Genomic DNA, 576,716 nt, shown 5'->3' with positions numbered 1-576,716 from the left:
AGAGGGTTCGCCTTTGACGGAGGCTCTTCCTGCTCCGAATCCTTGGGGCCTGCGACGTTTTCCTCCCGCGTCCTTTTCGCCGTTTTCTCTGCGTCGTTCATGGGGACGTCGACTGCCGGCTGCCCGTTGACTTCATTGGAGTTGATGCCCTCCACACCGGACGGTGTAGGCGCTTCCGTCGCCACCATACCCTGCTGCCCAGCGTGCTCCGTCTCGCCAGCACTTGGCGACGCATCACTCGTGTTCGTCTCCGCCACGTTCTCGGCCGCGGGGAGAGCGTTCGCTACAGGGCTTCTTTTGTCTGTAGAACCCGCGGCAGCCTCCTCGGCGTCGTCTTCGTCCATTAGGAGCTCGGATTTCTCCAGGCCCCCCACAGGCGCAGCAGCCGCCGCATACGTTCGGACGCAGTGAGCGCCCTCGTGGCCGAAACGACGGCAGACGTTGCATCGTGGGACGCGACACTCCTTGCGGATGTGCCCCGTCTGCTGGCACCGAAGACAAAGCGGAGCTCTTCCAGGCACGACGACGAGAGCTAGCTCTCCGCCCACCCGCAACTGGTGCGGGATGTGGTCGCAGGTAATGCCCGCCTTCAGCCGAAGTACCGCCGTGCGCGTCATGGTGCCGACGCTCTGGCAGCCGTCGACACGCCACTTTTCTCTGGCCACTTCGATGACCTTGCCGTATGGCGCCAGGGCCTCTCTCACATCACCGTCGGCGACGCTAAAGAGCAGCCAATGAAGTTTGACGCGAACGTCCTGGTGGCTGGGGTCGATAACGATGCATCGGCGACCTTTAACTGTCAGCTCCGGCGTTGCCAGCATTTTCTTTTTGCCTTCGTCGTTCTTAAACGTTACTGCCCACACGTGATTCATCTGGTAAGCCCCGAGGGCCAAGACCTCGGGAAGCAAAGCCAGACGAATCAACGCGTCGCGAAAGTCCTCGACGCGGTACGGCCGCCCCTTCACGTCCGCATGAAGAAAAACGGTGTTTAAGACCACTGACCCTGTTGGCAAAGGAGGCAAGATGACGTTGTAGTCCTGGGTGTTGTCTTCAGCCCTGTTACCGCGGCCGGCGAGGGCCGCTGAAACCGCTCCACGGGAGCTCATGATGCCACGTTCGCTCGCCTCGGCGTTCGAAAATGGAATCCACTCTACATTCCAATACACACGTCAAGTCGACACCACCAGCTTATATACTGCTGTATTTCATGTGACCGATTAGGATGGTGACCACTGTCATATTTTGCATAAATACGAAAAGACTGTGCAAGATTTAGCCGTATATATTCTTTTCCTCTACTGCCCTTAGGAAAGCGCTCGTATCTCTAATGTAGGGCCATTGCAAAAGTGAACTGCAGGTTATAAATAAATTTGGATAGTTGCTACACGTCACATTTTGAACAGTTTCGTTTTCTCGCTTGCCTACACTTCAAGTATACAGAGGCCTGTTTAATTATTTGTATTAATTATCGAAACCAACTTCTGCAATCACAACTTTATAACACACTGATGCATTTTCTTTTCTCTTTTTACATATCCAGACAGACCTTAGCGGCGGTTGGGTAAACGTTGAGTACACTGAGCCAACTGAGCACGCGCAGTTGATTTTAGCGAAGCCCGTCCGTCGGTCCTCCCCGAAGCGTTATTTCAGTTTTCTTCTTTTCGCTAAATATCCGTTCTATGCGCTCGCGCTCGCGCCAAGAGGACAGTGCAGAATTGCTGCTTTCGGGCCCGTGCCTTCACCTGCAACGAACGCGAAATACGTCTGCTAAATTATCTAAATCCTGGTTGAGACAGTAGTGTTTGACTGCGTGCGTCTGACTGCGTTGCGGCAGCAAGAAATCAGGACATCCCTGCTGCTTATATCGCGTGCCAAGATGATTCCTTGAATTGGATTCCACACTTGATACGAAGCACAGACGTGCCGGTGAGTGACTTTCGGTTCTCGACGCAACGCTGTCAAACGCTAGCGTCTGAAGCGGCCTTGTTTGAAGCATTTTTTTATCGAGTATGCTCGATGAAAAGTGCCAAATGAACCAGAGAAGGCGAATCATGTACCTCGAGACAGAGAAATAGTGAAATACACGGACATGAGCCCAGATATCTGTGTACGTTCGTCCTGTCCGGCCTCAGTCGTGGTGTTCAATGCTTCATACTTCACTGAACTTGAAAGCAAAAAAATTGGGTACGACAGGCGCGCAAGTTCGGCGGAACCGAGGAGGCCAGTTGCAACTGATCTGTACGCAGAACGGACCGATCACACCTTTATTGAGAGCACGCTCTTTACTGAACCGCACAATAAAAGACGACGAGAGTATCTCGTCCGGCGAACATTAAAGTCAACTCACGCCTGTGCGTAGCTTCCTGTGCTTTTCTAGAGATTTGGTTGGGTAAAACCCGCGACGGAACCAAAAAGGACAACCGCGATACTTTGGATACTTTTTATCTGCTTCGGGTTTTAGCAGGTGCCTACCAAGGTTGCCTGTACTTGTTTGTTTTCTGCCAGTTTAGGCGAACTGAGCCACACGCTTGTTTCGACCGGTTCAAATTTGAATAAATGATAACCAACGCACAAAGAAAACAAGTTTCAAGTACTTTTTGAGATATTTGAAGTGACTTTTACTATTGAACGACTGCATGCACTTGAATGTTCGATTCAAGAGTTTTTAAAACGTGACTACCACATGCTTGTCACCTGCCAACAGGGTGCTAACTCTCAATGGCTCGAGCCCAGTGGGTAGTTAAGTAAGCCTGTGGGGTAGTTACAGACGTCAAAACGCACGATGACGAAGGGGGGTGCTCACTTTTCCTTAGAGTGTATAGGCGAAGGTCTCGCCCAAGACGGGTTGCTAACGCTTGGAATATCAATCGAGACACTCGCGTGGGCACTGTAGTTAATCTGACCGCTTGAAAACCCTATGTCGTGACTTATGCGGAGCGCAAGTTCGACTGCATCTTTTGCAGGGGTTCTGGTGACTTCTGAACGCCGAGCTCTGATTGGTTCTGAATGAAGGATAATGGGAAGACCTCAAGGCAGCTTGCTTTGAGGTCTATCCACTATCCCTCAAGCAGAGCCAATCGGAGCTCGGCGCCTTTCTGACGTCACCGCAACTCCTGTGTAAGAAGCAGATGATTTGCTCACCGCTTTATGTTCACTTTTCTTTGCTTCGAAATTCGTTCTTTAGCGAGCTTGTCGGCTGCGGATTTAACGTCATTGGCCGCAGTCCGATAATAAGATACTTGGGGCGTACCCGATACCACTTAGAAGACAAGCCCTGAGTTACGTCCTCATTAGTGGACCCACGAAGCGTCGCCAAATTGCGTCAGCGTCGAAACCAGCATATGTTACATGGGTACGACGTGTGCGGCGCTAACACGCGGTGACGACAAGACGGACGTGCCTGCCTCTTTGCATCGCCGCTCTGCGGGATTCGGCGGGTTGGCCGCTCAGGGCGAGTCGACGATCCACAAACGACGTCATCATGCGCAGTCCTCGTGTTCTAGGTGCTATAGACAAAGCCCGCCCTGAGTTTCCCAAGCTGTGAGTGCCTGCAAAAGTGACACGTAATCGCCGAGTTCAATACTTGGGAGAAATATATCATCGATCACTTATCAGTGCTATAACTTTCATCCCAATACAATTTCGATTTCAAGTCTGCCTGCAGTCAAGACTCAAGAGCAGCGTGCATTTCAAACCAACTTTTAAAGAGCGAGTTGTCGAGGAAAACTGTCGACTTCTGAGTACTTTGTTTTAGTTTTAATTTAGCCATTTCTCCATGCCTTTCGTTTCTTTTTCTGAATTGCTCCCTCTAACCCTCTTGAAGTCGATCCGTTCTTCTTTCGGAAGGAAAGCACCGAGCCTGCTTGAAGGCGGTCGAATTAATAACGTCTTCCATAAGCGCACCTCGATTGAATTTCTCCGAATAAAGGCGTCTGCAATTTAGCAGTTCTTCAGAGAAGTATTGGGGGAGATAATGGGGACATCAAAAGGGGAAAGACGAACCTTATGACTGACAAAAGACGATGAAAAGAAGTAAGATAAAAGAAGGATCCGACATCTTCTCCCTCGTTACGTGAAAAAGGGCGCGAGAGTAGCTCCCCCGACGCGGCATCATAGTGTGGCATTCGCTAAAAACGGAGCTTGCGGTGGCGCGTTATCGGGTATTCTGTGGCGTCCTTCTATGCGTGGTCCAATGATCCCCCTTCCACTCGAGCTAACACTTCTACGACGACGCCACTCTAAGGCCTGCCGAGGGAAATTGGAAATCGATGGTTTTCATCGGTGGTCTCGTTCTGGGAGCGCCACAACATCTATTGAACCAAACCATCCGAGAGAATGAAAAAAAAAACAATTTAGAATAAACAATTTTATGGGCGTGTTGGTATACAAGGCGCATAGTTGCGGGCAGAATGTTGATGTTTTCTAGACCTCGCGTAGCCAGCTGAGACAATCGATGTGTCGCCGTTGGACTGGGGCTGTTTTATCTGAATTCATTCGTGGTGTACCCGGAAGCTGTTAAAAAGGTTGGAAGGGTAGGGAAAGACTGCAATACCATAGCCTATGTGTGCCCCCTAATGTAGGTTCGACGGAATGGAACTTGTCCACATTCTGCGACCCATCCGTCTTTAGTAGTACGCAATACAATCCTTGACGTGGCTCTGATGTAACACCTAACCCATTGATGAACTATATCTATTGGGATACTTAATACCGGATTTTTTGAACCAACATCAGGACTGTGGCTCACGGCAGAGCTTGAAAAGAGCCTTGTACCATGTCCCCTGGAATAACTTTTTCAACGTGTCTTTAAATGGTCTTTTTGATTGCACGAATGTGGCCCGTGCTTTATTTGTTTTTAGTATATCCGTGCAATGTTTCTAAGTTACTATTGTACATAATATGTTGTCGCATTTTTGTTGTAAATTGTTGGTTTGCTTCTTTTTTTTCTTCTAGAGTTGGTTTGTTATTGTGCTTTTACTTTGCCCCCCCCCCCCCCCTTTGTTGCCCTTCTGCAGCGATTGTCATCATTATTCTTTTCCAGCTCGCTGCATCTTTGCATTATTTATTTATTTAATTTATTTAACAATGTCCAATAATTGAATTAGAATAATAACCTTAAAATGCAGGCCTTTCACCCTTGTGTGCGTTAGACTGTTGGAACCTGTAAAACTTGTTTTCTCTACTGACGTCTAACTCCTGGTTAGCTCAGTTTGTGTATCGCTCCACTGGCAATGAACAGGTCCCTGGTTCGGTACCAGAACGGGGCAGATTCTTCCAGTCGCATATCAGTCACCTAGCTGTAGGTGGAGAGTTGGGTTTTTCCTTTCGTTTTACCCATTTTTTTAGGGATTATCATCCCTATTCTTGTCTAGCTCGCTGCACCTTTGCATTAATTACATTGTCATCGGCAAACTACAATTACACATGGAGTACATTGATATTTTCGTGACGTACCGCAATACCGTATCACCATATACTGTCCAGGCCTGGAAAGAGTATAAGGTCATAAGCCACTGCGCTTGCAACACTTAGACAGAAGGTCCCCGCACCCGTCATAACAGTCAGATAGATCGAGGCGTGTGATTAGGCACGAGTGCTGTGTCATTGTTCGGCTGGGGCTTGTGTCCAATCAGCGCGTCAAAGGTCGGGCTCGTGCCCAATAGCCGAGTTAGCGCGATCCAACTCTGATCACGTTTCATAGAGGGAGAAGAGGCCATGCGGAGGCCTTCTACATTGGTGGTGTTGACTGTGCCCTCCCCTTCCACAGTCAAGTAAAGGATGCCGTGAGGCGACAAAGAAAAATACTTATTTAGCCTTCTTGGCAGGACGTCCCAGAAAGATACTGCGTCCTGACTGTCGAGGAATGCATGTGCAATTGTTTCCGATTGTTTGCACAAAACGCAGTGTTCTGATAATGCTATCGGTATGCCTTTACAAAGAAGCCATGTTTAAACAAGCCGGCACCACGAGTAGGAGAAGAACGAGAGCGCAAGCAACTGAACTGAGAATGACTTGCCGCCTACACACACCTGCTGTAGCACGTGACGGGCCGCGGCGAGTGATACTTATTCCAGCATACTAAGTCAGCTGACAACCGTTGGCGGTAATTTATACTTAGTCCATCGTACCTAGTCCACAACCGATCGTCAGAGGTGAGTTACACTTACTTTAGCATACTGAGACCGCGGATGATAGTTAATGGCGGTGTACACTTACTGCAGCGTCCCTAGTCTTACGGCCGGCGGCCCGTCATATTTTAACAAAATAATGGAATTCCTTCAGCATTCCAATAAAATAAAGCAAAATGTTTAAAATTACATTTCGAAAGATTTTTTTAATAAAAATAAAGTTTGAGTAAGAAATACTTCGTTTGTAGTGGCATATGCATGGATGCCATGTAACGGCCGCATTCCTTTCATGTACATTTGCAATTGATCCACGACTAGCCGAGAAGGCTGTAAACCTTTATGCACTTTTTCAGTATACTCGGTGTTCATCTTGGATAACATTGATATGTTGATTTATTGATTGATTGATTGATTGATTGATTGATCTTAGTCAAGCTTGCTTGGTCCGCAGACGAACGGCGGCTGCGAGTCAGGCACAATTGTTTCAGCAAACTTTGGCCACAGGATATATTGTCGGGGGCAAGTCATGCTTATTCCTGCATACATAGTCCACAGGCAACCATTGGGCGCAAGTCAGACTTAGCCCATTTTATCCACAGGCGATCGTCGGCGGCGAGTCCTACTTAGTGCACGATAAGCATACTCCATTTCATTTTAAGTCAGAGAGCAGCCGAAACTACCACTTGTTTAAGTGGGCAAATCCAAAGGTGCACTGCGGCGGCGCTCGTGCTCTTTGTGCATTTGTTGGGAACGGCTAAATCGATGAAGCAAAAAAAAAAAGATCGCAAGATTACGGCGCCCTCATTATGCGTGAATAGGTTAGTCAGTGGTAGCACACGTATCGAGACAATCAACGCCGTAATGATACACTTTTGGAACTGCTTTATTGTTTCCGTCGTATCGTAGCTTTAGCCGAGGTGAAATTTAGAGTGAAACGGGTTATAGTCCGCAGCCTCAGCGGTGAGTGGTACTTAGTCCAGCATACGTAATATGCAAGCGAGCGAATCAAGAAGCCTAGCTCCCCATGTGGACTCTCGACGTCACAGTGGAAATCAAAATGCACCAAGGGGTTGCACCCCGGGTGTATGACGTCGTGCCTTAAATCAAAAGTCGATTATTAGCGTTAAGGGTGCGATAAACCTCTTCCCCTCACAAGTTCTTCAGTTACCAGGAGGGGCTCCTCGCAACCCGAGAGCACTAAGAATTCTAGGCCCTACCCGCGCTCACCAAAGAAACAGAGCCTATGAAAAGCTTTTTACGAAAACCTCCTCTTGACACACGGCATTACTGAAGACATTTGTACTTTTCTCGATCATTCTGAAGAACCCGGAGATCTTAAGAGTGTATCGGATGTGTAAAACATTGGAAACCACCTGAACGAAGCGCAGCAAATAATAACGCACGCAAAATGCACCTATGACACATTTTGTGCATCTCAGGTTTAGGAGAAGTATCAAAGCAAGGTTTATTTTGGCTAAATTTACAGCCCCTCTGTGATTTTTTCGCCCTCACCCTCCCCCACACTTCCCGAAAAAAAGAGATTTTGCCGACACACATTGGTAACGTGGGCTGGTTGGTGTAGCATTGTAAAAAGGTAGAAAACCACAGCGCATTGAACGATACGGACAGAAAAGATGTGCACACGCAGCGCTCTCTGAGTGCACAACCCTCTGTCCATGTCGTTTTTCGCGCATTTCTTCCTCCTTGTTTTACATTTTTATTTTATTTTAGTGGGTTTTTTGTTGCTGAAATGCGATATTATTTCCCATTTTATCGTGCGTAAGAGTCCTTGTATTAGACTGCCTAGAGACGGCTGCGGAAATTCCGGAAATATTGTTTCTGACGACGTTCTGTCAGAGTTCAAAGCAATTCACATAATTTTTCATCTAACCGTCTACTTCCCCCGGATGGGCCTCCGACAACTTAACAGCAACTTATGTGGTAGCATAACTTCAGTATTAATCTTGCAATCTTACTACATATATATGTAAACATAATAGAACCCTTGGTAAGAGTATTTGCGCATCGGAAGCTAAAATATCGTATCACATATTTGGGCTTATTAGCCCCTGTATGCATAATTGAAGTAGGAATACGTATAACAGAGCCGCGCCACCTGCTTTTTTTGTCAAAACCGGAACCATGAATGCAAAAGTGCGAGGGGTCCGTAAAAAATGCCATTGCATTAGAAAAAAAAAATGCACGGCAGATTTGCCAGACGTAAACGGACCCATTTATGCCTCGTGCGAGCACGTATAGACGCCCCGACGGGGGCATTAACTATATATAACCTGTGACAAACAAGAAGTGTTGCGTCCGACCTCGCGAATGAGGCAGCTGCAGAAAAGGTCGCGGTTTACGGAGCAATCAAAACAGAAGGACCAACCAGACACTCGAGCTTCCCCACTCTCGCTCCGAATCTTGTGAAAGAGACGCGAGGACTTTCGTCATTTGCTGCCCTTCAGCAGTCTTTTGAAAATATTTTTTCTGCCTTTGATTGCACTGTGGATGTCGATGTCGGGATGCTGTTGTCAATACGACGCATTCTCAAACTCTGCGTGTGATTCTGGTTTCTGCGCGTGCCCAATGGTCACACCTAGTGCGGGCAAACTCGGACGTGTCTCTAAAGAGCAAGTTGGACTATTGTGCGAAGAATTTTGGAAATCACCAATCTATCTTCCGGAAATAATGCAAATCACATTAAACGTCACCAAAAGAAAAACACAAGAAAAAAACATCGTCGCTCATTGATTTTTTTTTTTGGGGGGGGGGGGGGGGGGAGAGAGAGGGGGGGGGGGGAGGACGAAGCGGTTATTTTTGTTAGTTTCCCAATAAAGGGCGGACGTCTACACAATAATCAGTTTTACATCCCAGCGATGCGTGGAAGCGTGGTTGTTATGCATGTTTGTCGTGATCTTAAAACACAGATCTACATCGACAGGCACCCTAAAGACTCATGAAACAATATCGGGTTGGAGTATTCATGACTATACAGAGGTGTGTTGGTCCTAGTCTGGCCCAAGTATACTCGCATGGACCGCCACGTATCTAGAAGCTTCTTCATTGCGGTGAAATTGCGAGAAAAAAAGGGGACCGTTTTTTTCGATCTTCACTTCGCAAAGCTTGATGACGTAATTGTGGGATCCAAACCACCCACCTGACGATAGTTGAACATGGCGTATGGATTGGACACTTGAACTGCGTGAGCACTCGAGTTGGGCTCTAACAATGAATGACTCGACGGACACTCGGGCAGTGCCTCGTGTCCAACCACTGCGGTAATGAGAATAGCCAAACACTAACAATAGCTTGAGCTCAGCACGCGTTTTCTACTTTGCCGACCCCAGCGCCTGGTTATGATTAACGTTGGCGGCATAGGATAGGCACCGGGCCACGTGGCCTCTTGTTCTGGATCAGAGTTGAGAGGATCAACGATGCTCGTATTTTTCGAATTTATTCGCCGACTGCTACTGCATAAAAAAAGAATAAATAAATAAAACAAGGCAAGCTTTGTTTGTGATTAACTTAAGGTAGTGATTCTGACTAGCATTTAGCGAAAGTAGACGGATAATATGGTTTGTTACTCGTTACATATTCTTCTTAAAACCTGACAAACTGCACTAAAATATTGTTCGTGTTTCTATACTTTGTTTTACCCTACGTCCAGACACAGGTGACGTTACGAATTGGTGGGACCAATCAGACGTCATCGAAAGGGCACCATTAGAGTGTTCGTCATATTAAAGTACGTATAGTGTCGTTGTACGTTGGGCGAGTTGGTTCTGACTCTTTGAAAATTAACACCAGCTCGAAGATGGACAACGGGCGGGTAGATTCACACGGAGAGAGCGTTGATGTACGTGTTTTATCATTGATGAAGCAATCTTTAACAAGAAATGGCCATTGGCTCGCGCTTTTAACGCTGCTTGATTTGTCCCATGCTCGTAGTTTCGGCTGCTTCTGGAATTAAGCCGAAACGAAGTCTAGGCGCCAGGTCATTGATTATCGAACTCATTCTACATAATTTCAAAATGTTGCCCGTACTTTCCCCACGCAAGAAGTCTCACTTATAAAACCCCAACGCCCACGGTCTTTGTCCCAATGTACAAAAAAAACGCTGTCGCAAAAATAAAAAAGCGCTTTTACTGTTTATAAATAAAACGTAATAATAAAAGTAACGTGCGCTACTTTTTATCAGTACCGACAACGGTAACGCGTTGCTTTTATTTTGAGGTAGCGTAGGTCGGTAACCCGTACTTTATTTCGTAGGGAACGAGTAAAGCATTTTGTTACTTTTTTCGGTAACGCCTTCAATGGGTATCTGGGTCGCGTTTGCAATACATGTCCCGATGAGGTGACGAACGCGTAGGTCGTCTCAGAGCGTCTCAGCCTGGTTGGATCAATGAATGTTAAGGGTATGCGAATAGTGATTTTTGAAACCGAATCGAATACGAATGGAATACTTGTGGCACCGAATCGAATCTGAATAAGATTTAAATAATTTTCGAATCCTTTTCGATTTGTAAGTAGGCAGTTACTAAAGAAGAGCAAAGCCATTATAAAATTATTTTTATTGTTCCAAAATATTTTTTTTAGATTATTGCAACAACTCGACTAGACGATGATGACTAGAGTTGAACGATATATGAATACATAGAGTCAAAAGCTACTAATATACTAAAATGCGAAACATAATATCACGGTTCAAGCGGATGTTGAACATAAAATCAGAGTCCGCTTGAGCCTGGTACATCCTGAAGCAATGTACGTAGTAGGAACTCTACATTCTCTTTTCATTCCTTGTTGTAGCCGACGTCCTTGAATCGAGGATCAAGGAAGGGGGCGAGGGCGTGATGTGCCTCTGTGCTTACGTCCAGGAACTTTGTTTTCACTGATCTGAAAAGATTCTGGGAAAACGCATTGTCTTGCTCCACTTGTGCCCTCAAAAAGAAACATCTTCAGACACTGGACAAGTGAAACGACCATTGAAAGTATTGGGAAAGACTCGACACAAGCAGCTGTTCTGGCTTCTTTAATTGGTTGCATGAGAGCGGCCGAAAAACTTTCACACTCTACTGCGCTTTCTCTTCGAAGAATCTCCCGCTTCTACCACTTCTACTTCGATTATACAGAGCGGCGGTACTGTTGCAACCAGTTCTGAAACGTCTCCACGACACGCTTTCCGAAAGCGTGCACGAGCATTCTTGTGCGAAAGCGGTCCTTGAAGACTGAACCGCATGTAAGCAATTTAGCGAGGGACGAGACGAGCGACAGCGACGAGAGTCCGCAGCGAGCGACGGAGATTTCTCACTGTCGCTGGTCGCGTCGCTCGGTGTTTGGATTTCTAGAAAACGTCCTTGGTTGCTTGCTCACGCCAATTTCATGCGGCTTGCCTCATCGCGCGACTGACCGAGTGATAGCGAAGCGGGTCGACGTCACCTGTCTCGTCTCTTGCCAAATCGCTTTCATGCGGGTTAAACTCAACGAGCTAGATTATCACTTAGAACGGTAAACCGCAACTCAAGGGCTGCAGCGGAAATGGCACCCCCCCCCCCCCCTTCCTCCCTGGTGGCCGCCATCTTGCCCGTTTGCCACATTAGGGATCACGTGACGTCAAGATGGCTGCGCCCAGAAGGGGCCAGATCACATTGGCGAGATCATGGTAAGTAGAGGGGCCGTCTGGGGCTGCGTTCCAAACTTACTCGAATGGATCCAAGTTACTCCGGTGGGTCATGTCACGTGACGAGACTGATAGAGCAACTGGACGCTGGGAGGTTTTCGAACGCTAAGGCACATAACATGCACCCTAGAGTGAGATCAAGTAAATTTTGAACCGCGGCCCTGCTTACCGTAATCTGGCCAATCTGATCTGGCATACCTAAGGGCGCAGCAATCTTAAAGTCGCGTGATCATTAATGTAGCAAACGGTCAAGATGGCATCCGAGCGGGGGTGTGCCATTTTTGGCCGCTGGTTTACCGTGTTAAGTTTACTCAAGCTCGTTGGTTATATTTAACAAAGTAGCCCCTAATGGAGGCAAGGACAACGAACGTATAGAGAGAAACTGCTGCTGACGATGATGATAAACATTGTCTAGGAGAAGAGGGTACGTATTGCCATCTTACGTGCACGTATGGCAGGCGTGCCGGAGCGTTGTGGGACGCCTGTGAAGGGAATCTCGCGGCGGGAAACCATAACGATTATTCTGAAATTATTCGAAAAATATCCGAAACCTTTAAAAATTATTATTCGATTCGGTTAACGAATTAAATAGGGTAAAATTCGATTTGTTATTCGAGAATGGCGAATATTCGCACACCCCTAAATGGATGTTAATGGCTATATACCCTTTGTAACAGGCGGTAGCTTGCGCCACCTAGCCTGTCTAAAAGGACAGACATACGGTTCCTCACGCTCTTCTAAGCCAATTTGCTCCCCCTATCCATCACCAGGCAGTATGGTATATAATCAAAATGACCTCTGCGAAAACGCGGGCAAAAAAAAAAAGCAAAAACACATCACCTTTGTTTTTTGCCGCGGCGAGGAAGGACTTTCCTCTTCGCCACCTTTTTTCTAGCCACGCCAAAACGCAGCGGGTGCGTAATTACGACAAATCTGCGCCATTAAGATGCAAACGCTCCTCATGGTTTTAGATGGACATTCTCTTCAATCACGGCTCTCTAGCCAGACGCAGAGGACGGAGTTAGGGGATGATCGGAATGCGGTTGATAGCCTCGGCAAACTGGCTCCCACAACTCTGTCAACAACTTAAAGATGAACGGAGCTTTCATATTAAAAATAGCGCAAAAAAAGCTGAAAAAAAAAGACGAGGAAGCACACACGACAAGCGCAACCTACCAAGTAAATTTTATTGAATGCTTCCAACTTTGCTATCGCCGTGCACGCGCTTAGTCTCGTCTCAACGAAAACACTGCGTACCGCCAAATCAGCAGAAGCATTCCGCCCACCACCTCTTCAAAAAGCCAGCGAAACAGCTACATCACCCCACCGCACAATCCATACGAAGAAAGGAAAGAAAACGGAGCATATAGGGACCGAACGTGTCGTGAGGGCACTATAAAGCCTTTGTGTAGGACGTACTCGACTCAATTTTTAATGTGTCGTGTTCCAGCGTTCGTAAATTATCATTAGTGCGTGTCGTCACCATCCTGCGTCGTTAGAATGAGCGCCCAAGTGATTGTCTTCTAATGAGGTTTTAATTACTCACGTCAGGTGCACGTACAAAGCAAACTCCTGGAGGTTGTCGTTGTGTTTACACGCAAAATTGCCTCGAAAAAATGAGAAAAACAAATGAATGAAACAAACGACGGGCTTGCGTTTGCGATTACGCTCTTTGCGCACTAAATATTAATGTTTGTGTAATATTTAGGAAACATTTGACGACAGTGTTTCGATGGCACATATCTTTAGTCCGGTCTATGTGGCTCAAAGTTGCACGCGCCATACGTATCAAAATAAATTAAAAATATGTAACTGATTTTTCATAAAGCGAAGTACAGGGCCTTTGTTTTCTTTTTAATCATTATTTATTCACATTACGCACCACGAAGGTAAACCGTGGGTTATACAGAAGAGGCTTCTGTCCCAAGGTATTCAGTTTTAAATTCCCAGATGACAGGGGATATTTTCTTCATATGTATAAAATTTGAAAATTCTGAGTTGCGCATTCGTGCCGTCAAATATACCACAGAAAACTCACGTCCATCTCGGCAGTGCAACTTCTCATACCACTCATGCCTTCGTCGCGAGTGGCTTTTCTTCGCAAGCTCAACCCATAATCAACAATATAAACTTTCTTTGAGCAGTAATGGTTGCATGTATACTTTCCATTCCCTCCCCGAAAGAAAAAAAAAAAAACTAGCTCGGAAATTGAATGTTACTTCTTATTGTTAAAGAAGGCTCTGGCTTTAGCAACATAGACTAGCTATGGGGAAAAAAAAACATTATTTTTTGCTGAAGTAAGAGCAAGAGCATCAGGCTGGTGAGCGATCATTCCGAAAATTCCCTCGGACGAAGAAACAAAAATGGTTGGAATTATAAACTCGACACCTCCCTGTCATCTTCGCTGCCACCCCCACCCTTCTTTTTTTCGTCGTTTGACGATTTTAGGTTATGGAGAAGTTGTGTGCCTTTCTTTGGATATTTGTGTTTTGTATTATTCTAAAATATTGAAAATTGACAGCTCTTGAGAGTGGATCCGCAATAATCTAAAAGAATATTATTATTCAGATTTTCAAAATAACTTTAGACATTTGTCTGCTTTCGATTATATGTACTGTATGCGGAGGGCAAGTTCGTCTGCTTCTTGCGCAGGGGGTAGCGGTGACGTCAGAACGCCGAGCCCTGATTGGCTGATCGCGACCCCCTATCTGAGCGTCGTCTGCTCCTTTGCAACGTCGTCTGCGTCTGTCTTACCTTTTCTGAGACTTTCGGAGGGGCAGAGGCCAGATTCACGAAACGATCTTACGCCAAAAATGTACGTAGGACAAAACTTAAGAACAAATTCGTATTCACGAAACGAAATTTTCGTAAGTTTTGCGCAGGTTACGACAAAATCCTACGGCAGCTCCGAAGCTGTCTTGCGCACTTCTTACGATCAGATCAGCATGGCCGACAGCGTCGCGGTCACGACTTACGGACGTTTATTTTTCTACCTGCGCTTCTGACGCGTCCCGACTTCAAGCAACAAGAAAAAATTAAGAAGGACTTGAAACAGACCATGACGAACAAGAACGCTGGATCCACAAACACCCGGGAAAAGCTCAAACGGCCACGATTTCACCGAACGCGACCAAACGAGCTGGGCAGTTAGGCCTAGCAGGCACTCCTCGACTCGGCGACCGTCTGCCCACGACCGGCTGCCGTGCTGAATGGAATATGCCCGCGCGACCCTCGTGAACCCTTCCCGTATTATACTTTGATCGCTGACCTCAATTTTAGATTAAGAGGTCAATTTCTTCCTCTTGTTATCTCCGTGCTTCCCGAGGCAACGGTGACTCTCGCCGGTGAAAAAACGGTGAATCCGACACACGCAGGAAAGGTAAAGCAGCCATCGCTCTGACTAGCAGACGTAAAGCAGACGACGTTAACTGCACCAACCCGCCGACGCCGTTAAAGAGTGAGGGGTCTCGCCGCACACGAATGGAGGGAAAAAGTATTTGGGAGGGAACTTGCGGACACTAACACGCTCACTCTCGGTTCTTCGCAAACAAACCTCGGCGCCCCGGGACACCTCGCCAGTGAGTCCTTTGACCTCCCTGCTTGATGCGCGTCTGCTAGTTGTTAGACAAAAACAACGTACCGCTCGAGTTATTTCGTCTGCCCTCTCTTAAAGGCGAAGTCGAGTTCGCTCCGAAAGTCGCAGGAAAGATAAGACAGACGCAGACGACGTTGCAAAGGAGCAGACGACGCTCAGATAGGCGGTCGCGATCAGCCAATCAGGGCTCGGCGTTCTGACGTTACCGCTACTTCCTTTCTCATGCGCAGAAAACGAAAATGAGCCCACTTGCGAGGCGTATTACATCATAGCATATGACTCTTAAAAAAAACTGGCCGAAAGAAACCTGGGTTGCTGCATCCGGGAGCGGATTCCAAATTTTCCTTGAAACTTTCCGAAAATTACCGATAATGTTTGGTTAAGATAACACTAGGCTTTGTGTTAATGTAGTATCTGGTCTTAACGGTTGGTGCAACTAATGGTCAAGCTCTGAGTGTTTGACAATGCGCAGTTTGTTTGTGGGGCGAGAAAAACAATGTCATTATTTTTTTACCAAGCCGTTATTTCAACTTAAATTGAAAGCCTCGATTGGCAATGGTATCAGAAAGTCGCTTTTGTAAGCTATTTGTTCTCTAGGACTTTCTCAATACCCTAGTACCTAAATGAAGGGGTTTTTGTTTTTTACAAATATTTTAAGTCGCCAGCAATTCTATCGCATTTCCGATTGAGCTTCTATTGTGCATTCGTAAAAAGCGCGCTTGAAACTTAGAAAGCTCAACTGTCAAAACGTGGTGCAGAATAGATTCAAAGGAATAAAACGGAATTTTAAAAACAATTCAGATTACAGCTCCCACTTCCGATGATGCAACAAAGACAGCCGACGCCTGTTGCTTTCGGGAAGTCAGAATGTCACCAACGCGAAGATCATTCACAGCCGCGAGTTAGGGAAGATATTATTTTCTACGCGCAGAAAGGTCAGCCTTCTATTCTTAAGAAAGCTTATTCAATATGACTATCTAAAAAAAGGGCTACATTTGCGCGAATTGCTAGGGTTTGGGAAGGCTGCATTTTGTTGGTGTATTGGAAAATAAGGAAGCCCGACAGTCGAGATAACGACTCTTCTGTCATTGCACGGAAACTAAGAACTTTTCACAAAATCCTAGGGTCGGAATTCTGTAACCTCTCGCCCGGTGAATTCAGTTATCGCACTTAAAGGTGAACCAAAGTGCATCACGAGATTCTTTTTTTTATGGCGCACACTCAACCTACCCTCGCTAAGCGTCACAAAAAACCCAAAAAATAAAACCATGCGTGGACTTCTTTTCTTATTAAGAGCGCAACCGAACAATGCGACTTGCCCTTTTTCTGAGATGTCTCAGAAAAAAGACATATCGGGATTTTCGGTCATATTATTGAAAACGAAAAATGAGACGTGTGATTGCAATTTCTATTTTTCAATGATACTCGGAGCGCGTGTGCTAAGTTCCTTCAAAAGAAAAGAAAAAGGTTAGCGTAAACGTAATCTAATGACACAAATGCTTGCATCAAAAATCGCAGGGCATGCGGCGTGCCTGTCTGCCACCTGTTATTTGTCCAAAGCATCGTTGCGGTATCGTCAGCGCCCCCTGGCCAGCTTAGTAGCGAGCAAGGGTCATCTGATCCCACCGATGACGTCACTTCCTCTAGCTTTTCTCTACAACCTCGCGCCCTACCTGCACTCCGCGTGTCCCTGCGGTCGGGGCTACGTTGAAATTTTGATAGGAGGTTACGACGCTTCTACTAATGACATCGATATAAAACTGATGATACGTAATTTTTAAAGTGTCTACATTACAACTTTCAGATCTTTTTTCTTTTCTCGATTTCAAACAATTTTTGTAGCTTCCTTTTAATCACGGCGCATAAGGGAGCGTTTAATAGTTAGTTAATGGCCTATAAATTTATTTAGAAACTATTGTAAAATATAGCATAAAAAGGATCGAACACCGAAACCCAATGCGGCATTGAAAAGGTAAAATTGAGAAGTTCCGGCACTGCGTCCGTACGGCAACTTATGTCTGGAGCAAATTCACGGTGACTCTTCAGTTTTAAGTTCACATAATCTTCCTGTACAAAAACGTAGTTTAGTCAAAAAAGGTCACGCGGTCGATGGAGTGCAGTCTGAAATTGCGAGCAACGTAGGTATGTAGAAAAATTCAACTTGAGCTGAAAAAAACCCTTACTGATTAGTTTGTTAACTATACATTCTGGGTTTGTTTGGGCAGGAGATCAACAATCTGGCTTCCTCGCCAAAACAAGAACTGTTGTCGTTCCTAGACCCACCGTACTCACGGGGCGTTACCCCTTGAGACTTGCACTTGATTCCTCACCTGGTGCAATGACTTTGTGGCGATAGCCAATGAGAAAAGAAGATCGCGTGGAATAAAACAGGCATATCAGTTTGGTTACGGAATTCGCCGGACGTAGTCGCTTTTCGTGTGTCTTTCTCTAAATCGGTGACCCGAACGTCCCAGCATGGAACGTCACAACGTTCCCCGAGCTGATGCTGGGCTTCCTGCAACCTCCGCGGCGACCTTTGGCGCCAACGCCGTTCGCCTGCCTCCGTTCGGGGCACATTACCCAGAAGTCTGGTTTCTTCAAGTCGAGGGAAACTTCCGACTGGCCAACATAACATCCCAAGAGGTACGGTTCAGCAATGTCCAGGCTTCGCTGCCGTGCGAAGTGGCGCTGGACGTCTAAGACATCCTCGCACGACCGCCTGCGACGAACCCGTACAATGGTCTCAGGCAAGCCATCTTAGAACGCGCTATGCTTTTGGAACGCAAACGCCTGCAGCAATTTTTCTCATCAGAAAACTGGGCGACCGTCGCCCAGTTCTTCTGGGCGACGGTCGCAACTGCAAAATCGCAACTTCTCCGCCAGATGCAGGCGCTTCTCGGCGACCGTGCCGCGAGGTTCGACAGCCCGTTTTTGAAAGAGCTTTTCTTGCACGTCTTCCACCGTTGGTGCAAATAACCCTGGCAACTGCATCCGACTTGTCCTTGCCTGCCTTGGCTCTACACGCCGATAAGATCATGAAGGTTGCCATCCAACACGCGTCAACGTCTACCGTCTCATCAGTCCAGTGCCCCGAGTCCGCCACTCCAGCGACTCGCGCACCATTAGCGGCCGCGGTTACTCGAGATGAAATCGCAGCACCGCGAGAAGACATGCAACATTTACAGGACCTTGTATCAAGCACCTCTCGCCTTTCACGCCCTCGCAGTCCTAGGCGATCCTCACAGTCTAGAAGCTCCCGCCGTCGTTCTCCCCCGCCACAGACGAACTGCCAGCCTAAGGATAATCCACCGCCGCAAGAGCAACAGCACTGCTGCTGTCACCAGCGCTCTGGAGCTGCTGCGGAACGCTGCACCAGGCCTGGTCGGAAAACAAGACGCGGGATCGCTAGTGGCGACCAGCGCTCCCAGAAATAAACAAGGTCGTGTGTTTTACATTACGGACGCTACCGGTGGACTAAGGTTCCTGGTCGACACAGGAGCTGAAGTGAGTGTGCTACCCGCAAATTCTCTTGACTGCACACTTACTCCTATCTGCCACCTGCAAGCGGTCAACAGCTCCAACATCCCCGTCCACAGGAAGAGACTCATCCTGATCAACCTTGGCTTGCGCTGGATATTTTGTTGGATCTTTCTTGCAGCCAAGGTCAATCACGCTATTCTAGGGGTGGATTTCTTGTCCCACTTCTCTCTCCTAGTAGACATGGCCCAAAAGAAAATTCATGACTCCACCACACGCCTGTCCGTCATCGGCCAAACCTCTACACTCCATCCGTTTGCTTTCACACTTCACCAACCGATACAGTCACCTAACGGGAACATTCTGAGTGAATTCCCATCGTTAACGGTGCAGCTCCCGACTGGAACAAACCGGTCAGACATGATGTTATCCACCGCATCATCACCAGCGGTCAACCTACACACGCGAGGTCTCGTCGGCTAGCTCCTGAAAAGCTTCGCGTCACTCAGCAAGAGTTTCAACACATGTTTCAGATCGGCATTGCTTGCCCATTCTCGAGTTGTTAATCTACTGCACTCCACCTAGTCCCGAAGAAAACAGGTGACTGGCGACTCTGCGGCGACAATCACAGCTTGATCGTGGCTACAGTCCCCGACCGCCACCCTATCCCCAACATTCAGGACTTCACCACCAACCTGAACGGATATACCATATTCTCGAAACTCGACCTACAGAAAGCATACCATCAGATCCCGATCGCTCCCGAAGAAGTGAAGAAAACCGCAATCATCACACCGTTTGGACTTTTCGAGTTAACCCGGATGCCTTTCGGTTTGCGAAATGCCGCGCAAAGCTTCCAACGCTTTGCGCGGATTACCTTTCGTGTTCACAACGTCGATGACGTACTCGTCGCCAGCTCAGCGCCGAAGGAACATCTACGCCACCTGCGCCTAGTATTCGAGCGTTTCGCTGAACATGGCCTGATCGTCAACGCAGAGAAATGTGCGTTCGGCGTCCCGTCCTAGGAGTTACTGGGCCACAGGGTAGACTCCAATGGCATCCGACCTTTTCCCGACAAGGTGAAAGCGATCACCAATTTCCCACGTTCAGAATTGCTCCGCCAGCTCCGCCGTTTTCTGGGCCTGGTGAATTATTACGGGCGGTTCATTCAGGTTCCGCGGCAATCCTACTTCCCCTAGAAGCTCTCCTTCAAACTACGAAGGGTACAACAGCCACTCTTAGCTGGTCCGACGCCGCAGACAACGCTTTCACTATCATCAAGGAGCGTCTCGTTTCTGCTACCCTCTTAGTTCATCCAAAGCACGACGCCCCCACGAGCGTGATGGTTGGTGCTTCTGGATACGCAGCAGGAGGGGTGACGCAACAACGTATCAACAATGAGTGGCTCCCGCTCGGTTTCTTCTCCGAAACACTTACACCAACCGAGCAACGGTATAGTGCCTTCGGCCGTGAACTCCTTGCGGCTTACCTTACCATCAAGCACTTTACATTCTTCCTAGAAGGGCGATCGTTTGTGATCTTTACAGATCACAAGCCACTGACCATTGCCTTCAGATCATCTAAGGCCACATACTCTCCGAGAGAGACTCGACACTTGGCATTTCTAGCTGAATTTTCTACCGACATTCAGCATATCAAGGGCGTCCTCAACATCCCCGCCGACACCCTCAGTCGCGTTTCCGCAGTTTAGTACCGCGGGTGTGACCTTAGACGACTCCCTGATCCACAGGAGATTGACGAAGAGCTCCGCAACCTTCGCTCTTCCCCAACCTCCTCTCTCCACCTTGGGGACGCTTACTTCTTCGACTTGGGCACAAACATCGTTTGCGACGTCGACCCGGCGACCAGACGGGAACGGCCTTATCTGCCCTTACCACCTCGGCGTCAGATGTTTAACAACCTTCATGTTCTTTCACACCCAGGCATCCGCGCTTCTCAAAATCTAATCGCGCAACGATTTGTCTAGCCTGGCATGAACACTGACGTCCGCGCGTGGGCACGGCCATGCAGTGCTTGTCAGCAGAGTAAGGTGTCCCGGCACGCCGTCACGCCTCTGGCAAAGTTTGCACTCCCCGACACCCGCTTTGCCACCATCCACGTGGCCTCGTCGGACCCCTACCGTCCTCGCAGGGCTACCGGTACTTCCTAACCGTCATCGACAGGTTCACGCGCTGGCCGGAGGCTTGTCCCATCAAAGACATCACTGCCGAGACTGTCGCCTCTGCGCTTCTGTACACCTGGATCTCCCGCTTTGGAGTTCACATCAAAATCGTGACCGATCGCGGACGCCAATTCGAGTCGGCCCTTTTCCAAATCGTGACAATTCTTCTTGGCATCGCTTAGCTGAAGACCACAGCCTAACTACCGCAGGCAAATGGTTTGGTGGAGCGGTTCCATCGCCATCTCAAGGCGTCCTTCATGGCCTACGTCACACCAGATAAACAGACAACGTCTCTACCCATCGTCCTCCTAGGGTTGCGCAGAGCCATAAAGGAAGACCTCGGATGTGCCGCACCAGATTTAGTTTATTGAACATCGCTGGCACCTCCCAGCTGAATTGGTCAGCCCTACCATTCCCATCCATGGTGGCCTCACGATGAATGCAGCATTGCTTTACGTGGAGGACTTAGCCCGTCTGTTCGGTGACGTGCGCGTTACAGCGACGCGTACACGGCAGAGCAAGCCGCCTTTCTTCCATCACGACCTGCAAAACGGTAGCTACGTGTTTTTGCGCGTCGACAGCGTACGCCGTTCGCTCCAGCTACCTTACACTGGTCCCAACCTCATCGTGGCACGCGACGAAAAAATCATTCACGCTGCGGGTTAATGGCCGCGACAAGGTCGTGTCCGTTGATCGCCTCAAGCCGGCGTTTGTTGAGAGCGATACAATCGCTCAGCCGGCTGATCTTCCCAGCGTGCAAGCTACCTCGAGCTCCACAGTAGCACCCGCGACCCGCATCAAACCATCAAACACTCCAGGACAGTTCACTGGGACGACTCCGTCTCCAAGAGGAAAGGGGGGGGGGGGGGGGGGGGGAGAGGGGAGAGGGGAGAGGCCTTGTGGCGATAGCTACTGACAAAAGAAGAAGATGGCGTGAAATAAAAGAGCGAGTTAAGTTCGATTTTGGAATTCGTCAGACGTAGTCGCTTTTCGTCTGTCTTTCTCTACAACTTTAGGGTAGCGCGCATTTGAGCGCAAAAACGAAGAACGCAGCGCTAGTTGAACTCAGGGAGACCGCGAGGAATGGATTTCAAAAACATTCCGAGGAGTTCCACACCCGGTGGCCGAAGTTGCTCGTCGTTCGCAAGGAAGGCGTATTTTGAGCGAGAACGCGCGTCACTTTTCTCATCCTAAAGCTGCAGACAAACAGACTGACCGATTCTTCCACGGATACGCCTTTTTTAAGCACGTTTCCTACATACCTATGTTTGCTTCGAACGTGTTTGCGGACTGTTTTTTTTTATGAACAATCTGACGAGAACTCTCCCATGGAAGGAACAAACATGCCTCACACAGTCTCGACAGACTGTCTTTTGTATGTTGTATTCGCAATGGCACTGCGGATTTAGTCTTCGGAATTATAATATTACTGCCAGAATATTTGGAATCCTTCCTCGCGTATTCTATCATCTGTTTCAAGTTTTAAAGTGTTGTGATGGTGCAAGCGTACGTCTCGTATTAAAAAATCAAAAACCTTCCTCCAGAGCAAACTAACAACTGCGCGAGCATTTATTCTCTAATTTCGCTCACCTCACGACAATTATATTCAAATCAGCAGCACTCGGTACCATCATGATTTATAGCTTTAGAAAAATTGCGCGTGAGGGCCACCGTGAAACTACGGGTTCGATTCCTTAATTATGGCAATTACAGTGCCTCTGCCCGGCCCGTTATGCCATTGCCCGTTCCGGCGATCATAAATCGATACATTATGCCTGTCTGCGCGTGCTAAAAACACTAAAAAGGGATCTACAAAGGTAAATTTTTTTTTTCTCTACACGTGTTTAATTTTAGTAAAGTCTGAGAACTTGAATAGCTTTTGCAGAGGGATCGGTAATTTAGCCAAAAGTTGCGTCTTAAGAACCGGGAGTTCTCTGGGACGTAAAAGATTGCAGCACAGCCTGGTGGCGTTTGTCTAGAAAAAGGTCTGCGAACAAGATGGCTGTATCAGTGTCGCTGCTGTGCATTTCACGAGGAGGGAGCTGCAATTCTTTAACAGTGACTAATCGCCTTTTTTAATACGCGTTTCCTCTCTCACCTCATTAAATCTTCACTTGTGACACTGCTGGTTTAAACGAGCTAACATTTAATAATATCTAATGCTGTTTTTACTGCGTGGTACGCCCACACACAAATATGTAATGGTCCATTGGTTAGATATGTGGTTAGATGAGCACGTGCCTGCGCGAGAAATTGTGGACGTATGGAATTTCCAATAAACATAGCGACAGCCAGCGTCGTTCCGGTGTGCTCCTAATTTTATCCAGTAACTGAAAATTTAAGAAATGTAGGTCGTGGTTTAGTATCTACTCGATCTTGATTTTGTGATTTTTTTTTATTTGTGACTCTTTTCAGCTAATGCTGCCATTGTATTAACTACAGAGCGGAGATCACATGCTAATTAATCTCCACGTCCTTCGCCTCTAAAGAGTTCTGTGGCCATCGACACCAGAAATTACAGGAGACTATTTATTACAAGTGCTTAAAAAGCGGTTAAATATTATTGAACCGTACTTTTCTTTTCCTGGAAATCGTAAACAGCGGAAAATAGTAACACTTTAGCCTTTCTCAATAACACTTTAGAGCGGTGCATTACGACTATTCAGTTCAGGGTGTCAATAGTTGGTTAAGAGTTCAGGGGAAGCTGTTTACCACCTCTTTCCACTTTAGTAAAGCAAACGCAGGAGAGGAGGTCATATCCTCTACAGTGTTAGATCTGCTAAAGTGCGAAGAGGTGGGAGGGGCTTTCCCCCGAGTTCTTAGCCTTTCACCGACTATATATGGTAATGAGGAATGTTTACACAAAAATATGCTTTACCAGACTGATTTTCAGGACACTATCACGGGCTGCGCTATTCAAGAAAAGAATATCGCAATAAAAACATATTTAGAGTGCATGTACTTCTCTGCTACTGAAAGTATTTAAACAAAAGATTGATTTGTTAAGTTTACATATGCCTTTTTTTTATGAACTCTTACTGAGCCTCTTATTGTAGTATTTGTATTGACAAAATTATCATTACTATATCCTGCTAAAATGAATTGTTTGCTAAACTAAAAAAGTGCATAGAAATACTAGACGTTTCTTTCTTTTTGTATGGGACAGATCTCACAACCCCAATGACAAATCTGTAGAGGTCTTTAATAAACGGCTGAACATTTCATTATTTATAACAAAAAAAAGCAATTTTCTTATTAGTTTTCACGAGTGTCTTTCTAATCACTGAGAAAATTGTTCAGAACAGATAATTACAATTCAATGCATAAAGAGTGCTTTGGAAATCAAATTTTCCAAAAAGATGCAAGCAGATATTTAAGAAATATTGCAATATAACTATTTCTTCATCATATTAACATGAGCCCTTAAATATCTGTGTCATGCGTAACTATCCTGTTCAAAGGTTCACTGCTCCCGATACAAACGAACACTCAAAATGCAAATGTGCACCGACGGTGGTTTCTGGTCAATCATCGCGTTCAGATTCTGCACGTAGACGGTCCCATGAGGTTTGCAAGAATAACTTATCTCGCAGATACGAGAGCACTTCTTGCCTGCTGTCCGGGCTTACCATTAGGGCCTACTCTCGCAGAAGCAATACAAACATGCTCACTGACGCGTCAGATATTCATTGTTCGCATCCTCGTTTAAGCTTGAGTGGGGCGCTATAGTGTGCTGATTATAAAGGGAATCAAAACGAACACCCCAGAGAAAACCCTAGGCACTTTCCAGAAAGTCCGCCACTCGCTCCACTTTAGCAAAGTGGATGCTGCAGGAAAGGCCAGTAAAGTGGACGAAACTGTCAATTATGACGAACAGAAAGCACCGTGAGAGGGCTTTGTTCGGCTTTTTTTCGCTAGCTAAAAACTAAAGCATGTTTCTAAAATGCGGATAATTAATAGTGTCAGCGTATTAAAATCTACCTTCGATACTGGAACCATAATTGCTAGATCGCTTCTGCTTTGTTTCTACGGTCAATTATTTCATCAAGAGCAGATAAACAGAGATACTTAGAAAACATTTTTAAGCTCTTCTTGCGTCTGGGGTCCTTCGATTGGGTGCTAAGACACATGTGCACACCGCACAATTGATATAATACGCACACCGGACTAGATGCCTCACACTAACGATCAGTGATGGTTTCGTTATAAAATGCATAAGAAACTACTATATGTTTCTTTATGTAAGGGATAGACCTCACAACCCTGTAATGAATAATATGTTGAGGTCTTTGTTAACAAGGCGTAATATCTTAATATTTATGATTGCAGTTTTACACCTGCACACAAAATTATGTTTGACTTCCTTGCGACGTTTCTGTTATGATGACATCATTCTTAGAATTATAAATAAAATCCAAATTGCGTAGCTTGTTCCTTGCGTCGTTTCCGCTCGTTAATTGCCAGCTGCCATTTACGATAATTATTCCGTTTTCGCTACTGCCATGCCGAACGAGGCACAGAAATTTTCACGATCAAAACGCTTAACTGATTGTCATCTTGTAACTAGGGTTTCGTGTTTACGGAGTTTATTTTATTTTTTTTTGTTTTGTCAAATTCGAAGCGTGTTTAGGGAATTTACTGATTCTCGATTCTTCAGAGTTTATCGGAGTTTATTTTTGTTTTATTCTGAAATTTTTGAATATTTGCGTTTAATTTTGCAGTGTTTTCCCATCTTTAACAAGTAAAACTATAAAATATCCGGTTGTAAAAGCGCGGTAGTTTCAAAATAATGCGCTCGTATCTTTTTTTTTTTATTTCGTCGGCGGAGTTTGGCACTGGCAGACTTGTCATTTGGAATAAAAATCTGTTCCACAACAAAATTTGCAAACAATTGTTGCTTCGATAAACGTCGATTTCTTAAAATAACTAAACTCGTGAAAGGAGTCGCTGGGAAGCTCGTTTTTTGACCTATCCTCTTCAATCACCCTGTCCCGCGGCTGCGCGGGGTTGTGTATTAAATTAACATAAATTTTAAAAACCTCCCCCCTCGTTTTCCACTTCTATTCAATCTCTACAGTTTTAAGCTTTCGCCGTTAGGGCGGCAATTAGCAGTCCTGCATTAATTCGTGCTTATTATGATGCTTTGCTGCGCTGCTGAGAGGGAAAAAAAACACACACACAAAAAAAAACTAACTTGATGAAATTTAAAATAAAAAAAAGAGTATAGAAGAAAAGATCATTATCAAGTGCGTTTTTCTTGCATTTAGGCAGTGCAGCAAATCATCAAAATGTCTAACCAACAACCAAGCCCATATTGAATCATTATTAGAATTCATGATAAAGTCACAGCCAAGTCGGTGGACATCGGCATCACGTTCACGCACAGCGGGGAGCGCGAAAAAAGTGTTCAAAACAAAATAGACATTTGACCTTTTTTTTGTGTGTGTGTTCCGGTTTCTCTTTTGTTTCTTTCCTATTCAGGAGCACGCTGAAGCGCGCCTCACTTGCACGAGGTCTCGTCATTGACAGTGCTTCCCATTGCTACCACGGCAATTTGTTATTGGCCAATTTTTTTTTCCGTAGAACGCGTGGAGTGGGCATGGGGTATTACAGTTTAGACCGGCTTGTTAAAGCTCTGTCTTAGCTCAGTGGTCCGCTGGGTGCGAAGCCTCCGTTTCGCACCCAGCAGACTTCTGCCCGCGGGCGGCGCAAAACCTTTTTCGAGGATTTGGGAACATCGACAGCGGATGCCCTACATTGCCAACTACAAGATCAACAATGATAACAACTGCAACACCAACAACTGCAACATAAACAACGGGTGTCATTTAGGGTGATGGGAAGAGCCTATAATAGCTATCGCTGTATAACACAGCCCGTCCTTCCTTTAAGAAGCTCGAAGTGCATAGCCGAGGGGTCTCTTAACATTTTGGCTATGGGGCCGTATTGGAAACCTCTTGCAGTCTCGGGGGCCGGGATTGACACAATATAATCGAAGATATACCAAATAAATAAGCTTAAATAACCCTTTAGATACAAAAATTTGTGCTAGACCAAACATTAAAAACAAATGTAAGGAGGGCAAATGCATATGGTTTATTTTTAAGTGAAATATTTCACTTTTTCTGAGATTACCAACTATTGGGACCCCAAGAACTCACCAGACATGAATCAAAGCGCGTGGGAACTTTGGCATATTCACACAGTGCAAAAGACGAATACGAATTGTATAGAATCAATATGCACCTAGTACACGAGAACGCTAATGATATTCTTTTTTTTTTTTAGTTACGCGTACAGGATGCAGTGAATTACGAATTGTAATTCTGGTGATGGCAATATGCAATAATTGTTATAAGCAGAGAACCTGCGTTTTTATGGAGTTTTTCTCTGCTTCCTTTCGATATCTTCGCTTGCGCTCCTGGTGCGTGTCGCGGAGCCTTTTTTTTTTTTTTTTTACGGGCGCGTATTTTTGCGTTGGTAGCAGCGGGCCACGGGATGAACGTCACAGGAAAGGCTGCGGCCATCTGAGGCTCGCCGGAACGATTACACGGGCCGAATCAGGCCCGCGAGTCGGACTTTTGAGACCGCTGGTATAGTCTAAACTAGAAACCGAAACAGTGGTTTTTATTTTGACCAACAAGTACAATGACGTCAGGCCATTTTCGCGAAACGATCTTACACTAAAAATGTAGTACGACAAAAACCTAAGAACAAATTCGTACACACGAAAAGAAATTATCGTAAGCTTTGCGCTGGTTGCGATTAAATCCTAAAACTGCAGCAGAGGTGTATTAAGCGCTTTTTTGCTCTCCAATCAACACGGCCTATAGTGTCGCTAAGTTACTTGGTTGAGACGACCAGCGGACAATTCATTTTTCGACGCGCTCTTCGAAGGCGGTCAACTGTAAGCATCAAAAAAAAAAAAAATAAAGTAGTACTTGAAACCGACCACGACGGAGTTGAACGCTGGATCCATAGACACACAAAAAATGCTACAACACCAACGATCTTACTGCCCAAGCGGCCGCCAAGCAGCAGAATATACACCTAGCAGCACACTCCGACCTGATCCGACGCAGCGTTGCTCCGACGATTCCCGGCCAAGACCGCCTGCCCACGACGGGCTGGCTTGCTGAATGGAATATGCGCGTGCAACTTTTGTGGTCTCTTCCCGTATAAATAGTTTGATCGTTTACCTAAATTGTCGATTATGAGGTCAATCTCTTCCCCTTGTTATCCCCTTGTTTTTCGAGGCAGAACTCTCACGAATATGGGGTGTGGGGGGTACACCCCTCGTCTCATATGTAACACCCCAAAAGCAACATTTCGACGTTCAGTCCACCGACGTCAAACCGACAATACCAACTTTAATGACCGGCTAGGTAGTCGAGCGATACAACTTATTAGAATAGCTAATGTAGGCTATTCTAATTCTATTCTAAGGCTACAGTAAGACATTCAAGGTATTTTGGCCCTGCTACTAAACCTCAGGCTTTTTTTTTTATTTGTGTAGTCTTTGATGCAAATATTAGCTATTTAATACTTTATATCCAACAGCTATCAAAACCGGTCGTAAAAGTTGGTATCACCAGCTCGCCGCCAATAGACTGAACGTCGAAATATAGTTTTGGGGTGTTACATAAGGGACAAGGGGTGTACCCCCGTGCACCCCCTATTTCAGAGAGTAAGTGATGACGAACGCTCTCGCCGAAAACGGACTCTTATTGATTCTATATGCTTGTTTCTTTGTGATATAGAGCTAACAAGCGCCATATAGATTACCTTCGCAGCATATGGTATGTACACTTTGTTATTACTAGTAAGTATGTCATTTTTATTCAGACACGAAGGTCCGTCAAAAAGGTCGCGCTAGAACAGTTTGTGTGAGCTACGCGATAGCAGTCCAACTTGCCCCTGCCGTGTGCCACGTCATTATCGAGACGCAAGCGTAAAATATAGATCCCAATGAGTTTTCCAAGTCGCGGTCCAACAGCGCGAAGTTAACGCCTTGATTAAACGCACGTCCGCTCCGAGTGTGAACAGGTATTTACTTGGCTCTTGCTGACACTCTCGCAGTTCAAACGTATCTTCTTAGACATCGGCTCGCTCCTGCGTCTCTGAGGCCACGAAAAACGCCGCAGCGATTTGTTTTTATGTACGCTGCTTTGCTAACGAGTCTGGATATAAGCGCCGCAGGTCAGGGACAAAGTGAAGAACGGAACAAAACGGAGCACACTCGCAACTGAATGTTTATTAGAAAAAGACTGACTCAAATAATTCAATAAAACCCCTTGACTTCCAGCCACTCCACTCTCTCTCTAAAAATATCATTTCCGTATCTTGCAGTGCCACAGACGACTCACTGATGCATTCATCGGCGCTCCTTCTTTTGATGACACACGCTTCGTGAATTTCCCTAGTTGATTTTCCTCTGTGTCGTTCCAGGATGGTTGTGTGCGAAAATAAGGGCGTGCACGGGCATCGATCGCAATGCACGGCCAGATGCCCAGACCGCGTCTGTTTGATAGCTGCTGCGTGTTTTCTAGCACGGTCATTTACGCAGCGGCCTGTTTGCCCCACGTAGGTGCGCCCGCAGGATAGTGGAATGTCGCAAACGACAGAGGTTGTGCATTCTAAAAACTTTTTTTTTGCGTTTCTTTTTGCATTCGTCACTATATATGTCTGCCATCCTTCCTTACCTTTTTGCTATATTCCACATGTTGAAAAAAAAATTACGAGGGGTTACCAGATTTAGGTTGTTCTTTCGGCCCCGAATATGCTTTCGTCATTGTGCAGAAGAATCACAGCTCCGTACAGAGATAGTGTAGAATGCAAAAAGAAACACAAAAAAATAAGTTTTTGGATTGCGCAATTTCTGTCGTTTACGACGTTCCACTATCCTGCGGGCGCAGCAACGTGGGGCGAACAGGCTGCTGCGTAAATGACCGTGGTAGAGAACACGCAGCAGCTATCAAAGAGACGCAGTCTGGGCATCTGGCCGTGCATTGCAATCGATGTCCGTGCACCCCCTTGTTTTCAAATAGAACCATCCTGGGGCGACAGAGCGAAAAATCAACTTGGGAAATTCACTAATGTTTCTCATCAAAACAAGTTCCGCCGATAAATGCATCAGTCAGTCGTCTGTGGCAATGTTAGATAAGGAAATGTTATTTTTAGAGAGAAAGAGAGGGGTGGCAGGAAGTGACGTGGTTTTATTAAAGTATTTAAGTCAGTCTCATTTTTAAATAAACTTTCAGTTTCGAGTGCGCTTCGTGTGGTCGTTACATTCTTCAATTTGTTCCTGTCGTTCGGCGCTTCTATCCAGTCATGAAGCGACTAGCCCAACTGAACATTTTGTTGCTAGTGGGCTTCGCGGGCCGTCGCCTTTTAGCAACGATGACAGTTCTGTTTATTTAGTAGCGATCGAGTTCATAGAAGTTAAAGAAAGCGGTTATCCTGGGGGGCCTCGACATTCGGGCCTATTTAAATCGTAGTAACTTCGACATTTCACTGCACGGACACGACCCCAGACAAGCGTTGGCGAAAAGGACGCCTGCGTTTGTTATTCTACATCCACGTGCTCCGAACCGTGCCCAGCCAAGAGCTCGTTGTCGCGGGGATCGGGAGCTCGTGGGGCACCGGAAGTTCTAGTATTTTTCCTTTCAAGAACGTCGTTTTCCTCCTCTTACGAACGAGTTTATGAATACCGATTTCTCCTCTCCTTTGCTATGTTCGTAACTTAGGAACATTTTAGCTAGATTGTCGTAGCCTAAGAAGCTCTTCGTAAATCTGGCTCTGTAGTGCTAAATGAACCTTGGCGAGACAATAGGTAAGATTCATTTTGTCAATTATGTGAGATATGAAAGTATACTGAGGAGGCATCTTCTCAGGGGTATGCGGAAGTTCAGTTCGTCTGCTTCTTGAGCAGGGGTTGCTGTCTTGTCAGGACGCCGCGCTCTGACGGACTCTGATTGAAGGATAGTGGGTAGACTTCAAGGCAGCTAGCTTTGAGTTCTACCCACTATCCCTCCATCACAGCCAATCAGAGCACGCCGTTCTGACGTCACCATATCTCCTCCATAAGAAGCAGGCGAACTTGCACTCTGCATTTACCTTGTGCGCTTACTAAACTTAATTGAATACTACCACCTTTTTTTTTTTTTGCATTGTAGCATTGAAATATGCAGTTTATCGGATAAATCCGAATTTGAGGATATTTTGTTGGTCGTGTTTTCTGGAGTTTTCCGGGTTCATCCGAAAACACAGAATTCTTATGACGTGTTCCTCAAGAAAAAAAAGAGAAGACATTGTAAAGTAATGTGTCATTAAAATGGACACCTACGTTCCACCCAAATGAACGTTGATAAAAGTTCTCTGTAATAACTAGACACAATGTATGGATTTATATAGTTTGTCCTAGAAATGTTGTCTACATTAAAGGGGCATCTATATTAACTTTGTCCGCTTAATGAGACATGACTGTAGTACCCTTTGGTCACATCAAATAGCCAGATATATATTAATATAATACTTCTATGAAGCTAAGACGTACACTCAAAGTATAATACTCAAACATACATTTAACAGTTGAAGTAGGCTTTCAAGATTCTTATACTGTAATTCGTAACATCGTATTAAGGCAGTGCGATCCTCGCGTTGATCCAGTCTGCTACCCGAGGTGTTAAAACTAAACACGTTTAAAATTGTGTTGAAAAAAAAATGTCTATGCATACCATGCGAAGGGTTCCGTACAAGTCTAAAATTAGTATGCTTTTACTGTTTTACTTTTTTGTCGTAGGATAAAATGGGCTTTAGCTGACGCGTTTCCTTCGCGGTACGCTTTCCCGATTCGGTTCCGACTGAATGCTAACATAACTCCACGCTGAAACCTTCGAAAGATTGGATTCCGTGGAGCGAATATTGTCCCAAACAAGCGAAAAATTGCTCCCACTGGTGTTCGATGTGCTTGCAACTTCCGAACAGTGGCATTTACGCTCCGCTCAAGGCGAAACTTCTGCCAGGCGAAGTTGGCCGGTTATTTGCGGCACATTCTTTTTGTTGGGGTGCATCCTAAGTATTTCTCGTATCGGCCACCCTATAACAACCGCATCAACCGGGAATAAGGGCAACTCCGGACGGAGGCTGTTTTCCTCAATGAATCCTAAATGAGGATACAACGGCCGTGGCCAAATTATCGGATCGGCATTCGTGAATGCATTCCCATTCACTTATGCTGGGTTCCTAAAGAGAAAGTTCTGAATCAGCTTCTTATTACGCCTTTATGCAGTTGTCTTCGGCGAGCCAACCCCAACGACAACGAAGCTAGTTTTTTTCTTTCTTTTTTTTTTTCTTATTTCAAGGATGCGTTATCGAAGCGGCCGATCTCTGCTTCCGGCACGTTTATCATCTACCCTAGGGGTCGGCGACGTTTTCTTCTTGTTGGTAGGACTGTCGCAAAGCATAAAGGCGGCGAGACGGCGCTTGGAACGAATGCGGACATCAAACGCAAGCACTGAATTTCAGCGGAAGCTCTGGTGAATGCACCCTTTTCAAAAGTGCGCGCCATCTTGCCGCTGCTGCGCCATTTATCCAAGACTAGCATTGGTAGGCTGAGCGCTCTGAGCATGCATCGGATACGGGGGGGCTAGGTGAGCGTTTGGCGTGAACACGGCTGAGCTCGTAGCAAAAACGAGCGCGGCTTCAGCGTTATGCGAGGACTCAGATATAATAGCACGCTTTCTGCTGCCATGGATGGATGGATGTTGACGGCTACATACATTCTAGCGGGCGGTAGCTTGCACCACCTAGCCTAAGTCTAAAAACACCAACATATGATTCCTCCCGCCCTTCTGAGACCAATTTTCTCCCCCTATCTATCACCATGCAGTGTGAGATATCCCCAGGATGACATTTGGTGAATCGGCAAATGGCAACCGCCAGTGTTGCTTGGTGGGAATTTCAAGTCGGTGTGCTGTTGCTGTCTCCATGATAATAAGCGGTGCATAGTTTGTTTGTTAACGCTCGCGCGTTTCAGGCTTGGTAGGCTTTCTCTAGCGCATTCTTAGCCAAGCGCTATTTCTATAGGGCAGGAGATCGAACTATAGGGGGCGCTTGATCGAGGTTGTTGTCCCCACAGCCCGGTGTTTACTAACACAGCATAACAAAGAAATTGAGCCTCGTCATGCACGGCCTGGACACGAGCGCTTAGCTCTGACCAATGCTGGCCTTCGAATCGTCATATTCGTTATCGCTGATCAAAAACAAACAAGAAAATTTGGTTTGTTGCCCCCACAGCTGAAGCGTGCCGCTAGAGGCGTGACTGTTCGATCTCCTTTCCAATAGTGAGCAACGTAAAGGCGAGGCGTGGGGACTTGAAGCATACATTCGTATCGCTACACAGCCATTGAGACTAGAGCGTTCGCCGATAAGAATGCCCGAGAACGAATCACCGAGCAAGAAGCCTGATCATATTCAGTCAAAAACCTACATTTCTTAAGCTGTTGGATGCACGGCCGCTCTGGGATTCCTGGAGGCCATTCGCTATCAGATCTATAATGGTACTTTCGCAGCTCGTTCATTTTGATTCAAAAGGGTCTCTGCATTACAGAGTACTATCGTTACCTTCAACAAAAAGAACTGCCACGTGTTTAAGCATTCCACAGTCATTGCTTGCATGTTCACGTGGTACTTTGAATAATCCCGTCTTTTATCACGCGTCCTGCCACGGTGACAATAAATATGAGTCGGAATATTCCAGCCCAAACCTGTTCCTTCATCCAAACAAAATGTTTAGAAGAAAAAGAAAAAGAAAACGGCGCCAAATGCTACGCAACCGGCGACTGAGTCCCCGCCCCGTTTCCCTTGACACGACGACGGGGGTGTTCGATCTCCGCACCCAATTCGCGGCTTCCGCGCGTCTCAAATCGCCGCTAATGTGCCGACATTTGAGAGTGGTTCCAACTGCCCAATCGAGGGTGCCACGTGGCTGCTGGGCCGCGTTTGCAATATGAGGCACGCTCACATGCAACTCATTTGCGCAGGAGGCGTCCGCCGTTAACTCCGCGAGGGCTCTTTGTTTTGAGCCGCTCCGTCTCTTAAATATAGGCTCTTTAGTGGCAATCTCCTCGACGCGGTTGCGCGCGAGCGTGTCGCAGTTTCGCTCTCTCAGGCGCGAAAACGTCGCCGAGGTCCGCTTTCGTCTGAACCGACCGCGAGGATGCTTCAAAGACGTCGTCTTTCCGTGTGGCCGGCTGTGCTTCTGGGACGTCCTCGTTCGGGACGCCATGAGTTACGTCTCGGAATGGGACTCCATCGAGTCCAAGGCGTTCGGCGTTCGTTTCATCGAGAGAGTCCTAAAGGCGAGTTTTTCAACAACAAAAAAAAAAAAGACTCATCACGTTCGCTCAGCACTTTGTTTTGACCGTACGAAAGCAATTTCCATGTATGTTTAATGGGGCTTACAAAAGACGACACGTGCGTCTTTGCCAAGAGATGCACGCGTTGACATCTGTGCTTTTTCCACGTTCTATTTCCGTAGTTTCGCTGCACGCAACCGTATTGCCTCTTTCAAGTACACTTTTAGTTTTTTCAAACATTGTTTTGAAACGGTGCCTAAGTTGGCAATCCGTTCGCACAAACAATGCGCCAGAGAAGCTGCAGAGTAGTAACTACTCGTTCCGCGCCTGATCATTGTTCCTTTCACGAGTGTAACAAAATGCCACGATGAACTGTTTGTTGCCAAACGCAAATATGTCATTCTGACAGGCGCCTCAACTTTGCAAGCACGTGTAGCTTCGCACCAAGATTAACTTGCAGGCTCTTAGTGGTAAGTAGTACTTGTCTGTGGAAGCAGAGACATAGCGGCTTCCAGATTCCAAGTTTTTGCACATCAGCAGTTTTCTATAGGCCATGCAACAATCTCGTGCCCAGAGCAGGGACTGACGAAGCATAAGCAGGCAAGCTATCGATCGTAGGCAAAACTGAAGGCACCGACTGTACAATACGGAAGCTGTGGTGCATCATGTTGAACCATCAATCAGCGGTCATTCGTATTCTTTACGAAAGAGAAGGCTGCGGGCTCATGCATCCTGGAGTGCGCATGCACAACCCTCACTCTTTTCGAAATTCAAGAGAAGGTTTACTCCGAGTGGAGCGTTACCACTTCCAGAAAGACACGTAGAAAGAAAAGAAAAGCTTATTTAAGTAAACTGAAAAATTCCTACTACCATTGCTCTTTTCTGTTAAAGAATTCAATACAATTTTATTCCAAACTTGTCCGTTGTCCCTTGTGGACACCAACTGGGAATTGCGCGCTGCCTGTACAAGTATTGTTCATTTGTGTTCAGGATGCCAAGTATTCCGGACGATCGGCTGGTGGTTCTAGTGAGTCTCATGTGCGAAAATCCCGAATTTGTAAACGTGAGACAAAATCACGCCCTTAAGCTGCTGTCCACGGGGTTTGTTCGCCACGCGAGAAATGTTGCAGTCAAAAATTGCATTTAGAATTGCACTTGTGTACACGGGATTAGCGTGTTCGTTTTTCACTGAGTGCAGGCCACGCTGTAGGATACACCCTTTAGGTGAGGACTCGGCGGGGCTAAATGCGCGACGCGAGGAATCACATAGCGCTCGTTCGACGGGCATCCGAAAGGCTGCATCATTCCGCGGCCACCGTGAACGCGACTGATAGTGCAGCCGGCGGCCAAACGGCGAAACTGAGTGAGAGTGAAAAAAAAATTATCTCGTTGCCATGACACCCCGGCAGTGTTGCCAATTTAGCGGTTTCCCCGCCAAACTAATTGGTTTTTGGCTCTGTTGAGCGGGATCAATTATTGTTTTGCGGGCGGCGGGATTTTTAGCCTGTTTTATGTAATCTTGGCGTTTTTTCTAGAGATATAGAAGTTTTATATCGACTTACTGTCGACTATACGCCTGTCATTTCGAGAATCATCCACACTCGTCTTTGGTTACTCTCAGTAATGTTCTGGTTTATGGGAATAACGCCTGTGACGTCATCAAAATATTAAGGCGTCGAATATCGGAACATGCATGTCTTCCTGTTTTGTGCGAGCACGTTTGAACAGCATGAATGTTCCAATGTTCTTTTGACGTGTTTCTCACTGCTTCGTGAAATGGGCCCGGTGAAGTAACGCTCAAAAAGTTTAGAAAAGACTGGCTTCAAGACCCCAAAGACTGGCCATTGGAAGTTCCTGGAGATAGCAGAAAGCCAGGTGCCGCTACTCCAGAACGGAACTATCTGCGAAGCACGTGGATTTGATCCAGCACGCTGCAAAAAAGAAGCATGTTTCGGCCGCTGCACCTTTCTCCTCTGCAGGCAGACGACTCTACGCGTTGAACGGAAGTCTGACTAGTCACACACTGATGAAGCGTCCCTTGCTATGTTCGTATATGCGCTAACTCCGCAATTTCAGATTCGGATCACCTGGGTGAACTGTGGCGCGGCGCGTGACAGATTTCTAGTCAAAACAAAAGGAAAGCTTTCTTTCAGATTACATTGATATGATCTATACTGTTATTATACTTTTGGGCAAGAATTAAAGCACGAAAAATTGTTAAGATGTCATTTTTGCGCTGTGTTTTGGATTTAGCGGTTTTAGCGGTTTTTCGAGATTCCGACTGCGGCTTTTAAATTTTTGAGTTGGCAACACTGCACCCCGGTGCCGCAATTTCGCCTGCTCAGCGTCTGCTTCGTTTCGAATTGCGACGGAGACATTTGGAACTCCAGTCGCCGTACGCTACATTGAATGAAGATTGAAGAAGACGTGTGTGATGTTTGACAACGCGTCTGACGCGGCTTCAAAGTGGTGGCAATGGGTCGGAGATGCTTCGTCCAGAACTGCAACTCAGGTCACCCTAGTTGCAAGGGAAAGGTCAGACTGTTCAAGGTCCCATCCGACCCCACACGTCTGGAAGCGTGGGCTCAAGCAACTCCTCGCAAGCACCGTCCGCTTGGCCCTAAATATTTTATTTGCATCAAGCATTTCACCAACGACATGAATGTGAAAGGACGATACTTGGCTTTGCTGTAGAGATGCTGTTACCGCGATGTTTTGCCAAGAAAGTATGAATTCCAACATTAGGTGTTTATTGTCTGTTGCTCACGAGCCTGAGACCTAGAAAGGGATGGAATTCCAGGGAAGCGCTGACACATATCCGCTTAGCCCGTTTGAATACCGCGCCAAATGCCCCTGTTTTTGTGTCTTCATAAAACTGCCCTCGCTGCCGTTGAGCCGCGAAACTAAGGCAAACGTCGAATCTATGCCTAAGCAACACACATACTACAAGTGCCGGGTTATAAGGAACGCACCGCATGCACAATACGACTTTAAAAAAAAAACAAAAAAAAACGGGTTTTTTATTGAAAAGCGCAGGAGACGAGGCCCGCAGACCCACGGGTCGTCGAGTCATCTGCCGGCGCCGCTTGAAACCATAAGGAAGGAGAGAAAGAGAGAGAGTGAAAAGCGAACTTTATCGGCACGTTGCGAGGAGCGCGCGATCCTTACACCGTGGTGCAGGCTTTGAATGTCAGTAGGGACTCGAGCCAACGTTGGCTATGGCCTCCGATATTTTCGGTACACACCCTGAAGACATGTAACACATGATGTTACGCGAACGACACTCCATACCCTAACTAATTATGAGGAGTATCGCTAAAAAATATTAAATAATAAAATGAACTAATAACACACAGAACGTACACCACGTAAAATCATTCCTTTACTTAAAAAATAAAGAGTATTATAGGTAGGGAGCGATATGATATACCAATAACATTTCCAACACATTCAATAAAATGTAGTTGTGAATTTTCTTCAGGCTGTCAACTGTCCTCATGGCCTGCTTTCGTTCACGTATGCAATACTTAATTTGTAATTCATGTAGATATTTTTATCGCAGTATTTTTATGCATACAGTTGGTTGTTTCCCGGAGATGTCGACCATTATAACTAAGCTTGGAGCATTCAGTTGTCGGTATTTTACAGCCGTTAGTGTTTTTTGGTTTTAGTTGTAAGAGACAAGTTCTTTGTCGGGCGTTTTCACCTTTCGTACGGGCCCTTCTTTGGAAGCCTGCCGGCAAGAAAGATAGGAAGAAAACAGAAACAAACAAAAGTCAACGTTAGCCTAGTCCCCGTACCTGCAATCTCGGCACACACGCTGGTTCCGTCGCGCTGCGTGATAAATATGCCTCTTCTTCGTCGTATAGCACGCGGCAGTTAAAGTGCAACGTATTAACTTAAAAGTGCAAGTTTCGGTACTGTGTTTGCCTTGTGATTCCTATCGGAAATCACGTCCCGAAATCTGAGTATGTTCTATAGTTATACTATTGTCGTGCGTATGTTCAGACAACTGGAAAATAATTAGCCCCAATGGGCATCTTATGTCTCAGCTGTAGAGGAAAACAAGATATCCAGCGTATTACCACTGCTATTTTGGTTTTTTTAACGCGCTTCAAACAGTTGTTATACATAACTGCACGCCGGTACGATGCTCACACAGGTTGAAAGGGCCAGGGGTTTGGATCGAACTCAAGATACCCAGGTTCTGCCGCAGCAGCTTCCGTTCCACGCGCTCGGGGCTGTAGTGTGTTTATCCACAACTTTTTTGGATATCAATGCCTCGGCCCATGCACTAAAATTAGAATTTGAACTGAACAACAACAGCAACGGGGATGGTCCCCGGAAATAGTTTAATTGACATTAGTAAAATATCATTGCACAGTCATTAAACTTTTGGATGCGTATAGTTCTTGTTCTACGGCTCTAAAAATCGAATTGCATGAAATGCTAGAAGCCGCATTAAAAATAAAGAAATAAAAAAGAAATTCTGCTTGTTTTGACGAAGTATCGTAACCTTTCAGAGTGCTGTAATGAACCGAGTGTCATAAAACGCGAACCAATTCTAATCTTGATTTTTGTTTAAACTACATATTGCAGGGAATATCTCAGTGAGTTGGTCATGAACACACTTGGCCACCGATTCTGCCCCTACCCCTCTCGCGGGTTTTTATTAGTAGTGTGCAGATTCGCGAAAAATCCAGAAATCGCTTTATCAAAACTTTCCTGCTACCTTTTAAGGTAAATTAGAATGCACAGCGCTGGTGGAACAGTTTACACAATGAAGCGTGGAACAGTTTACACAATGAAGCATGAAACTGTTTTGATGAGGATGATTTGGAACGTGTGCAATATATATAGCATTTTAAATTTGATGGCAGATTTTACTTTGACTTGTTTGGAGATTTCGAAATTAAGCTTCAAATGCGGATAATCTAGCTGAGAGAGCATTAACTTCTTTCATTAAGAATAGCGTTTCCGTATGTAGTTGTGGTGTATGAACTTGTACCAAACGATAAAAAATTTTATTAAACACGCCAAACATTCAGTCCTTTAACAACTTCTCAGTGGCAATCGTTATAGAAGGAGTAATATGTAAGACTACGAAATATATCACTTGATCGTACTAATAAGACTAAGAAACTTAAATTCATGACAGTATGCCATTTATACGACTGCCTCTTGCGAAGTCAGGAGGTACATGTATTTATTAGTGTGCCTCAAATACGTATCACTTACAAATTTGCACTTTGAAATGTCTATGCAAGTGTTCTGTTTATAAACAATCGTTATAAAATGCTTAAGTATGTTGTTATTAAACTTTTTAAGTTAAACATTATACCCAGGACGACGTGTACTTTTGCTAGCAATAACATCAAAAAAGGAAAGGCGAAGGCTTTTTTCTAGTTGATATGGATTCAGCGGACATGATTCTCATGAAGCTTTTAAGTTTTCGACAGATTTTTGTCGAAAATGTTGTCATTTAATTTTTATGAAGCTGTTTTTCCAACTCATCTACGTTCCTTAAAAGTTGTAGATCTATAAAGCTGTTTTGCCGGCAACACTTTAATGTGTCAGCTTCTGGATGATGATAAATTTTTATGCTATTATAAATTAGAGCCATCATTTAGTTTTATGTTTCTGGAAGTAATAGATGATCTATAATTAGAGATTTGAAATTTTTATATTTTCGTTAGTTCGGATTATTTGAGCATTGCTTCAAAGCAGACAAAAATAAAGTATATCCTGGCGTCTCTTGGTGACCTCGCGATCCTGCGCAGCACAGAGTGACTAAAACCTAAATTTTCAGTTTAGTCATGAAAACCATTTTAATGGAATCGTTGTGGTGCCCGGTCCGGCTTAAGAGGAGTGTTCTCCGCCTTTTTGCATTCATATTTTATACGTTTAGGGATTCCACACTGCTAAATTACAAATAGCGCTAAGGCAAGGACAGACGAAGGAGTGGACAAGAATGGCTGTCCTGTCCACTTTTTCGTCTGTCCTTTCTCGGCGCTATTTGTCATTTAGTATGTATAAGCAACTAGATCGCCAGAATAATTTGATGATTTCACACTGATTTGGAAAGACCAAAAGGCGCGCTTTTCCGGTTCTTTCCTCGTTGTATATCAAATTAAACGGTTGACACCAGCACCATCTCCTTGTCTTGTCACTTACGCGCAATTTACTTCTGACGGACTACTTTCAGAATGCCCTGAATTCAGGCTTCCTATTTTCCTGCCTCCTTGAGTAACATAGAAGCCATTAAAGATTAAAGCCATAGCTTCAGTAAAAACACAGCCTTTGCGCCTTGAAATGTTATGGCTACGGCACGCTCAAGTGAGTCCTGTGAAGGCCGGAATTTAGGGAGAGAATATGCTGCCAACAGCCGACGAAGTTTGCCTCGCGCACTTCGTCAAATGACACTGCGTTGGTTCCTCACTGAGAGCTAACGCCGCCGGGCAAATTTCATTGCTATTTGCAGAATTTTAGCTACATTCCTTCTAAGCCGGTTCTTACTTGAATTTTAAACCCTCACTCCTTAATGGCATATGCATTCTTCAGAAAATATGTATATACAAGCTGGCGGACGTTTTATGTGACGAAACCTGCCTCCGTAAAATTCAGCCGCTCCAGCGTCATCTGCTGTTTGCACTAACAATGAGCAGACGACTCTCATCACTCATGAAAATCATCCAGCGTGAGTACATGCCCTTCCTTTTACTCAAGCCTGGAAAGACGGTAGCAGTCCAGCAAAACAGATAACCGCTACATTATTTTGACTTCGCAATCTTATTGGAAGATGCTGGAAACGTTTATTTGAGGCTATGACATTCTATTTTTTTAGGTGCGTGCAACCATACATTCAACAATAACTAATGTTGCCCTATAATCTCCCTACGCCTTTAAAAAAAATGCCTTTCGTTTGAACACTTTTGAACAAAAATGATTACATTAAAAATTAACCATTTTGTTTTTTTTATTGTTTTTTTTCCATTGGGACATCGTATACTTGGTTTATCTTGCCACCACTTGAAACCAAATTTTCCGACACGGTGTCAAAATGTCCAGAGTCAAAAGGCAGTGATTATTTTGACGACCGCCGTAAAATAAATGAAAATATTAATTTCACGTGCCTGAACGCACTTCTCTGATGTATGAAGAGAGTTTTGAAATTATTCTTACGTTTCCGTGTCAAGTTATAGTTGCCTAAATATTGTTAAGGTCCTTGCCACAGTAGGTATTAGGTTACTTTTTTATGTGTCGGCGTTCCCGACCCCGAGAGCCTTACGCATTTGTTTTCTACCTGACACTTAACCATGTGCATACTCGACGGTCTAGGAAGAGCGCTCGTACGTGAACACAATAATAAACCCTGCCAACAAGAGCAGGACCACCACATCGGCGATTGTGTATTCTTCCTTCGAATATGTGGCATATTAATGCAAAATTCAGAATTTTTCATGAAGCTAAGTTGTATTTAGCCTTCGAAAGGCAAGCGTTCCACGGCAAGCCAAGGTCGACGAAAGTTGTCGGGCTCCCGAACAACTAAGCCGCCAGCTCTGCCGGCCACACAACGCAAAAGAAACAGACTTCGCGAGCTGCGGAAGCTTCTAAACAACGACAACAACAAAAAACAAAAAATAAAGATGATAAAAACGGTACAGAACTGGGGGACGTAGGGACGCTGGACATGAAGTCGTATCCCTCTAAGCCGAAGACTGGTGTTAGAGCGACCTTCGTTCCTCGTAAAAAGCAGTTTTGCATGTGGCGGTTTGATCAGTGATTCAAAATCCACTTGCAAATATTTTCAGCAGCCACTCTCGCTTAAAGAGAGGTGATTTGACCCCACATCATGGACGAGCTGAATGTTGTTTTACCTTGCTTGCACGGTACATATGTGAACATGGGCTGTGCAGTTCTTAATTTGGAGAGTTCAGAATGCTGTTTCGACCTCCACTACCGTGCAAGCACTTTTTTTAATGATCGGCAAGTCCCTTTTTTATTGCGGCACCCGTGTATTTAGCAGTTTTGTCGTTTCGCTTGGATTTCCATTTCATTTATCGCCTTTGTGCCTGGGGAGTCAATTAAACGACCGGGATATTAAATAAAGGGTTATGTATGCAAATTTTGCCCGCTAGTGTTCCTTGATAGGTCAACGTTCGGCCTCATTACGAAGGAGTGCGAAAAGGAATAAAGCTAGTAATTTTTATAGTAATGATATAACCATTCTTAGGAGCTATTCGCCTTATTGAGACATACAAGTTTTACTGATTGTCCGACTTTTGGTGCCGGAACGCATGTGGATCTTGCTGACCGTGATACCGGGCGTAAGGCGACCATTCTTTGACCGCCAACGTCAATTAATTTCCAAGGTAAGACGAAGAAGGGATCTTCGAAATAAAAAATAGCTATTTGAACGAGACATGTGAATATCATGGACAACTATTTTGACTTTAACCGTCAAAATGGTTCAGTAGACAATGAAGTCGTTGGAAAGTCACTGCGTAAACGTGAAAGTGAGGTTTATAGATACGTTGATGGCGAACGTGGAAATAGCTGCCGAGTCAAAACACCCAAAGAGACCGAATGTCCAAGGAAGTAAGCATGTCCCCTAATATGTCTTACAAGTCATTGTGTATCCTGGGGGTGGAAGACGCAGCGTGTCATAGTGACCTTAGATGATGATCGTGGCTCTTTCTGCGACACAAAAAATCAACTTAATGATAATCATAATTTTAGTAAACTCGCTGGTAGCGGAGTGTGATGCTGGCGATAAGAAAAACAGGTGTTCTAGTCCCGTTTTATTCCACAATAGTTTGCAGTTATTTGTAAGTTTATTACCCCAAAAACTAATCAGAGTGCCTCTGGTGTTGCTTCACGAGACTGATTTAGTGACTGCCAAATTGTTATAAAATCAATACGTTACACGCCATACGGTTACTTAAGCCGTATCGCAAATAGAAACCTCAAAATAAGATATGGTACTGCCTTGTGCAGTCAGATTCGCTCGAGCGATCACATAATATGTTAAACGGGAACGCGCGTCCACAAGTTAAATATAGTCTTCTAATACTGATTTCCTGCTGTTGTAAATTAAACTTGGATTAATATGAAACAAAATTGCTACGGTGTAAAATGCCACAGCCGGTCCAACCACCCACCACGAGGTCGAAAATTCCACCGAGATGAAACTTTGATCGAGTCAAATTATCCAATCCGTTCGACGGTTGGTCTCGTTGTACATTTTAAGGTGCAATCTGTAAAATGGGAGGGGCCCCGCGAACTTCTAGCGCTTTCGAAAATTCTATTGGACTTTACAATTTGCCCTAGAGACAGGTATGGATTATGCACTATATTGTGAAAATTTATAGGCCTTTATTTCTTCTTCATACGCCAAAATATATTCAAGTAAAATTTTCGATGCACGACACAAGACGTGTCTAAACATAAAATAATAACTACTATTAATATTACAAAGGAATTTTCCGGAGCTGCTCTTTCGGAGTATTATTAATTCAAATTAATATTGAACATTATTGAACTATGGTTCTGGACATGTTTACCTAAAATACAGTCCAATACAGTGATTGTCGTTAAATATCGGCATCATCGCTAGGTACTCAGAAGGCGGTGAACTATAACTGTGGAATATGTCTATAAAAACTAAGCTGTAGAAAAATGCAAGCAAAAAGCAAAAGAAAAAAAAAAACACTTTTTTTCATCAAACTGCAGTTCACGGAAATCGTATTTCATCAAAGACTTTTGATATAGTGAAACGAGCTTTCAGTCGAAACAACTTTTACAATCCGTCAAGAATGTAGTTAACGAAAAAAAAACAAAAAAGAAAGCGTACGAAGCGAGCGCGATTCAGTGTTAGACTATGACGGATGGACACGCAAAAAGTGTAGCGAGTCATTTCTTTATTGCTGGTCTACCGGTTTATACAATGCCTGAAACCTTCAGCCTGGAGGATTTCAGACCTTGATAAATTTACTTCAAAGGCACTGCTTCTGGGAGTACTAATCTAATTTTTTGGAGTATATCTGAAAAGCTCATAGAGGTGACAATTAACTACGATCAAAGGATATTACTCAAGCAAAATTGTGAGATATTTTTTCGCAAGCATCTTTTCTGCTAATGGAAAGTCAAAACAGTATTCATGGGGAGCGCAAGTTCGTCTGCTTCTTTTGCAGGGGTTGTGGTGTCGTCAGAACGCCGAGCTAGCTCTGATTGGCTCTGGTTGAAGGATAGTGGGTGAACCTCAAGGCAGCTAGCATTGAGGTCTACCCACTATCTTTTAACCAGAGCCAATCAGAGCTCGGCGTTCTGACGTCACCACAACCCCAATAAACGAAGCAGACGAACTTGCGCTCCGCATAGTCGCCGACAGCTTGCGAAACTCCTGGCGTGGCGAGTCCTAGGAAGCTTATTATCATACCGCAGCCAATCAAGTTGCGGCATAGTCGATAAGAACGCGGAAGAACGAATCACAAGGCAAAGAAGCGCGAACTTAAAAGGCGTGCCCTACGCTCCTTAGGTTCTCCCCGGACTACGCGACATCGCCACCGTTTCACGCAGGAATGCTAACGTACGTCAGCTTTCCGGCGTGTGTCAACCTCCAGTACTATGTCAGCTTTCTAGCACGAAACGCTGAGGCAAGCATTGGAAAAGTCAAGAAGAAAAGAAATTACGCAAGTGAAGATGCAAGAGACCGTGGCGACGCGGAGTGACAACATTAGTGGAACTTGAAGGCCGCGGATGCGAAACCGGTTAAACCTGGACAAAAGGCTGGCTTACCACACCACGTTTAAACAAATCGTTTCTTGTTGCTTCTTCTTGACGGCCCAACATCCTTCATCGCCTTTTTATACTCCGTTCAGCTTTCAACTGGTGAAAGCGAGATGCTCGTTGGACCGGGCTTGTTCATTTATCTTTCGACCCCCCCCCCCCCCCCTACGTGCTCAAGCTCCCCCTATAAAAAATGATTTCTGGCTTTTTATTGAAAACGTGTTGACTTCTTGTTGACTGATTACTTTCTTTTGACTTTGAATTTCTGCTGACCATGTCGAGAGAAAGTTTCTGGACTTTGTATTGAAACATTTCTGATGATTTTCTTCAGCCTCAGTCAATAGAAGAGCTGTTAACTTTCTATTTACTTAATGCTGAGATTTTTCTGCTAACTTTCTGTTGACAGTGTCATCAGAATGACTGCAGATGTTAAGTTTACTTCGGGTTGAAAATGCTCAGTTGACTGTCTGTAACTAGTGTCAATGGAAAAGCTACAGACTTTCTGTTGACTTTTTATTGAGCATTGTACACCTCGACTCGATGTCAAAACTCGCTAAGTTTCTCAATACTCTGACAAGGTGAGAACGGAAAGCAGCTTCAGTTGTCCCACCTCCAGCGCGAGCCTACTACCCTTGACAATGCTTCGGCGTTCTCGCACCTCGAGCACGCGCGTGCAGTCAAAGCACAACGGATGGCATGGGGCGCGTTATGGAGGCCAGGCATTCGAAAGGCATGCCCTGCCGCTCTGACTTTGTAAGGGATTACAGTTACTTTAATGACCATATTGAATAGTCAACTTGTAAAGGAAAGAGAAATACCCATTCGAAAGTAGAGAAGCTGCCTTGACTCGCTTCGTCCTGAGTGGTGCTATGCAGAGAAGCGGTAATATTTCTTCTAGGAGCCGTTTTTGTGGATGTTGTTTTAGCGACTGGCGGCGAGTTATTATTTGTTGAAGCGATGGCTTTAGTAAGATATATCGTCCACATACTTCGAAACACTGTTTTCCTTTTGACAGGCTCCCGAGGAGGAGATCGAATACTTGGAATTTTAATAAGTGCTGAGGTGGTCACCGACCAAATTATTACCTTTATTATGTAGGCTCTATAAAGCTCAAGGAGCAGTCAATGGGACTGTGATTCAGGGGTTCAGTGGTTCATGGTGTTTGTGTTTGTGTTCGTTTGTAATATGTAATCGTGGGATGTATGTAGTAGTGCCTTCAAGTATCATAGGGACAGCATTTGCTAACTAAATTTAAAAAAAAAAAAGTCGTGGTGTTTTTTACGTTATTTTGCTGCAGCCAATGGGGAGGAGAGTGGAAAGCCATAGAGGCTTCCAAAGCTTTGTTGAATGAATGGCTAAGCTGCAAAGAATTTTTTTTATTTTAGTCATCTGTAGCTTTCCAGTTTAAAAGCTGTAGCATTTCAATTGAAAAGCTAGAGAGAAAGCATCTTGGAGGCGACAGAAAGTCTCTTGACTTTTTAATTACAGAGAGCGCCAATATTCAAAAGAAAGCCAACAGAAAAGCAAGAGAAAGTCAGATGAAAAGCTATTGACATATTATATTCCCTGATGACTTTTTGAACAGCCTTTGAACAGGAAAGCATCACAGTTTTTTGTAATGGTCTCCCCCATGCCAACGCGCAGAAAGAGAGGTAAGGGCACGAAAGGGATGTGTTTAGTTAGTGCAGCAAATGCGTAGCTACCACGGCACTGTCTGCTTAGGATTAAGCGGATTATATATATATATTATATATATATGTAGTAGCGTCGGCGTTTGTCGAAGTCTCCAAGGACGTAAGTGCCTCCTTGCGTAATTTGAATGAATCAGCAGGAATTAATCGTCGTGGACATGACTCGCCTCAGTTTACAGCTCGTTTACAAAAGCCACTAATGCAATACATAGCACAATTTATATTCCATCAGTTTGAACTCGGTCCCTGTTGCACAGTAAGCTTCGCACACATTATCTAATGGCAAAAAAAAGTACGGCGGACTGAGAAGACGGAGGAGCTACCAAGGCATACACTCACTTAATTTTATGGTGAGCGAGAAAAGGCGTTACTTAAAACGAAGAGCGCATATGTTCCTGCTCTTTGATCACCAACCATGCACAGGGTATAGATAAATAGTTTTTCTTTCGCGCGTAAGGTTCATCGCATTTCTTTTGCATATCAAATGTTGCTGATAACAGTCGCGTTCTTTTTGCGCTAGTCTATCCTAATAGCCGCTGGAAATACGAACCCCAGATTCGCACAGATAAAACGTGATCTTCGTGTATTAATATTTAGATGCTTCATTGCACGTTAAGTCCGCGGTTAGTCAAAAATGAGATCTAAAACGTACAGAAGGCCCCGGAAAAATAACAAACATGTATTGTGCGTTAAACCCCTTCATTGAAACGCTACCCAGTTGACGAATGGTTTCAAGTTTCGCATCCAGCTACTCAGTTCTTTCTTCATTTGTTATAGCTAACGAGGCAGGGCGGGCAGGACTTGTAAAGCAATAGGGACTAATGAATCATTTCTCCATTACAAGTCAGCAGTACTAAGAAGTTGGTAACTGTTTAGAAGGAAAGGCTTGAACAGAAACATAAAAACGCCGCTACAACAAAAGCGGTAACAATTTTCACAGCAGGCCAAAAAACGCCTGAATCATTTTTGGAGCACGCAGAAAGCTTTAGACAATAATCCGCTTGATCCTGAAAGAAAAACTAAAATATAGCGCATAGACCAGGATGTGTCATTGACGTCATGGCGCAGCGACAGCACTGTTCACGCGCGGTGTTCGCATCCATTGGGAGCAATGTCCGCTTGTTTACAAACAGTGGGATTAGTGCATATCTAAAATACACACATACAATAAGCAAATACAAAAAGGTAAAATAAATTCTCAATTTAAAAGTAAATATCTTATAAACACCGCGCTGTTTTTTTTTAATAAAATGTCAGAAAATTAAATGCACCGGAAATAAAGCAACTATAAATATTGTTTGCCATTTTGCATAAGGTATTCGCAATTTGTTTATGTCAAGTTACAGAAAAATTATTAATCTATGTTCGTATCGTTTAAGGATACTTGTTTGACACACAAATAAAACCTATTGTCAAATTCCATTGAAAAGATAAAAGAAATGTTGTGTAGCTACACCAACATTTCTTTTGTTCGATTTTAAAACCTCGTAATTGTCCTATTATATATTACCCATTTTTTTAGCTTATTGTTTGTCATATACCTCAAAGTGTTTACATGTTGCAAATATATTACGAAAATAAAGACTTATTATAAAATTTGAGAAGTCACACCTTCGTCAAGCTATGTTGTAGACGTCACAGAAACAAAGTAATAAAATACGTTACTCGTTATTGCAGTAAAAAAGAACGGGTTACAGACCTAGGTTACTTTGAAATAACAGCAACGCGTTATAATTACCGTGACCCATACACATTTACGCACGTTAAATTTGCGTGTCAGTGATTTCGGAAAAGAAACGCTTTACTATTTCGACTTTAGAGTGAATAAACAAGCGCCTAATTTCAAGAAATATTATGTGTATGGAAAACATATCGTAATTAAGTTATATTTATACGGTTCTCATTTTGAAGGCGTGTTTGATGAGTTGAAGAGTTCATATACTCTCCGGCTTGAACCTCGAAAAGCACATAAAGTGTGATTTTCCTAAGTATTGGGAAGAAGAAATAGCAAGCAACGTAGCAAAGTTACTCGTTCCTCGAAACAAGTAACCTGAGTAGGTTAACCGTTGTTGTTTTAAAAGAGAGCCGAGTACGTTACCACGTCAAAGTGACGCTTTACCGGTACTTGTAGCAAGTTACCGGCAACACTGCAGTTAAGCTATGAAACGTTCAGCGTACATGAAAAAAAACGCATGCAATAAATGGATATAGCATGAAACGATCCACAATTCACGAACTAATTTACTTATCATGATGGTGCGCTTCGCACGTTTGAATTCTCCACGACTTCACGTGCACCGTTCAAATCGAATTACGCCCACATCATAAAGAATTGCCGCTAACTCTATATGTCTTAAAATAAATATTTTTTTTTGTATAGGTTGATATTTGATTTGTTTTTTACGCTGAAACATTCCAGGAACCTGGGGAACTGCGTCTAACTTCGCCGGAAAAGTTTCGAAAGTTCTTTCTTGTATCACCACTCCCCTGGGACGGGCCGCCCCTCTGCTCTTTTTCCATGTAGAAACGAATGTTATCAGGGCCTCTGCTGCGCGTGGCATTGTGCCTGGTTGTGGCGCAATCTAATTACGAACCGTAGCCGCGGCAGAAAAAAAAAAAAGCAAAAAGACAGGCGCCTCACGATGCACGAGCGACGCAAAAGCGTACCTTTAATGTCGAAATGCAGGAAGTGACCTCGCTGGCGCTCAGGCAAAGCGTCCGCCCGACGGATCCCAAGGTGGCCAACTGGAATCCCGTCGATGGCGCCCGCAATGTGACGGACTCTTATTGGCGAAAAGGCACACTGGAAACTAGCATTCGATTTTCGTGTGAAAGGTTCACCAAGTGGTCCAAATTAATCCTCAGTCCTCCAGGCTGGGCCGTGCCAGAAGCTCTTCGTTGATTTGTCACGTAAAACCCCCCAAATTTCACTTTTCTCTGGAATGACGTCACCGTAATACAAAAGTCGTCGAACCTTTCACTCGAAATCGAAGACGCTACTCCTCAGAGGTGCTTATTAGTCTTCGAAATTATCAGCTCAGAAGTCTCCGATCGGTCGCCGACAATATTAGCAGACATGTAGGAATAAATCTTGATATAAAACTACGTATTTATCCAGTGACTATGAAGCTACTAGACAGCAGCTCGTAGGTGACAAGTCCATATTGCTAGATCTCCTACGTCGGTTAGGGGAAGCCAGCACGGGACGTAGTTTTGACGCCAGATTTACGTCAGGGTTCGGCTGAAACTCGCGCTTTTACTGATTTGAAACAATTTCCGGCCGAACACAGACGTAAGACTCGTTGTCCAGTCAGCGCCCGGCGCTGAACTCCGGTATGTGACGTTAAAAATAAAGCGCGACAGTTTTGTCATGTGAAAGGTATCAATTAGGCCAGGTTGCATCAATTAAAGCGAGGGCCGATGATCTCTGCCGCGAAGGGGTGCCTATCGAACAAGTTCAGTGTAGGCTCTTGTCGCACACTTCGACGCTGGCAGACGTCAGGTCACCCCCATTCGCGTCCAGCAGTGTCAATTGCGACGTGCTCACGAAATGCACGTGAAACGCAGTTGCTCTGCTTTTCTCAATGGAGCGTCGGACCGTAAGAGCGAAGCAGCATGCATCAAGCGGCTATGAAAGAATAAGGACTGACGGACGTTCAGAGTAACTCTTGCATCAAATCGCCAGGTGCTTTGCGATAAGTTTTGCATACTCTCCGCAATAAAGCGTAATGTAATCACGGAACTTTACTGCTGTTTTCGAGAGGGTACGTAAACTCACGCTAAACGAATTGAAAATTGAATTTATATTGTATAATATTTCACGAACAATACATCGATACGTTTAGTGTAGCTGCAGTCTGATGCATGCTAAGCTGCCGGCATAAATTAAAAAAAAAATGTTATAATAAAATTAGCCCTAGTTTTCACCTGTCAGGAACCTTTTGTTGCATAGTTGGTACTAATCGAAGAAGTTTGGAGTAAAATGTTTTACTACAATATTAAGTATTGCGTAGGTTTTAAGCACAAATGTATCTTTTCTTCACTTACTTTCCCGGACGGGTGCTAGCAAATAACTGAATTGAGATTATATAGGTGAAACTAGCATTTGTCAATTTTTCTAGACATGCACATCATACTATCTATCAATAAGACAAATAAATAACTAGTTGTAATTTTTTTGTTTTTTTAGAGAAATAGCAAGTTTTTATGGACAGGAAGAAAGCATAAAACCTGTGTAGAGTGGCTTCCTCAAAATGAATGGTTCAAGTTTACTCATATATAATATTTTACCCTACTGCATGAGCTTAATTTGGTTTAGAACAAGCTTTCTGTTGTTCGGTAATCTTGACGCAATAATCTCAATTAAATATTGCAAAAACTAAAATATTTTAAATATAGTGTATTACAATCATTTATTACTAGAGCTGCTGTTTCACCAACCGAGACGTAGCTTATAGCGTTCGTGTAGGTGTTAAATGATAAGGCAAAATACGCATTGATATAAAAATTATAATTAAAATCTTAAATAAAATTTTTGCTGAGCAATATTTTGGCTATTAGCGTTCCTATTATCTCCTCTAAATTGGCTAATGAGCACTACTTAATTAACATGTTAGACTCGGCACGCCATAATTGGCATTAAGAGGATCGTAATAAGGAGACTTCTCATGTGAATTAGCGAATTCAATTACACGTAATGTATTAAGCTGGTTGGCTTTAGCAACATGAGCTCCTGTTTATATAAACCGTAAGATGCAGAGCTAAAAGGTCTCAGCGTGTATACATCTTATTGAAGCTTAAGCCAACTTCATAGTTAGGCAAAGAGTAACATTATTTCGATTACGTTATTCGACAGGAAATCTGAAGGCGATGTGTGTATCATTAATTCTACTTCGACTCCATTGTGCACTTTTTCAACTTGGTATCTTTAATTCTGAAAGTATACTTTGTCTCATCCTGCGATGGACTAAAGGCAAAGGCCACGGGCCGCCAGTCCAATCATGCTCCACGCTATACTATGATACGCTTTACATTGATTAGGAGTGGACGAATAAGGCTCGAATCCAAAAGCGCCGCATCATTTCTATAGCTTCGGCGCTGCAAAAAGCGTATATGTCGTAGCTTTCTTTCCGATGTAAAATTGTTGAGTCACTCAGTGCTCCTCGATTCGAACCACTGTCCACCTGTCTCCTTATCAGTGATCCGAGACGCGGGCACCGATACGTGCGTCGAAGCGAAATACTGCACAATTTTTTAGGTTGCTCGTGATTGGATCTGGCGGTCCGTAGCTTTTGCCTTTAGTCCATCGTAGGGTGAGACGAAGTATAATATATAAACTGAAATAGTCAATATTTAAGCATCACGGTATCGCTTGAAATATACAATATAAAAATATCGACGATTTACATATTTTTATAAAAGCATATTATGCGAGAGGTCTCAGCAATTGCTGAAAGTGTATGAATCCGTTAATCCTGAAAGCTTATTACACCCAATGCAATAGACGCAGATGAGCTCAGTGGATCTCGTAGAAAATATTAAAAGTTATATTACCTCGAAAGCAAAATAACATATATGAGTTGCTTTTATTCTTCATACAGGTCTGCCTCTTTGGTAGAAGGGTCTGCCCGATGGCCATGTTTGTTAGTGAACAGCAGGTCGGAGGGCTCTTCGTTCTGAAATCTGGATGAGAATCGCACATGCGTGAGTTTCGCGCATTCATACTGCATAATACACGAAACATTGTACTACACTAACCAGATATATCACCCATAGAGGGAACCAGTATCGCCATAGACGGCAGATCAAGCTCATGCTTCCTAAACGTCTAATTGGATCTGCTTTTTGTGTCATTTCTAAAAACACATCCTACCAGTTATCTACCACAAGGCATAGAAACACTACGACACCTACTCCACCAGAATTTTGAAAAACTTCCTTGAAAACAGGCAGCATGTACTTCGAAAGTGTTAGCATTGCGGTGAAACAAAAGCATTCACGAATTTTATTTCCGTGTTCACTGCACATCAATGAATGGGCCACCTGACCGCTCATTCGATTTTTATAGCTACTTGGGCGAGGGCACGGTGTAAGACATGGTTAGGCCACTAAATTATTGTTGAATTTGTTTGACTATGCGAACTTGTCGACCATGAAAGATCTTCAACATAAACGTCGGGCTTTTACTCGTGTGCACTATCATAATATTCGCTTGTTTACATTGGAACTTTGCTTACAGTCTACCGCACAGCCTCTTCTAAGAAACCTTGTTACCGCTCTTCTTTCCCTTACTGGCATATTCTGTTAAAGCTCGGAGCTTGTTCAAGCAGGGACCGAACTCTCTTTCTCTCTCTCTCTCTCTCTCAGTAAACATTTTTGCCTCATCTCTTTTTCGCACACTCTCCCGTCGTGTCTTTCTACTCCATAATTAAGGGGTCGCGTATTAAACAGGGCGGCTGTATGCAGACTGCACCACACTGCACGTATTTATTCAAATATGCCCGGCTCCCTATTTGTTTTGCTCGGTGCTTTCACACCGCTTCTCGGCTCTCGTGAACTATGGCCAAGTTTTGGCCAAGTTTGGAGCGCGGCGAGATGGAGAAGGGAGGCGAGTCCCTAAAGAACTCGGCGATCCTCAACGGGGTGCGCCGCTCACCTCTCCCACCTTTTGCTCCGACAGATGCGCAGAAAATACTCACAAAAAGTGGAAAGGCGTCTTGCAGTAAACGACAAACAAATGACACCCAGGAGAGTCCATCTTTTTATCTGTCGTTGAACATGTTATAAAGTGCCACGGACTCCCGCTGCAAAGTCTGTAAGAACTTAGGCAGGTCGATAGAAGATGAGGGGGCCGTTAAAACTGAGCAACCCTTGTACTCTTGAGTTTGCTGTTTGCTTTGTTTTGAACGCAGAATTGCATACTTAATGAGGATACTCTGCTTCGGCCCTGAAAAGAAAACCGCTGCAACCCTGGCTGCCAATCACCTGCGCCGCAAGCCCCGTCGACTTCTCCGCGCCCTTCCCCCTCCCTCCTCCCCCCCCCCCCCCTGATTCCAACCGCTCTCCCCTAAAAAGACAAAAAAAAAAACGCAACAGTAAGAAAAAACAACAACAAAACAGTATAGGCAAAGGAAAGGACTTCGAGAAGCCTTGAGAACACCCTAGAAAAAGCCCGTGCGTGTACTTTCCCGCACAACACTCGGAGAGCCAATCACCGGAACTTACGAAGGCAGCTCAGCGAATGACGATGCCGATACGTGTGTTTAGAACAAAAAAAAACACAAAAAAAAACACTCTGAGTGGTGATATTACGCAATTCAAAACGTCGCACTTGCATTGCTTAATGTCACAACTCGGACTGCGTTTTTGGTCTATACATATGTTTCGCCCTTGTCATTCGCTGAACTGCCTCTGTAATTTGCGGCGAGTGGCTCTCCGAGTGTTGTGCGAAAAAGTAGACGGACGCGCTTGTTTTTTTGTTTTTTTGTTTTTAGAGTGAAGACATGGCCAGCTGAGGAAACTTCAGAAATAGCAACACGAGCAAACATTACAAAGGAAGGACATGACGACGCCAGACATGATGTGGCGTAGCGGGAAAGATGAGACTAGTTAGCATCCGCTACTTTCCTCGTGAAACAAAATTATACCCATCACGGTTTTGTCGATATATAAAAATACGATTCTTTCTTTTTTTTTTCTGTACGAGCTACCAAATGTTTCTGATAATTCTACAGTTACGTATGGTGAACTAGCGTCATATTGTTATAACGCGACGTTTTCCCTCTGATATGTCGCCGTCGTAATATAAGACAGGTGAGAACACCAAGGGTACATTTTGAGTCTCATGAAGGAACAGCTTTTCTAACATGCGATTCGGGTGACTTTTAAAGGTAATTTTCCTGGAAATAGTTTTTCGCATGTGTGCGAGCGTGTGAATGACCGGTTTGGGAAGGGGAGGGGGAGGGGGGGAGGGAGCGGCTTGGGGGGCTCACTGAAAACTTCTTATTTCTGGTGAACCGTACCCTCTAAAAAAAGGGGTATCACCGTACACCCCAATGTTCCATATAATACACCCGAAAACTTCATTTCGACGTACAGCGCTCTATTCGCGTCTCCAGCTCGACGCTCGCCCTCCCGCGGCGGAAACGGGAAGCGCTCTAGTGAGGGTCCCCCGACTCTCCTGCTCAGCAGGCATGGCGGAACTGCTCGCGATCATGGCTCGCGAAATGTCGTTTCCGAACGCAAACAACACTCTTCACTGTCCCAACGTAGTGCTGCAGCCGGTCTGGGATTATACCTTACTGGAGAGTTTTAGTATTGCGCATAGAAGCAAACGCAAGCAGCGTGCGTTTGCGTTAGAGTTGCGTGCCCCACGTTGTGCGTGCGCCTCATCGCCATGCGCCATCCAAGACCGCAATTTCGGGCTCCGCCCACGCGCAGTGTGGAACGCGCAAAGCTAAAGCAAACACACAAGGCCTGAGTTCGCTCGCATAAGCAATATTAAAACTTACTACTGTTTCACCGGCTTCCAACGCCAACGAAAGGTGCTGCAGTGAGCAGACGTGCAAGCAGTTTGGCGTTCCTTCGAACTGGAAAGGCTGAGATTGGCAAAACGACGGCGAGCAAATACAAAAGTAAATAAATGTTATGAAAAAACTAGTAATTAAAAAAAGGCTTTTTTTTTAACTTTTGGGCATTTGGTCTGGAAGTATATTGGCGGCGACTTTGGACGTTTCGCCGATTGTCAAAAGTCGCGACTTTGATAGCACAATATACATTACCCACAATTAATGTAATTTTACATGGCTTTCTCACATTAGCTACAATGTTTTCATTGACTTTATACTATTTTTCTTTTATTAGTATTAAAATGCAGCAACTGGAACCAGTGATGATAATTAGCACATTTTTCATTGTCATATTTCTTCGCGCGTTTAAAATTAGATCGTAAGGAACAAATTATTTTAGAGCTTGAAGAATTACTTATTCAAATATGTGAATTTTAATTTTATTATTATTAATACAAATCGCGGCAATGTGTGCCTCTAATTAACGCCAAGATCACGAGAATACTCTATTTAACCATAATAGTCTTTCCAGAAAGGTATAATTCTCTTTTCTTTTTAGCATATGAAAAACTCTGACATAGGTATCGAGATAGACAAATAGTTAAACACTTCACGTAATATGAAGTCCTACGCCTCACGCGGTGCTATAACAACACACACACACACTTCAGCTGTTTGACTCGGATTTCGTCTGGTGTTGTTGCAGTGACAGCAGCGTTTATTAGTTTATGCGTTTCGTGGACATATTGTAAAAATTGAAACTATTCTCTTATTCTTGTGCTGGGATAATTGTCATTATTTCCCATGACAATTATCTGAGCGAGAAAAAGGCAGCGAGAACGCACAGATATCAGCACCGATTCTTTCAACAACTACGAATATCAGCCTGGATCGAACAGTATGTCACAAAATAAAGTTTCCGCGAACAACTTTTCTAAGTAAATAATTACGATGTTTGACACGTCTTGAGTCATGAAAGAATCCGAAATTAAGATCTCTGTCGAGAAATTAAATCCAAAATAGAGGTAAATTTCGGTTTCACTCCAGAATTAAAACGCGCATCTTTCCGTAATTAATACGCTAAACACCGTTCTTGTTTTCCGGTTAAAGAGGTGACCTGCGCTCATAAAACATTAGCTTCCTCGTACTACCAGAAATAATTTATGTCGCTCAGCGAAGCCAGCACACTAGAAAGGCTCAACAGCGGCACGCATCTCTGACCCTCACTAAACCCGCCATCTTGGAAAATGAGTGGCGCCACCTATAGTTAGTTGGAGTCGCGAATAGTCTCACAGACGGCTCCACATTTTAGAGGGGCTTGATAGCGGTGCGATATAACTTTTTAAGTAGCTGAAGTACGTATCAAAACCACATAAAGAAAACACTGAGTTTTTTAGGTGGGGCCGAGAAAACCCCTATAATTTTTTTTTATTTTTGTAGTCGGTAACACGTAGATTAGCTTTTTAATAAGTTGTACCACACGGCAATCAAGCTCCTCGTAAACTTTGGGGCCGTCTGTTCGACTATAGGGCGCCTTGCGTCGAATTGAAGTTTTGGGGTGTATTATATGGGACAAAGGGTCTAACAATACACTATTTTACACCCTTTTTATTTAGAGCGTACCATATTATCTGGGGCAGTCAACCATCTTATCTTCTCTTAGTGAAGGTTAAATATTGTAATATTGGCGCCAGGTGAAATTAAAATTATTCTTGTGCCGTGGGTATATATTTCTTTTTTCGTCCATAAAGAAAGCTGTCTGTTTTACACCACTGGAACCCTAAAATTTGGGTGTAGTGTGGAATAAAAAGCTTCTTTTGAGGTTATTTCACAAACTGGCGTCTCACTGCATTTGGTAATGCTTCAAGACCCTACATTGAGACCGGCCTACAATGCACTATGGTAACTATGCAACGATATGTTTACCCCACTCAAAAAAGAATTATATGAATTTATTTCGGATATGTTATTGGACACATTTCTTATATCAGAAATGATTGGTATTTAATATCAGTTTCAAATGTCACATATAATAAGTTTCAGCTAGGCTAGGTGATGCTAGGTACCGCCCAATTCATATCCTCCAAAAATACTTTTATTTGCTCACGCCATCATTACTCTTCAGGCACCTATTGTACGCATTGCACATACCACTAGCATCAGCTGAACATATACATCGAGCGTATACACATACATGGCACAACAAACATGAATACAACAAGACACCCGATAACGACTTCGGAACTCTGCGTTTCCGCCTTTTATTCTGGTCGTTTTGAAGTTACGGTTTTTTTCGGTGACCACCTAAGCAATAAATTATATCCCCAGAATGCTGATTTGTTTTTAGCAATGTCATACCTCTGAGATTATTTTGAGCGGCTCATGGGATGAATCTCGTAAAAAAAATTAAACGCCGATTGCATAATTATTTGAAAGCCAATAAAACAAGCCGCTCCACTGCGGTTCCAAGTCACGTGTTTTCTTCACCGCACGGCACGTCGTATACTGAAAAAAATTACTATATGAATTCATTTCTCATATGTTTATTGGACACATTTGCATATCAGAACTTATATAGCATATCAGTTCTTATATGTCGCAAATCAGTTTTTGGATATTCCATATCAGTTTCATATGTCGTATATCAGTTTTTAGATATTCCATATCAGTTTTTTTTTTATATTTCTTATCAGTTCTTATATAGATTCATATATTTTTTCAGTAGGGTAGTTCCTATGCCATACTCGCATTCATAGTTGCACATTGGTTCCTGCATCAATAATCACATCTCAAACTGCACTTAAATATGTATTTTTTGTTCAGGTATAACTGTTCTGTTTAGGCCTAAAGACACGGTAGTCCTCAGTCACCAATGAGCAAAGCTCTTCTAATAGGTGTAGCCTCTCGTTATTGCTTCAAAATCGTGACAGCATCTTTAAGCGTCAAAATCTTGAGAATCTTCTAAGTTGTTAAGTTTGTTGCGCCGGAATCGGTCTGTTTCTTTTGCAATGTAAGTTGTTGACACCTCTGCCATGCCATATAAAATGATTTACGTGACTACAATATGGCGGTTCCAATTAATAAAATAGTGAAATATTTCTGTAGTATTTGTATGAATGTATGAAGTCAGGGTATATATATATATATATATAACGGGCATCGTGGCGGGAGGCCGAAGGCCTGGGTATAAAACTGAGAAGAAAAAAACCCTTAGTGAAAACAGCAACAACGGACGATTTAATCTTCAACGTTTCGGCCGGAGTCCGGCCTTCGTCAGGAAGAACTTACGATTTAATCTTCGACGTTTCGGCCGGAGTCCGGCCTTCGTCAGGAAGAAAGTTCTTCCTGACGAAGGCCGGACTCCGGCCGAAACGTCGAAGATTAAATCGTCTGTTGTTGCTGTTTTCACCAAGGGTTTTTTTTCTTCTCAGTTTTATATATATATATATATAGCGCAGTTTACTTCAAAGCGCCGAACTTCGGAATACACATGTTGATAAAAGACTAAATTTGGCTAATGTTCTGGTCTTTTTTTCTTTCTTTTCTTTCGCTAGTGCATTCTTAATTTATGTTGGAAGGAATTACTGCTGTTTGTCCTTGAACTGGCTTGTAGGGTAGGCTGGCCTTAGGTATAGGAGTTTTTTAGGCATTAAACACAAAAAAAGTTGCTTCTTTGGCTATACATGGCAAAAGAGGCGTCATCTCTTCGGCAGATTGGTATCTCGCTGTGTCAACATCACTACAACAGATTGACGGTTTATCTTTGAAAAACGTAAAACATAAGGGCTCCTTTTGTCAGTGTTCTTTTTTTTTTTTTTGTGCGTGTCTCTGTGTGTGTAGGGGGGGGGGGGGGCGGAGGTTAGCGGCCAACCTCCTGGGGCTTTGCAGTTTGAATCATGCACAAGGTTGCGGTTCCTGCATTAGCTTCCTGTTGAGTGTCTCTTTCATTTCTTGGTCAATTAGGATCTGGAACATTTTTAGGAGTAATTAAAAAATAATCTTGCGGCATGGCTCTTATTCGAATCGACGAATATAATAATGATAACGGCAAGCTGCCACCTGTTATTTGCCTTCATTTAACAACCCCACAAAGAAGCCAAGTGCATATTGTTTTTATTTTTTTTTATTTGTTTAGGTTCCCAAGCTGTTTTGCGACCCCCCGCTCATCCTGTCGCGACACACACATTTGAATTTACGGGGTCAAGCTCATATTTAGGACGATTTTCGAAAAGATATTGCGAAATTACAGTGATATAAAAAAGTTCTAACCTCAATGATGAGTCTGGTACTATCAAGCAGGCGTTACTTGACCGTGTCTTGACACTGTGAAATGCCGTGTCAAGCACACCGTATAGCACGTCTGGTTTCGCGTCTCGTGCTCCGTGGATAGCAGCGATGCTGTCGGCGAGCGATCTACGGCAGGCTATGATCCGTTTCCCCTTACAATTAACTTCAGAGGATGCTACGATTCATGAGACCCAACCCAATGCCGTGTGGGTGTCACGGGAGCGTCAGGTGACATTTGCGGGGCGAGTAGTCACGTGAAACGTCAGCAGCGCTACTATTGGCTGGGATGGCTCCAAGCTTATGGTGCAATCCACTGCAGGAGAAAGGTGGTATAGGAGAAGGTCAACCTTCCAGCCGTCTATAGGTGGCTCCAAAGTGATGCGCCTACCCACGTATCCGTACAGAGCGGGCTCAAATTACGACCGGAGCGACCACAACCTGAAGGCACATACACACATTTACGTTTGAGCGCATTGAGCCAATGCCTTCAATAGTGGAAGGTGACCACAGAACCTTGCGAAGAGCGTTTGGACGAAGCTTGTGTACGCAGTTGTGTTGAATTGCAGTCGACCGTGCTCAAGAGTAAATAAAAACGCGCTTCGTTGGCATGTGGCTCACCAACAGTGCGCGAAATCCACGGCAACATGGCGGCACCCGGTGACAGCGTCGACGTGGCCGTTTATTTTATGCAATCCCGCTGATTACCGCGACTTGTGTTCAGCTTGAACCATCGCCGCCTTGCGATACGGCGCTGTGGGGCGGCGCGTGCCGTACCGCAAGTAACCGTTTTTGGTCGCAAAGACGCCGCTCCGCCCTAAAACGCGTACAGACACGAGTGTGCCTACGGGCCTTGACGAACGCTGAAGGCGTAGAAGGCACCCCCGCCTAACTAAGATTTAATTTGCGCGTCAATCGATCAGATGGGAGAAATTAATATCCAGTTCACCGCAAGGGCGTGTACGATGCCCTCGGTTGGTTTGCCACGTAAAACACATAAATCTGACTTCGGTAATTTGACTAACAGTGTTCGGTTCCTGTCTTTCATTGAGTAATCCACGAACGCACTTCACGCGTGCGAGTGATCGCATCATTTGTCAGCTACACCTCCGCGCAGCTTTGGCGCATATTCGAGGGCTCAATAAAAGCTGAAACTATCTCGGGCGGCGTTCCTCCACATCCTCGGCGCTTGCCCGGGCGTGCAGTGGAGCGAGTGCTCATCGCGGCAGCGCTTCCGCGCGCAACCGATGAGCGCTAATTCGTCCCGGCAAAGCGTACAGAGCGTGCCTCATTACCTGTTTAGATTCCGCGATCCACATCCTTCGTTAGCGACATCTCCCGCATGAGAACGTCTGAGCGACCCGTTCGGTCAGGGTTGCCGTATCGTGCTTCAGCCAATTGGATAGGCGTCGTCAATTGGGGGAGATGAACGCCGAGTCACGTTCGAGGCGACTTCCCGAGCGAATTAAGGTAAGATTGCCTTTCTTTTTCTCTGGCGCTAGATTGAAATTCGGTTTTACTTACGTCACAACGGACTCGCTATCTCGTGTTGGAACGCACGTACTACAGGAAGGTGTGTATTTGTGTATTTCTGCATCTCAGTGAATAATAATGTGTCCTACTTTTTCTCCTGTCATTTTTGATCTGTTTTGATTATTTTTATCATGGAATGCACCTTCGTTCTCATTGTGTATGAGCGCAGCCAACTCGTGTCGATGAAACTAATCAACCAGTGTCATGAGCGCAAGGTCATAACATTTGTTGTCTTTGTCAACGCGATCTGTTTTCTGCCGAGACAACGAAGCGCAATTAATGCTCGGTTGCTTTCAAGTTTATTATATGTGTGTGCTTGCTTAAGCTCGAGCCTTCGACTTCGCTCTTATACAATGAAACAATGCAAGAAATAAAACTTAGTTGTTTTTTTTCCCAAACAGCTGCATTACTTTTTGATCTAAAGACTATCAACTAGTTTCAAGCAATGTTTACCTCGTGAAAATATCACACCGATCGGTTGAAGGGCAGCAATAACGAAGCAGACTAGTTTAGTCGATAGGATACATGATCAGCGCGACTGAACTCAGGGACACTTGTATATCAGCTATGGTGAGCTGTTTCAATGTGAGCGCCTTGATAAGTTTCAGCAATTAAAACAAAAAAGCAGTTTGCGCGTCAGGTTTCCCACCAAGCACGTTTTGACAAAGCAAATGTTAACCGGTGGAAAGTTGGGCGAGTTGGCGGTGCAGTTCATCTAACTCATATTTACTTTTAAGGGGTCCAACTTCGGCAAACTGAGAATGACTTCTTAGTGCTTTCGCGGAATATATTTATGAAGCAGATAAAACTGCGCGAAATCACTAAATGCCCTGTAAACACGCCGCTGACAAGCAAGGTGAAGTATGGTCGCGTTCGAAAGAGAAGAACGTGTTTGCTGGAAGTAGGGTCTCTAGAGCAATTCTTGATGTGCTCCTGGTGAAGACACAGACACCTAAGTCGCTTCTAAATATTTCCTCTTGAGAAAAACGATCAAACTCGGCAGCACAGAATAGACACCCCAGGCGGCGACAAATATATCTTCGCTCTACAGAATCAGTTATTCTGTGGACTAATGTGTGTTGATTATCTTTATATGTCGTTCCGCATCACATACAGAATAGTTGTTTTGGAACAAGTGAAATTTTGTTATAATGATATGTATATATATATATATATATATATATTTTAATTTAATTTTTTTTCGTAGTGAATGACGTCCTATACCACCCTTCATTGTCGTTTGGATCGCTGGCTCTTGTCAGCACAATGTAGTCGATACGATATTATTATTTCAGCAATGCGTATTTCCGGCCATTTATTCGCTGTCGGCTGAGCTCAGCAAAGATATTCCAGTGCAACAAATGGGGGGAGCTATTGAATCAATGCAGCGGATGCACTGAGGACAATCATTGAATACACGACACGTGCGTGTGACTAAGGTGTTGGTTGTTCTCCTTTATGAAGGTGAGAATCAAAACTGGCCCTGCTTAAAATTGCGCGGCACAATCTTTTTAACACACCACGAAAAGGCGTATTGAACATATAAAAACAAGATATCTTTATAAACGGTCAATATGCATAGTAATACTTTCAAGTCTGGCTGCAGGGAAAAGGTGGGACAAGCTGCACAGAATATGTCACTGCAACCCCGACCGTTTATAAAGTATTAGTACATGCACAGGTGTTGGGTGTTTGGGGACTGTAATTTCGCCTATGCAACATTTACCTCGACAACAGCCGCTTATGTTTAAAAGGCGAGAACTTGGAGTCACGACACCGCCGACCCTCTATTCTTTATAATTTTGTACGCTCACCCAATCTTGAGGTAACGCTATATAAAGCGGCCTTCATCATTCAATGTGTGGCAGTGCTTTACTGTTGTTTTCAGACTAATATGTGAAATAGTTTAATAACGGTCACTATTAGGACGATGTTCTTGTTACGATACAGTAACTTAATTAAATTTGGGGGCGAAGAGGTGTTCCACTTCTAGCAACAACCCTCTGAGGTGTTACGGCGTAGACATTCCTTTCTGAACACTGCCGAGACCCGTATTCACAACTCTTGATCAGTCAAGAACCGCACCATGCCCACACGAGGAGCTTCACTTACACAACGCACAACAAATCGGGCGCTCGGCAGACATTGCGCCCGTACACATGAGTTATAAAGACTCGTGGCAACTGGGACGTTTAGGCGCATATACTATATAGCATCCTGTTTTGACTAAGTTTTGGGGCCATATATCTTACGATCATGTAGTATATTTCCTTTTTTTTGCATTCGAATTTTATCTACCAGCACGGATTAATTCCTTTTCGAAGATGAAAGAAACAGTCCCCCCCTCAAATAAGACTGAACGCACTATAATTACCTGTGTACCTGTTTTTAGCTGTGCAAAGCCAATTACTGAGATCTACCAAGGAATCTCACATATTAACTACGCCAGAACGATAATTCAATATACAGTTATTGTAATTTATTATGTGTACGCTAGATGAACGCCAACCGTTCTGTTGAAAGGCTGTAGTAAGCTTTAACCGAACTTGCAACGCTAGGCGCTCCTTGTTTTGCGTTCCTTCTTAATAGAAAGCGCGTCGCTACAGCCGCTGAAAGATTCGTGCTTTTAGCCTCTAGATGGCAACAAACTATTATTCAAGACGGCTTGCATGTCGCAGTTGATCCTCCACCATCTCAAGCATTGTAAATTCGCCATCAAACTCTCGCCTTATTGAAATATTGCGACTACAGGGAGGTCATGGTTTGGACTTAGAGGGACTCTAAAGGTCTATTCATAAGATGCACCTTGTTGAAGATTCTTGTGTCGCGAAACCATGTTTCGGGAAACAGATGCCCCGTTCGATCGCAATCGAAAGAGTGGCGTACATCTGAAAAAGGTTGTGCGTGCTCCTCGTTTCTGGAGCAAGATTTCGCTGAAACCTCACTAACGCCTGTCAACCACTCGAATGAAAAACGCGGACGCTGCCAATGCCTGCTCGACAGCACTATAACGTCTGGCCTTCGAGGCTCAGTGAGCTTTTGGATAGGATTTCCAGAAGTCCCGTTTTGGCCCAGGCAGTCCCGTTTTTGAGGTCCGCTTCTGCCGTCCCGTCTTTTTGTCCCAATAAAGAGTCATGTCCCGTTTTCGCAGGACTGCATAGTTTCGAAATCGGCACCAAGCTAGTTGAAGCAGTCCGAACTGTGCCTACTCGTTACAAATATATTTTACAAAAATAACCGTACGTACTTTAAAATGTGTACCCAGAGAGTAAAATTTAGAACTGTTCTTGTCCATTTTCTCTCGCGAAGACACGTGTGTATAAATATTTTTTTTTTTTTAGTTATTGGATATTTTACGCATGTAGAATCTCTGTTGGCAACGCTACACTAGTTTTCGAAAAAGTTTCCCCCAATCTCAATCTTGAACCCCCCCCCCCCCCTCCCCTCCCTCGCTTGGATTTCCCGTTTTCTACCATGAGGAACATGGTCACCATACTTTTGGAAAAGCCTGATTTTTTTTTGATTTTTTTAAATTTTTGGCCGATCCCGTTTCTCAGCCAAAGCGGCCAAAGCCGAAAAGGGAAGACACACATGGCGGCGAACTATACGCGGAGAAGCGGTGTCTACGTGGGATGAGGGCAGTACGGGTTGGTGTCACGGTGAGCATTTCTTCAGTCATGACGAGTGGATGCACTACATATAAATACGATGAATGGGTATAACTGAGCTTTTAGCGTGCACAAATGTCCAAAATACTTGGGGATCATCGGTCTGCTGGACGTTTGCGTTTTCTTCTCCAGTTTTGGCAGACGTAACAAACCGAGTGAGCCAAATCCGACGACGTTCACGGAGCGGTATTGATAAAGAAGTCTGACTCCTCACACTCTGCATACTACATATCATTTTGATTTTGAAAAGCGCGATATTCCCGGTGCAGATGACAAGGTTTGTCAAAATTTTCGTTAGTTAATACGTCACAGGTTTCGCGCGTCAAACTCTGCGTGGGAACAGGCGGAATTCGCGAAAGTTCAGTTTCGCTAAACCCTTGCGTATTGGAAAGATGCATCGCGTGAATAAATCTTATGATAAACTGGTTTTAGAGCCTGTGTGGACGGATGGCGCGTTTGGAAGTTATTTGTGCAAGGGGCTCATAACTAAGACCAGTTTATATTCTAGGGCTTAAAATTTGTGCAACGGCATATTAAAGATTTTTGCTGTTTTGGAAACAAGTAGGGTTCGAGAGTAATTGTTACGCACATGTCTAGTACATCTTGCAGCATGCTGCGCTTAACCAGGTGGTGTGTTCGGTGATCAAGTACAAAATATAATTAAAATGTAAAAGGATTTGTTTCAATGAGACAAAAAATAGATACATAACGGTTCTATGAACTGCGCATAACGTTTGCGCTTGCAATGTATGTTATCCGTGGTATTACACAGCAATGGTAGCGTATGTTGGCAAAACCAAAACCATCTGAACTATTCTTTATTTTTTACTCAGTATATTTTCAATATCTTAAGTTTACCTAATACGATTATCTAATTACGAACTTGGTCACACTATTGCATTAGAAATAGTGAGGTAAAAATGAGTACCCCGTGATACCCTGTTAACTCAGCAAGCAATATAGTGCCTTGCCTCTTAATCGAAATTTCTACGGCGTTTACACATCTCGCGTTGCGTCAACTTGATGTAAAATTATTTTTGGAGTCTAATAAGAACATGACTATTCAATCAAGTACGATTACTTAACCACTTAACTTCTGGCCCTTATACGATTATTTAATCGGTTAGTTCATCTGATGTGGAGGCCCATAACATCACTAAATTAGGAACTGTTTCTTACACATTCTTGATCACGATTATATTAAATGAAAGAGCATACTAGCAAGACAATTATATATACCAACAATTGACTTGCTCGTGATTCTGCAAAGCTGCGTAATAAAATTAATTTAATAATATTCGGCAATAATAATGCTTGATGTAATGCATGCAAGGAAACTAGGAGGGACTGACATCTCGACGTTGTTTCAATCTTGATGCCGACCCCACAAACGTGCCCGCTTTTGACCAAGTAATTGGTTTCTAAAAAGTTGGCATCTAATGCCATTGTTAAGAGATAATAATAATAATAATAATAGTAAGAATGATGATGATGATGATGATGATAATAAGAAAGTAACTGTAGGTTAATCTTTACAGTACCTCAAAACAAGAGGTACTGTATAGCAGCCAGCACATGAGCCGAGATCCTACATCGTGGATACCGATGCAGGCGCCGTTCGGAGGAACAGGACTCATCTCGTTCCATACAGCGATAAAACCCCGACAACTGACTCGTCTTCACAAGGATGCCAAGGCACCCCTCAAGCCCACAACAAGAGTGGCCACTGCTTTTAGGATTTTTAGGAACTAAACCTCAGCGGTTTAGTTCCTAAAATGGGGAGACGTGGTATGAAGCATCCCGCAACCTGCTGGCCAGGCCTTGAGCGGCGGCTGTTAGATAAGGACGAAAGAAAAGGGTGTGGTACGACGGACAATATGGCCGACTGTCGTAGTCGTTTCTCTTCGTTTTCCCCGCTAATATAACAGACATATTTTTCAAATTTAGTAATACACTATGCACTAATTTAAAAGAAATAGAATTGTAATGCAATGGTGCTGAGGTAGCGGTAGCAGGGGTGTAGATATCTTTGTTTGAAAAGACATATTGGAAATATAGGCAGAATTTTTGACTGTCAGTTTATCGTCGCGAATGACTACGTCGTTAAGCTTTATCTTGCTCACCAGTTTATCCCTTTCAAATAGATAGTTTCAAAACTTTACAGGGTCGCGTTTCATAAACTTTAACGGGGTGTTCGAAAAAATGATACTGTACGTCTTTGACCTGTCGATCAGTTCAGTTTGCGGGACATTTATGGTTTCCCTTTTGGAACATTTTTTTTTCCCTCGACCTCTTTATTCTACGGGAGATCTAACTTATTTCTCTGTTAATCCAATGCTTCCTTCATCCCGTGCATTTATTCCCATTAGGTTTGTAGTTTTCTAAGCAGTAATTACATATAGCTATATACTTCCCGTATAGTAATATCACGTCTTCTTCGGCAAAATCACTTAAACAAAAGTTGACACAATCTAAAACACTCTCGTTATTAGACTTCGAAAAATCCTTTACAGTTGTAATCGTTTTTTTTTTCTTCGCTAATGGTGGTTACGATAGCAGCCAAATGGTAGCATTTTATGGTCAGACTTCCTCTCCCCATGACTATTTTGATTTAACACTACCTACTACAACAAATAAGCACTAGAATTGAACGGCTCGAGCCATGTTCACGTGTAAAATTCTGAACGACATGAATGGGATCACATACGAGCATCATATCACATATAATCCCGTCGTTATATCGGCTGGATAGATGCAACGAGACTATATTGTGCATTTTAAAATCGCCGACAAAAATATTAGATTCACCGCTGTGTTTCAACAGGTAATCGTAGAGCCGACTTCAATAATCTAAACCAGCGGAAGGTGGCCAATAGACGTCAGAAATAATAATTTTTTTCCCAGATATTGAGACTTAAAATTAGGCTTTTATGATCACTAATATGTTCTAGAGTTGACGCACAAATGGATGGTTTATTTATAACTAGAACTCCGCCCCCACGGAAGGGTCGGTCCCGATAGGGTGGACCGCCCCTTCCGTGGGGGCGGTCCACCCTATCAAATAGCAACTCTATTTCATCCTTCGCGCGCTACTTGCTTCCCGCGGAAAAACAAAACGTTTAACGGGTCCCGAAAAAAAAGAAATGAAGGTATCTCTTTAACAGCGGATGCAACTACATAATCTAACGATTGAGATAAGTAGAAATGATGTAAAAAACAACGTGACGTAAAGCTATATGTTTGTTACGTCGGGAAAACAAAATCATTAAAGTTGTATTCGATCAAGCCAATATGCGGCAAACAAATGGCCAACTCCTCCAGGTAGCACTTTCGCTTTGCGACAAGTGGCAACAACGTGCACTGTTCTTGCGCAGCGCGTGGAGAAAGCGTCGCAGAAGAAAGTACGTCGCATGATCACAACATACCCGCTCCATTGGGCCCGGCGTTCAGGCTCTCTTGCGACTGGGCAAGCAATCTAAAAATATTGGGTGAAGAAACAAAATCTGTTTTGGGTTACTCGAGGGTATCATTTGTTTAGAATCATGTTTCGCTTAGCTAGTAAAGCGCCTAAAAAACGAGGACACGATGAAGCAAAGATAGGACCCTGATAGCGCTTAGTCCTGTTTATTCTTCCTCGTGTCCTCGTTTTTAGGCGATCTACAAGTTAAACACGTACCAACTAGCCCACCTATTCCATTTAAATGTTTTCCTGAACTCGACGCCAATTTGCGAAGCTTTCGTAAAAAAACAAAAAAACAAATTATAATTGTGTCGATCGGTTTTATAAACTCGAGGAGCACGATTCTATCGCATGTGCGTTACGCAAACATTACGATTTTCTCGGGAATGTCTTGTGTGGTTTGGAATGCGTTGCACGCACGACGTACTTCCTCGGTTTCTCACAACTGTCAAAACGAATTGAAATTTATTCACGACCTGCAAAGGCGTTGAGACCTCGTGGGAATCAAAGCTTTCTTTGTGATTCGAAAGCCAGCTGCGTGCGCCGAAACTACCCTACTGCCGCAGGTACCTTTCAGTGATAGCCACTTGCGTTCCACCTTGCCTCCTCCTGGTGACTAAGAGTAAAGGCGTCGGGTTGCGGATCTCAAGGTCCACGGTAAAACTCACGAATTGTGACTCTCACTCATTTGTACTTCACAGTCATATGCTATGCATGCCTTGTGACGATTCGGCCCGCGCGTAACGGCTTTTTTCTGCATTCTAGCTTAACGCTTTTCGCATGAACTCCAGCCAATAAACACAATCCGTGGTAAAAGATTGCTTGTCAGGTGCATGCAGCCCGTTTGCAAGAAGCGTCTTTCTTGTTTTCTTGTTTGTATCACCCTTATCGCTGCTGTGTTTCGTGAACTGTGGAATACAGATGGACTTATACAGCAAGCCTCTTAACGGAAAGACGTGGCCAGTGAGAAAATATCAAAAGCTCTCGGAGCAAGGACTCGGATGTCGAGGGGATAAAGAGACAAATCAAGGACTGGACGCAAGTAGCGGGAATACAAATGGCGCTGACATTCACTTCCCGTTTGTTGCGAGTCTTAACCTTGGAACTTGCCTGCTGTCACATCGTACTCGTCTGGGCGTTAGGCTATGAAGTCAATATGCCGGCCCTCTAATCATGGACTTGCTTCTTTGTGGTTCGCGAATGTGGCTTGGAGCCAAATTTGGCATCCAGTGAACCTACCACGTTTTATTCATTCCAACAAGGAAAAAAAAATGGAAGCCCAAATAACATTAAGAGCAGCGGGTCAATAAATTAAGGGACAAAAGCATAGGTGCATATATATTTAATATTAATGAGAACAATTAGCTTTTTAATCGCAAAACAGCAAAAAACAAAATACTTCAGCTAGGTTGTTTTTTTTTTCTTGGTAAAACTTTAGTTCAACAACAAGAAAAACACAATTAATGATTTACCATAATTGTGCAGAACGAGCGTTTTTCAAGATTTGTGAATTGTGTAATTCTGTGTTTTTTTTTTGCGTTTAATCATACATAAGGTTACCTAGGCAAAATCCAGATTTGCTGTGCCTCTCATGGCCGTTACCCGTTTGAACAGCTTAGCGGGCAACAACCATGAAAGAACATTGTCGCAGCATGAACTATACTCCGTCTCACTAAAAGTTTGCAGTACAGCCAAAACAACAGGGGAGAAAGCGTATTCCAACCCGTTCAAGAGGAGGGAAAGGAGGAACGGCAGAGATGGGCTGGGATCCAACCATTCCCCCTTTCCCTCCTCTTGATTAGGTCAGTGCACGGTTTTAGTGAGACGGAGTGTAGATGTTTGACTTAAACACTGTTTTCAGTGTCAGGCCATTGCTACCCAAAGTCATGCTGGCCTGTCTTGTTAACGTAAAAAAAAAAAAAAAAAAAAAAAAAAAAAAAAAAAAAACGATGCTAAAAAGCGTTACGAACGAATGAATAGTGTAGCGTAATCGCCGCAGCTTAGGTTGTGGGATTAACCTAAACACATGGGTGACAGGGGGGGGGGGGGGGGGTCGGTAAATTTTAGTGCAATCGAACAAATCCCCTGATCTAAAAACATGTCCTACGCATGTCAATTGCGGAAGGTGTGACCGAAGTATTTCTTGAATTTTATTTTTCCTGCACATACATGCACTCCGCTGGGTGGTTATCACAGACACGACATTGGCATTTTTTTTTTTATATTTGTCATGATAATGTCGAACACCGCGAATTTTCGCATAGGAAAAGGTTTGCTAGGTGGATAAAAGATGCCTCGTCTGGTAATTTATATTATATTTTTTTTTTTTGCCAACATTTCATACGTGAAACAATCATAAACAACCGCTCCTGGCTTGTTTCTTTCTAAAATTGTCGCGGTCGGCACTTCTTAGCTTCCCGATATAAGCCTCTTTTGAATGATCAGACTACCTGCTATATAATGTACATCATGTACATCATGAACAACCAACTCGCCCGAACCTCTGTGTTAATAATATTTTTGTTTTGAAGGAGAGCGGGGGGCGAATTTGAAAAATCACCCAATGAGTGTGCAGAATAAGCATGCTTTTTTAAATAAAGCCACAGTAATTCCGACATTTTAAATTAAGCTTGTTTTGATTTGTGATTTTGACTCCTCCTCACGGGAAATGGCCGCACAGTGCTCGTGTAAATATGCGGTTAACGAAAGCGAGGAAGACGGAGAAACGTTTTGGTGCTGTGGTGATCGAAGAAAAAGAAGAACGGAAAGACTGCGATGACCGACACCCATAGATTAACTTCGCCGTGTGAATAAAAACCCAGTCTGTTTCTTAACATAAGTCTTTGGCGTTCTTTACGCAACAAAGCTCATTTGTCAAGCTAACTTATACGGCATGCAAGTTCCTCTGCTCCTTATGCACGTGATGGGCTCGTTTACCCTCGAAATACGTTCAAGTTCTTCTGTTTCCCCTCGACCTCCACCAATGACGGTCCGCGTCAAGGCCCATACGCACATTTGCGTTTGAGCCCGGTGCGTTCCGTAGCGGAAAGCAGATGAGTGGGCGTTGCAAAGAGCGCTTGCGCCAAGCTTGTACGCCAAAGCACGTAACCCTCCTCTCCTTTGTCGGCATCTGATTCGTCCAATGCAAGGCGCTGCCGCCACTGCCGCACCCAAAGTTGAGCCGCTCGTTCCTACTCCCTTGCGGCGAGTTGCGAGGCCTTGCCCGAGGGCGCGCATCGCACCGCAAGCGACCGCTTCGGGGCCGCAACGACGCCGCAACGCGCTCGAACACGGTCAAACGCGAATGTGCGCATGGGCCTTTAGGCTGCCCCTCATTGGGCATTCGCTGTGCTGCCCTTGATTGACGTGCCCTTCCTCGCGCTCCGATGCGCCGAAGATGTATTCTACAACGCTGCATAGAAAGTCTTTCTCTTTTAAGGCATCAAATTCTTTGTAACGCTAACCCAAATCCCAAAGTTGAGTCCATCCGTCCCTGCATTTCCCGCTAAACTTAAGGGGAAAATGATATCACGATACCTATAAACGAGCTCAGTTTCTCAGCCAAATTTGGCGGCGAATTTTATTTCGCGTGAATTTACGTCACAGGACATACAAACTAACCTAGTTTGCAAGCTAAATTTAGCAGAAAACTTGCCGTCACATTACCTGTACGCCGATTCAGCTTCCCCGCTATATTTGGCGAAATAATGGCGTCACGTGATGTCACCTACCGTCACGTGACCTATACCCATCAAGGACCTCACGTGACCTAGGCGTCAACTCAGTTTACCCGTAAAATTTAGCGGGAAAATTCACGACTTGTCACCTAGACACCAATTCAATTTTCCGCAAAATTTGGCGAGGGAAATCTACGTGACGGGACCTGACATCACGGGACCTAACGTCACGTGACCTATACAACCATTCAGTTTCCCCTCTAAATTTAGCGGGAAAACATGCGCCATGGGACACGCCAATTCTCCACCAATTATTTCCCTGTAATGCATTCCATGTATTTTAGGACCTTGACGATAAGGTCGCTGCCAAGTTTTAGAGCGGAGCTCTTAGGCGCCCACTGCCGCGTATAGCGGCGTCGCTGTCGGCGTAACCGCTCGCGTTGCACTATGGGGCGTCTCAGACATATACACCAATTCAATCCTCCTCTACATTTAGCGAAGAAACTAAATTGGAGTGTAGGTCTGTGGCGTCCGATAACGCGACATTGCGCATTCAGTGTCCGGCTACATATAGCGGTAAAACTGACGTCACATGACCTAACCAACAATTGGGTTTTCCCGCTAAATTTAGCGAAATATTAAATGGGTCTTGAAGTCATGTGACGTCAATTTTACCATTAAATCTGAATTTTTTTATGATTGACATGACACCAAGTCACGTGACATCATTTTCCCAGCGAAATTTAGCGGGGAAACTGAATTGGTGTTGAGGTCACGTGGCGTTTATCTTCCAGCTACGTTTAGCGAAGAAAATGTGGGAACAGGGGAGGGTAGGGTCGGAGGAGCATTGGAGGGTGCGTAGGATGAGGAGGGGACTGTACGGAGGAGGAAGAAGAGTAGAGGGGGAGCAGGAGAGATGAGAAGGAGGAGGAAAGAAGTGGAAGGAGGAGAGGTGGACGAGATTAGAGGAGGCGGGGAGGGCACGCCTTTTATTTTTTTGTCTTTGTATTATACACCTGAAATATATGACTTTGGCATTCATGTGTGCTATAGTTCCCTCTCGGTGTTCCACGACCCTCAGGAGAGGTAGGAACCAGTAAATTATTTTTTTCCGTCTTGTCATTTTATTGACAGGGGGTCACGAAGGCTAGGCAAGCAAGCCACGGACAGTACCACGAACGTCCCGTCGCGCAGATACTCCACGAATGAGGTCGCGTTATTCGACAACCTAAGATACCCAAGGTTTTTGTTGCACTGATGCCTACAAACAAGACACCCGAGAAGTTGCTGATACAGTTGTTGAAAATGATCGTCAATAGAAGAAGAAAAAAATAAGATATACGACGAAAAAGAAGGGACGATGACAGCTACGGCGCTCCAGAAGCAAACGGAACGATCATGTAAATATTGTATATAAATCCTTTTGTTCAACTAACTCGACGCAGTTGTTCCCCTAATGTAACGCAAAATCATGTTGCCGAAACCCGGGAATAGCAGATCCAAGGTCAAACAAGAAAGGACTTCGAACATGCATCGTAAGGCCTAACGATCGTCTAAAGTACTAACCGCAAAAGAAAAGGGATGCTTTAACTCCAGCAGTCATCGATCAACCCAAAAGAAGAAGAGCAGTGGTTCGGTCATCGGCTACCAGAATTATAACCGAAACCGTCGCTCTTCTATCCATGGAACCAAAGCCTATCGGTGAGCTTGAAGAAAAACTAAACATCTTAACAATCAAAGAAGCTGCACTGAAGGAAATTAACGACCAGATTGAGAGAGCCATCACTGACAACACGCTCGAACAAGAGATGGAACCCGCTGAAGGCTACACCGAAAGAATTACCGCAACGAAAACAAAGATCCTTCAGAGTCTCAGAGAGCAAGAGCGAATGATCAGCAGAACGTCGGAGACCTGGACACATGTTGGTAGATCAGAACAACAGCTCTATGCAAGTCAGACACACGCAACAGCGAAGCTTCCGAAATTAGAAATCACCAAATTTTCCGGAGATATTCGGTCATGGCAGGGCTTCTGGGACCCGTTTGACGCTACCATCCACAAAAATGTGTCTCTCTCGGCAATTGACAGTTTTAAAAACTTGAAGAGCTACCTTACAAGCAAAGCTGTAGCGGCAATTGACGGGTTTCAAATAACATCTGAGAATTACACAGTTGCACTGGACATTCTGAAAGCAAGATTCGGGAAAAAAAGAACTCATCATAGAAGAACACGTTGCACGGTTGCTGGCAGTAAGAACAATAAGCAACTCTCAGGACGTCGAGAAGTTCAGGTTATTATACGACGAAGTTGAGTCTGGAGTTCGTAGTCTTGAGGCACTTGGCGTATGTTCAACCACATACGGAACAATCCTCCTAACGGTTCTGCAAAAAGCCGTGCCATCCGATCTTGAACTGGAATATCATCGAAAGACAACAGCAGTATCAACAAACGAAGGCAACAAGCTAAAACGATTTTTGGACTTCCCGAAAACAGAAATTGAAAGCCCAGAGCGGACTCAGCATGGAAATCAAAGAAAACCAACTTCCAAATTGGATATAGCTACTCCTGGGGGAAGAGACCGACAGACACAATACCCGCCTTTGGCAGCTATGTTTGCGACAGGAACTCAGAAAGAAGAGAAACAATGCTTGTTCTGTGGATCCTATGACCACCTAGCTGCCAACTGTTCTATACCAATGCCATTTGAAGAGAAAAAAGAAATGCTGAAAAGGAACAATCGATGCTTTCGATGCACGAAGCAAAACCACTGTGCAAAGGATCGCAGAAGCGCAAGGTGACTAAAGTGCGCACAATGTTCTAAAAGGCATGCCACGACAATGTGCAATCCAAGCTACAATGCGCTAGGAAACAAAGGTCCGCACGAAAATTCTAGTACAAGTAAGGAGGAAGCCCCTAATGAAACAGTGCTGCAGTCCTCTCTAAAGGCAACGAATAGAAAAAACGGAGGGCCGTGCCAAGTCCTTCTACAAACGGCAAAAGCATGGGCAGAAGGTGAACAAAACCCTGTGCTTGTCCGGCTTCTCATTGATGGCGGAAGCCAACGCACCTTTGTGAGACGACACATCTCAAAGAAACTTCACCTGAACGTTTTAGGAGAAGAGGACCTAACGATCTTCACCTTTGAAGAAGGCGCTGCAACAGCCTCAAAAAAGTGTCGAAGAGTCGAGCTATCGCTGCGCAACCAATACAACAGAAAAGACGTACGAATTGAAAGCCTTAGAAGTCCCACAGATCTGTGCTGACATCATTCACAGACCACCAGACGTCACGCTGGATATACAAGAAGACATGCTGGTTGCTGATGCGTCTCTCAACAACGACGAATGTGAAAACAGAATCAGCCTATTAATCGGAGCCGACCACTACTGGGACGTGGTAAGTGGAAGCGTGAGACGCCTGAAAACACGATTAATTGCCGTCGACATCGTCTTCGAAACACAATTGCGATCGTTCCGGGAACTGGAGCATATCGGAATTAAAGGACAAGAAACGTCAACCAACGAAATTGCTCAATTCCAAGAATTTCAAAGGAGCGTAAAATATGAAGACGGACGATAAAAAATTTTCCTCCCTTGTAATGATAAAGTTGAAATGCTCAAGACAACAAAGAGAACGCAGAACGAAGACTCCGATCACTGACTGGACGCCTTATGAAAAACAATGCGCTCATGAGAGACTACGACACAGCAATACCGGAATACTTTGGCAATGGGTTTGCAGAAAAGGTTCAAAGTAATGAAAAATGCGGAAATCTTGTATATTACATGCGACACCAGATTGTGCGACAGGAACGACTGACAACAAAATTGCGGGTGGTATTCGACGCGTTTTCCAGCGCTGCAGGGGAACTTTCACTGAATGACACCTTATCCAGTGGAAGGAACCTAATCCTGAATTAACAGACCTGCTGATCGAGTTTTGTATTCACAATGTCGTCGTAATAGCAGATATCAAGAAGGCTTTTTTACAGGTGATGTTGGCGGAGCAACACAGATATGCCTCAAGTTTTTTATGGTACGAAACTACTCCACAGCAAGGACATCACCTTCCGCCTATAACAACATGGAGAATGACCAGAGTTCCACTTGGGGCAACATCAAGTCCGTTTCTCCTGGCAGCAATGTTGAGACACCATTTTGACTTGATGAACGAAGAATTTCCCAATACCTCGAATACTCTAAAACAGCACATGTATGTTGACAACCTGGTAAATTGCGCCGATAATTTAGAAGGAGCCCAGGTACTATGCAGAGAAGCAAGAAAGATACTAGAGAAGGCGGGAATGCATCTTAGAAAGTGGAAATTGAATGAACCAAGGTTGTTATTGGAATTAAAGGAAGAAGGATCCGGCCAAGTACCACTACCCGAACAAAGTGGCCGAACAAAAGTTCTAGGCGCTGGTTAGGAAGCACAAGCAGACATCACCAATTTCGACATAGAACCTCTAATTGACTTTCTGTGCTCACGTGAAGACAGCAAACGCTTCGTACTTCAAGCAGCCGCTCGCATATTTGACCCTATGGGTTTTCTGGCTCCCACCGTGATATCCATAAAAATGCTATTTCAACGACCTTGGGAGCGAGCAGTTGAGTGGGATGAGCTGTTACCTTCTGACTTATACGAAGAATGGGACAAGTGGTGTACAGACCTCACTGCCTTGAAGGACGTCGCTGTTCCAAGACTCATCGTTCGCGACTTCAACAAAGACAAAACAGAAAAGGCATTGCATGTCTTCTGCGATACTAGCACAAAAGCGTACGGAGCTGTAGCGTACGTGTCATTGAAAGAGGAAGAGGGAAGAAAGTGTGTGACCATTGTAATGGCGAAATCGACAGTGGCACCCCTCAAGCGGTTGACCCTTCCGCGACTAGAGCTTATGGGAGCATTAATTGGCGCTCGTTTGGCGCATTCTCTAACAAAGAAATTGAAGATGAAAGGACTCCCAGTGTATCTGTGGACTGAGTCTATGATCGTCTTTTATTGGATTCGTAGTTCTGCAAACCGGTGGAAGCAGTTTATTGCAAATCGTGTCTCAGAGATCCAAGGTCCGACGGAACCGATCAACTGGAGACATTCTCCTGCATGGTTCAGAAAACCCAGGAGATATTTTAACGCGTGAACTCATGCCAAGTGCTCTGGTTGAGAACAACACATGGTGGAACGGACCTATCTTGCTTCAATGCTCGGAATCATCCTGGCCAAGTCAAGTTGAGGAAAGACCAGAATGCGAAGAATACAAGGCTAAAGAAAAGAAAGACACTGCTGTTCAACTCACAATACCCGACGAAATTCATCTGATGAACTTGGATAACTAAAGTTCATTTAATAAGTTGGCTCGCGTGACGGCCTGGATTAAACGCTTCGCAAACAACATAAAACAACAAGGACAACAAAGGGGAGCGCTAACAAGCGATGAAATCATAGACGCAGAAAAATACTGGGTAGCGGCAACACAAATGCAGGCTTTCCCGAAGGAATTCGTACTCCTAAAAGATCAGCAGCCAGTTGACAAAAATTCAAAAATCAAGTCGTTCAACCAAATTATTGACAGTGATGATATTCTGTGAGTTGGTGGTCGTTTACAAGTCAGTAACAATGAGGAAAGCGTAAAACACCCAATAATTCTACCTGCAAATCACCGGTTCACTACCCTTCTCATTGAGGAAGAACATCGTCGACTGCTGCATGCCGGAGTTCAAGACACTTTGACGCAGCTACGGGAAACTTACTGGATTATAAAGGCAAGACAAGTCATACAGAAGGTAATACGCCGCTCTTTAACTTGCCAAAGACAAAGCTGTGCACCTGCCTCAGAGCCGGTAGCTCCACTACCAGCCGACAGAGTTTCAAGATGCGAACCATTCGAAAATACTGGAGTGGATTTCGCGGGACCTTTGATATGTCGACATCACTACGGGAGTAGCAAGGTTTACATCGCACTTTTCACTTGTACCGTAACACGTGCCGTGCACCTTGAACTTGTGAGTGACCTATCGACAACAGCCTTTTTGATGGCATTCAAATATGCTTCGTTGCACGCCGAGTCATCGCAAAAACGATTTATTCAGATAACGCCTCAACGTTCAAACGAGCCGCTAAAGACATCAAACAAATGTTTGAAGCAGTACAAGGAGAGGAAGCGCAGACCTACTTTGCAAATCACAGGATTATGTGGAAAACAATTGTAGAAAGAGCCGCATGGTCGGGCGGTTTTTGGGAGAGACTAATGAGGTCGGTCAAAGTCTCGCTACGCAAGGTTTTGTGCCGTAGTAGTCTGAATTTCGAAGAACTGACCACGGTCCTCACTGAGGTAGAAGCTGTAGTCAACTCCCGTCCAGTGACGTTCATTTACAACAACCCCAAAGAACCAGAGGCTCTATCTCCAGCACACTTTTTATTGGAACGTAAACTGACCACCCTTCCTCCACATCACTTACCAGCAAAAGAGGAAGCAAGTTGTGTACACTTGGCGCGACGTTGGAAATATCGATGCTCTATGATGGAGCAATTTTGAAAAAAGATGGAGATCTGAATATTTGCTACAACTGAGGTCAGCTCACATCACCAAACCCCACAGTTCAAGTGGTTTACAACCCGATGACATCGTCCTTCTCAAAGGCGACCGACTCCCACGGCAGATGTGGAAAATCTGCAGACTTAAAGAGACTTTCCCAGGAAAGGACGGCAAGGTTCGAGCATGCAGTATTGTGCTGCCCAGTGGGGGAGAGCTCCGCCGTGCGATACAGTTATTACACCCGCTGGAATTGCAAAAATGAGCATCCGCTTATTTCGGGGGGAGTTTGTTGAAAAAAATCGTCTATAGAAAAAGAAAAAAAAAGGAGATATATGACGAAAAAGAAGGCACGATGACAGCTACGGCGCTGCAAAAGCAAACAGAACCGTCATGTAAATATTGTATATAAGTTCTTTCTTGTTAAACTAACTCGACGTAGTTGTTCCCCTAATGTAACGCAAAAACAGTCACCCCAAAACTTTCGCATTACATCCCTCGCCGCGGGACAAGGGTGTTCTAGTTGTTTGGCACCTCCTAAACACTTCACACTTTTTTTTTTCGGCGCCTCGGGGAATTAATGTTGTTTGTACCACAATAAACGTTCCTTGGTCCACAGCCGAAAAAAAGCAACACTATGAAGCTGTTGTACACATTCCTGAGCAGACGCCGGTTATAAAGCAAAAAGATATACCCCAAAGAACATAAAGAATTACAAAAAAAAAAAAGTTTAAAAGGCGCAAAACTAACGACGTCTGTCAGTGGCAATCTCGAAACGCATATTTTTTTATTCAAAATAAATATTCAGGAATCGTTGTGAACCCTTTCCCGAATGGCAATTTCAACCCGAAGGTGGGTAAATAATAATAATAATAGTAATAAAAATATAACTCGATAACTTCACTCTCTTTTGCCGTCCAAGGAACCGCCAGCCCACTCTGCGTTACCTCGTAAATGGAATCGAGCAGACCACAGGTATAAGCTGTACGCGCTTCGGCAGATTCAACGATACAGCAGCAAGCAACATTATAGGAGGCCATAACCCTTCTTCGCGCTCGTCGAATCCGCGAGATTTTTCTTTGTGCTCTGAGTCACCCCATCCTGATCGAGTAGAAGGGCCCCATATTTTACTCTTGTCCCCATCTATTTTCGGCAGCCGCATCGTAAGTACAGCGCCCGGTGTATCGGACCTAAACCCAGGAACCGAACACGCATCTCTCGACCCCGGACGCCAGAAATCAATTTCGTTCTCAGGGACCGCGAAAACTCGCCCCGCTGCGGTTCCAGACGCCGGAAATCGGGGAAATCTTTTCGCGGCTTCCGCAGAACCTCGGCTCTCGAACGAAATATACGTATCAAGGGTACGTTATGTCCAGCGGGAATCTTGCTACGCGCCCATAAATAACGCACCACGTGGCTTCTAAGACGGCTTGTTGTTCGTGTCGGTGCCAGATGCTATCCAGGCCTCCTCAATACAATCGTTGCCGTTGCTTTTGTTTCTGCCGATGATGGTCGGTTTCTTGCAAACAAGTAAAAAAAGGATTTTTTTTGGTTTGTTTGTAAGGTAGTTTATGGAGGACATAGCCTAGAGCCTGGGTTGGCAGAAACGAAGTCGCGGTTTGGAGGACGGTTCTCTAGGCTGGTTCTTGGCCTATACTCGTTTTCGATGTTTCCTTTTATCCCTCGATGTCAGCGTTTATGAAATATGGCTGCCCGTTGGGAACTTCTCGTCCGGTCGTAGGTTTAGTCAGTTCTTACCGCAGCTTTTTATAAAAAATAACGCTATCCAGAAGATTTTCGTGCTGCTCGGAATGCGTATGACATCTAGGCAAGGCAGATGAACGTGAAATCTGCCAATGCATGCAATTACGCAGTTCTTGGCTTTTGGCTTGATACTGCGAACTTTCGGGATGCTCCCTTTGAATTTGTCCCTCCTGTGAAAAAGCTAATATAGTCAATTGATCAATTATTTTGCGCCTTATTGGAATATATACAAAATATTAAAGATGCCCAGGGGATGGACAAAAAGACAGTAGCTGTTTTCTTGTCATAATCCGGTTCATAATCCTAATTGAGAAACAGCAATGCTAAAAACCGAAGTGTCCACGATGCCCACCTTTGCGCAGGGGCTCCGGAAGTATATCTGATATGTGGGGGCGACGTCTGGGGGTTCATGTCGCGTCGTGTAGTTCACCTTTCTCTCTCTCTCTCTATCTATCTTTCTACCTTTCTATCTATCTATCTTTCTATCTATCTCTCTCTCTCTCTCTATATATATATATTGTTGTATATATATATATGTATATATATATATATATGTGTGTGTGTGTGTGTGTGTGATTGAAGCTTGTGGGCCGGTGATTATTGAAATACACAAGAAAGATCTATGGAGTAAACAAAAACAAAGGTTTATTTGACGTTTCGAGACGAGGCCTCTCTTCTTCAGAATATACTTATATAGTTTGTATTTCGCTCAACGCAGCGTTCGAACTCTTTGTGTGTTTTATTGTTTTAATGCTGCTTCAAATTGAGAGAAAATGAAACTAAAGGGACAATCAAGGTGACCTGGTTTAAGACGGAGGGTTATTAAATGCCCACGGAGAGGGGAAAACGCGCAACGCAGATCCCGAAATTGGAGATTTTTGATGTCCATCCCCTCTTTTCGTCCACAAATTTCGTTACTATGCCAAAAAAAAAAAATTGGAACCATTGGCGACTCCGATATATATGTATATATATATGTATAAACTTTGGATATTTAACGCGTATGAAGCAGTGCTGACTACTCAACTACGCATTCATATTGAAACCGCTAAAATGGTAGTGATGCATAATACATCTACAGGGTTCCATGATGAAAATTGATGTCGCAACATCAACCCGTCCATTTTTAAATTAGAGTATATATCATCCAGATAGAAAAAATTAATAAGAACCACATTCCAACCTGAAACCAAGACTGGATTGTTTGTAAGATTGTACCTCTTTTGTTCGGTTAGACTGTTTCAATTAATTAGGTGAGATATGTCTGAGTAAACATAATTAATTCTATACGGGCGAGGTGAGCCCCATCGACAATAATCGTGCCAGCCGACATCTGGCCGGTGCAGAGCAGGCGCTATACAACGTCCCGCCAATACAGAGTCGATCCATGTGCAACATCCGGCAGACAACCGGGCAACAGTCCGACCCCTACAGGACTCGCACGATATCGTGCCGATTCTAGGCCGGTGGTCAAACGACGGTACGGCAGTATCAGTCCAATATCGGGCCGTGGTGCAAATCTGGACATTCGGCCAATATTTGCGACGATGGTCGTTTGGTACTGGCATGACACTGGTCAACTGTCGCCGTGTTGCTTGGGAGGGCACCTGTGTTCTGTCACTTCAGTTTCACCTGCTGCTATCTGAGATGAGTTAAGAGTCGCGCACATAATCGATATTTTTAAGCTAAATCAAGGAAGTACTGAGAATGGCTCATTTTATAGTTCTTACTCACCCCTTCAGCTAGGTGGTTAACGTACAAGGTATGTCTGGGATGGAAAAATAATAATATGTTTAAACCTGCAAAAAAGTAAACAAATATAAGCGAAGCAGAACACATATAAGAGAGTGTTGAAGTTGACGTTTAAAACTTGAGCTTTATTCCAATATCATGGTGAGCAAAACGATGTTTTCGCTCATAGAGGAAGTTCCGTCATTCGATATAACAAGGTCTCAATAAAAAACATGCAAGCCCTAAAAAAAAACATTTTGTTACAAAAAGAAAAACAAATTGTAGGATTTGTTTTTGTTTTATTTGCAGATTGTAGAATACACTGCAGGTATTAGTTCTCGGGGCGTCATGCCAATGGCCAGACACGTAGCCTCCTGGTGGCTGCTGTAAAAAAAAAAGGGGGGGGGACTTCATAGCAGTAGCTAATTACCGCATGAACTGTAACTAAATACATTTCTTAAATTAAAATTCTAAGTGCGCTGCGCCAACGTTGAAGCACGCGAGTAACTTTCATTACACACTTGTAATGAGCAAGTATAGTGTCCTATCGAAATACGAAAAATAAAATCCGGTAACTATGTGCAATGATAAGTAGCAACGATAAGGAAAATAAGAGGTATAGCCCTAAGAACAATTACACGTTCAAAGTATCTACGAAATTCGTCGCGCAAACATGAGGTCAAAACGTGCTGCCGCTTTAAGGGCAGTCCAAACAGGACACTTTAGAAATGCCGATGCGACACAACTTCGTCATATGAAGTGGAAGTTCAAGTCCGGCAGTGCGTTTTCTGTTTGCACACCACCAGGCAAACTTCAAGACTTTCCTCCTGGCCTCCTCCGCTTTACAGTTACCTCGATCCTCGTCAGACTTGACTTCTTACGCCCCCTGCCAATGGTGTTCCTGGTGCCTGTTCATCTGCTGTGCCGCTCCCTCGTATCGTTCCCTTTCCCGTTTTCGGGATTTGAACAGGAGCGGAAGCCATTAAATCCGACGTACAACCTCGGTTTTTTTGCAGGGAAAATAACCCTTTTAGCGTTCCCCTCTTCTAAGATGAGAGGGGAGCCAAGTTGGGACAAGGAAGCAGTGGAGAGGACAAAGGAAAGAAGGACGCAGGTAGAAGTGGAAAGCCCGAAGTGTATACGTCGGCCTTTAAGCGAATGACCGACAGCCAACAGAGCGTATGACTGGCTGCCCGGACCCACGTGATGAGCATGCTCAAGGCCCCCGTGAAGAATAGAAGGGAACTTTGACGGAGGAAATCATTCCACCCGGCAAAAAAAGACGGACAGAAGCGCACCACCGCATGACAAGTGACGGAGTTCTGTCCCCTCACAATTTCTCAAGTACCTTGTTTGGTGGACGCCCGTTTGCGCGGTGCTTTTAAACTGTATTTATAGGGCGAGTAACATATATTAATGTAAAAAAAAAGATATAACGAATTTATTTTAGTTTTCAACAGATCTACAGAAATATATATACATAAAGGGTGTTTGTGAGAAATCCGAACCCAGCTTTCCGAATCGCAAATATAAACTAAACATCGCTGAATGCTCAAACTCCGTCAGAATGTACCCCCAGCCGTTCGAGAAAGATGCCAAAGTTTCAGCACCAACTGTCGTATTTTTCAAAAGTTAAAAGTGATTTATCGAAATTTTCAATAGAAAATGGTTTTGTCATTTTCGTCCGTTTGCGGTTTCTGGTGCCGCAGCGCTCCATGTCTGCAAAAGCTCCGTCGCGAGTCATTTTTTTTTTCATTTAAAATATAAGAAAATCGCTTATAACTTTTGAATAAGGTAACGGTTGTGCTGACACTTTGGCATCTTGCTCGAGTGGCTCGGGCTACGTTTTGACGGATTTGGAGCTCCACGCAATGTCTAGTTTATTTTTTGCAGTGCGAAAATCCGGGTTCGGATTTCTCACAACCACCCGGTATAATAAAGCATGGTATATAAACGCAGCCAATGAGCACCTTTCCCGTGGGGTGAAAATTCCCAAAACCTCTCTTCTCCTTAGTGCGAGAAGATCAGGTCACTTAGCTTCTAAGGACGGTGGCCGCACAGGATTGTATAGATTGCGACGGCGTGACGTAACACTTAGCAACCGAGGTGAACTGGGGGATAGGGGGACTAGGGCGTACTTGCCCTTCCAGCGGGGCACCGTGATGCGGCGTGTGCGGGTGGCCCAAGGTAGGATAATACCTTGGAATGAGCCACCCGCAAACTGTCGCTGCCAAGCGGCGTGAACGCTAGGGTCGTGTGGGTTAACACGCGCCCCAGTGATACTCCGGCCCTCCCCGACTGCGCGGCGCCGAAATGGGCGAAGGGGGACGTCGCCGGCGATATCCGGTTGCGATGTGTTACCTCATGGCGTCGCTTTCTAAAACCAGCCAATCCAGTGCGGCTTCCGTTTCTGTGCATCCTTCTATCGCCAAGCCTCTCGATATATGCACCCTGCCGCCCTCTGTCGGCGCTTCTAGAAGGTGTTTCCTAACCAGTTTCCACAGTCGGTGTGGCTGTGGCGCCATCCCGTGGCGACGTTGCGAACATTAATGCGCTAGCTCCAAACTAGTTCAAGGTCAACGCATGTGCCAGGTCGCTAATGGTGACGCATTAAAAGGTGAACGGTAATAGAGAGTTTTAGTACTGCCTACATGAGCCGACGCAAGCGCTGTGCGGTTGCGTTATACCGTTGGGTGGTCCACGCTGCGCATCCACGTCATCGCCACTCGCTCCATGCACGCGCAGTGTGAAACACAGAACGCTAACGCAAAGGTACCGTGCACACGTTCGGTCCTATACCTAAAACCCACTTATACGAAAACTCACTGATATCGCGAACAGTATGAGCGGGAACACGGTATAGGATGTGGTCTTCGAGACATGCTACGCCTCCTCGAGGCTGTCAAGACTGTAGATTTCGGGAGGGGGGAAGGGGGAGAGGTTTAAGAGTGTGCGCCCAATTCAAATTGCGCAACCGCGCCAGCCCCCCCCCCCCCCCCCCCCCCTTTTAACTACGCTATTTCGTCAGCTTCGAGTTGGCGCTGCATGCATGTAAGGCCACGCGCTGCGGCGTTCCCGCTCATAATGTTCACGAAAGTTCAGTAACGCGACATGTGCATGTGAGTTACAGAGTAAAAGGCATTTAATATAAGGGGCCATCGTCAGGATAAGTAGGTAATGAACGAGAATTCCTAATTGTATATTTAAATAGTGAAAACATACACATGGTTTCAACTTTCAAGTAGAAACTTGCTGAGCATAATTTAAATTCACTAATACGGTCAATTTTTCAATATTTTGAAGCACGTGGGAAGTGTGGGGTGCGCTTATTTCACCGTTAAGTGATATCATATCACATTAGATTTGGTTCGGTTTTACTCTCCACTGAAATCAAAATAACCGTGTAGCACCATCTCATTCCAGCTGAGTCGAACCCCTGTTGGGGTCGCCAAATGCCGTTGTCTGAACCACAGTTGAGGCGGCTCGGCTGACAGTGGTATTAGTCCGTCCCAATCGCTTCAAGAGATTCACAAGAGCCTCGATCACTCGCGCCACTTTATCGCCACGAAAGACAACGTAATAAAAACAAACTCTTATCATAAAACATTTAAATAAAACAAGATAACCACCGCGGAAAGGTAATCAAAGGCGTGTCACGTATAATTTGCCGCGTGTTCAGTTTAAGGTGTCACGAGCCCCGTCACATACCAAGTGTGCGTAGTGGTCTTGCCAAAATAATCCCCAGAGAAGAGAGCGCGCGCGCCAACCTCGTTCAGCGCGACAAGTGTGCAGTGAAGATAATAGGGAAAATGGAGTGTGCTTCAGCGACGGCGACGCACTGCCACGAAGCGTGGGTTGATAGAGTGGTCTGTCCAACAGAGACGCGGACCCCTTATTTACATGCTACTTTTGGCCGGCGATGAAAAATTACGATACGCGTGTGAACCGTCTGTTGTCGGCTCAAGTAAACTAAACATGGGTGCCATTTTGAGGCGTTAACTTTTCGTGTTAAACAGGTATGAATATATTTTATTTACAATAGATAATGATGATTTTGATTATTCTGGTAAGACACTCGCTAATTTGTTTAATGTAAGTGTTTTGCATTCGATTTCAACCCCGTCTTTGTTAACGAACAAAACCTTTCAATCGTATGCGCATTCACACATATTTTAGTCGCTTACAACGGGAGCCAAAGTGTTTATTGTATTAAATTTACTTAAAACACCTTTGCATGCGATGATGATCAATTAAAAATTAAGCCTATAAAAGCGATTGCTAAATAATTAGTAATTCTTTCTCAGCATTTTGTGACATAATCATAAGCGCCGAAATTTGTTCTGCGCAACTCAAAATTGTTTGAGCATCAGTTATCAGAAAGTTGGTTCAATAAATAACTTCAATAGCTATCAATACATATCTGTGTTACCAATATTTTCAAAAGTAGTTAAAACAATAATAAATCACAGACTGCTCCAACATTTTTCTAAACATAAATTATTGTTACTCAGAAGTATAGCTTTCAGAAAGGAAAGTCAAGCGAGGAAGCGTTGCTAAGTATTAAAGATAAAATGTGAAATAACATTGAAGACGAGCTTTACACAATGTAATTTTTTTTTATTAAAAAAAAACTATCGATTCTATCAAGCATAAAACCGTTTGCAAGAATTTGTACATTTATGGATAAGAGGCATTTTGTTTCATCTCATTTAAAATGTTTTTCATGCCGTGTCCATTATACTGTTTTCGACAGTGAAAAGTCCGATATTGGACATGTCCGTTATGGCGTAGCTCAATGATAAATATTCGAGTCGCTAATATTTCCTATGTATATTAATGGCAGTGTTAAGATACCACGCACTCCCGACATCGGAGTCTGTACAGACGACACTAATGTATCCTTCTCCGGAACAAACATAAATGCGCTTGAGGTATTCGCTAACGAACTGATGACAAAGCTAAGTGTTTGGTTAGCACGTAATGAATTAGATTTACACAGTGAACAAACAAATCGTATCATATTTCGGGGAAGTAATAAAATATTAACTGCTTTCCTTGATGACAATTTAGAAACGATGGGATTTGTTCTGAATATGCGTATACGTTTTTATAGGCATATTTTCAAGAAAATCTAAATTGGTCTTATCATATTGATCAAATACGACCAGCCATTTTTCCATGAATAGGCATTTTGAATAGAAGAATAAATATTCTCCCTTTTTGGGTAAAGCACCAGCTATATTATTCTATTTTTCGGTCTCGCTTAAGCTATTGCAGTCTAGTATAGGGTACTTGCTCAAAGACCTAAACGTTCCAAACTCAAGTGCTACAGAAACGAGCAGTGCGATCTATCGTCAATCTTCCATAATATTTATATTCTGGCCCATACTTCATACAGTATACACTTTTAAGAATTGAACAATCACTCATGCAAAAAATGACAATCTGCGTATTCTACAAAATAAAATAAAATTATCATGACATACATGACAATTATGCTAACAGAACAACAACCTACAGATTCAGACACACCCATTACCACCAACCAAGAGCATGACGTAAGTGCGGAGCAAAAATGTTGTCTTATACCAGAAATACTCTCAATGGTTCCCAGCTCCAAAACAGTACACCTATTTTTAAGCTATTTCAAAAGAATATTTCTTAACTTTATCATAAAATATTGTAATCCGCATGGCATGTGAGAAGTGGTATTGCAAATAGTGTTTTATTTGGCTAATCTTATGTACTATTTTCATGTTCGTTGGTATTTATAGGTAGTGACTTTTTTATTTTCACCATTTTTTTGCTGTTGTGCTGTTAAATGGAACACTGGGCAACGTTAGTCGTCGTTTTCCCCATCCTACTAGGCGTTTGCTAAAAAAAAAAACAGTTATTGATTGTGGACAAAAAAAAAAAAAACATTACGCCAAGTGTTAGCCGTAATATACGTGTTCACATTTGGCGCGCAGAATACAATATGTGCTATCCTTAGTTTTTTTTTTTTTTTTCAGGTTTAATGCATACATATCTTATCAGTGTGCAATCGCGGTAGTTCCCAGAGTTTCCATATGAAGGTAATTTTGATCGCACCCTGTTTTTGGTTTATACTTGCGATGCTGCCCTAGTCTCAATTTCTTTATATTGTGCCTCAGAGTGGCCAGTGTCGCTCCAGTTCGTCTCCGCACACGGTATCCACGAATGTTCGTGTCTCTCTTGTTACACGTTCTACTGCAACCCATTCCTGCTGCAGCCCGCAACAGAAATGCCAGCAGTACGTCTAAATATATAAACAAATGAATACTTGGAATGTAGATCTGGATACATAACTTCCAGTACACCCACATAGTGGAAACATGGAAAATCATTGCTTCCCCGCAAACATATAAATGCTTAGACAGGCAAAGCCATTTGTGATCTCACGTCAGCATTTGACGTATGCTACCCACACAACCTAGAATAATCCGAGTCTATGAACAGCCTTCTCTACCTCCAAGTGACGTAATCGCACTCCCATCGCGCCAACTCAGCTTTTGGATCCAAGCCCGACGCCGAACTTCTTTCGACACGTTGATTTGACACGAAGCCCAGTCAATCACTTAAGCAGCACTCGTGACTAATCACTGTCCGCGTTGTATCTGATGATCAGGACGTCCAAATGATGGCTTACGGGCTTTGATTATAATATGTAGTCTCGGAACGCTTTATATTCGAGGCTTCAAAATAATCCAAGAATATAGCGCCGATTGGCGAACACAAATACTAAGGACACTTTGTTCTAGTCATGATGCGCCTCTACTCACTGATGTCGATTATATGTTATGAATGTCACGCGCCCTGCCTCACTGCCAAGTCAAATCTTGGAAGCGATCGTCGTCGTACAGATCCGAACGTATTGTTCGACACGTATATACGCTTTAGTTTGGGGCATGGACTTTGCTTGATCTCATGACAGCCAAAGCTCATACCAAATTTATTTTATGAACGGAGTAGTTTATACTTAGAAAATGTCACGTCAACGGCATAATCCCTTTAGCACAACAATCTATGCCCGAGACAATATTGACACAGGCATAAGTAATTAAATGTGATCCCGCGTCCTCCCAAATCGTTCAGCGGGCCGATGAAGCTATGCAGTCTGCCTGCGAACTGTGCAGTGAATAAAATTATATTAAAACGGTGCTCCGCTCATTCAATGCTTTACATAAACAGCCGTCGTTGCAGTTAGACAAGCGGGACATCGCTTACGTTTTATACGAAAGCATCCATACGTGCATGCCAGATAAGTATTCAGTAGTATTGCAAAAAAAAGCAAAAAAAAAAAAAAACTGCTTTGCTTTTGTATTATATAAAAGGTAACATGTCCAAACTCCGTGAATCCAAATCATGTCCGGGGGCTTTGCCAGAATCCAGGAGCTAAGTCTTGCGGCGTCCGGGAGTGCACTCATCGTTTGCCTCTAGCAAACACAGTCGTAGCAATAAAGGCTATAATCAAATTAAGCTCCAGAAAGACAAAGAAATGAAGAGATCGTGAGCACACAAATCTCCAAATGGGTGTAGGCTTCAGTTCGGAATTGGCCTTTTTTTTTTGGCTGTGTATTGCAGTATGCACCCGTAAAAGGGCGCTGCTGTTGTTGACGAGCGAACCGTGACGCCCGTGAGCCGACGTGCCACCAGAGTCCACACGTCGGACCTCACGTCCCGCGGCGAAGGACAAGAGCGCTGATCATGATGTCAGCTGCATTCATCGTACGGGGCTATATGAAAGGCTTCTCTGGTAGGCAAGCGTGAGCAATGCAGACGTATGCACCAGGAAAATGTTGGCTTTCGGACTAAAGCATATTGCGATTGAGGAAGTATTTTCTTTTTCCACTGCTGAAAGTACGCGCGCACTTTATATCGATAAAAATGAGTCTAAGTCTAAGCAAAAATGTCTGCGCATTTTTTTTTTTTCATTGTTGATTCTTTTTAGGGCTTACAATCGCAAATATCGAGAAAATTCCTTGCCAGCCCCGTGCGAAGTCGGGAAAGGTTACGACCTTCTGGTCTTTCTAGGAGGAACAAGACTCGTAGGTACGGAAGAGCGAAGCACTATTTTCTGTCAGCACCCCCATCTCCGTAATAACACGAGCCATTTCCGGACCTTGATCTTATCCCTTTAACCTCCTTGGGTTTCTCCATTCTTCCCAAGTAGGATATCGACTTTCCTCATCAAGCAGGACATCGTCTTGCCGTCCTTCTCATCTTTCTTCTAATCAAAACGCAAAAAAATAAAAGGACTCCCTTTGTGCAGTACGAAAGTGTGACTTTATGTTTTCTGCCAATACTACGGGTATATCATTGTACGAGGCGCACACGTATACGCACACAAACATGAATATGCGTAAACAAAAGGGGGAAAAGGCGCCCCATTGCGCTGCGTTTTTATTTTTCGGAGTCGACAAACATCAATCGTAACCAAACAATCGACATGAGTATGACGTGAAGAAGTTAGACATCCAAGGCAACCCGCTTTGCGGAACATGCTCAGAAGACCGGTCAGGTCATCGCTTTTGACGGCAGTTCCATCGTGGAGAGAAAAAGAAACCCGAGAAAGCGGCTCTTATTAAAATCTTCGCACATACAAAACATAAACAACAATCTGACCCGATCCACCGGAACCAACGTTACTAAACCACTCAGTTGGGAAACTGCCATAGAGACTGCTCTGAAAAAGTAGCCCCTGATCTGTCCTTGAGAACCGAGCTAATGGCGAACACAACGCAGCCATTTCTCCTGCACACTCTAAAAAAAGCTCGTGAGTCTGCTTTCCCGCACAACACTCGGAGAGCCAATCACCGCAACTTACGGAGGCAGCTCAGCGAATGACAATGCCGAAACATATAAAGCTTGGACTTGGGTTTGGGCTAGTTGGTTCTACATTGATAGACGTGCTGCGCTGCGAAGTTCTACATAACAAACGCGTGACCAAAAATTGAAAGGAAAAGGATGAGTTTCCATTGAGATAAAGAGAAACACAACGAACACGAATGGGCGCAGACTAACAACTGTTTATTCTTTTATTTTTTATTTCTTTCAATGCATGATCTTCCCAATGCGTGAGTTTGGAAAGGAGCGAAAGCTATGAAATAATGATAAATGTCTGCATGAAGATGTGTGGGCTTTCGATTTTTGTGGTGTCTTTCCCTTTTCTGATAAACCTTCGGTTTTTGTGGTGTGAGAGGGGACCTTGAAGCTGGTGCTGGTGTCCGCCTCGTTATGCTATGCAGTGTCTCAGCAGTTCAATTTCCTTTTCGTTCAGTGCAATGGAAAGATCACTGACACACGTGCCGTGCTTCCCTGATGCCTTGTGGAAGGCTTCTATGATTTCTCGCTTGTTTCTATTTTTCGATCTGTTCATGACTGATGTATTTCCAAATAGCGGTTTGCAGCTGCATCTTGCGCAATGCGCTGCTAACTTGCCAGGTACTTGCAATAGCCCGCATGCATATTTATGTTCTCTGAGTCTGCCATCTGAGCACCTCCCCGTCTGCCCGATGTATGAGTTTCCGCACGTCAATGGTATTTTGTAGACGACCCCTTCTACGCATTCGACGAAGTTGTTTTTGTGCTTTACCCGACACGACGATTGACCCGATGTGTCGCCTTCCTCTTTGTTAACCTTTTTGCACAGTCCTTTTAGCTTAAATAGGGCGGATAGGGCCACTTTGACCTCGTGCGTTTCGGCGATCTTTTTCAATCGGTGCGAAAACATATGTTTAGACCAAAAAACGCAGTCTGAGTTGTGACATTAAGCAATGCAAGCGGGATATTTTGCATTGCTTAATCTCACAACTCAGATTGCGTTTTTTGGCTTAAACATATTTTTCGGCCTTGTCATTCGCTGAGCTACCTCCGTGATTGGTGATTGGCTATCGAAGTGTTGTGCGTGAAAGTAGACGCACAAACTTTTTTTAGAGTGCAGCGGCCACTCGAGGAACTGCACGTGACTTCTATTGTGGCATTAATCGGCCACTATGGCGCCGAAACAAATACAGCGGAAGAGGTTACAGAGGTGCCATCCCCGTCTCCCCAGCGGACGCGCCGCAACTTACTACCAACGTTAAAATGCACCTAGGTCGGGACGCGCTACCTGAAAGCACTGCTGAGGCATGGTTGTGTAAAAACGATATGAATTGTGACGTAAACCCTGCAAACTAAAGATTAAAAAAAAAAAATCACGATTCCATCATTTTGTTCTAAACTCCAACAAATTTCATACAAAAAGTTTTTTTCCGTTTGTTTTTATGGAAAAACATGCTTTGTAAAAGCTCAAGGTGACCACAGTACAGACAAATGATAAAGAGTGGCGCAGTTGTCGTATTTAGCTAGTCTCGGTGGACGCCAGTGACCCAAGTTTCGGCGGCGAGCTTCCCAGCTGAGTGTTTTAGTAATGTCGACCAAGCAGGACCAAGTATATAGCTTCCAAGCAGCTATGTACACGGGCTACGATGCGCCACACGCAGAAACAAAAGAAGAAAACAATACTGAGAGAAAGAAGAAAACAACGACAGATCGCTGCTACCTTTAGGCCCACATACAATCACCCGAGAGCAAGGAACCGAGCCAGCTTCGAAACGTCGAGCGCATTCAAGAAATTGATTAGTGTCTACAAAGTCTTTCGAAGTGAATCCAGCGCTTTGAAAGTTTTACGAGACAAGACGTTGCGCGTGTCGCTGCCCCTCACACGAAGGCCTCGTGGCTCTAGGACGTCATCGGATTCGCTTCAATACACAGTGGGTCATCCGCAGTCCATCTTATGGTGAAACAAAGCGGAGTAACGGACCCCTCTGTTCGTGCCGGGAACGTGAAGTCCAAGGGGAAAGCTGTCACGCGTGACAAGGTGTTCCGGGACCCAATACCTCTCCCCGGTATTTTCTCATCGCTATGGGCGATTTCTTTTTCTTTTTTTTCTCTCTTCTTGCCCGACCAACGCGCCGGTCTTTTGGAACCGACATTCAGGTCACGTGGAGTGGACGCCGGCTCGCTGATAAAACCGTGTTTTACGAGGCCGCGACGCTTTCGGTCTCCCCCCCTCTGTGACGGCCTCGGTGTTCGTCTCTACCATTATGAGGGGATGCCCGCTCATTTGTTTATGGGTTTCTTGGATTCGCATATTCGTTATCTTGTACCCCCTCTCGCGGGCATTTCGATGATGCCATCGGCACGAAGGCCTTCGGAAGAAAAAAAAAAACACAAAACAATTTATTTCTGTCTATACTATGTTTCACACCGAGTCCGACGCAGTCGGAGCGGCAATCCTACGGAGCCAATAGCGCCGCGTCAAAAGTTCATCGTCATGGCGCCCGTCGTCTTTGCGCGTTTTTTTTTTTTTTTTTTCCAACGAGGTAGGGGGGCCTAGAGCGCTTGACGTGTGTGCAGTTCACCAGACAAACTGACCCTCCCCCCTCCCTTGGCTGCCCCAATGGTGTAGGTTGTACACCAATGGGGCAGCCAAGGAGTTCCCCAATGGTGTACAATTGTACACCATTGCGGTCAGGTTTCTTGTGGTCTACACCACTAGACACCTGGCCGTACCAAATCCTGAGGCTTTTACGCAAAACTGAGTCGAGATTTGTATTGCGATCGGTGTTAAAAACATGAAAAATTAATTGTGTGATACAGTTAGCCCCAGAGATCGGTGTCTAGCTCCCATAAAAACCCATAATAGAGCATCGAGGCCCACGGCATCTAGCGGAAGCATTGCGAAGCCGCCCGAGATTTTGTCGTAAAAGCACACTTTGGACTTCAAACGAACGAAACAAGACTGATCTCGTCCGTACTGTTACTGAAGATCAATAAGTAATTATTTGTTTGAACACGGTACTTCGGTAAATTTAGAAGTACAACTATAAGGTGACATGTCTAGTGGTCCAATCGGAGTTCACTTTCAGCTGCCAGTTGTGGGAAGCCCAGGGGGAAGACGGCTCGGGGGGGAACACGCGATGGACGGCCGAGGGGCGCTCGATTTTGGCGCGCGAAGAGTGTGAGACCAGGAGCGATTAAGAACGGCGGCAATCGAGCAAGCTTCAACGACCCGGCTAAGCACAAGCCCAAGCCAGCTCCGAGAACTCGGTCAACCACCAGGGACAAGCGCCGAGTCGTCCGCCAGGAGCAAGGAAGAGTAAAGTGTTTATTCATATCTTCTCTAAGGTGTGATTTCTTAGGAAGGCGAACCAGGCGGAGACCGTTTGGGTTGCAGTATTATTGAGCGACCCACATAACTTGCGCCCCACGTTGAAATAGTGCATTTTTATGTGGGGTCGCTCTATACCAATCGCCGCCCGATTGGTATGTTCTTCGCTCGCCTCCATTGAAGTGAGACACCACGAGAAAAAAGCGAGTGGGTTTACTGTACTTCCCGGTTTCCCCGTCCTCGAGAGCCGCCACTCCGCTCCTGGTTGTCGCTGGCCGTTCAGAGCTCGCAGTCGGAGTCAGTGTTCAGTCCTGCGGATCGTCCGTGGGAACCTTCATCTATCATCTGGATTTTCTCCCGAACACAAGTCCTCCGAAGTCCGGTCCTTGGGGGGGGTGAGACTAGGGTGGAAGACAAAAAAGCGGAGGGCACGTGACAGGCGGTCGGGCCAGGAGACACGAACTGGCGCGTGACAGAGCGTGCTACGTGAGGCTGAGGCCGGGCAGGAACGACGCAGCCGGCCTGGCCCATGGCGATCCCTCAAGCGGTCCACCAGCAAGGTTTGGAGCAAGACTGGTGGGAACGGCGTGCCCTGGACATTCCGGCCTGGGCCATTACGATCTCGAGGTGGTTCCGCAGGGAGACAAGGGCTGTGATAGCCCGGGATAGCTAGCGTACGCAACGCTGGCGTGGGAAGGACGATCTGCAGGCTTGAACACGGACTCCGACTGCGTGCTCGGAACGACAGGCGACAACGAGCGTCGGTGGGAGCGGAGTGCCGGCTCTCGAGGACGGGCAACCGGGAATTACAGTCAACCCATTCACTGCCTTCTCGTAGTGTTGTGTCACTCCTAGGGAGACGAGCAAAGCACACGCTGATTGGGCGGCGATTGTTATAGAGCGACCCGACACAGTTTATCGCTCTAAGGCCCTCTACAACGTTGGTTTTCTTTCACCGAATGCGTCAATTACGCGCAAAGGAAAAAACGCTCAATCATGGTGCGTTTTCTTTACGCCTTTGGTTTAGCCAGTGGTAGTAACTGCACGAAAACGACGAGCGACGTGACGATACACTTTTCGTGTTGTTTGATTGGCGACAAATGCCGGGCCATGGGCTGTGGACTCAGTCGGGCTATTTACCACAACAGAGAAGTTCTGCCGCGCATACTAAGAACGAGTTATATTTTAATGTAAACAAAAATGGCCGCGTGGAGGAGGCGAACATTAGGAGGATCTATAGCAGCGCGAAACAGCAGCGACCTTCACTTTGCTCGCTCCTCTGGGCATACTAGTATATATATAGGTGATTTCATCTCAACTCGGGCACGAATTTCGGGCAGAAAGCATAATTTTTGTAAAAAAAGAATACATATTCTCGGCCAATTTCCATTATAAGAGAAGACGCAAACCGCGATTTCGTGGGATTTTTTGTTCTCAGGCAGACTTGTACCGTACGCATTACAAGTAATCAAATTTCTTGTAATCGATTACTTTTTGGAGTAATTTTGTAATCAGTTGATTACTTTAATTAGGCAGTAATCACAAGAGTAATCTGATTACTTTTTGAAGTAATAAAAATTACTTCTAACCGTTACTAATTTTCCACGCCCTCCCCCCCCCCCCCCCCCCCCCCCCCCGCACACACCATTTTTTTTTTAGAGCGCACCTCTTAGGCGCCCGTTTCCGGCTTGAGCGGCGTCCGCGTCGCCGTCGGCGTAACCGCGCGGTGCATTATGGGTAAATTTTCCCGAAGGAACCCGAGGTCCTCCCGAGGTCCTCCCGAAGGAACCCGAGGTCCTTCGGGAGGACCTCGGGTTCCTTCGGGAGGACCTCGGAAAAACCTCGGGTTCCTTTGGGAGGACCTCGGAAGGACCTCGGGCTCCTTCGGGAGGACCTCGGGAGGACCTCGGGTTCCTTCGGGAGGACCTAGGGGGGGTTCACGTGACGATGACGTCATCAGTGATGATGACGATGACGATGCGGATGCCGATGACGTCATCAGTGACGTTACTGATGACGTCATTAGTGACGATGACGATGGCGATGCGGATGCCAATGACTTCGGCATCCGCATCGTCATCGTCACGTGACCCCCCCCAGGACCTCGGGTTCCTTCAGGAGGACCTCGGAAGCACCTCGGGTTTCTTCGGGAGGACCTCGGAAGCAGACTTGTACGTAATCCGTTACAAGTAACGAAATTACTTGTAATCCCTTACATTTATCAGTAATTTAGTAACGGAATAATTACATATTTTCTAGAGTAATTTTAAAGTAATTCCCTTACATTTTTGACGTAACGGATTCCTTGTAATCCGTTACATTTTTTTTTTGTCAGGACACGCCCCCCTTCCCCCCCCCCCCCCCCCAATTCTAAACAGTTTTTTTTTTTTTTCATTTTTGTAAAGTCGCGCGCAGTGACACTGTCACGCGAATTGACCAGCGCAAATGGAGGCTTGGCACTCTTCAGTTCCGCAAAACCTTCTCTTGCAACACCAAGCTCCTGAAACTATTTTTTTAGACCCTAACAACAATGTAAAAAAATCCAAATGAACATTTCTACAAAAAAGAAAAAAAAAAGGGGGGGGGGACAAGTTATTTCCGGTTTTTTTTTTAGTCCCTTTGTTTTTTTCTTTGCGGTCGAAGACGTGCAGAGGAGGACACCAAGTGATTGTGCGCCTCTTCGAGAAGCTCGAGGCGCTAAGTGCACTGAAAAGGATTAACAATGTCCTTATCGGTTACAGTGACTACGACCATTTTCATGTCACAACACGAGACAACGCTCCGTCCACCCTACCCTTTTTGTGAGTCAGCTTTTCGCGAGCACTTAGAAAATGGTAATAGCCTTCCTTTCTTCTTCGTCCTGCTTTGCCCCAGCAGGACGCATCTTATCTCAAGCAGATATTTTTACAAATAAAACATATTGGTGGCTCACGTAGACTTGATATTCTGGGCTTGAGGAGAGAGTGAAATTCGTGAGGCGCCGCTTACTTAGTACTCAACCCTTTGCTGCCCGTGACATCAGCGGACGTCTATCTGGAAAACACCGGAGTAAACTGCAGTCGGTTCGTGCTCCGTGCGTTTTGGACGGCACCAAAAAAGGTACACACGGCAAACGCACATTTACATTTCCTTGTTTTAACCGACGTTCTAATTTATTGTTATTATGAGCGTCCTTCGTTTTCTTTTATTACTTATATTTGTATACTGAAAACTTATTTTTATTCACCAACGTCTCAAGTGAGGCTCGAACTGTTCAGAACCAAAGGAAGAAGAATATCGAACCAAACCTTTTTAATATTTAATTATCACCTGACTGTTACAACTCTGTTTTGCTATTGATGACTTCCACAGCTTCGCGATTTAGACAGTGGAGAATTTTAGTAGATCGGTCCGATGACTCCGATGACGATATCCGATACTTCGCCGCTGTCTTTTGCGTATGCATCATATCGTTATCGGGTACCGTTATCGCGGGTATCGGAGGTATCAGAAGGATCTACTAAATCTCTCGAATAGCAGGCAACGGCTGCAACGACGAAGCTTTGCTCTACATTCGAGGTAAATAGTACTTCCCTTGCTTCGCTGAAAAAGCTCAATGCAGAGCATGAAGCATTCGTGATGAACAAGATGGCACTCCCATCCGGTGCCTCAGCTCAAATGGTGTTCAGCGTAGCAGTCGGCATATTGAGTAAGAAATAACGTAAAATGTCTGACGAGACTTTCGAGAGCCAGCAGTTGCTCAAAATACTCAAGGTCATTAAATGGAACACGTTGCGACAATAAGAACTTGAATAACCCTCTTCCCTTTGTTTCTTACTTTTGGACAATAATGTCAAAAGTAACGCCATGAAAGTAACGGATTACTTTTTGGAGTAACGGTTAGTTACTTTTATGAGAGGGTAATTGTAATTGTAATAAATTACAATTTAGCCTTGAGTAATTGTAAATGAAATTCCTTACTATTTTTCAGTAACGTGTACAAGTCTGCTCGGAAGGATCTCGGGTTCCTTCGGGAGGACCTCGGAAGGACCTCGGGTTCCTTCGGGAGGACCTCGGGAGGACCTCGGGCTCCTTCGGGAGGACCTCGGGTTCCTTCGGGAGAACCTAGGGGGGGGGGGGGTCACGTCACGTGACCCCCAGGTCACGTGACCCCTCCCCTCGAGGTCACGTGATCTCCCAGGTCACGTTTCCCCCGAGGTCACGTATACCCCCCCCCCCCTTCCGAGGTCAACTGATCCGCCCAGTACCCTTCCCTCCTCCTCCTCAAGAGCTGCGCTCAAATTCGGCGTTACAGGGAGTTGTAAACGGCTTTCATTTTTTTCATAAATGACAAAAATAAAATTTCCATCTTTTTTTGAACGTAAAAAAGAAAGATTTTTGCGGAACTGTAAGAAGCGAGGTCAAACCCTTTGTATGTATAGTTTCTGTGAAATGTCCGTTTTGTTTCGAGCTGGGACTGGGTGTGGAAAACCTCAGGAAAGCCTCAGTGCGTGAAAAAGGCCATTCAGGGCGAAGTTTGAGGGAGCAGAATGTAACTTCCTAAGTCCTTCGTTCAAACTAGCCCCCTCACGCACACACACACCGAAATAATAAAAAAAAAAAAATTTGCTTGCGGTATCTGCTCGCATCCCGTAGAAGAACGAGAACCGAAGAATATCTAAAGCGGATGCCAAATATAACAAAGCCAGTTCAAATACACGTCAAGATCCCCTATTTCCCCTCTGCCCACCGGTCGTGACAAGACGATCGTCTCCCTGCTGTGGACAAAGCTGGAGGAGTTCGTCTACGACAACGACGGCCCCGGTGGACGACTTTGCAGCAGCCGAAGGCGCTGGGACCAACACCCACCCAGACCGCCATGACGGCAACGGCAGATCCTTAGGCCCGCACCGATGCAGACGACAATGGTGCATTATATGTGTGTATGGTATAAATATATTATATATACATATATTATATATAACAGGGCAATAAAGAACGTTCTAACAACAACAACCTACGTGGACTTTGTGGCAAGCATAAGGTTTCAAGTTGAGAAGTGGTCGGGTCGATCTCTTCTGCTAATGGATACTACGCACGATCCGTTTTACATTCTGGAGTTGCTGCTCTTTTGTATAACATGCGACTTCATCCACATGTGAATAATACCTCGAGAAGCGCGTGTGTGTGCGAAAGAGAGTAAGGGCCTCTTGGCTGCCAGTACAAGAAAATACATAAAGCAAGAAAACAAAATATCTTTTATTCGGAAACAGAAATTCCAAGAAGGACCACGAAGAGGAAACCCGTTTTTTCATCTTCAATACTTGTGAAAATGTGAAATATAGGTTGGAAGTAGTTCCTTGTTATGAGCGCTAAAGAGTTAAGTCTTGACGGAATAAAGTAATCGGAAAAGTAACGGTTACTTGTTAAAGTAATGTCCAATTACTTTTGCCGTCGAGTAATCAAGTAATCTAATCGAATACTTTTTAGCCAAAAGTAATAGTAATTGTAATCGATTACTTTTTTTTAGTAACGTGTACAAGACTGTTCTGAGGTTATGGACCGTTGAAGCGGCCAAGGTCGCAACTGACGTTTTTCCAACTTATCGGGGGTGCCTAATTTCACTCCATCCACTTTTGTTCTTTTTACGCTACATCAATATAACTTTTTGGGAACACTCTCGAGATATGATTTTTTTATGCCAATTAAGCGTCTAGGTCATAAGGTTTTTAATGTTATTTTTTTATTTGTCAGACCGCCTGTCTGCGACGATATTTGACGGAGTCCATCAAGGTGTGCTGTGTGACTTAATCAACATTTTTTTATGATCTTTAAATCACCGTAATGCTCCCATCAAGCCCTATTTATTATAATTTTAATATTTTGTTTTCAATATATATTGCGCTACATGTGCCTGAAAAAACGAATATTTCGAAAAGCTAGGAAGTTTGCAGTCGATTTTCTAAAAGACAACACGTTTTATTTCTTTCATTTTTCATTCACAGTTAGGTAATATAGTTGTCTATTAGGAACTACCAACATTAATTGTCATATATTGTTTGCACCGCCACTTTTAATACTCGAATCTCGTGCTATGAGCGTTTTGAATGGGACTTCGCACAGGCGCTCTGCTGAGCAGAAGTTTGGTCTATGTAAGGTTTTCTATTTATCGTTAGCAGTTACCTCAATATCCAACCATAAACATTTATAAAATTTGGAGTTGTGCTCTTAAAAAAAAAAAAAAAAAAACTTGCTTAGAAGTCTGTATCCACATGTGTTGGCACAGCACTTACTTCTCAATACGGGGGAGGCAGATAATTAGAGAATTCCTCTGGGGCCTTTTGCTTTTTGCTTTGAGTTTCAAATACCGAACTTGATATGTAATTGTCATATTGTCATGTGTCAAACAGATATGCAGTGCATATATATAAGTACGATTTAGTACCTGATGCTTAGGAAGTACGGTTCATTTTGTGCACATACGAACTTTTTCGTAAAACAAAGAGCATTTAGTAGCATGTAAGGCTTCAAATGTCTTTGTGATATGTTTGGGTTTAATTTCTATTTTCAGTGATTCATGCCGGGCTACTTAGACTTTTCCCTCTTGACTTAAGTTTGTCCGGGAGTCTATATGTTACGTATCTTCTCCGTCAATACATAGGGCAAAGCTCACACACGTTGAAGTTCACCCCAGTGACAAGTAAATAAACATTGTTAGAATAAATATTGTTGCTTCTCTGGCTTTTACCCTCAGATATTGAGGTAAGTACTAACATCAAATAGAAAACCTTAAATATATCAAAATTCTACTCAGCTGAGCGACTATGCGAAGTCCCGTCCAAAACTCTCATAACACGAAATTCGAGTCCTAATAGCGGCCATACAATCAATACATTACACTTTATGTTGGTAGTTCCTGAAAGACCAGTATTTCACCTCCTGTGAATAAAAATGAGAGAAATGAAACATATTTTTTTGGGGGGGGGAAAATTCACTTCAAACATGCAAGTGTTTCTAAATATTCGTTTTAGAGGCAAATGTTCCGCGTTATGTGTTTAGCGCAAAATATTCTAATGCTACTCAGAAGAAAGAACTTAATTGTAGTTTTACAGTGATGTAAAGGTCATAAAAATGTATTGACTAGGTCGCAGAACACAGCTTGCTGAACTACGTCAAACATTGTTGCAAAAAGGCGGTTTGACAATTATAAAAACAAAAACAAAAAAAACATTAATGATATTATGACCTAGACGCTTTATTAGCATAACTAGCCGTCCGCACCTTCTTTTATTAAAGTAATTTACAGGCAGCTGCTAACAACTCCAGAGGCGTTAGTTATGCGTTAGTGTATTTTTGTGAGTCGCTTGTCACTGCCTGTAACTGCCCTTTCTCTTTTACGCACAACATTAAATTTGTTATCACTGAAAATATTATACATTTAGCTTTCTGCAAACACAAAATGAGTTACGATATCTCAAACAGGTCGCACGGAGGAACTGGTTAAACTTTGACAAATATTGTCAAGGGGACATGCATTGACAATGTTTAAAAGTGAAGATAAATAATCACAATACAACTATTGACCATAAACGATCCCTATTCTGAGAGCGGCAGAAAAAAGCTGCATTGCACAACCAAAAAAAAAAAAATTAGAGAGGAGTGAAACATGACACTTCCGACAGGCGAGAGAAAGGTCAGTTTGCGCCTCGGCTGCTTAAATTGTCCCTAACTCGTGAACAAAATCGCCCGAGCTTCGCTTTGCACTCCCCGTCACCAAAAGGGTTTTCCCCAAAACATTTTTTTTTTCGTCAAAATTAAAAAAAAAATGCGACTTCAAATCTTTGCCTGAGTTGAGTTTAAACCACCCATATATTTATAGAGCCTGTTTCAGAAAACGAAGACAAAATCCATCGTGTGAAAAATAAGCATCGCACAAAACGAAGGTTGTCGTCGTGTTGGTGTCTGCACAAGAGCCTATTTAAAAAAAAAAATTATAACGTTTCGAAATAAATAGTTTTTGTTTTAATTTTAGAAAGTAACTTTTTATTTGTTCATTTTAGGGCCATAGTTTCGATTAAAAACTTACTGCGCATCATGAATAACCCCTATATCAACCCTTTTTAGACAAGTATAAAGCATGCCGAGCATTTTACCATGTTTTGAAAAGCCCTTCAATTCTGACGCGTACTCTGGTTTCGGATTCCTATCCAAGCGCATCATAACGGCAGCTGTCTAGCCCTCCGACGGCCGAAGCGTGTTGTGGGCGGCGCTAGTGTCAAGTTCGGACACTTTCGGTAATTGGGTTGCGAACATTGTGCCCGCGTCTTCTGTAAAAAGCCATGGCCTCATGACATAAACATGCTTTTTGGTTCCCGGCTCTCGACTGTCTGTACGCTCAGTTGCTTGCTTGCCGTCGCTGGTGGGCCGGGCAGTCTGACCGCCGGCCACAGCCCGGCACGGCATGGTGTCAGAAGCAGTCCACTAGGCCTACGTTCCTTCAGTCCTCATGGCAGCGCATTAGGCCTACGTCCCTCCGTCATGGCGAACTCGCAAGAAGCTCCAACGTGGGCGGGCGTCTCCCTACGTCAACCCGCTGCTTTCAACTTCGACAACACCGGTTCTTGGCCTGCGTGGCTTACGCAGTTCGAGGACTACGCTTATGCCTCCGGACTTCGCCAAGCACCACCGGATGTTCAGGTGCGGACACTTCTCTACTGTATGGGCCCCGAAGCTCGGGTCCTTCTCGACACGTTCGGTTTGAACGCCACCACCCTGAACGACTATGACACGGTGGTCAAGCGCTTCTCGGAACACTTTGTGCACCCCCTCAACGAGGTGTACGAGTCTTCGAGGTTCCACAAGCGGGTTCAGCAGCCGGGAGAGAGCGTGGACAGTTACTACGCCGAGCTCTGCAAGCTTGTTAAACGGTGCAACTACCCGTCCCCCGATGTCGAAGAACGCCTGGTTCGCGACCGGTCCGTTGTCGGTCTTTGCGACGGACGCCTATCCGACCAACTCTGTCGGAACGCGAAGCTCAGCCTCAAGGACGCGTGGACACAGGCGAGGCAGGCCGAAGACGCCGAGAAAGAAAAGACTGCTCGTGGGAGTGAGTCAGGCCAGCTTACCGTCAACGTCGACGCTGCGAAGTCTCGTCGGGGTCCGACGCACCAACGCAAGACAACGAAACGGTCAGACGACGTTTCAGCCGTGCCTTCACGTGGCGATATCGACTCGGGTTCCTGCAGCTACTGCGGTCGAGGCCCCCACGCACACTCCGACTGTCCGGCTCGGCAGTCTCTGTGCAACTACTGCAAAAAGAAGGGCCACTTCGCTGACGTCTGTCGCGCTCGTAAACGAAAGCAGAGCAAGGTGGCGGCCTTACAACTCCATGCAATCCTCGAGACTGAGAAGGCCAAGGCCAAGTACGTCGAGGTCACTGTCGACAACTACACGGCGAGATTCAAGGTAGACTCCGGCGCGGAGGTATCTGCTGTTTCGGAAGCCTTCCCAAACTTACCTTGTCATCTGGACAAGGTCGACGACCTGCTGACGGGACCGGGAGACCAGTCTCTAAAAGTCGTTGGGTCCTTCATGGCTACCCTCCTGTGGCGAGGCAAGACCTGTCATCAGCGTCTGTACGTGATCAAGTCCCTCTCCGTGCCCCTGCTGGGGCTCCCAGCCATCCAGGCTCTGGGTGTGGTCAAGTTTTTGGACGACGTGAAAGTACAGGTGCCGCAGGGACTTTTCAAAGGCCTCGGCACGCTCAAGGAGGAGTACAAGATCCGTTTACGCCCAGATGCGGTTCCGTTTTCCCTTAGTGTTCCACGCCGCATACCGATACCCCTGCGCGAGGTTGTGCGTACGGAGCTGACCAAACTTGAACAAGACGGAGTCATTCGTCGGGTCACCAACCCTACACCTTGGTGTGCCGGACTGGTTGTGGTTCCAAAGTCGTCAGGAGGCTACCGCCTCTGTGTTGACCTTACGAAGCTGAATCAAGTTGTCCTGAGAGAACGTCATGTGCTCCCCACTGTCGATCAAGTCCTGGGACTTCTGGGCGATGCAGCAGTCTTCTCGAAGCTCGATGCTACCTCAAGCTTCCATCAGGTCAAGCTTTCCCAGGACTCTCAGGAGCTTACGACATTTATTACGCCGTTTGGGCGTTATTGCTTTTGCCGCCTCCCATTTGGCATCACGTCTGCCCCAGAGTTTTTCCAGCGACAGATGGCATGGATTTTGGAGGGCCTAGACGGAACAGTCAACATGGTCGACGACATCCTAGTCTTCGGCAGAACGAAGAAAGAACACGACCAACACCTGCAGCAGGTGCTGTTGCGTCTCTCCAAGGCCGGCGTCACCCTCAACAGGGAGAAGTGCAGTTTTGGAATGTCCCAAGTGTCATTCCTGGGAGTTGTCGTCTCAGCGGAAGGGATAAGGCCAGATCCCGGCAAGCTGTCTGCCGTCCAAAACATGGACCCACCAACGGACGTCGCTGGGGCACGCCGACTTCTCGGCATGGTGAACCACTTGGCCTGCTTCCTTCCACATGTGGCCCAAGTGACAGCGCCGATCAGGGCTCTGCTTAGCAAGAACACAGAGTGGACCTGGTCGTACGAACAGGAAGTCGCCTTCGATGCTCTCAAGAAGCTGCTGACGTCCGACCGTTGTATGGCAAAATACCACCCAGCCTACCCAACTACGGTCTCAGCAGATGCAAGCTCCTTCGGCCTAGGCGCGGTGCTGCTGCAGACTCAACCAACAGGAGAGAGACGACCTGTCGCCTTTGCATCAAGATCCCTGACAACAACTGAGCAGCGCTACAGCCAAACTGAGAAGGAGGCTTTGGCGGTCACCTGGGCTGTACTGAGGTTCGACGAGTACATGCGAGGCATCTCCTTCGATGTCGAGACTGATCATCTGCCATTGGTCTCCCTTTTCGGAAAGATGGAGCTCGACGTCTTGCCACCGCGGATTCAACGGTTGCGGCTGAAGCTCATGCGGTATCAATTCCGAATGCTGCACGTTCCTGGAAAACTACTAGCCACAGCCGACACACTGTCTCGAATCCCTTGCAAGGCCCTCGTCACGCCAGGAGAGGTGGATGCCATTGAGCTTTTTGTAGCCGAAAGGGTGGACGGCTCCTCTGAGGTGCTTCCAGTTCCCATAGAAGATCCCAAGATGGCTCAAGCATCCGACGGTGAATGCAGCACGCTCATCTCATTCTGTCAGGGCGGTTGGCCATCCAAGGGAAAGTTACCTTTGCACGTTGCAAAGTATGCACCCGTATTGGAAGAACTTTCAGTCTGTAATGGTCTTCTGCTGAAGGGAACCCGTATCGTCATCCCAGCTGCACTGCGCCCGACGATACTTGCTTTGATTTACGAAGGCCATCAAGGTATCAACCGCTGCAAGTCCAGAGCCCGCGAGTCAGTCTGGTGGCCCCAGATCAATGCCAGCATCACTTCCCTTGTGGCGAACTGTGAGCAATGTGCCTCGTGCCGAGTCAACCTGGCGGAACCCCTCTGTGCCACAAGTCTCCCAAGTCTTCCGTGGGAAGTCCTCGGCGTCGACCTCTTCCACCTGAACGGCCAAACCTTCATTCTCCTTGTTGACTACTATTCTCGGTACCCGGAAGTGGTGACTCTGGGAAAGCACGACGGCAAGGAAGGTCATTGACGTCCTCAAGAGTATGTTTGCTCGTCACGGAATCCCCAAGACTGTCCGGTCTGACAACGGTCCCCCATTTTTGTCTCGGGAGTTCGCCGGATTCGCAAGCTCCTACGGCTTTGCACATGTGACCAGTAGCCCAAACTTCCCCCAGTCAAACGGTGAAGTGGAGCGAATGGTTCGAACCATTAAGAACCTCTTTCGCAAGGCCAAGGACCCGTACTTGGCGCTCCTCAGTTACAGAGATACGCCAGGTGTCGCCGGCTACAGCCCAGCACAGCTGCTGATGGGCCCCCAGCTTCGAACGCGGGTCCCGAAGAGGGAGGAGCAGCTACAGCCTCTTAATCCGGGACGAGACCTGGTTGTCACCCGAGACTCCGACTACCGCAGGAAGCAGACAGCAGACTTCAACAGCCGTCATCGAGCCCATACTCTTCCAAGACTTCAACAGGGCACTCGAGTTTGGGTTCAGCCTGAGAGGCTGCGTGGCACTGTCTTAGGCCCGGCGCAACGCCCAAGGTCTTATGTCGTTGAGACTGACAACGGGGCAGTTCTGCAACTTAACCGGCGCAACTTAGTGCCCTACAGTCGAACCTCGGCTCCACCGTCTACATTGGCTCCCAGCGACCGGAGCGAATCTTCAACGCCCCTGGCTACCCCAGCTTCCGGCGATGGTTCAGCCTCGGGTGGACCTGGCGACTCCCCTCATCGTGTTGTGCCTCGTCTGGCATCACCACCTGGTGTTCGTGGTTACGGTACGGAACAACCCTACACGACCCGTTCTGGGAGACAAGTGATCGCTCCCAAGAGACTCGATCTGTAAGACTATGTTTTTTTCACAGCCAAAGTGTCCGGTGCATTCTCGAACATTCTTAAGGGGGGAGATGTTGTGGGCGGCGCTAGTGTCAAGTTCGGACACTTTCGGTAATTGGGTTGCGAACATTGTGCCCGCGTCTTCTGTAAAAAGCCATGGCCTCATGAGATAAACATGCTTTTTGGTTCCCGGCTCTCGACTGTCTGTACGCTCGGTTGCTTGCTTGCCGTCGCTGGTGGGCCGGGCAGTCTGACCGCCGGCCACAGCCCGGCACGACAAAGCGGTCCCCGCTCGAAACGTCACTTTAAATAAGGGGGGTGAAACTTCTAAGTACACCCCCCTTATTTGCGTGAATATGAATAAATTAGTATATAGAAATTAATAGAAATTAAATCAATATATGGATTTGTAGCTAAGAAAAATATGAGTGGACGATTTATACATCCAGTCGGCTATACATATATATAGTATTTTTTATTCTTACACATTTGCGTAAAAAACCGTGAAAGCTAAACTAACGCTGTTTGTGCAGGTGGGTTATACTGCCAGGCGGACATTATGTGGGTGGCTAATCTTTGCGATAAGTCGGCTAATTAGTTAACATTCGTTAATTAACTTTTTAGTTAGTGGAAATAGACATATGATTTCAATTAGAAACTTGTAGAGCATCATCAAAAACCCCTAAAGCAACTATTTTTGGTAGGATATTACGCCGGGGAAGCTTTTCACGGCGTTCTGTAAGAACGCTCCATGTGGACGCGTTTCTAGATTTCGCTTTCTTATCGGAGCGCATCGCCGCGCCCGCGGTCCTGCTCCCCGGTGGCTGAGACGCGCAACACACGTGCGCCGTACTTCCCTCCATTCTACGAGGGAGGCGAGGAGGAGGCTCCGCGACTCAACCACCGGGAGCAGGATCGCCGGCGACAGTCTGCAGCGGCTCATTACAGAAATGCGAACCCACTTAACTCACCGGTCTAGGCCGCTTCGCGGCGGCCGACAATTCGCTAAAGTGTCATTCGGTGAAACGTGGACACTCGCTAAAACGTTGTTCGATCAAGTGAGTGCCTGCCCCAAGTCATATTGTTGAAGCCGTGAAACTCGAATTACTTTCCTCTCGTCATGACGCGTGGTGGTAGCACATATAACGAGCAGAGCTCGATACCTTCATAGGTGCTTTAGGTTTGAATAGCGAAAAATATTTTCGAGCTTCCCAGAAAAATATAAAAACCGGTGGAGTTCGTGCAACCGACAGCCTCAAAATTCTGAGCTTTTCTTATGAATTGAAAACCGTAAAATGGTTATCGGCAAGTGATTTTGGATATTATCGGACTTTTCTGGAAACGTTGAAGCCACATTGGTAATATTTATCTAGGACCACTTTTCCCTAGTTTCTAGTTGTGACCATTAGTTCGGAAACCAGTTGTTCCGGGAGCATTCATTCCGGGACCCTTTATTCCGGGACCATTTGTTAAGTTTCCCCCTGGCAATATGTTCCCCTTCATCAATCTCTCGGTAGTATAAGAAACGGCATTAGGCCAACTGACTAAAGCGATAGTTGAAGCGGAACATATTGCCAGGTATGACGATAAATGTTTTAGCAGTCCATCGCTCCCTTTATCAGGAAAAGAATTAGCTTATTTTTCACTATAGGCTGAACGCACATGATCGTCATTTCATGGGACGTTAAAGAAAAAGAAGCCAACATTCACGAATGTATTGAAAAGGAGTAGAAGAAAAAGAAGTGCAAATATAGATTGAGTTGTAAATCAGCGCTGTGTGAGTGTTTTGTTTGCTGTGATTGTGTTACTGAGTGGAATTGTTTTTGTGGCCGGTAGGGACGTGTGTTTGTGTGCAACCCCATACTTGCGCTGTTATCTCGAGCCTAAAATACAAAAAGCTGGGCAAGCTCAGAGCAACTTTTTTTTTGTGTGGAAGTTTCGTATTTTATTTAATTTAGCGTGTCTTCAGTGTAATCCCATGTATATTTGTTTCATCCGGTTTTTTTTTGTTTTTTTTTGTTTGTTTTTTTTGCAGTTGCATTAATCTCCAGACCATTGTGGTGTTTTGGGGAACTTTGAATAAGTTTATTAATATTATTATTATTATTATTATCTTATTATCGATAATTAGCCAATGAGAATGCGACATCAGCCGATAAGATTGCCGAAGAAAAAAACTAGGAATTTTTAACAGAATAGGTCACTCGTTGCGTTTCTTAACCTGTCGGAGACTGTAATAATGTCTTTTAGTTTTGCAAAGCGGTGTCCACCCACACTTGTAACAAGTGTGTAAATAATAAAATGTATCTTCTTACAGCATTTCCAAGCTAAAAAATATAATGTTTTACCATCAATTTTTCAGTGTCTCTTAAAAGGTGTAATTAAAACGTTCATTAGTTAATTTCAAACATTTTAGCAAGGGTCGCCATGCAACCTTTACCTGATCGAATTAAAATATCGCCTAAGATATTGCCCTCTGACTCGCGGGGTTAATATTAGTTATACCGAGAGGCAAGTCATTAGTTTGAACGAAGACCAACCCTCCATTTAACTTACTTGTATAATCAAGTTCAGCTAAAGAGAGCCGCGATTTTAGAGCGCAGCTCTTAGGCGCCCGTTTCCGGTTTAAGCGGCGTCGCCGTCGCCGTGGCCGACGCCGTCGGCGTACCCGCGAGCCCCCCCCCCCCCCTCCCCCCTTCCCCCACCCAAGGACCTCGGGTTCCCTCGGGAGGACCTCGGGTACCTTCGGTGACCCCGCCCCCCCCCCCGTCAAGGTCACGTGATCCGCCCGAGGTCACGTGATCCGCCCTCGAAGTCCCGTGACCCCCCCCCCCCCCCCCCCCCCGAGGTCACGTGACCTCCCCTCAGTTTTTCTTTGTTTAAAATCATGTCGACAACAACCTCTAATACATTTAAATTTTTAAGTGCTAAACTATTCGCATCCTTAGTGGAAAAGACACGCTCAGTTCAAACGAGAGTTTGTAAAAACTTTGCAGCTAAGCTTTGAATTCGCAGTAGCAAATAATGTATGTATAATTCACTTTACACAAAACGACTCGTAATACAGGCGTCACCCATGCTTCTCCCTAGTCATTTTCCTTCTGGCATCTTCTTGATCAGTGGAAATATTCGCGTCTCAAAGACAATCTGACTACATCAGGGGCCCTCGCCTCTCGAGGTCCTCCGAAGAAGACTGAAGACCTGCGCACCCTCTACTCACGTCTCACGTCAGCTGACAGTGTTGGGATCTACTCCCACCACACTGTCAGCTGAGGAGTGAAACTTGGGGCTTGTCCCCAAGTTTCCGAGGCAGCGGGGAGAGCCGCCAAAGGCAGCTGTCGGTAGTTTTTCTCCCTGCCATCCTCATTCGCGTCTTCGTGTCCTCGTTAAGGACTTGATGGCGACTTCTATTTGCTTCTGTACGACGGGCGCTCCCCCCTCTTCTCCTATTCTTGGCGCTGTCGGCGGAGAAAGGAGGCAAATTTTCAGTTTCAGGTCATATCCCTCCCGTTTCTCGAAGCGCAGCTGAGAATTTTAGGTACGACAAATCATACTGGTGAAACTTTATTGTATTTTACGAACTGCAGTCAGCGCACAATATATCTGAACGTTTGAATTTTACGCGGTGAGGACTATCTACAGGTACGGACCATACAATATTTTTTTCTTCAATTTGTAAAAAATTGTAAAATTGATTGTAAATGTCGCAATGTGTTAATGATGATTCCTGTATAATAAAAACGTATGTGTGTGGCAGTAAAGAAATATTTCAATGTGTGCTCCATGGCACTGTATTGCGCGTGCGGATTATCTAAGAAAAATATTTTCTACAACACATGGACCACGCGAACCATAAACCGTGTGCGGACTATAGCGCGGAGAATAAGGTACTTGACTTTAAAAATTAAGCAGGAGCTTTTTTTCTGATCAAGTAATTCTACAGAATGAAGAGTATACATATACCTATATGTATACATATATGTATACGTATAGATATCTTAATTATTTATCTAAATGCTCTTCTTTCTGGAGTATTTCTGTGAACGTAAATCTTAACTTGTACTCCTCCCACAGGCCTCCTCAAAGTTACATACGAAGCTTAGAAAAAAAAAAACTCTCTTTAATAAGAGAAAATTTTCTTAGACCATTAGGTGTCGCTGCTTCAGTATGCAGAGGCGACGCATTTTGTTCATATTTCCATCGTTTTCCCATTTTGCCTGCCAGTGGAATCCCATTTTTGAGATCGAAGCAGGGAGGCTTTACGGCACGTCGTTAGGTAATAGGAGGCTCCTCCGATCGGAATGGCGCGACTACTCCCTAAGGCTATTTAATATTCTTGTCAGGTAAGTTACGTTCAAAGAGCCATGGGCTGTCTTTAAGTTAAGCTGTTAATAGCTTCCTCAGGCGTCGTAATCACGTACTTTTGCTAGATCATTCAGTGACCCAATAAACACCTGTTTCTAATCCCGCCCGTGCTTTGAATTCTAAAATCGCTGCTTGTATTTTGTTTGCATATCACCTCAAAAGGTAACTAGATCTTTTGAAAGTAGCGCCAAGCTCCCTGTATGGTCGCCGTTTTGGTTCATGGAATAAGCAGTTTCTTTTTGACCCTTTCAATGTTGGTCATCTGATCAAAACTCGCTGGCGACGGGTAGCTTTATATAGACTTTTCTCGGTTACCGATATTTTGCTCTTCACGCACCGGCGAAACGAGCGTACATCTTCCTACTGTGGTCATATGCGGCGTCGGTGCTTGGAGGCATTGGAAATGATTTTCGTGTCTTGACATACGCAAGAAAAACAATATCGCTGTAAGAGATCTGTGGAGATAAGCATGATTGATCAGTGGAAAGGGTCAACAGTGCCTAAGAGGCTTATATAGGCAACGGGCGCTTTCAGTACGATCATGCTCCATAGTAATCTTGACGCGATTGGTTCAGAACGGACCTTTTTTAAGCTGCAGAGGCTTGAATGCACCGAGACCGTGATTGCCATAGAAACTGAGACCGATCAATCCATCACATTGCGAGGTTTGTATGATTGTATGTTAGTATATTTTTGTGTGCGGCTAGGAGGCAGGTTAAGGCAATGGCACTGCTTACTCAAGATCCAGTGACTTTAGTGTGTCCTAGTAGAACAGGGATCAGCAACCGGCGGCTCTAGGGAACGCCAGAAACGTCCCCCCAAAACACTCACCCCAGGACAGGAGGTATGTTTGGTAAAGACGGACGTATTAACTCTGACCAAGTTCAAGAGATCTAACGGGTTCAATTTGCTGATCAGCGGATTCCGATGTAAACAGTAACCTGACTAGTAGTTTTTTTTTTCAGCGAGCAGCTTCATTAGGTTTATGATAACCTCCCAAAATAATTGGTTTTAATTTAGAATATTTTGCAGCAGCCTTTATTTAAATGTTCTCTGCATCGCGTAAATATTTAGGAACATACTTTTCAAAAAGAAGACCACGAAATCAAACTTTGGTCTTGCAAATGAGAGATGAGTTCCTTCATTTGATTATAATCTGTATTCTCGTTTTTTGCATTCAGTACGCAATTTTTCCTTATCTACATGGCTTTTATTGGTGCACCTGTGTTATTTGCGTGTGTCTCAGTTTTGCAAAAGTTTTCATCATGTTGTGTTATTTTGTTAGAGGGAATTTATTTTCATGTGATTTTTTTATTTGTGGACTGTAACTGACCGTTGCCACGTCAGGCTTTTTTAGCCTTCTCCAGTTTTGGCCCCTTGCCCGAAGGAAAACAAATAAAAAACGAAAAGAAAGAACGAAATGTTTTTGCAACTACCAGTTAATAATTTTATTCCTAATCTTCGCAGCTTGGCAAGCAATATTCAACACCCAAAATCTCGAGCAATCTTTCTGTACGCGTGCCTGTTTGAAGAAAACATCTTGAGTACGCGAGATATCCTCTCCACTCCTCCCCACCATCTTCCTTTCTGCGTCCGGCCCGATCCGTCTTCGTTTTGAGGCAATTTCTCCCGTTGCCACAAAAGGTATGCCGATCCCTGTCCTATAGTTTTGAAGGACTCTGCTCGCTGCAGCGACAAATTAATTCCCCTCTTTTTCTTTTTCTCCTGTGTTTCACGACATTCTTCTGTAATTATCTATCACCAGCTCGCCAGCGCGTTACCTCTTATTTATAGAGCTATACCAGATTTGATCGCATGTAGTGCCGACGCCACTGTTTACGGAGGTGACAGTGTTAGGCTCTTGTTTTTAAAGGCTGAAGAATGAAAGCTTGGATTTTTTTACCGTTTTATGTTATTGAAAATGTTCATTTATGCAGTCTGATATCCTGTATATAATTTCGGCATGCTGTTTGAGCGTGGGACTTACCCGCTTTCTCCAAAGTCGTCGGAAAGTGAAGTCCACCCCCAAAGACGTTTTGTTTCTCACCAGATTATCTTATTTGAATCTATTATAAACTATATTAGTCCCACGAGGAAATCCCCAAAAGAATATACTTCTTCTTGGATAAATAAAAAGTCTATTTCAGATATTTATATTGCCACCGTAATTTAATTATTCCAAACTTAATTTTATGTTTGTAGAAAATTAATCACAACATTTGTAAATCACTCACTCGGTTCCGAATGATGGCACACAACGTTAGCCGAAATGTGTAATAGTGTAGAGTACGGCAATACTCACAGTCTGTGCGTCTTCTATATACAAAGGGAAGTCGATGCAGCCCGAAACACAACGGCATTTGTCTCGGGTGCGGAGTTGAAATTAACCACTGCAAAATAAACAAGTATTCTGATGTGTAGCTTGACATGCACGTTGCGCAGAAGTGCCGTCACACATCGGGCGTCGTATAACGTTTCTTTATATTCAAAGTTAGATAATGCCCGGAATCCTATTTTTTGCAGGAGTTTATATTTGATTTGTACTGCACTGTTGCTGCGGTTTTAAAGGTATAGTTATCTAGTAGAAGCAAAAATGAGGTACCTTTGTGAATTATGACTTTTTTCAAAGTGGCTATTTGTATCACATGTATTATATTCCTACGAGAAATGTATTGCTCAGACAACCAAGCAACGATACATTGCTTTACTTCAGGATATAAATATCTCTGTTCTGATATGTGCGTTCTAAATTCGGAAGGGATTGCTATATCTGGTGTTCATGAAGTTGCTGTAGAAACATATAGTTTAAGCTGATTGATATTTCCTCTCTCGTGCACACTTAAAATAGAAAAAAGAAAACACAGTGGCGTTCAATCAACTAAATCTTATATTTGTCAAATTATTTTGACAGCTTAAAAGGACCCCATTGTATTACCACTTTGAGGACTATTAAACCTCAAAATACGATGTACACAGGAAAGACAATTCAGTGAAACGGCATGCTTATTGTCCTAGAACGCATGAAATTTTCTAAATCTATTCCTGCTTTCTGTTTTGTAATTTTCTTGGATGCGGCAGTTGTTTGCATTGAATGTATGATTGCGAACTCTAAAGGAAAGTGAAAACAGTTACGTCAGTACAGTGCAGCCTCCTACGCTTTCACCTACTTTTTTGCGTGTAAGAAGATGAATTATTTTACCTCCTAGGACGGCAGAATATTCTATTCACGTAATAACCCCACTGCAACACGTGGGGTTCAACACTGAAGGATGTCTTAAATCACCCGAACTCCCTGAGGTAGTGAAACTCACTGCCACAAGGCACGTAGACTAATGTATTAAACATTTCATAGGTGTCGGCAAGTATGTGTACTTTAATTGCTCCAACCATTTCTGGTAGGCTATTGGGGCAGACACCACAAAAGAAATTGCTCACAATACAATAGAAGGGTACAAATTAAATATGAACATACGACTAGCATTAAATAATTGTTATTTTAAACAAATCGTCGAATTAAAATGCAAAACACAACTTGACATTATTGTTTTTAACGACGCCTAATACTATTTGTTTGATTTGTCTAAGGGCGTGATCCCTCTTCTCTTATGTAATAAAATTATCCATGTTCTCGCAACTAAAGTAAACATCTTACCGTTTTAACTGTGTCACAGGCCATTCGCTCATAAAATTAGACAGGGTTGACGAGTGCAATAAAAAACACTCCAAGGCAATTTCACCGCTTCTTTCGCTAAAAATGCTGACTTTATCATATGGAAAGTTTAAATCTCTGTGCAGTCGTTTATTATCAGAACATATATTGGACATGTTCTCTGATATGAGCACAGGAATTCTAGTCATCCTTCAAGTTTCGGTTAGCATCCTCCGACGTAACCTCATTCACCAACATTAATACCACCTGCCTTGCGACTGCTCGCATTAAATCTCCTGCCGAGTAAAGAACAAAACACTGAACAGGGGATAGGGAGCTAAGAAGAGGCAATGCGTCGCCTGACGGAAAGCACATTCATCAAAACACTGGGGCGCCGACCCTCTCAAAAGTAGAAACAAAATAAGTCAGGAAGTGCGCTCTTTAGAAAGTTGGAATCCGGGTCTTTGAGGAACGATGGAAAGGACTACGAGACACAGACATGGTGATCTTCGCCCGTGCTTGCCCAGCGCCTCATTCCTCGAAGGTTTTAAAATTTCCATAAGGATGTGATTTTGCGTACCACTTTCACCAGCATATATTTCATCTGGAATATCAGCTCCTTTTTTTATATTTTCTACTAAGCGTCTACAGTTCGCACAATTCGGATGACAACAGGGCATGGAAATGAACCTACAAGTCAGTTCATGAACAACGAGGAACCCTTTCCTTGTTTTTGTATAAGTTTGACGGAATGCATTTGCAGAAGTCTTACAGGGCCGAATATTTGATGTTTTAGTTTTGATGTGGTTTGTTCATGTGCTCGTATTATTGCGAAACTTTTCCGTCTACATTTTCTAGGCAGTAAATAAAAAAGAAGATAAACTAGAGAAGTACTTTTGAGATGCATTGAAATTCTTAAATAAGTATTGGGGACAATCAAAGGTTTCGTGTGGGGCAAATTCTGTATTCATTTTCGTTTGCGGCTCCGCCATCAACTGCAGACATTAAATTTTGTTTTCGTCGCTTTTCAAATGAAACTTTTTGTTTCAAGTGTAATAATAAAATGATCAGCCGCCATTGTTCAATCTTTTAAAATTTTTTGTTATTTTCCAGAAATAAAATCTTATTCTTCTTACTAAACAACCGAAACACTGACTATAAATCTTAGGAGCTTCCCAAACCATCCAAAATATATTTCTTCGTTTGCTTGATGCCTCCACTGATAGCATCGCACACTTATGGTGGGATCTGTTTAAGCAAATATAACGGAGGAAACGTTTCTGATCTTAAAGCAGAAGAGAAGCTAGAGCTTTAGCGGACATTTCTGCCACAGCAGCAACGGCTTAAGACCCGTTAAATATTTTCTTACATTCTCACAAAGACCTGCGCGTACATTATAGCTGTGATTACGCAGTGATATATCCTCTTCCACGGTGAGCAAGCCTGGCAGATCTGCACAAAAGCTCATCGCCGTCAGAGAAATATGTTTTTGTGCGGTTTTTAAATTTGGACACACCCTATATTCTCTATAGGGCGTGTACACATCAGATCGTACAATGATGTTCCGGGTAATATACTTTTTTTAAATTTATGTAGCCATATGTGCGTGAAAGCCATTTTTTTTCCTAACAGGTATGAAATTGTGAATGTAGAACGTGGGAATTTCCACGGGTTCATTATGGTATTTTGTACAGCCGTCAGTTTCACACTGAAGCAAAAACATAGTAACAAATTTTCCAACGCATTTCATTTAAGGTTTACATGTACACAACGAGCTAAAAATTAAAATAAAAGCACATTATACGGAAACAAGGCTGGAATAAAATGTCGAGTAAAAACGTTTAAGAGATATTCTTCAATTATTTACCAGCAAACAACATTATGTAAAGTTACAGAAAATTAAAAAAATAGTATCTGAACGCATCTTACGAATATATAAAAAAGTATCCTCATCTATTATAATAGTTGTGTTAATAATACAGAAACGCAGCTGATTACTCTAAATACGGCAAAAATACGCGTGCATATTAAGAAAAAAAACTATAATTTTTTTACCTATTCTTAATCTTCTGCAGTATCTTAAACAAACTTGTGATGGCAAAACATTGAGTTACATACACACTCTAGAAGAGAACAAGAAGAAACCTTCACTGAAATTGAGCTGGCTTGTTTCCGTTATAGCTTTTATTGCGACGCGCGTCGGCGAGCGACCGCGTGCGTGGCCGAGTGGTTACCGCGCTTGACTGTCGCGCGGAAAGTCTAGGTTCGTTTCCAGTCAGTGGAATGTTCTTTTATTTACTCTTTCAACATTGCGCTCTCGTGAGCTTGAGATCATTCTTGTCTGATCGAGTTCCAAATGTTCTAGTCGTCAAACGTTTTAGGTCGATTGTTGCCGGAGCCAACGCGCGTACATAAGGGGCTCCGCGTGGCGATCTGCGGGCAGCCTCGCCCCAGCATTCGACTCTGCTGTTATCTTCTCTTTCCTTTTTAGTTTTGGGCACAAGTTCGTCTCATTAAACGTTTGAGTTTTCCCAATTATTATTTGTTTCCTCGCCTGTTCATTCGTGACCATATTAATCTCGAACCTTTTTTTTTTAGTTTTCCTTTCCGTCTAATTTTATATGTTGACACCAATAACAACTTATATGCTGCTTATTTGGTGCTTATAACCTTTATATTTCACTTTCACTGTATCATTTACATGTCAAGTTTTATTAATTCATTCTTCTCCACAATGGGTTATGACCTAATGGTGAATAAATAAGTAAATAAATATACAAATTAATTTGGAGATATAAAGGAGGAAAAGAGGAGCGAACTTTTTTTATAGTTGATCAACATTACAGTATTGCTCTTCAAAAACACTTGGACAGCATACTTTCATCGTGTAATACATGGCAGATGCAAATTAGTGTAGAAAAAAACACGAAAACAATGACATTTACTAGCCGTCGTTTGACCTTTCATTACGACTACAAAATTATAGATTCAGACCTATAATACGTAAGATCATATAAATATTTTTGAGTTTACGTAACTCTACACATATTCCTAATAAGTATTTATAGTATATATTAACTAATAAGTATAACTAATAAGTATTTCTTATGGGCGTTCCGCCCATAAGAAATACTTTACTAAGAGGGCTAATCAAACATTGTGTTTCTTAAGATGGCATTTGTTTATGGCAACGCTGGAAACTAAACTCTTCGCGTACACCAGTCGCATTAGGCCTAGTTTAGAATATACGTCTGCTATTTGAAACCCATATGAAAAATATCTTATTAACAGTCTTGAGGGCCAACTAGGTTCATTTAAAAAATATATTCAACCGTAAGTTTTACACAGCTTAAAAATTCAGTCGTTTTAGCTGCGCTGAATGAGAAAATGTATCCTGCGAGGTTGTCCCCTTTTTAAACGATTTTTCAAAGCTCAATTGAATTTCGTCAAGATCACGTCCTTACACCTGTAAGCATTTTCCCCCGTTATGATCACCTTAACAAAGTTTCTCTTCCTTTCGCGAAGACTAACTTGTTTTAATTTCTCCCCTTTGTTCTGGCCCCGACTGACTGGAATGAGTTGGCAAGTGAAATAGCTCTGACCAGAAATCCCGATCAGTTCATGTTGCTGCCGCTTAACAAGATAATCCACCACTTGTAAGCCTGTTTTTGGCTGACATAACGGCAGCACTTGTGATTATTTTCCGCGTCTTTCCAATGGGCGTGTTGGTGACCGCGACTGTCTGTTATGAATTTGTCTCGTTATTATCGACTTGAATTTATCTTTTTTCGTGTGAGGGTGTTCGTTTGTGTGTATGTGCATGGGGCCTGTAAATGTAGATTGCGAATTCGTAGTCATTATAATCATTTTGAGGTGATCGTTTTCTACATTTTATGGAGAAATTTTTCATGATTATTCACAAGATTCTTACGGTGCCCCTTTCTATGCAATGCCGGACCGGAAGCCTCTATATGTGCTTAAATGGTTACAAAAATAAATAAATAAATAAAGATGAAGAGCCATGATACTAGCGCCATTCTGAGTCCAGCCTCCGAATTAGGTTTACGAAAACAGTAGTTGACGGCAAGATATGTACCGGAGAATGGCACCTGACGGTGTTAATATCGAAGGCATTTGTTGCCTCTCCGCTCCTCCTCTGTCCTTTAAGGAAGCCAATTTTCCTGCGATGTGCCGGGTTGAACTCGCAAACGATGTTCCCGCCGGGTTTGTGGTCAACCGAAGCTCACTCACTTGTTGCCTCTTAGCAAAGAGCATTTCTAGGGTAGACGTGATTTGACCCTGGTTTTTTGTTCGGTCCGCTGATGGCAGTGATTGGCGAGCCGCCATGCTCTGTGGAAAAGGGAACGTGCACGATGTGAAAGTTCCTCCTTCCGGGGACACGGTCATGGAACGTGCAGCTCAATCGAAGCTAAAATGTTAACTTTTTAATCGACGAGATGACGTAAATGAACAAGACTGTAAGAGAAATGATGAATTATGCTAGCTTCGAAGTTCAGAGAACGGAGAGAGAGGATTGAAACCGAATCTGCTCCGTACAACATCGTCATTTCTTTACGTTCAGAGGTCCCATCCCAACCCCCCCCCCCCCCCCCCCCAGAAAAAAAAAAGAAAGTAAGAAAAGAACACTTCAACTTGAAGTTTGCGGAGCGTGCCAAAAATCTCTTGCGACAAAACTACGGCGCCGCAGCTGAAACATTCTAATCGGCGCAGTACGCAGACAACGGCCCCAATTTCATCGTTGACGAGTCTATCGGTTCCAATTTCAACTGTCTACATTCCAGTATTTTGATATGCAAAGCGGAGCCCAAATACGCGTGCTTTTGTTGCTTAAGAGACGTTAGACCAGGCTTTTCATCCGCTACAATCAAGCGAAGGGCACGAGTTGTAAGCCCTTTTAGAAACGACCGGCACAAAATCCCGTAAGCTGTGCATAATGAAATAAAAGTGTCAGGAAGATGATTGCAAAATTTCACTGTTTTTTAAGCGGCCGCAGGTCAGTCGCAGACTTGTGCGCGAGCGTTCCTTGAGGAAAAGATCCAAACAACATTTTGTTAATACGAGGAGATACAGAGGAATAGGAGGAGCTGAGAATGCGCGGACACGTCAGACCGCAAAGCTCTGATTGGAAGGAATAGTGGGTAGACTCATAGCTTAGCTGTATTTGTCTCTAACCACTAATTCCTTCCAATCAAAGCCAACAAGAAGGTCGTCTGCCCCTTGTGTACCACGTTGCGTTTAAATGCCGGACACGGGCGTTCGGCATACGAACGCGTTCGAAGAGTGAGTAGAGACACTTCGTGGTAAAGACAAAGGCCACTAGCCATTGCGCCCCCAAGCTATCGTTCCGATCAGGATCATTGATTGGCGCTCCAACGTCCCCGTGAACTCTTTTACCCTCTTTCTCACTTTCTCACCTTATACAAACTGGCATATCCGTGAGCTCGAGCAAACTAAACGTCATAGCGTAGAACAACCTTCCTGCTCCAATGTCTTCGATATTCCTGAGCCCAACCCGGAGAGAGCCACTGTCTCGCGCACTGCTCTGTACGAACACGGCAGACTTTGGAGTGAGAAAAAGAGAAGAAAAAAAACGGCATAGTTTACTCGTAAAAAGGCGGCGAGGAGCGCGACATCGATGCCCACACGAAATTACCCGACCCACAAGTGCGAACAAACCCGGTAGGACAGTCCGCCAACCACTCACGTCCACAGTTGCAGCTAACTAATTAAAGCTCGTGCCGCCATTAGCGGCAATTCCCCGTGGACACAGCCCGACGACCGGACCGTAAACCCCGCTTAATCCAAGCCTCCCTTCGCCTTCCGACCCCACCTCGCTCCCACCACACTGTGCAGTCCCACACGCTAAACCGAATCCACGGCCCTGACTAGTAATTAAAAACGCGAGCGAGTCAAGATGAGAAAGGGACTGTTCTATAGAAGGCCGAGACGCGGTCCTCGCAAATTTGTCTTACGGCGCGAGATCGTGACTCAAATTGTCACCTGCCATCCTACAGTTTACCTTACGATAGACCGCAGCGGACGCTGCAAATCATCAATGCATATACAATGCCGACCGAAGATCGCGTGACATTCGGGAGGCGCACAGTGACGCACGCTGTGCACGTGGTTCGCTCGCAGCACTGAATTAGCCGTGATAGCTCTTGGCGTCCGTTTCATCAGTGTGCAGTAAAGCGGAGCGCATGGTCATCACGGGCGGGTCCACTCTGTGGCGACATGATGCCATTAGCTGAAGAGATGACTCCTCTTTCGCACGCCAAGGGATTTCGCTGGCGCGGGGAAGAGCTGCGTGCACGGCCGTGCGTGGAGGTCTGGGGTAAACATAGATTGCCTGTCACTTGGGTTCATGCGTTGTTTTTAGGTTTTGACGGAGCGGAGGTCAGCACAGCACCTGTGTACACTAGTTGGCCGCCAAGTTACTCGGTTCGGTGATTGAGTCAAATTTCCGTGAGTGAGAGAGGTGGCCAGATATATATGGCGTTTGTTTATGGAATAAGCGGATTCATTAGTACTTCGATGGAGCTAAAGTATCGTGAGACCCTTCGCGTCAATATATTTTGTTTACCCTACCTTCTTGTGATGACGTTTTGGCTGTGATAATACGCTTCAGACATCAATCGTAAGCAGCAGAAATAAAATATATACCTATATATATTTTATTCTTATTGATAACGGCAGCAAGGGCGGCCGGCCAACTGGTATTATGTTACAAAGTTTATATTTCGGCCATGCGAGACAAAACTGGAAAACGCAAAGCATAAACCTTACAAAAACCAATTGAGCGGTGTCACAACAAAGAAACAAAAACAAAACAAAAACGTTTCTAATGGAAAGCTCTAGTGAGAGACTTTTTTTTTGTCTTCTTTCTCTAAAACGCATGATCCTAGAAAATACATGATTTTATTAGTATCCAAGGACACATTGAAAATTTATAACTTAAAATTTAGATAAAGTAAGCTAATAACGCCACGAAAAAGCAAATGCAGAAGTAGACAAAAAAAATGTTTCCCCAATTCATATATACAATTTGGAACTGTATGTAGCGGTTGTTCATGTTCTAACGGAACAGTTCATTTTGGTTGAAACCGAGAAACTCAATTTATGCAAGCTACTGCTCTCTGCCCTTTCTTTCTCATAATTCAATATTTCCCAAAAATACGAATAATGATGCTTCCAAGTAAGAAACATAAGCACCTTAATATTTAGTGCCTACTTTTCCACAGATAACGTGAGGAATGCTGTTAAAGGCCAACACAGATGGTGACAAGAACATTATTGTATTAGTGCAATTAATGCATCTGGCAACAGTGTGCCTAGACGCGCCAGTAAAAGTGATAATAAAACAGCGCCAAGGGTTACCACCCTCGGCGAATGTAAGGAGGTAAGGAGTCGAAGCATTGTTAGTACCAGCCTCGATATTCTCTAACGGCCTACGCTCTTCAGCCGTAACTATAATGAGCTCAAAAATCGGATTTACTGAAATTGCATTTTCTTTGGGTTTAGCAGAATTATCAGTGCATGAGCGCAAATTGCCATTCCGAAAATCAATGTACGTTGGTTATTCGATCATTTTCACTTCAATCATTCGATCATTTTGACTTCACCAAGCAGAGGTTTCCAACCTGGTCTGCGGCGAAGTAGATGCTAAAGCATTTCCTTAAGCGTTACAAACTCGTCAACAAAACCACACTCAAAATGTAAGAATAAGAAAAATAAAGATGAATTGATCGAATGTGACTAAACACCGCACCCACGATGCCGACTGCAAAGACATTTAAAACATTATTTTGTGCTCTGCTGAGTCGACAACACATGGAAAGTAAGAACTTCTCCAGCGAGACCTCTATTTCTTTTTTTTGTCTAACAGACCGCGGAACTGTGCTGTTCTTACCACGAACTCTCAAACAAGAAAGAGCATGTCTCCAGAGGTAAATCAAAAGGCCGGACAATGGACCCTATTTTTAGAACCACTGCTCCCGTTTCAAGACGAGGCCATGTTTGCTGAGTTGCCGCGTCGTAATGGGATTTTATTGCACACTCGCAAAAATGTGTCCGCCCATTTACCGGATTAGCGGTCGCTACAACGTGAGGAACGACATGGCCTAAACAGACGCCGGCCGGTTGGTCGCGACGAACGTGATGAGCCAGAGAAAAAAATGGCGCTTTCGTCACTGTGCTTTAGGGGTGGCTCCCCGGCCACCCTTCCTTCTTTCTCTCTTTATTGCCGCTCGACGGTAGGAAACAGAGAAGCGACAACAATCCTGCGATATGGACGAGTCTAGTGACACGCCCGTGAAAAACAGGGGGGCGGGGGGGGGGGGGGGGGGTGGAGTGGAGGGAGGGGCAATGTCGGAAGCACTTTCTTGGATGCTTTCTCTGGCTATGTGCGTGTGTTCTGTTATAACCCTCGTAAGCACGACTGCCGCTCAGTTGCAGTCAGTAATGCTGAAGCAGTTCGGCACTAATGGAAGACCCCTTTCCAGGCGATGCGGGCATTAGTTCCCGGTAACGCGCAAGTCACAATAACAGCTTTGTTTGAGATTTTGTTTTCTTCCGTTCCCTTTGTCTATATCTTCATCCATTAACCTCACCAGCGCGCTTTCCTTATTATTTCCGCCATCGGTGTGCGACACGGCCTACTTGGAAATCACTGCTTCACTACTTGAGAATTACTTGCAACCCATGTTGTGGGTGCGCATATTTGAGTATTGACTCTCTACTGCCTAATTGTCCGATATTTTTTAAGCACAATTATTTTAATTATTAGCGCAACTGATTTGGATGTTGAAATTTGAGGCATGTGCTCAGCCATGCTCGAGCGAATGTTGTTTTCTTTCATTAAATGGAGTCAGCATTTACAAGGGACAAGCATATTTATAAAAGATTCATCTTAATAAGGAAATGACTATTATATAAAAAAGTCTGCTTATTCGGAAGCTTTCTTCTGATGGTTCGCTGAACTGAAACTCTAAAACTCTCCTCCGTTAGCGAGCACTGCGGTGCGAAGGTCATTGCACTTCTGTATCAGTGCCAAGTGGTAAATGTCATAGAATTTAAAATAAGATATCTTCACAACCTACTGACTGGCAACGCCAATTTTGAACTTCCTATTGGGTGCTGTATCGCCTACACAATCTACATATTGAGTAAATCAATTAAAAAAATACCGCTAATATCGCACGCTAGCTGTGTTGATCCAACTCGAAAAGAACCGGTCGAAAGTAGTTTTAAGGTTTTGAGGCAAATACGGCACAAATTAGCCTGATATTCAGTTTCCTGTAGGAAAATATCTCTTCCTGACAAGATGCACAAGGTGCCTAGGGCTAAGTTTAAATTATTCATGGTAGCAGACAATAATGCGCGAAAAGGAACCACAATATTGCATTCAATACGCAGGCCAGCTGGTGTAAGTTCATAATGATAATGAGGATTTAGACTCTGGTATACTTTTTTGTCACTTTCGCTATCAATTTTTTTAATGATATGTGCATTTATAAATCACAACTTTCCTGGCACGACGTAGTTTCGCCGGGTGCAGTAGTTGCATTTGAACGTGCTGGAACCGGATGGCCATAAAGACGTTGAATTCTTCAAGGCCCTCGTTTAGGCAGTCGCAATGGAATTTGCGGTTGCTGCCGCCAGCACAAGTCAAAAATTGTTGCTTGACAACTAAGGGGGCAGAGCGCGTTCCGCCCAGAACCATCTTCGGCGCCATCCTGATCACAGAAGTGAATATTCTCATTGCAAGTTAGCTTCATCAGCTAGTCCCTGGGTACCTCTTGTAGGTGTTGCAATTACAAAGCAATACTTTAAATATCTCCTTCGTCCACTTTTAGGCAATCGCTTCCATATACCGATGCTACAACGGTCAACAACACGGAGAAATCTGGCATTTTGAGAGCACCACCTTTCAGAGGCATCTGAGTCTCTTTAATTATCTGTTTCCTCGGACCTTTCGCGTTAAAATCAAAGAATAGACGTAGCATCGTGGGTAACTGAACGCGGTTTTGAAGTAATTTGACAAATTATCAGGATTTTGTATGTTCTTAAAACCTTGGACAGACTGTTTGACCTTCTGATGCTGCTGTTGTTTTCGATATAAAATTCATAAAGAAGCAAGCTGGATTAAAAAATAAAGACGCAGCGAGTTTTTTGTAATTATTTTAAAACCACTTGAAATGAGTATCATTTATATATCACCTGGAACATCATGGTATCACCTGACGTCACGACACCATAATGTCACATTGCCAGGTGAGTTGATAGTGCCACTTGACGTTACAGTGTACCGTGACAACCACCACCCTGATGACGTCCGTGAACACAGTGATGTCATCACGGTTTTCAACAAATGAGCTTACAGTGAAACTTTAAAAATGCGGATGACGTAACGCGAACACCGTGCCGTGATCTTCTCTGGATCACTTCACCATCGAAGCTACATGTCGCCTCCATTTAAGCGCTGAAGGCAGGCCCTATTGATGAAATTCATTTAAAGTTTCACGAGCACGACGCCATTGTTTTGCACAATAGTCACTCAAAATTAGGTAGAGTATTTTTCCGAAATGAGAGACACCAATGTGCTTGGCTGTTTTGAAAATGTGTGTTAATCGTTGCGGTTAAAAATAATCGCGATGTAGCCAATATAACTTCTGGAAAACCACATTTTTGGTTTCTACCAAAACATGCGAGTCCTTAATGCTCACACAAAATGGCCTTCAGCTCAAACATCGTTACCAAATACCGCCCAATCCTTACCCCCAACGGGTTCTACTCGATTCACGGTATATATTCATTACGTCAGGATCTTGTGCAGTCTTACGCAACTTGCTGAGTTATTTGTTTTAATGCGAAAACATCAACTGTCACATGGTGCGAGCCGACGTCATCAGCTGTGAAGCCGCTCTAAATGGCACGTTAAATCCTTTCTCGAAGTGAAGCCAGCTCCTAGCTATGAAACCACGCGAAAAGCCTAGCCAAAAGGAGCCTCTAGTTTCCCCGATCCCAAAGGAGCGGATTAAAGCTGATGGATTCCGGCTTCGAGCCCATTGGCTGCCGCGCGTCAACGAGGCTCCCATTGGCCGCTGCGCGTCAGTTTCAACGACCGCCGCCCCATGGCGCTGCGTGTCCGTCAGCGCGCCGCTAACACGAAACGTCCAAGGTCAGAGTGGCGCGAAGAGGGCGCGCTCTGCCATCGACGCATATACGCTGCAGACGAAATAAGGGAGCGGACGAATGACCTGCATGCATTCACAACTCATAAGATGTGCTTAGGTCTACCTCGAGACATTTTTAATCTCCACTTATTCTAAGCGTATTTATTTTTCACGTGTTTGACATTGCGCACACTGTAATCGTTTTTCAGCACAGGCAATAAAAATGTTTTCATTGGAACCCTTCTGGTTGTTTGCATCCCCAGTGTAATTCTTTAATATATAAACAGAACAAAGCATCCGGCTCAAGTGTGTGATATTTTTATAATATATTTTTGATTTCCACGTACATCATTATATTAAAACAAATCTCAACAAGCAAATTGTTCTCTTATTATTTTTATTTGTGCAATTTTGTTTGAAGGAAACCAATTTTGCTCTCTGTTAAGTACTATCCAGGCCTTAATTTGAAAGGATTTGAAGTTTGAGGATCCCAGTGTGTCCGTGTTCAGACTTCGTGTGCCTCAAACCGAAGATCCGTCAGGCCTATTTGAAAGCTTTCACCGTTGAGACATTCGCCGTACACCGTACAACTCCATTCAGAGCCATGGAAAACACGAAAGCGTTGAAGAAGGAAATCTTCAAGTTCGGCTCAAAACTGAATCTCTCCTTGCGATCCAGCCCCTTTTACATTTTTTTTTATCCTGTCATCCTTTCTTTCGATATTTTGAACCTACATATTTTTGCCGTACAAAGAAGACTTCCGTTTGATCCCTATTTTTTATACATTTCGATGTCTACTTCGTCGTCAATGCCTTGCGAAGACCAAGACAGACACTGGAAAATATTCGCAAAAATATATTTACCGCAACTACTGAATTGAAAAGAGGCTCAGAGGCTTAGGGTTTGGTGTAACATGAACATTCTGGGGCCTTTTTGCGACTACATCTTAAAGAAAGCCGTACACGCGTCGAGGCACACAAGAAACGGGCGAGTAAAAAAATGAAAAGAAAAAACTCGGGGAAATACGAATCATTCTAATAGAAGCTTCGGGTTTCTCTTTAGATGCAGCTGAATATAAGATCTGCCTCCCCAGCTTTGAATGACTTCTCTACTCCCGCGGTCAAAGCGTAATATCCCCCAAAAGGTCAGGACTTAAAATATGTTTTAAGTTTCCCACGGGAAAGAGAGACGCATTCAACCAGCGGTTGAAAGCGTCTCTCTCGTTCTCCTCACATTTATATGCTTGGTTTGTTCAGCTGGTGTCTCCTAAATATATTTTAAGCTCTCGGGCTTGCGCATATGCTTACCCGAAAGAGTTATTTTAAGCACTCCTTAAAAATGTTTCTTTGCGCAAAAACCTATAAGGGAGTCGTTTAAGGCCATTTGTTAATGTGAAAGCGTCCCTCATCTCCTAGTTGCCTTTCTAGTTCGCCAGGGAGTGATAGTGCTTGAGGAGAACCCGTCCTGGACGAGCTGAAAGAGTTCTTGAGGCGTCGTAGAAGCTGCGAGCGTCAAAAAGCAACCACCATGGTGTTTGTCGTGTTTCTGCGCGTATTCTACAATCGCTGAAGCATTCATAAATTGAAAAGGCCTATCCACTAACGCTTCGGACGCTGCCTAATCGATCCCGTCCCCTCGCAGAGCCGGCCCCCTCTGAACTAATCCTGAAACGAAATATGTTCGAAGGCGCGCTCTTGGCACCGTGCTCGGTGGTAATCTGTGCTATGTAAATATGAGGACAAAATGGTTATGTCAAACTAGACTGCACGCGCCCGGTTCAGTCTCTCCCTTCGCTCGAGCTGGCGGAGTGGATTTGTCGAGAAGAAACAAACAAAAAACAACGTTTTATTCTTGGTGTAACTTTAAATCCGTCACCAGCCGACCCTATAATACTACGTTGCCAATCGAGGAGCCCCAAAAGTGCAGCGTCACGACGCTCGTTTTTTTTGTGTGCTGATAATCACCGCACAAACTATCTCAGCACAATAAAAATAAAAACGGGAGTACATTTAAGACTGCTTACGCGTAGGAATGCAAAAGCATTCCTACACGCAGCGCATTCTTTCAAGCATGGCGCCCCGCTGTCCGCAGCGCGGAGAACAGCGGGCAGAGATTTCTGCTTTCCTTCGCGGCAGAAAAAGGTTGAAGGCAGATCGTCGAGTCATAGCCTCCTCTATACTCCCAAAGCCTGTCAGTTCGAAAACGGAGCCATAGAGTGCCGGTCGCAGAATCGGAGCGTGAGGTTATAGTAGCGCAGAGAATCAGAGGGCCATTTGTTTGGGAACCTCGACGTGAGCGCTCAGCGGCGAGGACCCGAAACACACTTCTTTGCTCTGGAGAAGTGTGTTTCAGCGTTTCGCCGCCGCGGGGCGACAGTCACGTGGCTCTCCCCTCATCTCTTGTCTGCCCCGCCACCCTTTCGATTTCGGCGGCCACTCCTCTTGGCGATCCGCCAGGCTTTGTCAGTATATAGGAGGCTATGGTAGGACGCGTGAGGAGCCCCCTCTCCGGGCCTCGGGACGCGCCTCACACATGACCCAAGAAAGGGGAGAGGGGGTTTGAACTTGACCCAAGAGGGGGGAGAGAGGGGCTGGTGAGCGCGCGCCCTCTCATTAGTTGCTCTTGAGTTGCTCGGTCACCGGCACCCTCTTTTTTTTTATGTGAAATAGTTGTTCATTTTTCGCGGTCACAGCTTGGGCCGGCGGCGCTCCATGGGACAGTGAATGCTTTAGCATTAATAAGGAAACATCAGAGGAACCCGGCACTTTGCAAAGCGTTATTGATTTGGTCGGGGAGAGCAAACGCGCAAAGGTAATGAGCGCCATGACCAGGCACTTTTGTCGCAACTTGTTTGGTTCGAACGTAACTCCTGCTGTGGTCAGATTTAAAGCGAAACGGAAAATGAAAAGCTGACAGCTCAAAACATCTTACGCAAGAAATTTGTTCGGTCACTGGTACACTCGACTACGCCATCAGCGCCACGGGCTGTTTACAAAGGGAACGCAGGTCACGGGATCGCTTTTTCCTCCATATTGTGGAGACCGTTTCTGCCACGGACTAAATAAAATAAACTTCAGAAATCTATAAAGCCGTTCCCAAAGAATCAGTATTCAAAGCACAAATGTTCATAAGTAAAAATTCACTTCCGCTTTTCATAGCTTAGCTTTCAGCCATACAACCGTCATCAATTGCTTAAATAAAAAAATTGTTATGGTTCGAATAGACGAACACAGGTGAAATTACCCATGTACATATTTCTATAACAAGATTTTTTTTTTGTGCTGAAGCTTTATTGTTTTCGCTCATATTAATGGCTGATTTATACATTTCGTAAGCCTGACCTTGTTTGGCTTTATCAAACCTCAGAATTCAGAAATTCTCGATGAATCTATATTCTTATCAGCTTCACCTGTACCTTATACATTTGCGTTTTTTTTTCTGGAGTCCTAAGCTTCGCGGGCAAATAGATTAAGTAAAACCTACTATAGGTAACGAGTCTCCGGTGTTTCTGTAATGCTTTTTTTTATATTTCCCAGAATTATTACTTGCGTTTATGATGAGCGAATTATCAAATATATAATAAAAAGAATCAACCCAGAATAATAAGTCCTTCTATGTTGAAAGAAGCGTTATCTTAAACTATATTGCATATTGAAACACGGAAAGCCTGGTGTGACATAGCCCGACGCATAGGAATTTTGTATACAAGTTCCACTATATTAAGTTTTTAGCGGTGAAGACGACCGATGTTCCAAGGACGCTGACAAGACTACGTTATCTAACACTTGGCAAAACATTTATGTACCGCTTAGACGTTTTCTATCTATTGAATTTTACCGATAATGTTAATACCTTTCCCAGATTTGACATCTATTTTAAAATCCTCATTTATGTGCCCATTATACTTCGAGCGTACTTGTTTTTATTAGTTGGAGAAATAAAATTTTATAATGTACACTCATGGCATCGAAAATACACGACGCACCCCCCCCCCCCCCCCCTTCAGAACATTGGGGTTGACTCAATTGAAATCTGGTTTCAGCGACGCATAACCTCCACCTGTCCTTCTCAGGAAACAGCAAGTAAAATCGCGCTAATATTTTGCCTAAGTTATCATACGCCTGAACAAGGCCAAATAGGTCCATACATGTGAATCGACGAATCTGGTAAAGGCATACGTAATATTACTTTTCAAGAGTTTATATAACACGGTGTGAGTCACACACGTCCGAGCAAGTGCCTGTAAATGTCAGTTTGTTTGCGCCAGCGCGTGTTTTTCCACGAAGGCATTTTTACAGGAAAAACACGTCCGTCGAGATATGAAAATTTTTTCTTCACGTCAATTTGTCTTAGATACAGTGGTGATTAAACTTACGGGGCGTACACACTCTGGTATTTAATGGGAACGGCATTCCAATGTATCGCTCCATGCAGGGATGGGCAAAATACATGCAAATATGTATCGAAATACAAATACAAAATACTTCGTCAAAAGTGTATTTAATTACAAATCTAATTACATTTTCAAAAAAGCATTTAAGTACAAGATACAAATACAACCAATTGTATTTGGTCTCCTCCAAATACTTTTCCAAATACATTCCTCGAAATTTGCATCAGCGACTTCAGGACACCTGCAACGGTTTTCTTGGTATCTCATTTTAATTTTGCACCGCACACTCAGGAGTTAGTGTGCGAGGCTCTAGTAACGTAATAAAAATATAATAAAAGAAATGTAATCAGCTTGGACGTAATAGGTGAAAAAAGTACAGAGCGTCAAGCAGCCTTTTTTGTCGATTGCATTTTTGTATAGACCAACAAAGAACCGAGACGACCAAGACGCGCAGCACTAGCCAGATAATTTTTTTTATTGTTGCAACTCGCACCAGTTACGAAAATCTGGACGACCCGCGCATTTATAATGTTCCAGGCAAAAATATGGATGGAAATCATTCTGGAAAACATCAAGAGTTGTCACAGGCACTTATTTAGCCGGTCTGCCTGTGAACGTCGATTTCGTCACTATTCTTGCCCTGGACTAGCACCGTAATCACAAAGTCACTAAACGCTTGCGCTTGATTGAGAGACACTTTATTCGGTGCAGAACGTAGTTTCCTTCCTGCTCTGGACGCGTCTTAGGATGAGCAAAATGAGTCATGACAATAAAGTTAAGGAATGTATTTTCGCCCACACAAATTGTAGTTAATTACAATTGTATTTGAAATACCCACGTTTTAGTATTTAAATACACACGTCAAATACATTAAATTAAATACAAATGCAAAATACACAAAGTATTTAAAACACGTATTTCAAATACTTGTATTTGAAATACTGCCCATCCCTGGCTCCATGCAATACGCCCGAGATGAGCAGGCCGCTCGTTCAGGTCTAACCCACAGCTGGATTTATAGCTCCGCAAAAAGTTTGCTAGCCAGCCAGTCTACGTGTCTGCCGCGATATCGTCACCTCCTGGCACAGAGGTGCGTGGCTGACTACTGAATGTTCCAGTTATTGAATGCCACACTCAGTAGGTGTTATATAATTTCACTGAAATAGCTATTTAATAACTGACGACCTCGGCAGCCCTTTTATTTACTGTGCTTTAAGGGAGGGGCGAGAAGTGTAGATTTTTCGATGTAGAAATGTACTAGGGTAACTCGGAAAAGGTTCCCTTTCGGCCACGTGCGAGATAGCTACCTTGCTCGGGCTTTTCCACTGCGTGCTGCGCCATGCTGCGGTTGTTCGGTTACCGCAATTCTAGTGCTCCTTTGAGCAAGACGCATCTTGCATCTTCCCTATCAGTTCGTGGACCACTGTAGAAATGCGCTTCCCAGTCAGTGAACTTCACAGCACGCGTCTTGTCTCTGCTTAATGTAGAGGCTGGCGTATCCCTAGCAAACATCTGCCTAGCCCAAGGGAATAATGAGCCTTTATTTTTTTAAGCTTTTTTGAGAGCTAAGTAGTAAACGATTAAAACACGCGTAAAGCTAGCGAGCTACTCTATAGTGTACTAAAAAGAAAATAACGGCTTAGATAATATACGTCAGAAAGATTGAACGAGTAGGGGATTCAGTGCTACATGTTATACGGGTATCATGTAACGCTACATCGCTGTTTGTTCGAGATCATACTCGACAGTACAACCTTTAGCTTTGTCCATGTCGAAGCTTTCCTCTAAAATTAAAAACACAAAGCTAGTCGCAACGCATAACTATTTAGGAAAGCTTATTAACAATTTTGACTAAGAAACTCCGGACGTCCTAACATTTTTGGTTTGTTCGACTTCAGAATTCAGAAACAAAGAATGCTCTGCAGCTGGAAAAGGTCCTTCTCCGTTCGCTCGGTTAAAAGAAAAAAGAAAAAAAAATTTTTTTAACGGCTTCTCTTCATTCGTCATCTCTGTTTTCACAGTCGTATTATACGAGAATTGTTAAATTGAACGATGATAATTAAAAATGCAAGTCGTCTTTCCACTTGAAACAATGGGACACCGCACGTCGCCAGGCGTTTGGACTTGTTGCTTCTTGTTCGCTTCCTACTGTATCACGCTACCTGAGGTAACGCGCTAGCGTAAAATCAATTATGATTTGAGTCTTAATATTGAGGTAGGATGTATTCAGGGAATACCTCCTTCGAGATATAACTTGCCAGAGTGAAGATCGAAATTGTTTGGCGCTTTTTTTTTATTGTAACGCGTATACATCTGCGCTGCACACAACTTGATATTTTAACCAACAACTATATCTGGCACTTAGAGTGTCCCCCTTCCATTTAGTGCCCTGTTCACATTGAATCATTCATTTAACTGGCTTGCAGCACATAGTCCACTTGAATTGCCTTTGTTACAAACATGCTTACACTTTTCCGAAAGCATGGGGAGCTTTGTTACAAAAGTAACGAAAACAAATAACGTGGTTTTTATGGAACTGGACGTTTAAGTTAGTGAAAGTCACATTGACTACCGAAACGACGACTACATGAAGAGCCATTAACAACTAACCAAGTTAGGTGGGACAAAAAAAAAAACAAAAAAAAAACAGCTGCGATGTGTGACACTTCCAGTGACACATCGGCCTGATTTATAGTCACACGTCTGTTCTCAATGCTTCATGGTTTGTTAATTTACAGGCGTGACTGAATGCGATTAGTCACGCAAGAGACGAGAAGTTCTCGCTGTTCTTGTTCCTGCTTCCACTGTACAAGCGATTTTATTTTCAAGCGTTGACGACGTCAAGCGCGTTTAGTTTGTTTGCAGCAAACGTAATTTTGAAAGTTAGCGGAATAAAAACGTGTCTTTGTTACGGCTCTTGGGCTTCGTTCGAGGAAGTGAATAATGCAAAGCGCTCCCCGCGCATGCACGCTGAAAATTAAATCGAATTTGAGTTCTAAATCATCCTCTTTGAGCCGTCCTCGACGTCCATCACCGAAGTTTTTGCAGAGTACGACAGACGAAAAACATATTTAATACCTGCCGTGGCACTATTGCAAAAGAAGACATTCATTACGCTCACGGCACCGTACTGATGAAATAATATAATTTCACTAAAAACACTCCGTATGTAAAAAAAAAAAAAGAGAAATCTTGATAGTTTTTTAGCTCTGTTAGAGAGTAAAGCCTTGTCGTGAGTCCGTCATTTTTCTTTTAGATCTGTTAGAGAGTAAAGTCTTGCCGTGGGAATCCGCCATAGTAGAGACGAGCTTGGCGTGATTACCTGTTCCATTTTGTTACTGCAGATGGTAAACAAAAAGACCTACTCGTAGCTTTTTTCTCGGAGCCGGCCGAGAATGAACTCTACACCGTTATACCCAAAGTTTCAATCGACCGTTTGGCGAAGTCCCTGTAGCCGTCGCTGTTGCAACGATATGAGAAACTGGAGCAGAGCTGTCGCTCTCGTTGCAGCGTACATAAAGGACCTAACTAGTTCGCAACAGGAAACGCATTCAAGACGCCCCCTTATCGTTGTTAAACTTTAAAAAAACAACAAAAAAAAACAAGATATATTGAAATGACAGGGGCACAATTAGTGGGTCGCTATCACAATATACGCATAAGGACTGGATGGTGTTGTTGTAGGCAACATTACGCCGCAACCACGCGTTGTTGCTCCTGATCAATGAAACAATTTATGAGGTTAGTGTTGCTGCGATGAGGTCTTAAAGGTGAAATCTGCATTTAGGTACAGACTTTTTCTTGAATATTTTGAGCCACAGGCCTCCCCAGCAAGTCAGTCCCTTATTGCTTTGGGGTCTGTCTGAATCCGAAAGGCCGTTGGAATTTCTGCAAAACTTAGTAGGGCATAAAATGAGAGATTGTACAATGCGTAAAAGATTTTTTTACGAACAAGAAGCTGTTTGAAAAGGAAAGTGCGAATCGCTTTCGCTCGCGAGCTCCTGTACAACTCATTCGAATACATTATGCAAATGTTTTACCTCTCGCATACTACAGAGACTTTCAAAGAGCCAACTGGGGCACGTCGCATGGACCGTAGTTTTTGTCGCTTGTTTTTCTAACAAAATAAAAGAAAGAGAAGGAAACACGTATCTCATGCATTGTTTTAGTTAAGCTAATGGTTGCAGGCAGCAGAAGCGGGCGTGTTCCAGATTCCTTTGCCGCTGCGCGCTCAATGATATTCTTTCAAGTGCTTCGTTCCGAAACTCCGCGGCGTACCATCGCCCCCTCCCCCCTCCCCCCACACACACTCTTTTTGTGAAAAAAAGAAATGTACTAAGTTAAAAAGTGCTAGGGAGTGGAAAAACATTTACGCCTCAAATAGGAAGGAGAGCGATATTATTTAAGAGCAAGAAATAAAGACCATTTCATGTACGTGTGCCCTTTAACGAGGATTGGTGTATCTAGGAATGCGAGTAGGTGGAAAACACTTTCTTGTAGAATTACCAACTATGCGATAACCTGTGTTTTAAAAATTGTCTTAGCTGAACTTCCATATAAAGGCTGAATCCATGCATCTTACAAATGCCAGTATTCTCTGCGGCATTAACCGGCCCGATGATGGAAGTTTTGAGACATATATTGCCCTCTCTAGCTGTAGAACAAACTGGCAGACAAGCTTTCGTCCACCAAATTCTACTTACTTTCCTCAAAACACAGATTTTTTTTTAACCAAACCAGGTAATTCCTAAAAGTTTTCTGTCCGTGCATTTCCCTTCTAACTTTATCGCGTAAGTGTCAAGTTACCCGACGTCACGTGCTGTTTATAGCTGAACTCGGTTTCCCACTACATTTAGTGTGAGAAATCGATTTCACGTGAAGTTTAGACTAATTTAGTTTTCCCTCTATATTTGCGGGTATATCAATGGCACATGATGTTTAAAAGAAGTAAATTTCCCTACTGACTTTATCGCGGGAATCGACGTGCCGTAAATAGTGTTTCGCATTTTTGTACAATACACGATTTTGCGTTGCTCGCGGCGCTCTTCCCGAAAGATTATTAAACTGTGGAAATTGCATTATGTTTCTGCTAAAATTGTTAATGACTGAGAGAACACGTACGAGATCCTTCTTTTAATGCATGTGCTTTTAAAAGTGTTTATACTCTACTTTGACTAAATCCCGCCCCCCCCCCCCCTTTCCTGTGTAATGGCCAGAAAATGAGCTGCAAAAAGTGTTGAATAAATAAATATCCGGCAATAAATACAGTTTACCGCTAATCGTAGCAGATAAAAGAATGCCACGCCAGCTGTACACCGATTCAATTTTCGCGTTATAAATTGAGCGGAAAAATAAATGAATTAGAAGTTCGTCTTTAGACCCTAGCAACTGTTCAATAAATAAATAAATAAAGAAACAAATAAATAAAACTTGTGTTTTATTGCACGCCTAAACGCCTGGTAGGCCTTAGAAGAGCTGCACGTACATGAGGAAAAAAAACTCCCGAGGAAACATAAGTTTTCTTGAACTTTACGAAACGAGTGGAGAAGTTCACGTCAGATTTATTATTATTACGTCAGATTTAACATGAACTGCATCCGTGTCAATGTCTTCAAAACAAACAAGCAAAATGACCGCCCTCGCCTACAAAGTTATGTAAACAGAATACACGCATGGTGTATCAATTGATTAATGTCATTGAATAAGTCAAAATGTAAATTCATTCGCTTTTCCCTTAACCTACAACGTCAAATTTTCATACTCATTAAGAAATAATCCGATTGAAAATATAGACTCATATAATTTACATTGTGTAACATTGACAACATATCTCACTTGGTCTAGGCACACTAAAATCATTAACACTAATGCATCCCACACCCTTGGCTGAATTAGATGAAACCGAAAATCTGCTTCATCTCATCTCCAAAAGTTGTGTTTTGAACCTTCGTCCGATGAAAGCTCGAGTATGCGGCGTCAGTCTGAAAACCTTATCAAATATATTTTATTAACGACATCAAAGCAATTCAAAACAGAACAGCAAGATTTACTTTTTCTGATTATAACCGCACCTTCAGTGTGTCCGCTCTCAAATTTCAAATCACTCTTCCGCCACTAGAAATTTGCCGTAAAATTACCCAGCTTTCAACTTTTCACAAAATACAGCATCATCATCTCACACATCGCGATGCCCTACCACGTACTCCCATCAGGTCATCTGCCCGAGTAAGCAATTCTAGAACAATCGCCCTCTTACCTGGTGGCACAAACGTTTAACCGCTCCTTCTTCCCCCAGATAATCATTGACTGGAGCAATTCCTGCTGAATTCCAGTGTATCAATTGAAAATTATGACATTTTTAAGTATAATCTAGCAACAATTTTTTTAGGAGACAAGGGCGTGGTTTTAGAAGTCCGAATATTGATGTAAAATATTTTTCATATTCTTGCTGGTCTCTATTGTCGCACGCTGTTTTTTGTTGTTTTTCGCCTCTCTTTGTTGATCTGCTAGACGCGTTTAATAAATGTATAATATGAACCATGCAGCCTCCTCGCTCCTTCACGTAGTGCTCTTGATAGAGCCTTTAAGGGTAAATGATTAAATAAATAAATAAAATGCTAAATTTCACGCAATATAAGAATTTGGAGATAAAGATCGCTACCAATTTTTGTTTCGTCGAATAGGTGTGCAGTGTGAAGGACATTTAGAGCCGAAAACGGTTAATGCAAGAACAGACATTCTAAAGACAGTGAAAATATCGTTTGTGTGCTTCAAATTGAGTAAAAGGAACTAATAACACTGAAGGTGAAAGTTGTATGGAACTAAATACAAAGGAGATAAAAGAAAAGGGTGTACGCGTTCAGGATAAAAAATAGAAACAATCATTATATCATTTTATTCGGAATTAAAAATGATGTTTCGAGCACGGCCTCGAAATATTAATGGCAACGAAGGTTCACAATTATTTGAGGATAGCGTGGATTATGACGTTAACAAAATAGAAATTTTAAGATAGTGAAGAGAAACAAAAAAAATAATAATAATCGTGAGGTATGCGGTGCGGTGTCGCATAATTAATTTCAAATCCACCGAGAAAACAAAACGGTGGATAGTGTACATTCGTGCTATAGGTAATCGACATCAAACTACGAGCGAAAAAAAAAAAAAAGAACGATTGGAGCAAATTAAATTTTGACGACGTTTCCAGAGGCTTACACTTTTTCGTGGTTAGCAATGGCCCACAGCTCTGTGATTTCGCTTCATATTTACGTCCTCTCACTGGAATGACGTCGTTTGCGCGATGACAGCGACCGGTGATTCGTTCTGCGAAATCAGATTAGAACTGCAGGGGAAAAATCGATTTCGAGCGTGTTCTCGTTGCTATATTCCCGTTCCGCACTGCATGGTACACGATGAAAGCTAAGGCATCAGCGAGCCAATAAGAGCATAGAGGCGAAGCTTGTGACACCGCTCCGCGTTAGTGCACTGCTTTAGAGCGATAACACGTGTCTTTCTTCCAGGATATAATTGGCTAAATGTGGGCGGTAGCTTTAAATTGCTTACCAAGTTTTTTTAAAAAATGTTTTTGGTACTTTTAAATATTGGGGTCACGAAACTTGGGGGAAACAAGTTGTTTTTAACATTAATCAGGATAGGAGCTTTCTCTTGCAGCGATATATCTTCCAAGCACCCGGGCCTCTATATATGACATGTGTGTCACTGATCATCTGACAGATAAGTCACAAAGAATCCACTTCGCGACCTTAGGATTTGTTTTACCGGAAACCAGTATGTAGGTCAAAGCAGAAGGAAAAAGAAGTGACCGAACAAGATACACAATTAAAATATCTAACAATTTATTAACTGCATTTTACTATGTTGTAAACTGCGTTCTCAAAATACGAAGGAAAGAAAAAAGTAGCGCGTGATTCGGGATCGGTCAGTTACTGCTTTGATCCTGGACGATATAACAAAACAACCCCCGCCCCCCCCCCCCCCCCCCCCCCATCATGATTCCAGAATCTAAAAAAAAAAAAAAAAAAACTTTTTTGAAGCTAGATTGTTTGCTGCGAGTGCCACTGCACTTGTAGTTTGGTTGAAACTTTGGTGACCTAGTTCTGCGACTGTGAGAGTAAAAACAGCGCGAAGACGGATGGAGGACTTGGATATGCTCTCACACAGAGCACTGCACACAGACAACACTCTCTGTGAATCCAGTAGTCTTTCTTTCTTCTTCGCGCTCTATTTTTAATTTTATAATTTTACGACTATACTTGGCCGCTCCTTCGCATTTCTGGCCATCTCCGTCGCGGAGTTGGCCAGATATGGTTTGACACTCGGGACACATGGTCGAATGATTTCTAGTTTAGTAAGGTACGTTGTTGGGCTAGTTGGTTCATCTTAGTAAAACATATAAAATAGCGCAACAGGAACAAGGACAAGAAGTAGCGCCTGTCCTGTTTACTTCTTGTCCTTGTTCCTGTTGCGCTATTTTATATGTTTTACGAATGATTTCTGCCTACACAGTCCAAGTTGAAGAAATTTTTGGAGGTGATGTATCCTCTTGGTTACATTTTTTTTATAGCATTCGAATAGTTTTGCAGTACTACCTAAATAAGTTAAATTCATGCTGAGGTGCCCGCAAGTTGACGAGAGATTATGAAAGGCAAGACACCGTTTAAATAATACTTCGATTTATTAGATGTAATCAAGTTGAATAAATTAATATTTTGCAGCGGCGTGCCGGAAATCATTTGTCGACCTGTCGAGCAAATCTTCGAGCTTTGACTTGACCTGTAATAAGCATCTTTTTGTTTGCATGAAATGGTTTTAGAAATAAACAAACTTCCGTAAAAAAAAAGAAAAAAAAGAAACTACGCATGTTTTGGCATATTTCTAGAATTTCGGACGAAATATTTGTGAATGTCGCCATCTTTTCTATTAATTAAGGAACGGTGCTAAATCACCTTTCTGTTACATCCTTCTGCAGATAGTGTATTCAATGATTCTCATGAGTTCCAAAAATTCCAGGATTCAGCTTTTTTTTAATTATAATTCCAATACCTTGGATACAATATTACATGAGGGTTTTCATAATATTCTGGACATTTAATCTGTCCACCCCATCGTCTTCGCCAATCTCTTATATATATATATATATATATATATATATATATATATATATATATATATATATATATATATATATATATATATATATATATATATATATTTATATATATATATATATATATATATATATTTATATATATATATATATATATATATATATATATATATATATATATATATATATATGGCGTGGGTGGTATGGAGGCCGAAGGCGTGGGTATATAACTGAGAAGAAAAAACCCTTAGTGAAAATAGCAACAACGGACGATTTATTCTTAGACGTTTCGGCCGGAGTCAGGAAGAACTTTTACAGACAAACGCGAGTGGTATTTAGGCAATGCTACGGTCGAGTCCAAGTTTCAAAGACGGCGGGATGACCGGTTGGAGGTTTCAAAGAACCTTAGGAGGAGTTCCAGATGGGCGAACGTTTATATATGCTACGGTCGGGTACAAAAATCACTCCGGGATTTGGACCCGACCGCAGCAATGTATAAACGTTTCACCATGTGGAACTCCTCCTACGCTTCTTTGGAACCTCCAACCGCCATTCCGCCTTTTTTGAAACTTGGATTGTATAAATTGTATTGTATAAATACAACCCGCGTTCATCTGTAAAAGTTCTTCCTGACGAAGGCCGGACTCCGGCCGAAACGTCGAAGAATAAATCGTCCGTTGTTGCTGCTTTCACTAAGGGTTTTTCTTCCCTCTCAGTTATATATATATATATATAGATATATCAGGGTGTCGAACCGGAACCGAACCGGTATTTTTTCCGGAACTGAACCCGAACCCGAACCGTTATATTGCTATCGCGATGAACCCGACCCGGAACTGAACCGGAAAAAAAATAACGGTTACCGGCTCATGTCAAAACGGTTCGGCCACGCGCTGTTGACAATGAATGTGCTATCAATGCCATTTGTTTTTTAAGTGCCGTCAACTGACACACACCTCGCTTACATATTTTTCTTCTCCACTCAGTCTTAGGAATATAAACGCTGCATCCATGAATCTTGACAAACGCTGCATCCATGAATCTTGACATAGGAACCAGTATTGCGCTGGTCGCCGCTTGCACGAAAGAAAAAGAATTAAAAGGCTGTGCAAAAAAAAAATCGCGTCACGGGATTTTATTTTTCTACAGTCTCGGAAGTCCTAAATGCTTCTGTGTGCTCATTTCATAACACGTTTCTAGAACGTGCGAGTTCTTGAAGCTTGCTTCCATCGGAATGAGAAAAGAAAAGGCTGTGGAGTTTGATAATAATGCATCCGGTTTCATATAGGCACTTAGAAGCTAACAAATTTGTGAGACAGCGAACACTTCTATTTTAATATTTATCCTATTACGTCCTTCTGGCGTTGCGTTCAGTGAAGTGTTTTTCATATTCCGTATCTTGTTTAATGAAAACTTCTTTAAGGGTCTAATTTAAGTTACCGAAGGCTAGTTCAAATAAAGAAAGCTGTATTTTCTCCCCACTGTTCCTTCAATTGCTTACACGCCGAGGTAGCGGGATAGTTAGCGACTTCTACTTGTAAGTGAGTTTGTAAGGAGGTCGCGGATTTTACAGCTACTGCGTCGGACCCAATCAGATGAAGTCCGAATGCGTAAACGTCGGTGAGGTAACCTTTGAGTGCACATAAAGAAACCATTCCTGGTAGAAATCCCTGAGCCTTACACTACGATGTATCCCGTTTCGTATGTGCTGATTTCAGATGTTTTATTCGTAATTTATTTTGATGCTGCAATTTGTCATTTATAATTTCCGAACCGGTTCGCGAACCGGTTCAGCGCCCCGAACCGGTTCACGAACCGGTTCGCGGATCGAATTAATCGAACCGGAACTGAATCGGAACAAAATAAATTTACCTGAACCTGAACCGTAACCGAACCCGTATCTTTTCGGTTCGACACACTGATATATATATATATATATATATATATATATAGGCTGTTTTTTTAAGCTAAACATATTTGTTTTAAAAAAAGCCGTGAAAGTTACACTTATGCCGCTTGTAGAGGTGAGTTATACGGCAAGGGGACATATTCTAGGGGGCTAATCGTAACGACCCGATATGGTTCCAATTAGAAACTTGCTCAGCGTCATCGTAAACTACTAAATCAGTCATTTTCAGAAAGTCTTTCGGCGCGTGAGAAGCGTAGTATTGAACTAAAGTTACCACTCGTGGAGCAGGTACAAGGCTGAGGCTAGATAAGAGACGGGAAAATCGCGCGGGCGCCTTATCGCAACCGCTAGCTTTGTACCTGCTCCACGTGTGGTAACTTTAGTGCACCACTACGCTTCTCACGTGCTTAAAGTCTTTCTGAAAATTACTGGTTTAGTAGTTTTCGACGATGCTCTACAAGTTTCTAACTGGAACCATACGTCTATTTTCATTAATTAAAAAGTTAATTAACAAATTTTAATTAATTAGACAACTGATCGTTACGATTTGCCCCCTATAATATGTCCCCCTGGCCGTATAACTCACCTCCACAAGCGGCATAAGTGTAACTTTCACGGCTTTTTTTTAAACAAATCTGTTAAACTTAAAAAAAAAAAAACACCCGGTATATATATATATGTTGTAATTGCTTTATCTGCGTTTTTTTAGAAAGATTTATGAGTTGAAGCAAACTTTTTCGTCAACGCATTAGAAGGATTTTACAAACTTTAAAAAAAACATGATAACACTGGGCGGGTGAAGACGGCAGGACGCGATTAGACGAAGGAACGACGGGATGCCCTTTATGGTATCATTCTTCTACCGGCACTTGATGAGAGCAGGCCTACATCTTTTCCAAGCGGTGGAAAACTACTACAGCTCACGCGATACTTCTACTGTACCCTTGTGAACGGTCTGTTAAGCAACTCTGCCGAAAGCTAATAAGTAAAACGAAACTTAGCGGTCCGCAGCTGAGCTGCTGTGCCGCAATCGTTTTGGTGCCCGGGGCGATATATACGGGAATGCGATGGATACGAGGGGGCATTCGAGGGCCCGGTTCTCATTAGCGTGGTGCAGCTGGTTTTCCGCCTTTCAATTAGCGGGTTTTCCTTACTGTTTCATTTTCATCTACCCTAAAGCGGGCAGCCGCCCGAATCAAATGGTTCCCAGACTACGGGTTACATCCAATTAGTGGAGACAGTGACGTTATTTTCCATGGAGTTTCTAGAACTTTTTTCTTTTTCAGCCTTAATCGCTTGGTTGCTTCCTTCGTTTCAGTGATTTAGAAATTAATTTTTTATCTTCACGATGCATGTGAGCTCATAATAAAGTTTACCTTCCTGACCGAATATCTGTGAAATATTTTCTGCTCTGTGTAGCGTTGAGATGTGTGTTTACCTAAATTGCTGGGGGATTTATTAAAAACCTTCTGTCCGCTGAACTTGATATTTCGTTCTTTTTTTCGCGTGCTCTAACAGAGGCGTACGTGAATAGAAGTGTCGAAAAGAGCGCACAAAATGAGTTGCCGCTGGAAGTTTCAGAGTACCACAGGATTAATTGCTGTTTTCGTTTTTTTCATGACTGGTTAAAATTTAAAAAAAGAAAAAAATATGCGACGTTTTTTTAACTTTTGATTGATCGAATGAATGAAATAGGGAATTCATTAAATAATTCAGTAATTTATTTGTTCATTTCTTCATTCATTCATTGTTGTGGCTGTTGTGGCTGGCAGAAACCAATATGCGCTAGTGGAATCTAGACCCAGCACTAGAAAGAAGCCTGTAGCAAGTGAGCACAATATCACGCTCAGGTACGCACACAGGTATACGAAAAATTCAAACTCACGCAAACAGGTATTTGAATAGCTGAATTTCGAAAAATGCGGTTGCGTTGACCCGACAGACCCAATTGCCCTTTCCACATAAAAAAGAAAGAAATAATACAAATTGTAATTAGGAGTTCTATGTGGAAAATTAGCGTAATGAAGGAAAAGGACAGGTTGTCTTTATTTTGCCTGGAAATTAACTTTGATTACATGTGTGCGTATCTTGCATGTCTCCCGACAAATTTGCGATCAGATAAAGTATCACATCAGCGAAGTCTACCAAATGTCCGCTTCAGATTAAGCACGTACCCATGCATTCTGCGAAAAAAAGTTAATGCGCAACGCAAGTTCGTCTGCTACTCTTGCAGGGGTTGGGGTGACGTCAGAATGCCGGGCTCTGATTGGTTCTGAGCGAAAGGATAGTGGGAAGACCTCAATCCTAGTTGCCTCGACGTCTACCCACTATTCTTTCAATCGGAACCAATCAGAGCTTGGTGCACTGACGTCACCACAACCTCTGCAAAGGAAGTAGGCGCACTTGCCCTCCGCATATATACATCTAAGGTCACACATTGTTTATTTGCTGTGACAATGCGGCACAAATCAAGGAAACGTATAAAAATGCTAATGGCTTAAATTAGAAAAAAAGATCATAAGCTCAAAATCCGAAAGCAACATGGACCAAGGCAGCACGGCGACACTGGGCCAGCGCCGGGGAAATATTGCTGACAATATTGGCTCAGTTTCATGTTTTGCACCACGGCCCAGTATTGGGTGAATATCGTTTAACGATCGTTTGAAATATGGGCCAGAATTGGCAACATCATTCGAGTACTGGGCAGAGATGGGCGAGTGTCGGTGAACGATCGTTTTGAGAATGGGCCAGTACTGGCGCAATATCCGCAACGCCGGGGTTTCTCCCGCAGCAGCCACTCAAGGAACTGCACGTGACTTCTATTTTGGCTTCAATCGACAATTTTGGCGCCGAAACATATTCACGAACTCAAGTCTGTTGCGTCACGGCGCGGAGGTGGCGCGTCGAGTGCACTTCCGGTCTGGGGCTGTGGGCTGATGTCCCCGTTTGAAACGTGTATTCGTGCGTTGTTTTGAAGGAACTAGACAAAAAACCTGTATTCTCGTCAAAACGCCACGACTGGGGCTGTACCAAAAAGGCCGAGAAAGGTTTGAAGGTCAGTTTTAATGTGCTCGGTTCGTCGATATGTGCCGTGAAAAGCGAAAACTAGGCACCGTGGGCCACGATTGCTTGGGCGGGAAGCACTTGTTGAATTCACGGATACTTGTGGTCATTAGATTTGTTTGTATTGTTCCAACATGAACGTGGGAAAACCATCAAATTCTACCGACCTCCTGTGGACTACGTTTAATGCGTCTTCAAGTTCAAACGGCCGCCTGATCGTTCGAGCTGTCGTCTGCTCTTTCAAACATTTCTGCTTGTCGTCTGCTCTTTTAGACGACACCGGCCCGTAGACCAAATGTTGGCCTGGCGCTTGCGATAAGAAGTAAGTGCAGGCCTCAAAAGACTTAAGTTTTAAGATTGGCAAGCAGGCCGGATGTAAACAGTAGATGCAAGGAGATGTTGATCATTGTTACCAGTGGCCATCAGCGGCTTGTTACGCCTGACTCACTTGGCCCGTCCGATTCTGCTTCCGACTTTCAGTATCGACGTTGACCATCTCAGCTAAGGTTCACGCTTTTGCAGCCCGCGTGATGTCGCGACTGATATTTGCGAGCGAAATCTCATCATGCGAATCGGGCTTCAGCGTACATTCTGCGGCGTCCACGCGGAATGAATCGCCGCATGTCACATTATTCACGCGAAGTTATCGGTGTAACGAGCCTCAGTAATTTCGCTGAGGCCGCTGAAGAAGTCAGACATTGTCAGGAAGATGTAGAATTGGCATTTCGAACGCGAAAAAGGGCAGGGGGAGTAACACCGGCGCCGACAACATCGCATTTCAAAGGTTTGTTAATGGGTGACGCTTCGAGCTTCTTGCCCACACTCCATCGCGCATGCGCGGCGACGGTGGCGTTTTCTAGGAACGCTCCGGTTTGTTTGTAAACACCAGGTGGTGTAAACGGTGGAAGGGGCTTCAATGGTGCCACCTCCGACTTTTCAAGCGAACCTGCCGCGAATTACTGACGAAGTTAGGATGCGCCTAGGTCGGGATGCGCTACCTGAAATCACGGCTGAGACATGGTTGTATAAAAACAATATTGATTGTCCCGCAAAACCTTGTAAACTAAAGATTTTAGTAAATAACACGCGCCCCCCGTTTTGTAGTAATCTCCAATAAAAGTTACTATAAAAAGAGTTTTTCCGTTTGTTTGTACGGAAAAACCACCTTTCAGCCGCTGATTGCCGTGCGCGCCCTCGGCGCGGCCCGTGGCAACAGCGGCGGCCGCCGCGATTGGCCGGCGTGATTGACCGATTCAGTATCGTTTTAGAAACGGTCAAGAATCCGTCATACCGGCCTATATAGCAGGTTCGGACCCGACAAATTGCCGGAAAACGGCGTGGATACTTTATATCAGCTAGGCGTTGGCCGACCCAAGTGATGTTCCGCCGACATCGGCCACATCACAGTAATACTGGCCGGATCTTTACGATCCATGCGCCAATATCGGCAAGATTAGAATGGTATTCGCCCGATACCTCTGATCCGACGCCAATATTGGCGCAATACTGTGGGGAGCCTGGGAACCGCATTTCTATATGCCAGTGGTTCCTATAGTCCCTTCATCCCTTACCTGATCGAGCAGTTGGAGTTGCGTCCTCCTTGCTTGACTTTCATCCGCTTGCCTCATCCGCATCAACCGCCTGCCTTTCATCACATGACCCAAATCTTTGCGCGTGGCTATGGTTGTAATTAAACGTGTTCACGTGTCAAAAGATACACGTAAGACGGGTCTCATGACCAGATACCTTCCACCGCACGGTCATCCTATACCATAATTATACTATGGTATAGTTATCCTATACCATTATTAAACTTAACCGCAGTTAAGCTAGACTGCGGTTGATGCGGATGACCTTGTATCAGGGGCATAGTTGGCAGTAACTAATAGCCCTACTTAAGCGCAGCTGCTGTTTAGGATGCGAAATCACTTCTTATACCTGAGGTATAAAAGATGATTGGAGTACAGGAGGTACTCGAAGAACGACTCATAAACGAGGCGTAAGCTGACGGTCATCAGGATCCTGCCCCGGAGTGTTGGCGATACTATGGCCTTCTTCTAGTGACGCTATGAGGACGTCACAATATAGCTCCTCCTCTTGACTTTTCTGAGGGACGCTGACTAAATGTAGGCCAAATAACATTCGTTGGTTAATTATCACGTCAATTGCCTCTTTCGTTTCTTAGTTTCTTTATGTTTTAGAACAATTGTTTTGCGAATCTCATGCGCAGGCTCCTAATTGCTAATTTCACGTGGAGAGCAGTTATATAAAATATAAATTTTAGTTGTTTCGCGCTTGTTTTACAATTTCAGGAACCTTTACAGCTCGATTCATCTTTCCAACTCGTTAGTAAGGTCGCCACTTGAATTTACTTCCGTGATTTGGAATTGACTATAAAAAACACAAACCATAAAAGTTCAACACATTCTGCGTACCGGCGTGCGGTCGTGTACCACTAATGCGTGGTGCACGTTGAAGACCCCCAGGCTAGTGGTTGTACTGCACTGGCTCAATGCTCATCTACTGCCAGTGACTCGTTGCAACTTAGAAATGGCTGACCAACTATAGGTTGTCTAAATATACACACGACCCCAATTATTCAAAACATTCTGAAACAAAGTAATAATTCATATATTTTATGACAGGCATTTATAACGTCGTATTTTTTTATGACTGAATATCTGCTAGAAAAATATTACCTTAAAATTTTGTCTAAAAGACAAAATGGTAACTTTATTTTTTCCCCATAAGGTTGCGAGTAGCGCTACTGACTCGGCTAGACAACTCTTTCAAGGTAATTTTCGTGCCTAATTTCGTTCTACCGGGCATTCTTTTTTTTAAATATTTGTGTACACTTGAAAGCTTTACGCCATCCTCGAATTCAGATGCTTTATAACAGTGTCGCCACTGCGGATCTCGTCATTTGTGTATCAGGCTGAGTTCCGGCGCCTGTGTTGACAAATTCTTTATTCACTAATGTACATTTTTTTGTGTGTTTTATACTACAGGGTGTCACAAAAGAAAATTTACACGGTCTTTTTTACCGCAAAAATGAACTAGGCATCGCCAAACGCTCATTCTCCGCCCAAAAGTAGCTCTAGAGGTCACAACCAGATGCCAAAGTTTCAGCCCAATCCAATAACTTAATCAAAAGTTATAAATGATTTTCTGAAAATTTTAATGGGAAAATGGCGGCCGACGGAGTTTTCAAACACATGGGGCTCTATGGCACTAGAAACCGAAAACAGGCAAAAATGGGCTCCATTTTCCCATTGAACTTTTCAGAAAACCACTTATAACTTTTGATTAAGTTATCGGATCGGGCTGAAACTTTGGCACCTGGTTGTGACCTCTAGCTCTACCTTTGGGCGGAGAATGAGCGGTCGGCGATGCCTAGTTTATTTTTGCGGTAAAAAAGACCGTGTAAATTTTCTTTTGTGACACCCTGTATATTAGTATTACGGTAATATTAGTATGATCCTTCTTATATACTTTTCTTGTGGCGTTCTTGTGGAACTGCACCAATTTTCAGACCATTGTGCTGTCTTGTGGGGCACTTTAAATAAATATAGTTATGATTAATTTTATTACTTTTTTATTATTATTATTATTACTTAAAATATGTTGCGTCATGTTCTTAATTTAAAATTTCCAAAGCTCCTAATGTTAACTAAAAACAAGCCTCACGATTTTCAGTGCTTTCTTTCTACGACAATTTTTAAGGTTAAATTCTTAAAGATCTGCAAAATAAGTTTTTTTTTTTCATTTCTTCAAAAAAAGTAAATATTTTCTTTCTTTTTCGCAGATACACTACCATCGAATATACTAAAGCTCAACTTAATTTCCTCCAGTTTTGTGCTAGGCTTATTACGGGAAACTCCATGAGAATCCGTAGTTTTTTTCTATGTTTTTGTAAATATATAACTAAAAGGCACGAGCTTAGATGATATGCCATCAGCTCAGCTCGTCTCTTTGGGAATCCAAAACGTGCGACGGAAACTAGCTTCAAAATCTTACTCAGACCAGGCTTCTAATCTCTTGGCGCAAAACCAGTGTTTCCCCGGATCTCGCTCTACCCTAGTCAACGTGTTCGAGCCTGTTCGCTTTTAATCCGCACGAATTAATCTGTTACGACGTCGACCGCGAGGCGTTGAATGCTACGACAACACGCCGGACGCGCGCGAGCCAAAATCATCCGTCGCGTCCTCTGTCGCGAGGCCCTCCATCTTGCTTAATTCGAGTGACACAACACTAGAGACGACGCGCGAAGCAAGCGACCGAAAGACTGGCCCTCGTAAAACGCTTGACCTCGTAAACGCCGAACCCCGCCTCCCCCTTGTCTTTCGCGCGCTCGCCAGAGTCGGAGCAGTAAAGCAGAGCGGCAACGCTATAGGCGGCGACTCGCCCCTCGCACATAACCTAATCTACGACCGCCGGAAATCGCCCGAGCGTTCCCGAACCTTAGCCAGATTGCAATTAAGGCTTTCGCAAGGACGTCCGGCGACTTCGCGGGGCTGTAGCGGTTACAGGATGGTTACGGCTTAGCCGTATCGGCTGGACCGGACATCGATGAGGCCTTCGTGCCGTCGACGCTTCGGCGTTACAACCCCCGCACAACTTGGGTTTGCTTCGTCCAACTTGGACGAGTGTAAACAGTCGGGCGAAACAAACTGAACCGTCGTAAAGCAATGAAAACACGAAGCGCGTAAATACAAGGCCGAAAGCCGTCAGTAGAGAACCAGCCCTTATTTCGCGTCCACATCATATTATCCTTTCTACTCTCCGAACATTCCATGTACGGACGGATCAGAGTTACAGAACAAGGAGGTCAGTTCACACTTTTTTGTATTCGTGGATAATTTTGCTTATTTGAAAGTTGTGAAGAGTAGAAGGAAATAGTGAAACGGCCAGCCCATGTGATTTAAAGGGATACTACAACGAACTTTCGGCGCTCATTATTTGGTGTATAGGTGTTCGAAAGAGCAGTATCACATCGAACATACCAATATCTTGTTAAAAAAAGTCTCGAAAAGGAATTTTAAAAATAATTAAACGATTAGGGAAGAGCACCGGGTGAATGTCGCTAACGCCTCGTTTCTAATGCCCGTCTAGGAACCCTGACAGCTAGTGACGGTGAGTGTCTCGCCTCCGGCCACGACGGGAGAAGAGGGAAACGAGGAACTCCCCTCTTCCCGAGAATGTCGTTTGTGTGTCGCAGAAGTCGCTATTGTCCCCCTACAAGATTATATAAGATTAACCCGTCACTCAAAATTCGTACAAAAGCAGCCGCTTCGGTGGCTGGAACGACTAGGCCATCCTCTCGACGTCAGCCTCACCGTAGCTTGGCTTGTCCCGAGACGACCTATGTCACGATTGCGTTACATGTCACGTGGTCTCCGCTGGGCCTTCTCCGAGCGCTTGCCAGAGTGGGCCGTTTGAAGCACGAAACACATGTACGACGAAACCGTCCGACCCGACGTCCGACCGCGCAATACGACGGTCGGAGGCGAGGGTTTTCAACGCTCTCCGATGCTACGAAAACCCTCTCCCCCCAAGGTCATTCCGGCAGTCCGCACGTCGGATCAGAAGGTTTTCGTCGTACATGTGTTTCGCGCTTGATAGCGAAAAATACAGCCACCAGGCTCAAAATACAAACGTGCGATTGTCATTTACGGATATTGTGAATCATATTCCACCTATTTTTGAACACGACGGGAATATTTCAAGTTTCGTTGAAGTATCCCTTTAAAGTTAGATGCAATTATCCGGATAATGCGAGACGTGTTATAAGCCCTCTCCTCTCAATCTCTTATGTGGAACTGATTGTATATTCAAATAGATATTTAGGCAGATAAACTGAATAGGTGTCCTGAAAAATGACAGGTTATTAAGAAACGCTAGGCACCGCATCACGAAACGCCAGTTTCAGGTTAGCGCTCCGCAGACATATTACGATATTTGCCGATAAATACATCGAAGAAAGAATCTCTAGGAAAGAAGCTTAAACTTGTTATACCGAACCCAACTCTTATTTACCTCGAAGTGACAATGAGAACCAGCAGCACCAAGCACCGCGTTTTTGGGGTTTTTGATTGTCGGTGTTGAACAGACGACACTCATTTTTACCTTTGTTCCTTATCCTTGTCTTTATTTTAGCACTAAAATTTATGAAGCAAAATATCACAGCATGAGAGGCAGGCCTTTACTCGCTGATTGAACTGTTTAATCGGCAGATACTGTACCGCTCTAAGATCTAAACAAAATATGCTCGTAAGAGAATTCTTAGTGATTCTTCGGTTTCTCCATATTTTTTGCTTTAAAATTTAGAAAGCTCTTTTAAGTACCATCTAAAGGGATCTTTGTCAAAAACCTATGAGGGTTTTCTTAAGCTCCTTTTTTATGCAAACGACCGAGCTTTTTTATTGCCCAGTTGCCTGTATAGTTCGCAAGGGGGCGATAGTGCTTGAGCCAAACCCGTTCTTCACGTGCCCAAAGAGTTCTTGGGGCGTCCAATTGCACGTTTCAAGAACTGATTTTTTGAAGACTGGAAAACCGTAGTTGTGACTAAGCAGTCGCAATTGTTTTTGCGCCTTTTTAATGGCGCTTGTGCTGGGGTTCTTTCACTCCTGAGGTCGAGATTGGACCAGGTCGACGAGGCGCCTGACGTAGACATATCTCGATTCCTCCCCTCTTCGCTTCGCTCCCTCAAGGCGGCGAGGCGGAGAAGACGCGAGGCCGTTCCCTCTCCTTTTTGGAGAAACATGACGTAAACATTTCTGTCAAATGCGCCTCATTTTTATTTTAAAATACGGTCATCCGTTCGAGATACCGCTGTATGACTGATGTTTTAGTGTTTGTAGCATCCCGTTGCATGCTTTTACCGCGTGTTTTGTGGAATCCACATTTCGGTTCAGCATCCCTTTAACGATCGAGGATGGTGCGCCTGTCCCTTTCAGTTCATTAGAACATTGGCAGTTCATTAGAACATTCGCATTTGCCTAAAAGAAGTTTCCTTTTCTTTTTTTTACAATTGGGGATTACTGGTAGAGCAGTAATGGAGTCGCTTTCTTTTTATTAGCTCGTTATTTCGCGGTAGTGTTTGGACACATATGGTACTGACAAAGATATCCAATGTTTCGTTAAGAAAGATCCCCAGGATTCCCTTGCAGTTGTAAGGAACTCAAATAGGACAATAACTTAAGCGTATGGACATTTTTCTCTTCAAACACGCAATAAAGCTTGGTAAGCTTCTTATTTGTTGTAGATGTTTGATTCTGGTTAAGTGATCATGAATCTTGTATGCCTATAGTTAAGTTCTATAGTTTGATCTCCGCCATCGTACTCCAAACGCAGATATGCATTCAAACGAAAGGAAAGACGTTATTCGACCATCCCTTTCGGAAAACGCTTCTAGTTTTAAAGTGTGCAATCAAAACATTCGAAAAGCTTTTCGTAGAAGAGTGCTAAAGGTAAAGTAAGAAAGAAAGAGAAGGAAAGTAATTATAAAATGGGTATCACACGTGCATGCTAAAACAGTAAATTGTAAAATACAGAAAGCCCACACGAGAGAAGATAGAGTAACTAAAACACTATTTTGGCACGCCTTAGAAATAGAAGTATAAAGAAGTAAATAGGAAACGTTCCCCATCCCGTTCTCAACTCTCCCGTACCATTGTATCAAATGACGGGAAAAAACATTGACAGCGACCTTTACTTTTAAAGTCATAAAATACATTGAATCTGTTATAGGGAACTGGTGTGTCGCGTGAAGTATATTTTCCCGATAAATTTAGAGCAGGGAAATTGAATGTGTTTAGTAAAAGACTTCACCCTCACGCAGCTTGGTCAATTTTTTTCCCGTTGATTTCGGTTTATTGGTTAAAAAATATTTGATGGCCTTATGTTACTTGCTACTGTGGTTATATTTCTTAACCGTTCTATGTCACAACACGTTTCTTGCCACTTTTTGGAATTAAACGCGTTAAGGCCAGCGTACGTAAAATTGTTATATCTAAATACTTTTTTCCTGTATTTTCCTGTATTTTTCCTGTACGGTGTTTGCGGTTTCTACCTTTTTTTTCAGTTTTTCTTTTGTAAAATAACGAGCTCCCGCATGCGCTGCCCTGATTCAGGAACGAAAAAAGCTTCTTCTGGCGGTTTTCACCAGGGTCCCATTAGGCGGGTCAAAATTGAATTTTCACGGTGCACCGGTAATTTATAAAAGAGGGGGTCTGGGATGTGTTGCTGAAAACCGTTCAGGCTGCCACGGAAGATAAACAAAAATGTAGTCGGTGGTGCGCTCATCGGTGTCTCGACACCCCATATTCGCCTCTGCGTTCGCAATCTCAACCAGATTTTTTTCTAGAGTCTAGGACGAAAATGAGGAGAACTGAAGGTAGCGAGCTCATTAGCCCACACCCGCATTTCTCGCGCCAATATTAGCCCCGAATTTAATCTCCCTATATAAGCTTCCAATATTGACCTCCAGACGCAGCTTACATAGCTTAGATGGAAATTTGCACAAAACAAAGCAAACCCTGTGTAAACAAAAAAAAAAAAAAAAAAAAAAAAAAAAAAACGGCCGAGATGGCTACTTAAAGGGGTAAGGAAACGAAATTCCAGCGCTCATTTTTTAGCGTTAGTAGGGAGCTTTCGTAGACCGCGCTGCTCCCTCCGCTAAGCGTTCCGCAACGAAGAAGTTGCCACTGCGCCTGCGCGCCGATAGCCTTGACTGTGGAGCTCCCGCTATCGTAGCAGGTTGCGGAGAGCCTTGAGGGACGGCGAAAACGATCTACGAAAACTATCTAATGTGTTGCACGTTGCACTATAACCTCAATAACACCAGTCTTGCGTTGAAAGGCGCCATCAAACTAATTTTAAAGCTAATTAAACAATATACAATCATCCATGCATCCTGGTGGATGCATGCGGAGCAAATTTGGGAGGTGATCTAGCAACGTTGGGGAACTTGCTACGTAGTCGTGACGCAGCAGATTCCTTCGGAGCAGTGCCACTCTTTGGAATTTCAACATTTTGCTTCATAGCTTTCCTCCTCGACTCACAAATCGCGCATTGAGCCAAACAGTCCAAGAAGACGGAAAGGAGGGACTCCTCTTTTTGTCGAACCCTCGTTTGTTCACACGAATACAGCGATTCCCCCCTAGAAGATTAGCCAACAAAAGGTAAGGGCGCAAACGAGCTGGTGGTGGTTAAACATTTCGACAAAAACCCCGAGACTGGGACGTCCCTTTTTGTCCCAGTCTCGGGGTTTTTGTCGAAAAGATTAGCCAGTCGCTCAAAACTCGGGCCAAGGTTGCTTTCCCCACCCCGCTCAGCCCTAAGCTGACAGTGCTGTGGAAGCTACGTGCTCCTTGGGCCAGCCACACGCTCGTCACCCTACGTGTACTTCGAACAGCTCTGTTGTAACGCGTTGTCAGCACAACGCTGACAACGCCACCTAGGGGCAAAGATCATAACCACGCCAGCCTTGCTACGTCACGAACGCGGGAAATCTTTTCTTTCTGTTTTTGTTTGCGTCGGATACCCCATGACGCATCACGCTCTCCGTTCGCTTCTCTTCGAGCGCTTGATCGAGTGTACCGTTTGAATAAAAAAAAAAAAGAATATAGCCGATCGTTCAAAATTCAGACATGCGATTATCATTTACGGTTATTATCCGTCATGCTTGACTCATTTCTGAACGAAACTTTAATATTTAAATTTTTGTTTCCGTACCCCTTTAAAGCGCAATTGGTCATGGCCTAGTGACTCTATAGCTCATATATAGAGTCAGACTAACCTTATTTTAGATTTACATAAATAATCATCGACCAGCTCGTTACACTAAGATGACGGCGTGTGTAAGTGGGGCGTGTAGCATGAACTCGGCCTTTGAGAAAGCTTTCTACCGCTAACACAGGTCCGAGTACCTTGCGGGCCATGCAATGTGCCCTTCGTTAGAGAGCTTGCCGCCATATGTACATTTAGTATACACACCTTCATTTAATAAACGTAAAATAAAACGCATACGTGCAGGCGTGATTGTAATAATTAACCACCTATAGTTCATTTTCGATTAGCCCAAAAGCGCAAAATGCACGAGGCAGACGAACAAAGTATACAGCGGACCTTATTTACACATTAAATCCTTCACTCTAGTTACCGTAGTTACTCGAGTAATAGCCGCACTATATATGAACAAGGCCCTTGCGTCTACTTTCCCACTGAACACATATACAACCAATCATTGCATTGCGTATAAATAACACAGGAAGTAACAAGATCGAGAACTCCATTCTCCATACAAATCCAATCTTCAAAGGTGGTATCTTGGCACGTAGACGTTATCTCTGTCCTGTAAACACTTGGAATCATGCTGTCGAACGCGATGATAGGCAATCTGCGTGCTCCGCGGAAAAGGAACCCTCTTGCTTTCTTCATAAACAGTGCACTCTAAAAAAAGCCCGCGTGTCTGCTTTCCCGCACAACACCCGGAGAGCCAATCACCGCAACTTACGGAGGAAGCTCAGCGAATGACAATGCCGAAACATATGTTTAGACCGAAAAACGCAGTCTGAGTTGGGACATTAAGCAATGCAAGCGTGACGTTTTGCATTGCTTAATGTCACAACTCAAACTGCGTTTTTTGGTCTAGACATATGTTTTGGGCATTGTCATTCGCTGAGCTTCCTCCGTAAGTTGCGGTGATTGACTCCCCGAGTGTTGTGCGGGAAAGCAGACTCACGGGCTTTTTTAGAGTGTACAGTACTATGGCCCCTGAGAAATTAAAGAGCGCAGGGCGTCGCTGACTATGGTAGCGCTTCTTGTTTCGTGATTGGTTGTTCGACGATCTCCCCGACAAATGGCGCAAGCTCATTGGCTAAGGACCGATAAAAAGATGTGCGGGGCTCACCTCGCCCTTGCGTTCCCAGTGACTATAACAGCTTAAAAAGCGCAGGACGTATGGAGTTCCAAGCATATTCTTATTGTTCCTCATCAAATGAGTCTGCGGCATTTTTCGATTAGATAGCCGAAGAACGAATGGCGAAGCGAGAAGCCTTTTCAAGAAAAGCCACACCTGGCATTTTCTTTTTTTGCTAGCGAAGCTGCTCATGGGGCGGGGGGGCTAGGGTTCCGTGAATTTTTCGTGTGCGTCAACAAAAACTAAGAGAGGGCTCGCACCGCCCTCTCTTTGCCGCTCTCTAAGCGCTTGCGTACCTAATTTTCTTACCTTCCGCCGGGTGGCTGTCTTGTTGCGCGTTTCTAGCTTCCTCCGGCTCCTTGGGGCGACGATAGTTATGGACATGTGTGTGCGTACCTTTTATCACGATGACCACCGATCAAAACAATAAATCTGTTAGTAGTTTTGTTCAAAATTCTGCGTCACGTCTGTGCCGTGTGCTAGCCTTCACAGAGTGGAATGGCTCATGATTTGTTTAATGTTTGTGGCCATTCGAATGTGATGAAGCAAAGGAGCCGGCCAGTCTACTTTGCTCGCTCTGAGCGGTGAGTTCGTTTAAAAGAGGTCTGGAAAAAGGGCAGTTTCACTTCCTTGGCACGGGAAGTTTCCGCTGCAGATAGTTCACTCTACTGTTGCAGAAGGACGACGGACCCGATATGCGTGAAGTATTGCTCACACACTTGCATTTGGTTAAAACAACCCAGCGCCTTGTGCAGTCTTTTGCAGCCTTACGGCGAGATCGCTCAGTGGCACGCTGGTGCCATTTATGAAAGTACCATGGAACTGCATTTACTTAGACCCAAGGTTCTGCAGTTTTTCTGGGCTATCTAATGAAAAGAGGTCGCTTATAACCTTGTCAAAAGTTCTTCCAGCTCACGGTGAAAGAGGGATACGCAAAGAAAAAGGAAATATACGCAAACCGCAAATGTTCTAGGTCTACCCGATAGGTGGCGCGATTGTGCTTTCTCGTCGCAGGGCTGTGCAAGGTTGTACAACGTACTTGGAGGCAGCAAAACGCATGTGTTTGAACCAACCTTAGAGTGCGTCACGATGTACGGATTACATTATCTTTGGCCTCCTGCACCGTTCCCTATATTCACACATGAAGCGGGGAGGGAGAGGATATTGAGCCAGAGGTTGCTCGAATCCGCGAGGCAACCTTCTTGCTCTGCGTGGCCTAATATGGGGTGCGCTGAAACGCTCGCTACCGATCCCCTAGTTTTGATACCCACGGTCGAGCTTTCGTTATAACCGCTAAGGTGTTCTATTTCATACATCAATAAGTGTAAGTGCGCTTCCTCGTCTACCTTAATTTAATGCAGAATGTGGTTCTGACCTTTTGAGCGTCATGCTTGTTGCGCTTAAAATTGTGAACCGCTAAGAGTACCGGGGGAATCTTCTTCACGAAATTCATTAATGAAATTACGTATGCACACGGCGTCTTGTATCTGAAACGAAAAATATAAAAAAAAAATATATTGAGATAAAGAATTGATTCCTGCATAATTATGTTATCGAACGCGGCGGACATCGCGTTACGAATGTAAATATAGTATTACCAAATGTACTGTCTTCATTTCACTAATTAACATTTTAAATAATAGTTTCAGTTGCCACATCCTAATTAAATTGGTATTTGGCAACTGAAATTCGAAAGATGTCGTGTCCTTACCCAAAAAACTAGATTTTTTTCATGCTGAAGTTTGTACCGTTGTTGTGTTTTTTATTCTATTTTGTACCAGTCCTGCTCTGGCCTAACGGCTGGCAGAAATAACAAATAAAAAAATAAAAAATAGATGTGTTGTCTGCCTTCCAACTATGCTATAGAACTTTTCATGGTAGGCGCGCGACGAGGTAGCAGAATAGGATGAGCCTTTCCCTTTGGTAAATGATAGTAATCAGTGTCATCTCGAGGTACACGTAAATATCTATAAGACACTGACTGCTGCCATCTACAAATAGTGAGCTCCTCGCTGTGAAACGAGGCATTCAATATTTTTTTTATCAACTACAATACAACTATATAAGAATATTTTAACAATGCGCACGTTCTTTTAGCCGCTGTAGCGCAGTATAAATAATTTTAGGCTAGCCCTCCCTTCTAATTTAGTGCCTTGTATACTATTTGTTCCCCCGTAATATATACGTTTGCTTTTGAACTCTTCTTGTTGCTTTTTGTTCGTGTCGTGTGTTCGTGACGTAACAAGGTCACTCGGCACTGCCCTTTTTCAGACTTCTAAGGAAGCACCTGGAGTTACAGGCTTGTCTAATATGCTCGAGCCTGTACTTTGTGCGTTCTTTTTAGTATGCATAAACCCGCTCGCACTAACGTTCTTTCAATTCAAATTTAGGTATAGAGTGAGTCCTCAAGCTGGTCGTAAGCGTGTCATCTTAAAGCTCCGAGTTTCGTCTTTGTTTTTTCTTATGGCCGATGTAGCGCGGTTCCAATTACGCGCATGCTCACTTTCCTGAACACGCGGGAAAGCATTCGGAACACCGATGAAGAGCAAAAGAAGATGCCTGCTTTCTTTAATACGTTCATTAGTGGAGGCAGTTGCGTACTTCAAACGCGCGTTATTTGGAGAACTTTAAAGGCTGAATGTCTCCCTCAGCCGTCGGTGCAAATGAGAAAGTTAAGGCAAGCGCATGAAATAGAAAAAAAAGCAATTGAACTGTACTTCGGTCTGATTTAGTCTGAGAAGCATTTTGATATTGCTTTCTTAGTGGCGGCTTAATTGTTCCGAAGGGCCCTCGAACCGTATGCCGCCAACTGCCTCTAACTACACTTCGTTCCGCCTTAATTCAGTGCGCAGTATCCGCAACGAGCAGACGAGGCGAACCACGTTGTGACAAAAATTCCACGCCACGGCGCTCGTGGCCCTTTATTGCGTGTGTAGTCACCGCCTACACCAGTCGCGCGTCCGGCATGCGCTGTAAGGTTGCACTTTCATGTTGTGCATTTGTTGTTCTGTCTTCTAGATTATGACTGCGCCCTGAGAAGTGAAACAAAGTGTGTTGCGAGCACCGGCAGTTGTTTCTCACGGGGTGCGTTTGAAGCAGTGGCTTCGGTGCCGGGTGTGAACACGTTTTTTACGAGCCAATATCAAAGTGTAAACTTAGCATGGGCTCCTTTTATAGTTATGTGTTTTGAACATATAATAAGATTTTGCGGATTGAGCTCACCCCATAAAAAAGTATTTTTAGTAATGTCTTTATAGCACTTATAGAGTCGACTTAGCAACCATCGGACCTAACTGTATGCTAATTTGTTTACACGTCAACGGAAACGACGGATCTGCAATTAACGCGTATAGGTATAACTTAGCGCGTGTTCTATATATAGATATATATAAAACACGCGCTTCAAATGATCTTCATAAAACTGTACCAAAATACTGGAAGCATATAAAAGTAATATTACGGTTCATTTGTTCTTTAAATATGCGATGAAAATCGATTTATGTACATTTTATGCGTTAAAACATACATACACGTGCGAAAACAAAAGGTACGTGCGTTCCACCCTCTCGCCATGACGTTCCATTTTCATTTCAAAAAAGAATTGTGAGCACTGTAATCTGTAGAAGCGGAATAGAGCTGGCAGGTTATCATTTTTGAGCGTACCAAGGACATTGCAGAAATATTTATTTTTTCGAAAATTTACAATTCACGCGTTCGAAAATGTGTTTATTGAGCTTAACTTAGCATAGCTTTAAGGTGCCTTTGTCTTTTGCTCATCGAGTACAAAAAAATATAAAAATAGAAAAAAGAATGTTTGTTGATGGAAGAATAGGATACTACAAACGGAAGCTCGCATTCCTTGACACTTTGATCTTAAATTTTATAAACTGTATTTTCTAGATCGATCGCGTTTTGAAATTTGTGCCCGAGCTTAAATTGAACGTGGTAACTGTTTTGTTTTGAAAGCAAACTCACCGACCATAAAACAGGGTGGCATTTTCTTTAACATGTGTACCCGGCTCAACGCTTTTGCTTAATGTATTAGTTTTCCTTGTGCCAGTAAGGAAAACTTGAAAGATATAAGCGCCGAACAGGTTTGTCCTAAACCTAACGACGTGTGGGTTGTGTATATACCCAGCTGTGCGTATATAGAAAGAAAGGCAATGAAACAGAGAAATAGTCGATCACATTTGAGAGCGGAACGAAAACGGATGGCGCTGCTAGATTTTTGTCATTGATGATGCGATTTCTTTTGTCAAGCAAATAGAAAGGGGGACATCATCAGATGGTGTAGTTAGAAACATATCGGTGGAACTGCAATAGTGGGTTGGGTTTTAGACGAATGATCGTGTTGTCTTTGAGTGCTCTACCCGTTAATAATTGAAGTTGAATCACGTTTAGTCGTAACTCTAAACAGTTATCAGCAGAGTACAGATGTTACTAAACTCAGTTCTGCATAGTTATCTTGATCTTAACTAAAAGTGCATTGTCATCATACCCGAGATAGTGAGTATACGCCTTGTAGCGTTGACGCTCTAAAGAGTTTGCGTGTTGACGGCTGCGCTGGCGCACATTCCTTGAGATTTGTCGCGATTACGTTGCAATTTGTATTGATAATATTTTTTTAATCACCGTTTTATAGGTCGTGCAACTGCACGTTCTGCGCTATGTTGGGAAGATTTTTTTTTGGTATTGCTGCACGTGTTTTTTTTTTTGTACTTATGCAAACTATAATGGGGATCAGATTTTCTTTTCAGTGTGCGCACTGATGTATTTTAATTTGTATTTATTTTGTAAGCTACGGGGGCCTGAATGAACCCTGCAGAACATGGTGTCCCCCCAGAAAAAAGTATTTTGTTTTATACAGTGCGCATCGCAGAACTGTCATTCTCCACCCACATGTAGGGCCAGAGGTCCTAAACAGATATAACAGTTTCAGAACGAACCTTTATCTCATTAGGCAACTCATGAATATATATATATATATATATATATAAGTTTCAATGGGAAAATGACGACCAATTGAGCTCTCAACTACTTGGAGCTGAATGGCGCCAGTTGCAGAAAACTTGTAAGAACGGGCCTCATTTTTACGCTTCAATGTTTTCAAAAATCATTCATAGCTTTTAATTGATATAACTGCTGGGTCGTAAAATTTGGCATCTAGTTCCGACCGCTTGCGCTACATTTGGGAGGAGAACGAGTGTTCGGCGATGCGTAGTTCTTTTTTCTTTTTTCAAGCAAAAATAAACCCGTAAATTTACTTTATATTTTAAGGAAATAAATACAAATATAAGATAATATGTAATCAATGGTTTCACGTTTTATATTGTAACGCTTCACATGGGCGGCGCACTATCCCTACTACGCATAAAAAAAAAAAAAAAGACGGTGACAAAGGTGTTAGCTTATCAACAGATCATGCAATAAAGGGCTCGGGCAGATTGCAGCGCAATTTTTTTACAAGTTGTCGCAGCCAATGACCAGCAAGTGATATTTTGTCTTATTTAAGGATTGCAAAAACCTCCATTCGTATTGATTTACATGGTAATTGTAGCTGATATTTGTAACAATCGATAACACAAATGCCCTCTCCCCCCTCCCCGCACCCCCTTGGCATAACCTACACTGTGGCGTGGCAAGAAAACGAAGTTCTGAGGTGTAACTATGGGTTAGGTTAATTTTGAACCCGTGGTTCTCTAATAGCAAGAGAATAGAAAATCACATTCCAAGATACATCATTATTTATCTGTTCCTCTGCCAAAAAGAACTCCAGTTAAACGTCTTATTGGCAGCGGTTGTTTTACCCTCTAATATGAAATAGAGAGTAATTGTATAACAATAGGGTGAAAAAGTAGAGGATAATTTAATAAACTACGTGAGAACGTTTGACACAAATCATTAGAAATTGTATTTTTTAGCCGACCTTCCTCTGCTACTGTTTTGGTGAGTTGTGCTTAAATATTTACTTATATTCATAAATAAATTCAACTCTTATGACCCACTCGCTAGCGCATAAATTTTTCATTCGTAAAGACAGTTATGCAGCCAGAAAATAATTAATGCAGCAAGCAAGGGCCCTCGCTTTTCCTACATATAAACAATGTTGGTTCGCACTCGTTCTTCGTTTTGTTTTCTTGTTTTATCTAACTAATTTTCCCAGCTGTGCATGCCGCACTTCACTGGGATTTTGAAATCTATTTTGAGATGTAGATTTTGCGTTTCATAAAGCAAAATTTGTGAAAACAAACGTCGACACCCAGCTGCTTGTGTTAATATGTGCCAAAGAAAGATTTTACTGAGCATAAAAATAAATGACAATATTAATTATCATCGCATTGTCCCCAGAGGTAAAAAACAAAGCAAAAAACGATATCACATTTTGAACAGAATATCAGTTCATTGTAATTTTCTAAGCACATATTGAAGTGTCAGCTTCAAACAACTGTCTATCGCCAGGTGTCGCCGGAACCGAACAAGAGAAACAGTTTTCGAGTGTATGTGTGTGTATTTATTTCTTCACTAGAGATACAAGTAATAAATATACTTCATACGCTTCACCGGGTTATGTTAAGACGTTTAATCTTGATTTATATTACAACTATAAGTTCTACACCACGCCTCGGACAGTTCATAACCGTTATTACCAGAAGTAGGCTCCACTATAAAAAACCTGTCGAAAAAAAAAGATTAACGTTTTGTTTTGTGTGTGTGTTTTTTTCAGGGGGGGGGGGCATATGGAATTGACAGGATTTGTCCAGCCTCTCTTTGTCACAAGCCGATAAAGACCCTTAAGACTGCTTAGGTGTAGGAATGCGAAAGCATCATAGTCCCGCGGTTAAAATGTCTCCGAGTAATGTTTCTACACGGATTAAACTTGTTTCTGCCGGTATTAAATGTCCATGTCGAGGCCGTAGATGTGGATGCGGTCGCCTCACAGTCCATCGCACGAAGCACACAACGAGCACGGATGAAGTCCGAAGCGGAATGGACGCGCTGGAGGCAGCGCACCGCGTCTTCCCTTTGCACACGGCGCTCTGGCGGTGACGTCACGCTCCCCCGCTGCGCAGGCGCGGCACCCCAGCCGGCTTCACGGCTTTCATGACGAAACATCTGCGTTGCTGCGCTTTCCATTGAGTTTTATTTCCGAGGCGCGTCCGCCCTGACCTTGAGCGGCGCGTGCTCGATGACGTATTATTATGGCCATCTTTTGGGCACAACGCCGACGCCGCCTTTCCCCGTAATGGGACGCATAAGGGATTCGCCTTAAAATCGATTAAACCCCCTTTGATGTCTGTTCAATCTGCGTTGGAGGAGAACGTTAACCGGCGCTCTTGCAACTTCTAATTTGGGAGTTGTGTAGCGTATTATCCGGTAGTGAGCCTACCTCGTCGATATATAAAAGTTCCCGCAGTGACACGCACTGCGGGGACTTTTTAAGTTCATCCACAGCCGAGGCTACGATGCCATGGACACCATCGAGCAGCTCCAAAACGTGCATCGTCACGGCGATCGTCATGTTTGCGCGATTGCTATGCGGAGCGCAAGTTCGTCTGCTTCTTTTGCAGGGGTTCTGGTGACGTCAGTACGCCGAGCTCTGATTGGCTTCGATTGAAAGGATAGTGGGTAGACCTCAAGGAAGCTTGCTTTTAGGTCTACCCACTATCCTTCAGTCAGAGCCAATCAGAGGTGGGTTTCGTTCAGACGTCACCGGAACCGCTGCGAAAGAAGGAGACGAACTTGCGCTCCAAATAACCGGTAAAACCAATCACACGTGAAAAAAAAAAGGAAGATCGCGGCGCAATTATTGCGCGTGACATGGTTTTTGTCGGCGACAGCAAACGCCAAAGGGAAATAAGTGCCATGACGGTGCTCTTCTAGGGCTTTTGATTGACTTCATCGGATGGTTGCCTCGACTGCGGTCGAAATTCCAGTGAAACGTAGCAGATTAACCATTCCCACAGAGAGTTTGAAAATGCGCGAGGCCTCGCTTGTCATATTGGCGTTCTCGGTTCGTGATTCGTTATTCGGAAATCTCCCGCACTAATGATGCAAACTCATTAGCGTCGTCGAAACAATTATAAAATGCTTGGCACGCTCGGCAGTCCCAGCGTTTTTTAGGTTTTCAGTGACTAGAATGCGTGCAGTCAGCTATCTCGGAGAGACCTTTCGCCGAGTGGGAAAATAGCAACTAGCTTCTAAGGTTACGGCTCTCCTTTGTTTTTTTATTTTTACCATTAGAACAGCGTCGCACAAACGCCGTGCTAGATAGATGTTACGTTTTTCAATTTTTATTTTTTTATTTTGTAAGAATACTTTTACGAAAGGTATTTGTTGAGGACTCACTTTCATCCGTTCGCAAACGCTGTTTTCTGAAAATGAACTTTTTACTTGAGGCGAGTGCGAACGCCATCGCGCTCTGATCTGAAGCTATATTTCGATTATAACAAAGCCGTGAAATTCCCATTGTGTTCGTAGCTTCCGTTTCGGGGCTGGAAAAGCTCACCACACACACTGAGTCGTAGTTCGCACAATGTCATCTCAAAACCCTTTATAGGTGGATGCAGTAAACAAAACAAAACAAAAACAAACAAAAAAAAAACGCATTTCGGCATTTCAGATTGAAGTAAGGAATTCCGCGCATCTCGTTTCCATTTCGTGGGCAGCTGAAACCCGTGATATGAACGGTTACCGTTCACTCGACGATTTTCACTCTTCACGTCTTCCGTCGCCGCGAAAAGGAAAAGCACATGAAGAACAGTGACATTACGCTAGAATAAAGAAAGCATACGAGTAGTTATTGGAAATAACAGCTTTAGAAATGCAGGCGTGGTCGGATCTGAGCAGCCTATGGTTACACCGCAGGAAAGGAAAATACGGTATCAGCTCACAAGAACGCTGAAGAGCGAATCTCGAAGCAATACGTATGAAAGTAATAAACCCCGCCCCATGGCTTTTAAGAAGGCAGTTACTACAGCAGTATTTTTGGAGGCCTCTAGTGACCCCCTCCCCCTCGCAACCCATCGTATGAGTCTTCATACAAAAATAAGCTTACTGTGCCTCATTTGCGAAAAGACTGTAAGTGCTCCCGCGAGCTGGTGGTAGCTAAACACGTCGTTGGACACCCGAGACTGGGATACAGAAACGGAAAAAGACAAACAAAAAAATCTTTTAGTTAAACGAACAGGTACAGAAGAGAAACTCTCAAAAGAACGTTCACTTCTCTGTCTGTTCCTTCGACTAAATTTCTTTTTTCCTTTTCTGCACCACAGTCTCAGGTGTTAAACGACACGAGTGGCTCATTTGTTCTCGCTCCCTCTTTAGAAAAAAGAAGGAAAAAAAGATCCGAGTACACCTAAGCACTTCTTATGAGTTGTGAATGCGAAAGCATAAATGTCGTTCTTCCGCTCCCTCAGTTTGTCTGTAGCGTAGTGGCGTAAACTGCCAAGTTTCGGTATTACCGAGGTAGCGGCCGACGGTCGAGCGCGCGCTCTCCTGAAGTGACCGCGCCGCGCTGAGCTCGGCCGCACAACCTCTCCGGAGTTTGCCCGAGCGGGCTCTGCCACCGCTGCTTCCTTTTACCGGCGGCCGGGCCACTGCGTGCGCGGCGCCACCATTGAGAGGGCTTCTCCGGTGACGGTTTTTGGAACTAGGCCGCACGAGAGCCAACGGGAACCCCGTTTCTTGATGTCGTGAGCAAGCCAATGGGACCTTTCCATCAGAAATCGGCTTCACTTTGGTGGAGTATAGGTGCCGTTTGACGAGGAGCTTCCAAGCTGATGACGTGGGTTCGCTTCATGGGACCAGTTAAAGCTTTCGCATTAAAATACGGATCACCGAACTCTCAGACTCCGCCCAAATATGGCGTTAGGGCCTGACCAGGGCCAATGTCTAAGAGCTTATTGTTATCTGATTAAGAAGATAAAAGAACTTTCAAAATATTTTAATGGGTATATGAAGCCCGCTCCCGGTAGCCGACGACACTCCTGCGTTAGTGGCCTTTTTGCCGCCATTTTTCTCATTTAAGATTTCCGAAAACCGCTCATACCCTGGTAGTTAGATAACGGAAAGATTTGTAATGTTGTCATTTCATCCGGATTATTAGCTCTACCCTTGGTCGGAGTCAAAGTGTTTGACGGTGCGTATTTTTTTTTAACACTATATATTTTGTTTAGACCACTGGCACCTAACAAACTCACGGCGTGGCTGACAGGTTAGGGTAAGCTTCGCTCTCGCCGGAACAATCAATCGCCTGCCTTTCATTATCTGACAGTTTTCCGTGCCTGAGTATACCTAGAGGGCGGGATCATCTAGCGCGAAACCTGCAGCTGTTTGGTCCCCCGAGCACGCAGCTTCCGCTGCCATGACAGCTTGGCGGTGAACGAAGTGTAGAATGACAAATGAGAAACCCCGCTCGCAGATATATTATTACGATCGCTGACAGCTTATACCACCTGGGGTGTGACGGGCACGGAACGTCTAAATATTGCCCTTTCGCCAATGAGATTGAGCTATTAGCCTAGAGGAATGCCGAAAAATGAATTATGAAAGCTAGAATGTGTTTCGAATGCGAGCTCCGAAGGTTTTTTAAGCTACACGAACAAACCAAGTTATCGAAATACTCATGCTTCAAGGTATACGGCCATACTATTTATTATCTATAAATTCAAACTGGCTATTCAGGAAACAAAAAATTAAAGTGATGCCAAAACCAACATTCAAACTTTCTTGCGCTCTCCAGAGGGATGCGTCAAATGTTGCAGAACTTGTACGTCGAGCGGACGTCTAAAATAAATTCTAGTTTTTGCATGATTAGTTTTTTTCTCGCTCTAATCGGGTGAACAACATTTGTGTCACACCTACAAACTCCTTGTAACCCGTGGGGAACCAGCTGTGTTGAGCCCATATTGCCCCATATTAAAACATCTGACGACACGTCTTCGGCGTTGGCAGAGGAGCCTCCCAACCCATTAGACGTAACATAACAATTTAAAACATTCCTGGAAAACAAACTATCGCACAACGATTTAGGGGATTAATTGAGATGTTTCTTTAATATTTTTATTTTGAAGCAATTGTTTAAGCAAATCAGGGACTATCAAAATTTTTGTGGAGCTCCCTCCAGTGTGTATAGAAACCTGTTACTTGCCAGAATGTCGCCTAAAGGCCACAAATGAACACACTTGTAAACCCTATATTTCCGGGCATTTTTACGATGCCAAGTACAGTTAATATTGAATGCATTTTGGCGGGGGCAACTTAATGAATCTAAGACGGAAAAGGTAGAGGCAGACGCGTTACGACCCTGTGGACACAAAAGAAAGGGGTTTGTAAATTTGTTTTTCTGCGGTTTACGATAGAGAGAATAGAAGGACCCCAGCCAACGGCGAAGACCCTCATACGATTAGCTTCTACAAAACACGATGTTCGCAGTAAGAAGGACCATGATCAAATTGTAAGACATCATAATATGACGTCCTTCTGTTCTTCGCCGTGATTCGTCATGTCATGTTATGAATAAGTGTAAACTCGTAAATCTTTTTTATTTAATGAAAAATATAAAGTGTCATCACCGGAGCGCGGGTCTCTTTTGAGTAGCTCTTCACTCCCATTGATCGACGTCAGCGGTCAGGTGGCCATGCCAAAAACGTATCGCGTTCTCACTAGAAATCGCGGTTCAAGTCGTAAAACATGATTCATTCTCCCGAGATTTACAGACACAAACTTGTAGTGTGCGTAAGTCAATTTCGTCAGGTATGACCATAATGTTTTGGCTTCCTCGGCGTACAAAAATTAGTGTCTTTCGTGGTCGGTTTGGCTTGATGCATACCCGACCTAGAGGAATAATACGGGGCCACTTGTTTCAACAACAAGAAAATATACTTAATTGGACATAAACGAGACGATGAAGAAGAGTAAAAGAAAACCGACGGGCACCGGTGGCGCTTGAATCCCACCAGCGACTGCCTGCGCGCCGCCTATGATCCGCCTTATCAAGGGGACGCGAGCGATGTGCACGTGGCCGGTTTAACTCCGTCGCCACGCGGGAAAGTTCGCCCCTTGTGCCCGGTAGTTGGGCAACTGGGCTGGGGAGCCGCTAGGGGGCCCACACCTTTCAGGCGCAAATGGTACTGCAGTAACTGAGAGCTCCAGGAACGCAGGGCGTGTCAACTCCCTTTGCATCTTGTACCTCCCTGTCGCAAATCGAACGGCGGAATATTAAAAAAAAACAGTAAAAAAAGCGAAACGCACGAAAATGATGAACCGCGCCGTGAGTTTCTTAATATGCAATAGACCCTTGTCGAAATTTTGAAATTATGCAAATACATGTTCTGTGGCCGCCATTAGTTGGTCATGCACTGCGAGCACACATTGGACTCGAACGTTTCGTCAGCATTCAGAGTTGGGAACCGATGCCGGGCTTCACGGCGGAAGGATGATACCAACTAATGGCTGCTGCGCATAATCTTCGACTTATTTTATAAATTCAGAATGGATCTATTAAACCGCATGGAAATTTTATATCTGGGGCATATCTGGCCATATCAAAACATTATATGATTATATACGGCCTATATACAGCCTTATGTGGAGTACATACAGCCTTATCTGGCGTATATACAGCCTTATCTGGCGTAAATACAGCCTTATTTCGCAAATATAAAGCCTTATGTGGAACATATACAGCCTAAACTGATGTATATACAGACTTATCTGGCCTATATACAGCCTTATTTGAGGTATATCTGGCGTATATACAGCTTTATCTGGCAGCCGTATTTCAATATATGAAAAACTTAAAAAAGTTAAAAGTGCTTTGTTAGCAAACTGTGAATGACTCATTGTTTGCGAGCTAAATATTACAAAAATAATCCTAAACTTCAGCTTTGGCAAGCTTACGTTTGGAATTAATTGTGCTAATTTTCACTAGGATTTCCATGTAGCTTAAATTATTTCGAAGTGTTAATACTACGCCCGAATAGACAATTGGATGAATACCCCAAGCGCCTCGTCCCGTACTCGAGGAATCATGGGGACGGTGTTTCTTCAGCTGCCTAGTGATCGAAAATTTCCACCAATTTATGGCTACACAGCTTTGAGTATAATTCGGAGTCAACCTGGACAAGCGTCGTATAATACCCAAATACCTGTCATATCACTTATCACTTTTAAAATTCCTCGCTCATGTCAGTACTGTGCATTCTGTCCAACGTTCAACTTGGATGAGCTGCAGAAATATCTCTTACATTTTTATCAGTCTCGTACAGCTTCAAAGAGGCTGCAGCTCCGCTGAATCCAACGTTACTAAAACACTCAGTTGGGAAACTCACCGTCGAAACCTGGGCGTCCACCTGGCTGGCGTCCACCGAGACCGAGCTAAATACGACAAGAGCGCCACTCTTTATCATTTGTCTGTACTGTGGTCACCTTGACCTTTTAGTAAGCATGTTTTTGCGTAAAAACAAACGGAAAAGACTCTTTTTTTATGAAATTTATTGGAGTTTAGTACAAAATGAAGGGCACGTGATGTTTTTGAAATCTTTAGTTCGGAAGGTTTTCCGGCACAATTAATATTGTTCTTATACAACCATGCCTCAGCGGTGCTTTCAGGTAGCGTGTCCCGACCTAGATGCATTTTAACTTCGGTAGTAAGACGCGGCGCGTCCGCCGGGGAGATAGGGGTGGCAACCCTGCAGCCTCTTCCGCTGTATCTGTTTCGGCGCCAAAAGGGCCGATTACAGCCAAATTAGACGTCACGTGCAGTTCCTCGACTGGCCGCTACGGGAGAAATGACGGCGTTGTGTTTGCTATTAGCTCGGTGCTCGAGAACAGATCGGGGACACTTTTTCGGAGCTTTCTCTATGGCAGTTTCCGAACTGAGTGGTTTAGGAACGTTGGCCGAATCCCAGCTAAATCCCGGTTTTAGTTGTTGCGATTTCTCGGTTTTTAAGTAATTCCTGCTAAAACAACTGTCACGAAAATGATAATATTGTAGAAGATTTCTCCGGCTCAGCCAAGTTGAAAGGTGGATCGCATGCGCAGTATCATTAACGCTGCCATGGACGAGAAATTTTAAAAGTAATATGACAGGTCCTCGAGCCCTATGGGACGCTTGTTCAGGGTTACTACAAATTACACTCGAAACAGTGTAACCATGGAATTGGTCCAAATCGGCGATCTCTAGGTAGCTGATTGATGACTGTTCTCATAACTCCTGGAGTGCGGGCCGGGGCACTTGGGAGAATTGTCGACAATAAAGAGGTATGAAGTGCTGATTTCAGGCTTGTGTCCTTTTGATATGCGTGTCCAGATCTGAAATTTTTATACTTGGCCAGATCTTGGATTTCAATACCTGGCCCGGGATATCAGACTATATCTCGCATTCTAAAGTTCTATTTGGCGGATATATCATATCAGGCTATAAGTGGCCAATTTTTGATATGGCCATATCTGAAATCTTTAGATATAGCCAGATATAACTTTTTGTGAGGGTTGCCTCTATATTATGTCACTGACAGCTTCAGAAAGGCAGGATTTGGCGAGTCCTGGGCACCTCCTTTTCGCTCCGCAAACAGTGCATTTGCTCCGGATGTAGACTACCGGAGACTGTGGTAAAAGCTGGGAAACTTGGTAGCGGTTTGCGGTTTGGAGGACATATCAGTCCTCGTTTAGATAAAGCACAACCCTTTCAAACTCCGGCTGGAAAGGAAGTGGGTCGGTGGGATTGTTTTGTTCAAGGTCTCAAGTTTTCAGTTTAAGATTTAGGTCACCGTTTACGGTTCAGGTGAAGACCAGTGTGGGTAGAATTGTATAACAATGGTTTGCTTTATGACGCCGGTGGTCGGTGATTAGGTTGTGGATATATACGGGTTTGAGTAAATAAACGCCGTAGCCGAGTTTGAGATGTTCTTTTCCCTTGTCTCTTTCTTCGACCAAGTTTACCGCAGCTTCTACCGCAGTCTCGGGTATTCTACATCATGATCAACATTCACCAGTTTGCCTGCGCACTCACTGTTTTTTAGTACATTTGCTTCGTGAGCCAAATAAATCCCTGGAGTACGAATCGATAGGCAACAGGCGTAATTGAAAGAAGCTACAAGCTGAGTTCCTATGTTGTCAATGACAATGCCGTTCGTGTGCTTCTTGTAGAGGGGTTGCGATTATGTCAGAACGCCGAGCTTTTATTGGCTGATCGAAAAAAAACAGTAGACCTCAGGACATCTAGCATTGAGGCCTACCAATTATCCTTCCAATCAAACAAATCAGAACTCGAAGTCGTTTTGTCCTGACTGCAAGCAGAGGCTGGCTCTCCGTATAGCCCGTAAGCAATCAAATAACCGGTACCGCTAACCTACATGCTGAAGCAGCTTCTTGTTGACCCAATTAATCTTCCACAGCAAAGCTTCTGCATACGCTTGTTGATTGCGGACTGTGAGCGACGTTCGGTCAATCGCTAGTGGGATGCATTGAGCAGCTCTAGCTGCAGTCTTTTAACGCGATAGCGTCTAGGAGCTGCTGTTGCTGAAAATCAGGCGTCGACGTCGGTGTCGGTGGAACCAAAAATCCCATAAAGCAACGCGCGCAGTCGCGTGTGACGTCACGCGTGTGAGGTCACACATGGCTGTGACATCATGACCCTATGAACCCACTCAATTTGTCGGAAAAACTTTCCGCTCATTTTAGCGGAATGTTTCCCGCCAAACTTAGCGAACCGACTAGGCCACGCACACACGCTTGCATGGCTTTGGAACGAGCTACAGCTATGAAAAGGCTTTGCGAACGGGGCCCGATAACTCTATCGCCTCCCACTCTTGAAGGCGAAGCTTAAGCGCCATACAAGTTGTTTTGTTTGTTCGTAGTCACGTTGGCACGCGGCCCTCATACGTCTCCGGATGTCGCGAAGAATCGATATCCCTAATAGGCGATATCTAATAATTCGTTTTGGGATATATTTTTATTAAATTTGGTTAACGGTCTTGCCGCAATATTTAAGACGTAATTTCCCATTGTCAATGAATATGATGTTACAGGTGGAACAGATCTGTATCTGGCATTCTTACTTTGAGCACAGACCTTTGCAAGGTTCAATATCATATTGAACCTTGCAAAATATTAACGTACTAAATTTGTAACTAATTGCAGAAACCTAAATACATGTAATTAGTTGCTTCACTACCCTAGTAGCACTAGGCCCGGCTCATGCTTTGGCCAGCTTGGCTCGAGCTGTGGCCAGGCTTTAGCCGATTTCGCTCTAGCCCGCGCCAACCTGGCACAAGCCGTGGCCGTGGAAGTGTGCTGCTTGGAACTCCGGTTAGCGGGCTCGTATCCCCCACGGAAGCTAACAGTAGTCTTGAATCAAGCAGCGATACCTTAATTAAATCTAGAGAGGATTCTATGACCTTCTCTTTGTTCATTTATTTTTGTTCCGGACCCTCATGCCTTCTGCGTTTTTCTCTACCTCGGTTACAAATACAAATCTGTTCCCGACGGCGCAGCAACTGCAAAAGCGACGGCGGTCGATGCACGACACGGGACCTTATCCGGGTCGTGCCCGGAGAACAAACTGTCCCTAATGTTTCAAGACAACGCGCTCAGCACGGAAGTCGTTTTCCCACGGACACGTGTTTGCTCTATTCAGGTTTCCGTGAAGTAGTTCTGCCGCTTTAGATGAAGGCAAACACGGGTTTGCCGCAATGCCGGTAATGAGTTTTCTGCTCCACAAGATAAATGTTGGAAAACAATCTTGTCGTTTGGCCCAAGTTTTTGTTTGCTGCGGTGTTGTTTTCACTAATAATTTTGGTTTCTTTGGGTGCTTGAAACAAAGGATGTTTATTAAAGAAACGGGTTATCACAGTGACATTTTCTTCGGTGTTGTTTATATGCAGATTATCTTGGCCGATCAAGACTCCAAAATGCAGCTCAGCGCTCTTCAAGAGGCCATGTTGGATTGCCTCAAGAATGACAGCAGCGCAGTCTTTGACTCTGGCGGTGAGTTCACATCACAGAGGCAGCAATTGATAATCTTACGTTGCACCTAAAAAGGATCCGGCATTGATGGGACTGTATATTTCGAAAGTAGCGTACTTACGCGGGAACTTGTATAAACAAACTGTTTCATCGAGCTACCTTCTCAATTCTCTGGCTTTGTTTGGGCAGCAGATAACTTTCAGGACAAATTCTAGAAACAAATGTGAGTTAAGGTTTCCATTGCCTTGAGTTGTTCGCTTCATTCTGATGGAGCGACGTCATCGTTTTTCTCCGCTAGCTTTGGCGTTCTTTCGCACGAATACCGACATGTACATACACCGCCTAGAATAATAAAAGCCGAGGTACAGCCTACTCTAACTCCCCTCAACGTCAATACAGTAAGGTGACGTCAAATCAGCAACTGGACACGGGCCCGACTCCGGGCGTTCTCTTACACGTTGATTGAACACGAAGTCCAATTAGACGCAAACACAGCACTCGTTTCTGGTCCGTGTCTGCACTCATCTTACCGTTGTGACGTAAAAAGGTTAAGTCCACAGGCTCTTAATTTTAAAGTGGTGTTGAACATATCCGTATGCCGTTGGAGAACGAGCAAAGCTGAACAGCTTTAGCCAAAGTCAAGTTTGTTTCAGATATGTGATCGTCCAAGCAGCGCAGTTGAGATGATTCGCGTGTACACTCGCTGATGTTACTCTCCTCATCCCCACCTCCGCTTACGCTGTGTAAGAGGGTAGGAAACTAGGAACTATGTATTAGTGGAGCAGCCAAGTAGCTGCAGAGGCGCGCGTCTCACGGAAAGATCGTGTGGGCGCTGGGCAAGGTTTCAGAGCGCTCTACCATTGGTTCATCATCAGCGCCACCATGGCCTAATCAGGCAACACTGGGACGGTTAAAATCGGCTGCGCCGCCGGCGTACCCTCGCGTGACTGAGGTATTACCAACTCCGAGCGCTTTGTTGTCGCGCGCGACATTACCGACTGTTTAAAACAATGGATAAAATGCTTATGCGTGTGATTGTATCATTCTAGCATTAGAAAATTTTAGTAGGTGCCTCCCTTAATAGTTTGAGACAAACAAAAACGGGAACTAGCAGAAAAAAAATTAAACGTTCTGATATGACGGCAAGCTTTAAGGGAAAGCAAGTTGGAAAAGGCAGTTTTCAACCTTTTTTACGTTATTTACGTGCCTCAAAATGACAGAAGCGAAAACTTCGTCGAGCTTTCCTTCTATACAAAAGCGGATCTAAAAGCCACCCCTCCCCCACGCTCCTCTAATTTTCAAGTGAACTCTTCCCGCAGAAATAAGTGACCTGATTTCGAGAATCAGCTTCTTTGCTGATCCCTCGTCGAGATGATGAAAACGATTGTGCTCTCCAAGGAATGTGACTTTTGTGCAAGCTGGCTGTAGTTTGAACAGTGTCGTACGCAATTGCTAGTCGCAAGCTGGTGCTCGTTCTCGTCGATTGAATCTGCGGGTCTGTTCTACCATATAACACAAATACACACCGCACGGATAACCTTTCGTTGTGGTGTACGTTCATTCTTTTATTTTTTGGCAGCTCCGCGGTAACGCTGAAGGCGCATAGGCCAGTTGGTTCTGCAACCGGCGAAGCGGAGCCCTTAGCGAAAAGTCGTTCAAAATCAGTACACTGAAAGTATACTAATAGTGAACTTAGGGTATGTACTGAAATCGTACTAGTTTCACACTTTTATGAAACAAAATAGTACACCTTTAGTACACCCCAAGCGCATATGTAGTATGCCATAAGTGCACCTCGAGTGTACTTTTAGCATACTATAAGTGCACGTTTAGTACATTACATGTATGCTTTTAGTGTACTAAATGTACACTACCAGTACATATATGCGGAGTGTCCCAGATAACTTGCACCAAACTTTAAAAAAACAAAAACGGAGCGTTCTGCCGGAGTGAAACCATCTGTACACTGTTAGAAAGTCTCTTGCGAAAGTGCACGAAATTGTTTTAGTGCGCCTATTTATTTAATTAACAGTAACAAGTTAACTTTTGAAGTCTTTGTTTAAAAGCCGAGGTGTGAAATGGAAAGTTGTAGAGCGCATTAAGAAACACCCAATTAAACCATTTTCAACAAGGTGCACTTTGCACGCTCCTTTTCCCTAGCCTTCAAAAAAACGCCCGCGAAATACAAAAAAATACCCCGTGACAACTCGCTTCACCAATCACGGCGTGCGATCGCGCCGCGAATATGCGTTCTTTGAAGGCCGGAAAAAAGCACGAAAACGTATTATGTTTCAAACACTTTAATTGGGTGTTTTTCAACGCGCCCTGCAACTTTACAGTTCATATCTTGGCCCTTAAAAGAATATTTGAAAGGTTAGCTCATTAATCTTAGTTATTTGCATAACCAGGCGCATTAAAAAAATCTGTGCACTTTCTCAAGACACTTGCTAACGACAGTTGATTTTACTCCTGCAGAGCCATCCGGTGTTTATTTAAGTATGGTGCAAGTTATCTGGGACGCCGTGTATGTCGAACGTTCTGAATGAAAAAAAACGGTCTCAAATTGACCAGAAAAATCGGCGCCTGCATTTAAAAAGCTGACTTTTCAAAGGTGTTTCTTTGAACGGCTGTATTCCAACCTGTGAAATTTCATCTCATACAGCTCCATTCTCGTGAAGTGTTAAGAAACGCCGTTGACAACTCAATTGATGATGATAATGCAGAGGCGCCACCATCGGGAGATGCACTCTTAAAAATGAGTCAGGAAATTAACGAGGAAATCTGGCAGCTCTATTTCTCGTGAGAATGACGTACCGGCGTCTTCTGAAACTGTGTGAGAAAAGCCATAAAGAAGAGGTGCACTGCTTTCTTCAACTGAAAGTATGTATGTGTAGCATACAAACATTATGATCAGTGTTCTTCGCGTAATTGATAAGAAAGAAATTGAAATCCTACTTATCACTTTATTCAAGTTTCCGAGCATGCCTCACTGTACACTCTCGTTCGTGATGATGGTATGCCATTACATCCTGCGTAAAAAGAGAAGAGAAAATTACCCTATGCCACTCTATGATATAACATCACAAAATTCGCTCAAAAGACCACTATGTGAGGAAGGCAACATAGTAACAACTTCATCCTGACAAAAGGGCGAGGAAAATCGGACAATATCGTTTCTGAAAACCTGATACCTGAAAGAAGCTCTAACACAGAGTAAAGAAAATGATTGGCATTTTCTTAATGTCTCCTTTCCTTTTGCTGTGAACACACATACAAGTCATACGCTATTACACATTCAGTGGTGCGGCTTAATTTATGATAAGTACTTTTTTTTTATATAACTTCGAGCTTTTAGAGAAAAGATTCAATATAATGTGTCGGATATAAATGGTTGCTATGAACTATCCTATATATTTACACATTATCTGATATCATAAAAGCACTAGAGCAGGGTAGGGCTGTACTGCATCAATTATAAATTTCTAACCAATTAAAAGTTGGCATTTATTTAATTTATTAGTATTGGCTATCATTCTTTGACGAAGAATAACTGAGCGAGTTGGTACGTTGGTAATCTTTCAACTCCATCGAATATTCAGGTCCTTTTAACATTTTTTTCATGCTTTTGCTTTTTCTAACTGCTCTGCCTTTTGTAGCGGCTTTCGCCGCCACTAAAAAAAGTGATATCCAAACTCACTTTATTCACAACACAAAATCGCAAACTTGGAAAGCGTGCCGCTTCGGCATACGCAAAGAGATCGTCCGTCCCTACGGCACAGGCATCAGCACGGGCAAGAAATCATGCTGCTCGCTCTTGTAACGTTTTTCACGCTCCCGCTTTATGAAACAAATCGCTGACGAGAGACTGTTGGAACCACACCTCAGAACTAGCATGACCTGTGATTGCTTGAACTGCCGTCAGACTGTACTTGAACGCTCCGCAAAAGCGTCGTCGGGCGACCGTCGTAGGGACGGCGCCCAGGACAGGCCCTCGGCTGGCCCTCGGTTCCGCCGCACGCGAATCTTTCTCACTCTGCGGAGAGAGCCATAAATTTTGAAGATACGCTGTTTTCAAATTACGAAATAAAACCGGGTATAGCATAGTGAGAGTCAAGCATAGCTTAGCAAGCACACGGTACAAGACAAAGTTTGAAACAGCGGCGCACTTCGCAGAAACAAAAGGAACTTCCTCACCTTCGCTTGCACCAGTCGGCCATGACTGTCCGCCACTTGTGACGCTGTGTCTCACAGCTCTCAGTAATCGCTTGCCATTCTTGAACACGGTATTCGTTAATAAGATATCTAAAATATCCGCAAAAACGGCTAAAACGTAAAAAGGAAGCGATGCTCGAACTCCCCGGAACTCCAACGCCGGCCGAACGGAAGCTGATTGCAATAGCGATGGTCTTGCGCAGTTTTCAAAAGTCTCTTCTTTTTGTTCTTTTTTTTTTTTGAAGACAAAACTAAGCAAATCAATATATTAATAATAATAATGTCACTTTATTATATTCGTAAAATATTAACAAAACGTTTAGTCTATCTTAGGCTTTATCTAAACTTTCGGTTTTCTTTTTCAGTGTAAAACCGAAACTATCTCAAGCAATTTCTCCCTTGTCGCCAAGGCTATTTTGATTCATCAGCGCATGCTTGCACCGCTAGTATTTCGGCTTTTCTGGAAGGATCGGTTCTCGCGGCACATAAATAATGAGGGCAACCTCGTGTTTCGAAACAATTAGCGTGCCCGTCTTTTTTGACGAGGGAAAGACACGTTAAATTTACGTCGATTTTTTACAGTGTGGAAATCTCGATCGACGGTGTTGTTCGTTGTTGCAATTGTCAATCTCTTTTCAGTTGAATTGAGATGTCTTAAAGTTTTGCACGATAAATCTACACCATGAAACACTTTCGGTGAAAGCTTGAGGTTGTTACATAAAGGCGCCGATTTCTCCAGCCAATTTCAGAGCGAGCTTCCATTCATAACATCACTTCGCTTACGCGGTTCGGAAGTTGATTTGCGCTGCATGCGACCATGCAAGGTGGAGGATCTTATGCCCCCATTATTAGCCGTGATTTCTTTTGCCTCCTGTCCTTTCGATTGCTGTGGAAGCAGATATCTGAAACAGCGTATAGTACGCTGAGACCTGCATTACAAAAACACCGGATTATCCTACAAACGTAATTTGTCTACTAGCCTATGAGGCAGCACGCAAGTGGCGGTGCACTTTGAAAACAAAGTCATGTGCATGCTTTTTCATCAGCAGCATCAAACACTTGGTGCGATTGCCCTCGATCGCCCAGCTTCCGAATAGTGCTAACAGTTTTTTTACAGTAAACTTTTATTCTTCAATAAAGGTAACAAATACAGCTCAGGGAAAATAAAAGCTATCTTTGCAATAAAAGTAGACTGTTCAATTGATAAATATAGTAGAAATGACCTGCTAAAATAATTATTGACAAGTTAGATAACGCTACTTTCCGTGGCGTACAATGTAGCTAATTTTTCTATTTGTGCTTTCTTTTAGGCGTAAGTCCATGTTGCATTTGCAACGTAAGTATGCTGTGACAGTGCCGGTCGTTTCTCCGGGGAACTTTTGGACCAGGTGGTCTGCAGTGAAATGAGAAATGAAGCATCCCTTTGTCACATTATGTCAGCTATACCCGGTGATATTTTTTAATCAACTGGTTTTAGGAAAATTGGGGGCTCATGTCATGTTGATGCACTCTTCATGTGTGTCGTGCGACTCGGCGGACATTACATGGGTGAATAAGCGTGGCAACATCTTTTTAAGTAATTAAAATCCGTGAATTTACTTTTTTTTATTATTGCTGTTTTAGAGGCAGTCGTTATTGCAGCCTAACACAATCAAAACTATTCACGAAACAGCATGGGGCTTTAAGATATTTATTTATCAAATTTCGCACTTTTTCTCTCGATTCAAGAACCACGCGCGGCAGGGGCGGGCAAAGTGGAGAGTGAAATTAGCGGTTTTGACATGGCATATCGGTGATGGCATGTTTGTTTGTGTTAGCGAGAACTTCTCATACTGGAGTTCTATGCAATATTTAATTTTTTAGTGAAGTTACAACCCTCATAAAGTGCTGTCGCATTCAGCATGAACGAAGTTGCACTCTTTTGAAAGCGTGCCTTTGTTGGATGCTCCAGCATCATATTTCCAACGGTTCGACTGAAGGGAATACGTAAGAATAGCATACTGCGCTCTGTCCAGTGCGCTGTTTTTAATCAGGCGACGAAAGGCAGAGCTTTAGCTATGAATAACCCAAAACTCATCACCTTTTCGCAAATTGTTTCAGTTGGGCTAGAGTTTATTCATAGCCCCTTTAAAATTGAAAATTCAACATGGTCAATTACACTGTCAATTACAAAAGCTAATTAGACAACGTATATGACGTTTATTTACTCATCTAATGTCCACCGAGCCCCACAAATATTCTGTGAAAACGGCATCGGCCTATCTATCGGGTTTTTAGTGTGTTGATGTTAAAAATTGCACTATATATATATATATATATATATATATATACCCGTTATTATAATTTGAGTACGCCGACTGCAAGCACTGAAAGTAGACCTTTAGTATACTTAAATGCACTTTCGGTATACTGATTTTGAACTACTTTTTACCGCGGGCAGTACGATTCTACTACATGTACTAGTTTTGTACGGACCAGTATACTTTAAGTCCACCGTCATTTTTACTGGAAGTATACTTTAAGTACACTTAAAGTATACAATCAGTACAAAGACCGCACTGAAAGTATACTTTTAGTATACTTCAGTACACTTCGAGTGTACTGATTTTGAACGACTTTTCGCTAAGGGAGAAAACGCTCATTCCAATAAGGCTCAAACGACATTCAAACCTCATTCGATCGAGTTGTATCTGCGGAGCAGAGCGCAGTGAGAGTGCCAAAAAACAGTTCTAACTCCAGATAGTCATCGCATCAAATCCAAAGACAATTCCGGTTATCGAGCGGATTAATTCTAAATATCGAGTAAGATAGCACATCTAGAAATCCAGCTCAAACTCAAACTCTTTATTTCTGCCCGTTTGGAGAGGGGAGACAGAGAAAAAAGCAACTCAGAGTTTGCTTGACGAGCCTCTGCCTCTCTATAGCAGCGAAAGAGGACAACATGTACATACACATAATGTTGTTTTTTCTCACCATCATACTTATAGCACAAAAAAAAACATTAGATGGGGAAGGGGGGGGAAAGGGAGAAAAGTAATTGATTTAGCCAAGTTTACACATTCCAGGGGTACTCTCTCACAAACTTGGAACGTATACAAACATTTTTGATGGTTTCATTCAAACCTTCTACATTCAACTCCGTCAGGCCTTTTAAAAAATGGGGCACTATATACTTTTAACTCCTGAATCCCGTAGTTCGTTCTGGAGTGCGGCACTAACCATGTTTCTGCAGACCTAGTTGTAACCTCCCTCATCCTAAGGTTGGAAACAGACATGAATATCTTTTCTTTTTGGCAAAAATATATTTTTAATGCCAGAAAAAGTTTATAATGATACTGATTAGGAATCTGTACAATATTCAATTTACTAAATAATGGACTAGTATGACTATTATATTCACTATTGCATATAATACGAACAGCTTTTTTTTGGTAGAGTATGTATCAGTTTTACGGTTGTAGCGGTCGTATTCCCCCATACCAAGAAGCAGTAATTATATCTTGAGTAGAAGAGGGAATTATACATAAGAAGCATAACCTAAATTGGGATGATGTGGTGATATTTCTTCATAATACCTACAACTCCTGATAATTTTTGACATATCTGTTGTACAGTCTCGTTCCTTGACATGCATTGATTAAATATTTTTCCGAAAACTTTTACGCCTTCAACTATATCTATAAAGTGTGTTCCAAGATAAAGAATGGACGTATAGAAACAGTTTGTATTTCGTGACCTAAATAACACGACTTTTGTCTTACTGTCATTCATTTTTAATGAATTTGAATTTGTCCAGGCATTTAACTTTTCCGAAAACTTATTTGCGGCACTTATAATCTGCTCAGTGTCCTCACCTGAAAATAATATACCGGTATCATCAGCGTAAATAACGAGACACATTTTTATAAATATTCACGACGTCATTGATGTAGAGATTAAAAAGAAGTGGTCCCAGAATGCTCCCTTGTGGTAGGCCGGCAATCTGTTTCCTAAGATTCGATTGTTTTTTTTTATTTATTTCAACACACTGGTATCGCTAAGATAACTTCTAATCATATCTGGAGCAAAGCCACGAATGTCATAAATATGCCGATTTTGAAGTAATGAGTCATGATTGATCCGGTCAAACGCCTTTGAAAAATCTATGAATACTCCGAGTGTTAATAACTTCTTCAATAGTGTTTAAAATTAATTCCTTTTGTTTTAACAAGCCAAGTTCGGTAGAGAAACCTATCCTAAATCCGTATTTACAGGGCGTTAAGATAGAATAGTTTTCGCAGAAACTATACAGCGTGTGGGATATTATTTTTTACACAGCTTTTGGAAATATCGGTAAAACAGAAGTTGGTCTATACTTTTCGACGTTGGTTTTTTATCTTTAGCTTTATATAGCACAGATACTTTTGCCACGTACATTTTTTTGGGGGAAAGTTCCGTTCTCAATTGCTAGATTAAAAATGTATTAAGCAGGCAACAATCGACCGCAAAACATGCTTGATAGGTTTAATTAGAAAATCATTTATACCTCAGCGCTTACTATTTTTTAAGCTTTGGAAAACAGAAAATACTTCGTGTTCGTCAGTTGAAAACAGAAACGTACTATGTGAAACCTTCTGGACATACCTAACGGCATCCCCACGGTGTACGCTCTGGACAAGTGTGGCAAAATGATCACAAAACTTTTTGGCCAAAGCAACCCCTTTTACGACGATACCTTCGATTTTTATTCTGTTAATTTATCCGCATGCCACCTTTGTTTTATTAACTCATTTACTTTTTTCCATACTACCTCGGATATCTTGTCATATTTAAACAAATTACTTCAATACACGCGTTTAGCCTGCCTTAAGTTTTTGTTAATTGATTTCTAAGTTTCTTAAATGCAACCAAGATGTTACCATCTTTAGTGTGCACGAATCTGTGGTAGAGATTATTTTTCTTATTTATCTTTTTTTTTTTATTGCGGGTGTAACCCAGGGTTTACGATACTTTCGAGGAACCCTATGCAATTCATAAGGAGCAGCGATCATATATTATTTTAAACCTTTCAAGAAAACAATTAAATGCTTCGTGAACAGACACGCTACACAGCACCGCACTCCAGACTTCGGAACTTATCTGTTGTTCAAAAAGATCAAGGTTTCTAGCGCTTATATTTCTAAAATAAATCTGATCATCACATTTTTTTTAGCTGTAGTCTACATTTGTAAGCATCTATATTGGAAGGTGGTCACTAATAGTTTCCACAACCACTGCAGCAACTATGTCCGTTTCTGAAATATTTGTTAAAAATAAATCAAACAACGCCGTATTTCGGGGTGTAATGCGAGTAGAGTAGACTGGGAAATAACGTTGAAAAGAGTCCTTATGACTGACATAAAGCCGACAATTTAATTTTATGTGAGGAGGACGCAAGCACGTCTATGTTAAAATCACCAGCTCAAGTCAGGCAATCCGCGCGGAGTGCTTATTTACACGTTTTGCGGAATTTATTCACCTCGGAAGGCGTTGCATTTCCCATGGCCTCGACTCGATCCTGCGAAGCTTCACGACTGCTAAGCATTCAACGTTGCGACAGTCCTGAACGCAAAAGTGCCTACAGCTTCGAAGCTTGGCCTTCTGCGACACATTATAGAAATGTTAAGAATAAACGACCGAAAAACGCACGAATCTACACCTTCAAAGTGGCGCGTGAACAGCTCCGCGAGCAAGTGGGCTGTTGCAAATATTTTGAGCTGGATGGCGCGACGTGTCAAAGAAAACTTGATTGCTCTGCGGCAGTGCGAGGCTGCAGTTCGCGAAAGTCGCAATGACAGCTAAAAAAATTGCCATTGAGGAATAAGAAAAGTCCTATATATATTTACAATTCTCTCTCCACGTACCACATAGATTGTCATTCCAGCAACAAAGGCTGCCCGTTCAAAAAAAGAAAAAACATTAAGTGCTTTTGCAGTTATATTTTGTATACGGAAGGTTTAAGCTGTGGAGTTTTTTTTTTATTTTCCGTATATTTAGGGGCCCGTTCGAGACGGAACGATTTTTTCCACGGGATTAAAATTTTAAACTAGGGAACATTCCTACCAGTGGGGGGCTCAAAATAAAAGAAACTCCTTCTGAACAAAAAAAAAAAAAAAAAAAAAAGCACTCATGACGGAAGTCAGGGATACACACTAAAAACTCATACTAATCAGCCAAATAAGTAACTAAAGCTTACTAAGCACCTTTTGTGTTAGTAAACAACACACGGTTTCTATTCAAAACTTTCCGATCGTCTGAAAAACAAACACTAAATCAGTTAATTTTAAGAAGAAGTACCTGTGAAGTGTGGAGGTGCGCTAAATGTTTCACTTATGCAGCAAGCACAATGTTGGCAATGCAAAAAAGAGGGTGATAAGAATACAACCCGCGGTTTGTAGACGTAAATCGTGTGCCTGCGGACGGAACTTTGTCACACCCGCAGGCTTCTGAAGTGCTTTAAGTCTTCCTAAAATTCACTGTTTTAACGAATTTCGACGGCGTTCAGAAAGGTTCTTACGGAAACCAGATATTTATTTTTACAAGCGAAAAGTAAATTAGTAGATTTTAGTTCATTATTAATTTATTAGTATATCTTTTGCAATGCCTGATATCAGCAGTGACTGACAGTCGATTCTCGAAAATAGTTTCGGTTCTCTTAACACTACTGTAGCTCGGAATATCTGAGTATTCACTAAAACAAACGATAGTTATATCGCGCTTAAATAAATACTCCAACTCGGGCAAATATCGCGGTGCCGTTCAATGGAAAAGAGTTAGCCGAGAGCTACCAAGAATTTTTTAGTGGTTTCGTTATCAGCTGAGCTCCGGACAATATAGAAAGCGTTTGTTACGAAACATTTAGTCACTTTTGGGAACTTCGATATGAAACGTCCAATATAATTTGTGTTTAAATACATCCTGCGATTCAGGCAAATATTGGGGTGCTATTCGACGAAAACAAAGTACCTGAGATTTACCGCGGAGTTTGTGGATTCGAAATGAGCTGAGCACAGCAAGCGACAATATTAACGCTTTTGTTACGAAACATTTGGCCCCTTCTGCAAAATCCCAATTGAAACATCCAATATAATCTGTGTTTCAATATTTTCTCAGACTCAGGCTAATACTTCAGTGCTGTTCGATGAGAAAAAAGGTAGTCGAGAGTTAGCGTGGAGTTGTTTGTGGGTTTGAAGTCAGTTGAGCTCAGAAAGGGACAAGATTAACGTGGTTCTTTTGATACTTTTAGCCACTTCTCTATCTTCCGTTGAAATGGTACACGTTCAGTAACGGCATGAACTCATAGAATTCTTACTTCAAATACCCGTGTTACTTTGCTTTGGTAGAGTCATAACTGGTGTTCACACTGCGGAAGGTTGCTATTTGAGCACTTCTTTCTGCCATTATCTGGAAATAACGAAACCTGCGTTTCGTAACAACGGTTCGAATGTTTTTACTTGTTTAATGGCCTTCTCAACTTAATAGGAGTATTGTTCACAATCAGCCTTGTGAATTTGATACCCCAGGCACAAACACGACGTGGCATATTTTTTTTATTACGAAAGCCTATGACAAGTCCTCTCAATAAAAACCTTTGCAGGACAACAAAACGAGTGCTTTTTGACGGAGAGAACGTGAATGGCAGAAGGGTCCGTTCCTTTATGAAATCAAGCTAGGCCGGTGCAGTGTAGGCGCGTCAGCACATCCAATTGTTTTATAGGCGTATAAAGCTTCATATATTTATATTTGTTTTGCCAAACATGAGCAGTAATGGTCTTTGTCTCCGATAGAGCTTAGGAGCCGCCATCGGGAACCTATTTGAGGCGCAGGAAGTCTTGCTCACTTCGGGTTCTTTTCCGCTGAAGTACAACCGGCACATCCGGTAGGACAACTCTGGCTATCGTCCCGACACCTCTTAAGTGCCAGCTTCTCTTTACCCCAAATACCACCTGATAGTAATGGAAATCTAGTACCAGCCAATGTTTCTTTGTGGCGCTGGCTACACGAACTGGCACGGCTGGTTACAACGTGAATGCGCTTACGCTAGCCGATAAATATTGCCTCAGGACGTAGGATAGCATATAGCAAAAGTTCAGCACTAAAGACTCCCACGAAAGTTTGAACAGAAAGTAGGTTACCAGAAACCGCTCCAGGTCGATATTGCTTTTTTGCCAGACGAACATCAACAGGCCTCTTCTTTTCTGATCCATTAGCATCGAAGAGTGTTCTGAAAGAGTGAAGATGCCCACGGTTCTCGTGCTATATTTAGCAACTCGCTTCAGGCTCAGATAGACTGGAAGGGTATAGGGCACCCTAATTATTTAGAAGGCGATCCGTCGCATTGTGTTATATTCAGGAGCGTGGGCTGGCGGATCCGAGCTCTGGCATTCGCCCTCGTCTCTAGGCAGCAGTTAGGGCAATCATATTTGAATCTTTCAAGGGACGAAGCAATAATATTGCGTTAAAATATAATTACTGCATTTATGGGGTGGCATATATCAGAACAAGAACATATATGTAAGAAGGTACAATCATTTGTCCGATGTTAAATTTTTAAACGCTTGAGAAACCGCGACCATTTTGTACTTCACATATCATAATAGAGAGTTTTCTGAGTCGTTTTCTAATGACACGGCTACCATACGTGACATTTAACGTGTTTTAGTCAACGTTCCTAGATTACCCTAGTTGTAGAACACCCGCGGAACCCCCTTGACCGCCCCCCCCCCCCCCCCCCTTCCCTCACTTACTTCAGTCCAGCCCCTTCGATTGAAGCACCATAGAGATTATCGTTTCAACACTGTGCATTTTATAGAGTACAGCGGAGCGTCATCTACACAATGTGCATCTAAACGTACTTGTTCCGTGGAGTACACTGCGGTTACTATCGGCCAACACACTGTTTGTCCACCGGGTGAGGGCATTGCGCGCGCGCAGAAACCAGATTCGCCTACGGCGAAGGATCTGCGCGTGCGCAGTGCCGACAGCAGCGCCACCTAATCGGCGTGACGTCAGACAGTTGAGTTGGTATATACAGCCGTCCGGCGCGTCGAACGACGAAACGCTAGCCGTGTTGAGAAAGAGGCGTACTGCTCGTGCAGGCAACGTCTATGTGAAGTTCAGTAACTGAGCGCATCTAATAACGTTCGTTAAAGTGAACCGTAAAACTGGGCCAACCGTCTAAACAATGATGATGATTGCGTTTGACATGCAGCGCCATCTTGTAGTAAACGTCAGAAACGTGCTGCAGTGTGCATGCAGATCTGCGGCTGGCATTTCACAGCGTGCCACTGATGTAAGTAATGCGGCCGAGGTATCATTCAGTGGTTGGAATTTTAAGAGATTTCAATCTAGATACGGTAAATTCTTTCTGAAGCATCACACAGGTAGGTGTTGTTTTCTCTATAATCTGAAACTTGAAAGATCTTTCACGATATATCCCGCCAAACCAAATCATTTGGTCTTCTCGTGGTCGCCACTGTAGCTAATTTCACCGAATAACAACATGTATTTTTTCATTCGTAGCTCACAACATTTGCTATCGCTTGCCATTGTGAGCAGCCCTTTAAATGGTTGGGTTGGATCTCTCAAATGAACTGAATAGTTGCAGGATGGAAAATCACCTTCCGCTCCCCCAAACTAAACGCCCGGCAGGGCTGGTGGAGTCGGTCACCGAAGCGACCGCCATGTTTTATTTTCACTGAGTCGCCAACGATTCTGCCTATGACGACTCTAGAGACGCGAATGGGAAGAGAACTTGAAACCCATCTCTAATTACCCACCGATTTGAGCGCGCACACTCTCAGAAAAAAAAAAGTCTACATAGTCCTCTCTAAAGGGAGGACGCACTTGTAACCGATGTTGGTTTCAAAAGAGAAAAACCTTGGTTTCTGAAAGCAGTGGAGCAAAGTTCCTCCCTCGTCTTCATCTTAATATGGCGACCGCGAATTGAGCAAATCCAACTCAATAAGGCTTAACGAGGACGCTACGTCTATTGTACGGGGCAAGAGGAGCATCAAATGAGAGCGTAACACGAGCTTTTCGTGAACTGCCTGCCGCTACACCTGCCGCGGCTTGCGGCAGGTGTAGCGGCAGGCACTCCGTGGAGCTACGCCGTGGAAAGCTCGAACACCTCTATCGCTGACTCCAGCGCACCACTTCAAGTGTAGTCTCACCAGGAATCATAGTATATTGCCGCGTGCAGGGCCGAGTAAGCAGCGCACGGTCATGGTATTCTTGAAAATTCGCGTTTATTCTTACTTCTGGCGTAACTTTCATCATTTCGCCCAAGTTTCTTGTTCTCGAAAGTGCCTGCTCATTCTCACCCCGAACGCTTGACGCTCGAACCTTCTTGGCCGATGTTTCACGATGCCGACGCACACTAGAAAAGGAGCTACCCGCGACCTTGTTGAGTCAGTCTCGGTCTCGCTTTTTGTTACGCCGCCCAATCGCCGCCCGTTTTTCTGCTGTCCCGACGCTCGTTCTCTATTTTGTTTGTCACAAGTTCGCCGATTAAACCTTTCTTTTGAGTTCATGATTTTTTGTGTCTTCTTCTTACTCCCTGACAATATTTAAACAACAAAACAAAGGATAGCTTTTCTTTACTAATTTTATAAAGCATTCCTCCTTCATTCTGAAATTCCAAATTCTAAATATGTGTACGTCTGGTCGTATTTTAAGATTTTGGTCCTGCCCCCGGAGAACAATTGCTCTCGGGAAGGGGACAACAGGACATCGCAGACGACAGTCCAGTGATGTGATTGCTGTGCCAATTTCGCCAAACTGCGCCAAGGGGATAACCCTGCTACATCCTGCTACATTTTGCTAAAATATGAGTAATCTGCGCCATGCCTGTGCCAAAAAGACAATTTCGGTCGCCTTTAAAAACCAAAACTAAACTGAGTACCGTAATTGAGTATGTATGTGTTATGTGGCGCAAGCGGCCGCCTGACACAAAGTACCCTCCATCAATCGTCCATTCGGTCTTGCATGATTTTCCCGCCGTCTCGCGTTTCGTGCTGTCCTTGTATCGTGGGTCTCGTCTCGCGTCTTTTTTTTTTTTATATTTTCAACAATAGACGCGGGTGTGTGCTGACGCTCCGACGCTAGGGTGCCGGGTGCCAGATATTCCGTCCTGCTGTGAAACGAAACCACGTTTTTACGTGGCGGGCGTTACTTTGTGATCTGAAGCACTCTCTCCTGAAAGCAACGGCTGCGGATGTTTCGTCCCTGCCTTCCAGCCACTGTGATAGCGCGAGGTCGGGTGTTGCCGTCCCCACGTCGCTGCCAATAAGTACCGCCGCATGTTCACCAACATTCCTGTTCTTGTTTAAATCATACGCTACTACAAAACTCTCCCTTTAACTCAAAGACTGCTGCGTCGAAGGATTGACTACCTAGGTCTCTCTCGGTGGGCTTTGGGGCTTTGTTTCGAGAGGAACCCCGGCATGCGAAAAATCTGCCGCGAAAGAAAGTCGCTGAAGAGAAGTGAGGAAAAGCAATGAAGGCAATGTATGTACGCTGAACTCGCACAACGCACATGTTTGTCTCGAGTTCAGTCGTTGCGCAAAGCGCTCCAAGAACTTTTTGACCCTGGCTCGCGATGTCTTGCATCGAAGCGCTCATTTTTTTTTTGTGTGTGTGTTTAGCTTGTACCTTGTTTGCCGGCCTGAAAAGCATGCGCGGCTAGACTGTTTTTTGTCGTATGCTCGACAATTAAATTCTGCATACAATTTTGGGAGTCGGTTAGCGACGGAGCGCAGTGGGATGGTTTTGGTTTCGATCGAACAGCCGTTGTCTCCGCTCACGCGGCGAAGCACGCACAACTGCACGCCTGCCGAAGTTGCCCTCACGTTCATGCGAACATGATTGCACACAGAGGCCCCAGCCGGGACGCTTGCAATCCATTGTTTAACGTTTGCTAACTTTTGACGAAAATCTGGCATGTCAGGAACCAGTAAAACGGTGGCAAGCGGTTTTGCGGAGTTGCTCGGCAATGCCTACCGCACTGTACACTTGTGCGATGTCTTAGCAGTAAAAACAAAAGCAGCGAGCTCTGTCGCAACACAAGCAGCGAGTTCTGTCGCAACACGTCACATCACAACACTACACAACACAATGAGCCCTTCATTTGTACACCACTTAAAGCTAATATATTTTTTTTTTTTTTCTAGGAATATCTGCTCCAAAAGCCACTTTTGCTGCTCGAAAACACTGTCTTGGTTGCTCCGAAAGGTGCTCTAAAATCGCTGAGGCTAATCACGTCACTGCATTCATATTGGCCTCTGTACGAGAGGAGGTACGGTTCAAAGCAGCGTCCGAACATGACTATCCGCAGGTAGATCGGTTGCAACGTAATTCCTAAAACTGTCTTAAACTCTAATGTAAAGCAGAATTTCAATCTGCGACACTCCGCCCCCTCCGATCACGACCCGACCAGCGGCGTCAATGCCTGGCAATGCCTGACAGCTTACGCCATCTGATCTTGCTAATACACCAACGAAACGCGAACAAACGGTCACATCCGTGATAATCCCAGTCTCCGTTTACAGAGCACAACACTACCATTGTGATGTTGTTGATATGTTGATACGCGGAGAATAAAACCAGGTGGTTTGGTCCGTTTGCATTCGGCATCAAGAAAGAGAGCTGAACGCAGCATAGAAGACAGGCAGGCAGCAACACATGCCTGTCTTGGGCGCAGTATCCGTGATCTCCATAAAGGGCGGTTCAAACAGACTCGGAATACAGAACCCAAGAGCCGGAACCCGTACTGACGTAATCACTTCCGGCTCCCGTTTACGGGCGCTGACGTCACGGTTTGGTTTGAACGGCGCGGGACACGGGTCTCCGCAAACGGTAGCTGACGTCACGGCGGCTCCCCAGGCAACCAATCAGCGGCTGTCGTCAAGCCGGGTCGTCTCCCGGGCAATCCGGGCAGCCCGGGTATGGTGCCGGGCGCGCGACGCGCACCGTCTAGAGCGGCACCGGTGACCGGCGGCACCGCGGCACTCGCTTTGTTTCGTGATGGCGTCGTCTCGGCAGGATCCCGGCTACGAAGCTCGAATTGCCTCACTTATGAACCTTTGTGTAGTCAGGTGCGTCACAAATGCAAGAACTATCATCTGGCGTCGGCTGACTACTTTCGCGGCTGCGAGTGAGCAGTACCTACGGCGCGTGAAGAAAAAGAAGAAGCGAAAGGCCGTCCGCGGCCTCCTGAAGCCTCGAGAAATGCTCGACGAGTATGCCACCATCGTGAGACTACAGTCCTACAGTGTTGTGAGGCAGATGTTTGAAGACCGCGACGGCCGGGAATTCTTTGAGTGCTTCCGAATGTCACGAGCAAGGTAGGGTGTGCTGCTTTTTATTTTGGATTATTTTCATGTTATATATCGAGTGGCGTTCCACATGGGCTCGCGCGTCGCTCGCAGAAATACTCACCTGGAGCGCGCGCTCCCGCAGGGAAAGCACGTTTATATCATTTTAAACGCGGCAGGATCACGAGAGCAGCTTTCGTAACAGTCACATGCTTTTCAAATTTTGCTACCTCTGTGCTATAAAAAGATAGCAATGAAATGCACATGTGCAGCTCGAACGACACACTCTCTTGGTCCACGAAATCTGGTCGCGGTGTTTTGCTCCTTTGAGTGCATGTATGAGGGAAGCCCGTTGTGCTTCCTTGTCCTTTGGGCTAGCAAGGATGTGTGCTTACAAGCTTTCTGCACGAAAGCTCGCGCTGCAGAACCCAGGGATCTTGGGTTCAATCCCCACCCCAGCCCGTTTCGATCTGGGTGAGCATCGTACCAGCAGACCTTCGTGTTTCACTACTGCGTGACGGGTGTTAAAGACCCTAGGCTAGCGGTCGTGCGGTACTGCCTAAAAACTGGTCTACAGCGTGTACCAGTGTCGTTGACCTTTTTAACATTTTAAGTGTCAGATGTAGCTCGCACGCACAATGGTTGCAGCTAGGCACGTAGCCAGGATTTTGTTTCGAGGGGAGGAGATTTTGTCGGTTGCAGAGTGCCCGAAGCTGGTAAAACATTGTGTCTAAAAAAAAAATGAACAAATGAGTTGCTTCATTACAATTGTAGTGACCAAGCATGCCCTCAAAGCTGGAAGCTTAGCACATTTGCTTATTAATAACATCCCACTGCCTTTCCGGTCTCTTTGCAGCCAGCAAGCCAACCACTGCCTGCCTCTACAAACGGCCTTTCTAAACGCTGCTATTTGCATTGAAGATGCCGTTTCATCGGGTTGCAACCACCTCCCGTGTCTCCGAAACCGTGTCAATAAATTATTAAAAGCAGTATCGAGTTCTTTCACTAGTCCCGGTCCTTGTGGTCGCTACGAAACCTGTCGTAGAACCAGGGGTACCGCTGAACTAGCTAACTAGTCCATAGGCTTTCTCGGGTACGTCAAACGCAGCGGCACTCTTCTCTGCAGCCTGAGCTGCTTCCCTCACGTCGGAGACGGGCGGGAAGTTCATCGCCGGAGATTTTCTTGCAAGCAAGCACGGAGCGACTGAGGCATTCGCACGCGGAACAACGTGAACGCCGGTGGCAAGGAGGACGGAGGAGGGAAGCGCGCCGCGCTGATTGGCCGCGGAGAAAATACGGAAACCTACGTCACGACCCGGGCAGGAGAAAGTTGAAAAAATTTCAACTCTTCAATCCGGGTGCCGGAAGCCGTATTTACGTCACCGCCCGTACGGAGGGAGCGCTGACGTCACAACGGGTTCCGGCGCCCGGGTTTGCAGTCCGGGTCTGTTTGAACCGGGCTTAATGCCATCAACGTCGTCAGGTTGTTCCGAATAGTTTGGCGATCTGGAGATGTCTATCTTAGGGCCGGTTGCACCAACGTCGCTTACCTTAACCCAAAGCGGCACTTTCCTAAGCCGGCTTAGCGCCCAAAACCGAGCTTAGGTAAGCACGGGTTTAAATTCCGGTTGCACCAACGTTAAGCCGGCTTTACAGACGCGCCCCTAGCTAAGCGCTGGATTTGCGTAGGGAATCTAGGGACAAACAGAGCAAACTAGGGAACGCTCAGAGCGACGAATACGATTGGCGGAGAGGAATCACGTGATGTGAAAAAAAAAACTGCCGTAGTAGTTGTCGTCGGCGTCTGCTTTTCGCTGTATTTCTTCGGTGAGTAACAAATTAAAGGTCTCCAAATTCAATCATTTTTTTGTTTAACTTTCAATAACAGAAGTCAAAGCTTCAAATAAACACGAATGCTCTTTACATCTGTGATTGTGTTTAATATCGGTTGATAACAGGATATTTTGACAGTGGTAGTAGTTTTCGTGCTCATATTTTGAGGCGAAGGAGCCATCGGGGGCCCCAAATCTCACCGAACGCGAGAAGGACAGTCTACTCGCTACATCGCTGAAGACAAAACATCATGGATATAAGTAAGCAGGTAAGATGACTACTAAAACCAAGTCAAGCGTGAGACCGATGAAGTTCAAAACAGTGACGAACTCGCCACGGCAGCTGCGAAAATGCCCGGAAATCGTCGAATAGAAGTCGTCGAGAGGTCAGGTCACGAGACCTTGTACTCGTTGCTATCAGCAAGGTGACAGAACTGCACTGTACCGTCGTTGAACATCCGCTGCAGCCTCAAACGGACTTCAGTTTCACACTGTCGAGTTCAGAAAAAAATAACTCCCACTAGTACATCACATCGCGCCGATAAGAACGGTCGTCTCTTCGCATCACCTGCCCCAGCCTGCCCCGATACAGCAATGAACGAATCTAACATAGTAGTCGTTAAGATTTGTCGTCGCCACGAATGGAAGATATAAAGCAAAATATTCCTAAAAAATCGCGATCACCAAAGAAGTTACGGAGGACACAACAAGGCGCAACTTTCGACTGAATTTTATTGAAAACGTGCTCCGGTATATAGTCTCAACCATCGTCACAATGACAACAAACGACAAAAGTAAAGGGAAAACACCATCACAGAGCGCAACTCGGAAACAACAGTATCTCGTTCTCGGGAAACGAATGAAAGATATAAAGCAAAGTACATAAAAAAATGCGATCACCAAAAAAGTTACAGTTATGAAACGGATTCTACTCGCGAGATAAGGAAAATTCACTGAAGATTGTCTCAAAACTCAGAAAACGAAAGAAATTGAATTTTCGCTGTTTTATTACTTAAAAGCGCCGCAATCTAATGCAAACGGCAGAGGTGTCGACAATCAGCTGATCGCCGAGATCATGTACTGCCACTATTTAACGCGCTGCTCAGATTGAAGGACACGCGCTGCAGGTGTAAATAAACAAGGTGGTAAATAACAATACGTTACAGCTATGCGAAAATTAGTAAGTACATACGAATCAGCTCGTTGACAGAAGAACCAACGGGAATACAGACGTGAGCCCCACAGCTCCGTACGTTTCTCGGTTAGGGCTAACACGCCCTGAAAGTGGAGAGCCAACTTGAAAACAGGGGTCGATAAACACTTCACGCGACAATATCTTGCATCCTTGTCACAATCGAAAGTCATTTTGTCGAAACTTTCACGCTGATGTAGCCTAAAACACTTTGCACAACCAATTTCGTCCACCGCGTCGACCGTGACAAACCAGCCGCCATGTTTTTAATCCAGGATTAAGAAACAACCAGAAGCAAAGCGCCCAATGTTGGGCGCTTAAGTTAAGCGTAGTTTAGTGCTAGGTTTAGCGATAAGCGAGTTTGGTGCAACCGAACGAAACCGAAACTAAGCTTAAGTTCCCGGCTAAGCTCCGCTTTGCGCTAAGCGACGTTGGTGCAACCGGCCCTTAGCCCAGCATATGCAGTGCTGAGGCACTGCTCCGGAGCTTCGCTGGTTCTACGGCTTCGTCTGCTCGTTTGAGAAAATTAGTGGTAAAACGGTCAATGCAACCAAGGTGTTCTGCCCGTTTGGACTGGGAGACGAAATTACAGGCGGTCTTCGCTGCCGCTGAATCTCAATCGACTCAACAACATATATTAAACAACACCCACAACGCGCTCAAATAATAAAACCGAAAGAAGATGAGGTCGGAGGGCGGAATTCTTCTCCCGTCTGCCTGGAGGAGGAAAAAAACGTCCCGTTCCTCCCTTCCTCTCGAGCCTGCTTGGGGGCGCGTCATTAGAAGGGAGATAAACGCGCCATTGCTACCTTTTTTCTCCTTTTTTTTCTCTCAGTGTTCATGCTCGGTGGCGTCGGCAATGCGTTTAAGGACGAACCGTTCGGGTCAAAACGACTCCCTAACACTCCCTGTTCACTTTCACGTTTCCCACTGCGGTTGCACAAAACAGGATTACAGGCGATACGTACAAATATTTCCAGTGCTTACCACACGTGAGAGAAATGGCAAGTCCAAACGGCTGTTGCGAGATGAGCTGCATCCGGTATGCCGCTACAGAGAGATACTACGCATTATCAAAGAGCGTTTTACTACCTAGTAGACAAAACTGCAGAGCACTCAGTAGGCAATGATTGGAATAATATACACGTTTTGCTCGTAAACGCTCACTTTCGATTTCGAAACATAGCAGTGGTGACGCAAAAATGGTAGGCATTGAATCGGATAACGCTAAGTATTGAAGCCTTGACATTTGAGCCCAAACTCTAGTCCTTTATTTGTGCTGAAACTGAACGTTCGCGGATGTGTCACCTAAATGTGTGGTAAAAAAAAAAAAAACACCTCTTACATATTTCTGAAGGCGCATCCGCGCTTCACAAATCATTGTACAGAACTCTAGGGAGGAAGAATAGCGGGGTTCGGTTTTTGGGATGGAAGGTAATGGGAACAGAAGAAAGCGTCACTACAATTCCATGCGGCACTGCACAACTGAGCGGTTGTATTGATAGGACGCAAAGACCGACGGCCTAATCCGAGCTTTCACTTCCTTTCTGTCGTTCTGTGCTGGCCGTCCCTGCTGTTGACGACCCCTGGACAAAGGAAGGGGACCGGAGAGATGAGATGAGCGGTGACCCAGACTACTGGTCCGTCGGGTTCTTGACAAATTGACACCGCGTCTCTTGTCAGTTCGAAATAAGGACCGAGAGGAGATGGAACAGGGGGAAAATCTATTAGAAGAAAGAGCTAACGCGACCGCGGATGTCTTCCAACAGTGGGGAAGGGAACGTTCTATCAACGCGGCGCGACGGCGTAGAGGCAACAAAATACGATTGCCTTTGCTGAGGAAAATGCTATTTAAGGGCGAAAGAAAATGGTTTAAATTCGTGATGGCAGGCAAGTGGATTTATTCTTTCAAATTGGTGATCGTTTATTGCGTGGCCTGTCAGCAAGTGACATGGTTTAAGACATTACAACTCAGGGCATGCTTCTTTTCCAAACCTTACTGAGAGGATAATCGCCTTTGGCTATTTTTTTACATTTTCAATTAAAATTATAACAGTTAATGCTTTCTAGAAACAAATTCACACTTAGATTATAATATAACACTTCCAAAAATATGTATTCCAGTCTGTCGACATCTTAACGATTTTTTAACATACCTGTCCACTTCCTATCTTATCGCCATCTTTCTATAAAGTTTCTACCGATTTCCTGTCAACAGGAGTCTACAAAAAACAGTCGCCAGAAATCCTACTAACTGTCTGTTGCCAACGCTCGTTATACTTTTCGTCGCCATATTCCAAGATTTTCTACAGACCTGACTTGATAGACCACAGACACTGAAAACATGACAAAATCGTTGAAATGAGTCATAAGCAGTTTTCGTGTGTAGTAAGAAACGCTTTTACAAGAGGCTTGAAGTGGACTACATAGACACATGATTTTATTGTCACAAGATGCGGCCCCGATAAACATTTAAAAAGAATCACACAGAGTTTATATACATCAATAACGCAGGTCTCCAATGCAACATGCTGTAGGTTGCAGCCTCGACCGCTGCCAACACCAGATTTAGTCACCACGATTCCAAATCAATAGTTTGAAACAATCATGCACGCTATCCTTTTCTTGAAGACAGGACCGTATGACCAAAATGTGACTTCAACCTCCAACAAGGGTAACTAAAGGCGATACACTGCAAGAATGTTCTAAGCTTGATGATTTAAGCCAGCCGACTGAGACAGGAAGGAGGATAATACTCTTATTAGCAGCGGTCACGCTTTGGTCATAGTACTATATATCTTCAATTATATAAAGCAGTTAAAACAATATGTTGATGTGGAATTATGAATTATGACTCATAATCGTCGGCGTAATGCAAGTATTTATATTGATATTTGAATTGCGCTGATGTTCGCTTTACCTGCAACTGCAATAAGCAAACTTCGCTGTTGTTGTTGTTTTTTTTTTTTTTTTTTTTTTTGCGTAAACGCGCGACGTTGGCGAGCCGATATTTTTGACAGACCTTCAAAACTACGGCGTTTTTGTTGGCTCAATTTTCTTATTCAGCTTGAATCTCTCTCGCAGAAGACGCGACCACGTGAAAGAATATACTTCTAGACTCCGTTTCACCTCAATTCAAGGCGCAGCGAAGGCAGCGCCCGAAAACGTGGCTACAAGAACATCGAGCTTTGCGAGAGCACGCCCGCCGTTGCAGCAGTCAAACTACGAGCTCGCGCTGAGTGCTTTCTTTGCTCGGGCGCAACCCGAGCGCCAGGCGCCATTGCCTGCGCTGCGCCTTGACCTCCTTGAGCGCGCGCCGTCCCTCCTCTCTGGTCACCTGTCACGTGAACCAAGGGAGAGGAGGGCGCCAGCGCGCGCGAGCTACACGCTGATAAGCGATAAAATAGTGAGGGTGCAGGCGAGCTGGTGGATGTTAACCATGTTGAATATACCTGAGACTGGGGTAGAAAGAAACATAAAAGTCGAAGAAACAGAAAGGGACAGGACGACGTCTCAATTGAGACGTCGTCCTGTCCCTTTCTGTTTAAAGGGGTTATGACACGAAAATTAAACGGATAGATTATTCTTGAAATGGAATGCTCATAGGCTACTTAGTATATACACCAAGTTACGCTATTTTTAGAGCTCTGATAATTGCAATATTCAATTTACAAATTTTTATAATTTTCATCTGGCGACCAGGCAACACTGCTCAAGTTTGTCACACAATGGTGTCCATAAACCACGTGACCATGAACACTCTCTCATTCGAGGCGCCCCCATGATCGCCCAAGCTCTTCTCGTCGCGGTACGAACAAAACCGCTCAAACAGCTCGGTAAACTGAAAGCTATTCTCGCTCTCGCCCCCCGGCCGGTTGACCTTCCACCCTGTATGCGCCTGCGAGACATTCCCGGACGACGGTGACCACGGCGAACTCGTCGTCGCTGGAGCTCGTCGCCAGCGGGTCGCAGTCAAAATGAACAGCTTCCAACATCTCTTGATAGCAATCACTCTCATCGCTGCTGCGATCAATGTCGAACACTTCGACAAGGCGATCGATGCCATAGACGTAATCGTCACAGACCGGATGCTGGAAACGTGGAAGGTAAACGAGGAAGCTGAGGCTCGATACGCCAAGAGAGCCAAGTCTGTGAGTGCGTGCAAGTAGACACCACGCTGGAGGCTGGCTACGTCATCAGCCTCCAGGTCCGCCCGGATCTGCCCCTCCGAGGGGCCCGCATATAAATCGATTTATCCACGAAATTATCGCGCCTTTTTCAAAACAAATTTAGCAGGATTATAGGAACATACAATGAATCCTAGCAGTATAGTTATGTAATATTTTATTTTTGGCGTGTCATAACCCCTTTAAGGATCGATGATTCAAGCCAAGCACGTAGCCAGGTTGAGGCCCAAGGGGCCCGGACCCCCGCCCCCCTAAATCTTCCATTTTGCATGGGTCCTCCTCTCCCCCCTCCCCCTCATACAGCATTTTGTCATGGGTGTGTCCCCCCCCCCCCCCCCCCCCCCCCTCGAAACAAAATCCTGGCTACGTGCCTGATTCAAGCAGACATGTCAATTCCATTTTGAATTATTTGTATATCGAGATTAGAGCGCATTAAATCCAAAAAAATATCGTCTTTAATCCCAGAAACGAAACCTTTGCCAAGTATATGTCAGCTAAAAAATAAAGAAAACCCGGAGGGATGGTTTTGAAGGAACTCTCCGGATGTCCAAATATATAATTTGGTATATTTGTGTGCGTACCAGTGAGTGAGCGTGACAGCATGCACTGCTCATCTGCGAAGCGACATGTTTTCTCGTGGCTGACCATTAGTAAAGTAATCGAGATCGTGCCGAACAGTAATTCTTGCCTTTTGGATAATGCGCACTAAAATATGAACAGCCTAAGCGGCGTGAAGAGTCTTTTCCGGAGACTTAAGTGTGACTACACCCTTTCAGCAGCCTTGTATTGAGTGGTAAACGCAATTTCATCGCAAACTAGGGTGGTGTTGTATGGCAGCTTTTATATATTGAAGGGTGTGTAAAGGGTGTGAAAAAATATTAGGTACAGTTAAATCAGGAATGCACGCTCCTCGAACGGTGTTTTCCACTCAAGAACAAACTGTGTGGAGATTGTCTTAGCGATGTTGATGAATACTTATTTCTTTTACCAAACTGTCTAACTTTGAGGCAATTACCTCAATTTACTATGATTTACGTGAAATAGTGACGAGTACAAAGAAACATACTTGTAACCTTCATTAATGCGGAAAACCTCTCGAGCGAATGAGTGTCTTTGAAGTGCCGAGTATATAAGAGGGTGAAGCAGTCAGCAGGGTCATGATTCTTCTCTCGTGCATTGACCGTTTCTGGGCTCGTAGAACTTTCACGTGTCACCTTTTATTTTAAAACCTGTTGCACAAAAAAAAAAAAATATATATATATATATACATATATATATATATATATATATTCGTGGCTACTCAGATCGTCAGTTTCCTATTTTGTTGGTGTTCGTAAGCTTCTTACGGGTGTTCTTGTAACAACCTGAAGGTGCTATCACTAGAATTCGTTAATTTACAACTTTAGAATGTAATTTCCTTTAATATATATGTGCTGCATTTTTTAGCAAGGGCATTGCGGAACTTTATGTCATAATTTTCAGTTGATTGTTGACTGCTGTGACGGTTTTAAATGTCGTGCTACTTCCTTCCTTTTTTATGTGTGTGTCCGTACCGATATATCTACCAGATCGTTCAGAATCATAGCCCCACTTTTATCATAGTACGGCACCTTCTAGTTACGAGAATCCGCCGACGTTTTAATGATGCTAGAAGATCTTGATGACATCATTTGATTTTTCTTTCTCCCTCTCCTCTTTGTTTGTTTAATTTTATTTTGAGAGCTGTGGAGACTACCAACAGCTCCTAGATGGCAAGGCCGTGTTATTAGGCTTCCAACGTCACCTACCAGAGATCAGTGGGGTGCAAAAATTGGACACGAGCGGTGCGTCAGAATTAGGCTGTGCCTTGTGCTCAGTCAGTGAGGTCACAAGTTTCAGCCAAACGCTCGCGCAGCACTCGTGCTCCATTTGTGCCCCGCGCTGGCCTTCTGCATATGACATAAATATTCTAGCTTTAAGTTATTCTTAATAAACTGGAGTTTGTTCCGTTTATTGAAGGCCCCGGAGAAGCATGTCAAATCGCAAATACAACACAAACAGATATCGCTGCTTTCGCAGTTCCTCTTATTAATCTTTTTTTTTTTTTTTGCGACTACAACAATATTTATTTATTTTCTACCGACCGTGGGACGGAATAGTGAAACTAAGTTGTATAATGGTATCCTTAGAGTCGCCAGTGGTCGGCCAAATGTTCCCTCTAAAGGAGTGACAACAATCCTTACAGTGGCAAATGGCCGACAGTACACACCTGCATACATTTACATTTTCAAGGGTGAAAATGTCGCGCTCACTTTGAGATTTCGGAAAGCGGAAAAACGGGCATTGTTTTCTTGACTTTATTTACTCCGGAAGATCATCCGTCTGGCAGCGACTGACGAGCTTCTGCTAACCGGTTCGCGGAACTGAACTGGTCTCCAGAAACTTGGCAGTCACCGTCAGGCCTTTCGGCAACGTGTAAAGTGAACGCTCGCGCTGAAGGTTTGAACGTTGTGATTTTGATCCTCATGGTTTCAGAAATAATCTTACATTGATTAGCTCGCGCTCCTGAAATCACGAATGCGCAAAACACGTTATAAAAACCCCAGTGTATCGGTCGTTCAGCCCTGGTAAAATAAATCATTTAATCAAAAAAGCAGAAAACATCACATCAAACAATCTTTTTTCGGCATTTTTTTTTTACTGACGGTATTTTTAGCTGTAGGTTGATAAAAAGACTACATCGAATGGAAAAGCGAAAATTTCCTGAACACAGTTGGTTTTCATGGGCGTTTTATAAAAAAAAACCCAAACAAACAAACCAAGGAAGAACGACTTGCTTTGTAAAGCCATCGTCTCAGGCAAGAGACATTTCTAGCCGTCCAATGTGACGACGGCAAGAACTCGGGCTGACAACCCGCCGCTTGTACTTGGAGACTCTGGTGTCAAAACCATTGTAAGGCGGTGCCCTGTGAAGTCAGCCATATGCAGATCTAAAAAGAAATGTAATAATGTTTAAAGTTTACATTATTGCGTCTACATAAAAAAAAATGAAGTGACTGTAAAAGCGCTCCAGCGTCGACGGAGAAAAAATTCGGTGTTACGAAGAACTTACGACGGGACATCAAGGGTTCATTTCTGAAGATACAAAAATAATATTGTTCTGTCTTCATACTAAAAAGACCAGAATATACGGGTGACTTTGACAGAAAAAAATAAAATAAATAAACAAGAAGATGTGTGGTACTGTCAATAGTTTTCAATCTAGCTCATTGAATGTAAGGCAGGTAATCTTTTTGGACACCTGTCTGGGCCTTCAAACTTAGATTCGCGGTTCCTCATAGTCCTTCAAAACACGACATGCGCAAACATAACTTGAATATCATAAAGGAGGCAACAAAATGCGAGCAGATGGCGCCCAGACGGATCTGGCGATAAACTGTCGTCACTTTCGTGTGAAGCCACGTTTTAGATTTCCTAAAACCTGCCGTGACAGCCCAACTGCCCCGTGACAAGGCGAGGCACGAAGGTTATTTCAAAGTCGGACAGCCGTCCCAACAATTGCATCGCACGTCTATCTGTTATGGGCCCCTGGTTACGCTTATTTTTAGACTATTGATTTTCATCGCGTCCCTTTTAGGAGTGAAGAAAGGTCCTCTGCTGGAAGCAGCTCTGCAGTCTACAGGCGACGCAATTTAGCTTTGTATGAAAATTAAAAAAAAGAAATACGCCATATAATTTTGTTTACAGCGATAGCGTCCGTACTTAATGCTGTAGCTGATGTTCTTCTTGATGCTGTATTTGATGCTCTAGTTGATAGTGTAGTTGACGCTGTAGTTGATGATGTAGCTGATGCTGTTCTTCATGCTGTAGTTGATGCTATACTTGATGCTGTAGGGAGTTCGTCATCGACGTTGCCAAATTTTTGGAAGAGATCGCCTGCCGCCCGCGGGAATTGAACCTGGCTCCGCTGCGTGCGAGGCGGAGGTGTTACCACTGTCGTAAACCACATCGTTCACAACCTGCTGTGTACCTAAATGTTTTATAGTACCCAATACACACTGCACAGACTCTCTAAAAAAGGATAGTCGATAACAAAATGCCGCTGTAGCACTGCTTATGCCATGAGCTCGTGACATCAACCAAAACCGCGTCCGGTTTTGCTGATGTAAATAGACACTGATGCTGTATGTAGATATCAATTTGGGAAACAACCAGGAGCATAGTTCTCACTGGGGTGTGCGGCTTTTACAATTATTTCGAATATGAAATATTTTGGATCAGCTTCGAGCTGCGAGGCGAAAATCGCACCTCCAAAGGCAACAGCTTTTATTTGCGCTAGTTTTGTTTCCAGATGCTGGAACGCCAAACTAGTGGGTTTATTTTTCTTTTTTTTGTTTGTTACTGCGCATGCTTTAAAGCCAGAGCAGCCAGTCATTACAATAAATAAAGACGTTTTCTCAACTCAACTCAACATCACCAGAATGAACGCAACTTAATTGTTTTATAAAAGCAATACCCCACAGTGATATAAAATAGAGACTATGATACTGAAAGAAATACATAATATTCCGATCCGTGTAGTGTGTGACACGGGACGGGACACAAAGATTTCAAATACTAATAGAAGTAATTTCAAGGAAGCAGCCTGGGCGATCGTTACAAAGTAAAACTGACAAGCGCACAAGTGAGCATATATAGATTTACATCGCCGCAAATGCTTTTAAATCAGTAGACCCCGGGATCTGGCTAGTTTATGACCTGGAGTCGCCGCCCCGACAGGTTTACGTGCTGTTTTATGTCCGCCGCAAGGGCGAGCGATTTTCCTGGTCTCTCTTAAATCTGCCCGCTATATTGACGTTTATATCTCCTGCGGCTTTTTATTTTTTTTATATAGTCGACTTGAAACTGCGCGTAATACGACTTTAGCGCGCATACGTAGGCTTTTGAGACCTTTAACATCGCGTACGAAAACCCCGAATGAACAAGCAAACTCTAAAAATTGGAACGCGAAGACACATCGCATCAAGGTCAACAGATTTATAAACACGCAAAAATCTGGATACTAAAAGGATACCCTCTGATCGGAGTATGACTGTAACCTAAGCGGTCAGCAACTTCTCAGTTCAACCTTTGCTGTTTCGCGATATACTACAAAGCATGCGCACATGTAAATTGTTCAGTATGCACGGCGGAGTCTTCAAGGCACTCTTAAAGTTGTCCGAAAATGATCGCTGATAAATTTTTGCTCCCGCTCGGGTCACTCTGTTGCCGATATGTCCTTGACAACGGTTACGCAAGCGTTCTTACTGTGTCGTTGGGAAGAACCATTTCTCGTAATCCTGCTGTGAAGCGTTTCCCTTACGATTCACTAAATCGTTGTTATTTCACCAGGCCCCAGTAGTGATCTTCGCTGCCCTTATAAGCGGAGATGAAGGGACAATAAACGGAAAAGTTTAAACACCGAGTTGTCGAAACAAAGCAGTAACTGGTTGAAGCTGCTCTAGAATCAACTGCGACAAGAATTTTCGTAGCTATAAGTCACTAGATAATACAGAAAATTATGACTAGTAATGTTTTCGTATAATTACAGACAAAGCTCTTCAACATTCATAGGTATATATTTCGCAGGCTCGCACTTGTTTAAAAAATATTCATTTTCGGATTGAATTTTGTTTTCTTTTTTTGACAAAGCGACTGACAGAGTTTTTTGAGGTTCAAATATTAAGGGGTCGACAGTTTTTTGTTTCTTTTTGTGGGGGGGGAGGGGGGTGCTTGCACCATATTAGTAGGCGGCGCAGGTGCCTACTACCTTCCTGCACCATATTAGTAGGCGGCGCAGGTGGCGCTAGCTGGCAGTTAACGCTTCTCTCCCCTTGGTGGCGTAATCTTTTTTTATTGTCCTGGAGAACACCAGCAAACAGGTGGCTTTGGGTCGTGCTGCTCCTTAGGACAACGGGATTTTTCTCGACCAGGGAAGGGGTTGGTGATGAGCAAGTTCCCATAGTGGGTCTCGGCCGCTGCTCAGGCTGTGCCTCACTATGCGCGGTAGTTTTCATCGGCTGCGTCAGCTCGCGATGCTCTTGAGAAATGATCACTGGATAATGGGATTGATGCGTGGAGTTTAGTGTAAGGTGATCCCTGCGTCTATACCAGGACGTTCCATTTTCAGGGGTAATCTCGGATGAGAATGGACTCACTGGGACTGAAACTGAAGCAGGCATCTAAGCCGGTCCGGGTATGAAGTTCTGGGCAAGTAATGGTGTGACCAGAATCGAGCAGTAGAGCACGGCGGCAACCTTGGTCAGCGTGCAGCTTTTGCTTCAGCTGATTTGGTTGGACGCTTGCCCGAAGGCTGGAGCGAAGTCCGTCTAATGGCGTCTTGATTTTTCTGCCCATGAGCAACTTGTATGGTGCACGACCCGTTACACCATTTGACGTCGTTCCGTATTGAAACAAAACTCTTGCCACCTGAGTCTTGAATTCATCAGGTGAACTCTTCTTGAGTACCTCATTTATAGTTTGAACCACTAGTTCTGCTGCTCCGTTAGAAGTGGGGTGGTATGGTGGTGGCTAGCATACAGCGAATGTTATACAGCTGCAATAATTCGGCGAATCGGCTGGTAATAAATGCAGGCCCGTTTTAAAAATCAATAAGGTCAGGTAGGCCATGCTGCGCAAACACGATCCTGATCACAGAGATGATGATATCTGCCGAGTGTGGCGGAATCGGATGTATTTCCCCCCCCTTGGAGAAAGCGTCTGTCATAACTAGAAAGTTGTGTCTTAAGAAGGGCTCTCCTAAAAAGGCCTGGATCGGTGCTTTTAACGAAAGGGCAAGAGCGTAATGGGCAAGCAACGAGTAGACTTGTGTGTAAGCTTGAGAAGGAGTGCAGTCTCTCACTTGGTTCATGATGGCATTGTCGATTCCAGGCTACTGGACATGAATGTTTAGTTTTACGTTCTTTGGCAAAGAGAACACACAGACAACCTTTTGTGCCAGAGTTAGGCTGAAGACTGACGTCTCGTTTATTATAGGTAAAACGAAATAAAAGAAAGACGCCTCTGGTACGGGGCGCTCAGGTTACGCGCGAAGCGGGGGGAACGGGTGTTTATATTTCGGGCTGCGCGCGAACGGTGGTTTTCGGTCGCTTTGGACTTTGAAACTTGCGAGCGTCGGCCCGTCGGCGACTCCATAACATCCCTCTTCCTAAGGGAGCTTCGAAGATGTGCCGAAACGGTCTGGCTCTTTTAAACATCGGCCGTGCCGCGTATGTTTATGGGAGGTGTTGGCACACGTTTCCTTGGTCCTCGTGGTTGTTTCAGCGGACTCTTCGATGCACTGTTTATCTCGTTGACCGGGGAAAGGAATTAAATGCGTGCGATTTCTTCGTATCTCTTGACCCTCGGATGTTATCCAGTAAGATGGTGGCGTATGGGCCTTGTTCATAACACCACCGGTTTGTTTTAGGTCAATGACCCGAACTCTCTCTCCAGAGCCGAGTGGATCTAGTGGACGCACTCCGTATTGCTTTTGTCGGTTCCTGTTTTCTTGCTCATAGTGACGCAGTTTTTTTTTTTTTTTTTGGTCGCGTAGCTTAGGTTCCAGGAGCTGAGTGGCGATTGGTACGGTTGTACGCATCCTTCTCCCCATGAGAAGTTCTGTCGGACTGTATCCGTTGGGCAGAGGCGTTGAACGGTAGATCATGAGTGTCTCGTACGGATCTTTCGTCTTGCAGAATGCACACTTTGTGTTCTTTACCGCAGCTTCCGCCATCCGATTGCTCTACGCGTAGCGAGGGCTTGATGTGATGTGCTTAAATCCGTAGGTCTGTGAGAACTTTGTGAATGCTGAACCTGTGGTTCCCGCAAACTGAGGACCATTATCAGGCAGCACGACTTTTGGGGTGCCATGCCTCGCAAATATCGATTTGCAGTGCATTATTACGCACGCTGCGGTGAGGCTTTTCAGTCGGGCGATTTCAGGGTAGCGAGAGTAGTAGTCAACGACGACCAGCCACCGTTTTCCGTGAATGAAGAAGAGGTCCATCGTCACTCTCTCCCACGGTTGACTAGGAAACTCTGACGGGATGACGGGAAGCTTTCTGTTCTAGCCAGTTTTAATGCACTTCTCGCAGCTCTTGACCAGGCGCTCGATATGATCGTTTATCCTTGGCCACCACACTGATACATTTGCTCGTGCCTTGCATTTTCCTATGCCCATGTGTCCTTTATGAAGTTGTTGCAGGATATGTGGACGGCAGGATTCTGGTACCACTGCTCTGAAACCATTCATGAGAAGGCTGTTTTGCACGGCAATGTGATGCCGGTACTCGTAGTAATCTTTGAGGTCTGTTCCAAAATCTCGACGATTTGGCCAACCTTTATGGCTGTAGCTGGCGAGACTTAGGCAAACATGGTCTTTTTTCTGTTCTGCCGTTATCCATTGGAGACTCGTTTGCGTTGCGGGTAGGGACGTTTCTATGTGTCGAATGAAGCAATCGATTTCTTCTTGCATCTCTTTGTCTTGCCGCTGTGGCAGAAGGCTCCTTGACAACGAGTCAGCTGTTCGGAGTTCTTTGCCCGGAACGTGGACAACTTCGAATGAGTAGTGCATTAGACGCATGCGCAGTCTCTGAAGACGTGGGGCTAGGTCGTCCAATGACTCTTATCCGAACAAAGAAATGAGAGGTTTGCGATCGGTTTCCAGTACAAAGTGCGTTCCCACGATGTAATCTCGGAATTTTACGCATGTCCACGTGAGTGCCAAACCTTCTTTTTCGATTTTGGTGTACCCCTTCTCTATTTCGGTGAGTGTTCTGGACGCATAGCCGATGGCACGATATGATCCATCCTTCTGCTCTTGACGCAGCACTGCTCCCAGGCTGTAGGATGAAGCATCTACCGGTACAATCGATCGTTTGTTGCGGTCGTAAAATCCGAGAACAGTGCAGGTTGAGAGGATTTCCTTCCACTTTGTGAAGGCCTTCTGCTGAGGGTGATCCCACACGAAGTCCACCTTTGAACTGAGCAGTGACGCTAATGGATGCAGTAGGTCAGACAGGTGTTGCACGAATCGTCATAGGTATGTCGCCATACCCATGATGCGCTTGACTTCTTGCTTTGAAGTCGGTATGGGCATCTGTTTCACTGCGTTGACAATCGTCTCGTCTGGACGGACACCATCGCACTTTACTAGATGACTTAGGAACTTCATACTTGTCACTCGAAAGACGCATTTTTCCTCGTTGAGCGCGACTCCTGCTGATGACAGTCACCTGAGGACTTCTCGCAGACGTTGCTCGTGCTGCTCAGACGATGACGCCCATATCAAGACATCCTTTATGTGGCAAAGTACTCCTTCCATTCCTTGCAGAAGTTGTGCAATACGTCGCTCGGAGTGTTCCGGAGCTGACGTGAGTCCGAATGGTAGGCGATTGAGACAAAATCTTCCAAACGGAGAGGTGAATGTCGTCAGGAGTCATGACTTTTCTTCTAAAGGGATCTGCCAGAACCCATAATTCGCGTCCAGTTTTGAGAAGACCTCTGCTCCCGCTATCCTTCCCAGCGTATCCTCCAATGATGGGATGGGGTGATATTCGCGCTGAATATGCTTGTTTAGTTGGGTGAGATCAACACAAATGCGAATGTTGCCAGACGGCTTTGGGACGATGACCATCGGCGCGCACCATTCAATAGGTTCTTTTACTGGAGAGATAACACCTTGCGATTGCATGCTTTCTAGCTCTTTCTGCGTATCACGATGCAGCGAAAGCGGTACTCTTATCCGTGAAGCGATAGCAAAAGGGCGTCACGTTAGGTTTCAGCTTGAGAGCGTGAGCACCATCAAGAGCTCCGAGTCCTTAAAACAGGTGAGAGAACTCTTTTTTTGCTTTGCAAGCTTTGTTCGCAGTCATGGAGATGTGAGGGCCAAGCCGAAACGTTTCGATAGCTGGCTTACCCAAGAGAGGCTTGCGAAGTCCTTTCACGGTGTAAACTTCTTCGAGTGCTTGTTGCCCACGGCAGTTGAGCCTCATCCAAGCTGATCCCCTGACTTTGAGTGGTTGTCCGTCTGGACCATGAAGTCGGCGTTGGGGCTGGGAGAGCTCGTGGCACCTTGCGAAGACCCTTGGAAAGATGGCAGCTGGTAACACCGTTTCGTCTGCTCCAGTGTCTATTCGGAAAACAACAGGAGTTTTGTAGACGAGTATTTCGATGTCCCATTTTGCTGTTTGAGGAGAAGCCGCGGCTCCTCCGAATCCTTGTTCATGTACTAGGGAGTTCACGGTAGCTGAAGGTTTGCAGACTGTTGCAAAATGTTCCTTTTTCTTACACCTGTTGCAGCCTGCGTTCTTCGCCGGACACACGCTCCTCAAGTGAGCTTCTCGACCACAACAACAGCAAGGTTTGCCCTTCGGTTTGGGTGCCGCGGTCTTCTTAGTAGGAGCTCGAACATTTGGATGCTCAGCTCCTCGCTGAGCAGATCCTGATGCTGTCCCATTTTTTGCCGCTATACGGTCAACGTTGGCATCCTTTTCTTTTGTCGGTCGGGGTTCCACGTGTTGCTTCCTAATCTCTTCCAATTGTCGCGCAGCAGCGATGGCCTTCTGCAGGCCGAGATCAGGATCCAGATGAAGTTTTTCCGAAGTCCTGCTGTCCCGAAGACCAACAATCAGCCTGTCGCGGATCAATTCTTCCGTCAGTGGCACGCAATTGCACGTAGTGGCTAATCCATGGACAGCAGTGACGTGCTCCTCGACGGTTTCCGTCTCCAGTTGCAATCTGGTGTGGAACATGGCTCTCTCTTACACGACGTTTCGACGGGGAATGAAGTAACGTTCGAAGTTCTCCATCACCTTGTCGAAGTCTTGAGCCTTGATGTCGGACAGCTTGAAGGCCTGTGAGACTTCTTCAGCTTGTGGTCCCATGATGTAAATCAGAGCGTCGACTTGGTGTGATGATGGCTGAGATGCCACTCTTGATGCACTGTGGAAGCGCTTGAATCTCTTCTTCCACGCCGGCCATTCGTTAGGTGCTGTAAAACTTAAGGCTTGGGGTGGCGAGATGCGAAAAGTTGCTGTTACCGATTGTTCGTAGCACCGTTGTCGGCTGCAGTTGAGGGCTCGTCCATTGTTTCTTCGGTTGTAGTCGATCCTGTGCTTTACTAATTATTAGTAGACTCGCGGGGCGATCCCACTTCTAACACAACGTTTCGTTTTACGTTCTTTGGCGAAGAGAACACACAGACAACCTTTTGTGCCGAAGTCCGGCTGAAGACTGACGTCTCGTTTATTATAGGTAAAACGAAATAAAAGAAAGATGCCTCTAATACGGGGCGCTCAGGTTACGCGCGAAGCGGGGAAATGGATGTTTATATCTCGGGCTGCGCGCGAACGGTGGTTCTCGGTCGCTTTAGACTTTAGAGTCCGCGAGCCTCGGCCCGTCGGCGACTTCATAACATGGCGTCTGATGATCATCTTGGTTTTTTTCCACTCCGGAATGTCCAGCATGTAGCCGTTCAGGAACATTTCACTGTAGGGTATTATGCTGCACGTGATCCCCACAAAAGGCATCCCTCGTGTAGACTGAGTTTGTTCTTCCTGGACATATAAAGGATCCCAGTCTCTTCTCATAGTTAAAGGAGTTCTAGTGTGAACAACCTCTACAAACTGTGAGAGCAGAGAATCTCTAATTGTCTTTCGATGAACCACAGCTGGTAATGGTACTTCAGGGGATCCCTGTTCCAGCATTAATAGGTCGGCTAGCGTAAAATCAGGCACGCTGCTTGTGGGGAGGGTCACTGTGCTGAAGCCGTCGGAGTTTCCAAGCATTCTTCTTGGTTTGTAAATGAGCTTAAACGTGTAACATCAGAGGGTAACCACCTACCTTGTAGCTAGGGGAGGCTCTTGACTTTGCACTCCTAGATCGAAGTTCAGGAGTCCGAGCAACGGCTTGTGGTCGGTCACTGCTATGAAAGGCCTCCCCCACAAGTACTGGTCAACCTTGTTTACGCCGAAAATTAAAGCATGTGTCTCATTGTCAACTCTGCTCTATTTTTTTCTGCAGGAATTAACCACCGTGATGCGAATGCTACTGGTCGTTCCATTTCATCATCTCCCTCCGATGGGTGCTAGAAAAGTACCAACACCCTAAGGCGAAGCTTCGCACCTGAGTGGAAGTTCCTTCTTGAAGACGTAATGTATAAGAACACGTGCATTTGACAAGATTTTTTTGCTCTCTCAAAAAGCTTGCTCTTGTTTCCCCGGCGAGGTCTACCTCTTCCCCTCCATCAGCAGCAGATGCAAGGAACGATGTGTCGACAAAATGTCAAGTAGAAGCGTTTCTACAAGTTGATTACTCCAATGCATCTGAAGCTCCTTCACGCTCCGACGAGCAGGGGCGTTGATGGCATCTTATTTCTTTGGGTTTGGAGCCAGTTCTTGTACGTTGATGACGTAACCCATATAGTCCACTTGATGTGCAAAAAAACTCGCAATTTCCGAGCGTCGCCTTAAGGTCGGCATCTTGAATTCGCTGAAGAACGCTCTTGAGGGTCTTGAAGTGTTCCTGGTCATCAACACTTGTGAAAATTATGCCATCAAAGTAAACGGCTATGCTTGGTAAGCCTAGAAAATATTCATTTCGTGCTGGAATATGGCTGCAGCAGAAGCTACCCTGAACGGAAGTTTTGTGTAATGAAAAGGATCTATACCGATGTTGTTCCTAACGAATTTGCGACAGCGCTACCTTTGGGCCGAAAATGATCGTTCGGCGATGCCTACTTTAGTTTTGCAATAAAAAAAAAAAACTGCAATTTTTTTGACACCCTGTACCTGTTATAATCGTTCAGCGTGTTGTTTCTTGGTCACTTCACCGATGATGAGGTCAGTAACGTACACAGTTCTTACGTCAATAGCAGCAAGTATCGTCCCCATCATCCGCTGAAAAAACACGGGTGCTGCTGAAATTCCGAACGGATTTCGCGTCACCCTGTACAGTCCTTTTATCCTGTTGATTCTGAGGACTTCTGCTGTCTTATCCCTTGCCTTCAGCTGCTGGTAAGTTTGGCACAAGTCAAGTGTAAAGAAGATAGTTGCGCCTCTGAGGTTTGATAGTTTCTACAGATTGGGATGGCTCCGTACTTCTTTCAGACGAGCACAAGCGGCGTAACCCATACAGAGTGTTTTACTGGCTCAATTATCCCTTGATTCTGCGGCTGTTGAAGCTCGTCTGTCCTAGCTGATTGAAGCGCTAGAGGAACCGGGCTGGACCTGCAAAACTTGGGTGGCGCTCCTTCCTCGAGCTTTAATTGCACTGTGGGTACTGTGTATCCAGAGATGTCGTCCTGGAACACGTTGGGGTGTCGTTGAAACTCTGCCTCAATTTCTGGTGGAGCGGTCTGATGTTCCACCTGTTGATTCCTTGCACTCGGATGTGCAGCGCGTCAAATCAAGCTCTTCCCAAATCGCTGCAGCCAGATCCTTTCATCAACAGAAGCGGCAGAAGGTAATTTTTCGACTTGAAGGTGGACGTGCTTGAAGTGATCCAAGAAGTTTAGGGCCGTCGCCCCTCCAAGTCTGGAGTTCCAAGTTGCTTTTCGGGGGATTTGGTAGATTCTCGGACCAGGTTGAACGAAAGGTTTCTACGCTGATCAATGAACTTGCGGTGACAGAATCGACCTCAAACTGAAGGGGCTTACCCTCAATCTGAAAGGAAATATGGAACATTGGAAAACCTCCACGGGCATTTAGAGCTTGTTCAGTTTGAAGCAGGAACTTCTAGAAGAGCACGTTGGCTGGCACACCACTTCAGTCTCTGACACATTGTGATTGCCTTTTCTGTAGATTGTTATGCCTAGTCTCTTTTTGCAATGCATGCCTTCTCGATGTGTCCATACTTTTCAGAAGTAGCTACACACTGTATTTGAATTGGCATCCCTGTGTGTCATGCCGACCTGTACACCGATAGCACTAATGGTTCTTGCGTGACGCAGCATCTGCGCCCACCTAAAAGCTCGTAACTCTTCGAGGCCTGCTTACTGAGACGGCAAACGGAAGGAGTTATCCCGAGACTCATTCCGCTAATGGTTGGCTGCACTTGAAGTGTAACCCGGTTGTGAATATCGAATAAAAATATTCATGAACGCGAAAAATATATAATGGCGGTAATAGGTTTTCCTGCTTTTGTTAACAGTATGCGAGTTATTTCAAAGCGTGTTTTTTTTTGTATATTTATATTTACACCTCAGTATTCCTTCGAAGACGCTTACTACTTTCGTTGTCCCCGTAGCAAGAATACTTTAGAAATTAAATTTTATACTTACCTTTTCATACCTGTTGTCTGCAACAAAAAGGTATGCTTCTCAAAAGCGACATCGAGGAACCCATTCCACTCTTTCATAGCTCGAGAGAGATGAAACCTCAAGCATTCTTTAACGCATACCTTAATTTAAATTCTTCTAATGTATATCTTCATTTTGTTTCGCAAAATATTTGGCCTAAATACAGTTCGGATATAATTATAGTTCTAATGAGTGATACGTTTCATGGTAATATGCTCAACTATAGTAGATATCAGCTTGACGCTGGGCGTGAAGAAACCTGAGCATTTTGCTGTGACGTTTCTTCAATACGAACATCTCCGTTCTCCCAAAAATCGTGCATAATTTGACTTGTTCAGAATAACGAGACAAAAAAAAAGTGCAAGTATAGAAGGAGTTTGTCCTTGAAAGTGTCGTTCATATAGAGGTGTATTTACGTTAACTGGGTTTATTCTGAAGGGACATCCTCTATTACCCCATTGAAAGAGAAAAAGGACCCATACGACCCATATCCCAGATTATCATAAGAAAAAACCATATATGATATAATATCCCGCTTAAAGAAAAACACAGAAGCCAATTTATGTCCGGCTATGGTTGCCTAACATATTTTGCTCTTGATAGGGCACATTAATTAAATTTGTTTATGAACTTATCTTGAATACTTTTACGATTAGCGAACTTTTATTTTAATGGATGTGGCGCACCGGAGCCGACTATATTAGGCATTTTATACGTTTATCATGTACAAACAAGTATGGGAACTTGTTTTACGTCACTTAAACGTGTGATGTGTACAAATGAAATAACTCGCTATTCTTTTTTATGCGCGTCCTTCATATGGTATCAGGGGATATCGGTCGTATATATACATATATTTTTCCTCAATAAGGAACCGCTCAGCAGCCGGTGGAATTGCAGCAATAGCAATAAGAACGGCGAGGAACGAATCGCGAAGAGACAAGCGTGAACGCACTAAGCCAACAAAACGCTCTGTTTGGCTCGTTGGTTCATGTCTGGATAGAAGCGACGAAGGTCAAGGACGAAGTGAAGGAGGCAACGCTCCATGTTGTCCTTACCTCCTTCACTTTGTCCCTGTCCTTCGCGGCTTCTGTTCACTAACTAAGCAAAGCCCTCCTTTCTTTTTTTTAAGCCCCGTCAGTTACCACATTATTCTAGTCACTGCTAGGGTAAGGAACGCAGGGCCTAATCTTTAATTACATGTTTTTTTTCTTCTTTTATGATTCGTTTGTTTTTTTGTATTGGTATGGTGGCTGGAGCGCCTCTCCGACTGGTGTGTTTACGTCCTATCCCACCCATACATCAGAAGTGGTCCCGAAGCGGCAACAAGTTACGTCATCAAAGCCGGAGTGTCACGTTGTCGGATGTCGCGATCCTAGCGGTTCATCGTAGAAATGCTGGTGAAAATCACGATCGAACGCGAGTGTCACTCTCGTCGCAGCGTACCAACTTCTGGTTGCCTAAACTTCCGCGGGCTGCCACACTGGAGGGTGACCTGCACCAGAACAGTCATCTGCCACATCCACTAACCTTGTTGGGACGCCGCCAGGATCGGGACCGTCGACACAGCGCGACTTTTCTATGACGTCATTAGTCGGGAATCGAGGACCCGCTTTTTTGGACGCGGTAAACGCACCAGTGGGAGACGCGTTCCAGGCGCTATAGTATCGGCTAATGTCACAGTTTGATTGACTGCAGAGCGATCATATGATGCTGAGAATGCAACGCGCACAGCGTCTCTTGTGTCTCGCGGCAACATTGTTGCCTCGAATAAGGCTGTATGCGTGCGTACGCAGGACTCCCGACATGTCCCGGCGTCTGGGACGGAATCCTATGCTGGCAACCAGCTCCTGCAGGGACCATGGCCCAGGTCAACTGCCCGCACTACGTCTACGGCTTCGACAAACGAGGTGCGTCTCGCCTACTTCGGACTACAGCTACCGGGTCCGTAAGAGAAAATGAAAGCGTATTTTTGTGACCCTCATAAATAAAGCACGCGTTGTAAAACAAAGCTTAAACTCCGTGAGAATATAACCCTGGCGACGGTGATAAGATCCAACATTTCGCGAACATAACATGTCGTGGATCAAATTTTAAGACAAAACAGAATGTCTCTACGAACTGATGTTCCCCAACTAAGGCTACATTTCGTCAAACCCAGAGATTGCAATATGCTCGCCCGTAGCATTTAATTCAGTGGAATAATGAACTTGTCGAAAAATGCAAAATTAAATTTCTTGTTTTGTGTGTATTTTCTCCGGAATAAATACAACAGGCACCACAACGTCGTCACTTCTTGGTTTGGGTAACGATAGGCTAAGGGGAGCGTCACTTCATGAAAGAACATATATATATATATATATACAACACGGGCACTTCACACCATCGTACGTGGTCTCCGAGGAGGATATAAATGAATTTGTGCAGATGAATGAACCGTACTTAATCCAATGAATTAAAGAATCCAAGTTTTAAGGAACCCGCCGAAAGCCGAAAAACGGCGGAGCCAGGATTTGAACTCTGGGCCTCCCAATGTCCGGTCGGGTGTGCTAACCACTACACAACTCCACCTTGGCTTTCGGGCGTTTCCTACCTGTCTTATTAATGCACAAGAAACGAAATGTATCCAATCGGAGGTGTTCTGGAAACACACGCCGCCGCGTGGAAAGCGGTACGACGCTTAGTGTCACGTGGTAGGTGCTCGTTCGGGGCGAGACACGGGGCGAGACAAACAGTGGGAGGATTTCTGGAGCACGAACGAGCACGTACCACGTGACACTAAGCGTCGTACCGCGTTCCACGCGGCGGCGTGTGTTTCCAGAACAGGCATCGAGGGGCAGACGTATTTTTTTATTTTGCTTAAATTTTTGTATATTTCGTGGCGCATGTTCCAAGAAGAACACTCATTTTTATTTTAATGTTCTGACACGTCTAGTTTCTCAGAAAAAAAACATCTCAAAGAAACGGAAAAGAACGACAGGGTCTTGACGATTTTCGTGTGTGGCGTATTTGAATCACTCTCTATCTCAAAGTATTTAAAAAAGAGCGTATATATTTTGTAGTGATATATATATGCAAGTAGGTAAGACGACATTTTAACTACTATTTATTATTCGTCGCTCCAATCTTTGTGAAAATCCCTAAACATGCCTCCGCGAACAACTAAATTCCGGATTCTTCATTTTTTTTAGGGGGGGGGGGGGGGGGGGGGACTATGTTTAGTATTGCCTTTAAAATAATACCACTTGTAGAACCTTTCATTGCCTTCCAAATTAACAAAGTTTGTGCCTTTATTATGCACGAGTATTGAGAAATAAATTATGAAACAGAGAGGGTTTTCACTTTGCGTTCAACGAGCTCTTTTTTAGCATATTTAAAGCTTAAAATTCGAAACAAAGGCAAATACCTCAAACGGAATGTATTCTGGCTAAAAGAAGAGTGTAAAAAAAACGCGACACAAAAAACAATTTATATATATTAAATTTTTTTTACATCATAAAAAAAAAATTACTTATTTTGCGTCGTTTTTTTTATTACACTTTTCTTTTAGCCAGAATACATTTGGTTAGAGGTATTTGCCTTTGTTTCGAATTTTAAGCTTTAAATATACTAAAAAAGAGCTAACGCCGATGGCGGGTTTTGACGATTTTCGTCTGTGGCGTTTTTGAACCACTCTCAACCTCAAAGTATTCAAAAGAGGGCTTCCATATTTTTAATACTGATATATATATGCATGTTTTTAAAACGACATTTTAACTACTATTTATTTTTCGTTCACCCAATCTTTGTAAAAAAAAAAAAAAAAGCCTCCTCGAACAACTGTGACCTAAACTGCGGAGTTTTTTTTCAGTCGACTTTGTTTAATAATAATAATAATAATAATAATCAATCAATCAATCAATCAATCAATGTTTATTAAAGTGTCCAGGAACAACCAATTGGTCTTAGTGCTGGCACACTAAAAAAAATGAGCAAAAACACACACATACAAACACACATACACACGAGTGCAGAAGGAGAACGTATAGTTCTCCAGTCTGAGAATAAAAATATTAACAAGTATGAAATACACTCAGATTAACAAGGGAAATCAAAAGCACAAAACAGAGACATCACCAGGTGTGAGAGCAAAAAGCAAATACTACATCAGCGCTTCAACTGATCAGCCCTTTTCCTGCAAGAGGAAGATTTGAACAGCATTTCCGAACTTGCTCCCGCATGAGTTAAAAATATCAATTGTGTTAGAGTAGCGATTATAACACTCCGCCGATCTTTGGATCGGGTTTAAGTTGCTAAAATGTCGAGCTATATAAAAAGATGATTGGAGCCGTGTAGGCACACGTGGAACTCTGAGGCTCACTTCGGACAGAAGGCTGGGAGAGTTAATCGAGCCGTGCAGGGTCTTAAACAAAAACAACAAATCTGCCTTCACCCGACGCTGCTGGAGGCTCAACAAGTTGACAAGTTGCGAGTTACACACACCGTTCAGACAAGGAACACCATTCTCAAGGTAACGATATTTAAAGATAGAAATAAATTTGTTTTGGACTCGCTCGACAGATGAACTGTTAGTTTTGGAAATGCCGTTCCAAACAACCGAGGCGTACTCTAGCTGGGATCTAACTAAGGAACAATACAGCGTAAAAAAAGCGGACGGGCTTTTGAACTCCTTCGTTATGCGAGACACGGCACCTAACGTGCGCAAGGCCGATTGAACCACTTTGATGACGTGAGTGTCAAATCTCAGGGTTGAATCAAAGACAACTCCAAGGTCCCTCAGTTCACTTACACGTGACAGCAGTTCGCCATGATAACTATATGGAAAGAATATATGATGGGTCTTGCGAGAATATGTCATTATTTTTGTTTTAGAATGATTCAAACGGAGGTCATTGTCTAAACACCAACGACCGAAGGAATATGCGTCATTCTGAAGCGCGATGCAATCCTCTAAGGTCGATATTTTTTTGTAAAGTTTTATATCATCAGCGTACTGCAGAAATGAAGAATTTAATATAACTCGAGAGACATCATTTACAAAAATATTAAATAGGAGGGGGCCCAAGACAGATCCCTGAGGCACTCCAGAGCTTGCCTTGTACAAGGACGAGGTAGTATTGTTGACGCGGACGTAGGCTTGCCTATCAGACAAATAGCTTTTTAACAAATTGTATACCGAACCACATACTCCGTACGAAGAAAGTTTGTATAAGAGGATGTTGTGGTTGACTACGTCGAATGCCTTACTCAGGTCGAAATAAAAAACGTCAAGCTGACCTCTATTACAAACTACTTCAGAGGCAACAGACATAAAAGATACGAGATTGGTGGATGTCGATCTACCGGACATGAAACCATGCTGATTAGGAATGACTATACTACGAAACTTGAAGGAGAGAAATTGATGGATTACCATTTCAAAGAGTTTGGAAAAAGAAGAGAGAAGAGAAATCGGTCTGTAATTAAGAACATCCCCACTATTTCCAGATTTCAGGACCGGAACAACCACTGCCAGTTTCCAGTCGTCAGGGAATATCCCTGACGTCAAGGAGTTATTGAAAATTGTGCACAGTATAGGCGTAAGTAATTCATGATAAGCCTTAACAATTGCAGCGGGTATCCCGTCATGACCTGCAGACAATGTGGGTTTCATTTTCTTAATACATAGCCTAACACATTCCTCATCGACAACCACAGAACCTAATGAGTCGCCAAAAACGTCCGAGTGAGGCAAAATAGATGAGGAGCAGTTATTATTATTAATGTAAACTGACGCAAAGTAATCAGCAAACAACTCAGACATGCCCTTCGCACTGTCGCTACGCTGATTCAAGACGATTTCTGACTCAATATTCTTCCCCAAGCGCGATTTAGCGTACCTCCAAAATTTCTTGGGATTTTTAACAAGATCTGATTCCACCGAGTAATAATAATAATAATAATAATAATAATAATAATAATAATAATAATAATAATAATAATAATAATAATAATAATAATAATCAATCAATCAATCAATCAATCAATCTTTATTATACAGTGCCCAGGAACAACCCTGAGGTCTTGGTGCTGGTACACTGGTGTATAAAAAAAAACAAAAAACACTATACACATCTCCGCAGAAAATAAGATACATTTTTAGCATAATACTAGGCAGTGCACAAGTAATTAGTACAATAAAATAAAAACGAGGCAGTAACAGTAGAGACGGAACACAAGACCGAAGGACAACAAGTGCACCACCAGAAAACACGACATGGAGATGACGACATTCAGACATAACAGAGCAATTCAACAATGCTCATCCTGCACAGGCAAGTTTTTAATAGAAAGGACAAACGTCCTGTAGCAAGGATTGAAAATATCAAGTTTTTCAGAGTAATGATTCAAACGCTGAGCCATTCTCACAATTGGGTTTACCGGACTAAACGTTTTAGAAACATAAAAAGATGACAGAAGACGAGTAGGCACACGTGGGACCCTAAGGCACAGTTCAGATAACAGGCTCGGAGAATTGATGAGTCCATGCAGCGTTTTAAACAAAAATAGTAAGTCCGCGTTCTCCCGACGCCGGTACAAGCTAAGCAAACCAACACGCTCTAACGCAGACTCATATGTTAAACAGTGAACATCCTCCTTTATGTAGCGATGTTTAAAGATAGAAACAAACTTTTTTTGCACACGCTCGATCTCCAAGGAGTGACTTTTAGAAATTCCATTCCAAACAACTGAGGCATATTCTAACTGTGACCTGGATAGCGAGCAGTATAACGTGATAAAAGCCGTCGGGTTTTTGAACTCCCTGGTTAAGCGAGAGGCAACACCCAACATTCTTAAAGACGAGTTAACCAGCCTACCAACGTGATCAGAGAAACGCAACCCAGAATCAACAATGACTCCGAGATCTTTCATTACACTTACTCGAGACAAAGTCTCTCCTTGAATATTATATGCAAAAGAGATATTGTGAGTCTTCCGAGAGAGCGTCATGACCTTGGTTTTGGACGGGTTCAAGAAAAGGTCATTTTCAGAGCACCATCGGTAGAAAGAACATGCATCTTCCTGGAGCTTAGCACAATCACGTTCAGTAACTATTTCTCGATAAATTTTTATGTCGTCAGCATATTGCAGGAATGAAGAATTTAAAACAGCAAAAGAGACGTCATTTACGAAAATTGTGAACAGAAGGGGTCCTAAAACAGATCCCTGAGGAACGCCAGAGCGAGTCCTGTACAACGAAGAGTTCATGTTGTTAACCCGGACATATGCCTCTCTCTCTGACAAGTAGCTTTTTAACCAGTCATGTACTGAGCCACATACTCCATAGGAGGAAAGTTTGGATAAAAGAATAATGTGATTGACTACGTCAAAAGCCTTGCTTAAGTCAAAGTAGACAACGTCTAACTGACCTCTGTTACATATTAGACGAGATGCAGCAGACATAAAGCTAACAAGATTGGTAGTTGTTGATCTGCCGCTCATAAAACCATGCTGATTGGGAATTGCTAAGTTTCGAAATTTGAAAGACAGGAATTGATGAACTACCATTTCAAAGAGCTTAGAAAATGGAGAGAGAAGAGAAATAGGTCTATAGTTACAAATAATAATAATAATAATAATAATAATAATAATAATGATAATGATAATGATAATAATAATAATAATAATAATAATAATAATAATAATAATGATAATGATAATAATAATAATAATAATAATATTAATAATATTTAGTCAATTTACAAATACGTCTATAGAATGCTGGCTTACAAAAGCAGTATCCTGTTTGTACGTTGGACCAGACACTCAAGCGAAATGCATATCAATGCAGCATGATAGAAAATCGAACGAGTGTGTAATATGGCAATGAATACCAACATTAATACCGAAAAGAGCCCAAATTCGCCACAATACAAAATGAACTTTACTAGAAAATCATTACGAGGCAAGTGTACAGGGATGCCAGTAAAGCACTGTTTATGGAGGTAATGAGAGGAACAATTTTTTTTCTTTTTTTAGTACTTTTATCGAATTTATTTTTATTAAAGGCTCGGTTAGCTCATTAAACAAAGGGGGAATAAAGTGAGTTCTGCACCTTTTTCCGTATCGCGTGTAAATTCTGGGGATTTTAAACCTTTCTTTACGTCTGAAGTCCCTAGGCTTGTCCACTGGAATCTTGAAAGTAGAACCATAAAAATAATTTATAAACTTAACATATCTATGAAAATTTAAAAAAAGTGGAGCTTTTCTGCTTTGTCTTCTATGTCTAATGTTCCGTACGGAGTTCCCTATGTAATGTTTTTAACCATATGTTTTAAAATTTTGTCTATTGCAGTCGTCTTGTATGGAGAACAGTGCCCACATAAAGTGATTCCATATCGTAGATTAGATTCAGATGATGATTAATAATGCAATTAAATGCGTAGAACAGATTCAGATAACGACCTTCATATTAGTAGTCTTATCTTTACGCTGCACAAGCTTCTTACTCTGTACAAATATGGTGAAACAGCGCGTTGTCTTTTCGTCACAAATCCCACATGTTTATTCCATGATGAATGTTCGTCCACGTATAATCCTAGATATTTTACAGAATTATCCTATGGCAATGGTTTACAAGCACAATTATTCCACGGTGTCGAATGAAGTAAAATTCTAGGTGACATATCAACACGTTTATGAAAATTTCGGAAACACAGTAACTTAGTTTGGCAAAATTTACTGAAATGGAATTGGAGTTAAACCAACCTATTAGGGCATATATATCACTTTGGAACACTAAAACAGCATCATAATGGTTTTCATAAGGAAAAACTAGCACCGTATTCTCAGCATACTGAAATAGCTTAGCTTGGAATGGTAGAATATCGAAATCATTCGTTTAAACATTAAATAAAATTGGCCTCAAATTGCTACCTTGTGGTACACCACATTCGACTTTAGGAGTACTACTTATAATATTTGTAATTTTGACCATTTGCACTCCGTCGTTAAAGTATTTCTGAAAAAAGTTATAAAAATGTCCCCTGAAACCTAATCTGTAAAGCTTCTCGAGTAACAGAGAATGAGCAATGGTATCAAAAGCCTTCGATAGATCTATAAAAAGTGCTAGGGCTATATATATCTTGTCATTTTCTAGTTCTTTGTTAACACAGTCAGAAAAATATTTTATAAGTGTAATAGTACCTTTTCGCTGTCGAAAACAACATTGCGCGCTAGAAAACAAATTAAATTTACCACAAAAACTGGTCATTTTTATTTGCACCCACTTTTCGATTATATGAGCTAATTACAGGTAGAATGGATATGGGTCTGTAGCTCTCCAATTCCTCCTTTTTTGCACTTTTTATACAGTGGACGTATAATAGATATCTTCAAGCCCTTAGAAATGTTCGGTATGAAAGGTGTTATTAATTATTTTCATTAAACGTGTTTTAATTTGTCAAAATTATAACGAATATCTCGTATTCTAATATGATCAAATCCTCTTTTTTTGGTTATCAGCATAGCATTTATAATCCTCAAAAGTTCGTTTTCCCTTATTTGAGGTAAGTACGCCGAACTCGAGTATCTGACCTTTGGAGTGAAAGATTAGAACCAGTCAGTGGAATGTTATTTTTTATACTTTTTACGGAATCAACAGAACACTTATTAAATGATTGTGCTAACGTTGAATAAGAATCTAATCCAGGAAACCTTTTCTGAATTGTATTGTCCATGGTATGTTTAGACTTTCTACCAGTTAATTGGTTTATCAGGTTCCATCTCTTTTTTATGTTTCTTGTCGAGGAGGTGAACTGATTTAAATAATGTTTCCTTTTTTAAACGTAAATTTGCGATTACTTTATTGCACACTGCACGAAATTAATTTCTTAGTTCTGTGTTTTCGGGATTTCGCTTACATCTACTCAAAGCCTTTCCTTTTGATCACACAATTTTAATATTTCCTCGCCTATCCATGCATTCTAAGGTTTTCGTTTCTTCAAGTTTATTTTTCTGGTACATTTAGAATAAATATCATGAAACGTGTCTATAATTTATCATAGGCTACTATGTATTAGATCTCGCATAAAGAATTCCAATCGAACGATTGAATTAAGTCATCGACTTTTTTAGTATCTAGTATAACTTTGTACCCATTTTTTGAATCTATACTTTCAGCAGTAATTTCGCCTAATACTGAGAGTACAGTAACGTAATGGTCAGCTACCTTTTGCGTAATGACTCCAGAAAGTGTTTTTAATTTACTAATTGTTATAACTATGTGGTCTTTACATGATTTTGTAATTTTATCACCATAATATTCCTCCCTCGTATAATTTTGAATGACGTTTTCTAGACCAAAAGAAGCGAGGCTTTCAAGAGAGCGTGGAACTCCCTGTGTATTCTCATTTCAAGCTTCAATATGGAAATCTCCTGCCAGAGCTAGGTATTTGTTGTTATTACATTTTTGAAGGAATTGTTTCGATTCATCAGAAAATATAGGTATATTTGCCTATATTTGTACAATAGCAGCACACACTCCTGCTTGTACAAATGAAACACCTGTTTTTCTGATAAGCGTTTGTCATTTATGTGCATCATAATTCCGCCACCTTTTCTTCGTTCTCGACACAAGCAGAAAAAATGAAAGCCTGGCAAGAAAAATGTAGCGCAACCTGCCTAATCAGCATTGACCTCACTCAAGATAAGTACGTCCAAACGTGGTAGTCACGTAGTTAAAATTAACATTAACTGATCTCAATGTCTGTAAATACTCCTCACATTTACAGGAGTTAAGCTATGTTTAGAGTCAGCGTTACTTACTTCCGCCCTAGAAATTTCTGTATATGGGTCCAACTCGCGGAACGATTCAAAAAGCGATTCCATGATTACCTGATTTTAATTAAGTCTCGCTCGCTCTCAATCTGAATCGCAGCCGTTCCCTCCTTCTGCCTTAAGAATATTTCTCCGTTCCTCATACAAGTATACATGTACCCTTTTTTGTTTGCACATGCCTTCGTGGACCACAACGAATCTTTCAGCAGTAGAGTCAAATTTTCATTTATATAATTGTTCTCATTTCTAAGAGTAGTTCTTTTTCTCACCCACAAGTCACTTGTACACCTCTCGGTGAATCTTACCAAGATAGGTGTGATTCTTCCTTCTTTAGCTTTTAGCCTGTGTGCAGCCTTGATGTCATTCGGAGTCACTTGCGCAAGGTCCAGCTTCGTTGCCGCTTTGTTAATTACGCTCATATCTTCATTTGGTCGTTGGACTATACCATGGATTTCAATATTCTGGCGTCTAGAGTACAGCTCTGCATTGTCGATAGCCTTTCTTAGTTCGCCAACCTCTTTATCCCTTTGTGAAATCCTTCCCTCTAGTTCACCGATTTTCCGCTGTAGTTCATTTATCGTTTTGTATTGATTATCCAAATGAACAATCAATTCCTCATGCCTTCTTGTCTGATCATTCATGGATGCCTCGATTCCTGCTATTGTTTTACTTTGGTTTTTTTTTTTAAATTTTGGGCATCAGTGCGCCGGACCTTGCAGTCTGCGCCCCGAGAGGCCTCTCAATGCAAGTCGTCATATTAAGGACAGAGGTCAACTTTGCACTGATAGATTCCTTTTGTTTGAGTAACCTTTCTAGTTTTTTCTCATTCGGGGTCAGCTGTGACGCCCCTTGAGATACTTCGGGAGCCGCAGACTGTCGTTGGCAATAGAAATCGCAGGTGTTACATTGCAACTTAGAAAATTCTACGTCGTTCATTGACTTCTACACATTTTTGTCAGTCCAGAACACTTGCCCATATGGTAATAATTCGCGCACTCTGAACACTTAATACATGCAGCATCATGTGCAATTTTTTTCAGGCAGGAGACACAGTCACCTGTTTCAGCCATCTTCGCGAAGGCACCAAACAAAGAACAAAAAGCAAAAAGAGCAAAAAGCCGACCAGTGAAATGCACACCCGCGCACTTACAAATAGTAAGTGAATGAATATAAATTCGAGCCTACAAAAATTTAAAACTTAGTTTTCGTGGCGATGCATTCCGCTGGTCTGCGAAGACTTGTTCAACGACTGCCTCTTTTATAGCCCGGAGATTCCGACGACAGGCTGTCCCGATGCGCTGTCTGCCAGCAGGCGCGAGCAATCATCCGCTGATAACTGGGTATCGATGCGGTGGCCGTCAACGTGCAGCTATCTCTTGATATCGTCGCTTGAATCCAGGATCGGCCATCTTGTTTGTTTTGCGGGCAGATGGGCGCCTACAGAGATTGAAAACTTAGTTTTCGTGGCGATGCATTAGGCTGGTTTTTGTTTTTAAAATAATACCACGTGTAGAACCTTTCATTGCCTTCCACATTATGTAAAGTTTGTGTATTGATCACGTACAAGTAATGAGAAATAAATTATGAAACAAAAAAGGTTCTCACTTTTTGTTCAACTTCAACAAACCAAAAAAAAAAACTTTTTTTTTACGTTGTGTTTTTTTTACACTTTTCTTTTAGCCCGAATACATTTCGTTAAAGCTATGTGCTCCAGATTTGCGTTTTAAGCCTCTAAATATGCTCGAAAATGGTGATGGTGGGTTTATGGGTTATAGATATATATTTTATTCTTTATTATAATAATCTAAGGGACGTTGAATAAATACTCATATCAAAGACTATAATGTCATTAGGCGTATAATAATAAGTTTAAAATTCCAAACGTCTAAACACTATAAAATCGCAACTGCCGTAAGCGAGTTTTCAGACAATTCCCGCCGGTGCCATGATTGAAGAGGCCTCAAGCCTAAACCCTATGCGCTACATAACCTATACTACGTGAGAAATATTCAAGTATAATATTGTAAAACATTGTAGTAAAATATACTTCCTTTGGAAACCTAGATTTTTAAATGCGAAATTTTATGTTATTGCGAAATTCATGTTGATGACAGAGCAAGAATCACTTTAAGCATATTTAGATGCTTAATACTCAAAACCAGTGCACATACCTCTAACGGAATGTGTTCTGTATGAGCAAAAAGTGTAAAAAAAAGGCGACGCAAAAAAAATATTAAAGATATCCAAGATATCATTTCAAATTTTTTGAAATGATAATGCATAAACGTCTGTACAGGCACTTTAGACATAAAATGAACCCAGAACAACATGGATTTCTGAAGGGTAAGTCGGTTGAAACCAATCTATGCTCTTTTTTAGATTATGCCGTTCCATTGGTTTGCAACCGCGAGCAAGTCGACGTAATATACTTTGATATGACGAAGGCATTCGACAAGGTTAATCACAGCACACTTCTGACGAAACTAGATAGCTATGGTTTGTGCTTGACTTACTGCCAATGGTTCAAAAGTTATCTTACATGTCGTACAAATTATGTTCGTGTGTCAGGATCCATGTCCGATTATTTTTCATCGCCTTCTGGAGTACCCCAAGGAAGCAACCTGGGTCCACTATTATTTTTGATGTTTGTGAATGACATTTCGCTCTGTGCGAAAAATTCAAAAGTGCTCTTGTATGCGGATGACATCAAACTGTTTCGACGTGTACAATCTCACTCCGATTGCGTACTTCTTCAGGAGGACGCAATGCAAATTTCACAGTGGTGTGCAAAGAATTATCTTCCACTGAACGAACAAAAAACAAGAACAATGTCTCTCACTAGAAAGCGTGATTCGCTTGCATTTTCCTACACAATAGGTGGCAGCGTCATCACCCGAGTCTCCGTCATTCGTGATCTTGGAATTTTTATTGATTCATCGTTAAATTTTAATCATCACGTTTTAACTATCTGCAACGCCTCTTTTAGAAACCTTGGGGCGATATCTCGTTTCACGAGAAAGTTTTCTTCGCCTGTTTGTCTTGTGCGTTTATTTTGTTGCCTAGTGCGTACGAAGCTGGAGTATGCTTCTTCTGTATGGAACTGCATTAACCTCACTGCATCATGCTGTATTGAGCGTGTTCAAAAACGCTTCATAGGCATAATTTACGACAGATATTTCGACCGTACTTGCTACTACAGCTACGAACAATTACTTAAAAAACTTTGGTTGTGGACGTTACTCGATAGAAGACGATTACGTGATCTAATGTTTTTACATAAAGTTGTAAACGGTGCTGTTGACTCACCACTTTTGTTAAGCACTGTCTGTTTTCACGCTCCCTTGCGGTCCAATCGATTTCAAAGTCCTTTTTACCCGTCTGCTTTGAATGTCGCGTCACCACTAACAAGAATGCAACTTGAATTTAACAAACTGGATCAATCTGCTGTAGATATCTTTAGCGACCTGATTGTTTTTCGACATAGGCTTGAGTCAATTATTTGTACATAGTCACGACCTTGTTTTGTTGCCTGCATGTATCCTTGATGACGAGCGGTGTACCACTATTTAGGCCTTGTGCTGTTTTTGGACACCCAAGAAAATAAAGATTATTATTATAATAACCCTGAGACGAAGGAAAAATAAAAAAAACGGACCGTACAACGAAGTCTCTATGAGACTTCGTTGTACTGTCCGTTTTTTTATTTTTCCTTCGTCTCAGGGTTATTATGGATACCATTCACCAGCTCGCCTGTGTTTTTTACCTTTCTTCACTTATTAAAGATGTTTTTTTGTGTTTTTTTTTTGTTTTTTTAAACAGCGTGCTGGAATTGAACGTAAAGTGAAAACCTTCTTTCCTTCATAATTTATTTCTCCACACTCGCACGAGGTAAAGACACAAACTTTACATAATGTGGGACGCAATGAAAAATTCTACACGTGTTATTATTTTAAAAACAAAACTAAACAGTCGACTAAAAAAAAAATTTGCAGTTCTGGTCACAGTTGTTCGCGGAGGCATGTTTGAGGATTTTTACAAAGATTGGATCGACCAATAATAAATAGTATTTGAAATGACGTTTTACCGACTTGCATATAAGTCCCAATAAAATAAATATAGAACCTCTCTTTTGAATACTTTGAGATTGAGAGTGATTGAAAAACGCCACACACGCAAATCGTCAAAACCGATCATCTGTTTTTGCTCCTTTTTAGCATATTTACAGGCTTAAAACTCAAAACCAAGGCAAATACCTCTACCGGAATGTAATCTGGCTAAAAGAAGGGCGTGAAGAGAACGTGACGCGAAAAAAAAAAATCTAGAAATTTTTTTTTTGTTTATACAGCGTGTAGAAATTGAACGAAAAGTGAGAACCCTTTCAGTTTCATAATTTATTTCTCAGTACTCGTACAAGATAAACACAGAAACTTTGTTTAATTTGGAAGGAAATGGAGGTTTATACAATAGGTATTATTTTAAAGGCGATACTAAACATAGTCGACTGAAAAAAAAAAATCCGCAATTTAGGTCACTTGCATTTAGGTCGCTCGTCTCCAGGTTTGCTCACACAATGATCTCCTTGATTTAACTTGATTCCTCGTGTTTGGATGAGTGTTTTTGTTTGTTTCTTAACTGCTCTGCTTTCTGAACGAAGACCGCCGTAATTACCTCCTCTGGATCACGCGATTCCCTTTCAAATTGTACGATTAGCCCTTAGCTTAATAAGAAATCAGCAGTCGCGTGTGAATCCACATTAGGCACTACGAAAGTTGTGTCAATTTAACGCTTCCTAATGTGCATATTCAACTTTTGCACTATCTTTCACCTTACATGAAGGAACCATCGCCTATATCAGTTGGGAAAGTGACGCAGTCAACTATAACAGTTCAAAATTTATATACGATGTCACGTGATATCGTCGCATGACAAAATGACGTCACATGACATCATGGCGTCGTGGGATCTTTGTAATATCGTAACGTCTCGTGGCGATATCCATCACGGACCCCCTATGCCATTTCGAGTGGAAGAAGAGCTGATGACAGCTACGGCTGCAAAAATGAATCGGGCTTTTTTAGTAATATTATTATATATCTTCCGTATCGCAGGCTACATTTAAGTATTACCTTCCTAGTTTACATCAAGGGACCACACTCGGGTTTTTATCAGGTCGTCTTCTCTGTAGTAGGTTCAGTCGATTTACCCTCACCACTTGCACCAGCTGCCCTCGTTGAACGTGTGTCCATATTTGACTAATAAAAGCACACTATATATAAACAAAAAGGAAGCAGAAGTACACGCTTGGCACTTTTCTGCACCGCGCAACACCTTTCTGAACGGGTACAGGCTAGCAGAAGTAAATGCAATGAGCCCAGTAACTGAAGGCGTGAAAAGCTGAGTGAGGATCTTTGTTGTCCCGCCTCCAGCGGGGGCATTATATTTTCGATTGCGCTCCTGCTTCTCGTGGCCCTCGAGCGTGCGCGCGCATTCGAAGTACGGCGGAAGACAGAGGTTTCCGCGGTGCTGGAGGCTGGTCACTGCAGGAGCGAGACGCCCTGAATTTCTCCTCAGCGACTATAGTGCTGCGTTTAGATTAACTCGCAAGTTATGAATTGCTCTTCAAACCATTTGTTTCTTAATTTAGTCGCCTTATCAAACATGGTGTCAAGTGACTTGACGAACGTGATATTTACGGTAGATGCAGAGACATATATATATATACTGCGATTAAACGGCACTAAAGCTAGGCCGAAAAAAAAATCGTAAAAATTAAGTATCGGTAAAAAAAAAATCTTGAGCCATTCCAGTCTGTGATGGTGGATGACGAATGAAGCTGTCTAGCACACGACACAGACTCGCCTCGCAGAGAGGGCGGAAACTAGACACGCGCGATGTGACGACCACCCGGCGGAAAATAGACGCGCTCGATGGGACCCGGGAGAGCGGAAGGAAAGGAAACTAGGCACGCCAGCGGGGGCTTAGAACGACGATAAAGAGAGGCGGCTGCGAGCGTAGACATGGCCCACGCGGGTCGCACAGGTGGAAATATTTGAGAAACCTAAATTATCTACCTGAGAGCCTACTGATCTTGAAAATGGTGGCTATTGATAAGTCATCTACTGAAAATGCACATCCAAGTGATGAGACGTATAAGCTTTTGCGTAGAGTGAAGAGATTTTGCATCAAATACGAACCTGAGTTTTGTTGGCGCACATAAAAAATTCACGGAATCCTAGCCATAAACAGCTTCTCTGTAAGACAAAGTACGCGTAAAATAAGGTACTTCAGGCTTTATCCTGTTGGCCGAAGCCATGAATGTTTTTTTCTTTAGGAACAGAATTTAGCAAATGAAGTATGCAAACAAAAGAACACTATTTCGCCAGTTTAACACAACACCGCGAGTTAAAGGAACAACGTAACGCTGTTTTTTTTTTTTTTTGCCTATTATTTTTGTTCGCTTCTGCTGAATTATTTACTTTTCCCGAGAACTATTACACTTCTTTGTAAGTGAGCTTTCCTTCTGAGCTCTCAGTTTTACGGAATGAACGTGCCTCGAATCTAAAGAGATGTTCTGACTTCCAAGACGGAGAAAATCTTCGCCCTTGCCGCGTTTTTTGCTTAGATGCTCGGAATATTTGGTAAAAAGGCGTAGAATCATAACCGATAGCTGTCAGGTTGAATAGCGCGACCCGAGTTCAGCTCGCACTGCTGTTGTCAAAAAGTGTCTCCCTCGTAAAGGGCATACGCAACAACCTGCGCTTTGCTGAGGACTATAAAAACACCTTTATAAGAGACGCGGGGAAAACTAATCTCAAAAGACATAAAGAGGCATATTCTACACAATGTGCTTTGTTCAAATGACAACAACGAGCTCTATGGGACGGGATGCTATTTAGGGAAGCGCTCTCTTTGGGACAGCTCGAATGGAACGAAGGATAATTAAACTGGACTTTGTTTGGCACTTTAATCCCCGTTAAATTCCACTTCGGTGATTCGGATAATGAAGAGGAAATGCTCCGGTACCCTCGTGATGTCCGTCGGTCGAACTCTTAGATGCTCCTGGCAAGTGACACGGTGCGCGAGTAATCCCGCTTCTGGTTGCAATTCGCTTGACCAGGTTGGAGTAGGACGAAGAAACAACAAATTCTGCTCTTCGACAACACAAAATTGGCTGTGACCCGAAAAAGTCCTCCAGAGTGTTTTTTTTCTTCTCGACAACAATTCTTATGGGACAGGGTTCTCAGCGCTTCCGCGGAAGTGTTGCACGTGACTTCGCAGTCTAAAGTGACGTCATTGGATTACACGCCGTGAAGTACTTGATGTAACGGTGTCTCTTAACATCACAATGTGACGTGACGGCCCAGTCTCTTGTGACGACTTGCGATGTCACTTCACAAAACCTCACATCACCACGTCACGTGACATAACGGTGTCACGTAGCGTGACGTGAGTGTCAAGGGACGCCGCATTGTCCAGTGGCAATATAGTGTGTCGCGCCATACCGTGACGTTTAACGGTGTACTTTCTCCGTTGAATTTAGCTGAACAGTTTATCAGCTGTGTTATTGCACTAAATTGATCGAGATAATACCTGGATGAAGTGCGATTTGTGTTTAGTTTGTGTGCAGCACAGTGTGCCGTACCTCGGTTTTTGACACATTTAATGTACATGACATGGCAAAAAACCGGGATTCTGTAGTATTTTAACGCATAAACAGTTGGCGGTACCCTGAAAAAAAAAAAGAAAAAGAGAAAGGCGATTGAAGGGCGCCGCGTTGCCACAGAGCAACAGTGTGGGCGACTTCGCTGCCATTTCTGAAGAACACCGTGAGATGGCGCAGCATGACAAGAGTACCAGGAAACCTCCTGCGCCTGCGCCTGCGGGAAGGCCGCGTGGCGCGAGACTGCGCCTGCGCGGGGAGTCCCACACCTACAGTGCCCTTGACGAAAGATGCGCGAAGCTCGAGTTAACATTTCGACCTCCTTTCTAGTCTTCTTTTCACATTTTTATCTTCCACCGTGTTTAGCAACACTCGGGCCTAGAAGAAAAGAAGAATTGGCGGCGTGCTTTACTTTTAAATTTTCGTAATGCTCGACATACTGGGACGTCTGCTAGAAGGCATTGCTAAAAGGGGAAAGGGACGGTGAGAGAAAGGGAGTGGAAGAGAGCAGAGGGATGAGGTGGGGGAATCAGTGTCTGGATGTGAACACGAGTACAGGCAGATGGCATATAATTTATGTTGTTGTGAAACGGTGCAGCTGAGTTCCGCTTGTGTACGAGCATGATGTCCATGCACAAAGGTTGTCGATACTGCCCCAGTGATTCGTAATAGGCTGTTTGTCCCTGACATAGTTGGTGTACCTACTTTGACTGTCGTCAAGGGCAAGGTTGAACCACAGATGACGCCTGATGCTGGCTAGGGTTGGAGACCCTTTTCACTTGTTTTCTTTCTTTTCTTCCTTCCGACGTAGTAGAGATAATTGACTTGGAAGGTGTAGTTGTAATAGCTGACACAAACTTAAGGTTCAGCTCAACGCGAAACATGCACATATCAAATACAAATATAAAACACAGTGTGACTAACTGCCGCGCACGGCTTATTTTGATTAAACTAATTAAATGTGATATCCCAGCACCAAACGTCATATCGCGTTTGATGCGGATAGTTATTAAATAAAACTCTCTGGTGATTCTCCCTCGCGAACTGCGCGTGGGAGAATCGCCTCGCGAACACGCACACGAGCGGATTTCAGCCTCACGATCAGTCAGTTTGGTCGGGAGATAAGACAGTGCCTCGAAACCTCCCGTCCGACCAGGCTTCAGCTGCAATCCCATTCGATGCAGGCTACTCCGACTCACTCACTTTGACCCGGGGAAGTGTCATTGCTGTTGCCGGGGGGCTGTCAAGATCAGCTGGTGCGCTTCGAAATTTGGTCAGCAGATGAGTGATCTTGATTTCTTTATGTAGGAACAAATTGGGCCGAAATCATTGATGCCGCTACGCTGATTCCTAATTAAATGTGTGAGCATTTTGTGCAGTGGACATAAAAAACAATTCATAGTTAATGCGGCCTCTTAGCAATTTTCCGCGGGGTGAACATCCCCGAAACTTCTCTTCTCCCTGGTGGACTCAGGTCAGGACCCTTTTACGCCATATTCGCATTAGCGGCTGAACCATGTGCGCAATGCGGTTGCGAACGCGATTGCTTAAGCATGCAATACAATTTCGCGCGTGTTTCATATTGAAAACCAGCGGACTCGCTTCACGGTTGCGAATCGAACGCCAGTGTCACTGCACCCTAAACGTGTGCATGAAGGACGGCGGCCGCACAGTTTTGGGTAGTCATAGAGAACGACGGCGCGAAATAACACCTTGCAAACGAGGTGCAGTGGGGGACAGCGGAGCTAGGGCATACATGGGCTACCGGCGGGGCCACTGGCGGGGCGCCGCGAAGCGGCGTGTGCGGGTAGCCCAAGCTAGGGTAATATTTGGTGATAAGCCATACAGAGAATGTCGCCGCGAAGCGCCGTGAACGGCAGTGGGGGGGGGGGGGGGGGGGGGCAGGAGGGAGCCGGTGATTGAACTCGTGTCCCAGCGATACACCCGCTGGACCCCTCTGCGCGGCGTCAAAATTAGGGACGGGGGACGTCGCCGGCGATCTTTGTTTGCCGGGTGTAATGTCACGGCTTCACTCCCTATAACCCCCCAATCCGGTGCGGTCTCAATCGCTACACGTAGAATCGCCAAACTTCTAGAAATATACACTCCGCCGCCATCTGTCAACGCTTGCAGGTGTTTCCTGGTCAGTCGGGCTGTGGCGCCATCCCGTCGCGATGCTGCGAACCTTATATGCCTGTGCCCCAAACTAGAGCACTATATCTCTCCTTCTGAGCGGAGCAGCGCAATCTAGAACGCCATCTCTCGGCGACTAGCGGCGAACGCTCGGAGGTTACAACTCTGGTCACGAATGCATAAGGAGCGTGAGATAGTCGTTTTTTCTTCAATAATCTGGGGATGTACGGAACGGCAATAGTTTTTGACATAACCAATGAACATGTCACAATAATTTGCGAGGTAGTCCTCGAGGTCGTCCTAGAAGTCGATTTTGATGTCATCAGAAACGTCGTCCTTAAGGTCGTCTTAGACGCCGTCCCTGAGGTCGTCTTAGGCGTCGTTCCTGAGGTCGTCCTAGACGTCGTCCCCGTGATCGTCCTAGGCGTCGTCCTCTAGGCGTCGTCCTCTAGGCGTCGTCCTCTAGGCGTCGTCCTCTAGGCGTCGTCCTCGAGGTGATCCTAGAAGTCCTCCTTGAGGTCGTCCTAGACGACGTCCTAGACGTCGTCCTCTAGGCGTCGTCCTCGAGGTGGTCCAAGAAGTTGTTCTTGAGGTCGTCCCATCAAAGTACAACTTCGCTGATCTTCCTTCTTCACCAGAGTGGAAAAGATGACATATTATTGTTTTTATTTGCCCATGATTGGTTTGTCGGTGGTAGCTAACCCATGAAGACGAGCGTCGTGAGATGCGCTTCCCTCGCTCCCTGACCCGTTCCACGAGACTGTAGCGTCGACTAAGGTCCGATATAAATTGAAACTAAGTTTTGAGTGGCGGCCTTAGCACTTAGTCACTTAGCTTATGAAAGTATCCGACAGGCGATGACGGCTCTACCGCCCCTGGGCACTAGACAATATCTCAGGTTCGATCGTGAAACTTTCGTGGGAAATGAATGTTTTCTCCGTGCATGGTGAAAAAACAGGGCTCGACACGCAAATCGACACGTCGCTGAACAAAATCACTGTCTTTAACGCGAGCAAAAACCGTTCCTACCTCCTCGGGAGACAGATGACCTTCTAACGAAGAATCAAGGCGGTCATATTTTTGTTTGTTTTGGTAAACGGAAGAAAAAAAAGTGATATTATCACTCGTTTCACGTAACCAGCTCATTACGCAGTTCCCTATCAAAACGCTGGAAATCAAGAGGCCGGATTATGAAGACGCCGAAAGTCACTATGCCGAAAAATTGACACGCCGAAAAATCAAAATTCCGAAAAATCAAAACGCCAAATAACCAAAGCGTCGAAAAGACATAACGCCAAAACCCACATGAAAAAGAAATGTCGCGCTTTGTGACTACCATTTGTTCTTTTTCCAAGAGATCACTTTCTACTGACACGAACCTGCTTAAATCGTTCTGGAAAGGCAGTATCAGTATATTACACTGATGCAAACTTTTGTATTTTTTTATCTGTCGTAAATCTAGGCATATCAGTTGGACTGAAGAGCTTCTATTGGTCCACAGAAAAAACAGCGCTACCCTGTGTTCAGACTACAAGAGCAGTAGCAATGTGTGGCAGTTATCATATCATTGATTCGGAGGGAAATGAACGAAGACGCGGTTGTGGTATGCTCCCGGAGGGGAAAAAACAAAACCTAGCTGCAAAGAGGTTATGGTTACGTGCTTGACAATAAAGTAGGTTGCAGACACTATTGGAGGTGCGAGAAGCGAGGCGAATGCAACTCTAGAGTGACTGCCGACCTTCCTGTATAAAGTACTCACAAGACATCTTGAAGACAGTGACCCACGCAAGCTATGCTCCGGATATCCTTAGAGTTACAGTTTTTTGTACTCAAGAATGAATCAAAGCTCTAGCGGCGACCTCGGGCGAGGCACCCGTGAAGATAGTACAGAAGGTCACGGCAGATGTAGCAGCGTCCTCAAGGCAGCACTTTTGAAGCAATGAAGCTTCGCGCCAAACTGTGAGAAGAGAGAGGAAAGCGAACTGCCCACACAAGCCGTCTGCCGTGCAGAAGCTCATCATCGAGGGCAAGTTCAGAACAACTTTAGATGGCCGGGAGTTTCTGCGGTGCGACTGCACCAGCGCAGATGGAACTCAACTACTATTTTTTTTCACGGACGTAACCTTGAGGAAACTGAACGACACTCCGATGTTGCTCCTGGACGAAACATTTAAGACTGTGTCGCCGCTTTTCGGAGAGTTATACACAATTCATGGCTATTTTCAGGGCCATGTGTTGTCTTTTCTTTACTCGACGAACCCAGTTGGCGTATGAGGCGCTCTTCGAAGAAGCGCTGAACTTCGCCGCAGATACGGGACTTGCACTAAATCTAAAAACTGTCAGTACAGACTTCGAAGTGGCAGCAATCAACGCAATTCGGTCGTTGCTCCCGTCGTCGGACGGGCATGGTTGTCTGTTTCACTTTTGGCAACCAGAATGGAGCAGAGTGCAGCACCTAGGACTGGCAGTGCTCTACAAAAATATTTAGGTGGCTTCGCCATCAAGGTGAGGCACCTTGTACCCCTTTCGTTCTTGCCCACCAAAGAAGTACGAGATGCCTATGCGTCCTTGAAACCACTCTTCCCGCAAGAAGCCCCCGATCTGCTGCGATGGTGGAAGGACAACTGCCTGCTTGGGAAATCACGCCGCCGTGTTAACGAAGGTAACACCGCCGTGATCATACAAAGTCGACCGGTATTCCCGCCATCCCTCTTGAATGTGCTCGCCCTCGCTGAGAACGGATTTCCAAGGGGCAACAACGCCATTGAGGCATGGCACCGACGATGGAAGATATTGGTCGGCGGACAGAACGTCAGCGTCTTCCGGCTCATCCCTACCGTGATAAGGAAACAAGCTAGAGTTAAAGACAACATCGAGGGAGCGATCAGAGGCCAACCGCGCCGCTCACAAAGCAAGAAGCAAAAGTTGTGCGAAAATTGTTTGTCAGCTGCTCTGGGCAACCGGGACAATGTCGACGTCCTAAACTTTCTTCGAGGAATTGCACACAACGTATCTGACTGAAATGCAAGAAACAAGGAATCGTTCTGTTATGCTACGAGATGTGCAGAAATATGTTTTTCCTTTTTTGAAGGTTTGAGCCACGCAAAGGGTAGCTAAACTCGGGGACAACCTCCCATGGCTAGTAGAAAAAAGGGCGAAAGCGCGTGCACATCGGCCGGCGGAACTTCTTGCCTAACTTTGATCACATTGCTAAGAGAATTTAACTTACCAAGAAACTTTATCTTCCGCCATAACTAGGAGATGCCAGCATTTTGATGTTTCGGCACTTTGATGTTTCGACGTCTTGAGTTTTCGGCGTTTTAAATTTTTGCCTGTTTGTATGTCCAGCTTTTTTTAATTTTTGGTGTTTTAAATTTCGGCGTTCCGATAATTCGGCATTTTGATTTTCGGCGTTTTAAATGCCATCCCTATTGCACAGTTGGGTAATACTTCCCATCAAGAAAACATTTTCCGTCGAATCGATCTAAGCGGCCCATTCGACGGGCAGCCTTTTAAAGTAAGCCCATTAATTAAAGCATACGCGCACAAGGGACCTTATAGGGTTTTGCTGAAACAAGCATCGGAATCCCTATTGGTCGCAGCAAAGGATGCTGCGCCCGTAAAGGGATGGTCTGATTGCTTCCGCACTTGTAGATCCCGGAGTTCCTGGCTTGCCGAGCCGCCCAGGAGGGCAAGTGTCCAGAGGCAGTGTGGTCACTCAAAAGCAGCAACGAGCTCTGTTTGCATTGCAAGAGAATAACGCGACAAACTGAATCACCATCACTTATGTAGCCGCTGTATTTATTGAAGCGATGCCGAGATAGTTTCCAATGGCGTGTTTACACGGTTGCATCGACTGCGTTGCGCTACGTTGCTTCGTACGTGACCCCTCCGTGAGGTCGCCCCTTGAGGTCGCCCCCCGAGTTCACGTGCCCCCCCCCCCCCCCCCCGAGGTCACGGATCCCCTCCCCCCCCAACGTCACGTGACCCCCCCTCCCCCCTCAGTATTCTTTCCTACTCCTCCTCAAGAGCTACGCTCTAATTCGGCGTTACAGGGAGTTGTAAACGACTTTCACTTTTTTTACTTGTTTTCATTTATAACCATCTGGTATTTAAACCAGTTTCGTGAAGAGGAAGTGGAAGAAGAATACAAAGGAGTTGTAAGTAAGCGCATGTGTTTCTCTCGTTGTGTGTCTCGTTTTGTCCTTGTCTTGTGCGCTGTTAAGTCAAGCCATACTTCGGTCCAATCATTAAATAGTTGCGCGAACGACAAAGGACAAGGGAGAACAAGACAGGACAAGTACTACTTTCAACTCACGTTTTAATTTCATTTCATTTCATTTCATTTATTACACTCTCAGGGCCCGAAGGCATTACAGAGAGGAGTGGAATTATACATGAATAGAAAGTGAACACTGAAAACAAAACACAAACACACACAAAAAACAAGGTACACAATCGCTATAGAACATTATTAAAAACATCAGTTATTAAGGTTTTAAAATCAGCAGCGTCAGTAAGTGAGACTACGGATGCGGGAAGGCGATTCCATTCGACGAACGTAAGAGGTAGAGAGTAGGCATAAAAAGGTGGAGGTAAGGCAGTAGTGGATTTCTACTTTTAGTGGATGATCGGTGCGCGGCGATATGTATGATGGTTCTGAAAATAATGAGGTTCGAAGTGCTGGGTTAGGCCTTATTCACACAGCCGACGCCTCTCCCACCCCGGCACCGTCACGGGAGCAGGCCGGGGCGGGGACGCGACGGCAGGGTGTCCGAACAGGCCGCGCAAGCAAAGCGACGGAGGCCGTGGCGGCATGATTGGATTGGATCGGATTGCTTATTTATTCAACTTAAATTACAAAATAAAGAGATAATTGTGCTTAAACATTAGTGCACACGTTCCTTTTTTTGTAAATTAAGGATTTGTGTTTGCTATTAGCAATTCTCGCCGAAAAGGAACAAGAAAAACAACACAACAAGCGTTGGCTCACTGTTGGCAACGGAACGATGAAAAATCTTCCGAGCTTAGTGAAACTTTTCTATTTTGTGATTGGTCGGCTTTTGATGGGGGGCGGGACTCCGTCATCCGCCGGGACGCCGGGACGCCAGTGCCGTAGAGCAGCTCCCTACGTCGCCCGGCGCCCGGCGCGTGACAGCTTTCCGGCGAAAACCGGGCCTAAAATCCTTTCCCCTGACGGGAACGCCCCTCGCGACGGTGACCGGATGGGAGAAACGCCGGCTGTGTGAATGAGTTCTTGGAGTGATCAATCTTGTCAAATGAGCAGAGGCGAGCTATTTTTTTTAGGAAAGGAGAGGTTGGGCAAATATAGAGATGCTTTCATGGAGGTGACGCTGACTGTACGGTGATAGTTAGAAACTATAAAGCGTGTCGAGCGATTTTGAATGGATTCAGTATATGATGCTAGGGATATGCCAGGGTGCCAGATAGAGTGTGCAGATTCAAGTTTGGTGCGCACTAAAGTTTTATATAGGAGAAGTTTAGGTGAAACAGGGGCAAGGAAAAAGTTACTTTTGAGATAGCATAATAAGCGATTAGCGTTGTTAGTAATATAGTTGGCATGGATGTTCCAGCAGAGATTGTCAGTTTAATGGACACCGATATATTAATAGGTATAATGTAATGAAGGGATAAAGAAAAAAGGGCCAAGATAATTTTTTATAAAAGGAAAACTAAAAAAAAGAAAACAAATTAGAAGGAGGACTAGAATAGAATAAAAAAGTAATGAAAAAGTAAAATAAAAAATGAAAGCCGTTTACCCTGTAACGCCGAATTAGAGTGCAGCTCTTGAGGAGGAGGAGGGAAGGGTACTGAGGGGAAGCTATACCCCTCCTTTCTCCTCATCCTGCCTGCTACTCCCTCTGAGCGGCGTCGCCGTCGCCTCACGAGGGTCACGTGACCTCAGGGGGTCATGTGACCTCACCGGGGTCACGTGATCTCGCGGGGGTCATCTGACCCCTAGAAATCACGTGGCCCCGGTGACGTCACTAGTGAAGTCATCAGTGACAATGCCGATGCCAATGCCAATGACGTCATCAGTGAAGATGACGATGCGGATGCCAATGACGTCATCAGTGACGATGACGACGCGGATGGCAATGACGTCATCAGTGACGTCCCAGATGACGTTATCAGTGACGATGCCGATTCGGATGACGTCATCAGTGACGTCACGCGTCCCATAAAGCACCGCGTGGTTTCGCCGACGGCGACGCCGCTCAAGCCGGAAACAGGCGCCTAAGAACTGCACTCTAAAATGAAAGCCGTTTACAACTCCCTGCAACGCCGAATTGAAGCGCAGCTCTTGAGGAGGAGGAAAAAGGTACTGAGGGGAGGGTATGCCCCTCCTCCTTCCTCCTCCCTCTTGATCCTGCCTGCTACTCCTCCTCCCTTCATCCTCCTCCTCCACCCCCTTCTTCCCCTTCACCTCCTTCTCATCCTTCAACCTCCTCCTCTCTCCTCCCCCTCTTCCTCCACCGCCCCCCTACTGCTGGGGGGTTCACGTGACCTGGGGGTCACGTAACCTGGGGGGGTCACGTGACCTGAGGGGTTCACGTGACCTTAAGCTTACGCCGACGGCGACGCCGACGCCGACGCCGACGCCGACGCCGACGCCGACGGCGATGCCGACGCCGCTCAAGCCGGAAACGGGCGCCTAAGAGCTGCACTTTAAAAATATAAAGGTGAAATATTAAAAAAAAAAAAAAAATTAAAGCAAAAGGTTGACAAGTTAAACAAAGTTTGGGGAATAATTTTGTTATTTTAGTTTCTATTACTATTTTTTAAATTTCATTTCAGTCCTTGTAAATCCTTTCTTTTTTGTATTTTTTTGTTTTTTAAATTGATCTTCGTTCCTTTCTTTCTTTATTTTTTTTTACCGTCAGTTGAATGTAACGCTGGTCCTGTCTTCCCCTGTACTTTGCTCTCAGCGGTAATATTTTAGATGTTCAACCAACAGGCATCAAAATTAATTTATTTTATTTTAGACTTCCCACCTGTGAGAAGAACAAATTAGTTATCCTCACAACTGCTGACACTCCATGATGGTGTTGTTTGCTGTTTTTTTTTAAATTTTATATCTTTGTTGTTTTTACAAAAAACTTCAGAATGAGAGTCCGCGCTTGCTTTTCTGTACACCCTTCGACTTCGTCTTCGTTTTTCTGTGTGATGCGTCAATTTTACTAAAAAAATAGGTCACCTGCAAAATTTCAATAAACCTCAACGTGATTAATGTAAGGCGTGTCCACGCAAGCACGCCGAAAGGGAATCTCTCAGCAAAAGCTACTCCTCTCTACCTTGCTGCAGCGCACTACCGCAACTAGTAATGGTGACATTAAAAAAACGGGAAAATTTTAAGTGTTTTTAACTGAGAAATGCTGTCATTACTGCGAAATCAGCGAACAAAAATTTCGCTCATGCCGCCATTCAAGTTCATTCGAACTGTTTAAAGTTGACCTGCCGCGCGTTCGACGGGTGAGCAGAACAGCACCTAGGACCAAAAGGCTTCCCAATCGCACTCCAACTGTCTATCATGAGCACATGCAAGCGCATGTGCTTCCGATGTGCACTGCAAATCCCGGCACACACACACACAAAAAAAAAAAAAGAACTCGAGTGGTGGCTTTTATGTTTCCTCAGCTCTCGTCTTCACTCCGCGGCTCGCTTCACGCCAATAGCTGGATCACATTCTCTCAGAAGCAAACACCCTACGGGAAACACTTTGCCGCAGGCCGGAGTGCCGTCTCAGGTTCAGCTGGGGAACGTAGCTCGGCGTCACCTTAGTACCTGGGTGTTGCGACGTCTGTAAATACGGAACCTGGACATCCACGAGAGTGTCGCGTTTGGTGGGGCGACAAAGGCCGCGGCTTTGTTTATCTTCCCGTTCTCTTCGCCGACAATTACTTTCAGGAACAAACGAAGTCACGAAAAAAATGAGATGGTTGAGAGGCTTTGTTGCAGTTGTGTATCTATGATTTTGTAATGACTCTAAGAACATTGGGTAAAATCTAAACTCTTAAAGAAGCCCGGGCGTGTACTTTTCCGCACGACACTCGGAGAGCCAATCACCGCAGTTACGGAGGCAGCTCAACGGATGAGGGCGCAGACGCATATATTTAGCACAATATTATGTAATCTGAGTTGTGACATTATAATGTCACAACTCAGACTTAACTCAACACGTTTTGCATTGCTAATAAGCAATGCAAAGCGTCACGCTTGCATTGCTTAATCTCACAGCTCAGACTGCGTTTTTTGGTCTAAACATTAGCTTCGGCATCGCCATTCGCTAAGCTACCTCCGTAAGTTGCGCTGATTGGTACTCCGAGTGTTGTGCGGGAAAGTAGACGTACGGGCTTTTTTGAGACAGTAATTAAATGTGTACAGCGTGTTGAATCACAACTATTTGAGCAGATGAGGGAACACAGACGGAAAGGTGACATACGCTGCGTTATTTCTAAGATATATCTAGTGTCACTCACAATTTAGGAAGCGCAGGAACAGGCGATTCCCGAGCATTTCATTATCATACCGCGGCAAATTTTTATTTATTTATATATTTATTTGGAAATAATGCCAGGGACCTAGGTGGTGCCCAAGGCAAGGGTTAGGGCGGTACAGCATGTACACTGCATAATGTAGACAAAGAAAGAATAATATAATATCGATAAGCTCAGGCAGCATGACAACACAAAGTTCATTGCGGAAGAAGTTTGACGCCTTTGTCTTTCAACAGGAGGGGAAACAAGTTTCCAGCAATCCTGTCGCATTGAGCCAACAGCGGACGTCGAAAAGAAAAATCATGTCAAACAGAAATGTTTTTTTCTTTCGCGATAGTCGGAAAAGACAAAAACACATTCTCACACCGCGCCGAGGTGCGACAAAGGGAACACTCCGCCATATTGTTTGTTTGCTTTAGCTCGTGCGCAGAGGCGTCGCTAGTTATGTGCTTATATAAACTGTTCCTTCGTTCGAAGTGCCAAGCACTTGACAAGGATCGACATTCAGCAGTGACAGTGATTTAAAAGAAGCAAATGGGAACAAAAACTTCCAGTGACATTCGGCGAAAACGGGTTAATTTCCACTCATTTCCACCAAAAACACGCGTAGTTTACCAGTTTTTTTGGTGGAAATATTACCGGCCGCCACTTTCAGTTACCAGACTTCGCTGTACGTTTTACAGGAGCGACTTTCAGTTAAAATCCGGCAAAAGTTTCTGGCGACATTAGGTGGAAACGGGCAAATTTCCACTCATTTTCACCAGAAACCAGCGTAGTTTGCCAGTCTTTGGTGGAAATATTACCGGCAGCCGATTTTGCAGGAAGTTTTACCAGAACCACTTTCGATTACCCGTCGCTGGAATCCTACCGGAAGCCACTCTCGTTTGCCGGACACCGAACTTCACTGGAAGCCGACGCATGGGGAACGGCTAAAGGCAATGAAGCCAAGACGAGCAGGGGGACTAAGTTTGTAATGGCGGCCGCCAATACAGCGGCATTCTGGTGAGTGCGTGTTTTAGATCGAGACGACGTTGCAAACCTGCAAGAAGTGCGTGCAGCGAACTGTTTTGACGATCCAAAAAGGTTGGCAGCGACCAACAGGCAAAAGTCTGGGCCAGAGCACGCACGAGACCACTCGGGCAGAATTCTCGTGAGTGGGAGTTTTAGCTAGGGACGACGTTGGCAACCTGATGCTGTCACGGCGTCTCCTGCGTCCTTTTCGCTCACTTGATGCTTCTGAAGCCGAGCGGACAAAGGGGCGTAAGAAACAGGTCACTGCAAGATATTTTCTTTTTATCCACACACCCAGCTGCTTTAACCGATACAGGTCGCACACATGGAACGGGAAGCCGTCAGTGAGCCTCCGTCGAAACCGTTGCTTGGTAACAAACAAGATCAAAATTTCTTAAAAAAAAAAAAAACCAAAATAACAGCAACTTGATCTTTTTTTTAAATTTTCCCCAGGAACCCAATGTGCGGGAGAGAGGGTGCGTGGAGACTTGTCCGCAGTGTTGGAGGTAACGCGTTACTAGTAACGACGTTACTGGTAACGCGTTACATTTTTCGCTAACGCAGTAACGTACTCGTTAGTATTCTAAATGACTAACGAGTAAAGTATTTCCGTTACTTTTTTTAGGGGTATCGGCTCTCAAATTTCGTTACTCGTTACTTTTGACCAAAACTGGTGAAATCCTGCACGAGCTTGTCTCAAAATCCTGCACCAGCTTATCGCTGCGAGGAAACCAGCATCCGTCACAGTAAAGTTAAAAAAAAAAAAAACTCACTTCTCGAAGGCGAAAAAATCCTTCGGCTACCAGCTAATTTCATCCTCCTTTTTTTTTCATAGTGTCACCACCCACAAGGCTTGAACGAACGACTGCGTTACAACCTACTCCCCTCCCTCCTCTCCCCCCCCCTGCTTTGTGCAGCGGAAGTGGACAGCGGGGGAGGGGGGGGGGGAGCCGTGGATAGACATCCGTTTAGAGCAGTGGACAACTAGTGGCGAAGCGATTTGCTCATTTCTCTAGTTTCAAAAAAAAAAAAGAAATCCTTTGTGGAATATTTTTACCCTCGCTCTCCCCCTCGCTGCCTGAGAGTTCCTGACCCACTTTTGTACACAGAAGAATCTTTCGATTGATTAGTCTTTAATTTCCTAAGGTCATGATAAAAAAATTAAAAAAAAAATTTTAAACCTGGGAAGAAACCTTTTTTTTTCACACACAAATTAAGAGCTACTGTTGGTAAGAGGCGGCAAGTGATTATAGCCAGTGTGCTGGTAACCGGTATCCTGTTCCAGGTAGTGAAGTAAATCAGTCTCTGGTAATAGTATGAACCGGACTGCTACTAAAACCGGCGTACAGATGAGGGGTGTTGGTTGGCTGGTAGTGTTCACGCAGTCCTCGTTCGCATGCTGTAGTTTATAAAAGCCGATTGACTAACATCTCCGACTCATTGTGCGCGTGAGATGGGGATGAATAACGAAAGTCCGTCGCCATGGCCAGCAGGTCTGAATTAAATGTATCAACTAAAGGAGACAGAATCAGGTAATTTACAGTTTCAGTGCCTAATCTGCATGCCGAAAATTAAGCTGCTTCGCGCATCAAAACACTATGAAACCACTCTGTAAATTTTTATCTTTATCCAAGCTTGTTAAGGAGGCTTATCATACATCTCTGCCAAACATATGTACTCGAACAGAGAAGTAACGTAAAAGTAACGTTCGTTATTTTTGAAAAGTAACGGTAACTGTATATCGTTACGTTTGTAAAAGAGTAACGTAGCTCGATAACGCGTTACTTTTTACCAAACTAACGAGTAACGCTATTTCGTTACTTTTTTTCGGTAACGGACACAACACCGCTTGTCCGGCTTCCCAATTCTCTCGCGTCGGCTTCCAGTGAAGTTCTGTAAACGGGGAAACGGTTTCCCGTAAAAATTTACGGCAAAGTGACTGCGGGTAAAATTAAGGCAAATATTCCTGCAAAGATTTGTAAACTACGCTGGTTTCGGATGAAAACGGGTGAAACCTAACCAGCTTTCACCGGATATCACTGCAAGTTAACCGGATGTGACTGGAAGCTTTGGCCGAATTTTTCAAAAGGGCATACACCGCAGTTAAATATTTGCCTTGAATTAATTGTCCGTTGGTTCACGGAATGCCACTGTGATGTTCGTAGTGCTAGCTAGTAATAAAATATAATGGAGCGATACGCTTATGCTTATTAGTAATTAGGTTACTTTACCTAGTCAAAGAAAGATGGTAAGAAGCTATAGCCGCAAAGTTATTTAAAACGTGAAGTGGTATGCACGTTTTCGCTTAATGTTCGATTAGCTCAGCTCCCCATTTATTGATTTCTTTATTTAGAAATGCTGCAGACACCTGCGCTGCGCGAAGATGGGATAATTACGATGGGGTGTATTGATAGATGCTGAGATACGACAGCACTTGCGCATCCAATTTGCAGTCGCAGCAAGCGGTTCCACTAATGAATTGTATTAGAAAAGCGATGTTTGAAAAATAGTAGTTCTGACAACGTATTGCGTATTATGTTAGAGTGCTTTAATCGTAATTATCTATGTTGAGTAGTTGATAGATGAGTATCACCTGGTACACGAAATATGTTGTGACAGGCTGCACAAAGATCATTAGTTTGGCGACTTATCGGCGAAAGTGGAGCGGAAAGTGAATGATGAAGAGCGACACCTAGTATAACGCGACAAACCCAGCAGAAATATGTATAGTTTTGATGCTAGCCACCGGTGAGGCAGCCTTTTGTCTTTCGTAGGTTTAATGGTGGTTGTCTCCGAGATGAAATACAAGGCGGTGCAATGGGGCAGAATTAATTAAAAAGTTCGTTCATTAGCCACAAAACTTCGGCGACCCAGAAAGCTCGACGACCATGGAGGAAGGTATTAGGTGCCATTCGCGACCTTCCATGCCCTCTCGTCAACGTAAGAAAAGTCTGCACCTTGTTAACGTTAAAATAGAGAGACGGGTTGGACACCTTGGCGTCTGGTTCCGTCAACTAGGGTCTGACAAAGTTCAACCTAAATATGTTGCAACATGAGCACCGGGGTAAACGTTCCGCCTTCTGCGTAAACTTTCTACCTCCGATGACACTTCGGCGCACTCGCCGACAAACACGACTGAATTCAACAAGCGCCTGTTAAAGGAGGATCTTTTCCCTAAAGATTTCTTGTTACAACTGACCACAGCTGATTCCCTGAGTGATTGGAATCTTATCTCGAGTCGCTTTGCCGCCGACTTCGCTAAAGGCACCCGTTGTCTCCTGATTTGAAAAGGAATCATCGCAACCAACTTTCGAAAAAAAGCAGACAACTTAAGAAATGCAGGACATTATGAGCTCCGTGCATCTCATTAGTGCTCCGCGGCCAATAAGACTGTCACATAAGCCCATAAGAACGGCGAGGAACCAATCCAGACGTGAAATGCGTGAGCATTACGAGCCATCCACTGCGTTCCTTAATCTGTGGCTATAAAAGCCTGCTTGTCATTGACGTAGAGCCTATAATTATAATATCCTTATTCAAAACGTGTGACGCAAAAAATTCTTCAAAACTATCACCCGAAAATATCTTCAAGTCTATATGAGAATTTATATTAATTTCGTTGAAAACGCCGTATATGCGCTATTTGGACGAAAACTTCAAGCACAGGTAGAACGGCAGTTTTTTTATCGAATACCAATGGGCTCACATCAATAACAATAAGCGCTATTTGTATCGTACTTTATGTACCGCAGAATTGATTTGGAATATATTTGACCGGCATTGAACAATAATGTTTCCAGCTGCACCTCGGTCGAGGTTTGATTGGAATTAGAACTTGTCTTCTAGTAAATTGAGACCGATCATTGTTTCATACTAGTCGCTTGAACTGAGAACTGCTATGTCAAAATTATTAAAGAAAGCGTAGTGTGAACACAAAACTGGTAAACATGGTGCGTGTAGGCAACGCCATTAAAAATGTGGAACGTTCAATTGCATTAAAGGGAAACCTGAAAGTTACAAAAAAAAATGAAAGCCGTTTACAACTCCCTTTAACGCCGAATTGGAGCGCAGTTCTTGAGGAGGACGAGGAAACGGTACTGAGGGGAGGGTATACCCCTTCTTGCTCCTGCTCCCCTCGCAGTTGGCATTGGCAATGTTGTTGCCAATGCCTGCGAGACCACAACATTGCCAATGCCAACTCTGGCCACCTAGGTATTCACTGTAGGGATTGTGGTTGTGTTGCGCGACTGGAAAACTGTGCTGTGTTAGGCAGGAGTGAAAACCAGCTCACCCGAGAAATGATAGAAGCGGAGAACATTGCCCGACGGGAAGCCCAGTGCGTTAGCACGCCGTCCTTAGCTTTATCGGAGAAAGAACTGCATTATATAGACAGACGGTGTTTTCGACAGTAAGCCAGTATAACAACTGGCTTCTTTCTTTTTGTTTACTTCTGATATTATTTAACAACTAATTTTTGTAAGTCTTGGACTTTCTGCATCACACGAACTATTACGCCAAGAGTGTAGTCGACTGTACACCAGCATGTCACGTGGTTTATATGTGTTCGTTATTAATTTTGTAATTATTTTGGTAATTTTTGTAACTCTTGGACTCGGCTGTATCAGTATTATTCTCCTTTATTTTCCTTTTTTTTTTTGTTTTCTATTTTCCTTTTTTCTATTCATCTCTTTTTTTTACCTTTCTTCCTTTGCCTTGTCTTTTTCCTTTTCTTCCTTGGCAACCTATTCCTTGGGGTCGAAGAAGAGGAAGTTTGAAATACAAATCAGGTTCATAGTTCAGCGCTGTGAGAGTGTATTTTTCTGTGTGTTTGGATTTTGAGTAACTGTCTACCTGTGCGCTGGTTCGTAATATTAATCACTAAACGCCCAAGAAGCGAAGGGAACTGAAATGATAGCCGCATCTCCGCACCACTGGCTGATCGTGCGTGACGCGCCACTGCGTCATTAAAGGATAAACTCGATTTTCGGTCGTGCCGTCGCTTGAGCAAGTATAGGGCATCGATACTTCTAGCTCTTGTAAACAGGGCTCGGCTTTCGACCCTGCGAGACCTTTCGCTGGATTCTGAAGAGGCATCTGATCAGAGAACTGTCGGAATGACAAATTACACGTTCCATCCATCGGTAGGGCGGAAAAATGGCCCCCGCTGGTGATGCGGTGAGTCGCGAGAAGCCGCTTGCTCCGAAGGGTAGTGACTTGACATAGCCGCTTCATACGTGCCGAAACGTTGACTCTGCGTATTGTAACATTCAAAGGGCTGACAGTAAACTGAATGCTGTTGGCGGGACGCAGCGGGCCGGATTAGGGCGGCTCTCCCAGAGACAGGTCGTCAGAACAAAAAAATCCTGCCCACTTGGCCTTTCGTGCTTGGCAGCTACTGGACACCTGTGCGTGCAAGCTGTATTGTTAACCAACGCTGGAGGTAAAGAGCCCTTCCTTGGGAGACAGAAAAGCTACCCGTGATCTCCTTTGTCGCCTGATGATCTTTCCCTGAACGCGATTTCCTTTTGTGCGTATAGCTGCCTCCCACCCTTTCCCGCGAACGATTGGCCTTCAATGTCATTTGCCTATCCTAAAGGTTTTTAGCTTAAATGACATCCTATGTGCCCATCTCAGAAAGGTATTAGACTACACGAGTAGTTGAGTAGAAGGATCATCCGTGTTTGGTAGTTACAGTAAAAAAGCACGCGTGAAATTGTTGTGATAATGTTGAGGGCTTGAAGTGTATCTGTTTTCACATACTTGTCTCAAGATTTGTGGGCTGCATAAGAATACAACCGTACGTTATCATCAGTCCAATTACGTTTTCGCGGCAGAAAAAAAAAAACATACCACGACACGCTATATTATTCCAAAAATAGTATTTATGCAAAAAAATATTAGAGGAACTGAGCAATTATAAAGTTCGTGTACGAACTTTGCACGTTTTGGGGCGAACTTGATATGATTAATAGCGTAACTTGTCAAAAAAATTACAACACAAACTCGCATACGCTTTAAAGGACCCATAAAACGAATTTTGGGCTGGAGTAAATCAATTTATATTGAGATTTTACTAATAGCACATCGTTCAGTGGGCCACAAGAACAAAGGTAGAAAGTCAGAAGCCTCACTTTCGCTACGAAAACTGGCAAAACATAGCGGACTATTTCGTACCTCCTTCCCTTCGTAAACTCTCCGCCTTTTCACTGTGATACATCCGCGGACCCCGCAGCGCGTCACCGGGCTACTAGCCACCATAACCTGACCCCCGCAGCGCGTCACCGGGCCCAAGCGCACGTCACACGACACCGGACCTCACTTAATCCCATTACCCCTAAGCTGACATTGCGGTGGAGGCTACGCGCTTGCCGGGCCAATCAGCCGCCTCCCTTTTATCACCTGACCTCATTCTCTGTGGGTCTGTATGCGCGAGAGAGCGTGATCACGTGGAAAATGTGTGGCTGGCCCAACGAGCGCGTAGCTTCCACAGCACTGTCAGCTTCGGGGTGAACGGCGTGGGGAAATCAACTAGTCGGAATTTTGAGCGACTCGCTAATCTTCTAGGGGAACAATGGCTGTGTCCGGCTACACAAGCGAGATTCCGAGCAAGAGGGGACTCCCCCCTTTCCGACTTCTTGAACTGTTTGGTACAACGCGCGATATATGAGTTGAGGAGGAAAGCTAAACAGGAAAAAGTTAGAAAGCGTTTCATGACTCCTTTAATTTGAAATGGTACTCTTGAGGAAAGTGTGTACCTAAAACTAGAAAATATTATTACAAAACATATACTTACGTTTAAGGAATATATATATATCTGTGCCCTCCGAAAGTAGGAGCAGCTGTAAAAAAATTAATGTAACGCTAAATTAAGCTGCATTGTGAAAATTAAGCTGCTTGTGAAGACAATATTGCGTAGCAGAGTCCGTCCGGAAAGTATGGTCACTTTTGCGACAGAAAAAAAAAATATTAAAAGCTAATATCGGACGGTTAGCACAAAATAGCCACCCGAAGCCCACTCATTGGCTGCAAGCACGAGGGTTTTCACTATAGTCTTCACAACTAAGAATGTACCAGCTAAATGCTTCTTGAACAGTCGACTGGTAATTCCTTTCTTGATTTATCTTTTTGCGTGCGCCCTTAAATGAGCTCAGGTGAATTCTTACGTTTAGAGATTGTAGGTAGAGCGTCGGGTTCAGACGAGCATCGTTTAGAACCAAACCCACACGTTGCTTTCGTATCCCTATTGAAAAGACTATGATCAAAAATCCTAACGGTCTATCAGGCTGATGGTCCGACGGTCTGGGACATTGATGGTCTGGTGTCCTGATGGAGTGATGGTTTGAGGGTCTGTCGTATTTTGGGATATTGATAGTTTGATGGTGGGATGGTTTGATGGTGTGATAGTGTGTTGGTCTGTGTGAATTTCTAATCTCACATATGTACCGGCAGAAGACAACGATTCCATTATAGTCAATTGTGAACTTTACTCTGTGCCCATTATTATTTCAAAAAGATACGTCCAAACCGTTAGGGTACCTCCCGAAATTCCCGTAGAAACACGAGAACAAAGTTTGTATTTAGTTTATGGCATGCTAATATTTATATTTGAAAATTATTGAACGTTGAGTTTTTAAACCGCAAAAACAAAATAGAAAAGAAAATGCGTTTAATCCACTTACTACTTTCGAGACTCCACGTCGCGCAGCAACTTCATCGGTGTCCGTTGCGTGACTATTTACACTGTGTCCCCATCGTCCATGGTGGGCGTGACGGGGTCCTGCGACAGCGCGCAATACAGTAAGCCTCGTCGGCACGAGAATGCACTAAGCATAGTATTACCGCATTCGTGACTTTTTAAACGTTTTTTTTCGCGCAAACATTTAGTTCACAGTACACGTGCACATAGTAATTAAATTTCCTATCAAGCAAATTGCGTCTTTTGGGACATTCTCTGCCACTGAGATGGTAAACATGATATTTTTGACATACAAAGCGGGTCAACAAATTGTTTCATTAACGGTCAATAAAACAATTTAAACGGAACAATGATTGCAAAAACATACATCAGTTTATAAGAAGGTCTGTTCGTTACCTTTCGAGTATCCTAGAACAATTTTTGAAGGGGATTATTACGGATTGAACACCCTGTTATGAGCTTCCCTCACCCCTGTCAGCTTTCCTCATGGAATGTAATTCACGCATGCGCAACGACGTGAGATCATTGGTGCCTTCTCTCGGCCACTGCTGGAACCTCCCGAACAGTCAGGTTCTTTCCACCACCGAAAAATGTCATGAGAAGCACCATCAGCCTTTTCGCCTTCTGATGGTCTATCGAGATATCCTAATGGTCTTACTTGGGCAGCATCAAAACGCTTCGATGGTCCGTCAGTCGCCCCAACAAACGATTTGAAGGTCTCTGAGCTACAAACAGAAACATTTAATGGTTCATCAGCCGCCATCAGGAGACATTTGGTGGTCTATCAGGCACCATGAAGTAAGCCTGTCGGACCATCGACAGTTAATTGTGATGGTATTAGCGGGATTAAAAATACTGTGTTAATATATATCTATAAGATCGGTCAATATTCCCTGCATGCAATCGAGTCACGAGGTATATACACTCGCTCAGAACCACTGCAACCGCGCCCGCCCACGACTGATCGAATATTTTTGTCACATATAAGAACCGCCGCAGAATGTAATTCGTGAAAGTACCAGCTTCTACAATGTCAACGTATGGTACGAAGCACTTTTGATGGTCCATCGCCTGATGGTCTGACGGACCATCAGGTGCCGTTATGAACTTCTGGCGGACCATCAAACGCTTGTGATGAGCCACCAGGGAGGTCTCATGGGCCACTGGCTGCCGTTCAGGCCCCTGACGGACCATCAAAACGCTTTCGATGGTCCATCAGGGAAGTCTGGTGTAACAACAGGTGCCATTGGAGCCCCTCACGGACGATCAAGACGCTTTTGATGGTTTATCAGATGCAACCAAGGAAGTGTGAGAGACCATCACAATCCCATTGATGGTCTATTTTGGGGGTCTGATGGACCATCAGGCGCCATCAAGGACGTCTGGTGGGCAATCAAGGAAGCCTGATGGGCCATCAGGGAAGTTTGATGGGCCATCAGGGAAGTTTGATGGGCCATCGGAGAAGTTTGATGGACCATAAGAAAATTCAATGGACCATCAGATTTTCTTCATGGTTTTTTCAATCGGGATATGCGCAGTCCGAAACATGTTCCGAAGAGAAAACAGTGTGCTTGTTGGGCCAACAGTCCTCTGTTTGCATAGAAGGAACCCATCTATTTGATATTTCCGTGCCAGCGTTAAAAGGGCGGTAAGTGGAAGGAGCAACGACGCCGAACTCGGTTTATGCAGCGGTCCGCTGCGTGGGAGTACGTGTCAGCCAATTCAGGGCCATGAAAATTGCGCAACCCCGTTACAACTAAGGAAACAGCACATCGAGAGATCGAATTGGTAGCGCGACTGGTCAGCAGAGAAAGGCAAGCGCTATTAGCCCCGAGAAGTTCGCGTGGCGCCCCCTTAGGGCGAATCGGGGTGACGTCACGGCGAGGAGAGAATTTTTCCCCGACTCGCCCCGCTCGCCCTGTGGAGGCTGGGACGACGCTAGCTGTCGGCGCGCTTCTTTCTATTTAATTTTTTTTGGCGTGTTTTTCGTAGGAAGTGTAAATTTTTATATGCTCCTTCATTGAGGTATGGCTTGTAGCTACTGGCGAAATTTCAACCAACATTTTAAGCATGGTTGACAGGGCAGGCAACGCATGAATCACAGCTGGTATATGAAAATAAAAAAAAAAAAAAATATGGCCACAATTGCAGGAGCATCACTATAGATTTACATCTCGCACAATAAATGCTGCTGATAGTCTGAATGAATTGGCAGGTTATGTGTACTTTTTTTTGTATCTCTGCTTTTTTACACGATCGCCGAAGCAGAAAAGCTGCATGCTGCTCGAGCAACATGCTAAATACAGTCTGGACCATGGGGAGAGAATCACAAGTAAGACAGCCCAAGTGCAGGGGCAAAGTAAAAAAACAAGGAACATTTATGATATACATTGCTCGCATTTGACCTTTGCTGGATTCGGATAGTATTTCAATGGACTACACGAGTGGTATGTGTGGACTTGTTTATATCAACCCTCAACTAATGTATAACAAACGTAAGCGAAGGTGTCTAGCTCGTTATATGTCCCTTAAGCCCTAAAATTTACATTTTAATTAAATCGAATTGTCCTGAAGCTAAAATACCAGAAGCTTTTCTCACGCAGACTGTCGCCTTTCACAGGTTCCACATTTTCTGCTACTAGTGCTGCATCTACCACTGGACAAACGTTCGAATGCTTGCTTTTACTCCTGTTTTCCTCTGTTGTCAGAGAGTCCAGCTGTAGGGAGTTTAGAGGCTAAGGAACCTTTTGGAGAACTGCAGCAGTGCCTCTTTTAATTGGAAATGACAATTCAGACTAAACGGTGTATTTTCCGAATACCCAGGACTGAAATAAAGAATGTCACGAAAAAAGTAAACATTCCGAATTACGGCACTATTGCTGTGCATATTTTGGGCAGTTCAATACATATCATACAGGCAACTGGGGGCAATTCGGCCGTTTTCGCTGCTACGATACAAACTAATTTCCAGTAATTGTGCATCTTCTAAGAAATATGCCCGCATACGTGCATAAACTATATAATTAATTCACGAAGAAACTACATTTATGTAAAACAACCCTGTTCCACGAGCACTTCAAAGATAATCAGAAACAGGGCCTTTAAAATATCTGCGAACCAGCGCATGCAGAGTTGCAGCGCAGAGTCGGGGTCGCGAGCCAAATTGCCAACCACCCAAAGGCCGATGATATAAATGCCACTTCAAATGCCTTGAAAGCGGGATGTAATATCGTCCTAAATCATGAACATGCAAGGAACAGAATTCCAGCGTCTGAAACACTTGCGCCACCACTTCACCGACCCCTCGCAAGATTGCCTTGTGTCGTGTGGACGGGCGGGAAGGTTCATCGGCGGAATTGCCTCCGCCGATTGCTTTCGGGATTTGTAACCCAATTTTAAATGAAAAGGGACAAGGAAACTTATAAAATGTACGGAAGCACGTCAATATCGGCCTAACTCAACGTCTTGTACACCGGGTGAACGAAGTCCAGCTCCTCGAAGAGCTTGCTGCACACAACGCCAAACCAGGAAACCGGCGCTGGGAAGCGAGCCGATGCAAGATCGCGGAGCGGAGTCCTCCCTCTGACGTCACGGTACACCTCACCCAATCAGGGCGCGGCGACCGCAGCGACGCTTGTGTTCGCTCTCGGGGCTAATACAGCGGCAGAACGACGACTGCTCTAAACGTCAGCAGCCTACGACAGAAGCGCGGGAAGTCCCCGCGTGTTCGCGGGTCCACAGCCGGTCTTTTCGTGACGTCGACTGACGGACTTCCTCCTCTCTCTCCTTTCTTTCTACTTCGGAGGGTCGTGGTGTCCGCAATGATTTGAAGGCGTTTTTTTTCTTTTTTCTGGCTAATCCGCGCATAAAATGGCCGAACGAATACTATTCTCGTAGTGGCTGGGGGTTAGTTAGGAGGCTGCTAATGTTTTCTCTCGTATTTAAAACCACTTCACCTTCCCTTTAATAAGCATGCCGTGTGAGGCAAGTATATTTCGATAAAATTATTTCATCCTTGTGAAAAGCAAGAAGTGCAGCGCACGCGACATCTTATTTGGCGATAAAGCACTACATTTGGCGATAAAGCACTACACTACAGATGTATGCAGTGGCTCGGTGATAAAATCGTAGCAGGGTGCCTTTCGTGCAATTATTTTACATTAATGCCAACTTTAACGCGCATCCTAGGCAAGTACTTTTGTGGCTAGGCATGCGCATGCAGAAACGTTTTGCACAAGCTGCTCCTGATTGAGTAGCTACACCAAATTTTTGCACTGCATTTATACACCCTACAAAATGCATCTAAGACACTACCGCTTATATGACTCGGAATGTACACCTCAAGAAGGCTTCATTGTCTGTTCTTATTGTGGTGCGTGAAACTTGGACCTACTATATATTACTATACACAAGGACAATGCTACCTCAGTTCTCGCTAAGCTGCTGTCCTCTCAGGAATACAAAACGCTTTTGCGCCAGAAACAAATTGTGTAGGAGAAATGTTTTCCCGTACTGACTTTCGCAGCTGCAACACAATTCGGCGTTTTGTTCTCTCTAATTTAAAAATCAGAGAGGGTTGATAACATGTGCAAAGTCAGTGTGTATTCAAAAGTAACCAGAATTTAAAAAAAAAAAAACTGTTTCTAGAGAAAATGTTACGGTGCACCCTTAAAATTAACTTTGCTTTTTGTTTACTGCAGGAATTAGCAAAATGCCTTGAAGATTGTATCGCAACCTAAGTGCAAAATACTTCTACATATGCTGTTATATTTCTGAAGAAATCGTTTATTTATAAGATATAAATAGGAAAAGAAATGTTTTTATTAATTTCAAAAACATTTGTTTATTGCAATTGCTTTTCAGTATTTTAGAGCCTAAACTTGTATTTTACCAAAAGTAAGAATAAAAAAACAAAAGAAAACGTTTCCAAATAAAGAGTGAAGTCAAATAAACCGACATCAAGTGCGAGAAAAATTATTATTTAGAAACAAATATTTTGAGTAGCATTCAGGTACGACATTATTAAAAACAGTACATTTTGTGTATATATCTTGAGCGCATGTCTAATTTCAAAGGCTGAATAGATAATCTAGTGCCACTTAAATAAAAATGCCTTTTTTATATAGGATGCCTTCTTAGACACCTTTTTGTGAAACCGAAAGAAGGTCACTTTAATCAACAATTCAAGATTTCTACCCCACCCTTGCACTACTTGTTCTAATTTTTTCTATTCTTTATTATTTATGGCACTCAAAACGGAGTAAGTGGCATGATATTTACAGTAGTAATAAGTCCATCCTACGTTTGTGTGTTATATGTTTACGTTCCTCTCTGATGCTGATGACATGCGACTTAGAACGTGAACGTTGTCGGGAATTGTATTTGACAACATTACACGTCAAATACCCAGTTTCCTGTGCTTAAATACAATATACAATTACGTTTGCTATTCGGTAACCGGAGACAAAGTACAAAATTATCAAAGTATTTTAAAAACTCATATTAAGCACTTCAATCAAATACTTACATTTGAAATATACGGAGCACATCTCTCTGTTTTTTCAGACCGAGAAAGGTGATTTATGCCGTTCTCGTTTATGTTCGTTTATGTTCGTTTTTTTTTTTTTAATTTGGTTTTTCCATTTTGAAGAGCGGGCACCCTACAATCGTGAGCATTGTTCTCACGCGACACTGGAGACAACACGTGACTCAGATATGGCCGGGTTCGAAGCTTTATTCCGTTTCACGTTGCAGTGGAGCGCAGAGGACGCTACGAGACATGTGACCCAAATCTAACGCCGAGTTAGTTTCACGTGCCCTTCGGGACAGGCGCAACAGAGCTCGGAGCCAATATCCTGCGATATGGAAGTATTAGTGCGGAAATTTCCTGCATCACTAAAGAAGGGCACCGTAGGGCACAGAGTGGGCACGAGTTCAGGGTTAAAGACAAGCGACCAGTTCGCGCATTCCACTTTTCCCTCGCTTCCTCTTCTCCCACTTCCACCCTGTCCACCGTTGCCTGTTTCCTCCTAACCCATGGTGAGGAGGATATTCTTCCTTGCAGAATTTCGAGTCTGGCCGACGGCCTTTGAGCTGGGACTCGCGTTCAGTCAGCGAGGACTCGATTCCCATGCGAACACTGATGCAACAGCCGCGTCCAACTTGTGCCCCACGCAGGAAGATTTTAGTGACGCAGTAAACTTCAGCACTTAGGCTTTGTTATCTACACTTCGTTTCACTTTATGTCCGGAGGTAACCGACGCCACAAGCCAATGGAACCAAGAAAAAACGTCAAAAATGCAACGTCAATGTGTTTGTTGTGCTTCTGTACCATGCAATATCACCCCTAAACCAGTTATTTACTGAAAAGGCTCAGTGAATCGCACTCTTAAATTACATGTTCGTGGACGTATTTTTGCGTGCATTCAACTGCGGCCAGACATATGCATCGAGGTATGGGAGCTGTTGATGGTTCGTGTAGTCACGTGACAAGTTTTCAACGTTGGACTGGCTGGAAGAACTTGCATGCTGGGATGCGCTTCATCTCGAGCTGAAACGGAGTGCGATGCTCGCGTCGACAGCCCAGTCTTGAGCAGACGCCAGTCAGGAGGGCGACATCGAATTTGTCACCGGTGTCGGTACCCGACCTCTCCCGGCTCCGGTCTCCGGGGGTTTTGTGCTCGGGACCACCGATAAGAAAGTCTTCCGAGACAGAAATGGACGAGTGTCGTTCCGCTGATTTACTCCCGAGTCACCCGCTGCGGGAATGGAAGGGCGTTTACGTGGCCGTGTATCCAACCTAGACATTTCCTCTTTTACTTACGCAGTATTTTTGTTTATTTCTTTATTTTTTTGCTTTCCGTCTGTTGTGTTTGCTCTGTTCCAGTATTTATTTCTCCCTGCCTTCGATTCGCAGCATTTCTAGATAGTTTGTTTTAATCTTCCTTTAGCTTCTTCTGTCTATCTCTCATGGACTCTTGTCTCTTCGTAAGTCGTTTATTTCGCACTAGGTATTGATCACAAGACCTCGCAGACTATTTTGAACATGAAAGAACGTCGGTTTAAAGGAAAATTGGTACCCTAGAAAATAATATTTTTAACAAAAAGACTATGCTCTAAACATGCAAAGCCTGGTTGAGACTAAGTAAAACGGCTACTCAGTTTTTTTATTTATTTAGTTATTTATATCGTTTTATTACATGCTGTCTGTGCTTCTTAGATGTTTATTTTTGTTTCCTGTTCCAATTTCTGTTCCAATCCGTTCTAACAGGCGACAAAAAAGCAAGGTGTTTCACACAACGCCGACCAACATGTTCATGAGAAAACTACGAATCACCCATATAAAGTAACTAGCACTAGTGTGCGATAGCCAAAGAAATCAAATATAGCGAAGTTTTAAACTTTTTTTTTCTCGTTTCACAACTGTTGTATTTTTAGTATTTCTTAATCAAGTGCTGAATTATACTTACAGTTACGCAATCATGCGTATATATCGTGCAGTTAACTAGCACAATGTAAAGAAAATACTCGAGTTACACCTAAGCATTTCTTATGAGTTGGTAATACGAAAGCATGCACCCCGCTCTTGACCTCCCTTCTTTCGTCAGCGGCGTACTCACGTCGACGGTCGAGCGCGTGCGCTGTCCTCGGCGCGTTGACCTTGGGCCTGGAGCATTGGAGCCTCTGCCTCGCGGACACGCAGCGCCGTGGGGTGGCGGTTGGTGACGCTCGCCAGCCAATGGGACCGAAGCCAAAATCCATCAGCTTTACTCCGTAACTTTGGGATCGGGGAAACTAGGTGCCGTTTGGCTAGGCTTTCTGCGTGGTTTCATAGCTGGGAGCTGGCTTCACTTGGAGAAAGGATTTAAGGTGCCGTTTGACGCGGCTTCAAAGCTGATGACGTTTGATCGCTCCATGTATGTTTCGGCTTCAAGATTATTTGTTATATGATGAGTGCCTCAGGGATCTGTCATTCGGCCACCGCCCTTCATAGTATAAAGTGACATCAAGCAAAATTTTACGGTGAAGTCAAAATTAAAGTTTGCAGATGATACAAATATATATTCAGAAGTACATAGATCCGATGACTAGAATAAATTAAATGGGTATCTACCGAAATTGACAAACCAATTTGACAATTGGAAAACGAACTGTGCACATTAGCATAACATGAGAGCGTAACTACATACATCACCTTTAGTGTTGGGGCGATGCGTTTAAGATCTGTTGAGCAGTAGAAGTAGCTTGGCGTTCTTTTAAAATCGAATGTGAGCTGGAACGCACTTATAGAAAGTGTTTCTAGCAGGGCGCTAATTAAAATTTATGCCCTTGCACGTGCAAGAAATGCATAATTTTAAATCAATCCAATTTAAATATTTCTAAAAAGTATACAAGAAAACTCAACACATTTCATACAAATTCATTTTAAAACGATTGAAAACATTAATATAAGATTTCCGTAAAAACAATTCTATTTACCTAAACGAAACAAAAAGTACCCACTGTTCTTTTAGTTGTAGAAAGATGATCAGCGCAGTTCATGCAAATGTTGTTAAGCAGTATAGACAGGTTATGAGAAAGAGGCTGCAGTACATAATTTGTACCCAAAATAGGAAAGTTCCACAATGCTCTGTTACAAACAGTAATTACTGCTTCACACTTAGTCAGGTTTACTAGATCCGCCTAATAAGCAATAAAGCAGTTTTTGTGCATGTCTAGAATAAAACAGCGCTGTAATATAAGTACAAAGAGAAGAAACATGCACGACTGAACACTGCGTGTCCAGTTGTGTATGTTTATTCTGTTTGTCCGTGTCTTGTAGCGCTGTTTTTGCTCCAAACATATGCAACGGTGACCGTTCGATGCATATCGAAGCGAACACCGCCCGCACACTGCAGTCCAAGCCCCACTTCTTTCTTCCTAGCAGTATACAGCTTTTCCACAAGGGCGCAGCCATCTTGAATGTCGTCACTTCTTGTATCCCTTAAAACATCGATTTGATCTCTCCACGCCGCTGAAAGGCATTCACTAAAGCTACGTGATTGTCAGACATTTCTGTTTTGCCTCACCTATATCTTCCCTTCATTAAAACAAAAATTGGGCGAGTTGGTGATTGATATCCTAAGGTTAAAAGCGCAAGATCAATCAAACACACCGACACACAAAAGTACAAACACACGTGCCAACTTACAACTTGTTCTGTATTCTGTTCTTTTTTTGTCCTCGTCGTTGGGTTGACTCTCTCAGTCTCCATGACCAGAACAATAGCACGAATGCAGGAAACACTTCTAAATACGCTTCTCACTTGTCACCGCAATTATCAACATAAAAATTTGAGCTCTTTTTTTGTGACAGTGTTAAGGATGAAGTACTAACACGAGCGAGACGCGATATTGTTTCAACTTTCATTATCCATCTGGTCAGGTGTCCCGAATTCTTCCTTTTAAAAAACTTTTTTTTTTTTTTCAAAATTCGCAATGCCTCCACAATTTCTACAGTGTATGCCCAGGTGTCCCGAAACGACTTAGTGGGTGTTATAGAAGTGCTTTCTTAAGCGATCATTTCACATAATTAACATACATATAATTGTATGTTTAATCATATAATTACCATACATACAATATCGTGCTTACCACGAGAGGCCTCAGCGTGGTGGAGCCTGCGGTCCTCACGGGCACAATCGATCCCATCTTGCCGAGAGGCCATTTGGTACTTCCAAAGTGATGCTGCAAGATATGCGTAGTTGTTTCCTTGCCTGACTGAACCAAATGTTCCCCTCTTTTTTGTTTTAATTTTATTATTTTACGTGTGTGAAGGTCCGTTCTGAAGCCACACCGGTCTGTTTGCCCTCCCCCCCCCCACACACACACACACACTTCGCCGGAGTCGCACGCCGTACATGCTTTGTTTCATTTATTTCACGTGCAATAATAATATATCAGGTATGAAATGATCTCAAATATGTCTAAGATACATAGACATTTTATCGTATAGCGTGCGATTGAACCGATCTCCCAATCCATTTCTATATGAATTGTACGCAGTAGTAATATGTTGAATTGTGCTTGTAAGGCGTCGGCCTTCTCAAAGGAGGGTAGCCAGGCAGGGTGTTCCTCGGTCCGTGATGATTGACTGAGGAGAGCCCATCGGTACAATTTTTAATCGATTTCTGGTTTTCGTTTGAGTAAAAGGGCCAAGGAAGTCAATTCCTATGCGTTTAAACGGTGGGTAGTGTAAAGAAACTGACTCGTGAAACACGGGACGGGTTTATGCCCGTTTTGTGGTTCGACATGAGTGGCAAGGCCGCACATATTCGTTAATCGTTCGTGGAATGCCCGCCCAGAGGAATTAGTCATGAACTCAGAAGGTCCAAACTCTCCTAGCCCGCACCTCGACTAACCTGAAGGGCTGTGGACGTATGCATGGGTTTACTACAATCAATGAAGTTCGGCGATTATGGTGCGCCCACGGCGACCATTCGATGCCCCACTTCTTTCTTCTTAACCACATTTTCACCGTGGGCTTCCGCTACTGAGCTATGCATCTATAGCAACTTACAGCTCGACCCGTTGAGAAACTAACGTTTTTCGAATTGCCTTATTTCCTCGAGTAATAACCGCACTTCTCATAGACAAAACCTGTAGTTCTGCTTCCCCACGGAGTGCGCGAATAGGGGATCACCGCGATCGGCAGAAAGATTGCAGCGATTTACGGGACAGGGATAACCTGTTTACGGGAAATTGCTATGTCCTCAGATGGCATTTTTAGGTGAATCGTTTTCTCGACTTAGTTACATGCTGCGTTTTTCTATGCAGAAATCGTTGATAGGCTCTACGCGTGTTGTGCATAAAGGTAGACGCAAGGGCCTTGTTCATAAGAAGTGCGGCTGCTGCTAACGCAAATGCGGCGTCTAAAGTGGGTACGAAGCGTTTGTATACCTGCTGTAGAACAGTAGAGGCATGTTTTGGAAACGCTCCTCACTTACAATGAGTCTCAAGACGTGCATATTGTGGGACTTTTTTCAGTTAAATTTTTTTATCGTCAGATACGCATGCCACCCAGGCACATTAAGAAGAGTCTTGAGGACATCATTCTTACAAGGAGCGATTCCCAGACGCTGATCTATTTCGGGTCGACGTTCCGAAATATCGAAAACGCTCTTAAATAAATATGTGTTTCACTACATAAACAGTGCACTCAATAAAGTTTTTTTTTTTTTTTTTATTAAAGTTAGTGCACACCTAATTCTATGTCATGCTTGTTCTATCTAAGTACTTGGCATGAAAGTTTTTGACTGTCACTCTTTCATTAATTATTCCTTATAGTCCATGCAACGCTTAGTTGTGTTTGGTGACTCCCAACAGGTTTATAAATAAAACTGTACGTATAATTTTATTTGTGGACACGATAATTATCAAAATCAAACTAAGGTATATTATTTGAAACTCTCAGTTCTCCAGTGACTAACATGGCATAGTGTGTGGCAATACGCAGCTTTTCTTTTCATTATATTATGTCGAGGATGATAATTTATTTGAGGGTATTTAACACGATTAAAATTCTGGGGACTTCGTCAGCGCTGATGGCCAGTTCAAAAATTAAGGAGAACACATGATTGCAATGTTAAAATCGGGCGCGTTTATTGAGACTCAACTCATAATATTGATTTTGCTATATAGGTAGTTTTTATTTATTAATTTACTTATTACGTTTAACATAAACCAATTAAACTACATAAATAATTATAAGCATCATGTCATCAGTTTCGTTAAGAATCAATATGCTAAAGCTTTGCAACACTAATTTTAATACCAAACTGCGACGTGTTCGTAAGCTATTTGACTTTCTTTAGCAATAGACAAAAAGTTAATCAGAACTACAAAAGTCGCGATTCGTCCGTCGCTCGAAAATGCCAATGATGCAGTTATATGCTTTAGAAAACCGCAATTGAGAGCAATATATTTGGCATAATGTGATTCATTATGTGTAATTTTACCCGTCAATAGTACTTCGGACCATAATTATTTTTTTATAAATAAAACACATACAAAGATAATATACCTTTTCATTAGGCATATTATATTTTTCGTAAACAAACCCCCAAGTTAACGCCGCACTTTGGGCTAGATGGTTTTCCATGTTTTAGTACTTCACAGCGCATAAAGGACTCACAAGTGAGTGCCTGCTTTTGTGAGACGTTTATGCGCTGTGAAGTACTAAAACCCCCGCGACTGCAGCTAAGCAAAGTACGACACATTCACAAAAAGCCTCAAACAGAGACTTCGGGTGTTTGAGTCGTCGATGCCCAGTATGTAGACAAACATACTGGGCATCGAGCCCAGTATGTTTGTCTAAACGCGAATTCTTCCTCAGTAAAACCAATACTTTCTGGTGTTCCTCAGGGCAACAATAATAGGTTCCCTACTTTTTTAATTGATACGTAAATGACGTCGTAAACATTAACCAAAATGTCAAATTTGTAAATTATGCTGACGATAGGACAATACTGATTTCGGGAGAGGACCGCGATGTGCTAGTAGACACCGCAAATATGATGTTGTCCAAAAAGGCAATTTGGAGTCGGGAGAACTAATTACATATAAACACAAACAAAACGAAAGCTGTACTTTTTCACACCAAAGGTAAATCGGTCAGACAAATGTGAGATATCACTCTAAATTCAACTCCAATCGGAATTAGACATATCAGGGCACTGGGAGCAATTGTTTCTGAAAATATGTCCGGGACAACCAAATTACTTTTATAATCCCTAAGCTGCCACGAATAGCTGGATTTATATAACGTCATCTATCAATTTTGCCGAAGAATGTGAAGTTACTAATTTATAATTCACTGTTTTATTCCCACTTAAATTCCTGCCATCTTCATCTGGGGCTCAGCCACGTTATTTAATCTTGTGAAACTACTTTTATTTAAAAAGAGGGTGTTGAGGTCTATCGGTGCGTCCCGTTTGACTCTTATGCAGCTTGTCTGTTTACGGCTCTCCGCGTTATTGATATATACAATTTATACAACTATAGACTTAGCAATCCATTCAAATTGGAAAGCTACAGAAACACGCGTTTTCTTACGAAGTCGGGACATCTATCTGTAAAGGAACCGGTTTACCCCACTCGTCACGCAGAATATTGGGAAATAGTAGTGCGGAGGACAAATTACGGCGCTGAGATGATTAGATATACGCTGCTTAAATTGCTAAACCAGTTTGATGTTAGTGAGTTGGATCTGATTAGGGTGCCATTTAAGAAACTTAGAGAACATTTTGTAAAACTGGATCTGGCGGTTTGTTTAATGTTTCCAGAATGATTTAATCTTTTTTTTATTTGTGTGTTGTGTGCTTATATTATCCACCCGCTTTGTACTTTCGCATGAAGTAGCATTTTTTTTCCTGTACCTCTAATGTTGTGCCTATGTAAGGGGTCGAGGGACTTGTCAAGCCGTATTTCACAGCTTTTTCCCTCGACCTCCGCCATCAATGAAGATGGAAATAAACAAATTAATATTTTACCTGCCTGAAGTCTCGGGGTTGAGTTACGCCTAATCTTCACTAAATTAGTGTTTTTAAAGGGGTGCTACAACGAAATTTCGGCGCTCATTTTTTGGTTTATATGTGCTCAAAGGAGCGGTATCACATCGAACATACCAATATCTTGTTTAAAAAGTCTCGAAAAGCAATTTTAAAACGAATTAAACGATTAGCAAAGAGAACCTGGTGGATGTCGCTAACGCCTCGCTTGTAATGCCCGTCTAGGAACCTTGACAGCTAGTGACGGAGATCGTCTCGCCTCCGGCCACGACGAGAGAAGAGGGGAAGGAGGAACTCCCCCCTTCCCGAGAACGCCTTTTCTGTGTCGCAGAAGTCGCTATTGTCCCCCTACAAGATTATAAAAGATTAACCCGTCACTCAAAATTCGTACAAAAGCAGCCGCTTCGGTGGCTGGAATGACTAGGCCATCCTCTCGACGTCAGTCTCGCTGTAGCTTTGCTCGTCCCGAGACGACCTACGTCATGATTGCGTTGGATGTCATGTGGTCCCCACTGGGCCTTCTCCGAGCGCTTGCCAGAGTGGGCCGTTTATAACAAAAAAATAAAGCCACCAGGCTCAAAATACAAACGTGCGATGGTCATTCAACCTATTTGTGAACACGATGGAAATATTTCAAATTTCGTTGAAGTATCCCTTTAACGTATGGCACGGGTGAGGGCAGAACGGGCCGGAGGGTGTACGTGAAATGCATATGCCAGAGGAAATAATCACCGCGTTCGTCTTGCTGCTTTATGAAAACAACTTGAATGCCTCCCGGTTATAAGGATATCGTTTAATCGGTCTGACTGAGGTTCCTCTCGTTGAACTATGGAATCCGACCAAGGGTGGACGGCTGTGGGAGGTGCAAGGACCATACTCATCTGACTTCCCAACCATGTCAGGAATGTTCAAGTATAATCGTCTTTCTTCCTTCTCTCAGGCTCCTTATTCCCTTTTTTATCTTTCTTTTTGTCACTATTTCGTCCCCTCTGCCCCTTTTAACGCGCTAACATTAAGGAGCTCAAAATAATCTGATAAGCTAGTTGGTTATACATAATGCACACTACAGCGCAAAGAACACGGACAAAAAAAAATGAAAGCCGTTTACAACTCCCCGTAACACCGAATTAAAGTGCAGCTCTAGAGGAGGAGGAGCGAAGGGTAATGAGGGAAGAAGGTGGAAAGTCCCCCTGTACTAACATCGGTGTGGATCGACGTGTGGTTAACGCAAGTCACAGATGATGCACATATTTGGTGAGAGAATCGCGTGTAAATTTGGCGGGGATCTAGCGGGGCAATTTTTTCCCCTAACTTTACGGGGAATTTTTTCCATTAAATTTGGTGGGGAAATGTTTTCCGCTAAATCTAGCGGACACAATTTGTTTGCTAAATTTAGAGGGTAAATTTGTTTGCAAGATTTAGCGGGAAAATTGTTTCCGCTAAATTTCGATGGGAAATTTTTCCGCTAGATTTAGCGGGGAATTGTTTCCGCTAAATTTAGTGGTGAATACAACGTCCTCATCATCATGATGGCGTCATCGTAATCGTCATCGTCATCGCGCGGTTACGCCGACGGCGACGTCACTCATGCCGGAAACGGACCCCTAAGAGCTGCGCTCTAAAAGACGTAGACAGGACAAGCGCTGAACTTGCAACTGACATTTAATGAAAAGGTTGTGAAGGAGAAGAAAGATGTTACGAGTATCGTTAAATTTCAATTAAAGGAATGTCTATCTAACTACATAATTAGCCTCCGACGTGTTGTACATTTTGAAACTGATACATATTATTATTCACTTATTCTCATAATATAGCGATTAGACTAAATACAGGAGTATTGAGTCAGTATTTAGTCTAATCGCTATAGTCATGAGAATAGGTGAATAGTAATATTTATCAGTTTCAAAGTGAACAGCACGTCAGAGGCTAATTATATAGTTAGATCGACATTCCTTTCTTTGAAATTTAAAGATACTCGTGACATCTTTCTTCTCCTTCACAACCTTTTAAATAAACGTCAGTTGTGAGTTCAACTCTTGTCCTGTCTACGTCGTCTTTTTGTCCTTGTCCTTTGCGCTGTGGTGTGTATTAAGGAGCTCGTGTTGCAACAAAGTCAGCGTCGGCGGTGTGGCGAGAAACTCCTGAGTGGTCGTCAGCTCACTTGAAACACGACATGACGCGAGGCTTGGAAGTGAATAAAGAGTGACATGTTACGCGAATTACATGTCGCCGCATGTCCCAAATGCTTCCACTTTCTAAAGTAATTCATTTACCTCCATGAAAGTAATATAAGAATTGTGGGCGGGATTCGAACCCACGACCTTTCGGTTGCGAGTGACACACGCTACTGATTAGACCGCGCAATGCACGCTTGGACGGCAAATGATTAATTAGGCTACTCGAATTGGGCCCCACAAACCTAATGCGCTGCACTCTTAAAGGTGAGGCTTAGGAGTCTCTCAAGATTTTTTTTTCCTGGTCGTTATATCCTCATTATGTTTTGCTACATTTTTTTTTTTTCGATCATTCCAGAGAAATACTTGTGAGTTACATTATTTCCAGGCCCTCTCCCAGAGACACTATTTTCTAACATCCTTGTACTTCAATCGTCGAGGCAGTCCTTTTAGTTTTTTGGGTAATCGCTTAGTCTTTTTATGCCGCCGTTTTCATAGCAGAGTTTATCGCTCAGTCTGCCTAATCGCCTTTCAGTAAGTTTTTTATCTCCCTCTCTCTTTGTGTGACTTCAGGATATCCTTTTTCTCTTCCCGTCTCCCTCCGTTCTGTGATCTCTTTGTTATTCTATCAACTTATTTGATTGGCTTGCCCAACCTGGGGCAAAGCCGGCTAACAATATCGATTGGACTAACTCGCCAGCTGACTTCCCTTACTTGTTCCATTATTAGGGTTCTTCAAACTGCAAACCGCAAAGTTTCACGGGTTATCTTTATGGCCTCGTTTGCCAAAGAATTTCTCACGACGTAATTTGGATGTACAAGGCGCTCGTGAGCTTTAATGAGTCTTTAAACAAAAGCACGAAAAGCCCATAAGCTGAGCAAAATCAAAGATTTTCTTAAAGGAGTACATAAGTGGCGCATTTATTATAATCAAAATTTTGTCTAAGTACTTTTCTAAAATAAAAAAAAAATAGCAAGTAATCAAGCATTCGTTTTTATAGATGTGCTCAGGGAGAAAGCGGAAGTAAACAGTCTGATCAGATCTGTTGGATCTGTTGTTTGGTGTTCATTTCAAAGAACCTTTCAAGGATTCGTTACATGAGGTGCAACTTCTGAGCGGTACGATCAACTAGGCTGCTCTTTTTGTTTTGTGTATTAGTAGCTGCGTTCGATTTACTTGCACCTCCTGTACCGGTCCAGAAAGGTGTAGGGCAGTTTACTTCCGGTCGTAACTCAATACACAACCGGAAGCGGGCTGCGGTACACTTTTCTGCACCGGTGCAGCAAGTGCAAGCAAATCGAACGCATCTAATGCGTAATAAAACCAATATTTGTTTTCTTTAACTATTGTTTTGCGTAGCGTGCACTCAATAAAATTGAGTATAGCGAATGCACTAGCCAAAGACGACGTTGTGAAAAGTTTCCTTGCGCTCCGTTCGTGTAGGCACCTTGGTGGCTCCGCGGCAAAGCGCCGGCCTGGGGGTCCCGATTCAGGCGCCCGTAATCTGACAGAGGCTTATTGCAAAAAGGCGCCGTGTAACCGAGCACGTCAAAAGGTTCCCAGGTGTTCCGAATGGATCATGTATCTTTCGTTGGCGCGTGTCAGATACCCTTGGTTGGTCTGGCAAGTAAAATCTAAAAATTTGACTTTTCGTTCCGTTTATAGACAAACTTTAGGTTTTTTTGTGTTTTTTTTACGACTGAATCACATGTTGCTGAGAATCACTGTTTCAATACAACAGTAAAAAGAAAACAACTGGGATGTAGTTGAAGCAAGCTTTGCGTTCACCATGACGTCGCTTGATCAGCCTATTAACAGGGGGCCGCTAATTGGCCCTCGGATAACTGCAGTGACTCGAGCGAAAGCCCTGCCGGGATTTGTGGAATCCGTGGGACCCCGCGAGCCGCCACTACCACAATCGCCGCTCTCTCTTCCGCGCACTGTAAGCGGAGCATGTCCTATTATTTTGCGATCACGCGTAAGTGAAGTTAGACGACATTTTTTTTCTTTTTTTTTTTTTTTTTTTTTGCATCCCGCTTGGAGGTTGCTGTATTGTAGGCCCTTTGAAGAGAATGGACATGCGATGGCGTCTTGCACGCACGCGGCTGAGCGCACTTCGAACACAATGGTAGCAAAAGTTGGAGTAACAATATTGTTCGAGGAAAACAAGATCTGCTCAAACTACCCAATAGTTATTGACGTGTTTAATGGCTGCGAATGTTCGTGACAAGTCTAATTAATTAAATTACAGTCTCAAGTTGAGCTAGTTGGTACAGATTAGGCATACGTGTCGGCTAATACCAAAATTATTTACAATAATTTGGTGTTCGCGAGAGCTCTTTGAAGACAATGTACTTGGGGTTAATGACAAGAGGAACTATTTAGGGTTAAAGACGAAGAGGAATTATAACCTAGTTGCAAAACAAACAAACAGGTGTTCTACATCTTAATTTAAGTTGATTTTTTTTTATTTGTGAGGACATGCACTTGCTTAATTAATCACTGGATATTTGTTTCAAGTTTTTATTTTTTGCTTAAAAATTATTATTATTTTTTTTTGTCTGGAACTTAGGACGTGGTGTGCGGCTCAGTAAAAGCGGGTTGTATTGAGATTTTCAAGATCCCGTACAGCCGACAATAACACAGTGACGTAGGTAGAGGGGAGGCGGGGGAAGGCTTTCAGGGGAGAGCCCTCTTCCTCCTGCCTCTTTCTCCTCCTTGTCCCTCCTCCTCCATCCTCCTCCCGCTTCTCCCCCCCCTTCCTCCCGCTTGCTGCATTATGGGAGACGTCCCATAATCTAACGCGCGCGTCACCGCGGTGCATTATGGCACGTTTCCTATAATACACTGCGCGGTTACGCCGACGGCGACGTGTCACGCCGACGCGTTACGGCTACCGTTGCGGTCGGCGTAACCGTAACGCGTTGGTGTAACGCTTTTTCGTCACGCGACGCCGAGGCGTCACAAAAAAGCGTTACGCCGACGCGTCACGAAAAAGCGTTACACGACGCCGAGGTGTCACAAAAAATGTGTTACGCCGACGCGCTGCGCGACGCCGAGCCGTCACGAAAAAGCGTTACGCTGAAGCGTCACGCGACGCCGAGCCGTCACGAAAAATCGTTACACAACGCCGACGCGTCACGAACAAGCGTTACGCTGACACGTTATGCGACGCCAAGGCGTCACGAAAAAGCGTTACGCCTACGCGTTATGCGGCGCCGAGGTGTCACCAAAAAGCGTTACGCCGACACGTTTCGGGACCCCTCGGCGTCAGCGTAACGCTTTTTCGAGAGGCCTCGTTGTCGCGTAACGCGTCGGCGTAACGCTTTTCTGTGACACCTCGGCGTCGCGTAACGCGTCGGCGTAACGCTTTTCTGTGACACCTCGGCGTCGCGTAACGCGTCGGCGTAACGCATTTTCATGAAGCTTCGGCTTCACGTAACTCGTCGGCGTAACGCATTTCCGTGACGCGTCAGCGTCCCGTAATACTTTTTCGTGACACGTCGGCGTCACGTAACGCATCGGCGTAACGCTTGTTTGTGACGCCTCGGCGTCGTGTAACGCGTCGGCGTAACGCTTTTTCAGGACGCCCCGGTGTCGCGTAACGCGTCAGCGTAACGTTTTTGTGGCGCGTCACGAAAAAGCGTTATTTCGAAGTTTTACTGCTACGCCGACGGCGACGCCGCTCAAGCCGGAAACGGGCGCCTAAAAGCTGCGCTCTAAGATGAAAGAAGCATCAATCAATTCAGGCTTTAAAGTCTGATGGTTAAGATTTTATAGGCAAAAATGCTTCTGTGGCTAAATAATCCTATAACATATGGAAGCATCCCGGCAATGTTGCCACGATTTGGCTGGTGCAGTGCCGTCAATCGGTGGTTGCAAAACATAGCCCGATATACCATTACATATACCAAGGATAGAACTTCATATATTTTCAGCAAAATCGTTTAGAAGCTGGCAGAACCGGCAAATGTTGCCGGCATGTAGCCGTCATGTAGCCAGCATTCAGCAATATTTTTGGAAGCTGGCAGAAGTGGCAAATGTTGCCGTCATGTAGCCGGGATACCGACATATTGGTTGGACGCTAGCAGAAACGTCAAATGTTGCCGTCATGTAGCTGTCATGTAGCCGGGATGCAGCAATATCTTTTGGAAGCTGGCAAAAACGGAAAATGTTGCCCTCATGTAGCCGTCATGTAACCGGGATGCAGAAATATCTTTTGTAAGCTGGCAGAAACGGCCAATGTGGCCGTCATGTAGCCGGGATGCCGCAATATTGGTTGGACGTTGGCAGAAACGGCAAATGTTGCCGTCATGTAGCCAGTTTAGTGCCAGCATGATGAAATGCAGGCTCTAGACTGGTCAGGCTGGGCCCATATGGGGCCACCTTAACCATGCTGAGACCAATGTCGGCACAATATCTTGTGCTGCCTGGGTTGGCTGCTGTTCATGAGGTCGCAGCGAAGGTTCCCGAGGCCCGCCGCCAAGAGTTTATTGAGATCGGTTCAAGATCTCTGCGTTTTCGTGGTGGAAGCTCGACTGGAAAGAATGATGCGCGCTTCCCGACGCAGATTTGAAAGTCCTCGAGGCGGACAGGTCAGGACAGTTCGTCATCCTCGACGAACAGCTACTGGATGAGAAGGTATCAGCTGCCCTCAACAAGAACATGCTCGCGGTTGGCAGGTGACTTTAAGGGTCCCTTCGCACGGAGACAAAACGTCTTTGCGATGCCCTAAACCTTCCTTTCCTAAAAAGGGCCATTGGGTCTCCTTCTCTACAGTATCTTTCTATATTTTTTTCTACAAAAACACATAAACCTAGCATCCCGCTTCGCAGCATCATCTCCGAACGCGGTTGCTGGAAAAAGCACTTGGCCCTATAACTACAGGAAAGCCTCGCAGTATTAGACCTACCTCATCCCTTCCGAATTAAGAACTCTCTCGACCTGCTAAAAGCTCTTGAACCCTTTCATTCCACATCCGAGGCAATCGGAATTTTCTCCCTAGATGCAGAGGATCTGTATTACAGTCTTGACGTTACCAACTTAGGTTCGTATCTGAGGCAGTTCACCTTCACGGAGTATTAAAATTTCAGAATTCGTCCGGAAGTCTCCTGTCGGGATTCATAGACTTAATTGAGCTGTACCTTCGATCCATGCTTGTAGATCATGAGGGAAAAGTGTTCAAACAAAAGTCAGGCATATGCATAGGTTCTTGCCTCACTCCCGCCCTGAGCGAGATGTATCTATTTTTCGTCGACCAAGCTATTCAAAAGGTGCTCACGACCCTGTCCCAGGGGACACCAGTTTATCGGTATGTGGACGACTACCTGATCATTCACTCCTCGGATGTCAGAAAAATCGAGCAGGCGTTCTCGAACAACTCGGTCGGCCTCAAATTCACGAAAGAAGACCAAACCTCTGAGGGACTCCAATTTCTGGACGTCCGGCTTTGGCCTACAGGATCCTGTCTTTGCCGGTCGTTCCAGGAAAGGTCGTGCAAGCCCCTACTCCCGTTTAATACCTACCACTCCGAAAGCATAAAAATGGGATAGTCAAGACCCTTTTGACGTCCTCTATAGGACAAAGTCCTGCCTCCATTGGGTAGCTAAGAGTTGCTCTATGCAAAACTCTCGCTTGATCAAGGCCGGTTACCCCCAGGATCTGCTGGAAATGACACTAAAAAGCGTACTAATTGGACAGGCACCAATTGAATGAGGACAGGGTTCACCTGCGTCATTGCAGTATGCGTGCATGCCGTACATCCACACATGGCCAAGAATCCGAGACATTCGGTTGAATTCCATTCCGCGACGACATGTGGCGCCTAAGCCCCGAGCTAAATCACTTTTCCAATTTCCAATGTGCCCTCTGTTTCCGCCCGCACCGCCAGTCTTATCTTCGAATCCGGAGAGGAGACATCGTAATGCAGTAAGGGCATAGCACTGATAACACGCTCAAGACAGCTCCGAACCTCGGAACCTCTCAAGGTCACAGCTGGGCGCGCCTAGCGCAGACGTGCAATGTGTAATTGCGTCTCCCGCAGCCAATGTGCATTTTAAAGTGATAAGCTAACGCTCAAGACTATTGCTCCATCGCTAAAAACCCAAATTTAAACCGAGCAAAGTTAAAGCTATACTTCGTCTCACCTTAGCATGGACTGGCCCCGGGGGCTGCTCCAGCGCGAGACGGTAGCCTTCATTGGCGTCCGCGCCACACGAGCCCTCGTGCAGCCGCCGAGGTGTCGTCGAAAGCAAATAGCTCGCGCTTTTAGCACGCGACCCATGCTAAGGTTAGACGAAGTATTGAAGCGCGAGCCGAATCCGCTACGTTTTCCTACCTCGCACCGGCGGTAGTGCATCGGACATAAGGCAAAACGATGCTAAAAGTGCTCTGTTTCAGGCTGGGCTTTCTCTTATCACTGGAGCCTGTTAGAGAGGGTCTTCTGGCTTAGGGCGCCTTGGCTCAGGCTAAACTTTGCCTCACCTCAGCATGGACTATTGTTAGCCATGCATGCTAAAGGCGCGAGCCGTTTCCTTTGAATCACTCCTCGGTGGCTGCGCGAGCGCTTGGGCAGAGAGTACTCCAGTCGAGTTTGTCAAGGCTAGCCGCACGCGCTTGCACAACCTTTTCAGTAGTACTTCGCAGTCTCACGCTAACATGGACTAACCACGGAGGCTGCGCTAGCGTGAGATGGCAGCCCTGACTGCGTAGATTTGCATCCTCGCAGCACGAGTGCTCGCGCAGCTGCCGAGGCGTCACCCAAAGCGATTACCCCGGGATTTTATTGCGCGTGGTTGCTAAAGAGATACAATTATAGCTTTGGCCGTGATACGGCGGAATATGCACGTCAGCTATTTATTTGTCTGTTTGTAAACAAGCTCACTATGGTGGGTGACATCTCAAGAGTGCAGTGGAAGCTCCGCCTTCAGCGCGCGCTCCTTGCTTTCCGCCGCGCTTTGGCTGCGCGTGCACACTTGTGCTATCAAGGCCACAAAGCTCGTGCTGGAAGCGGAGCTTCCACTGCACTCTTGAGCTGTCACAGACTATAAAGTCCACTATTGGCGAGCCCCTGCGCGCTTCGGGATTCGAACTTCTTTCCGTTTTGTTCCACGTAATTTTGCTTCCTGAACAGCTCGCAAGTACAAGGGTCGTTTGATAAGTTTGGTAAATTTATACGATGAACAATTCAATGGATGACGCCATGGCTGGCAAGTGTCATTCTTCAAACTAATCCAGGCTAGCTTCCAGACGGGAGTGAAGGGCTGTTCATGTTTGACACACGGCTGAAGCAAACACTGTAGCGCTTGCCACACCACTGGAAAAAAAAAAAACCAGCCCTATGCAATGATCAAGCACGTTTGTTTTAAAAATGTTAACGTCCACGCATCAAAACCGAGTTGCATTAAGTTCATGGGGACCCTTATTCAACGTTGAAGGCTGTTTAGCTCTGGGTTCATTGGATTAAACGTGGCAGAACGTTCCCTGAAGATGAAGCGCGCTCCGGACGCCGAGTTGAGGTCACCATGACGGATATTGTTGAATAGATTCATAATATATTAATTGGAGGACAGTCGAGTGAATGTGCACAAGACTGCTGAGACCATAGGCATCTCAAAATAACGTGTGCACAAAACCCTCTACAAAAAGCTATGTGCGCGATGGGTACCAGCACCACCTCCTAGATAACAAGTCCGTAGTGCTGATAATTTTTCGTCACAGAAGAAGGCCGATCGCGGGCCGTGATTGGACGCGAGGGCTGCGTCAGCGCCTCGTGTCTAATCAGAGAGACGGACGCAGCGCTCGTATCCAATCACCGCCCGCGATCGGCCTTCTTCTGTGGCGAAAAATTATCAGCACTACGGCCTTGTGATCTAGGAGCTGTTGGTACCAGACTGTTCATTCACCAAGACAACGCGCTCTCCCACGAATTGACCGTGACAATGGCAAAATTGGAAGAATTGGGCTTCGAGTTGATTCTTCATCCACCCCATTCTTCTGATATGGCGTCGTGTGTTTTATCAGTGTTCCCGAACTTGAGAAATCTGACTCTATCGGAAAAAGTTCTCATCAAATGAGAATGTCATTACTCCCGTCAGTTCATATTTTCTAGCCTTTAAAGGGACACTGACAGGGTATTTATGCTCGCCGAAGTTTTTAGTTGTACGTGACATATGAGAGCTCAACTACCCAGAACAGAATTTGCGGCTCGAAATTCGGTTTCTTTCCGCCCGAAAACCGCCGATCAAGAACTGGCCGGTTCGAGTCTCGCTCACTCTCTTTTCCGCGATCACGGGCCGTTTTCTAAGGTATCGATGCGACCACCAAATTTAATCAAAGTCGTGGGTCACTGAAGGCACACACTCAATATTAAAAATAGAAAAAAATATGAAACCCATTTTTTGTGGCTTCTAAAAAGCTGCAAATACGTTGATTGAAAAAAAACGTTTCACAGACAACCGGAAGCATTCTGTGCGTGAGTCGTTTCGCGTATCGTGGGACTCGCAGGGACGCGATGGCAGCGGACGACGGGCGTGGGACCTCTATTTCAGTACTGTCGTTCGCGGTACCGGAGAATTTTGTCTGCCTTTAAAAGAGAAATTTGGGACTGATCAAAAGAATTGGTCTTCATCCCGTACGACACGCCCGACCACCAAGCCGATTTGCACGAAGACGTCGCCGAGCCGTCGCTCCCTTCTCGTGGCTGAAGACATCGCTCGCGCAAGCGTCAAGCACGACGTGTCTACTTCGAGTTGAACATGCACGCGTACGATTTCTTTACAAGGTGACAATGTCGCCATGCGGGGTGCATCCCGACTTCGACCCGGGAGTGCTTTTGCTAAAGGAAAATCGGTAGGAAACTTTCCAACTTACAGTTTATCGGCTGAATTATTACTAAGGAAAGAGATCCCCTGGGTTTCATATGCCCCAGTAGCTTAGTTGGAAAGACGTCCGCTTTACACTCCGTAGGACCGGATTCAATCCCCCGTGGAAGGTTTTTTTTTTTTTTTTTTTTTTCATATGCTTTTCGATGTCCACATTTCTTTTCTTTTCTTACAATTATCACCGAAGAAACAAAAAAAAAAGAATAAGAAACAAATGTTGTGGACGACACGTCGCTGAATTAAATGGTATGGGATTTCCTTTTTGCCACCTGCGAACTCAATGTAATCACTTTCCACAAAATGCAAGGAGCATATAAATCAGGTAGCGTCCGCTTTCCGAGGTGCCCGTAAATGGTCTACAGGAATTGCAGCCGGCCATTGGTCCCGATCCCGTTGATCTTTCGGAAACTCTGTCGCACAGTGCCACTTCTGTTTCGGACGCAGGACATGTGAGCCAGCTCTTCACGCAACATCTTGGGTGTATTCTTTTCGGAGCCGATCAAAATTCACCACGAGCACTCACTACTCATCTCCAACTCCTCAATATACAAAACAACTCATCTTGGAGTACAGAACAACGAGCGGAACATACATAACTGCAAAAGAATCCCACGGCGAACAGTTCCCGTACGCCGCATGTCGTCTGCTACCGGAAAAGAGAAAAAAAACAAAAAAACACGGTCGGGTGTAGCCACGTGACTTCCGCCACTCGCTCTCTTCTCTCCACTTCTCCGACCTCCGTCGGGTTTCGGTTTCGGTTTCGAGCAGTTGCGTCTTTTGGCTTTATTAAAAAAATACGCTACTCTGTTGCAAAATATTAATTGGGTACTCCTCCGACACCATAATAAAGCGCCTGGCAAAAAATTAAAAAAAATTTTTTTTGGGGGGGTGTCAGTGTCCCTTTAAGAAAACCCTCTTTTTCTGAGAGAAAGAAAATTTAGAAACTCGCTGGACCAAGTGGATAGTCCTCAATGGGGACTATGTTGAGAAACGACATCAATTTTTTCTTCTAACAAAGCGTTTAACGAGCTTTTTTTACCAAACTCATCAAACGACCCTTGTATGCACGTTCATATAAAGGCATAGCTCGGAACACAAAGCACGCTTTGCATTAGAGATGGACAAATAAGCGCATTACCAGAAGTCTACTGGGGCACGAACCACCCTGGCGCCCTTGTAATATCAACTCGCGCCGAGCGCGATGTGGTACAAATAGAGACGGTACCTACGAATGGTTGGACGACACCGAGAAGGTCAGCAGGAGAAGCTCCGTCTCCACTTCGCGCTTGTCATTCTTCGTAAGTTGAAGCGTTACCAAACTTAGAGAGCTCGAGCCGGAGTTGGAGCTTCCCCTGCGGACCATATATTGTAACAAACTGTATAATATGCAAGTTTTTGCAAGTCGTGTTTCCAGGTTCAGCAAAAACTATGCAAGCAGCCTTGAAATTGTGGTAACCCACATGATTTTAAGCCCGTGTCGAAATTTGACTAAGTTGTCTGATAGTCACAGAAATATCTGGAAGCTCTGCAGTTGGTAATATTGTGCAAGGGAGAGAAAGAAAGATACTATATGGTGCAAATAAATAAATAATTTTATGCTAGTTCGCCCATATATTTTATACCTTCAGCGAAGCCGAGGGACCCGCAACATTTCCTGTTTGAGCCCCGGTTTTCTGAAAGTTCCTAACCGAGTGTGCTAGCGCCTGGTAGCTCGGGGCATGTGGAGAGCAGAAAGATCAGGCTACAAAAACCCGGAAATCCTGGGTTCGTCCCCACCAATCAGGATGAGCATCGTACCGGCACGTGTTTGAGTTGCACAGGCTGAATTTCTCAGGTACAGCGTGAGCCAGTATCACCACCTCTCAAACGGCACACACATACAATTTTATACCCTTATGGTATAAATGGCCTGTCCTATAGGGAGCACCCTTATTGGTGTAAGAAAACACCCTAGAAAAAGGGTGTAATGTCTCACACTCTCAAATAAGGGTGTTTGGACAATTACGCGAGTAGCGAAAGCGGCCGATTAAATGCGCGGTTGCGGGCGTCAGTGACAGCATACGACGCATTAGCGTGTGGGCTTCATGTTCTTATCATACAAAAGCGGACTAATTAAAAAAAAAAAAAACTTCCGTCAGGTGGAGTTGAACTGACAACCCCTCGATAATGGCTCAAGCGTTCAACCCACTACACCACACTCAAGATGCAGATTTTGTGTTTTACTCCTGCTACTTAAGTCTTCCTAGCACATTTAGACTTGGAGTTTTTTTTTTTTTTATTTTCGTTAATTTCAAATTTTCACGAGCATCCCTAGGACTACTTATAAGCCCCTTTTGAAGTATACGCGATCGCGGCTCGATCACGTGCACTTTCCAACCTCTACATCCGGCTTTCGCGCGTGGCGGTGCTTTTCTACTTGGCTGTATCGTCCTACACACGAATCGACATTTCCACGTTTGGTCGCATCAACGTACCGAAATTGAATCGGTCGGACCACCCCGTGCAGTTCATTAGGACTTTCAAACTATGCCTGATTGTGACGACAGTCGAGATGCCTTTTTCGCCATTGTTTGTCGTAACAAAGTTCGATTAACTGATGCCTTGGGTTAATCCGACATTTCACCGACACACCCCTCTCACACCCTGTAGATATGGGTGTAAAGAGAAAGACGAACACATTTTTAACACAATTTACGAACGATATGTACCTGTAGGGTGTGTGAACGGTGTAGGATGGGTGTGAATCGTCCGTACGCCCTTGTTACACCCATCAATAATTGAGAATCGTGTAAAAATGGTGTAAGATGGTTGTGTTTTCTAACTCACACCATTCTTACACCCTGCTTACACAATTATGGGTGTTAAAATTTTTACTGTGCAGATCTAGCTCATGCGGAAGCGCTCACGACGAATGTAGTTGCCTGATTTAATCTTTTGGAAAGCTGCGAGGCCACATATTTGCTAAACAGGGCTCTTTTGAAGTATGTAGTTAAAGGAAACGCAATTGGCGACAGCGGGCGATGTTCTATGATTAAACAATTCTACAGAGTCTCCTGTTTTCCATCCCCCTTGATATGGTGGGCCGTCTTGTGTGCACTTCTAGATAGTATCTTGAAGTTTATATTTTACTTATTATTTTCCTTTTGGTTCAGCACTCTGCTTTCTCAAAGTTAAACAAGCTCGAACGGACTCTTGTGTTTATCAAACGCCATAAACAACGTGCTTTTCCGAGAAATTCTAAAAGCACCACGATTCTATGAGAGAGAAACAAACAAATGTTTATCGAGCGTTTAGCGCGCATGATTTCAGTTTGTTGTTGTGTGGCGATGTTGTGGACGCTGTAAATGAGAAATTTGCCAAGTGGAATATGACCGCTAGCCTGGGGTTTTTAACGTGCACCACGCAGTGGTGATGGACGGACGCGCCCCGGTACAATGTCCATCCACATCGAAACGGACAGGGGTGGGCCACGATTGAACCCTTGAATCCATAGGTCCTGCGGTGCGACCATTCGATCCTTTATTTATGAAAAAAAAGCAGGCAAGATGTTGGGCCGACTCGGTAGAACCAGGAAGACCAGAAAAGGAGGACAACACGATGACACGGCGGTCCTAGACAGGGTGGTTCCCGAGAACAGCGCCTGCGCGCCTTCAGATCATTTTATGCTTATGTCCACTTGAATCCTAAATACTTTAACATAAAATGTGCTGGACCCGAGCCTTTCTTGCAAACATTCGGTAAGGAAGGTATATACGTCATGCAGGAGTCCGAAAAAATAAAGAGTACTGGAGAAAGCGTAGACGCTCGGACACTCGGTTTGGATACTGCGTGCCTCCGATTGTGCTTCCGGCATTAAAAATACTCAGCTATTTTTGCTCATTGCACTTAGCTAAAATTGCATGGGGGATTGCGAGCTTGAAATCTCGCCTTGTGGCAGCGGGAAGGGGGCACGATCGCGCTCATATCATAAGTGAAAGTGTAGGATTCCAGGACAAGGATTACGCTCACATGCTTCGGAGAAAACCAACAGACGCAATATGCTGGTGTGAAACAACTGTGCTACCGCAAGAGACGCGACGTATGCCTTCCACTTACGCTCACGCGTTACTTTCGGCTGGGTTTTGTTTCCTTTGCTCGAAGGCGCTGTTTTTAACAAGCTAACGAAAGGTGCCCCAAATCATGCAGTCTGTCTTACCACTATCTTTGCAATGGTAGTGCGTGAAACAGCATAATGATAAGAAGTGCGACTCCACCTTAAGAACTCACAAAAGTCACATGTCTGGGAGAGTTGAAAGAAGCATTTGCTTTATTCAACATGCAGATGCAAGAAGGGGTTTAGAGGCTTCACAAATTCATCACGGAAACCGGCGCATGCTCTTCCTGCTCCCCCGCCGAGCCCTAGTAATTGTTGCATGCTGTCTCAGTCCATAACCCAGTTTATTAACACAAAATATGTACGCCAGTTTCTATGAAAAACCGTCAGGTTAAGCCCTTATGTTTTACCGCTACATTTGTTACAATGTTATATAAAAAAAGAAAACAGCAGAAGCGATCGGGTGGGATTGAACTTGGGAACTAATGATCCGTAGCCCGATGCAATAAGACCATTCCATTGAGCGCTCTCTGGGCGGCACCATTTTGTTCTACCGCAGCGCCCTCTCCACACATCCGGGAAGTTCAGCGGGTTCGGCGGGGTAAAACGAGACAGAGGGCACGCGCTCGACTCCGCTAGCAGACGACAAAACGGGAGGTTGCCATTCTCCATCTTTGGGCTGTATCGGCGGGCTGTACGGAACATCGAACTCTCGCTCGTGGCTGCCGTTATGAAGTGGTTCGCGTTCTTAGAATAGTTGTGGCTACTCCAAAATCAGCCTATAGCTTTCTGTTGTTTTATTTCGCTAAATGATCAACTAGCATATCCTTTTTCCGTTACTTAAATAGCAGTTGAGTCAGACGGCAGTACTACCCTCAACTACTGCGTGTATTGTGGCAGGAGAGCACGTTTTATTTATTATTTCAGACTTCCACTGATGGTCGCTAAAGGCCTACACCAGTACGAACTTTGTATAGTAAAAAAAGGTACAGCAACCGGATTTACTTTTCGCCAAAGAGACCGGCCAATGTGACACAGTTTTTCCTATTTTTTTTTATTTGCACGCAGGCAACAGTGCAATGGGACCCTGTGAGTCTGAATATCTAGCATAGTATTACACGACAACTGGTATACCAAAATTTGCGCATCTGCGCTTGAAATTTCCAAAATGACGCGATTTTAAACAGAATTTGCACGCCAGCCGGACGCTAGCTACAGCTTACTCGGCGGAGCGGACGATATGCGGGGTGAGAGGGGGAGGGCATTTTTTTCTCTTTTACCCTCTCTGCTATGACCCTAATGGAACGGTCTATACAGGCCGAGCTATGGGGCGAACACGTTTCAAAGCATCAAAGTTCATTTTTGTGGGACCCGATGCCTACAGCGCGCACTCAGGGGCAAATACGAAGACGGAGCAAGGAACAAAATATAATACCCGATACCGAAGGAGTTGTATTGTACACTAGCTGTCTCACCAAAAACCGTGAAGTTTAGCGGGAAGCGGCACTAAGCGCTTCCCGCTAAAAAGCCATCCGTTCGATGGAAGCCTTGTGCCGATATTAGAGAGTTTTAGCAGATTTTTTTAACCCCGATAACGATACCTCCTTTCCCTTCCGGCGGCCTTGGGCATGCATCGTACCGTTATCAGGGCGAAAAAGCGAACTGCTAAAGCTCTCCATTAACTCTGTAGCACAACTGCCGCCCACCCCAGTTACAAAATACTTATTATTCGCTCTAAGGTTGCTCCATATCTACTAACTTCGAGGGGCCGTGCGTTCTGAACGTTGGATCGTAGTATACTCCGTTCGCCCCTAAGCTGACAGTGCGGTGGAAGCTGCGTTTTGCCAGACCAATCAGTGGCCTGCCTCTTATCGCCTGAACTCGCTCTTGGCACGTGGTATGTGGAGATCAGGGTGGTCACGTGGTGCAAGGCCGACAGTTGACCAGTCCAACAAGCACACAGCTTCCACCGCACTGCCAACTTAGGGGTGAACACGAATCGAACGCGACTCGACGGGCGGACGACGGTTGAGACATCCCTCCCAACCTAATCTATAAACCTCCCAACCTTTCTATATTTTTCATCGTTTTCTCCCGAACCCTTCCCTATCGACAGTGTGCGCACTGAGCGGGCAAGCAACTAAGTCAATTTTCTAAAAAAAAAGGGGGAATAAACATCTCTCTCTCTTTCTTACTCAGCTAACAGCTGCTGTGCCATCATACCTCGGGATATTAGATCTGCAACAACGAACAAAAGGTCCGTAAAAGGAAAGATCCTATCGTCTACATCTTCATTGTTCCTCGAACCTGCTACTTGTTTTGTGTTATACACCTTCCAAACGCTTATCCTTGGTGCGAAAAATTCCGAGCGACTGGACTGTGAACGCAGCTGCGGGGTACGATATTTCGCGGAGAAGAGCTACTGCGCATGATCAAAATGCACTCCATAGCCAAATAAAGATGGCAACTAACAGAAGATCGAAGGTCTACGACTCTACACCTTGCACATTGGCCCCAATGTATGTAGGGCCATTCAAACTAGAGCCTTCTGCGAGATACCATCTTTGTTTGCTGGGCTGTGGAACTCTTTCGTATGAGAAATAACCCTCTGCGAAATATCGTACACCCGTCGTTAATATGAAGGTAGAGGCCGGTCCGTTGACCGCTCCGTACTATGCGCGTCATGACGCGGCGGGCGTGGCGGCTATCGAGCCTTATCGGCGCTTGGCGCCTCACCGAAATTAAGCGCTTGGATCGAACACTGTCTTAGCTTTTACTGCTCCGCTCTGCAGAGAGCGTGAAAGTGGATTTCTATTTTGCGACTTTTTGTGGGCGCTGTGCACACGTCATTGACGGAAAATAGTTTGCATTTTGCCCGTGGAAAAGCGCCGACGTTGCTCGGTATAGTTCATCAAAACTCAGATTCTTTCTTTATTATTCAGTGAACGCTAATAGCGATAAATATTTTTACAAAAGAAAATATTTCGAGCGTATACCATGACAGAAGCCACTTCGACTTTTCAAAAATGAGCGTGGCCGAATGAGCCGAAAGAAATGCGACCGCATTCAAGAAAAAAAAAACAACAAATGGTTACTTTATCAAGTCACCACAGTGCCTCCTGATAACGTCCGAAAGGCTCCTACCCAATTCTCGCACTTTCTTCAGGGAGCAGCAGCAGAGCTGAGCTGATTCACACGCTGAATCTCGGCGTAGCGCGCGATAAGGTGCGCAAGCCGCCACGGGCCGCAGTATCATGACGCTGATAGTACGGAGCAGTCGGCGGTCCGGCGTTCACATTTATATCGACGACGGGTGTACGTCGCATTCGCGTCCACCGCCCAGTGACTCGGCAGTTTTCGTCTTTTTCAGAACAGTCGGAAAAGTGTACACCCTTCATTATGGATTATCACAGATCGATGGAAACTTGTTTTGTTCCGTACGTTACCAGCAAAAAAGAAAAGGCATGCACGAGAAGCGCATAAGCCAGGAGAAAAACCCACGCGAGTGCACTTCGAAAAAAAAAACAAAAAAACACAGCATACTAATGCTTGGGCGGTAAAATGACTGAAGTATCATCGGTCTAGGCAGGTTCTTGTAAGAAAACCTGAGACTGGGAGTTATTTCACGCGATAGCGTAAGGCTCCCGTTCAGCGGAAAAGCCGGCGTAGTAGTAGTCGGCGTCCGGCGTGACTTCGTAGGCTACGTGACCCGTGTCGAGTTACCCGGGTCACGGCGTCCGGCGTGACCTCGTGGGCGGGCCCCTCCCCTTCCCTAAACACTCGGGTCACGTGACCCGGGTGTTGAATGGGATCCCCTCCCCTTACCCCCCACACCTCCCATCCCCTCCTCCACTACTCCTATCTGACCCCCACTCCTTTCCCCTGCCCTCCACCCCTTGCCCTCCCTTAGTAGCAGTCGGCGGCGGCGTGACCCCGTGGGAGGGCCCCCTCCCCAGCTCCCCTCCCCTCATCCACCCCCTTCAAGCCCTCCATTCCCCCAACCCCACCCCTTCCCTTCCTTCCTCCGCCTCCCCTGCCCTTCCGCCTTCCTCCACCCCTGCGCTGACGACCCGGCCTTGCGCTATCGCGTCATACACTTAAGGCGGAGCCTAAGTGTCCCCCCAATTTTTATTTGACCTAGTCTCAGGTTTTCTCTCAATGATGTTTCCTAGCCACCTCGCTCGCGCACTTTCCCTCCTTACAGTTCTTGTAGCTGGATGTACAGTCTCCCGCAATATGAAGGACCCATTCGACCAGGCAGTTTGAGGCTGTTTTGGATTTGCCTATGCCTGGACCATATTTCTCGACGTGAAGGAATGAAATAAACTTTTATCTTTCTTGTCGCTCAAAATAAAGTGCGCCTGGACAAAGTGGAATAAGCGCCGCCCCATAAATTGCATAGGCGAATGGGTCCTTCATATTGCGAGTGACTGTACACGCACTTAGCGCGGGTGTACGGCCTAGGGAGCAGCTCGACATGAAAAATGTCGCGCTCCGTCGGTTCTTCGATGGGGTCTGGACTAGCTCATTTGGCGGCGTATGTATAGTTGTCTGGTGGAGATATCAGTCAATCCTGTGACACAGTCTTTACTTTGTAAAACATGAAACATCATCTCCCCACCCGGGTTCTTCCTCACCTTCTACAGATAATTGATTCGGCATTGTGATACACAACCGCCACCGAATGCAAAAAAACTCAAGTATATAAAATAAGATGTCCCTAATAATGTTTGAGTCTTGGTGGAACCTTAGAAAAAAAAACTGGGTTCGAACTCCCGAGAGTCCTGAAATATATCATTGCCTGAGGGCCCGGGATTTTTGGTGGTAGTCGAATTTCCAGGGCCTTGTGTAATAAGAGATACTGAAAATTGCATAATTTGGCATGAAACTACTTCAGGTCATGCAGTTAGTTCACGCCAGATTGTCAGATTTATAATAAGCGAAATAATTAAAAGCTCACTAAAACAGCATTAGATGACATATAAAAATACTCTCTCAGACTAGCGTGATGTATCTATAGCGGAGACTGGACCTCCTCAGGCAATTTCGTGCTTTCCTGAACCAGGAGCAGCTGCCCCAGGGACATTCGGGCATAAATCTCCAGAGCGAAAAGACGCGGTTTTCGGTGCCAGGGACGGGAATTTAGAAAAATACAGAAAAATAATTAGTATAAATATCAAAAAGCTCTCCTCGAATATGATACTAGACATACCCAGCTACATTCTAAACGAAAATTCGATATTCTCAGGCGATGGTTGTGGCTTCCTGAGCCGGGCGGAACTGCCAAGAAAAACGTTGGGACTTGGTCTCCAGAGCGAAAAGACGCGGTTTTCGGTGCCAGGGACGGGAATTTAGAAAAATACAGAAAAATAATTAGTATAAATATCAAAATGCTCTCCTCGAATATGATACTATACATACCCAGCTACATTCTAAACGAAAATTTGATATTCTCAGGCGATGTTTGTGGCTTCCTGAGCCGGGCGGAACTGCCAAGAAAAAGAGCGAAAAGACGCGGTTTTCGGTGCCAGGGACGGTAATTTAGAAAAATACAGAAACATAATTAGTATAAATATCAAAAAGCTCTCCTCGAATATGATACTAGACATTCCCAGCTACATTCTAAACGAAAATTCGATATTCTCAGGCGATGGTTGTGGCTTCCTGAACCGGGCGGAACTGACAAGAAAAACGTTGGGACTTGGTCTCCAGAGCGAAAAGACGCGGTTTTCGGTGCCAGGGACGGGAATTTAGAAAAATACAGAAACATAATTAGTATAAATATCAAAAAGCTCTCCTCGAATATGATACTAGACATTCCCAGCTACATTCTAAACGAAATTTCGATATTCTCAGGCGATGGTTGTGGCTTCCTGAGCCGGGCGGAACTGCCAAGAAAAACGTTGGGACTTGGTCTCCAGAGCGAAAAGACGCGTTTTTCGGTGCCAGGGACGGGAATTTAGAAAAATACAGAAAAATAATTAGTATAAATATCAAAATGCTCCCCTCGAATATGATACTAGACATTCCCAGCTACATTCTAAACGAAAATTCGATATTCTCAGGCGATGGTTGTGGCTTCCTGAACCGGGCGGAACTGACAAGAAAAACGTTGGGACTTGGTCTCCAGAGCGAAAAGACGCGGTTTTCGGTGCCAGGGACGGGAATTTAGAAAAATACAGAAACATAATTAGTATAAATATCAAAATGCTCTCCTCGAATATGATACTATACATACCCAGCTACATTCTAAACGAAAATTTGATATTCTCAGGCGATGTTTGTGGCTTCCTGAGCCGGGCGGAACTGCCAAGAAAAAGAGCGAAAAGACGCGGTTTTCGGTGCCAGGGACGGTAATTTAGAAAAATACAGAAACATAATTAGTATAAATATCAAAAAGCTCTCCTCGAATATGATACTAGACATTCCCAGCTACATTCTAAACGAAAATTCGATATTCTCAGGCGATGGTTGTGGCTTCCTGAACCGGGCGGAACTGACAAGAAAAACGTTGGGACTTGGTCTCCAGAGCGAAAAGACGCGGTTTTCGGTGCCAGGGACGGGAATTTAGAAAAATACAGAAACATAATTAGTATAAATATCAAAAAGCTCTCCTCGAATATGATACTAGACATTCCCAGCTACATTCTAAACGAAATTTCGATATTCTCAGGCGATGGTTGTGGCTTCCTGAGCCGGGCGGAACTGCCAAGAAAAACGTTGGGACTTGGTCTCCAGAGCGAAAAGACGCGTTTTTCGGTGCCAGGGACGGGAATTTAGAAAAATACAGAAAAATAATTAGTATAAATATCAAAATGCTCCCCTCGAATATGATACTAGACATTCCCAGCTACATTCTAAACGAAAATTCGATATTCTCAGGCGATGGTTGTGGCTTCCTGAACCGGACGGAACTGACAAGAAAAACGTTGGGACTTGGTCTCCAGAGCGAAAAGACGCGGTTTTCGGTGCCAGGGACGGGAATTTAGAAAAATACAGAAAAATAATTAGTATAAATATCAAAATGCTCTCCTCGAATATGATACTATACATACCCAGCTACATTCTAAACGAAAATTTGATATTCTCAGGCGATGTTTGTGGCTTCCTGAGCCGGGCGGAACTGCCAAGAAAAAGAGCGAAAAGACGCGGTTTTCGGTGCCAGGGACGGTAATTTAGAAAAATACAGAAACATAATTAGTATAAATATCAAAAAGCTCTCCTCGAATATGATACTAGACATTCCCAGCTACATTCTAAACGAAAATTCGATATTCTCAGGCGATGGTTGTGGCTTCCTGAACCGGGCGGAACTGACAAGAAAAACGTTGGGACTTGGTCTCCAGAGCGAAAAGACGCGGTTTTCGGTGCCAGGGACGGGAATTTAGAAAAATACAGAAACATAATTAGTATAAATATCAAAAAGCTCTCCTCGAATATGATACTAGACATTCCCAGCTACATTCTAAACGAAATTTCGATATTCTCAGGCGATGGTTGTGGCTTCCTGAGCCGGGCGGAACTGCCAAGAAAAACGTTGGGACTTGGTCTCCAGAGCGAAAAGACGCGTTTTTCGGTGCCAGGGACGGGAATTTAGAAAAATACAGAAAAATAATTAGTATAAATATCAAAATGCTCCCCTCGAATATGATACTATACATACCCAGCTACATTCTAAACGAAAATTTGATATTCTCAGGCGATGTTTGTGGCTTCCTGAGCCGGGCGGAACTGCCAAGAAAAAGAGCGAAAAGACGCGGTTTTCGGTGCCAGGGACGGTAATTTAGAAAAATACAGAAAAATAATTAGTATAAATATCAAAAAGCTCTCCTCGAATATGATACTAGACATTCCCAGCTACATTCTAAACGAAAATTCGATATTCTCAGGCGATGGTTGTGGCTTCCTGAGCCGGGCGGAACTGCCAAGAAAAACGTTGGGACTTGGTCTCCAGAGCGAAAAGACGCGGTTTTCGGTGCCAGGGACGGGAATTTACAAAAATACAGAAAAATAATTAGTATAAATATCAAAATGCTCTCCTCGAATATGATACTAGACATACCCAGCTACATTCTAAACGAAAATTCGATATTCTCAGGCGATGGTTGTGGCTTCCTGAGCCGGGCGGAACTGCCAAGAAAAACGTTGGGACTTGGTCTCCAGAGCGAAAAGACGCGGTTTTCGGTGCCAGGGACGGGAATTTAGAAAAATACAGAAAAATAATTAGTATAAATATCAAAATGCTCTCCTCGAATATGATACTATACATACCCAGCTACATTCTAAAAGAAAATTTGATATTCTCAGGCGATGTTTGTGGCTTCCTGAGCCGGGCGGAACTGCCAAGAAAAAGAGCGAAAAGACGCGGTTTTCGGTGCCAGGGACGGTAATTTAGAAAAATACAGAAAAATAATTAGTATAAATATCAAAAAGCTCTCCTCGAATATGATACTAGACATACCCAGCTACATTCTAAACGAAAATTCGATATTCTCAGGCGATGGTTGTGGCTTCCTGAGCCGGGCGGAACTGCCAAGAAAACCGTTGGGACTTGGTCTCCAGAGCGAAAAGACGCGGTTTTCGGTGCCAGGGACGGGAATTTAGAAAAATACAAAAAAAATAGTTAGTATAAATATCAAAATGCTCTCCTCGAATATGTTACTATACATACCCAGCTACATTCTATACGAAAATTTGATATTCTCAGGCGATGTTTGTGGCTTCCTGAGCCAGGCGGAACTGCCAAGAAAAACGTTGGGACTTTATCTCCAGGGCGAAGAGAGGCGGCTTTCGGTGCCAGAGACAAGAATTTAAAAACATACAGAAAACTAAATATTATAAATATTAAAAAGCTCTCCTAGATCATGATACTAGGCGTAACCAGCTACATTCTAAACGAAAATTCAATATTCTCAGGCGTTTTCTGTGGCTTCCTGAGCCAGGCGGAATAGCCAAAGAACGCTCAGACATACTCTCCTCAGCGATGAGACGCGCTTTTTTGTGCATGTGATCAGCTAAAAAAAAAACTAAAAAATAATTATTACTATTATCAAAATACCCTCCTGGAATATGATACTAGACATACCGAGATACGTGAAAGATGTAAATTAAATCTCCTTATCAATTTTTGTGGCTTCCTCAGCCAGGGGCAACTGGGCGGAAAAATGATCTGGCATAGTTCCCAGAGCGACAGAGGCGATTTTTTTGTGGGAGGGGCGAGATATAAAAAATTGCAGGAAAATAATATTTATGAATATTAAAATTTTTGTGCCGGACAATGATAGTAGACATGCCTAGCTACATGCCACGTGGAAATTTTACCTCCTCATGCAATTTCTTCTAATTTCTTGACCTTATGAAAAAAGCACTGTATAATTTAGTCGGCAAAAAGGCGACAAGTAGCCTAACTCGCACTTTTTGCCTACTGCTGTGCCTTTTAACACTCCAGAAGCTTCATTGAGATTATAAATGCGAACTAGGGTGCCTTCATCTCCGCTTTAATTGGGGTGATGACATCTTTTGTAGTACCCTATGCCGACAGCACGTTCTCACAACGAGAATACAAAAAAATACCTTGAAAAAAATGGTGCCGTAGCACAAGTAAAGCGCGCTCCTACCAAAGAATAAAAAGCACAGCGCCCGTATGAGAAATATTGCACTATTGTTGGTGACATGGTCACGTGACGATAATTTACGGGGGTCACGTGACCATCGTCCGTTGCGCCACATTAACCACGTAACCACATTGAAAGAGTGGGCCAACGGAAGCCACAAGGTCATGTGACCATGATCCGTGGGGTCATAAGAACACGGTCCGTGGAGTAACGGGAACATAACGCGCGAGGTGGGGGGGGGGGGGGGGGGGGGTTCCTCTCCGCCAGGTCTCCACGCGGGAAATGATATCGCATTTAAGCCTCACAGGTTGTCCAATTGTCCAAGATGACAGCCAACTTTTTGCCGATCACGGGCGAGCGCGGTTCTTCTTGGTGGGCTGTCAACGGACCCCCCCCCCCCCCCCCCACACACACACACACACACACCACCCGAAAAGTACAGAGGAAGCACCTAGAGCTTCCAGAAGTGTGTGAGTCAGAAATTGTGTAAAGTCGTGTAAAGTCGTCGATTTCTTTACTAGGATTTGGGCATGGTACAGGAACCGCAAAATCGTTTATTGGTCCATAATTGCTATCGAGATGTATGGCGCTAAAATGAATTCATTTGTCCTTCGAAAAGAAGGACCTTGCTACCATGGTGCAATCATCAGAAATATATATTTCGTTCTTTAAAATAGTAAAGATTTGCGAAATATTTTGGGCGTGAGATCTCTGCTGACCCAACCATGTTTTAACGCTATTGCCAGCCCTCGGTTATTAGAAAGCTTTAGACCTAGATAACTCAAAATTGAGCTTGAATTTCAAAATGCTCTCCTGGAATCAATTAAAGCTAAGATTAATAAAGCGATCGCATTTGACCTCAAGCTCCTGTGGCGACAAGCTTTTCTTCCTGGGAGCTGAATGTCATGGCCTCGTTTTCAATGGGAGTCTATGGGATTCGGTTTGTTGATTCGGGAAGGAAATGTAATGGTCGTGAGGCACTGAAATTCTTCAAATAAGCGGGCTATTAGGTCAATATTATGGCCCCTCGAGTGCAATTAAATTTGTGAAGTTTTAACTGAATTACAAAAATAAAACTTTTTTGCCCATTGAGTTACGCTGGGGCGCTGACGTGACTGCCGAGAGATGGCGTAAGTTGCGAGCGGCGGCATGTCCCGGATTCTTGGGGTTGACACGGTACACCGCATCGAGTCGTTGGCTGCGGGGTTTGGCACGAAAGTGTTCTTTTCTTGCCGCTTCAGGCTATCTTCCATAAGCCAAACGGACAATTCTCGCGATCCCCAAAAGCCTGCTCCAAAAAAACACGCCACAGTCTGTCTTTCGTGTAAGAAACCGAGTGTTTAATCTGTCCCTCTCAGCTGCGGCTCCGAATACATCGGCCAGTCCGGCCGATGTATCAACAGCAGAGTTCGGGAGCATGCCACTAAGGTAAAAAACGTCGCCCTCAACCCCTCTGTCCCGAGTCATCACCCTATCGCTGAATAGGTCGCGACCGGTGCATCGTGTACCCCCGACTTTGACGCCACTTCCGTACTAGCTTCGCACAGGTCGAGGTACGGACGGAAAATTTTGGAGGCTTTCAAAATGCGCCACAGCCCTACAAAGATCGGTTCTGCCTCCCCATCTCTATCCGAAGCCGACCTTGCCGTTCTCCGGCCTGAACTTCAGCCTTGAACCCCCCTCAGTTTCCTTCACCAGTTCGTTAGCCTTTCGTCTGTTTCCCTTTTCCCTCCTCTTGCTATTCCGCTTCCTTCCTTCTTCTCCACCCCCCTTCTTTCTGATAACGCGCCCCTCCTCCCCTCCTTTAGGAGAGGAGAGCCCGACCCGTCGAAGTCGTCAATAAACGTTCGCTGCCAGTTGGGATACGTCTTGTTTGTCCTCGTCTTCTATGTCCTTCCCTTACTTATATTTATATTTTATTTACAGCATTTCCGTGTTTGGTAATCTCGATTAATTCCTTCAACGGGCGCTTGCGGTTTTTCTTTTTGTTGATATCGTGGTTGCTGAGTTCCGTAACAGCACGCGATTATTACACTACTCAACGTGCTTAGAAACTTCCGAACACTGGTCTTTTGTTTTGACATGTCGTTTGTGTTCGGCCAGCCTATCATTAATGTAACGTTTTGTTTTATTAATATTCCCGTTTGTTTCTTTCGCGAGAGAGGCACCATTGGGCCATGAACCGAACCGACCGTGTCGAGTGGGACTGTCATTCAATCTCTCGCTCACGACGCTTTTAGATGGCTACACCACCGAGAATATGGGAAAAAAGGACAAGATGGCTGCCTTGCCGCAAAAACTCGGACCGGAAGGGTGTGGTCACCATCGACAAGACCGTTAGCCGGGTCTGGGATCGATGTCGCCTTCAAGATTCTAGGCGTCATTTTTTTGGGATAATATATGTCCTGGGATCATCATGTTGACTCGAATTGCTGGCAGGTCCCACCGTTATCTTTATACTTTACTATCAAGCTTCAAGTTACTAATTTATAATTCCTTGTTCTACTTTCGCTTAAAATATTGTCGCGTAGTTTGGGGTACCACCATTTCGAAAAATCTTAAAAAGATACATTTGTTACAAAAAAAAAAAAAAAGCTGTAAGGGCCATAGCCAATGTTCCTTCTCAGTCGCATACATACAACATATTAAAAAAAAATCTTCTGCATTATTAATGTTCACACTTTGTATCCTTCCAGACTCAGCCCCCGCCTTAAGATAGAGCTAATGAGGAACGCAAGATTTCTAATAACCCTTGGTCGCCTCTCAAAAAATAATAATGTGTATCCTCCTCTTGGCGCCTAATATTGGGGGTGGTCACGCCACGAACAAATTATGCCACTCAAATGATGATGCACAATATTCCTGACCTACTAAAGCCTTACGAATAGAAAAACTTGGGGTGGGATGAAATGTCAATATGACACATCCGACCATTATATTTTAGGAGTGGTTATGATAACTAGTTACAACCTCCCTCTTCTTATTTGATTATATTGCTTTATTTGCTGTGGTGAATTTTCTGTGTTGCGTCATCTGTTATTTTTTTTTAATTTTATTTTTGCTGTGTCCCGGCACCGCGCACTGTAGGCGGTGAAGGAGACGTCAGGCTGCGCATCCAGGTTTTAACCTCGATCTCCGCCATCTAGTCTCATGAAAATTAAAAAAAAGAATATTATAGTTAGGCTTAACTCCGAATACCGCGGAAGGCAGGTAGTGACGCCAATTTAGTTCTTTTTTTTTTTAATTTTCTGTTTACTTGTTTTTTCCTTGGCATGTGCTGCGAACAGAGATCATCAGCAATAGTAATAAAACTTGGTGGAGTCTTAAGCTTCGCCTTTAAGGGGTGAACGCGATAGCGCAATCGTGCCTCGTTCGCATCGCATCGCATCGCATCGCATCACATCGCGTGTCTTGATCAGAGACGCAGGGTCGTGGGTTCGGATCTCGCCTAAAATAGTTTTATATTTTTCTTCGAGGCGAATCTATTACTTAATAAAGTGAAATAATTTGAGACATGTAGCGGCCTTTAATTCCCGTTACATCTCATGCTTTTTAATCACATTCATTCCACGCGTGACGTCACGTTTCACGTGAGCTTTGTGCATTCTTTGAAATTCCCGCGCGAGGACAGGTGGCTGTGACGTCATGACCCCATCGACTAATCGGGATTTTCCTGTCACAACGCCAGCGACGTCAACGTCGGCTTTTCTACGACACGAGCTTCCTAACGCTGGGGCGTTAAAAATGATTGTGACTGTAAGCTTGAAAGTCCAAGTGGCTGTGACTCGCATGGCAAAACTTCATTTCACATTAAGCCCGAACGCAGCCTACGCTGCACTTTGATGGAGCATATCAAACAACGTCGAAAGTGCATCGTGAGCCACGGCCTCGTCGATTTTGCGTGTTTTCAATCACGTAATTCTGAGAATAATTTATGCTCGTTATCAGCTTCTCTGGTGATAGCGCACCAACAAACACAACCAGAGCCGTGGCGATGCTGTCTTGGAGCTGCTCGAATAAAGGCATCGGATTTTTACGTAGGTCGCTGCCAGATTTAAAGTGAAGCGAAATATACAGTACAACTCAACTGACACGGTGTCTGCCGGATCATTTTTTTTTTCTTCTTGTGGTACGTACCATCCAGCAACATCCACAAGCTCGGGTACGCGCTCACCTCATTTTATTGGGGTTTATGAGGCGGGCACGCTGCTGGTCCGGGGTTTCTTCGGTCTTCGGAGCACCAGCTCAAGCTATTATAAAAAGTAAGAGAACGTGGCACGCACCAAGATTCCAAATAACACGCGCCTTATGAGAAGCGCAAAGCAGGATTGGGTAGTTGGGTACTAAACAACAGACGTACCGGCGTGCGCTCTTTAGCCACTACGGTTTTTCAAACCGAAAACCCAGGTATTCCCCAGAGTGAGCTCAGGAGTTTTCCAGAGTTCCCAAAGTTCCTCAACCTTCCCTGCCACCTGGTCAAGCATATTCGAGGTTGCACTACTATGGCACTAGTCATCCACCCAGTAGCGCATAACTATAGGCCAAACACTCTGCACTATATCCTACTTTATTTAATTAACCACTTATCTTGTATCGCCCCTTTACGTCTTCTTGGCCTTCAGTGTAGTATTAGGATTAAAATTCCTACCGCCAGTTTCTTATTTTATGCATTCTGGACCGGTAAAAACACATTCTAAGCTTTGTTTTATCCGGATATCTACCAAAAAGAAGAGTAAATAACTTTTCTCTCAGCCCGTTTAGTTGAAACATTTAAGCAACGTTTTTTTAAAGGTTTAAGATTCCTGTTTGAGGTATGCTGACTTCCATCTTGACATATAAGGTTTTTAGGTCTCTTCACAACTTTATTGCATTATTGTAGCGGCTTGCTCGGATTTCGTGGCTGCAGTTCAGGAGATAAAGGCGTTCCCCAAGATAAAAACATTTCATAACACGTGCAGTAGTGCTTGGATTTAACGTTTCTGGAACTCAATCCGCTGAATGAAGAAATTTGGAAAAACTATTGGAATGTAAGAAAGAATCTATTCAATAACAAAAAAAAAACTTTGTTCTGAATTTTACAAATTAAGAGCCGTAGATTTACGGTAATTCGACATCCAGTCGAGGCTGATGTCTACGGTTGTGTTGCAGTCGGTATCCACGATATCCTCTGCATCCTCACCCCCTTTGTACGGCAGCTTACCGTGTAAATTGTGATTAGTGGCCTATCGGTCCGAAGATACATTCAATTTCCTCATGGCATATGAAGTTGTTCTTGATCGGGACGCCACCCAGTTCTTGATCTCGGGATTGGAGACGTATTTGAGTGATGCACCGCGGAACCCGTCGTTTCCCTTGTCCTGGTGTTGCCTTGGGACGTCGGCAATCGTAAATCCAGCCATTCCAGGACCCAGCCGAATGTGTTAATGGGTGACTGCGACCGTAAGTTCAGAAAACTGTCGAGCCCGTAGCTGGGTCTCGTCAGGTGCTTCTCGAGACTTCGGCGAACGCATGTCTGGTAGTGTTGAGGTATGCTAAACTGGTATTCAAGATGGTTTTCGTTAGTTGCGTTTAGAACTTAAGCAAAAAATACGTGCGTTAGGGATTTTTTGTTGTCGCGTGGCTAAGTTGGAGTCCATGGGGGCCACTGGAAAGAGACAAATTTTGTTAACTATTTGGATAGGTGACTAAAAGTGTCATATCTTTTTTTTTATTTTTCTTTAAACTTTTGGGGGGTTTAATGTTGTTGTAAACTTCTTGCTCGACCTGATTGTATTCTAGCCGCGATGTGAACTTCAATAGAATATACGTAAGGGATGCATTAGGGCGAGAAACGAAGCGCGCAAAGAGTGCCCGAGACGTTGATTCGGCAGCTCTGCCCTTGTGTTGCACTGCTGGCGTCACCTGCAGCTGCAGCGAGAACAGACGGGTTGAGGAGCCGGCGCATGTTGGAGCGCTACGACGTTATGGGCAATTTTAGCTTGCTTAGTTTTGGTTCGGAGGTGTGTACATCGGAGAAATTTCTCGCCCCGCAGCGCGCACTAAAATATTTAAGAGAAATGAAGGGCTGACGCTCTTTCATATTGAGCTATAAGATTAATTTTGCATTACCCCACCCCTTTTCCAGAAAAAAAACAACACCAACACAAATACAAATAATAAAATAATAAAAATCCTTTTAGGAAATTAGGAAGCTGACTAATTAACAAACTAATTATCTTCATTCGCCTCTTTTATAGTTTTCATCGCGGTCATTAACGTATTCCCAAGGCTAAAATCCCTAGAGCAACTTAATTATTTTTAAGCATTTGGGACACATAAGCATGGAAATATTTGATACGGTGCTTCATTCTGAGGTGTACCAGAATATTAGTAAAGGGCTTCTTCCACAACGCGTTTAGCTGCAGCACTTAAAAAAAAATTAATAATAGCGTGCGATTCTTCTTTGAGGCTTGGATGCTTACTTACGGGTAGATTGCACTAAGGGGCAACGAATATGCGTTTCCCAGGCTTCAAAAGCGCCCTACATGCAAACTGAATGCCGCTCCTTCAAAACCCACGTACGGCAACGAAAGTTTGATTTGTTTTATGCTTGTATTTTGTGTTACGGGTTCCAGAGATTTCGAGAATGGCGTTACGCGGGCACTTTAGTGACTACACTCGAAGGAATCGCGTCCGGTTCGCTTAACTTCCCCGCGTTTCCGCCGCGTCCGGGGCAAATCGAATCAGCGCCTCCGGAAGCCTAATTTATTTATTGCGTCTTAGTTTTCTTCCGCTGCTTTGTTTTTTCGTTGTTTCTCCCTTGTTTCCCTTCCTAGACGTCTACACTTCGTTATATCTTACGATGGACCCCGGTGGCTGCTACGAGCCATCCCAGCCAATTCCAGCTTTGTGCTCATATCACGTGACTGTGCGTTCTGTGCGTCGCTGCGTCCCTCCAGAAGGTCATGTGACGCTCATAGGCTATTTAATTGGATGCAATGACGGGTACCGTCTGCCGTGGTCCACCGTGAGCGGAAACTGAATCGAGGCGCAGTCGTGCTATGATTCTGATCCATGCTGGTTGAGGCTGCTAGAGAAGGCGACGGGGAGCCTTCAGATTCCGGGTCACCATTTATGGGGAATGCATGGAACACGACTGAACCGATTGGTGTTCGGGCTCCGACTGCCCGCACGTTTTTATTTTCGCGTGACCGGCGTCACGGAGCTCGTGACCCGAGCTCCGTGCCGCGGCCATTGTTGCCGGCTCGTACAATATATATATATATATATATATATATATATATATATATATATATATATTGTTACGATGGAAATCAATAGCAAGCACAAGAGCGGTCCGTTTCAGCCTCGATCTTTTAATCGAACTGCCCGCCCCACCGCCAGCGGCCCGATAAAGACGGTTATCGTCGTCTTCTTCGTAACATTACCCCCCCGGTATGGCGGCAGTCGTCCCGACCGCAAGTGCAGAGTAGGGTCTGTTATGGGTGTGAATGGTTGCAAGTAGGGTTTCATGCGGGCGACATGTACGGTGTCGGTGGAAGTCCGGCGAAGGTCAGCCGTTGGTTCGTGGGGCGTTACTTGATATGTGAGGTCTGATTACCGTCGAGTGACGTGGAAGGGCCCGGTGTACCGGTGAAGAAGCTTGGTACACTTGCCTTGGTGGCGAGTCGGTGTCCAAACCCAGACGAGATCTCCAGTGGAGTAGGAAACCGGGCGATGGCTCTGGTCATAGCGTTGACGTTGGCGTTGTTGATGAGAGGCTGTGCGTAATCGTGCTATTTGACGAGCTTCTTCGGCGCGGCAGACAAGTTGTGCAACTGTTGGTAGGAGTTTTTGTTCGGTAACACTATATGGCAGAAGGTTGTCGAGAAAAGTCGTTGGAAAACGATGGCGCACAAGGAAAAATGGAGAATAGACTTGGGTATCTTGGATTGCAGTGTTATATGCGTAGGTCACAAAATGAAGCACAGGATCCCATTGTTGTTGGTCTGACTGTAGATACATAAACAACATATCAACGATTGTTCTATTAAAACGTTCAACCATGCCATTCGTCTGGGGATGATACGCTGTCGATGGTTTGTGTACAGTTTGGCACAGACGTAGATGCTCCTGAATGACGCGGGAGAGGAAGACTGTTCCACGGTCACTGATAAGGTGCCTGGGAGGGCCGTGGCGGAGAAATACTTGTTTTAAAAGAAAAGCAGCAACGTCTTCGGCGTCTGCGGTGCGGAGAGCGGAAGTCTCTGTATAGCGAGATAAATGGTCCATTGCCACAATAATCCAGCGGTGGCCAGCTTGAGTGGCGGGAAGTGATCCCAGGAGATCGATTCCGACTCGTTCGAATTGATAACGCGGGGGTGTAAGAGGTTGCAGAAGTCCAGCTGGTGCTTGGGTTGGTCACGGTACATTCCTTTCCAGTAAAATGTGTTTCGAACGCGCATGTATGTTTTAAAAAATCCCATATGTCCAGCTGTAGGGTCATCATGTAGAACGCGCAAAATATTCGTCCGGAGGTGTTTGGGAACAACAAAGAGTAATTCGGGCCCCTCGGGGTTATAGTTACGACGATAAAGTATGCCTTCCTTCGGTGTATAAAGACTGTTCAAACGCTGTTCTTGGCGTGTAAGATGAGCCTTTTTTAGGCATTTGAAGACCTGTTGTAAGTGGGAATCTCTTCGCGGCTCAGAAGCAAAATATAATGTGGATGTCAAGGAGATTGCCGCGATTGGTGGATTATGATATGTCGCATGTGCAGTAGAAACAGGATTTCTCGATAAACAATCTGGGGCTTCGTGTTTTTTGCTAGATTTATCAAATATAGAAACGTCCTACTCCTGAAGCTTTAGCGCCCAGCGTCCGAGTATTCCAGAAGTGTCCTTTAGATTCGATAGCCAGCACAAGGCGTGGTGGTCAGTCATAACTTTAAATGGTCGCCCGAATACATATGGCCAAAACTTTTGTATTGCCCAAATCACGGCGAGACATTCTTTCTCTGTAATTCCGTAATTCATTTCAGATTTGGATAGCGACCGGCTGGCGTACGCGACAACATATTACTTTGAGTCACAGGTTTGAATGAGGATGGCACCAACTCCGTAGCCGCTAGCATCGGTGTGAATTTCAAGCTCACGAGACGGGTCAAAGTGAGCCAGAACAGGCTGTGTTGTTAGTGCCCCTTTGAGGGAAAGAAACGCCTGCTCTTGGTCTTGGGACCACACGAAAGGGACATTCTTTTTGAGGAGGTGCTGCAACAGTTCGGATATAACAGCAAAGCCGCGAATGAAACGTCGAAAATAAGAACACAGACCAAGGAAAGAGTGCAAAGCTTTTAAATGTGTAGGGCGAGGAAAATGTGTGACAGCCAGGAGCTTTTCTGTATCGGGAGATATTCCCTGACGGCTGACTACATGGCCAAGGATTTGGATTTCCGTATTACCGAAGGCGCATTTCTTTAAGTTGAGTTGTAGAGCTGCTTTACGGAAGCATTTCAATGCCAAAGTAAGGCGGGAGAGATCTTGTTCAAAGGTAGATGCGAAAACAATAACATCGTCAAGATAACATAGACAAGCTGTCCAGCGTGGGCCGCGAAGTAAAGTGTCCATCATCCGCTCAAACGTGGCAGGCGCATTGCACAGGCCAAAGGGCATTACGATCGAAACTGGTAAAGACCATCGGGAGTTACGAAAGCTGTTTTTTCTTTGTCTTTTTCACCTACGGTGATCTGCCAGTATCCGGTACGCATGTCTATTGAGGAGAAATAGTTGGCATCATGTAAACGATCAAGAGCATCGTCTGTTCGAGGAAGTTTCTGTAACAGGAAGGGAGTAAACGTCTCGTTTTGTTATTTTGTTTAGACGTCTGTAATCAACACAGAATCGCCAAGTACCGTCTTTTTTCTTGACGAGCACTACAGGGGAAGACCATGGGCTCGAGGATTCCTCAATTGTTTTCTTGCAACATCTTGCTCACGTGTTCTTTTATAAGGAGTCTTTCAGAGGAAGAGACACGATAAGGGCGACTACGTAGTGGTCTATGATCGCTGGTGTCGATCGTATGTCGGACAACAGAAGTTTGACCTAAGTGAGGATAACTGATATCAAAGACATCCACGAAAGAACATGGTAGATTGTAGAGCGCATCCTGTTGATGACGTGGAAGACGAGTGTTAATAGTTTTCCGAAGTAAACTTAGCGCTTCCTGATCGCGGTGAGAGGAGTGAGGCTTCATCTTTTCATCAGGGACAGCGCCGATATATAAGAAATCATTCAAACTTGCTCTCGAAATGCAGGTTCCAGTTGGTAGAACTTGGCAAATTTGAGTAATATTTGCTAACCAAACAGTGGTTCGATTATTTTGTGACTGCGCGAGTACGGTAGGAAAAGCTAGACCTTTCTGCAACAAAACTTCTCTGTTTGGTTCGAGCAAATATGTAGAGTCATTGACGTCGGCTTCTAATTCGATGAGTGCTGCAGTCAATGGTGGAATACGAGTATGAGACGTTGCACGAAAATTAACGTAGGGGCGAGAAAATGGCTGGGAGTAAGGTATTGGATCGCTGAAATAAATTGATTTAGTCGCGCAATCTTTAAGAGCACGTCGAGTGGCTAAGAAGTCCCATCCTAAAATGATGTCATGGGTGCAGTTAGGAAGGATAACAAAACAATGTCTGTGAGGTTCATTTTGAATGGTGAGTTCGACGGAAACGATACCAAGAGGATTAAGTCGCATTCGCACTGCGAAGAGTGCCACCGTTCCAAGGAGTCCAAACAAGTCTAAACATTTTGCGTACATCTTCACGAATGATTGAAATGGATGCTCCAGTGTCAACAAGTGCCTTGAATCTTACCTTCTTAATGAAAACGTCTAATAAGTTGAATGTTGGCAGAGTCGATGGGGGATGTCGAGAAAAAACAGAAGCAGCTGGACCCCCTTTCGCTGCCTCTACTAGTTTTCCCCATTGACGAACGACTTGGGGAAGGTCTGGTCAGTGCGTAGAGGAGAGCGGCGTCGGTATCCGGGAGAAGGGCTTTGGCCTCGAGCATTGCGACTGGAGGGTGATACCGATCGCCGTTGGTACTTGTGTGGGAGGTCGTCGCCGTATTCGTTGTAAGAGGGCGGTTGGTTCGTGCCATAGAAGGTGGACGGGCGGAAATCGGGAGTCCTTCTTGAAATATCCGATATGCGACGGCGACAGAAACGGGCAATATGGCCAGCTATCCCGCAATAAAAGCAGGTCGGTCGACGGATAACCGGGTAGTAGGGCTGTGACCATGGGCGTTGTAGTCCCGAGTTCTGGAAGTATTTTGACTCTTGTGGAATCTGTTCTGGCTCGAAGGTGTAACGTGGTGCCGAGGTCGTAGCACATACCGTCTGAGTGTGTGGAGCTCCTGATTGCGCCAGCTCGGTGCGAATGAGAGCTCGCAGATCATCTGGCGTGGGGCTCGATGAGTCGACTTGTTGATATTGGCAACCACGCGGAAATAGCAAGGCAAGCTCCTCCTTGATGATTTTTCGAATGGTGGAAGTAACCTCCCCAGTGGAAGGGATTCCGGAGGACGGTACACAATTCTGAAGCCGGTGGACGGCCTCAGGGCGAGATATGCGCCTATTTTGAAGCCATTCTCAGCGCTGAAATTCTTCCTGGAGTTCTTTTACAGTCCGTGGGTTTCATGAAGTCAGCATGGTGAAGGCGTCCTCGGCGATTCCTTTCATTTTATGACCGACCTTTTCTGACTCGGGCATGGCTGCGTCAACGCGTTTGCACATCGCGAGGATGTCTTCGGTGTAAGAGGTGATCGACTCGCCTGCAGTCTGGTCTCTTGTAGCAAGTCTATGCGTAGCATCTTCTTTGCGGCTGATGGTACATCCGAAAACATCCGACAGGTTCGCTTTGAAGGCATCCCATGAGGAGATTTTGTCTTTATGGTTATCGAACCACACTTTAGCTGTGTCTCGTAAATAAAATACTACGTTTGCGAGCTTGAGAGTGTCGTCCCATGCGTTGTGGGTGCTTACTCGTTCGAAGCTTCGCAGCCAGTCGTCAACGTCGTCGGTGCAGAAGCCAGCGAACGACGGAGGGTCCCATTGGCGGTAGGGCACTGAGCAAGGGCGGAGCGCCGGAGTGCCTGCCGCTTCACCTTGTGACATGGCCAGCGCAGGGGGCCGTTGGTGGCTTCGGAGAAGCGTGGTGATTAGCGTGCGGAGAGGTGACGGGGAAAGACCCGCGCCTCCACCACGTAGTTAAGATGGAAATCGAGAGCAAGGACAAGAGCGGTCCGTTTCAGCCTCGATCTTTTAATCGAACTGCCCGCTCCAGCTCGCGCTTGAGCGAGCCCCACCGCCAGCGGCCCGATAAAGACGGTCATCGTCGTCTTCTTCGTAACAATATATATATATATATATATACACATATACATATATATGATGAAATAAACTTAGTTGGAAGTATATATATATACATATACATATATACATATGTATATATATATACTTCCAACTAAGTTTATTTCATCATCAACCAAGCAATATATACCATCACCAGCGAACATAAAACCCTCCAAACACAAAAAACAAAACAAAAAGAATAGTTATACATTAAGATTATATGCATAACACGCGCCGTTCTTCAAATAAAACTATCAAGAAAATACAGTTCTTAGTCAATGAGACACACCGACGGCATGCTGACGCACTTGTCTCCCGCTTTTGTGATAAAAAACGCCTCTCTAATTTCCCTCTCTGTCTTGTCCTTTGCTTTCTTTAGGAACTTCGTCATATTCAAAAGCGGTTTACACCCACATCGTTTAACGTGCTCAGCAAGATGACTACCCAAATTGCTTCGTACAGACAGATTATGTTCGCGCGCTCTCTCATTGAAACACCGACCTGTTTGTCCAATGTAAACGCGGCCACAGCTAAAATGAATTTCATAAACAACCCCACTTGTGCAGTTAGTGTACATGAGGGCATGTTCTTTTGCGCATTGATCACTTTTTTTCCTGGTAAGCATAGGACATATTTTGCCAAGCTTGCAGGGAGCCGAAAAAAGGAGATTTAAAATTATGTGATACCCTGTGCATATAAGGCACAACTTGCACTCTTTTTTTGTTGATCTGTTCTAGAGTACGTTTTTTATTCTGTGATCCTTTAAGTTTCTGTAATAGGCTCTCGCAAACGCTTGAAGGTAACATGTTAGGGGAGCCTGCAGGTTTTAACTTCCTAAACTGCTCATCGAAGGCGATTGACATTTTGCGTTCGCAACTTTTTGTGAGGGCAGCCAGTAAGCAATTTGTAGCTATTCCTCTTTTTAAAAGTCTAGAGTGGGCACTTTCAAATGACAAAATACTTTTTTTTGGATTGCGGGTTGTACATCCAGCACAAGTGTTCCCTAGAGAAATCAAGCTGTAAATTTAGAAACTGAATTCAATTCTGGTTTGCGAATCGGCAAGTGAAATTTAAACCTCCCGAGTGACTATTGAAAATGTCGATAATTTTTGAAGCAACATCAACTTCATTTCTCCTAGTCAAATCTCCTATAACAACTAAAAAATCGTCAACGTATCGGTAACCTTACGCACATGTACATCTTCAAGAGACCCAGATATACGTTTATCCATTTCGCCCAGATAAATATCACACAACACTGGGGCGACAAAAGACTCAATACATATACGATTTTTTGCATAAAGAATTGGTCATTAAGGCTGACAGCTCTCAACTTAACATAAAATTCCAGGAGGGTTACAACGTTCTCACAGTTGATGCCAGCCGAATTTTGGAACTTGGTCCGTCCGGATTCCTCAATCTTGTCCCTTACAGCATTGAAGAGTCCATCATGTGGCACTGAATAATACAAGTCTTCTACATCCACTGAGAAGGCTGATTTGGCCGTTATAATTCCCTCCTTTATGTCCTGTACTATCTCCATAGAGTTTTTTTACAAAAAAAAGGTTCATCAGATGCCAACGTATTCAGTTGACGGTGTAAATAACGGCTCACTTGGACTTGCCACGAATTCTTCGATACTGTTACTCGTAGAGGGCACTCAAGTTTGTGAGTCTTTCCGGAAAAGAACATTTACAAAACACCACTTTCTGCTTTGTTAACAGCCTTTTGTAGGCTATTCAGATTCAAGTCCGTTAGAATCTTGAGTGCTGCTGTCTTCTGTTGCTTAGGCCGAAAGTTACTTGCATTAGAATTCTTCTCTATTGCCGATATTGCCTTGTGTTGAAACATGCCTTCAGGCACAACCACGAATCCGCCTTCCTTGTCCGCTTGTACAATTGCCAAACCACTCTGCTTCAAATAATTGACTACTTTCTGGAAGGGAGGTTTTCCTCTGGGTTTCAGACTTACTGTGCGACTCAGGCTGTCCACTCCGTCACCGATGACTCTCTCTGTCCTGTTCTCCAGCGCTTCGTGCAACACGATGAACCATGGCTAGTAGCTGGTGCCGACTGGAGGAAGGTTCGTAGCTGTACTTTGGGCCTTTTTCCAAGACCTTGTGTACGCTTTCCGGTAGTTGGACGTTCCCCAGAATCGTGACGTTGCTATTTGCTGCTGCCTCGTGGTTCTTCCTTGATGAAGGTAGGCTTAATCGCGCTCCCTGCCACAGAAATTCTGTAGCCTGTTTTGCCAACTTCCCGTACTCGGCATACCGACGGTCTTGATTGTGGGATCCCTCTTCTCCTTGAGCGATGATCCTCAGCCAGTCTTGAAGCAGGCGAACCTGTCTCCAGTATTCAGATTTCAGAACCTTGCAGATTCTCTTTGCATGTCCCCAAGAAGGTTCCAGTAGTCCGAACACAGCTTGAACAGAGCTCTAAAGGAGTGTATTTCCTTTTTACGCTGTATGCCAGGACCCGGGATTGGCAGATGGAAATGGCAATAAGGTTGATAAAGGTGATGGCAGGTTCTTGCTTGGATTGATGAAAAAGGAATGGGCCCAGGGTAAAAGAAATATGTTGTAACACGAGTTTTGTTTAGGCTAGTTGGTTCTTACTAGACATGATTAAAATAGTGCTAACTTGACAAGCACAACGAATAAGGCACACGTACAACAGGACTGGCGCTTACTTCCAACTAAGTTTATTTCATCATCAACCAAGCAATATATACCATCGCCAGCGAACATAAAACCCCCCAAACACACAAAACAAACAGCTATACATTAAGAATATATGCATAACACCCGCCTTCAAATAAAACTATCAAGAAAATATTGTTCTTTGTCAATGAGACACACCGACGGCATGGTGACGCACTTGTCTCCCGCTTTTTTGATAAAAAAACGCCTCTCTAATTTCTCTCTCTGTCTTGTCCTTTGCTTTCTTTAGGAACTTCGTCATATTCAAAAGCGGTTTACACCCACATCGTTTAACGTGCTCAGCAAGATGACCACCCAAATTGCTTCGTACAGACAGATTATGTTCGCGCGCTCTCTCATTGAAACACCGACCTGTTTCTCCAATGTAAACGCGGCCACAGCTAAAATGAGTTTCATAAACAACCCCACTTGTGCAGTTAGTGTACATGACGGCATGTTATTTTGCGCATTGATCACTTTTCTTCCTGGTAAGCATAGGACATATCTTGCCAAGCTTGCAGGGAGCCGAAAAAAGGAGATTTCAAATTATGCTATATCCTTTGCATACGCTTGAAAGTAACATTTTAGGGTACCCTGCAGATTTTAACTTCCTAAACTGCTGATCGAAGGCGGTTGACATTTTATGTTCGCAACTTATTGTGAGGGCAGCCAGTAAGCAGTTTGTAGCTATTCGTCTTTTATAAGTTTGGAGTGGGCACTTTCAAATGATAAACGTCGTTTTTTTTGGATCGCGGTTTGTACACCCAGCACAAGTATTGCCTAGAGAAATCAAGCTGTAAATCTAAAAACTGAATGCAATTCTGGTTTGCAAATTCGCAAGTGAAATTTAAACCTCCCGAGTGACTATTAAAAATGTCGATAATTTTTGAAGCAACATCAACCTCATTTGTCCCAGTCAAATCTCCTAAAACAACTAAAAAATCGTCAACGTGTCGGTAAACCTTAAGCACATGTACATCTTCAAGAGACCCACATATACGTTTATGCATTTCGCCCAGATAAATATCGCAGAACACTGGGGCGACAGAAGACCCAATACATATATCTTTTTTTTTTTTTGTTTAAAGAACTGGTTATTAAGGGTGACAGCTGTCGACTTAACACAGAATTCCAGGAGGGTTAGAAAGTTCTCACAGTTGATGCCAGCCGAATTTTGGAACTTGGTCCGTCCGGATTCCTCGATCTTGTCCCTTACATCATTGAAGAGTGCATCATGTGGCACTGAATAATAGTGGCACTGAATAATAATAGTACAGGACATCAAGGACGGACTTATAACGGCCAGATCAGCCTTCTCAGTGGATGTAGAAGACTTGTATTATTCAGTGCCACATGATGGACTCTTCAATGCTGTAAGGGACAAGATCGAGGAATCCGGGCATTGCTGAGCACGTTAAACGATGTAGGTGTAAACCGCTTTTGAATATGCCGAAGTTCCTAAAGAAAGCAAAGGACAAGACAGAGATGGAAATTATAGAGGCGTTTTTATCAAAAAAGTGGGAGACAAGTGCGTCAGCATGCCGTCGGCGTGTCTCATTGACAAAGAACTATATTTTCTTGATGGTTTTATCTGAAGAAAGGCGCGTTGTATGCATATAATCTTAATGTATAACTATTTTTTGTGTGTTTTTGGGATTTTATGTTCGCTGGCGATGGTATATATTGCTTGGTTGATGATGAAATAAACTTAGTTGGAAGTAAGCGCCAGTCCTGTTGTACGTGTGCCTTCTTTGTTGTCCTTGTCAAGTTTGCGCTATTTTATTCATGTCCGACATCTGTTGCTTGCGAAAAAAAAATATCACGTAGGCGAATATTTTGAAAATAAGTCTCGACAAACGATAGAGAACGAGCTTTTGCTTCATATGTTTGATTTATTACTAAAACAAATTGGGCACTTGTTTTCTAAATGTTCAACTTTCGGACAGAACGAAATGCTCGTCTTTATGGTTTATAATTTCCATCCATTTTGTCACTCTTATAGCTCTTCCCAACAAGATAAAAATAACAAACTTAGAGAGGGTTGGTAAAGATGATTTGAAAAACACGAAAGGATAAAACGTTTAGAGAAGAAGTCAAGCAGTATAGTTTTTTGAAGGAACTGCACCGTCTGTTTTCGTCCCTACAAGTTATAGTCGTTCGTATTTTTCAAAGACAAAGAAGTGCGTCTATCGCGACTCAACCTTTAGTGAATACTTTTTATTCAGTGAGACAGATTAGTTTGTCAAAACTCAAAATTATCAATGTTGAATTGCGGACTAAAACTCATTAATTCAGACGAACTCACTCCGTAAATCCCAGTGAATGTGCTCTATGAAAAGCAGACCACGGGGCATTTGTTAGAACTCTAAGAAGGAAACGAAGACGAGTCTCATTAAAAAAAAACAAAAAAAAACACTGAATTATTTTATATTTATTTCACTAAACATTAAACAATCAGGGTGTCACAAAGAGAAAACGTCAGAGATAGTAAGTCGGAGAAGAATTACCTAGTCCAAATGATCAAAGACGTTCAACACAGGGCTCGAGGATGAACTGCAGTAGGCGGCAAACATCAGTCACGTATACATATATTGAGTAAGGACGAAAGCCGCGTTTGAAGCCTCGTTTAAAAAATAGCGCTAAAGCACAATGTAAAACAAAAAAAAAATTGCGTGCTAAAAAAAAAAAAAATCGAAGCAAGGGAAACGGACAAGTGCTTGTCCGTTCGCTCGTCGTCGTCTCCGTGGCTGGTTGTACATACAAGCTTTCCCTGTGTTTAAACCAGTGATATGCTATTGAATTGAGTCCGGTATCTTCAAATCACACGTACTCTTGCCCCTAGCCGCCTTTCTGTTTAATCCAATCATATTCTTCCTGTTCAACTCAGTCACAGTTTCCTGTTTAATGTTTCTAGTGCTATGCTATCGGACTGGGTCTAGTATCGACAAATCACACGTACTCTGTGCCCCTATACTCCGATTCACAATAGCTTGGTGAACTGTAGAGGCCGCGGCCACCGCGACCCAATAAGGGCGCCGGAGCAAGGCACGTAATAACACTCCAGGGTCGAGGCCACCGGGGCCTTGTTACCGCCTCAGTAACAAAGGCCTCCTCGACAAAGAAGTAGTTTTAGGGTTCTTATTCTTTTAACGGCAATTGAACTCGCGTGACCACATCTATAAGGAGAAGACATAAAAAATAAATATTAAATAATTAGAGATGTATGATATTCGATTATAGTTAAGCCAAGAAAGTGAGGCCATATCCGTATCCACTCGATTTGTTTCGCCTCGTAGCGCCGTGGCCGTTGGCGACCGCCGGGGATCGCAGCCTTGTAATTGGCCGTTTCCGCTCGAAACATCGAAGTCTGCCTTGGGATCAGCAACCCTCGCAGATTCGCTGCTCAATTGAGCGTATGATTGCCTCATGAACTGTTTCCGAAGTGCTTGCTATTCTAGCGGAAGGATATGTTGCTGCGGTGGACGTTCCTCGGAAGTTGGTTGGTTTCAGCGGAGACGACTCTTGGCTAGCAGACGACAGCTGGTTCCTCCGAGCCTCGCGCCTCGCATTGGGCGTGGTGACACAAATGCTTTCCTTAGGTCAGGTCATGTGCCTCGCTCCGACTCTCTTATTGGGTCGTGGGGCCCCCGCCTCCATGGTTCGCCAAGTTATCATGAAACAAAGTATAGTCACCTTCCTGTTCAAATCAGCCATACACTCTAAAAAAAAAACGTGCGTCCACTTTCCCGCACAACACTCGGAGAGCCAATCACGGCTACTTACGAAGGCAGCTCAGCTAATGGCGATGCCGAAACATAATAGTTAAGACCAGAAAAACGCAGTCTGAGTTGTGACATTAAGCAATGCAAAACGTCACGCTTGCATTGCTTAATGTCACAACTGAGACTGCGTTTTTTGGTCTAAACATATGTTTCGCCATCGTCATTTGCCGAACTGTCTTCGTAAGTTTCCGTGATTGGCTCTCCGAGTGTTGTGCGGGAAAGCGGATGCACGGGTTTGTTTTAGAATGTAGTTTCCTGTTTAACGTTTCTATATTTCCAGTGCTATATGCTATCGAATTGAGTCTAGTATCGACCAATCATAGTACCCTGTGCCCCTAGTCGCCTTCCTGTTCAACCCAATCATATCCTTCATGTTCAAACCAGTCATAGTTTCCTGTTAAATTATATATTTCCTCTTCAACCAAATCATAGCTTTCTTTCGACATACGCTCTTACTATCACATTCGTGCCATCTCCGCCGGTGCTATAGTTACTTTCACCTTAAAAAGCGCAGGGCGTGGCGAAAACCTGAAAAATCTCAGACTCCCTCCGCAGCCAATGAGATCGTTGCAAATCCGATAAGAACGCCGAGTAACCGATTGCGAGACTAGGAGCGCCAACAGAAGTCACACGCTAGCTTTCTGATAAGCTGTTAGAGACTATATAATTGTACGCTTGAAAAATACCTGCAGGAGGGTTAAAGGGAGAAATTATTGTTTATTCGTTTATTTATTTATCACTAACTGTACTGTTTTTTCTAGCAACAGACATGCCAAAAAAAACTTGGGAGTGATCATGCATTTGAACTACGCGGGCACCGTTAATCTCGTGCATCGTCGTCGGCCAAAATGCAGGGTCACTCGAAAAAACCACGCCCGCCGTATCTTTGCCGTATCGGACGTGGCCAAAGCTGGTCGTTCCTGCGTGGGCTCAGTAGTTGCGACAGGGAACTGAACGCAGCGAGATGAACACGGCATTGTCCGCGCGCTCCTGCATCGATGCATGAAGCTGCCGCCGCCGGGGACAATCCCGTTGTCTTCAATCTGTCTTGGCTGCAGGAACCGAGGCGCCCGCATTGTCGAGTGCACAAAGAAACTGCCGGTCGGCGAAACGGATCTCGCGGACATCAGAGCTTTCTGTGGGTTCCAATTTCCGAGCCCTTAATTAGATCAGCCTAAGGGCCAAGACTTAAGCTGCGACTAAGAGGGATTCTGCAGACATCAAACCAATCCCTGAAGCCGAGATTGCCAACTTGGGAGCCGAAAGTACTTCATCGTCTGCGGCCCTCTTATTTTTTTAACGGATGGCTTGCACGTGGTTTAAGGAATTTAAAAGGGCCTTCCAACAAGTTTTTTACTGGTTTTTAATTTGCACCAAACCTGAGCGCACTGAACGTAGTAACTTAGAGATACATTTTTTTTCTTAAATTTCGTTTTATTTTAAAAGTTATAGGCAAATTACAATTGCAAAAACAAGCAAAAAATAACCGCCTTCATGACGTCGTAGGTCCTGGCTTGAGTGGTCCTGAAGTAGTGAGCTCATCGAGCGCTCACGGCTGCCGCACTCCTTGTCGACGGCTCGAGGGGGCGCCGCTAAAGCGCGTGTTGGACAGGCTGTATGAAGCGGGTGGCCAGGGCGGCTCGCATTGGACTTACCACGCGATTAAAGACTAATTCGGCATAACACTTCATTCGCCACAAACGACTGCAAACACGGGGTAACGATCAGTTCACAACGGGAGCCACTTCGCGCTGCCATACCGCCAAATGGCCAAATCACCAGCCAAGCCGGCGCCGAAAGCTTTCGGAACGCTCGAAACAGGTCGGATCCTCGAGCCGGTATATGACCGCAGCACCGCCGCGTACATCCGGGACCTTTCTACGCCCGCCGTTCGTCGGAGCCTCATCCCACTAGACCTTTCTAGTATGCGCTGTTTTCCCCGCCGCTTGGTGGCGGTTTTGTCGACGGGTTTTTTCTTGTTTCCGTACTTTATAAACTGGATTTGATTCTTTTCTGATCTAAAATACTGAACAAAACTACTTTCATACATAATTGAAACGGTTCGCGACATTATATTTTGTATCTCGACTAAAAAAAAAAGCTTTTAGCGGCTCTGACCAGTAGTAAGCTCAGGACCAAAGACATCATATATTGCGCGCTTTCGGCAACTCGGGTCGCCCTCGTAGGTGGAGGAGGTTTCCGCGTCGTCCGGTTCAAATATGACTCACTAATATTTGGTTATTCTCTCCGTGCCCGCTGGCTTGCCCGAACCCCAAGAGACGTGGAAACCGCAAAAAAGGTAGGCGCTTAAATATAATTGCAGGGCCCCTTTAACTGACAAGTAAGCAAGTGATTTGTAGTGCGCCTTGACAAGGCTGCAAGTAAAAATGTAGCTGATGTATCGCGGGGTACTATAACTAATAAAACCCGTTGCAGATGACCTCAATGTATACCTTAGGACCGAAATAACTATAACCAACTTTATTGTGCCTACGACGGTGCTTTATTCGAAGTCATTTTTAGCATGTGCATCTGACGTTGCTGAAGGGCGTCACTTTTATTGTGCCGACAAAAAAGTTTGAACATAAATGTGAGTGCAGGTGAATGCACCAGCGTTATCAGGAAACAAATTGTGAATCACATGTTTTCGTTTTCGTTTGATTGGAACCGTTAAATCTTGCGTTCCAAGCACACCGACCCAATTGCTGTGACGTTAATGACGACCCTCAAATGCGGCTAGTCGCCGACGTGCAATTCTACTCAAAACAATACTGGGCTAAATTAGATTATCACGAATTTGTTCTATAGCATCAACACTAAAGCGTAGAACCCATTTGAGACGGTCCACAAAAATCACTTTCTTCATCTATTGTGCTGCGATTTGCTACAGAGGTGCGTCTAGGCCTTGGAACATTGCAATGAAAATAGCAACTGATAAACTTCTTTGTAAAAAAAGAAAACAATCTGCTTCGGGCTATCTGTTTTGTTATGACCGTGGTTACCTAATTGTATGTGCTCTGCAAAAATAGCGCAACGTGAGACACGGAAGTATGCGGGGCCTGGACGTACGAAATATGGCGAGACACAAAAGATTTAAGCCATTTTTTTTCTTCAAAACACTCTATTACAATGAATAAATTATCGCACTTCCAAAATCGCACATTTGAAGAGACGTGCGAGGGAAACTAAAAAAAGTGTCCGAAGATCGTCTGCTAAGCTAGGCGCCGGCACTCTAGAAAGCCTGCATTACAGAAAGTTTACAACTGATCGATCCTGGTCACATGGTTTATGGACTACGTTTGCTATATCTGCTGCGAGGAAGCGACGCAGGTGTGGATCGTCTGCTAAGGTCTCCGCCTCTTTCCTCCTCGCCACGCAAAAATACCGCGCACGCGCACTAGCGATCGATTTCTGCAGGAGGCGTCTGCCATTAAATTGCGAACGCTCTCCATGGTACTCTCCTCATGCTTAATCTATCTAAATAATCTTTAATCTAGGTATTCCATGGCGCGCCTAGACGCTGCTGACATCTACCGATGGCCGATATAATTAAACGAGCACGGTCAGAACGTCGTATACCCATGGCACCGCAAAAAAAAAAAACATTTATTTGTTTTTAACGAGTACGTTGAGAAACAGATTTTTGCGGACCGTCTAAAGTGGGTGCCAATCGTTAGTGTACAGTGCCCCTCAAACTTAACGCCGCCACTCGGCTACACTCGGTTACGCAGATATTGATCTATTGCATGCTACCCAAAGATAAATTGGTTGCTGCAGCTGCTCGAGTACCTTCCCCTGGTTGGGTTCTCATCGTGGGCGCGAATGTTCACCAAGTAGTTCGACCACGAGGTTCAGGAATAGCTCAACAAGTGAATAAACCGGACGATCTAGTGGCGGCGTTAAGTTTGAGGGGCACTGTACGTGCTGGAAAACCAGGTGTATAATAGTGTGGCTGATGCACAGTCGACAGCAAAAGTTTGCGAGGCACGAGAGCGCCAGCCGAAATGACTGGCTGCGCCCTCTGGCGCCGTGCAGGCGCTCTCAAGACTCGCGCTTCGCGAATGCACTCCCTTCTGTGTTCGTAGTCATGTCTCTTTCACTCGCTTCCGTCCGACGTTCATGAGATAATATGGACCTCCGCAAGGTGCCGCTTTGTGAGTCTGCCTAAGTCACCGTGATGAGTGGCTGTCACTGATCTCTAATATAGGAGACTGGATGGCGCATTCAACAAACAAGTATGAAGTCACCAGAAGTAAGCGGCTTGCAGCGGACATGAGTGCTTGGCAGCCTCTGTCACGCTTCCAAGTGTTGGTTTGAAAGGTGTCGAGGGCACTGAATTTTTGCTTATCACTTCGAGTCCCTGCTTGTTGGAAAGTTAGAGCGCATGCAGAGCCGAGAAGTATCATGGGAAGCCATTCTATGTAAACATTTTGAGATTCTAGTTGAACAAGTGTGCATATGTCCTAAGTTCGAATGCCTCCATTTCGGGATTCAATTCGGAGAAGGATAATTAAAACCCATTGAAAGACACCCAAGAGGGCGGACCAAAACATCGACTGAATGCACTAGGAAGCCCAGCAGACGCCCGACTTCCGAGACAAGCATCAAACTTCCTGTGGCTTCGCTGCTCCCTTCTCGGAGAGTGGCTATGCGCCATCCAACCCCATATAATAGAGATCAGCGGTGGCGGTGCTAGGATGCGTCAGATAACTTCTTGCGGCACCTTGCGGCAGTTCCTGCTGTCTCGGTTACTCTCAGAACATAGGGTGTATTCTTACACCCTTTGTCCCATCTAATACACACCAAAACTTCAATTGGACGTACAGCGCCCTATAGTCGACCAGACGGCCCCAAATTTTACAAGGGACTTGATAGCCGTGCGTTAAAACTTGTTAATATACCTAATGTACGTGCTACTGACTACAAGAAAAAAATAATCGGGGTTTTCTTGGTCCTACTGCAGAAACTCAGTGCTTTCTTTATGTGGTCTTTGATACGTAGTTTATCTATTTAAAAAGTTATATCGCACCGTTATGAAGCCCTTCGTAAAATTTGGGGCCGCCTGTTCGACTATAGGCAGCGTGCGATACCTAAAAGGGGCGCGCCGATCTAACTGATGTTCCCGCCAAACGACTCTGTTCTTAACCGCACCGCGGAGCCACTGCGACTGTCGCATTCTCACTGCATTGTCGCATTATCACTTCGCAGCCAATCAGATTGCTGCGTTACTCACTCTGAAGGCCGAAGAAGGAATCAGGCAGCGTATGAACATAATAAGACCTGCCGTTCTTTGTCAGTGAGAATGGCAGGGCATATTATGTTCATGTACTGCCCGATTCCTTCTTTGGGTTTCATAATTAATAACGCCGCAGTCTGATTGGCTGCGGAGTGATAATGGGAAACGTGTGACAATAACGTCGCAATCCGAATGGATGCGGAGTGATAATAGGGAGCGGGCGACACCTGAAGCGGCCTCGCCGATCCAACTAATATTCGCACCAAACGACTCTGCTGAGAGCCACATCACGGCGCCACTGTCTTGCCGCACGCTTCCTTAGGGCGCTGTGCATCGAACTGAATTTTTGGGGTGTATTATATGGGACAAAAAGGTGTAAAATGATACCTATTTTTTTTTTTTTTTTTGTGAATTCACGTTAGACGAAGACAACGAAATCCAGCGGGAGAAAAAAAAGAAAAAAAAGAGCACGTCTGCGAACACGATAAGAGGCGTATGAAAAAAGCGCGAGTCTTGAGAGAGGGAACGCGCAAACAGGAGGCTCAGGCAATCATTTCGGCAGGCGCTCCCGTGCCCCGTAAACTTTTGCGGCGGACTGTACAAGGACCTTACCACTACACTTTCGCTATAATAGTTTTAAAGCATGAAATGCGTTTCACGCTTCTCACAATCCCATACTTTCGTTCGTCCGTCCGTCCGTCCTTTCATTTCCCGCCACATTTAGCGAGAAAAGTGGCGTCACTTGACCTCACCTGACGGCACGGGACCTACACACCTTGGGGAAATTAACGGCACGTGAACTATACATCAACTCGATTTGGGAAAATTGAGGTCCTGTGGCCAAAACATCAATTTAGTTTCCTCGGTAAATTTAGCCGGAAATTGACGTTACGTGACTTAGACACAAATCCAGACACCCCACTAAATTTAGCGTGCAAATCGACGTCACGTGATCCAACGTGTCGTGACCTGTACAACCATTCAATTCGCCCCGCTTAATTTGGCGACATAATTTACCTCACGAAGCACACAAATTTACCCACCAATTCCCTATAATGTATGTAATGCATTATTGCATGTACTCCTTGGTGCATGTCCTCCTTGGAAACACAAGGAATTCCTATAATGCATTCCATGCCTTATAGCATTTCCAATGTAAAGGTCGCTGCCAATTTGTATTTGATTACTTTTTCCACTCGTTTTTCGCAGAAACCAGGTCTTAGTTGGTACCAAGCATTATTTTCGCATGCAGTATTAAAACGGTGCTATTAAATAAGCTCAGTTCTTGGTAGGTAACAGGGTGTGTCCAAGTGGAAAAGCCCAAAATACTTCCTTGAATTAAGTTTGAAGTGTTTCCGTCAGTGCTGTCACATTATCGATTTTTAGTGAGTTGTTTCGAAAGCACATGGTTCCGAAATCGTCAACGGTGCATCTCTACCGTTTCCATAAACCATATATGCACAATGGCAAATTTAGTCAATTGTATAACCGGCGGAACCTTTTATACGATGATGTGAATTTCCTTTGATACGCGGCACCATCTTTTTGTAAGCATCTACAGCATGTTCACTAACGCTTCGAAACCAGTTTACCGCTCATTCACACTGGAAGTGGATCCGCGTTCGCAAAACGGTTGCGAACGCGGTTGTATTAGGATCCAGTACAATTGCACGAGCACTTGGTGTCATCGAGTGCGCGTGCAATTGTACTGGATTTTTACACAACCGCGTTCGCAAGCGCTTTGCGAACGCGCATCCGCTTCCAGTGTGATGTGAACGGTTAGACAGCCCGCACAATTCGGTAACACAAAGTATCGCTTTGGAGTTTACAACAGAGATGCGACTAGGTGATGAAAGCCTGCAGCAGAAATATCAGCGAAAAAAAAAAACTTCCTCGTTTGTTAGAAAAAAAAAACAATCCTGTCTCGAACAATTTACGGCGGCATCCGCAGGGGGTGCGTGCCGTCTGCGCAAAGCCACTAAAAGATGTCGGAGGCGTCGAGGACGCCGTGGCGCCGAGCTTAGTGGGCGACATTTAGAAAATTTTGAGTACACTTCTTCAGCGGGGCGCGCATCTCTGTAATATATAATTTTTGAAGTTAAATAATCTTCTTTAATAATTTAAATTAAAAATAATACGCACTCAAATCTCCCATACAGCCCACTCCTAAATCCGGCCCCTCCACGCACGCACGCACGCACGCACGCACGCACACACGCACATAGACACACACACACATACACAAATTTTTTGTACATGTATGACTGAACTAGGCTCCGCATTATCTCGTACCTCATGTTCTGCCATCTGTCGGCGGAGCTCACATGTCCTCGACCACCGTGATGGTATCATTTGCGAATGCCACCGTAGATTGCCAGAAACAGTTCATTATTATTATTCTTTTGACTGAGGGAAGTTTATTTGTTGCTCTTTATATTCCGAACTTGCACCACTTAGCAGGACATCTGTAGTTAACCACGGCGCGATGCTTTGAGAAACCGAATTTTTTCTTACCGTTCGATGAGGGTTCGAAGTGTTAATATGCATTTTGTACAACGCTAATGGTGTTTCGGGGGGGGGGGGGGGGGGGGGGGGAAGTGAGATTTTTTACCAAGCCCCGTAGTTCTTATCCCCTCTGCCCTTTCACCTTATGACGGCTATAAGACAACGGAAAGTCACGTAGCACCGCATCGGTCGTTCTGTTTGATTTTGTTTGAATGCTAATGTACCAAACTATAAATATATATACTTTCCGTCATATTTCAATCCTGTTCAGCCCTTCCTTGATAGCCCAGTCTCTCGCGTGGAGGGGAGAACGTGACATAGCAGACAACAGCTACATTGGCAGGTGCGATTGGAGCTACGTCTTAGATCAGCGTTCAAATGTGACTACCCGAAAGTCGATGGATTGCACCGCAATCGCTCATGCGTTATTTTTAAAAGCTTTAAAATCAAAATGTAAACCTGTGACGATATACATTATCTCATCTTGCTCTCACTCCACTAGTAAGCAAAACACATGACATCGGTAGCGGTTCCACCAGCGTCAAAAACGCACAACATTTCCTTGACAATGTTCCTGACACTTGGAAATACAAAACCACAGCGATTATTTGTTCGCACCCGGTAAAACGAAACAGTACTGAACGCAGTAGCACAGAAAACGCGGAGGGACTACAGAGGAAAACCTGCCTGTCTGCGACGCAAAGTTGCCTCAACATCGCTGCCGTGGTTGTGGAGTTGGGTTGAACTACAGTTAAACCAGTGTTGTACGGAACGGCGTTACAAGGAACGGCGTTCCTGGAACGCGTTCCTTTGAGGAGGAACGAAGGAACGCCGCCGTTCCATTTTGCATCGGTGGAACTGGAACGGGAACGCGTTACATTTTTACTGGAACGGAAAGAGTAACGGCGTTCCTTTTTTTCGTCCAGTGGGGTAATTTTTATTTTATTTATAACAGGGAAATTTTGACAGTACAGAAACAATATTTTTACAAGGTGTAGGATCTCGTTACCTTTTGGCTACTAATCTTGTAAATTATTCTGTGTGGTCCTCGCTCGCTAACAGTTTCGGGTGCAGGAGAGCTGGTGGACATGGATTCGTTTTTGAGCGCCCGAAATTGCGTAATAAAAGCAAGGCTTTTAGTTGTAGGAAAAGACAAAGAAAGAGGCTTGTTTCAAGCTCCGCTACTTTCTTTGCCTCCACGAATCCTCCCAGAAATCTAAGGTCGACTACAGCCACTAGTGAACTTCCATAACGAGACCTACAGTTACAAGATCACAGACTGCCAGACATCGAACGCACCCTTGTATTCCGAACATTGTTCACTTAAAAGATACACACACACAAAAATAACCATTATTTCTTCTCTTCCCCCCCCCCCCCCCCGGACACACACACACACACACCTTCAAAATGAACAACAAAGTCAACCTCACAAAGAAATATTTGTAGTTTTTTAAGACTGACCTTCCAAAGGCCCTACCCTCTCCTCGACTTGCTCGTCTTGCGGACAACAACATCGAGAAGCAACTTTTGTTAAGGTCGAACAAGGGACTTTGCTCAATTGAAACGTGCGGGGTTGCTGTAAAACGCTCGTACAATGTTGGGTAAAAGTACATTCGGCTCGTCTGAATTGTCCACTACAAACGTGAATATGGTTAAAAGCTGAGATTTTTAACTTAAATATATCAACAAATGAAACCCTGCTTCCGCTTGTTTTCTTCTCCTGTTTCCTTCCATAACGACTTACAAACTCGTATGTTGACTACTAATGGGATAGATAAAAAAAAACTGCTTGATTAAACTAAATATACTAGTTAGCAAAATACAAATGTAACGCGTATGTAACGATACGTTCCATTTTTTTAACTGTAACGGGAACGAGTTCCTTTTTCAAAGATGTAACTTGTAACGGGAACGCGTTCCAAAAATCAGAAGGAACGAGGAACGAGCTTTCGTTCCTTTTTTTGAGGAACGTGTACAACACTGAGTTAAACTTCCGAGTTCCGCGAGCTGCTAAGACGGCGAAATCGACCATCATGTCCCAGTTTATGAAGCACTGCTGGCAATACTCCGGAAATTGCCTATATCTAACGGCGTCGTCTGCTCGTTTGACAATAGAAAGTTTTCGTAGATCGCTTCCGCTGTCCTGCAACGTTCTCTGCAACCTGCTGTCAGATCCGGAACTCTGCAGGAAAGGCTAGCGCCGCGCACGAGGCAGTAGTGGAGTCTTCGTTCCGGAGAGCGTTGCATAGCTGACAAAGCGGTCTTCGAAGACTCCCTAATATTTCTGCTAAACAAGTCCATGCAACCAATGTGCTCTGAGTGTTTGGACTGGGAGACTAAATTACAAGCGGCCTTCACTGCCGCTGCCGCGGAATCAACCCTACATCGTTTACTAAGCAACGCGTGCAACGTCAGTGATTTCCCTACACACCATTTAAGGGTGTACACCCTCCCCCGCCCCTTGTTTTTCTGAAAGTACCCGCTTAATTCTCAAATAATCCTTTATTCTCAATGCCCTTCCTCCCAACTCCCTCCCTCTCCAAAAAATTTAGACCCCCCCCCCCCCCCCCCCCCTAGTTTATATTCCTGGGGAAGCCCCCTGTGCGACGTGCCCGAAAAACAAAGCCGAAAGAAGATAAAACGGGAGGGCAGCTCTTTCCTACCTCTGCGGAGAAGGAGAAAAACGGCTGTCCCTATTCGCACTCCGAGTGCAGATAGCGGCGGATTCTGATTGGCACTCCAAGCGCGAAACGTTTTGGATTCTTATCCACACTCTGAGCGCGGATTATGTTGGACTCTCATCCGCACTACGAATGCATGAGTGTGGACACTGTACCGGAAGTATGAAGATGTTGGCATGAAGCGTATGTAGTGTGTTCGATTTTCCTTATCCTCACTGCGCGTGTGGCGCAATTACGTCGCGGGAAGCTTTGAATGCAGTGGTGCGGTTACCGGGGAAGCACTACGGCTGCTGAAGTTGGCTCCGAAGAAGCATCAGAGTCTCTGTTGAACTCATAGGTTCCGCTAACGCACGCTTGAAGAAACAAACAAACAAAAAAATTTAAAAGACGTTTACAACTTCCTGTTACGCCAAATTAGAGCGCAGCTCTTGAGGAGGAGGAGGGGAGGGCACAGAAGGGACGGTATGCCCCTCCTCTTAATCCGTCCCCTCTTTTCCTCTTGTCCTCCTCGCTTTTACTTGGCATAACGTGACGTCACGTGACCCTCGTGAGTCACGTGACCCTCGTGAGGTCACGTGGCCCTGGCGGCGTCACGTGATCCTCGTGAGTTCACATGAGCCTTGTGGCGTCACGAAATCCCAGGTCACGTGACCATGGTGACGTCACGTGTCCCTCGCGATGCAACGTGACCACCGTGAGTTCACGTGACCCTGGTGACGTTACGTGAGCCTGGCGACGTCAGCAGGGTCACGTGACCCCCGCGTGGTGCATTATGGGAAATGTCCCATAATGCACCTCGCGAGGGTCAGGTGATCAAGATCACGTGACCGCCCGGGGGTCACGTGAACCTCCTGAGACCACGTGACCCTGGTGACATGACCCTCGCACGGTTCATTATGGGACACTTCCCATAATGCACCGCGCGGTTACGCCGACAGCGACTGCGGCGGCGATTGCGACGGCGACGCCAACGGCGACGCCGCTCAAGCCGGAAACGGGCGCCTAAGAGCTGCGCTCTAAAAAACACTTGCCTCTAGTTGAAAATTGCCCTGTATTTCGTAGTAGTGCGTAGATTTGAAAGCTCCCGAACCAAAATAATATTGCTGCTACACGTGCATATTATCATTCCTTCAAAATTAGTATGACCTTTTTTAAATGTTTATGAGAGGTCTAATTTTTAGAGCAGATATTCCAACTACTGTGAGCACCCTGAGTTTATAGGAATTCAACAGCGAAATTCCATGAATACATATTTGAATCACCAGGTTTTGACGAATTTCAACAAGGTCACTGCTAATATTTCAGTAAAAGAGAGCTCTAGCAACATATTTTCCTTTCCCATTGATATAATCACTAAGTATTGGGATAGTGCAAATCCAACGTACGAGGGAATGCCCACATAGTTAAGGCCGTGATCTTGCAGAGGCGTGATTAAGGAGCGGATTATTTCGGTATATTTCCTAAGGCGTGGCCGATTCCCTGCTCTGAGGGAAATAGTTTATGTGCCTCTCAAGTTTCATACTGCTCGACTCTTTTATAAAGTTCTGTTTCAGGAATGTGATCACAATCTGCTACTAAAACAAATTACAAATGTATGGATTTCGTGGAAATGCATCAACACTCATAACATCATATATTGCACATCGTAAACAATACGTCCATATAAATGGTTACTCATCTGATACTAAACCCATTTTATCTGGCGTTCCACAAAGAAGCTCATTAGGTCCCTTGCTTTTTAATCTATACCTTAATTATATTGTCAATATTAATAAAAACATTAAATACTTAATTTACGCTGATGATACAAGTTTAATTTTTATCGGTAACTGCTGTCAGAAACTAGCAACAATTAAGGCAAATCAAACGCTGAAATACCTGGCTGCTTGGAGTCAATGTAATGCTTTGAAAATCAATGATCACAAAACAAAAGCAATTTTATTTCGCCCATAAAGTAAGAATGGTAGTATAACTAGTGATATTGTTTTAAATGGAACCAAAATAGAAATTCTATCTAGTTTTAGGACACTGGGCGTTATATTCACGGATCCAATGAGTTCGGATAAACACGTCAATTATATTTCAGTAAAATTGTCACAAGTCGCAGGTTTAATGTATCGTCATCGCCATATTCTGCCCACAAACCTGAAATTAATTATTTAGAATTCAATATTTCTCTCATATATTCGTTACTCCTTCTGAGTCTGGGGTAATGCTACAAATTAAAAATTTAAACAAAATATTTGTAGTACAAAATAAAATATTGCGAAGTATTTGAGACGTGTCATACGATCCCTGTTGGAAACATTTTGACGACGGAAAGATGTTGGAACAAACCTCATACAAGCGTAAACGTAACATGGGACATCCTATACCAGCGAAAGGCGTCTCCATCAGAGTGGATTAAGGCGGAAAGGGACGGAACCATACAAGCGTCTCTTATTATGGGACATCCTATAGCAGCGGAGTGGAATATGTCGGAACCATTTAGGCGCACGGAACCACGAAGATGGACGGAACCATACAAGCACAACGTAAAATGGGACATCCTATACCAACAAAAACGCGATACCAGCATGATGGAGCGATATGTCTCCACCATGTTGTTATCGCCTTTTCACTGTTATACAGGGCTGCTTTTTTTTTGTTTTTTTAAGCTTTACATATTTGTTTAAAACGGTCGTGAAAGCTACACTTCCATGGTTTGTGCAGGTTAGTTATACGGCCAGTGGTACGTAGCATAGGGGCCTAATCGTAACGATTGGACCAATAATTAAATGCAATTTGTTTATTAACTTTTTAAATACTGAAAATGAACACATAGTTTCAATTAGAACCTTGCTGAGAGTCATTGAAAACCACTAAATTAACTCTTTTTCGAGGGATATAACGCAGACATAGCATTTTACGCGTTCTGTAAAACGCTTTATTTGGATCCCTTTCTAGATTTCAATTTCTTATCGGAGCGCATCTCTGCGAGCACGGACCTGTTCCCCAAGGGTTTAGTTGCGCAACACACGTGCGCCCTGCTTCCCTCCTTCCTACGAGGGAGGCGAGGAGGTGGCTTGCCAATGCAGCCACTGGTCAGCGGTATTGCGGGTGCCAAGATGCGTTCTGTTAAGAAACCGTAGTCTGGAAACGCGTCCAAATTAAGCTATTTTTTAGTACGCCGTAAAATGCTGCTCCCGTCTTACATATTAACGAAAAGGGCTGATTTAGTGTTTTTCGATGATGCTTAGCAACTTTGTAATAGGAACCACGGGTCTAGTTTCACTCATTAAAAATTTAAGGAACATATTATACTTAAAGGGAAGCTAAAGCTGTTTTGTATTTGAGGATACATATTTAAATCTTTTTCAGTTTACCTCCAGAATCTCAAATATCAAAATTATTTGGTAATTTGGTCAAACGAGGCTGCATAGAATCATTTTTAAAGTATCGCTGGAGGCACCCTTTCCCGGAGAGTGACCTCACAAAAGGAGGTTTCAAAATCTCTGCTCACGCATCTTCAGCACCAATCAAAGCTATGCACGCACACGCTATTTTTAAAAAATTTAGAAAGTTAAAAAAAATTAAAAAAAAACGTCACAACTGGTGCCAGTGCGTGAGAATACACCTAGAAATCTTGCGATTAGACGCGCGGCCCTCAAGGGACACATGCTCGGCAGCTGAAAGATCCCGACGTCACTACTGGTCGGATGTTTTTTTGTGTTTTCTCACGTTTAGTTATTTATTTGGGAAAACGAACGTGATATTCATATTCCCAGGATAAAACTACACTGCAATCAGCCTCCATTTAGTTTTCTGAAAGATGTCTCGCACTTCCCTTTAATAAGCTGACTTATCATTACAATTAGCCTTTTATACCATGGCCCCCTTGCCAAATAACTCGCGTGCACAGACCAAAGTGTGGCTTTTACGGGTTTTTTTTAACAAATGTGTAGAGCACACAAAGTGCAAGTGCTATGTAATACTGTGCGTAGTGTAACATTTCGCTCAGTGTCACCGCGTAGACTGTTCTTTCAGTTTTAAATATCCTCACCATCAATTTACCTCACACTGTGGATTAAAAGAATGATCGGCTCTCGCACGTGCTTGGGAAAAGTAGACACTCCAGGTTTCTTAGGGTGAAGAGCTTGTTGTATGCTGTACCACTATAAACTACTCACTCTGATTCGTAGTTTTGCCAAGCTTTTATGCTACGTTTAAATGAGAGAATATATATGGCGAACACTAAACGAAGGATCCCTCGTAGCCCATAAGCCGTGTTCTTATGCAAAACTCAAGTTCGTCTGCTTTTTACTCATGAATTGCAATGACAGAACGCCAAACTCTTATTGGCTGATTGAAAACATAGTGGGTAGACCTCAAGGCCTGCAGAACTGAGGTTTACCCACTATCCTTATAATCCAACCCAATCAGAACTCGGCGTCTTTCTTACGTCACCGCAGCCCCTGCGCGAGAAGAAGGCGGCTTGCTGTCCGAATAGGCTACTCACGTTGCAATTGAATCTGTTAACCCACTCTGTGTTGACGAAGTGCTCTTTTGTTGCAACGGTTTGATATGAAACTGCAACGAAGCGATGTCATGAAGCACTTGGAAGCATTCGGATGTCTCTTGTCCTCGTGACATGGGGTTTGCTGCTTTTAGCACTTTCGCATGGCAGAACTTCCTTCGAGTAAATAAATACCAATGATAATCCGTAAACTGCAAATCGCAGCAATTTATGGTGATTATATGGTAATATGCGCCCACTTACTACACTGGAGACTATAAATTTTGCGAGCTTTTTGACGTCACCGTTTCTCCGGAGTGCAAAACCATACCTTTTGAATGTTGCATGCCGGAAACTGACCGCGAATGTTTTTTCCTGCCTGTCCGAATCACTCACTCGCAAATTTTTTAACGTACACCTTCTCTGTTCAACGCTTTTCATTACCCCGCGTTGTATAATTTCAATTTCATCAGGTAGGTAAGAAATTCGAGATTGGAGAGGGGGGGGGGGGGGGCTTCTCAAATTACACGGTGCGCGGCCATGAAGCTCATTATTAAGGTAATTTATTTAAACGCACGGTACGAGTTTCCCTTTGCGGAGGACGCTAGACTAAATACGTGCCATGTCCATGACGGAATAAAAAAATTGGCAATTAGCTTATGCAACCTCCGAAGCGCGAAACCTGCAAGGGGTTTTGAATTTCTCTCAGGATTACAGCGTTACGGAACACAATTTTGATCCGGTGCCACGCTACTTCGCGCACTTTTAGGCTCACATTTGTTTAACGACTTGCATGGACACGATTGTTTTAGTTCAGGCTTACGTACCTTTACTGCGCACAAATGCCACAATTATTCTCTGCAGCGCATCGCGCATTCATTTAACACGTTTCGACCTCGTTTTCTTTTTTTTTTTTTTTCTGTCAGGGCATTTTTTACACTCTGTTGTGTAACGCGCTTACATACAAGCGACGGGAAAGATCATAATAGAACGCAATCAGAAGGCTCCTCAGACGCATGTGGGATATCTATGACATTTTTTTTTATGCTACGTTTAGGCCCTGTCAGCTTCAACTGGAGCGCATACCGGGCACTTCTGCAATATTTCGGCTGCTCTTTACACGTGTGTGTGTGTGTGTTTCTCCGTTAGATCAGAGCATCGCCTCTTCCTTTACCCCCTTTTGCTCGCCCATCGCACTGGGTTTGTGAATTAAATGCGTTGTATAGTCGCTGGCTCCTAGTGAAGCAGAGGGCGCCACGCGAGCGTCTTATCCTTCCGCATGCAATGGGATTGTGGCATCAGCCAATGAAAACTCCGGAGAACGAATCGCAAAGTGAGAACCTTGATCAGAGTAGGCCACGCCACCGGCAATCCTTAAGATGTCAGGCGCTAGTGATGTCAGGCGCTAGTGATCTCATCCTTCAGAATTTACACCCATTTTAAATTTACACCGAAGCACATGTATATAGAAGTGTTTGCTTCCGAAAAATTATTCCGTACGAACTTCTGCTGAATATGTAAATATGATGCATACAGTTTACGAGCACCGCGTTTTCTTAGGATATACGTTGGCGTCCAGGAGCGGAGCCTTTTCTCAACCTTCCGAAACTTTTTTTTGTTTGAAGGATATTTCGATAGTTTTTTGTAACCTCTCGAAAAATGCCGCGCTTATGTTTTCATTTCCTGAGATTTGACACTTCGATGAGGGTCTAAAATTATACAATACACAGAGCGTATGCCCGGGAGGACTCACAAAGGAAACGATTCACATTTGTTTTTTGCTCTGAACATTATAATCACGTGCTTGGGAAAGTGTTCCGACGCTGGGCTCAAACACCCAGTTGTGGCCACCTGTGCTAATAACCTGCCATTGATAGTTCATAACGCTTGTCAGCAAAATGATCATTTATGATCCTGCTTTTGACTACCTTGCAATGGCCAGCGAATTGTTGTTTTAAATATGTTAGGGGTAACGCGAATATGCCAGACGTCTAGTCACTTTGCGGAGCGCTAGTTCGTCTGCTTCTTTTGCAGTGGTTGTGGTGACGTCAGAACGTCGAGCTCTGACTGGCCCCGATTGAATGGATAGTGCGTAGTCCTCAAGGCAGCTTGTTTTGAGGCCTACCCACTATCCCTCTATCAGAGCGAAAGAAAGCTCGGCCTTCAGACGTCGCAACAACCCCTGCGCAAGAAGCAGGCGAGCTTGCCCTCCGCATATACTTGCTAGGCGCCTTCTACACATAGGCTTTCCTTTTCGATGTTTTACTAGCTTTGTTTTAAAAGGAATATGAGGAACCGCATACATTTTAGACCGGAATTTACGGCCGCTCAAATCGGATGAAAAAACCTCTCAATGCCATTTTGCGCAGAAAGATGTATGGTGATTTTAACCTTCCTTGCACATTCCTAATTAGCAGAGCATCTACACTCTTGCCTCATTTCTTTCACTGGCGGACCACTGTGTTGACAGTGTACACCGGATATCCTTCCCGTTCTTCTGATAGTATTTTGACGAGTTCAATTCTACATCGTGGGTTACCGCACGCAGTGTTCAGTCGGGTCTAAAAGAGATTAGCATAAAGGAGCGATTGTCGTTCCCGTGAAAGGCCGACACACGTCGATGCGGACACAGCAACACAGCGGGATCAATATTGCCTTGTGAATGGCATGTTTTTGACGTTCTAAAAGCACGGTCTCAGAAGGCTACTACTATGCTTCAGACCTTCCCAGGTAAGGCATGACTATACGTATGGGGTCTGTTTCTTCTGCTCGTTTATAGCTGTGATAGAACACCACTGATTGGCTAGGATCGATATACACCAGAACACCTTTCATTTGACGAAGTTCAGAAAGCTGTGTTGTGTGACGTAATCAACATATATTTATGATCTTTATATCAACGTAAAGCTCCGATTAAGCTCTTTTGTTTGAGTATAATTTCAATATTTTGAAATAAGTATATAATGCGATGCATGTGCCTCAAAAACGAATATTTTGAAAAACAGGCATGTTTGAAGTCGATTTTCTAAAAAAGCCCACTTTTTATTTCTTTCATTTTTTATTCAAAGTTAGTTAATAGAGCAGTCTATGAGAAACTATTAATAGAAATTGTAATATATTGTTTCTATGGCCGCTATTAAGACTCGAATCTCGTGCTATGTGCGTTTTGAATGGGACTTCGCACAGGCGTTCTGCTGAGCGCAATTTTGGCCTATGTAAGGTTTTTTTTTTTATTTATCGTTGGCAGTTACCTCAATATCCGACCATAAACATTAATAAAATTTGGAGTAGTGTACTTAAAAAAATTTGTTTCTAAGTCCGTATTCACAAGCTTATATCTAAAGTGTTCCCGAATTTTTTTTTCTTCAATAAAGAAAAAGTTATATTGATATAGCGTAAAAAGTAGGTAGAAGGGATGGAATGAAATATGGCACCTCCGATAAGCTGGAAAAACGTCAGTTTTTCCAGCTTATCGGAGGTGCCATATTTCATTCTTATCGGAGGTGCCATATTTCACTTCAGAAGATCGGAGGGATCTTCTGAAGTGTAACCACAATCTATTTTATACGGCGCCTAGACCGCAATAAGCCTTCGTCATTTTGCGGGCACCTGGCCTTGTGTTAGAACCCGACACCTGGGGGGATACGTAGGTTTGCGTTTTGCCCTAAAGAAACCGAGACAGTTTCATACTTTCTATAATTGTTTAAAGTGATTTCGCAAATGGTTCTTCCCTCGCCTGCCCTCGTCTTCCTGCCTGCACAAGGTAATGACTGAAGTCTGTTTATGTGGAACTCCGATGCTGCTTACACATGTCCGTTGGGAGTGACGAAATAACTAACGACTTGGAATGACCATTGACCAAATGGACATGTTGCCAGTTTGCACTGGGGTAATATAAGGCGATGCAATTATAGTGGGAAACTGGACACCATTAGCGGAATCTTGAGCAAGGGGAAGAAAAGGTAATCATTAGCATTTGCTCCCACGCTCTTAGTGTCACCTCATTAGCGCCCGAAATGGCACCGAGTCATTTTGAAATCTCCGCCGTCTGCGACAGCCAAGGCGAGGCATCATGCGGCTAATTAGGCAATTGGGCTAATTTCGGATAGATATGGGCTAATTTCGGACTGGTAAACATCGTCTTCTGCTGGTGACATTGAAAGAAATATATTGTGTTCTTTACGTCGCTCTTGTGCGGTGACCCCTTAAAGGGATACTACAACGAAATTTCGGCGCTCATTTTTTTGTCTATATGTGTTCAAAGGAGCAGTGTCACATCGAATATACCAATATCTTGTTAGAAAAGTTACGAAAAGGAATTTTAAAACGAATTGAACGATTAGCAAAGAGCACCTGGTGGATGTCGCTAACGCCTCGCTTTTAATGCCCGTCTGGGAACCTTGACGGCTAGTGTCGGAGGTTGTCTCGCCTCCGGCCACGACGAGAGAAGAGGGAAACGAGGAACTCCCCTCTTCTCGAGAATGCCTTTTGTGTGTCGCAGAAGTCGCTATTGTCCCCCTAGACGATTATAGAAGATTAACCCGTCACTCAAAATTCGTACAAAAGTAGCCGCTTCGGCGGCTAAAACGACTAGGCCATCCTCTCAACGTCAGCCTCGCCGTAGCTTTGCTCATGTTGAGACGACCTAAGTCACGATTGCGTTGGATGTCACGTGGTCTCCGCTGGGCCTTCTTCGAGCGCTTGCCAGAGTGGGCCGTTTACAACGAAAAATACAGCCACCAGGCTCAAAATAGAAACGTGCGATAGTCAATTACGGATATTGTGGATCATATTCAACCTATTTTTGAACACGACGGGAATATTTCTAATATTTTTGAAGTATTCCTTTAATAACGCCAAACTGAAGGGAGGTCAGATTGCAGATGAACCTCATGACAAAACGCGGCTGCCTTCATCAAATGAATCCCACATCACGATGATTGCACTTAATTAATTTAAATGACTGCTACGACCGATACACCTAAAAAACAAGGCTTTTATCTCCCGAACCTAGAGCATAGAACATAAAACGTAGTTTTATTTGAAGAAAATACACCTCTGAATCTACAATAGCGAGCCGGTAAAAGCCTCAAGGGCTTGTGGACCTGGCTTGGCAGGTGGCGATACAAAAGAAGAACACATTGTAGTAACGCACGTTCCAAAGAAGTAGAAAGAGTTATTTGACTTTCAATATTTACACGTCTTCGGAATCACAAGGTCAATTTGTAGGGCCAGAAAAAATAAAAAAAAAAAAAATCCTTGGTGCACATGAAAAAAAAAGCTTCGCCTTACAGTTTCAAACTCCGTAATCTTTCCTGAGCTTTTGCCTCGAAGTTATGGATTGGAAAGATTCCGGTACAACTCTAACAAAACTGAGGGTGTAAAAGGGTGCATCGTTACACCCTTTGTCCTATATAATACACCCCAAAACTCTAATTCGACATACAGCGCCCTATAGTCGAAGTGACGGCCCCACATTTTACGAGGGTCTTGATGGCAATGTGCTACAACTTATTAAAATAACTAATGTACGTGTTACTGACTACAAAAAAAAATAATCCGGGTTTTCTTGTCCCTACTGTAAAAACTTAGTGTTTTCTTTACGTGGTCTTTGATACATACTTTAGCTATTTAAAAAGTTATATCGCACCGTTATCAAGCCCCTCGTAAAATTTGAGGCCGTCTGTTTTACTGTAGGGCGCAGTACGTCGAATTGAAGTTTTGGGATGTATTATATGGGACAAGGGGTGTAACGATACACACTTTACACCCTTTTTCTTAGAGTGTAGGTTGTAAAATATTTGTGTGTCGAACATAATACACTCTCGTGCGCTTACCATATTTCGTTCTGATCCGCGGAATTCTGAAACGAAGCGATGTCCTCATAGGTCGCTGCGCAATGTAGTCCGTAATAAAACTAGAATTCCAGAAATGGCGGAGCACGACCGTTCCCTAGAAAGACCTCGAGAAGGTGACAGACGGAGCTCTGGAAATATACACGCGCTTGATACTCCTGGCCTGTTAAACAAACGAAACACCTTTTGAAATAAATCTTGGCAAGGAGTCCATTCTTGCATGCCATAAGAGGGAGCACCCCGTAAAGATGGTAACACCGTATCATAAATAGCTGTACGCCAAAGCATGCGTTACCATTTTCCGCACAGAAAAATGCAGAGAACATGCAACGCTTCTTAATTGTTTGCATAAATACGTCATATATGTGCGCCAGGACAAATCACTGTTGAAATATATTCCTAGGTATTTAGCTTTTTTCAGATACGGAATAGGTTCGGCGATCGTACGATGTGCAGTTGGAAGTGTGAAGCGCTACCGGGACTGGAAGTTCGACATGCTTTAGCGGGTGCCTAAAACAGGTTAGTTTTGTTTTCGACACGTTCACTTTATTTAATTTTGCACGAAACCAGTCCATTGTTGTGATGATATCATTTTGAAGATTTTGAATGGCTACATGATAATCCAGATGATCCGACACTAAAAGCGTGGCATCGGCGTATTGAAAAATTTTACATTTAGAAATAACAACGGGGAGATCGTTCACGTGTAAATTATAGAGTAATGGTGACAGAATTGAGCCTTGCGGGACTCCAGCAGTTAAAAAAAGCCTTAGTCCTCTTCCGATTTTAAACACCACCACTTGGGATTGACCTGAAATATAGCCTTTTTGGAGTAACAAAAACGGACCTCTGAACCCCAGTATCTACAGTTTAGAACAGACGACGTCATGACTTATGCTGTCAAATGCTCTCGAGACATATAAAAAGACTGCAGACGTAAACACACTGTTATCGAAACCAGTACTCAGGAAATCTCCGAAAATGACTAGTTTCTCCTTAAGGTTCGAATTATTTTCCGATCGGAAAACAATTCAAACCTTAGAGAGAAACTAGTCATTGCCCTCAAAACGTGTTTTTCCAGGAGCTGCGAAATGTATGAAAAGATTGAAATGGGACGATAGTTCTTGAAATCATTCGCCACCCCTCCTTTGTGGAGCGGCTTGGCAATACCAGTTTTCATTCCCCCATGCCGTTTTCCAGCTGCAATTATATCGTTCAGCGGAACTGGAAGTGCATTCTTAAGTTTTTCAAAATTTCTACGCAGATCCCTTATATGAATATCGTCAATGCCAGAAGAACTTTTTTTTGGAAGAAAATAAACACTCTTGCAGCTCGTGTTCTGTTATCGAAGGATAATACGCAAAAGCTAGATTGTGGTCGTGCAGCGTAATAGTTGGTGCATTATCGCTATCTTGAACTGCACTTGAAGTGCGGAAAAAAAAAGGCATTAAGGTGCTCAATAGATTTCTGTGTCACTGGCGCAAAGGACTGATCTATCACGTCATAAATTGAGCGTTTTTTCGCTCCACCCTGAATCTGATTAGCTAACTGCCGAGTGTTTGCGGCGCCAAAACGGTTCCTTTCAAATTCACCCCTAACAAACCTGCGTTTTGAAAAACGAACCAAGGCGCATGCTTTATTTTTGGCTATCTCGTTTTCGGCCTTGGGTGTTAGTTTATCTGGGCAACGTCTTTAGCACTTAAGAGTAAGTCCTTATACTTTATAGCTGCCAAAATGTCTGGCGTAAGCCTCCTAAGGTGCGCTTTACGTTGAGTAGCCATTACTCTCCTTTTTGACGTAGATGAAAATTTTAAGAATAAATCAACAACCGTGTCATATAACTCTGAAGCCTCGACTGATGCTAATAGGCCATAAGGTCACTACTAGTGAATCTATGCAGCACCACCTAGCTGACGTTGGCTCCGCCACAAGCGCGTTTTGTAGACTGTCACAACGAGCACAATGCTTGCAGACGGCGAAGCTATAGGCGCACGCGTCGGCCGCACGGCGGTATGCTCTGTTTGAGCCCTAGCGTGTTTGCGGCTCCGGCTTGGTCCGAGATCCACTCGCCATGTAGCCATAAGCAGGTCATGTCTTCTAGGTGGTATATTGCATATGCTGAACTCATGTGTGAACGGCCGCTTTTATTATCGGTCTTTCTGCCATTCCTAACCGTGAGGCCGATATATACTTTTGCAGATTTTAAGAACCTCAAATAGTATTGAAAGCAAGCGAAAAGACACTGGCGCTATGGTCAGGCTCCAAGCAGAATATTATTGTAAATATATCCTGTTTCACATCTAGCTATAGTTTCCAATCAATATCAGCTAATCTGCCCACAGTTCTACACAAAGCGTTCAAAGTCACAATCAGCGGTAACATTTCTTTCTTTTTTCTTTACGCAAGCCCTGAAAATTTAGAGCACAGACCTTCCTGAGCTGACGAAGACAGCCGCAATCATCGCAATCCCAGGATGTCAAATCGATCCGTCGGCAGGCACAGAACAATCTGATAATAACAGGAGCGAAGCATGCATCTTATACAGGTCGTATCAATTATTCGCGCTGGTGAATGCCGTTTGGAAGGGATTTCTGGGCCGTCGAACAGCCGAGCAATTCGTGGAGGCATCTTCCAACGTGGATGAACAAAAACATGGTGGTGTGTTGCCGTCGTGTCCGCTTACAACTGCAAGCAGCACGATTGAACCTGAGCGGCGGCCCAACTCCTGCAGGTAGGATGACAACACACACACACACACACACACACACACACACACACGCACGCACGCACACGCACGCACACACACACACGCACGCACGCACGCACACACACACACACGCACACGCACACGCGCACACACACAATCGCGCACGCGCACCTACACGCACACGCACACGACGTACACGACGCATACACGCACACACACACACAGAGAGCAACTCTGGATAAAATTGGTTTTCGAATGCAAAGGTGCCAAAGCTTTACACTGAAGCGCGATCAAGAGGCGAGGCCGTGGGAAAGCGCAGACCCGGCCAAGTGGTAGGAGCGGGGAGCACTTCACTATGCAGCGTAATGCAGACGCTATTGGTCGTGGTTCCGCGAACAAGCTGCCAAGGCGGGGCGGCGCGCCCCTCTAAGAGCCAGGCGCCCCCGATATGTTAGGATTTTTTCCATTCATATTTTTTTGTCTTTGCGCACAATTGCATAACACTAAATTACCCTAAGCATTATTGTGTCTTCAAGAACTTTCAATTAATAACAATGCATACACAGTGTGTTTAATTTTAGTATAAAAATAATTATTAATAGAAAGGTCGTGGAAGCTAAACTAATACGGTTTTTTCAGTTTACTTACAAGAAAGAGGGACATAACATAGGAAGTTAGACGTACCGATCAGTCAAATAACTATCTAAATTATGTCAATGAGCTTTAGAATTAGTGCATTTAAACATAAGGTGTCAGTAAGAAATTTGATGAGCGCCATCAAATAACACTGAACTGATCAACTTTAAACTAACCTGAACCATGGGGGAACTCACCAATACGCTAAAGTTATACCACTCGTGCAACAGGTGCGAAAACGTTGAGGACAAACTTATTCTCTGCGAATTTACCGCCGAATTTGCGATGCATTCTCTGCGTGTTGGGGGCGAACTTCAATACATTTTGCGATGTTTCCAATGACATCCTTTGCCTCATCGGCTAAGTTTCAAAGTTGCTGGCTTATCGATCCCTTCTCACATGCACCGGCGTTTATCCAGCGACTCCTAGAGTACCTCTAAGCTCCCTGAGCATGACAGCAAGATTTCTAGGGCAATACAATACACCCCAGCTCATGTACTACGCAGTGAGGATACGTTCTAAATTTTGTCTTTGGAGCATAGGAAGCAGGAAAGGGCACGTCAATCGAAGGACAGCAGAGAGAATGCGTTCAAAACGCCCGATAACGGTGCAGTTAAGCACGGGCTGTGATTGGTTGATTGGGGGAGCGGAGGGGGGGGGGGGGGATTAAAGCACGTTGGCGGGCCTTTGGCGAAAAAAAAAACAACAAAAAAACAAGAGGTGCGCGAAAGGTAGACGCGCTTGCATGGAGCACGCACTTGTTATTTCCAAAGAGTGGCATTAAGAAAGAACTACCCAAATCAATACGTAATTAGCATGCATACCCTATTGAAAATAATTCTAAAGGGCCCATCAGCCTTGAAGGATTATGGGACCGCACAGGCCTTCAAAACCCTTCAAAAATACCCTTCAGATATACCCCTCAGAAAAAACCCTCCAGCCCCACAGCCCTTCAACCCAAACCCCTTAGCCCATCAACCCTTTAGACGCCCAAATGACTGTGAACCATAGACAAAAATTCAGTTCAAAACGTTATTAAAAATTTATTGCGGACATTGAGTTTTACATGCATATTAAAACTCAAAAAGACGATAAAAAACAACGCTTGTTCAAACCCGGGCGCAAGCAGCTGTCGACGAAAGAGATTATATCAAACAGGAACTTCTTTATCACAACAAAAAATATATTTCAAAGTACTCACAATGCCGTTGGGGAAATTCCTGATGTACGGTAGTTCAGCTAATAAAACGGAGCAGGTGCAGCTCACGTACACATTCACCGTCTCAGTAAGCACGTTTAGCGAAAACCACGAACTCGCAAGCAGATCCCGTCACCGTTGAGAAATTCCGAGCACAGTCACGGTTTCGCCCACGATGTCGTCGGGGCGTCGTCTTCGGCGTATTTTTCGCTCGCTGGATTCTTCTGAGGCCGGTCGGACGAAGAGGCGCAAGGAACAAGGCGGGACAGCGGCCGTCATCCGCCGTCTCAGGACCCACAGTGCCATGATCCCGGTGCGTAGGCACTACATGCGGTGGGACGCTGATCCCGACTGCCAGGCTTGCTGCGAGTAGGCCGACACCGGCCACCATCTCCTTGAATGCGCTGAACACGATGGTGCTCGAGCGGTGCTGAAGGCGGCCAACGCCGAACTGGGGTTCACCTGCGGAACCAAGGAAGAAACGGCACGGATTAAAACAGACCAAGGGGCGAGCCCTCAAAGCAGCGCTTACCTTTCTGGATGTAGAAAACGGTCCGTTCAATATCTCCATGGCGGTGAGAAACAAACCGCCCACGAGCGGAAAGAAAATGGCTATAGCGGCCTCCTGACTTCTTCGGCTGCCTCACACCACTCTCTTTCGCCGACCATTGGAGAAGCGCGCTGTCCGGAACTGGCGGTATTGCACCCTCTCCCCATTGCCGGGGGCAGCGCAGTGTCTGTGTGTAGGCATTGTAGAAGGGGGGGGGGGATTTGAGTTGCCTGTTCGTGTTTTTGGCGACGGCAAAAAAGAGAGGACTTCCGACTCTGGTGAAAAGCAAAATAGTTTTGTTTATTTACTTTTTTTCCTTTTTGGGGACCGTCCCCCGCGGGGAGACCGGTTCCCGGCACGAGTCGCTGCCGCTTCGCCCTCGGAACCTCCCCAGCGCAGCGTCCCTGAATTTGGGCAACGCGCTGCTCTCGGCTTGCCCTTTTTATTATTATTAGTACAACAAGTAAGGTTTGTTCTCCTCAAAACGCCGCTCGGCACACAACACTCGGCCCACGCCTTGTCAATTCTCCACATGGGGTGATCGAACCCGTAGCCCCCTTGGCGACCGAACACCCGGCCAGTGACAGACGGGTCGAGGAGCCCAGTTGTGTTTGATAGAAGAGCAGTAATAAAATATTGACCGTACACACATACGATCGACATTCTCCGTATAATTATTTGTTTTCCCTTTGTGAACAATACGTAGCTATGTTCTAGTTCTGCGACATGTATTTTCTCCACCTAGGCCGTGTCCCCACAGACATCTCAAGAAGCCAAAAGGCTTTCCCGACCCCATTAGAAAAGTTCTTGAGAGGGTTTCAGACATTTCAAGGCATTGTAAAGGGGACTTCAGACATTTCAAGAGAGCCTCTGACGGGGCCAACGAACCCACCAGGAAATATCGGTGCACCTTTCAAACATCACAAGAATTCCTGAAGTCCCCTTCACACCCTTTAAAAAATTCCTGAAGTCCCCTCAGAGCGATTTTCAATAGGGTATAGCAGATAATCGGCTTTGTTCGCGAAGAAAAGTGAATCCCATATCTGCCGCTTTAATAATAATAATAATAATAATGACTTTATTTTCAGTGCCCAAAAACAACCACAGCGGTCTTCACTTTGGTGCACCTGTTCAATCCTAGAAACACGTTGGTATATTACCATCACCCAAAAACAAATAAGCAAACAAAATGTTATCAGTAAATTACAAGGTTATTCAACTGATGGCGGTACAATGAAATGGATGTACAGAAATCGAGGTGCTTAGGAGCAATGCTGTTGTATAATGTCTGAATCCGAGAAAGCGGTGAAGTACAACAAGGTGAACGTACATCAAAGCATACAGGATGTCTAGTATGGCGTAAGTTAACATGAAAATTAACTTTGCTGAGCATTGATGGCGAATCAATTACACTATTCACAACCTTACGCAAAAATACAAAATCTTGAATCGTTCGCCTTTCAGACAAGAGTGTAAGCGAAAATGACCTAAGTATGTATTCATAGTCATAATAACAGCGCCTTTCAAAGTACCTATCGTAAACAATACGAATCAATCTTTTTTGAACATTTTCGATGGTCAAGGCCTGTGCCCTAGATATTGAGTTCCATATTACCGAGGCAAATTCCAAACGTGACCTAACTAAAGATTGATCGCGTTTAATCAATTTTGTGCTTACAGCTTCAGCTACACGTTAGCATGGCCCATTACTGAAGCAAACCGAAATTATGTTAATTAGAGATCTTGTATTTTATTTGTCTCGTGACTCCTAAATTAATACCTAAGTTAGGGAAGACATATCAGAAAACATTAGAAATTTGAACAAGAGAACGAGACGAGCGAGTCCAGCGAATGGCCGCAAAAACGTACACGTATTTTAATGGGACAAGAAATTGAGGGAGAGGAAGAGGCGAGGACGCGTGGGAACGTCAGAAGGCCGAGCTCTGATTCGAATAATTAGTGGGTAGCCTTTGTCTTCACTGCACTGGAAGTACGCCTTCAAATGCGAAAGCCCGAAGCGGGACGCCACAACACGTTTTAAGTGCAAAACATATGTTCATTTTTCCCTCTTTTACGAATTCAGAGCAATTTTAATGCACTGAGCGCGGTGGTGGATGACGTTTTCGGGAGTGAGTGGGATTTTAAAAGCGCACTAATCATTTACATTTAGTAACACCAGTGTAGGGTTTTTTATGTGTTCTTCCATTATGCGTACCTGTTTTCTTTTTCTTTTTAAAGTGTATGTTGTGCGTATGTGTGCACCGTTATTATGGCCTCGGCTGTTTCTGGACACAAGAAAAACAAATAAACAATAAAGCGCTCGACGAGTGCAGTGAAGAAAAAGAGAGGTCGCTTTGGTTTTCCGCGCTAATCGTTCCAAAGAGAGCTCGGCGTTCTTACGTCGGACATGCTAAAAGAGGAGCGCATAAAAGACGGGACACAAAAGAAGAAGAACAGAGGACGAGAGCTGGCTTGCAAATTCCATCGAACAAGCGTATTTCACCCACAAACACGTGGCACAATGCAACAGTTTTCGCGATGAATAACGCCGACACAGTGTCTATATACGAAACAAACGACGAAGTAATCTTCATGATAAAAGTTGGCAATGAATACAATGTTTGCATGATACATGCATGTGCACTACACAGTAAATAGCGTCATGACGTAACAGGTAGGTCCCAAAAACGTAATTAAAAAAAAGACGCAAGAAAAAAAAACAAAGTTATATAGTGTAACGTAAAAGATTTCCGGTCCCCAGGCCCCAACGGCTAAGTTGAGTGTCACCGCGCCCGGCGGCTGTCGAGAAATTGGTCTCGGCTTCCTGTTTAGGCGCTTCCGTTCACTTTATTTCTAGAGTCATAGATGGCTGCTATACGAGTGGGTGGATAACTAATATAATTGATTCTTTTCGTATCAGGCGGTAGCTTGCGCCACCTAGTCTTCCGTGACGAACTAGAATTTTGAATTTAGGTAGGAATGGATCGTTTAAGTGCACGTTTCACTTTCCAATTCCAGAGCAGATCATGCGCTATGTGCAATATAAGATTGAACCACCTGCACCCAAAGAAAAAAAGGATGGCGAGAATTGAGTAATGCACAACTATTTCTTCTGACCACAAATACAACAATAACAAAGATAACTGTTCTGCAGGCGTCCGTAGAAATGTGCATGCCACAGTAAGGGCGAGCAAAGGAGGCGCTACGAAAGCAAGCTTGACGGCTCACCGAACGTGTAATGCACGCGCGCTCGTGAAGTGAAAGCGTTGTTCAAATCGACGTGTTCGTGCTTGTAGCGTCAGCTCGCTTCAGCTTATGGGAAGCAGAAAAGAGCCTTCCGGCGACGAAGCTGACGCCCAAGAGGCGCCCGAAACACTCTCCACGTGGTTGCGCTTCAACCGTCACATCTTGGCTGCAAAGAAAGAACGTCGGGAACTCCACACGATGACAGCAACATCACGCAGCATCCGCCCCGGCCACCTTGGCCGACGTTATGGAGGCTGTCAAGTCGTGCGCCTTGCCGAAGCCCCAGTTGCAGCCGTTGTAATATTTTTGAAAACATTCGAAGCGACTGCTAGTTCAAGAAATATGCAAATAAAAGTAAAGCATTTTGAATGGTACAAATATAACAAATCTATAAATAATTGGGCACCACTGCGCCAGTTAGCGGGCGTTGTGAATCTCAATTGCTGGGCCGCTAAAGGGCTTCAGTGGTCATTTTTTTTTTTACATATCACGGTAATAGTCTATGATAAGGAAACAGCCTGTACTCTACGCGACCATAAAAGCTCAAAACGACTAAACCCTACCGACGAAAACCTTAACTTTTTGTTTTCATTAAACGAATAGATGTGACGCCAATACACGAGTCTTGGTCACATTCGTGTATCAGAGCTTAGCGTCCCCTCGCGCTCTGTCCCTCACTTTCTCGGTGGATTAAGTTGCAGCGTGCTCTTCTTCGGAGGACTCGAGAAAGATTCTTCGTACGGATCACAGGAATTTAAACTTCAAAGGAGCCGTATCGTGTATATGCACTTTTTTTTTCTTTTTTTGGGGGGGGGGTTGGGGGGGGGGTTACAGGTTTGTTTGAATAAGAAAGCCACAAATGATACAATAATACGGTCTGCGTAGGTAAGGCATACAAACAGTAAGGAGAACATAATACAGGAGGAGGATCGTCACTATAAGTCGGATAATTGCCTATGATAGTTTTTATTCACTTTTAATTGATGAAAAGAAACATATAGTTTCAATGAGAAACTTGAATGAGCCCCACCAGAAACTACCAAGTAAGTGAATGCTTGAAAGATTTGTGCCGCGTTGGAATCGCGGTGGTGCCATTTTAGTTATCATTCGTGCAACGGGCGCAATGGTGGTGGTGCAAAAACGCAAATGATAACAAATGATAAAAAAGGGCCGACGCGTTTCTTTATTAGTGTAGAATTGCGCCTGTAGATTTTAGTGAACCACGGTCAATAATTGAGATAATAAAAAATTATTGAAGAAAGTATAGTAAAATGTTACTGCGATAATTATCCCCCTGAATTATTTAACCCTGGCTCCATAACAAATCTGCAAAAAACCCATTAGTGTTGCTTTCACGGTATTTTAAAAACAAACCCATAAAGCTTTAAGAACTTTTCCTAAATTTTGTGGTCTTTTGCTGTATAAGCATATTTTTACAGAAAAGACGGTGAGAATTACGTGCATGCGATCTTTTCCTTTTGTATGCGGGGCTCGGCGGACATTCGGCGGGAAGATAGCCGTCATAATCGATTCGCTTATTAATTGACATCTGTTAAAATAAACTTTTAATTATTGCCTTTATGGGTCATATTGCAAACACTGTATTGACGGCAATGAATATTAGAGGCCAGATTAATAAAAAAAATACCCAAAAGATCCTAATTTGTATGCATTACTCAAACAGCTATACCACTTTTATAGATTAAAAACTTTCGTGAACACAATTGTTCCCCAAGTACTGCTCACAACGACGCCTAGAAGAGGGATATACTCATTTCAATTGCGTCATTACAACTTCAGCAGCACGTTTTCGGTGGATATGCCAAGGCCACAAGGATGAGAAAATTAAGACATGACTCAAAGGACATCGTTACTTCCTTAAGCGTGACTGTGGTAATTACTTGCGGCACTTTTTTTACGTTGAATTTCTAAATCGGGTGAAAAAACAAAACCGGATAGAATGATATCTAAAACCATTACCTATCTGAATTCTTTGAATTGTTCTGACCTCTAATAGTAATGCTCGTCTACACCGTAATTGAAGTATGGCCCATGAAACGAATAACTAAAAAGTTAAGTAAACTATATCAGTCATTTAACGTTGTGATCATGAGAGTCCTCTTTTCATTTAATGTCCGCCGAGTGTCGTATGCAGAGAATCATGACGGCGTTTACGCAACCGTCACAACCTTCATTTTTGTTTTCTCAAGATTTGTTTTTATTAACAAAGCCCAAAAAAATATTGTCCTTTTTATCATACCATTCGACCATGAAGTTTTAGCTCAAAATGTAAAAAATCTGCAGGATTGACGACATCAGGGCATTGATACCACGTGACTCGAAACGTTTGGATGGCCTTGATGAACTGATGAGATGCTTTGCTTTATCTTGATATCGTGACGATCTGAAGCGTAAAGTACCCACTTGTTTATTAAGGGTTCATGTCTATAAAGTAATTTAATGTTTCGACGAGTCACCTAAGATTTATATTATGACTTATCACGAGAAGCATTCGGTACTCGTGACGGTATTAAGTACTTGCGACCGCCGTTATAGTACAGTATACACCAGCACAATGTTTACAAACAAGCGTCCGCATTTGCCACACGCAGTCATTGCGCATGCGTGGAAACAAAATTCGGGAAGAGAGAAGCGGTTTGCGCATGCGCAGGAACCGACAGTAGCGCCACCGCTGTGGCATGACGCCAGTGAGCTGCATTAGTCTATAGAGCATTCGTTAAGTTCAATATTCTATTCTATTTGACACACCCTAGGGTCGTATGGCGCGTTTACAATGTCCGATTCCCGGTCGGATCCGCGCAGGCGGCAAAGTGCATTGTGGAGCAAGGTGTGAAATCCACTCGTCGCTGGTGAAAAACTAAAATATAGGTCCCAGACTTATCCAGATTTTCCACCAAGGACGAGTAGATTTGGCCACCCGGCTCTGAAATCAACTTTCTGCCCACGCGAATCCGCCCGGGATCCCGCAAGTGAAAACACGCTTTTAAATACAACGGTAAAGTCTACTTACACATAAGCGCTATAGCTATCCCTTAATTCTGGTTCTCGTCCGCATTACGTGGTGAAAGACTCTTTTAGATATCGACTGGCGTGCGTTGTGCAAGGCCGTGCAGTGTTGCAATACCATTATGCACGCTCGCGAACAATCCGTATCGCAACGTTTCCATTTTGTGCACGCAGACTCCATATGGAATAGACGAGAAGTGACGTGCAATACACTTACTTGCTCTTCAACTTGAAAGAAAGGGCCAGCGAGTATAAAGCCATAACGGCCGCGCTTAAAAAATTACTCGCATCCTGTAAATGTTCATTTCATTGCGCTTTAGTTGTTCCTTCACATCCAGAATACAGTTGTTTTATCAAATTTATATTTATTAAAGATGTCTTTCTAAAACAATTCCCGTGTGTGGTTTAAAGTTTAACTGCGCTTTTTTTTCTAAATTTATTTTTAGTTAGATGTTAAACACGTGTCCTCAAATCTTATTGATATAACTATGTCAGCGAAGCGAACTAAAAATCAAATTTTTTTAGAGGCTTGAGCTTTACTCATAACGGTCGGACAGTTTGATATTGGTATTTTACTTAATTATAACTGCATTGGTTGTACTAGGTATGCCTTTATACTTAAAAAAAATCGGACGTGCAATAAAAAAAACTATTCCGGTTACGGGCGTCTATATTGTTTTAAAGCCTATAAAACTTCGGGGTTCTCAGACTGAACTGTAAGCCAACCGTTGTTCACGCTAACAGTGCTTTGAAAGCTTTTCTTTCCCCCAGTGATGAGAGTGTGATTTTAACTCGTTCATCACTACGGTGCCAGAAACGTGTCGTCGATTAGTTTGTTTCATCGTCCAATCACGCGCATGCATAAAAAGTGATCCTCAAGTGGCAACCAATGACGTCCCAGAAGCCATCGTGTCATGATGTCGGATATGGATATCCTGGGGGGCGGTTGGTGTTAGAACTTCCTTCATAATGCACGAGTGAACGCGATCGTCGCTGTCGTCGCTGTGTCCCTAATGCTGACTGCTAACGCTTCCGCGGACTGTCAAGCCGAAGTAGTGGTTTGCAGTCAAACAGGCTCCTGCCGCATCCACCGACGCTGCTGTGAGACCGCCACAATAGTGGCCGGTGACAACACTAAGCTTCTATGGCATTGTCAGGCGCAAACCGAGGAATCCTCCTTTGAGGACGCGGCGATCGCACCAGTCGGAGTCGCATTCCGGGAACCATACTGTTCACCGAGGTCTTAATTATGGGTCCGTCGCGTCTCCTTCGTCCGGCAGAAATGGCCACCAAGTGGTGCACGGAGAACGGGACGTGGTACGTGAGTCCAGAGCACGGCCAGCCCTGGACCAACTATACTCGCTGCTTCACGCAGGGCGCGACCATGCCCTCCGAGAACATCTCCTTCTTCGAGGTAAGTGCACATCTTGGAATCACGCTAGGGTTTGAACCTTAATAGGAGGTTCTACTTTCTTTTACAGGAGCAAAGGCAAGGGCTGTGCGTTAGCGTTTGCTTTTGCGTGTTCAACTTTGCGCATGTGCATCGTTGCCATTCGCCAATCCAAGTGGCAGTTGGGGGCTGCGCGCACGCTCAGTGTAGAACACGGAAACCTAACTCAAACGCAAAGCATTTGTTTTCGCTCGTATGCTCGTATACGAAATACTAAGGCTCTCTTTTAGGATAGATGTCACGCGAATGTTTTAAGAAAAATTGACAGCAAACTTTATCTCCCAAGTCCTATAATGCGAGGAAGTATTTCTTAAAACAGTGGTTTTCAACCATTGATGTTTAGCGGACCCTTTGTGGATCGGCGGAGATGAGAGAGGACCCCAGTCGTGGTGAGGGGAAAAGACAAATGTAGGGTAATTATGATATTGATTTAATAAATGGATGCAACTAAAGGCTAGTGTGAAGTAGACTCGTTTTATTGACATATACATGAGAAAACGTATCGGAAAATTGGAACGTTTCCTCTCAATCTGAGAGAATACAACCATTATTGCCGGGCTTGACTGATGAGGCTTGGCTTCGCAGACACCTAGAGTGCCTTCACGGACCCCAAAGATTCCGCGGACCCCCATTTGAGAACCACTGTCTTGGAGGATTGATGGTTTGAATTTGTTTTGAAGACATTAAGGAGTCGTTTCGAAGAGTGAGGAAGAACCTGTGCTTTGTTCATTGATATTGTCCTCGTCTAGAGCGTTTAAACGTACCCCAGAGAGTATCGCCACGTGGTAACTTTAATAGGATTCATAGAGAGAACACACTTTAGCTTAATTGTTCGTATAGAACGTCGTACAGCTTGGACAAAGGTAGAGGAATGCGCTACGAATCGACAGGTTCTGGGTTTCATTCCTGGTGGAAGATAAAAAGATATTGGCTGATCGATGCGCGAGTGTATGTGTAAATTGTGTTTGCTCATATTGTCATGGTAACCTAAACGGTTCTGCTCACATGCCCTGCCGTTGGCTATGTGCGGACACTCGGGCGGAGAGATACATTTCTTAAAATAGAAATTTTCGTCATAAACCATTTAAGCTTTAGAACTAGAATATGCCAACTCGTTCGTGGCAGAGCTACTTGAAGACAAGTTTGGTCACAAGCAGCATGAAGGCACGGAGAGGAAAGCGAAGCTCTAACCAGAAAGACGAACATGTTCCAGCCTTTGTGCACCGTTCTATAGCGCTCATAATTCAGGCGAAATATTCCCAATGACTTGGCTTTGTCCCTGTTCACGTCATGCGATATCTCGCAGGAGAGAGCTGCTGGACATGCTCAAAATGCGTTCCACAGCTCAGTACACAATAATGTCAGCTCAAGTGGAAGGCGATTATTTGAAGGATTAATAGCTCTAACAATCTACATGCGAGTAGTATTGACCCTCTTCGTGTATTGTAGCCACCAATCGGCACCAATATAACGCTCGCGACCACACATCAATCATTATCTATGTCGTTTTAACTAAAAGAATTTTTGTATGAATGCACGAACTCTATACTAAAGAAAATGCAAGATTTCCCCCGATTGCATTTGGTAGGATCATCATCTTTTCGGACACGGTTGTGCCACTTTTCTTCCAGTTACGTTTTGGCACCGTCCTTTGTGTCGTTTACATTAATGACTAAATTATATGTACGCATTGGCGGCGGGTCCTTCCAAAAGTGAAATATTATCAGTAAGTAAGGCTGGGTTCAGAATGGCGCGGGTGCCGCCAGCCACGTATTCACCTCAAGCTAATAGCGCGAACGCGTTTTTAAACAAGCTACACTCCTTTGCGCATATCTCAAGAACGAAATATAGGCCTAATAAAACCCTCAGCTATACAGAACTAAACGTTGCTAAGCAATTTATATTTTAGTAGTGTGACTTCCCTGGCAGTTCACTTTATTTTTTTTTGTCTAATTTTGGCGCGCTTTTATATTACGTGTATTGCTCTATGTTAATTCCTTTCATTACTTGTCACGCTCAATGTTTATTTCGGTGACTGTCTGGAGCTGCAAGTCAGTCCCAGTTTTGCTTTGGCAAACCTGTGTCTGTATATATCATTTGCAAGCAATAAATGACATAATTTAATGACATAAAATAATATATCAATATAAATAAATTATATTGATGTATTATATCTATAAGTGACATTATTCGGATTAGCCTCCAAAACAATGTCAAAAACAGAATAAAACCTTTTTTAACTTGGCTGAGCATCAGGATGCCAGGTGCACATTTCATTCATATATTTCAGCAGTAAATGCGAACGTCACTCATATATCACTTGAGCCTCCTTTACACTCACCGAAAGTTGTAAATTTCTACTCTAGCCACGTTAAAACAGAATAAATGATTAGCGCGTACAGATGTTGCGTTTCATCATCAGTGGACATTTTCTACGTAGCTGCCGTCATCTGGAATTATGTAACTTCCACGCTAGTCGATAAAACATCGTTTTGTTCTCTGTATGCCATCGAGGGTATACATATATATTTTTTTAATTTATTTTATACCTGCATTTTGTAGTGGGCATTTTTATTTTTATTTATGTTATTTAGAGAATACTACTGGCCATTGAAGACACAAGTAGGAGTTTGGTACAACATATGAATTCGCACATATAACAGCAAACAAATAACACGACATTAAAAAGCTTACCACAATAAACTAGCAAATATACAGGACATACATATATAAAAAGTGGGCCGAGGGGGTGGAAGGGTGAGAACAGCAACCATCAAGCAGCATGTAGTGCAATCATGCAGTAATAAAAAAATGATCTATCCAGATGTAGCATGAAGGTTTATACAATCTTAAAGCTTCTGTGAAAGGGATGAACGTGCACCAATATACATAGCAACATGCTGATCATCAAGACGTTCGAGAGTTTGTACGAAGTTGGGGTCGTTAAATAGTTCGAGAGGTAAGCCGTTCCAGTCGCTAATAGTGAGGGAGGAAAAGTTAAAATTAAAGATGTTAGTACTCGCAAAAATGGGTGTTAGTGAACACTGATGTCTGCGCCTCGTAGAACTTGACTTTAAAGGGGAAATATATTGCAATGGGTCTATGTGAGTCTTCCCTTGTTTGAAATGAAACAATTATTTTAATCGGGCTAATTTCCTTCTGGTCTGGAGGGTGTGTATTCCGTTAGCCTGTATAAGTTTAGACGGGGAATCCAGCCTTCTATGTTTTCCGCAAGTAAACCGAACCGCTCGACGTTGCACCAACTCCAACTTCTGGATGTCTTTCTGAGTGAATGGATCCCAAACGACATTTGCCTACTCCAACTTGGATATTACTAACGAATAGTAAGCATGTAGCTTAACCTCAATCGGGGCTTTTTTTAGCTTTCTTTTAATGAAGCCCAACTTCCTGGATACCGAGGCACAAATATGGTATCGCAGCATTAAATATGGTAGGTGTCGTAAAAAAAAAAAATATGAATATATATATACAGATAGCAAAGCAAGAATTCTCACCCCTTCTTGGTTTGCTTGTATTATACATTCTCTACTTGATCCGGGTTGCAATGGCCTGCAATTTTTGTTGAGTACCACATGACAGTGATATGAAATAAGAAGGTAGGGAAAAGGTAATACAGAAAAGTGTCTATAGGGGATAATATTCAGGGTGTGTCTGACCAGTAACTATGTTTTTGAACACGCCCAGCCACCCTCGTTAGGCAAATAGCGCTTCCCTATTTTGATGCCGTTAATCCAAATGAATGGTCGTGATCCTTGGCATGAGGACTCCGAGGGGTAGCGTTAGTGTGGCCTTTATATTGCGGAGATTAAAGTCCCTCTGCATCAAAAAATAGAAACACAATGTTGTTCCTTTGCAGAGTTTTCTATTCTATACGTACTTGCCTCTTTTTTATGCGGCACGCCGGTCATGGTCGGCCCTACGTGGGTTTACGATATAGCCTTTGATCACATAATACGCTCCCTGTAATATCCAAATACTGGGTAATAATGAATGTGAGATAATGCGGGACGGTAGGAAATATGTTAACCAAAAATAAAGTAGCATTTGTAACATGATCGGGTTCTTCGGCGCTTCACTCTAGTCTCCACCAAAATGCGACATCATTTATTATTTAGAAGGCTCCAATCTGCTGATTTATTTGTGCAAAATGCCATAGCAGGTAAGTATCATGTCTCAGTAAATATTCCTTCATTAAAGATGGTCATACTCGGCCTCTCTCCACTTCTGCTCAGCTACCTTCTTTACAGACGGCCCCGTCCTCTTAACAGGTATTGTGAAGAGCGCCCCAGATTCAGTGAGCACATCGCTCATCCACCAGCGCTTCTGCGCATTAAGGAGAAGATAAGGGCTAATTAAAACTACCGCTTTGCAAAGTCTCCCTTTAATAAGGTTGCTAATTCAAAGTAACGACAATGAACAGTCACATGTGAGCGCCTACTGCAATTCAGCAGTTTTGTAAAGAAAAATTACGAATTATGAAAGTTAATAGATTGACGAGATAAGAAGCCCAATATGAACGCGCGGCGGAGGTCGCGGGATACTTAGCATCCCGAAGATCAGTGTCCGCCTTGTCAGGTCATTTCACTGGCAACGAAGGGTCTGTCTTGTAGGGACAAGAACGTGGTGGAACATTTCGTGCTACGAAAATAAGGCATGCTCCTGCGAAAAAAAAAAAAAAAAAAGGCACGCCTTGGAGAAATTTGGGCTCCGAAAGGAGGTCTTGTTTCCCCACGACTTCCATACCAGTCGTGGTTCGGGCCGCCCTTGCGGCACGTCCTGGACCAAGGCCGGAGTCTGTTCGGTCTAGGCTATCTCGTTCCTCAGCGTGGGCTCGTTACCTTCCGTGCGTCTCGAGCGAGTTCTCCGTGCGTTCTTTCTTCGTTGTTTGTATCTACATTACCCACAACCCTTGTTAGGGTGCAGTAGACCTGGGAGGTGTGCCGACTGCGTAGGCCTCTGCATGAGAGCTGGGTGTCCTGTTGCCAAATTCTGCCTCAAAGGGTGGGGGTGTCGGTTCCGGTCACAGCGGGGTCAGGAGGCCGGTCAGACAGCGTGTAGCGAGGCTAGCTTGGGGCATATTGGTGCTGCTATTTATTGCTGTTTTGTGTTGCGTGTGAAGCGATGCAATATTGTGTGGTTGCTTCCTGTTCCAAAGAAACTCGGAACTGACAGCGATCGCAAATACGGAGAAAAAAAAAAAAACGGAGCGGCGATCTTTAGTGCTCGGGGGCATAGTGGGCAACAACCCATGCAAAGCGCTCGTTGTTTCGGACGCCGATCGACGCCTCTGTGTTCGTGGGATGGAATGGTTTGATTCCAAGGTAAATAAACACTACTGATGCAGAGAAGAAATAGACGTCCAAGAAGGATGTGTGAACTGTGTCACTGCTCAGAAAAAAAGAATAATCATATTTCACCAGGTGGGATTGCCCTTTAATAAGGACAGCAGATAATGTCGCCCCATTTATTTTGCGACTTTTGACGTTTATTTTCATACGATGCTTGCTCACTATATGAAATCAATTCAGACACATTCTGGTTCACAATCTTTGGTTTAGTGTGGAGAAGTGAAGAAAAACTCACTTTAACTAATCCATGCTCACAAAAATATTTATTAACACCAGAACAATAACTAGGTAGTTAAATATCTGCAAAATGTACAGCTGGCAAAAAAGTAATCAAAAGAGCATTGCCACTAAAGTTGAAATGAGAGCAGCGCATATCATATCCTAGTCGAGGTTCCCTTTCGTAATGCTGGTTTGTATAGTGAGATAGACAACTATTCTTCTATAACCATAAAACAAACAAAACAAATAAAGAAGCACGACTACGTAAGTGAATGTCGGCTCCCAAATGTCATTAAGCTTTGGATATAAGCTTCTGCGGCTCGCAGAAGTCACGCTTTTTTAAATGGTGTGAGATAGGATGGAACATATTTTTTCACAATCGAGCAGACAAAAACGAACGAACAATGCGGCCATTTTGGCACTGAATAGAGCGTCTCTGCTGCAGCCGCCAGACTTCTGTCAACCTTCGGGTGACCGCGATGTACCCCTCAGCTCCCTCCCCGGCGTGCTTGCACCACGCGGCACTCTTGCGGCCGCCGAACGGCACAACTTCCCATTCTACTGCACCCTATCCTTGGCAAACATAGTTTAGCATCGCTATCTTGGCGCGCGTTTGGAATTGTTCTATTTCTTCGGAATTTTTTTAATGGACTCATTTCGGTTGATAAAGTAAAGTTTTCTTTATACAGTCCGCACCCGGTGTCTACTCAACACGTCAAAAAGCGGCCAAAATGCATTAATTAAAAATGCCTGTTTTATTACTGCATGACGAGGCTTTTATTACACATTCTTCATTATGAATATACTTCATTATAGGAGAAATGTGTTATAGCTCACCGTAAAAAAACAACCGTGGAACAAAAATATTTTTGTACGAGTTTGTCAGGGTTACAAAATACTGGAAAATAGTACGACGCAAAATATTTTAAAACAACAGTAAAATAGTTCACACATAAATAATACACAGACTGTCCTTCACAGATGTCCTTGAATTATACCTTCAGCGCACACTTGTCGGATACAACGGCAAAATATTAAGGCAAAAAAGGTGCTTGTTCAAGCTTCTGCCTAGCTCCGGCACTCTGAAGTTTTCGTCGTGTACGTAGACCGATCAGTGAAGTCCCGATTGGATGTTTTCGCTCTAAAACGACGAGTGCATCGACACGTAGATGGTTATATAGTTATTCATCCGACCTCTAACCCTTCGCGGGCCTGTTGTGAAGCTCTCACTTCTTGTTCGTCAGGTCTTAAGTTTATGAGTGAAGAGCCAAGAGTTCAGGGACTACCGCATATGGATTTAAGACTTAATCTTCAACCTCAAGGCCTGTTATGACGTTTTCAGCAACGATCCCAAAAACCGGTTCTGGTTTTCTCTATATTGGGTTCGGAATTATCCATACGCTGTTTGCCTTTTTTAGTTCAAAATACTGTCCTCACCTCTCATCGGCTAGTGTCAATCGTCAACATGACCGACTGCTCTATGCCGGGTACACAGCATACCTTCTTCGTACAACCCTTCAGTGTCTCATCTCAGCCACCAACCGTCCTTCGTCTAACTACAATGGACACAGACACCCATTCTGGGCCTGTACTCCATATGTGCCTAACACCGCCCACCGCCTGAAGAGTCTCGCTGCTCGGTTCATCACGAAGGTGGTATTCACATGTAGAATGCGGTTAAAACAAATACGGTAAAAGGTGAATAACAAAGCTCGTTCACCAGTTTGAACCATCAAGCACTCCAACAAGCATTTTAAATAAAGAAAAGCTACTTTACTCTATTCCGCTGAGTTGTCACAGCCAATACATCGGCAAGACGGGACGATGCCTGAGCGTTCGCCTTAGTTAACACTTTCTAGTAGTCAACAAATCGTCATCTGACTCTTACCAACCAATTGTTGTGCACGCCCGCACCTGCCATGATTGGACCCCTAGCTATAAAAACACTAATGTGCTTGGCTCGCACAAGGACAAGTGTGGGCGAGAAATAATTGAAGCATTCAAGGTCAAGAATGCTACAATGTTTCAGAGACTTCGTTGTCGTTATCGACAAAAGATCTGGAATTCCTCGCGCCAGAGTTATCTTGGAAAAAGGCTTCTTAAATGTTTTTTTCTGGGAGTTAAATTCAGCTATTTTTATATTTTTCTTTACCCATTTCTATCATTTGTCTGTAGTATTTACGTTTTCCTTTAATTCCTCTGTGACCAAAGTGATTCTTGTAGTGCGATTGTCATCATACAATATGTCGTTGCTCGTTCAAAGAACTGTGAGAGCGTGTCTGTCCCTAGTCCATTTCAGTGGTTTTTTTGTTTCTTTCTGTGCCAATTATAGTTTATTCAAAGCGTTCCCCTACGTAAAATTAAAAAACAAATCATAAAAAAAGGCATTTTTTTTTTCTTAAACCAAGTTTGAAAATTACTCCGTCTTCTTTTTATTGTGAGGGTCTGTGTGTGTTTGTGTATGTGTATTTGTGTGATTGTTTTCTTCTTTTCTTTTCTTTTTTTTTTTTGGGGGGGGGAGGGGGTGGTGGTGGTGATAGCAATGAAACAAAAAAAGTTGTGTTCTTACAAGCTTTGATTTAGAGTGAACATTCACTTGCACAACCCCTGAAGCTTTTTTTTTCTCTTTAAGTTGTTCTACAGAGTGCAGAGGTTTGTGAAAATTTAAGCTGCTGTGTTTCATCTCACTATTTAAACGTCTAACCACCAACATTGTCTGCACAAAAATACGTTAGGGACAAAGAGGTGTCGAGTAAACCCGCTGGGCTTCAGTAGGGGCTTGGATGTTGCATTGAGCAAACAGGTATGAAGCCACCGGAAGTAAGCGGCTTGTCGCGAAAGTGAGCGCTTGACAGGCTTTTCAGCTTTTTTGAGTGATGGTTTGAAAAGCGGCCAGGGCGCAGGATTTTTTCTTGTTATCTCAAAAGAGCCTGGCTGTTGCGCAGAAACAGCGCATGCAGAACCGAGGACCCTCCTGGGAACCATTCGATATAAAAATTTCGAAATCCTAGGTCATAAAGCCCGCATTTAATCCACTTTCAAACATCTTAGTCTCGGGATTCAATTGAAAATTGAATTATTAAAAGCCGCTTAAAGGCAGACGAAAGAATGAACAAAAACATCGACTGATTGTACTAGGAACTCCAGCAGACTCTGAACTCCCGGGAGAAGTATCGTACTTCCCGTGGCTTCACTTGCGCTATTCTTGGAAAGCCACTATTCGCCATCCAGACACGCTATAGTAAAGATCGGTGAGTATCGAAGAAAAGCGAAACGGCCCATTTGCATAAACAACGACCCTACAACTCAATTTCCAAACATTGCGTAAGCATATTAAAGGCTTCTAAATTAGCTCGTTTATTTGGTATCTATATTTATAATAAATTACGGCGTCGGGAAGACCTTGATTTTATGCGATTTATTTGGCTTGTACTCATCGTTTTCCGATTTGGGATATTTCAAGAGTAGTCACAAGCTAAATGTGAAAACTATCGTTAAAAGTATGACATTTTTGAGCTGATCAATATAACACTAAAATGTCTAAACATATTCCCCGAAATAGTTAGCTCAAATATGATGTCAGTGTGTTCGTTTGTGCTGCAGCACAAAGTGTAACATTAGATGATATCCAGTGGCAATCATATTACTCCGGGAAAATATTTTGTGCCATTTATGAAGAGAGATGAAATATGCGTGCACACCTTTCATCAACGCCAAAAGTGGGCGAGAACACGTGTTATTGTTACTTTTATTTCATGGCTCAAGAAATACGTTTTTGCCCTACTAAACAGAAAGTCACATGCATTCATACAGCCCACATACTATACTGTAGTAAGGTGAATAGTTGAGATTACTGAGAGTTGTGAATGATTAGTGGAAACAGCGTTAAAAGCCAATAACAAGAAGGAACATAGAGGACATGACAGGCAATGACTCACGAATATGTGGTTTACAAGAAGAGAACGAAGACAAAACTCAAAATCCTTCGCACGTGCGTTCGGCACACAACCCTACTGAAAATTCGTCTGTAGGGACAGTACCCTTAAAAACCTCTTAAAGCATTGACGGTAGAAAAACAGAGGACGAGTACCGGACGGCACGTTTCGTCGGATCGTTGTCCTCTATGTTATTCTCCTCTGGCACCGTAACTTCAACAGAACGCTCCATTTTCAAAAGCCGATTGAAAGATTCATTGAAATTTCCTAAGACGCCTGACGTACCTTTCAAGAATTTCTGAGGGGTGTGAGAGGTTCGTTATAGCTTTTCAGACACCTGTGGTGTCTGTGGTCATGTTTTCCGGGAAAGCACGTGAGCCATTATTATAGCATTAACGGGACTGTGGGAAAGATCACGTCACCCATCAGGATACACGCGTCGGGGAAGCCGCTTGGCCACTTTGTATCTGCCGGACTTAGGAAGGGTCGCTCAATGTCGGCTTTCCGTCCCAGACATGGACCAATCTCATGAAGCAGCTAAGTGTGCGGATATAAGAGAAGGTCCCTCGGTGTCCTCTTTCTTACGCCTTTTGATCTGTTCAGCCTCATAAGCTCGCCCAGCGAGCAACAAAAAAGGTGTTGGGGACTCCATAGCGACGGAACCAGGGACGACACCGTGACCTGCTCCGGATTTTATCAATGGCTGCTGATGTGGGTTTTGCTTTCGTGGTTTTCGCTAGACGTGGAATTGGCAGGTTGAGTGTGTGTGTAGTCCATCCCCACTATTTTAAGAGTTAAACTTCCGTAGATTTCAGGAATTCACCCAGCGAGATTGTGAGTGCCTCTAAATTTATATTTTTGGGGACAAAGAACTCAGTTTCCACTACTTTCTCTGATATATTTCATTTAGAGCTGCTTGCACCCGGGTTTGAGTACGCGTTAATTTTTATGGTCTTTATGATTTTAAACATGCATGTAAATATCAATGTCTAAAATAAACTTCGAATGACTTTTAAACAACTAAATTTTTGGTTTACAATATAATCATTTGGGCGTCTAAAGGGTTGAAATGTTGAAGGGTCTGAAGGGCTGAAAAGTCTGAACGGGCGAAGGGCTGAAGGACTGAATGGGTGCGAATATCTGAGGGAGTTTCAAATATATTTGGGCTGAGGGGTATTTTTAGAGCCCCAATGATGACACGTGCTGAACCCTGATCATCTTCTTTAGAAATTCCAACTTTATTTTTGATAATACCCTGACGCGTGGCTCACATGCATATTGAAAATAACACTTCAGCGTTGATATGTTATGGAGCTCTTTCTTCTCTTCAACTCCGTTCAGCCCATCAAACCATACAGCCTTTCAAACCCCTCAATCCCTTTAAGAAACATAGGCTTTTCCGACACTTAAGCCCTTCAGGCCCTTCAACCTTTCTGACCCCCACGGACCTTGAAATCCTTAGACGCCAAAATGAATTTGAGCCATACAACAAAATACTGATTAAAACGTTATAGAATTTTATTTCATACGTTAGAGTTTTGCATGCATGGTGTAACTGAAAAGAAAATAGAAAATAACATATGGAGTTGCTAGAGATACTAGAGAACGGCGACCAAGCAGTACAGCCCGCGCAGTCTAGCGGGTGCGCACTGAGCCAAACGGTGGAGCAGCAGCGGCTTTCTTCAGATTCGTGCTCCTCCACCGCGCTCATGATTGCGACAATTACTTTTTATAGCCATGTGCCCGTTATGAGATGGGCGCTCGCTCTTGTAAAGGTACAAAATTTTCTGTTTTTGGAACTTTCCCTTTTTCTTAACGAACATCATGTTTGCTTGAATTATTCTTTTCGCTCCAATATAAACATGTTAGACTATAGGTCGGCCCACTCCAAGACTAAGTTGGGTATAGCTCGTGAGTGTTATACTCGGTGATGAAAAAATCGTGCTTTAACACACTGGCAGACAGCTTAAAAATACAAACTGACAGGCTGAGAGGCCCAGGATGTTCATAGGCCTCTTTCTCAAACTGTGCAGGCATTTTGTTGAAGAGATTGAAAGGCATTCAAGGGTACAAACCGCACTGCGTAAAAAAGGGGCCTGTAGTCATCCTTTTTGTCGTATGTCCAATAGAAGAGCAGAGCTCGATCTAGTTTTCCTGTACAAGATTAGAAATAGCGCATTAGAGAGTGGTTCGCATTTACGTTATGCGAATATTCATGTCCCTCCTTACTCCACTAGAATCGCAATTTCTTAAATGTCCACACGTCTGTAACCCCTTTCTTTTTTACGGGCAGAATTATTATTAAACAATATTTAGAATGTCGAAACTGAAATATTTACTGATAATATGGCGTTCCTGAAGCAAGTGAAAGTGCTTCACGAATTCTGTTTTTGGTTTCTTTTGCTCCTGACTGACTCTGCACCGAAGAGAAAACCCGCTGGTTGCTTTTGTGCACATGAATTAATATTACTAAAATTCTTCTTCTTATTAATATTATTACCCTATTAAAACAACACTCCAGCCCGGAATGTGTTATGGGATCACCAAACCTACAGACGCCATCAGCCCTTCATCCAGTTAGACACCCAAATGAGTGTTGTGAACCATATACCCCAAAGGGGAGTTTAAATTGTTATTGAAAGTTTATTTCAGAAATTGACTTTTACATGCATGTTGCGACTCAAAAATACGATAAGAACCAGCTTGTGCTCAAACCGGGCGCATGGAGTTGTTACAAAAGAAACCGGTTTAAACAGAATCAACCAAATTTGTTTGCGCAAAAAAATTTACCTTGAGGTACTCGCAACCAGAATACAAAATAACGACAGCAAGAACAACCACACACTGCACCAAACTTGATTACATTTCGACGAATGATCGTGAAAGGCCAATAAAACTTGGCGGCGTACTTAAGATAAAGTGATAGTGAACTTCAAGTCTATGCGTCACACAGCACAATCATAAGTCAAACCTTTGGAACCACCCAAAAGGACTCGACAGCGCTTGAAACAAACATCGGTAGGTGATAGAAATGACGCTCCGGTTGATCGCGAGCAACTAACTTGTGGTCAGCCTGAATCTACCGCACACGAAGGGGAGGACGCCTGGAAGTGGAGGCTCTCGGTGAAGTTCGCCGGCCGTGCAGCATTGAACGAAGCCGTTGACCGGACTCGAGGGAGCTGACCGTCTACAGCTCAATGGAGTCCGCTCGAGACGGAGCTGGCGGCGGCCGAGATTATGCTCCTTGAGCTGGCGGCTACTTCACTGGTCGGAAGTTATCCTTTCGAGTCTCAGACTCTCGAACGGCTCTTCGTCACCTCCAAAGCTCGACATGGCACCGCAAGCACGGACAGCGTGCCTCGTAGGCAACCGTAGATTTTCATAGGGTCTCCGCAAGCTGCAAGAGTGCTAGCCTAAAAGTCGCGATGAAAAAGACGAGAAGCCGGCATATGACGCTGACGTGGAGTTGCAAGCAAAGTGTTGTCAGTTGGCGCTGAGTGAGTGTTTCTTTTTGTTGTGCGTTTGGGTCCTTAGAGTGATAGTCTTTCGGGTGCGCTCTTACGTTGAACATAATGGCAGCGAGTTCACCTGACGATTAACGCAGATAGACACGTGTTTTGTACATCGCTAAATAGTACCACCATGGAATATATAAAAACGCCTTTGCGATGTCCTTCGTCGCCAACGGGTTCAAACTCGTCACCGTCAACCCAAAGTTAATTTCGAACACAGCGAAAGCCAAGCACTTTCAAAGAACCGTGGCAACCTAAATAATAAAAAAATACTACCCTGCACCCTGGCCCATATATCTTGATCTCTCCCAAATACCCGTTAAAGCGATATTGAGGGGTACCTTTTTTTATGGAAAATATTGGGACAGACCTCACAGGCCTCTAAATTAACTATGACGAGCTCTTAAACCCCTTAGAAATTCCAGAAGGGTACGTCAAATCATTTCAGAAATCCTGGTGTGTTCCTTAGACAGATTTTTAATAGGGTAATATTATTATTATTTGCTGAGCATTTTAGGTCCGTCTGCAGGGATAGTACGCAGCGTTCTGCACTTGCGCTGCCTCACTTAGATGGGTTTGGTGACTTGTTAAGTTGCATTAATGTTGATGAGGAGTCCGTACGATCGTGTATTAAGAAAATGAGAGCAACATTATCAGTAGGGCTCGACGGCATTCCCTCTGCGATTCTCAAAACGTATCACGACATATTCACGCCGGTACTGTGCTCTATATTTAACAACTCGTTAAGGTTGGGAACCTTTCCTGAAACGTGGAAAGTCGCTGCTGTTGTTCCAGTCTTAAAGTCGGAAAAAAAAGGTGATATTTGTAACCATTGACCTATTTGTCTTCTCTCTCCATTTTCTAAGCTATTTGGAATGGTAGGTCATCAATTCCTGTCTTTCAAATTTCGAAACTTAGGAATTCCCAATCAGCATGGTTTTATGAGCGGCAGATCAACAACTACCAATCTTGTTAGCTTTATGTCTGCTGCATCTCGTGTAATATGTAACAGAGGTCAGTTAGACGTTGTCTACTTTGACTTAAGTAAGGCTTTTGACGTAGTCAATCACATTATTCTTTTATCCAAACTTTCCTCCTATGGAGTATGTGGCTCAGTACATGACTGGTTAAAAAGCTACTTGTCAGAGAGAGAGGCGTATGTCCGGGTTAACAACATGAACTCTTCGTTGTACAGGACTCGCTCTGGCGTTCCTCAGGGATCTGTTTTAGGACCCCTTCTGTTCACAATTTTCGCAAATGGCGTCTCTTTTGCCGTTTTAAATTCTTCATTCCTGCAATATGCTGACGATATAAAAATTTATCGAGAAATAGTTACTGAACGTGATTGTGCTAAGCTCCAGGAAGATGCATGTTCTTTCTACCGATGGTGCTCTGAAAATGACCTTTTCTTGAACCCGTCCAAAACCAAGGTCATGACGCTCTCTCGGAAAACTCACAATATCTCTTTTGCATATACTATTCAAGGAGAGACTGTCTCGAGTAAGTGTAATGAAAGATCTCGGAGTCATTGTTGAATCTGGGTTCCGTTTCTCTGATCACGTTGGTAGGCTGGTTAACTCGTCTTTGCGAATGTTGGGTGTTGCCTCTCGCTTAACCAGGGAGTTCAAAAACCCGACGGCTTTTATCACGTTATACTGCTCGCTATCCAGGTCACAGTTAGAATATGCCTCAGTTGTTTGGAATGGAATTTCTAAAAGTCACTCCTTGGAGATCGAGCGTGTGCAAAAAAAGTTTGTTTCTATTTTTAAACATCGCTACATAAAGGAGGATGTTCACTGTTTAACATATGAGTCTGCGTTAGAGCGTGTTGGTTTGTTTAGCTTGCACCGGCGTCGGCAGAACGCGGACTTACTATTTTTGTTTAAAACGCTGCATCGACTCATCAATTCTCCCAGCCTGTTATCTGAACTGTGCCTTAGGGTCCCACGTGTGCCTACTCGTCTTCTGTCATCTTTTTATGTTTCTAGAACGTTTAGTTCGGTAACCCAATTGTGAGAATGGCTCAGCGTTTAAATCATTACTCTGAAAAACTTGATATTTTCAACCCTTGCTACAGGACGTTTGTCCTTTCTATTAAAAACTTGCCCGTGCAGGATGAGCATTGCTCATCCTGCACGGGCAAGTTTTCGGCTCTGTTATATCTGAATGTCGTCATCTCCATGTCGTGTTTTCTGTTGGTGCACTTGTTGTCCTTCGGTCTTGTGTTCCGTCTCTACTGTTACTGCCTCGTTTTTATTTCATTGCACTAATTACTCGTGCACTGCCTAGTATTATGCTAAAAATGTATCTTATTTTCTGCGGAGATGTGTATAGTGTGTTTTTTTTGTTTTGTTTTTTATCCACCAGTGTACCAGCACCAAGACCCCAGGGTTGTTCCTGGGCACTGTATAATAAAGATTGATTGATTGATTGATTTATTGATTATTATTAATATTATGAACGCTCTTGAAGATATTTTACTTCTTATGTTAAAGAGCTTCTTGAATAAAGCATCTATTCTCGACGATGTAGAAAACACCTATAGTTAGGCCGCTTCACAATGAGAAATAAAATTTAAATTTTGAAAACTACAAAGCAATATCAATACTGCCGATACTGTCGCAGATATTGCAAACATTTTATTCGAGGCATGACATCATTCTTAGACGGGCAGAATATATATTTCCAGCCGCCAGTTTAGTTTTGTAGCAGGTGCCCCTATGTACGTCAGGAAGAATTTTCGAATTTGCTTCGTTCTGCTTTTGAACAAAACGTATATAGCTGTGCTTTTTTAAGACATAAAAAGCGCTTTTAATACGGTTAACTATCAGATTTTTTCTAAAACTTTACTCACTCTGTTTTCGAGGGCCGTTTTATAAAACTCTTATAAACTTTTTGTCAGGTCGAACTCAAATTGTAGTATTAGCCGACGAAACAAATTGTAGCACACAATTTATTTTGAAAGCTGGGGTGCTCCAAAGGCTCTATAACTTCCCGTCTACTTTTTAGCGTTTTTTTATGAATGACTTCGCGTAAATAGTTTGTACTGGCATGTTGCTCCAGTACGTAGGTGATACGGTTCTGCTTTCAATGAATATTGGTTAAAAAAGGCAATAGAAAACTTGCAGAGCCACGTAGAGGGTGTGGTGGAGCGGTATTTTGCAAACTGTATTGCGGTAAATACAACAAAAGAAACTCAATTGGTTTGCTCTAGAAATCTCATAAAGTAAACCGTCATGGACATTCCTGTTTGTTCCGGTGCCTTGTTTTTCTTTTGTTCTTTTATTGCACCTGCTCCTCTGTTTAAAATGTAGATCCTAATAAATACCTTGGTATGTTTTTTGACACCGACATGTGCCGGCAAATCCACTTAACCTATATCAGCAATAAGTTGAAAAGTGCGGCCTATTTAGCTTTCAATAATAAAAGCATTGTTCCTATTACAATTAAAAGTACAATGGATCAGGCTCTCGCGTACAGTATACTGAGATATGATATAACAACCTTCGCTTTTTGTACAATACACTGGCTGACAAGGGTAGATAGTTTACAGAAAAACATACTGAGAAGTGTTGAATAACATTTCTCCCCTGTCCTTTAATTAAATGTTTTCTACCCTTTTCGTCTTCCCTCTTTTCGCCTTCTGTTTGAGAAGATAGTAGTGATACGGAACCTTTGGAATCCAGAATTAAAAGAAAAAGACTATATTGCGCCAAAATTTCTCAGAAAAGGCAATCGCTTTATTGTCCTTAATCTTCAATCTGATATGGCGAGGCGAAAAGCTGTGTTTATCTTTCGAAAAGTTTCAATAATTTGCAGGATGAAATATATTCTCTTAATTGAAAAAGGAAGTTAAAAAAAAGATTGTAAGAGTGATTTGGCCAATTTGAGCAATTTGACCAACCGTTGTGGTCTTACGACTGAAAAAAAATATATAGCAAGTGCTTCTCTTTGTGTTTGTTTCACTGCCAAATATGTGTGCAGTACTGATGTTACCTTGTAACGTACCTTGTGTTTATCTATTACGTTTGGTAACTTTCAGTATTGGTAATCAATGAATTTCATTCATAGTGTGATTATTGTCGCTTCTACAAAATTTGCCGCGCCATGTCCTAGAAGTCTTTCCTAGACTTCGACGGGCCCGTTTCTTAGTATCACACTTTCTTTGACACTGAAGATTATTATTATTATTATTAATATTATTATTATTATCATTGTCATTATCATTATTATTATTATTATTATTATTAATAACAGAACGTCCGTTGTCTTCGAACAGGGACTGAGGATTTTTTTTCTAACGTCGCTTTTACTGCTCATTCTATTATAGTTCTCACTGAAACTTGGCTTCGTCCAGATACTTCTTCTGACTTTTCCCTCCAAATGTTACGGTATTTCGACGTGATCGCGAATTCTCTAATCAGAAAAAAAACGGGGGGAGGCGTTTTGATGGCAGTTGATGCGTCATTACCGTGCATAAGACGTCCTGACGTGGAGACATCGCCTGAGTCAGTGTGGATAGAACTGCAAAGTGTCAATGGTGAACGCATTCTACTTGCCACCCGACACCTTTCCTGATGAATTTAACCAGTGTCTTCTTGCTATTGAAAGTACAACAAGTGCCCTAGATAGATTTACATTTATTGTTCTTGGTGATTTCAATGTCCCCAATATAAATTTGGAAACAGCAACAGCGTCTTTTAATAATTAGTACCTTGCTCATAAATCTACGTTCTTACTTAACTTTGCATCATTTAAGAATTTAAAGCAACAGATTTGTATTCCCAATTGCCAGGAAAACATGTTTGATTTGTGTTTCTCAGATTTAGATGGTCTACGTATAACTGAGTGTGCCTCAAGTTTAGTTCCACCTGACAGATATCACCCTCCCTCTGGAGATCGTGGTAGCTCTTCGAGAGGGCATGAGGCGTCGTTTACGGAGCCATTTTAATGTGACTAGTCACAATTTTCCCGCTGGAGATTACGTTTGTTTATATGACATTTTTGCTGATTATGATTGGTCATCGATCATTCGATGCACTGACGTTGATGAACAGGTTCGTGTGTTCACATGCATAGTTCGAGAATGAATGCACCAGTTTATCTCGTTACGAAGAACCGCAGGTTCTTGGTTTCCCTTTAGGTTCTCACATGAATTACGCAGATTAATAAATAAGAAGTTGCACGCTCACAGAAAATTTAAAAATAATAGTCTCCCTGTATGGAAGTCAGAATTTAGGCGTCTAAGGTCTTCATGCAAGGAAGTTATGAGGCGCGATCATCAGACATACGTTAAATATGTTGAGTTGCCTTTAACTCAGAATCCCATAAAATTTTGGAATTATGTTCGGTCTCGATCTGAGACAGAATGTGGGAGGGAGACCACATTGCTGAACTCACAGAAAAGCTCGACCACAGATGTTTGCGAAATTTTTGCCCACCACTTTCAGTCCGTATTTAGGCATCAAGCGAACTCTCCCATTAACGCCGCGCCAGCTGCCTCTAGTAATGCAACCTGTATTGCGTTTTTTGATGAGGAGCCATTACATGAGTCTGTAAAGAAGACGAAGCTGTCTTTGTCCTCTGGCCATGACGGCATTCCGTCGGTCCTATTGAAGGCCTATAGTGCAATATTTATCCCTATTTTGGTACACATATTTAACAACTGCGTAAAAACTGAAGGATTTCCCGTCTTGTGGAAAACATCACTTGTTGTACCCGTACATAAGTCCGGTTCAAGAACAAGGGTCTCAAATTACAGGCATATTTCTCTTCTTTGTACATTTTCAAAACTCTTCGAAAAAGCTTTGCACAAAATGTTGTCGTTTAAGCTCAAACATTCTCTCATCCCTGGCCAGCATGGTTTTATGGCGGGTCGTTCAACCACATCTAACCTCACTTGTTTCATGTCAAGCGCTACTCAGGTCGTCTCTAATAGAGGCCAACTTGATGTAATTTACTTTGACTTCAGCAAAGCATTTGATCTTGTAAAACACGACATGCATCTAGCAAAGCAGTCAAAGCTTGATGTCCACTGTTCGTTACTTTTATTGCTCAAACGTTACTTGCGTGATAGAATGTGGTTTGTCGGCTCGGATGGTAATTCGTCTGCTGCTTATCAGGCTACGACGGGTGTACCTCAAGGTTCCATTCTCGGCCCCCTTCTGTTTTCAGTTTTTGTGAATGATGTTTCGGTTGTGATCCGTCACTCCTCCTTTCTACAATATGCAGATGACATTAAGATGTTTATAGAGGTACGAGACAAACTCGACTGTGTTTTACTACAAACTGGTGTATATCATCAGTATATGCCTTCGAAAACTGGTGCAATCAGAATGCCCTAAAACCAAATAGTTCTAAAACTAAGGTCATGCCCTACGCTCGAGATACACTTAATATTATACTCTCTTATGACATTCAGTCAGTTCTTTTGAAATCAAAGACCTTGGAGTTATATTTGATAGTACATTACGCTTTTCGAGTCATGTTGACCGCATTGTGAGATCAGCTTTACGCACGCTTGGTATTACGTGCCGCATTACTAAAGAGTTTAATAACCCTAGTACTTTTGTCACACTCTGAAGTGCTTTATGTCGACAACACGTCGAGTATGGCTCTGTTGTATGGAATGAAATCTGCGCCGCAAACTCGGCTAGGATCGAACGTGTTCAAAATAAGTTTTTATTTATCTACAGACAGCGTTTCTCGTCGTGCAATGCGTCTACCTCAAATGACAATCCAGCAGTTCCAGTCCAACATAGCTTGGCATTGCTCACCCTGCGGCGCAGGGGAGAACATGCCGATGTCCTATTTCTGTACAAACTTATTCATGGCATCACTGACTGCACATCATTGATCTCAAATGTACGTTTGAAAATTTCCGCAAAAAAATACATGGCAAAGTCCATCCTTCTACAATGCTCGTAAACTAATCTTCAGGACCCCCTGTCAAGAATTGGGCACACCTACAATTCCTCTTTTATGGACGTGATTTATATCTTTAACAATAACACACCGGAGTCCATCAGAGCGCTAAAGGTCCTCACCTAAATTTTGCTTACCATTTTTTGCACTTGATTAAGTTGCTCAGAACAAAATTTATACTCTCGTTTTCCTTTTCTTTCGTTATAGTGTTGGTATAATGTAGAGAGTTTATGTGACATATGTGATCTATTTAAAGTGGATTTATTGTTAACTGTTTGTTAGTCGTGTGTAATGTTTTGTTTTTCATGTTTCCTGAGTGCACCCGTACTAAGACCGCGAGGTTCTTCCTGGACACTTTAAAAAAACATTAATTGATTGAGTAATATTATTATTATTATTATTATTATTACTAATATTATTATAGTATAATTTTAGAATAGGAAATTTGGCGGTATGGTATAACAAATTTTTGACATAACTCTGGGTCTAGTACAAAAAATATATACAATTCTGAAAGACATTTTTAGAAGTCTTGTCTATGAACCAGCGTTGCAAACCAAAGAGGGAAAACTCACCGACTTAGGTTTGCCTTTCTTCACAGCTTTTTTGGTTCAGACTGTGGTCCTCAAGAATTTTTGGAGCGATATATATAAGGTACGCCATGTGGCTACTAGATCGCTTAGACACACAGAACGATTTAAGGAACCTTATGCCACAACAAAATAGTGGAAGAAGGTTCGGGACTTCTATGTACCAACGATTTTCAACAGCCTATCAGACAACGTTTATGGTGCGGACTCCCTGAAGAAATTAAAACAAGCACTCCAAGATCTCAGCAAACCATCTTGAATTTGTGTGTCTGTGTGTGTGCGTGACCCTGTGTGTGTTTTGCGTGAACGCTAAAAAAACGTGATTTTTTTCTTAATTCTTTAATCACCGTCAGTACCATAGCGTGGTGACAGTTGCTTGAGTCGGGAACTATAAATCAGGGGGACATTTTGTACTCATGAAGTGAAGGGTGCTGTGCCACAAGTCATCCAACTTGCTTTGACAGACCTGTATTTCTACCAAGTATGATACATGAAAAAAATAAACATTATTATTATTAATATTATGAATACAGTATATAGTGTACTGTACAGTATACATGTATACAGTACGTATATGTACATGTATACAAATTGAGTCAGTTAATCGTGTTAAATATTTGGGTGTTCATTTCGATTTTGATATGTCGTGGAACAAACATATGTCATACTTATGGAGCGAACTTATAGCAGTTGCTGTAAGGCTGCTGATGGCTCAAGCACTTGCTTACAGTATCATTCCGTAGGCGTAACAGTTTTTGGAAATTGTTCTGGTCGCTTGCAAACCAAAGTTGCTACCCTACTGAGAGGTATAATTACTAGCGTTGCATATAATACACCTTTGCCAACAACTAGGGATATTTTCAAAACTCTCCGATTGCAAAACCTCCGTTTACTTTATATTCAAACTGTTATGTTACGCAACTTTTGGAATAAGGATTTCAAAACACCATCACTTCCGTCTCGCTCATTGCGATGTACCCCTTGTTTCAAGGTGTCACGTTGTTGGACCCGTTTGGGTAAATACACGCGTGATTACTATGTTCTGAGTTCATTCAACGCTCTGCCGGACTTTATCCTGGACATCACCTCACTGAAGCATTGAAGAAGGAACTGAAATGTGATGATTGGATAATATCACTTAGCGCAAGCCTAGTGGCAGTGTAGGCATAGTGAATTTGCAGGGATGTTATTTTTTTCTCTAACCCCTTCTTCCCCAATAATTCTGTTGACATTCCTATGTCTTCTGTTTTCTTGTTTTTTATGTTTTTCTTTTACAATAATTTGCTTTTCTCATGCCATGTAATGTCATTTTGTAACTGTGTCTCATTTTGCTTTCTCGTTTTTTTTTATGTGTATTAGTTTGTTTATTCCCTCATTGTTTCTTTTTTTTTCTTTTTGTCACTGTCTGATGACATTTACGACTATTTCTTCTACTTTTCTTTTTCTTGTTATGTTTTCCCAGAGTCGTGTTTTGATTTCAGTGGTACAGTTCTGTTAAAAGTGTTTAGTTTTTATTTACTTTTTTTGCTAAAATTAGCGAGATTTCTTTGGTGACGTAGGTGCTGCGTGAGGGGCGAATGCTTGGAATGGAGAGGAGAAACCGCCTCACTACTCCAGACTTTCGTCTGCTTCCTTCTCTCCAGATCGCGCTCCGCTCTTGGCTTGTCGCTGATTATATTTAATTTCCATTGCTCTAATAGTTATGACGACATTTCTGTATACCTTTCTGTGCTAACAATGTTTTCCTCTGCTTCGTGTGTTTTTTTATATTTTTGCAATTTTGCCGATCTTATATTTTATTTTTTTAGGGCGTCATCGCACAAGCCTTTAGCTCGCCCTGATGTGCCCACACATATAACATTTCATTCCTGATGTGATTGGCAAATAAAATTATTATTACTATTATTATTATTAATATTGCCTTCACAGGGGTCTCACAACTCAAACAAATATAATGGTAAAAACGATTTGAATATTTCGTTTTTTCTTTTTTTTTAGCCTTATGTACCAAGCTCTTCGGGAGTTATGATATGTGCCATAGTAAATGCCAAGGCAGAGGAACTATCTAAATGCGATGCACCAAGAAACATGTCAAGCCTTATGTACCAAGCCCTTCGGGAGTTATGTACAAGATTCCACTCTCGCGCAACAGCTACTGCATTGGCCAGTCAGGGCAGTACCTGAACGACAGGCTCAGAGAATGCTCTATGCCTCGAAGAGTCACAGCTTGAGGATACCTTCCAATTCACTGTACAGTGTACGAGTGTGAATTACTCTTTAAAGGAACCAGAAATTTAGGTAGACGCAAAAACAAGACACCTCGGGAAATAATGGAGGCCTATTACACCATCACCGAGGAAAATAAACTGTGTGTGCCACGCGTCAGTGGCATAGTAAGAAAAAAAAGAGTTGGAATTTCTAAGGACGGAAATCAGTATTCCGATCGCACCACCGAGAACTGGGCGACCTGTTATCGTAGAAGCAGTGTGCCCTTATGCACGTGTGAAGGATTTCGTATTTTGTTCTCGTTTTCTTCTAGTGAACTATATAGTTATGGGTCAGCCCCCATCTTGTCGAGTATGTTTCTTCGCCTTGTCCTCGCGGGAGTTGTTTTCCCCTAATCATCTATGTACTATATGATCATACACATTATGATGATAAAGAAAATCCTAAAATTATGTTGTTTTAGAGATATAAGTCGCAATTTTAAAATTTTCAAAACAATATGCCTTATCTCATATCTCACGTTACACAAAACACATGCCAAATACCGTCTATAGAGTTAGCCACGCCCATTTAAAAATATTATCTTTAAGTGAAAAAAAAATACGAAATAAATGTGAAACATAAAAATGTCGCAATGTGCCATCTCAATGAAAAACTATAGCAGGCACTATGTCCATACATCATTCACTCATTCATTCGCTGATTCATTCGTTTATTTTTGTGCTCAAGAACAGCAGGTTGCCTGAGTAATGATGCACAGTCAATAACAACAAAACTGCTAATACAGAAAAACGAGAACAACAACAACAAAAAAATTCCATAATAAAAACTGAACATTCCCTCCCCAAAAGAAGAAAATGAAAATAATTTACACAAAAAGTACTTCAAATTGGCTTTATGTAACTCATTGAGAAAATTGCTTATAATATATCATTACGTTATTTCATATCGCAATATGGGATACGGATCGTTCGTGCGCGTATGTTTTCTTTGTTAGATATAGTAATAATGTAATATTATTAGCTTCATTTGCCATATACAATTATATTAGTATTTCGTATTTTTATTTTTGTGGTATTCGAACTTTAGTATTTTAGTGCACCACAGCGGAGACTGAAAAGCTGTTTGTGGGCACAAATAATTAAGAGCTATTATTATTAGTTATTTTATTATACCTATATGAAATGCACGGGAACATGGTCCGCCTCTCTTTCTGGTGCCCTCTTTCCCACCCTAGGTCCTCCAAAGTGAATAAAACTTAATTAAAATTTAGGTAAATGTACCCGCGAAGTACTACGACGTAAGAGTTCATTTAATTCGAACCATAAGATGCCATGCTTTTGTTTTTATCGTTTAAAGAGGAGCGGTGGTATTCATTCCACGCAAATTGCAGCTCCTTTGTTAATTTGTTCCGGGACTGTATAAATATTGCCTAGTCAACGAGCGCCCGAGTATTCACAAAGCATCAGTGTAGCTTGTGTCTAATTTTAATTTTTTTACTCAACTGAAGCATGTTCCACGGCTTACGTATTTTTCGGCTGCAAGATAGCGTGCAGAATCTTAGCGCAAGGTAGCGCTACATTAAGAGCACGCAAACGCTATATTTAGCGCTTGCGTTAGCGCACGCTCAAGCAAGTTTTAGAATATCTTTTTTTGCCACGACACAAAAACCCAAGCAACTCGCGCCACCAATACACTGTATCAATTTTTGATTTGGGTCCAGAATAACATCTTTTTATTTATTTCAGTATTACGCGCGAAATACATGCGCGTCAAAACTGTCCAATCCGACGTACGAACTGCCCAGAACGACGTTCGGAGTGGAGGGTTTTCGACGCTCTCCGGTGCTACGAAAACCCTCGCCCCCGAACGTCGTTTCGGCAGTTCGTAGGTCGGATAAGAAAGTTTTGACGCGCATGCGCTTCGCGCTTTAGACTGCGACGCGAGCGGTTGACCGGTCGTGTTCGCTTGCTTCGTGTCGACAAAGGTCTCGTCTACTAACGTTCGTACACCTCACGTTCGACGAGAAACATTCATGCGTCGCAAGAAGCAAGTTGACGGCGACGCCGGAGATCGTTCGTTGCCCACCTTGCCAGATCCTTCAAACCGTTTGTGACGTGCACCTACGGCTGGAGTACAATTTCCTCCAACATAGAAAATCGCAATAGCGAAGATGCCGCCGGCTTCGAGCTCACTACGACCGCCAAAGCTTCCAATGCCGCCGCAGCCGCAGTATTGGCAGCAATTATATTCTAACTGTACTCGATTTGGCTTGAGCCAACATTTCGCGCATCATGATTCCTTTTTGGAGGAACGCGTATACCCTTTGCGTACGGACGCAATTAAAAAAAAAATAGTGTACGATAAAATAGCGTACGAAGTGGGTTAGCGTTTGGCACATACGGAGTGGCAGCGATGCTATTCTTTGCGTACGTAAAACCGTTTAAGTACTTTATTCCAAAACTCCACTGTGTGTACGCACTTTCGCAAGGAAGTGGTCAGAATATAATGTATTTAAGATATTAATAAACGTATTTTAAGCATCATTCGTGTCACTGGATGCAGCTATTTGACTCTATGCCGATAATACTTTATGTAGAATCAATTTACCAAAATAGAAACAAACGTTCAGTCGTGGGAGGTCAGTGATAAACTTTCGTACTCTTTTTGGTCGGAACAAAGCGAATGCAAGAATGCAGCATAGTGATTCACTGAAAGCTACTTTGCTCATGCCGGATTGCTCCCGACTGAGATAAAAGATGGACAGAATAACGGCTTAGCCTGGGATGAATGAAAACTCCCAACAAGGATGCAAACGTAATGGCGTCGGTATTGCTGTATTTGCCTTTCTCGTTCCTTTATTTCCTTGCGTTTTGTTTCTTCTGTCGGTTACTGGGTTTTCTGGCTTATCAATAGTAGGGAGCGTTTGTCATCATGCCGCACGTGGATTGAAAAGCGGGTTAGCTTCTGTTTGAACTAAATTCGTTTTTTTTTTCTTCTAAGCTTGAGTTGTCGTTCCTTAGTGACGTATTCTGTCAGAGACGCATATAATATTGCATAACTTTTTAACATTGATTGCTGTGCCCCTTCCTCAAACTGAGACTTAAGGTACGTTTTCGTAAATTAAACTGCTTAATTTAAACAATGATCACGTTTATTTAATTTTATTGCAGTTTGCTGCATTAGGGGCCTCTTCTGGAAGGCATTACATAAGAAAGATGCTAAATTAAATATTTCTATGATTATAAGAAAAAACACTGCAAACAAGAACGAAAACGAAAAGGTCAAAAAACATTTTATTAACGTTATTTAACCAATCTAGAAATCTCGCCAGAAAACACATTAATTACTACTAGTTAAAGAACTTGAGGGCAGGCAATTCTAATTTGATATACGCTTAATGGAAAGGGTGAGCATTTAAACGTGCTGGTTTTGCGAAAGTTTGATTGCACTTTGTAGGGGTAATCGAAGCGGATGGAAATATGGAGGGTTGGAGAAATAAAAGTTCGGAGAGACTACGGGTAATAATCCAATCTGTGCATGAACGAGAGCCGGTCTATTTTCTTTGTTTTTTTTTAAGTGTTGAGAATTTGTAGGGTTACGGATTGTTTTAAAGAACAGATCCTACTCCAGGAGTAGTTACATTTAATAAAGCGAGTCGCGCGTTTTTGAACATTTCCCAATTGGTTAATCAAATAGCTTTGATGAGAGTTCGATATCATTCAAGCATGCTTCAGCATAACTTGGCAATGGCGAAGGATACGTTCCCATTCACCTCATAGGAACTTCGGAGAAATGCACGTAAGAAAATTTCAAAACGGCAGTGAGGGGTGGCTTAGCACAATCCTAAGATTTCACTTGTTCTCTTGGCTGGTTGTGTTTGTCGTTTTCAGCGTTCTGCTAAAACATTGTAAACGTTGCAATACCTGTGATGAAGTAGTTGGCGAGTCATACGTCTTATCCAGAGGCTGTTTTTTTTTTGTCCTCATATTTTTCTGTAGGTGAAGGTGATATGTAAGGCAGTAAGTACTGGCACCAAAGTCAATCGGCAGGCCAGGTGGTTACACATTATAAAAAAACTGCCAAAAATTGTCTTCTTCTACTAGTTCTTGAATTTGGCCGCTGTTTTCTTAAATATTTTCATTTAAATACAAATGAGACCTTGACGTTTAAATTTTGGACGCTCAATAGGGAGGAATATGAACATTTAGATATATGGTACTTGTATATCATTTTATTATTCACAATGGCATGGTGTCGTTTTTCGTTTCCAGATAACAGTTGTATTTCTTCTCGACAATTATATTTCCAAGAATTGAATGCCATAGCAAGAGATACTAGAGAAACCATTTCTTTTCAAAACTTTTCGGGCGATAATTTGCGATCGCGCTTTGCGGTGAGAGGTTCATAGAGCCATCGTAATGATGGTGAGCTCATCGCTATTATTTGATATATTTTGGTATGTTGATTACATGTTTGAATGCAACGACTTTTACATGCAACAGGTATTGCTTTTCAGTGTTTGTTTGAATCTCTTGTGTTAAGGATATCATCTCACATGAGGTGAGATGATATCCTGACAGGATATAATCTCTCATCATTTGCAGTGGTTGTATCAATCAAATATATATCAGTCAAAACACTAGCATTTTACAGCTAATTTTTTCCTCGGGCTATTAGCACCTGGAACTGTTTTGCAGACGAAATAGTAGTAATTCCAGACACATCCAATTTTCGCAGTTTAGTCACCTTACACCTCTCCTAACTACTACTGTCCTACTAGCTTGTCACGGAACGAAATTTGTATTAATATTGTATATATTTTTGTTTTATATTGTTTTTGTTTTTCATCGTTATATATTATTCTTGCCCACGCGCTTTTTTATATCTAATGTCCCATCGCACCTTAAAGAAGAAATAAATGAATGTCACCGTCAACCTTACTTACTGAGTTGCGGACATGATGTATCAAAGAGCGGAGTCTAGGACTGAAATGAGAACGGCTGCAGCACATTCTTGCTAACGCACTATGAAATATAAGACATTTCGTAAATCTTAGCGGCAGCCTTTTCTACAGTATTTGAAAGATTAATAACCCTAATTTATTTTGTATAGGGCACCCTTCCATTGCAATCATCTAGTGTCATATGAGGTTCGAGTAGGTTTGAGTGTATGTACTACAAAAATTAAGGAGGCTTGTTCCAAAGGAAGACGACCCAACGCATCGCATTCTATCAAAATCTATGTATAATATGTTTTCGTTAAACTATTAAGGACTAATCTAAAAACTGCTGTACTGCAGCGAGTGGATCATAAATAAGAGCATTCGTTACTGAAAAGCCTAACTACCACGTCAAAATAAACTTAAACATCTTAGGTAATTCATACTCATTCAAAAATAAAAGACCAGGTTTTGGACGGTCTGCTATTTACACCAGCAGGTTTATTTTTCAGATACCTAAAACTGGAAGTGTAGCGTGAAGATAATTCAATGAAATGTTGAACACAGGGACCCTTCTCAACGTCTTTGTTGTTGCGGTTACTGATTGCAGCCCCACCTGCCGACCATCAAGCTCATTTCCAAGGTGTGCTACACAGTGTCCCTGGTGACGCTCCTAGCCGCCTTTCTCATCCTGGCTTCCATCAAGTAAGACCGTCTAACTTCAACGCTAACCTTCATTTGAGGTAGCACTACAATATTTTTTGTTGAAGTAGTATTTCTTAACACAAGTAAAATAAATCAAATGCATCGTTTCTCGTCATTTCTATTAGTGAGGACCTTTGCATGACTTGTCACAACGTATGGCATGGAATTGGTGATATTTCAAAAAAGCAATTTTTATAAGCCACCAATGTATTGAATAATATGCATTTAATATTTGCGACCATGTAATATTATTCGTTACGAAGTACACTTTGCAAAACTCTGATGCTGTTTTGTATTCTGAAAGTAATAATACAACTATGTGCTTTAGTTACAAATTATAAATAATCTGATTCATAATTATTTGTATGAGTTATTTTCTGCACTCTGATATGACCTTATCTCGTTGATATTCACGCTGTAAAAATCTCATCACATTGTCAAAAGTTCATGTATTTGTTATCGCCAAGTTCATAGCATGGCTTTACTACCTCTCACTGTACGTTTCATTATGTGATCGAATTTTCTCTTCTCATATACCTGAATATTCTGAATCTTCAAAGAGTGACCGGTAAGCAGCGGCACGTGTAGTGCATTTGTGCAGGCGAATATATTGTCAGTGCTTCTTTATAAACTTTTTTTCTCGCATTTCAATGACACGCCTGTTTTTTTTTTTTTTTTGTTTTTTTTTGTAAGTCAAATATTTTGGGTAGAGTATTTTCCCCATGTGTTTCAGGAGGCTCCGCTGTCCCCGGAACAGCCTACACATGCATTTGTTCATTTCCTTCATCCTGAGGGCGCTGGCATTCCTGCTTAAGGATGCGCTCTTTGTCGACGGCGTCGGACTTTCGACTAACGTGGACTTCAACGAAGAGGTGAGCGACAAAATATATGGATCCTTGAACGCGTAACAACTCGCATTGTTTTTCGTAGCTCCTCATCAGCTCAGTAGCACACGACAAGTCAGGAACGCAATTGTCGAAGACTTACAAAAGAAACTAAAACATTTCTCTTGTTTGTGCCAAAGGACATGAGATGCGAAAGTCATTTGGGATTTTTTACACCTCTTCAGATATCCGCCGTTTGGAGCTCTCGGTCTGCATCAGTGTGCCGATTTTTCAGCGCCAATTATTGGCAAATTTAATTTGTACACATTTATACACCGATTCTGGTTTTATTATCAAATGTAGCGGAAAATACTGCGCACTATGTTTAACAGAACATTAAATTAATGTATAGGCTAGCTTAGGTAACCATTCTACATAACGCGGATACTTTAGCGAAAGAATCAAATATGTGTCTGAGTACACACAAAATCAAGATTTCCTTCTAAATTTAGATATCAAGCCTCGACCGATAGACGAATTTGATTTCATGCTTTCTGTGGCTTTAGAAATGCGAACGCATTGATAATAACGACCAAGGAACGAATTTCTCTTGAAATGTAAAACGTTAGGTGGTGTTAATGGAATATACTTCAATCGAGGTTTAAGCTGTGTAGATACTTCATTTAACGGTTTATAAACTAAGTCCTCGATATAGTCACTTTAAAGATACGCACTCTTCTTAGTACATAGAGGTATCTGTTTCATAAGAGTCTGGGTTAAGGTAGTCACTTGTTGAATTGTTGATGACTGTGTGTCCCCGTTCAGACTATAACTGCTCGTGTCCTTTTCTATAAATCTCTCGATTGCGCGCTGAATGCAATATTGTTGTACAGATATTTGTGGTTATAAAATTCAGTCATGACGACGAATGAAATTACCGGAGTAAAAATCAAGCTGTTTTCAATGGTAGAAAAAAGTGGCAATTCTTCCGTTTTAAAACTTAAAATAATCTCTTGTATCCACATAAAGTATTCGTGTTTCTTGCCTGGAAGTGTTCAATTTCATACAGTAAATATTTCGCTATCCTACGCTATAATCGATTCAATAATCCGGTTTTGGAACGCTTAGTTCTTATGTCCCACGGCTGCAACCACCAAGAAAGCTTCTTTTCTCCAAATTCCCCACGGAGGATCGATAAACACGCATCCGCTTCGCCTGCACCGCCATCCTTTTACTCGGCTGATTTTTTTTTACCTCTTGTACAATTTATTCACTAAGATTTTCTCTCTTAGCAGTTTCTTTTTGGTTTCTGCCACCATTTTTCTATTTCGAGACCAGCCGTCGTTGCAACAAACCCAGAGATTGTGCACCTGTTCTGAGAGTACTAAACATTCGATCCCTCTCTTGCTGTATCTCTTGTCCTATTTGCTTTCTTGTTCTGATCTTGCACGATCTAAAGCTGGAGCTTCTTATAACTTTCAAGCATCACTGATCAAATATTTAGATCCTTTCCGGCAGATGCATGTCCGTTGCTGGCTCTGAACTGCACCTAGCCTCTGCATTTGTCCAAGGTAGCTGCTCCCCCACGCTTCATCCGCGCTCCTGAAGTAGGCTTGCCCACACTAGGTGTTGTGCAGAGGTGAAGCACGCTTCCCAGGAGGCGGTCGTCCAGGTGCGGTTGGATCGATCTGTATCTTCGCTCTATTTCGACGTGGCTTTGAACTTTAGGGCGAAGCCTTCTCGTGTTTTCGAGGCATGTGCCTCCAGTGCACGGGTATGTGCAAATTGGTTTTAAAGTAAACCTGAAAGTTCCGCGTTATGAACTATTAAAAATGGGTGCCAGCTTTCCTATTTTTCTGTTCTAGCAATACTCTGCCTCTTTGCTATTACTAGAGCATTGCACGACAGTGTTGCCAACTTAGCTGCTTTCCCACCAATCTTAGCCGTTTTCGATGCTCCTCGAGCGAGTTAAAATTCATTATAGCTGCTTGCTGGACATTTCGACTTCTTTCAGTATTATCTAGCGATCTTTCAAGCTTTTTAAATGTTCTTGCTAAGATATTACACGTATTCGAAGCAACTATTTCTGGTTCCTTAACTAAATTAGCAAGCTCAGAGCACAAAAGTAATTGATTCACAAAAATGATGTTGATATTAACAGAATGGGAGCCCACATATATGTAACGATATTTTTAGAAGCTTCAAAAACACAAACACTTCTTTTGAAAACGTCCGTGCTGTTGTAACTACGTAGATAGGACAACAAACGCGATATATGAAGAAAGGAGACTTATACATAACATTTTTTAGAAAAACACAAACGCACACAAGAGCGGAACACAAACAATATTGCAGACAGCATGTTTATTCGCGTTACCGCAAAAAGATTGTGTTAGTTGAGTAATCATTGCAATTTAGGGAAACAAATTGACGTGAGCTATTTGCCGAACTCGTGGACGTACTTTGAGATATGTACAGAACTTGTTTTATGGAACCTCCTCCGTGGTATTGATCTTTTTGCCGCATTTGAAGCGCAAATGACAGGGCTCGAAGCCTCTGTAGCTTTTTTTCCTCAAAAAAGGTATTGAGCATCCCTTATAGCTTTCGATGCTTTGAGGCACAGGGCCCAATATTTGTTCATTTACATTATGAATACAAGCTATCTGTATTAGTGTATTTACTTTAGAAGTGTAAAAAAAAGTATTTAATTTGATTTTCTTTTGGATTCACGTCTTTAACGCAAAAATATTTTACCCCTTCCTTCTCCTCTGTTTATCACACGCAAGCACGGGCAGCCGGACAAGGTGCTAGCTGGATGCGCCGCTACTTTCACATTGCATCGCAAAAGGAACAAACGGTGTGAAGAAGAGATTAGTGAACAAAAGCAGGGTAGTAGTAAAGTGAAGCATTCATTTGGTGGGATTCCAACCACTTTAGGCTGCTTAAAAACCGCGTGCGCTGCCCGCTCCTCTACGCACGTGCCATTATTTACACTGAAATGAAGAGAGGAAAAAAAAGGCGGCGGCATGATGATTCCTACCATGCTTACCGCCGGGCCAAGGAGACGCCAGATGAGAGTTTACGATGCATTGTCCAGCCGAATGTACTGTTTATAGGTAAGATCCCCAATGGTATCGCGTTTCAAAATAATCTGCAGCAAAGCACCACTGAAACACGGCCCTGTTTGTTACGTTACTTTCTGTATTCCAGCGCATTACACAGCCTTGACACGAGTGCTGCCTCAGTGTTCATATAGTACTCTTGTCCTGGCTGACTGATTGCAAGTCCCACCAAAACGGAACCTAAACGAGGATTATAAAATTAAGCAGCTTACCTTCCTCGCAAAAAGGAGGGGTTCAGCATCTGTCTGGAAGGGAACCGCAATTGTATATTTTATCTTAGTGTTGTTGTGTTTCAGAACGTGGACTGCAAGGTGTTCACGAGCTTCTGGCACTACGTGCTGATGGCCAATTACTGCTGGATCCTCATGGAGGGACTGTACCTGCACAGTCTCGTCTTCCTCGCCTTTTTCACGGACAGTTCGGGGATTTTACGATACGTGGCACTCGGCTGGGGTAAGCTTTATTTTCAGAAGCTGATATTGCGAGAGTTTGTATCTGATTCTCAATGCTGTTTCTGAGGTTGTTACTCACACCCTCGAACGTTTTCTTCTTTTTTATAAATGTGAAGGTGCGGCCTGGAGATGATTGTGAACCTTGGAGTGTTCGCGTGCTCTGAATGGCTGGTATCGCTTTTACGCAATGTAAATTCGATATGAATTTATTGTTTTAGGGGTTGGCATATTTAAGTGTCATACGCTGTGATAAGGAAATCACTATAATTTCAAACATGTGTTTCAGAATATTCAATCATAAATTTAACATGTGCATTCAAGGAGCGTTCTACTTTTTAGATAAAGAGAGGCGCGCCATAACATTCACTATAAAAGGGCGTTAGTCACTGTAGAAAGCACCAGATCCAACAAAAAATCCTTAATGATTTGCGAAAAAAAATGAAAGCTGTTTACAAATTTCTATAATGCGAAATTAGAGCGCAGCTCTTGAGGAGGAAAGGGGAGGGTATGGAGGGTGGTATGCCCCTCCTCCTCGTTCGTACCCTCCCCTCCTCATTTTCTTCTCCCCTTCTCCTCCTGCCCTCCTACTCTTTTCCGCTGCTCCGCCTCCTCTCCTTTTCTCCTCTTCTCCTCCCCTCCTCCTACTTCTTCCGTCCTCGTTTCGTCCTCCTCCCCTCATATGTTTTCTCCTCCTCCTCCGCATTGCCTCATCCACGTGCTCCGAAGCTTCCTCTCCTCCTCCTGCGTACCCTCCCCTCTTCCTCCTCCATGTCCATTCCTCGCACACCTTTCCCTCTAAATTAAGCTGACAAATTGAGGACACGGGAACTCAATATCAATTCAGTTTCCTCGCTAACTTTAGCAGGAAACTGATGGCACATGACTTCTTGTCACGTCATATATAAACAAATTCACTTCCTCTGCTAGCTTTAGCTGGAAAACTGACGTCACGTGACCTCAAAAACAATTCTATTCTCCGCTAAATTTAGCGGGGAAACTGAATGCACAAGGTTGCATCAGCTGACGTCCCAGACGTACAGACCCATTCAGCTTCTTCGCTTAATTTAGCGGAAAATTGAGTTAGTGTATAGGTCTGTGACTTCCCATAAATCACCGCGCGGTTACGCCGATACCGACGGCGACGGCGACGGCGACGCTGACGCTGTTGCACAAAGAAACAGGTGCCTAAGAGCTGCGTTCTCAAAATGTATTTACTCGGATGCTAAAACTGAAATAATTTTGTCTTACAGTATTTGCAGTAAAAATTCGTGTTGGTATATCCTGTGTTAATATTGCAGCACGCAACGAACAATATAATTGGGACAACTTAAAACACGCGTACATTTATCTGGAGCCTGCACAAAACTAGTCAGAACATTTTATGAACGTCTGACCTCTTGCCCGTGTAACGCGTCGGGACTGCAGGAGCTGTTTCACCCAAAGCGTTCCGAAGGATATAGTGGGACACCTCATAGTCTGCGTTGAGAATCTTTGACGGGGCACTCCTAACTCAGAATGCTCAGGCTTTTTCCATGCACTGTTTCACCTCCAGATTCTTAAAAAAATATATGAAAGCATATCAGGTAAATCCTTTTAAGACATATTGAATTAAACAAATTAGAGTATCATATTTGAAAATCAAATCATGATTTTTTTTTAAAATTTCCATAGATATTTTTATTCAGTGTTTCTATATAACTTATTACGCCTCTGCAAGAAGAAAAAATGCATGATTGGATATTTAAATATGGAGAAGCATATTTATAAATTAACTCATGCAATTTGTTTTAATTTCCTTAAATTGTTAGTTTTATTATAAGTGTTTTTAAAAGTTATTATGCCTCCGTAAAAACCGCTACAGAAGTATCGTTAAATACTTGGTGTGTGTGGCTCGCACAGTAGCTAAACTATATTTCGCAAAAGGTCAGAGCGCAGTCCAAGACTTGAAAACATAAAAGCGCGAACAAGCGTTATAAAAACGGATAATCATGGCGTAATCACTGAAGTTGGTTGGTTCAGCCAATGATTGCCCGAGAACGGAGAGGTTACAATCACCGAGACATTTCGCTCATCGCGTTAATTGATTAGCTCCATAGGCCCGAAGCGTTCGTTGTTCTCGAACCTATTGTGAAACAAAGCAGGAAAATACACCCTCGACCGTTCTGAAACTACTTTCAGCATATAAAGAAGCTCACTTATCCAAAATTGGACACTGCCTAGTCATGTTGAACACGCTGATTCAGCAAGGTGTTCGGAAAACAAAACTTTAAATAGCAGTAGCTGTTTGCGATACCTCGATACGCCATTTCCACAAAGCCTGAGACAAGCAACTTGCCTTCGATCACTAAAACTAGCTTTATCTTCAGGGGAAAATGCGATCTAATGCGATACAGATGTGAGATTTAAAAAGAACACTTTCGCGGTGTTTTAAAAATAAAACAGTCTGGAATATATGCAGCCCGATTTGTAGAAATGTCGCGCACAGAGAGGAAATTTGAGAAGCCGGGGCCGCAGTGAATTAGCATAAAAATATCAAATAATAGCACAAAAAACATGTACATAATTTGTTGCATTGCGGTTCATATTGCTCTTCGGGTAAATGTGATTCGTGCCAAATTGCGACAGCTCCTGGTCACTTGTAAGTTGGCATAAAATAGAATAGATTACTGAGTTAGTGATAAATGAGAGCAATGTAATACGCGACGTAACTACACGGGTGAGTGCTCTCCCTTGTATAATATTTTGCTTCATGGCGATGTACGCTTCGGGTAATATACCCTACACCTACGTCGCCACGAGTCTAAAAAGTGATCAATGCGCCTTAAAAGGGATTGATATGCCGTGATGCTGGTTGTGTGTGAGTACAGGAACATTCGATTTTGTTTGGTTTTGGTAATAAAGAAGGCATCAGCTTGTAATACGAAATTACCGTCTGTTTCAAGGCCTGGTGCACCGCCAAATTGACCTAAAGGAATCATCCAGGCACTTCGACATTTGTAACTTATAATATAAATTATATATTTCTTTAAGACAGTGTCTTTCAAAGAGGCTGCGGCATATTAAAATCTCCATTAAATTGACCTAAAAGCCTATTAGGCACCTTAATACTTGTAAATTATTATATAATTAGCTTTACACTTAAGCTAGTGTCTTTAAAAGAAGCTTCCGTATATTGAAATCTAATCAGCGCGCTGCTACCTTAATAAATAAATTGCCAGAAACTGAGACGGGCGGATTCTCCCAAAGGTTCGGGAGATTGTTGTATCTATGAATGCCTTTGCACTTCCGTCTCCGGTATAAACGCTTAGGTACGCAGCGTTCCTTTCTGGTCCTCATTGAATTTGCATTGCAACATCGGTACATCTCATTGAATACTCAGAAATAAAAAAAAAACAATTATTTTCTTCGGAATTCAATATAAACGCCAGAATGATATTAGCCAGCCGACCTTATGCCGCCTATTTCATCCAGTGCTGTGAGAGCATTATTTTGAAATAGCTACGACAGTAAATTTTATTTTTCACCTAACGTCTTTTAAAGGGTAGTACTTCGCACTTACCACCACAACTGAAAAGTGCCACACGAACAATTTGCTAAATTGAGCACTCAGTACATAATCCGCACAACTGAGCGGTTGTCGTTCACGTATTTCGCTGCTTGAAACTCTTACCACAAACACCCGACATCCGCGATTTTTTTTTAACTTCCTTTTTCGAGCTGCTTTTATCTGGCACCAAGATTTATTTATTAGATAAGTGCTCTGAGGGGGCACTTTTCCTCATCAGAGTATTGTTGATCCCGTCCCTTAGATTTTAGAAAAAAAGTAAAAAAACCGGCGACCTCCTCTTTGCGCTATCGTCGTCGAGCATTTTATATAGAGTTAGATTTCCACTTCAATTATCACAGCTGCAACAGAACTCCCTCTCGCATTGGGGCATTGGCAGTGGAGTAACAGCCCGTGCGACTTAGCGGGAACCAATGGCGTTCTCGTCGGATGTCCTCGTACAAGTCTCGGCGGTCGAATGATTTCAGTCAGATTTACCGACCGAAAACGTATCCAACGAATTACGATTTGGTCAGGTGTGACCAAAGTAGTGTTCCTTCTATTTCAGGCCTCCCCGTCTTGTTCATCATTCCCTGGGTCGTGGTGCGAGCGACGCTGGATGACACCCTGTAAGAGAGACGACGAAAGCCACTTCAGCTTGCCACACCTCTCTAAGACTACCTTGAGCCCCGGGGGCTTACGTTCCTTCCACATCCTCACACTTTCGCGTTCGGGCGGGACCTGATATTTTATTCGCGTTGCGGCGCTTCCCCGCGTCTTTTTCTTTTTTTTTTGCTCGTGTACGCTTTGAAACGAAGTCTTAAATCCTTACAATCAAACCGAGGTAGAAAGGGTTTGTGTAAGGCACGAGAAAATGAAAAAAAAAAAATATGCAGGATAATGTTTTAATGGTATTCCAAGGCGGTAAGTGCACCGACATGAAAGACGTCAGCGCCATTTTTTTTTCTCTCTCTTCTAGACCTAAGTAGCTTCACTTCATAGGCCCATCGCAACTCTCTCTTTCTCTCTTTTTTTCTATTCAAAAGGCTTGGGAAACGAGACCCCTTTCTTAAAGTGCGTCAATATTTTATATACTCGAAGGCGAAGTGTTCTGGCCTCTCGGGCCGAATTTTCACTGCCCTGTTTATCCTCCCGACGTGGTAGCAAACGGGGGCAATTTGGTGGACCTTCAACCTCTGCGCTTGTTGCTGTCAAAAATTTGCGAGTTTGATTTTATTGTCCTGTGCAGAACGCTGCTTTGGGAAATTTGAAATGGGCATCACGTCGACGTGTGCATTTGGCTCTAGCTATCAATACCGTTCTCGCTTCTTATCATTCCTTTTGTTATGAACGAGGCGAAGGAAAGCGTAGCCTGGAGCCTAAGAGAGTATTCTTTGAAAGCATGCGCCCACGTATTTTTCTGACCGTTACTCAACACCCGTAAAATGAAAACGTGTTGTAAAAGCAAGTGCCACTTTTTGAGTCGCCTCGCCGTATTGGCCAATGGGGCACGAAGAACTCGAAGGATTTAAGATTAAGCCGAAATTCAAAGAACTCTAAATAATTGCGGTCGTGTCACTAAAGCTCCTCCTAGACAGTAAGTGCAGCATCTGAGTTTCCGAAAATGAAAGAACGAAGTGGTCTACAATTATATTTGACAAACATAATGTCTGCTTCTCGAGAAACAAGAAGGGGATAACTCGAAGCTGAACAATACAGTGCATTCTGTTACTTAGAAATACTAAAATATCTATTTTTTTATATTAAATTAGAGAGGTTTGTTTTGTGTGCAATTTATTTGATCAAGTGTGAAATAGAGTGACGTCAAGAAGAGCAGAAGGATACCGCAGGGTTGTAGATGCAAATAAGGACATTTAGCACATATCCGTGTAACCGTACAAATTTACAAACATAATAAGTCAGTTATTTGGAGTGTTCACATCCTCTGATTTCACACTGAGTCACCGTTTGTTAGGCATAAAGTATCTAGGAAAATTGGTTCTATCATATTAAGCCAGAGCTTGTGATATATGTGTAATAGCGGCCGAAAATAAACAAAGCGGCCCTTATTATATCGAGAGTCTCAGAGACAACATATAAGGTAACCTCTATTTCGCTGACGTATGTACCAATCATTTCGTGAGAAAAATTTTCAACATCAATATTTGTACTTCCATTTCGAAAAAACCCGTGCTAACAATAGAGGGTTTCCGATGTGGTGCTAATACATACAAGTGCATACTCACAGAACTACACGCTTTGTTGCAAAGAACACTTGAGTGCTACTTCGTTCTCGTCAAAAGTGCGGCCAGCTCCCTGCACCGTTTTAAATTCGCACACTTACATTTGTCTTCAGTTTGTTTCTATTACACTTTTACTAACCATAGCTTTCACTGCACTTGTCGCTGGAATTATCGAAAAATAAGACGACGGTATAACCATCCCTAATGCATACGAACCTTGAAACAAGAAGTGAACTTTGCTACAAAGCTAGGCTACACAACGTACCCTAACTCAAGACATTGGCCCAGAAGCCGTTCATCAGAATTTTGAGCAGTTGTCTGAAATTCTAATAAATATAACCGTGGAGATAGTTTTAAGGAATCAGGTCCCAGCATTGTGTATTTTTTTTTTTAGACTGAATGCGTTTGTAAGGAAGGACGCTTCTGCAGTAAGTAGCGTGATAATTCTGCAATTTCACTTATTCGTTTACTATTTATTGATTCATTGGGGCACATCTCACGAGAAATTTGATGGTGGTGTTATATTTGGGATTAAATATTAGCGTAATTAAAAAAAGATAGTGTTAATTCGCTCTTCCTAATATGAGATTTAGACTATTTATCACGAGACACTAAAACTGAAAAGCACGCAGAAACATATTCTTCAACGTCGTGAACAAAGTTTGGAGTCTCTTAGCTGCTTGAACGTAGCCGAGAGACATGCCAGCATCAACTTGTGTCAAGGCACATCATGTTCCGATATCCACATTTCGACCAGTTTAACAGCTTCGAAGCTACATTTATGTAAAAGAGAGCACTGCCAAAGCCAGCGCACAAGTAGAGTGGTTGGTCGACGTTGTAGCGCACTCAAAAAACTGCTAGTCAACCTTTCACACACACAAAAAGAATAAAACTCTCACACAGCGTTCACTAACAACTTTGTATTGTTAGTGAGCGCTGTGTGAGAGTTTTATTTATTTTGTGTGTGTGAAAGTTTGAGTGAAACTGTTTTGAATGCGCTGCAACGTCGACCAACATGAACAACCAACTCGCCCAATCTGAGGTTCTAAAAGCTGAGCGGCACTTAAATCCGATGTCAACTCGCCCGCGCGATCCAGAGTTGATAGTTCTTTCTCTCAGACGTTCTGTAATAATACACCGTGTGGATACTCATTGAAAGGGTGAAAACCGGATGAAGGTCTTTCAGCTACAACGCCTCCAGCGAGAGCCACCATTCTTTGATGATGCTTCAGTAGCGCACACAGATTCAAACTACAACTGAAGGCAGCGAGGTCGTGCTGGATGCCGTGCACCCGTAGAAAGACAAACAAGCGCAAGATCACGACCCATTGACTGTGCGTGTTTAGTTTAGCCGGTGAAAGTAAACGCTCAAAGACGACGGCAGATGCACTTTTAGTGCTGCTTGGTCGACTACATTTTATCGTAGTGTCGTAGCGCTCGGACTTAGTTTGAAATGGAGCGCAGCTTGTATTATCAGACCCAGACAGCCATCCTAAAATTGTAAAAAAACAAACGGAGCTTTTTTGTCTGTGTTTTAGGCATTTAACTGGAGCACCTAAATGTTTGGATATAGTTTTTATATTAATCGGTACAAAAGGAATCGGGGTACTTTTGCCAACAGCTGCTGGACAACCAATGTCAGGCAAGACTTGTTCTGGATCATCCGAGGACCAATCACAGCGTCCATCGTGGTGAGTGATTCACACTTTTTCTTAAACCGATATGGCAATTCTCTTAGACTGCGAGCGAAACTAAGCCAGAAAAATAGTCAAAACTTTGGAGGACGCTAAAGCTTCGCCTTTAAGCGTGGAACAAGATAGCGTCATCGGGTTCTGTTCGCATCGCCTTCTCATTTGCCTCTGATGCTCTCCCTGTCAGTGAGCAGGAAGCGCGGAGGACATGGCCTAGCCTGTATTGTGTCTGGCTCACTACCAAAGAATCTCGGGTGGGAATCCCGCCTAAAATTGTGGACATCTTTTCTTATGCAAATGAATTACTTTTTAAAAGAAAATCATTTGAGATACCCGGCGACCTTTATTTCGCGTTATATGTCATGTTTTTAATCACTTTCATTCCAGGTGTGACGTCGCCTTTCACATGAGCGTTGTGGGTTGTTTGAAATTCCCGAGCGAGGTCATGTGGCTCCGACGTCATCACCCTATCAATCAATCAGGATTTCGGCGTCACGACACCGACGCCAGCATTTCTGCCACGCCACCGATGTTTTGCGACACAAGCTTTTTAACGCGGTAGCGTTAAAACCAGAATCACTCTATTGCGATAGGCCTTTTTCTCTTGGCCAGGGAACGCGAGGGCGATCCTAACACGCGAAAGTGTACTTAATGCTTGTACCGAGCAAACCAGCACTGGAGGCTTTGACTATGCACGAGCCACACTCGTTTAGAAGCGTGTGTCAGCACCTGTCTGCGCGGTAACAGCGCCTCTGAATGATATAACAAAACGTTTAAATATACAAAAACAAATTCAGCTCGCACTTCCAGTGTCTTATCAAAGCGATGAGAGTTAAATTTTCTAAGTTTTCCAGTTCTTTATTTTATTTGGGAAATTGGCATTCAGGAATCAAATTCTACCAGCTTAGCGTCAGCTAGCAACGCGAAAAAGCGTAAGTACTCACCGATTACAACCGACACACGACCGAGAAATATTTACATTTGCTGGCCAGAGGCGCTGCCCAAACTTAAAACGTACAAGCTCATGGTGGCGGGAAGGCGTGGCCTCCGACCGGCGTGTTTGCCTCGTCCTAAAACGAAGTTCCTTAATTTAATAGAGATTTCATATTTGAAACTTTAGACAACTCTTAAGCAAATTTAAAAAAAAAATATCGTAAAGTATAATATTTGTTTTAACACTTTTTGCTACTTCTCATAGCTATTAAGAACGTGCACACATGTGAAGTTTAACGGCAACGCTAACGTTGGGCAAATAAAGACACACAATATTGACTGAATACAATTGCATTTGCATTTGCTTAGCCCGGGATATGCGTGTCCTCATTTTGTCAAGTCAAAAAAGGTCGCATGATCTTACAAAACCGGAAAATGGCTTAAACGCAGCAAGCGCCAACTTTACAATGTTTCTCAATTTAAGCTGGTAGAAATTCTGAATCACTTTTTGTCACAAAGATTATAACTTTTTCTCACTGTCCTGTTTCATGAAACACGGAGCTCCAGACTTAGCAAATAGCAATTATCCTTCTTTCTCTCAGTATAACTTCAATCTCAGCTTAAAATCTTGACCACTAAAAGTCCGACTTCCAGAAAGTAAAGCTCGCTTTACGAAGTCGGTTCGCGCACTACGTGAGATCACAACTTTCATCACAGATAGGAGGTGGAACGAAGAAAACAGAAAGAAAGCCATGAGAGGTTATTCAACTTGAGTCCTTGCGTCTAGACGCCCGAAATAAATCTATAGTTCTAACGTGTGTAGCTTGAATAGCGCTGTTTCCCAAAGCTGCTAGAAGGCTACTATGATGCCAGGAAAAAAGTTATCGGTGTATCATACTAATGTTGTCATATATTTCTTCAATCAGAACAGAAGGAACAGGGTTAAATGAAATAGAGCTTTATGTGCCCTGTCCACGTTACAGTCCCCCACTCAGTGGAAGAACATAAAAACGAGAAGCACCACAATAACTATGCAAAACTATTTTTCTGAATATTTTATTCGTTCTAGGGCTTGTTGCGTCTCCCACAAAGCGTATTTGTCACCTCGGTCGGCAACGTTTATCGAGCCAGAGGCCCATGTTGCTCCAGAGTCCGAGAAATATAAAAGAAGCACCCTGTTACAACACAGGGGTTCCTTTTTTTACGGCCCAGACGAAACTATATGCAGGATATTTACATAAGCGTATGCGGCTGAGCATTACTAGTGAGCCGTTGCGCCTATTTCGAGCACAAAAAGCAGCAAGCCTCATTGAAGCATGAATGCGCAGTACACAAACAACTGGCCATAAACGCCATTCCTTTATCGAGTCACACAACTCAACGAAACGACTCAGACCGAGCACCGCAGCGGTTTGACGTTGCTTATTTTCTTACGCTTCCAGCAACGCCAGAACGTCACAAGTACACAATACAACCGCTTATTCGCTGCTTCTTTTGGTTTATTCCGAGGTTGCTTTGAAATTTGAATACATTAAGGAGAAAACGTTAACGAGCCACTTCACAAAAGATTATGTTGCGTTGCAGTCATGGTCCTAGTTTCAACATACGTACGAGACGAGACGCCATAAAATATTGCCCTCCGCTAGCGCCGCTGCTGAAGCGGAAATGCCACTTCAGCCTCCATTGCATTTGATCGAGAAGTACGCCTCTATTGTTAAGTGAATGATATTCAGTATCTACCTTACATTTTGCCATATACTCTGAGGCGAACTAAACAAAATAACTCAACCGAAAAAAGTGACAGGAAAAAGAGATCGAAAGTATGCACATGTCCACCTGCCCAGCATATGTCCACTTGCAATCATTTCATTTCGGTGACTTTCCCAACACAAATGATCTCTAATACTGGTGTGGAATTTATAGACGTTTAGGAGATTTGATTTTAAATTTACGCACAGCGTGTTGATTTCAAATAAAGTACACTTGTTCGGGAAGGCAATGTTTCTACCGCAATATAGTTTATTTAACAGATGGTGATGACTCGTGTAACAGAAGTCACTCTGAGTCGTGGTGTGGGGATTCTGGTAGCACAGTTTCTGAAAGAAGCAGAGGAGTGAATATTTACTGCGTGTTGAAAATTAAGTTATGTCCAATTGAGATTTCGCAACCATGACGCTTTAAGCACAGTCATGGTCAAAAGAAATATGAAGAGCAGAGCGCGCTGCCGTTCAGAGAGTGCAGAACCTTCTAGGCAGAACTCTGGTGTTAGGACACAAAACAAACCCGTCGAGATCCACTCTAGGCAACGCGTGTTAAACCGAAATCTTCACACTGAACATTCTGGCATTGCCCTGTTTACCGTCGATCAAAACCCACAAAAAAACAAAATTAATTCAAACAGTCGTTTCAGTGAGCTTTCGATCGATCTCGAATCGCGACCACAGTGACGCTTTTGGTCGCGCGCGTCGCGAATAGGACACCACCCGCTTTACAAACAACCCCGCACGAGGTATTGGCAAACGCACACTTCCCACATGATGTGTGGGACTGTGTGTGCACAGAAACAAAATTCGCATGAAGGTCAGTTCATGAGGCCTGCCGGCAAAAACGCCACTGCTACAGCGTGACGTCAAGGACACCCGCTAACGTAGAATAATAATAATAATAATGTATTTTATTCCTTTGAAAAACCACTTACAATAACTGGCCCACAAAGGCAAAGAAGACTGCTTGTCTGTGGGACCAGGCAGACCAAAATCTTCACAAAATAAAAGGAATGGAACACAGTATTGCAAGTAGCACTATAAATAAGAAATTAAACAGAATTGTAAAACACGGCAATAGTTACGCCATGTAAATTAAACTACTCTCCATATGAAAATCAAACAAATCGCCGAACACTGAAATACTAACAAATTCTAAACACCGTACGACTCACGTGAAGCATACCAGAATAGACAACAATTGAACATCAACATCGCATAACACAGAAATGACTCAGGAAAAAACACACTAAACAGCAGGGAAATCAGAAATGATTCAGGAATGCCTGAGGAAAAAACAGAGAAATGACTCAGGAAAAAACACACTAAACAACAGTTAAATCAGATTTTACACTTTAGGCACCACTTTTTAAGAGCTTTCTTAGCCGTTCGCATGGATGATACACTAATCAAATTATCGGGTAATTGATTAAAAAGGAAGGAATATAATGACTTTTCATTCTCTTTTCGTAATTCTTAAATATTATGGGTATTACGAACCTTTCAGTGCACCTCAGATTTCTCTTTTTGACCTCAATTTTTTAGCTCTTATCGTGGTAATGCCGTGTCAACATTACATATTCATACAGTTTAGAAAAAAATGTATTTAGTTCATTCATTTTCATATCTATTATTATGTTATCACATCTGGTTCCGTACGCAACGTTACTCGCAATCTGTTTAAGTAGTCTATCTATTCCTAGTTTTTTATTTCCTGCACATTGTCCGAAAACAGTAATATCAGTTTCACTCAAGCGCGTGATGACCGTTCATGAATGCCGGAATACATTTTCCAACCTTTCATTCAGAGAGGAAAGGTTTATCACCGACGAACTGCCAAATATTACTTGGAGAAACATTAGATATGACTTATGTGTTCTTAATGATTTTGGAAGAAATATCCGGACGGATGGATGTTTTAGGCAATCGATAGGACCGACCACCCCAGTCGAGTAGGTAGCATATTGTTTTCAATGCGTCATAGGAAGCAGGCGGTAAGGTATGGATATGTCAATAATAACACTCGTTTATATTTGAGATCTAACAATACGTAGGTAAAATAAGGTACTAGGGTGCGAGGTTTATATCAATTGGCGCTGCTGGGACAGGCGTCCGATGTCAACTATACCAAGCGCGCATAATTTTGTTGTTTGTTTTGTTTGGTAGAACTTTATTGGGGCCATCGTTGCTGATGACATTATGCTATTGCTGAGAGTTCTTCAGTTTCTCCTTTAGTAGCTGTTTTTCTTCTCTTTGAGCAATATTTGTTTAATATAAAAGCACCTACATCCCACATGCTGCAATGCTCACTTGTGTGATGCATACGTACTAAAAGTATTTATACATACATGAATGAATCAATAAACGAATAAATAACTTTAAAAAAAGAAGGATTATAAAGCTAAGAATAGCTTTTGCGGCTGAGCATGTTTTTACAATATGATGATCTCGAACTGTGCAATTCAGATGGCGGACCCTTTCCGTGGGTTTCATCAAAGTGTAGAGATGTCTGAAGTGGTTATTGTGACATATTTGCCTATTTATCTCCACTTCAGTTTCGACTCGAAGCACGTAAAGGATTCTAGAGATTGTGAAAGATAGGGTTCTTGCTATTAGTCTTCACCGTAAAGCACAAGGGCATTTTGCAAGGATATGCGTACTACATAAAAACCTATCAAAACACTCCATCGTGATGTTTAGAAATGGCACAAATAAATAGCGAAAGAAACATAGATTAGAAGTACGAAAGTTAGGACACACATATTGCAAAATATACACCTTGATTCCTCCGAGATAAAGTTATGCTGTACCGAGTTTGTTTTTGTGAACAAACTTTACAAACCGGATCGTCCATTGAAAGAGCATTTAATAACTTCACTAACATTTACTTGGCTGTTATTCAGGAACAAACCATATTATGGATTTAGGTTTGGCCAAGTAAGCCAGGTGACTGCTGAATTTAAAGTATTAAGGCCTTCTTTGTGGTGAATTTCACAAACCTTTTTAACCAACTTGGCCTATACCCGTGACTTATAAACTCATCTGCGCACAGCCACATCGCCCTAAATTTACGAGGATAAAAGTAGTGGCTACTGGAAGGAACATTTGGGCAAATATGTAGGATTCCATTGTATCTCTTTTTTTCTCTCGTCCCAGTCGCGCTGTTTTTCAATACGAGAAAAGTAGCATATTCGGAAGCGGCTAGGAATCAGTAATGCCGCATTCGTTTTGTGACCTTTATGATGAGCTGTTGTTCACCAACAGGCAACGCTTTTAGAGTAGCTGAGTTACGGAACTCCTCAAAGATGCTGCTTGCACGAGTAGTACACCCCTTCTCGCACCACGGCTCGCCTTCGTCGTTCGACGCGCCGGATGGCTGCTAGGGTAACTGCAGTGTCTTCTATAGAATACGTACGTTTCGAAGCACATCGTCTCGATGATGGCGTTCCACCGTACTCTATGAGACCCACAGTTCTGGAACGCAAATCTAGATGGCGCTTCAAACAACGGAAGGCAATGCGGGAGTCGGACTGCAGTGAGTGAGGAGGAGTGCTCCTCTCCGCGGGAGTTCCCTGACTGAGGTAATCGAGTAGCGTTACCAGCCGGTTCATAGCTCAAACGTTACGTTAAGTCATGTGCCCCGCGCGGTACTTTTTTCATTCCTAAGGTGACATTACGGTGGAAGCAACGTGCTCGTTGAAACACCAGTCGTGCGTCGATCTTTCGCCGCGTGATCACGACCCCGCCAATAGCTACGGGCAGAGAGCGAGGTCAGTTTGTAAAAGTAAGGCTGTCAACTGGTCCGGCGAAAGCATAGCTGCCACCGCACTATCAGCTTAGGAGTGATCGGAAAGGTTAGATTGAAAAGTTTCCGGAATGGCCATTAAGGGGCTTCTTTCTGTCCATTATATTTTTATGTCGATGTGTTCGCCACCCTTTTGTATGAAATTGGCGCAAATGTCAAATTGATATCTCAAAAAATCTGGCATTGAGAAGCAGTCTACTCGAGAAACCATGAACGTTTTCAAGAATGGACAAAAACAAAATGCGAGCGATAATATTTTTTTTTTATTTGCTCTGAGAAAAACGCTGCGACTAAAGTCAAATCCAAGTTGAATTGTGTTCTTGAGGACTCATCACTTTCGCTTTCTACCATGAGTTTTTGGGTTTCCAAAATAAAGCCTGGTCGTACGGACGCAACTGTTGAAAAACGTTCAGGACGTCCAAAAACATGCCACACCAAAAATTGCGGATAAAATTCATGACCTAGTTTTGAAAGGCCGACGCATAAAAGTGCGTGAAATTGAGGTAGCAGTGTGTATCTGTTCTGAAGAAGTTGCACATATTTTTTACAATGAATTGAGATTAAAGAGTCTTTCTGTAAGATGGGTGCCGCACTTGATCAATACGGAGCGAAAACGCATTGGAGCCCGAACGGCAACCGACAGTTTGCAAGTGTTTTTGGCTAATCCAACGGATTTCAAGCGACAATTTGTAGCAATGGACGGAACCTGGGTTGTCCATTACACGCCAGAAACAAGACCTCAATCGTGCCAATGAACTGGGCCTGGTGAATCGGCTCTGAGGAATGCAAAGACCATTCAGTCGGCTGGCAAGGTGATGGCATCAGTTTTTTGGGGGGATGCCAAAAGAATCTTCCACGTTGATTAACTTGAAAATGCAAAACCTGTTACTGATCAGTACCACATAACTCACTTTGGACACACTGAAACAAGTAATTTAAGAGAAACGCCCATGAATGAACAAGATGCAGGTTTTTTTTTCACCACGACAATGCCCCCACCCGTTGAAGAGCACTCACTCAGCAAAAACTGACAGAACTGAAGTTAAAACTCCTTCCGCATCCACCACAGTCGCCTGTTGTGGCTCCCTCGGACTTCCGTCTATTCCCGAAGCAGAAGACATTCCTGGCGGGAATGATATTTTTGTCGAATGAAGAGATGATGGATGCTGTGAACAGGTATTTTGGGGATCTGGAAGAACATTAGTCCCGGGAGGGAATCAAAAAGCTGTAGAAACGCTGGACCAAGTGTGTCGAGCTTCAGGGGAGTTATTTCGAAAAAAATTAATTATAACTTAAATCAGATATATCTTGTTTTCATTTTCATTCCGGAAACTTTTTCTATCTACTCTCGTACTCAAGAATCGGGCAAATCTTCGGGAAGTGGCGAAACGAGTTGTCCTTTGTGCGGACGCTAATCGGGAAGCGGCGCTCCTTCAAACCGACGAACGGGAGACATCCGTGCTGATCCCTATCACCCAGTGAGACGCACGATCCTGAACAGGTGACCCCGGCCAATAGCACTACGAGACAAGGCCGCCAGAGCATGACCGTATGGGTGGTGAATCGATGCCCCGCCCCAAGCGGAAAATTAGCTCAAGCTCGGAAAGAGTGGCCACTAAACAGGAGACACTGTACGAACGCGCTAGCGGCGATGCTCACAAAAGTTAGGTGGCGCTGCCTGGACCAAATATAGTCTGACGAAATGAGAAGGGCAGGTGTATATGCGTGTGTGGGTATTATTTCTAACGCCTGGTCTCTAGCAAGCGCTTCATACCGTGTTCCGGCGGCACGCACGAGCGGGAGGTGGGCAAGACACCGAAACTTCGTCGATGTAAGGATCTCGGGCTAGAGACGGGACAACTTAATTGCCTCCCTACCCTTTATGCTTTGTCAGTTACTATACTTGCGTCGTTACAGAGACAGGGGCACCCCTTGTTTTCTTGGTGGTATTCGTACAGTGTATGGCAGAATGTCCGGCAGCATTCCTCATTAAAGGGATGCTGAAACAAACATTTCAGCGCCCATAATATCTGGAACACGAGCCAGTAGCCGCCAGCGTGCGCGAGCGCACGCAACGAAATTGACGTCGTAGTCCTCCATTCACGCTTAAAGTGCAACTCCGGTCCATACTTTCAATTTTGGGATTATGATTGTTTTTAGTGGAGTCAGCGTCCCTGAGTTGCGAAGTGTAATTTTTTTTCTCGTTATTGTGCGTAGTTCTAAAGATATCGACGCCTGAAAGTTTTGTTTGGGGCGCGGCCAACAAAACCGAAACTAGCCGCTCTAGGCCCTGGCAACACTGGAAATCAGCCGCTATGTGAACATGACGTCAAGATCATTCTCGTTCAACGAGTACGCAGGCCGAGCGGCACCTACCTCTGTTGCGCTAGCCGTCTAGAGATAGGAGGTAAGCTAATTTTGTTTTAATTCTGTATACGTGGTAGTTACCCAGCATATGTAGCAAGGGTTAGTGCGTATACCCAAAAGCTAGCGACTGGAAAACCCGTGAACTCGTACGGTGCCATACTCGGCGGCCGCCGCCGTGCGTGCGCTATGCCGTACTCGTTGCATGTATACCCAAACGCTAGCGACTGGAAAACGAGTGAACTCGTTCGGTGCCGTACCCGGCGGCTGTCCCCATGTGTGCGGTCTTCCGTACTCGTCGCTAGGCCTAAATTGTCATCGGGGCTCCGTGGGTGGAGCGGCGTTCCTCTACACCGCGCTGCCAGTGACGTACAGTACTGTTGGCCCTCTCGCTTTCACGCTGCGGGTCAGTCCCAGACACGAAGGTTTGAGGCTCTCCGGCACGGGCCGCGGCGCCCGAACACAGGTGTGCTGGGTTGTACACGTCTGCTTTTTAAGTTATTTTTTCCTCGGGAACGTAAAAGCCGAAGTCCAAAGTCCACTCGTCGAAGAGCGTTAACCCACACCCTCTCGAATTTCCGGTGCGTTGGAAACTTGTAAAAAAGCACTTCCGTGTTGCGCGGCGGGCTGTTTGAGCAGCCCACAGCGCTACAATAAGTTGCACTCGGCATCTTTCAAGGAACAACGGGGCAGTCTTGGACGCACCGAGTTGCTCGCTAAAAAGAGTCTGGGAGTCCTCACGAGCAAATAAACAAAAGGCTATACCGAAGCTACACGGGCTACAGATAAAAGCAACGGCTAAACACGCCAATCACAAGCCGATGTAGCGGTGGTAGCGGCTCAAAGAAGCGCACTCCGCGCAACGCCCGGCCCGGAGGAAAAAGAAGAACGATACTGACGTCACGGCCCAATGTTTCTTTAGCGATCGGCAACCCGCTGGCCGCCCGCTAAGGAGCGGAGGCTCGCGGCGGCTCGCATTTTTATTATAGGCTTTAGTTGAGAATGCGGCGTCCCACGGACGTAATATTTTAGCTGGGGTCGTATTTTGTGGCACTGCAGCGATACCAGTAATTTACGTCATATTGAGTTTTGGCCGGAGATTTCCTTTGAAGTGAAATGTGTGGGCTCTGAGGAGAAGTAAACAGGCTTTTTATCTCTACAGTGTGGTCCGGTATAAAAGGTAGTCGATTAATTGGTCTAACATGCACACAGCTTTCACTTGTGGAGATGGAAAGCACGTCGTTATTCTCCTTGGGCCCGGAGCCCATATATTTCTCAGTCATCTTGGGCGTGAATGGAGGAATATCATGTCGAATTCGTTGCGTGTGCTAGCGCACACCGGCGGCTGCTGGCTCGTGGAAAGTTAGTGCGCCACTTATTATGGACCCTGAAATGTTTGGTTCAGTATCCCATTAGTGGTGAGCGACTTGTGCCGAAAAACCAACCAAGAGAATCGCAGAAAATTTGCAAAAATCTGCTTCCAGGAAATGTCGATTGTTACCGTTTCTAGAACGCTCATAGGCAATTTTAGCATAGCATTGCCTCAGTCTACCGGGGAAATGGCAACGCTCCTGGACCACGCTGAAGAGCCTACTGCGAAGGAGCAGCGCGAGCTTTCGGTAGTAATGCTGCTCTTGGCAGTATCCTGCGGCAACGCTCCGCTACTACTGCCTAGATAATTTTCTTAGAAGAATATCTGAAATTAGTTAGGGTAAATACCTACAAAAGTCTTTTTTTATTATTGATGTTTAATTAGGTATCTTCTGGGTGTACCCTACAATGCGGAATTTCCGTTTTTTTCTCTCGCAGAAGGATTTCTAGCCTAAATAAACACTGAAACAGAAGAAAAAAAATGTTTAAGGGGCCTAAATGGGACAGATATTCTCCAAAACAAATTTTACAAAATTTGCTTTCCGCACTATTTGCGACGTTAGGTTCAATTTAGGTGAAGTTCACCGCCCACTCCAGGCCCCGCGCACCCAAAACGGTGTCCACACCGATTACTGCTGGGTTGGCTTGGCTGCTTGGCTGAACACGTACGCGGGCCTAATGTCTCCCTGTCGTAATGTCCTCTGCGTCTAGACTGCCATCTGGCACCGTCTGCTAGTCGTGTGGGCAGACGCCCGGAAGCGTCGGCATTGTCGGCTATGTGAACACAATGTACTACCACTTTGAATGCTTGTTAGACGTGGCCATGAAAGCCGCCTATCCGCATCCGCCATCGCTTGCGTCCGTCTGCTGTTTGGCCCCCGTCTAAAACCGGCAGCAACGCCCAGAAGATGCGACCTTGAGAATTGTGTTCTAGCGTTCCATTATGGACGAGCCACGGTCTAAAACAAGCGTCTGTAAGTGTCTGTTGAGATGCGGTAAAAAGCCACCGAAGGAAGTAAAATCATCGACAAAATCAATGTACAATCCTTTCGAATTTTCTGTCTTTCTTTTTTTTGCATGGCGTTTGCGAGTGAGGTGGGTGAGCGTCATGACAGGCGATTTGAAGGCGACCTAAAAATATACACTTTATAGCAAGCACATTTAGTGCTCAAAGTGTGAGAGCTACTGTCCTTCTGTAGCGAATGATAGAAACATACCTGGACAAACCTGATGCGAGACAAACACGCAACCTTTCCCAGTCAAATAGCTTGCAAATTTTAACCTGTGCAGATTTCTTCTCAAATACAAAAAAGATGGTCGCCATCACGACGCTTGCTCCATATCTCAGAGTAGCGTAGTCTCTTTAAGGGAGCCTACACATCTATTCAGCATCAAAAAGAGTCAACAACAAAAGAAGCCAGATGAAGGAAAATAGCTGACGTAGGACGCTACGCTTACAAGAGTCCCGTTACGAAAACAAGCACATGTTCCAGTGCCGTGTACTTACGGCAGTTGTTTGCTGCAAAATACGTCGGTTGACTCTCACACCTCGATAGACGCGGAACGACTCGCACTCATAAAATAAGGCGAGCTCAACAAGCTACGTGGCGGGTAAAACCGCTAACCACATTCGCTGCCAGCCATGTTTGTTATACCGGGTGATTCAAGGAGACAGCAGTCTCTTTAGATTGACCGGAAATTCGGTTTCTTAACATATCGCGCTACGACTTTTTACAGCGTTGCCCACAGACTGCAGTTCCATGTCTGCTAAATACGCCGGCTCTCGGCGTCGTCTGCTCGTTCGTTGGCGGCACTTCGCGTCGCGACCGCTTGCGCCATCTCTTGTCTCCCATGCGAAACGGCGCCGTGTTGTTTGAAGACCGGTGGCGTCGCTGCGTTTTCATAGGAGCTAAGCCTTTTTCTTTCTTTACTTTTTCCTCAGGTAAGTTCGCTCTTTGCAAATTTTACAAAAAAAAACACTAAAAAACGCAAAAAAAACGCACCATCTGTGGACAACGCTGCACAAAGTCGTAGCGCGATAGGTTAGGAAACCTAATTTCCCGGTCGATTTAAAGAGCCTGCCGCCTCCTTGAATCACCCGGTAGTTTGAAGCCAAAGAAAACAAAAAGAAAGATCTCGACAAAATTAGAAGAACGATAATGACCCTACATAGGTTGCTTCTCAAACATAGAAATATGTCGAATAAATGAATACTGCGGCACGGAGAAACAATTTCATAACGAACATACCACACGTCAATCACCTCTCCAACTGACGAGAGCCGAAAAAATGAGCGTAGCTATTCGTTAATCGGCGGAGAGTGTAGCATGGCTTTCACTACCTATATTGCGTCCGGCGGCGTAGATATTGCGCTAACAATTTTATTTCCATTGAAAAAAATAATGTGCGTTTAATTTTTTTTGTTAATATTTTTGTGTTCTTTTAAAGGCGCCATATAACAATTCGTTTTTCATTCAGTAAATACAGCTTAGAATTATTTCTCAAGATAAATAATTTATCAAACACGCTTTAGTTTATTTCTTTCCAAGCAATAACAGTCGCAAAAAAAAAAAAAATCGAGGAAAACGAAAAGCGTTTACGCCCAAAATTCGCAACCAGTGCAAATGGCCGCATGGCCTGGAGCCGATTATGTGCTGCCAATGGTTATCATTAACAGGAGATTGGGTTAAAATCACATGCTTACGCGATGATCGCGTTCAACGTATAATCCACATAAAAAAAAAATAAAAAATACATAACCACGGGGATCGCCAAGCTTGCCGTCAAAATTCTAGTGATCACACTGTTTACGCCCCCTGTACTGCGATCACACAACATCGTCAACACGTTTTAAAAAGTATCAATCGGGGTGCGCCGTCGGTTCAAGGCGTTTCTCAATGGCGCCGCGCCGGAAGGGAGCACAGCAGCCGCCATCACCGTCAATTTCTGACCGGCGCACAGGTCTTTCATGTGGTGATTGCGCACTTTCAGAATCTTCCTTTGGGCTCCGAGACTTACGTATTGATCTTTGTTTTGCGTTGCATTTCAAACGAAGATAAAGAAGCTACTTTGAGAGACCATAGGAAGCTTCTGAAAGAGGCCAAGCGCCACGTGACGAATAGCGGCCAGTCACGTGCTAAATAGCGACCACTTTTTCTCGGCGCTCGCGGGTGGCACTACAAATTCGTTTCGTGCGGTAAATATAGCTATTTAAATACTTTATCTTTCGTTGTAAATTTGTTTTATGACTTCTTATTAATAACCATCTGATCAAAAAAAACGTTTTTTTTTTTTCCTTTTCTTTTCTCCTTTAAGTCGCCTCGTCCGCCGTCCCCCAGCCCCCATTGGAGGACAATAAAGGCTATGACTAAAGAATTAAAAGCAATACATGACGGTCAACTTAATCACTAAAATTAGGCACACAATGCTTCATAGTTGAAAACACCGAGAAAAGGGGAAATAAAAGAACGGACAAAGCAACATAAGTTCTCAAACACAGCTGATTTTATTCACACGGAAGCACCAATAAATGCACTTTCAGGCAAAAAAACACGACCAATGGCCGGTCCGCCTGTGGGTCGTGTTTAGTAGTGGTCAGTCCATTAAGGTCCCTATTTCCATTTTTCCCGTCTCAAAGTGAATTTATTGGGGCTTCCGTGTCAATAAACTCAGCTGCGTTTGTCTTTTCCGTTTTTTTTTTATTTCCCTTTTCTCAGGGTTTTCAACTATGACGTTTATTTACCTCGGCTGCACTCTTCCCCTTCTGACAAAACTATACTTCAGTTTTGGATTGACCGTTTTTGCTCCTAACCTGAAAGTGAATGCAGCTTTTATCTCTATTTAAAGCTATTATGCAGTTTGGGGCTTAATAGAAACACATTCTGGACAATTCAGTCCTATATATTAGTAAAACAAGTCACTCGTTTCAGGAAATAGCTAAAATTACGTATTTTTCACGTCGCAATTTCGATGAACACTTGCTTTGCTCCGCACGCAGCATACAAATATGGTTTTCTCCCCCTTGAATTAAAGTTTTATTCATTTTTGAGGCAGACACGTTGAGCATTTTGAGCCCTTGAAAGTCTCATACCAAACGTATGCGTGTCCTCCACGTCCACAGCGGCTCAGAATTATACACATGGTTATTTTCGATATAGCCATATAAAGATCTAGAGACACACGGACTATGAAAAAGGTAATTGCCACTGTTTTTTTTAAGAATCACTCTGCGAACTGTTATCTGACGGCACTTTGTTATACCAACATTTAATTTCTTACTGGCCTATAGTTTCAGTTCTACGTCGTCCGCCGTAAGGGGGTAGTTCTGCCTCCGCAAATATCTGTCAAATTTTGCGAAAAAAACTCCGTTCCAACCCACCTCCTATTTTATCCATAGCAAAGCAGTTGAATAAAAAAATGGCTGACGGTAATCTTTCTCCACGCTCAAAGATATTTTTACCTCGATGCCTGCAATCAACTTGCAATAATGAATCGCATTGAAACTCGAAAGTTCAATTGATACGACGATGCCATGCATACCCGTCCGGTAGAGATACCTAGACGACTATGCAATTTTACGTCAACGAATCGGAGCTGTCAAATTTTGTAAAAACATCAGCAGCTTTAACACACCTAATAATGTTAGAAAAGAAAAACCTTTGGTCTCACTGAGGCGTCGAATGGTCTAAAGTATTTTAATATTTAAAACACGGTGCCCTTTGACACAGATAAAGACAAAAAAAACGGTTGTCATAACAAACATAAAGAGTAGACAGTGCTGCAGTGTGATTTCACCCAACGGCGTTCGTGCTGGGGGACAGAAAACCCCTTAAATTTTTAAGTAGTGAAAAAAAAAGTTGGAAAGGCAACCTTTTTTATTATCATAGTCAGTTTTATAGCTTATCCTGCTAGAGGCACGCCGCGCTGCCTTTTGCATCTCGCGGCTAGCACAAAACTGGACCAATCCATATTTACTTTGAGTGTACCGGCATTAAACCATACATCTGGCTCGTTTGTACGCATCAATTTACCGAAGCGTACCGGTGCCTTTACTTGCAATGACAAAATGTTCCCGACAACCAACGTGTGCATTTTTAACTCTTAATCACGCGTAGATTCCGTGTCCGCTTTTTTGAAATTCAGACTGGAATAAACTCTGCGTAATAAAAGCATCGCCGCAACGTTGACTGGCCCGACATCACTAAATCAAACGGACCCCGATGACGACAAGTAGCGGGAAGCGAATAAACTATTTCTAACGATCGTATCAACAAGCTGCAGGATTGATTATTCTCCCCGCAAAAACTAAATACTTTTGACTTAAGGAAACTGAGTTTTGTTGTTTTGTTTCGCGTTTGCAGACTTCGTTTTTTGTACCCAAGGGCATTTGATTTTAGGTTCTTTAAAGGGCAACTCCGGTTCATTCTTTCGATTTTGGGATTATGACTGTTTTTGGTGCAGTCAGCGTCCCTGAACTGCAAGGTGTATTTTTTTTTCTCATTATTGTGCGTAGTTTTAAAGATATCGACGCCTCAAAGTTTTGTTTGGGGCGCGGCCAACAAAGCCAAAACTAGCCGCTCGAGGCCCCGGCAACACTGGAAATCAGCCGCTATGTGAACGTGACGTCAGGATCGTTCTCGTTCAACGAATACGCCGGTCGAGCAGCACCTACCTCTCTGTTGCGCTAGCCGTCTAAAGGTAGGACGTAAGCTGATTTTGTTTTAATTCTGTATGCGTGGTAGTTATCCAGCATATGTAGCAAGAGTTAGTGCGTATACCCAAAAGCTAGCGACTGGAAAACACGTGAACTCGTACGGTGGCGTACTCGGTGGCCGCCGCCGTGCGTGCGCTATGCCGTACTCGTCGCTTGTAAACCCAAAAGCTAGCGACTGGAAAACGAGTGAACTCGTTCGGTGCCGTACTCTGTGGCTCTCGCCATGTGTGCCGTCTTCCGTACTCGTCGCTAGGCCTAAATTGTCATCGGGGCTCCGTGGATGGAGCGCCGTTGCTCTACGCCGCGCTGCCAGTGACGTACCAGTACTGGGGGCCCTCTCGCTTTTTCGCTGCGGGTCAGTCCCGGACACGAAGCTTTGAGGCTCCCCGGCGCGGGCCGCGGCGCCCGAACACAGGTGTGCTGGGTTGTACACCTCTCTTTGTTCGTTCTTTTCTCTTAGGGCGCGTAAAAGCCGAACTCTAAAGTCCACTCGTTAAACAGCGTTCACCCACACCTCCAATTTCCGGTCCGTTGGAAACTTGTGAAAAAGCACCTGCAGGTTGCGTAGCGGGTTGTTTGAGCAGCCCACAGCGCTACAAGTTGCACTCGGCCTCTTTCGAGGAACAGCTGGGCAGTTTTGGGCGCACCAAGTTGCTCGCTAAAACGAGTCTTGGAGTCCTCACAAGGCAAATCAACAAAAGGCTATACCGAAGCTACACGGGCTACAGATAAAAGCAACGGCTAAACACGCCAATCACAAGCCGAAGTAGCGGTGGTAGCGGCTCAAAGAAGCGCACTCCGTGCAACGTCCGGACCGGAGGAAAAAAAAAGAGAACGATACTGACGTCTCTGCCCAATGTTGCTTTAGCGATGGGAAACCCGCTGGCCACCCGCTAAGGAAGTACGGCTCGCGGCGGGTCGCATTTTTATTATCGGCATTAGTTGAGAATGCGGCGTCCCACGGACGTAATATATTGGCTGTGGTCATATTTTGTGTAACTACAGCGATACCAGTAATTTATTTCAATTTAAGTTTTGGCCGGAGTTGCCCTTTAAGCTTTCCTCTAAAGTTTCCTCTAACGGCGGTTTCGGGTATAAATAAATCGTTCGAAACAGAAGGTTAAGGCGAGAAGCGCCGACGCACCCGTTAAACACGAGTGGAGAAAGAAACGAAAATCCTCGTTCACGTGGACTCCAAGCGTGTTGAAAAAAAATTGGGTTGTGTATGTGTTTATACAGCCTAGAACTTGGTCTGCCTTACAAGGGCGACGAGTCTCCCAGCTGTAGATGAGAAATTTAGCCAGTGCGGTACAGCCGCTAGCCTGGGGTCTTTAACATGCACCACGCAGTAGTGATACAGGACCGCACGCCGGTACGATGCTCATCCAGAACGAAACGGGCAGGGGCGGGGCTCGAACCCAGGATCCCTGGGTTCTGCAGCGCGAGGTTTCGCTCCACGTGCTCCCCAAGCGTGTCTCGGCAAACGAGACTGCGCGTTCAACAGAAAGAAAAGAAAAAGGAAAAGACGTTATAGAGGTCACGTGTTATCAAAATTTGGAGAATATTCTACGTTCGTCTGATGGAGAGGGCAGCCATCAGGTAACACGCGCGGTGCCGGTGGCGAGGTTGGTTTCTTCTATGCTCCGTTTGAACTGAAATCGGAGAAGGGGCCAACTGCTACTTGCGACATGAGCACAGACGCACAAACTAAAACAGGATATCACGACGCAATTATTGCACTTGGTTGGATCGGTTGGCGGTAACACGCGCAAATATATACGACGAATGTCCTGATCTAGCGCTTTCCAAAAAGCTCGATTGGCCTTTTGGCTCGTAGCCTTAGAAAGGCTCGGACTTGAGATGAAACGGGGTATAATATTGAGCTCCTCCCTTTTGAAATTCTAATGAAGCTATAGAAAAATGTGTGTCCGCTATGTTCGCTACAGACGAGTCTCGAACATCTCATTACTACTCCGCAGCCAATGGGATTGCCGTGTTAGCCGATAAGGCCGCCAAGGAACAAATCGCGAAGCAAGAAGCGCATAACGATAATAGACAACGTGCTGCGGTGCTTATGCTTCCCCTGACTACCGCATGCACGTATTGAAATAGTTGAACGTGCGATATTGAATTCGTCTTGAAAGAAATATTCTGCAATGTTTTTTTTACGGTTCTCGAAATAACATGCGCGTGAGCATGAGATACTCCTTCGTAACTATTATAAACGATCATTCGGATTGCCGTGGAACTGGGTACTCAAACCACAGTTTTGACGCTTCCCTCGCGACTGGTTAGCTGTCCGCAGCCTTTCTTTTCGGGGCATTTCGGGTCATTCGTAGAATGGCTAGTTTTTCATCTTCTGTTAGTGATTCTTTATGCATGTAATTCTGTAGTTTGACATGTTCATTAGGCTAACAAAAAATGACGGAAACCTTACGCAATAACATATGATTAAAATACGTTAAACAATAGGAATAGGTGAACATTATTTCCACTTGTCAACTGATATATTTGTTACTCTTACCTTACAGTTATTACCAAGTTTGTTCAAAACGTTTCAAGACTGATTTTGTAGCGCGAAAAGAGTGCAGTACCGTGATGTGCGAGAAGCTGTCTAAAAATGGGACTTTCATATCTCGTTATACCAAGTGGCGTCGGTTTGCGCATATTTGGAGCTGCTCTACACGAGTTCTTGTGACCACGTGCACGGGCACTATAGCAATTTCACCTTAGGCTGAAAACAAGAACAATAACGAACATCAAATCTGCTTCAAGCTCAGAAAATATAAAAACACAGACCTTTGAAAATATTCTGCAGGCTTGGGTGAAAAAGCCGTGGTACTCGTGCTCCAAGAAAGACAGAACACCGCTAGAATACGAAGAGCGGTAGGGCGACTCTATTGAACCTTTCCTTGACTTCAGTGACGTCCTGCCATTCCTGAAGCACGAGTGACATTCAAAACACCTCGCTCACCTCACTCCTTTTTGACATAAACATTCTGAGTTATTTTAAAACTCTCTATTCTTGATTCGCTAAGCTCGGCGTAAAATTGATGTTTACTTTCGCTTTGGTGTGCTGTCTATGGAGAGATCGTCATTGTGGTCGTGAATGTAGTCAAACAAAACAGTGTAGCACTGTTCCAAATGTTCCCAGAGCGACGCTTTTTGGCATAATGCCGCAGGAAGTTGCCTGCCCTAGACTGTTGCGCGAATCACTCTGCTACCTTCTCTTTTTACTCTGCCAAATTCAGTCCCGGAACATTTTGATCACACCACCTATAAGTTCCGATCGGAATTTCCAACATGTTTCATGATGATTATTTCAACCCGCGAGTGGAGAACAAGGAGGAAGAATATTTTACTGTCGAATTCCAGTGTGTCTCCCTCCTCCTTCCCCAGTATCGGGTTAAATTCATCATAAAAAACTTCCAAAGATCGCCAGCACACTGACTGTAATTCCAGATTTCATAAAGCGCTTAGTCATCAAGCGATACCATTTCTTTACTTTCAGAAAGGAGGTAGGGGCATACACACGGACGTATGAACATGTCTTGGAGACATAATAATTTGTTAAAAATTGTGGGCACCACACGCACAATCGAATGTGTTGTCCAGTTTTGTTTTCCTATGCCTACGGTTTTCAAGATATTTGATGTCCAACAGTTTGACAGGATGTTCTTTCTTATTTCTTTGTAAATAACTTTATTCTAAATTTAGTTCCAAATATACCTAAATAGTCCTACTAGCTGTATTTCTATTTTCGTACACGAGTTAAAAATACAGTAAATAAACGCCTCCTCGTACCAGTCGGGCAACCGATAGCTTCTCGGAAAAACAATAAAAGGCAATAGCGATGACGAGATACGCAACGGCAGCGCGACGTGCTCCTCGGTTGCGGACTGTTTGTCTTTCTTGGTAGAGCACCCTATTGTGGTAACGTGACCTTGGGAGGGCCGTTTGGCGAAACCTTTACGATATATCTGACTATGGTTTATGCCGCTAGCAAAGCTCCTTTCAGTAGTTTGAGTCATTGCAATAAAAGTGACACAATGTGTCTGCACGTACAAACGATTAACAACGAACGATCGTAGTAGAAATATTTTTTCCACATACCTACTGCCCTTCTTTTAACGTAAAAAAGGGATTGCGATTTGAACCACCTATTATGTACGAATGTTCCGTGCCACACTTAGAGCGACTGTTAAACGCAATAAATGATTGTAGTTCCCGTGTCATTAAAAAAGTTGGGCTGTTCCCTTCGTGGACACGTTGTTAAACAAGTAAAGTCATTAATTTTAAAATAAAGAGTTATTCACATATATTCAAACCTGGCCTTGGAGAACCTTGCTTGGCCTTGTTTCTAGAACAATATATGAAATAATTAATTTCCCTGGAAGCCACTACATCCGGGCTAAATACATATTCATATATTATACGTTATAACTGCAATTGTTTCTTGGAGGCGCAAAAAGGGACCCAGGTATAATCAATAAAATAGCTGATTCAATAATTGTTTAATTCGTTCATGCCCCCACGAACGCCTAGCAGCCTTGAACACATATTTTCAAAGTACTAGAAGAAGCAGTTATGCGGCTTTTCCGATCCGCTTATAAGTGTTCTCTTGCTCAGAGTGCGCGCTCAGCCGACAAAGCGCAATCTTAGGATCTGGATAAAAAAAGAAAGAAAAACATGTTATGTTTCTTGAGAAAATTAATATATATATATATATATATCTTTTTTTATAAGAGCATAGGCGCGGGCATAGTGGCGGGGGGCCGAATGCGTGGGTATATAACTGACAAGAAGAAGAAAAACACTTTGTGAAAACAGCAACAACGAATTCCGGCCTTCCTGACGAAGGCCGGACTCCGGCCAAACCGTCGAAGAATAAACCGGTCATTGTTGCTGTTTTCACCGAGGGTTTTCTTTTCTTCTCTGTTATATACCCACGCCTTCGGCCCCCCACCACTACGCCGAAATAAAAAAGAAAGATATATATATATATATATTATACAAGTCAGGTTTATTTGATTTATATCAGATTAGTGGCAACGAACCAGACTTGTAGTTCAACCGCTTTACCCAAGTTATGTAGTTCAACTACTTTTCTGTGTAGTTTTTCAACTTTCATTTACATATTCATTTCCGTTCTGAGAAGTTTATTTTAATTACTTTTTCCGAATAACTTCTACTCCAATTATAAATTACTTTCAAATATCAGTGGTAGGTTTGCTTATCAACAAATATTCCTGCATAAAATGCAATAAGATGTTGTAAATTGAGCTGATATTTGCAAAAAGGGGAATGCATGTGACTTAGGCAGAGCGGGTAGGGGGAAGTGGATTAGATGAAGGGACCAAAATTCTCTAAAATGTTCACGAACCCCCACTGCAAGAACCCTACTATGAGGCGCGAGGTGTGGACACGTCGCGAGTGAGGCCGAGTAACTGCGGAATTAGCGCAGAAGACGCGTTTCTTTCTTTATCGGAGCTCAAGGAGACGACTCGCTTGAAAAACGGGCTTGTCCTCGCTTCTCCCCAGCGTAGGAACTCTCGCCGACTGCAGAAAAAAGTACCCACTGCATCCTCGCTCAAAGGAGGCTACAAAATGCTGCACCCACTCTGAAGCTCATCTCGTGCTCCCGTAGTTTGTGCTGAACTTGAAGAATCGTGTGCTAAAGGGTAACGCAAAAGTGACCTCTTTGCGTTGTCTTTCCTCCCCAATCTCAGAATATGAAGATCGTCCAAGATTGGAAGATCGTTCGAGAAACCTTAATAATTCCTCCAATGTTTATACATAAAAAAATGCAGTGTTGAGAAGTAATTTAAGTGCATGGTACCTCATGTACTAGTTAAAATAGGTTTAGAAAACTTCTTCTTTACCTGAAGTACATTTTCTGGGCATGTACTTGTACTTTACTAATACATTCGTTCTTGAACTTTTTGAGGAAAGTACTGCTCCCGACTTCGAAGTAGAATTCCCAAATTTGAAAGCCAAACAAATGGCCTATCGTCATGTGAAAACGAGCTATCGTCTTACAAGATATTATCTGGTAATTTCTCTAAGGAAATTAATGGCGGAATAAGATCGATACAAAGAGGTGACTTATACGTTTTTTTGAGTTAACCATTTTGTCAGCGGGAGTAAAACAACTACTCTGTGTCCACTGGACTTTACCCAATATTTTCCGCAATTTCCGTAAAAAAAGAAAAGGATGCACCTTTGCTTATTCGTTAAGCAATGCATGCTGTTTAAAAAAAAACTACCTTGCACAAGTTATTTCAGTTTAAAATGAGTTTCTAATGTATTCTGATAGAGTACATTAAATATTCAACTCAAACTCATTGCTAATTTTTGTAAATGAAAACATTGTATAGAGAATGAAAGGACACCATGAAAAATTGTTTTGAATTTACTTATACTTTTTGGAAGCACGTTGGATTTATAGTACTTTAATTCAACTACATCGTAACCCGTGTACTTACTACTTTAATTCAAGTACTATCGGGGAAAAATGAAATGCGAACAGAGGAGCGCGTGGCTCGCGGTACAGGCTGCGCCGCCTGGAAATGAGCCTAGGAGCGAGGGTGCGTGGCCTACTTCAATGTGTTCACGCCTTTCCTTCCGCGCTCCCCAAGCTTCAGCAGTACGCCTCTTAGTGCGCTGAAAGCTATCACCGCTATCTTTGCTGGCTCAGCACGTGCGGTGCAAAGAAGCTCGCCGCACTCGCCGAGCAGGCAAAGATAGCGGTGACAGCTTTCAGCGCACTGAGAGGTGCACTGCCGAAGCTGGGGGAGCGCCAATCGAGGGGCGTGAACACATCGAAGTAGGCCACGCACCCTCGCCCCTAGACCCACTTCCAGGCGGCGCAGCCTGTACCGCGAGCCACGCGCTCCGCTGTTCGCATTTCATTTTTCCCCGATAGCACATTCCAACCCGTCTACTTACTACTTTAGTTATAGGACATGACGTCTGGTTTACTTTGTGCTTGACTTCAAGTACAATTTAGATGTACTTTACGCAACACTAAAATACGAAAATTCTGCGCGATAGGTGGCACGCAGTAAGTTGTTATCAAGTCGGCCATTATGCCACAACCGGCGGGCGCCCTTTTCGAGTGGCTTCGATCGCAACCAAAATATGTCGTGTGTCTAGTTTGAGCTTAAAATTAAACACTGTCTTCGCAAGAACAAACTATCGCGAAACAACCATTCATTTATTTATTATTTCATAATTCCTGACGCACGCTTCTGTGGTTTCGTTTTTTTTCAATGACACCGAATTTCGCAAATAGTAATTAGATATTACAATTATTACAAGCTGAGCTCTTAGATACAGCATATTCTTGATGAGTTAAACTTTATTGCAACAAATCATATTGTATGTACATTGAAGGAGAATTATGTTTTACCTCATCATCTTGACGGGAATTATGCGCCCTGTTTTCTTTCACTTTTTAGAGTGTTGAAGATAGGGTGAGTAGGCAGGCGAGCAGGCTGATGTTACACAGGTTTGAAAAACGGGAGACGACGGACAAAAAAAGAGGACAACACACAAGACATCTCGATATTACACCATTATATACTATATTACACAATTCACCAAGAAGACGCGTTTCTGGACATTGGTCATATTTTGTCAGCTGACAAATATGTTTGGGACATCAAGTTTTACTAGTCAGAATTACGTAATTATGAATTTGACCAGAAAGAAGTAGAGTTGTCTTACTTAATTTTTTTATTAGTCTATACCTCTCAAACATGGCATTTCAAAATCTGAAACATGGCAAGTGAAATTTAGATTACGCTGGTATTGGTATCTACGTAATTGCGTCAGTCGCGTATTCCGCACCCTCAGTTGGTTGCTCGAGATAGCGCCAATTATTTTCATTGAAATAGTTCAAAAAAATGAAAGCCGCTTACAACTCCCTGTAACGCCGAATTAGAGCGCAGCTCTTGAGGAGGAGGAGGGAAGGGCACTGGGGGGGGTTAAACTAACCAGGGGGGGGTCACGTTACCTTGGGGGTCACGTGACCCCCAATGCCGATGATGTCACCACTGACGTCACTGATGACGTCATCAGTGACGATGACGATGCGGGTACCGATGACGTCATTAGTGACGTCACTGATGACTTCACCAGTGATGATGACGATGACGATGCGAATGTAGGTGACGTCATCAGTGACGTCGCTGATGACGTCATCAGTGATGATGACGATGACGATGCGGATGCCGGTGACGACATCAGTGACGTCACTGATGACGTCATCAGTGATGATGACGATGACAATGCGGATTCCGGTGACGTCATCAGTGATGATGACGATGACGATGTGGATGCCGGTGACGTCATCAGTGATGATGACGATGACGATGTGGATGCCGGTGACGTCATCAGTGATGATGACGATGACGATGCGGATGCCGGTGACGTCATCAGTGATGATGACGATGACGATGTGGATGCCGGTGACGTCATCAGTGATGATGACGATGACGATGTGGATGCCGGTGACGTCATCAGTGATGATGACGATGACGATGCGGATGCCGGTGACGTCATCAGTTATGACGATGACGATGTGGATGCCGGTGACGTCATCAGTGATGATGACGATGACGATGTGGATGCCGGTGACGTCATCAGTGATGATGACGATGACGATGTGGATGCCGGTGACGTCATCAGTGACGATGACGTCATCGGGGGGTCACGCGACATCGGCGGGGGTCACGTGACCTCGAGGAGGGGGCCACGTGACTTCGGGGGGTCACGTGACCCCCCACGAGGTCACGTGACCTTGGTGGGGGGCTCGCGCGGTGCATTATGGGACATTTCCCATGATGCACCGCGCGGTTACGCCGACGCCGACGGCGACGGCGACGGCGACGGCGACGCCGACGCCGACGGCGACGCCGCTCAAGCCGGAAACGGGCCCCTAAGAGCTGCGCTCTAAAAGTGAAAGCTGCTTACAACTCCCTGTAACGCCGAATTAGAGCGCAGCTCTTGAGGAGGAGGAGGGAAGGGCACTGGGGGGGGGGGGGGTTAAACTAACCAGGGGGGGGGGGGTCACGTGACCTTGGGGGTCACGTGGCCCCAATGCCGATGATGTCATCACTGACGTCACTGATGACGTCATCAGTGACGATGACGATGCGGGTGCCGACGACGTCATTAGTGACGTCACTGATGACTTCACCAGTGATGATGACGATGACGATGCGAATGTCGGTGACGTCATCAGTGACGTCGCTGATGACGTCATCAGTGATGATGACGATGACGATGCGGATGTCGGTAACGTCATCAGTGATGATGACGATGACGATGCGGATGCCGGTGACGTCATCAGTGATGATGACGATGACGATGCGGATGCCGGTGACGTCATCAGTGACGATGACGATGTGGATGCCGGTGACGACATCAGTGACGTCACTGATGACGTCATCAGTGATGATGACGATGACGACGCGGATGTCGGTAACGTCATCAGTGATGATGACGATGACGATGCGGATGCCGGTGACGTCATCAGTGATGATGACGATGACGATGTGGATGCCGGTGACGTCATCAGTGATGATGACGATGACGATGTGGATGCTGGTGACGTCATCAGTGATGATGACGATGACGATGTGGATGCCGGTGACGTCATCAGTGACGATGACGTCATTGGGGGTCACGCGACATCGGCGGGGGTCACGTGACCTCAGGGGAGTCACGTGACTTCGAGGGGTCACGTGACCTCGGGGGGGGGTCACGTGCCCCCCACGAGGTCACGTGACCCCGGTGGGGGGCTCGCGCGGTGCATTATGGGACATTTCCCATGATGCACCGGGGTCACGTGACCTCGGGGGGGTCACGTGCCCCCCACGAGGTCACGTGACCCCGGTGGGGGGCTCGCGCGGTGCATTATGGGACATTTCCCATGATGCACCGCGCGGTTACGCCGACGCCGACGGCGACGCCGACGCCGCTCAAGCCGGAAACGGGCCCCTAAGAGCTGCGCTCTAAAATCTCATTTTGCTTCCTGGTTGAATTTCAATTGCCTCCGAAAGTTCTATCGCGTCACAAACGCAGTACTAAGTCCAATCCATTTCGCTGTCGTCAAGAATCCGGGGACCTACCTACTACGTATACGGTTTGTACATTGCATTGGGGACTTTTAGCAAACCGTTACCGCCTTCCGCGTACCGCACTAACGGGAAATTTGAAGCCTGTTTATAAACGCTCGCGCAGCGGTCACGGTATCACCCGTGCGCTCGCTTAAAAGCCTGCTTCGAAGGCTCCGGTAGTGCGGTACGCGGAACACGGTAACGGTTTGCTAGTAAAAAGTCCCTGTTGTAGTTTTTCCGTTCCTGCAAATACGGCAGTATCCACAAGGAGACACAGTCCTCTTCTGTACGCCGTCGTATTCGAGAAAACAGCAAAAAAAGTGGCTTTCACTAGGGCATAGGCACATTCACTCTTAACGACGTGACCGTTGGCAATTGCTAGTGGCTCTATTTTCCCTGTCTATACTTCGTTATAGCTTACGATGCACCGCGACGGACGCTATGAGCCCTTCCCGCCAATCCAGCGCTGCGAACGGATCACGTGAATACACGCCTCGCGCGTCGATGAGTCTCTTCCGGGTGTCACGCGACTCTCACACAGCACTTGAATGGCTCCAATGGCTTGCAGCGTCCTCTGTCGGTCCCAGGATAAGGTGAAACGGAGTGCAGCATATCCCGACGAGGGGCGAAAGGGCAGCCACTCCGCTGCACCTTGTAATCTGCTCGGTGAGAGTTCGTCGCGACGTTTCGTTTATTCATGGAACGAGCCTGGGGTCCGTCTATTTTGAGGAAAGCATTCGCCAGGCGCAGCGCCGACAATGGACGACTGCGCGGGCAGCGCACTCTGCTCCCTCATTACGCTTTGACCCGGCGGGGCCGTCGTTGTGCTTCATGTTTGTTTCAGCGTCTGGTTACTTTTTTTTTTCTCTCACGCGCCGGTCATTTTTGAAGGCGGAATTCGCGGAAAGCTGCGCAGATGGTGATGAAATGTATGCATTAATAATGTCGCGACGAGAAACGTGTTCTGGGAATACCCCGAGCAGAATAAACTTAGGAGATGAGGGAAAATTCACTTCCAATTTCACTTGTTGAAATAAAAAAAAAAATCAAGCTAAAGGTTAAAAACAAAAAAAATTCGGCAAGCCTACTTACGTGTCGTATTGTTTAGCGTGTTTTTGTTACGTTTTCACAAAAAGTAAGTAGCTTTGGTTGCGTCAGGGAAGATATCTCGCCTTCACTCTCAATATGTGCTCTCTTTCTCCATGATACGTCCCAGTATTGTAAGGTTGTACTCCCCCCAGGTTATGCATCTTTTTTTCTTTTTTTTCTTTCTTCTTACTTCGCAATTGCCGTATTGATATGCGGAACGTCCTTTATGGTCCGTCGGCTTTCGCCGTGGCATACAACGGTTTTGACGTTTCAAGCGTAACGTACAGTTGGTTTAGGCTGACTTGCTAACATTTTCTTACTTCTTGCAGGTCTAATTGTGTTATTTTTTGTATTGCATGGTCTATACTGAAATCGCTCGGCGGCTGACAAGGTCGATCATAAAATGTTTTAGCGATATAAAAATATTGATTCGAAATAATTTAGACTAAGAGGGGCGCAATTTCATGTGTTTAAAGAAGAGCTCGATGAAAGATCAGGAAACACCTCCTAAAAAAAAAAAAAAACTTGAAAGCGGTCATATTGCAGACGCCGGAAAGAGCTCAGTAAAATTTGTAAAAAAGAATGAACTTAAAAAAAAGGAAGGGAAGAGTATGTGAGGTCCATCGGCACCACTCTCGCATCTGATATCAAAACTGGCTTCCACCGAAACTTGCAATTAAACTCATTCACTTTAAACAGTGCTCGCAAATCACATCGTCCTTGTATACTCCTGACGTATAATCCCAGTCCTACAACGCCTTTCTAGAGAAGTTAATAAATTGTGACGCAATATATTGCGAATGCGTGGCATCTTTGAACCAGTCATTGAAAAATTTATGTCCACGACAATGACTTCCTTTAAGAAACTTTAAGCACCTTGGTGCGAAGCATTTGAGTATAACTTTCAAGTCGTGTCGCGAGAGTAAACAGTACCGAGATTCATAATAACTGCCTTTATGAGACCGGAAGGGGTACTTTTTTATCGGCATTTCCTTTCTTCGTTAACATTGACTTCGGCAATATTACTTTTGACTTACTCCGCACAACGCACTCGTGTTGCTATAAATAGGCCCTATGATATTCACGACAACATGAACTCAGAAACACCGTAAATCAGAAATAATTTAAGAGGGAAGAACACTGGCATTCATATAATTCTTAAATATGATGGCTGAAGGGCCACCGCAGATTTCTTAACAATCGTGTGACACCAGAGGCTCTGGTGCGGAAAAAAAAAAAAGACCTTTCAATTTAATGGCAAAGACAGCAGCCGCAGAACGTCTCTTTCTAGACGTTTTCCTACTATGATTATAATGCAGTTCAATGTAAAAGTGCAAGCGAGCTGGACAAGAATGATGAAAATATTTCCTGGAGAAGCGGAACAAGAGGATTTGTTTGTCCTCTGTCCCTCTTGTTCCCCTTCTCCAGGAAATATTTGCATCGTTTTCCTACCGCTGTTTTTTTTTTCCTCCGAATTGAAAGTTTTTTTTTTTTTTCTCAACACAGTCTCAGGTGTTACATTAGTATTAATTATCACCAGCTTACCTTCACACTCACTGATTTTATTTTCGCTAACCACTTGCTTATTGTGTACGCCAGATAACGCGACATTAAAGAGCGTTATGTCACTATCAGCGTTGACCGCCCATAAGCTGCGTTGTGATCTAAATATGGCGAAACTTAATTTTGATATCTTTATGGCTCATATTTTATAAGGAGATAAACAGTGGAAGAGCAAGAATACGAGAGCACCGGGAGCGTCGAATCACGGGGCTCTCGTTGCGAAATCGTCTCTAAACACTGTTCGAACGCGCTCAAACGCCGAACGCCTGTGTCCGGCGTTCGAACGGGATTCAGTGGAACAGGATCAGACGACGTGCTTGTCCTTTCTGGTTGGAGAGAGACCGTGGGTAGAAGCAAAGACATATATCCTTTCCGTCTGCGCACTACTTCTTCCAATCAGAACTTAATACTCTGACATCCTCGTGCAGTCTTATCCTTAGTTTTTTTTCCGGATATGAAAGAAACCAGAATGTCTTTAGCCTCGATAGTGTTCTCTTCTTTGTTCGTAATTCAGTGGATTAGATAATCCGCAATGCATTGTATTATATTACTGGCAGCAGTAACACGTGCGCCGAGTTCAGCAGGAGAGAGATTACGTAATCAAAAGGGGCAAGGATAGACAGAGTTCCACCAGATGTCTTGGGCAAAGCATTTTGTTTTTTTCTAGGATTTCTTTTTATATGAGATCGTGCGCATTTGTGTGTTGTAGAGAGGGACATTCTAGCTCGATGAACAGTGGTGGTGTGTGCCTTTGCCGGTGCACCCTGCCGTTCTTATCCAGTCAATGAAAGTAGACAAGGAAAACGTGTATACAGCAGATAATGGTCAAATTTAAGTTAAAAATGCTCCAAATAAATACCACGACGTACTTGCCACTGCATAGCGTAACTCCGAGGATAAAGAAAGAAAAGGCAGTAGCCATGACGACTTATGTATGTGACGTCCCTAGTGGCTGGTGCTAATCAAGGTCCGAGAGGAGCTTCTATTGAATTCTTGAAGATTGTTGAGACACAAGTGTCAAGAAATAAACATTACGCGAAAAGAAGTAATTAGAGCAATATTGCCGGCAAGAGATTTATTTGAAATTTTGTGCCCGAAGTCCATTTCGTCGCAGGTCATTCCGGTATGACCATATTGGTCGTAAAGGCGAAGCCCATCCACCTCTCCTCCACGCGCCCAGTATGCCAAGCAAGAAAACAAGGGGAAAGGAGGTGACTGCTGACTAAATCGCGTCTCTCGCCGTCGATATTGCTCTAATTTTTTTCTTGTCTAAACTTAATGTTTTGACACGCGTTCCCCAATTAAATCAACAAAGAAAAAAGATTTTTTTTTTTATTCAGGGGCTCTTTAACTTGTATCTGACTAGTAGGGCTTACTACCATTTCGTATTTCTTCTTTTTAGCTCTGGTGGAAACTCTTCAGCAGTGTATATTTGAGACCAGCACAAACTTACCAAACTTTGAAGCGTAAATTGACATGCGCACAAGCAGAATTTAGTGTAACACCCTTGTGCGACACACGTCTCATCGATTTTAGATATTCATTGGTCTTATTTATAACTTACATAGCCTGTGAGCTGACTTCCTTGTTCATCGATCTTAAATTTATATGAAAGATAGAACATCATCGATCTTTCTGGTTGCGATTGTACGACAGAATTACATTTGCTTATGCTTAATAAAAAAGTATCACTTTAGAAAAGACAATAACAGTATTAAATCTACCACGAATATTTTTTTTCGAATATGCTTCTTTACGTTGTGAACCAAACGACACCTTCACTGTAAAAGTTGTATGCAATTAAAAACGATTCCATATGTCAAACGGAAACTGAAGTAAAATTTTAACGGAGCATAGATAATACCTTTGCTCAATCGAATTCGCTGGACGTATAAGAGAATACGAGTTTCAATGCTCCACACATCTCCAGGGGTAATTGATAAGGGAGAAGTTAAACGCCTGCAGCTGATCATCAGTTTGTTGGAGGTTAAGAATGCAGGAAAAGCTCTTCCCTAAGAGTCCGCCACTTTCTCCACTTTAGAAGGGCAAACCCTGGAGAGGGGATGGGATCTTTTTCTTAGCTTTCGCTTTGCTAAAGTTAAGAGAGTAAAAGGCCCTGAGAGGACTGTTGTTCTGCATTCTTAATATGCGAAAGAGCACAGAAGTATTGTAGCTTCACAAGGACTTACTCACACCATAAGGAGGAAAATGTATGCAGCCTCCCGTTGGCTGTGTCAGTTCCACGATGAATTAAACGCATGCCCGATTAATATTCGGTCTTGTTAAGCCAGCAAATCTCTTGTTCAGGCAGGACAGCGATGTTGCAAAATGAGAAGCGAAGTGCAGCCACTGCCGCGCATACGCGTGAATGCCAGCGAGGAGCGCTCTGTTGTTTCACAACCAGGCCTTGCCCGCTGACTGTTAGGGTTCCCTGATTGCGTTCGAACTGTCGATGCTCTAGCGATTACAATACATCATTAACCGCAAGATATTGGAAGGGGGGTCGCGAAGCGCCTGATAAAATTTAAACAATGTGAACATGACTTCTGTGCGGTGGCTTCAATAATAACCAATTATAGGACGCAGCTAAAACTTCAGATGAAAATTAGGGTTGCGGCGTCCATTTCCCGACGTTGTCTTTAGAAAGTATGCTCTAAGACACAAACTCACTTAGTCAACAATGCTGCTGGCGCTGTGAGACGCTGCAAGGCGTGCTAGCTGCAGCGCATACCTGAGCTAGTTGACGCTGCGTCGATCTGCTATATCATAGCCTCCTCTATCCTCACAAAACCTGTCAGTTCGACGACGGAGCCATAGAGTGCCCGGTTGCAGATTTGGAGCGTGAAGATCTGGTAGCACAGAGCATTTCTCGGGGAACCTGGACGTCGGTGTACAACGTTTGCAGCGGCGAGGACCCGAAGCATGATTTTCAAACCCGGCGAGAAAAGAAGCGGTAGCGCGAGGAACGCGAGGAGCACGAGCGGACGTCACATCGCACGGGAGAAGTGTGTTTCGGCGTCGCGCTGCTGCGGGGGGCCCGTCATGTGGCTCTCCTCTCATCCCTTGTCTGCCGCTCCACCTTTTCTATTTCGGCGGCCGATTCTCGTGGCGATCTGCCAGTATTAGCGGCGAGATGTTTCGGTGGCGCCCTCGTTCGGCTGCCTTTCGTGACGTCATTACCTTGTGAACAACAAGTTCGATGGTGTTTGTAATGTGCATGGTGGAAGCCTGAAATCATAGCGCTCTCAAAGAAACACTGTCAACACCGTAAAAATTGAAGTTCTTACTTTCCTCTTATTTCCGTCGATGAGACATCCTTTGCTGACGTCATAGTCAGCATTCGGCCAATTGTGGTGGGCCGACCACAGCGACGCTTTCGATCGCTCACGTCGCCAATAGAGAAAGCTATGACTATGTTCACTGACAGAATGAGAACACCAGAACGTGTATTTCCAACGCCCAGCCTCCAGCACGCGCTCCATACTTCCCGACCGCTTCGGCTGCGCGCGCGCGCTCAAAGTGCACATGGTGGGGTAGCGTTGTCGAATCTAAGCTCTCGTCGGGGCAGCTGAAGCTGCTCCGTGCTGTTCTCACATTATCGGTGTGACTATAGTAGCTTCGTTCGATTTACCTACAACTCCTACACTGGTGCAGGGAAGTGTAGGGAGGTGTACTTCCTGTCGTATCTCAATACACTTAGAGGGAGGACTCTGCCCTCCACTTTTATGCACCGGTGAAGGATGGGAAGGTGCACCAAACGAAGCCACTCATGTCGTTTGTGGAAGGGGTGAGCTCTGTTCCGGTGCCTATACGACCATCCAAGCAGACGAGCTTGCACTCCGTATGCGGAGCGCAAGTTCCTCAACTCCTTTTGCAGGGTTTGTGGTGACGTCAGCAAGCCGAGCTCTGATTGACTTTGATGGAAGGATAACGGCTAGACTTCAAGGCAGATTGCGCTGAAATCTACCCATTCATATTTAATCTGTGCCAATCAGAGCTCGGCCTTTTGAAGTCACCGCTGCGTCTTCATAAGAAGCAGACGAAATTGCGCTCGGCATAGGTAAGCCTCGGAAGTCCGTAGATGGTTCCGAAGAACGCAAATTTCAGTTACGTCGCGCTGGGGAGGCTCGTCGTAGACAAAGTACGGATGAGGCACGGGAGCGGAATTCTGAGCGGAGGCGAAGATGGCGTGAAAGTCCTCAGAATCGCGCCCAGGAGGCGGTTCAGAAGCGACAGCCTTGCTACAAAAATACCGAATTACGCGAGGGCCAAGCCACTGTAGCTGTGGCGCACGTTAGGCGGTAGCGTAAACGCACTCGGATTTGCTTTGCGTTGATAGCAGCGCGCCGCGAGCCGGGCGTCACTGAAAAGACAATGGCACTCCGTGGGGTACAGTCTTTTAGGTATCTTTTATTCGGCAATCCTCGCTCTATATGAACAGTTTGATAAAGCAGATGATATCAGCCGCTTCCCGGAGCTCTTCAAAACTTCTTTTTCTGTTTCGCTTGTAAAGGCACCCCAAGTTAGGTTATGACTAGAATTAAACTTTTTCGGTATACGCAGATATACCCCGAAAATTAACTCCGGATCTGTTTTTCACAATATCGCGGAGCTGTCCTTGTTATGACTATGACGTTATGACTATGACGTTTCAGATAACTATGACCATTCATAATTTATTAAACAAAACACACCCCCAACTACAAGGATATAATAAACCTTGGAACCACGGAACCCTAGTTACAAACCTAGAATGAATCCGCGTGTTCCAAAATGTCAGAACACGCTCCGGATATACCCTTTTATAATTCGCTCTACAAGTAGTATTTTCTACTTCCGGTGGAACAGTAACACCATGGAGTCTGATCTAATGTTCTTCCATTACTGTCTCTTTACAGGTGAACTTCGTTCTCTTCCTTAACATCACGCGGGTTCTGTTCGCTAAACTCTTCGCTTCACAGACGCCTCAGGCACGAAAGTACCGCTACAGGTAAGAAACAGTTGGTCCGCAACAATGCCCCCTACGTACTGCTCGGCGCCTGACCAGTCCATACTGAGATTGACACGTCTCTTCTGTTTTGGAATTGTTAAATGTCCCCCATCTAAGGCATGATAGCTCCTCGTATTCTTTCCTACTTTCAAAATTTGCCCTTACGTTGTTGTTGTTTTTTGCTAGCAAAAAACACATAGCTTATTGCTTTTGTGTGTCTGCTTTCCAATACGTTTTAATAAGTATTATTTTTTGGCACAAAGGTCATCAAGGCGACTTGGAAAGTTCTTTTTGGATTCAGGTCAGTCAAAATTAACCGAACGTCGCAGAGGAAACACCAAAAGTCTAAAGATTCAAGTAGGGTTTCTCCGAAGAACCTTGTTGTTGCAGTCTCCCTGCTGATGAAGATAAACGGCAGCTGAATATGTGAACCTACACTCTCAGAAATAGGGGATATAATACTTCCAAACAAAATAAACCCACACTAACAATAGAAAACAATTTACCGCAAAACTAAAGTACTTATTACAAAACTCTAATACTAAGGTCTAGCGACCTGAACCATATGCGGAAGCTTCAGAACTAACCGTTGTCTCAGTCAAAAGTTATTGCTGATTTTCTAAAAAAAAAATGGCAGTCAGAAACTTGGGCACGTTTTCGCCCCTTTTTTTGTACCTGGCGCCATCCAGCTGCATTTTTATAATAGATGCATCGACCCCCATTTTCACATTAAAAATATCAGAATATCGCTTATAACTCTTGAATAAGATACACGGTTACTTCAAAAACTTTCGCCGCTAGGGCTACATTTGGCCGTAGCATGATCTTTCGGTGATGCGTATTTATCTTTGTGGCGAAAAAAAAAAATAACCTTGTAAATTGTTTTTGGGGCTTCCTGTACTTACATCCCCTGTCAGATTTATTTCACCTGAAAAATGAAAGCCGTTTACAACTCCCCGTAACGCCGAATTTCAGCTCAGCTCTTGAGTAGGAGGAAGGGAAGTAACGGAGGGGGGGGGGGGGGGGGGGGGGCGGGGCTATGCCACCCCATGCCCTTCCTGTTGCTCGCCTCCCATTTAGGGAAAACATTTTCGCTAAATTTAGCGGGGAAATTTTTCCGCTAGATTTAGCGGGAAAATTTTCCACTAATGTTAGCGGTAAAATTTTTCCGCTAAATTTAGCAGGGAAAATTTTCCGCCAAATTTAGTGGGGAAATTGACCCATCATGCACAGCGCGGTTACGCCGACGCCGCTCAAGCCGGAAACGGGCGCCTTAAAAATACATCTCGCCCCTCAGCCCACTGGCATTGAACCGACGATATCAACTTTCACGAGCGTCGTGATAGTCGAGTGATACAACTTATTAAAATATCTGATGTAAGCATTGAAGACTACATGAAAATTCTTAAAGTTTTGTTGAACCTGCTGCAAAAACCTCAGCATTTTTTTATATATATATATATTTTTTTTTTATTTCTGTGGTCGTTGGTACCTACATTAGCGCTTTAGTAAGTTAGGCAACACAGCTATCAAGACGCTCGTAAATATTGGTATTGTCAGTGGACGCTATGCCGAAATGTAGTTTTGAGGTATACACCTTTCCAAAAAACGCTCCTAGGCCGCCGCCATATTGCTGATGCTAATGCGGCTGGTGCGACTCTCGCGCCCTCTATCAGCTAGACATTTTCTCCCACTCTCTCGGACTGTGAAGACCCACTCAGCGCGGTTTCCACCTACGTTTTTCCGGTTTTGCTTTCGATGTTTTCTCGCCCCTCTTCAAAATTTCCACTTAGTTCTTTTTTATGCGTGCTGCGTACCCTTTCTGTGTTATCTTCCATTGTGAGAAATAACGCTAGTAAGTGCCTGCCATTCAAGTTTTTATGCACGACATTCACGGAAAACGAAGGAGGTGAAGGACGTCAAACGACCCTCGACGCGATTTGGCGAACATTGTTCTCCCCCCTCCCAGAGATAATCCTCGTAGAATGTTCAGTCCTCTTCAAAAATCTTTGTCCGGGTTAGGGTGAGAGACGGGTCAGTCGCGTTCGTTCCTTTGCCCTGGTGCGGTTGTGAAAAAAGGAAGCTCTCCCCAAAACGTGCCCCAAAACGAAATCTTCTCGGATTCCGTTCGATCGTCAAGATGTGACTGTCGTCGACTGTGACTGTTTTATTTGAGAATTTTCTCAAATAAATTATTTTCGGATAAGGCTGCATCGTGTGATACGTACGATATATTATTCGAGATTTAACACTTCCTCAATTGTATGTCCGCGTCCTGTCCATCGGTGAACACGTTATTTGCGAGCGTGAAGAAAGCATGCCTTCCGGCCCACTTCTGGTGCAATTATTTTTGACAGTAAAGCCCTTTGTCGTTTCGCATGCGGTGAATCCTGCGGCGCCGTCAAAACGTATCATAATAAATAAACACAAATAACTAGAACTATACATTTCAGTCGCAATCGTTCTGTCGCGCGCGTACCCAACAAAAAAAGTTATTTTTTTTTTTTTTTTAAATGTGACACAATGTTTTCTCAATGTCCTTGGGAAAATACATGTATTATGAAACACAAAATATAGCGGGAAAAGACGAGAATTTAGCCGCCAGCGGCGTTTGAAACTGCGTCTACGCAGGCTGCGCCTATTGAAATCACAGTCCACTCGGTTAGGGCTAGGAGGGACGCCGGTGAGAGTCTAGTCTCAAACTCAGTGACTGGGCTCGAAAACGGTTTGTTGCCCCTGGGGTCGAATGTTTTTTGGAAAGGTGTATATGATGCCAGGGGGGGAAGTACTACTACCCGATTTCTGAGAGTGCGGGACGGCAGTGCGGCATCCATTCAGTTTAGAAATTGAATTTCAGCTGCCTGAAAATTTGAAGGATGTAAATTTCAAGTTAGAAGAAGTGTAAAAGTTATTCTGCTATCTATTGTGAGCGGCCGACCCCTTTCGGTGACACTTTTTGTTGTTGTTTAAAAAGGACGCTTACGATAATTACAATATTAAACTACTAGGCTGTAATACATAACTTTTTAGAGGTTTTTATTTTTTCGTACGTAGCTTTTCGCAAGAAAATTTCAAAAATGAAAATTTAGTGGCATCTTTTCTTATTGGGAGTGCAGCGATCGCGTAATTCTCATTCAACTGTGTCCCGACACGCTCGTGTTATTTTCGATCAGGTGACCAGGTATGCTACGGCATGACACTGTTTGTATTTATTTTCACAAATAAGAAACAGGACTCTGTTTTTGAAGTCAACCTGACATCTGGCAGCCTGAAAATTTTCTAGCACGAAAGCTTCGTTTTCAATTTACCCCAGAGTTAAAAGTTTTCGCTTGAGCTTGGAACTCAGAATTGGCGAGATTGTGAAAAATTTGTTTCGCTTTATGTCTTCTTTTTTTAAAATTAAATGGGGCAGCGAAATTACAGGGTGCAGTAAAAATCGCCTTATAATTTATTTTCATGTTTCACAAGAAAAGTGTGAGTGAATTACATTCACTCGACAGCATTATTCTAGTTTTTACGAAGAAACAGTAACAAAATCCGTTATACTCGTCACTTGTAAAATAAAGGAACGCATTAGCGGCCTACATTACATCAAAATAAAAGGGACGGGTTACCGTTACCGATAAAAAATAACGCACGTTACATCTTACTTTTAATGTATCAATTGACGGTACGAGCATTTTCGTTTTGTCTACAGCGTTTTTCGACACTGGGACAAAGGGGGTGGACGCTGGGGTTTTCTAAAATGGGACATTTTTCGTGGGGAAGAGAAGCCCAAAACTTTTAAGGTACGCGGAATGAGTGCACTAAACAATTAATTGGCCCCTATACTTGGTTTCAGCTTAAGTCCGAACGCAACCGACGCGACGGGCTAACGGGAGCAATCGAGCAGCGTCAGAAGCGCAAGTCACTGGGGCCTTTTTTTGTTTGTGACTGGCTGAGGAACGCCATGATGCTGCCCTTTTGACGCAGTCTGATTGGTGCCATTAGCTATTTTACCATTAGGCAAAACGAAGTATAGAAACACGAAAAAAATGTAAGTGTACATTTTTATAGGTATAATATTTGTCTACAGTATATATTTGTCTACAGCGAATAACGTAACTAAGTTACCCGTTACTCGAAATAAGTAACGTAAGCACGTTTCCTGTTACCGTTTTCAAAACGTAATGAGCACCGTTTTACGTTACCGAGAAAAGTAACCGGTTACTGGTAACAACGCCGTTGCTTATAACGCTTTAGCGCCAACACTGCTTAACAAAAAGTCTTCGCTCAAATGGCACACGCGCTAAAACACCTTTGGCAAAGCGTACTTCCTTGCCCATCATCTAGCAGATTATTGCCCGGGGAAACTACTCGAATCTACAGTACGTACATCGTTGTGGTACAAACTGTACCAGTGAGCTTGGCAACAAAAATTTTTATACTTTTCTGCTCCTCATAGGTAAGCATATTCTGGTCAACTCTATCAGTCAGTAACGGTTTTCGCTGATTGCAAAGTATACATGAAATTTGAGCACTTGGATGACACCTATCAAAACCATTAGTTCCTCTACGTCACAAGAATTTACTACTAAAAAGTTTGTGAGTTTAATTTCCGGCTAAACACGAAGTCAGCAAATCACGGTGGATAACAAAAACATCGCAGCAAACGACGAAGTTTATTATGCAATTCGATAAAACAAACGACAGATGTGAGGTTATAGGGAAAACGAAACGCCATCCTCACTGTCCGTACCCGCATTGTCTTATTTGGTCAAATCGTACTTCGGGTTTTGTGATTCCTGAGACCCTTCGATTGTTCGACTAGATTTACCGCTTCCGTGTTCTGCACGACTCCGAACTCACAGACCTTTTTAGTGTGCATCAAAGTCTTCCTTTCTTTGTTATCGAGTCAGTCATTGCTACACAATCTCTGAACGTAAGCGGCTGACCTCGCTAACGGGGAGTTGAAATGCTGTTTTGCAGGAAATGGTTCAAGTCTACGCTGGTTCTTGTCCCATTGTTCGGGGCGCACTATACTTTCCTACTCGGAATGTCCCTGGCTGCCGCGGGGGACCGCGTTGAGTTGATATGGCTCTACGTTGACCAGCTCTTCTCTTCATCTCAGGTAAGCGACGCACTCCCGTTCTCTAAAGGAGTGGCCCTCCAAGGTTTTTTGTTTTTTTTTATTCACTGTCGTTGAAGACATGACATAAAGTACCCACTTTAAAGAGCCGATTACCTATAGGTTGGGATCAGTTGTGCCGCTGAGCTTTCGATAATGATGGCGACGGTGTTGCCAACGGCCTGGAAGGTTTGTTTATAAAGGGGTGTTATGGTTTTTAATTGCAGAATTTCATCCTAACTGAAGCTATAACTCCGATGTTGCATTGAAAAGTGAAGCGTACAAAGGTCGAAGAGAGTTGGTCAAGTTGGACGGCTCAACTTGCCGAAAGCTGGGCTGGCCACAGAACACTATTGGGAACAAAAACGACAACCAAGAACAAAACAGCTGCGAATGCCTAAAAAGCAACGAGAAAATGAAAATAAGTGGTGCAAACCGTTGACATGGCGGCGCTGACACGACGTCGCGTGCCTGGTAGAATGCTGGGTCATTCCATGCCAAAGGAGACGCTGCAATTGTTTCATGTCTGGGATATGCACGATAAAATTAATTTGTATAACGAAGCATCTGAACTGAAAGAAAAGTTTTTTTCCTGAAAAGTTTTTATCTTTATTTTTGTTGATATCAAGTTTTAAATTTTCGAAATTTGCGTGAAACCCATGTTGTTAATAAAAAAAAAAGAAAACAGTGAAAAAAGTGGTGGCGTACCACACAACTTTAGGTGGGCAACTCATTGCTTAATAATATGCCCCACACTCAAACATTGCAAGACTCCAATTCTAGACCAAATAACAGCCCAAAACAAAAAAGAGACTTTACGAAATTTGTTGCTTCTGTTATTCAACTTTGATTGGGGTAATAGGTACACTACTTTTCTTCTAACAATTAATAATTGAATTCCTTGTATTAAATTTTCAAACTCTCGTTTTGTTGCCTTTATTAAAATGACGAAAACTATAATGTAGGCAGAAAAACCCATATGGAGAGCCAGAAAAGCAATGTGAGCGGCGGTGCACGCAACTTTGAAAATACCCAAAAGTTCAACCCACCCCATCTGTTCAGCATAAAAAAAAAGAAAAAAAAATATTGCTATTTCTTTTGTTTTTTTAAAGCGGAGTCTGATTTTTCCTCAAGGCGTCCGCATCGCGGGCGACGCACGCCGACGTTCGCCAGCGAGCCGTGAACGTTCTCAGACGCCGACGCAAAGTCTTCAACGCTCCCCTGAAAAGACGCTTTATTCAGTGGAAGCGGACATTATCCTCACTCGAATGCATCCGTATCCGCTTTACGTTCCGCAATAATACTGCCGTCCCAATCTTACTCTATTTCTGCCCGCGTAATTGAAGACGAACAGGCCTGCATTGACTGCTTCCAGGGTTGCGAAATGCATACTGCGCGTCGGCCTCCTCTTTCATAAGTTCAGGTATAAAGAAATGTAATCCAGACCGGATAGCTCTTCACCAATGCGAAATCATAAGGGTGGTGTCACTTCCCCATTGCATTTAAAAGGGCACTAAATAGGATTACACGATCGTCTATTCCTGGTCATAACTGATTCCACGGGCCCTAAGCACCCTTAAAATCTAAAAAGTACAATCGCGACACGGCGATTTCCCTATTGAAAGCATGATGAAAGGTCAAGACACAACCCTTTCTGAGCATATTGTTTCCGCTCGGCACTCCCAAGCAGCGGTGTCAAGGCGGGGACGATGGGCGCTCGTCAGTCAATCGCAAGCCGTCTCTTAAACGGCGTGCGATTGGCGGACGAGCGCCGATCGTCACCGTAGTGCCCTGCGTGGATAACAGTTTGAATATCCGCATCCGATCCGCATCCGCAGACTTTGTATCCGCATCCGAACCGCATCCGCAAACTTTTTGCATTATTGTATCCGTATTCGATCCGCATCCGCATACTTTGTATCCGTATCCGAACCGCATCCGTAAAATGTGGAACCATGTCGATGTTCTTGCTAACCACCAGAGGTTTCGATTACATTTAGACTAGCAAAATCAGCGGAAATCACGCCGACCGCGATCTTCCCCGCCGCACGCGGAATCGGAAACCTTCACCTGTGGCCCCTTAACTCTCCCCTGAACTCTGAACGCCTAAGAAAAAAAGGTCATAAAAAAAAAGTTCGGAAAGAGAGGAGGAGAAACAGTGGTAGGAAGACAAAATCGTTTCTGTGATGCTAACGAGCGTATGCGGCCGCCTCGAGTCTCACGGTGTTTTGTGTCAGCCAGCGGGCAGATGCGCCAGCTAAGTCAGAGTCCAAGGCCTGATCGGATCGACTAACGTGTTGTTCGAGAAAGACCGCGGCCTGCAGGCGCCCAGATATATCTATTAAAAAAAAAAAAAAACATTTTTTTTTTTTTTTTGCTTGGGGCGGCTACGTAGGTTTCGCGCTGCAGCCGCTGGCATTTCTGGCGCTCTCTCGTCGTAACCGGACGAAGATGACCAGACTTTCTTGGCTAAGCTCTCAGAATACAAAAAGAAACAGGCAATTTAAGGGCTGCCTATGGGCGTGCGCCGCCGATTCCGAAACTTTGCAAGCCATGGCGCCACAGAGTCGCGCTCGGTGTCGAAGCATTCTTTTGTTTTTTGTATCATGACCACACCATTCTCTGGGGAGAGGGGGAGATTTCTTCTACTTTCTTGTGACTTGTTCGTTTGAGGTTTTCTTTGCCCGAGTAAGCTTTCCGCTCTTCCCCTGACAAAGAACTGGCTTTCTCGACAAGATTGATGTCCTGCATTCTTTACTTTTACTTTTTCTATAGATAGCATTTTTGACGAGATGAAATGCACTAACTGAAGCGATAACAATCAGATCTTTCTTATGATTCTATCGTTTCTTCAAAACGCGTTTTGTGGAAATATGTTTCGTGGACAGCTTTTCATGGACATACATTTCACGGACACACGGTCCGTCGACGCTGTACTTTTTGTGGGCACATGCCCCTGCGACGTTTTGTCGACAACGTATTTCTTCACTAGGCCGCTAAAAGCTAGCGCGCGATTCACTAAGGCGTGCTTAACCAAACCATGTCCCCCTCCCCCCCGTAATCGAGGCGAGACGCAAAAAGTTTGTTACGAAAATAGCAGGATTGTGTGCAACGAAACGGTTTTTCGACGGAACGAACACGGGAAGCCGTTCGATGAAACGTCGCATGTCGACGAAACGATCTGTACGTGAAACGTCAGTTGACGGACTGAATGCCACCGGGCAAAAATTTAGATCCGGATCCGCGGATATCCGCATCCGCAGGCCCTGACATCCGTATCCGATCCGCAATCCGCCAAAATCCGTCTAATTTTTATCCGCATCCGCCAGTTTGCTGCGGATATCTCCGGATATCCGCGGATAATCCGCGGATATGCAGGGCTCTACACCGCACTGACACCGGCGATTGAGTATGCCCCGCCTTTTTTGAGCAAATAATACGCTCAGAAAAGGGTGTGTCCCGACTTTTCATCACGTTTTTGATTTAACAAAAATCGGCGTCGCGTGATTTTTTTATTGGACGCCGATTTCTTTTTAGGATCCTTACGGCCGGCAGAATCCGTTATGACCAAGAACAGACGATCGCAGTCCCGTCTTTAAATGCATTTTGATAGAAGATGTAGTGCTACCAAAAGCAGTGTAATGAGTGAAAAAAACATTCCTCTCTTTGAGGCGGAAGCCTCACGCATCCGAGGTTTCGTGCGTGTAGAGTATTTTAGACTCCGCAATACACTGTAGCCCAGCTTAACAGATCTCGAATTGTGAACTCACTAGGATAGGTAGAGGAAGTGTGTTTGATGAAAGGTGTGAATGACTCGGGTGCCGTCTTCGCCATGTGAGCGGAAGAGTCGGTGGACACTAAATGAGGGAATAATTGTCATGGTAAATCAGTTTATTAAAAATATTGTTCAATAACTTTTTATTCCTGGTTTCATAGCCTATGCTGCAATTGCAGAATTGACGCCAACTACTATCACAGGCTTTACCAACTGACACAATTTGCGAAAAGGTTATAACTTATAGCGTTTGTATTTTCATCGATCAATTTTCGCGTTTTTACTGTGGACTAGAATTTTGCGCGCAAAAATATTGCCGCAAGCCCTGCCCATAAGGTGTTTTGACCGAGCGGGGTCCGTGGTGGTGGAGGGGCGACTCGAGCCAGGCACTGGGCTGGAGCTCAGCGGGAACAACGATGAGCCGCGATCTCTCTCGAAATGTACACTGTTTATTTACATGATGTACAGTTGGTTCAAGACCAGAGAAGATATTTGCTTGTCAAAGTTCGCTCATTTTGAGCACTTGGTTCTCCCCAGGTCCCTAGGTAGGGATTCCTACATCGGCGGATAGTCGGCCAACCACAGAAAGGTGTCTAGTTCAAACACCGCCCCACATTCCACTATTACGCACACTGAGCCGCCGTAAACACTTCACCGTCGGTCTAGACGGCGCCGAGAGTCTCACCAAAACACCGGCTCGTTGGAATTCACGCAGCTGGTCAAAACACCGTCCGGGGCCGAGACGTGACGTGCCGACATTCGACTCTTCGTGTCTACGCGTTGAATGAAGGCGTCCTGATGATTTCATCGCCCCGGATCGTGCCCTGATGTGAAACCTGAGATGTTGTTTTCCCTCTTCGGATGCTATATCCAGACGTGTGTACACGGCAAAGTCTGGCTATATCACGGCGCCCGTCTGGTGCGTCCGCGGGGCAGGCGTGCTTCCGAAGCGATGCTTGCGCCAGGCTTGCTGAGTCAGATGACCTTGAACCCGCGGGAGGCGCTCGACGAAAACAAACGGCCAGATGTAGACATTGTGAAAATGGTCCGGGGGCCATTCATAACAGCTCTCCGCCGACGGGGAGACGGTCTAGAGGTTGAGCGGTCTGCAGCTGCTCTGCCGAAAGCCGTAGAACTGGTGCCGTCTCTTGAGATCCCAGCTCTTGCGCTGCAACTTGGGTCACTTTTCCACCACGTGGTTAGCTTGCGACTCCCAGAATCGCAAAACACGAAACACGGGAAGCAAGCGAGCGTCCACCCCGCCCGGAAATTCGCCAAGTGAAAAAAAGAACATTGTCACTAATATATTTCTCTAACGTGAGTGCGTCACGATCAAGGTAGGACAGTACTGAACTATAACTTCATTACGAGAAACCAGCCTCCATAAAATATCAGGTTAAGGTACAATAAAACGTAGTAAAACCGGACTCCCGTGAAAATAAAGCCACCAACTATTACTGAAGTAACACCGCGTCTCCTATACTGAACAAATAAAGAAAAAAACAGCAACCGTGTTACAAAAACAAAACTTGGCTTGCATACAAAGCGCTCTGAAGCTGTACAAAACGGTATTACCAAGAAAAGGGAAAGAAAAGCCAAACGCATCTTACATATCTTAACTGATATAAGCTTAACTCCACTTTTCTATCTGACGAGTGCGCGTGGCATTCGAAGCAAGGCCAAAATTCAAAATCTATACAATCACTGGAAAACTCTACAAGCTTTTTCAAGAACGCTTTTAGTACATGCGACTTAGGGTGTCGGCGTTAGAATTCAGCTTTCCTTGCTTGTAAGTTACGCGGAAGTTAAATTCCTGCAACGCTAAACTCCACCGCAGGAGTTGTCCGTTTTTGGGTGACATCTGCTGCAGCCATGTCAGAGGACAGTGGTCCGTTTCGAAGGTGAACATAGCACCTGCCAGGTAACAGAACAACTTTTGCGCGGCCCAGACCAAACAAGCACACTCCTTTTCAGAGGCGCTATACGCCTCCTCCCTTGTGGTTAGCTTGCGGCTCGCGTAGAGGATGGGGTGCTCCTCGTCCTTGATTTTCTGGCACAAAACCACACCCAGTCCCCGGTCGCTCGCGTCGCACTGGACGAAAAATGGCTGAGCATAGTCAGGTGCTCTTAGCACCGGTCGCCGCGTGAGCGCGGTCTTTAGGTTCCGGAAAGCCTGCTCCATTTTCTCGTCCCAAATGACCTTGTTGGGCTCATGCTTTCTGAGAGCATCCGTGAGTGGGCTAGCTGTCTGAGAATAATTTGCGATATATCGCTGGTAGTATCCCGTCAGGCCTAAAAACGGGCGGATCTGCGTTTTTGTTTCGGGTCTCGGGAAACCGTCTACGGCCGCTACCTTGATTTCCGAGGGTCGTCGACGCCCTTGTCCAATGACGTGACCTAGGTAGGTCACCTCAGCACGCCCCAGCTGACATTTTTCGGCTTTTACCGTAAGGCCCGCTTCACGTAGCCTACCAAACACTTGACGTAAGTGCGAAACCTGTTCTTGCCATGTTTCCGAAAAGATCGCGATGTCGTCGAGATATGGCAGTGCGAACCCCTCCATCCCGCGAAGGACGCTGTCCATGAGTTTTGAAAAACAAAATGGGGCGTCCTTAAGCCCGAAACTGAGCATCAGCGGACGGAACGTTCCGAGTGGTGAAATAAATGCCGCATAGCGGCTTGCCCGTTCCGTCAGGGGTACCTGCCAATACCCGCGAATCAGATCCAATGTGGAAATGTACCTGGCTGCACTTACACGCTCTACCCTCTCCTCTATGTTTGGGATGGGGTAAGTTTGGTCTCTGGTGATCGCATTTAGTCTCCGATAATCGATGCACGGGCGAGGATCTTTACCCGGCACTTCCATGAGTATGAGGGGAGAAGTGTAGTCACTTTCGGCGGCCTCTATAACTCCGAGCTCAAGCATGCGTCTGATCTCTTCGGCTAGTATGTCACGTTGTCTTGGAGAGACCCTGTATGCTTTCGATCGAACTGGGGTGCCGTCTGTGAGTTCGATGTCATGGCACACCAGATCAGTACGACCAGGTCGATCGGAAAACACTTTATCGAATTCCGCGATCACATCGCGCAGGTCGCTCACCTGATCTTTAGTAAGAACTTCGGTTTTTACTGCCTTGGCCACTACCGTATCTACATCGTACAGTCCCCGTTTCCCCTCCCATCTAGGAATATCCGTGGGAACTTCCTCCGGTGTGTTCCAAGCAAGGCTAACCTTCTCTTTCCTCCCCACGTAGGGTTTCATCAAGTTAGAGTGGTAAATCGTTACCTTCTTTCTCGTCCCTCCTGATTCTACAGCGTAGTTCGTGTCAGAGAGTTTTTGGAGCACTTTGGCTGGGCCTTCCCATTGCACCTCCACTTTGTTTTTCTTTGAAGCTCTCAGCAACAATACCTGATCTCCAACTTCAAACTTTCGGGACCTGGCCCCCTTGTCATAGTAGAGTTTCGCCTTGAGTTGCGCCCTCTGCATGTTTGCCTCTACTACTTCCTGCGTCTCATACAAGCGATCTAGCAGCTTTAGCACATACTCCACCACCGTCGGGTCTTCCCCGTGGCCCTCCCATGATTCGCGAAGCATGCGCAATGGTGAGCGCAGCGAACGCCCATACACGAGCTCGGCCGGGCTGAAACCCGTGGCCTCGTGTGGCACGGTGCGCAGGGCAAACATGGTGGCCGGCAGACAAGCCTCCCAATCTGTTTTCTGCTCGAAGATCAATGCGCGAAGAACTCGCTTAAAGACGGAATGCCATTTCTCTACAGAGTTTGATTGGGGGTGGTACACTGAACTGTAGACCACGCGAATGCCACATTTCTCCAAGAAAGTGCCCGTGAGAGCGCTAGTGAACACGCTGCCCTGGTCCGATTGAATTTCAGCGGGAAATCCGATTCGCGCAAAGACAGACAATAAGGCGTCCACTATCTCCGCCGAACTCAACTCTTTCAAAGGACATGCCTCCGGGAACTTTGTTGCGGGGCACAGTAGAGTGAGCACATACCTGTACCCCGATTTGCTCGTGGGCAGTGGACCCACTGTGTCTATGACCAGCCGGCGAAAAGGCTCAGTGATCAGCGGGACGAGCCTCATCGGTGCTTTTTTCTTATCGTGTGACTTCCCTATCCGCTGGCACGTGTCACATGATCTTACGAAGTTTTCCGCGTCGCGAAAACATCCTGGCCAGTAATGTTCCTGAAGCAGCCTGTCTTTGGTTTTCTTTATGCCAAGGTGGCCCGACCAAGAGCTCCCGTGACACAACTCCAAGAGATCCAGGCGGTACTTCTGAGGCACGACCAATTGGTCGAGGTTCCTTCCTTTACGATCTTTGTAAAGGCGATAGAGTACTCCGGCCCTCATCTGATACGAGATGTTCCGCTTACTGATTCCCTCTTTCGCGGTGTCATGCAGTACAGTAAGGCTCGGATCACTCTTTTGTTGCTCCATCAGAACCTCTCGGTCTACCTGAAGCAAGGTCTGAAAACTACGCGAGGAAGGGGAAAGCAGAAGCCCCCTGTCGTCCCCCGTTTCGCAGTCCGCCCCAGCGTCTCCGTCTACCCCCTCCGTGTTTTGGCTTTCCGGGGGTTCTTTGGCCGGGCCTCCGCGTTGCGTCGGCATCGTTTCAGTTTTGTTGGCAGAAGTAATCTCCTCTTTGTCAGAGGGAGACGGACCGTCCGAGGTCGATCTACACCTCGGTGACACTTCCTCCTCTCCCCGACTCACTACCTCTGCGGCTATTTGGCGCGCTTTTGCCCTCGTGAGTGCCTGCACTGCCCTTTCGCTAAAAACGAGGCCCCTCTTCCGCAGTATCTGATCTGATTTGTTCGAAAACAAATACGGGCAACTAAGCGACAAATTCCGAGAAACTGCTGCTTCGGTCTCTAGCTTCCCAAAGGGACCCTCTACACTGACGCGAGCAATGGGGAGGCAGACTTTCTGGTCTTCGACTGCCTGCTTAATCCAGGCACACTCCCCCGTGTAGTCCCCGGGCCTAACCAATGACGGGTGCATTACATCTATGGTTGCCGCGCTGTCGCGAAGAGCGCGGCAAGGCCTTCCATTTACTCTCATGTCATGCACGTAGGGCTCCAGAAGCCTCATGTTCTCATCGTCATCGGCGTAATGAAAGACGACTTTTGGTTTCCGGCAACCCGCCGCGATATGGCCACTTTCTTGGCAGTTATAGCATACAAGCGGCTTGCGTTTTTCAAACGCCTTTTTTTCCTCGGGCTTTCCCTTCTCATTGAACCTGGGCTCTTTAGAGCCGTCCTCGTTTGGAGACTTTCCTCCGTGTCGCCTACTTTCCCCATAGCTGTCTTTGCCGGCCTTTGCCGCATGCCATTTGCCGGTTCCATAGGGCTTATTAGGCTCTCCTCTAGCTTCCCTCTTGAGCGGGCGCTCCTCTCCCGCTTTTCTGCGTGAAGCGTACTCCTCGGCCAGCTCCCCCGCCCTCTCGACGGTGTTCACGTCAGGCTTGTCCTGCAGCCAGAACCTCACAGCGTCCGGGAGGCAACGGTAGAACTGCTCGAGGGCCACGCATTCTACAACCTTATCGTGCTGCCCGTAGACGTCCGCGCTTTTTAGCCACTCAATCAAATTTGCACGCAGGTCGTATGCGAGCTCCGGATATCCCTGCTCTGGTTTCTTTCGCATGGTACGGAATCGCTGGCGAAAGGCCTCTGTTGTGAGGCGATACTTCCGGAGCAGGCTCGCCTTTACCTTTGCGTACTCTTCGGCGTCCTCCCTGCTCAATCGCGCGACAACGTCCGCGGCCTCACACGGGAGGAGCGTCAGCAGTCTTTGCGGCCAAGTTTCTCGCCCGAAACCCATTTTCTCGCAGGTACGCTCAAAGTTCACCAGAAAGAGACCAATGTCCTCTTCTACTTTAAAACGCTGCATAAGCTTCGACATTTTGAAACCCTCGACTTTCCCTTGACTTGAGCGCTCTGAGCTAGCCTGCCCGCTGTCGAGTTTCTTTTGCTCCACCTCAAGTTTTTGACGCTCAATCTCGATCTCCTTTTCTTTCAAGTCCTGTTCCCGCTTATTGAACTCAAGTTGCTGTTGTTGTTTGATTGCTCTTTTCTCGACCTCTTCCCAGCTCTCCAAGATCTCCTCATTTTCAAAACCTAATGCACGAATCTTATCAATGAGCTGCTGCTTTTTGGTAGTTTTTGCTACTTGAAGTCCCAATTCCTCTGAAAGCTGGAACAATTCCGGTTTCTTTAATTTTTCCCACTCCATGCCTGCCATGAATGCCACTCACGCTCGGGATATCTCTCTACTGAGAAGTATTATCAAACACTCTTCTCTAGTAGCCCCCTAAGTTCGCCAAAACGTCACTGACAAATTCCTAGCTAAGGAACGACACTTGGCGAACCCCCGAACGAAATGAACACTCACCGACCTCCAATGTCCGATGCTCGTGAGACCATCCCACCGCTGCCAACCAGTTGTTTTGACCGAGCGGGGTCCGTGGTGGTGGAGGGGCGACTCGAGCCAGGCACTGGGCTGGAGCTCAGCGGGAACAACGATGAGCCGCGATCTCTCTCGAAAAGTACACTGTTTATTTACATGATGTACAGTTGGTTCAAGACCAGAGAAGATATTTGCTTGTCAAAGTTCGCTCATTTTAAGCACTTGGTTCTCCCCAGGTCCCTAGGTAGGGACCCCTACATCGGCGGATAGTCGGCCAATCACAGAAAGGTGTCTAGTTCAAACACCGCCCCACATTCCACTATTACGCACACTGAGCCGCCGTAAACACTTCACCGTCGGTCTAGACGGCGCCGAGAGTCTCACCAAAACACCGGCTCGTTGGAATTCACGCAGCTGGTCAAACCACCGTCCGGGGCCGAGACGTGACGTGCCGACATTCGACTCTTCGTGTCTACGCGTTGAATGAAGGCGTCCTGATGATTTCATCGCCCCGGATCGTGCCCTGGTGTGAAACCTGAGATGTTGTTTTCCCTCTTCGGATGCTATATCCAGACGTGTGTACACGGCAAAGTCTGGCTATATCACGGCGCCCGTCTGGTGCGTCCGCGGGGCAGGCGTGCTTCCGAAGCGATGCTTGCGCCAGGCTCGCTGAGTCAGATGACCTTGAACCCGCGGGAGGCGCTCGACGAAAACAAACGGCCAGATGTAGACATTGTGAAAATGGTCCGGGGGCCATTCATAACATATAAGGACACTGGGAAGAGTTACGTAGTCCGTTGCATGACTTCGTCACTATCTCGGCAGCGTGTCCTTGGTGGATGCGCCAACGAACTTCGTTGCATCTTAGTTCTATCAAACGGCATTTAAGTTTACTGGGAAAGCTACATCACTATTATAGTTTTGCTTCGATGAATGGCTACCTCGTGTTACTTAGGTTTCTATCTGAACAAATGACAGACGAAGCCGACGCGCGTACGCGTTCCCTACCTCGGGAAGCAAACGATGCAGGCCTGCGCTCGTCGGCAGTTATGACCTGGGGAGAGGTAGAGTAAAATTGAGACGCCAGTGTCATGTATCATTACGTAAAGCAAAGAGTATCCGGATGCATGGAACGGAGGATCATATCCACTTCAACTGAATAAAACGAGCTTTCAGGAGAGTGTTGAATACCTTGCGGCGGTGTTTCACACCGTTGACGCCTCATTGGCGAACGCCGGCGTGCGTCGTTTACAATGTGGGCGCCTGGGGGCATGGTCGGAGAGGCTCCTCTTTAAAGAACAATTTCTCAGAAACAACAAAAAGTGATTATCCAACTTTTACATAGGTTGAACAGATTAAGTGGATTGAGATGTCGTTTTTTTTTTTTTTTTTTTAGTTGCAGGCACAGTTGTTTGCAATGATTTTTCTGACTCTCAATAACGCAGTTTTGAATAAACGGGATATCCTCTCATTTAAATAAAACGCAACAAATAACGGCTAAAAAGTTTAACACGTGAAGTTGAATCATTCGTTTTATAAGAGCAAAGGAAAACAGGTTGTTGCTAACACCCAAATCAAAGTTGAATAGAAAAATAAAAAAATAAAAAAACTCCTCATAAACTCTTTTCTTTTTGAAACTTCTATTTTGACTCAAAATGACGTACTTTAGTGCTTCTAGTTTTGCGTAAAATACAAAATAATATTAAGCAATTTAGCACCGACCTAAATTTGTGTGGTAAGCAACCGCTTTTTCACCATTTTATTTTCGTAACTGCATGAGCTTTGCGCTAATTCCACAAATTTAGGGCATAATGTTCGCAAAAATAAAATTTAGTTTTTCTTAGTAAAAATTGATTTTATTTAATTAAGAAGCTTCTTTATCTAAAATAATGTTTTCGTGGCTATCCCAGACATGAAAATATTGCCGCGCCTCGTTTTTCATGGACTGACCTTGGAGACTCGAGCGCGGTGTAGGATGCATACGTCCCTAAAAATATGGTGGTTGAGAATGTCAGGAATTGCAAACAGACACACTAATTCGTTAAATACGCAACTAAAGTATACAAGTTACCTTTTTATGATTAAAAATAAACACATGGTTCTAATGAGAAAAATGCCAAGCATCATCGAGAACCACTGAATGTCCTATTTTTAGAAAGATACAAGGCAGGGGCAGCATTTTACAGCATTCCGACAAAGACACTCAGTTGGGACGTGTTTCTAGAAAACACCAGTCATAATTGTAACATTGTAACCCCGGAGTATTGTCAGTATTGTCGGCATCGAACCAGCTCGCCTGCACCCTTGCTTTTGTCGGAGTTCAGGCGAGAGGGTGTAACTTGAACGTGATGGTAAACCTTAGGCTCGGGGAGAGACGTCGCCTGTTCTTTTTCTCTCCTCCTTCGCGTTTTTCGCTTTCGTACCACAGTCTCGGGTTTACCGTCGTGTTCCTAGGTTTCGGTTTCCCATCCGGCCGTATCTTTGCAGGAGCGGTATTGCTCCCCAGCGGCGGAGACGGGCAACAAACGTCCGTCACACTTCTCATCATCCTGTGAGCGAAGCGATGCGGTTGCTTCGCGTCTGGGGCACTGCGAAGCAGGGCCTCTGGTGCAAAGGTTCGCTTGGATAAGAAACCAAAATCCAGAATCGCGTCGAAATGGAGCGTTGCTTCAAAACGCCGTAAAATGCTGACCGGCCTTATATGTTTTCAAAGTTAGTTGCTTTATTGCATTTCGAATAAGCTTAACACAACTTCTCCTTGAACGGTATGCTTTTTTTCATGGATTAAAAACCGTTTTATTCAATATTATTTCATTAGTCAGCTAACTTATGGTTTCTTTTGCAATCCTTAACGTCCGCCATTGCTGGCAGTTTATTCTTGGGAAGCGTTTATTTTTTCCTCAACTGCTCTATTTTGAGGGATTTTGGAAGTCTTCGCTAAAATACAGCATGTATACAGTAACGCTTCGAAACATCTTTAGATGGCCCGCAAAATTCAGTTTCTCAACCAGACGTAGTGCAATTTATCATGGGGGTGAGGTTGGCTGGTGGTAATTTACAGTTAAAAATATCAACGGATCGACATAGTTCGTCCGAAAACGAAAAAAAGAAAAACCCCGTCTCGGGCAATCTGTGGCTGCATACGCACATGATGTGATGACCGTGCTAGCCTACCTTTATCGGCCGCCGACAGATGTCGGGAGCGTTGAGAGAGCGCCATAGCACGCCGGCGCCGAGCTTAGCATACGATCTTCTTAAAATGTTTACTATGATCATGGGGACTGGAGCGCGTCTCCGATTGGTATGTTCAGCGTCCGATGCTGTCCATACATCAGAAGTGGTCCCGAGGTGGCAACAAATTACGTCACAGAATTCGGAATGTCACGCAGCCGGATGTCGCGATCCTGGCGGTTGGTCGTAGAAACACTAACAAAAATCACGAGCGAACGCGAGTGACGCTGTCGTCGCGGCGTTCCAACTTCTGGCTGCCGAAACTTCTGTGGTCTGTTACGCTGGAGAGCGACCTGCAGCGGAACAGACGTCTGCCGCATCCTCCAACCTTGTCGGGACGCCGCCAGGATCGCGAACGGCGATAGTGGGACACTTCTATGACGTCACCAGGCGGAAATTGAGGGACCACTTTTTTGAACGCGGTAAACACACTAGTCGGGAACGCGTTCCAGGCACCATAGTATGACGGCGCGCGTCTCTCTAATGTACAGTTTTAAAAGTGCGTTAATTTACTCATTTGAAACGCCTGCACTGCATAAAAAACAGGGATTTGAATCTCTCCTGGATGATCGTGAGACCGTGACGACACTCGACACAATGACGTCAGTCGACATTGACACGTCACTGACACCATGATGTCAGATGACTATAGATTCCCGCTAAATTTAGGGGACAAATCATGCTGTGAGGTGACACTGTGCTCCTTCGCCCGATTTAGAGTAGTCTTTTTTATATTTAGTAGGGAATCACGATGTAAGGTGACACTGTGATTCTCCACCAAATTTAGAGACTACATTTTTTCCGACATATTTAGCGGGTCACGACGTGCACACCACACACCTCCGGGATCCACCAGAAAACCTCGCCAATAACTACTTTCCCCATGAGAAGCGTTCTTGGCATTATTCTGACAATGTAAACTCCTGCTTAAATTGATTTCTTCAACGACACCATCAGCCTAATTTTCAAGAATTGTCTGTTATGTTTCTAGAAGGTGAGAACTCACTTGGCTTTCAGAAGGCGTCTAATACTCGCTTGTGTAGTTTCACTGGTGCAAGTGCCGCTATACTGTTTTCTTTTCTATGTTTTATTTTTTCTAATATGCATTACGCGACAGCGAGTTTTACAAATTACTGCCAGTACGACTCCCGCCCATATCAAAAAGATGGGCGTGAACAGTGAACTCCTTTATTTCGGCATCTTCAATGGTTAGCGTTAATGAATCACCGTGGCACGCCCCGTCAACCATTTTAATAAGGAAACAGGGTAGGAAAACCTAAATCCAGGGAGGAAACAGGTAGGAAACCAGAATCCAGAAACAAAAAAGCCGGTTAATTCAATTACACACGTCTTATACCAGTCCAGGGACGCAACTTGCTTCAGCCGGCGTTTAGGAGTGGAAACTCCCGGCAGTGAAACATGGGGGCTTCGTTTGCACTCAAAACAATAAAAACACGTCAGTTCTCCACTCTGACAAAGTGCCGGCTGAATCGAATGGTAGACACAAAACACCAGCTTCCGTTTGCCCTTCCTGGCTCGGGTTAGACGAAGCATGTCCGACGTTCCGCAGTTTCCTTCAGGGTGCCTAGCGTGTAGAAGATCTGTCCATTTGTGTTTGCGAGTCGAATTGCTAGGTCACGAATAAGAAATTGGAAAAGCTAATTATCTCAATTGACTAGGAGGAGGCCTCAGGGGCGTCCCACTAGTACTAGAGGTCGATAATTCGTCCGCCGGTGTTTCTTACAGTTTTCCCTAACCCTTCGCTCTTCTGGCTATTGCCAGAGCAGGTTCCTACTAGTCTAAAGCTTCTTAAAAAAACTTACTGAGTTTTCGTTAAAGTGGCACCCTAAAGGGCCACAGGCCAAAATCTAATTTTGATGTATCAAATTAATTCGCAGTTATAGTAAATTAGGTATGACGACTGTTCAAAAAAAAAAAAAACAGCAACTCACGTGTGGGGAAAGCACAATATTTTTGAGAATATATTTTTATTCCAAATGCGTGTAACCACACTGATTCTTCAAGTTCTTGTCTAGCGGGGTTCGTAGTATTTCTGAGCATACGAGTATTTAGTAAATGGACCCTATCTTGCTTACCGCAGTATGAGGGCAAAATAGGCGGGTAACGTGGCTACACAGGCTTGAAAAGAACGCGGAATTCTTGCTTTGGGCCTGGTCGGTTTGGTTTTGTATATAAAAAAAAGAACACTAGATAATGTGCAGGTCGTTTGCATGTTTAGGGGAGAGATGAAGTGCGCCGAGCTGGCCAAAACAATTACACTCCTCCTTTGCAATCGCTGCCGGGGTGTTCATTTAAAAAAAAATAAAAAACCAGAAGAACCCTACACAAGATGAATGTACCTTTTTTATCGAAAAGCAACGCGCCTATCCGTGGCTAACACGCGCATTTAATAAAATTATGGGGTTGAACGGCATAGGCCGAAAACATCATATATGTATGTTGTGGGGATTTAGAGAGCGTGAAGTTAGGTTGCCCGGAAATAACACGTCGCGTCCTGGCTATAGATGGGCAATTTAGGCGGTGCAGTACTGCTGGTACACTGACACGTATAGCCTGCATAAACCAGTTGTGGCTTCAGGACTGTACACCGGTCTCGTGCTCATCCAGGTACAAAAAGGGCTGGGGATTAAATCAGCACCAGGAAATATTGCAGGTGTCTTGTACACGAGCTTTCGTTTCTCCTGCTCACCATTTTAGAAGAGTTATTCGAAAACGTTGTAACTTGTTTTCTTGGCTCAAATAGTAGCTCTACTCTCTTCATATCCAACGCCGTAGCGAAAGCTATATCCGCGAGAATTTTCGCCTTCAAAATCATCCGAGCTGCGCTATTGAGTTCTTACGCAGGTTACTCACTCTCGGTTTTAATCTTTGCGGTAATCCTCGTTAACTACATGTAGAGTTTAAAACGTTTACAGATAGGCGGACGGTTTAAACTTTTAAAAGCTGCATGGAACCTCCGTAGTCCCTTAAAAACTTTTAAAACATTATTCGCATTGAGTTTGAGCGGTTGTCTTTTCGGTTTTCTATTCGTCGATTATAAGTTCTCCACCACCAAAACGTGAACACGTTACAAGTTCCTGCTTATATCATTCTAAATTTGTTATTGAACATTTCGCTGTAAAAGAGCGCAACGGGACAAGGGCCAGGGGAAGACGAGGCAGTACACTTCAGTGACTATGATCTGAAAGTTTCTTTTTCTCACTTGCTCTCAATAAATACAGTGGCAAATGCCGCATAAGCATTGCGCCAAGACAGAGAAAACCCTGTGTTTGTTACCCCTAACCGTTCATCAAGCAACCAGCCCAAACAAACCTTTTAGCAAACCTCATTTATATTCTAGAACAAGTATCGCTGACTCGAAAACAACTGCGCTTCTCATTCGCTCAAAGTATTTGTAAATGTATTGATTGAGTGCTTTCGTCTACGCACTGAAGGTTTTTTCGACTGGTATCATGTATTTATTTTGTCAAATAAAAAGATTAAGATAAAAGTTTTAGCTCATAATCGGACCTATTGCGACAATTAGTGCTCTACATCATTTCCCTCTTGCCATGTAGCTTACATGACATTTCAAAGACCTATATGCAAAGCCTGTATAATGAGACCGCCACTGCCGATCACCCTGTATAATGAGACCGCCACTGCCGATGACTAAATTCCAAAATGATGCCGAAGGCTTTAATGCCAAGATGTTTCGTCAGCGTAACTTCTAGGTGTTTGTTTGCTTATAAATTACGTTCAATACACTGAAAATACAATGTTATTCTCTGTTTCTACTGAACAGTGTTGTTACTCTTTCAAAGCAAATCTACACAATGCGTAGTGCCAACGGGGTCCTCGATAAATGTGAGCGGAATAAGAGAAGTATAAAAACAAGGACGCACTTCAGTTGTGCTATGTAATATAAGATACTATGGTGACAGCTGTAGAAAATGCCTCGAAAGATGAGTACACTAGGAGTTTCCCCCGAAATAGCGTCCTCCAGAACAAATCGTTGCAACGTATCACGTCGCAGCGCAAAATGACACATTCCAGAGTGCACTCCAGTTTGACGTGTGAAGAGACATGAAAGGAAATACCACTGGCGAATGAGTACGACCAGATATAAAAGAACAAGCCTTCACACTTTCGGTTGAAGTATCGGGTCCTAGGAACACGGCGCAAATAAATAAACAAACTCATAAAAAAAAAAAAAAAAAACTTTCATAATAAACGTTAGTCGAGTGTTGTTGGAGCTGTTACGGTTGTATCGCTACGAATTGTCCAAATGGACGCGAACGAAATTCGATTACGAAACCAACAACTTGGCCAAAAAAGTACAATCGAAACGCGGCGTGGATGAAACTGGATGCTGGCGTATCGCTTGTGGCGTGGCGTTACGGCGTGTGCAAACGCAAGCTGTATATTTGATTGGGTGAACAGTGAACAAAGGCTAGCGCGACGCGACACAAATAAGTAAGCGAACGCTGAAAGCTCCTCTTTAGAAGGATTTCTACAAAAACGCTTTGCGAGGATCGCGGGTGCGGTGTATATTTGCTGGTTGGTAAATCTCTTGCTGGTTCTTTGCATTAGCTATTTCCAGATGGGCAGCGACACTTCACGGATTTAATATTTTGTTTGCTTTGCCTCTATTCACTCTTCGCAAGTTCTCATTTTTACTTCTTTTAACGCGTGAAAATGATGTGTGCAATCTAAGCTAAAACGAATCGAACTATATATTTGGTTCACTCTAGTCGGTTCACTTCAACGACGCAGAAATAGTGCCCCGTCATCCTGTCTAAATTTTTTTTTTTAACAACCTAAATTATGCATTTTTCGACCTTCATGGTTTTACAAATGTTTATACGATACGCGTTGATGGAAATGAAATGAGAAGTATTCTAGGATTGCGCCTGTACACTTATAGTAATAATAACTGCCTGGGATTTGTTTTAACACATATTTGTGACTCAAGATGGCAGCGCAGGAGTTTCATGCTGGGTTTATAATTTTCTAGATTTGTCCGATAATTGTACAAGCGAACTAATGCGACATGGAAATACTTGATTGTTTAAATTAATCTACAGTATGTCAACGAACGCTTGAAGGGCAATTTAAGCGGCTCGCAAAGAAGGTTTTTCAACGTATCGAACTGTGATTTACTATAGAGGAGCAAGCCGGCGGCGAAATTTTCCAAAGAAAGAATGACGAAATATATTGGCTTCGTATAAACAAAGAAGAAAAAAAAAACAAGAATTTGTTTTGGGAAGTTTACGCCGCCAGTTCGCAGGCAATGCCGACAGGTGGCGTACGCGGTGTCGAGAGCGCGCCGGCCGATCCTGGTTATGACAGCAGACGATCCCTCAAAAGAACCCGAATCGGCCGGCGCTACTCCACGCGGCTTACGCCACCTGCCGGCAGCACTTCTCACTTTGCGTGCATCGTATGGGAATCGTGAATGTAACAAACCGACTCCTGTTCTTTTTTTTTCTTTTTTTCTTTGAACGAGGTACGTTCGTTCCTTGATTCTTTCACTGTAAACGTTTACCATCTAATACCACCTCTGTAGTAAATTGCAGCGCAATACGCTGGAAAAAAGATTTTTGCTGACCGTCTAAATTGCCTTAAGAGCGTTAGTTTACATGCTGTAAATTTCCTCGTGGGCATCATTGGATGTGGGTAAATTATCCATTTCGCCATGCGGGAGTACTAAAAAAAAAAAAAAAAAAACGTAACTGTATTCAATGCGCACATCCTGTCCAGAAGGCTGCTCCAATCTTTGTACGTCTTAACAACGAATATTCAAAACAGCCTATACCGTAACTACACGCATAGCCTTCTTTAAAATTATTACATATATAAGATGCGATGGTTCAAATAATATCCTTTTTGATCAGTTTCATTATTGTAAATTAGAAAATAAAAAAATTCATCGTAGTTCTTTTTTTTTTTTTTATTATAAGCATTTCCCGTCCCAGCTCGTACTGGATGCTGACATGCAAGAGTGAGGTCAATAGTAAATAATAAAACAAAATGTGCGGCCAGATTCTCAAGATCTTTTGTATATTTTTAAGATAGTCATAATACGGATGTCATATAACAGAAGCGTAAACCAAAGTAGATCACACAAAACGTGTAAACGAGGCTTGCCGCCATCAGCAGTAGTAGTGAAAAACGGTGACCATTTTGTCTAATTTTCAGTTGACATGTTTCGTTTTCTCTTCTGAAACAGGGGTGCGTGGTGGCGCTGCTCTACTGCTTTTTGAACGGCGAGGTAAGTCAAATTTGTGGTACGGATATTTGGTTTCGCGGAAACTTCGTCAGTGTTAAAATTGAATCCCGAATCCAGCCGTAGTGTCTTAGAATACGGGTGGCGATGTCAGTCATGTAACGTGATGCTTTCTCGGGGGGGGGGGGGGGGAGTTAGGGGGGCGAGGGGGAAGGATTCCGTCAGCTACCCCATTCATTGAACTGATGTGCGAATTCGAGAGGTCATACTATCGTCGCGCTATCCCCTGGGTTATGACTTTGGTCAACACGAGAGCGGGAGCAAGATATTATTTGTATCTCGTGGAGCGAGCGAAAATAGCCTGAGTAGACGGTTCGTCTGCTAATGCCAGCGATGTGTGCGGTTCGTCTGCTTCGAATTCTCATTAGCAGACAGACATTAAAAAGAGAACAGCGAACGTCGTTTGCTGACAGACGGTGGGAAAAGTTGATCGTCTACTACGAACGGAGCGCCGGGGCAAGGTGACATCGGACGCAGGCTGAAAATGGGATAGCCTGCTAATTCACGTTGCAAGACTCGAACAACCCGCGCATTGTTTGCAAGTCGAAGTTCGTCAGCTGCCATACACAAGCTGGCATCGACCGGTAGATACACTAGATACAGTAGTATAAAGGACAAGCACACCAGAGGCCGCGCGACCTCTCTCGCTCTGTGTATTTTGGTGACACATTCTCACCAAAATATTGCCCGATTGTGTACTGTCGAACGAGTTAAAACTGTCTCATTGGTCTATTCGCGCATGCTGTTCCGCAAAGTGAAATTATCAGCCGAGAACTTTGTCGCTTTTTCTATAACCAAAATCGGCCTTCAGTCAAAACGGCATTCCAAGCATCATAATATGTCAAAATAATGAGGGACGACAAGAGATGCTTCATACTAGTATCTACAAGGAAAGTAAAAGAAATGCATCTAGAATACTCGTGAGGTCGCAGGAGTGCTGCTGTTCTTTGTTAACCTTTGCAACCCTGTGCTTATAAAACAAATAGAAAATGCCAGGAATGTCTTCTGCCCTTTCTTCCGTGGTACTTCGGGTTTTGAGGCTCAAAACACTACATCGGTCCCTTCCTCGTTAACATATTCGTGCATAAAAGTAAGCAAAACTCGCGAATTCAAGTCGTCGCCGACGGTATGAAACTGAGCAATTCTACGGCTAGTGTTTAAATGGGACTCACAAGAAGATGTGTAATGAATTCCCCCCAAAAAAGTGAGAAGTTCTACGTGGAATTCCTAATACAATTTGGGGTATGCAAAATTACAAAAACGAGACTTGTGGCATATCTTATTTTGCGTACTTGAGAAAACGCCTAAGAAAACGCTCCAGATGTATGCTCCCATTCGACATTCCAGAGGAAGCACACAACACCCAGCGTCCAAAGCGCGATTTTTTGGAAAGGGGAGTTTGCTCCTCTCAAGACGTGCAGTGAAAACTTTCGCGGTCTGGCCGAGAAAATGTCAAAATGAGGAGCAGGGATTATATACACACCGTTTGAGCCGCGGATAGTTAGAATGCGATGTAGGAGTTTTTGTTTTTTTTTGGTGGGGGGGGGGGGGGGAGGGGAGGCGTGGCACCGTTTTTAATGCGCTCCCCTCTCCCTTTGCGGCGCTCCGTGGTGGCGGCCCTGACAGCAACATTGGTTTCGAATGTTTCGGTAGCTCTTCAAGTTCGAGTTGACGAAGAAAGCTGACCGCCTGCGCGTCTTTTTCATGGCGCCCGCACTCTAAGAAAAAAGGGAGGAGAAAGGTAGCAAAAGCGACAGTTCCTCCTTGCTGCGGACAAGTTGCCCAGAGAAGGGGGGAACGGCAGTTCAGGTGAAAGGAGGAGGGCGAGTTCCTCCTTGTTCAGTTGGCGCAGGGGTAGAACATCGCGCTACTGACCAAGTGGTGAACGGTTCGATCCCCAGAAAAGTGGGTTTTTTTTTTTTTTTGTAAAGTTTTTTTTTTATTTTTGTTTACCAAAACACACATAAACAAACCCACACCGATGAAAGGAAAATTAAAGTCCTTATTATTCTCCGAGACGTTTTCCTTCTCCAGGCAGACCGGAGAAAGCTTTCGCCCTCCCGACCCATCTTCTTTCGGTTTCGTTTTTCGAGCACATCGCGCACGTTGTTTAATAAATTAATGTGGAGTTGATTGAGCTTCAGCGGCAGCGAAGGCCGCCTGTAATTCCTTCTTCTAGTCCAAACGTGCAGAACATTTCGGTTGCATTGACGTTTTTACCACTAATTTTATCAAACGAGCTAACGAAGCCGCTAGAAACAGCGAAGTTCCGGAGCAGTGCCAGCAGCGCTACATACACTGGGTAAGACGGCCGTCCAGTGCGGCCGTCTCCAATTTGCGGGACACACGCGGAACTACAGCAGCGAAACCACGAGGAACTGTGTCGACGTTTTCGACGTTATGGAAATCGCGGGAACTGCGTCACTGCGTCCAAGGAAGGCAGGTTTTCCTGCCGGCTGCCTGGGTGCCTTCCGTGCTGAGTTCGGTTCCGTTGTCCCGTGCCGAGTGCCAACCGGCGTTCAACGAGATTCTTCTGCGTGTCAGCAACATCGTCAACGTGGTTCTGTATTTCTTCGTGTCAGCGACATCGTGATGGCAGTGTTGTGGGTTGTGAACAGAAGACCGGAATTATCGCCGATGTGACCGTGTGTTCGCGTATCAGTGGTGTAACAACAAGATGAGATGACGTAAACTGTCGGGCATTGATGCCGCTGGTCGGGCCGTTATCGGAGGGGCCGGGGTGTCGCAGGATGACATTCCGCTTTACATTAAAGAGTTTAAAACCACTTGAGGGATTAGGTGCAGTCGATCGACGTGTGGATAGTCATGTTGGAACGCTGGTCTGAACGGTAAGCTCCTATCGTACAGTGGCCAATGTGACTGTCGGTCCCCGAGAGCGATTGCGCTCTGGGGAAAAGACAACACTACGAAAGTATGACGAAAAGTACGTATATTTATAATAGAAGTTCAGCATAAAAAAAAAAAGACAGGCGAAATCGAGAAAAAAAAAAAAAAAAACGCTATCCTTTATTTTACTGTTTAAATATATTACGGTTCCTGTAGAAACTGCCCTCTAAGTGGCGCGCTGGGATGAGCGCTAGAAGTTTTCGAGCTCGCAACGGCGCAGCTCCGTACACTTAACAGTTGTCGCAAGTCGCGGCTTTGACTGCATTCAAGTTGATCGAAAAGCGATTTCTGTGCCCGTGAAGCATCACTTCTAGCTGAGTGGATATCCGCTCTACAGAGATTAATTCAAGACGGCAATTGCAGCTTTGCGCGAACAGCACAAATAGAAAAACGAACACTACAATATAAATACTGGCTACGAAGGGCCATGCGGGAAAACAAACTCATGGCTTGGAACCACATCGGAGCGGCTCGATTTATTGGCTTTCAAATAATTATGGCATGATCGAGCGTCTTCTTTTTAATAAGAGATTCATCCCCTGAGCCATTAAAAATAGTCTCAGATCTATTACATTGCTGGAAAAAAATGAACATGTTCGGAATATTTTTTTTTGCTTAGGGAGTCACCGAAAAATTCGTACGTTCAAAACGACCACTATAAAAGACGGAAACGCAGGGCTCTGTAGTAGTGATCGGGGTAGTATGCTGTTGTATTGATGTTTGTATGTGCAATGCCTGTGTATGCGTTCAATATATGTTGACCTGATGTTTGTAGTGTGCGCAACGTGTCTACATGTGTTAGAGATTCCGAAGAAAAGGAAACGCAATTGTGGCTAAAGAAAATAAAGATATTTTTTTTAAAACATGAATTGGGCGGTACCTAGCGCCACCTAGCCTAGCCACGTGCGATTACTCTGCTTGACCCTGCCACCTGGTGGCAAGCGATTTAACATCCTTTTACGCTACGCGGCTACGCCATAATTTCGTGTTACCGTGCTGAGATAAGCCAAGAGGTTGCTTCGGATTTGCTTTTTTTTGAGAGCGGCTATGGTTTTGCGGGCGAATGATTTTCACTCCTCCGTGATGTGCGGTTGACGCAACGGTTGACGAAGGAATTGTGGCTCGAGAAATAGCAAAGGTAGGACATAAAGTGCGCGAACTGAGTGCCCGTTGTCTCCGTTGAACATCGCAGTGCTGACGATGAGAAGACTGAGTGACTGCATGCTTTCGAAACGTAAGTTTCTTTACCTGCAGGGGTAAAGAAACTTCGGAAATAAATACAGTTCGCGGAAAGCTCGTGTTACGTTTTTATTTCCTGCTACTCTCGCTTCGTGCAATAGACTTAGTGTTCTCGTTAAGCCTTACCGAGCTCGATTTGCTCGATTCGTGGCCGCCATAATGAGATGCAGTCGACGGAGGAACTTTTCCTCCCCTGCTTAAGGGACGAAAGTTTCTCCCTTTCTGAAGGAACATATGTGTCAAGAGCGTTCCTCCCTTTAGGGAGGACTATACTGACCCTTTTTTCTAAGAGTGCGCTACCGTCGGCTGCCCTGCGATTGTTCGTCTTTGTTGTTTTGGTTTTGTTTGGACCAAGAGTGCGCTGTACAACACTGGCAAATACGAATTTTAAATTTCCCGCCGTTAGTTTTGTGTCCTCGCTTTGGGTGCTCTTGTTTCCGAAACATGCTACAACTGCTTCTGCGATGTGACTGAAAGCCGGAAGAGTATTTCTGAGCCGATGGGAAGTGCTCTAACGCGAAATGAGCGAGTGGGTTCACTCAAAAGCGGACTTCAAAGCTAGGATTCGTTCTCCGTCGACAGCAGTGCGTAGGCTTCGTCAGTCTGCATAGTAGAGATGTTTTACTATGTTTGCTGGAACATTGCAATGCAATCATCCGATGGAGAGCTGGAATGTTCACGGTGTGTATTATGGTTGTAAGGCACTGGGTGATAGAAACGCAGCGCCTCGGTTTTTGAAGTTCAAACCATTCGTACCACTCTCGTCAGTTGATGGCTCCTAGATTGCGTGGTGACTTCTGCCGAATTAAATTCGTTTTCATTCGGTTTCACAATATGGAAGATTCCCAGCGCCTATAATGTGAGCAGTAAGTACTCTTGCTTATGCTGCCGTGTTTTGTAAATTGGACAGTGCAAACGCTTGGACGAGTTTCTATCTAATACCCTTCAAGGCATTTTGTTTCCTTGCCTTGAACCTGGCCAGTAATAAGATTCTTGAAGATAAATGATACATTTTAGAGCTACTGCACGGCTGTTCATAATTTGATCAAGATATGCTGCATTCATTTTGATATCACCAACATTTGCATTCTCGATCCCCCTCTGGCACTGTCCTTGGATCCAAGGTGCATTTCTTGTACAATATGCAAGTTTGTAGACAAATTATTGTGACATCGAGCAACTAGGTCTCCATATTTTATTCAATGATGTGAGCTGAAGAAAAGCTGGACGCCTTCAGAAAAGAATGATGGCTTCTCGTTGTGTTCTCAAACCTCTTTGTTACCCATCCTTCTGTTTGCTTTTCTCTGATTGTAGGCCTTCAGTCTAGGCCTAAAGTGTCATCTTTGGGAAAAAGTGTTTGATATTCAGGTAAAGCATGCATTTCGATTCAAGAACTGAAATTGAGCAGTCATAGCAAGTATGAAAGCAACCTGCTTGAGAACAGACATCATAAACCTGGCCTGAAGGTCGGGGAGGGACGGCACAAATAAAACTGAACACAGCTTTGAAGCTTTGAATCTTTGTATTTGTAATATCCCTCTCCATGCTCCAGGGTCACAACGCCAGAGACTCATAGTTAATGCATGTAATAATAAATATTACAAGAAGCATGGGAATTTATCCACCGGCTCTGTATAATGCTGCTCTCAACACCCTTCATTGTCAATTGCCGGGAAGGCATCTTTGATGTCAAGCTCAGCAATTAGTAATATATAGCAAGACCGCTAACACTCCAAATATTACTAAAGGACAACAATAAACCAGCGATTGCAAACATGTTTTGACATACATTAATTGTTTCAGGATTGAAACTCATCAAAATAATTTTATCAAGTTATATAATCACATTCACAGGAGGGTCACAGTACTATACACAATACTTGAAACACATTCTCAGAATAAAATAAGTCTTACGTAGTTTATGAGCCAACTTTGCGTCAACTAACGAGCGACATCAACGCATCGTGCACACTAAATCATAAAAGTGCGGTTCACGCATCATATAACTAACGAACAGATAGCCCATCAGCTGAGGCTGCTTTGCATTAGGTAGAATGAGCTAGGCTCATCAATACACTGAAAACACTTGACATATCCTTGTCACCTTTCAAAACTGAGCTTTTATTAACGGGTTTCCATATTAACAGGACAAACATCCTGCGCCGATTGACTTCTTCCAAGCACCAATCCTTGCATCCAGGCACTGGCCATGCCTGATTTGTCTGAAACTTGAAATTGTATATAGTATTCTCGCGTGATAATATGTGATTAATTGGGGCGATGGGGGCCTTTTGTTGCAGCCCTGGTCACACTATACGCGCTTGTGACTTGGAATTGCTTTGGATACACAAGCCGCAACAGTACGGTCGAACCTTCTAATGACGACCTGCTATGAAAAAAGCCATGTACGCATGTATATTGGTACTTTCAAAAGAGTACTCCAAGATGCCTTGGGTTAACTAGAATGCCACATGAATAAAATGAGCATGTAATTAAAACTTCTCAGCCAAAATCACTTGTTTTTCCTGGAAGTTGTGACTACGACTGCAAGCTACACTGATTACTTGACCCTAGCCACGAAGAACAAGTTGCTTAATCAGGTGGACTTAAAAAGTGTAGTCGCGTAAATGAAGGACTAGGAAAGGTTGGAGGACGCCTTGAAAACAACAGCGCACATTAGACGAAATGATCTCCTCTTGTCTGATTTCGGCCGGCATCGAAGCTCTATCAGGTTTGAGCACATTACTGAAGCTTGCTAAATATTTTAAAACATCTCGAACAGCCATACGTTCGGATGAAAAATACAGGAGCGACGTGGAAGTTTTTCAGCTGTCTGACATTATCGCTAGTCATTGCGTGAATTTAGAGGGTGCCCGAGCTCCTCCTTTGTAATGCGCCCGGGCTGCATTGCACTCGAGCGGCAGGAGTATCATGTCTACTGGCTTGTGCTTGCAGCTCGGCGTCATAAGGGAAGCTTACTCATACTGGAAGCAGGCCAACAGGGAGGCCCTTGTTAGGTTGCACGAGCTGAAGTCCAGGTCCGCAACTACAAAAAACAAGAATTAAAACAAGAACTTACTGTCACGACGATTCTCGTATGTTTCTCGATATACTTATCTCATAAGATACTTCTGATAAGCACTAACGAGCCCTTGAGTCGCACTTCGCAGATATGACTCGCGAAGACGGTGACCTGGCCGATGTGAACAAAGCCGCAGGCAAGTCGCTGTGCGTGATCACATGACGGGAAAAAACAAAACCAAACAAATGAGCTGGAACGAAAGTGCACATTTATCTAAACATCACATTAAATGACAAGCATGTGCCCTTTGTCTCGCATAAAATAAAGTTGTAAATGTCCAACAACACATGCGTTCTTATCATGTCCGCTTCCATGCTGTGGCGCAATCCCTTTCCCACCTTCTTCCCCCTGGTACGGTGCCCGGAACGTATCTCCGCCTGACGTCTTTCGTGTCCCATTCCGCACATGCATCGAAAGTGGTCCCAAAGTCGCGACAAGTGACCTCACAAAAACCTGGGTGTCTTGCCATCGGATGGCGAAACGTACAAGCGAACGTTAGTGTCGCTGACGTTACGGCGTCCCTACTCCTGGCTGCCCAAAAGCTTCCGTGGACTGTCGAGATGGAGAGTGACCTGGATCAGAACAGGCGTCTGCCACATCCATCACCGCTTCTATGATGCCGCCAGGATGGCTGCCGGGGACAGCGTGACACTTCCTATGACGTCATCGCGCGAAAATCGACGGACTACTTTTTTAACGTGGTTGACAGCCAGTCGGAGACGCGTTCCAGATACCACCCTAGGTAGTGCGAACATTAGCTTCTCACCGAGTGATCCTTGAGAGCGTAATTGAGAGTGAGAGCATAAAAAAGGCAGGGCGTCGCCAGATGCGTCCACGCTTCTTCATGATTCGTTCTTTTCTGTTCTTATCTGCCAGTGGTGCGATCTAGATGGCTGTGGAGCACTAATAACATGTTCCAAATTCGCAGCGTACTTTCTTTCCTAATTGAGTTGTCAGTTACTATTGTAATGTAGTAGACTTGACAATGGCGGAACGGCGACAACGCCGACTTTTACATAATAAGTTTCGTAACTCCACTGGTATCTATCAATCTAAATATATTTTCAGGATACGCTTGTGTTGCGCACAAGAGACACGATCTTAAGGAAGAAATGTCATCCGTTCAAATACGGAACCGACGTATTCCAATTTTATCGTTTTCCGGGATCTGTCGAGACGAGGACAGGTTGTCCAATGACAAAATAAAACTTGAATTGTCTCTGTTCTTTTAAAAGCTGCACGTTTATGTGTAACCTTTTTTACTACTGTATTAACTCTATTTCTTAGCTCATTGCGTTTTATGCGTGATAAATTTATGCTTCTATATAAATAGAGTGAATTTTTTGTGTATGCGCACCTTTCTATAACACCTAGATTATCCTAATAACTGCAATATAAGAATAACGTAGCACGTGTCCTTTATAATCGTTACCATTTATGTAGCCTGTTTAACCATTTCTTGTCTTCGGGCAGTCCATTACCAAGGGGTCGTTTATTTCATTTTCGCTAACTGGGCGTCTGCCCAAGGAAGCGTTCCGCGCTGACTGCTCGCGTATCTTGGCGCCCCAGGTGCAGACGGAGCTGCGCAAGTTGTTCCAGAGATGGCGCTGCGACCGTCGCGGTCCGGGCTGCGGGGACAAGCAGCTGCAGCACCGGCACTCGCTCTTCACCCAGTCGGTCACTTTCCTCAGCAGAGGTCGGAGTTCCATCCAATCGTTGCACTCCGGTGAGCACCGCGCAGACACGGCTGGCCTGGACTACCCAACACCGAGCGCACTTTTTAGAAACACTTAGTCGACCGCCCTTGAAATACTGCCGTACATTTATTAGATGACTTTAAGATAATGGTCGTCTCTCCAGTTTTCTTATTTTTTCGTCGTGTGAGGTTTTACATTGTGCCCCTTTCTATCATAAACTAAATGAAAAGTCCCTTTAAAAAAAGTTATTCCCTGGAATATTCTTATTACGTGATAACAGGCCAACTAAACACATAATGTTTACAAACTAATTCATTAAAATAGTCATCTCTGAAGACAAATTACAAGTGAAGATTCGTAATCCGTTTTCAAAATAGGAGATACCAGTCGTATTAATATAAAAGAAAGCTACCTCCCGCAAACAAATTGCGAGTTTCGGTTGTCCAAAAACGCAAATTAAGAGAGCAATTCTGAAAAGCAACCAATTAAAAGACATAAGAAATGTCTGCTGGATTCTTATTCCATTCCCATTGCAGTACCCGGTACTTCGCTGGCTTTTTCGCGCTCTATAGACAATCGCAAGCCTGTCACCCCAACGGGTACCCCAGAAGTGCAAGCGTGTGCAGCTTGCGCGTGAACATAACTTTGGCAAGCCTGAAATTGCACGGGCTTGTCCGAACTAGCAAAGACATGGCGGCGGCCAGTGGCCTTGCTTGCAGTCGTCTATAGTATTATGCAATTTTAGCAAACCTTTACCGTGTTCCGCGTACCGCAGCTGCCGGAGCCTTAAAAGCAGGCTTTTAATCGCGCTCCCCGCGGTCACGGTACCACTCGGGCACCCGCTTAAAAGCATGCTCTAAAGGCTCCGGTAGTCCGGTATGCGGAACACGGTAACGGTTTGCTAAAAGTCACTATTTAAATCGGGCATACTTACGGGATAATAAAGCTACTAAACAGGCGAGCTGGTAAAGGTTGGCCATCATTAACACCCGAGACGACGGAAAGAATGGGGACAACACACGCGTCTTAACAGTGAGTTTTAGCATAGGGTATATGAGCAAACGCAAGCGCTGTGCGTTTGCTCTAGCGTTGCGTTCTCCACGCTGCGCATGCGCGATGTTGCCATGCACAAATCCAAGGCCTCAGTAAAACTTTGGAACGCTACCGCAAACGCACAAGGCTTTCGTTCGCTTGTATACGCAATACTAAAACTTTAAAACAACTAAAACCATTCTTTCCGTCGTCTCTGGTCTTAACGATGCTTACGGGAGGCGAAAAATGCTATGTTACCCCATTTGTGTGGCACGTGTCTTCTCAGTGGGATCATAGCCAAGAGGTATCGCGCCGCTGGCTTTCAGATTGGCTCGCGATTAGCTGGCAACCCCCCCCCCCCCCCCCCCCTCACAAAGGCATTTAAATTTCTGCGGGGCGGGAGTTTCATCTCTACTGTGCGCTTGGTCTTGATTGCTTGAATCATTGAAATCTTAAAGACATTCAGAGGGTATTTATGCTTGCCGACATTTTTATTTGAACATGACTTGTAAGAGCCCAACGACCCATAACACAATTTGCGCCTAGAAAATAGTTTTGTATCTGCCCGAAAACAGCCCGTGGAGAATTGGCCTGTTTCAGTCGCGCTCACTGTTGTTTCCATGTTCATGTGGAGTTGAAACTATCTGTAACAAATATAGTCAAAGTCGTGGGTTATCTAAGACATAAATGCAATATCAAAAATAGAAAATATGATAACGCTATTTTTGTGGCATACAAAAAATGCAACACGCTTCCGGAAAAAAAGAAAAAAAATTTTTTTTGCGCACATCACAGAAGTACAGTGCACCCCAAACTTAACGCCGCCACGAGATGGTCCATTTCTGGCACATTTTGTGCTATTTCTGAACCTACCGCTAAAACTATGTGGGAAAGGGTCGACTTCCCGATCACAATTTTGCCTAAGGTGATAGTTCCATCTGCTACAGTGACTAATTTAACGGTGAGTAGCCGGAAATAAATAAATAATGGGGTAACCGAGTGGCGGTATTAAGTTTCAGGAGCACTGTTCATGTGCACATCACTGTAAATATGGCGACGTACCACGGGCTCAACGACGCGATAGCGGGGCACGACGGACGTTTGGCCGCTGCTTCGGAACTGTCTTTCGTGGTACCGGCCAAGCGCAAAGCATCGAGCGGAAGGGATATAAGTGCAAAATAATCGCACGACAAGCGGTTCACGTAAGTTTGTCGTTGTCGTCGTCTGCTTCAGAAGCCGGAAAGGCTGACAAAGAAAAAAACAATAAAAAAAAAAACGCGTTCGAGTGTAGCCACGTGACTTCCGGCCATGAGCTTCAATGCTCGTGTTTCGGTTTGGGTTTCGAGCAGATGGTTTTTTTGGGTGTATTAAACATGTACGTGAATCCGCAGAAAAATATTGAATGAGTAGTATCCTGACACTAAATTAAATCACCTAATAATTTGGGGATAGATTTTAGTTGAAGAATAAAACTTCAATCTACGAGCTGTTTACAACCCTCCACTCAATGTGCTACCTCATTATGAATTTTTCCGTAACGGCGCGTACAATGAAGCGAGATCCCGCGAGCACATATAATTCAAGTCGCCAGCTTAAAGGTTTTGGGAGTCGTATTTATTTGTGATTTTAGCTAATTATGTTGGGGTAGTAAGACTCTTATTGGGTTAATGTTAGCATTATAAGCAAATAATAAAAAAGAATTAAGGTACACTATTACCTTGGTGTACCCTTCTCACAGATGCAAACAAAAGAACACAGTATTGGTATCAGACACGTGCACATATAGCCTAGTAGCGCAACACGAAATGGAGATTTATGACTAACTCCGCCGAGCAGCAAGAGTGCAATATCGGAAGCGAGTGCCAGTACCCATACCGTTGGTCACCTATCTTGCTGCAACTACGAACAAGCTTTTTCTAAGAACGATCTCAAATAAATACTCTCACAAACAAAATTTAAGTGGAGACCAGGCAAACCCGAGAAAATCCGTAATCCCAGAGGAAGGCAGGTGGCTCGCTTGGTCTTACCGAGCAAGCATTTGTTGAGCAGGGGATGGGAATGCTTTCGGCACTCACATTTACGTTTATTTATATTATGTGTATATATCCGCATAGACCCATACTACCCACGTGGCAACGCCCAAAATGACCTGTTTACGCAGCGTCGTATTTTCTTGCTCCTCGATGTCATGGGATTAGCAAAAATGGCAGGGCAGCCTCAATCTGAAAAGGTGCGAGTCCTTCCACCGCCGCAAATCGAGGACAAAGCAGAATTTGCCGGCTTGTGTTCACAGTTAAGCACAAGCCAAATTACGTTATTGTCTGATTGTATTACTCAACTTCGCAGCGCGAAAAAGGAGGCATTTTCGAGAGAACTGTCAATCTGCGTGATAAACTAAAAATACGCCACGAGACGAGAATGGATGGGCGGAAAACTTAGCAATGAAACGTAGCCTTGTAGCATACTGAGCAGGATTGTTTAAATAATTCTGTTTTGTCATCTGATCCAGCATGGTTCCGTAAGTGTTGTCCGTTTACTCAAAAAACTATCTCTCATGTTTTTTTTTTTCTTGTTTTTTTTTTCTTTACACAAAGTAAATGAAGGCTTTATTCGCCTCGCCGATTGAAGTTCCTTGTTGTGATACATAATATTTTCAGCTTTGGAAAAGAGCGGTAAATTAATTTGGACAGGGACCAGGGCCGGCTTGCTAGAACAGCGTCTCAGCTGAGACTGAGTGAAAGAAACCAGTGCGAAGGGTCGTGCGCGCGACTGTCTTGAGACGCGGCTTGAGTCCAGCTTAGCTCGAGCGCTGGCTTTGGCATTGCTTTCTTTCCCACAGTCTCAGCTGAGACGCGGCTCCTAGCAAGGTGGACCAAGAATCTTGTGACGTTTCGAGAGAAAACACCGACGGATTTATTCTAGGTGTAATTAAGTAGCAATATGATTCATATTCTCGCTTGTGTAGGCTCTTTCTTTTTTGGCTTTTAACTAGGTTTGGAACTACCGCTTGTGAAGCTAACAAAAATCGCAACTCTTAAAATCATTGGCGCTTAGATACGTTATTTAAGCTTTGACAGCAGTCATAACAAACGGCGGCTGGCACTGCTTCATATAACGTCTGTGGTGTGATGGGACGTGCCGTGTTATACGTGTTAAATGAATATGCCATGAAATCCAGCGATCGAGAGCCACGTTCCCTCCCAAAATTAATGTGGTAGCTTTAACTGTGCTCTGGAGGCTAGTCCCTTGTTGTAGTCACGTCTTTTTGGCAGCGTGCAATTATGCACCGTGCCTTGCTCTTCCTTGGAGATCACTATATTGTCAAGTAGCACCGACATAATTGAAGAAAGAGACGGGCATAAACAAAACCTTGCACACACAGTTTAGTGTTGACCAGGCATGGGCAAAATACATGCAAATATGTATCGAAATACAAATACAAAATACTTCGTCAAGATGTACTTAATTACAAACCTAATTACATTTCCAAAAAAGTATTTAGGTACAAGATACAAATACAACCAAATGTATTTGGTCTCCTCCAAATACTTTTTCAAATACATTCCTCAAAATTTGTGTCAGCGACTTCAGGGCACCTGCAACAGGTTTCTGAGTATCTCATTTTATTTTTGCATCGCACACTCGGGAGTTAGTGTGCGAGGCTCTAGTAACGTAACAGAAATATAATCACAAAAAAATGTAATCAGCTTGGACGTAATAGGTGAAAAAGTACAGAGCTTCAAGCAGCGCTGTTTGTCGATTACATGTTGGTATAGACCAACAAAGAACCGAGACGACCAAGACGCGCAGCACTAGAATGTTCCAGGCAAAAATGTGGATGGAGATCAGGCTGGAAAGCATCACAAGTTGTCACAGGCACTTGTTTAGCCAGTCTGCCTGTGAAGGTCGATTTCGTTACGATTCTTGCCCTGGACTAGCACCGTAATCACAAAGCCACTAAACGCTTGTGCTTGATTGAGAGACACTGCATTCGGTGCAGAAAGTAGTTTTCTTCCTGCTCTGGACAGTGGCAATAAATTTGAGGGATGTATTTTCGCCAACAAAATTGTATTTAATTACAATTGTATTTGAAATACCCACGTTTTAGTATTCAAATACACACGTCAAATACATTACCCGATTTGTAAATAAATACAAATGCGAAATACACAAAGTATTTGTAATACGTACTTCAAATACTGGTATTTGAAATACTGCCCATCCCTGGTGGCGACTAAGCCATTGTTAAGAACGACAAATCAAAAGAGAAATATGTAAGGAGAGGGGAGCATGTTCAGAGAATCTACAAATGTTTACCGGGACTTTTGCTCACAAGAAATCTGAATAAGTGCAGTATAATCAAGCTTGCGCAGAACGTTAATGGAATTCTTGTCGAATATCCTGCAACTTGAAGGGCATATTTGAAGCATGTGCAAGGTTTTTCAGCTGTCATGGCGGCAATAATTGTTTCTGTACCTGTGGAACAGTGGTGAACACTCATATTTAGGCGTAAGGATTAAGGTAAATCATCTGGAAGTTTAGCAAGAGCATTAGGGGAACAATCTCTATCACGGTAAAAAAATGCACGAATGATGTCGACAGTTTGGAGAAGGACGACAGCGGCTGAAAAATGAATGCCACAGACACGTTCGTTTGTCTGCTGTTAGGCATTCTAGTTCTTTCTACGGCAAGGTAATCAGGGAGCTGCCAAACGAAGGCAGCGATGTCTGGATGGGCATGCAGGAGTTTCTAAAATTATATAGTTTTGTACTTGGTGATTTTTTTTAAAACTTTTTTGTGAAAATATTGATTCCCAGTCAACCTCGAACGACCTTTGTGGATGTACGACCACGCCCCTTGAAAGCGAACCTGCAAGGGGCGCAACTTCTACAAGCGAACCGATGGGCAATATCTCGCGGAGCTCGACATTGCATAGGTTCAAATGATGAAGAATATTTGATGACAGTTTTTATTTGCTGCTACAGAATCATACTGAAAAAAGGTAGGTCCTTAGGTGTCGCAGGCTCTACCGCGGGCAACTCTAGGCTGTGAATTATGGGCCTCGTCCTATACAAATCTCTTCTCTTATTTCTGGAGACTATTGTCTACACGGAGATTTTTTTACCAGATGTACTAAGCACCGGATCTTTTTGTTCCGAGGTAAAGAATATCCCGAAGGCCGCGAGCTCAACCCTGTGCTAAGAGACGTCTCACTTTCGTCGACTGTATCTCCGCACCGTGAGTAATACTGAGGGTTACTTTCCGTCTTTCCAATGAAAAATAAAGCTAACGATTCTAATGAATCGCATTGAACATTGTTTTAACACTTTCAATAGAATCGGTATCAATAACCTCAATTCAGGCGTTTACAGCTTCTTCGACTAATACTTCACTATTTATTATGTATTCTAAACAAGATATTTGTTGTGAGTTTCGTGCAAGTTATTTTGTGTATACTGTTTTTACCTGTCATTGAGTTCTGTTGCTATTTGCTTTTGTAAACCATTTTACGGTCGTCGCCATAGATGTACTGCGTCGATCACGTGTTTCAAAGAGCCCACCACACCACAAAACTGAGCAAACCGCCGGAGGTGTGGCTATTTGTTATGTCTTCGGTGATCTGTAAACGTTATTATTCACGCGGTGTGTCGCTTTGCTGGGATATTCATGTTTTTTTATATATATTAGACGCTCCGTGGCAGTGATGATCACTTGAAATGCCGGCCACTTTGGCGGTAGAGGCAATAGACGCACTGACTTTTTTGATGCAGATTTCTAACGCGCTTAGAAATTAAAGTCACAGGTTGAAGATTCATCATTCAACGGAGAAGCACTGTAAAGTGTGCCTCCGGTTGGAAGTATGAAACCTCTGGAATTTTGCTGAAGCGGATGTACCAAAATAAAATAAAATGGAAGAAAATAAGTGACAACATTTGGCCTTAAATATTTTAATTTGATCTTTCTAAACCTTAACTGGGTGCAAGCACTCTATGTGTTCCCGCTAAATTACTAAGGAAACGCCGGTGCATTTGGATTTCTTTATAACCTTTTTTGGGGAAATAAAACACGACTATGGGAAACAACTTTTCGATAAAACAAAATAACTAGACCGTCAATGGGTTAATTACAGTTATTCCTCGTTTCATAACTGAAAAAAGAATTTTGTATAACTATAAATTGAATGAACATTAACATATCTAATTCTCTTTTGTCAAGCCTAATCAGGACAATTTCGCTCCTGATGAGCTTATAAAATAAACCGACAGTGATTATGATGATGGCGATGATGACAGTTGTAAACCTTTTAAAATTCATGGCAAAAAATAAAATGAAGACCCGCTTCTCGGTAGGATTATTAAGGAAGAAACTATTAACGGACAGCATCCCCAATATTAGCGTAATGACACCAAGAAATATCCTGAAATTTTCACAGTGATCTCCGAATCCCCGCTGCCGTTCTAACGCCCTCTACCAATTACAATGCACCCCCTACAGAAAGTAATCAAGTTGTCTGCATGATGTAGCAGTTGTCGTTAGCTCCACATGTTATGATTCTTGGATCAGTTGGTAAACCCAGGTTACACCTACTAACACAAAAGTTGTTGTTTTACATTTGTAAAACCTAGAGTAATTAGTAAGTAGTCAAATAACCTGTGTTTTCAATATTCATCAAGGCGATTTTTTTAGCTAAAATTTCTAGTTTACAACGCGCGTGGCCATTAATAAAACAATTTTCATCAATACGACTTTGATAAAATAATAAAGATTAAAAATGATTGCCAGCATGTTTGGTCAGAATTATGGTTCACTTGTACGTTGTGTGGCTTTTATTTTGATACGGGTGCATATCTAAATATATTTGTAAAATTCCAGTACTTGAAAGCTTTACTAAAAGGTGCACAATATACACGAAAACGTCATCAGCTTATCGCAAGATATGCATTAAAAATAATGTTCATCGCTCACCAAGAATATACTGAGCAGGAGAACGATGTTTTGTTCAATGAGATTGCTATCCTAGAAGCGGCCGAAGATCTACCCCAGGACGTCGAGGAGTTTAATAAAACAGCCCGTGCGGTGGAAGACGCCTGCTTAGGGTCCAAATCGTGACTGAAGTGGGGACGCCGCACCTTTTTTGCCTGCTTAGGTATTCAAGCTTGACGCTACCCATTCGCACTACGATGCATAGGCGGCTGCCGAAAGTGCAATGTTCACCGTCCACCCGTAATATTGATCATGAACAAGCGGCTTGCCCTGCGCCAGGCTGTTCGAGTACGCGCTACGTTCTGGCGTAGCTTTTCTGCTGCCAACAGGGCTGTGCTCCCACGAGATGAGACATCATTCGCGTGTTCTGTTTATGTTTGGTCTGCACTAGGGTTGTACCAATAACGATGCGAATCATAACGCTCCGCGCAATTCACAGCATTCTTGGTGAAAGAAAAATCCACGAAATATTCCGGTTCTCTTGGCAGTGTTGACGCTAGAGAAATTTGCGTTCTGCAATTCGAAACCCGATTCATGCACTCTTAATATGGACTGCAATACCTTCAGCCTGTATTTTTCACAGATAATTGGCATCGTTCGAGCACTAATTAAGAAATCACGCCCAATGAGAAGCGGCCGTCTTTAGTTTTGCTGCACGGGAGCTCCCTTTCAATTATTTAGACACTCACAACCTCCCACTCGTTTACGGCAATGGGTTACAGTTACACTCCTGTATAATCTTCCTAACGCCCTTTCCCTTTCTTTTTTCGTTTGTTTTGTACACAGTGGACAGGAGAGAAGGCGTAGCCAAGAGCCCGTCTCCGAACTCAATTAAGAGTAGGACGAGCCAGCGGCTGCTGAGCAACGCCGACCAGGAGTCGCTCGGTGCGGTCAAGAGGATGTCCATTCCGGAGTACCTGGACCCAGCCAAGCGGACGCCGGAAGACAAGACAGGCAGCCAGCGAAAACTCAACGGAGGCTGTCCGATTCGCTGGGAGTGCCACGATGCCGACTCGGACGGCGGTGCACCAGCCGATACGAGCGAAGACAACCTTCTCGAAGGGGTCATCCAGAAAGAGACATGCCTCTAAGGTTAGGCCCTTTGTCGTGGCTTTCAGGGACCGTGTACAGTGATCCCCAGAGGACTGCCTGAACCACGCCACTGCCCCCTTGTTAATGGAAACGTCGAATTAGCCTGCGTTCAGTGATCTCGGTAACCACGTCGGGACAATCATGACCGCAAAGTGGTTGTGGAGAACTGTGACCAACCATCAGTGTCAGTCGAATTGGGTGTCTTATAAGGCGGGGTTGAGAACCGGTTGAACCAGCTCGACTTCTGAGAAAACAAAAAATCATCCCCTCGATATGAGTACGCAAGAATGTCATGTTAAACTGTTACCGTTTGTAGAACTATGATGGAAATATTTTGTCTCAAGAGTTGATCGCATATTAACATCATCTGAGAGCATTTTCACCGCCAACGCAGCGCTAAAGCGCTGTTAGAAAAGTGAATAGCCTGGGAAAAATCCACCACCTCTGAACTTTAAAAGTTGACAAAGCGGAGTGTGGATTTTTGTGAAAATTAGGGACCTGTCCACGATGATTTAGCGGAAAGCGAGTCCAATTTCTCGGGCTGTTCATCTGCGGTGAGAAAGTTCTACGATCTCCGCATCTTCCTGCGAACATCAAGGAGGCAATGCTTGAATACTATCAATCGTTGTCACCACACAGTTTTAAGCTCAAACTTGAGTGAAATTGAATACACAGAATCGTCAATATTTTATAAAGTGTCTGCCGTTCAATTACATGAAGTTAATATTGTCGCTAACGTTTCTTAGTTTTCAAAAACGTCGCCAGCTTAATCATTAACTGGCGGTTTGCTATACACAGCTGTGGTAAATCCTTTCATTTCTCTATTCGTTTATTTCACGTACCAGTGTCAACCAATTCAAAGCAATGGGCGTTCAGGTTCTCGAAAGCGTCAATCGTCAAATAATATTATGCACTCGTACCTTTTGTTAAATTTTAACTGTGTTAGAAAGGTCGCTCTTAAAGTTTTAATGATGATGTTTCCTAGTTGTTAGACACGTGCAAACTGAATTTTAAACCGGGCTAAGAACATCCAGCCTGCTACATCACATTACGTCACCGTAAAAACAAAAATGAGAGAAAAACAAAAAACACCAGTGGCCGCCTCATTTTCAAGATTATACACCACAGTATTCCCTTTTTTTAAATAAATTAGCAGAAATCTGAAACTAATATAGGCAGGTTGAATTAAAGAAACCATCACTTTAGCAGACATACACTTTGTTTTGGAAATAAAAAAATTATACCGACGGAATTTTTATTCATTAGTGACCAGTTGTGTGCGTGTTTGGAAACGGAATGAAAGATGTACGTGACAAAAATGAGCTACATCAGGCTGCATAGAGTCCAGAAACAAGGTAAATTGTAAGATGTTACTGTATGTATTTAATAAAGGTACTTGCTTGGTCATTTCTAAGGCTGTTTGCAACAACATTTTTGTCTGGTTGACAATAGGACATTTGAAAACATAGAGATCTCCAATTAAAATTGGATTGTCTAATATTGCCATTTCTTGCGCGGAAGTGGGTTCTTGGAAAATACCAGTCATCTACTAAAACCTGCATTCTATACCACATCGAAACATCTCAAAAATCTGTACAAAACATTTTTGGGCAAAGAAGTGTTATTCAACAAGGTCATTTAAAATTAATCTTATGTGGCACCAGGAGCAGCATCAGGTTGTTCTGTAGTGTTCTACCTTAGGAAGCGTTTGGAGGCCAGTATACAAATAATTTTCCAATAGTAGTTTATTTTAGGAAAGTTTGATGTTTTTTTATGCATTTCGGCCTTTTATAAAATGTCCAGACAAGTAGACACTGGCTCACTTGTCAACTTACAGGGTATCGCGTATTATATTTTCTTTATTGTTTATAAAAAAAGTGTTTTTCTGTGCACACAAAGACTATAGCCGTCACGTATATAAATATATATGACGGCTATCACCATAGTCGTCATATATAAGTCATGTAAACGTTGGCAAATGCGTAGAACTTCTCAAATTGTGCATCGTCCCAGTTGCCTCACAAAATGTCACTCCTCGACGAAGTGCGAAGTTCTTAAAGTCGCACAAAACAATGTGTAAGCTGACGCTGCAAGTTATTAGCTGGAGCACGTGTGACGGGGGTTTCGTCCTTTATTACTGTCGGCTGGAACTTATTTGGTGACACTATGTACGGGACTGCAAGATTGGTGTCAAGCTTGCCTAATTACGAAAAAGAAACCTTGGAATAAATGTGTGGAGTTATAAATAAAAATTGCCAGCTCTATTCTTAGGACCTTCTTGTTCACGTTACATGAGTCAGAGACCAATCGCAGATATAATTAAAAGCTTCCTGACATGTACACGGTCGGAGTACCAAGGTAAGATTGCAATTGACAATTAAACTTTTTTAATCTACATCATAATCAAACACAACCAACTGCGGTAATAGCTACTTTTTAGAAGCAAACATCACCATTTTTGCAAAACATATTGAATCAGTTCGTTGTTACTAGTCTTACAAAAATAAAGTTGAAGAATCATCATTTCTTGTTTTATATGTGCTGAAATTATCCAACTATTCTAATGCTTCTGGATTGTACAAGCGCCGTAGAACGATCAGTCACATAAGTCATACCCTAAATATGCTTACGCAATAGTATGTCAGTGATGTGTGTAATTTGGTATGTGGAGACTAAGTTGCTCTTTGAAAGATCTAGATCGCGGTCAAATGCACTGCAAGATTGAATTTCTGCAATGTATCTGTCAACATTCTTATCGTGATTGAAATAAAAGAAAGATATGCGAATCTTTGAGGATAAAAAAGACTGGTTGTTTTTCACTTGATCTCCAGAGAGAGTGCTCGAAGCTCTTGTCGTCATCGCTGGATAGTACGAAGTCATTGCCTTTTTTAACTTCGACATATCAACGAGAGGCGCATCTAATGTTTTAGCGAAGGTAAGGACACCCTCTTTTCTAGGCCGTGTGCTTTAAAGTATATCCTACGGTTCTCACATGCAGATTAATAATTTATTTATTTATTTAAAAAAACGTCAAGGCCATCGACATTACAGAGGGGAGTGGGGATTAGTGGCAGCAGTACACTTTGTAGCTCAATCTGAGCAGTATAGATTAATTATGGCAGTTCTAAAGAAGTGGTCAGGAACAATTGTTGCGATAGATGGGGGAAGATGGTTCCAATCCACTGAAGTTTTCGGAATTAATGACTCTCGGAGTGAATTATTGTTACATTTTAGAATGTCCACTTTACACATATGATCAATGCGTGACGAAATATGACCAATGATTCAGCAGTAGGTTGTGAAGCAATGAGTTAGTATGGTATATCTTATGAAAGAGACTTAAGCGACCTATTTTGCGACGTAAAGGGAGGTTAGGCAACGATAGGCTAGTTTTCACGGAGCTCACGCTTGCGGTGCGATGGAAGTTATTAAGAATAAAACCAACAGAGCGATTCGGAACTGATTCTAGGGCGTTAGTTAGTTTGCAATGGCCGGGGTCCCAGATAGAAGAAGTATATTGTAATCTAGAGCGTACAAGTGCTTTGTACCGGGTTCGTTTCAGAGATAAAGGGGCAAGTGAAAAGTTTCGTTTTTGGTAACCCAGCATTCGATTAGCGTTATTAATAACATGCTCAACATGCATTGGCCAGGAAATATATGAGGTTATATACACACCTAAGTATTTATAAGAAGAGACAGAAAGTAAGGCGACATTTTCGAGCAACTAAGAAGGAACATTACATTTACGCGATACTCTCATGGCCTTGCATTTAGTCCTGTTAAGTTCCATCCCCCATAATTCACACCATTTTGAGACATGGTTAATGTCAGCTAAATTCAGAATATCCCGGGGCGTTAGTAACTTCTGTGTAAATTAGACAATCATTGGTGAATAAACTAATAGAAGATGATATCGAATTCGGCCAGTCGTTAATATAGATAACAAACAATAGCGGACCTAATACAGAACTTTGTGGAACTCCAGAATTGACGGAGGCGAGTGGTGATGTTTCATCGTTAGTGGTTACAAACTGGGAACCATTAGTGAGTAAACAAGTTATCAAGGACAGAACATCTGCGTCGATGTTAAGACTGTTGAGTTTTAATAGCAGCAGCTTGTGTAAAACTTTATCAAACGCTTTGGAAAAGTAAAAAAAAAAATGCAGTATACCTAGGACCCTCAGTCAAGCGCTAGGTGAAAATCATGGGTGAATGACAAAAGTTGCGTTTCGCAAGAGAAGGATTTACGAAAGCCATGCGGAGCGGTGCTGAAGAAAAGTTTAGACTCTAACTAGTTGTGAGTAGATGATATAATCTAGTATTTTGCATGGAATGCTAGTAAGCGAAAGCGGTCGATAGTTATAAGGCCAATATTTGTCACCTCCTTTGTGTAGTGGCACCGCCTTCCGTATCTTCCAATCAGCAGGGAAGTCTCCAGATGAAAGCGACAGGGAAAAAATTTGAGATAATATTAAAGAGTAATACATTTTTGTGTGTTTGAGGGGCTTTGAGTCAATGCGGTCAGTGCCAGCAGGGAAGTAAGTTATAAGTTATTGAATATTTTACCAATACCTATCGGATCGACAAAAACGGGCCCCATAGGCAAAAAATCACTCGCGTCAAATCTACAATTATTAGCAGTTTGAAAGTACTTAATAAAAACATCGTTCAAAACGCCAGCCCATTCATCGCTAGAAATGATATCTCCGTGCGCGGCCTTGAGTCAAAATAGGATTTTTTTTTTACTAACAACATTTCAAAATTGTTTTGGGTTCGTGGCTGACATAGACGGTAGCTTAACGTCAAAATACGCGTATCTCGCATCGTGAATAGCATTTTTGTAAACTGCATTGGCGTTGTGATAAGACTCCGACCGGTTGCAGTTACTGGAAGATTTAGCGGCGAGAACCAATCTCTTTTTCTTGCTCGATAGCCTTCTCAATGATGGGTTATACCACGGTGATTGAGGGTGAGACGTTACAGATCGCAGTGGAATGTACTTGTCGGTGAGGACGGCGACCTGACCCTTAAAACTATTACAGTTCTGCTCAACAAAACGCTCGGAGCAGTTAACAAAATAGTGATCTACGAACTGAGTCAGGGCATCGTTTATAGCGTCGAAATTAGCTTTTCAGTAGACTCCGAAAAGGTTTTTTTTTTTATACTATTACACTTTGGTATGCTTAGAAAGACAAGTAACGAGGAGGGATCAATTATTCCTGGTAGGTGAAATATTAAGGAACAAGGTCAAGAACATTTACCGACATGGCTACAATTCTTGGGGGTTCTGTAACTAGCTGCGATAAGTTAAAATCAGAACACATGTTCAAGAAATCAAAACACTCCGACGAAAATGGATTAGGAAGTGGGCTCTCGTGCGACCAACAGATGTTTCGTTAATTAAAATCGCATAGAAGAAATATTAGACTGTTTGGAAACCTTGTTACAACCATATTGATAGCATCATGAAGTTCGTTTAACTAGAGGTACACTTAGGCGGACGATAGCAAACACAAATATTTTTGTTTTTTATATTTAACCTCAAAACAAAACGCAAAGAATCTCAATATTTAACGCTAGGTTCACAGAATACGAAGCAATATAGTCAGCTACTGCAATTAGTGCACCATCTCCAGATCCAAACTGCCTACCGGAATGATACACGTTAACCCGCTTTTAACAAGTTAATATTTCTCTATTCCGTATTGTAGCGGAAAGCCACGTCTCTGTGAGTACCAGAAAGTCAGCCGATGACGAGTCAAGGACAGCGCGTAACTCATCTTGTTTTTTTTTAGCAGGCGACTCATGTTACTAAACAATATAGACATATTTTCGGAAGAATGGCAATGATCGTTTCTCGGCTACTATGACGGAGGGGTTCACTCACTGACTCAGCAAGGGCGCCAGTGGCTATATCGGCGAGACTCATCTCAGAAAGAGCCCCGAGCTCGCGTACACTATCGATTTTGGAGCAGTAAACATAAACCGGTTTATCAAAATGAAGCTTGTTATACCGTAATCTAAAGTTAATGTCAGGATTTATTGCCTTCGCGAATTCGATTAATTTCTTTCAAGCCTGACGTGTAGCTGGTGAAAAATCCTTATTAATAGAAACGTCATTGCCCTTTGCCTTTGTTCTCAACGACAAGATGCTTTATCTAGATTTCAAATTCGCAAACTTAACATAAATTGGCCGGCACTTGTTTTTCCAAAACATGCCTATCCTCTGCGCTCGAGTTATGGCGTCATCTGTGACCTGTATATTCATTACCCGCAAAATTACCGCTCTGACCTTCTCCTCAGACTGACTCAGCGTTTCTGACGGAACGTACTCAATTCCGTGGAAAATTAAATTATCACGTCTTGACCGGTCCTCTAGTTCGTCCATGCGCTCACGCAGGAGGGAATTCTCCTTCCTGGCGTTATCAGCAATGCACTGTGCAGCATGCAGTTGCTTCTTCCATTCGTTCTTTGCAGCCTCCTTCTCTACGCTTTTAAGCCTATTGTCGACTGAGGTAAGTCTATTTTCCATCAGTTGTTAATTTTTCTTAATTGCACATACGGAACTCATAGGCATTTCCTGCCCAGATTCAAAGCACACAGTCCACTCGTTAACATCCTGCAGAAGCTTCAACATTTCATTAAACTGTTTGATCTGTGCCTCTGACATAGGTCCCGGATTAAGTTCTATATCGCCGCTCAAAATTAGTATTAACTCGCTTTTAAATTGAATATAAGAACGCCGTTTACCAACCTGTAGCAGGAAGAGCATGGGATTAAATGGCTGCCACATCGTCGGGTAGCTGTCTCGCCCACTGACGAAACGCGCGCAAAACAGAGGGGCGTCTTGCGAAGATTCGAGTGTTGACGATAACGATTCGGTGACGCCGAAAACAGGAGAGCACTCAGACAGAAAGTTTCGATAGTCGAGGGGCAAACAATTTTGGCGACCGCGACTGGCATTCCGGATGACCGGAAAAGGCGCTTTCAGGAGAGTCTGGTGTCATGGTAGCACCCTAGAGTCGTCGTTATCCACAGGTAGGGCACGCCAAGCGAGAATCCGTAGTAGGAAGAGCAGGGGATTAGATGGCTGCCACATCGTTGCGTAGCTGCCTCACCCACTCTTGGGTAAAAGCCGAACCTAATCTTTAGCGAGTTTTGGTAAAGGCATGCGTAATTCTTGTATTGAATATTTATGAGGTAGTGAAAGTAGTGGAACACATAAGAAAGATTTAGTGACTGAATGGATTTAGACACCTAATTATTTTTGAAGGAAGAAGAATCTTTTAGGACAAAATGTGCTTCATCTAATGGTGAATTCTACTCGTAGATCCAGAGCGCTTTCCAAAATCCGCGAGGGGGGCGGAGGGGGGGGGGGGCGAAATTTCGTTCCGTGGGACCCTCTCCGAATGACGAGGGAAAGATAAACTCGCATTTTTGGAGCGACCTCCCCCACACCCCTCCCCACCGCTTCCCCCATTCGCCGTTCAAAATGGCCGTTGCTCGAACTTTACAAGCCCACCAACGCCTCAGCCGACTGATCTTTCGGACGACCAGTGACAACTGTCACTGCTTAGCTGCAGAAATAACACGCGACAAAGGCCGGGCGAAATTATACGTTCCATGGCGCCCATGTCACAAATAACGAAGACGTCCGCGTTCGGCACTGTCACATACCTTCCGGCCGCCTCGAAGCGGCGGGGCACGGACAGCAATTCCCAGCGGTGGAGTTCAGATTTCTAGTACGACTTTAATAGACACAGAGGTAACAAACCAGCACTTGCACGGTCGTTGCCTAATCTCTTCTTGCTTTATTGCACGGGAAAACACCGGCGGAATGCAGTGTAAAAAGGTAAACACTCATTGGCTGCAGCATGAACAGGCCTGACCTTGCGTCAGCGCTTACGATTTACCACGTTTCACAGTCCCGGCTTTCCATCCCTGATCTACGCGAGGTAGAAGCGTTCGAGCCGTCACAATCCCACGTAAAAAACCGACGCACCCGAACAGAACCAACTCGACGACCCGACCGCGGCCCGACCGGCCCGCCGGCCCGCCGACCAACCTCGCCAACCTCGACGCGCATGCGCACTGCCAATTTGGAAGTAAACGACGTAGGCGCTCTGTCAACTTCCGGAAATATCTGTAAAATCCCGCAGAGCGAGTTCGGCGAGGTTTGAGGAGCTCCGTGGAGCGGGCACTGCCAGAGATCTACCAGAGGAAGATTACCAGTTCGAGCCAAATCTGCGAGTGGATTATGCGCGCTCCAAATGGAGCGCTTTTGGAGCGCTCAAGATCTGCGAGCGGTAATCACCATGACATTTCGTGAACCTCCAAGCGGCTCGTGTCTTCTTCCGCGTCGTCGAAGAAGGATACTTATCTTTAGCTTCCAGATTTAAGAATAGTGTTTTTAAGTATATTATCCCTATAATGCCCGAACATCATACGTGCGATTCACCACCTCCCCAAAGGAACTTTTCGTTTGTTATTTGAACCTAAAATTACCCAATGTATCATTGATGATTCGGATTGCCTAAGTTTTTGTTATTTTAACCTTTATATATATATATATATATATATATATATATATATATATATGGGGTGCTTCAGAAAACGCATGCCAAATCGTTCCTGCGAAATTCACCCATCGCAACGAAAAACGGCTTGTGTCGTTTTAATCCCGGGCCAGGGGCCCATTTAGGAAAATTATTAAAGTCCGGGAATATTAAGTTGTTAATTATTTTAATAACTAGCTTCCTAATATTGTGTTTAATTTATGGTTTAAATTAGAAAACTGCTTAGCATCATCGAAAAACACCAAATCAATAAATTGCAGAGCGATAGAAGGCACGCGAAGCATTTTACGGTTTTCTGAAAAACCGCACAAAATCGACGGGTTTTTAAGTTTCGGTTTCCTATCGGAGCGCCTCTTAGCCCCGGCGGCACTGTGCCCCGTGGAGAGATGTGCAACCAACCTCTGCTGCGTCGCGCGACAGCGCAGCGGAGCAGAGGCTGCGCTGCGCCGAATATGTATGCTCTTTCAGAAAGCCGTCGAATTTGTGCGGTTTGTGCGGTCGAACCCGTCGAATTTGTGTGGTTTTTCAGAAAGCCGTAAAATGCTGCGCGTGCCTTCTATCGTTATGCAATTTGTTGATTTAGGGTTTTTCGATGATGCTGAGCAAATTACTAATATAAACCATGCCCTTAAACACAATATTAAAGGTTAATTACGCAAAAATAATTAACAATCTAATTACTCCGGACTTTAATAATTTTCCTAAATAGGCCCCTGGCTGAGAACCAAAACGACACAAGCCTTTTTCTTCTTTTTTTGGTTGCGACCCATAGTTTTCGCAATACCGAATGTGTCCACATTTTGTGAAATACCCTGTATATCCCGCGAGGGGTCTTCGGCTAGTTTGAAAGTTCTAATGCCAGAAGTAGCAGAATGTGATAAGAACGTGGGCATTTTATGGCAGTTCTTTTGAAAATAATATAATCAGTATAATAACCTTATTGATTAAAAATAAAGAAAAAGACGCCGTTTTATGTATTAATTAATTTATTGATATATTTATTTTACCTTCTGGACCAGAAACATCACAGAGGGACTTGGTTAAAAGAAAAACGTAAAAGAAACACACAACAGCAAAACTGCAAGAGAACTATGGCTGGTGAAGCAATACATGTTAGTCAAAAATTTCTAAAACTCTTCCTGTTCACAATTTTGGTAACGTCATGGGACGGTGATTCCAATATAAAGAAGTGCTCGGAACAAAGGAATGATAATATGCGTTAGTCCTGCAGGATGGAAAACAAACTTTGAATTCATGTTGGTTCTGTGCTGATAGATAATGGGGCTCTGTTAGTAGCCTTTGTTTGGGAGATGAATTATGATGACACAATACAGACTTCTGAGCAAAGGACAAGGACAAGTACAAGATGTAGACAGGAGATGCGCTGAAAATACCTGATGATATATATTATGGAACAAGCAGAAGCTGGCAACTTTTCTCCGCAAAGAAAGATTTGGCAAGGATAAGCTGGTTTTAATTGCGGCTACGCTAGCGGTACGATGGTGATCAGAAAGAATAAAGCGGGAAGCACGATGTTAGAAAGATTCCAATTCAAAAATGAGCGATTCAAGATCTCGCAGATAGACGCAGAATATTCCAGGTTAGCCTATTGGAAAACCTCGACGATGGAAAGATAATCGAAGAAGCGTCATACAAGCGTTACCGTAATATGGGAGATCCTATACCAGCGAAAAGGCGGCTCTAGTATGGTGGATTAAGGCGGAACGATACAGGAGGACGGAACCGTACAAACGTGTCGTATTATGGGACATCCTATACCAGCGTAGTGGGTTATGTCGGTACCATGGAGGCGACGCAAAAATGCATTCATAACGTAATATGGGAATTTCTATACCAGCCAAAAGAGGATACCAACATGGTGGAGCCGCATGGCTCCACCATGCTGGTATTACCTTTTCATTGTTATACAGGGCGATGTTTTAAGCTTTGCATATTTATTTAAAGAGGTCTTGAAAGCTAAAGTTTTGCGGTTAGTGCAAGTGAGTGATACGGCCAGGCGTACGTAGTATAGGGGCCTAATCGTAACGATCAGTCGGATATATAACACATTTTGTTGACTAACTTCTTAATTAGTGAAAATGAACATGTGGTTTCAATTAGAAACTTGCTGAGTAATTAGAAACCCCAAAATCAACTCTTTTTTGAGAGGATATAATGCAGGGGTAGCATTTTACGCGTTCTGTAAAAACGCTTCATTCGGATGAGTTTCTAGGTTTCGGATTCGTATCGGAGCGCATCTCTGCGCCCACGGTGCTGCCCCCCAGGGGCTTAGATGAGCAACGCATGTGCGCCCTGCTTCCTTCCATCCTACGAGGGAGGCGAGGAGGTGGCTTCGCACTGCGGCCACCGGGCAGCAGGATCGCGGGCGCAAAGGTTGGCTGTGGTAAGTAACCGAAGTCTGGAAACGCGTCCAAATTGAGCATTTTTATCTTAGAACGCCGTAAAATGCTGCTCTTGCCTTATATCTTTACGAAAAGAGTTGATTTAGTGTGTTTTGATGATGCTTAGCAAGTTTTTAGTTGAAACCTTGAGTCTATATTCACAAACTAAAATTTTAAGAAACATATTACACTCAAAGGGAAGCTGAAGCGGTTTTGTATTTGTGGAAACACATTTAAATCTACCTTTTAACCTCCAAAATCTCAAATATATATTTTTTTTTTAATTTGGTTAATCGAGGCTGCATAGAATCATTTTTAAAGTACCGCTGAAGGCACTTCCCCGGAGAGTGACGTCACAAAAGGAGCTTTCGAAATCTTTGCTCGCACATCTTCAGCGCCTATCCAAGATATGCACGCACATGCTATTTTTAGAAAGGGCAGAAAAAGACGTCACGACTGGTGCCAGTGCGGAAAAATATACCTAGAAAGCATGCGATTGGACGCGCGGCCCTTAAGTGAAAAAACGCTTGGTGGCCGAAAGATCCTCTTACGATGTCACTACTGGTCGGATGTTTTTTTTGTGTGTTTTCTCACGTTTAGTTATATCTTTGTGGAAAACAAACGTGATATTCCGATTCACGGTATAAACCTACGCTAGAATCAACATCCATTTAGTTTTCTGAAAGAAGTTTGGCACTTCTCTTTAATAAGCCGACTCATCAGTACAATTATCCCTTTATACAATGTCCCCTGGCCTTTCAACTCACGTGCACGGACCACGGAAATGTAGCTTTTCCGGCCTTTTTTCAAAGAAACCTGTAAAGCATTAAAAAAAGTACCCTGTAGGATGTCCTCTTATACGATACGATTGTATGGTTCCTTCCCCGGTTAAATCGTTCAAGAAAGACTTTCGAACATCCAGCGTTCCATTGGAACGCTGGATGTCCGCGAGTCTCTACATCAGCGAGTGGTTTCAAACAAGCATGATGTTTGCACACCAATAAGCTCTTGTCCGAGGCCCTCCAGGAGCACTAACAGCAGAGGCAAAATGTAGTGACGCGGTAAATTTGGTTGCACGTATTTATATCGAGAATAATTGCATGCAGCAAAACTTAACTTCGCTCAAAAGATGCTAATTATAAATTTAACACTGAACAAAGGCGTCCCTTGAGCTGTCAGAGGAAACTCTCACTCTTGCCACTCAGGAGGTCCTGACTCTTGCGTAGAGGATCAGCACAACCCAGATTTGTGCTGCGAGCGCACCTGCGATATAAAAGTTGAATAAACAAGAAATGAAAAATGAGACGTTCACAATCTCTGCAATGCGAAATTAAAGCTCATATCTTGAGGAGGAGGATGGGAGGGTATGCCCCTCCTCCTCCTCCCCTCTTCTGCTTCCTCCCATTTAGCGGGAAATTTCCCTAAATTTAGCGGGAAAATTTACCACTAAATTTAGCGGGCTAAGTTTCCCCACTACATTTAGCGCGGAAATTGATGTCACGTGACCTCAACAGCAGACAAAATGACGTCGCATGACCGTGTCACATCACCCATAAACAAATTCAGTTTCTCAGCTAGACTTAGCGGAAAAATTAACGTCACATGACCTCAACATTAATTCAATTTCCTGTCAAGTTTAGTGGGCGGCTATGCCGACAGGGACGCCGCGAAACGTAAAAACGGGTGCCTAAGAGCTGCACTCAAAAAACAAAATGCCTCACACGAACTAAAGTGAAAATTAGGGATAAGACAAACAGAAGATAATCTAAGATACCGTTCTAAGATCATTCCTTTTGTCCGTTGTCAAATGTTTTGATTTCAAGAAATGTTTATTTCTTTCTTCATACCCAGAGAACCCCTCCCAGTTTCAGCGTGAATGCAATGAATCGATGCAGACAACACCTCGTAAACTACAATGCACATTAAAATGAATGTTTGCCACATAGTCATGTATGCGTCCGTGGCTCAGATCTCTAAATACATTTGTAGTGAGGAACATTCTTGAATGAAACTTCTAGGCTTTGAATTTGACAGTTTGAACATCCATAAGGAACACTGTATGGCACTGAGGTTTTTTGTGAGACGTCAGAAACGGCACAGCACTGTCATCCTTGCATACCTAACGAGAGTTTGAATTCTTTTTTACCATGGCAGGTGCTAATCTGACAGCCCTCTTTAACAAAATTTGCTTTGTCGAGCTTTTTATTGCTTCTTACTCAACTCGCACGACAGATTCAGTACCTTGAACTCTCACTCGGCATCAACACTTTTATATATTGATGTAATAGCGAAAGACAAGATGTATGGGCTTGAGTACGGCTCAACAAGCACAAATGTTGAAAAAAGTACTGTCGAAAACTCGAACATCAAAATAAAAATTATTAGGTAGAATGTGTATACATATATGGATATGGTCATGAATGCAGTTAGCATATTCGATATTAAGAATATGTTTTAGACGCACACTCAAAGAAAACTGTTGGATCTATATTCTTGCAAATTATTTCGGAGAACCAAGCGCTGCGGTCTCGGGTGGGAGTTCGGTGAATGAGTTTATCGAAAATTAGTGTAAACGGAAAAAGCAGTTTGATCTGCGACAATGAGCATTACATAAGAAAGTGACATGTGTGGGAGCCGAGGGTGAAAGACGAGGCAGATGGCACGTGACAGGCGGTCGGCGGAGAAGCGCGAGCGGAGCGAGGCTGGAGCTGGGCAGAAACGTCGAAGCCGTGGTGCCTGGCCTGGCCCATGGCGAACCCCGGAGTGGTCCACCAGCGAGGTTCGGAGTCCGGACCGGTGGAAACGGCGAGCCCTGGCCATCTGGCCTAGGCCACGACGATCTTTACGTGGTTCCGCAGCGAGACTCGGGCAGTGATAGCCCGGGACAGCCAGCCTACGCAGTGCTGGCGTGGGAAGGGCGACCCGAGGCCAGGACACGGACTCCGACTATGAGCTCCGATCGACGGGCGACAACAAGGGTCGGCGGGCCCGGACTGGCGACTCTCGACGACGGGCAACCGAGAGGTACAGTAAACCCATTCGCTGTCTTCCCCTTGTGTTATGTCACTTCCTGGGTGACGGGCGGTGCGCATACCGATCGGGCGGCGATTATTAGTAGAGCGACCTCCGTAAAGAGACCCACATTGAAATGGCGCATCCAACGTGGGGCCCGTTCGGTATGCCTTTGCTTCTAGTCGTCCCCAGGGAGTCCAACGTATTCGTTGAGCGGGTTGTTCACTAACGCTAACGACACCCGTTGAGACAAAGTATGCTGGAATTTTGGCGACTTGTCTCACAGCAGAGCTCAGCAGGTGTCTCCTCGAATCGAGTACCTAAAGGGCTCGAAGGACGAGGTTGCGGACGCGCTTTCTCGGGTACCCCAGAATAGTGGTTGCCAAGAGGTGATGCAATTGGGGGAAGACAAGGAGCGCGGTTAAGATGTAAGAAAGTCGTCTTCCGAGGCGGAGAGGCACGGCATGTTCACTGGAAGGCAGCATAACGACTGACAGGAGGGGAAACAGCCGGGACTCATCGCAAATTTTGGATTTAGGCTTGGAGTGATGCGGTAAGCAAGTAAGCGCTTGTCGGTGCCCGGGGTGCAGATGTGTTTTTGTAAGCGGGTGTCGGAAAGATTGCGGGAATGGCAGTTGACACCGGGAACACTGGCGGACGAGATTCTCAACGGGTGCCGGATAAACTGGCGGAAATTGAGCTTGACACCGGGAACGCTGGCGGGCGAGTTAATGAGCACTATGATTTGTAACTACTGGCCAAGACGGTTAGTTGCTACGCGTCATTCCAACAATCGACGAAGGGTAGAAGAACCGCTCTCCCTTCAGGGGGTCGTCCATATAAAAAACTAGAGCCGACTTAAAGAATTCGTTTGCGACTTCACTCTGGCCGGTCGTGGCAGTGACAGCAAGATATTTAACAAGCTATGTCGCGTCACGACCTGGCCGGATATGAGGCTGTAGATAATTGGGTGGCTTGGTAGCTGTCCAGCTTGCCTTAAAGCGTGAACGGTTTAAGCGGGCTTGCTCGCTGAGCTGTTTTTCATCATGTTTAACTGTTACCAACTGGCCCAAATCGGACAGTTGTTCGGCCTGACGAGTGATTCAGGCGGGCAGTTCTAAGCCCGCCCCGACCTCTAAGCGGAACGGGGCAGGTTTGTCTGCGTCGGCCGCACCAGTTTAGAGCAGGCCCCCTGCTGCATCGCGGCGAGTGGGACAGCGAGCGACAGACAGGTCGATATTGTCTGCCGACTTCCCTAGAAGAGCCAGCTGATGCTGGCATCAAGAAAGACCGACGCCGAGGGTCCCACCACCACCTACGCGGCTTTCGACGCTGCAACGTGGCCACTCCGGACACAGCAACAGCGGCCGCCCATGAAACCCAGCGGCTCCCTGAGGCCAATGAAGCCCTCCGAAGTCCAGGCCTTGAGGGGGGGAGAGTGTGGGGGCCTAGGGTGAAAGACGAGGCAGAGGGCACGTGACAGGCGGTCGGCGGAGAAGTTAGAGCTGAGCGAGGCTGGAGCTGGGCAGGACGTCGGAGCCGGGGTGCCTGGCCTGGCCCATGGTGAACCCCGGAGTGGTCCACCAGCGAGGTTCGAAGTCCGGACCGATGGAAACGGCGAGCCGTGGCCATCTGGTCTAGGCCACGACGATCCTGGCGTGGCTCCGCAGCGAGACTCGGGCAGTGATAGCCCGGGACAGCCAGCCTACGCAGTGCTGGCATGGGAAGGGCGATCGGCAGGCCAGGACACGGACTCTGACTGTGATCTCTGATCGACGGGTGACAACAAGGTTCGGCGGGACCGGACTGCCGGCTCTCGACAACGGGCAACCGAGAGGTACAGTAAACCCTCTCGCTGTCTTCTCGTTGTGTTATGTCACTCCCTGGGTGACGGGCGGAGCGTATACCGGTCGGGCGGCGATTATTAGTAGAGCGACCTCCATAAAGAACCCCACACATGTAATTATAACTGTTACAGTGCCGACTGTTTGAACCTGTCAGTCGCGTCATTCGGTTTGGCTCTCTCAGATGCTTTGCGAGAATGTTGATGAACTGGAAATATCTAGCGTAGTTCGAGAAATACTATTTTCAGAATCTTATCTAAGCATCGTAAAGAATATAAAAAGTTTCTAGAGACAAGGTTAGTGCAGTAGTTAAATAAAAGAAATACTTAGTTTTGCGAAACCATCTTGCCGTAGTAAACGTGTAAAGTTCCCCTAGGTAAAGCTAGTCATTACGGATGATTGTGCCAATTGCATACCATGAAAATTTAATTTGCGACCTACAATGTTTACAGGCTCAAACAACTCAGAATAAGTGGAACAGTTGACATTAAAGATTGGTCTCACCATGACTGTCTGCAAACATCCACATAATAATTTTCATGAACCCATGTATTTCAAAAAAAAAATATTTGGTGCGAGCTATTTTAAACATCATCTAACATTAATAGAAAGCCTGCAGTGGGCCACAACTTCAGCAGTTTTCACTTCATTATGAAGAGCAATTATATATATGTGAACCATGAATATCGGCCTGCACTGAATTGTTTTCTTAAGTTGAACGTGCTATGCTCTGTTCACTATATAAACCTTTGCAGAGCTGACATTGTGTAAGTTCCTGTTTTTAATATTTCCCATGTCCCGACTGCTGGGCGCGATAGGTATATGAGATTAATGACACCAACGTAACACAATGATTATTTTAAGAATTTGTTCGTATATAGCACGTGCGAAGCCATCTGCGGGAAGTTACTTATGTGGCACCGTCGAACCTACATTCACGGGCTTTAAGTTCTCATGTTAATTATGTCTGCAGACTCCGTTTCGTAATTGGAACGTTATCCAACCCAAGATTTGAATGTATTTTTCATTTTAGGCTTAGTAGTGCTTTTGCTGTTTCACTTAAGGAATAGGTAAGAAGAATGCTTATTTCGAGTGGCAATCCTAACACCTGTGGCACGAAACTCCCTGTCGCGACGCTAATCAAAAATCACAGGCAGGGAGATACTGCGATGCTCTTGTTGCTGGGATTACCTCCCCCATGGTCCTGGCCAGACCACAGAAGAAGATTGAGTTCAAGCTTGTGGCCACTAGGATCTCCAGATCTTGAGGAACCAAAGTAGCTGAAAATAAATACAAATCACACTCAGGTACTTGGCAGAGTTACATTACAATGGCTAGCATATTCTTTCGTGATCAGCAGATAGATCCTTTTATTTTTATAGTTTGTACATGTACGAACTAAAAAACTGCTCCTTCGCTGCCACAGCCGTGGTCACCCCCGAGGACAAGGTCACGTAGGCCTTGAAATGATGGGTACTGAAATAAGGCAAATTAATAAATGCATTCGTTTTACCCTCTTTCGCCCCAACCTGAAGAGATGTCTGTCGAATATTCACATTCAACTCTAAAGACTATAAAAACAACTACTACTGCAATGCAGAGTTTGGCCGGTGGGCGTGGCGACGAAAGTGCCGGAGAGGAGGAAAGGGAGGAGAGCGCCGAAGGAGCGAGAGAGAAAGAAGGCAACAAACAGGGAGACGACGCCATTTTAACGCAATGCTGTGGGCGCGGAGCATTGTTGAGGCTACACGTCGTCTGCTACGGACTTGTTTCTTTTTCGCCTGAATAAAAGTTTGGGTTCAAACATGAGGAAACTTCATTCTTTAGCTTTTTAAGCTACAGTATGAAGTCACTTTTCTTTTCAATTCAGTCACTTGAGAAGCGGTCAGCTGTGAGCAAACGGGCACATGAACATACATTGTTAGGTAACTGGTTAATATAGATAAGAAATAAAGGCGCCCCGAAGAGAGTCCTGGGGAACACCTGAAGTGACGGCGAATGTTGCGAATCAACGGCATTGGCAGTCACAAACTGCCATTGATTTGTAAGCAATGAACGTAGCCATGAAACGACGCTATAGGGTCTAAATTAAGTTTGGTAAGTAGATGCCGGATTTTTAGGCAAATGCCTATTTTGTTCCTTTCGTCCCTATCGTGCCTTTTTTATATATGAGCACGAATCATGAGTTAAGAAGTGTTTTAACGGTGGTCTTATAGTGGATATAAATGCGTATTTCGGCGTTTGAGCCTAAATAACCGATTCCCGCCTATAAATGCCTATTTTTTACTTTTTTTTTTTGCTTCGCTACCCTGAAATGACTTGTTCTGTTTAGTTTCCATTTCATGTGAAGTATTTTTGCATCTTGCTGCGACGCATAGCAACAGGCTTCTCTAATCTTTGTCCTGAGATCCACCACAACCATCGTTGTTGCTTTCTTCGTCCCTGTAAGCCAAGGCGCAAACGGCGCCTCCCATCTAGTAGAAGGCCCTTCCCGCCTTTCCACATGTGAGGTGAAATAAATAGCAAGCCGTGCTTTGCTCTTTTCGCGTGCGCGTCGGTATCTAACGTTATTTTGTCCGCTGGTCTGTAGTTTGCTGCTCTTCGCTTTCGTTGCTTGAAGCTTCTCAACAATGTGAAAAAAAAGAACAAGGTACCAAATAGCGTGCTAATTCGACCATGGACCAAGCATTTCCTTTGCTACTCGACCGACGGGGATCTGGTCTTCCGTCAACCGGAAAGCAGGTCAGAAGACACCCTTAGGTACCTTGCTTCAGAGAAAAACCAAAACTTAATCAAACAACGATTTAGCGAATAAAAACGAAATCACATTTCTTCAAATAACGCCGTAGCGAATGGCAGCCTCGTTTCCCCTGATCGACAAAGAAAGGTTACCGCGCCAGTTTAAAAGCCTAGCTCGGCACCTCCGAAAAACAGCCTATTTTTCCATTCTCATTCCCAAAAACGTTCGTCCGGTCAAATACAGTATAATCGCTAAAACGTCATTCGCTCATATATTACGGACCAAGAAAAACACCCGCATGATTACTAAAGAGATTATGTATATGTATTTATTTAATGAAAGGTTTACTCGTCTATGGGTTGGTGAAGAATTTCCTGCACGAAGTTTACAAGTATTTACAAAACTGTGTCTCCCCTCCCCCCGCAGCCTAGACAAGCCCGTATATTTGTAATACAGGAGTTTCCTGAATCCTGGCATGACCCTCCAAAACGCGTTAAGGAAGTTTTTATTCCAAGGAAACCAGTCAAGTACAATGTTTTTCGAAATCTATTAGCCCCGAGAACGAGCACAACTGTTGCTGTAATTGCCGCGTGCTGATTGTTTGCTGTGTCGTCTCCACGACGTCACAGTAAGAAAGGCGACCTTGTTCCCGTGAGATTAGGATCGCATGAACTAAACTGGGCGCACGGTAGTCAAAAAGCAATCAGAAAGAATATTAGAAGTTACCATCAGCCATTACCGGACCGTTCGCCAGGTGACTCAGAAAAACATTATCTCCGTGACGTCCCGGAGAGGGAGCACCAAAAGTAGTCACACAAACTTCGTTACGCTAACTAAAATTTTAATTAATAAATCAACTGTAGTCAGTAACAAGACAAAACGCACAGTGTTTTTCAATCGGATTGGTGATCTCCAGTACGTGCTTGTTGCCTCCCGTCATGTTTTGGTTGTGCGTGTATAGTTGAAACTCACGCTGGGGGCGAGGCAACTGAAATACTTCTTATCTTGCGCGACATAATCGGCAAACCAACTCATGATGCCCCCATAAACAGCACAAACCCAATTTGGGTGCGAGTTATAGTTCACCCAACAGCCCTGCGCCCTGTTACCTAAGCGGCGGATAGTCTCGCAAGAGTGAGCTTCCGTATAGCAGTTGTGCGCTCTGATGCTAAACTAAAACCTGAACAAGCTTGCAGAATGAGTAGGCATTTTCACCATTGCAAAACACATTTATTTACAGTGTCGGTTTATTTAGAGGTATTAGGAACACATTGCTTCAAGCCATCACCGCTCAGGACGGCGCACTACGTTTTTCAACATATTGTAGTGTTGTTTTTTCAGAGATTCCAAAGAAGCGCCACCTGACACAACACTAAAAAAATAGCCAACGCACAACGCAACGTGCCCTCAACGTCTAGGCAGTCATTGTTTAGATAAAAGCTCCCGGGTGGAAAGAAGGACGGATTCTACGCAGACTTTGGTAGAGCCTTAGTTGCCGCTAATATTGCTCGGGCGAAGTAGAAAACCCACTTTTCAAAACATCCTCACAAAAATACTTGAGTCATAACCGTACCGACGGAGTCGACTCTGCCCAAGAACTACGTTTGGCCCATGTACGAGGAAACACTGAAAAAAATCAGAGATGAGCATGGGGACGCGTGCATTTGGATCTTCGTATACGAAACGACAGATGCGACTGGACGCTTTGTCGCGCAACTCGTATTTGGGAAGTTTGTAGCAGACGAGAGAACAACGCCTTTTCTTGTGTGCTCCAAGACACTAGAGAGAACAAATGAGGAGATCGTGGCGTACATTGTCAACGGGTCTTTAAGGTGTTAAGGTGTTTAAGGCTTTCTGTCTTCCAATCCCTACTGGATTGGAAGACAGAAAGGTGTTGGTACTTTACATGGATGCGGTGGTTTATATGCACAAAGCTCCTCCTTCTGAAGGCTTTCTACCCGCGGATGCTGCACGTCACCTGCTTTGCCCACGGCATTCACCGCATTTGCGAAGAGCTAAGAAAACACTTCAAGCATGTAAACGATATTGTTGCTGCTGTGAAGGCTGCGTTCCTTAAGTGTTTGTGCATTTACCGAACAGCTACCGGGGACGCCTCTTCCACCAGAGCCCATCGTCACGCGATGGGGAACGTGGCCTAAATCTGTAGAGTATTACGGTACTAACTTTCCTGGTGTAAATATGGTAATTAACGGCTTTCCTGGAGACGACAGTGTCTCAGTCAGAAAGGCTCAAGATGTGCTGCGCCAGGACACTTTCGAAGGTGACCTCGCGGATTTTTGCTCCAATTTTACGTTTCTGGCGGACAGAATCAAGAGCCTCTAAAGTGCTGACGAAACTCTGGCTCGGGACATCGTGCTCATTTCGAAAGTTCAAGAACGAGTCGATGCCGTCCCCGCAGGCTCCGCTGTCCTACAAGTTCGTTCGAAGCTTCAGTCTGTCTTGAGAAAAAAATAGTGGATTTTTTGTACTTCAAAAAGTCTCAAGGGTTCTCACCGGGGAACACTCCAGGGTACCAGAGGATGTGGAAGCATTGAATATTTCTAAGTACAAGCACGTCCCACTCACATCAGTTGACGTTGAACTCTCTTTTTGAGCGTACAACCTGGTTCTAAGCGACAAGAGGCAGAAGTTTGATCCCAAGAATCTTGAGATGGTGCTTGTTTGCTATTGGTTTCAAACTTTGTTTTCATTGTTTCTAGTTGGACTATGTACATCATGGGACAGCTTAGTACCGGTGTGTGCTTGAGTCGACTTTGTTTTTCGAATGTTGGACAAATTAAATTCTAAGTCCTATTGTACCACTTTGTTCTGTATTCGTTTGAATGGCAGATGCCCTAAATGTTTTCAAAAGCACCATGTGAATAAAAAAATGATTGTGCCTAAAAATGCCTATTACGAAGCTTTTAGTGCCTTTTATAGGCGCCTAAAAGTGGCTTTTTTAGTGCTTAAATATCCGGCCTCTATTGATGAGCTTTTCAATTATGAGGAAGTTAGGGACCTTGTCGAAGGCTTCAGAAAAATCTAGGAAAATACATTCTACCAGAGAGTCGTGATCAAGAATGGAATGAAGGTCATGGGTAAAACTCAAGAGCCGAGTCTCGCAAGAAAATGATTCCCGAATGTCAAGTTGAGCATGACAGAAGTAAGAGTTTGACTCTAAAATATTAGCAAGGTGAGAGTATATGACAAGTTCAAGAATTTTTTAAAGTATGTTAGTAATTGAGTTGTGACGATAGTTTAATGGAGACTATTTATCACCTGATTTATTCAAAGGAATCGCCCTCCTAATCTTCCAATCGTCGGGGAATTGACCAAGCTCCAAAGACTGCTCAAAAAGTTTGAATAAACTAATTACCCTGTGCATTTTCGCATTTAAAAAAAATTAGAATTGATGCTGTCAATACCAGAAGACGGCGACATTTTGAGAGTATCAATCACATTGGCTATGCCTATAGTGTCAATACAAATTGGATCTATTGAAACTATGCCTGGGTAGAGAGCATCAGGAGTACAAGAAATCTGAAAGGAAGAAAAAGCCAACACCAGCATTTCTTTGAAGACACTGGCACTACGACTGCTAGGAATATCACCACCATCAGTACTTTTAAGAGACACGCCATAACTTATAATTCATATTTACACAGTTCCAGAATTGTTGAGGATTATTTATCAGCATCCAGGGCAAGGTAACATTAAAAAAATACACATTTGGCGTTCGTAATGGTTGTTTTATAAGCACAAGCTGCGGACAGATAAACGTCCCAACACTGCTGGGAATCAGAACTTTTAGCAGATCGAAAAATATATTTCTTCTTGTTAGACAATCGTATAAGAAATTGATTAAACAACGTAGAATGGCAATTATCAGTAACGAATCTCAGTGGTATGAAGGTGCTCATTAGAAAATCAACTTTGTATTTCAATAGATTCTAATTTTCTTCCAGGGAGCCATACGGATATTGCTGTAAGTAGCCATTTAAGAAAAGGCACAACTCACGATTAATTTATTCGAAGTCCGCTCTATTAAAATATCTAATTCGCGTTTCTTATTATAAACAGCACCAGATACCGCAACATTAAGTTTAGAGTGAATAAATAAGTGGTCACTCAAGCCAGGCAGGCAGGATATAGAAGAAACAATTTCTGTCACAGTAGAAAAGATAAGGTCCAGAATGTTTGGTGCAGGTGATGTAATTCTCGTAGGTTGCGTAAGGAGTTGCGAAAAATTGAAATGAAGACACATTTGTAATATGTCGTAACATTCCGTTCAAAGAGAATTCGAAAATGGTCGTTCGCTCTGCCGCGCAATGCTGGGATAATAAAAGTCGCCCAGTAAAATTTGAGGAAACTGGGTAGATGAACGTAAACTTTATTATTAGCATCACGTATATCTACTGGACGTGGTACGATAACAGGCTTCCAAAATAACTCTGAGTGGCGCAAGCGAAGATGAACAAACACAATTTCCAAGTTGTTACTTATATCAACAAGGGATGATTCAAAGCAGTCCGACAAAGCAATCAAACGCCCCCACCGCACTCTCGGCTTCTATCATGTCGGCACACACTTAAACGCTCGCTACAATTGAAAAGTTCGCCGTTATCAACCTTTGCCGAAAGCCTGGTTTCAGTCAAAGCGATTATGTCAGCATCAGGGATCCAAAGAAGAGCATTATAAATCGTTCATTTTAGGAATAGTGCTTCGAATATTAGCACAGAGAAGATAAACTTGTTTTGGAAACGATGACAAGTCACTGCCCCTTGCAAGTCGCCATTGCGGGGCGTTGGAAGCCAAATCAGCTACGTTGTTGACAGCTGGTTTTGGAAAAACCTGAGTACTAGACGTGTTTTCAAGCTCACAAACGCTATCGATTAGGGGATTGTAACTAAAACACTTGTCGTTCATAAAGAGCTTGTTATAGCGCAATTTAAATGTACTGTTCTGTTATTAGCAAAATTCAACAAGGTTGTCTCGTAGCATATTTCGAAGCGGGTGAAAAATATTCGCCGGCAGTTATGCTGCTAGGCTTCAGTTTAGCACTTTCAAATAAAATTTGCTACTTCATGTTAATTTACGACAATTTGACTATGAGTGGTTCGAATGTATTGAATGAAAATGCGCCAAGCCTGTACGTTCGTTCAATGGTGTCATTAGGAATGACCAGGTTGAGAGGAGTCGCTATAGCATCCATCAGTTTGCCTTCTGTTTGAGCACAAGTTTCCGACTGAGCATCATTCAAGCCACAAAAAAACAAATTACCCCACCGAGACCTGTCTTCTAGTTCTGCTCGATTAACCCTTAAGGTGGAATTATCATTCAAATGTTATGCAACTTGTTGCCGCAACGTAACTAACTCTTGTTGGGCGAACTCACAGGCGGTGCTTTTAGTCTCGACGGCAGATAGTCTCTTATCGATTTTCGTGACTTTACCCTGGATTCATTTCTGATTTTTTACGTATTTAATTAGGTACGACTGTTAACTAATAATGTTTATTGTATGGGCATTAACAGCTTGTAAGAGAGTGACCATATCATTAAATTATTTTAGTTCTTCCTCTGTCATGGAACCTAGTTCCTGAGACACCTGAGACCGCGTGGGGCCGGTGTTCAGCTCGACGTCCCCACACAGTAGGTTAAGTTGGCCGACCGCGTCAACACACTGCTCAAGCAGAGACAGCAACATCCACGGGCACGAGAACAACATCAAGCATAAATCGTTATATTTATTTGCGTACAAAGAGGTGGAACAAATACTAACCTGCACAAGTAAGGGCACGGTGTTAGCGTGCCGCATTGCGTTGCTGTTCCCGTGGCCACTGAACGAGCCGAGCAGATGCCAGCTGTAGATATCAGGAAAAGAGGATGATGCAAGTGCCAATGCAGTTGCCTTGCTTGGGAGAGGAAGGTTCTGGCACAAACCGTCAGGTAGAAACCAAGAAGGTTCGAGGCAGGGTTGGGCAGTATCGCGATACAAATGTATCGCGATAGTATTTCAGAAATACATTTCGTATTTGTATTTCTGTATCGCGATACATTTTTTTCACCAGTATCTGTATTCCTGTATCGAAATACATTTGGAATGTTTCTTTGTATCGCGATACAATCAGGATGAAATGTATCTCGATACATTTCTTGAGAAATACTGCCCCCCCCCCCCCCCGCCCCCCGAAAGAAAAAAGAAAAAAACAAGTCCGAACGCATTTTTTTTACTTCTGAGGCCACCAGAGTCAAGGAGATGCTGGGGCATTGTTACTGTGCTGACCAAGGCTCTTTTTTATTCTGAAAACTATTTTTTTATGTGTCCTCTTCTCTCTTCTGAGAAGTGTTGCGTAGTCGCGGGGACTCGAACCAGGTGGCGTGCCAGGAGTGGAGTCGGAGCGTCTTCTGCCGCAGGTCCTTAGGTAGGGATTTCTTGAGTCATTGTTTGCTGGCATCCAATGCCCACTGATAACCGTCTCTCAATCTCAGCGAACAAAGTACACCCAGCCGGCAAAGCTGAGTCACATTTCGTTGTAGCACGAGCCTGGCGGTGGTTGACTTGAAATAGTAGGAAGACTCAGGCTGTGAAGTTCAACACATATTCGAATGCATCTGCGGCTGCGCCCGTAACATTGCACAGCTCAAGCGTACGTCACCAGCCGACGTGAACGTGACCCGCTGCTCTGGTGATCTGAAACCCAGAAGTGGCCTCGCTGTGCCATCCCAGACTACGTACTCCCGCGACTCGTCTCGAGAGCGCTGTTTCTCGGACAGCTCGCACCTGTGCCGGCAATATCAGCTCGCAATCCACGAGGTCTCTGTCTGGATAATGCTAGGCAAAACTTGAGGACTGCAGTGCGTGCGTCGGTGGCGGAGGGTCGTTAGTAAGGACCTTCAGGACAGGGATGCTACTTTATCGTTTTTTCCACCGTAACAGAAGAGAAGACATGTATTCCAGGATGCTTCAGGTGGTCCACTATCCTCAAAAATACCAAATGACACTGCATGCACGATCTTTAACTGGGTAACCTACAACGAAAGTACGTATTGTCCTTTCATACAGCAGCGTGGTAAAGTTTCATGTTCAAGGCCACACCTATAGATAAAGAATACTAGTTCATTCCACCGTGACATCATGTGATCAATGCTGACAGGATTCCACAGTCAGACAGACTCACAGACAGGATGTCATGGAAGGGACCGCGGTCAGCCCTTGATGGAACGTTTCTTTGGGCCCACTGAAGACTCCTTGTCGTCCGAAACCACTACCTTCAAGGCAAAATGCCATGCCTACAGGAAAGTAATTTCGGAATTGAAAACATCTACTTCAAACTTCAAGCTTCATCTCAGTTGGCGTCTCAAAAAGTTTGGAAAATGTATTGCACTATCAGTATTTCTGTATTTGTATTTCTGCCCTCCTTAAAATGTATTCCTGTATTTGTATTTCCAAACAGTTTTTGCCTCTTTTTAAAATGTATTTCCGATACGTATCGCAATACATTTTTACAGATGTATCTCAGTACCAGTATTTTAGCTACTATTTTAATGTATCCCAGTATTTGTATTTCCAAATACTTTTTTGAGTATTTCTGCCCATCCCTGGTTCGAGGATAGTAGAATCAAAAGTGTATCCATGCGTCGTAACACTGAATCTGGGAACGCAGAAGGGTCGCAGTAGCTCCGAGGGAGTGGATGCATGCCATGACCTACACAAGCCAGCACACGCGCGACCTGAACAAGCAAACACACAGTGTCAGCGAGACGCATCGCTTTGCTGTTGCCGTGCCCACTTCATGGGCTCTTTGTGGGATTTGAAATGTATAAGCGTTTCTGAAGCCCCATAACCAAATTTATATGCGTTGTTTGTTTATTCAAGCACTATACACAATAATATTTTTTGTGTATCACATGTGCTACCTTGACAATCCAGATATGATTCGACGGCCGTTTAAGATATCCCATGACGAACAGTTGGGTGCATGTTTATGCACTTTGACTTTATTTGGTTCTACCACTTCGCCCCAAGACATCCTATGCTGGCATTTGCGCTAGATTAGTGGACCAATATGATTACCTTGATGTGACGATAACCAGTGAACTACTTTGGAACAAATACAAATATGACATAGTGTACAAAGCTAGAGGAGAAGGTTTTACACGAAGGTGCACATTGAAACTTTGATGGTATTAAAACGAAAAAAAAACGTGTACCTCACCTTAGTATACGTCCTATAGTTTAATACGCCAATACAGTTTGACATTCACACACAGCAGGTGGAATCAACATGTTTGAACGCTTGCAAAAACATGCTGGGTGTACTACTGGTTTTACTTGAGCTAGTTGGTACATACTTGAATATGGTCAGAAAAAAGGAAGATGAAGTATTAAAGGCAGCAAGTTGATAATCAGCGGTGTGTATGTCCTTCCTCTTACGGTTCTTGAAATTTGTAATTGTTCAGCTGACCATATTCATGCTGGGTGCTTTATTTTTAATAAGTGTGGACATAATGTCTCCGCACAAAGTTTACTTGAAGAAGCGAAACTTTAACCGTGTCCGATTAGAGCAAGAAGAAATAGTTTTGAAGGTTTAAAGTTTTTGTTAAAAATATATTTAAAGTTAATAAGAAAAATATTCACAAAACTTAAAGGAGAGGGTCGTCTAGGCTAAATCATACAATAGCTTTAAAACAATTCAAATTTAAGCATGATGTCTTTAAATATTCCTTTCCCCTTGGACCATTAACGAATGAAATTCTTTACCACATTCAATTGTTACCCTACCATCAATTGAAGCTATTTTAAATGCTATGAGAACTCTTGCATTAGACTAGGTTTGAATTAACAACATATGTAACCCCCCGCCAGAGTGTTTAAAAAAACACAGGCGTGCCATTTGGCTACGAAAGTGACAATGAGGAAAATGAATATGTAACAGATGGTGTAAGTCATTCTCCTGGTCATTTTTGTGTGGCAAGCAATGGGTATTCTGGACAACAAAGTGATGACAGTACCGACTCACAACGTCGCACAGGATGTATTGACCGAATCGATAAAACATGCACCTTCTGGATTGCATTTTTAACATTCGGTGAGGCTTCTACCATGCCAGCGACAGTCGCTTTTTTAGTAATTTACTTTCTGAGGTTCGTAACTGCGGCAATCATCATATCTCCCCCGAAGGAAGGAACCTGCACATCAACCAGTCAACTTAACATTCACTAACTGTAACTGAAGCTAAATTTAATCAATACATCGGCATTTACTTGATAATATTTCTTGTTCAAAAACCAAGAGCGCAATGTAGAAGTGAAGTTAAAATATTAGTTCTGATATCCCTGTGCCGATGGCAAGAAACGAATTTGAAAGTTGACTGAAAATTGCAAGTTCACTGAAAATTTCAATTCACGGAGGAAACATATGACAAAGCTTGACAAATTCGGACGTGTAGGATTTTAATTCTAGAAGACCGTTACAGTAGGCACTGCTGCGAGGTAAATGAGGAGCATGTTAACCCCCATCAGTTTTAATAAAGAAATTCAGAGTCTCTTATTTAGGTTTATTTGTCATTTTATTTTGGAGTAGCAGGGACGCAAGGTGTATTAAAGCAGAAGGGTTTGGATTTGGGCCAGTTGGTTGAGCATGTTTAGGGGTTAAAAGCGCTAAAAACGACCGAGCGCTCTGTGGTGTGTCTCTCCTACTCGTCCGTCGTTTTTAGCGCTTTTAACCCCTAAACATGTATTAAAGCACCTGACCCAGGTTTCGTACACCATACAGGTTTCAGACGGTCGTAGCTTTTACAAAGAACACACAATATATATACAAATGAAACACAAGAACAAAACAGAAATAATAAGAAATATGTACATTTCTAACACAATGTTTTAATATGTGCTCGAAAATATAGTCCCTTATTCTGTTTTTAAATGTTTCTGCAGACCTTGAATTACTAGCTATATCGTGAACTTGTGGATGCATATTTAAAAGTTGTTTTATCTGCTGCTTCAAACTTTGTTCACCATAATTAGTACGTATTTGGCCTCTATCATAATCCACAGCCCTATCACAGTGAGAATCTAATGGTGGTTTACATAATTCACTGACACCACCTTGCAGAAGGTAGAAAGTTGCCTAAGGTGTTCTCCGGGACGATGTGGGTCCATATGAAGTTGTTCACATGCTTGTTATGTGCAGCACAGGGTGTAGTGAAAGCCCTGCCCAAACAGCATGGAACACTTTTTTATATACATATTGTTACCAGTGTAGTCCGAACCGCTGCTACACCACAGATAAAAAACTGATTTGTCGCTTAACGTGTGGATTTATAATTTTGTAATGGGCCTAACACACACAGTAGAACCGTTGATATGAGATGTAATATGGCAAAAAAAAATTAAATACAGGTTTATTTATGTGAAACTCTGGAAGCATTTCTAGCAAAAACATAGCTCAATATTTATTTCTTATGTTTCAACAGGGCTGGGCAGCATCGAAGATGCCGGTATCTTTGGCACAATCCGCAGACAGAGTTGATCATTTTATTTCAGGTATCACTTCCAGAACAATAAAATATCCGAGAATCGCTATCTAAGACTCATTTTAAAAGTATTCTGTCTTCAATTTTTTTTTTTTCATTTTCAAAAAAAAATATTTTTCATCACTAGCCTGGTGGTACGTAATATTCTTAAATAAAAGAGTGCATATTCAAAAATCAAGTAAAAATCACAGCGTCCTTAAAATCTGTGTTTAGCATTGCTTTAAACAGTGATAAATACAATTGCTTTCTTCCTATGTTTACCAGGCTCCACTCAAATGTTTTAAATTAATCGAATGTTTTACAATATATTTGATGAATTCATTGAAAGTTTGCACCTGAGTTTTTCTGGTGTCCTGTTCTGTCGCTGAATTCTAAGAGGATGTAAGGACGTTTCCAAGCTGCAAAAACATATTTTTCTCTACTTCCCTTACTTACCTTTTGATGGAAGCAAACTGGGACCGGCGATCACCTATTCCCTTTGCTTTGTGCTCAACTCTCGCATTGTCACGAAAGTAAAAAAACACTGAACATGTCGATCGGAATCTGCTGGCTGAATGAATGATTGAGCACAGTCTTTGTAATTATGCTTCGTTAATTTTATTTTAATTTCATTTGTGCTGCTCCTACTGCAGCCCTCCAAATAATACTATTTGCCATTTCTGCAAGGCAGTGCGCGAATCACCTTTTGTATTCTTGTCGGTAGAGATACGAGTCTGCATGTTCGTCGTCAATGCCCCGCAAGAAGAATGAATAAAGCAGAGACAAGTTCGTTTCTGAAGCCTTCGTAAAATGGAACTCCTGAAAAGGGCTGCCTGTCTCATGGAATGCCAATTCAGGGGATCCAGCTTTTTATGTTAGGAGAAGAATGGAATCGCTAACAATGTACTGTCCGTGCACATTTATCGCTGGGATAATACGATAATAGAATTCCAGTGCGCTAACAAGAAGAAAGCTCTCGAATGAGCAATCCTATTGTTTTTTTTCAGATTCCGCAGTCGGCATGTCGCCGAAGAGCCTGCGAAAACTATTTCTTTTTTTTCTATTTTGCTTGGCAAAGTTGTTTTGCACAATTTTTGCGTTTGTGCATGCTTTTTCTGTTTTTTTCTTAATCTTAGGGACCGTTTTTGACTTTTTTGTTGAGACTCAGGTATTCTCGTATTTCTTCGACTCCTTAGCAGAGAGCAGTACTCGCTGGCCGAATAATTGTGTCCGTATAGTGCCTTCAGAATTGGCCGTCTCATTACTGTAATTAAATTGGTGTAATGATACTGCATTCTGCTATAATGAGTAATGTAATGCATTGCTTTTAAGCTGGAAATTTATTATTAAAATATGTTACTTTCAGGCAGTAATTTTGAGGGCGTTACTCTCTGTTTTCGCGATTTAGTTTGCCGAGGCCCCTTTGACCATAAAAAGAGTATAAAATATGTGGCGTAAGAGACGGAAACGAGACAAACACAAAAAGGGGGAGTCAAAAGCCGAAGCGGATAGAGCAAATCTTTCGAGTGAAGGCATATCTGGACGGCCTTGGTTCACAAAACTCCGGCAAAAACGAAGTTACAGCGCCACGTCATCGGGGACTTATCAGGCTACAATTCGAAGGGCACGCCATTAAAAAGGCTAACAGATTTTTAGAACCCGATACCAGGCGTCAGAAATTATTTTTAATTCCCTATTCAAGGATCTCGAAATTTTTGTGAGTAGCCTTGTTCTCAGCAGGTAAAGCTGATTTTTTTATACTCCGTTGACCTCTAAGCTGACAGAGCGGTGAAAGCTACGCGGTTGTTTAACGATATTTAGTAGACACCAGCTGAACAAACCAATCATACAAATGTGAAGAGAACGTGAGAGACGCATTCAACCACTGGACTACCAACTGCATTTAATGAAACACTTCATCTTCATCGACAGGCTAGGATCAATCAAAACCTAGCTCGCCTCACTTCTTCCTTTTTCCCTCCTTTTTAAAATCGCGCATCCTGCTTGACTGTCTGCTTGTGGGCGGTGCCCCTACCTCGTCCTCTCTTCTCTGGTTAAAGTCACAGACGGTGAACTAACACACATGTCCCCTTTCTCTTCTATGTTTAAAACTTCTAAGACCTCACGTGCAAACCGGTTTCGATGGTGCCCCATGATGGTATACCTTGTCTAAATTTGCCTTGCACTTGGAGTCACGGCAATGTAGGGCTAAGTGACCTGCTGCTGTCAAGTTCTTTAAACTATTGGCATATTCCCGAGTACTATCATTTATACACCGCTCGGTCTGCCCGATGTAACAGCGGCCGCGTATCAGGGGTATGTTTTATCCTTCTCCTTGTCGCACTGGTCATAAACGGTCCTGTGAGTGGTGCCGCACCCTTTGCTGTTGCTGGTTTGGCCCTGATTGATCTTGCGGCACAACGAATAGGCCTTATTTGGCGCCGAACCCAGCTCTTGCACCCCGAGCCGATTTGCCCTCTTGATTAACCTATGTGCCATCCCATGAATATATGGGACAACCACAAACGACCTTTTTGTCTTCTTTTGCTGTGTGGATCGGTCATGGCGTCCCTTCCACACATCTAGTTCAGCGGTTGAATGCGTCTCTCTCGTCCTCTTCATATTTCTATGGTTGGTTTGTTCAGCTGGTGTCTCCTAAGATATGTGTAACCAACGTGCTCAACTCTTTTTCTGTGGTTCGTTTAGCCAGTCGCTCTTCGATCTTTTGCTACTTGATCACGCCTCCCCCAATACCCACGCACAGAAAGCGAGCTGGCTTGACGAAATTGAGGCGATGACTGGTCTGGCAATCTCGTAACTACCATTGCACTCTCAGCCTAAAGTGCGAGGAAAGCAGGTGCTGTACGCAGCAGTCTATTCTAGCTTTCCCCAAAATATACCTATGTGTCTTTTTCTTGTGCCTTCAGCTTGGGGAGTACTGTCAGGGAAAAGCAAAAGCTCAAAATATGCTGCGAGTTCGTTGGAAAGGGCCAATTTCAAAAGGTACCCGCCACAACCGTTGTTTTCTTGCGACGTTCATCCCCCCCCCCCCCCCCCCCCAAAAAAAAAAAAAAAGACCCTGGTGTTATAAGTGGTAAAACGCGACTATTCACGCTCTTCTCGTGTTTTGGAACAATGCAAAAAAGATTAGACTTTGTTCGAGACAGAAGAAGTAAATTTTAGGGATACGCTCAACCCTTCTCAAAATGTGTTAAACACATAGGGAGCAGTAAAGCACATCTCACCGCAGTCGCCACGACTTCGTGTGAGAAGAAGCTGGCATGCTCTTAGCAATCGATGTAGGCGACTTCTCCAAAATTAGGTGAATGGAATAACACCAGCCATTGACCGATTGACTTCACGTATGAATGAACAGCAAAGCTGTTTTCAGTCTTATCTACGATAAGGTGTTCAACATGTTGAACTCTTCCGTCGTCATAGGCACGAATTACTGCCTAGAGGAATTAAACAGTAATTTTGTGGTAATTTAACTTTTTTAACAAATGTGCTCGTAATGCAATGTAATCTCTTTTAATCCACGATAATTTCTGGTGTAATTGAGTATACTCGAGTATTTCTGAGGAGAGTTACGAGTAATATTAGTTAATTATCTTAAAAAAAGTGCAAGCCGTTTACAACTCCCTAGCTGTAACGCCGAATTAGAGCGCAGCACTTGAGGAGGAGGAGGGAAGGGTAGTGAGGGGAAGGTATACCCCTCCTCCGTCCTCCTCACCTCCTCATGCGGTCTGCTACTCCTCCTCCGAGCGGCGTCGCCGTCGCCTCACGAGAATCACGTGACCCCCGTGATATCACAGGACAATGATGACGTCATCCTCATCGTGACGACGCCATCGTCACTGCTGACGTCATCAGTGACGTCGCCAGTGACGTCACTGATGACGTTCACCAGTGGCGTCATCAGTGACAATGATGATGACAACGCGGATACCGATGACGTCATCAGTGACGTCACTTATGACGTCATCAGTGGCGATGACGATGCGGGTGCCGATGACGTCATCAGTGACGTCACTGATGACGTCATCAGTAACGATGACGATACCGATGGCGTCATCAGTGACGAGGACGATGACGATACGATTACGTCACTGATGACGTCACGCGTCTCATAATGCACCGCGCGGTTACGCCGACGGCGACGCCGCTCAAGCCGGAACGGGGCGCCTAAGAGCTGCGCTCTAAAAATCATTCTGCCATCTCTGAATGTGTCTGTATTGACATATTTAAGGGCGCCTAGCTTTCCTCGTTTTACAATACTCCGTTTCACCTTACCTCCGAGCGCAGCGGATGCTGCAAACCATTGGAGCCAGTCCAAGGTCGTGCGAGCGTCATATTGCCGCGCGCAAGGCTGAGAAAGAAACGCTCGGTCACGGTCCTCCAGAAAGTTCCCGCTTATTCATGTACCGCACGTAACTTCTATCATTTATCCCTGCTTTTGTTTTCTAGAAAGTACGTGTTCATTCTCGCCCCGATCACGCGACGCTCGAACCGCTTTCGCCGAATCTTCGAGATAGCGGCGCACTCTACAGGTTTTCCCGCTCATTTTAATCCAAGCGACGACCAATTTAATCCCGGGGTCACTCAATTTAATCCAAGCGCCATACAATTTAATCCAAGTGCCACACAATTTAATCCCGGGGTCAGTCAATTTAATCCACAATATATATATGCACTTATTGTGTTCAGTGGTCGTGTTTTGCTTACACATTTAATAACTTAGAATAATTGTTTATACAATTTGAATTTTTGGGGGAGCAATTGATAATTTGTTCACTAATATGATTACTTTGAGTTACTAGTGCCACTATTGACGAGGCTTAATTGATATGTTGGTTACTCTTTTTACAGCGCAGCTCTTAGGCACGCGTTTCTGGCTTAAGTGGTGTCGGCGTCGCCGACGCCGTCGCCGTAACCACGCGGTGCATGATGGGCAAATTCCCCCGCTATATTTAGCGGAAAATTTCCCCGCTAAATCTAGCAGAAAATTTTCCCTGCTAAATCTAGCGGTACATTTTTACTGCTAAGTCTAGCGGAACATTTTCCCCGCTAAATCTAGTGGAAAATTTTCCCGGCTATATTTAACGGAAAATTTCCCCCGCTAAATTTAGCGGAAAATCTTTCCTGCTGGATTTAGCGGAAAATTTGTCCCGCTAAGTCTAGCGGAAAATTTTCCCCCTAATTCTAGCGGAAAATGTTCACCGCTATATTCAGCTGGAAATTTTCCCCGCTAAATCTATCGGAAAATTTTCCCAGCTAGATTTATCGGAAAATTTGCCCCGCAAAGTCTAGCGGAAAAGCTTCCACGCTAAATCTAGCGGAAAATTTTCCCGCTAAATTTAGCGGAAAATGTTTCCTGCTAAATCTAGCGGAACATTTTCCCCGCTAAATTTAGTGGAAAAATTTTCCCCACTCTATATAGCGGAAAATATTCCCCGCTATATTTAGCAGAAAATTTTCCCCGCTAAATCTGGCGGAAAATTTTCCCAGCTAGATTTATCAGAAAATTTGCGCCGCAAAGTCTAGCGGAAAAGCTTTCCCGCTAAATCTAGCGGAAAATCTTTTCCGTTAAATCTAGCGGAAAATCATCCCAGCTAGATTTAGCCGAAAATTTGCCCCGCTAAGCTTAGCGGAAATTTTTCCCCGCTATATCTAGCGTAAAATTTTCCCCGCTAAAATTAGCGGAAAAATTTCACGCTAGATTTAGCGGAGAAAATTTGTAGTGCCAAAGCGCGACACTTATTGTGGTGGCTCACGCAACGTCTGGAGCTAATAGGGTATTTTCGTAGATCGTTTCTGCTATCCCGCAACGGCTCTCCGCAACCAGCTACGCTAGCCGGAACTCTACAGTCAAGGCCATCGGCGCGCCGGCTCAGTAGCGGCTCTTTCGTTGCGGAGGGCTTAGCGGAGGGGGAAACGCGGCCTACGAAAACTCCCTATTGACGTTTTAAGCGTGCGGCAGGAGCAGCGCCGATGGGACCGAGCTCCGGGCTCGAACAGAACAGCACGAGACTGACAGCGTTCGACGGTGCAGCAGGGCGTCTCAGCGGAGCCCCCTTTTGATTAGGGAGTTTTCGTAAACCGCTTTCCTCCTTCCGCTAAGCTATCCGCAACGAAGAGACCGCTACAGCGCCTGTGCGCCGCTAGTTTTGACTGAAGAAACCCGGATCTGTTAGCGGGTTGCGGAGAGCGTTGCGGGACGGCGGAAACGATCTACGAAAATTCCCTAGTATCTTTTTCAGTTTTATTGCGGTTATAAAGATCAGTTTGTTAATTTGCATCGACGGACGTCTTTCCTGAACCCCACAATTTTTCCGCTAAATTTAGCGGGGTAAATTCCTCTAGATTTAGTGGGGAAAATTTTAAGCTATATTTGGTGGGGAAAATATTCCTCTAGATTTAGTGGGGAAAATTTTACGCTATATTTAGTGGGGAAAATTTTCCGCTAAATTTAGCGGGGAAAATCTTCCGCTAAACTTAACGGGGAAAATGTTCCACTAGACTTAGCGGAAAACAATTTCCGCTAGATTTAAATGGAAAAGATTCCGCTAACTTTAGCGGGGAAAATTTTGCGCTAGATTTAGCGAGGAAAGTTTTCCACCAGATTAAGCGGGAAAACTTTTCCGGTAGACTTCGCGGGGCAAATTTTCCGCTAAATCTAGCTGGGAAATTTTCCCGCTAGATTTAGCGGGAAAAACTTTCCGCTAGATTTAGCGGGAAAATTTTCCACTAGATTTAGCGCGGAAACTTTTCCACTAGACTTTGCGGGGCATTCTCGCTAAATCTAGCTGGGAAAATTTTCCGCTAGATTTAGCGAGGAAAATTTTCCGCTAGATTTAGCGGGGACAACTTTCCGCTAGATATAGCGGGAAAAAGTTTCCCGCTAAATGTAGTGGAAAATTTTACACTAGATTTAGCGGGGAAAATTTTCCGCTAGACTTAGCGGGGAAAATTGTCCGTTAAATCTAGCTGGGAAATTGTTCCGCTAGATTTAGCGGGGAAAATTTTCCGCTAGGAGTAGCGGGAAAAATTTTCCACTAGATTTAGCGGAAAACTTTTCCACTAGACTTTGCGGGGCAAATTTTTCGCTAAATCTAGCTGGGAAAATTTTCCGGTAGATTTAACGGGGAAAACTTTATGCTAGATTAAGCGGGAAAACATTTTCCGCTAAATTTAGTCGGAAATATTTTACACTAGATTTAGCGCGGAATATTTTCCGCAACACTTAGCGGGGAAACTTTTCCGCTAAATCTAGCTGGTAAATTGTTCCGCTAGATTCAGCGGGGAAAGTTTTCCGCTAGATTTAGCGGGAAAAATGTTCGACTAGATTTAGCGGAGAAACTTTTCCGCTAGACTTTGTGGGGCAAATTTTTCGCTAAATCTAGCTGGTAAAATATTCCGCTAGATTTAGTGGGGAAAACTTTCCGCTAGGTTTAGCGGGAAAAATTTTACACTAGATTTAGCGAAGAAAATTTCCCGCTAGACAGCGGGGAAAATTTTCCACTAGACTGCGGGGCAAATTTTTCGCTAAATCTAGCTGGGAACATTTTTCGCTAGATTTAGCAGGGAAAGTTTTCCGCTAGATTTAGCTGGGAAAGTTTTCCGCTAAATTTAGCGGGGGAATTCACCCATCATTCACCGCGTGGTTACGCCGACGGCGACGCCGACGCCGCTTAAGCCAGAAACGGGTGCCTAAGAGCTGCGCTCTAAAAAGAGTAATCAACATATCAATTAAGCCTCGTCAATAGTGGGACTAGTAACTCAAAGTAATCACATTAGTGTTCAAATTCTCAATTGCCCCCAAAAATTTCAAATTGTATAAACAATCGTCTAAGTTACCAAATGTGTAAGCGAAACACGACCACTGAACACAATAAGTGCATATATATATATTGTGGATTAAATTGACTGACCACGGGATTAAATTGTGTGGCGCTTGGATTAAATTGTATGGCGCTTGGATTAAATTGAGTGACCCCGGGATTAAATTGGTCGTCGCTTGGATTAAAATGAGCGGGAAAACCTGTAGATAAGAGGCCGCCCGCGACCTTGTCGAGTCAATCTCGCCTTAGCGCTCGATTCTGCTGACACGCCGACTTCGACGCCCGCGACGCTCTGCTTTCTTCTGTCTCCTTTATTTTTGGCACAAGTTCGCCACATTAAACGTTTATTTATTCCTGTTTATTTCTTGTTTATTAGTCACCACCCGTGACATTTTGGTGGAGGTGCGGGGTACCGCATGTTCGTGCAGCGCAGCCCCCCAAGTTCCCGCACTGCAAGTCCGAACCCAAGCTCCCGAGGACCCAACGAAGACCAGATCGAGACTCGATCAAGTCGCCGAACCCAAGGGCTACACCCGGAATACGGACCTTTACCACCCAGGACCAGGCAGCCGACGATGGCCAACCAGTCGCAGACCCCCGCCGCTCCTGCCGTCGTCTACCTACCCGTCGCTCCTCGGACACCGGCTCCATTCCACGGCGAGCAGTACGAAGACGTCGAAGACTGGATTGACCAGTATGAACGCGTTGCCCGCCACAATTGCTGGACAGACGAGCAGCGCCTACACAATGTCTATTTTTCGCTTGAGGGGACTGCCAAGCACTGGTACGAGAATCATGAGTCCTCCCTGACGTCGTGGGACATTTTCAAGAACGATCTCAAGGCTACCTTCACCAACCACCACCGCCGAGAGAGAGCCGAGGACCTACTGCGAACCAGAACCCAGGGCCCCAACGAGAGTGTCACCGGCTTCGTTGAGGACGTCCTGCGCCTGAGCGCCCGCGCCGACCCTCGGGCTACAGAGGAGAAGAAGCTACGAATCCTCATGCGGGGCGTGAGAGAAAACATCTTTGGTGGCCTTGTCCGCAGCCCTCCGACAACTGTCGAAGACTTTGTCGCCGAGGCAACGAACATCGAGCGTGCCCTGCAAGCCCGAGCCAGCCACTACCAGAGGCTACCGGGCGTCAGCGCGGTCCCGCCGTCCGCTTGCGACCTTGGGTCCAGCATCCCAAGCATTCGCGAGATCATTCGCGACGTCGTCCGGGAGGAGCTGCGAAAGCTACTACCCGCCGCGGACCGACCAGCTTCGCTCTCCATCGCTGAGGTCGTGCGGGAAGAGGTGCAGAGAGCCATTCAACCAGAGGCTCCCATCAGCGCAGCAGTCTCCGAAGAACCCGCGCTAACTTACGCCGCAGTGGCCCGACGGCCACCGCCTCCTCCTCGCACCTATGTCGCGCCGCCCCGACGCCAGTCTCCTGCGCCGCAGCACGACCGACGCCACGACGACCAGCCCCAGTACGCCAGCCAGGAGCCCCGTGCACCCCGGAAGACCGATGTGTGGCGAACGCCCGACCGACGCCCTCTGTGCTTCCACTGCGGGGAGGCAGACCACACCTACCGCCGATGCCCATACCGTCGACTCGGGCTGCGCGGATTCCACCCAAGCGACCCGCGCCCCCGGTATGGTGAACGCCCTCGGGAGATCGACGAGTACCTGCGACGACCCCAGTCCCCCGAGCCTGCGTCCCGCCGAGAGTTCGGGTCGCCGTCACCGCGACGTCCAGCTTCGCCGATGCACCGACCCCGACGTGAAAGCCTGTCGCCCCTCGCTCCTCGCCGGGGAAACTAGGCGCGGCAACCCCTGGAGGTGGAGTTGCCGAAGACGACCGACGTAAAGAGCCTCCACGAACGACGGAGCGCTCCCACTCTCCCGACGATACGCATCACAACGACGCTCCTGCTTCGGTGTCCAACAACTTAAACGTTGTTATTGACGGCCTCGACTCATCGGCACTCGTGGACACCGGAGCAGACTACTCAGTCTTGAGTGGGAGGCTCTCTCGCCGCCTGCGAAAAGTCATGACGCCGTGGGATGGACCCCAAATACGAACCGCCGGAGGACATCTCATCACGCCAGTCGGGAGATGCACTGCTCGCGTCGAGATCCACGGTGAAACGTGCCCTGTGAAGTTCGTCGTTCTGCAAGACTGTTCGAGGGACGTTATCCTCGGAATGGACTTTCTCTGCGAGTATGGCGCCGTCATCGACCTCGGGGCAAACCAGTTGACGCTGCGGAAACCTGTTTTACCGTCGGTAGAGACCAACACAACATCAACCGCGATCCGAGTTATCGCCGACCATGTGAACCTACCGCCGCGGTCGAGTGTTTTCGTCACCGTTATGGCCGACGCCGCCATGCACGGTGAAGCTCTTCTGGAAGGCAGCGTCCAACTGCTCCTCGAAAAAGGAATTGGCGTCGCAAGAGGCGTAACGGATCTCCAAGAAAGACGTACAACTGTTCTTGTGACGAACTTTCGAGAGGAGCCGCAGCACCTAACGAAGGGTACCACCATGGGCCACGTCGAGGAGCTTCAAGCGCCAGCGGTGGTCACCGCAATCTCCGAGGAAACCTCGTCGCCACAGCAGAAAAGCACGACGCCGCCGCCGCTCGACATTGACCCCGAGCTCCCAGCTACGAAGCGCCGGCAACTGATTGATGTCCTTGCCGAATACAGTGACTGTTTTGCCACGACATCAAAGATTCGCCAAACACCAATGGCGAAACATCGCATTATTACCGACGACGACGCACTTCCTGTCCACCAGTCGCCGTATCGGGTCTCCTTAAAGGAAAGGAAAGTGATTCAAGATCAAGTCCAGGAGATGCTCGACGACGACATCATTCAACCCTCAAGGAGCCCATGGGCGTCCCCAGTCGTCCTTGTAAAGAAGAAGGACGGAACCCTGCGGTTCTGCGTGGACTATCGTCGACTGAACGCCGTGACAAAGAAGGACGTCTATCCGCTCCCCCGCATCGATGATACGTTAGACCGACTGCGCCACTCCCGATATTTTTCGTCGATGGACCTGAAGAGTGGTTATTGGCAGATTGAAGTCGACGAACGTGACCGGGAGAAAACTGCCTTCGTCACTCCCGACGGACTATACGAATTCAAAGTGATGCCGTTCGGACTTTGTACAGCACCAGCCACCTTCCAGCGCGTCATGGACACCGTGCTGGCAGGTCTGAAATGGCAGAGCTGCCTCGTCTACCTGGACGATGTCGTGGTATTCTCACGAGATTTCGACGAACACCTCAGACGACTTCGAGCCGTGCTTCAAGCCATCAAGACCGCCGGCCTGTCACTCAAGCCAACAAAGTGTCGGTTCGCCTATGGGGAACTAAAGTTCCTTGGCCACGTCGTGAACAACAAGGGTGTTCTACCTGACCCCGAGAAGACCCGCGCCGTAGCTGCATTTACGCCGCCGTCTGACAAGAAGGCCGTGAGAAGATTTCTCGGACTCTGTGCCTACTACAGGCGCTTTGTTCGAGACTTCGCCAAGCTATCCGCACCGCTGACACACCTCACGAAGGACGCCGTAAAGTTCGAGTGGACAGAAGAACACCAGAGGTCATTCGACGAGCTCAAACGAAGACTCCAGACGCCCCCGATTCTTGGCCATTTCGACCAGTTTGCTGAAACCGAGATCCACACCGACGCCAGTAACACCGGACTGGGTGCGGTACTAGTCCAAGTGCAGGACGGAGCCGAGCGAGTTACCGCATACGCAAGTCGGACGCTGTCTAAAGCGGAGAGGAACTATTCAACGACCGAAAAGGAGTGCCTCGCTGTCGTATGGGCAATAACAAAGTTTCGCCCATATTTGTATGGAAGTTCTTTTCGCGTAGTCACAGACCACCACTCGCTCTGCTGGCTGGCGAATCTGAAGGACCCCTCCGGACGCCTCGCTCGGTGGAGCCTACGACTGCAGGAGTTCGACATGGCCGTGGTGTACAAGTCCGGCCGGAAGCACAATGACGCCGACTGCCTGTCAAGGGCCCCAGTCGAGGCCGGTCCTGCCTGCACCAAAGAGGACGACGATGAGTGTTTCCTCGGCGCTCTGGATGTAAGCGACATGGCAGCACTCCAACGAGACGACCCTGAGCTGCGAGCACTCATCGAACACCTAGAGGGGCAAGGAAGCGCCGTTCCCCGCGGTTTTGTTCGAACACTGCCAACCTTCTCCATCCGACAAGGCGTACTGTACAAGGAGAACTTCAGCGACAGCAACACAGCGTGGCTGTTGGTGATCCCTTCCAGTCTTCGAGAAGAAATGTTTCAAGCCTGCCACGATGACCCGACGGCGGGACACCTTGGTTACAGCAGGACTCTTGCGAGGATACGCGAAAAGTACTACTGGCCCAAGCTTGCGAAGACAGTACACCACTACACCCGATCTTGCCACGAGTGTCAACGAAGGAAGAAGCCACCGACGAGACCGGCAGGACTTCTTCAGCCTATTGCGCCGCCATCTGCCCCATTCCAGCAAATCGGTATGGATTTACTCGGACCTTTCCCACCGTCGACGCAAGGAAACCGATGGATAATCGTCGCAACCGATTATCTCACGCGGTACGCCGAGACAAAAGCCCTTCCATCAGGAACGGCTGTTGAAGTCGCCAAGTTTTTCATGAGTCCATTGTCCTCCGGCACGGCGCTCCCGAAGTCCTGATCTCAGACCGTGGATCATCAGTCATGGCCCAGCTAACGCAAGAAGTCCTTCGTCTCAGCCACACCAGCCATCGTCGCACCACGGCGTACCACCCGCAGACCAACGGGCTGACGGAGAGACTCAACAAAACCATCGCCGACATGATCTCCATGTACGTCGACGTGGAGCACAAGACATGGGACGAGGTGTTGCCGTACGTCACATTTGCCTACAACACGGCCGTACAAGAGACCACCGGAGTGACACCCTTTCAACTGGTGCATGGGCGCAAAGTAACGACCATGCTGGACGCGATGCTGCCCCATGAGCCATCTGACAACGAGAGCGACGACGCACAGGCGGTTGCTCAACGCGCCGAAGAAGTTCGCCAGCTCGCCCGACTCCTGATTCAAGACCAGCAACGCGTCGACGCCGGCCGCTACAACCTTCGTCGCAGGGACGTCCACTTCCAGCCCGGAGATAGGGTGTGGGTATGGACGCCCATCCGTCGCCGCGGCCTCAGTGCGAAACTGCTGAAACGGTACTTTGGACCATACAAGGTACTTCGTCGCCTCGGCGAGCTGAACTACGAGGTGATGCCCGACGGAACACGAACATCGTCACGCCGCCCACCACGACCTGAGGTCGTCCACGTCGTGCGCCTGAAGCCGTACTACGCTCGATAGGACTGTGGACCTTTTGTGCTCCAAAAGACTCTTTAGTTTATCGTTCTTTTTTATTTTGATTTGTTCTACACTGCATCGGGGCGATGCACTTTTAAAGGGGGGAGTAATGCCGCGCGCAAGGCTGAGAAAGAAACGCTCGGTCACGGTCCTCCAGAAAGTTCCCGCTTATTCATGTACCGCACGTAACTTCTACCATTTATCCCTGCTTTTGTTTTCTAGAAAGTACGTGTTCATTCTCGCCCCGATCACGCGACGCTCGAACCGCTTTCGCCGAATCTTCGAGATAGCGGCGCACTCTAGATAAGAGGCCGCCCGCGACCTTGTCGAGTCAGTCTCGCCCTAGCGCTCGATTCTGCTGACACGCCGACTTCGACGCCCGCGACGCTCTGCTTTCTTCTGTCTCCTTTATTTTTGGCACAAGTTCGCCACATTAAACGTTTATTTATTCCTGTTTATTTCTTGTTTATTAGTCACCACCCGTGACAATATTACCTTGGGGAGGGGGCACAGCGACGCGCTGAAAGCGGCTACGTCCACAGAGCGGGGTTGGCTGGGATAGCTTGTGGCGTCCGCTGCGTCCAGACGTAAGGTGAAACAAAGTAGAGTGGAATCAGTAACCGAGACTTTTAACCCACCGCAGCTTGGAGCTCGTGGAGGGAAAGCCTGCGCCCCAGAACACAGATATACTGGGTTCACTACTGCCGTGTATTGTGTGCGTGTTCGCCACGCACAGCGAACACGACCTTTGGTCCAGGCAACGGCGCGCGGGCTGATGCAACAGGAGACGCCGGCGAGGGAGAGCGAGCCCCGGTGAAGAACGTGACGCCTGCGCGAAAGAACAGACTGGGCGTGGTCGCAGACCGAAGAAGACGTTGTCAAGCGAATGTAATCTATCAGTTAAACAAAATATATATCCTCCATTACCCTAAAATTACCGGTACACCACTGATAGATTACATACAAATATACAACAAGCAAAACAAAAATGTCTTCTTTTTGTTTTCTGTCCACTTCTCCTTCTTTTTTTATTTGTAATTTTCTTAACACTGAAGTCTGCATTGTTGTCGTAGGTCGTTTCTCGGTCTGCGTCGCGCCTCAGTGTGGCATACAATCCTAACTTTCCTAAAACCACCCCTTTTGTTTGAGGATGTTTTTTAGGAAACTCAAAGATACAAAATGCGCCTTCGGGAAGGCGAGGGGAAAAACCTTCATTGTACGGACTCCGGGCTGAAATATGAGTCACAATCGGCAAAAAAGCTATGTTTTTCTTACGAGCTCAACTAGATGGGTTCCCCAACCAAAGTCACCTTAGCTAATCGGAGCAAGCAACAGGATTTGGTTGCTCGAAAGAATGTTCACGTTTGCCCGTGCCACGCCACTTCACACCGAAAAACTCGGAAAATGGCGGAAGGTCAAAAATGTATTTGAGATAATGAGTACAAGATACTCAGAAATGTATTTAAAATATAGTATTAAATACTCTCGATCAAAAGTATTTGCAAGATACCAAGATACTTGAAGAAGGAATTGACATACAGTATCTTGAATAGAGTATTTGAGATAGGCACAAGTATGAGCCAATCTAACCGCTCATTTACACTGGAAGCGGATCCGCGTTCACAAAGCGGTTGCAAACGCGGTTGTATAAAGATCCAGTGCAATTTCACGCGCACTTTATGTCATCGAGTGCGCGTGCAATAGTACTGGATCTTTATACAACCGCGTTCGCAACCGCTTTACAAATGCGGATCCGGTTTTAGTGTGAATGAGTGGTAGCAGTGCCTAAAGTTGATTGGTTTGGAGCTCCTCACCTGTGGCCGTTTGTCATCGCCGGCTATACGAATTGCGCGAGCAAAACATTTAAGGGTCGTCCGCACAGTTGCGTTTGACTGCGTTCCGCTTCGTGAAGACAGCTTGCGTCAAGCTGTTGCTATGGCGACCCTTACGACGACCCAATGGAGTGGCGCTGCGCTGCACGACGCGACGCACCGCAACGCGGTCAACGCAGAAGGTGTGCACCAGCCTTTAGGCTATCACCTAACGTGTGGCACAGCGGCAGCAGCTTGGTTCTCGCGTAATTTGCTATCATTGTGGCGCTCTTTGTCGTCTCTGCGTCGCCTTGCGGGAACGATTCTCAGGATTTTCCCGCCCTTTTCGCTTTCGCTCTCGATTTTGCTGCCGTGCCTTCTACATGCACCTCGTCAACGGCGAGCCTCCTCACCCCGCCGTAACGGTGTTTCGCGTTCTTCGGACGCACGCTTCGGACATTCTGAGGTCTAGCCACAGGGCTGTAAGCTTGTCTGATGGTCTTGCGGATCGCCTGGCACAACGGTGTGTCCGGGAGCAAAACAATTTGAGCAGTCATGCGTGATTCCAAAGTAGAGTCACACAGATATCTGCGACGAAAGCCCCTTGATGCAGAAGAGTTTGCAAGTAGCGTCAAGTGCGCCAATGAACGAAAGAAAAAATGGCGGCGATGCACTGATATGAGCAAGGGCTGTCGAACAAATGGTGACGGTATACTCGATCGTGAGATGTGTGTAGTGTCGTGAAGCGACACCTTTTGGGGACTTGTAGCTGTGTTGCCTTCCGTGAGATGGCACCACTACCCCGACTTTGTACAGCATTGCACGGAACAAGTAAAGGAATTCTCTTTCTGGTCGGCACACCGTCTGGTCGCTGTCTGGTGCTTCTCCCCTTCCGCGGCCGTCCGGCCCGGAACACAACAACTGGCGACGAGGATGAACATCACGGGACTTGCGCCTCCGCCTCCGTTCCTCGCCAGGCCCGGCACGCCAGCTGCGCCATGGTCCCGCTGGTTACGACTTTTCGAGAACTTTCTGCTCGCCTCCAGCGCCAACGAGCTGCCGCCGGCCCGTCGGCAAGCTCTGCTCCTACCAGGCCTGGGACCCGAAGGACAGCGTATTTTCGACGTGCTTCCGCAGCCGACGCCGAGCCCGCCAGCCGCCGCAGCAGCGGACGAGGCAGGAAAGAGCAGCAAGCCAGACACAAACACGTCACTTCGCTGCCCGCTGCAACGTCCGGGCAGCGGGCAGCGGGCACCGGAGCGTTGACGGCGCTCCGTGAGCGCCGTCAACGCTCCGGTGAACCAGCAGCGTACTTTGCCCTTGCGCTCCGCGAACTGTCAGCGTCCTGCGACTTCGCCACTCAAGCCGCGGAAAACATGTGCGACCAGTTCATCGCCGGCGTAACGTGCCTGCGTTTGCGTGAGAGACTGCTCCTAGAAGGGACACTCCGAGTTTCGACCGCGCAGTGGAAATTGCGCAGCTTCGCGAGCAGGCTGCACGTGAGTTCGAAGCCCTCGCCAACCCTGTCCGTCGCGTCACGTCGCAAGCTCCATGGAGACGGAAGTCAACCAGAAGCAACATTCGAGGGAGCCACCGTTCTGACTGCCGCTCACGCGGTTCGCCGTCGTCGCGCCCTGCACGCACGCCAGCGTCGCGAAACTCCGGCAGCGTCGTTCCGTACTCCGGCTCCAACGGTCCCGCTGCACGTGGAAACTGCGGCACATCAACGTGCAACTCGTCTCGCTGCCCCGCACATGGTCGTACCTGCTTAGGTTGCGGACGCCGCGGCCATTTCCAGCAAGTCTGTCGTCGCGCCCGTCACAACCGAGGGGGAAGTTCAGCTCGAGTTCATGAAGTGGTGCCGGACGAGGATGCAGCGAGCGCCTTCAGCATTCTTTCCGTCCACACCGACAAACGTACAGGAGTCTACGTGGACGTCCGAGTGACGCCACTTGCATCGACGTCGCCGCCGCGTGTCGTCACGTTCCTCATTGACACCGGCTCTGCTGTCTCCATCATCGAAGAGGAGCATTTCCGGATCTTGTTCCAGAACAAGGTACAGCTGGGCAGCCCTCGAGTTACAATGTTGGACTTCTCACGGCAGAATATTCCGGTGTGTGGTTCCTTCTGCACACATGTCGCACACAAGCAAGAAGAGGCCCTGCGGACCTTCTATGTCACGCCCAGCGGAATATCACTTCTAGGCCTCGACACCGTAAAGGTTTTGGGTCTTCAGATTTTGTTCGCCGAGCTTCACAGTTCGTGCACTCTAAGAAAAAATGACTACCCTGTGTAGTCAAATGGCGCTTTGGAGGTTTTGAGTACCCCAAAAGGCGAGTTACTAGCCTTTGGGCAATGTGAAGACCCCAAACCGCTCTGGAAATGACCACCATTCAGCAGGTGACGACGAGGGGTGGTCACTTTCGAATGCGATATTCACGTGCTAGAATTCGTAAATGTTATTAGTAACTTAGATAACTACAGAAAGATTATAAATTATAGTCCTCCTTAGCTTTCGTGATCCTTTAAGAACCGCCAAGATCGCATCCGTTGTGCGATTCGCCTAAATTGGTGAAATAAACATATTGTCCGCGCGAGCAGCAACACTGATTTCGACTGTGTGGACCGTGGTATGGTGTACTAGCTGCGGCATCATAAAAACAGCAAACGACTTGGGTGTTTGCCGAACTGAGGTGAGTATATCTTTTTGCCATATTTTATTGCATAGAATATATATGAAAAATGATTAGTTGTATATCTGATCGTGTTGAACCATTGAACAAAGAGACCGATGATCGGCAGGGTAAACATGCGCAGAGGACTTTGTCGCCCGTACTGTTTTCATCAATCTCGGACTGGTTGAATTTCTGAGCTGCACCCGTCGTGGTTGTGATCTCCTGGTTTTACGTACGTAGTGCGCAAACTTTCCAATTCAGTACCAGGTTGAAAATCAGTGGAAGCGTAATAATTGGCTTTTACTAGATTGTTGCTTCGTCACGGGCGCTATTTGTGCTGTTATAAGCGCAAGCGCGAGCCCGAACTTGCGCCTCTTTCGCCGTTTGCGTTCTTCAGTTTTGATGTTCTGATCTATGATTTATTAATTCAAAACCTAAAAGTCAATCACCTCTGCCTCGCCAGCCGTAAGGGCACCACATAGCGCTGCCGCTCTACCGGCCCTTCCTGGATGTGCTCTGCTGCCAGGTAGCAGCCGGATCGTCGAACCACCACCATCGTCACCTCTCCACCAGAGGATCACTACATTTGGGTGCGTCATCTACCACTGTATTTCGGCGCGTCAGCTACCGCTATATTTTGGTGTGTCGGCCGGGCTTGTCGGCCCATCCCGTTTTTTCGGCTGTTTAATTCTTTTCTGGGCACAAAAAGAGCCCTTGCGGTTTTTCACAAAGTTCTTGCGCTTAGGTTCATTCAGCTTTTTTTTTTTTTAGGGCAGTTATTAATTTTCTGACGTTATTTGCAGTGTTCCAACACTTGTGTTCCCTCAGTTATTTCAGGAGAGTGAATAAGCCCCTGATGTTCTTCACAGCGTTCCAACGCGCGTGATCGTTCAGTTTACCAGTCTGCCCTGCAAGACGTGGCCTTGCAAACCTTCTGATCTTTTCCCCTTGGCCGGTCGCTCTGCTGTACCCTGTTTTGGACTTTACGAAATTTCATTGCAGTGAGACACGCTGCCCTATACTCCATTCACCCCTAAGCTGGGACATAGCCATATATGTAAAACGTTTGGCCATTCGTTGGGAAGTATAAGAGACAAATGAGGAGGCGCCATTGGCCTTAAGCGCGCTGGGCGTGTTCCAGTGCGTCTTCACAAATTCGAATGTGGCCAATCAAAGGCCGGAAATAATACCCTGGCGGTGGTTGCGAGAAACGAACTTAATAAGTGCGTCGGAGTAACTCTCGGCGACTAAAAATGTGGTGCACGCAGTGGCGGATCCAAGGGGGGGGGGGGGCGGTGGGGGCAATCGCCATCCCCCCCCAAACGCCTCGCCAGGCAACCCCCCCCCCCCCCCCCCCGGGGTTCTTCGTCAGCTCGAAGAAAAAACGAAAAACGTAAGCAATCGACGCGAGAAACAAGAGATAAAAACAGCGGTGGGTGGACGCGCCAGCTGGGCGCTTCCAAAGTGGGGTTTATCTCCGTCAAGGTCACGGTACGTCTTCCCGACAGGGACGGCGCCAGGAGTTCCGAAGTGGAGAGAGAGTGAGGAGGCGCACCAAATATCAGGGTGCTCGACTGCAGGCACACTTCCAAACAAGGCCAGCACGTCGAGCATGGGGGGAAAATACCTTCAACATATCTAGTCCCCTTTCTCTCTCTCTCTCTGTCTCCCTCTCTCTGGGGGTTTGTCTGCGAAAAAGTTGTGCCCTGAAAGCTCCCAAATGCAGACGTCAAGCAGCCTTCCTCAAGGGTAGCGGATTATCCTTTCTTTCTAGCGGCCGCCTTTTCATTACTTTTCGTTTGATGGTTTCTTCGTGGTTCTGGGCTTGTCTTTTGCCATGTCTTTTTTGGCTTGCTTTGAGATGCTGTCGCCCACGGGCTCACTAAAGGTATCTTATCTTATCTCATCTTATTTTAGGGAGGCGCGGAGGGGACGTACCGGGAGGAGACGTTCCAAGGGGGGGGGGGGGGGGGGGAGGGGGATGCAGCTTGTACAACCAGGTGACCAATTGCTTTTCTTCTCAACTGAGAGAGGAAGCAAATGCTCTGGGTACAGTGTAGTCTGGGTCTGAGGTTCTCCTGAAGACGCTCCGGACTTCCCCACGACCTTGGCTTAAACATAAGCTCGCTTACGTCCTCGCCTCCATCCCTCACTGAGGATCAGCGCCGCACCGCGGAATACAGAAAGAAGTCGACGAGTGCCAGAAGGGAGAGATGTTTCCTCTAATGGGCTTCATACTGCCTACGGTACGACTTCTCGTGGCGGGAAGCTAATAAAAGAAAGATAAACGGTACGACACTCTAAAGGCTAAAGGCTGCTTACACGGGTCCTCAAGCCGACGCCGTAGGCATTTATTTGTATACAATGCCGTTTCAACTTAGGGTGGCGGGACATACTTTAGGAAAGGCGCCCGCTACACATTGTCTCCCCTTGGCGCCGTCTTTTCCAGTTAAAAGCGGCTTCTGTAGATTGACGGCAGAGCTTTCGCGCGGCTTTGCAGGAGCGAACATGTGTGTGTCGAACGGACTTGGGGAAAACGAGCCCTTTCAAAGATGCGGCTATACATAAATTAAATAGACAGTGCCTGTGCCCGTTCAAGTGAACACCGACTCCCAAACATCCATGCTGCAGTCGTGATCGGCCTTTAGCCCAGTTGAGATTCGCCGACCTTACAACCGCTCTGCCCTATCATATCTCTGCACCTGTCCTCTCGAGCCCGACGAATGAGCTAACTACCCAGAAACAAGTAAGTGTTCCTTTGATACAGAAAATATACAGACGAAGTGCAATCGAATATAATTTGGAAGGATCCATTGCTGGTTTAAGGTCTTGTCTAAGTTCAAAAGTTATAGTTGCCGAACTGCAACATGCTTTCAAAAATATTCAACAATTATTTGCTTTCTTTCTCTCGAGTTGCATCCAGAACACGTGAAAACACGAGTTTGGGTTGGCAATGCCGCATGTGCTGCGCTCTGGACATTCCAAATATACGGCGAACAACCGACGAACTTGCATGGCAGCGTTCGTTTCGCTCGCTGCGTCAACAGTGTTTTGACGCCGCGAGCAGCGTCGAAGCCGCCGGGCCATTTTTGTCGCTTGTTTGCGCTGTACTCGCTCCGGTGATTTAAGCCGCACTTCCCGTTGCCGCAGCAGTTGAGCACTAGCTCAAACCAGAATGTCTGCCAAGGCAATGTCTTTAAGCTACCCTAAATCGACTGCTCACGTAGTGTCGGTCTGAAACCCAAGTTTCAGAAAGGATAGTGTCACCACAATTTCCGAGATACTTACCTCTAGCGTGGTCACCTGAAAGGTTTTAATTCAAAGAGTTCATCCCCGACAAATAAACCGATACAAAAGCTCTCAAGATCTATATTATGTTATCAGAGTTTAGTAAAAACGATAACTCCACAAAATATATAAACACCCCCCCCCCCCCCGCCGTTTTACACCGAGGAACCGCCCCCCCTCCCCCCCCCCCCCCCCCCCCCATATGGAGGCTTGGATCCGCCCCTGGGTGAACGTGATGTTTCAATCACGGTCATCCACAATTATGGTGGAAGAGTGTGACTGGCCGAACGATCGACATAATCCATGCACCGAGGGCCGGGAATCTACAGTCCAAGACAGAGTTGAGCGGTACATTTGTTTCTTACATCCTTCTGCATGATCATGATCGTAACATCACGTCCACCCTAATTTCAACCATGAAGAGTACACTTTACACTTACGTGCTTATTAAAACTATATACTAACATATATCTACGATTAAAACAGTTTATCGCTACTACCACTAGGGATTATTTTAGGCTTCTGGTTGGCCAAGAGAGAATGTCAAGTCCACTTTTTGCTTCTGGTACACGCCCAGGCTCTGCCCGTGCCTCCCATTGACCAAACTCTAGCTATACACGGCTCCGAGCTGAGACTGCATTGGGAACTACTTACCCGCCGAACCAATCAGCCGCCCCCCTTTTATCACCTGACCCAGTCCTCGGTGTGTGGGTATGAGTGGGAGTGTGATCACGTGGCGAAAGAGGAATGTATGACTCGTTCATTAAGGACGTAGCTTTCACCGCAGTCTCAGCTTAAGGATGAATGTAATATAGTCAGCGCGCAAGGTGTCCACCCAGCTCCGGCCCCCTAAGAATTTGGTGTTTATGCTGTTTATAAGACGGTCGCTGTCTTCATTGGCCTCCTCGCTCGAAACCCTATGTCGAAGAACCAGCGTGCACCAGCACGCGACACGAAGCTTCATCGACGGCTGCCCGTACGCTGAGAAGCTAGAATCTGCTCCGTTCAAGACGGGTGCTTTCGGTGAATCGCAGTGCTGTTGAATGAATTGTTTCTCTTTCGGTTTTTTGTCTAAGAAAACGTTTTTATCATAAATGCCTGTGACCTCAACAGCAGTCGTTAAGCCGACATTTTCCTCTGACTGCGACTATCTCAAATAAAACTAACTTTCCTCGGATATAAGGTTTTTTCAATATCATTTCTCATTGACTACTTGTGTGTATTGGTAGATAAGTGTCGTGTTCTGGTATTTTTATTATTGTAGTCTCCGTATAGCTAATCTGAAAAAAATATTAAGAATGGGAGAGCAGTAGTTTTTGGTTGTCTTCAATGAGGTACGGAAGCAAATTTTTAACGCCTATTTCTTTGTGTAGACATGCTCTGCTTCATGACAGCAGCTCACAAACAGGACTCTTTCGTTTGTATATGCAAGAAAAGCAATTTTAAAACAAATAAAACAATTTCCTAATACCACCTGGTAGTTCAGGTCTCAGCTTTGTTGGAATGTCTCACGTCACAGGCCCATCAGAACCTACGTAACGGTGTGGCGTGTCCGATGGAGCCGTGCGGGAGCGAGCGGCGCTTGGCGCATTTCTCAAGTCCTGGGGCCCTAAGCTGGACGCTTGGCGAAAACGACGGCGAGAAATCTGGCGGCCGCGATTGGCCCATGCCACACTTGACCTTGGCGCCGGCTAATCATAGCCGCCGAATTTCTCGCCGACTTTTCCGCCAAGTGTCCAGATTAGGGCCCTAGTACACCGTACCTCGGGCATTCCCACTCGGCAGAATTGTAACGCGCTGACGATAAAGCTGGCGCCACCTAGTGACGACGATCGAAATTACTACAGCCTTGGCCTCGTATGGGCCCGTGACGTTGCGAGCGTGACGTCATGGGCAAATATCCCGAGATGCGTCGTGCCGACTCGATGGCTGATTTTAAAGCCCTCGCCAGATTCTGCCGGTTGGAACAAAAAATATAGCCATCTGCCGAAATTACAAGCGTGTGATTACTATTTACGGATATCATGGATCATATTTCACTCATTCCGAAGTGTTCCGGGGATATTCCAAGTTTTGATTCTGTACCGCCTTAATGTCTTTCTTGGGGTTTTGTTTAAAAGATATAAGGAAAGGAGGATCTAATAATTGCGTTTTACTAGTTTGTTACGTCGTCCCAGCACTATTTATACCAATATGAGTGCAAGTTCGACCCCGAGCTTGCGATTCTTTTGACATTTTTGTTCTTCAGTTCTGATGTTCTGCTATATACTTAACGAAACCTAAGCCTATAAGACAGTCACCTCTGCTTCGTCGCCGGCAGGGCTCGCGATGACTGTGAACCCCGGCCACTACTCATCCTCCATCAGGGTACCCCATCACCTGGCCGCTCTACCAGTCCTTTTTGGATGTCTCCTGCTCCCAATGAGCAGCCTGATCATTGAGCCACCGAACCTCTAACATTGTTGCCTCTCCGTAAAAAAATTACTACGGGTAGGCTGGTCCACTTGTGGGGAAGCTGTGTCCAGAGCTAATCTGCGTGCTGTTGGTGCTGTCGTCTTCAAGTGCCTATTGTTGTCATTCGTATACCATCAAGTGAGCAGAAAATTACAGGAATCCACCATGGGCCTAAACTGCGCGCCTACACAGTCTGTCCTACACCAAAAGAATGGTTGCTCCAATGTGCGGGGATGAGTTCAAAGGCATATAGACAAAAACAAATCTGGGATCTGATGCGGTAGCTAAATAACAGTTAAGAATAGTACTTCCTATCTCTTGCTGCCGTTCCGCAGCAGTGGAACTTCAACAACAGCGGGAAAGTGCTTGCAAGCCTGGTTCCAAGACTGTGAGGTTGAACCTCCTGAATGCCCCTGTGTCTCCATATATCGCATGCTTAAATAACCCGATGAACTGCGGGTGACACAAAGCGGTGGTGGGGTGATGTACATGACCGTTGTAAAAACTGTTTGAAAACAGTACTATTAATCTGGGTTCGTTGTCAAACACAAGTGGCCTTGGCTGTCCAAATCGATCAAAGATGTCGCACTGGACTTTCACTGTGGTCTCGGCTGATGCTTCTATCCGTTTTGTGTCCGAGTGCACCACCATCAGTATTACGTTACTCTCCAGCAGTACAGCATAATATAAGCCATGTTCAGGGTTGCTTGGTATCGAATCAGCTGACCCAAACCTGCGCCAGGGGCATTTAACAGGTACCAGAAGATAGTGTGTGCCAAGCTCTTCGTGACTGACCTGCCTGGATAGGTGCCATGGAGCATAAGTAAGATTAAGATTTTAATGGTCATAGAGCAAATCCTTAATACTCATAATGCCTGCTCAATTCCCAGTTGCCAGCTAGCACCACAGGGGTGCGTAGCTTTCCTATGCAAGGCAGAAAAGGTGCATGACAGTAAGCCTCTATCGTGCTTTCTTGTATTCTTGGTGCTGTTTTTGTAATTTGTCGTGGTACCTGTGGGCAAGAACTTGCCGGGGCTGTCATTTCACGAGATCCCAAGCAACACCCGAGATGATGGAAAGTGACTAAAACTTATTTTGAGGAAAGACTGCGTCCCCAATTCGACCTCCTATATATTCAGTAGTGTGCGGTAGGCACCTTTTTGTGACGTACATGAAGGAAGGCCTGTCTGGTCCTCCTTCGTACATTCTGCTCAGGCTCCACTCAAAGCCCAGCTTGGCTCAGGCCTCTCTGGTGTCAAAGCTGGATGAGCCCATCTACCCTTCTAGGTGCTGTTATGGTGCTGCTTGACTGGCTCTCACTGTTTACCTACGCACATCTTTCTCGCACTGCTCGAGGTATATAGTGACGGGCACCTGACAATAGGCACAGTGCGTCATTACGAAACGTGAGCCCCGGCACAGCTAACACCTTCTACAGTGCTTCCGTGACTTCGTAGCGGTTGTTACTTCAGAGGACCCTGGCCGTTGCAATTCTTCTTCACCTTCTGAACTTTAAAACAAAAGCAATTATGCAGCATAACCATAGCATGCACTAAATTTAAGCATTTTTGCACCGCTTCTCGGCATCATTGTCGTTGTTGCAATGCCTTGTTTGTTTGTAGTTAAGATTGTGATGTCACAACATCTTCGTTGCCACTCATGGTGCTTGCAGTAACTTCGCAGAACACGAAAACATTCAAACTGCATACAGCTGATGCTGCAGTGGAATGACCAAAACATGCGGTTGCGATTTCTGCTTGCGTCGGCCAGCGCACCACAATGCGACATTGGGACGTGCCATGTCGAAGTGTCATAGGACGTCAGCTACGATTGATATGGGAACCATCATATAATGCCTGTCTTTGTCGTGAACGTATTTTTTCATCTACTTTGCCAACTGATGCAATGAAAATAGTTTTTGTTGAAGGCTTCCGAGATGGCAGGTTACGACCGCCTGAGCATTCAGCTAATTGATGATTTCACTTGGTTACTCGTTTCAGTGGAATGTCTAATCTTGATTCTGTTTGTCCATAATCTATTTATTAGCTGGTTTGTTCGAAAGCAACCCAGTCAGTCTATCTGAGGAAGCCCCAAGAAAAAGCTTTGCTAAGGCAGCACTAGCCTTGACATTGTTTTTTTGAGACCGAGATAGGCCATTTGATTTCATTTTGAGCTAGCCAGCACACCACAGAGGAAAATGACCCAGATTTAGCATGAAGTTATAGGTTTCAGATGAGCACATTTCATCTGTATCTGAAAAAGAGGTGTCACTTAATTAGAAAGAGAAGTGAAACGAACACGTTATTAGGTATTTCGGTTGAGAAAGCTGTGCATACTTTGTTTTGCTTTGTAGCTTTGAGTTTATATATGATAACTATTAGTTCACTTGGAGCATGTAAAATACATTGGTTTTGACAGACAACCGCACTTGGGCATCTATCATGTGTCTCAGCTGAGCCTTCATTTTTTTCCAGTTGAATTGTATCTCTCGCTTGGCTTGTCCAGTATCTACTTCATGCACTGAATGCCTTTTTACAGGGTTGCGTTGCCACAGGAGACTAGTGCGCTTGTGGTGATTGGTGAGTGGTATCACCTATCACCACGAGCCCCGAGCCGAGCGTGGGCTCAGACCCCCTGCATGCCTGACTGTGCTAGGTCTCCCCGTGTCAGATGAAACTGGGGTCTTTGCAGTTGAGCCAATCCCGGGCTAAGTTTCCTTCAGAGGCCCCCAGGTTAGGAAACACACCACGTCAGCCCGCGCTTCGCACAAACAGGTGTCCCGCGTTTGCTCACAAAGGACGATTGGGTCAGTCGCTTTGCTTCTCCCTCCCTTCGTCTGACGTTCTTCTCCATCCCTGTTTTCAACGTCCCAGCTTAATGATGTAACGAAATTCTTTGAAAGTGAAGAGGAATTTCATAGCCCATGGGTGTTGAAAACCACCAGGGTGTGACATGACGACACCAAACACTTTACTAGGAAAATATCTCACCCGATGAGAATCCAATGGCCTTGGCACGAACAGGCTTTGCGTGGTTTGAACGACTGGATGTGCAGTAGCCTCAGGGTTTTTGCCTTTGAATAGACCAATCTCACAAGCCAGTTTCGTCAAACCCCCGCTGTCATAATGCATCAAAGAAACTTTAGTCTTTCTTCATGTGGTAGAACCCCGATGGAGCTTTGCACGTGACGAGAAGGTACGAGTCGACTCGTGCACTGCATCCTGCCTTTTGTGAACTAAAGTTATGGCGGCATTCCGCATGTGTGAAACGCTTAGTGAGATCTGTCTATTGGGACAATTGATGGCAACAATAGATGACTGTTGCCATCTATGGTTACGGAAACCTGGAGCACTAGTCGAGACAGCTGCCTCTTCTGTCTCGGCAAACCCGGTATCTCGGTGTGCCTACGGCAGCCCTCTCTCTTGGTGCGGCATGGCTGCTGTACAGTGTGGACGATGTGTGCCCATGCATTCTCTCAGATGCGTGGTGTCTACACCACTAGGAGAGCAACATTTGGCATTGTAGGTGCGCTGGCGCAAATGAATGGAGATAAATGCATTTTTCCTGGTAAAGAATTCGGTGACACTGTCAACTGGCATGCTTGCAGCCAGGCTAGCAATGGCCGTTGTAAGGTGATTCGCATCCCAAATGTCCCAAGATAAGCTGTCACGTTTCAATGGGTCATTTACAATAAAAATATAGCAATTCACTCAACATAGATATTAAACATATTTTTTAATGAATCTGTATATGCTTGTAGCTTAATTAAATTATCACTGCAGGGTTAGACGGTTAATTGACAACAAAATTTGATCGGTTTATGTTTTCTGCTTTTGTAATTTATGGCTCCCGGTGCATCAGCGAAAGATACAGGCATAGTTGCATGTTATCACTCCAAAAGTTTGGGTCGATACAGCATGAACTAATTGTATTTTTGTATGGTGATCATACCAAAAGTAGCATGTTGATATTTCAGTGGTTGCAGCTCGTGAACTCAACAGACTGGAATTGCAGCTATTGCGACTTCAAGATGTAACGAGATTTCAGCTGCTCGTCAGAGCATGTCCAGGCGGTGTAATGGATCCTCAATCTTTGGGGAGGCGTGCTTGTTGGTTTAAATCGTGAGACTTCCAGTATTCTGTTTGCCATGCAATGTCAAAATGTTGAAAAAGATTTTTCGTGTGAATCCAGCCTACAACATCTCTATTTGCTGCATTATTATAGGTGTGTCACCCTATTTTTTATAGTGGTTTAGAACTGCCGTGGGCAACACCGGAGCCCACCACTGAGCACAGCACCTCATGTGGCAAGCACCAGCAAAAATATGCGAAAGAGGGTTAGCAGACAAGGCCCATCATGTAATCGATGCCACCAGCCCGACAACCCACAAAACCACGTATTGTATGCAATAAATCAGTTGTAGTCGTTAACCTGTCTCGACCACGACATGCGGACAGCTGTGGGATCCAGTGTTTCCCATGAGAAGAACAAAGGCTATATCAATATAATAGGAGACAAGTGAACATTGCAGTATGCGCTTCTGCTATTTATATTGCAGCGACCAACAGCTTGTCAGCTACCCTTGAATAGACCCTTTTCAAAAGTGTGACACATCTATACTATGTTCATCCTGCCGAACCAATCAGCCGCCTCCCTCTTATCACCCAGTGATTTCATTGCTGCGCCTTTTGTGCCAAACTGCGCCAAAGTGCTTATTATGCTACACCTGCTACATCTGATCAAAATGTGAGGAATTTGCGCTAACATTGCACCAGAACTCAAGTTTAATTAAATAATACTGAAAATATAACAGCTGCAGACCTCGCTACTGCGGCGAATTGTTAGTTTAGGCTCGTGTGGGTTTTCAGGACTTTCAATAATCGCCTCAAATAACCTACTTTTCGATTTGATTTCGCACCAAGCACGGACAGTACTCAGACGTTTCGCAACAAGTCTCGTGCTCTTGGTCTGTTCTGAAGAGTTAGTTAGCTTTGTTGAGTGCGCTTTTCACCGCAAGCTGGTGTAACGCCGTGAAGCAACAATTGCGAACTAGGCGTCGCTATGTTGCATGTCTTGCTTCGCCGCAGTGCACCCGTGTACTAAGGCGAAAGGTACACCTCCAGAGCGAGACGGGGTGTGAGAAGGTATATATAGACTCTTGTAGGTTCATTTTTTATGCTTTGTTTTTTGTCTGAATTAAGAATTGCAATTTTGTTACAACCCCCCTTAAAACTTGAAGGACGCATAAATCTAGGTGCTCAAAATGATTGTATTTTAACATTTTTTAAGTGGGATGTCGTACCTAAAATAATAATAAGTCACGGCAGTTTGCGCTGTTCTTCACCAGTCATCTTGTTACCGTGTCTGGTGCTTCCACAAGCAACTAAACAGCTAGTGCTTGTTTGCCTAATATTTGCCGTCTCCCCTCACATTTGTAGTGATATAAATGAAAATGAAGTGTGCGGTTATGCTCCAAAAGCTCTTTTTGCTTCTTCAAAATGAACTTTTGGCTCCTTAAATAGCTGCTCCAAAATGTCTATGACCAATCACATCACTGCTTTTATCACCTGACCCAAGTCTTTGCGCGTGGGTATGGCCGGGACCGTGATGATGTGGCAAAAGAGAGGCGTATGACTGGTCTAACGAGGACGTAGCTTCCACTGTAGTCTCAGCTTAGAGGTGAACAGAGTATGGTAGCTGCTGGCACCAATTATCGAAGTCTGTCATTTTTAGGGCGCACACTGGGGCCGATGTTGCTTGATGTTAGATAGAAAATTGCCTAGTCTCAATTAACCTTATGCGAAATCGCTTGGTAGTCTGACGACACGGAGAGTGTCGCTATTTTGATGTTAGCAAGCGTTGTCGGCACTGAAGCACGGTGGAGGGCAGTGTGTGATTGAGCGGCAGCTGTGTTTTCCGCCTTCTGACCATGGAACGTGGACGAACAGTTTAAACAACTTACTGCAACGCTCTGACGAAACTTTCGGAGGCCTGTGCACACGCTGGCGACAATCCGCAGTGTCCAAGGTTCCACAGCAAAGGCGTAGGACTTGCTCCGCTGCTTCGCCCAGGCCTCCTAGAGCTTCGTCAGACAGTTGCGGTAGGTTGTTTAAACTGTTTGTCTATATTTCATGGTCTGAAGGCGGAAAACAGCTGCTGCGTTATCGTACACTCCCCGTACGGCTCTCTCTGATCCGTCTACCGTGCTTTGGTACCGACGACGCTTGCCAAAATTAAAATGGCGACGCTCTCAGAGTTGTCAGATCACCACACAATTTTTATAAGGTCTTTTGAGCCTATTTAACTGGCTGCAATCTTTTTTTTTTTTTTTAAACATGGCATATATTGAAAGCTTTTGGTACAATGATTCGTACCAGGTTGGATGCCAAAGTAACCGGAATGAATTTCTGAAAGGCGGGCTGTTTGTAGTACCAGCTTCCGCCGCTAGCAGCGCTTTGCAGCACCCCTTCCGAGCGAGTTTGCCGACTGGAATTGTCTGCTATAAATATTTTTTCTAAGCACTTCAAAATCTTTTTTTTTTGCAATGTCTGATATGAAGGGACAACATGTGGCTGCAAAATATTGCTTTAGGTAAAACTGTGCCGGAAACTTTTGTAATGCTTCAGAGAGCTTACAAATAAGGTGCTCATAAGAAATCTCAAGTCTGTGAGTGGTCTTCTCGCTTTAAGACCAACCGCTTCCTGGGCGACCCTCAACCTCCTCAACTGAGGAAAACACAGAGAAATTTGGGCATTGTTCACTCCGAGTTTGTTCCTCTTGGTGAATCTGTTCATCAGGTGTTTTATCTGGGAATTTCGCGACACTTGCAAAACTAGTAAGGCAAAAATGCCCCGATATGAGGGAAAGAGGGAGGGATAGTTCAGTCACAAGAATGCCCCAGCAGACACTGCCCTGTCAGTGCAACCATTTTTTATCAATAATGCACGACACCGCTTCTCCACCTCTCGTATTCTCAGGACCTCGCCCCATGTGACTTTTTTCTGTTCACGCGTATGAAAAAGTCTTGAAGGGAAATAATTTTATGAATGTGGAGGGTCCTTCACGTCACACATTGCAAAAAATGTGGAATGATTTTGAAACGCTTGGGGAAAAAAATGCACAACATGGCGCTAGATCCTTAGCAGACGACGCAGGTCGGCAAACTGACTTGGGAAGGGTGCCGCATAGCGCTGCAAAAGGTGGATGCTAGTACTACGAATGCCCGGCCTCCTGAAATTAATTCCGATTATTTCTGGGTACCCTCTCATATTTGTTTCTTATTGTTGAAACTTTGGTTCTATGGCCCCGCATCTTGCTTGGTGTAAATCATATCCCTTTTTTGTGTTATATATGTTTTCAAGTATTGTTTATTAGAAAAGTGAAATGACTGTGATATTGCATATTGTGATGATTTAATATGTTTGTAATGCATACGTAACATTGTTTTTTTGGTTAAATGTTCCCTATTTTCATATAAGTTTTCTGGTTTGTTCTATATTCAAAGGTGCCTATAAGAAGGCTGCAAGATTGTTACTGGCTTCAGAAAGTATCATTACTATAATTATTATAGTTTGATAATGCAATGCTGGAAAAAAAAACTCCTTTTCAGATTTCCATTTTCACAATGTTTCAAAAGTACCTAGAAGGTTGTTTTAAACATTTATTTTTTATTTTTTAGAGGAAAATATTTGCAAATAAAAATTGTATTATCAGGTTTCAAAAATAAAAGAATACAAGCAATTGCCACCTGAACACTTTGTCTTCATTATAGCCATTTTATTCATATATATACAGTTGAGTTTTGTTTGTAATGCCGTAATGTTTTGAGCTTAATTCACTGTTCATATGAAGTGTCCCCATACTTGGAAAATGCCAACCTTTTGTTGCCAACAGGAAACTGAAAGATTTAAAACAATTTGATATCGGTGTATATCTTCTCCAAATGCAGCACAAAAAAAAAAAAAAAACATCGGCTAGGTTAGTTATTTTTCTTTCTTTTAAAGTTGTTCCTTTTTAATATTTTTTTCGCGTAAGTATAATTTAGGGGATTTTAAAGTGAGCGACTAGAGCGACTCATCGGTCACTCGATCAACACGATAAAGCGTGCCGCCAGCGTTTGCCCGCGACAATTGTCACCTATTCTCAAGCACTAAATTTAAGTGAAAAATAACGAATTGTACAATACAAGATTAAGAATTATGTTACCTTTACCCGATTACTGACTAGGTATGCAGATATTATTGTAACGTTTGCTGCCATTACACGCGCGGAACGAGCATGGGACAACATGGCTTTAGTAAGCTTATCAGTCACTAAGTGAATCTGAAACCGAAACGGATCGCGAGAATGCCGTGCGGTGTTACTTTAGACGATCACTTTCATATCATGTTGTCCTTCGAAGCGCTAGATTAAGAGAGGTGTCTAGCCTGCCAATTTATATACATAGTGCACCTTTATACTCATGATACTTGCAGACACTCTTTGTATTCATCTAGTTAACCGCGACAGTCACTCGCCTAATCCTTGTCAGAACATGGCAGGGCATATATACGAATCGGGTCGGTAGGTGGTTAAAGTGGAGAGTCGCGGAGGTGTTGTGTTGCTGTTGCTTGTGCCTTGTTGTACTGTTGATATTTATGTGCCAGTAACAGTGTTGGGTGTCGTGGTTGGTGCGTGTGTGAGCACATGAGTTGTTGTATACGTGCAGTACGTAGTTCAGCAGTATGACTCGGTAAATGAGCATTTTTTTAGTGCCATCTAGCGGTTACCACTACACTTCCTAAGTGGCGCAAGCTGCCGCCTGATTCAATAAGCAAAGTGTTGTGCATTCCTGTAGCTATTGATTACAAGCAGCTGGCATGCGGTCCACTGGGCTCCACGTGCCTCTCAGTTTGATAACAATCGTAATAATTGTGGCACTCAGCCACCTACTTGATTGTTCTCTGTCGGAGAGCTGCGAAGTGCAGGCAGCAATGGATACCCACGTCGGTTGAGGTAGGCACAAACAAAAAGAGATAAAAAGAAAAAAAAAGAAAGATAGCGGGGCGCTAATGCGAGTTGAACGCCTCACGTCGGTATCGACGAGGTGCCTAGAGTTTCATCGCCGCATACGACAAGGGTACGTTGTCTTCAATAAAGTCAGCAAGCCCATTCCTCGCGTTCTCCGCCTGCGGTAATTATACAGTCAATCTAGCGAGATGCCGTCGGGCGCAATCGTGGCGATTCCGGCAAACACGCTGCCGTCCTTCCGGCTAATAGGTGCGGTACCGGTGTCTAAGGACGAATGTTCAGAGTGTCTGATGGCACTTGAAAGACGTTGAATAGGCGTATGCGCCCTATTCTCTCACTCGCCCTAAAAGCCGTGCTGTTCGCTAGGCCTTACCGGGAAATCCGGGCCTCGCAAACCAGTCGCCATGTCGCTTTTGGGGTAGTCAAATTTGACTACCTGCTTTTTGACTACGTGTAGAGTCGTCATTTTTACCCTAGGGGTCGTTTTATTTAGGACAACTTTTTACCACCCCAAAGGGTGGCATGTGACTATCTTTTTCTTAGAGTGTACACCACTGCAGAATCAACCACTGCTACGCTTGCCTCCACCCCTTCCACTTGTCCTTCATACACCGTGAAGCCGACCCTGGTTGCTCCGAGCCTTGGTCTACCAGCGCCGCTCTCGACCGAGTTTGGTCACCTTTTCTCATCAGGTTTGGGACTTGCCAAGGGAATGCAGCACAAGGTCAAGATCGGGCGGTCTGTTGTTCCAGTCGCGCTGAAGTTGAGGCGTCTATCGCTTGCCTTGCGGCAGCAAGTCACCGACGAGCTGAAGAGTCTTGAAGCTGCCGACATCATCTAAAGAATCAGTGCATCCGAATGAGTTTCCCCAGTCGTCGTCGCCCGCAAGAAAGACGGCAGCATCCGTCTTTGCGTCGACCTCGGAGAACCCAACAAGGCAGTGGTCGTCGCCAACTTTTCCTTGCCGCATACAGAAGAACTGCTGCACGCCCTCAGTGGAGCCCACCACTTCTCCAAACTGGACCTGGCAGCTACATATCACCAAGTCCTACATCATCGAGACAGTAGAGACCTCACAGCATTTATAACTAGGGTTCTGTTGTCACTTTGCCATCTCGCGGTAGGGCAGAACCGCGAAGATCAAACAGGCAGGCCGGCTACCAGGGTAAGAACGGTTTATTCCGGGCACGCGTGGAAGTATATATAGCGCTGCCACGGGCCAATGGCAAAACAGTTAATAAAGCAAACAAACAGTGGATAACAGTATCGTCATGCTTCGGTGGCGTGGCCGAAGTGATAACAATTCTCCTCTTCTTATAATTGGGCGATCAATGGGTTTCCAAAACCGGGTGGATCGTCGCAGCTCGAACGGCACACAGCTGTCTTCTGGCTCGCTTGAGGTCGTTGGGGCGCTGTACAACTCGTTCGCAGGGCTCCTGGCCGAGGCTGCAGGTACCGCGGCTCGGGCCAACTGGTCAGCAGGGCTCCTGGGCGAGGATGCAGGTACCGCTGAACCGCTTGCGGCTGGTGCCTCGCTGATTTCCGCCTTGACCTCCCATAGCCGTAGTTGATCGAGATCACGGCGGACGTCGCCTCCGGGAGCAGAGACCACAGTCATGAGAGCTCCGTGGTTGCTCTAGACCACCCCGGGCAACCATTTTTCACCTTGCCCGAAGTTCCGGTACCACGCGGCAGCATGAGGGCGAATTCTTGCGACCTGCAAGTCACGCGAGCACACTCGTCTTGACGGCACAGCAGTGTCGACGCGCGAGCGTACTTGGAAACCGAGTAAGATTTTGGCCGATGATTTCCCGTCCGACCGTGGAGTGCGACTGTAAGACAGCAACAATTTCGCCAACTTTGTTTCCAAATCTCCGGTTGACAACTTGCTAGGGACTCTTTTACCGTTCTGACCGCCCGCACTGCCAATCCATTAGATTGTGGGTGATACGGGGCGGCTCGTAAATGCTCCACGTGATTTCTTCCCAGGAACTCGCCAAACTGCTGACTAGTAAACTGAGTCCCGTTGTCGGACACAATCGCACGTGGTAAGCCGAATCGGCTGAACATCTCTCTGAGCTTCCTACAATATGGCTTCAGTGGTAGCAGAGCGCATTACGCATACTTCGATCCACTTAGTATGTGAATCCGCTACCACCAGCAGCATTTTGTCTTCAATTGGCCCGGCAAAATCAATTTGCAACCGCGACCAATTTTCTTCCGTTTCTGGCCAGTTAACCCATTAGGGACCAAAAAAAATCTACCAGACCAATTTTGTTTATTTATGGTGCACAATGTCTGCTTTGCACAGGAAGAAGATTCCTCGAGTTTGTCAAAAATTCATTTATTCATTCAGAAGTTACAGGGGTGTACTTTCAATAGTACAATGGGACTTTTACATAGCAAAATGGACATTTGCTCAATATTGCTACTTTGACGCATGAAACTTCTTGAAGCATCCGTGCTTCAAACAAAGTGTAATGTTGCACTTTGTGCATGCCCACGTGGACCTCTTGTGGCAATACTGGCAGCGCAATTGCTTTTCCAATTTTCTAGGAAAGTGCCCTCCTTTGTCCAAAACAATGTCACTCACGATGGAGGCTGGCCGCCTACGGATGTAATGGTCTTTTGTACCGAGGCGGAGGTAGTACCGTGTGACACTTCGTAGGAAGGCAAGGAGGTCGACCGGCTCATCTGCAATCAACTGATGAATTTTCCAAGAATTCACCACGGCCACATTCAGCACCTGAGGAAACAAAGGCCACCACCACTTTTTGCCGCGAATGCGAACTCTATAGTTGTTTGCAGCTTGGTTTAAGAGGTCTACCCCTCCCATACTACAGTTATAGCTGCTGAACAGTTTAGGTTGTTGCACATTCACTTTCTCCTGTGCTGAAGATGACCACCGTTTTACAGAGCACATGGGTACAATTCCGTCGTAGTCGGTAGCCATTGTTACTACACTACTGTCCTTCCACTTCACAAGAAGAACCTCGCCGACAGGGTCAAAGCAATGGGAAAAGTGTCCTCTCTGTTTTTTTTCCATTTCTTTCTTACTTGGAAGAGGGCACTTCATTTTCCGGTTCATAACGAAGGGTACCTGTAGCCCTAAATCCTGTATTACGGAGTGCAACAAGGAGACTGTGACTGGTAAACAAATTATCAAAAAAGACAATATGGTCACTCGGGTTTGAAGTTGCCTCAAGCAGAGAAAGAACGACACGACTTCCTAGAGGGTTGTTATCTGTTTTTGCAGATTTTCCGCAGTAGGTATCAAAAGCATAACAATACCCGTCATCACTGCACATCATCCAATTCTTGCAGCCAAAACGAATGGGCTTGCCACGCATGAATTGTTTGCAAGGATGGTGCCCAAAGTATTGACCATAGACTCATCTACTGAAAGGTTTCGGGGAAAGATTCCATGCTGCTGAAATCGCTCATTCAGAAGGTTCATGAGAGGACGTACTTTGTACATTTGATCAGTTGATCCCCCGATCAAGTCATTATCAGCTAGGTGCAAGAATCTTTTTATCACGTAAAACCTATTTCGGCTCATGCACTTGGCAACGTATGGCACTCCAACATCTTCGTCAACGCACCAGTAAAGCTTCTGTCGAGGAAGGCTGTGGTAACCAGACAGCAAAAGGATACCGATGAACCTTTTCAGATCATCCAAACTGAGAGAAAAGCCATGTTCGTTTTTCTGTTTCGCATAGTTGCCAGTCTGTACTATAATGTGTGTAAGTATGTGATCATCAAAGATGGTACTGAAGATTCGAGTGGGTGAATAACCTTCATACAGAGCTCTCAACTCGGCCTTGCGCACTACTGCTCCGTGAGTGGAGTTCCCTCAGGTGTACTCAGGTTCTTTTCGGCTCCAGTTTACGGCAGCGACCTTTGCCCGCTTCACCGGAGGAACGCGCTTGTCAGCTTCTTCTTCATTAGCACGCCAGTGAACTTCCAGAGTGCCTGCAAAAAAGCAGACTTTGATGTAACGAACCTGGAACGCTTCAAAGATTATTTTACAGGAGCTATGAAGCAAAGACAGCCGCAGAAAGCGCGAAAATCAACAGTGGCAGCGCGGCGTGAACACCACTTCTAAATATTAGAAGCAAAGTTGAAAGCATACACTCCGAGAAACGTCAAAATAAAAAAAAATAAAAAAAAATCGGCAACATCTGCGAACGCTGACGCACAAATTCACAGGACAAAACAATTTCACTTTGACCAGTTCACCAACCTGCATTTATTTACAACGTTCTCCCACTTTGGCCCCACTACATGCTGTAGAATAGCCGCGGCAAAAAGCAAGACCTGTATCCTGGTGACGCCGCGGTCTCAAATATCAATCATTGATAACTTCCAAAGCGCCTACGATTTGCAGTCTCAGTAAGAAAGAAAACATTTCTAACCAGAAACGTCATTTACGGGCGCAGAGCCCGTACAGTCCTCGTCTCCTTCTTCCTCGTCGGTATCTGGTGATGGGTCCGGAGGAATTATGACGACATCCACGTCGTCTTCAGCATTCTCTGCTATATCTGCTGCAGCCTCGAGGGCTTTGCTGAGTCGACAAAACGGTTTTGTGCCGAAGAAAACGTCCGGTTCCATTATAGTGGGTGCCTGGAATAGCGAACGCCATTGTGCATAACGAAAGCCCAGCGTACTATATATAGTACAGCAACGTTTAGATTTGCATACCACAAAAAGTATGAAAGGTATGTAGCATTCACAGCACTCAGCGTTTACTTCTACCTTTCTTGCAGGTGTATGCAAAAAACTGTAGCGAATGATTGCATACTTCAGCCAGGAGAACAAAATTTCGAAGCACTCACCTCAGCGGTTGGCGGGAGCGGAGTTTGTCTATATTTGACCGTAGACATATGCGCCCCTGAGCACTGCGAACGCTGATCCCTGATTTGGGGGTGTAGGTTATCCCTCCGGTGGTAAAATAAAGAACTACTTAAATTGAAATATTTATTTTGGAGTTTTTAAAAAATAATATTGTAGCTGTACTTTTAAAAGTACAACGGTCCCTAATCAGGCGTGCTTGCTGGTGGCATAGGAGCAGCCTGTGTAAAGATTGTTTTGGTGGCCCGAATTGGTGGCCCAATCCGGGTCACGAAAACAATGTCCCGGCTACACTTTTATGGCCGTCGCCCCCTGGAGAGCCTCGTGGAGTAGCTTGAGCATCTCTTTCTGGGCTGCCCCTGGAATGACGACTTGCTGCCCCCAGTAGAGCAGGTCCTGGACGACAGTCAACTCCTGCCTTCTGCAAAAATAAGGATGCAGCTGATGCTGTTCATTGGTAAGATTTTTCGGCCAGCCACGCATTACGAAGCTTTTTGCTTCAGTACGTGCTCGGTCCTTGGCACTGAGCTCTCTTAGCTGCCGTGCTAAGGACAGAACACTTACTTCTCCAAACTGGACCTGGCAGCTGCATATCACCCAGTCCTGCTTCATTCAGACAGTAGAGACCTCATGGCGGTTATAACATAAGGTTCCATGTTTTCGGTATATACCGATAAATACCGATAATTAACCCCCGAGGCGTTTTTTTTTTTCTGAATCGGTAAAAACCGAAAAACACCGAATTCAAGCTGCGGAAGAAATGGCAGCTTTCCCGAAAGAATCTTCTAGCCCGCTTCCTTTTCTCGTTGACCAGAAACACAGTCCGAGTAAACTGTCCTTGGGGTCGTTCCCTTTCCTTATCTTTTTTAACACAACGGTTTTCAAGTCTTTTTTCCAGGCATAGGTTTCCTGGTATATCTGAGAAAGGAGGAAAGGCGAAGAGGGGCGGGGGAAAGGGGCGAGGGCAATAGGGTCATCGGATTTCTTGCCATCCCCGTGTCAAGCGCGAACGTGGAACATGCGTTTTCTAGACTGCGTTTCCTCAGCCGCAAGGAACGTGCTCCGATGACTGACAAGTCTCAGACAATGTACATGTCAATTTTTTTCAATAAGTTTAAGTTTTGATATCATGCTTCTGAAAGCGTCACACTTTCTGCTATTTCCATATGTATCTGCATTGTGTGACGTGTTTGGTGTGTGTACTATAAACGTGTGTACTGTGAGGTGTGCCGTGGTTTTTCTAGTACTTATGCCGCCGCTTTGCAACACAAGCATCGATAATCACCGATTTCTTTCCAGCATTGAAATTAAACACGGAAAAACTCCGATTCCAGGAGAAAAATAAACACCGATAAATAACCTCCGAATCTGAAGAAAAAAAGATGCCGAAAACGCGGAACCCTATTTATAACACATGAGGGGCTCTTCCCTTTCAAGAGAATCTGCTTTGGAGTTGCATCGGCCTAGCTGCGTTCCAGAAGCTGGTGACAAGGATTCTGCATGACTGCAGTGGCGTCCTCTGCTACATAGAAGATATAACCGTCTTCGCGAAGCATCTGTAAGAGCGCACCAAGAAGCACCGCGAAGTTCTTTATCGGTTCTCCAAGGCCCGACTCAAGCTCAATGGCAAGTGCGTCTTCAACGCATTTGAGCTCTCGTTTCTCGGACATCCTGTCAGCGCTGAAGGCATAGCCCCCCTTCAGGCCAAGGTCGGCGCGATCACCCATGCAGCCGTTCCATCTGAGCCTGGCATGCTGAGCTCGTTTTTGGGCCTCGTTGAGTATTGCACCAGGTTTGTCCCCAGGTTGGCCGAGGAGGTAGAGCCGATGCGCAAACTACTACGAAAAGGTGATCCTTTTGTCTCTGATGCCGCCGTGGACGCTAGCTGTGCCAGGGTGAAGAGGCTCCTTGCCTCACACCAAGTGCTGAGCATGTTCGACCCAGCGCTCCCTGTCATCGTTGCCACAGACGCTTCTGCTTAAGGTCCTGCAGCAGGTCGACGGGCCTCATAGTCGCACTGTTGCCTTCGCATCACGGACTTTAACTGCAGCCGAGCGGAAGTACTCGGCTGTTGAGCGAGAGGCGTTTGTCTGTTTGTGGGCCTGTGAGAGGTGGCACAAATACTTGTGGGGACGGCCGTTCACCCATCTCACGGATCACCAGGCCTTAGTGGCCCTGTTCTCTGCACGAAGCACGGGACAGCATCCTCTTCGCATCGCACGGTGGACAGCACGGTTGCTCTGCTACAACTTCAAGGTCGAGTACCGCCGCGGCTATGACAACAAAGTGGTAGATGCCCTGTCTCGACTACCTGCGCCAGGCACTGAAGGTGAAGAACAGGCTGAAGAAGAGTTTGTGTCCCTGGTGACATCAGTTGTACATCGGGAAGACCTGCAACGCGCCACAGCTATAGGAGGATGACACGTTACAAAACGTCATGCACTGTGTCCAGACGGCGTGGCCTGCTCGGAAGAACCTGACTGCAGACCTGGTCCCATACTATGGGGTCCGCAGCAAGTTGTCGGTGTTCGACGGTCTGCTTCTGCGCTCAGAACGCGTCGTGATTCCGGCAAAGCTAACGGCGACGTTCGTTCAGAATGCCCTCAAGTCTGACCCTGGGATCGTAAACACAAAGAGGCGCCTTCGAGAGAAGTTCTGGTGGCCTGGAATAGACAACCAAGTCGAAGGCACCATCCGCAGCTCTAGAGTCTGCCAGTCTGCTGACAAGAGTGTCAAGACAGCGCCAACACCGCTCGAGCCAGTGCCACTGCCCAAAAGACCTTGGAGCAAAGTCGCCATCGACATCGTAGGACCCTTAAGCAAGCACCAACAAACTGCCGGTTCGCATTCTCAGTCGTCGACCATTACTCAAAGTGGCCCGAGGTCGCCTTCTGCAGCGAAATCCCATCTGAAACAGTCATGAATTTCCTGTCTACCGCTTTCGCACGGGAAGGCTACCCGACAGAGATCGTCTCCGACCATGGCCGACAGTTCACATCAAGAGAGTCTGAGACGTTCCTCGAAGCAAGAGGAATAAACCCTATTGAAAATTCCATCAAGCTACGTAATTTGGGACACTGACTGCCAGTCAGCAGCGTTGGTGGAACGTGATGGACCATCAGACGTCATCTGATGGTCCATCAGATGACGTCTGACTGCCACTGCCAAGGGAATTTCATCAACAAGGGCAGCATTTATATAAGAGTAAAGCTATACGCACTCATAAATATCGCCAAATGCCTCGATAAAACAAAATGTACGAGAAAAAAAAAAAAGCAGCACCACCGCGCATCGAGCCCGCGACCACATGCGTACAAATCGGACACCTTTACCGCTATGCGACGCCACCGTTAGAGAAACTCGATTTGACTATTCGTTTTATACGAAATGCTTTGGCTGCAAATGCAGTTAAGCCGTCAGCATGTTATGCAAAGCACTCCTACATCACTCGCCGTACTTCAGTTCTACTCACCTGCCATGTAGAGTACTTTCGCGCCGTAGAACGATTCTTTTGTTCGCGCATCACCGGCCCAGTAGACCTGGTACGCCCTGTCGTCTTCAACTACACCGCTAAAATCCCTTACATCGTCGGAACTCACAACAGGCTGGGTCTTGTCGAGTAGAAATTCTACTAAAACATAAGACATTGTAGAGCCTGGGCAGGATCGACAGGTTGGAGCGAGCGGGCAAAGAAAACGAGTCGAGAGCGATCGTTCATGAAAGCTCGGCGAAGCCTCTATGGGCGAAGCGAAGTGCGAAGTGTCGTGTTCGGCGCTTCGGCGGGCTTCTGATCAAGGTTGTCGGTCGGTTGCGTGTCGTATCTCTAACGTCAGCGGTTTTATGGGCTCACGTCCCAAAATCATTTTCTCGTGCATAGATTACTTTTCGTATTCATAGATTTGACGAAATAGTGGTATCCGAGCGAACTTTACGTCCTTTGACCGTAGGTCTGTCTGCACGTCAAAGCTTTCTGACGTACAGTCAGAGACAATCGATGTACAGTCAGAATCACCACCAAGACATCCTGATGGCATTTCGCGGCGGCCGACTGCCACCAGGAAACCATCAGAAAGCCGACAAGCGGGGTCTGACTGGAGTTTGACCGTCGGTCAGAGTAACTTGTTGGCCAATCAGACATGCTTGACGTACAGTCAGGCACAGTCAGCGGTTTATTAGAAAACATTGACTGCCAAACAGGGTTACATTGATGGATTTTTCCTTCGGGAAGCACTCGTTTTCGTCACTCTATCCCCCCCAGGCACTCTATCACTCCCAGGGTGCTAAAGTCGTATATCCAGTTGGTGCTGCTGGAACACCGTCCTCTCAAGGCAGCCGTCGTTGAGTATCTAGGAATTTATTGGGCTACACCACACTCCACCACCGGGTTGGCTCCTGCTGTGCTGCTTCATGGACGCCCCATGAGGACAGCACTTAACGTCGTTGGCCTTCCGACTGCAGAGCTCTGCACCAACCCTGCTCAGGACATGTCTCGCCTTCAAAAGGGGGTGAGAGATCAACAAGCCAAGAGTAAGGCGTGTGCCGACCGGCGTCGAGCTGCTAAGGCGCCAAGCTTACAGGTGGGTCACTATGTGAGAGAGTGCGGTGGCAAGTTCATGGCCCAAAGTTCACCCCCTCTTTCAGACTGCCGCTGAAGGTCCTCAAGCGCGTTGGGCGTTGGTCGTTTTATCTAGAATACGGACGGACGTGGAATGCGTCGAATTTTGCGGCAGTGCCAAGGGAGTCATGGCCGAACCAAGACTCTTTGCTGCGGAGTTCTCCTTGTTATGACAACACCGAGTTACCTCGCACGTCTGGGTCGAATCCCACCACGTTACCAGTGGGCTCACCTGCCCAGTCACCGGTCAGCGCTCAACCAGAGCTTCAAGCGCCACAGGTGGAACGGAGTTCACCGGTGCATGTCCAGGAAGGCGACGGGGAACCCGTACTTCGATGATCTTCTAGAGAGCGACGCCCACCACACCTTCTTCTGGACTATGTTTAGTGACTGTTTGATCCTTGCAGAAAGTGGCTGCTTGTGTTTTTCAGAAAGTGACTGCTTGTGTTTTTCAGAAAGTGACTGCTTGTGTTTTTCAGACAGTGACTGCTCATGTTTTGCAGAATGTGACTGCCCGCGTTTGCAGGCAGTGACTGCTCGTGTTTTGCAGAATGTGACTGCTCGCGTTTGCAGACAGTGACTGTTTTTTCTGTACATACAGGACTGCTTTAAAGAGAGTTAATGTGCAAGCAGCACATAAACTCATAGGGGGGAGTGGATGTAGTTTCGTGAAGCGACACATTTTGGTGACTTGTAGTTGTGTTGCCTTCCGTGAGATGGCACCACCACCCCGACTCTATACAGCATTGCACGGGACAAGCAAAGTCATTCTATTTCTGGTCGGCACACCGTCTGGCCGCTGTCCAGTGTTTCTCCCCTTCCGCGGCCGTCCGGCCCGGAACACAACAATGTGTCGTGCGCTTTCCCACAACAATGGTTTGCCTAACTTATTAAACACGAGAGGCTTGACGTTTATCCCGGGACTTTTGCTGCCACGAGTCACAGCGAAGTCGCTGGGCATTGGCGTCGCGTTAACGCAACGTAGGGTGCGAGAACAAAAGCGTTTGGAACAAAATAATAGTCACCTGACCTGTAATGGACAACAGAGGAAACGTCACCAAACAACGTTAATATCTGGCCAATACTCTTCGTTCGACTTAACTGCAGCTCCTGCACCGGTGCAAAAAAAGTGTAGGGCGGTGTAATTCCCGTCGTATCTCAATACACATACCGTAAGTACACCACTTCACAGTTTTGTACACCGTCGTAGAAGGTGCAGGTAAATCGAACGAAGCTCATATTTGATTTCGCGCGCGCTGGCCGGCGTTCGAAACGCGCTTTCTGCTCGTGGGTATCAACGCCTCCACATTGGTGCCCCCTCCAGAGACGAAGTCGCACCTCTCTGGTCGGTTGCGAACGCTTGTTTCTTGTTTGTTCAGAAGTGCGTGGAAACGTGTCTCCTGGCACGAGCTCTTGGCATTGACGGTGCTACGATGTGATTTTTTTAGCTGCTATATGCTTTACAGCGAAGCTGTTTGTGGCTAGGTTCGGGGTCGGACCGTGCGTAGACCAACAATTTTGTACAGTTAATGTTGCAGACGACGGCGCCGCACACGCAGGCCTTCCCCGTATAAAAGATTTGAAGAAAAAAAAAAAAACGGAATGAAGCCTTGACAAACTAGCGTGCCAGATGTCATTTGTTTTAGGCTTTTCCTTTAGAATAGTTACTCTTGCAGACGCCGGCGCGGCACACTCACGTCTTCCCGGTACAGAATATTCGACGTTTTGTGGAGATCTTACCAAAGTTTTGATTAGATCTTACCCCTGATGTCCGACTAAAGCAAACGGTGCTGACAGTTAACCGAGACAGACTGCCTTGAACACACTCGGTACTTTTCGACGTCTTCGCGAAGGTCTTTGCGGCCACCGCGCGCAAGCCATTCCCGTTTTCTTCTCACGGAGAGCGACCGTGTTTTCTCGCACTCTTGTGTTTGAATTCTCTGGATCTTGAAGCAAAGCTTACAAATTTGCTCTCCTGTTTTATTCTTGTCCAATTGCGACTTGATGCGGCAGTCGACCATCACACACGACACAATACTATATCTGCAAATTCCGGTGTTACCGAAATTGCAGAAAGATTCACGGCCTAGTGCCGCTGGCCCTGGTGCGACCACTGGGGCGCGGCAGCCGCCGCTGTGTGCTCTCGGACCCAAAGATGGGGATGTATTCAGAATGCACTGCGCGCAACCCGCACATAAGCCGTAGGTCAAGGGTGGCCAAACTACGGCTCGTGAGCCACATGCGGCTCTTTGCGGGCCCAAGTGCGGCTCGTGGCTCCCTGATAAGCGTGCCGCCCAGTTTCCTCTTTTGTGTTTTCAAGAAAAAGATAGTTCTGCAATAAAAAAGCCCACAGTCCTGGCAGCCTTATACTACACTGCGTGCATACAACTGGACTGCTTTTGGACATATAGATATGTCCAGTGACCATGTTTCCTTTATTGTTCCCGGGATAATTTCAAACCGTATTCGCATGAGAATAGGCATTGGCGCCTATTCTCATGCCTGGTGTTTGTTGGTGTAGTCGAAAAACATGCGTGTCAACTCTGAAAAAGACTGTTTCCAACATACCGTCTCTTGTTAAACTACCCCCTCCCTTCTTTTTTTTCTGAGGCTCTCTGAACTTTCTTTGTTTTGTCTGCGGCTTCAACCGTATGTCACTCTGGCCACCACATCCGTAGGTGAAAACAGCCTATAGTCATTGCATTTTGCAATGACTATAGGGAGTGATGCCGCCATCTGATTGGCTACCGAGCGATACTAAGATGCTCCAGACTCGACACGTCCTGAGTTTCTTAAGTTGTCAGTTACTATGCGAAGAGCAAGTAGTCTGCCTCTAACGCAGGCCTTTCGGTGACGCCAGAACGACGCCGAGTTGTTATTGGCTTCGATTGGAACGATAGTGTGTATACCTCAATGCTAGATGCCACGAGATCTCCCCATGTTTTATTTTTCTTCTTTTTTGTTCAATCGGCCAATAATTAAAAGGTCAGCGTTTCGACATCATCGCAGCCCCTGTGCAAGACGCAGACGATCATTTGCGCTCCGCATAGCATCTGTACCGGAAGTGGAATTGTTACTTTGGACTATGTTTGATTACTAATCTATCGCGAAAAACCACTGTCAGTGTGCTCTGCGGTACAATGAGCTGAAGTAAACATTTTGCTGCCGTATGTGAATGTTTCAAAATGTAAACATGGTATGATTGAGTTTGAAGTCATGAAGCAGCGAAGCCGTTACTTATACGCCTCACACTCACAGCCTTTCAGTAAGTATTTCATGGCATGTGGGGTATGCATCCATATATTTAGCTCACAATTGATCTGACCGCTACCAAAGAGACAACTTGACCGCAAAGGCCTCCGGTTTCTGCTCGTGTAAATCAGAATATTCTTACCGCACTAGCATACGTTATATCTCGGAATATGATTGTGGATTCTAGAATCTCAAAATGCTACGCCTAATAAAGAATATTGAAAATATGTTCACTCGGTACTTTTAAAACGCCTAATTTGTGAGGAAAGTGTGACCGACTTGCGTTTTTCCTTTTAATGCAATTCACTACAAATTCTATCACATCGCCTCTGTCTAAAATACATTCGCGCAATTAAGCGGTAACGTCGATAAGAATAAATATATGCTGCGCTGCAAGTATCTTTCTCGTGTGTGATGTCTAAAGAATGTAGACATTTTCACGTTAAGTACAGACTATTTGAAAGTCTTTTCCTTGCAATTATCCAACACAACTGTCAGTAACAACAGAGGTCACTACAACGAACGAGTGAAAATAGTAAAGTAATAAATTCCTACCGCATCATTGCAATGATTTAAATGCTCTCGAAAATCAGAATGTAACATAAAACTGAAAAAAAAAACAGTTTAGCGACACATGCATTTTCTAATGCAAACAACCTGTCAGAGTAACATTGTCAACATTAAAAACGACATCATAGATGTTTATCACCACGAGCGAAATTTAAAACAACGTACCATTTTATTGAACAAAAGTATACAAACATTTACAACAGTGTTTCGGAGGCAGTTTAACATCTCAAAATGCAATGCGGAATTGGGTACAGTTCTAAACACAATATGCACGTAGTATCAACGTTTATAAGGGAACAATAGAAATGCATCTCACTTATACGAAAAATCACAACCGAGTTCATTTGTCGAAATCCTTGACACATCATGAGATAGTACAATTTATGTGGTAGCCTGTTCACGCAAAGCCTAAACAATCCGCATTGAATACGATTGTGTAATCAGACACTCATTTACTGACATAACAATCATTCAAAGCAGCTATATGTCGTCCAACTCAACCAGGTCAAATATTTTTTAACCTGACACAGGATACAGCGAGACAAATATTGAACATTTTGCTTCGTCCCTGTAATACGCACACGACACAATCCGAAGAGCACCTGTAGGCAATTTGTTTTCTGTTTTACCACCAAATGTGGTGGATATACTTCGAATCTCTTAGTTAAATGCGAAAAAGGTTCAGGTGCTGGGTTCGCGATAATATTTAGTATATCTTCCCAAAACACAAATATGACAAAACCTCGTCTCTTGACACCGCCATAACGCTGGTGTCAATCATAGAACATACACGGAAACGTACAATAATAATGCATGTTTGCCGGTTTCTGAAGTAGTCCAATAAGAGTTATTTAGCTAATTACTATAACTACGTTTGCCAAGTTTCTTTCTTTGGAACACCGGTCGGACATATGCTACCCATCAAAGGGATTCGATAAAATTTTCGAGGTGTTATACCTTGTAAGAAATACCTTCTGTGTTATGACTGTAGTTGCATCAATATATCCCTTTCAATGCTGGAATGCTCTAATGTAGTAAAAACAAACTGACGGGGAATAACCTATTGGAAAGAAATATATTTAAAAAATCTTAGTTCTAAGGCATAACTGAATTAGTAGCAGTTTCTTAATGCTAACAATACCGAAAAAACAGACTCAAATGGCTTTACTGGTGTGAACATACGACAAAGAGTGCGACGTGAGTAAAAGCAGCTAATAAAATTCGTCCTATCTTAATTTACGTACTTAATGCAGAACCGGATTTAGGGGACCGTCTGTTTTCTTGTGATATAGTGGTCAAATCGAGTGTAGGTCCTATTAAATTGTTCACGTACAGTACTGTTCAATGTTCCTATGGTTTGCTTGAAATTCTACAGAAACCCCTCAGCCGAACTGCCGTCTGAAGACTGAATCATATATGGGAGAATGCGTGAATTACATGCTACCTTGCTCTTTCTTGGCCACCGCGGTACCAATGAGCTAACTGGAATAGGCGCCCTGGCTCTTATTCCGTAGCGTTCGCATTCTGGTGACCTCCATCAGACGGTATCGTTGAAGTGGGAACTTAAATTGCAGTACTGTAAAGACTATTTTCCCATCTTGTTAATGTACACGATACAAAACACAGTGGCCATGTAGGGTAGCGGATGATATGATGAAGCCGAAATGGGCGTGGGGGTTAGAAGGCATGCCGCACTATCTAATTGTAAAGGCGTTTCATGACAAAAAGTAAAATCAAACTTGGTTGAAAACACCTCAGCGTTCAATTTTGGGGCGTTTGAAAATAAGTACAATAAATAACGGAGGATAATCGCATTTTATTTCACCGAGCACATCTCTTCCTTAACGTCTGCGTCTCCCCTTTGTGTTAAGCTCTCTAAAATTAGATAAAAACCACTTATCGTTTTATTCCGCGGCCTTATCACGTAATGCTTAGTGAAGTAAGCAGTACGTTTTTATTCCGCGGCCTTATCACACTGCTCAGTGAACTCCAAGATCTCTGGCCTTTTGTATTGTAATGCAGCAAACGTGATATAAAGGCGCTGATAACTTTATTGACTCAATAATCGAAGGCTGACCAAATGGGAGTTAGGACAAAAATTGAATGGCCACTGAAATGCTGCTTGTGCACACAATAACATCAGTGATATATAAGCATTATTCTGGTAGCTTTTAGATAGCACTGGAGGTCTCCAGAGCCTAGAGTTAATCTAGTTATTTTTTTTATATCGTGCGCCACGGTGCAGGATACCGTAGCCAAGAATGTCGTTGAACGGCGAGTTTTCCTTGCGTAACCATTAAGTAATTAACGTCATAATATTTCATATGATTCCATAAATACGTTTGGCATTTATCATTGTAAATAAATCAAGAGAAGTAGTTGGTACATCATCGTTTGTTTTATAGTGTCTGTCCTACGTGAAGTAGTCCCAACAGTTTGATTGAATTTGTCAATTGGTCAAGGAAACATAACTAAAGGAAATGACTCAAAATATTAAATTCGCACATTTTAATGTATGCAGATAGTGTTTCATCAAAGTAATAGATTAAAGGCCCGCGTATAATATAGTGTAATTAAATAAATACTGTTTTAAAACTTAGAAGTCACGACGTTTTTATATAAGAGAGAATATTTATTTACGGAAGATAAGATATTCCAGACAGCGTTAGCTCCTAGGTAAGGATTTACCCATAAGCAAGCCAAAGCATTCCACTTCCCTGCTATTCATGTTCAATGCTAAAATAAAGACCGTTTATAAAACAAATGGAACCAGGGCCCCAGTTACTTCCAAATAACGCCCGGTGTTTCTCTACTCGTTAGGAGCTTTTCTTTTCATTTGCGAAGCCAGCTTAGCAATACTCTCAGTTCATAAAAGCTGAGCTCGTGCCGCACTGTGGTCCGCGTGCCGTTTTCCCGGGGCCTCTGTTAATTGCAGTGTGACATGTGTGGCTGCTCTTGAAGTGCACTTTTACTTTAAGCATTGCATCGTCCGTACACTTTTTAGAGCTGCCTTATTCTGCGGCATCAAAATAGATAGTAACATCCATGTGAAACTTCTTGTTAATTCAGCTCAGCACAACTTTTAGGCTAAAGTGAGGAAGTCACAAACTTTGAGTTAAGGCCAGTTTCTTTTGTGCCTAAATTACTTAATCATTCATATTAATATTCAATTTTATTTAATGCAATGGAGAAAATAGTTCTCGGTAGCGTTAATGACACCGGTACGTTGCTACATTCTCTTTTCGTTTAAGTGTCGGGGAAATTAATATTGCATAAGTAACGGGAATTGCTACGATAATTTTTATTTTAATGAATGCTTCTTAAAAGTAAAACTAAAATTTAACAACACAAATCATCTTAATCTGGGGACGATCTTAGGTTCCAAACTTCAATCATGTCAAAAATAAAAAGGTATAAACTGTGAAACGCCGCAAGCCTTTGTTTACAATAGAGGACCTAGCTGCGAGCCCTAGCTTACTGGAAACCCACATCAAATTCTTTTCTCCCCCCCCCCCCCCCCGCCCCTCAATCTGCAAATAATATTATCAGGCGGAAACAAAGTATCGAAAGATCTACAAGGCAGTTTGTTGGCAAAATTGTACAGCAGCGAAAATATTGATGGCGCTCAATCCAGTTAATATGAGGTACAGAACCTTCATGATACACTTTTTTACAAATATATATAAATTGAAAAATAATGTTTCTTAGGATAATCATTTTAGAATAAAATGTCGTAATAAATAACATCTGTGTCTTTGGTGTACACTCGTTTTTTAAGCAATGGCAGTACACTACTTTAAACAACATTTTTTAACCGCAGGCCGGTTAAGATTTTGAGATTTCACTAATCGTCAAAGAGGCAACATGTATTTACAGCAAACCTTCGAGTCCATACGCACTTATCATTTTATAAGTTGTATCCCGTCAATGGTGTCAGACCTCTTATTCTTCGAATAGAAACGCTTTACATGCAGAGGGAAACACATTCTAAAGGTGCAGGTGCTACACGTTAAGGTGAACTCCATGGATTTCAGTCATACACAGCATGTTAAAACGGAGGTTTGGGCGAGTTTGTTGCTCATAATATACAGGAGGAGCAGCGCACCCACAATACAGTTACTCAAGTCCAAGCACACGAATGAAAGACACACTTACGCAGCGCTCACTAACAACTATTTGGTATATTTACACTTTAGTCTTCGTCTTTTTTTGGCATTTTGGACTATGGCCATGTACAATAATTTTATATTTTTCTTCATAACGAAGCTAAACCGTAAACCAAAAACTAAAATTGAAACTGATATAAGAATAGAAACTCTAGTTCTATTTAGGATAAGGCTTAAGTTGGAGTACTAACACATCTATTTTCAAGTTTTGCGATATTCTCTCCCTCAAAGATTTTTCTAGTTGGCCGGTTGTGATGCGTCCCGAGCACGGAGCAGTTAGCAGCAGTGAGCAGTCACAGTCTCGACGGTAGACTCCGAAATGTCCGGAGTCTTTGTTGTTGGAAGTGTTTTTATGTTCTCAATGGCGATCGTTGAGACACCTATGGCACCATAGGTGTCTATGTTGTGTTCTATGCACCTTAACAGTCGTTCGTGGGGCAAGGAATAGAACATATCCTTAATGTTGATGAAAAACACCTTTAGTGCTTTGTCGCGATGTTCATGTAAGGAGCTGAAGACTTCAGAGGAGCTGGGGATCAGGTATGGATCATCAATAATAACTAGTTTTAGCTGTTCTTGGAAAAATAGTGCCACAGCCTTTTGCCAAGTTCCCCTTTCTGAAACGACAGCTCGGTGGGGGCCGGGTATCTATCCTCCTGATTAAAATCAGTGGCTGAAACGCGCATCAAATAAATTAGGCAAGACGTCTGCATTCAGCAAAAGCAAAGGGACAGAATAAAGGAGCCCATAATCGTGCCATATTTTCACAATTTTATTTCAGAGACTCAAGAAAATGGCCTAAGGGGAAACTTGGAAGTCATCTTCTTCGCTCCTAACAAACTTCGCAGCAAGTAAATACCCCCCCCCCCCCCCCCCAAGTGCAACTGTCGGCTGCAAAAAGCAGCATAAGAAAACCTTTGTTTCTTGTTCAGAAAACGCGGTGCACTCCTTTTCCCCGTCTTGTGGAGAACTATACATTGGTCAGACCGGAAGGTATCTCAACGATGACATTCGTGAACGCAACAACACTTTCACGACAAAGACTCTGGACAATTAGGAATCCACTGTCGTATTGTGGCTGCTCAGTATTACTGAGCAACTGCGCCGTGCTCGGTAAGCATCACGACCAGTTAATATGAAAAATCATGGAGGAAGAAAATATAGCAAAACATGACGATGAATGTGAGAGCGCTCCGTTTTTAGGCTGATCACAAAAATAACTAGATACCTAGCCTTACATGAATTTCAATTTTTTTTTTTTTTTTACGGTTTAGCTTGCTATAAAGAAAAAATACCAATTATTTTTCATGGCCGTAGTCCTTGAGACCAAAAGACGATGAAGTCGAAAGTGTAAATATACCAAAGTGTTGTTAGCGAGCGCTGCCTAAGTGTGTCTTTCTCTTGTGTGCGTGGTCTTGAGAAACTCTTTTGTGGGTGCGCTCTTCCTCCTGTAGATCAAGCGCAGCAGTCACGCAGAAAAATATTTGCACAAACAGCGAGTGAAGTCACGATAGCTTAAAGAGGCAGCCTTACGTTCGCTGACCAGTCTTGTCAAAAAGTCAGTTTTCATATGGTGACGCCTTGCTTAAAATCCAGGAGGGAGATGGTCGGGATATTTTTTTGAGCATCGTTTCATCGACGAGGTGAGGGAGGGGTCGTCTCGCAACTTAGATGACCTGGTGGAGTGCTGAAAAAAATGTTAGAAACATTTCAGCTGTGAAACGCGGAGATATAAACGTTTAGTTTTATTGAAAGACAGAAAAAAGCGAAGCATTCTGTGCCATGTTTACTAAGAAGCCGCAATGCAACCACAATCCAAAAGCCATATATGCCTTATTTTTATTTCTGTCAAAGATGCCAGCAGAGCATCAAAAATTAGTATGAAATGTAGGTTGGGGTTTTAATTACACTATAAACAAATATCAATTTTTGCCAATACAAATATTATTTTCCACATTATTTATAGTTACAGTTAAATTTTTTCCAAGATGCAATGCACACGAGTATGTTCATGATTCAACTTAAAACCGTGCGCAAATAACGAAGGCAACGAAGGTGTAGACAGGACAAGCGCAAGACTTCAACTAAATACTGAATAAAAGAAAAAAAAAAACTAACCAGCAATCCACACCACCATCGCGTCTAAATATGCTTAAAGTAGCCACCTCATTCCTATCTTAAGAAACTAAAGCTTTGACTTATGTATGTTGCGTCTTCCTTCCCTACATCAAAAGCTTCCAGTAGCTCACGTGCGTGTGTTTTTAGTCTCTTTTTTCAAAAGCGTGATACATTCGAAACTTTTCTTACACATGCAAGCTCCACAAGGTAAATGTATAGATGCCCTCTCACAGTTGATATTGTCACGAATGACAAGTGATGAGGCGATAATAACTGAAGAAATTAAACGTTTAATGGCGCGAACTTGTGCCCAAAAATAAAGGGAAAAGAAAGAGAACAACAGCGCGTCGCGGGCGTCGAGGGCGGCGAAGCAGCAGGATCGAACGCTGAGGCGAAACTGACCTTGGCTCACCACGCGAAACCACTTATGTACACGCGTGGGCCTCTGGAATAATCGGCGTAGAAAGTTCGACGCGTAGAACCATTCGGACCTCGAACAAGCAACAGGATTCGCGAATTTTGCAGAAAACTAAATTGCAGGAATAAAAAAACAATACACGTCGCTCCCAGGAATCGAACACTAGCTTTTCGCGTGGGAGGCAGGCGCGATACCCGGTAGGCCACGCGCGCGCTGTCTACTTGGCCCGCTGTGCGCACGGCATTACTCCCCTTTTAAAAAGTGCATCGCCCCGATGCAGCACAAAACAAAACAAAGCAAACAGAAATAACGGTAAACTAAAGTGTCATTTGGAACATATAAGGTCCACTGTCCTATCGAGCGTAGTACGGCTTCACTCGCACGACGTGGACGACTTCAGGCCGTGGAGGGAGGCGTGATGAAGTCCGTGTTCCGTCGGGCATCACCTCGTAGTTCAGATCCCCGAGTCGACGAAGAACTTTGTAGGGTCCAAAGTAGCGCTTCAGTAGTTTCTCGCTCAGACCACGGCTGCGGATCGGTGTCCACACCCACACCCGGTCTCCGGGTTGAAAGTGGACGTCCCGGCGACGAAGGTTATAGCGGCGTCCGTCGACTCGCTGTTGGTCATGAATCTTGATTCTTGACAGTTGGCGAGCTTCTTCCGCGCGTTGCGAGATCAGTTGAGCATCGTAGTTGCCATCGTCGGCCGGCACGTGAGGCAGCATGGTGTCGAGCATTGTGGTAACCGTCCGGCTGTGTACCAGTTGGAACGGTGTCATTCCCGTGGTTTCTTGCACCGCTGTGTTGTACGCAAACGTGACGTACGGACACACCTCGTCCCATGTTTTGTGCTCTACGTCGACGTACATGAAGATCATAATGTAGTGATTGCGCAGGCGAGCTGGTGGATGTTAACCACTTTGTTCTTAGCCCGAGACTGAGGCAGGCCTCAGTCTCGGGCTAAGAACAAATAGGAGATCATGTCGGCAATCGTCTTGTTGAGCCGCTCCGTTAGCCCGTTGGTCTGCGGATGATAAGCGGTTGTTCGTCGATGGCTGGTATGACTGAGCCGAAGAACTTCTTGAGTCAGCTGTGCCATGAAGGATGACCCGCGATCTGTGATCAGCACTTCAGGTGCGCCGTGTCGAAGGAGAATAGACTCGACAAAAAACTTGGCGACTTTCACCGCTGTTCCCGATGGCAGGGCTCTCGTCTCGGCGTATCGTGTAAGATACCACCGATTTCCTTGCGTCGATGTTGGGAACGGCAAAAGTAAATCCATTCCGACCTGCTGGAAGGGCGTAGTCGGTGCAGGTATCGGCTGCAGGAGTCCTGCTGGCTTCGTAGGAGGCTTCTTACGTCGTTGACACTCATGACACGACCGTGTGTACAGGTGAACTCTTTTTGGGAGTCTCGGCAAGTAGTACTTATCACGAATCCGGGCGAGCGTCCTGCTGTAGCCAGGGTCTCCAGCCGTCGGGTCGTCATGGCATGCTTGAAATATTTCTTCTCGCAGGCTGGCCGGAACAACCAGCGGCCATGCAGGGTTGCTCGTTCCGAAGTTCTTCTTGAAGAGCACGCCTCGCCGCAAAACGAAGCTTGGCAAGTCTCGGGTCAAGACTCGCGAAACTGAGCTTCCTTGACCTTCGAGGTGGTTGATCACGGCGCGAAGTTCGGGGTCGTCTCGTTGAAGTGCTCCCATGTCGGTATCCATAATTGCTCCGAGAAAACGGGCGTCATCATCGTCGTCGGTGCTGTCGGGAGGAGATTCGACTGGGACCCTAGACAAACAATCGGAGTCATTATGCTTGCGGCCCGACGAGTGCACAATGCTCACGTCGAATTCTTGCAGTCAAAGGCTCCAGCGAGCGAGGCGTCCTGACGGGTCCTTGAGGTTGGCGAGCCAACAGAGAGCTTGGTGGTCCGTGACAAAGCGGAACGGGATCCCTTACAGGTTTGGGAGGAACTTGGTTAACGCCCAGACGACAGTGAGACATTCTTTGTCGGTTGTCGAGTAATTTTTCTCTGCCGTGGACAGTGCCCGGCTTCCGTAAGCGGTCACCCTCTCCGCTCCGTCTTGTCTTTGGACGAACACCGCACCTAGCCCGGCGTTGCTGGCGTCTGTGTGAACTTCCGTTTCCGCTGATGGATCGAAGTGTCCGAGGATAGGGGGCGACTGGAGTCTTTCCTTCAGTTCGTGTAACACTTGTTCTTACTCCTCCCCCCACTGGAAGTTCATGTCGTCCTTCGTCAGATGCATGAGCGGTGCAGAAATCTTGGCAGAATCGCGAACGAAACGTCTGTAGTATGCGCACAGCCCAAGAAATTTTCGTGCGGCTATCTTGTCTGATGGCTTTGGAAATTCGGCGACAGCGGATGTCTTTGCAGGGTCAGGACTTACACCTTGAGCACTCACGACATGGCCCAGGAATTTGAGCTCACCTTAAGCGAACCGACATTTTGACGGCTTCAGTGTCAGTCCGGCATTCTGGATAGCCCGTAGCACGGCTCGCAAACGTCTCAGGTACTCGTCAAAGTCGCTGGCGAATACCACGACGTCGTCGAGATAGACGAGACAACTTTGCCATTTCAAGCCGGAAAGAACGGTGTTCATTACGCGCTGGAACGTCGCCGGTGCTGTGCATAGTCCGAACGGCATCACTTTAAATTCGTACAGCCCGTCCGGCGTGACGAAGGCAGTCTTTTCACGATCTCGTTCGTCGACCTCGATCTGCCAGTACCCACTCTTCAGGTCCATTGACAAAAAGTATCGGGCGTGGCGCAGCTGGTCCAGGGTGTCGTCGATGCGTGGCAGCGGGTAGACGTCCTTTTTTGTTACAGCGTTCAGTCGGCGATATGCCACGCAGAACCGAAGAGTCCCGTCTTTCTTTTTCATAAGGACTACCGGTGAAGCCCACGGGCTGCTTGGAGGGCTGGAAAATTTCGTCATCCAGCATTTCTTGGACCTGCGTCTGGATGACTTCTCTCTCTTTCACAGAGATACGGTACGGCGACCGATGAACAGGAAGCGCGTTGTCTTCAGTGGCAATTCGATGTTTCGCAAAGGTCGTTTAGCGCACCTTTGACGACGTGGAGAAGCACTCATTGAACTCCGCGAGAAGGTCACTGAGTTGTTGTCGTTGTGCGGTAGGCAGGGTTGGGTCGATGTCAAACTGCGAAGGCGGCGTTGCCTTGAATGGCCACGGAGAGAGGTATTCTGATATTCCGGCGATTGCGGCTGAGTCCGGGAGTTCCTCGGCGTGACCCACAGCGGTGCCTTTCGTAAGGTGCTGGGCCACCTGTCGGAAGTTCGTTACGAGTGCGACAGTGTGTCCGTCTTGGAGCTCCGCGACGCCTCTTGCGATGACGATCCCTCTTCCTAAAAGCAACTGGAGGCTTCCTTCGAGCAAAACGTCGCCGCAGAAAGTCTCATCAACCCCGACGGGTACGAAAACACTTGACCGCGGTGGTAGGTTCACGTGGTTTGCGATAACTCGTACCGCGGGTGACGTCGCTTTGGGTTCCTCCGATAATGGAGCAGGTTTTCGTAGCGTCAGCCGGTTTGCTCCGAGGTCGATGACGGCGTCATACTCGCAGAGAAAGTCCATTCCGAGGATAACGTCCCTCGAACAGTCTTGCAGAACGACAAACATGACAGGGCACGTCTCACCGTGGATCTCGACGCGAGCGATGCATCTCCCAACCGGCGTGATGAGGTGCCCTCCGGTGTTTCGTATTTGAGGTCCATCCCAAGGCGTCGTGACTTTTCGAAGGCGGCGGGAGAGCCTTCTACTCAAGACTGAGTAGTCTGCTCCGGTGTCCACGAGTGCTGATGCGTAATGGCCGACGATGAAGACGTTTAGGTCATTGGACACTGTTCGATGTGGGGAAAGGGCAAGCTTTCAACATGGAGTCAGGCACGCAAAAAGCCCTTTATTGACTTCTTCCTCTTCCCTCGTGTCGGCCAAACCGATACGAGAGGTGAGTTACCTCACACATCTCCCCTACTAAGTCTCACACCAACAACCAATCACACATCTCCCCTCCTAAGTCTCACAACAAACACTCACACCTTTCTCCCTCTAAGTCACACCTGCATCGTTCATTGTTCTTGATACCTCTTTGGTGCTCGAACACATCTTCCACTTTTTGTGTGAGCGTGGCCGCCATCGGCGCAATGAGGGCCAGCCTCTGGTGAATCAGCATCGTCTTCATTCTCGGGTACCTGTAGTTCTGATCCAGAAGCCTGACTGGGTAAGGGAATCAGGTGTGTTCTGTTTCTGCGGATAGAGTCGCCGGCGTAAGTGTCGATCCAGTATGATCTGGGTTCATTTGCACTGCTTTGGACGACTCCTTGTCGTTGCAGGTCGACTACCCACACGTCAGTTCCCTCGTCCAATTCGACTAAGTCTCGGACGCCATGCCGGCGGTCGAAGTCTTCTTTTTGTTTTCGTCGCTGAGACATTTCAAATTTTCTTACGTTGTTGAGATCTGGAAGGCAGGGAACGAGGCGGCTAGACGAGACTGGGAGATTTGTTCGTAACCTCCTGCCCATCAAAAGTTCTGCCGGACTGTATCCATTTTTCAATGGACTCGTTCTATAAGCGAGTAAGGTCTTGTACGGGTCTTCTGTTTTCTTCAGAGACGACTTTATTATTTTGACCGCGGCTTCTGCCATTCCATTGCTTTGAGGGTACCTTGGACTGGAAGTGATGTGGCGAAAACCATAATCCTTTGCGAATTCATCAAATTCGCGATTAGCGAAGTGGGGTCCGTTGTCGGATACCACCATGTCCGGTATCCCATGCCTCGCAAAAATAGACTTGCAATGGGTGATCACAGTTCCCGATGAGAGACCACCAAGGCGGACCAGTTCTGGGTACCGTGAAAAATAGTCAGTTATGATTAGCCACCAGGCTCCGTCCCAGAAGAACAAATCCATCGCTATTCTTTCCCATGGACGCTGTGGGAATTCTGTTTGCAGAAGAGGCATTTTGCGGTTGACACTCTGTTTGAGGCATACGCGACAGTTTCTGATGAGCCGCTCAATATCAGAGTCAATTCCAGGCCACCAAACAGAATCCCTTGCTCGTCCTTCGCATTTGTCTATCCCGAAATGACCTTCATGAAGTTGGCGAAGGACGGTGTCGCGCATTTTCTCAGGGATTATCACTCTAGAGGTACGAACTATTACGTCGTCAACGAGTGAGATGTTGTCTTTATCTTCCCAATAGGGTTTGAGCTCTTGCTCGAGATCTCTTCTTCTTGGCCACCCTGTTAGAATGAGTTGACGATGCCGCGCGCATACTCCGTCTTTCTGTTGTTCACTGGCGACCTGCTGAACACTGTATGATGTCAGCGGCATAGAGGAGACGATGTGTTTGATGTAGCCATCGATCTCATTTTCGAGGTCGAAAGGCTCCGATTGTGAAATAGGAGACCTTGACAGAGCGTCGGCTGCCGTTAGATCCTTGCCGGGGACATAGACGATGGCGTACGTGAAACGCATGAGTCGCATGCGCATTCTTTGTAACCTTGGTGTCAAGTCATCGAGTGCTTTGGACCCAAAAAGTGAGATGAGAGGCTTGTGATCAGTTTCGAGAGTGAAGACTCTTCCTACGAGGTAGTCTCGAAACTTTTCACTGGCCCACACGAGTGATAAGCCTTCTTTTTCTATTTGTGCATATCGACGTTCGGTCTCTGTCATAAGCCGTGACGCGTAGGCAATTACCTTGAACCGTTGTCCTTCCTTCTGGCGCAAGACAGCACCTAGTCCGTATGCTGATGCGTCTGCACTTACAACGGTTTCTTTCATGGGATCGTAGATACCCAAAACTGGGTCTGAAGAAAGCATAGCTTCCCACTGGTCAAATGCAAGCTGTTGAGGTTGGTTCCACACAAAATCATGTTTTGTGCTTAACATCGATGACAGTGGTTCCAAGACCTGTGCACCATTGGGGACAAAACGTGCAAGATACGTAGCCATTCCCATGATGCGGCGTAACTCCTTTTTTGATGTGGGACTTGGCATCTGCAGAATAGCAGACAGCTTTGCTGGATCCGGACGAACCCGATTGTTCTCGATCAGGTGTCCTAAAAAGGAAATCTTCGTAACGCTGAAGAGACATTTCTCTTTGTTTAGCGTGATCCCAGCTTGAGTGAGGCGCTCCAGTACTGTTCTTAGACGACCATCGTGTTGATCTTGTGTGGACCCCCAGATTAGGACGTCGTCCATATGGCATGCAACTCGTTCTAGTCCTAAAAGAACATCGGCCATCCTCCTTTGAAAATGTTCTGGCGCCGAAGAAATTCCAAACGGCAGCCTGTTAAAACAGAACCTGCCAAAAGGTGTTATAAAGGTCGTCAGGGTTTTACTGTCCTCGCTTAAAGGTATTTGCCAAAACCCTGAGTTGGCGTCAATCTTCGAGAAAACGGTTGCTTTCTGGAGCATTCCCAAAGTGTGTTCTACTGATGGAATCGGATGTCATTCCCTCTGGACGTACTTGTTCAGTTGCGTAAAGTCAACGCAGATACGTATGGCTCCTGAGGGCTTAGGAACCACTACCATCGGTGCACACCACGCCACTGGTTCTGTCACTGGTAAAATTACTCCGAGTTGTTGCATCCTCTCCAGCTCCATCTTTGTCTTGTTGAAAAGAGGCAGGGGCACCCTGCGAGGCGATGTCAGGGCAAAGGCCGTTGCATCAGGTGCTAGCTTTATCTCGTAGTCTCCTTTCATAGTGCCGAGCCCTTCAAAAAGACAGGGAAACTCCTCCTCGGGGCAGATTCTCCGCACCCGGCAAATCTCTGGGAGAACCTTGAGCTTTTCTATAGCTGGCCTTCCAAGAAGCGGTGTTTTGAGGCCTCGGAGGACGTAAACTTCCTCTTCGTTCCTGTAGTTTTTGAATGAGAGGTTCAGGTTTGCGACGCCCAAGACGTGAAGTCGTCTTCCGTCGGGCCCCTGAAGCTGGCGCCTCGGCGGGTTTAGAGTAGGGTCTTTGAAGAGACTCCTAAAAAGGTCTTCGGGGACTACTGTTTCGTCTGCCCCGGTGTCTACCTTGAATAGTACTGGGTGGTTCTCAACCAGTATCATTAGCTCCCACTTTGAAGTTTGGGTGTTTGACGTTGTGCCGAGGAATCCTGGCTCTTGACCGTCGTTTCTTGTTTGGGTAGCTGGACCTGAGGCCGTCATCAAATGTCCTTTTGAGAAAAATCCTTCTTCTTGCTCGGTGACATTCCTGAGAGAAGACGTCGACCGACAAACTGTCATAAAGTGTCCTCTTTTTCCACAACCCCTGCACACCGCGTCTTTTGCTGGACAACTTGCCCGAGAGTGTGTTGAGTGTCCGCACCAAGTGCAGGATCGTTCTGAATTTTTGGCGTCATGCTGGTGACGTCTTGAGAAAGTCCTATCCCAAGCGACCGCAGCCTTTTGTGGCACTGTAAATGGTCTGCTAGTGCGAACCTGGTGTACTGACTCTGGGCTTTCTGTGGGACGTAGCTCTTTCTGTTGTATTCGGACTGTTTCATGTTGACGGGCGATCATGAGCGCCTTCATCAAGTCTAACGACGAGTCCAACTGTAGTTTTTCTGAAACTTTCTTGTCCTGCAGGCCTACTACCAAGCGGTCTCTGATTAGTTCTTCTCTGAGCTCGCCGAAGTTGCACGTGTCGGCTAACGTGTGCAGGGCCGTTGAAAATTCCTCCACTGATTCACTCTCCCCTTGTGTTCGGGTGTTGAATCGTGCTCTTTCATAGATTATGTTGCGTTTTGGAAAAAAGTAGGCTTCGTAGAGGGCTAGCACGACATCGAACTTCTTGGTGTTTTCTGTACTTAGCTTGAAAGTGTTGAAGATATCTTCGGCTTGAGTGCCCATCAAATAGACGAGCGTGTCAACTTGTCTTTCTTCGGCTGCATCTTGCAGTCCAGAGGCTGTGCGGTACCGAAGAAAACGTTTCTTCCATGAGGGCCGTTCATTAGGAGTGGCGAAGGGAAAAGGCTCAGGCGGATCTATCTGGAACGATGCCATGGCGTACCTGGTGTCCGCTTTCGTATACCTTGAGGTTGACCCGAGATATTGCCCGTAGCAGCTGCTTTAGCGGTCGCTTCGGCGTCTGAAGAGGAGCCGGTTGCTTCGCGAGCTGACGAGTTAAAACAGGTAGTATTCCGATCCCACTTCTGACACCATGTTCGATGTGGGAAAAGGGCAAGCTTTCAACATGGAGTCAGGCACGCAAAAAGCCCTTTATTTACTTCTTCCTCTTCCCTCGTGTCGGCCAAACCGATACGAGAGGTGAGTTACCTCACACAGACACCACTCCAGGGGTGTCGTTTCGGTCTCTGGTAGTGTTCGAGTGTGGGCCCTCCGACGTTCGTGGAGGATCTTGAGATCGGTCGTCTTCGGCAACTCCACCTCCAGGGGTTGCCGCGCCTAGTTTCCCCGGCGAGGAGCGAGGGGTGACAGGCTTTCACGTCGGGGTCGGTGAATCGGTGAAGCTGGACGTCGTGGCGACGGCGACCGGAACTCTCGGCGGGACGCAGGCTCGGGTGACTGAAGTCGTCGCAGGTACTCGTCGATCTCTCGAAGGTGTTTACCATAACGGGGGCGTGGGTCATTCGGGTGGAACCCGCGCAGCCCGAGTGGTCGGTATGGGCATTGGCGGTAAGTGTGGTTTGCTTCCCCGTGGTGGAAACACAGAGGGCGTCGGTCGGGCGTTCGCCACAGGTCGGTCTTCCGGGGTGCGCGTGGCTCCTGGCAGGTGTACTGGACCTGGACGTCGTGGCGGCGGTCGCGCTGCGGCGCAGGAGACTGATGACGGGGCGGCGCGACATAGGCTTGAGGAGGGGGCGGTGGCCTTCGAGTCATTGCGGCGTAGGTCAGGGTGGGCTCCTCGGGCGCTGCTACGCTGGCAGGAGCCTCCGGTTCAATTGCCCGCTGAACTTCTTTGCGTATCACTTCGACTATCGACAGCGAAGCCGGCTGGTTGGCAGTAGGCAGCAGCTTCCTGAGCTTTTCCCGGACGATGTCGCGGACAATTGCACGAAGATTGTCAGCGCTGGTGCCGCCCTTGCCGAATCGGGAAGATGTCAGCGTCGAAGCAACAGGCGTGCCGGCGAGTCGGTTGTAGTGGCTGGCTCGGATTGACAGGACACGCTCGATGTTAGTTGCCTCGGCAACGAATTCATCGACAGTAGTTGGTGGGTTGCGAACAAGGCCACCGAAGATGTCACTCCTCACTCCTCTCATCAGGACCCGCAGCTTGTTCTCCTCGGTGGACTGAGGGTCGGCGCGGCTGCTCAGGCGGAGGACGTCTTCAACAAAGCTGGTGACCGTTTTGTTGGGCCTTTGAGTTCGTACTTAAAGGAGGTCTTCCGTTCGCTGTCGTCGTGTCTGGTTCGTAAATGTCTATTTCAGGCCGGCGATACAGGTGTCCCACGACGTAAGCGACGCCTCGTGGTTCTCGAACCACTGCCTCGCGGTACCCTCCAAAGAGAAGTAGAGGTTTTGGAGGTGCTGCTCAGTGGTCCATCCATTATGGCGTGCTACACGTTCGTAGTGCAGAAGCTAGTTTTCCACGTCCTCGTGGGTCTCGCCATGGAAGGTCGTCGGGGTTCGCTGGGCAACGGGCAGGTAGATGACGGCGGCGGCGGTCGGGGTCTGCGATTGCTGGTCGTCCATCGTCGGCTGCTTGGTCCTGGGTGGCAGAAGTCTATAATCCAGGTCTAGACCTTGGTTGCGGCGACCTGATCGGGTCTCGATTTGGTCTTCGTTGGGTCCTCGGAAGCTTGGGTTCGGACTTGTACAACGGAAACTCGGAGGGTTCCCCCCTGATTTACCTTTTGTTACATATTCAGTTGAAGTCTAGCGCTTGTCCTCTTTGCACCTTCCTTTTCATCGTTATTTATGCGCTGTTAGCAGATGTTACAGTTCTTCACAAGAAATAGCTGAAGTTACGTAAAAGTTGAATTTAATGTATTTTATTGTGTCAATATTATTAGTAATTTTTTGGCAACATACTCGGTTGATATATATATATATATATATATATATATATATATATATATATATATATATATATATATATATATATATATATATATATATATATATATATATATATATATATATATATATATGGGTGGTTTCATCTCAAATCGTGGAGGCAAAAAGGGTCGAATTTTTAATTTCGATGAAAAAAATATATGTTATGGTGCCGTTTCTAAAACCGCAGTCGACACAAACCGAAAGTTCGTCGGATTTTTTGTTCTCGACTTATGAATTTTTAACGAGGCCGCGGCGAAAAGCAGTGTTTTTCACACCCGTCGTGGGTCAGATGTTTCGCTTGATCTCCCGCCATGGATTTTCAGTCCACATTATATTACCTTTTTTTAAGCACTCTGTGGACACATTTAAAAGGCTCCAATACCATGAAATAATGTTATGCCTTTTGCTTTTTCTTTGTAAAAATGTCAAAAAACGCCTCCTCGGTCAATTGTTGACGAACTTTGACAATTAATTACTGGCGATCTACTTGGGTTACACCGATATTTTTTATGTCCACGGAGAGCCCAAAACACGCTCTTTATGTTTATTATAAAATGACTTGGCTGTATAAAATATCCTTTGCGGTACGTTTACGTTAATATTATGCAAAAACCAAAAAGTACCATTTTTGAAATTGATTTTCTCAAAAAACCCATTTTTTATTTTTTTTTTTGTTCAAATGTAGCTATGATAGTTGTCTACACGAAAATTAAGCCTAGAGAGTGTATATTTTGTTTGTATGTTCTACATTTAAGCATCAATATCGTACAAAAACGTGTTTTTACGGCTCGAAATGGACTTGCGAATCGCGCGTCTTCACAAGCTTGGAAATAGTTTTTTTTTATTTTTTTCGACGTTCCCATATAAAAATAAAATACAGTATTTCCACCCTGATATATTTATTGATTATTTAAATTTTATTATAGGCGGCAAGCTACATCGGAGGACTTCCAAAAAGAGAAAGCAACACTTCTTAACAGACCAGCAGGTGCCGTAAATTTTTAACGTGTAGGAGTCGGCAGACGTCTTATTTATTCGGGGCCCTCATTGGCCTGCATGAACGTCCCGCCCTTTCGGAGCCAGCAGATGACCACGACCTTTTGCGCTCATTCTGTTAGATTGGACGGCCCGTGACAGTAAAGCGAGCAGCGCACCCTGTGTCACGAGGAGTGAAATGGTACGATTCTGTCGTTGACGCGGCGAACAGTGACAGCCACCCAGGAGGAGTCTGTCAGAGTATTGCACAAGGGAAAGCAAAGGAATCGTTGCTTGAAAGGATGAGGACACCACGGCCTTACAATGTCGACGGTCAACAACTGTTCTGCCAGCCAAAACAACGCCACGTGCGCGCTAAAACCGGCGGCGCGGGACAGAAATCCCGCAGACGCACACACGAAGATTGGCCGGTTTCATTAGGGATGTGGGGAAATTCGAAACCAGCCATCCGGGCATGCGTGAAACGATACCGCCTGTTTGCCCTAGCTTCGAGCGCCCTATCCTTACCTTGAAACGGCTGTGCTCTCTCTCTCTCTCCGGGGAGATCCGATAGCACCGAAGGGTTATCTATTAAACTTGAGGAAGAAAACGAGAGGGGAGTGTTCAAGTTTAATTATCCCCACCAGCCCGCTCGTTCTGTCCTTATAAAGGGTTATCTCTTTTGGAAACAGCAAAGCCTGGAGACTGACATTAAAGCGAGCGTGTTGGTAAATATACTTGTGTTTGTATTCTGCCCGGAGACTAGTTGGGTTGAAGTCAGCCTCCTTGTCAACTATAACCGTTTGTGAAGAGTGGGCTTCTCCCGAGAGGAAAGGTTAGCGCCGGCTGACGTGTTCTTTTGAAAAAAGGAAAGGGAAAGAGAAAGTTTGAGTAACTGCAGAAACTACGTCGAAAGCTCCTCTCCCGATATGAAGCTCGAAGCATAGTCTCGGTTACCTTCTCGCGCATCGCCTGCTCGAATCTATTCTTCACTTTCTTTCGTACAGCCTCTGTTCCGCACAGCCGTCGTGGATGTGCGTAATAGAGGGAGGAACAGATTCGAGCATCATCTGGACGCCGTCATCCTGCCAGACTTCAATGTCGTGGGACCGACTCGTGTGTGTTTCTTCGCCCCGCTGAACTTCGTTTCTCGGGTGCGGTTTTTTCTGAACGTTTTTTTTTTTTTTCAATGTTTTCTTACTAACTGTTTGTTAGCACTGTTCAGTTGTTGGGTTTATTTCGTCATGGCGTAGCGGCCTGGCGGTGATGTAGAGAGCGTGTTCGCACGCATTTGGTTGCGTCCCGTTTAGGGAATGCCCGGGGGAGTTGGTTTTTGTTCTTGCCATGTGCGGCTGAGTTTTCCCGTCTTTATTAAATTATTGATTTTTTGTTTTGTTTTACCTTTACGTGCCGTCGACTTCTTTGTCTGACTCTCCACCAGGCGTGGACCTATCGCCTTGCCACCACTCGAACCTAAATACTTTATTTATTTTTTTTAACGCAATTTTCGTTAAGATCGGAGTTGGGCAATTTAATTCCTATTTATTTACTTTTATTTTCTACCCCTCTCCATGACGCACTGTCTGTGTGTTTCGGACCGTTTCTGTGTCACCACTTTTGTGTATTACGGAAGTGAAAGGACATTCCCTGGTGACCTGTGCGATGTGCGGTGAACAAGCCCCAGTGTTTGGTTTCGTAAAGAATTGTATATAACATATCGACGATGTGGTGACTTTCTTTGTCTTGTAATATGACAGCTTATAGCTAGTCGTGCTAGTTTACTTTGAAAGGTTTATAAATCGAAACAATACAACGTCTGTGCCTTTTGGTTATTGAAAGTCTACTAGGCCTGCTGATTTGGTTAGATATGTATCTCATGGTTCCCGCTCTTATCAAAACATACATAAATATTCAATACCACAAAATCTGTTTATAATTGGTTACAAAATTCAGAAGAAAATTCAAGAAAACTTTTTCACAATTCATAGAGACGCATGGGTCGCTATGTCTGACTTAGGTCTTGCAAAACAAAGACGTCTTTTTCCGATATTGAGGCCTAAATATAAAACATGCAAACAAAATATACACTTTCTAGGCTTGATTTTTGTGTAGACAACTATCATATCTACATTTGAACAAAAAATAAAAAAAATAAAAAATGGGTTTTTTGAGAAAATAAACTTCAAAATTTTGGATTTTGCATAATATTAACGTAAACGTACTGCAAAGGATATTTTATACAGCCAGGGAATTTTATAGTAAGCATAAAGAGCGTGTTTTGGGCTCTCCGTGGACATAAAAAATATCGGTGTAACCCAAGCAGATCGCCAGTAATTAATTGTCAAAGTTCGTCAACAATTGACCGAGGAGGCGTTTTTGACATTTTTACAGAAAAAAAGCAAAAGGCATAAAATTATTTTATGGTATTGGAGCCTTTTAAATGTGTCCACAGAGTGCTTCAAAAAAGATAATATAATGTGGACTGAAAATCCATGGCGGGAGATCAAGCGAAACATCCGACCCACGACGGGTGTGAAAAACACTGCTTTTCACCGCGGCCTCTTTAAAAATTCATAAGTCGAGAACAAAATATCCGACGAACTTTCGGTTTGTGTCGACTGCGGTTTTAGAAACGGCGCCATAACATATATGTTTTTCATCGAAATTAAAAATTCGACCCTTTTTGCCTGCACGATTTCAGATCAAACCACCCATATATATATATATATATATATATATATATATATATATATATATATATATATATATATATATATATATATCGGGTACCGCTGGAACGCATTCTGCCTGAGCATAAATTCTTGTGTTTTAATGTACGCAAAAAATAATTCTTACAATAATATAAGGACTTATTAGCGAATTTACCTCATTAATACACCTAGATAATGCTAGAAAACGTGCACCCTATTGGAGAAACGGAAGTGTGTTATTGCTATTTTTAGAAAGGCGCCGCCTTGCTTTAGATTACACAAGAAAGCACGAATATGCTTGTGTGACGGCCGACCTTCTGCTGGTTTTTAAATGTAGAAAAATAGAATCACACCTGTTTAAATCCGACAGAACACTTAGACTATTTTAATACTAGTATATATAAAGACGTAGCACTTATTAAACTACTGCGGACAGATGTGAGCCTAATATGATATATATTTAAGAACCGGGGACAAAGATAGAACCTTCACTGTATGCGCGTAATTATGCGTTCTAAACGACAGTCGAAAATGTTGGAAAGTTTTAATGATGCAACCTAATAAATTCGTTTAAATCTGTCACATGGGCGTTAAAAATCAAGCAATAACGCTAGCTGTTTCAATTCACAACCATATTATGAAAACAAATATATAAAACAATGCTACCTCTTAAAATGTTTGACCGAGATTGTTTACGACACCGAAGTTCCCTTTGCAAACTTATTGTCGCATTGAAAACAAATGAGAAATAAACTCATTTTGGAATCCGTTCATTCAGAACTAGCTTAGCTGTGGCAGCTAGGTTTTTCATTGGCATTTATTTTACGCGTTTAGATACTGACATATTACTATAACATAAGGTGTGCTTCTATTCCGGAAAATTAATTTATAAACAAAATTATCGTAATATGAAGAACTGCACATACTAAGCTACATCAATATTAAAACGGCATATAAATAAACCTTCATAATCAGTGTTCGTTAGCAAGCGTGTCCTGAATTTTGTCTTAATTAATTAGCTTTATTGTAAAAAAAGGGGAAGCCGCTTACAACTCCCTGTAACGCCGAATTAGAGCGCAGCTCTTGAGGAGGAGGAGGGAAGGGCACTGGGGGGGGTTAAACTAACCAGGGGGGGGTCACGTGACCTTGGGGGTCACGTGACCCCCAATGCCGATGATGTCATCACTGACGTCACTGATGACGTCATCAGTGACGATGACGATGCGGGTACTGATGACGTCATTAGTGACGTCACTGATGACTTCACTAGTGATGATGACGATGACGATGCGAATGTCGGTGATGTCATCAGTGACGTCGCTGATGACGTCATCAGTGATGATGACGATGACAATGCGGATACCGGTGACGACATAGTGACGTCACTGATGACGTCATCAGTGATGATGACGATGACGATGGGGATGTCGGTAACGTCATCAGTGATGATGACGGTGACGATGCGGATGCCGGTGACGTCATCAGTGATGATGACGATGACGATGTGGATGCCGGTGACGTCATCAGTGATGATGACGATGACGATGTGGATGCCGGTGACGTCATCAGTGATGATGACGATGACAATGTGGATGCCGGTGACGTCATCAGTGACGATGACGTCATCGGGGGTCAGCGACATCGGCGGGAGTCACGTGACCTCAGGGGAGTCACGTGACTTCAAGGGGTCACGTGACCTCGGGGGGGTCACGTGCCCCCCCCCCGAGGTCACGTGACCCCAATGGGGGGCTCGCGCGGTGCATTATGGGACATTTCCCATGATGCACCGCGCGGTTACGCCGACGGCGACGCCGACGCCGCTCAAGCCGGAAACGGGCCCCTAAGAGCTGCGCTCTAAAAAGCCTTGTGGTTGCATGTAGGGAAGGAAGGTACGTCAACTAAAGCCCGGCTGACACCGGTTCGCCGAACAAAGCTTGTTGTGAAGTTTAGTCATTTTTAAATATGACAATGTGTTACGAGGAAAGCGGAAGAAGGTGAGTTTGATGGCTCAAGCGCGAGGAAAAAAAAAAAAAAAACAGCCGAATTCCCTGTACACATGTATATCATGTAAATATCACTGTATTGGATTTAATAAAAGTGTTTCGGACATTCCCTGACTGTCCGTAATAATTAAACAAATACTCCAACACATGGTCCAAAAACCTCGGGGGGGGGGGGGGGGGGGGGGAGGAAACCCGCAGTGTAAGCGGACTTCAAAAGTATATCGACCGCCAACAACACTACAGCCGGATATCGTACTGAAGAAAGCTATGGACTATCTGAACGGGAAGTGTGGTCTTTGACGAGCCGAATACACGCGAGTTATCAACGAGGTGACCAGAGTTCTTGATACTGCACATTTTGTGACATAGCCATCACATCAACAATAAAGAATTTGGGCAAGCTGAAAACGAGATAAACGACTAGGTCCCAGATGGAGACCTTATTCGGAATATATCGCCGAAGTGGAGAATAACAACAAAGCCACGCAAATGGTCGTTTTGCTGGGTATTAATATATCGACCGTCCCGCACAAGAAACTTCAGCCACCAACGCCGCCAATAACAACGCAGACGAATCATTTAAACAGCGAAATAGCGTCCGTTCATAAAACCGGCGGCGTGAAGCTTTCTTAGCTACAGCTCCAGAGCTTCAACGGCGACATCGGTTCACGGCAGGGCTCATGGGAGCATCGCGAGAATGAAAAAATCCCTCGATGGCAGAATGTTCACTACCTGTGGACTCTTCTTACCGGAATAGTGGCTGCCGCGATATCAGATCTAAAAACCACCGACTGACGCGATCGAGATCGTTTCTCGTTGAATCGGTAAAAGGACAACGCATAGTCCAAGGTCGACTGGCGAAGTTGCGAACGCTACTGTTCGCCATTTCGTCAGATGATAACGAACGTCTACGCCGGATGTACGATCGCATAGAAGTAAACATCCGTGGAATGAAGGCTGTTTTGGGAATGTAACGGAGACATATCCTATGATGATGACAGACATTCTACTCAAGGCTCTACCGAAAGGTGCGGTCATGGTGTATTATTGACAAGCTAGCTTCACCTCTCCCGGAGCGAGGACCGAAGTCGTGCCCCCAAGATCTAAAACATCAAGGGACTCCAATAGCCACTTATCTGTCTCGTTCAGCGCCGCACCTGTAGTTCAGCCACCGAAGAATGAGCTTTCTAACATTCTAAGCTTCCTTCAAAGCAGAACAAAAAAGCGGGGATGATTAAGAAGCGTAAAAAATAAAAACGACTACAGCAGACCAATCAAACCCATCGATTCCCAACTTTTGCAGTGCTTTATGCCAACACATAGTCCGGCTGCTTTTTCTTCAGAACGACAGACCACACGGCTGCAACCTGCAGTGGAGACCTATCCCTAGAGCAAAAGGGAAAAAAAAAAACCTGGTGGCATACGGTACTTTTTGTGCACAATAAAAATACACCGGAAAGAGGATTTCACGGAAAGATGTCATTCTCCTCGTGCTCTGGAAGATACGTCAAGTCAATCTGTGGTGCCGATGGAAAGCCGCTTTCGACATGGTATTTTCCAAAGAGCATCAATACATGTGTGCAGAACACCAGTCACTGAAATCCAGATAGATTGCTTCCCATAAATGTCCTCCTCTAAGCGTTTTGAGAACGTGCCGCCCTAGATAATCAGATCCGCTACGTCCGTGCCATCATCGACGGAAGGAGCGAAAGGACGTTTATTCACGCAAACACTGTCACTCAACAAGTGCGACGCGTACACATAAGACTTCGCAGCCATTATGACCAGAGTGTCTCCTTGAGGCGGTAGGGATTCATTTTATTTCCAAAAGATATATAGCAGGTACCAACCTATAGTCGATTTCAATGTATCGTCGAAATGTCAGGACATATTTCGGAGGAGCTACGTTTCCCAGGCGTGCCATCAAAAAGACAAACAAACAAGCCATTTTTTAGTTGTTTAGACAGCAGGAGTTTAGTATGCCAGAGTATGGCAATATGGTACCCACTGTATCTGAGAAATTTGGCAAGTACAATAAAACTGCTAGCGTATTTTTTTTTTTATAACTTGCATCACGCAGCAGTGATATACAACTTCACACCGGTACGCATCTCCGTTATATTAAAACGGCCAGGGGTGGGGTTTGAACTCAAAAACCCTGCGCTCTGCAACGCGAGCATTTGCTCTACATGCTGCAAGGTGCCGTGCGTTAACTCACTCGAACACAGACTTTCCATAAGATCATGGCATCAGCATGCTTATTGGTTTAGATTAACTGTGGACAATCACGAAGGATCAAGTGCGATAATGTCCAAGGGCGAAAAGAATGACGTAAGGCAACATACGTTATGGGCATACTTTTCAAGGTCCCACATCACATCGGCATTCCTTCAGCTGCGATGCAACCACAATGATCTGCGTCCTAAAAGTCGGTGCATTCATTGACATTTAAGTTGAACCAGCACAGTGAAGTCCTTGTAAACTGGACAGTGTAGGATCCACAAACCAACCGGATGACCAAAGTAAAGAACGGAATCGAGTTTACACCGAATTCAGTTTAAAGATGAAGATATCAGACGAAAGGAACGAGATGTGTCTAGCGTGGATTTTGAGGTTGCTCAATGTGTCAAGAGAGAAGATCGGTTTTATAACTTGAGCTTAAGGACGTCTTCGGACGAACCTTTCTTTTATATATCAGGTGAATATCTCACAGCTGCATTTAATAGAAGTGTTTCGGTACTTAACTGATAATAAATGATAATTCCACAAGTGCAGTAACAAGGATTTTGCATGATCGCGAAAAGTATAAGCATGGCTGCTTGAGCGAGATTAAATGTAGCTATCTGCTTAAAGGCCGACGACGAGACCCGAGATTCTGCAAGGCAGAAGATCCTCCTCGCCATGGGGGAGGAGGAAACAGGCAACGGTGGGCAGGGTAGAGGGGTCGAGGAGGAAGAGGGGGGAAAAGTGGAAAACGCGAACTGGTCGTCGGTCTTTAAGGAAACTTTTATAGCGCAACATTTGTTACAGATAAATAAGAACTCATCTCTTAAGTAGACGGTCATTGATATTCCACCTGGCAACTGATCTTGTTTTCCGAGTAGCAACCCAAACAACGCCGCCTGAATTTCGCCGCGTAATTTCTATTACTCGCTTTACCCGAGACCAGTGGGCTCGCATTAGATCTCGGCAACCTTGAGGCGAATCCATAATCAGTTTTCGGGCAGCCCAGGTTAGGCAGGCCTTTATGTATGCAAGCAATATTTATCAAAACAATTTTATTGCCGGTAAAGACGTTCGTGATTTCCAATCTGGACGGCCGTACTCTGCTTTTTCACCCAAAAGTCCATAGCTTTAAGTCCAGCACGCACAGTGATCAAAAATGAAAGATGTCCACAAATCTCTGCAAATGCGAGATTGCAGCGCAGCTCTTGAGGAGGAGAAGGGGAAGGTGTACATCTCCTCCTCCTCTCCCATTTAGCGGAAACTTTTCGCTAAATTTCCCGCTAAATTTTCGCGCTAAATTTAGCGAGTTACGTTTCCCCGCTAGATTTAGCGGGTTAAGTTCCCCCGATAAAGTTAGAAGAGAAATTATGTCGCATGGGCCTCAACACCAATTCAGTTTCCCCGCTAAATTTAGCGGGGAAACTCCGACGTCCTATAATGCAACGTGCTCGGTTACGGCGACGCCGACGCCGACGCCGACGACGACGCCGACGCCGCTCAACCCGGAAACGTACGCCTAAGAGCTGCGCTCTAAAATATGTAATCGTCTAAAACCGAAGCATCGCCACGTGGAAACATTTTCAGTCGTACTCTGTTTTGGTGATAAATTAATAATATCCAGAAATGCACGGATACTACTGTCCCATGTGATCGCGAAATGTGAGTTTACTTCCGTTAAGAGTGCAATTCTGTATTAGAGCATGCTCGAACCATCAAGCTCGTTGCTACTGAAAATTGTAAACTCGTAAAATTGATAATTTCCTTGCTTCTAAACGTAAGCAGTGCATCTTTTCGGTAGACCTAAGAAATAGTGTCAGAATCAATGTCCGCAGCACAAAAGCCCACCAATTCTTCCGGTTCTTAGAGTAACCTGGGTTCAACTGCTAGAGTGAGTAAAATTAAAAAAAAAAAAAAATTATCGCTATCTTAAGAAAATCTGATTTTTGAGATTCTAAGAGGTGACTGTTCTAAAAAAAATCGCTATCTTTAGAAAATCAAGCTTTGACGTTCTAAGAGGTTACTAAGGGGTTACTAAGAGGTTACCAGGTTATTAAAATAGAACAGTTGAAGCGAGTACTAGGTAACTAACTGGCAGTGGTGTAAAACAATTTAGCTAATGTGCTGAAGCGTTGGCCTCTGACTTCACACAGTGTTGCTAATTCAAACAAAAGTTTTGTGTGACGAGGCATCTACAAGTTTTGAAAGATGACAGTAATGAGATAAGTTACACATATCGTTAAGCGTTTCTTTTAAGTTATATTTAATGCGCAACTGATATCCCCATCAAACAGTTGGTACATATTTAATAAGTTTACGCTAGCGTTTGTGTGTTTGTAGGATAGAAATTATCTTAATTGCTACGGCACAACCGTGGCACCTTGGCACAAAAATAATGGTACCTGCTGCAGATTACGGCTTCTATACTCATAAAAGTAAAAGAAAATATGCCTTCACTGCAAGTGAAAGCAAAAATATTCTTATTGTTATTTGAAATTTCGCTCGGTCGAAAAGTAAGAGCAATTTTTTGCGATAACTCAATGCATCATTGAACACAGCTAAACACCTATTTTTTTAGAAACACATCGGGTGCGAGAGAAGCCCAGTAGTGCGCTGAAGTGACCCGTTCTACAGGTAAAACTGGGGCTATGATAAGAGGCTGAAAAATAGCGTGGGCACCTTATCGCACCGGTAGCTTTGTACTGCCGCACGGGTGGTAACCGTAACGCACTACTGCACTTCTCACGCGCTAAAAGTCGTTCTGAAAATCCTGATTTAGTGGTTTTAAATTACGCTCAGCAGGTTTTTTATTGGAACCATATGCTCATAGTCACTAATTAAAAGGTTAACGAACAGCATATATATATATGAGTGATTTCATCTCTGATCGTGCAGGCAAAAAGGGTTCAATTTTTAATTTCAATAAAAAAATATATATGTTATTGCGTCCTCTCTAAAAACGCATTATCCACGAACCGCAAGTTCGTCGGATATTTTGGTTCTCGACTTACGAATTTTAAGAGGCCGCGGGGAAAAGCTGTGTTTTTCCCATGCGTTCTGGGTCGGATGTTTCGCTCGATCTCCCGCCGTGGATTTTCAGTTCATATTTTATTAATTTTTTTCAAGCACTCTGTGAGTACAGGTAAAAGGCTCTAATGCCATAAAATAATTTTAGGCGATTTGCTTTTTTCCTGTAGAAATGAAAAAAACGCCCCCTTGCTTAATCGTTGATGAAATTTGAGAATTAAATACTGCCGGTCTACTTCGCTTACGTCGATACTTTTTATGTCTATGGGGAGCCCAAAATATGTTTTTTTATCTATATTATAAAAAGACTCAGCTGTGTAAGTCTCCCATTGCGGTACGTTTACGTTAATGTTATGCTAAAACCAAAAAGTACGAAATTTGAAATCGATTTTCTCAAAAGTCCCATTTCGTATTTTTTTTTTATTTTTTGTTAAAATGTAGATATGACAGTTTTCTACTCAAAAAGCAGGTCGAGCAAGTGTGTATTTGTTTTGTATGTTCTATACATAAGCCCCAATACCGTACAAAAACATGTTTTTACGGCTCGATACGGACTTGCGAATTGGGCGTCTTCACAAACTTGGAAAAATGTTGCTTTTTTCCAACGTTCCTACATAAAAATTAAATACAGTAGTTCCACCCTGTTATATTTAGTGATAATTTAAATTTTATTATAGGCAGCAAGCTACATTGTAGGAGTTCAAAACAGAAAGCAACACTTATTAATATACGAGCAGGCGTCGTAAATTTTTAATGTGTAGAAATCGGCAGACGTCGTATTGATTCGAGGCCCTCATTGGCCTATATGAACGTCCCGCCCTTTCGGAACCGGCAGATGACCACGACCTTTCGCGCTCGTTGTATTAGATGGGGCGGCCCGTGACAGTAAAGCGAGCAGCGCACCCTGTGTCACGAGGAGTGAAATGGTACCAATGTGTCGTTGAGGGGGCGAACAGTGACGGCCACCCAGGAGTCCGTCAGTCAGAGCATTGCAAAAGGGAAAGCAAAGGAACTGTTTCCTGGGAGGATGAGGACACCACGGCCTTACAATATGGACGGTCAACAACAGTTCTGCCGGCCAAAACAACGCCGCGTACGCGCTAAAACCCGCGGCGCGGAACAACAATCCCGCAGACGCACACACGAAGGTAGGCCGGTTCCGTTAGGGATGTGGGGAAATTTTGAAACCAGCCATCCGTGCACGCGTCAAACGATACCGCGTATTTGCCCAAGCTTCGAGCGTCCTATCCTTGAAATAACCGCGCTTTATCTCTCTCCGCGGGGATCCGATAGCACCAAACAGCAAAGCCCGGAGACTAGTTGAGTCGAAGTAAGCCTCCTTGTCAACTATAACCGTTTGTGAAGAGTGGTCTTCTCCCAAGATGAAAAGTTAGCGCCGGCTGACGTGTTCTTTTGAAAAAAGGGAAGGAGAAAGAGGAAAGGTTTAGTAACTCCAGTAACTACCTTGAAAGCCCCTCTCCCGACATGAAGCTCGAGGCACGTTACGTCTCGGTTACCTTCTCGCGCCCATTGCTGTTCAAATCTATTCTTTACTCTGTTCCGCACAGCCACTCTCCTGCACATCCGTCGTGGCTGTGCGACGGCTGTGCCGGACGGAGTGAAGAATAGATTTGAGCATCATCTGGACGCCGTCCTCCTGCCTGGCTTCAGTGTCGTGGGACTGGACTCGGCATCGTTCAGTTAAGACTTCTTTTTATTTCGCCGCTGATCTTATGCTGCTGGGGTGCGCTTCTGCTGAATGTTTTTTTTTTAATGTTTTCTTACTGTTTGTTAGCATTGTTTACTTTTTGGGTTAATTTCGTCATGGCGTAGCGGCCTGACGGTGCCGTAGAGAGCATGTTCGCACGCATTCGGTTGTGTCCCGTTTAGCGAATGCCCGAAGGAGTTGGTTATTGTTCTTGCCGTGTGCGGCTGAGTTTTTGCGTCTTTATTATTAGTTTTTTTCCTTTACGTGTTATCGATTTTTTTGTCTGACTCTCCACCAGGCGTGGACCTATCGTCTTGCCACCGCTCGAACCTAAATCTTTTATTTTTTAACGGAATTTTCGTTAAAATCTGAGTTGGGCAATTATATTATAACCATCATCATCATCATAATAATGCCTTTATTTGTGCCAATCAACAACCAACAAAGGTCTACAATTGGGCACAGTGAAAAAATTGCACAGCTGTAAAACATGCTCAAATGATAAAACTAGCATGCAACAAAACACGACAGTACATTTTTAGGACGGAAAATAATCTCATCTAATTGTACTAAGATTTACGTAGCTATAAAAAATATCAAACTTTTCATCCCCAAGATTGCCTACACTTGTCTGCATTCTTGTTGTTGGCGATGTCATGTGTTGATTGTGGGGATAAAAAGATAGAGCTCTCCTATTTGAGCGAGTAAGTACGTTAAAGTTCACTGTGAACAAAAGTGTTGAGTCAATGTTCCCGTGAATTATTTTGTACAAGAAGGCAACTTCGCGAGATAATCTTCTGAGGGATAGACACTGCAGGCCAAATTTGTCGAGCAGGAGTTCATAGTTGTAAAAATGCCTTTGGCCAAGGTATTTGTCACTAATTATGCGCACAAGGCGTCTCTGAACTCACTCTATGTTAGCTGCATCGCGTAGTGTCAGTGAATTCCACACCACAGAGCCAAAGTCTAGTGTCGGTCTGATAATAGAACAAAATAAAGGAAGGAAACAAGCATAGTTCGCAAACTTTCTAGTTAATCGAGTAATCATTCCAAGTAATCTAAATGCAGAACAGGCAGTATGGCCGACATGGGAGCCAAACGATAGAGTAGTGTCAAAGTACACTCCAAGATCACGAAGCGATGATACTCTTAAAATGCACTTATCATCACTTGAGCATGAATACTGTATAATTTCACGTTTTTTTACTGAAAGACATGACCTTAGTTTTTTCTGGATTGATGATTAAGCAATTTTCCCGACACCAGTTCAAAATATCCGATGCGTCACTCTGGAGAATGTCACAGTCGTCGATCAAGCTAATACTTAAAAAGAACTTGACGTCGTCTGCGAATAACACCACGCTTGAGTTTACTACGCAAGTATATATCTCATTGCTAAAGATAAAAAACAATAGTGGACCCAAATTGGAGCCGTCTGGTACTCTCGATGACGGATAAAAAGGATCAGAGAAGTTATTTAAAATGTGTACGACACAACGACGGTAGTCAGGTAGCTTTCAAGCCATAATAAAAGCACAGTAGGAGCACCATTACGCGACAATTTGTGCAGCAGCAAAGCATGGTTCACCTTGTCAAAGGCTTTCGAGAGGTCAAAATAAACAACGTCAACTTGACCGCGATTACAAACAAAAGGCACTGAATAATCAAGGAAGGTACAGAGGTTTGTCTTGGCTGAGCGCCCCTTGATAAAACCGTGCTGAGAAGAGCTGATACGTTGCTTGAAATAAAAAGACAGACGGGTGTGTATTACTATCTCAAATACCTTTGAAAAATAAAATAGCAATGATACAGGGCGATAGTTCCCAACTTGCGAAGTATCTCCCGTCTTATGAATAGGAACAACAATTGACTCTTTCCTCACAGATGGAAATATACCCTTAATCAATGAAATATAAATATATGCTCTAAGATAGGCGCAAAAAGATTCGAGCAACCTTTAACAATAAAGTTAGGCACATAATCTGTACCAGATGTTAGTTTCGGCTTCAGTTTCCATATAGCCGCCACGATCTCGCTAACAGTGACTTCGTCTACTGCACAAACATCAGAGTAGACAGGATCGTCAAGAAATGCACTATCTTTAGGAACATCAGAGGAAAAACAACCACTGAAATGACTTGCGAAAAAGTTAGTAATATCCTTCGGGTTACACATATAATTAGAATTGCTTCTTAGACAGATACCTTGTGTACTGCCTTTTGTATGCTGTCTAGCATATTTCCAAAACTTATCTGGTTTGTGAAAAAGACTATTTTCTACTGCGTTTAAATGCACACACTCGTCATGAATAAATAACTTTTTAACAAGATACCGATAAATGCTGAACTTAGCATACCACCTTTGCGATCCATTTCTTTTGTACAATTTGTGACAATGCGATTTTTTCTTTATGTAATATATTAGATCTTTAGAACACCACGAAGGATACTTTCTAGATTTTGATGATCGTTTTGAAATAAAGTTTTCCACTCCATTTCTTACTACCGTCGCAAACGACTTCGCCGTTGAGTCGACTGAATCGTCCTTCAAAATGGAGGACCATTCGTAATTTTTAAAAAACCTATAAAGACCAAAATAATTGCCTGTGTTGAAAGAGTAGTACGTCTGGTTTGGGCGAGCTGCTGATTTCAACGAAATATGGAAGGCAACAAAAAAGGGTGGGGGAAAAGCGTAAATCTTAACAAGTGAAACATGATGATCGGCACATTTGAAAGAAAAAGACCAAGGACGTTCCCACCGCTGTTATCAAACCCGTTTAATTGACTAAGGCCATAAAATGTATAAAATTCAATAGGTGAGACGATTTGCTTGCTGTTATACTACTTTGACTAGTAACAAATCCTGACTGGCAGTTGGCACCAGGGAGGTTAAAATCACCATAAATGTGCACCCTAAACTTTGATAAGTCAATTTCTCCTTGCAAAGTATCAAAGTGTTCATTAAAAATAGGATTATCCGATAGGGGAAGAAAATAATAATTCCCAATCAGGTAGTTACAACCATCATTCGAATGCAATTCTATCCAAACGCATTCTGGGTAGGTTTCAAGGTCACGTCTGCGATGCGAGGTAACTGACCGGTCTACGGCGATTGATACACCGCCTCCGAATTTCTGGCGAGTTAAAGCATAGTCACAACCACGACGGTGAACGGTATAAGAAGGCGGAAAATAGTCTGCACTTCAAATTTCCTCGTTGAGCCATTTTTCAGCCAGACACATGATATTAAATTTCTTTCTTCTTTATTTATTCATATTTCCTACCCCTCTCCTTGACAATCTCTCGGTGTGTTTCGGACCGTTTCTGTGTCTTCACGTTTGTGTATTACGGAAGTGAAAGGCCGTTCCCTGGTGATCTGTGCGATGTGCGGTGAACGAACCCTAGCGTTTGGCTTTGGAAAGAATTGTATATAATATATCAATGATAGGGTGACTTTCCATATCTTAGTAATATGACAGCTAATAGCTAGTCATGCTAGTTTACAGTGAAAGTTTTATAAATTGAAGCAATACAAGGTCTGTGCAGTGGCGTACCAACTTGTTTTTGAGTGGGGGGGGCAAACCAGACCCTCTCCCCCCCCCCCAAATCGAAAATTCGGCGCAACTTTTGTCCAACTTTTCTAAAGATTTGGCAATGATTCGGCAAAATTACAACGTTACCAGACTTAACATTGATATTTTGTTTTTTCTCACGAAAAAAATTTTGCTTCTTCTTCTTAAAATAAATACAACTTGTAGTGTCTATTGAAAGAGTAATGACTAAATAAGGTGATATTCTAGATGATAATTGTATCGATGTCGCTTTTGTGTGTTTACTTGTGATTTTGGTGTATGCTTCCAGAAAGTGGCGTGACAACGAGGTTGGGTAGTAGCCGGCACAGTCACGAATCACACTACGAGAGCTTTGATTTTGAGGCTTCATCAGCGCACGCCTGCAAGTGTGTTTACATTGTTAAAATAAAGGCAATCACTGCGTTCTTACTTTCTCTCGTAGTCGCCGTTTCGTGCGCGAAAACGGATGCAACGGTTGCTGAGCCTTCACCAGAAGAGATAACAATATTGTAGATATGCCTGTTTTTCGATTTGAGTCACTTGACGTCAGCTTTGCATGAAAGTGCGCGTTCCATATTCGCAACGTGCCGTTTTTAACCTTTAAAATTCCGGTTTCTGGTGTTCGGACACACACGGACGTCTAGGAAGATGGGGAGAGTTAGGAATGGTCGGATGTGCAACGTCGACCATGATAGTTCTGTGTTTAACGAATATTTTTCATCAGTGTTTACCAACGAGTGCTAGGACTCCGTCCCCACTCTCCCTGAAGAGCTTTACGAGCGCATGCATTCTATTAACGTTAACTCCGCCGGTATTATAACATTGATTGATAAACTAAAACTTACTTCGTCCGCTGGAACCGATAACATCAACTCTAAAATTTAAAAGAAACACCAGTGTTATTTCGAGTGAGTATTTAAAACTTATCTTTATTCAGTCCTTATCTCAAAGGTGCCTTCCATCTGACCAAAAGGTGGAAAGGGTAATTCCTGCAGTCTTTAAACAGGGCAGCCGCTCTTCCGCATCTAATTACCGCCCTAATTCATTGACTTCAATTTCTTGAAAACTACTTGAGCATATCCTCTACTCCAATATCATGAGGCACCTATCATCCCATTTCTTTTCTTTAAACAGCAGCACGGTTTTCAAAAAGGTACACTCTCCGGCAATATGAAAGACCCACTGGGAGCGCGTGGCCGAGGCGGTGGCTGGATGGGGCGCTGCGAGCCCTCCGGGCAATTCCATTCTGCTTCGAGGGGAGGACGCTCACTCGGGCTCAGATAAAGCGAAACGCGCTTATCAGTTTGTGCCGAGTGCCGAATGAGCGTCCTCCCCTCGAAGCAGAATGGAACTGCCCGGAGCGCTCGCAGCGCCCCCACCAGCCACCGCCTCGGCCACGCGCTCCCAGTGGGTCTTTCATATCGCCGGAGACTGTACTTTCATGCGAAACACAACTCTGCGACTTCATCCATGACTTGCACACTAACCTTGAACTTTGAACCTTGAAATGAAAAAACTGACGCAGTTTTTTTTTTTTTTTTTCCAAAGCGTTCGGCCGTGTTTTTTATCAACGCCTTCTTTCTAAGCTGTCATCTTTTTGCCTCGACCAAATAACCGTTTGCATAGATTCGTGACTTTCTTCTTTCCCGTGTACAGGTCACGTCCATGATATCATGAATCTTCCTTCATAAATGTATCTTCTGGTGTTCCCCTGGGGTTCGTACTTGGGCCCTTACTCTTTTTAATATTTGTTAATGACATCCCCATTGGGATTTCTTCAAAAAACCGCTTTTTCGCCGACGATTGCGTCATCCATAACAAAGTAACTTGTGTGCAAAATAATAACCAGCTTCAGGAAGATCTAGAGAAAATTAACAATTGGTGCAAAGAGTGGATTATGTCATTAAACAAGTATAAACGCAAACTAATCCACTTCACCAAGAAAAAAAACAAACACTGTGATTTAATTACTTCTTGTACTCCGATCTGATTGAGACCGCTACTGTGTATAAATACCTTGGCGTAAGACTAACATCTGACCTTCCCTAAAATAACCACATTGAAGTCATTACTGCCGATTCATCTGGAACTCTTGGACTAAGCAGACGTAACTTAAAAAGGGCTCCACCCTTTGTTCGTAAGCTAACCTTGGACACGTACGTCAGACCAAAAATAGAATATGCTTCAACCATCTGGAATACCCATCGACTGTACCCCATCAATAGCCTGTAGAGGCAGTTCAGAACAGAGCTGCTCGCTTCATTTCATCCACTTACGACTTTTTTTTTCAGTGTCTCAGCGCTAAAAACTGAACTAACCATGTCCTCTTTGCAGCTTCGCAGAAAAGTCTCTCAGCTGTGCTTTATTCACAAAATCTACTACCACATTCCCGACCTCAAAACCACTTTGTTATTACCCCTCGACCGAACATCTTCTCGCCTCAACAACGTCTGCACCATCAAGCACATGTCTGACTCTACTAACGCTTTCAATTGGTCATTCCTTTCTCAAGCCATCAGCCACTGGAACAGACCCCCATCCTCCATTGTCACCATCTTGGACCCTGCTGATTTCTCCTCTGCAGTAAAACTACACCTTTCTTGGCCCATGTGATGGTGTGCGGGGCTGGGTGTCCGAATACCGGATAGTAGTTTTCGAATCGATTACCGAATCGAATCAAGAAAAAAAAGCCGAATATCGAATCGAATATCGAATAGCGATTTTATTTGTAGGAATTTTTCAAAGTGTGCTGGGAATGAGATTATTATATGTGCAGAGTATGCACCTGATGCAGAATATGCATCTTGTGCAGAACAAATGCTAAAATGTAAAAAAATTCTGGTGAAAAAAAAATTTAAGAATAAAAGCAATTGCTGTTGGATGTTGGGCACTAAGATCCAATTTTATGGCACAAATATAATCTATCTTCCCTAAACGTCACAAAAAAACCAAAGTTACAACCACGCATGCCTTTTTTAGCCCAACCTCGCACCGCGACTTTTTTTTTTTTATAAATGTTTGCATATCTCAGAAAAGGGGCATTTTGCGATATTTGGTTTCCATTTTAAGGAAGAAAAAGGGCACCCGGGATTTTATTTCACGTAAATAACCAGATAGGTGTTAAATCTTAGTAAACGGGCTTAAACAATATAATCTGAAGTAAGAAAAAAAAGCGTTGCTAGGTGGCGCAAGACACCGTCCAACTGCCGCTATGCTTCCACTTTTCGGTCTATCTATCCTGTTTTAAAGAGCCTTGATTTAAAAGAGGGAGCAAGCGAAACTGAAACCACGGAGATGGCTCCAGTGCAGATTGGTCGTAAGTGCGCATCTGTTGTGTTGTCGCGAGGAAAAAGGCGAGCAAACAGAAGGGCGACGACGCCTGCCCTGCCTGCCCGATCCCGATCGACGCTTTCGTTTTTTCGTCACCTTCTCGCAGTTCGTAATTCAAACACGGCTATCGAACGGTTGGAAACCCTCTCAAATCTAGGCACACTATTTTTCCGTTCCGTTTCGTTCCGAATCAGAATTTGCGGCTTGAGGTTCCAAAAGAACGACGACGATAAGTCGGCTGGTTTTATCGGCGTGTTTAACGTGGTTTTCTTTCTGTGATCTTGCAGTCGCCGATTTCCGTGAGTGCGGCAAGTGTGTTTTACATCGGTGTTTCAATTTGAAACGAGGGGCTTTACTCGTGAAAAGAATTAGGCATGGCGCGGGACTTCGGCCTCCCAACAATTCCTCTCTGGAAGAGGCGCAAACGGGATGTTTCGGTTGTGATTCAAGGGTTGGGTATCACGATCGTGAGTAAATCTGCATAATATTGCCACCCGCAGAGCCGAGAAGGCAACGCTCGGTCACGGTCTTCTAGAAGATTCCCGGTCATTCTCGCAGCAGACGTAACTTTCCTTCTGCTTTGTTATTCTCGAAAGTGCCAGTTCATCCTCGCCCCGAGCGCGCGACGCTCGAACCTTCGTTGCCGAACTTTCGAGATAGTGACGCAGGGTAGATAAGCGGCTCCCGCGACCTTGTCGAGTCAGTCCCAGTTTCGCTAGCGCTCTGTAGTGCCAAAAAAATAAAGAAGGAAACAGAAGAAAGCAGAGCGTCGCGGGCGTCGAAGTCGGCGTGTCAGCAGAATCGAGCGCTAGGGCGAGACTGACTCGACAAGGTCGCGGGCGGCCTCTTATCTAGAGTGCGCCGCTATCTCGAAGATTCGGCGAAAGCGGTTCGAGCGTCGCGTGATCGGGGCGAGAATGAACACGCACTTTCTAGAAAACAAAAGCAGGGATAAATGATAGAAGTTACGTGCGGTACATGAATAAACGGGAACTTTCTGGAGGACCGTGACCGAGCGTTGCTTTCTCAGCCTTGCGCGCGGCATTACTCCCCCCTTTAAAGCACCTCATAGTTCAAGTCCCCAAGGCGGCGGATGACCTTGTAGGGTCCGAAGTAGCGTTTTAACAGTTTCTCACTAAGGCCGCGGTGACGAATGGGCATCCACACCCACACCCTGTCTCCGGGCTGGAACTCCACGTCGCGGCGGCGATGGTTGTACCGGCCAGCGTCCACACGTTGCTGGTCCTTTATTCGAAGACGGGCTAGCTGGCGTACTTCTTCTGCTCATTGGGTGACCAACTGGGCGTCGTCGGTGCCGTCGTTCGTCGGCACCGACGAACGACGGCACCGACGAACGACGGCACCGACGAACGACGGCACCGACGAACGACGGCACCGACGAACGACGGCACCGACGACGCCCAGTTGGTCACCCAATGAGCAGAAGAAGTACGCCAGCTAGCCCGTCTTCGAATAAAGGACCAGCAACGTGTGGACGCTGGCCGGTACAACCATCGCCGCCGCGACGTGGAGTTCCAGCCCGGAGACAGGGTGTGGGTGTGGATGCCCATTCGTCACCGCGGCCTTAGTGAGAAACTGTTAAAACGCTACTTCGGACCCTACAAGGTCATCCGCCGCCTTGGGGACTTGAACTATGAGGTGCTCCCCGACGGAACTCGCCCATCAGGACGCCGCCAGCCACGACCCGAAGTCGTCCACGTTGTTCGACTCAAGCCGTTCTACGCGCGTTAGGATTGTGAAACTGCATGTTTGTTTTGTTTCGCCGTAATTGTTTTAGCCATTTCCGTTTTCCTTTCGTTTTGCATCGGGGCGATGCACTTTTAAAGGGGGGATAATGCCACCCGCAGAGCCGAGAAGGCAACGCTCGGTCACGGTCTTCTAGAAGATTCCCGGTCATTCTCGCAGCAGACGTAACTTTCCTTCTGCTTTGTTATTCTCGAAAGTGCCAGTTCATCCTCGCCCCGAGCGCGCGACGCTCGAACCTTCGTTGCCGAACTTTCGAGATAGTGACGCAGGGTAGATAAGCGGCTCCCGCGACCTTGTCGAGTCAGTCCCAGTTTCGCTAGCGCTCTGTAGTGCCGCCGAACCGCCGCCCGCTTTTCCGCTACCTCGACGCTCCTTCGTTATTTATTTTTGGTTGGCACAAGTTCGCCCATTAAATCTTTATTTTCAGTTCACTGTTTGGCTTTTCGTCACCTTCATTCGTGACAATATAAAGTTCGTGGCGTTCGTTACTTTTCTTTTTTCTAACCTGTGCGTTAGATTTTTGTGGAATGGTAGGATCAAGAGCTGTTTTTCGCATGGTTTGTCTAACATCACGGCGCTTACATCGGGGGGAAAAAACGGCTTTTTTTTGTCAGCTCCGCGCCGACCGCGCGTCTTTGGCCGAATATATCGAATATTCGAGTGACCGAATACTAGGAATTCGATTCGCGAATCGAATTATTCGAGAACTTTCTATTCGATTCGAATTCGTATATTCGAGTATTCGCACACCCCTAGTGAAAACCCTTACGCAGAGCGCCTGCCGGGCCAGACTTGTACGTAGTTCAACTACTTTACTCAAGTTACTGTAGTTTAACTACTTTTCTGGGTAGTTTAGTAACTTTTAATTACATTTATATTCTAGTAATTCGTAGTTTACTTTAACTACTTTTCCGAGTGACTTCCACTCAAATTACAAATTACTTTCTAATTTTAGTGGTTGTTTTGCCTATCAACACAGAAAAGATGTCGGAAGGTCAGCTGATATTTGCAGAGGGGGAAACATGCGGAGTAGAAAAGGGGGGGATGGGAAGGAAGAAAGTGATTTAGATAGTCCGAAAAACCCCAAAATTTTAACGAGCCCCCCCACTGCAACAACACTGCTACGAGGCGCGGGGAGCGAACAGACACGACGCAAGAGAGGTCGAGTAACTGTGGGATTAGCTCCGAATAGTGGCGTTTCTTTGTATTCCGAAGCTCAAGGAGACTTGACGCATTTGAAGAAAGGGCTTGTCCCCGCTTCTCTCCAATGTAGAAATTCTTGCCCACTACAGGAGGTGCACACACTGCTCCTTTTACGGTGCAGGCGATAGAACCGCTAACAACGACGCTCACGCCGGATGGGCTGCTCGTGTATCACTCGAAGCGCGTTAACCCACCCCCGCGCCTGCATTCACGCCGCTTCGCGGTGACGGTGTGCGGCTGCTAATTACAAATCTATTAACCCACCTAGCCCCCCCCACCCCCCGTACACGCCGCTTTGCGGCGTCCGGTCGGCAACCCAAGCCCCGCTGCCCCCCATGCACTTCCGTAAATAGAGTCGATACGATTTAGTTTAGCGATGTTTCGTCAACAACATTCGTTTTTTTAGTGTTAATGGTAAACAAGAAATGTAAATATCGCCAAATGCCTCGACAAAACAAAATGTTCGAGAAAAAAAATAAAAAGAAGTAAGCCGGCCCACACCGTAAATAGAACCCGGGTCTGACACGTATGAGGCAGACATCTCACCACTAAGTTACGCTACCTCTTCGGAAACTCGCATTGCATCCGCTGCCTATGTTGACGGCGGCAGCGCCTATCTCCAAGCAAGCAAGCAAAACTTTATTTTGTGTAAGGGCCTACGTCCTGGTCTGGACGGCCCGTCCGGCCCATGTCTCGCGGATGGATTCCGTTAGGTTACCGTGTAGCCTTGTTCGTGGGGCAAGGCTCCACAAACCAGCCAATCCGGCGTGCGTGAGCACCGTTGCTAGGGTTTGTATCGCCTGCGCGTTAAAAATATGCCCGCGCGGGTCGGGGGGCAGTGCCCTTGGTATTCCTTGGGCGCCGCCGGCCTGTGTCTGCTCTGCCCAGTGGCGGCCGTTTCAGGGGGGGGCAAAACGCATGCCTTGCCCCCCCACTCTGAGAACTGGGGGGGGCAAGTGCCCCCCTTGCCCCCCCGGTTGGTACGCCCATGGGTCTGTGCCTCTTTGATATCGAAGGTCTACTAGGCGTGCTGATTTAATTGGATATGTCGCTAGTGGTTTCCCGCTCTTATCAAAACATAAATAACTATTCAATACCACAAATTGAGTTTATAACTGATTACAAAACGCAGACGAAAATTCAAGAAAACTTTTTTCACAATTCGTAGAAACGCACAGGTCGCTATGTCTGACGTAGGTCTTGGAAAACGAAGACGTCTTTTTTCCGAAATTGAGGCTTAAATATAGAACATACAAACAAAATACACACTTTCTCGACTTACTTTTCGAGTAGATACCTGTCATATCTACATTTTAGCAAAAAAAAACGTAAGGTTTTTGAGAAAATCAATTTCAAAATTTATACTTTTGGGGTTTAGCATAAAATTAACGTAAAGGTACCGCAAAGGACATTTTATACAACTCAGTGATTTTATAAAATATATAAAGAGCGTGTTTTGAGCTCTCCATAGACATAAAAGATATTGACGTAACCCAAGTAGATCGCCAGTATTTAATTGTCAAAGTTCGTGAAAAATTAACCGGGGGGGCGATTTTGACATTTTCAAGAAAAAAAGCAAAACGCCTAAAATATTTTATGGTATTAAAGCCTTTTTTTTACCTTTGCTCACAGAGTCTTTGAAAAAATTTAATATAATGTGGACTGAAAATCCACGGCGGGAGATCGAGCGAAACATCCGACCCAAGACGGGTGTGAAAAACGCTGCTTTCCGCCGCGGCTTCTTTTAAAATTTTTAAGTCGAGAACAAAAAAAAAAAAAAACGACGAGCTTGCGGTTTGCGGCTACAGCGTTCTTAGAGACGACGCCATAACATATATATTGTCAGCGAAATTAAAAATTCGACTCTTTTTGCCTGCACGATTTGAGATGATATTACCCATATATATATATATATATATATATATATATATATATATATATATATATATATATAGAGAGAGAGAGAGAGAGAGAGAGAGAGAGAGAGAGGGTGTTTCAGAGAACGCGGGCCAAATCGCTCCTGCGAAAACTACTCATTGCAACGAAAAAAGGCTTGCAGCATTGTGGTCCTGGGCCAGGGGCCCATTTAAGAAAATTATTAAAGTGCGAGATAATTAACTTGTTAATTATTTTCGTCTAACGTTTTTATTATTGTGTTTAAGGGCATGGTTTAAACTTGAAAATTGCTCAGCATCGTCGAAAACCACTAAATAAAAAAATTGCAAAACGATAGAAGGCACGCGAAGCATTTTACCGCTTTCTGAAAAACCGCATAAATTCAACGGGTTTTTAAGTTTCGGTTTGTTATCGGAGCGCATCTCGGCCCCGGCAGCATCTATATATATATATCATTACTAAAATTACTGATCTCATTATATGGCTTTATAGTTTTCTTAATTGAAGGGAAAAGCTGAATCACGATAACTTGCTTCTGTACATTTTTCTTTATGCAGTTCAACGGCGCTCCGCTATAGATCTAGTGCATCTGCGGTACGCTTGAGAGACCATGCAAGATTTCTTGGGTTACACAGTTATGACACTGTGCGTAACTGTCTTTCCCCATTTGGAGTAAAACGCTTCAAAGTAGAGTAGACACGCGCATAGAACAATTTTAGGGGGTAAATTGCTCTTTTTCTTTGCTCGCAGCCGTTCCGTTTTCTTGTACTTTGCTCGCAGTAAAAAATGGCATCTTTTATACATGGTTTCTGGGAAGAATATTGGTTCCAAAATACAAGGCGAAAAATGAGCGATGAAGGCACTTTTAAGTGGTTTTGGTCGTTCTTCGCAAGAGCTGACCTTATTCACATCTTACACATTAAGGCAAAATAAACAGCCCTCGACACGTTCACGGCAAACAGCATAGCTTTCTTTGAGACACGTATGGAAGACAAATATTAGTCGCTTACGTATATCGAAGTCTTGTTTGGCCGGAAGTGGTCGCTCCTCTAGCGTGGCGATAAGCGTGAGCGAGCGCGTGAGCAGCGACAGTCGTACCCTGGGCTCGTTGCGACCACTTCCCTGCGCCTTGTTCATCCGCAGCGGAAGTCCGTCTGAGCAGCACGTCCGGCGATGCCTCGCCATGGCGGCACGTGCTTCGGCACCTACCTGGAATGGACAACTGAATAATGAGACATCCGCCTTGGAAACAGCGTACTCTTATTGCATCGTAAATAACGAAGCGCAAGCAGTATTTTTTACACTTGCTGGAGCTGAACTGGAAATATTGTTCGTGTATATAAAAGTCATGTATTGACAGACAGTGCTAGACTATTACTTGATCGGATTTAGAACCATGCTTACACTGAACATAACATGCGTTTGCACCAAACGATTCTTGTGCTCGAGTTAGGGTAGCATTACCGGATAATGCGCCAAGAAACACGAAAAATACGAAGGAAGATCAGGACAGGAGGTGGCGTATTTTTGAACTGAATTGTTTATTTTGAAAAATTAGATCACCAGTTCTTTTACTTTTAGTTTGGTTCATAAAATGCTTCACTTTTGTTTTCCGTTCCCTTAAATTGTCGCTGGATGGTTAGCGCCTTTCCAGCCTCCATTATTTGCTCGTCGTTAATCGCACTCCTCGTGTTTTGCAACATGCATTACGCCTTGCTTGAACAGAAACCAATATTCAATGCCGAAACCATAAAATGAGTGATCCTCTCCAGTTTCGAAGATTTGCTTTTACAGTCTAGAAGGCCAAGTGCTTGCTCTCTTAGCTAAACACAACAAAAAAGGCAGTAAGTTCAGACATTACAAACTTGTACAGCGCAGCTCTTAGGGGCCTGTTTCCGGCTTGAGCGGCGTCGCCGTCCGCGTAACCGCGCGTTGCGTTATAGAACGTTTCCCGTAATGACGTCACCCGTGACGTCACGTGTGACGTCACCCTCGTGACGTCACACTGCACTTACATTTGGCGGGAAATGTTTACGCTAAACTTAGCGGGGAAGTTTTCCCGCAGCATTTAGCGAGCAATTTTTCCGCTAAATTTAGCGGGGATATATCTCCGCACATTTTTTCCCAGCGGAGAAATTTTTTTGCAAAGTTTACGTGCAATTTTTGATGTTAGACTTAGCGTAAAAATTTATGCCCCAAGTTTTTTCAATAAACTTGACGGAAAAAAGTTTCCGCCAAATTTACCGGGGAAATTTTCCCGCTAAACGTAGTAGGAGAATTTTTTTCACCAAATTTAGCGAGTAAGATTTTCCGCTGAATTTCGCGGGAGGATTTAGCGGGAAATTGACCCACAATTTCCGGTGAATTCCCCTCGACACCCTCACCCCCCCCCCCTCCGTACCCTTCCCTCCTCCTCCTCAAGAGCTGCGCTCTAATTCCGCGTCACAGAGTATTGTCAAAGCTTTTCATTTATTCATTATACTTAATATTTATTCCTGACCATTACAACATTTGACAAACAATATACTACCTCAAATGTGCGACAGAAAGTAAAAAGTTTGTGAATGCAGCTGTCACTTCCTTCTTTCTGACCGTTACTACCTTTTTAATATCTATTTACTGCCTCAAACGCGCGACAGGTAGTAACTGCAGCTGCTATGCGGGGAAGCGAGTACATGGCTGCTGGGATCTAAGGGAACGCTGTTTTATAGGCTGTCGCGAAAAAACACTCTGTGTACCGTTACTTATTAGTAAGATTTACATCCCTTGGAATAGTTAGCAACAATACTGGAGAACAATATTGGGTCTAAAGCAGCATAAAACTGTTAACATCGTTCACGGACGAGGTCGCCACTGAGCAACCGACTTTCTTCAAATGATCAGTATAAAAGACGCATGGATATCCATTGGGAACAGCGATTGGGTTACCCTGTCGCCGTGTGTGTGTTGTGAGAGTGTCATATGTGCTCGAATTTCTTGTATGTGTTAAATGTATAATGCCTGTGCAAATCTGCATGTAAACAGCGTGGAAAACGTCTATCCCAGCGATAATACTATTGTTTGTCAATTTTTAATTTGACGTTGACTAGCACCATCTGGGTCTTGTGCGAGTTAGTGCAGGTTATTAGCTAAAGGGAGTGTGAGATACCAGGTTGGTTAATAACCGTTAATAGTTTCTTGACCTGCCAACCGTTAGTAGCTTGACCTTTGCTATATACAGTTATTACACAAACAGCACGGAATTCGGCCAATCATTGACCGATGGCTGGCGATCTGTTCTGTTGGCCAATGGCCAGAAAGTGGCCAGTCATTGGCCAATGCTTGGCCGATGGCTGATGGCTAGTGGTCATTGGCCATTGTCCAAAGAAAGGCCAGTCATCAGCCAATGACTGGCCACTGTCTGGTCACTAGTCAAAGCAACATTTTCAGCCATTGGCCAATGACTGGCTAAATTTGAACTGCTTGGGTAGGCACCTAGTAACATGTGCGACCAGCAGTTACTGCTTTTAGAGCGCAGCTCTTAGGCGCCCGTTTCCGGCTTGAGCGGCGTTGGCGTCGCCGTCGGCTTAACCGCAAGGTCACGTGACTCCCCCAAGATCACCCCAAGGCCACGTGACCTCAGAGGTCACATAACCCCCCAAGGTCACGCGACCCCCAGAGGTCACGTGACCCCAAGGTCACGTGACTCCCCAAGTCACGTGACCCCCCCCGGAGCATATTCAAGAATGAGGGGAGAAGGAGGAGGAGGAGGAGGAGGACGGGTCTACCCTCCCCCAGTACCCTCCCCTCCTCCTCCTCAAGAGCTGCGCTCCAATTCGGCGTTACAGGGAGTTGTAAACGGCTTTCACTTTTTACCTAGT

General features: G+C 44.5%; 1 protein-coding gene across 2 annotated transcripts; it reads left to right on the top strand.

The window, feature by feature from the left end:
• Positions 1-172,261: 172,261 nt before the first annotated feature.
• LOC115321878 (parathyroid hormone/parathyroid hormone-related peptide receptor) lies at positions 172,262-459,689 on the top strand. 2 transcript variants are annotated; one of them, XM_040209763.3, is made up of 14 exons: positions 172,262-172,358; positions 213,205-213,318; positions 339,845-339,978; positions 368,342-368,436; positions 369,170-369,308; positions 372,679-372,835; positions 376,947-377,007; positions 380,243-380,312; positions 413,936-414,027; positions 418,996-419,137; positions 438,797-438,838; positions 447,651-447,807; positions 453,977-454,048; positions 456,581-459,689. In XM_040209763.3, exons 1-14 carry the CDS (start codon positions 172,283-172,285, stop codon positions 456,883-456,885), a joined length of 1,656 nt encoding a protein of 551 aa, XP_040065697.3. In that variant the 5' UTR covers positions 172,262-172,282; the 3' UTR covers positions 456,886-459,689. The 2 variants fall into 2 exon arrangements, with proteins under 2 accessions (XP_040065697.3, XP_040356537.2); XM_040500603.2 differs by lacking the exon at positions 453,977-454,048.
• The last annotated feature ends 117,027 nt before the right edge of the window (positions 459,690-576,716 follow it).

This window comes from Ixodes scapularis, unplaced genomic scaffold, assembly GCF_016920785.2.
Source record: "Ixodes scapularis isolate PalLabHiFi unplaced genomic scaffold, ASM1692078v2 PGA_scaffold5__190_contigs__length_132052651, whole genome shotgun sequence".
NCBI classification, from domain to species: domain Eukaryota; kingdom Metazoa; phylum Arthropoda; class Arachnida; order Ixodida; family Ixodidae; genus Ixodes; species Ixodes scapularis.
Note: the sequence above shows the minus strand (reverse complement) of the source record. Positions and strands in the feature narration are given on the sequence as shown.

Excerpts from the sequence above, each read along its gene's own strand:
- LOC115321878 (XM_040209763.3), top strand. The coding sequence starts at position 172,283 with ATGCAGCTCAGCGCTCTTCAAGAGGCCATGTTGGATTGCCTCAAGAAT. Across the intron at positions 339,979-368,341 it reads AGAACATCTCCTTCTTCGAG|CCCCACCTGCCGACCATCAA; the intron begins GTAAGTGCACAT and ends TACTGATTGCAG. Across the intron at positions 454,049-456,580 it reads GTCGACTGTATCTCCGCACC|TGGACAGGAGAGAAGGCGTA; the intron begins GTGAGTAATACT and ends TTTTGTACACAG.